The sequence below is a fragment of the Motacilla alba genome, chromosome 17, assembly GCF_015832195.1.
Source record: "Motacilla alba alba isolate MOTALB_02 chromosome 17, Motacilla_alba_V1.0_pri, whole genome shotgun sequence".
NCBI classification, from domain to species: Eukaryota; Metazoa; Chordata; class Aves; order Passeriformes; family Motacillidae; genus Motacilla; species Motacilla alba.
The window spans coordinates 7,435,660-7,989,848 of NC_052032.1; the positions used below are offsets into that span (position 1 = coordinate 7,435,660).

The 554,189-nt window shown below is 51.6% G+C and overlaps 22 protein-coding genes, 2 long non-coding RNA genes and 5 other non-coding genes across 47 annotated transcripts in view; 13 read left to right on the forward strand and 16 right to left on the reverse strand.

The window, feature by feature from the left end:
- Nucleotides 1-16,424, reverse strand: part of RALGDS (ral guanine nucleotide dissociation stimulator) — a 63,865-nt gene extending 47,441 nt beyond the window's left edge. The window contains exon 1 of one of the 2 annotated variants that reach the window (XM_038156150.1): nucleotides 16,266-16,424. In XM_038156150.1, the coding sequence (XP_038012078.1) occupies nucleotides 16,266-16,283 (18 nt within the window). In that variant the 5' untranslated portion in view covers nucleotides 16,284-16,424. Of the gene's footprint in view, nucleotides 1-176; nucleotides 1,872-16,265 lie in introns of those variants that run through there. The other variant, XM_038156147.1, reaches the window with a different exon arrangement.
- Nucleotides 16,425-21,090: 4,666 nt separating this feature from the next.
- On the reverse strand, nucleotides 21,091-29,075 carry LOC119709056 (globoside alpha-1,3-N-acetylgalactosaminyltransferase 1-like). 3 transcript variants are annotated; one of them, XM_038156346.1, is made up of 8 exons: nucleotides 28,946-29,075; nucleotides 28,789-28,864; nucleotides 28,109-28,224; nucleotides 27,287-27,349; nucleotides 26,060-26,110; nucleotides 25,926-25,961; nucleotides 23,802-23,936; nucleotides 21,091-22,549 (listed from the first exon to the last, which is right to left on the reverse strand). In XM_038156346.1, exons 3-8 carry the CDS (start codon nucleotides 28,171-28,173, stop codon nucleotides 21,865-21,867), a joined length of 1,035 nt encoding a protein of 344 aa, XP_038012274.1. In that variant the 5' UTR covers nucleotides 28,174-28,224; nucleotides 28,789-28,864; nucleotides 28,946-29,075; the 3' UTR covers nucleotides 21,091-21,864. The 3 variants fall into 3 exon arrangements, with proteins under 3 accessions (XP_038012274.1, XP_038012275.1, XP_038012276.1); XM_038156347.1 differs by lacking the exons at nucleotides 28,789-28,864; nucleotides 28,946-29,075 and adding an exon at nucleotides 28,394-28,485; XM_038156348.1 differs by lacking the exons at nucleotides 28,789-28,864; nucleotides 28,946-29,075 and adding an exon at nucleotides 28,265-28,350 and having other exon boundaries at nucleotides 28,109-28,178.
- Nucleotides 29,076-32,773: 3,698 nt separating this feature from the next.
- On the reverse strand, nucleotides 32,774-35,520 carry SURF6 (surfeit 6). The gene is made up of 4 exons (XM_038156312.1): nucleotides 35,333-35,520; nucleotides 34,713-34,928; nucleotides 34,034-34,125; nucleotides 32,774-33,591 (listed from the first exon to the last, which is right to left on the reverse strand). Exons 1-4 carry the CDS (start codon nucleotides 35,424-35,426, stop codon nucleotides 32,923-32,925), a joined length of 1,071 nt encoding a protein of 356 aa, XP_038012240.1. The 5' UTR covers nucleotides 35,427-35,520; the 3' UTR covers nucleotides 32,774-32,922.
- A 619-nt stretch (nucleotides 35,521-36,139) lies between these two features.
- MED22 (mediator complex subunit 22) lies at nucleotides 36,140-42,241 on the reverse strand. Of its 3 annotated transcripts, none has more exons than XM_038155987.1 (4): nucleotides 42,073-42,241; nucleotides 41,401-41,481; nucleotides 40,918-41,126; nucleotides 36,140-37,455 (listed from the first exon to the last, which is right to left on the reverse strand). In XM_038155987.1, the coding sequence occupies exons 1-4, from the start codon at nucleotides 42,193-42,195 to the stop codon at nucleotides 37,263-37,265; spliced, it is 606 nt and encodes a 201-aa protein (XP_038011915.1). In that variant the 5' UTR covers nucleotides 42,196-42,241; the 3' UTR covers nucleotides 36,140-37,262. The 3 variants fall into 3 exon arrangements, with proteins under 3 accessions (XP_038011915.1, XP_038011914.1, XP_038011916.1); XM_038155986.1 differs by having other exon boundaries at nucleotides 36,140-37,461; XM_038155988.1 differs by lacking the exon at nucleotides 36,140-37,455 and having other exon boundaries at nucleotides 40,594-41,126; nucleotides 42,073-42,240.
- Nucleotides 42,242-42,276: 35 nt separating this feature from the next.
- RPL7A (ribosomal protein L7a) lies at nucleotides 42,277-46,121 on the forward strand. Its single transcript, XM_038155982.1, has 8 exons — nucleotides 42,277-42,309; nucleotides 42,865-42,985; nucleotides 43,240-43,389; nucleotides 44,086-44,226; nucleotides 44,564-44,643; nucleotides 44,969-45,099; nucleotides 45,446-45,515; nucleotides 45,963-46,121. Exons 1-8 carry the CDS (start codon nucleotides 42,307-42,309, stop codon nucleotides 46,065-46,067), a joined length of 801 nt encoding a protein of 266 aa, XP_038011910.1. The 5' UTR covers nucleotides 42,277-42,306; the 3' UTR covers nucleotides 46,068-46,121.
- On the forward strand, nucleotides 43,098-43,170 carry LOC119709256. Its single transcript, XR_005259314.1, has one exon. It is a non-coding gene; the product is annotated as a small nucleolar RNA SNORD24 (small nucleolar RNA).
- Nucleotides 43,948-44,014, forward strand: LOC119709257. The gene has a single exon (XR_005259315.1). It is a non-coding gene; the product is annotated as a small nucleolar RNA SNORD24 (small nucleolar RNA).
- Nucleotides 44,328-44,405, forward strand: LOC119709255. The gene has a single exon (XR_005259313.1). It is a non-coding gene; the product is annotated as a small nucleolar RNA SNORD36 (small nucleolar RNA).
- LOC119709250 lies at nucleotides 44,822-44,895 on the forward strand. The gene has a single exon (XR_005259308.1). It is a non-coding gene; the product is annotated as a small nucleolar RNA SNORD36 (small nucleolar RNA).
- Nucleotides 46,122-46,675: 554 nt separating the features above from the next.
- LOC119708943 (surfeit locus protein 1) lies at nucleotides 46,676-52,017 on the reverse strand. The gene is made up of 9 exons (XM_038155979.1): nucleotides 51,873-52,017; nucleotides 50,935-51,016; nucleotides 50,702-50,829; nucleotides 50,264-50,346; nucleotides 49,305-49,496; nucleotides 48,658-48,730; nucleotides 48,120-48,282; nucleotides 47,482-47,563; nucleotides 46,676-47,144 (listed from the first exon to the last, which is right to left on the reverse strand). The coding sequence occupies exons 1-9, from the start codon at nucleotides 51,957-51,959 to the stop codon at nucleotides 47,078-47,080; spliced, it is 957 nt and encodes a 318-aa protein (XP_038011907.1). The 5' UTR covers nucleotides 51,960-52,017; the 3' UTR covers nucleotides 46,676-47,077.
- SURF2 (surfeit 2) lies at nucleotides 51,994-55,114 on the forward strand. 2 transcript variants are annotated; one of them, XM_038155985.1, is made up of 6 exons: nucleotides 51,994-52,147; nucleotides 52,583-52,737; nucleotides 52,958-53,061; nucleotides 53,464-53,655; nucleotides 54,213-54,364; nucleotides 55,010-55,114. In XM_038155985.1, exons 1-6 carry the CDS (start codon nucleotides 52,040-52,042, stop codon nucleotides 55,091-55,093), a joined length of 795 nt encoding a protein of 264 aa, XP_038011913.1. In that variant the 5' UTR covers nucleotides 51,994-52,039; the 3' UTR covers nucleotides 55,094-55,114. The 2 variants fall into 2 exon arrangements, with proteins under 2 accessions (XP_038011913.1, XP_038011912.1); XM_038155984.1 differs by lacking the exon at nucleotides 51,994-52,147 and adding an exon at nucleotides 52,163-52,466.
- A 250-nt stretch (nucleotides 55,115-55,364) lies between these two features.
- SURF4 (surfeit 4) lies at nucleotides 55,365-68,395 on the reverse strand. Of its 2 annotated transcripts, XM_038155981.1 has the most exons (7): nucleotides 68,279-68,395; nucleotides 67,173-67,249; nucleotides 61,195-61,381; nucleotides 60,272-60,348; nucleotides 59,634-59,677; nucleotides 58,488-58,674; nucleotides 57,799-58,245 (listed from the first exon to the last, which is right to left on the reverse strand). In XM_038155981.1, exons 2-7 carry the CDS (start codon nucleotides 67,197-67,199, stop codon nucleotides 57,979-57,981), a joined length of 789 nt encoding a protein of 262 aa, XP_038011909.1. In that variant the 5' UTR covers nucleotides 67,200-67,249; nucleotides 68,279-68,395; the 3' UTR covers nucleotides 57,799-57,978. The 2 variants fall into 2 exon arrangements, with proteins under 2 accessions (XP_038011908.1, XP_038011909.1); XM_038155980.1 differs by lacking the exon at nucleotides 67,173-67,249 and having other exon boundaries at nucleotides 55,365-58,245; nucleotides 68,279-68,340.
- A 103-nt stretch (nucleotides 68,396-68,498) lies between these two features.
- On the forward strand, nucleotides 68,499-81,401 carry STKLD1 (serine/threonine kinase like domain containing 1). Its single transcript, XM_038156554.1, has 19 exons — nucleotides 68,499-68,620; nucleotides 69,879-69,974; nucleotides 70,426-70,470; nucleotides 71,740-71,814; nucleotides 72,433-72,537; nucleotides 72,724-72,794; nucleotides 73,384-73,499; nucleotides 73,859-73,971; nucleotides 74,066-74,226; nucleotides 74,658-74,788; nucleotides 75,414-75,497; nucleotides 76,152-76,268; nucleotides 76,817-76,951; nucleotides 77,838-77,966; nucleotides 78,782-78,919; nucleotides 79,470-79,598; nucleotides 79,857-79,994; nucleotides 80,320-80,399; nucleotides 81,240-81,401. The coding sequence occupies exons 1-19, from the start codon at nucleotides 68,606-68,608 to the stop codon at nucleotides 81,300-81,302; spliced, it is 1,941 nt and encodes a 646-aa protein (XP_038012482.1). The 5' UTR covers nucleotides 68,499-68,605; the 3' UTR covers nucleotides 81,303-81,401.
- REXO4 (REX4 homolog, 3'-5' exonuclease) lies at nucleotides 81,388-86,548 on the reverse strand. The gene is made up of 8 exons (XM_038156555.1): nucleotides 86,286-86,548; nucleotides 85,500-85,858; nucleotides 85,080-85,232; nucleotides 84,155-84,348; nucleotides 83,608-83,696; nucleotides 83,311-83,385; nucleotides 82,975-83,049; nucleotides 81,388-81,955 (listed from the first exon to the last, which is right to left on the reverse strand). Exons 1-8 carry the CDS (start codon nucleotides 86,478-86,480, stop codon nucleotides 81,854-81,856), a joined length of 1,242 nt encoding a protein of 413 aa, XP_038012483.1. The 5' UTR covers nucleotides 86,481-86,548; the 3' UTR covers nucleotides 81,388-81,853.
- Nucleotides 86,549-86,562: 14 nt separating this feature from the next.
- On the forward strand, nucleotides 86,563-105,831 carry ADAMTS13 (ADAM metallopeptidase with thrombospondin type 1 motif 13). 4 transcript variants are annotated; one of them, XM_038156552.1, is made up of 29 exons: nucleotides 86,565-87,026; nucleotides 87,324-87,390; nucleotides 88,174-88,457; nucleotides 88,602-88,743; nucleotides 89,083-89,222; nucleotides 89,827-89,910; nucleotides 89,988-90,112; nucleotides 90,391-90,537; nucleotides 90,878-91,012; nucleotides 91,521-91,671; nucleotides 92,290-92,394; nucleotides 92,827-92,978; nucleotides 93,079-93,142; nucleotides 93,642-93,768; nucleotides 94,109-94,257; nucleotides 95,602-95,722; nucleotides 96,336-96,416; nucleotides 96,677-96,858; nucleotides 97,274-97,409; nucleotides 98,989-99,118; nucleotides 99,734-99,923; nucleotides 100,156-100,270; nucleotides 100,574-100,703; nucleotides 101,542-101,746; nucleotides 102,223-102,520; nucleotides 102,990-103,136; nucleotides 103,603-103,779; nucleotides 104,109-104,293; nucleotides 104,578-105,831. In XM_038156552.1, exons 1-29 carry the CDS (start codon nucleotides 86,961-86,963, stop codon nucleotides 104,734-104,736), a joined length of 4,194 nt encoding a protein of 1,397 aa, XP_038012480.1. In that variant the 5' UTR covers nucleotides 86,565-86,960; the 3' UTR covers nucleotides 104,737-105,831. The 4 variants fall into 4 exon arrangements, with proteins under 4 accessions (XP_038012481.1, XP_038012480.1, XP_038012479.1 ...); XM_038156551.1 differs by having other exon boundaries at nucleotides 86,566-87,026; nucleotides 89,086-89,222; nucleotides 100,153-100,270; XM_038156549.1 differs by having other exon boundaries at nucleotides 86,567-87,026; nucleotides 100,153-100,270.
- An 817-nt stretch (nucleotides 105,832-106,648) lies between these two features.
- Nucleotides 106,649-114,048, forward strand: CACFD1 (calcium channel flower domain containing 1). Its single transcript, XM_038156573.1, has 5 exons — nucleotides 106,649-107,001; nucleotides 111,536-111,608; nucleotides 112,032-112,157; nucleotides 112,264-112,371; nucleotides 112,746-114,048. The coding sequence occupies exons 1-5, from the start codon at nucleotides 106,878-106,880 to the stop codon at nucleotides 112,837-112,839; spliced, it is 525 nt and encodes a 174-aa protein (XP_038012501.1). The 5' UTR covers nucleotides 106,649-106,877; the 3' UTR covers nucleotides 112,840-114,048.
- Nucleotides 114,049-116,036: 1,988 nt separating this feature from the next.
- SLC2A6 (solute carrier family 2 member 6) lies at nucleotides 116,037-122,732 on the reverse strand. Its single transcript, XM_038156572.1, has 10 exons — nucleotides 122,410-122,732; nucleotides 121,759-121,921; nucleotides 120,991-121,197; nucleotides 120,321-120,420; nucleotides 119,564-119,775; nucleotides 119,273-119,425; nucleotides 118,878-118,986; nucleotides 118,464-118,637; nucleotides 118,081-118,226; nucleotides 116,037-117,995 (listed from the first exon to the last, which is right to left on the reverse strand). Exons 1-10 carry the CDS (start codon nucleotides 122,508-122,510, stop codon nucleotides 117,840-117,842), a joined length of 1,521 nt encoding a protein of 506 aa, XP_038012500.1. The 5' UTR covers nucleotides 122,511-122,732; the 3' UTR covers nucleotides 116,037-117,839.
- A 20,077-nt stretch (nucleotides 122,733-142,809) lies between these two features.
- Nucleotides 142,810-150,177, reverse strand: MYMK (myomaker, myoblast fusion factor). Its single transcript, XM_038156451.1, has 5 exons — nucleotides 149,981-150,177; nucleotides 147,545-147,659; nucleotides 144,913-145,061; nucleotides 143,982-144,098; nucleotides 142,810-142,962 (listed from the first exon to the last, which is right to left on the reverse strand). Exons 1-5 carry the CDS (start codon nucleotides 150,113-150,115, stop codon nucleotides 142,816-142,818), a joined length of 663 nt encoding a protein of 220 aa, XP_038012379.1. The 5' UTR covers nucleotides 150,116-150,177; the 3' UTR covers nucleotides 142,810-142,815.
- Nucleotides 150,178-159,850: 9,673 nt separating this feature from the next.
- Nucleotides 159,851-190,356, forward strand: ADAMTSL2 (ADAMTS like 2). Of its 3 annotated transcripts, none has more exons than XM_038156519.1 (19): nucleotides 159,851-159,871; nucleotides 160,535-160,646; nucleotides 161,504-161,646; nucleotides 162,207-162,282; nucleotides 162,642-162,744; nucleotides 164,376-164,521; nucleotides 164,624-164,747; nucleotides 165,716-165,796; nucleotides 166,953-167,128; nucleotides 168,038-168,380; nucleotides 169,059-169,440; nucleotides 173,306-173,409; nucleotides 175,260-175,386; nucleotides 179,835-180,048; nucleotides 182,761-182,916; nucleotides 184,581-184,751; nucleotides 184,941-185,117; nucleotides 185,992-186,136; nucleotides 187,604-190,356. In XM_038156519.1, the coding sequence occupies exons 2-19, from the start codon at nucleotides 160,536-160,538 to the stop codon at nucleotides 187,720-187,722; spliced, it is 2,898 nt and encodes a 965-aa protein (XP_038012447.1). In that variant the 5' UTR covers nucleotides 159,851-159,871; nucleotide 160,535; the 3' UTR covers nucleotides 187,723-190,356. The 3 variants fall into 3 exon arrangements, with proteins under 3 accessions (XP_038012447.1, XP_038012448.1, XP_038012449.1); XM_038156520.1 differs by having other exon boundaries at nucleotides 159,865-159,885; XM_038156521.1 differs by lacking the exons at nucleotides 159,851-159,871; nucleotides 160,535-160,646; nucleotides 161,504-161,646 and having other exon boundaries at nucleotides 164,398-164,521.
- Nucleotides 188,878-213,600, reverse strand: FAM163B (family with sequence similarity 163 member B). The gene is made up of 3 exons (XM_038156522.1): nucleotides 213,195-213,600; nucleotides 191,349-191,464; nucleotides 188,878-191,266 (listed from the first exon to the last, which is right to left on the reverse strand). Exons 2-3 carry the CDS (start codon nucleotides 191,439-191,441, stop codon nucleotides 190,763-190,765), a joined length of 597 nt encoding a protein of 198 aa, XP_038012450.1. The 5' UTR covers nucleotides 191,442-191,464; nucleotides 213,195-213,600; the 3' UTR covers nucleotides 188,878-190,762.
- A 2,013-nt stretch (nucleotides 213,601-215,613) lies between these two features.
- Nucleotides 215,614-221,500, reverse strand: LOC119709193. The gene is made up of 4 exons (XR_005259294.1): nucleotides 221,200-221,500; nucleotides 220,382-220,654; nucleotides 216,808-216,870; nucleotides 215,614-215,839 (listed from the first exon to the last, which is right to left on the reverse strand). It is a non-coding gene; the product is annotated as an uncharacterized LOC119709193 (long non-coding RNA).
- Nucleotides 221,501-224,297: 2,797 nt separating this feature from the next.
- On the forward strand, nucleotides 224,298-236,608 carry DBH (dopamine beta-hydroxylase). The gene is given in 13 exon segments (XM_038156403.1): nucleotides 224,298-224,355; nucleotides 224,358-224,728; nucleotides 227,652-227,798; nucleotides 229,065-229,322; nucleotides 230,678-230,854; nucleotides 231,683-231,785; nucleotides 233,002-233,168; nucleotides 233,871-234,014; nucleotides 234,109-234,147; nucleotides 234,928-234,987; nucleotides 235,656-235,783; nucleotides 236,208-236,418; nucleotides 236,420-236,608. Coding segments are annotated over 13 exon segments (2,052 nt in total).
- A 4,150-nt stretch (nucleotides 236,609-240,758) lies between these two features.
- On the reverse strand, nucleotides 240,759-265,573 carry SARDH (sarcosine dehydrogenase). 2 transcript variants are annotated; one of them, XM_038156579.1, is made up of 22 exons: nucleotides 265,321-265,573; nucleotides 265,135-265,247; nucleotides 264,181-264,496; nucleotides 263,495-263,673; nucleotides 262,858-263,037; nucleotides 262,391-262,514; nucleotides 262,114-262,214; nucleotides 260,896-261,000; nucleotides 260,384-260,513; nucleotides 258,251-258,337; nucleotides 258,045-258,135; nucleotides 256,172-256,313; nucleotides 254,590-254,673; nucleotides 253,453-253,566; nucleotides 252,799-252,937; nucleotides 252,130-252,243; nucleotides 250,505-250,652; nucleotides 249,606-249,699; nucleotides 245,266-245,428; nucleotides 244,872-245,040; nucleotides 243,141-243,276; nucleotides 240,759-241,258 (listed from the first exon to the last, which is right to left on the reverse strand). In XM_038156579.1, exons 3-22 carry the CDS (start codon nucleotides 264,488-264,490, stop codon nucleotides 241,133-241,135), a joined length of 2,736 nt encoding a protein of 911 aa, XP_038012507.1. In that variant the 5' UTR covers nucleotides 264,491-264,496; nucleotides 265,135-265,247; nucleotides 265,321-265,573; the 3' UTR covers nucleotides 240,759-241,132. The 2 variants fall into 2 exon arrangements, with proteins under 2 accessions (XP_038012507.1, XP_038012506.1); XM_038156578.1 differs by having other exon boundaries at nucleotides 265,135-265,250.
- Nucleotides 265,574-268,373: 2,800 nt separating this feature from the next.
- On the reverse strand, nucleotides 268,374-393,407 carry VAV2 (vav guanine nucleotide exchange factor 2). 6 transcript variants are annotated; one of them, XM_038156700.1, is made up of 30 exons: nucleotides 392,695-393,407; nucleotides 360,767-360,883; nucleotides 317,718-317,776; nucleotides 306,049-306,117; nucleotides 296,978-297,080; nucleotides 295,582-295,596; nucleotides 294,879-294,977; nucleotides 293,461-293,529; nucleotides 292,785-292,885; nucleotides 289,565-289,664; nucleotides 287,851-287,946; nucleotides 287,102-287,170; nucleotides 284,818-284,904; nucleotides 283,809-283,894; nucleotides 283,258-283,390; nucleotides 282,145-282,159; nucleotides 281,023-281,132; nucleotides 280,192-280,293; nucleotides 279,996-280,084; nucleotides 279,204-279,220; nucleotides 278,822-278,843; nucleotides 277,490-277,617; nucleotides 277,243-277,317; nucleotides 276,614-276,666; nucleotides 275,830-275,946; nucleotides 275,626-275,713; nucleotides 275,418-275,541; nucleotides 274,452-274,538; nucleotides 272,358-272,512; nucleotides 268,374-270,829 (listed from the first exon to the last, which is right to left on the reverse strand). In XM_038156700.1, the coding sequence occupies exons 1-30, from the start codon at nucleotides 392,896-392,898 to the stop codon at nucleotides 270,782-270,784; spliced, it is 2,637 nt and encodes an 878-aa protein (XP_038012628.1). In that variant the 5' UTR covers nucleotides 392,899-393,407; the 3' UTR covers nucleotides 268,374-270,781. The 6 variants fall into 6 exon arrangements, with proteins under 6 accessions (XP_038012628.1, XP_038012629.1, XP_038012630.1 ...); XM_038156701.1 differs by lacking the exon at nucleotides 295,582-295,596 and having other exon boundaries at nucleotides 392,695-393,406; XM_038156702.1 differs by lacking the exon at nucleotides 282,145-282,159 and having other exon boundaries at nucleotides 392,695-393,406.
- A 5,720-nt stretch (nucleotides 393,408-399,127) lies between these two features.
- On the forward strand, nucleotides 399,128-402,685 carry BRD3OS (BRD3 opposite strand). Its single transcript, XM_038156709.1, has 2 exons — nucleotides 399,128-399,235; nucleotides 399,463-402,685. The coding sequence occupies exon 2, from the start codon at nucleotides 400,025-400,027 to the stop codon at nucleotides 400,292-400,294; it is 270 nt and encodes an 89-aa protein (XP_038012637.1). The 5' UTR covers nucleotides 399,128-399,235; nucleotides 399,463-400,024; the 3' UTR covers nucleotides 400,295-402,685.
- A 2,073-nt stretch (nucleotides 402,686-404,758) lies between these two features.
- BRD3 (bromodomain containing 3) lies at nucleotides 404,759-444,362 on the reverse strand. The gene is made up of 12 exons (XM_038156706.1): nucleotides 443,440-444,362; nucleotides 426,821-427,147; nucleotides 426,092-426,229; nucleotides 424,984-425,131; nucleotides 422,932-423,146; nucleotides 419,869-420,240; nucleotides 415,528-415,656; nucleotides 414,971-415,162; nucleotides 414,400-414,635; nucleotides 413,609-413,901; nucleotides 411,715-411,843; nucleotides 404,759-409,676 (listed from the first exon to the last, which is right to left on the reverse strand). The coding sequence occupies exons 2-12, from the start codon at nucleotides 427,019-427,021 to the stop codon at nucleotides 409,561-409,563; spliced, it is 2,169 nt and encodes a 722-aa protein (XP_038012634.1). The 5' UTR covers nucleotides 427,022-427,147; nucleotides 443,440-444,362; the 3' UTR covers nucleotides 404,759-409,560.
- Nucleotides 444,363-446,630: 2,268 nt separating this feature from the next.
- Nucleotides 446,631-452,162, reverse strand: LOC119709232. Its single transcript, XR_005259298.1, has 3 exons — nucleotides 452,025-452,162; nucleotides 449,469-449,618; nucleotides 446,631-447,769 (listed from the first exon to the last, which is right to left on the reverse strand). It is a non-coding gene; the product is annotated as an uncharacterized LOC119709232 (long non-coding RNA).
- On the forward strand, nucleotides 451,955-464,026 carry WDR5 (WD repeat domain 5). Its single transcript, XM_038156708.1, has 14 exons — nucleotides 451,955-452,015; nucleotides 453,584-453,774; nucleotides 454,612-454,720; nucleotides 455,987-456,060; nucleotides 456,954-457,043; nucleotides 457,606-457,695; nucleotides 458,362-458,445; nucleotides 459,437-459,492; nucleotides 459,643-459,689; nucleotides 459,846-459,921; nucleotides 460,240-460,273; nucleotides 461,235-461,309; nucleotides 461,562-461,649; nucleotides 462,900-464,026. The coding sequence occupies exons 2-14, from the start codon at nucleotides 453,694-453,696 to the stop codon at nucleotides 462,998-463,000; spliced, it is 1,005 nt and encodes a 334-aa protein (XP_038012636.1). The 5' UTR covers nucleotides 451,955-452,015; nucleotides 453,584-453,693; the 3' UTR covers nucleotides 463,001-464,026.
- Nucleotides 464,027-465,338: 1,312 nt separating this feature from the next.
- On the reverse strand, nucleotides 465,339-465,466 carry LOC119709254. The gene has a single exon (XR_005259312.1). It is a non-coding gene; the product is annotated as a U6atac minor spliceosomal RNA (small nuclear RNA).
- Nucleotides 465,467-554,189: the final 88,723 nt, after the last annotated feature.

Consider the following 554,189-nt stretch of genomic DNA (forward strand, 5'->3'; position numbering starts at 1 on the left):
TCGGGACACAGCGCTTCAGAGAGGAAACGCTCGCATCTGGAGGCGGTGCCAGCTCCTGGCATCGTCAACTTCGCCACAAGTTCACCACCCCGGGCCGGTGCCGGGGTGGGGTCACAGCACCTCCCTGCCCCTCGCACCCCCCCGTGTCCCCGGGCCGGCCCCAGCCCTCTACTCACATCGTCATCCTGCACGCTCAGGGGGATATCCAACATGCACATCTGCACGGGCTGCACCAGAGCCTTCTGCACGTTGAACAAAGGTTTAGCCTCCATCTTCCCGGGGATGGAGGGGCTGCTCATCCTCCTCCCTCTCCTCCGCCGCTCCTCCGCCAGGAGCAGGTCCAGCCCAGGCGGCGAAACCGATCGGAGATCTCTCTCCTTCTCTCTCTTTCCCCCCGTCCAATTTTGTCAGCACATCTTGCCAGCCAACAGCTGCTGTTGTGCCGCTCCTACGAGCTCTTATTTCCTCCCTCGCGAATCAAAGAGCGGCGAGGAGCCGCACCGGGAGCTGGGCGTGCGCGGGTGAGCAGCGCGCCCGTGTGCGAGCCTGGGCGAGCGGCCCCGGCCAGCCTGCCCCTGCTCCCGGCCTGCCCCCAGCTTCTCCTTTCTCTCGGGGGGGAGCTCGGCGCCGGCTCCCGGCTCTGCTCGGCCCCGCCGGGAGCTCCCCAGCCTCATCGACATGCGTGGCACTCGCCGAGCCCGCGCATTGTCTCGGAGACGCACAACAGGTCCTGCCTGCTGTTGGGTTGTGATTGCGATCAAACCGCGTCTGCGGCGCTTCCAGCAGTTCCCTCTGGCTGTTGTGACAGGCAAACAGGCAGAGCTGGAAGGATGAGAGGGTGTGAAACGGAGGGGGAATGAATGGTCGGAGCTGGAGCCTCCCCCTTTCTTCTCCCATCCCTGTTTTCCATTGTCAGAGGCAGTTTCAGCTCAACGCCTTCCTGTGCTCCAAGGACCACAGTGAGGCTTAAATAATTCACATGCACAGAGTGCTCGGGAACCGTGCTGGGAATGCGGCAGGGCACTGGGAGACCATCAGTGCTGCTGGTCACTTCGTTTGTAGGACAATTGCGCGTGGAAGGTTTTGCCCAGGTGAGCACTCCCGGCCGCCTTTCCCACCAGAGAACCTGCCAGTCCAAACTGGAGCTCTGCTGAAGGAAGCACAGCACAGAATCGGGTGTGGAAATCACCTTCCCATGGAACTTTCACCGCCATCAGCAGTGGAGTGGGAGTCTCAACATGGGGCAACTCGTGTTATCACCTGCAGACACAGATCACACGGATGTTACTGCTCTCACCAACAGGAGGGCACCTGGGCCAAGCCCATGAGCCACCCCCTCGCCCTCAGCAGCTGCAGAGGCCCGGCTCAGTGGCAGGGGTGGCACCCAGGCTGTCTGTTCCCAGCGAGGGCAGCAGGACAGGAGCAGTTTGGTGGGTTCATCGATTCACACCCAACCAGGGGAGACACCGGGGCCGCCTACACACCCAACAGAGGGACCAGGGTGAAACGCCAGTGAAAATCCCAGAGGAGCAGGAGTTGATGTCCTCACACTGCCCTTCTTGCTGGGCCCAGCAGGGATGACGTAAATAGGATGAGCAGACCCTGCTCTTTTTGGGCGCTTTGGGGTTGATTTGCGGGTCTCACTTTGAGGAGCCTCTTGCAGGGCAAAGGTCTGGGATTGTGCAGCCTTTTCCCAGCTTTCCCAAACGGAGCGCTGCCCGAGGCCACAAACGCGGCTCGCAGCACGCCCGGGTGTCGGAGCAGAGCCCAGGAGCCCCGCTGAGCCAGGCATTCCTGCGGCGTTAGGTAAGCCGGGCTTGGCAGAGCCTCGCTCAGCGCTAAGCCAGCGCCGGGCTGACTCATCCGAGCAGGAGCCAGAGCCAAGAGCTGGGGTTAGAGGGGTCTCACACACACACACACACACACACACGGACCCTCCGTGCCCCTTCCCAGCTGGGTGTGGGACTGGAGCGGGATCTGGCCCCTCATTCCTGGGGGAAATGCAGGGATGAGGAAACCAGCCCTTACGTGCTGCAGGAATAGGAGCTAATGGGCAAGCCTGGAACAACACCAAGTAGGGATAAACCCACCATAAATTAAGTTTAAACTGGAAATTAGGCAGATTTTACATCCACCAAATGGCTGAGATGAGCAGCAGCGGGGACGAGAAGGCAGCACTGCAGCAGCCCCAGGAATGGATTTGCAGGGGAGGAGAGAGGGGAGATCACGGCTGGAGGATGTGCACGAGGCAAAATTTCCAGGGCCATGCCCCAGCTGCTGACTGAGAGAATTCTGGCAACTCTTTTCAGGGCAGAGAGGCAGTGCCCCAGCCCTGGAAACTCCCTGGCACAGGCAGTCTCCGTCCTGCTCCTTCATGATTCCTTGGTGACTCAGTGCAAGGTGCATTCCCACGGAGGACTGTCCCACATTTCACCAGCACCAAACCCTGCCCTCAGCACAGGCAGTGCCCACAGCTCTGCTTCCAGGAAAGGTGATTCAAACCTGTGCTTCAGCCCCAGCTCAGGTTACTCACCTCCCTGCAACAACTGGTCAGCAGAGCTTGGCTTTCCAGCAACAATTCTCCAGTAACGAGCAGGGCTTGGTCAGCTGAGGTTGCAGCTTCCAAACATCCTGAGAAGGACATGGGTTTCACACTCAAGTGCCAGAGTCTCCAAGGGCTGCCATTCCCAGGAACTCATCATCCTGTTCAGCAGCTGATCTGCACCATGGGAGCAGGAATCTCTGCAGAGGTGGTGTGGAGGTGCAGGAGTCCCGTCACCTGCTGGCTCCCTGGTTTCTAGGGCTTCCCTGGACTTCCAGGGCTAGGGACAGATTCAGAGGTTGTCACACACCTCTGCCAGGGCTCAGTCTGCTCTGCTGGCCCCCACAGCCCAGTGACCTCCCAGCTGGCAGCCATAGAGATGCCAAAAGGGCCAATCCTTCTGGAAAAGTCACAAACCACACAGACAGGCTGTGAAGGAAAGTAAAATTCCAAGTGCAGAGTCCCAGGAGGGACACCAGGCAAAGGAGCAGCAGCAGAGTCTGGAGAAAAGAAGAGATACTGCAGAGATCCATTTCAAACCAACAGGAGCGGGACACGGTGGATTGCTGGGACATGGGAGCTGCTGTGCAGGGAATGCTTCAGTCAAAGGTGACCAGCCAGATGTTGTGGGCATTCACACAGCCCCAGAGATGGTGTGGAGCCTTCCCGTCCTCGCTGGGGCCAGCTCATGCATGCCCACCCGCCAGTGTCCCCAGGCCCCGGGGAACAGAACAGCCCTCAGTGAGGCAGCAGAGTGGCTCTGAACCCTTCCCACCCGGAGATCCGCAGCAGAAACACAACCCAAAACCCCAGCGTGAAACCAGCCCAGACAGGGTGATCCCACGCAGATGTTTGAACGACAGCTTCATCCTCCTGCTCCCCCAGTCTGGCTGACGTGAGTGCAAACCGTGCTGGGATCCCGATCTGCCTGCACCAAACCTTCCCTGCGCAGGGAACACAGAGCAGCCATCCCCTCTGGCACAGGACTGAGGTGCTGCTGGAGCCCCACAGCAGCACAGGCCTGCCCTGCCAGGGTGAAGGGGAACTCTCCTCCTGGTGTTGCCTCTGGAGGACAGGGAAGCCCCAGCCCAGGCTCTGATGTTTCCCTGTTTCATTTCGCTCTGGAGCTGTATTGTGGCAGCTCCAGCTGAGCACATAAAGCCCATCACAGGAGCTCAGTGCTTAGCAACCATGACTGGGAAAATACTGTTTTCCAGTAAGAGCCTTGGCAGGAAGAGAGCAACTGCAGGGCAAATTCATTGCGATTCCCATGCTGGGTGCATCCTGCTCCCAACTGCTCCACTGCTGCCCCAGGGAGAGAATGGCTCCTGCACTGGGACACGCAGCTGTTCCTTAAGGTCCCAACAGCCTCTGCCACCCTGCAAAAACATCATTTTGAGCACGCCACGGCTGAACCTCTGCACAGGTGAGTGCAGCTTTCAGGGACAAACTCAGGCACAGGGGGATCTTAGCACCCAGCACTGCTGAGCGTTTGGGGTGCTCCAAAAACCAGTGGCCAACCTCTGCCATGAAGCTGGGCATTCCTGACACCCAGTGACTCACAAAGGGAGACCGGCTCCAATGCTTGATGTCAAGCATCAAAGACATCCACAAAATGAAAGAAATTCCCCAGGAGTAACAATGCTGAGTTTGTTTTTCAAAGGAAATTGCAGCTCCGTGCCCAAACATCACAGCATCCTGCACCAGAGTGTGGTACTTGAGAGAAATGACACAAAACCTGCAGGTTTATTGTCACCGTGTGAGGCTGATAGAAAGGCAAAGGGGGAAGGAAAGTGCCACGACAAGTAAATGGTAAATGGAAAATCCCAACAGCTCTTCCCTTTTGACATTTCTCAGTAATAGAAAGAGGAAATCTGGTTTCAAAACCACAGAAATCCCAACCAGACAGCATTTCTCTGGAGAAATGTGGTGTTTGCAGAAAGCCTGTGGGTAGGTTTAGAGAGGCAGACATGGAGATGGAGCCTGGTGGGACTTCCAGGAGACCATGTGCAGGTAGGATACCTATTTCCCAATGAAAATCAAAATCACCTTGACATCCAAGAGGGATTTCTAATGGGATATACCCACAACCTGTCTTCTCCCAAACTAACTGTGGGAATAAACCCCTTTGATTTGAATCTGCACCCTTGTTTTTAGGCTTTTGTTTTTTGGAGAAGCCACTGTCATTTCCTCAAAGCCCCTCCTGAGAGCAGGCCCAGCCCGTGCTGCACCTCACGCCTCTGGAAAGCCTGTCTGGCATTCAGCATCCTGAATAAATTCCCATGCTCCCCAGAATAGATACATATGCAAAATTAATTCCCAATCAAGCCCGTGTGAAGCATGAGACGGCCTTTTAATAGGTGCAGAGCAGCAATTACCAGCGTGGAGTGAAAGCCAACAAGCATTAAAGGAGGGGTGGGGGGAAAACCAATTAAGTTTCCTTGGGATTCCTCCACACATTTGCCACACACTTGAGGGATTTCCATTTCCACGCTGCCCCGGGGGCTGAGAGTGCACCCCGGGAGCCAGCGTGTCCCCGTGGGGAGGGGGACACATGCCGGGATGCAGCTGAGCCCGGCCGGTCTCCATGGAGACTGTCACCGCGGCAACGGGGACCTGCCGTGCTCCCGGGAGGATGCGCGGGGACCGGGACACGGCTCCCGGCTGGGAGAGGGAGCAGCGGGAACCTACACGACACCTCTCTGCTTCCCTGAACGCCGGGGGAAAGGGATTTGCCGCCTGCCGTGCGGCAGCCTCGGCCCCGGCGGAGCTCGGCGCCAGGGGATGCCGACAGTGAACCTGTGCCGGTGGGCACGGGGGGCGCGGGGAGGGAGCCGTGCTCGGGGCTGTCATGGCAACAGCTCCCGGGGATTCCGCAGGCAGAGATCAGCGTGGGAACAGCCCTGCAGCAGCCCCCGGGTGGGCTGAGCTGCTCTAGGAGGGGATTCCTGCCCTTCCACCACGGCGCAGCCGTGCCAGGAGGGCTCACGCCCTTGTCCCTGGGCAGATCCCCACTCCCTCCCGCCCCTCGTTCCGCCCCGGTGCGGGAGGGAAGGAGGAGGACAGGACCGCACAGCTCCTTGCTGCTCCCATCCTGCATCCCGGCTCTCCCCAGAATGGTTTCCCACCACACTGAGCCCTTTCAATGACACCTCCGCGGTGTCCCCACCCCACGTGCAGCGCACGGGGAGACCCGGGCGTGGCTCTGCTGCCGGGAAATCTCTGGCACAGGGCCCACACCTGCTGGGTGCTTGCATTGCTGGGCTGTCTGTGCTCCTGCAGGGCTGCCCCACCTGCCAGGCTGGGCACACACCTCAGCCTCTGGAGCTGGCACTGCAGGGCGACGGCACAAACTGCCACATGTCCCCTGCAGCTCCAAACCGAAGGAAAACCTCATCATTTCCCCAAACACCTGCCTGCCAGGGGAGCCTGCAGCACAGGCACACTGGGGACAAGAAGAAGCTCCCAAACGCCAGCACATCCTGTCCCTCTAGGGCCAGCTCTGGACAACGACCTTGCAGGGACCAGGTGGGCACAGCACAGGTGGCAGCAAGGCTCAGCTGTGCCCATGCCAGCCCGGCAGCAGGACCAGCTGCTTCCACTGCAAATACCTGTGCTGGAGAACGGAACGATGCCAGGGGAACGGAGAGCTGAGGGTATCAGCGGGCCACAACAACCCCCACTGTCACCCACGGTGATTTTTCCACAGGGACTCATCCCACCTGCCAGCAGGCCAGAGCAGCAGCTGTCTGTGGCAGGGGCAGGCTGGCAGCAAGGCCAGGGCACCTCTGTGGGCACATGCCTGCGGGCAATCACAGCTGGTGCCCAGCTCTGTCCGCAGGGCTTGCCAGACGTGGGGCATCCACTGATTCACCCACTTGGCCGCGCCCCCAGCGCTGGGCAGGGCTGTTCCCTTCAGCACATTTTCCAGGGCTTAGCTGGAGCTTAAACAAACCCGAAGGAGGAGTTGCAGCCTCCCCAGCGCTGGAGCTTGCTCTCAGGGTGCTAACACAGCCCAGCTCCTCCCGTCGCCCATGGCCAGGAGGTTATCTGCAGCTCCACACCGCTGCAGAGAGACAGAGATAAGAGGCAGCGTGCAGCTCTCCAGCCCTGCACCCTGGGCCAAGGGCTCTCCCAGCCCTCCCTCTTCACCCTGTCCTGCATCCTGCAGGGTTAGAGAAGCCTCCACCGCGGGCAGTGCCCTCTCTGGCAGCCGAGGGGGTGGGAAAGGCTTTTTGCACGGCCGGATTCCAGAAGCAGGCTGGTTCCTCTGGAGTTTCCCTGCTGCTCCCCACCCTCCCGCTGTGACAGCGAAAGGTTCCACGGCTTTCCTGGCTGCAAGGGGAGCCGGTGCCTTGCGCTGAGCTCTCCCCGCTGGGTCAGACGCTGAGAGAGGCATTCCAGCCTGGAATCCCCGGCGGGAGGGCAGGGACCAGGCAGGGTGGGACGGAGCAGAGCCCGAGGCTGTCAGCTCTGCTTCGGACAGCCCAGAGAGCACAAAGCTGTCCCCTGGCCTCCCGGGGGCTGTGGCCAGACCAGTCCGTGCCCCTGGGCAGTGAAACGTGCAGCCCACCGGGGAGGGGCTGGGAGCCCGCTGCGTGTTGGGGACAGCAGCTGGGAGCTCCCTTTGCACCACACAGGTTCATGAGCCCACCCTGCCCAGCTGCTGCTGTTTGCTGACAGCAGAGAGGAGGGCAAAGCCCCCCGGGCATTGCAGAGCAGCCCCTGCTCTCAGGTTTTGGGTCAAGCCACCCTTTTTGACTGGAGAAAGGGAAAATTCCTGGGTTCCAGGAATTCCTGTGCACCAGCCCAGCAGCAGACACGGGAGCTGGGGAACATCCAGCGCCGTGGGACAGCCAGGGGCTGCATCAGTATCCTGAGTGCTTGTGGGATCCCTGGCACTGCCCCAGCTGGGTCCTTGCAGCTGGCACGAGTGCACTGAGAGCAGCCTCTGCATTTCAGAGCATTACAGACTATCCCAAACTGGATGGGACCCACAAGGATCATCAAATCAAACTCCTGGCCCTGCCCAGGATACCCCAAAAACCCCACCCTATGCCTGGGAGCATTGTGCAGACACTCCTGGAGCTCTGGGGCCGTGCCCATTCCCTGGGGAGCCTGGGCAGTGCCCAGCACCCTCTGGGGGAAGAACCTTCCCCTGATAGGCAACCTAAATCTTCTCAACCCAGCTCCAGCCATTCCCTCAGGAGCTGTTGAGGTCACCAGAGATCAGAGCTGTCCCTCGTGAGGAAAGAGCAGAAATCAGTGTCTCCTTTTCTCCAGCCAAAAAGCCAAGTGCCCTCAGCCACTCTTCAGACGGCCCCACTGGAGCCTTCACCCTTTGGAAAATGCTCTCTCTGCACAGGTATCTGCACAGGTATCTCCACAGGCTCTCTCTGCACCCATGGAAATCATCCCCCACGGTAATTGGGAAGGGGTATGACTGGGAGCTGAAAACAGAACTGAGGTATAATTACACCAGGAATCTGCATCTTTATCCACGGGGTGATAGGGAGGGGTATCTGAAGATTTGTCTTTGTTTTGTTCAACCGAATTTGATGCAAAAATCCATTTTTGCAGAAGCAAGGATTTCCAATTCTTGGCCTTCAAAGGACACTTCAGGAAGGAATTTGGTCCAAACACTTTCCAATAGCTTTACATCCTTTTTTTCCCCTTATTTCCAGGAGCCCCCACCAGCGTGGGGGACACCAGGGAGGGGACAGCACGTCCCCCCTTCAGCAGCCCTGGCCACAGAGCCCTGCTGGGCTGGGCTGTAAATCGGATGAGGCTCTTTCCCAGGGGCCCTGCATTGATTTCCGTTGCCTGACGACAGGAAAGCTTTATAATCCTATTAACTAAACACCCCTCCAAGCAGCCCCGGGAAGAGTGCAAAGGGGACTTGTGTAAGCAGTCACAGCCATCCTGTGCAGCACCCAGCCCCGGTAAATGCCCCAAATGTGCCCCAAAAGCTGGGCTGTGACACCCACAGTGGCCAGGGAGGGATCAGTGGTGGCCAGCACAGGGAAAATCTGGAAAAATTTGGAAAATCTCATGGATCCCACCACGAAACACAAGCTCTGGCTGCAGGTCACTGAGCCAGGAGATTTTGCACAGGGACGTGGTGCCCACACAGGCAAATTCACAGGAGCTGGCCCCTGAAATGCTGACAAATATCGCTGCACCTGGTCCTCCTTATGGGTGTTTGACAGCAAAAGATACACAGCTTGGCCCAGAATATACAAACATTCCGTGGGAGAACGGGAATTCGCTTGCTGCTTTCTGAGGAGAAAGGATGCATTTAATTGCATTTGTAAAACGTTTCAAGAGTGCAGCCCTCCCCCCAAGTCAGCATCAACAGTGGAGGGGGGGAAAATCATAAATCCAGCATGCTGGGGTGTAAGATCCCAATTTCCAAGGCAGTCCCATATAGGAATGAGCCCCTTGTTGACAGAGTGACAGAACCATCCTTTGTCCCCTTAAAAAGGAAAGAAGCCCAGAAGTTTCTCTCCTCAATTAGGTGAAAAGACACCTCATAGGACCTGGGGGACTTCACCTCAAACTTAAGGACAGACAACTGGACAGGAGCCAAAAAGTCCTGCCTGAGCAATTTACCAGAAAAAGAAGAGAACAAAGGAACCAATGGCTTTTGGGAGGTGTTTACCAGGGACAAGGGTCTCTTGCACCTGGCTCGGTTTTTCTCTGTAGAGTTTTGTTATTTTGCCTTTTATTAAAACCTTGTTGTTTCCAGCCTACCACAGAAGCCATCCTGCTGATTTTATGCTTTCTAAGGTAGCTGAGCTATCCTGGGTGTGAAATAGATCTCCAAGAGCTGATGAGACCAGGCTTGAGGAGATGCATATTTCAGTCCCAGGTCCCCAGAGCCGTGCTGCATTTCCACGTGGGCGGGAGAAGCCGCCAGGCTCCGCTGAGCTCCGGGGAAAAGCAGGGCCAGGGATGGAGCTCCGCGGCTCCTGCGGCCACAGCTCCCCCAGGGATGGATGCCTGGCCGTGCCTCACCCCGCTGGAATCCTCCCAAGGGCAGCAGGAGGGACACAAACGCCTTTCCAGCAGCAGACACGCTCCTTCCCCCGGCTGTGGGAGCGGCTATCAGCCTCCCCCTGCCTTTCGCTCTCCGCACAGCGCCGCGGAGCGCCGGGGCTGCTGCTTGCCCCGAAGGGTTACGGGTGCAGAGGCACAGCATGGGCTCTCTGTCCCGGGACCTGATGCCACAGCACCACCAGCAGTGCCACCCACGCAGGGACAGCACAGGAGGCTGGGCATGGTCTCCCGAACAGCCCCTTCCTCCTTTTGGGCATATCCCAGTGGGGCAAAGTCAGGGACATGGAGGAGAATGTCCAATCCCACACTGGACACAGGCTCTGCCTTCCAAACCCCCCAAAAGGCTCAGGGCTTGCACCAGCCCCGTTATTTTGGTGGCACTGAGGACAGCACAGCCACCAGAAGAGCCTTTCTGTCACCATGGAAATGCTGAACAGAAGGGTTTGAAGCCTGCTGGGACTTTCAACCTCTCAGCCAAGAAAAACAGGGCCCTAAAACACCCACAAGGCCTCGTTTGTACGAGGGGAAGATTTGTGCTCCCTTTGGCCTGCTGGTCGTGGGGCAGAAAGTGTGGGGCTCCTCACTGGGTAAAAACCTCATGGGCTGAGATAAGAACAGCTTAATTATGGAAATATAGTAATAATGATAATAATGAAAAAGAAAGGACACACAGCCCTGCTCCTCCAGCCTCCACACAGGTCCTGCCATCCCTGAGCTGCTCCTGCCCTGGGCCAGCTGCCCTCTCCCAGGGTGCACCCGCAGACACCCACAGCAAACCCTTCTGCACACCTCGAGCACAACCACCACCGTGGGAATCCCACTCCATCCCCTCCCAGCTGATCCCACCAAGGGCTCTGCCCCAGGGCTGCACAACCTCCTTGGAGAGGGGCTGAGAGCAGCCAGGGTTCCTTGTCACTCAGGACCAGGGCTGCGTCCCTGTTCCTTGTCACTTGGGGACATGGCTGTGACCCTGTTCCCTGCAATTCAGGGACATGGCTGCATCCCTGTTCCCTGCAATTCAGGGACATGGCTGTGACCCTGTTCCTGCAATTCAGGGACATGGCTGTGTCCCTGTTCCCTGCAATTCAGGGACATGGCTGTGCTCCTGTTCCTGCAATTCAGGACCATGGCTGTGACCCTGTTCCCTGCAATTCAGGGACATGGCTGTGCTATTCTCTGTCACTCAGGACCATGGCTGCGTCCCTGTTCCTTGTCACTCGGGGACATGGCTGTGCTCCTGTTCCCTGCAATTCAGGGACATGGCTGCGTCCCTGTTCCCTGCAATTCAGGGACATTGCTGTGCTCCTGTTCCCTGCAATTCAGGACCATGGCTGTGACCCTGTTCCTGCAATTCAGGACCATGGCTGTGCTCCTGTTCCCTGCAATTCAGGACCATGGCTGTGACCCTGTTCCTGCAATTCAGGACCATGGCTGTGCTCCTGTTCCCTGCAATTCAGGGACATGGCTGCATCCCTGTTCCCTGCCATTCAGGACCTGCAGCAGTCCCCAGGTGTGACCAGGCTGTTCCTGCCTGCCCTGGACTTTGCCACGCCACCCTGGCTGCTGGTTCTGACTCACACCAGGGGTGTCACCCCCCCGGGGAGGTGAAGAGCTGTGGGACACTGCCGAGAGGGACGGGCAGGAAACACTCGGTGGGAAATCCGCTGTGGGATGGAGCCAGCGGGGCCAAAGCAGCGGGGCAGGGCGGCTGCCGGGGATTTCAAAGGGACCTCCCGGCTGTGCTGAGGGATGACCTCGACCTCCCCGTTCCGTGCTGAGCCGGCCGGGCTCCTCCAGCGCTTTGCAGGGTTTGCTTCCTGCCGCCAGCCCAGGGTGTTTATGGCAGGGGAGTGGGAAACGGAGCGGGACTGCACGGAGGAGGAAAGATAAAAAGGGACAGCGGAAGTCCCGAGAAGCCCGTGAGGCACACTCGGGTGTTATGAGCCCAGGGAGAGCAGGCTCACACGGCCGCATCCTGAATCCCAGCACAGCATCACCCCCAGGCTGTGCCAGCGACCTGCACGTCCCCTCCAGGATGCCTGGAGTGCTTCTGCAGCAATCCCCCCGCACAGCACTGCCCAGCCCAGCAATGTCCGCGCCACACCTCATCAGCTTCTCTCCTCCTCCCTTTCTCTTCTGGACCCTACAGGGAAGTGTGGGGCCTGATCTGGGGTGCCACGTGTTCTGACATCCCACAGCTCTGCCACCACATCCAAAACTTCTGATTTTCTCCAGATGCCCCACGGGGCAGGGCAGACCCAGGAAGGGCTTCTCCACCCTCTCTGACTTATCAGACCACCACTGCACCCCTTCCCCCTCCCCAGCCCCTTCACCCTGCTTCCCCTTTCTCCCATCTTTGGGACTTCTCTCCAGGCAGGGTGGTGAAGGACACTGAGTTCCAGCCGCACCGATTCCAGGGAGCATGTGAGGCTCGGCAGCTCCAGGCACAGGAGCCAGGAGCCCTCGGGGCCACAGCGAACCCGGGAGCACCGAGGGGGCCGTAAATCCGTGCAGAGGATGACCTCCCGCTGCACTGCAGGGCCTCGAGGGAGCGGAAACTCTGCGAAACATCCCGCAGCGCCGAGCCGCCTTTGGCGTCGGCTGATGTCTCCAAACCCTGCCTTTGACCCGCGGCCAAGGCGTGCGGAGCGGGGATGTCAGCGCGGACAGCGGCGACACCCGCGGTGCCTTGGGAACCAAAAGGTCCCCACGAGAGCCAGCCTCTTAAAAACGCAAATCCTGGAGGAAAACAGGCGGGTGAGCCCCAGCGCGGGTCAGGCGGGCCGGACTCGGGCGATCCCGTCGGGAAAAGCTGTCAACATCTGGAGGCTCCGCCAGCGCATCCCGCGGCGGCCGGCGCCGGGCAGGGCGGGGTGGATTTGGTTCGGGAGCAGCCGAAGAGCTGGCAGCAGCTGCCACAGGCACCCCTGAATGCCAGGGCTGTGCCAGCCCAGCCACAGCGCCCCGGGAACGTGGAAGGAGCTCCTGGTGCGACGGCGGCGGCGCGGGTGCGACAGTGGCACGGGCAGCTGTGCCCGGCGGCCCCGGGAAAGGTCACCGGCGGCTCCCTGCTGTCCACGGGGCGCTGGGGGACAGCTGGGACAGGGCTCGGCTGATGACAGCGGCCACAGGCACAAAAGGGAGCCGGGGATCAGGGATTTCTTTTTATAGGAAGGAGGCGGTGATTGACGCGGCCTTGCTGGGGTCTCGCACGGCGGCTGCGGGGAGATCTCCGAGGATGGAGCCGAGCTCTGTGCCGCTCGACACCAACACGGCTCCTCCTGGCTGAGCAGTGCCCGCACACCGAGCTCTCTGGTCACGGCAGAGCCCAGTTTGGCGTGCTGGGCTTTCCCAGGGAGCCGGCCTGGCTCTGTCCCCGCTCCCAGCACCGCTGACCCTTCCCAGCGCTGAGGAGGCGAACCCACGGCAATCACTCATCGGGAAAACAACAGTGCCATCTGCTGCACGGCCCCGCGGGGCTCCGGGCAGCCCCGGCCGGCCCACGCAGGGTCACACAGCCTGGCAGCCCCCCCGGGCACAGCACAGCCCCGGGCAGCAGCAGCAGCACTGCAGAGGGAAGGCGGCCCCACAGCTGGGTGTGCACAGAAAGCACTGGACAGCAGGATGAGAGGCAGAGCAGAACGTGCTGGAGCCCATCTCATCACTGCAGAGTGTGGAGGACGTGGAGGAGGGAACAGGCTCACTTGGCAAAAGCAGGCAAAACCCCTCCTTCCCTATCAGCCCCTGGAGCTGAGACCCATCTTCCATCCTCTCCACAGGCTAGGGGAGGGGGAAGAGGGGAGCAGCCCCTGACACTCACCAAGACTGGTGAGCTCCTTCACTCCACCCTGAGCATCTCCTTTGGAGAGAAATCCCAGACCCTGGCACTAGGCACAGTCCACTCTGCCCCCCGTGCTGTATCACCCCAATATCCCAGGGAAACTCCAGGAGGTGGGGACACCTGGGGGAGCAGGGCCGGCCTGAGGGAGCTGGCAGCAGCTCCTCTGCCCCTCCAGGCTCGGCACCCGTGTGCAGGTTCCAGCTAACCAGCCCTGCCCCACGAGTGGTGGCAGCTTGGTGGCAGGTGAAGCAGTTTCCCTGCACACTCTGCCTGGAAAGCGTGCTGGCATCCTCGTCAGATGGGTTGCTATAGCAATGGGAAAGGTATCAGAGGCAAAATCCATCTTGATGGATAGTGCGGATTGCTCTGGAGATCGCCACCTGAGATCAGCAGCCCTGATTGCCCTGATCAGGTCCAGCAGTCAGGCACCATTTAGGGAATGACAGAGTGCAAATACTACGAGGAGATGAAAAATGCAACCCCAGAGATGCCCAGAATAACCAAAAAGTCCTGAAAAGCCCCTCATTTCTACACTGAGCAAACTGGCTCAGAGATAACCCACTGCGCTGAGCTAGGGGATGTCAGATCCATCATTACAACATCCCAGAGATTTATTCTGGAGCCTGCAGCAGTGGCTGCATCCTCGGCTCGTGTCTGATCAGCCCAGGCACAGACTCAGGCGTGAGTGGGAGCTCCAGATGGAGTGGCTGAGCCATGCCGAGGAGGGACTCTGCATCTCTCCACCTGCTGCCTCCCAGCCCCTGCTGCCAGCTGGACCCTCCCTCGCTGTCACCTGTTGCCAGCTCGCCCCCCCTGGCCCCGCAGAGCAGCGCCAGGAGTTAACTCCGAGCCGCTGGAGCCGCTTCAGACGCTGGGGGCAGATGAAAGGGAAGACACAGGCGAAGGCAGCTCCCGCCGAGCTGAGCTCCCTGCGCTGTGTCCGGCCCCCAGCCAGCCCAGGGCTGCTCATCCACCATCTGCTCCCATCTCCAAACGGCCAGAGAGGGGATGAGCCTGCAGCCCCGGGAGCTTGGCTCGGGATGGAAGGCACCTTCTGACCCAGCTCGAGAGCAGGTTTCTGTTTTAAAGGCTGAAATTCACCCTTGCACGTGAACCTTGGCTTTCACATGTCGGGACACCTGGAACAACACACCTGCGGCACTCAGAGATGAAAAAACCCTCCTTGTTTGCTCAGCTTATTTACTTTGCAACACTCAGTTTTACCAGTTGTTTGTGTGGGTCTTTCCCTTAGCAACCAGGGAGAGGAACATTTACAAGGCATGAAAAATGGAGCTGTGCAGCCCTCAGAACCGGCAGGGTGCGGCTGCGGGTGCAGCTGGAAATTCCTCTTGACTGGTAGCCACAAACAACGGGACCTCAATGAATTGCACCCCTTCAAAGGCAGAGTGGCTCATTCCCTTCAGCAGGAGGAACCAGGACTTTAAACCTCTGCTCTCCACCCACGCAGGATCCTGGGCTTGGAACAAATATCTCTACGTGCCTCAGTTTACCCATATAAAATATACCTATAAATAAATGCATAAAATGGGCTAAGCATAAAAATGTGACAGGAAGACTAAAGCTGAGAGCTTAATGCAAAACATTCTGTAGGATGCCACATGCATTCCCCAGCCTGGGAGGCTCTGAGCATCTTTTTCCAGACAACCTTACACCTTTAATCCTCTGGATCTCCCAGTAAGATCAATCTTCTCACTCCGTAATGACAGAAAACTCTCATTCTTGACCCTAGGCAGGGTCATGACCCAAACTCCAGTGTTTTGGTTGCCAGTCCCCTTTTCCAAAGGGTCATGCCAACGTCCAGCACACACTGGTGTGGCACCAGGGCCTGCCTCACACACATGCCCCCAAGAGAGCTCATTCAGCTTTTGTTTATTGGGCTGGACCAAGGTGAGTGAGGCCCAGACCAAAGAGACCCACGGGGTGCAGGAGGCAGCCCTGGAATGCACATTTTCCAGTCCAAAAATGGATCCCAGCCCGCTTCTCCAGCACAGCATCAGCCCTTCCCTCTATTCATTCCTGGTCTCCAAGGAGCCATTGCTGCCCACCTACATTCCCAGCACCCCCCAAGGGCAGCAGCACAGCCCCCCCCTTCCCAGGGATGGGCTCAAACATCAGAAGAAGAAAAAGTAAAAAGTCAGAAGAGCATCAGGACCAAGCCCAGCATCATGCTCTGGTGCCACCCCCAAATTTCATACCTTTGCTTCATCCTCCCCTACCCCAAAAGCACCAGGGGGTTTGGGAGTGCAGAGCTTTAGCCCACCTGGGCTGGATTTAGCTTCTTTGGCCTCATAAACACACCAGGCAGAGACGAGGGACCTGCTGATGCCCCTTGGCCGGAGCGGTGCCAGGGGAGCCGGCCCTGGCGTGGCACAGCGGCACGGCGGCTGCTGCAGCATCGCAGCGCCCTCGGAGCCTGTCCCAAAGCGCGTCCCTTCCGTTCCCCGTCCCTCAGCTCCTCTTCTCCCAGCCGCATTAACCATTACACAAACAGAAAGCGAAAAAAATCAAGGAAAAAAAAACATTGAAAAACAGACTTCTCCCCGCTCCCTCGGCAAAGCCGCTGCTTCTCCTCCGCTGCAAGCCGGGGGCCCGGGCTGCTGGCACGTACAGTGACCCCCGAGAGGGGGGGCATGGGACCCGAGAGGCAGCAAGGGACGGCCACCTGCAGCTCCAGAGCCCCCCGGCCCCGCGCAGCGATCGCTCACCCGCCCCGAGCCCCGTGCGCTCCGCAGGGCACCGAGCCCGGCAGCAGCGCACGGGCCCGGGGCAGAGGGGGCCGGAGGCACCCGCGCCCTCACTCACCTGGCTGTCGATCATCATCGTGCCCCGCTCATAGCCCCCGCGCCGCGCCGACAGCCGCTGGCCCCGCTGCGGGTCCCGCCGGGGCCGCGCTCAGCGCCCCGCCGCGCTGCCCGGCGGCCGGGGGCGATGCTCCGAGCCGGCCATGGGCCCCCGCCGCCCCCGCCGAGCCGCCAGCGCCGAGCGCCGAGCGCGGCCGGAGAGCCGAGGGGCGGCAGCGGAGCGGAGCGGGGCGGGCGGCGCTGCCGGCAGGGAGGGGGCGGCTCCGGCTCCGCCCGGCCCCGTTACCGGGAGGGGGGAGCGCGGCCGCAGCGGGCTCCTCTCGGGGCCGCCCGCACGGGCACCGCTCCGCGGGTACCGCGGCACCCCTGGGCGTTTTGGGGGTGTTTTCCCCCGGGAGCGGGAGCTGGGGGTGGCGGCAGCCGTGGGGAGGCGCCGGGCAGACCCCGCCGGGGAGCGGGGTGGGCTCTGCGGGCGGGGACAAACAGGAGAAGAGCCTGGGCCGTGGCTGACAGGGACCCCCGGCACCACCCGAGCGGGGACAAACAGGAGAAGAGCTGGGGCCGTGGCCGAGAGAGACCCCGGGATCCCTCGGGCGGGGACAAACAGGAGAAGAGCTGGGATCGTGGCTGACAGAGACCCTGGGGTCCCTCGGGCTGTTCCGCTCAGGAGGAGAGGCCGGGGCAGGGAGCCAGGGCCCCGCACGGAGCCCCGGCCGCTCCTCTGCGCTGGAACAGGACAGAAACGGGGCACGGGGGGAGCCCCGGGCAGCGCTGGCGGAGCCGCGGGAGCTCGGTCTGTGCGGGAGCTGGGGAGCCAGCGGGGTTGCCCTGGAAACAGCTGCGGTCCCCATCGTTTGTCATGATGAGGCCGATGACACGAGCCATTACAGCGACGGCAGGAGGAGAAGGAGCCGGAGGAGGCTGCGCCAGCCCATGGCCGAGTGCTCCCAGCCGCTGCAGGGCTGGTTCTGGGCACCAGCACCCGCGCCGGCCCCAGCAGCCACCCCCCTTTCTGCAGGGTCACAGCGGGATGAGCGACAAGGGACAGGACACTGCACCTGCCCGTCCCGCTCCTCCGCGGCTCCGGGCCAGCTGAACCAGCGGCTCCGGCCGGGGAGAGCAGCCAGGAAAGGAGAAGGTGCTGCCAGGGCTCTGCCTCTGGCACTAGATGCTGCTACAGAGCCACATCATTCTAATTATAGTAACGGTGTCAGTGAGAAACGCGGCGAGAAAAACACGCACGTCAAAAGGTTAGAACTGTGTGATTCGCTGCTGGCAAAACTCACTAAAAACCACACCGGAATGAAGCACTTTTAAAATGTAATTTGTACTCATCTGGCTCGCTTTGACTTGGATGGAGGTTCAGCAGGGGAGCAGGGGGATGATGTGGGCATACAAGCAGGGGAGATTTGTGGTTAAAACTGCCTTTTTACTCCTAAGGCTTTACACTAGTTTTACACGAAACAGCGACATTTGGTGGATCTGTGCTTGAGCTAAATATAGCACAGGAAAAGTCACGTCAGTACAGCAACACTCGTGGGGAAAGGAGGGAGTCTGGTGGGCAGGCAGACATTCAAATGTCACTCTTCAGATGGGTTTTTCTAGTGATGCTTCCCTAAATCATTTGATTGTGTGGAGCAGAGCTCCAGGGTTGGGGATTTACCGTGAGTAAAGTACAACCCAACCCACTCCTGTAACTCCTGCTCCTGCTGTCCCCAGAACGGCCTGGCACTGGCACTGTCACTGTCACTCCACCTGGAGAGCAGCTGTTGCTCTGTGTGTGTCACCCCTGGGGTCCCACGGGGACTTGCTGGGACAGGAGGTGAAGCAGAGCAGGTGGGATTCAAGTGAGAAAATAATAACCTTGGTGCCAAGAGCTGCCCTTTGAGATCAGAGCAAATCCTCGCTGGGCGCAAACACACAAGAGACAGAGACAGTCCCTCCCTCAAAAAGCTGAACAGGTGAGACAAAGGGCAGGGCAGTGAACCCAGCAGCCCCGGCAGGGAGCTCCCAGCCTTCCAGCTCCTCTCCACCACCAGCCGCACGAAGGCAGCCGGATGCCCGTGGCTTTTGCACAAGCTGGTTTTGTGCAGGGAATGTGTGACTGGTGTTGTTCCCCCTCGTCATCCCCTCTGCTCAAAGATCATCTCATTTCCGTGCCCCACAGGCGCAGATCTCACCCACAGGGAGTTTGACTAAGCCAGTCCTTTCATTGCTGCTGCTGTGGGGTACACAACGACATTTCTGGTCAAAACTGTCCGGGAACATCACCTGTGGGAGGGTTATGGGAAATCCAAACCAGAGAGGAAAAGAATCCTAATCTGGCTAAGTGGAAATTATTTCTTGTCCTACCAGTGGGGAGAGTGAGAAGATCAGAGTCTGGCCCCACCTCAAATCATATTCAGTGCTGGGAGTTTCTGTTTCACATCACACAGAGAAATCTGCCCTTCGGGGGTGGATGCACTGGGCAAGACAGCAGCAGGGAGAAGGAAAGAAGCAGCCTGTCAGATGGGTGCTTAAATTAGAGGGACTATGAATGATGAGTCTGTTCCAGCTGAGCAGAAAGGGATGGAAGGAAAAAGGGGCCCTTGGGAAGGCAACAAGCTGCTGCTCTGAGGCTGGGCTGAGGGCTTGAGTGGGAAATACCTTGAGAGCACAACCACATCCCCAGGCAGTGGGGTTTATTTACATGTGGTGATTCAGTTTTCGTGCAGTTCCCTGCGTTTCTAAGTCCAAATTCCTTTGGCACAAGAACACGTAAGACAAGATTGTCCCCCGTGGTGAGAGTGTCACTGTGCTGCCTTCCTACCACGTGCCTCAGTTTCCCCACTGTGCCCTGGGTGTGGGTGGGGAATGCACATCAGAAAGCAGGTCCTGGTGAAGCTCCAAGCCTCAGGCTGCACAATCCAAACTGGGAGAAGGAAAGCTGGCTGCTGCTGCTGGGGGAAGGGGATTAATCAGCAGGAGATGACAGCAGAAGTCCAGCCTCTCATTAATTACAGGAGGGCACGAGCTGATTCAGGGAGCATCTCCCACGCAGCGCTGTGAGGGTTTTCCTGCAGACATTCTCCTCTCCCTGGAGGCACCAGGAGCTTGTAGGTAACTGCTTCAAACCACAGCCCCGTGGAGCAGAGCTGTGTCACACAACACGGGCCATGCCCCTGGGGAGGAGCTGCAGGCCTGCCAGGAAAATAAACATGTTTGGCACAGCACAAACCAGGCCATTACGGTGTCAATCAGAGGGCTGAGCATTCAGCCAAAAGGCAGCTCGGATGCAGAGCTCAGACCTAGCCCTTCACAATTTGTTCAAAATAGGCACCCCAGAAACACAGACCACCCTCTATCACCCATCATCTGTGCTGCAGGACTTGCTCTCACAGAGGATTTATGAGAATCTGCACAGGAATCCAATACTTAATGCGGCAGAGTGGAGCCCTACGGCTTCAAACCCAGAGCAATTTCCAGCAGAATTAAAGCACAAGGGGAACTGGCCATTGCCACAGCTGATCTGTGGATTTGAGGCTGCTGTGGAACTTCACGTTTTTCTTGGAATCTGAGTACTTTTCCACGAGGTCTAGCCCAGCCCAGCCACGTACTGACACCAGGAGATAAAATTATCTGGCTTGACTGGACAGTTCCTTCTGGCTGGTAAAGAATCTACATGCATAAATGTATAATTAGCATAATGACAACCCAGTTTCAGCATGGCCTTGAGGCACTAACTCATTTAACAAATAAGAAACAGTATTAATCCTGGGCTGGTTGGAAATGTGTCTTTCTGGAAATATTTGGATAATATTTTTCCTCACCATTTTGGCTTCGGTGAGGTGCCTGGCTACCCAACATGCATGGCAGGGGTTTCAGTTCTGGTTTGGTTATGTAAAGGGGCATCTTCCTCCTGCACCACATCACTAAGAACAGTCTGGAGAAAATGTAATAAAGACCCTTTGCTGGATTAAGCACAAATCAGCCAACCCAGCTGCCGCTGGGGCTTTGGGGCTGGAGGTATTTCAGGTACCTTATCTGTATTATGGGTCCGTGAAAGCTTTTCTAATTAGTCTTCTGGAAGATGAAATGCCTGCAATGACAGTGGCAAGTGCCATTTCCAGCCTGCTCACAGGACTGAAATGGCTCGTTAAGTCATCTGCAATCAGTGGTGGGGCCCTAAAGCTTTGCATACTTGATTCGCTGCCATACAGCAATTTTCTCGTGTGAAGAGAAGCAGGAACAGTCAGGCACCTCTTCCCTATTTTCCCTGTCTCTGCCAAATTAGCTTTTCCCCCCCCTCTTTTCTTTCTTTTCCCCCCCCTAAACCGTTCCCTTAGAAACAGCCCTCTCACCCTTTCACCCTGCTCCTCCTCTCCCCGGTGCTCCCGTGGCCTGTCTCCTGCTCCCCCTGAGAGAACAGGGGCTGGCGTGCTCAGCCCTTGGGTAGCACAGGGAGACGATGTTTCTGGCAGCCCTGCTGTGACAAGGGAGGTGGCGCAGGCACCCCTGTGCTGTGACCCCAGCTGCCAGCCTCGCCGTGCTCACCCGAGGGAGCTGTCAGGCTCTAAACGCCTGCTCCAGCTCCTCAGCACATGCAGGGAGAGGAAATGTTAACCCCAGCCCGCTTCCAGCTCCACACTGAACTCCCAGCTCCTCCAGAGCATTTCGTTGTGGAATGAAATCATCCTGTTTGCTGGAAAGGCATCAGCTCGTGCTGTCAGCTCCAGCAGCTCCTCGCCAATTTATTTCACAGAGCTCAGAAAAATTGGAGAGGGCTGAAGCAATGGAGAGGAACATGAACATCTCAAAACCAGATTTTCTGTGTTGGAAAAGATTACATGATCCACAGAGACGTGTGACCCAGGGAGAAGGTTCAGAGCACATCTGTGATTGAAATAAACCTGAAGAAGTTCAGTCTGCTCTGAGCTGTGCCAGTTCTGTCTACACTTGGGTCTCCAAAGCACAGACTGGAATTTGGGAGATAACTGCCAGATGAGTTCACGCTGTTTGTCCTGTCGGACCAGGGCTCTCACTGGCAATGCCTGGCACCAGCTCTCCGCTGAGAATGTCTAAGAAATCCTGCTGCACACCAGCCAGGGATAGCGAGCTCTGAGTGCAAGTTTCTCCTGATTCTGACAAAAGGCGTTAGTTTAAATCACAATTCAGGAAAATTTATTGCCCAGCAATGTTCCTTTTTTTAAAGTGAAAAGAAGTGAAAAGGTCTTTACCAAAACCCAAGGTCTTCTCCTCCACAGGAACGTCAAATACCATTTTGATCTTGTTAAACTTCCACCAGGCCTCGGGAAAAGGCTCAGGCAAAGGCAACTACAGCCATGCATTGGATAACTGGCCTTGTGGATGCCTTTTTGTGTGCTACAGCCTCAAGCAGGATGTATTTACAAAGAGTGGGAATCCAGAAACATTTTCAGTCTCACCTTCACTTTGACTGCTGCTTCTGAAATGCATTTAGACTCTGTTCTCCAGGGGAACTGTGCACATGGCCCCTTCCCAGTTTGCTCCTACCAGGAACGAAAATTCAAGGTGGGGCACATTCTGGAGGAACTAATTTTAGTGGGTTTGGCTGCATGGAGGATCTCTGCGTGCAGGGATGGTCAGTTTCTGACCTCTTTGTAGTTCTTATTCACCGTGGAAAAACGCACGAGGCGGATTTGGGGGGGCTTTGGCTTCCTGTCATCCCATATATACTCTGGAGAAAGCAGCTTGGAGGGTTTGTGGGACAAGAAGTGCCTGTTGAGGTGACTCTCCTCCTGCCAGGCTGCCATGATCCCGTTGGCTTTGTCTGCCAGGATGGTCATGTGGCAGATCTTGGTGAACTCATAGACTTTCTTGACCGAGCCTCCAAACACGGCCCCTCCGTAGTAGAAATCCCCTTCTCCCTCAGGGATGAAGGCTGCTGAGGAGCTCCTCCTCTCATAAGGGAACTGCTCTCGCGGCACATCGAAGTAGCCGGGGTGGATGGCCGCCACCGTGTCCCCCAGGGTCTCGGGGCCCCAGGGGTTGTGGAACACCATGTCGATGTCCAGGCAGAAGAGGTACTGCACCTGGCCGTGGCTCTCCTTGGCCACGTGCTGGTTGATGGCCTCCATCCTGCGCATGGAGATCTCCTGCCAGCCGGGGTGTTTCTGCACGGGGACGGTGAGCAGCCTGCGGCCGGGCTGCAGCCGGGGCCGGGGGATGCTCTGGGGGCTGTCGGTGAAGATGTAATAGTTCACCCGGTAGCCGCGCAGGAAGTGCCGCTCCGCCGACTCCAGGAAGCGACGCACGAACCTCGTGTACCTGAGCAGACACAGCCCGTGGGGCACAGCAGGGACAGGCAGGGCCTTGCTGCGGGCCTTCTGCAAGGGCAGGGAGTGATGGAGGAAAGGGCCGACGCCTCAGGTTTAGCTTTAGTGTTTTTCAGGTTCTGTGCTGCTTGAGTGTGTGGGTCTGGGTTCGTATTAGGGGGTGGCGAGCTCTCTGCACAGAGCAGGGAGACAAAGCAAGGAAGTCTATTATTTTCAGAAAAAAATTTCAAAAAAATTGAATTCTATTCAATTCAAAAAATCGAATTCTATTCAATTCAAAAAAATTGAATTCTATTCAATTCTCTAGCTGCTCTAGCTTGGTCTAGGGGACCAAGGACAAATGATCCAAATCTCAGGCCCAACAGCACAAACAACAGTGGAATGAAGAGAGGAAAACAAGAAGGATAGGACTTCATAACCTAAAGCTGCAACTGGACGATTAACGCCAAGATGCAAATGGAGCAGAACTTATAAAAGTGTGAGCCCCCATGACTGGTTGTCCATTTTTTGGTGGCCATTTTGGGTTGTGCTGCCCAAGGTGGATCTATTGAGGCCTCTTAATAAATCCCAACTTTATGGTTTAGCTCCATCTAGTCTCTGTTCTAGGGATCTAAGGCATCAGGGGAATGGCCTTCAGCTGAAGGAGGGCAGGGTTAGACCAGATTTTAGGAAGGAATTGCTCCCTGTGAGGGTGGGGAAGCCCTGGCACAGGGTGCCCAGAGAAGCTGTGGCTGCCCCTGGATCCCTGGAAGGGTCCAAGGACGGGTTGATGCAACCTGGTCTAGTGGAAGGTGTCCCTGCCCATGGCAGGGGGTGGAAGGAGATGAACTTTGAGGTCCCCTCCAACCCAAACCATTCTGGGATTCCAAGGGGATGTGTGGTGGATTATGAAGGGCACGTTAGAGAATGCAGGCCAAGGAGGGAGGAGAGTTCACTGATTACCACTGCACGAATCCACTCACCACACGTGGAACAGGTGGAGTGGAGGACAAGGAGTAAGTGGATTATCCCCATTTTGATCAGCTCCGATTCCAAAGGCACCTGCTAATTCTTAAAAAGCTCTGCCCACACCTCAGGTACCTCGAGCGCTGTCAGCCTGTGGGCTTGTGTGATTCCAGACACACTACAGGGGCACAAACCCCCCATAAACCAGGGCAAATTTCAGGGAAAGGAAAGCCCAAATCATCTTGCCACAGAGGAAGGGCATCACCCCAAGAGCTGTGTCCACTGAGTGCTTCCCTTACTTTCCTACAGCAAAGGCTGTCACCCCTATGGTGAGGTTCAGGGGTCTGTAGGCACTGTCCAGGATCTCAGGATCAAAGGTCCCTTCCCAGACGATGGGGGCCAGCCATGGTGTGACTGTCAGCACATCCTGGCGCCTGCAGGGGAAAAAAAGCCAGAAATGTTCATGAAACGGAGCTGTTCCTGCTGGTTTGAGGCCAGGAAATGGGAAAGAAGCACGAAAAAGGCAGCTAGAGAAGAGTGTGAATCAGCATTAATTCGCCATGGAAGGTATTAGCCTCAGATATTTTCTCCCTGCACTCTTATTTGAGGTTACAGAGCATGGACATTTCAATTCCTGGGCTGAAATTAAGCACTTAACACATCAGCAAAAAGCTGAGGATCTGCCAAAATCTCATTTAAGGACTTTCCTGCTGAGGAGAGTTTAATGACCACTGAACTCTCCGAATGGGAAGCTGTGCCTGTTTGCTACCAGCCTGATGCAGATTGCTACATGCAGATTAAAACACAAGTAATAATAATATGAAAATTACTCTAAAATATAGCCCATCGCTGTGTTATTAAAACACAGCTTGCAGCATGACAGCTTATTTTTCCAGTATTTATATATAGCTCCAACACATTCAGATATAATTTAAAATGCTGTATGTGAGCCAGCATTCAAATGTGTAACAAAGTTAGGAAAAAATCCTTAATCTCCTGTGAGGGAAGTGGAAATACTGAATATAAATGCAGCAGAGTCTGATTCTGCCCTATCACAGCTCTGCAATGCTGTTTCAATTTGCTGCCTTGTTTTCAGTGTTTCATTCTTACCTCTTTGATTCTAAAAGGAGATGTCATTTGTGGTGGAATTCACCCCAGCCTGCTCACATTCACTCCAGGCCAGGAGCTGGAGCTCTCTGCTAATGAAATTTGTCACACCCGGGGGCTGCCAGGCTCCCACCTGACACAGTTCCGAGGCAAAACAGCACCAGAAGCAAACTGGGGGAGCTGTGGGGAGCAGCCTGGTGCTGCAGGCAGCAGATCCACTCGGATCTTCCAGCCCAGATCTAATGCTTTCAGTCTGAGAGGATACAGGAATAACACTTTCCCTCCTTCCTGCAGCAATGCCTGTGATTGAAAGATTAAATTATACAGGAAGAAGAATTTGGGTTGGGGGAAATGCACGAACTGATCTGTCCTGTTGCTGGGTTGATTATCCTTTTTATTGGAGAGGGAAGGAAACAGGCACGCTCACTTCTCTAAGCTCTGTAAATTTGATTTTAAAGGGCTGCCCTGGCTTTCCCAATGAGCCATGCTCATCCTCTCAGTGCCAGTGACCTCCCTCCAGGAGACACAGAGCATGGAAAGCTTCAAGAACCTCCCCTCATTTAGCCCAGTACATACCAGCTGATCAAGCACTGAAATTTACTCCAATGTGGAAGAAATATTCAGGCTGAGCACATCCTGAATAAGTGGGGGAAATGATATATATGTGTGTGTGTGTACCAACAGGGTGTGTTTATTAGCATGCAAAGGAATGTGGCTGTTGAAGGTGAACTGCTCCAGGTAAAAGTCAGGCCAAAGGAGGCTGTAACAACCTGGGCTGCACAGAGAGCTCGTCCAAGCCACTTCTTAGTGCTGCTGTCCCAAGTCTTCCCTTGAACTCCCTGCTTTGGCTGTGCCTCAGAGATTTGGCTGTGTTTGCTGGAGGTCACACAGAGCACCTGCTTTATTTTGCCCTGAATGGGTTCAAAGCTCTCCCACAGCTGGTTCCAGCCTCAGCACGGCTCCAGAAGGCATTTCCCACTTTCAGATATTACAGAGCTGTAATATCTTACCTACAGATAAGATAAGTAATTTTTTACTTACAGCTATTACAGATCTGCCACCTCAAAAAGAGTTCCTGGCCTTGACAGAGTGTTCGTGCCAATGTGATAATTGGGAATTAACAGGAAGTGTGTTAATGAGTGTACAGTACCCAAACCCAAGCTCGGGGCAGCACGGGCAGCTGCTGACACACCCCTGTGGTTGGATTCTCATGGAACAAGGTCCTGCTCAGTGTGCCCCAGGACTCTGGAACCGTGAGTGCTGCAAAGTGCCCAAACCAAACTCAGCAGAAACAAAGCTCAAACAAAGAAACTTACTTTGGCGCCAGCACTCTTGGCTGCTGATAAAATAATCTGTAAAAAGGAAGAAATGTCCATTGAATAATACATGAATATGCCTGGAAGAGTGGAGCAGCAGTTTAAAGGTCAGGAGATAAAAAGCCAGTACTTACTGGGGGAAAAGCTGGATTAGCTTCTCTTCTGTATATTGGAGTTTCATGGAGCTGCACGATGGGGTGGGAAATGAGAGGGATTGTTATGCTTTTCTTAAAATATCAGCCAAGTTTGGCTTCAGGACCTGCTGTCCAAATGCAGACCCAGCTGCCGTGGACACTGCCCTGCCTGGCCCAGGGCTGGGCAGCACCTGCACACCTCCAGGGCTCCCCAGAGGGACAGCTTTGGGACAGAACACACAACCCAACAGGGACAGAGAGGTGCTGGCAGCAGTCCCGGTCTCTGAGGAAATCAGGCTGGGGTTTAGGGGTCAAAATCCCTGTGGGACTGTCAGCAATAATCATGTGTGTGCTCCATGCCCTGAAAAACTGCTCCTGGTCACCTGGAGGGCTGAACTACCTGAAATAATCACATTTCCAACAGCATTCAGAGAAATAAGCACCTGACCAGGCACAATGGTTTGGAATAATCAGAAATACCTCCATGAAACATCATTTTTTTTTTTCTATTTGCATGGCTTGGCTTTGTCATTATAAGAACAGGAGGTCATGGGAAAAGCCACAGCTTGTCACATCCCAGCCCTGGGGCAATGTGGCAGTGAGGAGGTCACTGGGGCCATGGCCCTGGCCCCTGCACAGTGTGAATTCCCTCCCGTGCAGCTCTGGGAGAGCTCTTGGCACCCAGGCCGGGTCAGGTCCAAGCTCAGAAGGTATTTCCCAGAAGCAGCTCCCCTTCACCTGCTCAGGTGCAGAGCTCAGGTGCTGCCATGGCACAAACACATCCACGCAGTGGGGGCAGAGCACAGACCTGAGAGGGGGGAACAGGAGCCTGATGAGAACTGGGGGGTTATTCCCGACTGTGCCAGAGCTCCTCCTGTGCCTGTTCATCTCACCTCCCTGGTTTAGGTGTCTCTGTCCAGCCAGGGGACACTTGGAGCACAGTTGTGCATGTGCAGGTGTGGGATTCCACCCAGCCAAGGAAGCTGCATTAACCTTCCAGTCCTGGGCTCTGGCACCCACAACAAACAAAGCCTCCCTCACCCGTGAGACCCTGCAGGGCAGGCAGGCCCCAACAGCACCGGCAGCTTTTTGTTTTAAGAGAGTGACTAACTACAGGTTCATAAATAAAGAACAAGCCACCTGTTAATCGCTGTTTGCGCTGTCAGTGAAGAGCAGGACTGTAACAATGATCCGTGTTACTCATTAGGCACAGGACAAAATACTTACAAGATTTCAGGGCAGGGAAGGTAGTAGGGCAGGTAGTGCACTTTTCCACTCCCAGCTACAGCCCTGCGAGAGCAAAGAAATGTTTTAAGACAGGAAATGTTGAAGGAAACCTTCCTAGGATTTTCCATCATCACCTAAGGACCTGGCAAAGATTTTGAGAGGTACCCAATTCCATATCTACTTTATTAATTAGTGTAGGATCTGCTGTGTTCACATCTTAGCACAATGTCCTGCTGCTGAGGCAAAATGCAGCTACCCACGAGGTGAAAGTACAGCAAACTGCAGCATCATAAAAATGCGATCATTCCTGATAATTTAATAATTAGTATTTTAATAGTTAATGGAAATGCCTTATCTCAGATTCCTTTCCAACAATGTTTGAGTTTGCTCCATAAGTCATACTCAGTTGTCAGAATATTCAGTTACAAAATTCTGTGTTTGAGAGCTGTGATGTCTGTGGTACAGAGCTGTCCCTGCTGACACTGGGGTGAGTTTGGACTGTGTGAGGAGACAGATAATCACCTCTGCTAAGGCCCGAGCTGAAATGTAACTGGAATATTCTATACTCAGGCATTTGTTTGTGAGTCACCTTGGTGTTAGCAGCCTGATTTGGACCCAATTGCCCTTTTCTCCTCTTTCCCTTAGGGCTTTCTCCCTCTACCAGTGCTTCTTTATCTACCACACAAATTGCTGCTCTTTCTTACACCTCAAAGAGGGGCTTCCCATAAAATGCACAGCCTTTATTTTTGTGTTCTAGGAGTTTTAGCACAGCATCTACACAGGGTGTTTTAGGTATGAGCGAGCTGCCCAGCAAGTGCTTACCAGAGAACTGCAGCAACAGCACCCAGGCAGACAAGAGATCCCAGCAGCACCTTCCTGGAAATCATATCTTCTGGAGGAGAAGGGAGGGCAACTTCTGAATTCCAGCAGCTTTCACTCTGCAAAGAGCAAACAGAAAGGGAAGAGGGCTGTAAGTACCTCACTCTGAGAGAACTTGATCATTTCTGAGAGGAGGATGAAGCTTCTTGGTGGCTTCTTTTTCAGTCTTTCTGAAGTGATAAACACAGAAGGCATCAGATTGTAAGAGTCAGGGTGATGAGGCAGCACCTGTAAAGTGTCTGAGCAAGTTCTTCATTTCAGGGAGCTTTAACCCCAGCTCTAGTGCATGGGGAGCCTTTCTGATTTCATTCCACTTTCTGTAGATTCCATTTTTTCACCTCACACACCCTTTGCAATTGAATCAAATCACCCACTCCTCTCCTATCAGAGAGCTAACACAGTTATCACCTGAGCTGATTAACTCCACCTTTCTCAGTCCAGGAACTACCTGCAAAGGGGGGCACTCCCTGCAAAGGAGCCTGAAGGAAAGGTAAACTGAGGTGTGAGACCAGCAAAGGAACATTTCACAATCCTAAAGCACCTTGGGTAAAGGTTAAGCCAAGGAAATTTTTTCCTCTACAACAGCCATGAAAAATCAACTTCCCCAAGCCCAGCAGTCTTACCTTAAAAGCTCAAATCAATCTCTTTTTCTGCTCCCAGGGAAGCAAAGGTGCCCACAGTGAGAACTTCGGTTGGTCCCTGTGATGAACACAAAATGTATTTGCGTGGAGTCTCCAAAGGGGTTACAAGCACATTAATTGTTATTCCTTTCATTATTACCTTCAGTGAGGACAGCAGCAGGGAGCTGGGGATCAGGCTCCTGCATTTTCATCTCACTGCTGCTTCCTCAGGACCCAACCTGTGTGCTCCTGCTGTCTCAGGACCCAACCCATGCTCTCCTGCTGTCTCAAGACCCAACCCATGTTGTCCTGCTCTCTCAGGACCCAGCCCATGTTCTCCTGCTCTCTCAGGACCCAGCCTGTGTTCTCCTGCTTCCTCAGGACCCAGCCCATGTTCTCCTGCTTCCTCAGGACCCAGCCTGTGTTCTCCTGCTTCCTCAGGACCCAGCCCATGTTCTCCTGCTTCCTCAGGACCCAGCCTGTGTTCTCCTGCACTCTCAGGACCCAGCCTGTGTTCTCCTGTTCTCTCAGGACCCAATCCATGCTCTCCTCTTTCCTCAGAACCCAACCCTCCACACCAAGTGCTCTTCCAGGCTGGCTGGAGGGACCAGATGTATTTCAAGTCAGAGCTTTCCACTTTCTAGAATGAGATTGGAGCCTGCGGAGAAGGAAAAAAAAAAACCAAACAAAAAGAGGAAAAGGCTGTTTAACAACCATTTATAAAGATGGTAGCATTTATACTAAGGGGAGGAACTGGTACATGATGCTTCTTGGAGGGTGCTGGAGTAATCCCAGAGATCATTACTGGCCCTTGGGAAGGCAAAGGACAGTGCCCATGGATCTGAACAGGCAGCAGTGATTTTCCTGCTTTAATTTTCCTTCTTACTGTGTCACACAGAAATCCTCTCTGGTGCTTCTCCTTCACTTTCCTTTGAGAGAATCTAATTAGCTTTCACCAGGAAGCATCACCAAATCCTACTTAAAAATAATGACTAACTATATATACTCACATATATGTATGTATGTGTGTGCATCTATATAAATATATACCTTAAGGCCTTCCACCACTTGAAGCCTTCATGGGCTCATGCTGAGCAGTTCTGGATTCTTGCCTAAAAATGCTGCAGATCCACAAACACAGAAAGAAGTACAAACAGCCTTCCCCCTCAGGCAGTTGTTCTGTGTTTTGACCAGCTTTATCTCATTCCTGTGCTAGTTGTGTCATGAGAGCTGCTGTGCTGACACCAGGATTTGTCAGTGCCACGTTTCTTACCTTGTGCTTGATGCTTCCAGCGCGTGGAAAGCAGATAAATGTGCAGAGGGGGGTTCCAAACAGTTGTTTTTCAGGCATTCTTTGAGAGATGGCTGCACACAGACCAGGTAGGAAAGCCCTTCTCATCAGCAGGCTTCCAAATTTCCAACCAGGATCTCACTTGCTGCAGTCCAGTCTGGGCAGTTTCCCTTTCCACACCGGAGGGCTCCGATGTTTCCTTCCCTCTTCTCTTCTGTGACCTCCTTCAATCTTTCCTTGTAATTGTCTAACGTCAAGATCTGGGATTCTTTCTGTCAGTTCTGACCGGGCTCTCTCTAATCAGCCCATTCTCATGGAATTGGTGTCACAGCACCCCAAATTCCCCTGCTGAGCCCTCAGCAGTGAGGGAAAGCTGGATTGCCCCCCAAAACCGCAAAGCTGTCACAGCTCACACATCCCCACAGGACATCTGCCTGCTTTGCAGGACCTCAGCACTGGGATGGCATTCAGCCTGTGCCCAAAAGCAATCCAGGTTTTCTGTGGAACCTCTCCCAGCCAGGTCTGAGGCACATAAAGCCTTGACTTCATGGAAACAAACTCAATTTTCAGGCTGTTTGTTTCTCTAAAACACCAACCCCTGACTGAATCCTGTTTTCCTTGGGGTTTGCAGCCCCTCCCAGCTTGATGCCACTTTCCAATTGCATAAATTTCCTCTCAGTATTTCCACCCAAAGCATAAAGGAATACACAAACAATCCCTTTGCAGAGTCTCCTGGGATTCCCACTTTCTGCACCTGACCCATGCTCTATCTCCATGGCATACAGAGGCTGAGAGCACAGAATTTGGGTGATGGGGCAGGACAGAGGATCAAGAACAGAGAGAAGAAATAATTGTCCTCAAATTGGGCAGTAAAATTAACACAGAATTAAAAAAAAATGTGGATGTTTGGTTATTTTGGTGCAGTTTCAGCTGTTGTAATGGGCACAGAGCACTTCCACGTGTCTTTTTACAGAGTAAACATCTAATCCCTCAGGAAGAGAAATACACATATTTTGAACTATTACATCATTAGGAGCACAGCTGATGCATTCCCCTCTTATTTTCAGTTTCTGTGGCACAAACCTGCCAGAGCACTAGAGCCAGCTGAGATTGAAACAGCCTTTGCATCTAAAGCCATCTCACTGAGGCTACCTCAACTGATTTACAGTTTACCATGAATACAAACAGAAATGAAATAGATGTGGTTACAGCTGATGAAATAATCTCCAACCAAACAGAAATCACAGCTAAAGCATTTTTAACAGTTACTCAGGTCCCTCGAATTTGTTCAGAGAGGTTTTTAAAAGGGATATGGCTGGAAGTAGCTCCGTTACTCCCAAATGAACTTGCTCGACCTCCCAGAACAAAGCATTACTTTATCTTCAAGCCCTGCTTGGAAAGCATTCTGGACAGCTGATAAATACCTCACTTGTAGACTGTTCCATGGAAAATATTCTTTGCAGAGCAACTATTTCAGATTTCCAAATGTGGATTTCAGATTTCTACAACTGAAGTGGCAAGCTGTGAGTGCAGGGCTGTTCGGAAAGTGAAGAAAGAGAAGATATCCATGGGGAGAGCTCCATCTGTGCCCCAGGAGAGGTTTCCTTGCTGGACTGCAGTGTGGAACAGGCTGCAGGAACACAAATGTGTTCAGTCACACCTGAGGCTTGAACATGAATTCAGCACAAATCCACGGCAGAGGCTCAGATTACAGCTGCACCAGGGAGCTACCTGGGCCCTGGCAGGGATCCAGCTGGGAAGCACTGTGCAGCACAGCCTGCATTTCCCTCCCAGCACACTCATCACCTTTAGCCATAAGGCAAAGAAGAGCTCCTTCCAAAGAGCCAGCTCGAGAGAATCAGGAATTCAACTGGACTCAATCTATAATGTCTTTGAGCTCAGCATAAATTATCAGTTCACACCAACCAAGATCAGGAGGGCATCAGCAAGGTTTGACTGATCTCAGGGGCAGAGTTGCTTTATTTTCTGGATGGATTGTAACCACCAATCTTCCCCAGGCTGAATTGCCAGCAGCCAAGCTGTACTTTCCCTCCTGAGCTGGGCAAATAGCTGCTCAAGTTCACATTTGTATTTCTGTATAAACAACAATAAAGGACAACATTGGCAATGATCCAGTACAATTTTGCACTGGTGAACTGTGCAGAGAAGAAACCCTCACAGGCACTTGTGGTTGTCAGAATTATTTTTCTTTTGCCTAATTTTTTATTATTGCCCAAGACAGACTTGGAGACAATCCTTCTACCATCAGGATCAGTCAGTGTGTCCCATGGATGATCCAAAAAGATCAATTAGCTCCACAATAATAAATCCATGCACGTGTACATGGGTGTTTATGTCTATATTGACCTAATGCTGATTAAATGTTAACTTATAAATGAACAGCACTGCCTAAAATTGAAATATATTCCCAGTTTTCTTGTGGTGGGGAGGATAAATGTATCCAAGATGCACTCTGGTTTTCAAAGGTATTGTCCAAGTTCATATAAGCAAAGGTTTTACAACACCTGCAGTATCTTTGTGTTGAGATGAATCCCATGTTTGATCTTTTTGCCTTTTTGTTTCCTCTCTCCCATTCCCAGGGGATGCAAAGACACTGTGCTGCACATCAGAGGAAGTGACAGCAACTGACATCTCCCCTTTAGAAAAATAGTAATTCCTATTAGAAATCAGCCAGAAGGTGTTTCTTTAGGATAGAAAACTTTATTAACAAACATACAACTGTTTTTTTAGTATGATGAGGCTGGGAAGCTGTGGCCTGGGACAGTGACACAGCCCTGTGTGACAGACCCTGGAACCCCAATGCCAGGAGAGCTGCCTCGCTCTCACTATAACCCAGCCTTTTTCAAGTCCTCTGGCAGAACTCGGCCCTTCTTCCGGGCCCTGGCTTTCTTCTTCTCTATCCTCTCTTTCTTCTTCTTCTGGATGTTCTTCTTGCGCTTGTCCTGCCGCTGCTGCATCTTCTCCACCACCCTCACAGTCCGTTCCTCCCACTGCCTCTTGCGCTGCGCTCGCCGCTTCTCCTTGCGCTTCAGGGCCTCCTTCAGACGCTCCTCATCGTCACGGATCTTCACCCCTTCTGCCTTATAGAGGGCATTTGTCCATCTTATCTTGGTCTCCAGCTCCTGAGCTTTCTTCTCGTCCTTCTCCTTGAGCTCCTCCAGTTTATTCTTCCTGGTCTCCAGCCTGCTCAGCAGCTGCTTGTAGTTCTTGCCTGTCAGAGGAGTGATATTGCCTTTCACCGCTTTCCTCTTCTCTTTCTTCTTCTGGACCTTGTTCAACTCATTCTCTTCATGAACTTTAACCCTGTTGAAGACAATGTCGGCTTTGCTCTCCTCCTTTTTGTCTTCTGGCTCTGCTGGTACCTCCTCAGTCTCTTTCTTCTCCATTTTTGCCTTCATCTTCAACTCCTTTCGCCGGCGTTTCTTTCTCTCTCTCTCATACTTCCTTCTCTGCCTCTTCTCCAGCACTGCAGGGGTTAACTCCTTGGCATTATCCTAAGGAGAAGGATGGACATGAATGAGAAGCATTAAAGGGTTAAAGCAGAAGTGAGCTGTCCCCCAGTTTCTGATTTCAAACTCCTCCTAAGAAGCAGCACCTGGGATGTGGAGCTGTGACTCAGAGACACTGAACACAGTAACAACATTTCAAACCCTTTGCTTTCCCTCAGCAGCCTGTAGCTGTTCCCTTGCAGGCTCTCACCATTTTGCTTTTTCCTAAAAGTCACCAAAGGCACGTTCTCTTTGAAGCTGGCCCCATCTTTTATCACAGTTTTTTTCCACAGAACATACACGGGTCACCTGGCAATCCCTACAGGCAATTCCTGGAATCATCTCAAACCCTGAGCCTGGGGGATCCTGTCCCCACATGCCCTGGGAGGCTGGGGAGGATTTCAGGTGCACAAACACACATATGGACACACACTCAGAGTCCCCATACCTGTCCAGAAGCCTTTTTAATCTTCTCGTGGAGTCTCTGACGCAACAGGCTGATTGCAGAAACAGAAGGGGAACTCAGTTCACTTTTACTTCCTGAAAATGAGAGGGAGAAAATAAAAATACTTAAAAAGCAGCACCAGCTAAACAGTAGCACTTTCTCTGGCTATGGGAAAAACTCTGGGAACTCTTTAGATGCTGTGAATGGAACGGAAAATCCAAACAAACCCAGAGTTTCTATTTCATTGGTTCCTTTAGAATTTCCCCTTTCATCATTCAACACTGCCAGCAGTGGCCTGGCATGCCCTGGGGCTGCCTGGCAAGCCAAAGAAAAGTACCAAGCTTGTGGAACAGAGAGGCTCAGGACATCTTTTCTCTGTGATCTGGCTTTTCATTGTCATATAGGAAAGCTGAGCTGGCAGGACAGGGATTGCATCCACGTGTAATTCCCAAAGTTACTCACATGCACCAAACCTCTGCAGTTGTTAAACACCGTTTCCAGAGAGCCACCCAGTGGTGATGGCACAAATTCCTGTCCACAGGCAAAAGCTTCTGGGGCACATCAAATAAGCAAAGATGTTCTCAATTTAGGCTTTCCAAACTAGACTTGTGTGAAGCAAGTGAAAAGCAGCCAGCTCAGCCCAGGCTGGGTAATCAGACCATGGCAAAGCTGGGATTCTCACCTGTAGCCAAACTCTCCTTTCTGTTCTGTGTGCCACCCTGTGGAGATGATTTGCTGGCTTGAGGGGCTACTTTCTGTCCTGGAGTGGGTTTACTGGTGTTAGAAACCACCTGCTTGGCTGAAGGAGCATTCTTCTTCTCAGTTTGCTTCCTGGGCTTCTTTTTCTTCTGTTTCTTGACCTGTCTGCCAGCATCCTCGGGCTGGCCTGGCTTAGACACTAGAAGGCAAAAACAAATCACACAAAAGAGGACAATGCTACATTCCCACTCATAACATTCTGTTATTGCTGAGCACTAAAGTTCCAGCATCGCAATGGCATATCTTAAAGTTCAAAAATTATACGTTTTAGGATTTGTTTAATTAGACAAAACATCCTTGCACACTTCTGTAAAACCCCAGCTCTCCACATCCATCACCACAGTGAATGGAGACCCCTGACTTCCAGGGCTCCCAGTGCAATGTGCGCAACGTGTTCGGGAGCTCCGTGTTTCAGCAGATTGGTTTTTTTGTTAGAAACCGGCACAATCCCGGGCCAAGCGCCCCGTGGGGGCACGGCTGTCGCGCCCAGCCTCCCACAAACCGGCCGGAGAGGACAGAACCGAAGCGTTACAGTTCCAGTACCCAATTTCCTCTTCCGCGACTCCGGAGAGTGCTGCACGCCGGCCCTCCTGGCCAAGCCCTGCAGGTAGGAGTCCTGGGCGGCCAGGCTGGCCATCGCCACCCCGGCTCCCAGAGCTGCCCGGGGCAGCGTGCGGACGGCGCTGCCCTCCTCGTGGAGCCCCCGGCAGGAAGTGATGGATGAAGCGCGCCGGCTGGGAAGTGACGGCAGCGCCGGGCGCACGGAGCCGCTCCCGCCGGGGCTGCCCCGGGCTCGGCACGGCCAGCCAGGACCGGGGCTGCCCCGCAGCCAAACCGGGGCTGCTCCGGGCTCGGCACGGCCAGCCAGGACCGGGGCTGCCCCGCAGCCAAACCGGGGCTGCCCCGGGCTCGGCACGGCCAGCCAGGACCGGGGCTGCCCCGCAGCCAAACCGGGGCTGCCCCGGGCTCGGCACGGCCTGCCAGGACCGGGGCTGCCCCGCAGCCAAACCCGGGCTGCTCCGGGCTCGGCACGGCCTGCCAGGACCGGCGGCGCCCCGCAGCCAAACCCGGGCTGCTCCGGGCTCTCCTGGCGGCTGCCACCCCCGCTCCTTCCAGACACCTCCCAGGCTCGCCTCCGCCGCAGGTCCCAACCCTTCTGTTGCCAGAGCTCCCTTTGTTGGAGGATAAAACCGAGCTTCCCCCTGCACCGGGGTTCGGTGCCCAGAGCACGGGCGAGTTTCGTGGTGGTTTCTGCAGCCCCTGTACGGGAACAGCTGCAGGGACCCGCCTCGCATGTACACGCTCACATTGTGACACTTTCACAAAGCCTCGTGGCTGAAAACACACGCCTTACAAATTATACAAAACAGTTTTATTAAATCACCTAGTTACAAAAATAAATGGAATGGAAGAAAAAGAAACCAAAAAATAATAGCAAAAATTCACATCCTAAGAAATTAGACATTACAGCAGAAAGCTGGGGAAGCTCAGCTCGGTTGTTGGAATGCCCTGGTGGCTCTGTGGTGCCTGTGACACCGAGCTGTGGCGACACTGTTCCGTTCAGTGGCATCTCCCTTTCACTGCACAGCTCGAGCCAAGGCAGAGCCACCACAAAAGGAAAGGACAGAAGATGTGCTGAGCTGCTGAACAGCTACAGACCAAGCACCAAATGTGTTTCTTTGGAAGGAAACTGAGAGTAAACGAGTATTCCTCACTGCTCTCAAGATTTTTTTCATTAGACAAAACTAAAAGCCAACATAAACAGTGGCTCCACATTAGCTCAGACTACATTAACAGGAATTTCTGTGTAAACACTGAGGAAGGAATTGACTGATTAAAGCATGACACTGCTTCTCTTTGTGGCTTTGTGCAAGTGGCGTCATTGATCCCTCAGTCTGATCCCTCTCTGCCTATTCCTCTTCCAGGGGGGGAACACTGCTTTTCCATAAGGGTCTCCTGGGATCCTCCTTCCAAATCAACAGTTCAAGTTTGTAAAGCATTTTGACAGTGAAGACTGTTGTGTAAAAATACTATAAGACTTTACAGTAGACCAGAGGCTGTCAGATGCCATCCTGAGAGAGCTTTAAAGCAGCCAGAACGTCAATAACCTTGGGAAGCAGAGTAAAAACCCCAACACGCCCACTGCTCCAACTTGGCTCAAGTTTATCCCAAAGAAATTCAACTCCCACCACTCACATGGAAACAAACTTCTAAGACTCCTAATGAACTCTACACATAACTATCACGTTAAAGCAAACCTGACTCTAATTTGTTATAATGAGATTCACTTTGTGTCTACATATCTCTATCTGTTCAGGGACAGGAACACTCCTGGCAAGGTCCTGGCGTGGAGGAAGCACTGCAGCCACGCAGGGAGCGGAACCCTGCCAGCACAGCTCCAGTGCCTCCTCCCGACAGCAGGAGGAAGACTTCCAGCAGCGCGGGGCCACCCCGGCTGAAGCGCGGATCCTCTTCAGGAATGCTCGGCGGGGCCCGCCCCGTGCCCGTTCACGTGCGGGTGCGAAGGGGTGGAACTCTGCGAGGTGACAACGCTCTGCTCGGCTGTGGCAGCTGCCAGAGGCATCGAGAGGCTCTCGGGGGACAGCGTGGCAAAGTCTTGTCTCCAGTAGGCTTCGCACAGTGGGAGATCATTGCTGTCACACAGACTGTAGCTTTCCAGAACAAACAAGCCCAGTGAGGGGAGAGCAGGTGTGGTGACAGAGGAGGGGAGGGATGGAAAGGGTGGAGGGAGCAAGACAGAAGCAAAGCATTAAGAAAATGGCAAAAAAAATGCTGGATGTAAGGTCTGTGTTCATGAAATCATCCTAAGTTGTGTGACATTGGCCTTCCCTAAGACACCCCCTGCTAGGGGCTGGTCCTAAAATCTCTTGGGCCTGGTGAGGACTGGGGCAATTTTAAAGAACTGTGGCTACAAAATAAAACAGAGGCTCAATTCTAATCCAGACACTCAAAGTCTCTGGAAAGATCTGAGGTGAAGTCCTGGCATCCCCAAATATGTGACTTCTGCTACTGATGAGTGAGACATGGACCTTACCCACAATTATTTTACTTGGAATTAGACTGCAACCTATGTGAGGAAAAAATAGAAATCCTGCTTTAAATTTTACTTCCTGCCACAATCGTTTTGGGGCCTGTCCCTGTCACAGTAAAGAAGAACCCTATTTGCACCCCTGCCCTTTCAAAAAAGCGCTCCACAGGTTTGGGTGTTCCATTGAAGCTTCCCAGTTTGATTATAAAATACTGGCAGCTCCTGCCTTTTCCCAGAGAGCCTGAGCTAACAGTGCTTCTCAAAGCAGCTGGCTGGACTCCACCACTGCATGAACCAGCAGTGAGGGAAAATAAGGTTTTCAAACAACTGGCTAATTCTTGCCCATACTCTGAGGAACACGTTACGTACAAGGGTCAAAACTAAAAAGAAACATGGAAGGAACTGGAACAAAACCACCACAAATCCCAAAGAGAAGAAGGAGCTGCACACACAAGAGACACCCAAGACAAGTGAGTGCTGGAGCAGAAAGCAGCTTGCATTCAGAGAAAAACAAACCCAGTGGGTCAAGTGATTTTGTTGTTGCAGCTTTATTTACATTTGTAATGTATGGACTGATGCTTAGGGAAATATTTTAAGTATAGAAATATGAGACAGTTCATATTGCACAAACATGAAACAGGTGAGATTTAACCCCACACTCAAGACAGCTCCTGTGATCTCAGAGGAGCAGCGATGGAACACAAATGCAGGTCTGGGGTTAGGATGAGAGAGGGCAAGCTGGACTTGCAGTTACCACCTCGGGGAGCAAGCACACAAAGCACCAGGTGCAAGCTGAGCTCTTTCCTGGCAGCATCACCCAGCTGGCTTTGCAGGAGAGGTGAGAAGGCAGTGGATGCAGGTTTTATATCTGGGGCTTCTGTAAAATCCCTTGGAAGATCAGTCCCCAACACAGTGGAGCTGGGTTCAGTGAACAAAGACCATCAGGACTGAACAGAACTACAACTCCTGCTCTGTCACAGACCTCAGGCCATGATTTCCCAGGAGAACCTGACCACAGCGTCCACACGCCATGGCAGGGGAGCTGCTAACCACCTTCCAGCTGTGTCAGAAGCTGACTGCTTCTCCTGCTGCCCCAGTTAGAACAGTTCCAGAGGCTAAGCTCCACCTCTCAGCTAACACTCCTCAAAAGTCAGGGGCAGTGAGCAGCTCTGCACTGCCCAGCCTGCTGCTCTGTCCTGGGAGGGCTCCTCAGGGCGTGGAAGGGACTTCACTACTCCCCTGAGGCACCCAGCCAGTCTGAGGGCAGAGGGACAGCTCTAGAAAGCTACTTGATCACAGGGCAGGAAAACAAAGATTCCTTCAGGACAATCTTCCTGGGTTTAGTTTCAAGGAGCTGATTCTGGGTCTCATCAAAAGCCCCACGTGCACATAAAAAGCCTGGCAAACACCTGACCCTACAACTGACCAGGCATTCCCAGGACAGCAAGGAACTCCCCTGTGGGGGCAAACAGGCTGTTGTGTTGACAGCCACTGAAACATGGCTGTGACATAACAGAAACCCTTCCCCCCACGTTAGACAATAAGATTTCATTAAAAATATTGCAGTATTCTAATTATAAAAGGACTTTGAATAAATCACTGTTTCTGTATTTACACAGACACAATTTCTTTGGTGCAGAAAAAGACAGGAAAGAGCACAGGAAGGGAGGAAGGGCTAAAAGCAAATGACCAAGTGCTACATGATAACAAAGTGTGAGAGCACAGCTCTGCAGGGCTGCCAGGCTTCCTCACCTCACGACCCATAAGAAAGAGCAGGAAGGCAAATCCATCTGCTGCACACCACCATTTGTGCTTCCGTGTCAGTTCTGCCAGCAGGGGTTGCTTTATGTGGCACCTGGGGCCAGGCAGGTGAGCAGACCATGCCAGCATGGCCAGAACCCCTCAGTGCAAAAGTGAGAGTGACCAGCACACAGTGGTGGCAGTTTGGGGACAGGGTGAGGGAAGCACACCTGGCACATGTGGGGCGCTCTCATCCCACACCACATCCCTCTGGATTAGCTCACTGCTGTGTCATGGACCTGTCAGCACCTGCACAGGTGCTTGGGTTTGTGATCATCACAACCTCCTCAAAAAACTGAAAAAAGTTTGAAAAATAACTCTAAATTTTTACCTCTAAGCTGTGTCATATTATTATCTTTTTACTCTTAAAATACATATATTATTCATAAACAATGGCCTCACTTTCAAAGATATTGAGCAATTTAGTTGACTTAGCTGGGGTTATAGGCATTCAGCATTCTTAGAAAACTGGAAAAGGCAAACATAGAAAACCTGGTCAGTAAAATTCTAAGTAAGATTTTTTAAAGTTAAGTGTTTGTTTAAAAATCCTAGAATTATTGCACTGACTTCACTTAGCTTGGAAAGTGCAGCCAAAATAACCAGGTTTACATTTGTTTTCTTCTGCTTTCATTTACTGCATCATTAACTAGAAGTGCTGGAGTGCATGACAAAAAAAATAAAAAATAAAGTGTCTGAATTCTCTAAAGTCTGTTTGCTAAATAAGAGGCTTTTAAAATATTAAAAATCCCTCAAACAAATCAGTAATAAGTCATTCCTTAGAAGATCCTATCACAATACTTCATAATTCAATGAAAGTGAGCAAGTCTTTTTGCTCCTTGCAAATGTTGACCCCAGCAGGACTGGAGGCAGCTGGGGGCAGTGGACTGTGAAGGAAAAGGCACAATGTGTGACCAGGTCACTTGTGAAAGGTGAGGTGACACCAGAACCCAGCTCAGCAGGCTCCTTCAGAGGGATTTCCCCCAAGGAAATTCATCTTCTTTTCTACTGGCTACAACAGAAGCCTAAGGAAATCACCTATCAAGCCTGGGATGCTGTGAACACCTCCTTCACCAGGACATTTAAACCCTGTAGGGTATCTACAAGGAAAAGGCAGTTGCTTTAGTTGAAGAAAAAAAGAGTTTGACCTAATTAAAAGTAGGACTGAAAATTTTTGGGGAACATTCTCAACACCTATACTCTAAGGGCGATTTGATGGTCCGGACTAGCTACCCCAAAAAGGCCTGGAGTTGTAAGGCAGAGTCCACTGCCCTATTTGTACCTGGAAGAGTAATATTCTTCTTCTAGCTCGTACAGGTCAATGGAGATCTCATCCCGCAGGGCAATCAGCTTCTTGTCACACTCCTCCTGCAGGCTCCTCAGCTGCTGGTTGCGCTGGTTGATGGCCTCGTTCACAGAGGGGAAATCATTGAGGATCAAGAACTGCTTCAGGTCAGACACGAGTTTCATCAGGGACTCGCCTGCTCGGACCTTGCAGCAGCGAGAAAAGCCACACATCAGAACAATCACACATCAGAACAGGGCTTTGCTCCAGTTCCAAGATCTCCTAAGCTGCTCCTTCAGCCCAATCTTTGCATAAAAATTCCCACAATGACGGAATTCTGACCCAGCCTTCCCCAGCCACCCCAAACATGAAATCACTCTCCTGGCAGAGTCCTTGGAAGTGTTATGAACACCCAAAAATGAACCCAACAGCCCCTGCAGGATGTGCTGCCACAGGCTTGAACAGCACAGTGCTACTCACAATATTTGCAGCTCTGACGTGCATCTCGTAGTTATCCTGTTCACCCTGGGTTGCTCGAGAGACTTGAGTTTCATCCTCGATCTAAAGAAAAAAGGTGCACAAATCTGTCCCCACATACTTAAAATTCAAATAGACAATTACTACGTTATAAGGTACAATGTATGGGAATATTTATGTGGATACGTGTGTGAATTTCCTATAAATGTGGGCATGTGTGTGAATTTCCTATACATGTAGATACGCGTGTGAATTTCCTATACATGTGTGGGTACATGTGTGAATTTCCTATACATGTAGATATGGGTGTGAATTTCCTACATGTCTGGGTACGTGTGTGAATTTCCTGTAGATGTGGATATGTGTGTGAATTTCCTGTAGATGTGAAATGAGATCCCTCATTATGCAAGTGAAATTTACATCCGTGTGTGAATTACAGTTCAATTCACACGGTGTCCAAGGCCAGGCTGAACAGGACTTGGAGCAGCCTGGTCTGGCAGAAGGCGTCTCTGCCCATGGCAGGGGTGGGACGAGACAATCTTTAAGATCCCTTTAAAGCCTTTAACACTGGGGGATTCTACGAAAGGCTCCCCCCTCACAGCCCCTTCTTCTTCGCGTACCCCCGCCCTTCTCCGCTTAGCACCCGGCGCGCTCCCATGGGGTGCTCAGGCCCACCTTGGCCGTCTTGATGATCTCGGTGAAGTTGTCCATGATGGATTTGACATCGTCCTTGAGGCGCTTGTTGTAGGACTGCAGCAGGGTCTCCTTGCTCTGCGGCAGCACCCGGGGCTGCGCCATGGCCGCGCCTCCCCTCACGGCCCCGGCCCCGCCCCGCGCTCTCGCGAGACCCCGCGCGCCGTAGATATCTCCCGGCATGCCCCGCTCCGCCTCTCTCTCCCGCCGCCCAAGATGGTGAGCGATGGCGGCGGCGCGGGGGGGCCGGGGTTATCCGCCGCCATCGGGGGTCATCCACCTCCATCGGGGGTCATCCGCCGCTGCCGATGGGGCGTGGTAGCGCCGCGAGGGTGCTCGGCTGGCGAGGGAGGCGGTGGAGCGGTGTTTCGTGCCTGATGTGCGGTGATGGGGGAAGGCCGCGTATGGGCCTGGCAGCCAGGCCGGGAGCCTGCGGCTGCTGCCGGCTCGGGCAGCCCGGCCGGGCCGCAGGGCCTTCCCGGGGTGGCTCCGGTCAGTAACGCGCTGTGGGGGTGTCTCGGCTGCTCTCGGGGAAGCGATCATCACGCTCGCTAATCCTTTTCCGTCTCGAGGTGGTTTGTAAACCTTGTACGTGTAAAGCAAAGGATTTCTTGTCTCTCTGGGAGAGCAGGGCGAGCATGGGAGGCTGATGGGAGCATTTCCCAGGCCGATGAAATGCCTGGGAAAACAAATGCATTTCCAGGGTGGGCTGGTAATTTCCAAACACGCAAGTTTTGGAGGCAAAAGAAGGCAGAGTGTGTTTCTTTCTTGCAGCCGAAGGGAAAGAAGGCCAAGGGCAAGAAGGTGGCACCGGCCCCTGCTGTAGTCAAGAAGCAGGAGGCCAAGAAGGTTGTTAATCCCCTCTTTGAGAAGAGGCCCAAGAACTTTGGCATTGGTGAGTAAGTGGATATTTGGGATAGTCGCTCCCATGTGTTTTTTCTTGTTCAATGAACAGATGTTTAAGTTATAACCATTAAAAACCACTGCAGACTTTGTGCAGTGCGAGGCGCAGATGATGTGAAAGAATATTTGCTATCTGAGTGGTCGTGCTGACACCTCACCACCAAGATCACTGATGCTCCTGTGCCTCTCCCGTGCTGCTGCTCTGGATTTGGGGCAGCCCCGAGCTAAAGGCTGTGTTTTTTTTAGGACAGGATATCCAGCCCAAGCGTGACCTCACACGGTTTGTGAAATGGCCCCGCTACATTCGGCTGCAGCGCCAGAGGTCCATCCTCTACAAGCGCCTCAAGGTGCCTCCTGCCATCAACCAGTTCACCCAGGCCCTGGACCGCCAGACAGGTGAGCGTGTGCCCCTCACGGTTCTCGTGGCTTGGGCTGTAAATGGGATGTGCCTCAGAAAAGGGCAAAGAAACCACAATGAGCTTTAAAGCCAGGCTGGAAGTGTTTTAGGGAGGCTTTAATAGTGACCAGGGTGGTGTCAAAATCGGTTTGCTGGCTTAAATCTTGGATTGCTGCTGTGTACCCTGAAAAGGGATTTAGAAAATAGTAAAGCTTTATTTACTGACCCAAACCCTGCATTAAATCTTAACTGTGATTCCATTCTTCCAGCTTGATGCAGACCTACCCAGGATGGTATAAACAGATTACTTGAGACATCTGTGGGAGTGCAGGTTTTGGGGGAAGACTGGCACTGAAAGAAGAGGGGATTTAGGGGTCTTTTGTGGATGCAAAAAACTTTAAACCTGTGTAGAATAATTTCCTCCTCTTTCTTTGAAAGAGCCATGCAGCACCTCTGACCATAACTGCTGTGGCACTTCCTCATCCAGTCAAGGAGCTCTGAGTGCCATCAGAGCTGCATGCCAGTTGGGGCTCTCAGGGTGCTCTTCTCTTGGACTGTGCAGATGATGATCACTTTTTGCTGTGAAAAAAAAATGTGCTGACAACCACCAAGATCGCTGATGCACGGCAGTGTTTTTAAAAAAGAACGCTCAGATTTTCAGGTCACGCAACTAATTAGTAGGTGTTTTCTTCCAGCCACGCAGCTTCTGAAGCTGGCACACAAATACAGGCCTGAAAATAAGCAGGAGAAGAAGCAGAGGCTGCTGGCTCGTGCTGAGCAGAAAGCTGCAGGGAAGGGAGATGCTCCAACCAAGCGGCCACCCGTCCTCCGAGCAGGTAACTTTGTGCCTGAGCTGGTGGAACATGGGAGTGGGGCACTTTGGGAGAGAGAGAAAACTGATGAAGAGTTGGTTCTTCAGCCAGCCTTGGACAAGCTATGGCAATGATGTTATGAATTTCTTCACCTGAGCTCAAAGTGAAGAGCAAAATAGACGAGCTTTTTAACCCTGAGCTTTAGCAAATTGTCCATGGAATGTCTTTGTGCCACTGTAGATGTAGAAAGTTTTTGTGACTTTCCAGAGTGATGCTGTGCTATGGAATCAGAGTTGGCTTGCAAGAAAGCTCTGAGAATGGACTGAGAGGAATCAAAGCTTATCTGGAACTTGTTTTTCAGGTATCAATACTGTCACAACTCTGGTGGAGAACAAGAAAGCTCAGCTCGTCGTTATTGCCCACGATGTAGACCCCATTGAGGTGAGCCTGTTACAGGAACCTGTGTAACTCACGCTGGGGTCAGAAGTGCTTTTAAGGCAAAAATGGGTTTTAGGACAAACTGCATGAAAGAGAATGCACAAAAAAACAACACGTGTGCCAGAACCGGGATGCTTGTGCATGTTTGTAGCTGTCCTGGTCGGACAGTGAGGCTGGGCCCTTGCAATGATGTTTTGAATTTCTTCACCTGAAGCAGCAGTGAAGAGCAAAACGAGCTTTTTAACACTGAGCAATTGCCACAGCCCAGGCTGACAGCCAGCACAAAGGATGTTCTCCTGCAGTGTCTCAGCTCTCCCTTCCCTTTCAGCTGGTGGTTTTCCTGCCGGCCCTGTGCCGCAAGATGGGAGTTCCCTACTGCATCATCAAGGGCAAAGCCAGGCTGGGCAGGCTGGTGCACAGGAAGACCTGCACCTCTGTGGCCTTCACCCAGGTTAACCCGTAAGTGTTCTGGGAGCTCGCTTGATTGTCTTGTGGAGAAAGCAGACTGTCCTAAACAGGCTCTAGGCAGGTGGGTAACTTGGGTCTCTCTGAAATAATAAAATACCACATTTGTAGTGTGATAAAAAGGTCTGTCAAATCCTGAAGATGCAGATTATTTTGGTTTACCAAAAAGGTGTTTCTCTAAACTGAGGAGTGCAGATTTTGAGTGTTAACCCTTTGTCAGTGATGCTTTTGCTTAACCTGAAAAATTGGGTTGCCACTAAAAGCCCTCAAATTCTATGGCAAAATATTTATGGAGAAAGTTTAATCGAGGCTCTAAAGGAACTAAAACTGTCGTCAACAGGGAGGATAAGGGAGCCCTTGCAAAGCTGGTGGAGGCTGTCAAGACCAACTACAATGACAGATACGATGAGGTAAGATTCTGTGTGCTGCTGGCCTTGTCTTTTTACACTGTTAACGTTCCCAGAAGGAAGAAATGGGACATAGTAAACCAGTTTATACCTCCGTGTGTTACACCTAGGTTTGCTTACAGTGTACCCAGATTCTCTACCTGAGGATAAGGTAAAACGTGAAAGCTGTCAATAGGTTAGAAGTAAACAGCCCTGGAGCAAGGATTGTAGAGGGGACAACAGCTTTTGCTACCTAAACTCCAATATCCCAAATCCAGGAGTTACGGGATAGCTGAATCCAACATCCCTCATGGGGAAAGATTTAAGATTTCTCTTTGCTGCCCCAAAATGTAGTGCAGTGCTTGAAATGTGCTGGACATTTTAGTTGAGGGAGCTCTTCCCCTTGTGCAGAATTGAGTGCCACAGTGAGAGGTGGAGTGAGGTCTCTAACCTGTTGTCCCTTCCTTGCAGATCCGTCGTCACTGGGGCGGGAACGTCCTGGGTCCAAAATCGGTGGCTCGCATTGCGAAGCTGGAAAAAGCAAAGGCTAAAGAGCTGGCTACAAAGCTGGGCTGAAGATGTACTGCACTGCACCGTGTTCTCTGTACATAATAAACCCCAGCTGTTTCAGTGGTGTCTGTTCGTGGCAGTGTTCTAGGCAGGGAGTAGCACAGTGGCTTTGGTGTGTTTCTGTGCCTTCCATCCGGTGACAGACTAGTGCTGGGCAGAAACTGCTCCACAGAGCTGGTTATTGCTTACCTTGGAATAACTTTCCTTAATTACTAGTCCTGTGTAGTAACTCCTCTCTCTTGAACACACAGCTCAGCTGCACATGGGGGTTTGAAATTGTGTGGGTTGGGCTAGTTCTGGCTTTAAGCCTGGCTTGGTTTTGCAGCTCTAAATTGAAAATAGCTCTTGATTTCTCCTTAGGACTGCACACAGTGCTACAGCCGTCCACACTTGCAGTGAGGGCAGGCTGAGGGGGGAACAATCAAGACTTTCCTAAGTGCTGACTTGGTCTGGTGGCACTGTGGAGGCTACCAAGGCTCCAGCTGTGGTAGTTGGTTGTTTTTGCCAGCCCTCATCTTGCAAAGCCACAGGCTGCCTTCCCCAGCTAGACCTGAGTCTGCACAGTAACCTCTAATTCAGGTTTGCTGCTGTTCATGTAAGATGTGTGATGCAAGTCACAAGGCAAAGACCTGAAGGCCTTTATTTATTCTGCAGCTGCTGTGAGCCATTCCTGACTTCAGGAAGGACTTGCTGCAAATAGACTGATTCACAAAATCCTCTGGATTTGTCTTGAAAGAAAAAAAATTGGAGATGTTAAAATGTAGCTGACAAGCAACCACGTTAGAAAAATGTATTCTTGTGATTACTGTTGAAGTTCAGTGCTCCCAAGCTGCAGCCAGATCACACTGGTGGGAGCTCAGTTTGCAGGGATTGTTTAAAGTCTATGTGCAGCTTGATAATGTTTGCTCAAACTGCTCTGGAATTCCAGGTCCTTCAGTTATTTAGGACTGACCAGGCTCCTGTCATCCATAAAAGTCTGTCCTTGACTGTAGCACAAAGATGTTTCTTCCTTCCCCTCACAGAGGTAGCTTCTGTATAAATTTCTTGTACCACAAGAAGGAAGTTGCAGCACACAAGCTGTACCTGTGAGAGAAAACCACATGTTGGCACCTCTGCAGGCTGGACTGGGCCTCCCCAAGAGCTGCACTAACCAAGTCAAACCACCTGGCACAAGCTATTTAGCTTAAAACTGGCATTTTGTAGCTCAAGGGCTCTCCAGAGCAGCCCAGGCAGGTCCCCCCAGGTGGGCTGCTCCCTTACCAGGTGACAATGTGCTCGTGTGCTGGGGCTGCTCCCTTGCCAGGTGACAATGTGCTCATGTGCTGGGGCCCATCCCTTACCAGGTGACAATGTGCTCGTGTGCTGGGGCCCATCCCTTACCAGGTGACAATGTGCTCATGTGCTGGGGCTCATCCCTTACCAGGTGACAATGTACTGCATGTGCTCGTTCCGCAGGCTCACCCTGGTCTGGCCCCCGATGGGCCCCCCCGGGACTGTGCTTCCTGTGGGGACAACACAGCCAAGTTAAATCCTTACCTGCACAGCGTGGAGCTGCACTGTGTGTAAGAGGGGAAGAAGGTGATTAATCTGGTGGATACCCTGCTCTCCCTCAGACAGTGGTGGTCCCAAGTTCCCAGAATCCCAGAATGGTTTGGGTTGGAAAGGACCTTAAAGCTTATCTCTATCTTATTCTACCCCCTGCCGTGGGCAGGGATGCCTTCCTCTGTCCCAGGTTGCTCCAAGCTCTGTCCATCCTGGACTGGAACACTTCCAGGGATCCAGGGACAGCCACAGCTGCTCTGGGCACCCTGTGCCCGGGCCTCAGTACCCTCCAGGGAAGAATTCCTTCCCAATATCCCATTTAACCCTGCTCTTTGGCAGTTTGAAGCCACTCCCCCTTGTCCTATCTTTGATGCTGCTGACAAAAGTCCTCCTCCTCTTGTAGGCTCCCTGTCACCTTCCACACAGCGGGCTGGCAGAGCACAGGAAGAGAACAGAGGGGAAAGGGAGGGAGAGTGGTGTAAGCTGGATGTGGGGCTGGGCTCCTCTGTGACTTACTGAAGTCTGCATCGATGAAGATGGGCTCAGCACCGGTCACCTTGGCCATGGCCTCCAGGTCCCGGTAGTGCCAGCGGTTTTTTTCAATGTTGTTTTCAGGCACAAAGGGTTTCCTTTTTTCTGTTAACCTCACCACCCCTGTGAGATCAATCTCATCTTCAATCTGAGGAGAAGTGCAGAAAGAAAAAAGGAATGTTTCAAGATTGATTTCATATTCTGACCCATCAAGTCCTGTCAGGACAATGTGTCACTTGAGGGGTCTGAGCATAAATGACGTGGTTGTTCCCTGCAGTGGGACAGTGCTGTAACACAGCAGGGAAAAAAGCAGAACAGGAACAGCTCCTTGTTTGTAAAACATGTTATTTACTTAACAAAAAGGTGGGAATTAAAGGTTTATTGTCTTTGAAAATTGCAATGACTAATTAAATCACCTCCTATGATGGTGAACGAAGCTCCTGCCTTTCTGGATTAGTGAGTGACGCCTCTGGGTAACCAAGGGGCACAAAGTAACACCCCCCATTCCCCAGATCCCCCTTACCTGTCCCTTCAGCCTGGTCTCTGGTTTCAGTTTCTTCCTGGGCACAAATCCTCGGTTGACTAAAATCGTGACCCTTTAATTACATAAAGAAGTAGTGCTCAGGAGTGGAAGGGAATTTATTCCTGCTGCTCCCCTAGAACTAAAGACCAAAGAAAGAAGCAACCCACGTGTTTGCTGCCACTTTTGCTGGCACCTGAATGCACATTATAAAGGAATTTAAATACAATTTCAAAAGGAGCCTCAGTGATGCCACAAACTGAGAGATACCTTTTAAGGCAGGCAAATATAGGTTGGATATTAGGAAGAAGTATTTTACAGAAAGGGTGACAAAGTTCTGGAATGGCCTGCCCAGGGAGGTTGTGGAGTTACCATCCCTGGGTGTGTTTGATAAAGTTCTGGAATGGTCTGCCCGGGGAGCTGGTGGAGTCCCCATCCCTGGGTGTATTTAACCAAGCCTGGATGTGGCACTGGGTGCCAGGGTTCAGTGGAGGTGTTGGGGCTGGGTTGAACTCTATGATCTTGAAGGTCTCTACCAACCCAGTGATTCTGTGAATTCTGTGAGTGATAGATACAAACCCAACCACCAGGATTCAGATTTTCCAAGGAGAAGTGAGTGCTCCCGTGGAGCAGGGCCCTCCTGAACTCACCCGAGCTCTGTGCAGTAGAAGGGGGTGACGACGTTGGCTCCGTTCTCCGGGTGGGATGTGATCCTGCCCGCCTCCCGCGCCTCCCGCTCGGGATCCAGCAGGGAGCGGGGCAGGATGTACAGCTCCTTGGAGTGGTCAAAACGCCCTCGGACCCGCACGGGTCTGTACTCCAACTCCTTCAGTTCCATGGGGCTGCATGGAACAAGAGGAAAAAAATCATGGCAGTGCTAAGTGAGTTCAATCGGGAGATTTTATTGTGGGATTCTCCTTTTCCCTAATGGTTCACTCTGCATGGAGCCTGTTGGCAAACAGAGGCAGAAGACAAACAGCTCATGGAATATGGCTTAATGTATTTCAACTGTCCCAGAGAATCAAACAGAGATGATCAGGAGCATCCAGGGGGAAGTTCTTTTCCACAATATCTGCAACCCAGGTGTCACAGAGCCGGTGGACTCACTGCCCGTGCATGCAGCCATGGGAAGCGTTTCTTTCCCATCCCACACCATGAAATCCATCAACTGAGCCCTTCTGAGATTTGTGCCAGGTGACCAAGTGACCTTAAAAATCTCTCTCACATCTGACACAACTGCTCCACATGTCCTGCTGCTGCTCCAAGACTCACTGTTGCAGTAACAATTCCTTTGGGACACCCCAGACACCCAAGTCCTCTTTCCCCAGTGGGATTAAAAATGCTATGAATTACATCCCACATTCTCCTGAACAGAGATTCATCCTTCCCCATGCATTTAGAGTATCCCACAGAAAAGAAATGACATATCCTTTTACTAAAAAAAAATAAATTATCAGGATCTCTTTCTACTTTGCTGGCACATCCCAATTTCCATTGCATCCCTTCATTTTCATGCAGGTCAGTTCAGCACAAGCTCATTAGTGCATGGTCCATATCTAATATTCCCAGTGAGTGCTCTGTGGACAACAAACCATCCCTGTTTCCATACTCTAATGTCAGAGGGATGGGATCTGCTCTGATTCTGGATGCCAGCTGTGCAATCAAATCTAATTTCCACTTGCGCCGCTGCACCTGGAAGTAAACAAACACAAAAGTAACTCCTTAGGGCAGAACAGAGCAATGTGGCAACTGCAGCAAGCCTTAAAATCTTGGTCATAATTTTCTCATCAGATCTGGCCCAAATCAGGGTAATTTGAGACATGAAAATACAGGCTATTGAATTTAATTTGAGGAAATATTTATACTAAAATAAAAGTGTAAAAAAAAGACTTCCTTTAAAGAGTTACAAGTGGACACTCGGAAAACAGAAATGTAAAATGACAGCAAATCTTTAACCTGCCTGTTGTCTGAACTAGATCAAACAGATGGAAAAACTTCACAGTCCTCAAGTGCTCGTTTTTTGAAAAAATGAAGTATTTATTTGTACCTGCCATGTGCCAAGACCAAATGTGGTCAGAGGGACGAGGAGAAGGCCCCATTTCAGCAAGGCATCCTCTCCAGATGTGCCAGCAGCTGCTGTAGAACTTCGTGGTCTGCAGAACCTCAAACAAACATCTACAGAAAACCAGAATGAGGAACAGGAGTCAGAGAAGAGATGGAAATATTACATCTAGGTACTAGGGTGAAACAGGGCAGAAGCCCAGACAAATATTTTCTCACCTTTAGTCTTCTGAACCAGACCAGAACCTCCCTTAGTTAGAGGACACCCAAAAAATGTTCTTCTGATCAAGCACTGTGATTCCTACATAGGATAAGAAAGATCCTTTGTAATGTTGCTGCTTTATAAAACTTCTGTTTAGTTGATATCAGTGGTTGCTGATTATGTGAAATATTTTTGTATCCAATGATTTAAGTCTCAAATGAGCAACTGCCTGTGAAACACTATGGGTTGGGCTATAATTGTAAATGAAATAAGATAAAATTTCCATTATAGAGCTGCCTGTAGCAGAGCAATGAACTTCCATCCACACCATCAGCAAACACAACAACAACTTAATCTATTCTTGGCAGAAACAAGGGCCTACAGGGGACAGGATCAGGGAGCTGAAACAGGGGACAGGATGAGGGGACACAATGAGAGGACACCGTGAGGGGACATGATCAGGAAATGAGAGAAAGGGACTGGATCAGGGGACAGGATAATGGGACATGATCAGGGGATTGGATGAGGATGAGGGGACAGGATCAGCAAACTGGATCAGGAAACTGGATCAAGGGACAGGATGAGGAGACTGGATCAGGGGACAGAATGAGTGGATGTGATCAGGAGACAGGATCAGGGAACTGAAACAGGAGCGAGGATGAGGTGACATGATCAGGAAAAGAGAAAGGGACGGGATGAGGGGACAGGATCGAAGGACAGGATCAGGGGACAGGATAATGGGACATGATGAGGGGACAGGATCAGGGAACAGGATAATGGGACATGATGAGGGGACAGGATCGAAGGACAGGATCAGGGGACAGGATCAAGGGACATGACGAGGGGATACGATCAGGGGACAGGATAATGGGACATGATGAGGGGACACGATCAGGGGACAGGATGAGGGGACGGGATGAGGGGACAGGATCGAAGGACAGGATCAGCGGCTTACCCGTCCCGGCCCCGCTGCCCCGAGCCTCCCCCGGCCCCGCCGCTCCCTCAGCAGCCTGGGCGCCGCTCGCAGCACCAGCGCGGCCATGGCAGCCCCGGCCCGGCCCGGCCCGGCCCCGCCTGCCCGCGGCCCGGAACGGGAAACGCGCCCGGGCCCGGCCCCTCGCGATGGCGGCGCCGGGCCCGGGCGGCGGCGCGGCCGTGCCGGAGGTGCCCGAGGCGGAGCGGCTCTTCCTGAGGCAGCACCCGCTGCTCAGCCCCGCGGGGCCGGGCAAGGTGCGGCCGAGTGAGCGCTGTGAGGGCTGGGGGGCACCGTGAGGGTCCTGAGGGGATGGGGCCGCCTCGCTGAGGGTCCGCGATGGAGGCACCGCGTGGTGCCCGGCGGGCTCGGCCCCGGTGAGCTCCTGCCCCGAGGTGTGTGTCCAGCGCTGGAAGGCCGGGGAGCGGAGCGCTGGTCTGGCCTGCCCTCCCCAGCCCTGGGATGGATGCAGGAAGGGTGATCAGACACTGGAAGGGGCTGCCCGGGAGGTGGCGGAGTCCCCATGCCTGCAGAACGACTGGAGGCGGCACTGAGTGCCATGGTGTGGTTGGCAAGGTGGGGATCAGTCATAGGCTGGATTCGATGATCTCAGAAGTTCTTTCCAAACGAATGGATTCTGAGATTGAGTGGGATAAACCCCTGGGTTTCCTGACCGTTCATGTGTTTTTCAGGTGAGGTGCAGGCTGACAGGACACGAGCTGCCCTGTCGCCTGTCGGAGCTGCAGGCTTACACCAGCGGCAAGAAGTACCAGCGGCTCATAAAGGCAGCCAGAGAGTTCGACTATGGCACGTTTGAGCCCCACATTGTGCCCAGCACAAAGAATTTGTACGTATTGTCCCTCCTGCGTGTTGTGCTTTACACTTTGTTCAATCTCAGACAAAAAGTAGTTGGGCTTTACAAAGTTCTTAGGTCCTTATGGATTTGGGGAGACGGGGAAAAGCTTTATAAAGTGTTTATCAACTTTGAGCAACTTGCAGTGCTTGTAAGTGAAAAGTTCTGAAGTCACAGCACACTTTAACTCTCTTGTTGGCCCTTTCTCTGTCAGACATCAGCTGTTCTGCAAGCTCACCCTCAGACACATCAACAAGCTTCCAGAGCACGTCCTGCGTCACGTCCAAGGGAAGCGCTACCAGAAGGCCCTGAAAACGTGTAAGTAGCTTTTCTGCACCAGGCAGCATTTCTTTCCTGAGTTGTTGAGCTTCCAGTTGATCCCTCTGAAGTGGGTGGGACAGCTTTGTTTAAATTGACAGCAGAGTGTTACTGTGTGTCCTCCTCAGCTAGGAAGGAAGGGCTCAGATGTAGGGAGCAATTGGCTTCTAGCAAGTACCTTGTAACATCTTTCCTTAAGAGGATCAGCTCTGAAACTCAGGGAGTGTGATTCCTGTGTCCAGCACAATCTGTGTTAACATCTTCCCTGGTCCATAGTGTCACTGTAGATGTATATTTGGAGCATGCTGGACTTTTGAGTTGCATTTCCTACAAGCTTGAGCTGGGAATGGGAGGACTCAGGGGCTGGGCAGCTGATCAGTGCTGCCTGACCCTCTCTCTCAGATGAGGAATGCCAGAGGGAAGGAGTGGAGTATGTCCCTGCCTGCCTGAGACAGAAGAAGCAGCGGGCACAGCACCCCGATGACCAAACAAACGGGAGCAGGCAGGGTCACAGGAAAGAGGAGTTCTGGGAGCCCAAGTCCAGCGAGGAGGATGGAGAGGAGACAGATGACAGCATGAGTGACCTGTACCCACGTGAGTGTACCCTTGGTGTCATCCATGTCCTCAAGGGAGTTGCTTGGTTAATTGTCTCCTGGTTTCTTTACACTGCTGCCTGATGCTGGTGTGCCAGAGGCACCTGACTTCATCCAGTTGGGAGTCCTTGGCTTTTAGAAAAGCTTCCCTCCACCAAATAAGAAACAGTTAATGCTAATAATGAGTTGGATCGTGCAAGGTGTGAGGGAAGGGATACAAGATCTGCTGGGATTTGCTGTTTTAGGAATCTCCACTCTCCATGTTTCTCAGCAAATCCTTGACAGAAGGTGGTCAGGCTGTTCTGCTGACTTAGAGCTGGAGGTGCAAATCCATCTTGCTGCAGGAGCAGGGGTGTAACACATGGCAGCATCTGTGCTGACATTCCCAGAATGGGAACAGAGAGAGCACCAAGGCACATTTCCAATAAAACACCAGCATGTTTATTTCCTAAGTATTTCAGTAGTGACACGTGGTGACTGGGAGCAGCTTTAAAGCAAAGCGAGGGGAGGCAGAGCCTGGGTGCACAGGGAACTGATTTTGAGCTGAATCTTTTTTAGCTGCACTCTTCCCAGAAAAAAACCCACCAGCTGCAGAGACCACAAAGGGCAGCGATGGCTTCGTGACAGACAGCGAGGACGACGGGGCCAAGCAGAACGGAGAGCACGGGGCAAGGAGGGACAGCAGCAGAGCAGCTGGCAAGAGAGGAAAGGTGGGAGTCATCCCACTGCCTGCAGCAGCAGGGGGTGTGGAGCTGGGATCCCAGCCCGTAGGTGTGCCAGCTATTCCTGTCTGGGAAGCAGCAGAAGGTGCAAAGCTGTTCAGAATAGATTTTTCTCTGTGTGCCAGACAGTGACTTGCATCTCGAGGTGTGAATTCCTGCCAGGCAATATTTATCCTGGCTGGGGTAGTGAGGGATGTTCCTGCCTGTACAACCAGCTCATCTTGGGTGGGATCCTGCCCCACAGCATCGTAGAAGGAAAGCTGAAGTGTGTCCTGTGGGTTCTGTAATTGCTCTTCAAATACACAAAAAAATTTAACTGTTTTGCAGTCACAGAGTCGCTCTAGACCATTTTTCTGCCACTTTTGAGGCACCGCCTTACTTTGTAAACGTGTCAAAGTAGAAAGTTAGGGCTGGATAAAGTTTGGATTCATTGCTGCAGGGAGCCTGTCAGTTTGTACCTAATGAAACCATCAGAAAGGGATGCTGAGCTGCAGGATCCTGGCTCCATGGGCAGACTTGGGCTCATTCTGGCTGTTGAAGGAGATCACACTCAGTTTCTGTTTAAGCTGTCTCAGGCAAGGCTTGATCTGGCTGTTGGAAATAAGCTGATTAACTTTTTTTTTTCCCCTACAGAAACAGACAGGCCCTTTAAAGAAGAAATTCAAGAGCCATCATCGAAAACCCAAAAACTTCAAGAAAGCAACCAATGGGAAATAAATTCTATGATAAATACCTGGCCTGAAGTCTGTTGTGTAACAATTCCAGTGGGAGCCCAGGATGAAGTGTCTGCTCATTCCAGTTAACTGTTAAAGGTGTGGAGGGGAATAATGGGGTGGAATTAAGTTGCATTCCAAGAGCCCCACACCAAAGGAAGGATGGCTGCTGCAGTCAAGTCCAGACAGCTCAGTTTTTTACAGAAAGCTGGTTTTTGTTAGGCAGGAAAGCACAGCAGCTCAGCGGTGGAGCATCACCAGCCACACACGCCAAGTGGATACAAAGATGCCATTGTTTTATTTTGATTGTTTTCAAAAATCAAAACATTTTCAAACACAACTAAGGTACAAAATACAGCATAAAATGAGAATTTATACTTATTTCTTTTTTTTTTTTCCACATAGAAAGCAAAAATATATTCAGAATGAATTCCAGAACACTTTGCAGAGCCAATTGGTAGCTGACATCCTGCTTGTGAGAGCTTCTCAGCCACGGGGAGAGGTCACTGAATTTCTGGGAGATGCACAAGTACAGCAGTGTATGTAGGAAACCAGAATCTTCTGCATCAGGACTCACAGTTAATAAGTCTGCACGTTGTGCTGCCTAGAAGTATCTGATAATGCCCTCCACCTAACTGTGCCCCTGGAATACTGAAGTATTCCTGCTGCAGGGGACAGCAACAGTTCCTTTTCTAGGGTCTTTTATTGGAAAAGGGACTTGATTTTCGCAGAGGAAACTGGTCAATATTTCAGACTAGTCTGTCATCCAGCTCCTTAGTTAGACAGGACACAAGGAAGTTGAGAAAGACAAGGGGCTACTTGCAGGAGTAGTTTCTGCCATTTATAAATACTATGAACATCAACAGCAGTTCAGTTATCTGAGAGTGGCTGCCTTGATCAGACCTGCAGTGGAACAGTGAGAGCCTCCTGTGCTGCAGATCTGTGGCTGAAAGGAGCAGTTTGTTTAGCCAGGAAGAGTCAGGAACACAGAACACTTTGAGGTGAAGACTTCTCTTGCAAAACCTCCTTGAAAAGAAAGCCATCAGTGACCTGACCTTTATGCTGAATTCCCCTCCCATCAATCTGAACACGAGGGTTGGACTAGATGATCTCCAGAGGTCCCTTCCAACCCTAACTATTCTGGGATAGCAAGTGGCTTCCTCCAGCAGCAGCACATCTTGCCCTTACAGAGGCTATTATCCCCTTAAGATGATGAAATCACTGGTTTAACTTTCAGTGCTCTTCTATTTTCCATTAGTTCTTTCAGCCCAGTTTTCTCTCCTAAAAAGCAACTGTTTATCTGAACCGTCCAGGTGAGTGTCCTTCTCAGGAGACCCTGGGGAACAGCTCCCACTGGAGATGTTCAGCTGAATCCCCCCTTGAACCAAGAGCTGAGCATCTTCCTCAGGAGAGGCAACAGAGCAAGGAATCAGTGTAAAGGTAGGAAGTTGGCAGGGCTCATGCTGTCTAGAATTCCTCCACAATCTAGTGAAACAGGTTCACACCTAGTTGACTAAGAGAGGACACAAGGCCTCCCCTGAGCAGCACGAAGCATGGTCATGGCACAGAGGTCGTGGCACTGAGAAGCCAAACAGGGCCTTCCTCTCCTCACCCTCCCAGGGAAGGCCCACCCCTGGCTGCTTCTCCACTGCCCAGGCTTTGCACTCACATCCCTCAGCTATAACCGTCCGCAGAGGTGGGAACAGGGGCCACCTCCACGTTTCCACCCTGCACAGCTCAGGGTGCTCTGAGGTGGCAGAGGAGGGGCTGTCCTGGAGAGCTCAGCAGCCCAGCTCTTCAGTCAGCTGGGACTCTTACAGCCAAGAGACTGACAGAAGTGAATCTAAGAAGCAAAGACTACAGATTAGGAGATTGACTGCTCTCATCTGGCGAGTACTGAGTGCACAGGAAAGGGGAGTTTCTGTAATTCTCAAGACATTTTCACCATTAACCTGCAATTCAAATATGAATTTGGGGTATATATGGATGGAAGCTGGTTAATAGCAGAAAGGAGCTTTTATTATGGAACCTGCAGCACAACTTGGCTCCCTTCTTGGGAATTCAGGAGGGGCAACTTTTGGGGAAAGAATGTAGAATAAAGAATTCTTTTGGCACAGAATTTTCACAGAATCTAACGTTCTGTCTCTTCAGGATTATCTCCCCCACTTCCTTTAAATCTGATTAGCAATACAGGATTCATGATTAACAATACAGGATTTCCCCTTGTTCTCCTCAAGGGCAGAACTGGGACATGTTAGAAAATCCTCTCCCTTTTCTTACCCAGAAAGAGATACAACTACTTCCTGGGTTTTCTTTTTGCCTTCTGTTCAGGAGCAGGAAAGACCCTTCCCTGCTGAACAAAAGGGAATTACAGGCCTCTGAGCAGCAAGATAACAGTGATTTTCTAGGCTTTCTTTGATGCTGCTTTCCACCTTGATAAGCAATTCTATAACCAGCCATGGAACTCCTTATGCACAAGACAGTTTTGATAAGGGCAAGAAAGGGGATCCGCTTTTTTAGTTATAGCTACAACCCAACACCACACTGAATGATCCAGCTGTATCTGCTCACCTTTCTGCAAATTTTAAGACATTGCTGACATTCCAGACAGCAACTGTTCTACTGCAATTCACTGAAGCATCAGCAAAATGCAGGTTCCTTGGGTTAGTTCCAAATCTAGGAAGTTAGAATAAGCCTAGGCAACATTCCTTGAAGAAATAGGATTTTATCTATTGTATTACTGGTGCCACAGTAAATCAAATTCAGAACATCTGTGCCTTTTATAGGAAGGGGGCATGTACGTGTAAAATGCTGGCAGTTTTTGTTGAATCCATAGAGAATCAGTTCTGGACTTAGTACAGTATGTCCCAAGAAGTGTTGCTATTCCTGTTACCACTCTTTTTTCTTCTCATCCATGGAGACTCCACCAGGACCCAGTGCAACCACGAGGAGGAGCCCTCCAATGACAGACATGGTCTGGAAGAAATCGTATTTGAGGAAGTCGTGCATGGGCTTGTAGGCTGGGACGGTCCAGAAGGCATTGAAGTAGATGTTGATGCCAAAGAGCCAGATGACCAGAGTCAAGGCAGCCAGCTTAGTCTTGAAGCCAATTGCCACCAAGATAATCAGGGCTGTGCCCACAATGTTCTGCAGAATCTGCAAGGAAAAAAGCCACGAAAAAAAAACCCATTTACTTACAGTTCTTCAACAGACACACCAACATCAGAGCAGAGCTTGGATAAGTTCAGTTGTCATAGCACAGATAATCTAATAACTTTTTCTAAAGTATTAATTTTACTTATGGATTTCAATATGCGTTGAGCAGATCCTGCAGCCCACCTGGGCACTGGTGCTACATTCTAGTTGCTCAACTCATCCTTTAATGCTGAGATACTTACAGAAAAGAAGTTCATGTCAAAGTGTAGCAGTGTCATGAACATGAGGACAAGCAGCACACGTCCCCCCAACTGCATGTACTGCTTTGGGGAGCTCTCCCTCATGGTGGGGACACCAGCAAACATGCTCTTCCCCTCCGAGCGGGACTCAGCCAGGAGCAGCAGCAAGCCTCCACCAAGGGCAAGATTCCTACACAAATAGAGAAAAAGGAAAAAAAAAAAAAAAAAGGCAGTTTAGTACAGCTTGCACTGATCTATATCTGTAAAGTCTTATCTGACAATTTCAGTAAGGATCGATGTGAGAGTGAGGAGTGACTTGCTCTGCACCGTGGGATGTGTTGGTCTGTGTTAAATTAACACTTCCCAGCCCCAGCAGCACTGAGCACACCCAGGATTTGTGGAACACAGCCTGCCAGGGAAGTCCAGCACCCACCACTCGGGCACAGTTGCTTCAGGGGCTGTTACAACACCAATTTCGTTGTGTTCAAGTTATTCTGTACCTCAGGTTTAGCCATATATGCCAGAGTAGTTCAGAGGTTGCTTTGAGAAAACAGAGCAGCAGCACTGCTGAAAGTTACACATTGACAGGGCTGTAGTAAGCCAGAGTGCAGCTCTTGTGCTGGCCTCCCCTCAGAGGGGTGCAAAGGCAACAGCCAGCCATCACTCAGGGCCTGACAGGAAAGCTCATGTTTATAATCTTGTCTTCTCCTTGGGGAAGGTGTTGAGAGGTTTAAAATCCCAGAAACTGCTCCAGTGACCACATGCTGCCGTTTTCTCAGAAAATGGCTTCAGCCATGCAGAAGCAGAGTTGCTATTTTAGCCATTTAGGAAATAAAAGCAACTCTGATCAAGTGCAGACAGTTGGATGAGCTCTTAGCCAGGTTAGCAGCAGAAGCACTTGGATCCTAGTGGGTTAGGATTAGTCTTGGATCCTAGTGGGCTAGGATTAGTCTTTCCCTTCCTGAGCCTGCTGCCTGCAGTTTAGCACAGACTCTCCCTGATTTTTCAAAAGCTGTAATTTCTTCTTTAGTGTAAATGCATCACTTGTAAAAGCTTTCTAGTAAATACTATGTACAAATGTCATTTCCTCTGCCACCAAGTGCCAAGTTTTCATTCTGTTTCCATAAAAACTTCCAGAAGCAGGCATACCTCATCAAGAACTTCAGGTCCCATAGAATGCTGTATGCAATAGTCTAGGCAAAGAATAAAACAGGTTAAAACACCATAAAAATGACACTGAAGTTCTGAATTTCTGTTACAATCTCAAGTCTGTATCAGCCACAGCAGAATTTGATTATAAACACAATATAGTGAGGGAAACAAGGTAATTACATCACGGGGGTCCAGTGAGTCTGTGTAACACAGGGAAGGGAAGGCAGAATTTGATTTGTGTTTTAGGGCCCCCACAATTCCCTGGTTTTGTAGGGGAAGGATGCTACTAGATAGGATCCTTTGTGATGGGAACACAGCTGAAGGCCAAAGCAACTGCAAGTTCCACATTTGGCTCACTAACTGACATCCAGGTAAACTGCCAGTTACTTCTGCTAAATTGGTCAAGGTCAAGTATTGAATGAATGTCTCCAAGCTGACTAATTGCAATTACATCTATTGGGCACATCAGGAGAACAGAAGCAGCAAAATAGTTCAATGCCATCAAGGACTGGCACTAAGCCAGGGTGGAGAAAAATTCCAGGGTTGCAAGTTATATTTAAACATGTTGGGAGTACTGGGGGCAAGAGAGATTTGAAAGGTACAGTTTAGAAGGGATGAAGATTTAAGCCTCCTACCTGTAATGCTATAATTCCAAACAGTCCAAAGCAGGCATATTGCACAAAGTTCCTACTCAGCACCAGGATACAGCCACCTGAGGTGGGGAAATTGAACACAGTTACACTTGGAAAAGCTCCTGCAGGAATGCTAACTTGGATTTTCCTTTTTCTTTTGTGAGGTAACTGTTTGGGCCATCAAGCTGTATTCCTTTTCCTTAAAACCTTTCTCAAAACTTCAATCATAAAGCACCAACAGCCTCTGTCACTTTAACACGAGGACTGGCACCTGCATTAAATTAAGGTGACTCTCTACACAAAATAGTGAGGGCAAAAAATCTAAATCAAGACACAAGATAAGAAATTGGCAATCAGGAACAGTAAATCAGGGACATAATATAAACAGAACAGGATTTTTCCTCTCTCAATTTCTGACAGCCTGAGCCCACCCAGCACACACACAGCAGTGCACTCCTTCTGGGATTATCCTGATTCCTGGGCTTTGGAAAAATTTCTGACACAAGCACCTCACTCAGGCTTAAATGCACCCTCTCCAGGGTGAGATTTTGCCTTGAAGATGAATGCCCATAAAAACAGGAGGCTGAGAAAGTCTCAACATTGCCCTGTTTAAAAGGAGTATTTAATTTAGAGGACTCTGGGTGTGGCTTACATGGATGCACGTACAGAACTGAAACCAGATTGTCCTGATGGATTCTTGGCATCTCTGACTCAGAGGCAGTGTGTCACAGGGAACTCTCTGTGACTGCTTCCAGGAAAGGCTGAAGCAGGTCAATTCAGAGCTCTTTTCATTAGTAGTACTATCATTCCTGAGCTGTCAGGAGCTATCAGGAAATCAGCGAGGCATCCCACACTGCCACGATTAACAGGGCTGCAGCCACGCTGGAGTGCTCTGCCTGCACCTGAACAGCCCCAGAGCCACTTACTCAGCTGCCCAAAGAGGTTTAGGATCACAAAGATGGAGGCCAGGAAGTAGCCACAGTTCCACGTGCCATCGATGTAGTCCCTCTGTTCACTCCACTGGAACCACATGCGGATGCCATCCTCCAGGAAGGTGCTGATCAGGCACAGCCGGGCCACGTGGGGCAGGTACTGCTTGGTCACCCTCAGGAACTGCAGGGACACACAGGGCATTAGCAGGGAAGGCAGGGAACGGGGACGCTGCAGGGATAACACAGCCCTGCTCTCTGCACACTGAGATCAGCAGTTCTCGTGCACTCAGGGTCACCAACATCCAGAGAGAAAACTGGGACTTGGATTTAATGAAATGCTTCTTCTCCCACTGGGAGCAGCAGGGGAAACCTGTTGTCATTCTCCACTGGACTAGGAGTTGGAAAAGAGCAGAATCCAGCAGCACATTTCTGTGTAACAGGAACTGTGCTTTGATGGAGCTCTCGCTAATGAAGGCTGACCTTGGTTTTAGTTTCTCTCTCAGGGTTTCATGTTACAGCTCAGCTATCAGATAGCCCGGAGCTGAAAGGGCAATCCTGCTCCCACCCATGTGCTCAGCACTCAGCACCCTGGAACGACCCAGATTCAGGGAGCCAGGCTGAGAGAAGAAAAGTTCTGTACAAATTAAAAAAGATCACTGAATTTTTTGCCAAGCTCCCTCCAACAGCTCGGTGCAAACAAAGCTCAGGTACTTGAGCAGCAGCAGATCTCAGTTCCACGTAACCACTGCACGGAACTGCACCCTCCGTCCTCTAGGCAGGTTTTTACTTCCATTCAAAGGAGCATCTTCTGCAGAAAGGAAGCAGAGGTTTATAGCCACAGTTCAGTGCAGTGGTTAGAAGGAAATGATATCATCATGCAACGGATGCTGAGCTTTAGTTTTTGGGAATGGAAGATGTATCTGGGCCCCCTTCATCTCACAGGCTCCTGGATCACTTTGCAATTACAATTTAAGGAGCAAATACAAAATTGCCAGTCTAGAGGGCTGTGTTCCATAGGGCTGTGGGGTGCACAGAAAAGCTTACTGCCTCTGGGTTAGGACAAGTGTTTAATTGTCAACCCGTTTTCTAGGTAGCACTGGTTATTACTTAATTGAGACTTCCAGCAGGAAGGAGACAAAAGCCACTTCTGACAGTTTATTCCTGCCAGCAGCAATCAGTCAATACTAAAGGCTATGCAAATGACAAGCCCAGCTCACTGTGCAACTACAGATTATCACAAGGAAAAAAATCAGCAAACATCCTTAATGGTCAATTAAATAGTTAATATTGGAACAAACTGCACTGTTGTATTGCCTGTATCCAGAGTCTAAGGGTCAAAATTCACCTTAATCAAGTGCATTTTAAGTGCAGCTGTACTCTGCCTCCTGAAGGCTGCCACTTCAGGCTTTTTTAAGCCATGTCAACAGTTGGATGAATGAGTCAGAAGAGAATTTCTGATCTTTGTCACTCACTGAATGAGACACACGTCTTGGTTTACAGCTTTCCTCCCTCCTGGGTTTCACTGTGAGGTTGAGGAAACTTGCTGAGGAATACTAAGAATAAAGTTCTGACAAACCAGAAGTCATTTGTAAGATAAAGAACAAGCAACTTTGGTCTAGAAAGAAATGAAAGAAGACAAGTGCTGGGAATCTGTAAGGAAAGGATAAAAACAGTGCTGTGGAAAGGCTGAAAAAAGCAGCAAATAGAGAATATCTTCCTCCAGGCCTCATCTTTGCTGTTTTGAAGTGGGAGTTGACCTCATTTCCCCCTTCCCTGCAACCATGCAAAGCACAGGTGAAGGATCCAAGAAGACATTTAACATTTACCTGTTCTCTAGGCACACAGAGGGCATTTAACACTGGCCATTAAACACAAGAGCACACATCCAATGGGCTCCAGACAAGTCAGAGAGGCTGCAGCCCACAGCAGCTGCAGTGCTAAGCAACCTCACAGCACACACATCAGCCCAGGGCACCCACAGCTCCTGGAGCTGCTCTCAAACTGAACCCCCTGCACACAGCAAGCTCAAATCAGCTTCAGAAACAGCCTGTGGGAACAAAAAGCCAAGCCAAAGGAACCAGGAGAGAAAGGAAGAGAACAACTACACCACGACTACAGGAAGAGAATGTAACAGGCATCAAGCGAGCTCACAATTAGAGGATCTGGGTGTAAATCACTCAAGTAATTTAACTAAAGATGGAATAAATGACAAGAAACATGAGAGCCCCAGCAGTGGGACTCGATGGATAGCACCAGTCACCCTGGCTCTGGCCCTGCACGGCACCAGCACTGTGTGGCTCCAAAGCTGCACCCTGAGCCCACTTCCTGTAAGATTCACACAGATAAAGTGGCACACGAGGGAAAACTGCAGTTTGACATCTGCAGCTAAGAGATGGGACCTGAACCACACTGAGCACAACACACCCAAATCCAAACCCACTGATGGAGGTGGCAGCGTGAAACTCACAGCATTAAAAAAACTGCAGGGCTTTTTCTGCTCTGGGCTTTGCATCAAGTGCTCTCCACATGTCCTGTCTCCTTGGAAAAGGTGGAACATCATGAGAAAAGACAAGAAAATGCTAAAAAAAACAATTTTAAAGAAGAACAGCTGGTTCTGTGTTGGCAGCCAAATCACTGACATATGCTAGAGGGGCTTTGTGTTGCCACTTCCCCCTCTAATGGGATTAGAAAGGCAAAGATAGCTTTAAATGCTCCTTTAAGTTTAACAACCAAAGATGTACAAGAAGATCCAGGGATCCCTTAATCAAAGCTCTGCTCAACCCCCCATTTTTCTAAAGGGGGACTGAAATTTTACCCATAATTTTACCCCATTTTACCCAAACCCATAAAGGCCTGACCAAAAGAGAGGTAATAAAGTGATTCATTTGGACCCCAACCTCCAACAGTTTCAAGTTTGCTGAAAGTCCACTCTGCTTTGATAAAAGTGTGTACACCAGGTACAATTACAGCTATTTTGAGTCCAATAAATGGACATGAGTTGGGAATTTGTGCAGGTATGTTCTGTCCAGGCACAAAGCCTTTTCCTGTGTATTCATGTATCAGGGAAGTTCTGATTATGGTGAGGAACAGCACGCTGCTCATCTACACAGAAACCCTCCCGAGCTGCACAGCATTATTAGTCTAGAGCTTCTGATAAGGCATATCCCAAATATCTTGAACACTTTCAAGGGATTGCTTTGTTCTGGGAGAACAAATTCCTCCAGCAGCTTGGGACACCCCTGATCATTCCTGGAAAAGGATGCTCAATCCACAGAGAAAAAAAAAATCACTCCAAGAGATCCCACCCCAAAATCACAGGGACAGCAAAACCCATCACATTCATTAGCCCAGTGCCTGGAAAGTACTGTAAGAACTGGGAACAGGCTTTCCTATTTATTTCCAAAGGCAGGAAGAGGGCTCTGACCCACCAGAGCATTGCCAGCAATATTAATTAGGTTTTTAATTGCAGGAAGATTTCGCAATGCTTTTCCTTTCCAAAGTGTGCTTTATATCAATTCCCTTTTCCAAAAGGCTATTTATTAATGAAACCTTTAAAATGGTACTTTTAGTAATTTATTGCATTTTACTATCATTCTTCACGGGAAAATCTTTCCTCAGCCTAACCAGAACAGGCTACTTGGCTTATAATGATAAACAATCAGTGCACTGCCATAACAAACTTCTAGAGAATAATTCCAAATTCAGTTTTTTTAATCTAACTGACTAAGTTCAGACTAACAATGAAAAGTTTTCTCCTCCCTTCCATTTTCTACAAAACAGGATATTGAGGACAAGAAATAATGGGTTCAAACTGAAAGGTAAGGTAGAAATTAGGGAGAAAGTCCTCCCTGTGAGGATGGGGAAGCCCTGGCACAGGCTGCCCCATCCCTGGAAGTGCCCAAGGCCAGGCTGGACAGAGCTTGGAGCAGCCTGGGATAGTGGAAGGTCCCTGCCCATGGCAAGAGGCAGAACAAGATGGGCTTTAAGGTCCCTTCCAACCCAAATGGTTCCGTGATTCTATATCAGAATTATCTGGACAAATCAGATCAGCATTTATCTTTGAAAATGAAATAAACTCCCCCAGTCTGGCTCTCCCTGCAGCCCTCTCACTGCTGTGCAATGACTCAATAGTCTCCTTGCATTTTTGTTCAGGAATCTTTTTCTTTTTTTTTTTTTTTTTTTGAACAGCAGAAATACCAAGCACCCACATTCCTAAGGATTTATTCCTAAAGATTATTACAGACACCAGGAAAGTTGCCTGAGATCTGCTCCCTCTTAGGAAGGGATTACAAAGGAGAGACAATCCTAAACACTCCCTGCAGGCCCCAGATACAGCTATTTTCAGTACTTGGTGGCTGCACTGAAGGGGTTGCCAAGTAATATTTTAATAAAGATCACTAAAAACGGGCTTGATTTCTGAGTGTGTAAATTATTGAGTTAGTACCACTGGGCTGGTGTTAGTGTCCCCTCACTGCAACTCCTTACAGCTCAGAGCAGCCTATTACCAGCAACCTCACCCTCAGTATTGCCTCACTCCACCTAAACATGGAGATAACTGAACCAAGTGAAAAAAAAAAATCCTCAAATTTTTCTCCTGCCAGTTCAGCTCCCCAGTTCAATGACAAAAGGGCTGGTGAGGGAGAAAAGGGGAATGTAGCCTTGGGAGAAGTAGGACAAGCCCTTTCACTGACAACTGGCTGTCTGGCAAGCTTAGCTGGGACAGTGCACAGCTCACCTCTGGATTAACAGCCACTCACTACTGCTGAGCATCTTGGCACCCAGGCCATAATTTGGTAATTCAAAGGGAAATTACAGTATCTGAGAAAAGCTAAGCTTTACTGCTTGAATTTAAGGAACAGATTATTCTTGCTTTTGTAAGAGACATTCAGGATTTCCTGATAAGCCATGGAATTAACTCTAACATTCTCCCACAGGGGTTTTATGCTACAGAAATTAAGGCTCATTATGTGTTGAGCACTAGCACAGAGTGGAAAAAGCAAGAAGAGCACTGAGAATGCATTCAGCTCCCAGAAGAGCCATTGTCCAGCCTCCACCAGGGGAGTTTCAACACAATTTCAGTCCAAACATTCCAAGTACTTTTTTAAATCCAAGATGAACTAACAGCTCCCGAGTGCCAAGTGTTAACTTCACAATATATACCAAAGGTTAGTGTCTAGCAAGTCACTCCTGCATTGGCGTGACACTGAGCTTTAGCAGCACACACAGCACTGAAAGGTTCTGACTGAGCCACCAGGCAGAATTATCACAGGAGTTATTACTCAGAACGCCATAAAGATTCTTTTGCAATCTGCTGGTAAGAGGAGCAAAACTCTAAATTCTGCAGCTTAAGGCAAGACTCATCTTTAAACAGGATGCGGCCAAGCTCAAGTGAATTTAGGCCATTTAAAACTCACTTCAGGAGGAGGCAAACTACATTTAAGCTGGACAAAAGAGCTTTCAGCAGAGTGAAAAGAGGGGTGTTAAGGACATCTAGAAATAACCCCACAGGAATAAATAGAGAGGTGTTATAAAAAGGTCAGGACAAGCATTGCAAATTTTGGCAAGTAACGCGAACACTGCAGTGATGGTTTACTTTCTCCTCTACAAGGTAAACTGAGAATGACCAAGATAATCCAGATATTCCTTAAACTGAGTATTTCTCAAACCACAGGAAGCTCTGTCTCTAAATCGAGTTTTCCTTCTTCCATCTGGGGGTGGGGAGGAAGTGCAGAACAGGTTTTCCCAGTGAAATCAGTGAAAGACAGAGGCAGCACAGCCCCCTCAGAGCTGTGACGTGTTATTGCTCGCCACACAACTCACAGTAAATCACAGTGGTTGTAGAACCAGGCAGAATCAGATTTTCCAGCCAATTTGCTGAATATGATTACTTGCTGCTTCTCATTGTTGATTAGATGAATCACCATGACTGTGAAGATCTTTGCAACACCATCCCCAGCAGAGCAACTACTTACACTCAAAATAATCCTGTTGTCAGACATTGTAAGAGATCACAAACTTCTATTTAACAGAGAAATCACTCGGGCCTCCACTGAAATAAACGTAAGAAGGTTTACAAGACAACATCAGCTTAGTTTGCTTTCCTTTTGCCCCAATCCTGAGCACAGCTCCACGGTGCTGACCAACCTTTTCCAGTTTGGGCTTCCAGACATGGATCAGCATTTCATGAAATCACAGAATGGTTTGGGTCGGAAAGACCCTGAAGCTCATCTTGTTCCAAACCCCTGCCACGGGCAGGAACACTTTCCACTAGCCCAGGTTGCTCCAAGCCCTGTCCAGCCCGGCTTTGAACTCTTCCAGGGATCCAGGGGCAGCCACAGCTTCTCTGGGCAGCCTGTGCCAGGGCCTCCCCACCCTCACATGGAGGAATTTTTTCCCTAACATCCCATCTAACCCTGTCAGGTTGGACAAAAGTCACTCTCTCATCCCTGCCAGCTCACACCGGTCCCCCACACCCCGCTGTGCCCTCTCCACCAGCCAGGACGGCTCCTGCTCTCCTTCCACTTCATCCCTCCCGAGAGAAGCGCTGTCCCCAAGGAGAAGTCGCTGTCCCAGAGGCTCGGGCGCTCACCCGAGGGCAGGGGCGGCGCTGGGCCTGCGGCGGTGGGAGCCGGGCCCGGGGTGCCCTCGGAGACAACTTACAGGAAACTTAGGAAAGATGGAAACAAAAACAGGTAGCGAGAAGGCAAACCAGACCGGCTACAAATGGAAAGAGAGTTAACTCAGGCTGGGTATTGGGAAGGAATTCTTCCCCGTGAGGCCCTGGCACAGAGAAGCTGCGGCTGCCCCTGGATCCCTGGCAGCGTCCAAGGCCAGGCTGGACGGCGCTCGGAGCAGCCTGGGCCAGCGCAAGGCGTCCCTGCCACGGCAGGGGTTGAACGAGACGATCTTTAGGATCCCTTTCCGCCCAAGCCACACCACAGCTCTACAATTCCATAAACCCGCCGCCATCCCGGCCCGCCTCACCGGGCCCCTCAGCGTGGCCCCGGCGCACAAAGGCCGCCGGGCGGGCGCGGGGTGGGGGGAGGGTGGTGGGGGGGGAAGGCGGGCGGGCACGCACCTGGTCGGCGAAGTCCTCGGCGGTGTTCATAATGTCGTTGTGGCCCATGGCGGGGCCCGGGCTGGCTCGGGGCGGGCGGGGCGGTGGCGGGGCCGGGCCGCGCTCGGTGCAGGCGCTGCCACGTCGGACGGGCCGGGCCTTGAAGGCGCCGCCGCGCCGGCGCGCGGGGGGCGGGGCCTCCCCGCCGGGACACGCCCCCCGGACACGCCCCTCAGCGCTCTTAAAGGGGCCGCGCCCCCGAGGCGCTTCTGGGGGTGGGTGGGGGTCTCACGCCCCCAGGGCCGCTGCCCCGCCGTCCCGGGTGGGAGGCCGGGCTGTGTCCCCGCCATGGAAAAATATGAGGTGCTGCCCTTAGGCTCTAGCTCTAGCCGGCAATAAGCAGCATTGTGGGGGTGTCGGTGGCGCTGGAGGGGTCTGTGTGGGGTACATGGCCCTGAGGGGGGGTCTGTGACCAGCCCAGGGGCTGTGGGTGCCTTTGGGGACATGGCCTGAGTGGCTAGGGTGGGTAAAGTGGCGCTGGAGGGGTGTATGGGGGGTTTGTGATCAGGGCAGGGGCTGTGGGTGCCCTTGGGGACATGGTGTCAGTGGCTCTGGGTGGGTAAAGTGGCACTGGGTGGGTAAAGTGACGCTGGAGGGGTGTATGGGGGGTTTGTGATCAGCCCAGGGGCTGTGGGTGCCCTTGGGGACATGGTGTCAGTGGCTCTGAGTGGATCAAGTGGCGCTGGAGGGGTGTATGGGGGGTTTGTGATCAGGGCAGGTGCTGTGGGTGCCCTTGGGGACATGGCGTGAGTGGCTAGGGTGGGTAAAGTGGCGCTGGAGGGGTGTATGCGGGTCCATGGCCCTGGGGATGGTGTGGGTACCCTGGGAGCAGCACACGGCCCAGGGAGGTGGGGGTTGAGTGGCCCTGAGGGGCTCCCGGAGGGGGTGTGAGTGCTCTGGGGGTGTTTCCAGCATGGGGAATGCCCTGAAGGCGAGGGAAGGGCAGGCCCGTGCTCCTCTCAGGAGCTGGGGTGTCCCTGGGGGCGTCCCTCGTCCTGTGTTCTTCTCAGGAGTGGGGTGCGGGTGGGGGTGTCCCGAGGCTTGTGCTCCTCTCTGAAGCTGGGTGAAGGTGGGGGTGTCCCAAAGCCTGTGTTCCTCCCAGGGGCTGGGGTGTCCCTAGGGATGTCCCAAGGCCTGTGTTCCTCTCAGCATCTGGGGTGAAGGTGGTGTGTCACTAGTTCCCTAGTCCTGTGTTCCTCTCAGGATCTGGGGTGAAGGTGGTGTGTCCCTAGTCCTGTGTTCCTCTCAGTGGCTGGGGTGTCCCTAGTCCTGTGTTCCTCTCAGTGGCTGGGGTGTCCCTAGGGATGTCCCAAGGCCTGTGTTCCTCTCAGGATCTGGGGTGAAGGTGGTGTGTCCCTAGTCCTGTGCTCCTCTCAGTGGCTGGGGTGTCCCTAGTCCTGTGCTCCTCTCGGTGGCTGGGGTGTCCCTAGGGGTGTCCCTGGCCCTGCCGGGGGGAGCATTTCCACACGGAGTTTCCTGTGTGGAAGGTTTCTACTGAAGGGTTTTTTTGCCTCGATTGTTCTGCCCTGGCTGAGCCGTGCTCTGGGTGTGTCCTGGGCAGGTTCTGGAGCAGCTCCAGCCCGGGGCACTGGGCACGATGCTGGTGGCTCAGCTGAAAACGGATGAGAGTGCCCAGAAGAAATATGCAATAAAGCAGGTGAGCAGGTGGTTGCTATGAAAACAAGAGTGAGGCATGTTTGTTGTCTCCAGGGTCACCAGGATAATAGCAAGAGACCCATGCTGGGCAGCTCAGCTGCTGGGAAAGAGTGGGCTTGCTTTCTATAGTGCTGCTTTTTGGGAAAATGGGAGATTCCAATCAGTTAGTGGAATGTTGAGGCTCAAAGTGGGGAAAGGGCAGCAGCCAAGTGAGGTCCCCTCGGTGCTGTCACCTCAGTTCACTGCTGCCCTGACAGTGCAGAAACACTGTCTGTCACACACGTATTTTCAGCTCTGTTTTACCCATCTCCTGACTCCAAAACTGCCCCAAACAGGAGAGATTTGCCCTGTCATTGAAAACTGTTGTCATTTGCACCTTGGTGAGAGTGTTCTGCCTCGAAGTTCCGTGATGTCTCTGTTACAATCTCAGCCCTGTCTTTTCTTTGGTGCAGGTTGAATGCATTGACCAACACCAAGCAAATGTGGCCTTGAAGGAGGTATTGGTGCAGCCTTTTCTTTACTGCTCCACTCACAAAGACCAAAGTCTTGATAGAACCAAGTCTTTTATCTGCAAGGATTAGCTGAGTAAATAAGTAAATCAGGTCGAATTATTTGTGGGGTGTGCTCTCTGCCCTCTGCTTGGGCTCAGGCCAGGGTTTGTATTAATTGTTGTTATTTATAGATATGTAAATTCAAATGGACACCTCTTCTCAGAGGATAGTTCTTTCTCAGAATTATTGTTTGTTTTGTGAAGCCAAAGGACAAAACTCATCCTTTTGGCCTTTAAGCTGAAGGAGAACCTTGGTCTGTTTGTAGTTTATTATTAATAACTCGATGTCTAGATAACATATTTTATGATATGCTGATTTCTCAGAGTTGGACATTTTTAATGTGAATTATTTCCTCCCTTTGTTGTACCCTTTTTTTTGGTACAAACTTTGTTGTAATGCCTTGAGTAAGAAGCATCAGCATTACTCTTGAAAGACCAAAAGTGGTTTCAATAAAATAGTGGAATAGCACATGATGGATGAGTCTCCCAGTGCCCAGTATGCACAGCATCTGGAGTTGGAAAAGAAGGAGAATAAATGCCTGTGCAGATATTTTATCCTGGTCAGAGAGATTACCTCTTTCTCTATCAAATATGGCATTACCAGTAAAACTTGTTCCAGTTTTTCTGTTGAAATAAATATTGAATTACATCTATTAAAATAAATGCAGTTGTGCCACCTGGGAGCGTGGCTCTTTTTACACAACTGTAGGAGAGTAACCTGAATTCTTTTTATCTTCCACATAATCAGCAAGTTTGCTGAAGTGGTCAGGGTTTGTTAGAGCCCTGCACAGAAACCACCTTCAAGGAGATAAAAATCTCTCTCTCTCGTGCCATTGTGTTTGCTGAGGTTCAAGCCTGCACGGAGGTTACAGGAAATAATGGCTGCTCTTGAAAAATCATCCCAACTCACATTCTAAGAAATGTTTTCAGGTTAGGATGTTAGGAACTGGAGAAGGGGGTGGTTCACACATCATCTCCCTGTGGATCAGTTTATATCTTTGAATCTCACAAGGCTGTTGCAGCACTGGGTGAAATGTTTTCCTTCTTTCCACATTTGTGTATGCAAATATTTAACAGAGCTGGCACTTTGGAAGAGTTGGATCAGAAATGTGGCCTGAACAAGTGAGGAACTGGCTTTGGGTGTAATTTAAGGTCCTGTTAAAGGGAAGGACTGTAGCTATAGAAAGCTGTCTCTATTTTATCTTTTTCTGTGCAGGCAATGGATTTGCTAAAACTCTGCCATTCTAACATCTGTACTTACAGAGAATTGTTCCTGACTTGGAATAATGAGGTGAGAATGGAACAGGATGAGTTAAACTGGAATGTGTGCTTTATGTTCTGGGCACACCAGCCTATTCACAGATTTAAATTTGGGGTCATTGGGGTGAGATGCTAAAAAAGAAGGTTTTTTGGTTTGAAACAAGCCTGATTTTTGGGGGTTTTTTTTGGCTCCTGAATACACACACCAAAGAGCTGTGAATATGTATGGATTGGAGTCCATCACATGGCAGACTCCCAGATTCTGATGGGAATTGGTGTGCAATTCTGATTTTCATGCCTGCATGAAAACCCCTCTATAGGGGACCACAAGAGGCTGAAAGCCCTGACTTATTTATTGGCAGATTTTCTTCAGTGCTTGGACAGAACCTTTGATGATTTTCTGGATCTATAATTGATTTGAATCATCCTATACAGCTTCAGATCAGATGCTTGATAGTGATGGTTTATTTTATTTGCTAAAACAATGAGCGTGCTGTATTTTTAGTGAAAGAAATTAAACATTGTCTCTTCTGTGAGAGAATAATCATCTCAGAACCCTTTTGTACTGTGAACATCACAGCCACCAGCTTGGTTTTGTCTCTGTTACTTGCAAACAATTCAGCAATTTTGGTGCAATGTTTTACTGCAGGTCTCATCTCTGTTCCTCTGCCTGGTGATGCAGCACTCGGGCCAAGGAGATCTCTCAGCTCTAATCAGGGAAAAGAGGCAGAAATCAGAAAAGATACCAGGCATGGTAAAAAGTACAGAAGAGGCACCTGTTTGAACTGAGAGGCTTGTTGCTTTTATGGCATTCCTTCTTTCTGAAAATCCTCCCTAAAGCCTTCAAAGCACAGGAGGGTGGTTTTGGAAACTCACTTCTGAAAGATATTTGGAAGTTCCTCTGTTTGTGTTACACTTTCGTGTCCATTTCCCTCCACAGGTGGTTCAGAAGTTCCTGGGACAGATGGTGGATGCTTTGTTTTACATACACAAACAAAATATTTGGCACAGGTGAGAGAAAAAAAATCTTGTTTTCTTTGTCTGACAGGCTCCTGTTCTTTGCAGTGTTTGTCCAGAAATGCTCAGAGGCAGGGAATTTTACTCTTCCAAGAGGAGTAGGGGGTAGAAGTTCCAGACTTTAGGTTTTTTCTTACTTCTGAAGTTACTTATTTCCTGAGTTTTGTCTAGAATACTCATTTGATTGAGGTATTATCTCCTGAGTTTGTTTGGGGTTTTTTTAATATTAAAATATTCTCCATCTCTTTAAATGCTCACATTTTGGTGGCTGCGATGGACAAAGTTTGTGTATCTGAACAAGAGACAGCCCTTGCATTCCATGCTCAGATCAATCAATCAAAAAGCACAAATTTCAAAGCATTTAGAGAGAAAAATAATTGTAGTTTGGTTGATTGTCACTTGTATATTAAAAAAAGAATGAAAACCAACAGAACACAAAAAATGTCCAAACCAATTCCCCCACCCCCCGCCAAAAAAAAAACCAACAAACCAAACCTTCTGAGGGCTAAAGATGCAGGGAATTTGTGATTATACATGATTAGGCTCTAATTTCACAGGCTGACAGAAAATATTTGTGTTGCAGAAATCTCAAGCCATCCAACATCCTGGTGACTGGTGAACCCTCCTTCATGCTGAGTGACTTCAGCACTGAAACACTTATGAGAGATGAGCTGAAATGGAAAATCAGAGTGGAAGAAGGTAGCTATTTGTTCTTACTACAATCCTTTTGTATTTTTAAAAGGCTTCAGTTGTGGGTATTTTTATTCCTCAGAGAAAAATGAGGGAAGAGGAGAAAGGAGAGGGAAGATAACTTTCTCAGCATTAAACTATTTGTCTTCTAAATAGAATTTTCATAGGCAGCTGTCTGCAGCATTAATTGTGTTCACAAGTGAAAAATGGAGATATGTGTGTGAGTTTCTGCAATCAATACAGTTGGAATCCTTTTTTAGCTTTATCCTCAGGAACATCTTAGAAAAATGTTCACTAGTTACAGTGTGTTTTGTAGTTTTTGGGAGCACAATGTCAGCAATGTCACCGTGTGATTCCTGTTTCTACAGAAAGCAAGTCTTGGATGGCTCCGGAAACATTTGGCTTTTCTTTCACTGAGAAATCTGACATCTGGTCCCTGGGCTGTGTCCTCCTTGATATGATGAGCTGCTTTGTTCTGAATGTGTGTAAGAGTGATTTGTTAGGGATTTAAAGGGTCCTGGGCCCATCAGGATATCTGAGTGTGTGAGAGCTCCCTCACACTGTGCTCTCCTCAGGCAGAAGAGATAAAATCCTTACTGCAGGGTATCAGAGGGGACAGCAGCTGCCTTGAGGGAGCCCTGACCCTGATGCAGGAAGGAGAAAGCAGCTATTTGCCTTTCTTTCCACTTTTATTGGTGATGCTACAGATTGAGCCCAGCATGAGACCCACGGCGAGGTGAGTTCTGGCTGCCTTCCCTTGATTTATTCTGTCCTAAACTCCTCCTGCCTCCACAAATTTGGAATGTTCACTGCTGTTGGAAAGGTTTAACATTGCTGATCCTCCTGCCTCAACAAATTGAGTTATTAAAGGCTTGATATTCCTTCAGAGTGGACACTGAGATGAACAGGTGTCCCTTTTTAAAGTTATAATATAAATTCATGTTTTATGAGCCTGAAGTTGACACCTGAGCATGGCTTGTGCAATGTGAGCTCTTTCTTGAGCTGTTTGGAAGTAAATTGTTTAAGTTCTGTCAAAAATAATCTAGTCTAGAAGTAATATTAGATTTTTTTTTAATATCAAAATGGAACAATGCCTGTAGATTTTTTTTCTTTTCTAACTTAGTAGTTCTAACTCACTGGTGCTGCTTTTGTCTCTCAAAATTCCAGGGACCTGGTCACTGTTCCTTTTGTTGGGAAATGCCTGACTTTTGCTGGTGAAACCTCAATAAAGCTGAAGAAGACTCTGCCTCCCACACTAACAGATGAGCTCTTTCAGGGAGGAGTTGAAAGTATTCTAGGTAATAAGGAGAATCAGATTAATGTAAAGGTGATTTTCACAGGAAATAGACCCTTCCAGCCAGGATGTATTCTAATTGGAAATAAATTCTTGGCCACTCATTTTACCTGCAATAAAATGGGATACTCTTTGGAGCAAGGATCACTATGCAACTTTTCCTCTAAATTCCTAAGGTTCTCAGCCATTCCTACTGCAAAAGTTAACAGGGTCAGAGGTCATCCCTCAGAAAATTTGGGAGCTCCACGTATTTTGTTTGAATTGTAACATGTTTGCTGATTCACGCCACAGGGGACCTGCTCCATTATTTTACTTTTCAGTAAGGAAGATGTTATTTTAATTTGAAAAGTCTGTTGGAATGATGCATTTAAAGCTCCTATATCTGCTCTGATTTAATATTCCAACAAGTCCCCAAAAAATATAGATATAATGGCAAATACATTGTGAATCATAACACTTGGTAATATTGAAATGTTTAATGAGTTGGGGGGGAAAGGTTTTCTCTTTTCAACAATCCCAAATTTCATTCCTTTCATTCATATGAATTCACAGCTTGCACAAAGCAGAGACAATTTGAGTGCTTTGTGTGTTTGTGTGGAATGGTTGGAAGGTTTTCCTTGGTTTCTCAGAATTCATGCAGGCTTCCTGGGATGTGGAAGAAGTCCAGGCTAAAGGCATTCAGCACCTTGCCAGCTTTGTAGAGGATAAAAGTGGTAAGGCACCGTTGGATCTATTTGTTTATTTATTCTGCTCCTTCCTTACATTTGGAGATAATAGGAAGAGGAAAACATTTCTAATGCCCACAAATGAGAATGAAATTGCTCTCTTCCTATTTCTCCAGGCAGCAGTGATGGGATTGTGTTAGTGCTTGTTCTCTACATGCTTTTGTTAGCCAGCAGAGGGGCTTTACAGGATAATAAAAACGGGCACTGGGGGAAAAAACCCCTGTGATATTTGAACTGGCAGCAAACTGACATTTGAGGAAGGTAATTTCCACAAGTCCTGGGATGACTTAGGGGTAATTCCTGGGGCTGCAAGGCTGGCAGAGCAAAAGGAAGGTACACATGGCTAATTCCTGTGTCTGTAAAGCTGTGAGGGTGAAAGCTGTGTATTTTCTCCCAGAAGCTGCACATTTTTCAAAAGCTTTCAGATCAAGGTTCATAATTCAAAGCTCTGTGTTAAATCAGTGATAACATGCTCTGTCCTTTGACAGCATTTTAATGCTGGCATTGGCTTCTGATGTTAAAACTCAGGGTTTTTCTTAGCTTTAATGATAGGAGACATTCCCACACAGATGAAAACAATTCACTCCGTTTTGTTCTCGTTGATTCAAGAACCTTTCTCAAAGAATTTCTGTTCCCCCACAGCATTCCCCCATCTGCTAACATGCACAGAAGTGATCGCTCTTGCCATGAAGATTCACACAGATTCTCTGGATTTACAAGTAGAAGGCTGCACTTTATTGCTTGAAATTCTTAGTCAAGGTACAATCAAGACTTCCTCCTTCTGCTGGGTCTTGTGAAGATCACTGAACCCATTATCTGCCCAATTAACAATTTTAGGGGATGAAGTTAAAGAACTACAGGGAGTTAAGCAGCTTTCTGAATTCTCATGGCCTTCCTTCAGGACTGGCACACAGCAATTCTGTGTTAAGAGTTAATTTTAAATGTAGGTGCTGATCTTGTCCAGCCAAGTTTGTTTTCATGTTATGTAGAGTGTTGCTACAGGGCATAAATAAGACTCTTGTCGTTTGGTGTTTAAATTTTAAACCATAAAAGTGGTTTTGGGTCTCTTGTGTGGTCCCTGCTGTCACTTTCATGGCAATTTCCCCCAAAACCACCTGATGATGTGAGCTTAAAAATACTAAGAATTGTGTTTCAGCAACTGAAAGTTTAAAAGTAACTTTTGCTTATTTTATGTGAAGAAATGCTGCTAATTGAATGTTTTGCTATGCTGATTGCAGGGCAGGGGGGTTCAGATTTCACTCAAAACCACTGAAATCTTTGTTCTATTCCAATGTTCCTGGTGACAGCTCTGGAACAGGGGGTGGTGATGGCCCTGGATGAGAGCGTGGCCAGCTGCCTGTTACACACAGTGAGGAAACATTCTGAAAATGAAGAGTTCCTTTCAATGCTCTGCACGTTGTTGATGATGGTTTCAGCCAGTGGTGGGTCACCTTGCTCATTCTTTGGGGAATCTTAATATATTTTTACTTTTTGAAGCAAATCCAAGATATAATGCTGAACTTGTCATTTCACTGAGAGGTGTGGGTGTCTGTGGGTAATTATTAATTTAATAATGATAATATTGGTAAGATTGACCAGATATTGATAACACCCCTGAAAGTTTAAGATACAATGCTGAGGCTTCAGGGATTTACAGGACCACTCTGATAGATACAATTCTGTATTTCCTCTCAGTTTGGAAACAAGTCCAAACTCTGCAAATATTAGTGCTTGAGAAAATGAGGGCACAGAACCTGAATTCTATTTTGGACACTCTGCCATGATGAATTGAAATCATTCTCCCTAACTTCTCTACTTTGTTTTCTTTTCTCCTGAACTTGTAATTGCTAAATATTTATAATATTTTTAGTTGTTTTCAGTGTCAGTTCAACAGTCATCAAAGACTGTTTCTAGAAATGGTTACAGTAGGATTTAGCAGCAAGGGGGAAATCTTCAAAAAATTACTACAAAGAGTCGTGTCTCACACCTAACTATTTTTATCCAGAGTTTCCTAATTCTGAAGCTTAGTTTGAATCGTTAAAATGGAAACAGGTAAAAAATTGTAATTTACACCCTCTCAGTTCCTGTCCTGCTCTGTGAGTTCCAAGTCTGTGAGGAAGAAGGATGGCCAGGCATGCATTTGAAAGGATCGGATGTGTGAGGTGCATCTTGTTAAAGAATTCTGTCTGTTCTCTTGCTTCCTTTTGTCCAGCGGATGGGCTCATGTTACCGGTCTGTTATCTCAGTTTAAACACCTTAGTGCTGCCTGTTTCTCGAGGCCAGTGAGTGGGACTAAAAACCCACGTTCTATGGTTTTGTGGCTTTCAGAAGTAGCTGCGGAGAGCCTAAGGAAAGTTGGAATCATTCCGGACCTTGTGTCAATTTTGAGACGTTTTCTTCATAATGACAGGATCTGCTTCTCTTGCTGTGCCGTTCTCTGGAGCTTGGCTGCGAGCGGTGAGTGGAACACAGGAGTGTTGTGCCTGCACTCCTGTGACTGAAGTGCAGCAGGTATTGAGCCTAATTGAGTTCAGACATTCCTGTCGCTGGGATTGGATTTTCTCCCATTCTTGTTCCGGGGAGATGGAACGAGATGATCTTTAAGATTCCTTCCAACCCAAACCAATCTGATTTTATGATTCTGGAGAGTTGTTTCCACAGCACTGCAACCATCACTTTGTGATCCAGAGTTGGATAAAAACAAAAATTAATGCAGAGCTTTTTAGCAACTCTTTATGCGATAAGGTATCAAATTTGAGCCGTTCAGGCCAAGGTGTGACCCGATTTTATATTTACTGATTTGTTTGTGGTGTGTTCTTGTGGAGGTGTGTGGTGTTCTGATCATCGTGCAAGGCTGGAAGCCCAGACTGTGCACAGTTTCACCTGGTGTGTTTTATTCCCTCTGTGCAGCAAATTACCCACTGGATTTATGGGACAGCTGAATTTCCATCCTGCAGCCTGGATTCTGTCAAAACTGTGGTTATTTCTGGAGGCTTCTTGCTGTGATCCCTATGCATAATTTAAATGACAAAGAACACTAGTTCCTGCAGAAGTTCAGCTTTCTGCAATAAACGGAATTATTTATTAGTCCTGTAGCACTTGCTTTGGTTCTGTACATTTTTGATCCCTTCCCTCTGCTGCCCTCCAGACTAAAACAATGTTGCATTATTCCAGTGCCAGCACCCATTAAGGTTTTACTGATAGAATTTGACATACAATGGTATCATTACTTCATTAAATAGCTCTGCCTGCTGCATTTCCTTTCTGCTAAGGTGATTCAGAGAATAATGCAGACCAAGCAGTGCTGGCGAGTGCTCTCCCTGTCACCTCAGCAGTGCTTCAGAAACACCTCCACGATGGAGTCGTTGTTGAGTCTGCCTGCTCAGCGCTGTGGGCACTGGCGCTCCGAGGTGTGTGATCCCAGTCTCCCTGTTGTCCCTTGGGCATGGGAAAGGCTGGGATGTCTGTGTGTCAGTGGTAATCCTGCCGCCCAGGCTGCGGGGCTGGAGAGGCTCTGCAGATGGCAGCAGAGTTGGGAACTTGCATGCTCTCTTGGTTGCTCTTCCCTGCACTCGCTCTGTGGCTCCCCAGTGAAGCCATTTTTGATGAGCTGTAGCAATTAAATCACCAGATACTGCTAATGGGGAGTCCAACCGTGCTTGGTTGATTTGGAACAGTATTTCATGTTAAAAAGGAAATAATCTTTCATTATCATTTGCACTAAGGAACCCATCCTTGCAGTACTACTCTGTCTTATTTCTTCCTCATGCAACAATATCATCACATTTACCTGCTGCCTGCCCTTGTGCCATTGTTCCACAGGGAACAGCTGAGCAAAACACCCTCAGCAATCTCATTTCAGCAGAATAAGTTGAGTATTCAGGACTCTCTTTATTCTTTTGGCCTGAAGGGTAGTGAAATTTTGGGCTTTTCTGTGTGTTTTGTTTATTTTCTTTCAAGGCTGCTTAACTGACAGTGACTATGAGCCCACAGCAGCACTTTTGCTGGATGCCCTCAGGATGAACCCAGAAAGAGCAGTGCTGGTGAAGAACGGCTGCCTGGCATTAGCCAGCCTTGTGAGGCTCTCAGGTAACATTCAGCAGTTCTGCTTTTATTAATTACCAATCAGCTCCATCAACATGAAAACAATCATTAAAATCACTTCTGCCCTGCATGGCAGTGTCAGCTGCATGTCCACTTGTTCCCAAATATGCTTCAGCATAGTTGTTAGGAAGACTGAAAAGAATGGGCACAGCTTCCTGAAAACGAGCCAGCTGGTGAGGGATGGGAAGCAGATCCTGCAGTCTGCAGCTACAAAGAGCACAGCAGTGTTTGTCTTCCTTGCAGAAACTGCAGCTTTGGCAATTCTGCTGGACTCAAAGGGCTGTGGAACAGAGCTGATCAAAGATGAATACCACCTTCATTCCCACGAGCCAGGGGTGGCAGGGGCTCTGTGCCTGCTGATGAACGAGATGGTTCAGTATGGTGAGATGGCTGCTGCTGCCACTTGTTGGGTCTCCTCCTCTCTCCCAGCCCCGAAATCAGTAAAACCACAACAGCAGCTCTCAGGGACGTGTTAGCTGCTCTCAGCAAAGACTTTGTGTCTGAGAAAGCTCCAATTCATCCTCCTGAGAATTCACTCCACTTGTTCCTAACAAATACCACTCCGATGGTAACACATTTTAACTTCATCTTACCTTGCCTCCTCCTGGTGTAGCTCTGTCCTCTCCCCTTTAGCCTGCTCCTTTAGCTCCTGCTCCACTGGCAGGTGTGCTATAACCACACATTTTCTTGTTCACTGGCACTGCAGATGAGGTTATGCTGAATATGAGATCGCAGAAAATGGAAAAGCTGCTGTCTGAAATAAAACTCCAGTTTCCATTTAGCACGGTATGGAGAAGTCTCTGTGATAATGAAGTATATTAGTGTATTGTTTCTGGTGAGGGATTTGATCACAGTGCAGAAATATAGAGAATCAGCTGCACGTGGAGTGAAGAGTGAGTTTGTAAGGACAGTTCTAATTACTGAGAACAAGTGGTTGAAAGTTGTTTTTCTTGTTGTTGTTGTTAATGCTGAAATTTTAAAAAATTATGTTCTGGTCTCTTGCAACATTACATTAATTTATTACAGTCTTCATGCTAAACCAGGCTGACGTTTACATAATAAAGCCATAAGTATATTACATCCAATTTATTTTTGGTTTGGAAGTGGCATCATTAACAAATGAAAAAAAAACAACCCAAAAAAAAAACAACTTTCTGACAGCTTGTGGGAAGATTTAACTTACATTAAATTTCACCAAGCAGTCACACTGAAAAAAAGGAAAAACCAGCAAAGTTATCAGAGCTATTTAATATGTTACACTAATATTTCTTCTGCAATGGCTTGCTGGCAAGAAACCATTAATTAGGTCTGTTCATCAAGACAATAGAACCGGTTAGTCTTAATTTTGCTGATTTTAGCTTTGTATTTACGGAATTGTTTTCAAATTTCAGCAGTCACAAACTGTTCTCCTGCAGGCATTGCCTGCACCCCTTCAAGGAACAGTGCAGCCACAAGGTAGCACCGAAAAAAATAATCACAGAAGGGGAGAAAGCTCCCTCTCCTGTTGTAACAGCAGCCACTTCAAAGACCTATGTTAGACACACTGTTTTTATTAATAAATGAATACAAAAATAACTGCAGCAACAAGGTAATCTTCTGTCTGCCGATTCTCACATTTCCCTCCAGGAGATTCAGACGCTGGTGGATGCAACACTTTTGAAACTGAGGAAGGAAAAACGCTTTGTCTGAGAACAAGACTTGGCCACTGCTGGATACAAAAGCCTGGAACCTCCATGAGAGGATTCTTCTCACCAGAAGAAAGAATATTGGGCTATTAATAATATATAAACAGGTATTTATTGCTGGTTTAGGTACCACAAGTGTGTGACTAACAGCAATAATTAAGAATTCACCTTGCAGCAGACCTGGCTTTGTGGGCCTCAACATACCTAAAATAAAGATTTTAGTCCTTGGAGTTTTGACAAAGCAATGACAGTTTCTTCCTTTATTTATCATAATTTAATTTTTTTAACTTGTTCCGTGTCTATTTCTGTTGAAGAAATTTAACTGATGAAGTTCTTCCCATCTGCAGGCATTTGTTACAAAGGCTGTTTGAGCACAGTAGCAGGCACAGGGCCCATCCACAGGATACAACAGCATTCCTGCACTTCCAGGTTATTGCAGCATTGTCTTTGGATGGATTTTATGAAGCAGCTGCTGTCAGTTTTTACCTCTCTCTAAATTTGGAATGTGACATCAAACCAGCAAATGCTGCAGATGAAAGATTCTGCCCTGTGTTTTTAAGTTTTACAACTTTTCTTGTTAGCTTTGTTCTTAACAGCAGCTTCCCATTTCTTTTTCTCCAGGGTGTAAAGTCTCATAGCTGCTTGTGCATCCTGGATCTGAAAGAGAAAAGAGCAGACAAGGATGTGAGATAATAAGCAGCTAAATCTTCCATCATTTTAATACATCCTTCCAATTAACATTTCATGATCTCTTTTTACATTTGGGCTCTGTGCCTAGGCAAAGGGATAAATGGTGTATTTAGAGTCCAGGCCCCACCACAAGGCTCTGCATTTCTGATTGTTACTTGGAAAATCTTAAGAGAATTTGGTGATTGATACAGTGTCTGTGAGCTCCCCTGCCAGTTTTGTTTCCCCACTTCATTCCTCTTTTCCATCCTGCCCACAGAAATAAAGGATCTGCTGAGGTTCAGGTGTAGCCTCTCCCACTGTTTACCTATTACCGTGGGTCTTCTGGGCAGTTAGGACTTGGTGAAGGGAAGGAGAGATCTTGATTTTATTTTAGAAGGCTGGTTTATTATATTATGATATATATTACATTAAAAAAGACTATACTATAACTATACTACAAAGAATAGAGATAAAAGAATCATTAGAAGGTGAGATAGGAATAGAAAGGAATGAATAACAAAGTTCTGTGACTCCCAGAGAGCCCGAGAGCTGCTGCCCCCTGGATTGGCCACCAAGCAGAAACATCCCACACTGAGCAATGGAGGAAGCACCTGCTGCATCCCACAGCAGCAGATCACAAACTGTTCACACTTGAAGCTGAGGCCCTTCAGCTTCTCAGGAGAAGAAAATCCTAGCAAAGGCATTTTCATAAAATAACACAACTACATTTACCCATCCTGCCACAGTGCAGCAGTGCACAATGCTGCTTTTAGGGTGAACAGATCCCCTGATCATTACTTTTCCCCTTGGGAATTTTAACAAGAATTCAGAGTTAAGAGCTGACTTGTGCAGAAGTTGTTAATGGAATGAGTGAACAGCGAGCAAGCTCAGCTGTCAGGCTCACTGCTGCTGCTGTCCAAGCAGAGCTTGCTGAGCTCCATGGGAGGAAGCACAGCCCTGTGGACTGAAGCAGAAGCCAGAGCTGGCTGTTGTGAGCAGGTACCTACCGAGCAGTGCTCTGCTGTCTGCACCTGGACATTGAGCAGCTTCTCACAGAGCAGCTTCAGGGATGGCCTGGAACTCTAGGGACACAACAGATCGTAAACCACGCTGTCTCACAGGACTTGAGATAACAGAGATGGCTGTTATATAAAAATGTTATGTTCCTCAAAAAATAGCACATCTTAGCCCCTGCTGGTGAAACACCAGGAATAATAAATGAAGTAGGAGATGTGTGTGTGCATAGGTAGGAAAGAAGGAACAGGGTCAGGTAAAAGCAAGCACAGGAGTGAGTCAGCAGCTCTGAAGTCTGTTAATTGAGCACCTTCCCAGCAGTCTGTTACCTTGACTCTCTGTTTGAAAGGTTTGTATCTCTGTGTGTCCCTGATCTTCTTGTGAGGGTGATCAAGAAGTAGGACCTAGAAGAAATCACATTTTCAGTCTAAAATGTGTTATTGCATGAAACTTTACAGAGCTGAATGTGCAGCTGCCCATTGTTTGCTCCCATCCACTGTGAGAGACACTTTAAAGCCATGGAAGGACAACACGCAGGGCTGGGCAGGGCTGGATTCAGGAGGTTTCCAGAAGCTCAGGTGTGTTCCCCTGATCCAGAATGATGGATCAATTCAGTTTCACTGTACCTTTAGGTCATTCCGTAAGGCGTGTCCAACTAAAATCCTTCCCTGCAGGATCTCGGCCACCTCCTTCTGAACCGTTTTAAAGTCTTCACCTGAAAATGCCACACAAGGAAACACTTTCCATGAGCAGCCACTGCATCTTTTCTGGGAAGCAACAGTATCCTTGGGACTGTAGTTATTGTACAGTACACTGACTGTCTGCTCGCTAGAACACAGAGAATTCCATAAAGAGCACAGCACGAAAAGAAAGTGATTTTTTTACACTATATTCCACCAGTTAATTCCTTCAAGGGTGCAGAGAACTCTATAAAGAGCACAGCATGAAAAGGAAATTATTTTTATATACCCTATTCCACCAGTTAATTCCTTCAAAGGTGTTAGTGATCACTGTATAAAAACATTTCTTCCCACAATTTTTCTTAGCATCAAGTTTAACTCAAATCTCAGCATTTTGTTTTCCCAAATTAGGTCTCAAAGCATTCCAAGCTCATCCAATGAGGCTTCTGTGACAACCCACTGCATTCTCCCTCTTTGGGGGAACCCCTGGTACCTGAGTTAATATTCTGAGGCCGGATGCCACTGACAGCTGTCCTGTAGTCTGTCACCTTCTCCGTGGGCTTGACATACTTGTCATAAACACACTTGCCAAACTGGTTGACGATGGACACGCGAGCCAAGATGCTGTCCTCGCCCTTGGGGCCCACCCCCACCATCTCACAGTCCATGGCCACGGCCCGGGTCAGCCTGCAAGGCAAAGGGACAGCTCGGGGACAGCTCTGCAGGGCCCAGCTGGAGCTGGCAAGGGTCACACCCTGCTGGGAGCAGGGCAGAGCCTGGCAGCAGAGGCAGGGAGGTGTCAGCTCGCTGTGCAGGTCAGTTATCAGAAGCCAGGCTGATAGCTCTGATATTATTATTGTTGCTGTTGTTTAATTGAAGGGATGGGACTACAGTCAGGTTAAAAACAATTTGCTGTTCAGATAAACATCAGTCTCAGAAGCTGTGAGATTCATGAGGGTAAGTAGTTGGTTATACTCAAAAGCAGTTCTGAGATCTTTGTTACAAGACAATATGGAACTTTCTAATTTAATAGACAGTTGCTACAAAGTTTATTTTGCTTTTCTAACCTATCACTTTTACTCATTTCTGCTGCACTGTTATCTAATGGGCTACTATCACATGTACCCACTCATGTCTAGTATAACATCTGAACTCTTAGCTTCCTCTACACAATTACACTCTTCATTATAAACCCTTCACTGTCTCATTAATACAGTTTTTTACTTACTTAAGGCACATTCTCACAACTATAGAAACATAAATTTATGATTTTTCTGCTTCATGTCTGTGTGCTGTATTTTTACATCAATCCAAGCTTCTTCCAAGGCTGCAGATCAAACCCTTCAGTGTCTCTGGAAGTTTCTATCTTCCCATTCCTCACACTTTGATGCCATCCTTGCCCCTGTGATTTCACTCACCCCTCAAAAGCCTTTTCCTTCACCAGCACCTGCTCCACAGACTGGCATTGCTCTGTTTCAAGTCCCAGGTTCCTTCTGGCAATTTTTGCTGCTTCAGGTCCAAGTGCTGCTTCAATATCTTTGGGATCAACGTCATCAAACCAGATGTCAGGCCTGGGAAGAACAGATTTGATCACATTTAACAGTCTCAAAGCAATCTGGTGTCTGTTGTACAAAAAGTATGTTTACTTTCTGAACCAAGAGAAAAACCCTGTGAAAATTAAACCTCTGCAGGTTTCTTGCTGTGTCTGAGGCTGGGGAAAAATGTTCCTTATTTCTTTCAGAATTGAGTCTGGAAAAGTGCAGCTGTTTGGAATGTACCTCTCTGTGCTCCTCCCAAAATAAATATTCCCATCCAGGGCTGCTGCCTGAAATACTCACTCTTTGGGCTGCTGCTCCACGTGTTCCTCAGCTTTCCTCCTCTTATGTTTCAGCTCATCCTTCTCCTTCACAACAATGCCATTTTTCTTCTTTTCCTTGCTGCCTTTCCCATTGCTTTTGGTGCCATTTAAGCTCTTCTTTGCTGCACCCCCCTTGGATTCTGGCTTGGCCAAAGGAGGACTGGCTTTAGCAGAACCACTGTCCATTTTATTTGTGGATTTGGCCCTCACCACATTCCCATTCCCATTGACTGCTGGGACTCCTGGGCTTTTGGCTGCTTTGAGTGGCTGCTTCTTTGTGGTGCCTGTTTGACCCATGGAGAGGGGCTTCTTGGAGTTATTTGCCTTTTGTTTCAGCAGCTAAAATGACATAAAAAAATAGATAAAGGAAAAGAGCCTGGAAAAGGCTTTAGAGTGACCTAATTGTGTCCTTCCAGTCCCTAAATGGAGCCTTCAGGAAAGGGGGAGAGGGACTATTCACAAGAGCCTGGAGTGACAGGACAAAGGGAATGACTTCAAACTGCCAGAGGGCAGCATTAAATGGATATTGGGAAGGAATTGTTCCCTGGGAGAGTGGGCAGGCCCTGGCACAGCGTGCCCAGAGCAGCTGTGGCTGCCCTGGATCCCTGGCAGTGCCCAAGGCCGGGCTGGACGGGGTTTGCTGGACAGTGGAAGGTGGGTGTCCCTTCCAGCGCCGAGCTGCACTCAGGCACTGCCAGCATGGCCCCGCTGCTTCCCTGTCCCAGCTCCCCGGGGCTGTCCCCACCGTATCCCCGCTCCCCCTCACCTCCTGCAGCGCCTTCCAGTTGGAGGAGAACTCCTGCGGGTCGCGGGGGGGACCCACAGCCGCCATGCCGGGGCCTTTCGACGCGGCCGCCGCTTCCCCGAGGGCCTTCCTCTTCTTCCTCCTCTTCTTGCTCTTCCCGCGGGCCGCGCCGCTCGGCCCCGCCGCCTGCGGCTCCGCAGGACTCTGCTTGGCCATGAGGGGGTCAGCGGGGTGGGACCGGGACCGGGACCGGGACCGGGACCGGGATCGGGATCAGGGACAGCGAGTCCCAACCGGGTCGGCGCTGCCGCAGGGGGACCGGCACAGCGACGCACCGCCCCGGCGGGGAACAGCGGCCCGCGCTTGGGTTCCGGGATGGAGGGGGCGGTTCCGTGGTTCCGGGGCTGGGGGTCGCGGGGTGACCCCCACCCCACACGGGTGTGTCCCCAGGGCCACACGGCCCCCGAGCCGCCCCTCGGGCTGGCGCACAAGCTGGAGAAGCCGCGGGCATTGCGCAAGGGCGGCCGCGCTCCGGCGGCCGGCGCGGCCGCGTCCCCCCGGGCCCGCTCGCAGCGTGTTTGCTCAGAGGCTGTTTGCTCAGAGGCAAAGGCTGCTTCTGCTCTTCCCTTCCGCTCCACGTGATGCCCGGGGCCGAAACCTCTCGCTGCTCGGCTCGGAGAGCTCGGCTCGTCCGGCATGACCGTCAGCCTGGCGCTGCGGGCGCTCGCCGTGCTCCCGCTGGGGCTGTGCTGGCTCCCTGAGGTGAGTCCGACCTCGCAAGGGCCTTCCGGGAACGCTGCCCTGCTTCTGAGGAAAGCTCGAAAAAATTAAAAAAGAAAAAGGAAAAGAAGAGGAGACGACGCGGTTCTAAGCCAAACTCCATCCGAGCTCGCTGATCACGAAGATGAAGCTGTTCCCCCGTGCAGCCCGGGCTCAGCAGAGCCATGAGGGCTCGGCGCTGGGGCTGCTGAGCTGTTGGCTGGTGTTGCTTCCAGGCCAGCTCCAGCGAAGGGAGAGCCTCGTGTCCATTTGTTTTTGCTCTTCTTCTTCTTCTTGCAGAAATTCCTGGGCGCTCTGGATGCGGGAGCTGTTGTGTCTTACTTTGGAACCAGCTCGGTGGCTGATGGTATGCAGGGCTCAGGCTCCTCAGAGCACATCTGCCCGTTGGTTTCCAGCCCTGAGTGGCTGGCAGTGCAGAGAACACTGAATAACAACCCCTGTCTGAGCAGCTTTTGGCACTTCTGAGTCCCAGTGCAAGTGAGACAATCTGGGTGTCAGTGTGAGTGGATGGAGAGATGTGTCAGAGCTTCAGCTCCGCTCAAGGAGATGTGCTCAACCTCTTTGCACATTTCTGCTGCACTCCCCGTTCTCTGTATTGGTGTTTTTCTTCTGACAAAGCTTTAGACTAAGGGTAACTTCAAATACTTGTTTATTATTATTATTTTTAATAAATTCACACAGATATTTGAATTCTGGGTCTGGATTGATGGTAGCTCAGAATAAAGATGTTTAGAAGTCTCAAATCCCTTAAGGAAGGGTGTTGTCTCCTTGTGAGTTCACCTAGTGCTCATCCCAGTGTCTTTGCATTGTGATAATTCCCACTCAGTTAAAATCTGCAGGAACAAAACTCTCAGCCTTTTTTAGATGAACTGTTCTCCTTATTGAGAGAGCAAAAGCTGCAATAAATCCAGTGGCAGTTTCTGTTGTGTGTTCCCACTCAGATTATCCTCACCTTGGAGTACTCAAAAGCACAGAAATTCTCTGCCTGTTGGCACCATGACCCCAAGAGGTCACAGTTGTCATTTTTAGGGCATTTTTTCCTGGGGAAATAGACCTTACATTGGGTTTTTGTGTATCATCCTTTCTCATAACTGCTCTCCTTGTTCTGGTCGTGTTTCATTTCTTTCAGTACCTGAGTTTGTTGTGGCTGAGCCAGCTTGCCCTTGTCAAGAAGAACATTTTGGGCTGGGGCCCTGTCGGGTGCAGCACTGCTCCATCCAGGCCTGGGGGCAGCTCTATGCCTTTGAATTCCTGGAGGACCACGCCCTCCTTTCCTCCTCCTTTGTGAGCAGCCAGGTGGTGAACTCTTCCTTTGTTTTACTGAGGAGATTCCCAGGGAGCTGCTTTGCAGGTGGAAAAGCCCTGCAGCCTCCTGGGGCCAGGAGCAGAGTCACCTACTGCGAAGGGCAGCTGGTGAGTATGAGCAGGAGCAGCCCCTGGGGACGGCAGCTTCCTGCACCAAACTTGTGTGAGCCGTCCACTGAGTAAATCTTTGCCACCCCCATGGATAGCAAATATCTTAGGAATAACTCAGAGGTGGAATTTTGTCTGCTTCAGCAAGGAGTGGTCACCGTGGGCGAGGAGAAGATTCACATCAGGCCAGTCAGGAGCAAAGATGTGGCTCTGCTGAGGGACCTCGGCTTCTCCAGCCCCCACATCCTCTTCAAAAGTGCTGCAAGAGAGGCAAAGCCAGCCAGAGGTAACTGCCCTGCTGGAAAAGCTGTCTCCTGGAGCCTTGCTTCCATGAGCTCAGAGGAAAAATTGGTGTTTACAAACACGGGAGTAGACCTGAAAAGGTTCCTCACCTCGCTGAGGTGTGCCCAGTGTGTCTGATGGGGCTGGTTGCTTTTTTGATGGCACAGGTGTGCTGCTAAAGCTGCTGGCAGGTGAAAGACACCACCAGAAGTGGGGAAGCTGAGCAATCCCCCGGAGAAGCGGGCTTTCAGCTGAGTTATTGCAGCCTTTGGGGAGAGGGAGTGGATCTGTAGGACCTTTTCTGGTGCATTTGAACCTCCTGGTGTCCCTCTGTGCTGTCCAGCAGGGTGGGCTCCTCCTCGCCTGCACAAGAGGGCTGAGGCAGCTGTCAAACATCTGGAGCTGATGGTGGTGGCAGGGCCAGATGTTTACTTGCACCACAAAGAGGACACGGAGCGTTACGTCCTGGCCAACCTGAACATTGTGAGTGCCTCTGGCCTTGGGGTCCTGTGCCCCAGGCAGGACCTCAGGGTGCTTGGGGTCACCCGGTACAGAGCTCATGTGCAGGGCATTCCTCTATGCTTCCCTGAGCATGAAATCCCCCAAATTCCCTTGTGCAAGGAGTAAAAGGAGATCTTACAGGATTGAAAACCCACCCAGAAAATGTAGCTCTTAATTTCATTACCAATGTTGCAGCTCAGGTAAAGAGTTTTCTCACCCTGTTGCTTTCAGTGGGATTGAGCTAAATCCACTGAGTCTGTCTTATATTTTACATTTCACTTTTATTTCTACTGCAGGATTTTCATGTCTCTTTTTGCTATCATTAAGAATTTTTCTGTGTGTGTACTACAGAGAAGTCTTCAGCGTTCACTCTGCCCTGTGAAACTTTTCATGCAGATTCTTCTCTCTGCTTCAGAGTATCTGGGAAATCCAACCACTTCTCATCTCTTGGCAGATTTATTCACACTTGTGGTGCCCATGTTTCTGTTGTAGTTACCTTTGCAATGAGCGCAGCCCAGTTTTTGGGAACAGGGAGTGGGAGTCCCCAAGGCCCCTTGTTTATTGAATCCTTTCTGTCTCTTCTCAGGGAGCAGAGCTGCTCAGAGATGCCTCACTGGGGGCTCATTTCAGAGTTCACCTCATGCAAATGCTGGTTTTGAGGGAGCCAGAGGTAAGGGGAGGGCTGTGTTTGAGGCTTGCCCGGGCTCCAAGCTGTTTGGAATGTGCCAACGTGTGCCTTCCCTCCAGGCAGAGGTGAACATCACCACCAACATCACCTCCTCCCTCATCAGTGTCTGTGAGTGGAGCAAGAAGGTGAACCCCCAGAACGACTCTGACCCCCAGCACGCTGACATTGTCCTCTACATCACCAGGTGCTGAGCTCCCTGCCCTGGGAGGGACTGGGAAATAGGATTAGGTCAATTTATTCAGTTCTTCTTCAGTTCTTCATCCTCTTGTCTGAGGATGTTCGGATTTTTTAATGTGGAATCATTATAAAACTGGAGCAGTGGGCATTGGTGTCAAAAGAAATGTTAAATGGCTAGCAAAGCTAGACAGGAAAGCTCAGATAAATTCAGCTGAATGTCTAGACCTGGCTTTTTTTAGCTGTGGGGGTTCTTTGCTCTTTCCTCCTTACTCTCCCTTACTTTAGGTTTGACCTGGAGTTGCCTGATGGGAACAAGGAGCTTCGTGGAGTGACTCAGTTAGGGGGAGTCTGCTCCTCCTTCTGGAGCTGTGTCATTACCCAGGACACTGGCTTTGACCTTGGAGTCACCATAGCCCATGAGATTGGGCACAGGTCAGTAGGAAACTGCCCGAGCAGCCCAGCAGGTTTTATTCAGGTGAAAACATCCTCCGGTTTAGGAAAGAAGCCAAAGGACCTCTTGACATGAAAGGGAATTCCCCATGGATTATTCCAACCCTTTTTGTCATCATCATGGATTATTTTGGAAAAAGTTCCTTGCATTTCTTGCATTCCTGCATGTCCTGTGACAATCAGAAGCTGCAAAGAGGAGAGGAACCCTTTGTGACAACAGGAGAAGGAAGGGCTGCAGAGGGAGCTCAGTCCCTTCTTAGAGAAGGGAGGCTCCAGCCTCTGGGTTTCCTCTTCCCAGGGCTCTGTGCTGCTTCTGTTACAGCCTTGGCATTGCCCACGATGGAGAGGGGAATCTGTGCAGCAGCAGTGGCTACATCATGGGCTCAGCAGGAAACCACAACAGCATCGACCTCACCTGGTCTCCGTGCAGCCGGGAGCAGTTCCTGGCCCTTGTCAGGTAAGGGAATGGTTGAGTTCTTCAGTTCCCTATGCTGGGAGCTTAGGAGAGAAAAACTCAAAGAATAAAAAAAGTTTATTGAAGAATGAGGAACAGTGAAAAGCTTGGGGTTTGTTTATTTCTTAGCACTTGTTGCTGAGGTTAAATCCAGTTTTTGCTTCATGGAGCTGGAAGTGGCTTTGGTTGGTGCCTGACGTGCCTGAGCTGGGTTGGATTTCTCAGACACTGGCTCAGCCTGCACATTTTATTCACAACATCAGAGCATCCAGGCACTGCAGGCTGTGCTGGCTGGGTGCAGCACAGGAATGGGATAAAACTCCAGCAGCAGGGAACTGCGAGCATCTCCAGGCAGCTGCTGCAACTAAATCCATCCCAGCCCACAGCGAGCATGTGTTGTCTGGGAAAGCAGCAGCCAACTCCCAGAGTGTAACTCAGCACAAGTCTGCAAACATGTCCTTGTCCTCACTACCCACAGCTGGGAAAGTGTTATTGCTCATGTTTCTATCAGTACAGGCCAAACAAGCTGCTTGAATGACCTGCCGGACATGGACGGCAGCATCCCGGGGTGGAAGCCTGGCTTGTACTACGGAGCAGATGAGCAGTGTAAAATTGCCTTTGGGAGCGTGGCCACAGCTTGCACCTTTGCTGACACCAATGTTGTAGGTAGAAAGTTTGTTTGTTTTGCTAAGGGCAGCTGGGAAATGTTCAGGAGCCAAAATTCAGGAGAACTGGCTGGCAGCATTTTTATTCTGAAGGGATCGAAGGTGCTTTTCTGCCACAGATTTCTTGGCAAAGCTTTCAAAATGTTTCCCTTCTCTTCATCACCTCCTTCCTCCACACAAATCTCCTGTAAGATTTGCACAGTTGGGTGCTGTTGTGCACAGCTGGCATTGCTGGGTGCACCCACTCGGGGTCCTGCCTTGGGGAATTCTTGTTCACTGGATTCCTCCAGCTTCCCTGCCACAGCTCGAATCCCTTTGTCTGGGAAGCACAGCATGTTTAATAGCTGCCATCTGGACATGTTTTGTTAATGAAGAAACACTAAGGTGGGTGAAACTTTAATTGCTTCAGTTGATCATCTTCCAGCATTGCAGCTGGTGATCACTACAGTGAGGATCTTTTTCCTTGCCCACAGCTTTTGCCCAATAGCAGGAAAAATGAAGGAATTTGCATTGTTGGGTGTCTGGGAGAAAACCTGGGACATGCCCTCTCTAGACTTTTGGGTCTGTGTTGTTGAGCCTGACTCCCTGAAGTCCCTGATTTTCTTGTCACACCAGGACATCTGTAAAGTTCTCTCGTGCCACGTACAGCCAGCAGACAAATCCAGCTGTACTCGGCTTCTGGTTCCCCTCCTGGATGGAACTGAGTGTGGGATCAACAAGGTAAGGAGGCTCCCAGCAGGACTGGGTGTGGGGGCTGTGGAGCTCAGACAGCAAAGCTCTGTCAGTGTCTGGAAGGTACCTGGCACTCACTGCCCCTTGGCCAGGGAGCTAAAGCCAGTCCTAAACTGGTACCATTATGTCCTGATCTTGGTCTTTCCACCTTGTCTTTATCTCTGGAGTTGCTTTGCAGTTCTATGGCCTGATATCTGAGCCCTCCTTCTACTGGAAATGACCTGTGTGCTCTTTGCTTTGACCCCAGCCTCACGTTAGACCCTAATTAGGAAGGGGACTCTTCAGCCTCTTGTCAGAGGGTGCCTCATTCACCTTGGACTCTCTGTTACTGGCCTGCCAAAGACGGGCACTTGTGCCAGCCTTTTAGATGCCAGCCCTGCTGCGTTCACTGCTGCCAGTTGTGTGTGTTCTTGGTCCTAGTGGTGCTCCAAGGGTCAGTGCAGCTCTCTGGAGGAACTGAACCCCATGGCTGTGGTCCATGGGCACTGGTCTGCCTGGAGCCCCCTCTCCCCCTGCTCCCGCAGCTGCGGCGGGGGGGTGGTGCTGAGGCAGCGCTTCTGTAACAACCCCAGGTGAGACGTGGGCACCTGCCTGTGCTCAGGGCCTGGGGGCCGAGTCTTCCTCTTTGCCTGGGACAAACCTGCCTCTGTTGAGTAATTCTGTCATTTCCAGGCCTGCTTTTGGGGGGCAGGAGTGCCGCGGTGCCAGCGTGCAAGCAGAGATGTGCAATACACAGGTAACGTCTGAACTTCTGTCTCACTGCTGAGCCCTTTGAGGGCTGGGTGTTTTGTGACTGTCCTTCCCACAGCTGCCTGCTCTGGTAAAGATCTGGTGTACAGGCTCCATCTGTCTGACAGCAGGAGAGGTATTTGTGCCACGGAAGGCAGCAGGATTATTTAATAGCACTGTTCACATGTAATGAAGCATTTTCTCTATGCCCCATAGCAGGACAGATGCTGAGAAAGTAGTGACTCACAATGATGGTTTTCTTCAGATGGGCTTTCTTGTATTGCTCCTGTTTTCCTTATCTATTTATTTTGTATAAATTGCAAAGATATCAGCTTCCAAGCACAATTCTCTGCATATCCTGCAGCCTTCCTTTAAAGTGGTTTTCTTTCTTTGCAGTTGTTTGGGTGTTTTAATCACCAGGCACTGCATTTTGCCTTTAGCTAGAGGGTTGAATGTCAGTGCTCAGTCACTTCCTTTCCTTACACGATTATCTCTCTGGGATCCAGGCCTGTCTGATCACCCAGCAGGACTTCATGGCTGAACAATGTGCAGCAACAAATGTAAAGCCACTGTACCTTGATGTAGAAACACCATCCTTTTATACCTGGACCTCTGCAGTTGGCTTTGCCAAAGGTAAGGAATGTCTGGAACCTCAGTTTGTGCTCATGGACCTCTGTGCTTTGGAATGAAAGGCTATTTCACTGAGAGTTTTAGTTTTCACATGAAACCTGGGTGCTTTCTGAGAGATCATAGAATCCCAGAATGGTGTGGCTTGGGAGGGACCTTAAAACTCATCCCACCATGGCAGGGACACCTTCCACTATCCCAGGTTGCTCCAAGCCCCGTCCAGCCTGGCCTTGGACACTTCCAGGGATGGGAGTCCACAACCTCTCTGGGTTTTTTCCCATTGCTTGATGAGCAGCCACGTGCCTTGCTGAAAGAATAACTCCTTCCTTGTGCCTGCCTGCTCCAGGGGACCTGCTCTGCAAGCACATGTGCAGGGCTGTGGGCAAGGAGTTCATGGTGAGCCGTGGGGACAATTTCCTGGATGGAACCAGGTGTGAGCAGGATGACACGGAGCACCATGGGGATCTCCATCTGTGTGTCATGGGGAGATGCAGAGTAAGTGACTGGGGAGTCCAGGTGAGCCCCTGACAGGTGATCTGCACCACAGGAACCAGAGGAAATCGTGCTAGCAAAAACCAAAGTGTCCCAAACAACAGAGTGAGCTTTTCTCAGAAGAGAGTTTTGTTCTTGGCGTGTTGGATGGAGTCCAAAAATCTACTGTTCTGTGTGTGCATCCAATGCCCTCTAGATAAGACATTCTGCTAATTGTGCAGTAAACACACAGGGCTATTCATCCCTAATCCAAGAAGCAATTGGTTTATGTGTTGGTGGAGGAGACATCATTAGCTGCTCAGCTTGCCTGCTGTAATTAGCCCCATAAAATGCTGACTGTCTTGGAGGGAGCTTCCATTACCTGAATCACTGAGTCAGTGGCAAGATAAGGAGCAAAACCTGGGCATCGCAAGTCAACAAATTCATTTGTGGAGCATTGCTGATCAAAACTGAAGTCTAATTTCTGGAGTTTTTCCCTGGATTGGACCTGAGGAAGGCATTCTTTCCTGATGACCTTGGATCCAACTCCCCCGCGCTGTCTGCATTTTAGGAACTGCTCAGTGCTGACCCGGCTGGATGTTTGCTGTTGTTTCTTTACATTCCCAGAATACTCCTTGTAAATTTTATGTTTTTCTCATTATCCTCGTGCTCACCATGTTTTGTGAAGTGTTTCCCCCCACGAACAGCAGAGGGTGTAGGCACAACCTGTTCTGATTTTGGCTCTTTCATTGGCAGCAGTGATAAATATGCATGTTATGGCAGCTTCCAAAGCCTGGGATCAGTGGCTGCAGCATAAATTCAGCAGTTGCACATGTTTTGCTGTTAAGCCTGCTGAGATCCTCCTGTAGCTTTGTGTAAATTAGTCTTGTTCGTGGGAATGGGGATAGAATCTCTCTTCTGAGTTCCATGGGACTGAAGTGATGTGAGCAAGGTTTGGCTTTGGAGTCTGGGGAGCTGAAGATTCCTTTAGAACCTGCCATTCATGTTTAGTGTTCTCTTGGGCTTTTGGTTTTTTCCTTCCTTCTTCCCTCCCTCCAGAAAGAGTTCACAGAAGAGAGCACAGAGCTTTGGGTTTAGGTCACAGGAGAGATTTTTTTGGGCTGCTTCTTATGAGAAAGAAAATGTCACAGTTACTGAGAGTTGTGCTCTCAGCTAAGACCTCCCAGTCCCTGGCTTTGCACGCTGCTGCCCAGTGGCAGCTGTAGGTACAAAGGCATCTTTTCCTTTGTTGTCTTCCTAAATCCAGATTCCGGATGGAAAGGGCAGTTTCAGGAACTCAGGAATGTTGCTTTTGCTCACTTGTTTTCTCAGAACAGGCCAGGCTGACAGACTCTTCCCTCTGCTCAGGCATTTGGGTGTGATGGCTCGATGGGCTCCAGGAAGGCCATGGATCCCTGTAAGGTCTGCGGGGGTGACAACTCCACCTGCACCAAAGTGAGTGGATCCTACACAGAAGGGAAAGCTGAAGGTGGGTAGTCCTCCCCCTCAGGCTCTGTTTGTGTGCAGTCAGTGTTCCAAATCTTCTCTATATGACTTCTCCCTTCTTCTTCTGCTTGGTTTTATTTTACGGGGGGCATGGAGATGGATTTTGGGTGGTCACTGCTGAGGGAGGTAGGCAGAATGCCTTTTTTGGTCATAATTCTCTGGATGTGGGTCAGAAATGTAACTGTTTGGGAAGTTCCATAAGTTGTTGGGAGCTGGGGGTGATATCAGATCACAGAATCACAAATATCCCAGGGGATGCACAAGGATCATTGTGTCCAACTCCTGGCTCTGCACATGACAGCCTACCAGTCCCACCATGTCCTTAAGAGTGTTGTCCGTGCTTCCTGATTTGTTAACTTTGGGAACTGGTCTGAGTCTTGCAGTCTCAGGTAGGGATTAGCAGAGAACCTAAAAAGAAATGCGAGAACAGGACACAGGATGCAGCTCAGTTGTGTTTGCTGTGTCACCATCACTGTCACCTTCAAGGCAAGGAGCAGGGTCAGGGTGAATTTAGGAGCTGAGCTGCAACCCCCATCCTTTCCCACAGAGCTTCAGTGATGGAAGGTGACCACATCTTTCTCCTTTCACCCTTCCAGAGTATGTGACATTTCTGTCCCTGCCCTACAACACCACCTCAGTCCATGTCACCAACAGGAGGCCTCTGTTCACACACCTGGGTGAGTGGAATGAAAAGGAGAGGAGGGGATACAGGCAGGGCTGAAAGGAGCTTGTGCAAACCAAGAAATGGAATTTTTGGTGCTGCATTTTGCTTGTGGGATGATGTCCAGTGGGAAGCTGTAGGAGCCACACTCCTTGGGATGCCAAACTTGGATCAAAAATGGCTCCTACCAGCTGGGCAGCCAGCAGCTGCCAGCACCAGGGGATCCTGGTGACCACATCATGTCTCATACCCTCACTGCTCCTCTGGCTTCTCCAGCTGTGAAGGTTAAAGGAGAGTACGTGGTGGCTGGAAAAGGAAAAATCTCACTCAATGTCACCTACCCATCAGTCCTGGAGGACAAGCAGATCAAATACCAAGTGTTTCTCACCCAGGACAACCTGCCAAGCCTGGAGGAAATCCATGTGGATGGGCCAACACAGGAAGAAATTGAAATACAGGTGAATTAAAGCAGCAGAGTTGGAAGGGGGCCAGTCAGAAGTGGCCTGGTGTGGGTGGCTTTGCTGCAGAATCCAGGTGTGGGGGATTCAGGTGTCCAAGGCTGGGGGAGATGCTGTTCACTGAGGAGTGATGGGATTGCTGTTCTTGGGAATGGCTGGGGGTTGGCTGCCCACACGCAGGCCTGGGGGTGATTGTGTGGGGAAATCCACACTGAGTTAAACCTTCTGCTTGGCTTCTTCACTTTCAGTGCCCCGAATTCACAGGGTGGGTGCTCTGACTGCATCTGGCTGGGACTGAGGTGCTGCAGTGAGGCTCAGGACTGGATGGAAAGAAGGGAGACTGGCTTCTCCTTCCTCCAGCCTACAAAATAAATCCAAGTTTTCTTCTGCACTGACCAGAGTTTTTCCTTCCCAGGTCTACAGGAGGTACACAAAAGAACATGGCAATGCCACCAACCCAGACATCACCTTCAGCTACTTTGTCCCCAGGAAGAGCCTGACCTATCTGTGGATTCCTCAGCAGGGCCCCTGTTCAGTGACCTGTGGGGAAGGTGAGGCAGGAGGGCTCAGTCTTGACTTTTTCTGGAGACTTCTCCTTTGGTCTGAACTGAATTTCAAAGCAGATTGCTGGAAATGATTGCTAGTGTTTGACTGGACCAAAGAAAAGAGTGCTGGAGCTTTTGAATTAAATTAACTAATCAGCAAATGAGCTGAATCATCAAAATGATACTGAAAATGTTTGATCACAAAGAGGATTTTTAAATAGGTTTTAACTGAACTCTTGGTTTTAAGACTAAATAATTTTCTCAGATATTTCAAAGTTACTGAAGACTGTAATTTGAAGTTGGCTAAACATCAGAAGTCTGAGACCAAAGGGGTATCTGGTGTCTAACTAAAGCCTCAGAGCTAATTATGAAACTTCCTTCTTTGAATTCTATTCCTGTGCCATGGCTAATCCTTTCTGTCTCCCTGAAGGAATCATAATGCAGATTGTAACAGCTCACTCTGATAGATGGCCTGACATCTTGTTTACCAGATAATTCAGATGACACTGTCAGGCCTCTCAAGACTTCTGTGACAAGGATTTAGCAAATGCATTAATGAATATTTATGCAAGTCAATCCACACAACGAGTTATGCCTGGAGAGCTTTTCTCCAGCAAATCCCCCAGGTGAAGTGATTGCTGAAACCCTGAAGTAAAGAGCTCAAAATGCTCCAGAGCCTGCAGCTAATGCAGCCACGAACAGAAAAAAGAATGAGAAACTCAGGACTTAAAATAACAGAAAGTTGGGAATCTGGGCTGAAATTGCACCTTGAGAGCTGGAAGTGATGCACAGGCCCTCCTCAGCAAGAGCCATTATTTGAAAACAAGGAAGGTAGAGCAAAGACAAGGCTGCTGATGGATTCTGGACATTTGGTGCTCAGGGTCATGCTGCTTGAGATTCAGGAATGTCTGGCTCTCCTTGTAGCCCATGCACTGAAAGGAGACTCCTTTTAGCTTTGCTTGTAATTTCTTTCAGTTTGACTTTTCATCTGCTTTGCTTTTTATGTTCATTATTGTTAAAAATCTTCTCTATAGCTGTAGCTTATGAATATTTCATTCCTTGCCTGCTGCAGGCACTGGAAGTCTCCAGTTTCTCTCCAGTACCTCTGGTTTTGGCTGCTGCTGATGCCTTTGAGGAGGTTGGTGCTGTTGGAGCACGAGGGCTGTGTGATGATATTGCCTGGTCACTTCTACACAATGGCATTTAAAACCAGCTCCCTCCTAGAGCTGATTTTGCTGTCCCTCATCAGTCAGATCATTAGAAGTAATTTGTTCCAAATCATGATTGATATCTTTGTTCTTTCAAACAGCCAGTTTAGAGCAACCTTTCCATTTTGGCAGTGGGTTATCAATCAAACTTCTCCTCTGCTGGGGTGCTCACCTTGGAAAATCACTTTAAAACTCTTGAGGGAGGTTATATCACAAAGAAGGGGTTTGTGTGTTTACAGGAAGTCTGAATTCCCACACAGCCCATTTTCTTACCCAAGGAAGTGATGAAGTAAAGCAAAATCATTGCATCTTTCCATAACAGAGGGGAGCTGTTCACTTGGGTTATAACTTCAATTCCTTTTCCTTTTGTGTCCCAGGGGTGCAGCCAGTGGCTCACGTGTGCTTTGATCAGACCAAGAATGAGGTAACAGAGGATCAGAGGTGTCTGGAGCTGCCACAGCCCCTCCCAGAGCACAAGCCCTGTGCCATGGAGCCATGCCTCTACAGGTTGGTGCTCCTGGGAGCTCAGCTCCATTCCTGCCTTGCTCTGCCACTTAACCCAGGCTCTGTGTTTGTGTTGTCAAGGTAAAAAAAAAAAAAAAAAAGAAAGAGAAGTAGGAAGTTTTTTCCCTAAGTATTATGGGGTAGCAGGTCCCAAACCATGTTCTGTCATTGCTGGTCCTGTGAGATAATTGAGATGTCAGCTGAAGGAACGGGAAATAGTCCTTCAATGTTTTACAATAATCTGATAAATGAAGATATTTAAGGGTGTATCCAGAAGAAGATGCCTCTCACATCCTTTCCAAGATGGTGCCAACAAAGAGGGTTGATCCTTGTGTTGATTATTTGGGAAGGAGCACTGAGGGAAGCCTGTCCAGACATTGCCCTCAGAGACCTTTTAGTGTTCAGTAAAAAGTGATTGCACTGTGAACTATAGCCTATAGCTTAGGTACTTTCAGCCCTTGAAAGCACTTAAATTGTCCTCTCAGTCACATCCAGACAAGGCTTTTGAAACAGAGGAGCTGACTTCTCTGCATGGCCCATTTCTGTAAGCAGTGGCCTGAGTTATAAACCTCCCTGATGCAGATGGGGAATGGGGTGATGCAGCTGCCTCCCATTTAGGTGGAAGATGTCTCAGAGAGATGAATGCTCTGCTGTCTGTGGGACTGGAGTTGCCCAGCAGAACCTGACCTGTGTGCAGTTCCGTGATGGCCTGGAGACCGTGGTGGATGACAGCCTGTGCCCAGCAGAGGAAAAACCCCTCTCCCTTGTGCCATGTGTGGTCAATGTCTGCCCTTTGGGCTGGGACAAAGTGAGTTTGCTGGTTTGGCTTTTCAGGAACCTCACTGGGAGCTTTGCACTTTTATCCACCAGTTAAGAACCACCAGCTTACTCCAGGAGCCTGGAGGGTGGTTTACCCCACTGCTCTGCCCAGTTAAAAGTTCATCCTGTCACTTTAGACAGCTCCATCCCTCTTTAATTATGCTGCTGGATCCTCGTGGTGGTTTCTTTAGGGCAGCTGTTTTTTGCTCTGTTCTGAGGAGGAAGATGCACACTTACTTCAGCCTCTGGACTCACTTGGGCATGTCCAGCTGGAAAATCAGACCGTGTATGTCTGGAGCCCTGTAGCTGGGGAGTGTTCTGTCTCCTGTGGTAGAGGTGAGGCCTTTCTGCACTGCAGGGAAATGTTGCTTGGCTGTAGGTGTGAGTTAAGTGTCTGGGAACCTCGGGGCCCAGCTGGTCTTTCCCCCTCTACAGTTCTAAGAGTAGCTGTGATCACAGTTTTTTTGGAACAGAATAATTGGAGGGTGGTCTGGCTGTGCTTCAGAGCTGGGGGTGAGTGCAGTAAGAGTGCCATGGCTTGGGCAGAGTTTGCTTGTTTTGTACATGCAGATGTGACACTTCTGACCTATTTTCAACCCTTGCATCCAAACCACACAGTCAGATTGCTTCCCTTCTTAGGTAAGGCTCAGCTGCACTATGTTTGTGTGGCTTTTGACACCAAAGAAGAAACCCAGGAGGAAAACTGTCAGCCAGTGCCAAAGCCAGAGAGCAGGGTGGAAGTCTGTGATCTCAACCCCTGCCCACCAAGGTAAAGCAGTTACCAGGAGACAGTGAGACAGTGAGGGGTCCTTCCTTTCTCTCTCTGTCTGCAGGGCCATGGTAAAGGAAGGGTCAAGCTACTCTTCCCTTCTTTGGAAGCACAGCCAGCTGCAAAAACTGTTGCACTGCTCCATACTCAGCAAACTCAGAGTCTTTCCTGGGCTGGTACATCTCAGACAGAAATCAGTGTAGTCCTCAGAGTCTGAGTCCAGAGAAAAACTGCAAACCTCTCGATCCTCTATTACTTGGGGGAAACAGGAACAAATCTGTAGTTGCAAAAGGTGGTGACACATTTACCAGCTGTGCAGTTTCCACAGAATCAAGGAAAGTAGCAAGAATTAAATACTCTCAGAATCTGGAACAGCTGCTCTGAAAACTGAAGGAAATGCATTGCACTTTCCTTAGGATTTGTGGTGAGCTTGCCCTGCCCTATTTGCTGTGGAAAGCTACTGCAACTTTTTTTACAGGATGCCACTCCCAGAGCCTCTGGGTCTGATCCTGATCTGAGAGTTCAGTGGTGTGTGTATTTTGGAGGGAGATAAGATTGTTTCTGCAGTTAAGCCTGTGTGTGTCACTCTGGGGAGGGCGGTGATGGACGCAGAGTAAGATTCAGTGTGGATTTGAAATCTGTGGGCTCCTGGCAAAACGGGAATGCCCTCTGTATCCAACTCCAAACCTGCCCCAGGCTGCATTCCAAGCTCCACAGACCATGTGAGGCAGAGGATGAAGAAGGAGGAAGGGTGAGGGAGCTGCAGTGCCTTTTCTGCAGTGAGAGACAGGGTGGGGATTCATCACTAACTCTCTTTTTGTCCTCCCTGCCCTGCCAGGTGGAAGGTAACCCCAGCTGGGCCCTGCTCCTCCAGCTGTGGGCTGGGCTTAGCAGTGCAGCTGGTCACCTGTGTGCAGACCCTGCATGGCCAGGAGGTCTTGCAGGAGGAACATTTGTGCCCTGTGGCAGAGAAGCCCCTCACCAGTGTCCCCTGTGTCGTCCGCACGTGCTCTTACGAGTGGAGCTTCAGCGAGTGGTCAGAGGTACCTGCTCCCCTTCAGCTGCACAAGTTTTCCACCTCTTCCCTTCCCTGGAGGCTGCAGGGGAGAAATAACAACTTCTGCCTTGTCTGTTGGCTTCCCACAGAAATGCTAAACTGTTTCCAGGGGTGTTTTCCATCCTTTCCACTGCCCTGTGTTTAGCAGCTGTAGGTTTGCTTCCCACCTTCCTCAGCTCGAGTTTTGGCTGCAGCTTAGGAATGGTTTTGGCATCTTTTCTCCTGGAATGCAGATATTTTGGGATTTTTTTAGGAAGTGGTTCTGCAGTTTAAATATATCGTTTGGAAGGTCCCCTGGAAGGTGGGGCATCCTATAGCTGATGGAACAAGAGCACTGACAGGGCAAATGGTAGCAGAGCATCAGTGAACCCCCCCAGATCCCTCATGACCTTATCAATTCATTTATTTCCAAAGAGCACCTGGAACGCAGGGATAAAAGCCTGTGGGTTTGTTCTTCTGCAGTGTTCAACATCCTGTGGGAATGGCATTCAGACCAGGCAGGATTTCTGTCTCAGCTCTCTGACCCACAAGCCCGTGAACCCCCTTTTCTGCCGACACTTCCCCAAGGCCGTCGTGGTGCGTGGCTGCTCTGCAGGGCCCTGTCCTGAGCAGGAGGGGACCCGGTCCCCTGGGGCAGAGCTGCAGCCAGCGACACCAGGCACACACCTGCCAACAGCTGCAGCTGTCCCAGAGCACAGACACAAGGAGCTGGGTGTGCCTCTGTCTGCTGGGCCCCGGGAGCAGACAAAGCCCAGTGGAGGTGAGGAGGACACTGCCAAAAGGAGCTTCTTGTGTGCAGCTGGGCTGTGGGGATCCTGCTGCCAGACAGGGACAGCAGCATGGGAGGGAATACATCTGTCTGGGAGGGAAAACTTGCTGTTCCAGCATGTCCATGTTACCTGAGCTAGGAACAATGATTCGTTTCCCTGTGCCTCCCAAAACTCTTCTGACTTGGGAGCCTGTGGGACAGCAGCTCAAGGCTTCAGGGAGTGCTTGAACAACACTCTCAGGTACATGGTGTGATTCCTGGGGTAGTCCTGTGCAGGGCCAGGAGTTGGATTTTGATGATTCTTTTGTGAGTCCCTTCCAATTCAGGATGTTCTGGGATTCTGTGACTCTTCCTGTGCTTTACCCAGAATATGTGACCTTACCTGTTCGTTGTGCCACAAAGGGAATTGTTTTCCCGTAGTTCCTTCTGGGTGTGTTTCTCACCTGTCTCTGCTGTCCAGGTGTCTGTGGAAACCTGTTTCTCAATGCCACTGGCATCATCAACATGACGGGCGTGCAGAGCAGGGACTGCACGGTGGCCATCGGGCGTCCCCTGAGGGAGGAGATCTCGGTGACCATCCTGGAGAGCTCCCTCAACTGCACTGCAGGTACTGCCTGGGGCTCTGGGGTCCAGCCTGGCCCTTTGGCAAAGCTGCATCTCAAGCTGCATCTTTTCTGGTGCCTTGAGAAGCTCTGGCTTCCTCAGAGCCTCTGTAATCTCTGAAACCATTTTACTGAGTTTTTCTGTTCCACCAAGTTGTTGCCAGATGGAAGAAAATGAAGATGCTGCTTCTCCTCTCCTCACACAGTGGTTTCTTACCTGTTTTGTTGGTAGATATGAGATGAAAGGAGCTTATGGGGTTAAAGAAGCTGCTTGATTTGGCCTGTTATAAAACTAATGTACCCTCTAGCTGGAATCAGCAGTTAGATTAGTTAACTGGCCTGTTCTCATGACAGATTTTGATAAGATAGAAACAAGATGCAGAAACTACTTGATTCCAGACCTGTCTAAGAGAGACTTTGGCTTTTACTTTAAAGAAAAGTGTTTCTAGGCCCTGTGCTCATCCGTTCCAGGTGAGGTCCTGCTGTTTTCTGGGCGAATGATGTGGAGGACAGGCTGCAGGAAGCTCCCTCTGTCACTGATAAATTCCAGAACCAACACACTGATTGTGAAACAGCGTGTTGTGCTGCCAGGAAACGGGGTCATTCTGCAGTACAACAGCAGAACTGCAACCAAAAAATATTACCAAGGTACTGTACTGAAAGATTTGCTCTTGCTTTAGACTAAGGCCCACAGAGTTCCATGAATGCTGGTTGCCTATGGAAATCTATGGAAACCATGCTTCATTTTTAGCAGCTAACAATGCCCTTCTTGAGGAGTGTTGGATTCAGTATTAATTGTGGATTCCTCCCCCTTTGTTTTAAAGCAAACCCTCCACAGATATTTGCTGATGCTTGAAGGTCCCCAGCTGAAAATCCCTAAAGAAACCGTTCTGCCTGTGTTTAATTGAAATGATTTCTTTCTTGGAGGTGCTGGATATTTCTCTAAGCCGTTTTCTCTTGTCCCTTTGCCCTGTCAGACTGTGACCAGCAGCTGTTTGGCCCGCAGGGTGAAATAGTGAATCCTGTGCAGTTTCCTGATGAGAGGCAGGGGGTCGTGTGCCGGACTTTCATCACGGTGGCCCCGCGGCAGCGCATCTCCATCCGCGCCCTCAACGCTGACCTGGGCCCTGAGGGCAACCAGACTCACTTCAACTACATCCTGGTGAGGAGGCAGGAGCCCCAGTGGGATGATTGGGATGGGAACAAGCCCATCTCCATCAGAGATTTCCACCCAGATGCACGGTTCAGTCACAAATCGGGGCCTTGGATCTCTGTTGTGTTCCCATCTCTGATGGGAATGAGAATTTCTGCTATCTGCTGTATTTCTTCTAACCTTTGTAGCACAGCTTTTCCCTGAGTGACCAATCTGCAAGTCTCCAATATTTTTAAGCTCTTATTTCATGTCTGGCCTGCTGAGATGAAGTGGTTTGGTTTTTCTTCCTGCAGGTCCGAGATGTCAGCACCATGAGGACAGTGGTGTTCCGTGGGAAGCAGCAGTTCCTGTGGCAGTCAACAGGAAGCCAAGCTGAAATTGAATTCCATGAGAATGTTAAGGATCACAGAACCCATTTCTGGGCTGAATATCATGCTATTGAGCCTAAATAAAAGCACTGTCCTGAGAAAGGCCTAGTTGGTCACTGCTGCCTGCTCACAGCACACATTTAATCTTCTTGCAACTGCTTCCTCATCTGTTGAATAAGAACAATGTCTGCTGACTCCTTTGGGATCTCAGTCTTGATAAGATCATACAAAAGACGTGTAACCCCCACATATTTAGCAAATCTTCCTCATACGGATTTTCTGTCTGATTTGGTTGGCATTAATGCACGTTACATGTCTGCAGGAGGTGACCTGGGCACTGGAGTGTGTCAGGGTCCTGCCTCTGTAGTGTGGTGGGACCTTTTAGGAGAGTCATTTGATTTCTTGGTGTTCCAGTATAAACCTCTGTACAGCAATGTAATGTCTTAGCCATTAAATTCACCCTTTTGCAGTGTAAATGCCCCTCAAAGCTGAGGCACAGTGAAGTTCTGGAATGGAATAAAGAAGGCAGAGATGTGTATGAAGATAAACTGCCAGCACAAGGAGATGTGTGGGGTGGGCAGTGCCACCCTAGGGCAGGTCACTCAAAGCTTGAATGTTTTCAGAAGGTGGCTGAGCTGAGGCACTGCTGGGCAAGCCCTGGTGACAGCTGGCTTTATGTGGGAGGACCAAATGACATCTTGAGGTCCCTCCCCAGCCACCCTTCCTGTGGTTCTGCTGTTGGATATCTGACAGTGACACCACCACTTCTTTTCTGTGAGAAAATAAAAGAATTAATGCCAGGTTTGATGCCAGGTCTGGCTTAGTCAGATAAGAGCAGCAGCTGTGCTATCAATCTGTATCTTCATTTGACAAGAACTGTGGTTGAGGCTGCATGGACAAGCTGTGGCAGGAAGAGGGATTTTAGAGCAGTGGCAAATACTCACACAAGCTTCATTTGAATGAATTTTTTAGGTAATTGCTTTTTTTTAGTATCCTGAACATGGGGCTGTGCTTTGGTCCAAATCTGTCATCTTCCTCAAAATCACAATATACTGCTTAAAGTGTCTTTTCTGCACCTGGAGCCTGGCTGGACACATCTGCACTTGCTCTTCATGCTGGATGCAATAAATGGTTCTGCTTGGGCAGTTTTAACCCTGCTCCTGCTTTCTCTCAGTTGGATTCTCTGACATCCTTCTACAACCACAAATACTCTTCTTAATTAATAGCTGGTTTTTTTGCTGGTTAAACCTGGAGCTTTTTGCTTGCCAGCCTCCAGATTTACGTTCCATTCCTGGAGGAGCCAGAAAATAGATTCCTGAAGTGAGATCCTCGAGGAGCTGGATACATCAGCTATCCCTCTGCAGTGCGTGGGTGATGCAGGCCCTGGGCCTTCATTTCCTGTCTGACAGGAGATGGTAATGAAAAGACATCCTTTCCTTAATCCCTTTTTTGTAACCTTTTAGCAGATGGGATCTGTCTTCCCACTCTGCTCTGGATCCCAAGTCTCACTGCTATTTGTTGTTCCAGATCGATGTGCAGAGCTGGGCTCTGCTTGTGTTCCGCGCTCATCTGCACAAAATGCAGCTGTTGCCTTCATCATTTAGGAGAGTTCAGGGTGTTCCCCTGTCCCATTTGGACGCCACCAGGTTGCCAGCTGAGGCATCTACTTGCAAAGTGCTACCTCTGCTCCCATTTCTAGGGAGAAAACCTGATTGCAGTCAGATAAGGGGAGCGCAACCCTCTTATCTGGAGAGCAGAATTTTGCAGCAGCGCTCAGTTCCCTCTCAGTCAGTGCAAGGATTCCTGTTTCCCTTTCTGGAAAAGCAAACACTGGCTTGCCTGGATAGCAACACCCGGTTGTTCCCTGGGGCACCCAGAGCTGGTGTGAGGTACGTGGCTCTGCCTGTGCTGATGAATATGAGCAGCAGAGCTCTGCCCACAGCCTTTTAATGCGAGTGACATCAAAGCCAAAGCCCTGCCTGCTGCCGGGGGGGACCCACAATGCAGCTCGAGACAGCCGTGGAGCAGCTCCAGGCCCGCTGGCATCACCGCTCTGCAGCCAGCCACCCTCCATTGTCAGCCCTGGGGGGCCAGCCCTGCATGGGGACACGGGCACGGGCCCAGGCCTGGCTTTAGGGGCTGTGCCCTGGGCTGGCTGCAGGAGGGGGTGACACGTGGGGGCTCAGGCGGGGAGCAGGGCGCTGAGCCCCCGGCAGCCAGGGGAGATGAGCTCGCAGGATGAGCAGTTCCCAGCAGCAGCAGCAGCTCCCGAGGCAGCAGCGGCCGATGAGGGCATGACCTGGTGGTACAGGTGGCTCTGCAGGATTGCCGGGGTCATCGGGGGCATGTGTGAGTATCCCCTCCCTTCTGCCCCCTCCTGCATGACAGAGCTCGTGTCGGGGTCCTGCCACTGCTGTGGGGGTCACCTTGGCTGTGCCATGAAGGGGTTTTGGGGTGATGGGTTGGTGCCAGCTCTGGGTGCTGGTTTGCTGTGTTTGGGGCAGGAGGGAGAGCCTTCTGCTGTGCCTGCACAGGGTGGCTTCAGCTGCCCACCAGGGATGTGCTCTGTGCTCAGTGAACACCAGGGCTCAGCTGCCCACCAGAGATGTGCTCTGTGCTCAGTGAACACCAGGGTGCTGAACTTTGGCACCCGGCAGCGGGGACGTCACGGGGCGATCTGCAAATCCCCGAGGTTCTTCTTGCCTGTGGCACTCCCTGGCAGTGATGGGAGCAGCAGCTGAGCCCTGGTGCCTGGCAGGCAAATTAGATGGTTTTACTATGAGCACCAGGCTCATGGGGGTCAGGTCAGGGCTGAAGAGTGGCCACAGGGTTTAGTTTATCCTATCTGACTTTTGGGTGTTTATATGTTCCTACAACTTGTTTTTTTTCCCCTCATCCTGACTGTCAGAGCATGTTTCCCATTGCTCCCGTTGCTGATTGCAGAAGGCCTGCTCGTGGGTTTTACTGAAGGTGAAGAATGGTTTTGGTTTGTGCTGTGTGCTTTTAAGGGGTCTGGTAGGACACAGAGAGCGGAGCTGCAGACGCAGAGCGAGTTGGCTGAGCTCAGAATTACCTGCTGCTGAAAAAAATTTTCCCAGGGAAAGAGTCTCAGCAACTTTGCCAGAAATCAGCCTGTCCTGGAGTGCTGTTTTGCTACATTCTGTGGAGAGATTAATAGCTCTTAAAAGCAGGAGGGACTGTTATGACCGCTTAGTCTGATCTCCTGCAGAGCACAGGATGGAGAATTTCTCCTGCTTCAGGTCCACGACTTCAAGTTAAACAAGAAGGTTTCTCAGCCAGTGCAATCAGCCCTGATTTATTCCATCAGCTGGAGCTTCGTGTCTGATCACCCTCTCCCCCTGCCTGCCCCTTCCCATGCCTGCCTTTTGCCTTGGGGATGAGCTGCACAACCCCACGATGCTTTTGGAGCTGACATTTGCACCCTGTGGTATCACTGGGCAGGCTCCTGAAAGCCCTTTTTGGCCAGGCTGGTAAAACATGTGCTGCTCTCACGGTTCCATGTGCTAGGTGCTGAAATCCTGGAGGTGTGACAGGATTTGGTGGGACTGCTCTGAACACCCCGTGCCCTGCCGGAGGCCCCCGCGCTCCTGGCCCGGCCAGCAGCCAGGAGAACCAGCTGGGAAGTGTCTGTGGAGCAGGTCCCAGGTGGAGGTTCAGAGGAGCAGCTTCTTTCCCACGGGCTGTGGCTGTAGCAGGAGCCTCAGCACTTTTCCTGCCGTTTTATCCCATGCAGAGCTTGGGGTGATGTGGATGGAGGGTGAAGAGCTGGTGGGTCGTGCTGGTGGCACTGCCAGCCTCGTGCAACATCAGCTCACGAGCGGCTTGAAAGTGCAAATTTCTTCTTTTTCCCTTTCTGTCTTTGTGTTTCAAAGCAGCTGAATTATACTTGGATTATTTTCCCAACCTTTTGTTCACGGCTCTGCGACCTCGTGGCTTGTTTTTACAGGAAAGATGAGAGTTTTATGTCTTTGGGTGAGTCTGGGAGAAGCTTTTGGAAGAAGAGCCAGGTTCTTAACAGGGTTTGCCAAAGATCTGGGGAGTGACAGCTGGCTCTGGAGCCTTGACTGTCTCTTTATCAGGCAGAGAATGAGGCACAAACTCTCCTTATGAACAGGGAAAAGGGGGATTGTGGAAAAAACAACCAGTGCCCCATGCTACCAGCATTCCTCTTCAAAATGCTGCTTGTTCAGCATCACCTTGTTGAAGGTGAATGGTTTGGAGAGGAATAAACCAGCAAGGCTGGAGTTTGCTGTTGCTCTCAGAGCTCTCTGTGAAAGAACAGAACTAATTTATAAGGATTGTGAGCAACTGGATTGTAATGCTGCTACAGGGCTGGATTATTTCTTACAGAAGGAAAAATTCCCTCAGAAAGGAAGAGAAACTTCGCTAGTGGAGGTGAGAGCAGCAGACAACATCTGCCACATGCAAACACCTGCAGCCACAGCTTGCTTCAGCCAGAAAAATCCAAGGGCTGGAGCAAGAACCAGACAGACAAGGTTCAGGATCCCTTTCTGGCTCCTGCACACGCTGGCTTGGTGACCTTGGCCAAGTCCCTTCTCTCCTTGTGTTCCTGTTTGTAATGGGACGAGGAGAGTCTGTGGCTTTTGTAAAACACTCTAGGAGCAAAAATAGGCTTGTGTTGAGGACAGTGACCAGCTGCTGGAAATGAATAGAGCCTTTGTAGGGAAGGGTGTCCTTCCCCCCTCATTTTAGCTCCCAGTTATTTGTGCTTCCTCAGGGACTCGAGATGGGACAGCAGTTAAACAAATGGCAGAACTGTCTGTCTCCCATAGCTTACGTGCCACGGAGCATTGTCTGCATGTTAACCCTGTTGTGAGGCCTCTGTTCGAAAAGAAAATACCTTAAAAAGAAATCTTTGGCTTGGCAGGGATGGGATCAGCTCCTGCCCTGGTGGGACAAGGATGTACCAGGCTGTGTGGGACTAGCAGCTCTGCAAAGGAGACCCAAGGTCAACGAGTTGTTCTGTGGCTGTTGGCAGCAGCTCTGGGGACAGTGCTCCTGTGATCCCAAACCTTTGACTCCTTTCCTGCTGCTCCTGCTGACGTGGGACTTGCTCAGCTCTGCTTCCTGGGTCATTAGTCCTCTGGCAACCAGGCTGGTTGCTGAGCCAGGACTGCTGCAGGATTGCTTTGGAGTGTTTGGGGACAAAACCAAACCAGAAACCTGGCAAAACAGCCCCTGGTTGGTTTGATTAGGGGAAAAAAAAAAACAAACTTGTTTGGAAAAGAACATTCTGCTTCCCTTGGTTTGTTGTGTGGTGGAGACCTGCTGGGAAGTGCCTGGACCTCTGTGCTGCTCAGCAAGGCAGGGTCCTGCCCCAGCCCTGGCTGTGTTTTGGGGGTGGCTGAGAGGTTCTGCTGCTCCGCTAATTATAAAGTGCCAGAAAGTCACTCAGCATTATTGTCAGGAATGTCCTTTCCTGGGGGACAACGAGTGCCACGAGCCGGGGGTGCTTCCCCCAAGCTCCTCTTCCATCAGCATCCAAGGGTTTGGTGGTCACAGGGAATTGGAACCCCCTGGTTTGGGCCCAGCTCTCCATGCTGCCCACAGCTCCCAGGAATCCTGCTTGCCATTGCTCCTCTCTGGCTGTTTGCATGTGTGACCATGAACAGATCACCCCACCCCCGTGCCTCAGTTTCCCCTGCAGTGTGGGGACAGTGACACCAGAACCTGTGTGATGGCAGGGTGAGAAGTGTCCTTGGAGCACGAATATTAGCACATCCTCTGGAATAACCCCTCTGCTAGCTGATCTTGTTCTTGCAGGCCTCTCCAGAAGATTTTGGGTCCTGTGGACTTAGTTCTAGGAAGTGTTAAAAAATAACGTTTTTTTGGTATTTCCTAAGACCAGGAGGTCATTTGCTCATGGGATGACCTTCAATCTGTCCTGTCATTGCCTGCAATTCTGCTTCCCAGCCTGGTAAACAAGGATAACTATTTTTAAAGGAACTTTGAGGATTCAGCAGCGACTGCTTAAAAGAAACCTTGCAAGCATGTGCCAGGCTTTTGAAGGTCAGGGCTGCTCACAGCAGCTCTGCTCAGGAATCCCCTCAGCACACACTGAAAATCCTCAATCCAGGGCTGGTCTCATCCTCAGAGAGGGGCTCTGCTGCTCTCCATCTTCCCCAAGACTGCCTTTAAAGGCTATAGAATCCATTTTAGCTGGAGTTTTGCAGTGTGATGATGTTTGCTGAGGTGTGTCTCCTGCCCTCCCAGCTGGGCTCGAGTTCCTGGTGCCAGCTCTGGCCCTGGCAGAGAGAAGGGGCCATATCAGGTGCCAGGAAACTCTGCAAGTTTAATGAGGCAGCAGGGAGGTGGATGCAGCTCGGCTCAGTCACTGCTGCCTGGTTCCTCTCCCTGAGTTACAGAGCCAGGAGCACTGGGGTTAATTTGGGTTTTATTCACTTCCATTTATATTAGCAGAGACCCACACTCAGCTCTTTTCTGCCCATCTCTGGTGAAGCTGCCCAGAACCAGCAGTGAGTGGCAGAGGCTGGGTTCACCTCTGCTGTGTTTATTGTTTTCCTGTGTGCAGATCATGTTTTTGCTGAACTAGCCCTGTGCTGCTCAGAGGTGGAACCTGCTGGCACTGCTTGTCTACCTTGGCACATAGAATCCAGGGGCACATCCTGGACTCCATGTGGAAGAAATGTTGTTCTACACAAGGGAAATCATTGTTGGGACAGCACTCAGAGCAAAAGGATACCAGAGGAGAGCTCTTCCCTGCATTCTAGGCTCCTGTTGGATCACCAGACCTTTCCACCCACCAGCCTGTGCCCACAGGTGCTGGCTAAGGGCATACAGGGTTGGTCATGGTGGTCACTGAAAACCTCTTTCTTTCCAGCCTGTGCCTTTGCTGGTCTCTGGAACTGTGTCACCATCAACCCCCTGAACATTGCAGCCGGCGTGTGGATGATGTGAGCAGGTTTATTTTCCTTTTCCTGCTGGGAGGGAGGCATTTTTAACCAGACCCCACTGAGGGGGGCAAAGCTGCCCTGCTTGGGCAGTGGATGGGAGTGAAACATCCATCAGGCTCTGGGAATTGCCAGATCTTGCTCCATCAGGCAGGCTGGGATGTTAGGTTTATTCTGTTTATATTATTTCTTTATGCATTTTTAGGTAAATACTGAGATACTCTTGTCCAAAATAAATCTGGGGCAGCAGGGCTTGGAAATTTGGCAATTATCAAGAAGTGAGGGGAGCAGAGCGGGGCCCAGCCTCACCATTCCCTCCACCTGCACGGAGCATGGAGTGTCTCCTCTCTGTGGGCCCGGGGGGCGTTGCTGACCCCCACTCTGGTGACTAAAAGCAGCATTAACTCTGGTTTGCTCTCTCTGGAGGCTCAACGCCTTCGTCCTGTTCCTGTGCGAGGCCCCGTTCTGCTGCCAGTTCATCGAGTTCGCCAACGCCGTGGCCGCCAGGGCCGACAGGCTGCGGGCCTGGCAGAAAGCAGCCTTCTACTGCGGGTGAGGATGCTCCCGGGGGCTGATGGCGGGCACACCCCGGGCAAAGAACACCCCTGCGGCCCGTGGGGAGCGGGGCCCCGCTCTGAGGGCTGCCCCTGTCTTCCAGGATGGCCGTGTTCCCCGTCGTGCTCAGCCTGACGCTGACCACGCTCCTGGGCAACGCCATCGCCTTCGCCACCGGCGTGCTCTACGGCCTGTCGGCCCTCGGAAAGAAGTAAGAGAGGGCCAGCTGCTCGTGGAGGGCAGGGAAGGGGGAGATGGAGCTCCAGCCCCTGCCCCATCTGCCTCCCTAAGGCTCTGCTTTCCTCGTGCACAAACCGTGCTGAGGGGTGGGCGCGGCCAGAGAAAATCTCCCTGATCTCAGAGCCCTGGGAGGGAAGGTCCCGGGGGTGCTGAAGCTCTGGATTTTGGGAGTTCTGAGGGTCCCACTCTTCTGTCTGCAGCTGTTGGGTGGATGGGGGCAGAGAGCAGCTTTGGGGGCTGGGGAGGGCCAGCAGGTGTGGTTTGACCCCTGGAATCCCTTGGCACGGAGAGGCAGCCCCAGCTGGGACAATCCTGCCATCCCCACGCTGTCCCTTCTCTCCACAGGGGAGATGCCATCTCCTACGCCCGCATCCACCAGCAGCAGAAGCAGATGGATGAAGAGAAGCTCACGGGGAGCCTGGAGGGACAATCTCTCTGAAGGACACGAGTTCTGGGTAGCATCTCCTGGACAATGAGATGGTGAAGATGTGGAAATCCACTCTGCCCTTCCCTCTGTCCACTCCCTGCTACACCACAATTTCCCTGGACACTGCAGCAACTGGAAATCTCAGGGGCTGGGGCAGGCTGCATCCTCTCCTCACACCAGCAGCCAGACCTCAGCATGTCTCTCCTTCTCTCCTCAGCCCTCAACCCAAACAGTGTCCCTATTTTTAATATTTTCTTTTCTTTTTGCTGCAGAGGTGCTGGCTCTCTGAGTGCTGCTTTCCCAGCCTTCTTGTTTTTTTGACTGCCCTCTGGATGGGTGAGGAGGACAGAGTTCCTGCCAGTGCAGGTTCCATGTGTTTAGGAACACTCCCTGGGATGGCCCTTCCCAGGTACAACCCCTAAAACCCCCTGATGCTTAACTTTGGTCTTCTTCCACTGTTTTAATTATGGGACCAAGCACTGGAGGCATCGCTGCACGGGAAAGGATTTCCAGCAAAAGCCCATCTAAAGATAAAATCCATCTCTTCAGAGGAGCTGCCAGAGCTGCTGGGTCAGATCCTGGGACCTCCAAAGCACAGTCTCTGCTTCCTCTGGATACAGCTACAGGCAGAGACTGCCATTTACTTGAATTATGAGAATTAATTACTTTGTCTTAATAAGGGCACTTTTCTTAAGCTTCACTCTTTTACTGGGGCAGAAGGGAAACAATATTTGCTGTACCTCAGCTGAAAAGGATGTTGTTTCTTGAGCCAAGTGGGAATTTTTGCTGGTGTGAGGGTCACTGATGTGCAGGAGCATTGAGCATTCCTGCCTCGTGAGCCTGGGACTCTGCATCCCTCTGTGAAGGAACCTGCTCTGCTTGCCTGCCACAGCCTTTGTTTTTGGGATTGTGGTTTTTTGCATCAATCCTGAGCTGCTTTTGTGTGGGAAGGTGGCACATCTTCCCTGTGCAAACAGAGAGGAGGCTGCACCATTTCAGTGTGGACAGCTGGGATGTTTTACTTTGCTGTTCCAGGCTCTTTCTGTGATTTTCACATTGTATTTTCTGTTTGCTTTGTACCATGCAGTACAAAACTGCTCCCTAAGTCCAGATCCCCCTCTTCTCATCCCACTTTGTCCTGGGGATTTTAATTTATTTGATTTTTATATGGTTGCTTTTTGTTTTGATTAGGAAAAAGGGGAATAATTTATTTCTAGTTTATTAAGTACTTTAATGGGACTCATTTTCTCTGGACATAGGAGAAAGGAGTGCTCTGTTTCCTGTCCTTCACAGGGCTGCCTCATTTCACCAGGGGTCTCTGAACCCAGGGACAGCCCTGGCTGCTGCAAAATCCTGTTTCAGCCTTCAGAGTGTTTCTCAGACTCTTCAAAAAAAGTGTGCTGTCCTTTGACCCCTTTGTCTCGTTCTGGGCCACAAGCTTGACAAGCTGTGTTTTCCTTCTCTTCTGGGAGAGAGAAGGGAGGAAAACTGTGCTGTAACTGCTGGACTGGGACAGCCACCAGCACTGTGTGTCCCTCTTTGAATCCTTGGGTACAGAGGGGTTGTGCTGTGCTCTGAGAAATGCTGCTGGAGGCCGAGTGCTGTCTGCCAGAGGGGTCTGTCCATGCTGAAAACTCTCCTTAAACCCTGCCCTTCCTCAAGCTGCCAGCTCCTGTGAGCTGCTGCTTCTTCCCTGGAGCTCAGGGGCTGTGAGGATTCCCACCAGGCAGGATTTCCTGGATGTGGGCACCCTTTTTGTGCAAAGGCCCTTTCCCCCTTCCTTTGAACTGGGATTGCTCCAACACCCCTTGTCCGGGATGCAGAGCAGGCACCACCAGCATGGGTTTTTCCCACAAAGGAAGTTTATTTCCCTCAAAGCTGTGCTGGTTTGGAGCCCCCAGCCCTTGGCTGATCCCTGGTGCTGAATGCAGTGCAGGAGCCACTGGCCCACGCCTCCTGCTGCCTGCAGGGATGGGTGCTGCAGGAGGAGTGGGGGCAGCTCCAGAGGGAATGACCTCTGGGTGCTGCCAGGGCGCAGTCCTGCCTCAGGAGTGGGCACACGCTTTCATTTCGGGGGGTGTGGGGAGCTCTGTAGTGTTTAGTAGAGGAATGTTGCAGACTGCATGTCAGTGGTAGTGACAGCTTTGCTCTGTGAGTAGTTCTGCAGTAGCTTTAGTGTCAGGAGGCCAAAGGCAAAGCAGAGCTCGGGGGCTGAGACTTCCAGGATGCTCTGAGGCTTCCAGGGTGCTCTGAGACTTCCAGGAAGCACAGAGCTGGTGGGACCCTCATCTGCCACTCCTCCTGCCATGGTCCCTGGGGCTGGGGGAGGTGGGTGCTGCTCCAGGGCACCTGCAGGGCCCTCTCTGCTCCTCGGCACCGAGGCAGATGTGCCAGCAGTGCTGTCACAGTGGCAGCAGGGTCTGACCCTGGGGCTGAGGCATCAATCTGCCACCATGAGCGGGTGGCAAAGCTCAGCCCCGAGCTGAAAATGGGCCTCAGGGACTCCCCTGAAAGAGCTGAGCTGCAGCCTTTGGCCACAGTGCTTGAAGTGTCTGTGCCTGTCACTACTGGAGGCGTCTCCAAGGGTGGTGACTCCTACGGGGGGCCTGTCTGGAGTGGGAACCCTTGGGAATTTTGGCTGTCTGGTGCAGCTGGAACCAAGGCAGGTGCTGCCAGCATTGCAGACAGGCTTGGTGACAGCACTGTGGCTTGTAGGAGCTGTAGTGACAGTCGGAGGATGGTCTCACCCCCACGAGGGCCTGTGTGGTGGAGATAGGAAGGAGCTTTAGAGTAGAGTAGCATCACAGTAGATAATGCCAGTGCATGGTGGTTGTTAGTTGTGTTTAGAGGCACCCTCGGGGTGCTTGGAGCTGTGCAAGGACAAATGAAATTCAAGCCCTGCTCTGGAGGTTTCACAGGCTCAACCCAAGCCCTGCTGAGGGCATCCAGGCTGAAGCTGATCCAGAGGGGCTCTGTGGAGCAGGTTCTGCCCTCCAGACCTTGGAAAGGAGATGATGTGAGGGCCCAGGGGGGTGACACGCTGAGGACAGCGAGCTGCTGGCACCGAGAGTGGAAGGAACCCCGGGGAGCAGTGGCCGGTCACACACCCGTCACCAGGGCAGTTTTGTGCACTGTGCCACCCTTCCATGCCTCTGCCACTCGTGTGTGACAGCTCTGTGTCCCCTGGGGCTGCCCACGGGGCGTGAAGAGCAGGGCAGAGCTCGCTGCTCTGGGCAGGAGCTGCTTCTGTGACACCCATTGATTCTCTGTGTGTGCAGTGAATAAAAACACCATTCTACCTCTGGAAAGAGCCACTGTGATTTCTCACACTCCAAACGTTGTAGCAAAAGCCCTGGGACTCGCTGTGCTGGAGGAAGGTCACTCAGAAAATGCTCCTCCGGTGAGGTTCTCTCAGGAGTTGAAGTCCAACCTCATTTCCTAGTGGGGCATTTCCTCCTTAGGCTGAGCCCTGGGAAGCTCAATTCATCTCTGTCATTTTTTTTCCTCAGGAAAAAAACATCCACTGTCTTCAGGGAAGGGTTTCACTGAAGTGAAGATATCAAGAGCTGGTCCATAGCCATGTGAGAAAGAGAATGCTCGAGCACAGGGCTGCCAGAAATCCTGATCTTCAGAAAGTCAGTGGAAACCAGAGGCTCTTGAGACCTCTTGCAGTCAGGCCATGCTTAGAAAAAGTTGTGTTCCAGCCAGGGCTGAACATCTTTCTGGAAAAGGGTCTCAGCAGCAAAGGGTAGGTTGAATACTGAATGTTTTCTGTGTTTTTTATTTTGGCCCACCACTCTCCCTCTGTCCTAGGCTGTTTTAAATTAATGCTGTGATAAAGCACATCTTCTCCTAGGTGATTTCTCATCTCCTGCTGCAGGAGATCAGAATGGCAGCTGGCACATCTGGAGGGCTGGCTCAAACATGCTGTTTTACCCCCTGCTTCCTCGGGACAGCAGGCTGAATGTCCCAGGAATAGCCCTCAGGGTGCCAGGTGCATTTCAGGATCTTGGACAAATGCTTGGGCACATCATGTCCCAGCTCAGCCTTTGTGCTTCCGCCCTTTTGGGAGGAGTCAGGTTGGGCTGAGCAAGGCCATTTGTTCCTCACAGCAATAACCACCTCCTGCAGCCGTGTTTTACCTCGGGTTAGCTCTAAAAAATAATTATAAAAGGTTCTTAATCTTGCAGGACACACAGGAAAGGGGTAAGACTGATTTGCTACTAACTATGCAGTTGAAATCTCAAAGTGATGGAGGTGGAGGCACATCCACCTCCCTCTTTGTGGGTGGGTCAAACCCCACCCCAGCACAAAGTGTTGTCAGTACTCACTGTGTCTTTCCCACAGGGAATCACTTGCACTACAGCTGGATGTTTGTCTGTTCCCATCCTTTTGTCCTGAGTTTTCTTTGTGAACTGTATTTGGTCTTGTTCATTAGGCTTCTAGTGTAATGTGTGTTTTTAGAGCAATAAAACGTGGCAGCTTTTTATACAAAATGATCTGGCTCTGGCTCTTTCACGGTTCTTGAGTGCCTGAGACTCCTCTGGGGAGCTGCAGGCTGCTGTGCTCCCCTTGCCACAGTCCTGCTCTGCCTCTCCCATCCCTCCCTTCTCTGCAAATCAAGGCAATGTCTTGCAGTTGGAGGCAAAACTGTTTTATTCTTGCAGCTACACGATGAGCTTTTGCCAGAGCAGCTCCAGCCGTAAACTCAGCTCCAGCCAAGCCCTCAGACCCTCAGGCTGCTGAGCAAAGGGCATCCACAGTCTCCTGTCCACACTGTTATTCGTCCAGGACACCTTTATCTCCAGCCTGGCCCTGTTGGTGACCTGCTCCCATCCCAAGGGTTGACAGGTAGTGTTGGGTGACAGGAGGAGAAGGTAAAGTTCCAGCTGGCAACTTCTACAGCCAGAGCAAGATGATCACTGCTGTCCCTTCCTCTCCCACAGGGAGCTCCAGCCTCCACTTCCAGCAGCACAAGTTTGCTTTGCCCTCAGCCTGGGCAAGGGCAGCTCCTACCTCAGGAAGGACCTCCTGCCAGTCCTGAAAAAGGCCTCAATCTGCTCCAGGGACCTGCCTTTGGTTTCAGGGACACAGCAGCCAGTGAATAAGATGTTTCCAGCACTGATGACAGCGAAGAACAGGAAGGGCACCTCGAGGCCGAAGGCGTTCTGGAAAGTGGGGCAGAAGGCAGCTGTGAGCTGGTGCAGAGAGGGGCTGGGGAGGGGCTGCTGGACACCCCCAGGCAGTACCCACCACGACTGGGAGGAAGAACTGGGTCAGGGTGAAGGCTGTCAGCCAGCTCACGAGCACACAGAGGCCCGAGGCGGCCCCACGGGCTTTGAGAGGGAGGATCTCCGACATCAGCAGCCAAGTGATGGGGCCCCAGCCCATGGCATAACCTGCAGGGGAGGAGGCTTTGAAGGTCACTGAGGACTGCAGAAGAACCCTGAGCAATCATTATCCCTCCCATTCATGTCATTCCTCAAAGTGACTTCAGATGCCACTTTTCCTGCTCTTCCAGGGACATCTGCCTTCCTTCCACCTCCAAACCCAATCTCCTTGCTCCACATCACGCTGCCTTGGATGAGAAACACCCTGCCCATGCTGGTGGCCAGTCCTGTGCTCTCTGCACCTACCCATGATGAAGAACATGGTTGCCAGGAGGGGGATGAGGGTGATGTAGTTCGTGGGCTCAGCAGGGAGGCTGGCAGAGCTCATCAGGGTGGTGTTGGCCACGGTGCCGTTGTGAGAGGCTGGCTCAAAGTGGATGTAGAGCCCCATGGTCAGGTTGGAGACCAACATGACACCAGCTGTGGAGAGAGGCAGCAGCACAGTGAGAATGATGGGTGAGTGGTCCTCTTCATGCCAAGCTCCTGGAAATGCCCCTGCTGAGGAGCTGAAGCACCACCAAAGGAAAGAGACCTCCCCGCCTCCCTTCCTGAGCCCTGCAGGGCTGAAGTTTCCACTCCTGCACACTTGCAGAGCTCCTGAAAGTCCTTCAATAAGAGCTGCCCTTGGGAAGGCAGCGGGAGAATTGGAGAGAGCCACACCTGATACAAACAGGAGAATCTTCCTGCCAGCTTTGTCCATGGACACAGCAGCGATAGCCACCGCAGACAGACGCACCAGCCCAACCAGAGCTGCGTCGTACTCTGCTTTCTGCAAAAAACCAGGGGGGAAGCTGAGCTGGGGGAAGGGGCAGGTGCCTACAGCCGCTGATGACTTGGCCAAGGCTGTTCTCCCAGTAGGAGACTGGAGATGATGAGCCTGAACTCAGAGGAGGAGCGGGGACACAGTGGGGCCAGTCCTGCTCCCCGTCCTCCCTCAGCCTTTTGCAGGGCAGGTCCTTTAAAAAGGATTTTATGTCTGTAGGGAAGTGGGGGCATTGGGCAACCCTCACTGAAGGCCCAGGCAGCCTGAGCAGGAGCTGAAGCCCAGGGCTCACCAGGATGACAGATGTTTTCTTGAATATTGGCTGCAGGTACACGAGGATGCAGGTGACCCCTGAGAGCTGCTGCAGGAACCTCATTACCCCTGCAATCAGGATGGGCTTGTAAAGGAAGGGGTCCTTGAGCTCAGCACAGGAAACCCGACGGCTCTGGGTGGGACAAAGGCAGAAACACAAAGTGAGAACACCTCTGGTAGCCATCTGGCATGCTGAGGGTGGCTCAGGAGTTGCCCAGGGGATGGATTTTGCAGTTTTCATGTTACACCTCCCCGTGCTGAGCTTCCTCACCTGCTTCCTCACGCTGTCCTTGATCTGCTCGTACTCCCGGGCATAATCTGTGTCCTCACCCCGCAGCCAGCGCAGGGAGCCCAGGGCCTCCTCCTCCTTGCCCTGGGAGAGCAGGAACCGGGGCGAGTTGGGCATGAAGCAGAGCAGGAGGACCATGGCAAGCACCGGCACCTCCCCGGCCACGGCCAGCCAGCGCCAGTCCAGGACCAGCCCTGCCAAAGCAGCACAGTTAGGGGAAAACTGTAAGAAACACCACTCAGGAATGGGTGTCCTGGCCTTGCCTCCACCTGGGCACCCCAATGATTTCATTTAATAAACCCAGCAAGAAAATAGTAATAATAATAATAATAATAAATGGAATGTATGCTCTCCTATTACAGCAGCATTTCCAGCAGTATGATATGGGGAAATTCCAGCAAATCTGAGAGTATCCAGCAGAATCCTGCTGCAACCAGGGCATCATGTGCTGGCAGGTGATGCACAGGGATATCATTGTGTGCTGCCCTTGAGCCCTGGCAAAACCTCATCAGGACCTGGGTGTGCAGGCACAGCGATGGCCACAGGTCCCCGTGGGCTGTGGATTCATCCCTCAGAGCACACACACCAGGGCAAGGGGCATGAATGACCCTGCCAGCCCCCTCAGCACAGCCGCAGTGGTGGGTACGAGGAGAACAAAAAGGTTGAGAAGGTTGTTTATTTTAAGCTCCCCCTCCCCACCGTGTTGCCCTGGCCACTGGGACACCACGGAGGCACTTACCCAGCGCATACAGGACGAGGGAGCCCAGCACTGCCATGATCTGGGGACAGGCGCCCAGCATCCCCCTGACCCCCGGGTGGGAGATCTCCGAGATGTAAACCTGCACAGGGACAGCACACGCTTCACAGAGCTGCAACATCCCCTTGTCACCCGCTGCTCCTGCCCTCTGTCACCTCACAGTCACACCCTGTGACCAGAGGAAACCCAAATTGCTGGGGAATCGCCCTCTCGGGGTGGGGAGCTGGTGGGTGCAGCTGCTGCTGGCCCGAGGAGAGGACAGCCTGGCCGGCAGCCCCGCTTCCCTCCTGCCCGCGGTGTGCGAGGAGCGCTCCAGTGGCTCCGTTACTGGGAAGAGGTGCCTGCTGTTACTCAACCCCTGCCTTCCCCTCTCTGTGAAACACGAGCCTGCTGTTTGGGAGGAAATAACTGCTGGGAGGAGCAGGGGCTGAGGAAATCCAGCACCAACAGCGGGTACAGCCTCCCTCCCCCGTGGTGCTGACCCGCTGCATCCTCGCCCTGACACAGCTCTGGGGCTCTGCTGGTGCCTCCGAAAAGCAGCGGGGTACCCCAGCATCACCCCCCAGCTCATCCAGGGCACCGCAGCACCTGCTGCCCTGCACCCCCCAGCCCATCCGCAGCACCCCCTGCCCTGCGTTCCCCTGGCACTCACCGGGATGGAGGCGGAGGTCACTCCTCCGGCGTAGCCCGTCAGCACCCGGCCCAGCAGCAGCATCCAGAGGCCTTGGGCTCCGGCCAGCAGCGCGTACCCCAGCGCCGAGGGCAGAGCCGAGAACATGATGCTCAGCTTGCGGCCCAGGCAGTCGTTGAGCAGCATCGTGCTGAGCCCGCCCGCCGCCGCTCCCAGCGTGAACACCGACTGCGGGGCGTGCAGAGAGAGGGGCTGCGGGAGCCTGGCATCCCCGGGCACCCCCGGCTCTGCCCCAGTCTGACCCCCAGCTCCTTAGAACCAGGGCGCTGTGTGAGCCTGGCATTCCCCCACCCGGCTCTGCCCCATCCTGACCCCCAGCTCCTTAGAACCAGAGTGCTGTGTGAGCCTGGCATCCCCCGGGCATTCCCCCGGCTCTGCCCCCATCCTGGCAGGGATAACCCCGCTCCTTACCCCGAACCAGGGCGCTGTGTGAGCCTGGCATCCCCCCGGGCATCATCCCGGCTCTGCCCCATCCTGCCCCCCAGCTCCTTACCCCGAACCAGGGCGCTGTGTGAGCCTGGCATTCCCCTGCCCGGCTCTGCCCGCACCCTGGCAGGGATAACCCCGCTCCTTACCCCGAACCAGGGCACTGTGTGAGCCTGGCACCGCCCGGCTCTGCCCGCACCCTGGCAGGGATAACCCCGCTCCTTACCCCGAACCAGGGCACTGTGTGAGCCTGGCACCGCCCGGCTCTGCCCGCACCCTGGCAGGGATAACCCCGCTCCTTACCCCGAACCAGGGCGCTGTGTGCTGGTCCAGCCTCAGCGCAGGGCTGGGATGAGCCTCCAGGGCAGGGATGACGGGGGAGGGATAGACCAGGGCGAAGCCGAAGCTGAAGTTGCCCAGGACAGCGGCAAACACAGCCAGGTAGAGCCGCTTGTTGTGGAGGCTCCTGAGAGACAGGGACGTGTTGGCTGCCAGCAGAAACTTAAACCCTGCTTCCCCCAGCCTTTGCCGAGGCTCTGGTGACACCCACGGAGGGATTTTCCTGGGGAATGCTCTGCACAGCCCCAGGCTGGTGGGGTTACTCTGTGCTAGTGCTTCTCTCTGTGCCAGGCAGTTTTCAGGGGGTTCAACAAAGCAAGAAGAGCAGAAGCTGGAGCTGGGTGGCACCATGGACGCAGCAGCAGCCGGTTCATCCCAGCAGAGAAGGAAAAGGTTCTTTTCCCCAGCAGGACCTCTTGCCCCCATAGGAGTCACACAAACCTGTCAGGCTTCCAAGTGGGCCCATCCAGCCACCTTGGGCAGGATGAGATCCTGTCTCAAAGCAGCTCAGCAACGGCAGGAATTTGGAACAGCTCTTCCCCCAGCTCCCCCCAGCCCACTGCCCTCAGGATGGGGGGCACAACCCAACCTCTGCCCAACCTGCCTGCTCCTCACCTCAGGTACTCCTTGTCGAGCCTCCTGGCAGTGCTCTCGGGGAAGGTGTGGTACGAGGAGCTGGTTTTCCTCACCAGGGGCTCGCGGTCCCTGCGCTCCATGGCCCTGCAGGGCTCTGCTGCTGCGCTCGGGGCGGATGCTGGGGCTGCCCAGGGGAAGGGGAAGAAGAGGCAGCTGAAAGCGAAAGAGGAGAGGCTGCCTGGAGTTGCCTAATCACAGAAATCTGTGCCTCGTGGGCTTACACCCAGCTGCCCCTCAGCAGGAAACTGGGGGGGCTGGAAAAGCAGCAGGAGGAGAGCCACGGGTGACAGCCACGGTGAGAGTAGTCTCCACCCTGCCCAGCCCCACGGACACCAAACCCTCCCACTGCAGTGACACTTGCAGGGATGGTCCTCACAGAGCTGGGTTCACCAGCACAAACGTCCCTTTGCTAAGGCCACGTCTCTCCCACTGAGGAACTGGTACCAGTCAGACCGGCCTAGTGCTGCCTCTGTCTACAAGGGAAAATTCCATCTGTGGGAGCCTCCAGAGCCACCCCGGGAGAGGGTTTCCAGTGTAGAACAGAGGGGAGGAAGAGGCAGGAGAGGAAAGCAGAGGGAGGTGAGCATGGAGTGGGCACAAGGAGCAGGGGATGGGGATGAAGGGCAGTGGTGAGGATGGAAATGTGAGAGCAGCATCTCTGCCGCAATGGGTGGGCCCCAGGCTGCCCGTGGGTGCATTTGCCCCCTCACCCTGCTCCCCCCAACCCCTCAGGGCTCTGTGGGCAGTGTTGTGCTGGGACATCTGCAGGTCCAAACTCCTGCTGTAGGAAAGTGCTTCATCTGTGTCTTGCTGTGAACCCAGAGCCACTTGGATTTAATCAGCAAAAGCTTCATTTCCCCAATCTACTGCAGTGCTCCTCTTGCTTCCATCATTCCCCTTGGCCCCTGGTGCTTTTAGGAACACGTGGGTGGTTTCTGCACCCCCAAGCCTGTGTGGGGGAGCAGTGACACCTCAGGAGCTGCTGTGTCTTCCCTCCGTGCAAGCTGGTTCTGCTTCTGCAGCCACCGAGAGCTGCCTTTGCTGTCTGATCCTGCAGGGGATTTACAGCTGACTCAGGCACTCGGGGCTCTGATTTCCCCGTAGGAAGAAAGGTCATGGATTGGTGGGACAGAGGGGTGGGCAGGACAGCTCATCCAAAAAATTTTCAGCTCTGTGTTGGTCTGAGCAGGGAGGTCCCAACAGACCTGGAGCTGGTCCCTGTGCCCGGGGCTCCCCTTCCATCAGCAGGCACCATCAGTTTCCTCCCTTGCTTGCACTTTGCTCCATGAATTTGGGCTGGCTTCCACTACACGATTTTGCAGCATCCATCCCTGAAACACAGAGGGTTCTCCAATTTCTGTGCGGATTTGTCAACTGCTTCAAGCAGGAAATTACTTTGTGTCTTGAAAACCCTCCAAGCACCTGTAACGCCGGGGAGGGAGCAGCTCAGGGGGAGCTGCTGTCTGTGCTGCTCTTGGCTCGGGGCTGAGCCCCTGGGCTGGTCTGTCCCTGAGTGTCCCCCGAGGGAAGGGCTCCCTTGGGTGTGGTGGAACAACTTGCACCACATCCTTCCTCTGCCCAGTGTTTTATTTTTTTTTCCTAAGAGTGCATTTTTGGTAAAGAATTAAGGGTCCACCACCTCGCTCCAGATCTCCCTGACCTGCTGTGGGTCCTTCCAAGACAGACAAGGGTGGGTGAGGTGAGAGCAGACTCAGTGGCAGAGCTGTCTCTGGGGGGCTGTGCTTGGCCATTGTCACATGGCAGTGGCTCCTGCTCCTCTGCAGCAAACGACAGCTCCAGGGTGAACTGGGGAGGGCTGAGGTGCCCACTTTGGGAAAGCAGAGCAACCCCTGGCTGATTAAAGGGCAATCTGGTTTTGTTGAGAGCTGTTGGCTGCCTCGGCTCAGTGATGCATTGCTCCAGCTCCCCAGGACCTTCCTCCCCCCACAACAGCTGGGAGATAGATCACGAACATATGCAAAAAAATAACCAGCATCAAAGCCACTTGGCAACTCAACTAACCCAATTCATAAATTAATTTCTATCCCTCTTGTAAGGGAGAAATCAGTCACTCCTCAGGGCTATCCATCTCTATCGCTCATCTGGCCACATCCTTTCATAAATCTTGCTGTGAGTCTGAGCTGGTGAGTGCTGGATCAGGATGGAATAATGTCTGGTGTCTGTGCTGGGTAGGGGCAGCCCCGGGGCTGGTTTGCCCTGGGCTGGGGCAGGGATGGTTCTCTCTGCATCCCCCACATCCTGAGGCCGGAGCAGAGCTGGGGTTTTGCAGCTTGGTGCTGCTCAGTGGGTGATTTTGGGGAGCGTGGTCCCTGTTGAGGAGCTGTCAGGGTGGCACAGAGGTGAAATGATGAAATATTTCCTTCCTTGCACATCGGCGAGTGCTGGGTTGGCAGAGCCGTGCAGGAGGTGGCTGGTGGCTGCTGGGGACACGTGGGGTGAAGGTGGGTGCTTGCTGGGGTCTGGCCTGGTGTTGGATACACCCCTGGGAGGTGCAACTGGGGGACTCCCAGCTCAGAAAGCAGCTCCAGCTGCTCCTCCCACAGCTTTCCAAAACCCCACGGCTTTGGAAAATAATGCCTGCACCCCCAGCTCCCCGTGGGCATCAGCACCTGGAACCCAGGGTAGCTTTTCCAACCAGGCAGACAGAGCTCAGCTCTTCCCTGGCTGAATCCCTCAGCCCACGCTCCCCCCAGAGCAGAAGATCACCAGCTTTCAGGCTGCCATCTGTTTATTTTGTCGGACTCCGAACTTGCTGAAACGTCTTTCGATGGATGAAGGAACGCAGAGTAGAAGAGCAGAGCCTGGCAGGCTGCAGGGTGAGTGGAAAATAGTTTTTTTGGGGCTTTCTGGAGTTTGAAGGCCTGATGATGGATGTGCATGAGAGGGATGGTAATGGCTTTGTGAGTATCCAAACACAGAGCAGAGGAATAACTCTGCCTGATAGACTGAGAAATGTGTGTGGGACGGGATCCTCCCCGCTCCAACACGGAACTGAATGATGGAGTGCTGCAGGTTTTGGGAAGGGAGGCTGGCATGGGCTGCATGTATTGGAAAAAAGGTGCAAATAGCTTTGAAATCCTATTAAATCTTTGCTGTGAATGCATTGGAAAAAGCTGCGTCTTGCCTCGGAATGAGGCTGGAGGAGCTCGCAGTGATCTGAGAGGGACTCGCTGTGGTTCTGACCTGCTGGGCAGGGCTGGTGCTCCCTGTGCCTCCTGGCTTCCCTTTCCCTGCCTTCCCACTCTGCTCCCAGTGTCCAGACCTACTGACAAAAGTGATGGGTTTATGTGGAAATTTTGTGGGGATAAATATTTGCCTGTCAGCAGGGCCGGGTTCGAGTGTGATTTCTCATGTGCCATTTGGAAATGACATTTCCAAACAAAACTAGAATTTCCCATTGAGGTTATCTGGGGTTTTTTGTTGTTTATAAGTTAGAAAATGGCTGAATTTGAGGGATTTCCTTGTTGCCATGCAAATGGAAGAGCTGTTCATGACCCCATGCTTGGAGTGAGGGGTTTTAGTGTCCCACTTCCAACCTGGCTACCCGAGGAGCTGGAAGATGTGTGTGTGCCCTTCAGCTGGGTGGGGAATGTACCAAAAGTGGGATATTTTAACCTGCTTGGGGGACTTTTTTTGACGTCACATGAAATCTTGTGACATACAAATTCCAGTGGCTGCGGGTACAAGTGAAACTGGGACAGTGGGACAAAAGGGGACGTGGGGAAAGGTTCTGGGTTTCCAGCCCTCCCTGTGCCATGTGGTGACTTTGTCACTCACTCTGACTTCTGTGACAGCTTTGGGTGTGAGCAGTGTCAGGGCAGGACACTCTTCTGGATCCTGAATGTGCCCAGGGCTGTGGTGGCTCCTGAGAGAGGGAGGGATGTCCTTGCACCCCTTGGACCTGTCCTGCCTTGCCTGGATGCTGTGGTTGGAGCCACCTGTGCAGTGAAAAACGCAGGGCTGGGTGTGCTCAGGGGTGCTGAGCTTTTGGATTTTCCCCAAAATCCAGCGCTGGGCAGTTTGAGCTGGGACGTGGCAGCTTCCAGCTGGGATGGGCCCTGATGGCTCTCAGTGCCCTGGTGCTGAGCCCGGAGAGGGTTTGGGTGCTGGATGAGAACTTGGGGAACACAGGGCTGCACATCCATGGGAATCCCTGCAGGGATGTCTCCAGGGCAGGCTTGAGAGGCTGATGGTGACCTGTGACCTTGGGACGAGGATTCTGCCACTGCCAGGCTCAGGGTGGAACCACAAGGGGTAAAACTTGAATTTTAAGAACAAATGCAGGAAATATCCTGCACATCCAGAGGCACCAGCAAGGTTCTTGACACTCTGTGTTTGCTGGCAGGTGGTAGGATAAATAAAATTATTTGAAGAAGAATTTTAAGTACACCTTTTATTTTTTTACTGTATCCCTTTGGAGCTGCTGGGCCAGGCTTTGGAGCAGTGCCTGTTGTGATGCCACAACCTGAATTTTTTGGATCCCCCTTCCCTTGCCCACTTCTGCTGGGTATTTTGAAGTTGAAATTACTTTTTCTTTGATGGCAAGGACTGGATTTCTTCACACTTGGGACGAAAAAATCTCCCCCCTAAATTCCTGAGAGCTGCTGCCTGCTCCTTCTTTGGCTCTGTGTGGGTTTTGCCTGTTTAATATGATTAAAAAAATAAAAAAAAGAGGAAAACAAAACATATCATTTCCTTGCTTTAATGTGAGCCAATTATGGCTGTTAACTTCATCACCACTTCTTCCAGCAAAGCCCTTGGTAAAATAAACCACAGCAGAGCTGCCTTCCCTGGACCTGCTGTCCATCACAGCCTCGAGCCACGGCATTTCATCCATCCCCCCCGGCTGGAAAAAAAACAAAACCCACTGGCTCTGTCCCACACATGCCCACTAAAATATCCCAGCACTTGTTGTATGTCTGCTGATGGACACCAACTGGAAAGGAGATTAGGGCTGAGGCTGGCTGGGCTGTCTGCCCCTCCTAATGAGGAACACATTGGAGCACGCCCGCCGCTCCAAATGGCAAAATCAGGAGGGCTTGGGAGGGTGGAGGGTGCCAGGGTGTGGGACAGAGGGGCTGGAGTGTGCCAGCAGCCAGGGAGAGCCCGCTGTGGGGTGCTGAGCAGGGGTGTTGCATTTCCAGCCAGGCATGCTGAGCCCAGGGGACACCGACAGCTGGGGATGCCTGAGCTGCTGTCGGGGCTGGCCCAGGGTACCAGGGATGCTCTCTGTGCTGTCCCCAGGGCCCTCCTGTCCCTGCACTGTCCTGCCCATGGCCCCCAGTCACACCTTCAGGCAGGTCTGAGCCCTCCAACCTGGGCATTGCTGGTTTAGGGAGCTGGAGCTGGGTGGGGGAGCCCTGGTGAAATCCCACACACTGAGGGGCACCTTTTGTGTGGTGCTGCCCAGCTGCTTTGCCTTGGGAAGAAAAATGCTCTTGGCATTTACCAGCCTGCCAGGAGCATCCCCAGGAGCAAGATGCCCTGCTTTTCCCACCTTTGGCCACAGCCATCTCCCTGGAGTTTTGCACTGGGACTCACAGACCCTGCACCCGTTTGATGGTGACTGCATCTCCATCTCCTGAATTGCTCCATCCCCTGGCTGGGATCCAGGTCAGGAATGTTAATATATTTTTATTAATTTTGTGGCTAATTTGGGATTTTGGGCAGACCTGATACTCGCTCCCTCTGCTGCAGTACCCTATAAAAAGGCCAAGATGAGCTGGGGTTCCCATACAAGGGCCAGTGGGAGGCAGCTGCATCCTCAAAGCAGAAGAATCAGGAGCTTCTGAAAAGCCTATTTTTATAGGCACCTTTTAACCTGTTTATCCTGCTGTCAGAAAATCTCATGGATGAAATTTGGAGTGAAAGCAGAGACTTGAAAGCACATTTCTGCCCTGCTGCAGATCTGTGAATAGGATAATCTTGTTACAGCCACCTGTTAGTCCTGCAGTGACTCTTGAGGATTTCTGGGCAGATATTACATTATTTTAATGGCATAACAGTGTCCTGTCCTGTGATCCTGGGTTGTCCCCAACACCCCAGCCCTCAATTGCTTTCTTATTCGATATCACTGAGAGTGACACTAAATATCTTCAATTAAACCAAAGCGGATTGGAGGTTTTGGAAGCTCATGGTGCACCAGGATTTTATTCAGGGGCCTTTAGGGTGAGCCCTACATACCCTAGAAAAATCCTCAGGCACCTTCACGACTTTGAGTTTCTCTCAATTTTGTGACTGAACAGAGGAGAAAAAAACCCCAAAACCGTGCCCTTGCCATGGGAGTTAACTCCGAGCCACGTAACCATGCAATGGAGCTCCTTTCCCTTCCCACCAGCTTTGCTGCAGCTCCTCTGGGATGTTGTCCCTGCACTTTTAAACCCCACAGGCCTCCTGTCCCCTGCAGCCCCTGAACTCTCGGTCACCCGGCAGGTAGGGCTGACCCCAAAATTCATTTCCCTTGGGAAAGCCTCCTAAGCCCCTTGCACATCCCACTGCCCCCCGGGTCCCTAACGGGTGAGCCAGACCTTGCAGGTGGACGGGACGTGAAAATCCAGGAGCAGGGATGGCAGGTGTCACCCCTCCTCGGTCCCTGTCCCCTCCCGGGAGCTCCCTGGAGTTTTTGGGTGCTTGCAGCCCCTGGGGCTGTGCCCGTGTCTGGAGAAGCTCATGTGAAAGCCATTAAAAAGCGTAAGGAAAGGGAGCACGACGGTTGGGAATGGTTTTGTTTGGGTTTCTGAAACGTGCGCATGAAAACACTGTGTGGTTTTCTGACAAATTTGAACCAGCGCTGCTCAATCCGCTCCAGCGCTGCTACTGTTGATCTTGCAGACTGTAAAGCATTTATTGGAGCTGCTTGAGGCGAACTTAAGCATCTGTGGAATAACAAGTCCAGGAAGTAATTGCATCCACAAGGAAAATATTTTTATGTATAATTCAGTGACCCATTTTATAAACATTGCGGTTCCACCTTGGACTTTTTTTTTTTTTTAATCCTTTTTTTTTCCCTCTTTTTTCCCCTTTTTTTTCACCCGCAGCCTTTCCTCTCCAAATGTCTGGGTTTAGTGCTCCATGTGGGGCTGTGTTTAGTGGCTCTGTGGTGAGGGTTTGGTGTGGCGTGGGGCGGGAAGTGGAGGGGAAAACCCTGGTGCTGCAGGGAGATGAGGGTCCAGCTCCGAAGGTGGCACCACAGTGGGGTGCTCCAGGGAAGCAGAGACAGCGTGGATTGCTCCTGCTGGGCTTGGCAGGCACAGAGGAATTGTTCCGTGGCAAAAGCTTTTCTTTCTTCCTTAGCAAACCAGCTTTATGAGGAGATGAGTCACTTCCAGCCTGGGTGGCACAGGGCTCGCATGGGTCTGGGGACCTGGGGACTCCATGGCCTCTTTTTGGGGTTTTGGGGTTTAATTTCCAGTAGGAATTCATCCCTGCCCTACCTTGGTCACCCCAGGAGCTCTGTTTGCTCTCACAGCACAGGTGGGAGCTGGAAGGAGCTGCCTCACAAAGACCTTTGTACCCTGCCTGTCCCCTGACCAGGCCACTTTGGGGACAGCCCTGGATCCAGGTGACAGCTGAGAAATGGATTTGCTCTGACAGGACAAAGGTATAAAAAAGATAAAGCTGCAAAACACCGTATCAAAATTACACTGAATTTTGGTAGGGTTAATATTGGCACCTTACCCAGGGTAGAGCTGCCCCTCCTGGGAGTGGGGGATTGGTGGCATGGGACCTTGCTCCCCCTTCTCCTGCCATGGATTTGTTGGCATCTTTCCCCCTTGGGAGGAATGAAATTTGACTCAAGCAGAGAGGTGAAAGGCCTGTGGCTGCTGTGCCATAGGACCAGTGGCATCTCCTGTGTCCCCATCCTCGCTGTGGCACCGTGGGGACGTGACTGACCCCTGTCAGTGCCTGTGCTGCTGGGATGGACCCACCACCTCCATCCCAGCTCCTGTCCCTCTCTCTGTCCCTGTGCACCCGGCATGGCTCAAACAAAGCCTGGCAGGGCTGAAAATCAGAGGGTGAAGCTCAAGCATGAGGTGCCAGGCTGAGCCTCCCTTGCTTTTCCCATTGCTCCCATCACCCCCAAACTGCTCTGTCCTGCCCAGGGAGCAGCAATGCCGAGGGCAGCCACAGCCCCGGGGCCAGGCCTCGCTCCAGGAGGGAGAAGCAAACAAAACAAAACAGGCTTGGAAGTAAATATTATCTGAATATAGAGGAACGCGATGTTTCTTCATACGGGTCTAGAATTTCTGCCTTTTAACAGCTAACCTTGACTCAGCCAATATCCACAACATGCAGCTCTGGCCAAAATATGCTGGGCCTTAAAGTACCACAACAGCTGTTTTTCTTGCTAAAATATGACATTAAATTTTTTTGGACGGCTGGATGCTTCCTTGATGAAAGTGGAATAAGGGGCTATTTTCCCTCTCCCTCTTCCCCCCCTTCCAGCCTTTCCTCCTCCTTCCGTGCAGGCCGATAAAGCCGGAGCCTTTGCAGATATCCCGTGTGGGCAGACCCCGTGGGGCCAGAGGGGAGGGGGCTACAGCCCAGGGGAGGGGGCTGCTGCTCACCGAGCCCCCCCTTGTTGTTGCTGGATCCCTCCCATGCCCTGGCAGGGTCAGTGCCAGCAGCAGCTTCAGCCCTCACATCTTGTTTTGCCCATGTCAAAATTCTCTGCCCTTAAGATGAGGGCGCTGGTCGAGGCGCTGGGGCTGTTGGGTTTTGTGCTTCAGACCCTCTGTTGTCACAAAAGGGACAGTTTGGGGCTTTCTAAGAGCTGCAGCTGCGGTCAGTGGTGTGGGGCAGGAGCCTGGTGGCCGCATCTGAGTGAGCCAGGGCTGGTCCCTGTCCCTGAGCTGACCAATACTTGGAGGAATTGCTGGTGGCGTGAGCTGGGATCTGCTCTGCTCTGCCCTGGGACGCCAGTGAGGATTTGTGTAGGGTTTGCAGCTCTGCAAACTGTGCTGCAGTGGCTTTTGCTCTGGTGGTGTACCCTGGTGTGACAGGTGCCTTTCTGGACAGCCTGTCCATGAATGAGCTGCCTTCCTCAGCTGGCAACAGGCACAAAGATGGGGACTTGCAGTGGAGTCACTGCTCTGAGCCCTAAAACACAGGAATGGCCGTGGTGGCAGCAGGGATTTGGGGTGGCTGGTGACAGCAAGGTGCTCCTCAGTGCTGTGGATTGATGGCAAGCAGCATCACCCCAGTGGCACCTGATTGTGCTCTGGGGCACTCAGGACTCCCTCACACCTCAGGGGTGATGGGGCAATGTCAGGATGGGACGTCTGTTCCCCTTGTCCCCACCCCAGGGGCTGTCACTCCTTGCCCAGCTTTCTGTGCTCAGCTGAGGACAAACTCCCCGCCCTCCACGCCTCGTCCTCTGCTTCTTTTCCCTTTATTTTAAAGATCAGCTCAATTTTAATGGGAGGCAGAAGAACTTTTAAAGGGGTGGCGACCAAACCAGGATGAAGCTTCCATTGCCCAGAGCCTCTGGGGCTCATGGATTTCTTTCCGGAGGCTGGTTGATAACCCAGCGAGGTGTGGCAGACTCCGGATTACCCATTCTTCCTCTTATTTCCACAACATTCCCCCTGCAGGACCTTCTTTCTCCCGCTCCCTGCCGAGCTCTCAGCCTGTTTTTGAGGAGCATCCACGGGTGCTCGTGGCCGGGATGCCCTCGGGGGGTGCCCGGGGTGCCCGGGGTGCCGGGTCCCGGTGGTGCCCGTGTTTTTTGGAAGGGATTCATTCCCTTTTCCCGGCCGGCGAGCATGTGGTTGGAATTAGCGGCGCGGCTGCAGGGGGAGCGGGCAGCTGGGTTTCTCCGGAGCGTTTCAGTGCTTAATCTCTGAAGAATGCAGAATGTCTGTCTGGACGGCCCGGCCAAAATCAACTCCACGGCACGGGGAGGCCAATATAAACGTTCATGTTTTGTGTCACCGAGATTTCATTAGATGTTTTTTATGTAATTGCATAAGTCGAACTACCGTGATGAAAATGCCACAGCGAGCAAACGAGATGAATTGTGAAACCTCTCCTTCAAGGAGACACTGGCCCCCTCTGGGCCATGGGGATCCAGCTCCAGCCCCTTCCAAGGTGCTCGGTGACCTTTTGGGGATAAATAATGGGTTGTTTCCCCGTGTCCTCACTCTTTATCCCTCGTCCTGACGTCAGGGCGAGCTCAGAGCTGGGCCAGGAGCAGGCCTCCCCATGGCTAGTGCTGGGAGGCGGAGGGACTGGCTGCTCCTGTGCTCCAAAGGGGCTCTCATCCCTCCTTGGAATCCCAGGGGGAGGCAGCAGAGTGGGGGGAGACGATGAAAAATCTCCCATTTCTTGGTTGCCTGACATCCAAGTGCTCTGCAGCATCTGGGTGACATCACTGCCCTCTTGATTTCCTGATTTAAACCCTGGCAGAGGCAGGGATGGAAAGTTCAGGGCTCAAGCAGCACCCCCAGCGATGCTGTGCCCCATCCCCATCTTCTGACCCTCTCCACTAACGACAACAACTTCGTTAATCTGTCCCTTCAAGGCCTGGCGTGTTTTCCTGATGATAACAGATTAATGCTAATTTAATTAGGCCTGAACCAGTGCTTGCTTGCTTCAAACCCAGACACGCTCCCAGGGCTGCTGAGTGCTGTGACATGATGCTGCCGCTCACCCCGGGCTGCAGGGCTCCGTGGGGTGACACCCCATCATCCTGCTCCTCCTCGGGGACACAGCCTGGACCCAGGGGGTGGCAGCCCAGCACAACCTCCCCGGGTTTTGCTCCGTGAGGAGGCTGTGCCTGGGTTCCCCGCGGGGATGGGAAGCAGCAGGCGCTACGGGAGCCCCGGGCGCTGCATCCCCGCAGCGGCTCCTGCGAGCGGGGCTGGGCCGGCCGCCCTGGCCGCAGACACATCTGCTGGGCGGGAGGGCCTGGAATTTGGGATATTGTTTTTCTGGCGGGGAGCGGTGGGTGCCAAAAGCCTGATAAATTAATCACCTCTGACATGGGTCAGTCCAGCTCTGGCGTGCGCAGGCTGGGCCCCCTGAGACGCTGCTGCTGCTGCTGCGATGCCAAAATTCATCAAGCAGCGGGTTTTGGGAGGGGGCAGCTGCTGCCAGGGAGGGGTTTGACCGCTGCAGTCCTCTGGGATGGCAGCGCAGCTCTTCCAGCTGCCTGTGCCTGGCAGTGCTGCCACCTGACATCACTTGTTTTGGAGCAGGACCTGGCTGGGTGGCTGCTGGGGGATGGGAGTGGATTTAGGATTTGTGCAGCTCCTGTCACAGCAAACTCCTTGCTCAGGGACTGCTGGAGTGCCAGTGGGCACACAGAGCCCAGGGAGGCTGTGTGGGATGGGGATGTGGGGCAGGAAGATGTGCAGGGCATGGCAGGGATGCAGCTGCTGGAGGTCACAGGCAGCTTCCTGTGGCCCCTCAGCCCAGTCCCTGCAGGCAGGTGTCCTCTGTAGGGAGCTGGGTCTGGATGTCCCTCTGTGTGCTGCTGAGCCTGGGGCTGGGCCAGTGGGGTGATGCTGGTGCAGCCCAAGGTGAGAGCAGCACTTCCCCTCTCCCGCAGTGGGCAGCACCATGGACCTTCCATGGTGGGTTTTACTTCCTGGGGATCTGATCAATCCTGCCTTTTTGCCCAGGGCGAGGCAGGCTCAGCCTGCCCTCACCAGGCTCCTTTGTCCTTGGGGAGGGGACAGGGTCTGGTCTGGTACAGGGTGTCCATCCCTGGGGGCTGGCAGGTCCTGACCCTGCAGAGTCCCCGCTGCTCCCTGGAGAGAAGATGGGGAAGGGCTTTGTTCAGCCTCTGCTGGGGTTTCTGCACAGCTGAGCAACAAGGGGATTCTTCTGGTTTTAAGGACTCCTCTTACCATCCACCTCTTCCCCTCTCACGTGCTGCTTCCCACCCCGGTAGCTGCCAGCAGCAGAATTTGCTTTACCTTCCTTGGTCTTTCTTGGGAACATTTCTGCTCAGAGAAGGAGAAAGAAGGAAACAGAAGGGGAGCACAGCTCAGGGGACAGGGTCCCACGAAGTCTCTGAGAGTGTCAAGGGCTCTGTTTGTGCTTGGCATTCCCCGAGGTGTTCACAGGGCTGCTCTGGGTGGCAGGAGGTGTTAAAGACACCCAGCACGTGCTGTGCCCTCCACGTGGGATCAGAGCAGATCTTATCAGCACCACGCAGAAGCCTCCCTGCATCCCTCCTGTCTTCTCTACTCGCTTGCTCTCCTTCTCTCCCCCTTTTATTTTTTTTGTCCAGACATAATTAATGTAAACCAAATGCTTTGTGCACAGCTGCTGGCATCCTGAAAACGTTTTGTGTGTGGTCTCTCCTTTAGCCTGGACAGGGATGTAGCAAAACTCTGAGCACTATCCCAGACCTGCCTGAGCAGGGAGCAGCATCTATTGCACAAGAAGCACCTTGAATTTCTGCATTTCCCTCATGGGATGAGGTTATGGTTGAACTGCTTTAAATAAAACCAGGAGCTGCCCTAAAACTTCATCTCTCAAACCCAGTCAAACCCAAGCTCAACTTTTCTTGCTGGTCGTGCTAAGCTGAAACCCCAAATATCTGTCTCATTTTTGTGGCTGCCTCAGTGTGTCTGGGTTCCCCCAGGGCCTAAGGGATGCTCATGGAGCAGAGCTGCTGTGGGAAGGATGTCCTCATGCTGCTTTTGATGCCTTTGGACACAGGGAACAGCGAGATCTTGTGATTTATGGGTTTTTTTTTTCCAGCCAAAAGGACAATTTCTGATCACTGCTGTTGTCACTTTATCCTTAGGACTTGAGGTGTGAGGTAAAGAATGTGTCTGGCCCGACCTGTTTGGCTCCCAAAAGCCCAAGCAGCAGCTGAGTGACATCCTGCAGCCTCTGGATTCCCTTCCTGCACCTTCTGCACCCCCACACTGAGCTCTCCCTGCAGCTCCCCCTTCCCAGTCCCTCACAGATGATGCTTTTCCCCTCCACTGCTCCAATCCCTCCCTCAAAACCCCAGTGTGACATCTGGGATCACCAGCAAAAATGAGCAACTCCCATGCCCCACACCCTGCTCGCTCACCCTGGGTGAGCTGGGAAAGCTGAGTGGTACCCAGGGATGCTTGGTGCCCAAAACTCTATTTTTTTGGTCAAAAACCCCTCTGGGGTGGTGTTCTGAGTCCTGCCATGGCGCAGTGAGGGCTGTGGCTGTCCTGGCCCTCTGTGAGTCAGTGGCTGAGCATTTTGCAAATGCTGGAGCTGGATGGGAAGCATCTGAAATCCCTGCGTGGAGTGCTTTGGATTCCGGGATGATTGGGATGCTGCAGATGCCTGGGTGAGAAGGTGGGCTGGGTGGAGGTTCGGGGAGTGACTCTTCTCATGTTTCTGCTCCAGAATTGTCTCTGTGTTGTGGCTGGGAGATGGGAATGACACCTCTGGGATGAATCCTCCCAGCAGAGACTGAGCAGCTGGGGCCCTGCTTGAGGTGGCTCCTTCTGGGGAGGCTCAGAGCAGAAAACCCTTGAGCAACAGGACAGTCACCATTTGGGGACAACATCTGTAATTTAATTCCTCAGACAAAAAGCACATTCACGTGTCCACACAATATTTTAGTTCAAAAACCCCAATACCTGGAAGAGTTTAAAGGGAAAGCTTTCAAGCAGCCCGTGGTGGGTGCCTGGGGAGATGTGGGTGTGCAGGAGGGGCTATTTCTGCTCTCAGTGCTTGGCTGAGTGATGCTCACAAATGAGGGAAGGGCTCTGATTTGCAGAGAAATCCTTCCCTGGCTCCCCATCCTCACACCCAGGATGCTCTGTGGGGCTGGAGGATACCAGAACACAAACTGTCTGCACTGAGTGCCCCGCAGCACCGGGGCAATGACAATTTTAAATGAGTGAGAGGTTGAAAAATAGCGAGTGAGATTTTTTTAAAAGGTCACCTTGGCCAAGGAGGCAAAAATTCTTCCTTGTGCGAGTGAGATGCTTTAGGAACTGTCTTAAAATTAATCCAAAACATGAGCTCGGCTCCAAATGAGTGGGACTTGGCAAGAGGACTGGACACATTATCTTTGAATATAGGCAGGCATCCTGGAGGGTTTCTGGTGGTTTTCCTGGTCACTTCTTATTCCTCTGTCTCCCTCTCCGCTCCCCCTCCTTGCATAATTCTCTCCCTTTTAATGCCTCTTCCCACATTTTGGGAATGATGTCTCCCCACACCAGGCAGGGTTGCAACACTTGAAAAGATTTCGTGTCCTGTGGCACTTTTTGTCAGGAGAGCATTGCCTGTGCGACCAGTGACCTCTGTCCTGGGGAGGCCGTGGCTCCCGAGGGTTGTGAAAGGAGTTTTAAAGGTGTAAATTGGTATAAAATGGGTGTAATCCACCTCTGCCTTGTGGATTGGGGTGCCAAGCTGTGCAAAACGGGGGTGAGACTTTGTGTGCTTGTGACCATCAGTGCAGTGACCTGAGCGGGGCCTCATCCCTCAGCGCGGCCCCAAAACCCCCTGTGACAGGGGCAGCAGTGCCCAGCACACCAGGAGGTTTGTGACAACGGGTTCTATGCTGCTTTCCTGGCCTCTTCAGCTCCCTTTGTCCCCTTCCCACCATAAACACCAGGCTGGGGGCTCACGGAAACGAGCGGGGCTCGCTTTAGGCTGGGAAGGAGAAGCCAGTCCCTGCCACCAGAGCAGGGAGGCTCGGGACCCTCTCAGGCTTTGAAGCTGGAGATGTCTGGCCATACAAAGACACATCTGTGTTTAATCCTTCCCCCTGTAACCGAGCCTGGGCCGGGGCAGAGCCCAGCAGCCCCTCGCCGCGTGCTGCGGGATGTGTGCGGATGCGTTTGAAGGGCCTTGGCAGTGCGGGGGTGCTAGGCCGGCTAGAGCCACATGTTCCTGCAAATGCAGCTTCCTATTGACTTGTTAAACATTTGCTATTTATCAGATTTTGCTTTTAAACTGTCTGTAACAGTCTGGGAGAAGTTGTGTCAAAATCCCTTCCAGATGTGAAGGTGCTACCTGATACTTTGGTTATAACCTGGACCGTCGCTCCTGCTCCATTCAGATTAGCTCCACTACTGTGGAAATGAAAATGCAAATAAAGACATAAAGGGAGTAGAGACGTGTGTAAAACTTCCCCCAAACCTTCCCTTTTACAGGCAAAACGATCCTGCCTTTATAAGGAGATTGTGAGTTTTATCAGTGAACATTTGCTTCCCTGGAAAACCAGAGGAAAGCTGGGGAGAGCAGCCACCATCCCTGTCTGCCCACACGGGTGTTTTTTAAAGCCTAATTGACTTTTTTTCCCCTCCATTTAAATAATGTTTCTTTGGGTCTGGGGCTTCCCAGACACATCAGCTCGTTTTATGAGCATCAGGTGATGTGTGCAGTTGGAAACCTGAGCGTTCTCCTCGCGTTTGGAGCACGTGGATCAGATAACGAGGGCTCATTAAATGCTCATTGGAAGGCGGTTGCAAGGTCGGGAGCCTTCCCCGGGAGCGCCCGCTCCGCAGACCCCCTGCCCTGTCCCTTTCCAGGAGAAACTTTGGGGCCACGAGATATTCCCAGCTTAGAACAGCTCCATGGTATCTGTCAGATCATGCAGGGCCCGAGCCAGCTCCCATTGTACGAGGGAGGGTTTTTCCACTGCCTTTAAGAGGCGCTGGAGCCGAGCCATGCTCTGTGTAATGCGGATCCGGGAGTGTGCGTGATGCACTGCATGATGACAGAATTTCTGGGAGATTGGCCTAAACCGAAAACCTTGGACCTGGGATTGCTCTGCTGGAGGAGCGGGGAGGCTGGAGACACCAAACCTGGGCTTGGAGAGGGGTTTTGCAGCTGGGGAAGCATCCCTGGCAGGGCTCAGAGGGTCTGGCTGTGCCACATCTGCCCTGCCCTGGGGTTTGGTGGCTTGGGTTGAGTCCACAGCCACATCCATGTCTGGTGCTGCCACGGAAAAAGGCACCTGGGAGGGTGTGAGGGGCTCCCTGCAGCACCCCAGGCTGGCTGTGGTGCTGCAGCTGAGCTCCTCTGTGCCCCAAAACACCCCGAGCTGAGTGGCTCAGTCTGTCTGCAGTGCCCCAAAAATGCCCCTGTGCTGCCGGTGGCACTGGATGGGGCTGCCCTGCCTGCACCAGCTGGGCAGGGAGGTTTGGTTGGGAATCTTGCTGAAAGAGGAGGGAAGAGAAATGTGCTGGACCATTGTGTGGCACTTTAAGCAGAATCCTGATGCATTAATGTGTTTTTTCTCCCATAAATGCTGGGTTAGGCAGGTTTGCATCCTCACAGGGAGTACCGCTTTACTGATTCCTGTGGTTGCCTCTGCCCTAACTCCGTCCTGCTGTTCCTGTGTGCCTTCTGACTGCTCAGCAGAGCAGGAGACCTTCATTTTACACCCAAAAAGGATGTTCATTTGGGCTGGGATAGCTGGAGCAAAGCTGAGAGATACCAAGTGGTCCCACGTAGGTGCTTCAGTTGCTCTATCTCCTTTTTTTCCAGGCTGATGGACAAGGCTGGGTTCTCACAGTGCATCTGCAACATATCCTGGGGCTGTGGAGCCCCAGAGCTGTGTGGGACATGGCTGGTGACTTCCTTTTGCCCCTGCAGACCTGATTTATCCCTCTCACAGGGCACAGGCACATCAGAGCTGGGGGGTGATGGAGGACCCCAGGGCAAGAGTTCTCCCTTGGACTCCCCACAGAGCTCCTGCCCCTACCACCACTCTTGGATTTCCAGGGGAAACTTTGGTTCCTTTGGCAATTCCAGGGAGAAGGCTGCTCCCAATGACCTCCTGGTGCCTCAGGATGGAGCAACACCACTCTGAAGTGGGGTGGTGTCACTGTGGCCTGACAGCTTCTAAGTGGGTACAAGGAAAACCTTGGCCCCACCATCTGCATTAACCTGGCTGGTTTCAACACTTGAACATGCATGGGGGAATGGCAACGGGAGGGTGAGGAGGGAAGAGCAGCATGAGGAAGAAACCTGAAGCCGTCTCTCAAAATCACATGGTGATAAGGCCTTTTCTGGAGTGCCCCATGCAGCTGGCAGCAGAAACCAGGCTTTTATGTTTGGGTCTGGCTGGTTTTTCACTTTCTGCAGCCAAAAGGATCTGGATAAAGTTTGCCTGGAAGATTAGCTGGCGCTGAGCCTGACTAGACATCTCTGGAAGCCTCCCCTCCAGCAGGAGTAGGTTCTGATTCCCTCCTCCGCCAGCCCTGCCCTAGGCATGTGTGGGGGAATGTCCCCTGGAGGGGACAGTTCCACCAGCCGTGTCCCCTCTGGCACACCAGATCCCTGTTCCCACTGCAGTGGGGATGCTGGGGAGTGTGCAGATGAGATCCCACGGGATCTTTGTCATCAGGATGACAGGGAGGTGACAATCCACAGCCTGAGGGACGGGACTGGGAGCACAGAGCCTCGGCACCCACGACCCTTCCCTAGGGACACATCCTTCATGTGTCTGCTCTGTTACCAGAACTGGGCTGGGAAATGGGGTGCATGGGAGCCCCCCAAGCAGGGCTGGCCTCCCCCAGTGCCAGCTCCAGGGCAGATGTGCCCCAGCTGCTGCACACCGGGTTTGGCACCAGCTGTGCTGTCCGGCCACATCTGAGCTGCCAGCTCCGGGGCACAGCTGGCAGGGCATGGAGGAGGGGAAGAGATGCTGTGCAATGCCATCCCCACGGGGTCCGCGGGCACCCCATGCTGACCCAGACACAAAGCAAATTTTGGGTTTTGTGCCCGGGAAGGCCTGACAGAGGAGGGGGAGACTGCGCTGGTAGCAGATGCCGATGCCTCCGGAGCGGAAAGCCCAGTCCCTCCCCTCTCATTCCTTTTTTTCCTTTTTTATGCCTTTTTTTTCTTCCCCCCCCTCTGGCTGATCTTAAAAAAGCCCTAGCGGTTTGGGCTTTGTGAAACCCAAATGCCTTTTGCAGCATCAAGCCCGGATCCCATAAGTAATATCCCAGCATTGAAGAGTAAGACAGTATATGAAGTAGACGGGGAGCTATAAAGACACTTTAAAAGGGGCAATAAAAGTTTTGGGTTTCATATCGTCTTACCAAAGAAGAGAATAACAGAGAAGCAGGAAATTTCAGTAGCAGACATGACAAAGGTCACAGCACTCAGACTGCACCTTAGACGAAAACACCTACTCTTATGAAAACAGCCAGAATTTTTGGCAGGGGCTCAAGAGCTCTTACAGGCAAAGCTCTCGGCAGCGCTAAAAGGTTACAAGAGACTGTTTTGTCTACGTTGCTGTAGATGTTTATAATATTTCCCTGCATTGGTGCTGCAGGGGATATCCTGCCCGGGGTAGTGGATCCAGCCCTGCACCTTCCTCCGGTGTTGGGGTGCCAGGTGCTGCCATCAGCTCGGGGCTGGTGCCAGGGCAGGGACCCTGCGGGCGTGCCCAGGTGTGTGTCAGCCCCAAGGCTGGGTGCTGGCTGAAGGGATGGATGGTTGGCAGAGCTGGAGCATCACCCTGGGGCATCAGCAGGGAGAGGAGGGGACAAAGCAAACCTTTTGCTGTGTGCGAGACAATTTGGTTGGGTTTTTTTTTCAGCAGAATATGTGGCAGGTGGGAGCAGGAGGTTTTATCCACTCAGCTGCTCCCCAGGTAACGCGCCCTCCATGTTTCATGGGGTTTGCCAACCTTTGGTCCCTCATGCTCAGCCCCAGCCGGGTGTTGTGGTCACCCTGTGCCCTCCTCCCAGCACTGGACCCTCACCATGCCCACAGTGCCCATGTCCCCAGGGCTTGCTGCAGGGCTGTGCCTGTCACTGCAGCCCAGGAGGGACCAGACAGCCCCAAAATGAGCTGCTGGGGTGAAGGAGGCTCTGATCAGTGGCTGCAGCAAGCGAGGGAGGCTGCTGGCACTGCTGGGCAGGATCCAGGTTGAGTATTTGCATTTTGGTGACAAACACCCAGGAAGAGCCAGCAGGGCCGTGGGATGCCCGTGGGGGTGACCCCTCAGGAAGCTGCTGTGCACCCTCAGAGGCATCTCTTGCAGGCAGTGTTGAACTACTTCTTTCACTCCAAATCAGAGCACTTGGGCCTGATTTTTGGGGCCACCCTGAGCAGCCCTCACATGGCAAGGAGCTCCAGTAGCGTGCAAGCAGCAAGAAAAGCCTTGCACACAAACCCTGAGAGCATCTTGTAAACATCCTGGGGGCTGGGTGCTGGGAAGGAATGGAGCTGTGGTTTAGGTTGGTTTAGGTGCTGGGGAACCCTTTGAAAGCTCTTTGCTAGCTCTGCCTCTGCATGCAGCTGCATCAGCTGTGCCACCGCTTGCCAGTGACTCTTGGATGCTGGGGGGTTCATAATTCATTTCTATTTTTGTTGGAAGCTCATTCAGTTTTGGTTGTTGCCCTGTCGCAGGAAGTTGCTCTGATGAATGACTGGGGTGGATTTCTCTTCCAGAGGAACCCAGGCTTAATGTGGGCTTTCTGTGGACATCTCTGTATATCAATACTGCTCTAATTGTCCATGACATATAGTCTTGGCCTTTTTCCCAGACAGTCTAAATAAATCATACACTTCTGCTATAGTAAATAGTCTGTTAGAGGAGATGTTATAGGCTTACAGCCCTCCCCCCTCCCTCCAGGAGCTTCTTTTCTCTGCCTCTCATTTTCCATGTACTTTCCATACCAATGAGGCACCTGCTGCCTGTGCCTGCAGGTCTGCAAGGACAAAGTGCTCAGTGTTGCAGGTCCCTCCAGGTTTGAGGGGCTGTGGTGGCTGTGCCCAGAGCTCTGCTTTGGAATTGGCATCTGCCCTCAACTGAGCTGAGCGGAGCTGGAAAGTTTCCCACCCTGCTGAAGAAATGCTGGCATTGCACACTGGCAAGGTCTTTGTTAGTATATATTATTTACATCAAGAGAATGCATAAATAAAATAGCTAATATCTCACAAAAAATACAGGTTCTGTTAATTGGGTGTTGCAAACCAAGCTTTGTGTGCACGGGCTGGGCAAACCTGCATGGAGGGGACAACTTGGGTCCTGCCAGGTCAGTGCACGGGACAGCCCAGGAGAAGGTGACATGGCTGGGAGGGCAGGGGTCTCCTGGGGCAGGGGACAGGTCACAGCCCAGCTGAGTGCTCCTCCGGGGAAAATATGGATACGTACCAAATTGGAAGTGCAAGCTTTGCTAGGGCTGATAGTGGAAAGGTGAATCACAGGATGGTTTGGGAGGGACCTTAAAGCCCATCTTGTTTCAATGCCCTGCCACGGGCAGGGACACCTTCCACTAGACCAGGTTACTCAGGGAACTTCCCAGGGCAGAAAACCCCAGAGCGGGCACAGAGCTGGTGGGAAAAGATGCCAGAGGAAAAGCCAGCAGGCAGGCATTTTCCTTTTGGCTGAAGCCCTCCCTCCATCACCCAGGGGCAGGAACACGCGTGCCTGGCCTGCCCGGGGGCTCAGACGCAGCAGCAGAGCGTGGAGCAGTCCAGCCTGGCGGGGGTCCCGGCGCTCCCGGCCTTCTTGTTCTCCTTGGGCAGCAGCAGCACGAGGGCCATGGCCAGGGCACAGTGGTAGAAGCTGTGCACGTAGGTGTAATCCCACTCCTGCGGGCAGGGAGAGCGCCGTGAGGAGCGGGAGCAGCAGGGCCGGGGGCTCGCGTGAGGTGCGCGACATTAAATTTCTACAAGTAGCCAAGAGGAAGGGGATAAAATAGATTCCTGAACCTTCTGCCTCCCTTTGCTGTCAGAGAAGAAAGGATTTCCAGTGGAAAAAAAACCCCTAAAGCAAAGGGGATTTAACACGTTCTAATTTGCACATTTCCCGATTCTTGAATGAAGTGTTTCATTACCCCGCAAAGGACGCGGCGGCGAGGCCGGGGCGCGCGGGGAGGCGGCTTCTGCTAAGTGACATTTTTATGTTCTGCTAGAATTTGCAATTACTAAATGCTTTGAAAAATAATCCTTGGGGATGCCTGTGAGGTTGTATCTCGCAGCTCCCAAAGCACAGAGCAGCCGTAACGGCGGGGCTGAGCGCAGGCACGGCCGGCAGCTGTGTCGGGGGGTTATCGCCTGCCCGGCGGGACCCTTCCAAGCAGGACAGGGGGACTGGCCAGCAGCAGGAGGAGAAGGATATAAACACAGGATCAAATGCCCCTGGGAGTCACTGAGAGTCTTTTCTTTGGCGTGAGCCAGCTCTGGATCCGGCCGTGCCTGGGTTGGATCCAGTCCCTGCCGCGTCGCTGTGAGGTGTCCTTAAGTCACCCATGCCCAGTTTCCAAAAAACCCTGCTCGCATTTGACAAAGCCATTCTGAGGACCACGCGTGCCTGAGGAAAGCACATCCCTGTCCTTGTCACTCACTGAAGGGGGGGAAAAGAGACAGAGCATCACCCTGTGTGCCACTTGCTGTCACACCTGCTCTGAAAGGATCAGGGGTTGGGGACAAGCACGGAGGGAGCCTCGTCCCTGCTGCCAGACCCCAGCATGCCACCCCTGGAGCCCCATGCCCGAGCTGGGTGTTTGCAAGGCTGGAGGCAGCCGAGTGGCGTGAGTGGGGTTGTCCCCCTCTTGGTGATGTCCCTCACACCTTGTAGAGTCAGGGAGGGTGAGTGTGCACACAGGTACCTCAAAGAAGAACCTCAGCATCAGCGCCAGCGCCCCGAAGCAGAAGCCAGGACCGATCTGTTGGGTGTAGACACTCTTGTCAGGATAGAGCCCTTTCTTCTCCTTCATCTTCTGCAGCTGGGAGGAAGGAGAGAGCACACCAAGTGGATTCACCTGGAGTTAGCTGGCTGCTCCACCCTCATTCCTTGTAATAACACTGTTTTTTTAAATATTCAGCCCCAAAGCCAGCTCAGGGAGTGTGTGCCCTCACAAACCCAGCTGTGGGAGAGCAGATCCCAGCACAGCATCTGCAGACTGGAGGATGCAGGGTGCTCCCGTGCCTTGGTCTCCTCCTTGCCCGTCCCCTCCCCATGGTGGCCACTTGCTTTTAGCTGCTGGCTTAGTGACAGTTTATAACTGGGGCTTGCACCACCGTATTTCCACAATGTTTGGCATCATCTTTGTGCAATTTTTATCCCATCACTCCTTGCCCACTCCTGCAGTGGCTTCCCCACCTCTCTCCCAGCTGGGTCCGCAGCACAGTGGGGCACAGACTGCAGCACTGTGCCCGACTGTCCCAGCTGGATTCAGGCAGACTGCAGACAGATTCCTCCCCACTTTATCACCGTGCTTTTATCCACATCTCCCCCAGATCTGGGGCAGTTTACCACATCCCTCTGCCTCTGAGTAGCTGTAAAAACTCCATAAATACGTTCCTCCTGATTAGAAATGCAGGGACAACAGATGTGGTAGATTGCTCAGACCGATCGAATCTGGCATTTATCACAAAGGCTGCTGTCTGCCTTCTGCTCAGGTTAAAGGAGAAATCACTGTGAGACTGAGAGCTGCGCCTTGAAGAGGAAATCCCTGGCACGGGTTGGACTCCTCCGTGCAGGGTTCAGCCCTTTCCCTGGCAGGAGCACCCCACAGAGGCCATCCCTGCCCCACGTACCCATCTGACCGTGATCACCAGCACGGCCGTCCCGATGGGGCCCGAGTAGACGCCGTAGCCCCAGCGGTCGTGGTAGATCCTCACGGCGATGGTGAGGACGCCAAACATGATGAAGGTCGATCTCTTGGGCTCGTCAAACTCTGCCAGGGCTGAGGGACAGAGAACGGAGAGCACCAGGTCACAGCCCCCCTTTTTCAGCTGCTCCCCTAAAGCCTTCCTGGGGTCTCTCCCCCCTGCCCTGGGGTTGTATTTGTGTCTGGTTTGCTCTTCTAATGTCACACTGCTGGAGAAACTGAGGCACATGGGGCAAAGCAAACCACCCCGAGGCATCTGAGTGGTGGGCCCAGGAGATGATTGTTGGGGTTTTATTTCAGTGTTGCATGGGGGAGCTTAAAGGAGATTCCCTACCCAGAGGAGCTATGGCTACCCCATGCCTGGAAGCCTTCCAGGCCAGGCTGGGTGGGGCTTGGAGCAACCTGGGATAGTGGCAGGTGTCCCTGTCCATGGCAGGGGCTGGAACAAGATGATCTTTAAAATCCCTTCCCACTTTAAACCACTCTATGATTTCCCTTTTCCTTGCCCCAGAATTCAGAGGCGATTGCTAAAACCCTCATGCCCTGCGAGCCCACAATCAGCTCTTGGGTTCATTCTGCATCTCCAGCCTTCCCAAACCTGCCAGCTCACTCTGGCACAGGCTCCACCACCCCAGAGCAGTGGAACTCCCCCACTGATGCCATGGGGTCCCAGCTGCCCGGCCACACCAGCACCTGCCTGGGGTTTGCAAGCTGGAAGTCGCCAGTGTGAGTAAATTATTAGAGGCTTTTGTTTAGCACAGAATGGGGTAATAACTGATAAAAGTTATGGATCCCAGTGGGCTCCATGCTTTTCCAGCTTGCACAGCTGTGTTATGGCTGTCCTGGATTTGCATTCCGGGAAGTTTGCCCGAGGGTCTGCGTCCGCACATGTGCACTCGGGCTTTACAAGCCACAGTGAGAGGCTTCCCTGGCCTTCAGTCACCACACCTTCCATGTCCTTGGATCGTGCTTTTATAGGGAGTTTGGCTAAGGGATAATGTCCGCATGTTAATCTCTGTTGTTTCCCAGAGGGTCAATATTTTAAACCTCCTAGTCCAGGGTTTGTATTTTTTTGCGAGGTTTCTGAACGCAGTAATGAAGCAATCAAGTTGAATTTTGCTGCAAGGAGCCAAAGTGTCTGGATCAGCTCTGACCTACCCTGACACTGCTGTTATCCACTGAAAATGCCCTTTGGAAATGATTTGCCTCGTTGCCTTTTCTAGCTGAGCAGAGGGAGCACTGAGGTGCCCTGGGCAGAGGGGGAGCCCCCCTTGGGACTCACATTTTGATGGGACAGAGCCATTTCTAAGGGTAATATTTTCCCCACGTATTTTTCCCTGCATGGTAAATTTATCCTACTGCATGCCCTGGAAGGGGGGTACTCCTGCATCCCCACAGGATGAATTTGCCCAGCTGAAGGGTCTTACCCCTGTTTGTGCTGAGTTCTGAGGCTGCAGGAACCCCATCCCTGCTGGAGGTCCTGCACCATCCTTGGGGGGGGGCAGAGGGGAAAATCCTGTGGCCATTTTGGGGGTGTACATTGGAGTGCTGACTCCAGCTCATTGTGGGGAGAAATAGGAACTCTGTCTGGAGTGGGAACTGGTTGGAAATAGTCTAAATTTTTGAGCAAAACCTTTGTTTTTTGGGACATCTCTCTCCCCTGACCCTGCTCTCTTCTCCTGCCATTAATACATCCTTCCAAAACTCATGGTGACAAAATGGGATATTGATAGGTTTGAACTTCTTGTCTTCCTCATATTTTTTCTGTTTCTATTATATTTTGTTTTGGCGGCAAATAAGGAACGAAATGAGGAAAAAGAGAGTGAAGCAAACGTGGGGAAAGGAAAACTGAATAAGAGGGCAAGGGGTGGGATTTATAGTAAAAAGGAAGTGAAATAAATTTCTGCTTTTTCTGAGCAGATCTAATTTTCCCATCAGCCCAGACCAGGCTTTTGATAAACTGGGAAGTTATATTTGTTTTGACTGAACCACTTTGGTTCTCATGCTGCCAAGGGAAGTGGGAGATTCTGCATTTCTTACTGCCCTTAAGTGAGGCAAGACAAGCTGATGGGCCTGGTATGGGGAAAATGAGGAGAAATGGGAAATTCCCTGCTACATGAGGTTTCAGACTCGGTCATCTCCTAGTCTTGTCCTGCCTTGAACTGCAGCACAAGGCTGCCAGTGTGTTACTGTCATCTGGAGCAGAGGACGTTTGGAGCTGGTGCAGGCAGAGGAACGCCTGGCCAGCACCACCAGCAGGTGCCACAGCTCTTTATCTCCAGGAGCAAAACGTCCCCAGCCACCACTCAGGACAGCTCCATGTCTGGATCCCACCGATTACAAAGACTTTCCAAGGCGTTAATGATACAAAACTGGATCAATCCACAGCACAGACTGACTTCCACAAAGGACAGCTTCAGTGGCAGCTCAGGTGGAGCTCAGAGCGAGCGGCATTTCTGGGGACTGTCCCCACTGACTGTGCCATCAGCTATCCTGACAAATCCAGCCCTTCCTGCCACTGGTGCAGCTTTCAGGAGCCACGGCAGACCAGTTCTTACCCATCAGGGACACCCAGATGGACAGGGCTGTTCCGTAGATGCTGAAGTACTCCAGGATGTCGTAGCGCATAAAGCACAGCACTGATAGCCCGGGGCCATCACAAACGTGGTAAAACTATTCAAAAATAAAAAGAAAATATCAAAAAATCAGTTTCTTACCCACATACCAGTAAGGTAAAGGCTCTTATCAACTGGTTTGAAATAGTGTAGCTGCTGAGAGGATGGCCAGCCAGGCCAGAACAGCGTCAGCTACAGCAGGATCACTGATATGCAGTAATGAATATATTTGAGTGATAATGTCATCGTTCCCGGTTGCAAATTGCCCAAGAATCAGCATTCTTCTCTTTTAGTACAAACTAAGACAAGCTTTAATTTGCCTCTTGGCCAGAATTTGCAATCTGATGACCAAGCTGCTTTGAGCTGGGCGCTGGGGGACGGCCTCTCCAGCAGAAGGAGGACTCTGGGGTTGCGGTTTTAATTGCGAAAGATTCTTGTAAAACAATCCAGAATGAGTGTCCTGATGAAATGTGTATGGATGCCAGGTCACTGTCCAGGCTAAACAGGGTTTATATGGCCAGACTCTGAATACTGGGGAATTCACTCATTAGTGCATTCCCTTAAAAACCACCAGTTCCTGCCCATTAACTCATTGATGAGGTTATTTGCAAAAAACTCCATTGTCATGCAACATAAACGAAGACCACTCCAAGAGACCTTTTCCAGTGCAATCAGGGAAATGTTCCCAGTGTTTGCCTGGCTCTCTCCTTTTCCTGCCAGCCTTCAGCCCTGCAGGTTTTGCAGTGGCAGCACCAGGGAGCTCTGCTGTTCCTGAAGAAGTCCCTGCTCTGCTTGGCAGGGCGCCCTTGGAACGCTGCTCGCTGTCACGGCCCAGTGGGGATGCTGATATAATTTATAATGGGAATTGCTGCGAGCCCTCTGGCTGGCTGCAGCTTCTAGAAAAGATTGCACCATGGCTGTAATTCTTCTCCCTGCTTGAGATTGGGCTCGGGGAGTCTGGAGCCCGGGGGGAGGAAAGGGTGGAAGGCAGAGTGTGTTCCTGGCACTTGTCTGCCACGGCCATGTGCTTTCACTGCTCTGTTCAGCTCTGCTGCTGGAGGAGGAGTGGGATGCTACAAAAAATGCAACAGCAGCAGCTGCTGCCCTTCCAACCCCCTCCCCACCATGTTGGCAGCTGCCTCTCCTCCTTTCCCTTCTTTCCCTTCCCCACTCAGGGAGATTTTGCTTCTTCAGTCTCTTTGGGGAGGACCTGTTCCACCTCCCATAGAAACATGTGCCAATTTTCCTACTGGCTTCTCGGGGAGGTGGAGCAGACACAGACCCAGCGCAAAATGAAATTGTAGATGTCTGGCTTCCCTGGGGAGCTGGGGTGGGGGGCTCGGGGATGTTTTCATGTTAACTGCTCCCGTAGTTTTTATAGAACTGGCAGAATTTCTCCCCCCTGCCTCGTGGTTTAATCAGCTCAAATGGTCAAGGATGTTCTGTGGATCTCTAACAGGAGACCAGCCTGATTCTGAGCCTTGTGAAAGAGCTTTTCAACCTGGCAAGATCCTTTATCTACTCCTTGCCTCAGTTTCTCTGTACAAGAAATGTGCCAACCCTCACGAGATGCCTTGAGATGGATGGGGATTAGTGGGAAATGCAACATCAGCTGGCTTGCTGAGCTGTTTCATATTCTTTAGCAGACCATTGAAATGTAGTTGAATGGGAGATTTTTTTTTTCCAGTGGGAATGCTGCTTTGGGTGCTCAGCTGGTGTCTGTTAGCAGGGATACAAAGCCCAGGGCAGCACATGGTTGGGAGCAGGAATAAGAATATTTTTTATATGTACAGACATTTCTTCACTCGTTATTTCCACACAAAGGAAGGCCAGGGAATCAGAGCCTGGTAAAAGACACATTTCAACCCACAAAGGGTTAATAATTTTTATCTTTCAGCCTGTTTTAGTCTCTCCTTTCCCAGCGCAGAAACTCCCCTGACTCCAGCATTGCTCCCATCCCCAGCTGGCAATTGCAAAATCAATAATTTGACTACTATGTGCTTTTGGCTAAAATGACAGAGGCAGAGCAAGAGATTCTGGAGGCAATTTAAAGCCTAAATTCAGCATTGCCACTTAGCAGCTGTAAAACAAAGGGAAAAGCCAGCTCCAAAGCATTGCAAATCAGTCAAGGCTCTTTGCACCCAGACCTTCTCCCTAATCTCACTCATAAAACACCACTAAATCTCTGTAAGGCCACACTGTAGGACATCCTAAACCGGAGAATCAGCTGCTCGGCACCACACACAGTGGGAAATAACTGAAAAGGGATATTTTAGGGGTTGTGCTGGCTGCTCTTGGGTGAATCAGCTTCTCAGAGGTATGGGGGGGCATTTGGGAGGATAAAACATGCAGGGAGAGGGGAAATTGAGAACTTCTTACCGCCACGAAGAACATGGTGAAGAAGTAAACCATGGCTTCCATGTGGAAACGCCGCTTGGCCGCGATGCTGATGGTGGGGAGGAAGACCAAGGAGCTGAGGGTGGGCAGAAGGAGCTTGGCCACCAGCGAACCCATGGGTGCCTCGTGGGCCAGCAGCTCCTGGCAGCAGGGTGTATGTGAGCTGGGCAGCAATGGTGGAGAAAGCAGTGGGGAGTGTGCTTTAAAATTTAAATGCCCTCGTGGCAGGAGGGCTGCGGGCAGGGAACAGCTGCCACCGCCACAGCCCTCGCTGCTGTCTCATCCTGAATTCTTGACACAGCCGGTGGCTCCGGGCAGCAGATGCTCTGTGCCCCCAAAACTGTCCTGGGTGTTTCTAAAGCAGGAAAAGGGAAGGTTGTCCTTGCACGCCTTGTGGTGGGTGTTGGATTTGGGTACACGGTGGGTGAGGACTCTGGGTTTGCTCGCTCCTTGTGGGGACATCCCAACCCTACATCATGGTCAGTGCTGCTGGAGCAGTCCAGCGGGGAAAACCATATTCTTTCCTCAGAAAGGGGAGAGGCACTGATCTTTCCTCTCTGGTGGCCAGGAACAGGACCTGTGACTGTCCTGTGCAGGGTCAGGACCTGAACTCGGCGATCCCTGTAGATCCCTTGCATTATTTTATTATTCTCCGCTCTTTCCACGGAGGATGTGGAAGGCACCAGGGTTTTTTAGATCAGTGGGATGTATCCTACGACCTTTGTGCACTTGAGAAACACACACCAAGCTCCAAACCTGCCTTTTATTTCCCCACGGGGGCACACCCGGGGTGGGTGCAGACATGGGCGAGCGATGTGACGCAGCGCCCAACGCCTGCTGCCGGTGCCTACGTGCCCTCCGTGGAGCTCAGTGCAGTCACACTCCCAGCCGTGCCCTCAGCCTTTGCAGCCTGGCCACCTCCAGGAGTTCTGTCTGAAATTCAGGAGCCGAGCGTCTCCGGGCTGGAGGAATTCGAGCGGATTGTCGTGCGGCGCGGAAAAGCTGGAGGAGAGGAAACCCAAAGCCAAGCGGCGTTTGGGCTGCTAATCCACTCAGTGGTTCTCTCTTTTATTATGACTTTTTATTATATCGCTGCTGCTCCCCCCCTGCGTTAATATCTTTTCCTTGGAGCCTCGCAGGGATTCTCGGCATCCTTTCGGCACAGCTGTTCCCGGGACACGGGGAGCAGGAATGTTGCTCTTGAGCAAGCGCCTTTGTGGCTGCGGCTTTGGGGAGGAGGGTGGCAGCTCTGATAGGAGCCACCAGCTCCAGGGCTGATAGGACGGGCTCGCCTGTCCCCCGGGAGAGGGTCTGGAGGAAAGACAGGCACGCACGGATAAAAAAAAAAAAATCCTCTTTAAACCACTGCAGGACGTTGGAAAGGGCTCTGGAGGGGGAGTGAGGGATGTGTGTGTGTGTGTGTGTGCAGGGAATGGCACAGAGCATTAAAGCATTGACTCTGTGCCCAGAGCCTTCCCCGGGGCACGGCTCAGATGAGCCGGGTAGGGCTCCTGTTTTTAGCTGATACTGCAGGAACCATCCACATTCCCTGGCTGGCTGCAGGCATCATCCCTCCGCGGGATGCTGCCCACACCACATCTCCAGCCGCCCTCCTGCCTGGGCAGGCTATAAACTTACCACAAAACTCTGCAAAACTGAATCTTGACCAATAAATATTGAAAAACCCCGGTGTCCCTATTTACAGGGAAAATGAATCCCTCCAAGCCAGCACATAAATACCCTGGTGCTCCCCAGGTGTCCAGCCCTGAGCTGAAAGCAGAGCTCCAGCACAGCCCAAAGTACCCTGCTCCTTTTTTGGGCCATATCCTCAGATGAATCCATTATTCTGCGTTCATGATCTGCTTGGAGCAGGGACAGTGCTGTGGGATGCAGCAGGGCTCGTCCTCAAGGGGGTTTTGAGCAGATTTGGGGTTAAGGGGTTGCACAAACCACTCTGGATCCCTGGCTATGAAAACAGGATCCATGAGGTGGATGTGAGAGAGGTGAAAGCACAGCTCCAAACCCGCTGCTCAGGGCAAATCTCCATGTCTGGGTGCAAAGCAGCCCCCACACCGCTTGTGGGGACACGGCAGTTGTGCAGCAAGGACGTGCAAAGGTGGTGGTTGTGCACAAGGCAAATGCATCAGGTGAAAAATACCATTAGGCAGTTGTTAAATACATTCCCCTCACCTCCAGCCTTTGCCCAAAATCCAGCTGGCTCCCACTGGAAAGGAAACCCCGTTGGCTGCTGGATGCAGCAAGTGCCAGCCATGGCAGGCTCTCCCCAAGCAGGGAAGTGTTGGAGCTCTCAGGAGCAAGAAAACATTCCACAGGTTGTTGGGGTTTTATTCTATTTTTTTATTTTTTTCTCTCCCAGCTGCACACCCTGGGCTGGTGGTTGGGTTGCTGCCAGCGCTGTAGGCATGGGGGGGGGGGGAAAACTCCCATCAGGTTGCACACATGTTTCAGCTATTATTGAAAAAGAGCCCCCAAAATAAATGGGGAGGAGAGGGGCAGGCAGGTGGTGAGCTCCTGGCAGGAGCTGCTGCTGCTTAAAAGGTCTTTGTTCGCTGCGAACACCGCGGCGCAGACGTGGGTTGGGCAAACCTTCCCGGGAAGGAGCCCAAAAAACAAAGGGCCAGGACTTTGTTCCTTCTTTCCTAAACAGGTAGGAAATGGAGAAAGAGCAAATTTTAGCTGCTGAGTTTAAGCGCTGCTGGAAAGGGAATTTTAAAATCTGCATTCCACAGGGCTAATTTCGTGTGGACCGGCGTGCACGCAGGAACGGTGATATATATGGCTGAAAAGTGGCTCCCAGATGCCAAACCCAGGTTCTGGTATGCTGTCCTGGATCCTTCCAGGGTAACATTAACCATGGCTTGCTGCAAGCACTTCTACCCTTTCAACTGAGACGTTGCAGTGGAGGAAAGAGACACAGAGAGTTTTGTTTTATTTTTAATACGAGGGTGATGGTTTGAGAGCAGTGTATGTTGGAACAGGGGCTGAGGGGGCTGTGCCAGCTGAGAGTATTGAGAGTATTTTCTCCTTGGGGTAAGTATGGGATGATCTTTCATCTGCCTGTGGTGCAGACTGGGGCAGAATTGAAAGCTGCTCTGTTGAGTGTCACCAATCCATGCCAGGCTGGAAATAATGGTGATAATGACCCAAAAACAAAGAGTGAAGCTGCAGTTCCACCTGGGGTTGCAGTTTGAAGGACTGTGGTGCTACAACGTGGTTTTTTTATCACTCCCTTTCCTTCAGAGTTTAATTTTCCATCCCCACAGCCCTTCAGCTGGTGCACTCTGATGGCGAGAGGCTGGGTGGTGGCCTGGTCTCAGCAGGTTGATGTGGCAGAGCCCTGAGGAGCCCTGAGCAATGTGACCAGCACGGCACCATCCAGTTTGTGAAGATTTCCTGCCTTTTTTGATCAAGAATCCTCCTGGTGTGGAAGCACCTGGTGCAGGAGTGGAGCAGCCCACGGGCACGAGCCCTTTCCTGCCTAGCTGGAGAAGGGACGGCAGCAGCACCTGGATTAAACACCTCTCCCCACCCGCTGCTGCCTCTGATCAGGGCTGGAGGTGAGATCCTGATGTGGGGAACACTTTCTGGCCAGCTGGAGCCCAGACATGGCCCTGGCACCAGGGAAAGGAGCCCCATAAAGGCAGAGCCACCAGCTGGGCTGGAGCCCTGCTCAGCCACTGCTGCAGCCCCAGCTCTGATCACCCAGGCCCAGCCGTGCCAAAGCACCTGCATCCTCCTCATTTTATTAGTGGAATAAATTGCCACTTAAAATATCCATTCTCCCTAAGGCCTGGCCCCATTTGAGGCAGCTTTAGCTGAATACTTGCCCTTAAAAAAAAAAATCCCCCTTCCTGTCTCCCTGTTGAATAAACCTATTATGCATATTGCTCCCAGGTATTCCTGCTGCTGTTTTCCTTAGGGTTTTTTCACTCTTCCCTTTCCTCTCAGCCCTGTCACGGCCCATGACAAGCATGTCACCATTAATGATAAGGACGTCTGATTTCTTGTCACCAGTTTTCCATTGCTCCTACCTTTGGGATGTCCTGGGGTGGCCCCCCACTGCCAAATTCACGGAGGCAGTGTAGGGGTTTATTGCTCATTTCATGGTGTTTAATGGGTTTTTTTTTTACAGTCATAACTCCTGGAGCCCAGTAACGACGTTGAGGGTCTCAGCTCTCACCCTGTTGGTCAAAAAAATGTCATTTTCTGCAGAGAAACGCTTGAAGCTGTGATGCTTCAAGGCTCAAAATCCAAAAAGGGAATGAAACCAGTCTTAGGGTTTTTGGGGAGTCTGACTCACGGATTTTGAATGCCTGTGGTTGGCAGGGCTGCATAGCTGATGGCCCTCAGCACAATACTGCTCAACTTCCATGTCAGACTCATTCCATTCAAAGAAAAGCCTTTGTACTTTTTTTTTCCTTCAATCTTTGAACAGCTAAAATTTCAAACCCAGCCTGACTCGCCTGGAAGCTCCTCCAGGTTCTTGCAGGAATGTGCAACCTTTAGGGACAGGTAAGATTGAAGTCTGCAGAGAAAAAAGAGGCTCTTGAAGCCATTGAAACTCTACAGCCACGACCATACCTGGGGTCACTGCTGTCACTTGTGGCTTTCAAACTGCCCGGAGATATTTTTCACAGGAATCTGATGGTCAGAGCAGCTCGGTGGCTTTGGCTGGTTCAGTTTGACTCAACATTTTGCAAAGCCTCACGCCAAGATGACATAAATCAGCCCCATGCCCAGCGTGTGGGGACACGCAGGGATGAGCTGCCTTGCCCAACACTGCGCCGCAGGTCACTCTGCAAGGGACTAAAGAACATTCTGCCTCTAAAGAACACTTCTTTTGGTCTCCCCTTGCTTGTTTTACTTACCCAGTGGTGGGCCACAGCTGCAGCTCTTGGCTGCCAGGGGCTATTTTGGGCTTTGATCCCCTTGGTGAAGTTCTGGTTGTGCAGGGACCTCACACGCTCAGGGTACAGCTTTAATCTGCCCGTGCCACACCAGTCTGGCCTGGAAACAACTGCAGAAGTGTCAAACAAATGCATCAGTTCTGCAGTCAGGATGGAAAAGGAAGAAAACCAATCAGTTGCCTCATCCCTCAGGGAAGATGGAGCTGCTGGGGGACCCTGGGCCAACAGATTCCTGACCACGTGCACGCTCCCGGACCTGGGCAGGCATTTTGGGGGGCCTGGCTACAGCAGAGCCATCCCATCTGCTGTGCCAGGAGAGGGCTGATCTGCCTGGGAAAGTGGTGCTGGAGCTCTGTTTCCATGGCTCTGGCTCACCAAGAGCAGGTTCTGTGGTACAGAGTTCACGGAGGGCTTGTTCCAGGGATGTGCTTGGGGCTCAGGGGTGCTGGGTGTCAGGTCCAAGGCTAGTGCTTGGGTCAGGATGGAAAAGTGTCCTGCCGTGGGAAGCACAGGGAGGAGGTCAGTGTCCTGCCTGGATCAGAGCTGGCTGTCACTCTCTGCTCCAGGCTGAGAAGTCCCTCTGCCCCAGTGAAGCTGCCCCAGCACAGGATCCCCCGGCCCTCCCTCGCTCCTGATCCTGCAGAACCCCGAGTTTGTGCTCTCAGCTGAGCATCCCTGGCTCCTGCCAGCAGCCCCGGTGCCCAGCCCAGGGCTCTGCTGAACTCCCTTCAGCCAAGGAAACTCCTTTCCTCCACAGGCACTTCTCTGGCCAAACCAGCAGCCAGCACTCCCCCGACTGGGGAAGGTTATTTTGGAGTTTCTGTCGCTGGTTTGGGTTTTTTTTTGCACTCTGAATTCTGCACGGCAGAATTCTCTGGTTTGGGGCGGAAAAGCCTGGCAGCCTCCTGGGGCAGGGCTGCTCTGTGTCCCCCGGGGTGGCTGCTCTGTGTCCCCTGGGGTGCCTGCTCTGTGTCCCCCGGGATGGCTGCACTGTGTCCCCCGGGGTGGCTGCTCTGTGTCCCCCGGGGTGGCTGCTCTGTGTCCCCCGGGGTGGCTGTCGGGGCAAGATCCCACCGTGTCCTGGGGCAGTGGCAGGAGGTGAATGCCCAGCACACGGGTTGCTGCTCTGCCTCGCCCAAGTGCGGGATGCAGAGAGCAGAGCTGGATAAGGAACTCTCATCCAAATCCTAAATTTCCCTGGGAAAGTCCAACACGAGCCCTCAGTGACCGTCCCGGGTGGGAAAGGCTCTCGCTGTCCATGCAGGTGCATCTTGTCTCAATTTACTGCGAGCCCAAAAGCAGTAAATAACATCTGCAAATCATTTCTAACGCTCCTGCCAAAAACTGGGAGATAAAACCTGCTGTTGTCTGAGCCTGGCCAGCCGTGATTAATGCTGTACCTGCAGCAGCAGCGCCGGGGCTTTGGGGACACCACTGTCCCTGGGGATTTTGGGGTGGCAGGAGTTGAAGCTGCGGGGTTTGGCGGAGGGGAAACTCGTGTTTTGGACCTGCTCTCTGCTGCGGTTTGTTCTCGGGGCTGGTTGTGCTCCCATCGAGGCGATGGCATCGCTCCTGCTGATTTCACGGGGCCGGGCCGGGGCTGTGTAAGCCGCGCTGCCGCGGCCAGGGATAACACTGTGATTTATGGGAGCAATCAGTTGCCACTAGGAGCTGGTTAGGAATTTTCCGATGAAACGGGGATTGCGTCAGAAACCGCTGAGTCATCTCAACTGTTTCATAAAAAAAAAAAAATAGTATATTAAAAAAAAATCCTTTGGCTTTGATGAACTTTTGGTGAAGCACAGACTGAATGTGTCTCGCCTGCTGCCGGCTCCCCCAGATCAGCATTCCCACCCTCTGGCATTCCTCCTCCAGCCTCGGGCATCCCTGCAGCAGGACGGGGTGCGAGGTCACCCAGGGATGGCATCTCCTGGTCTGCCACCTCCTGCCCATCCCCAGGGCTGGGGGATGCTGGGGCTCGCAGGGACCCGGGCTGCTCTGGCGTTTTCAATGTGAAATAATTCGATGCTTTTAAAACCTCTCATGTTCAGACTTTTCCCTCCTGGTTGTTCCAAAACGGAAAGGGTTTTCTCCTGCATGTCTCGGGCTGGGATATTTTGAAATGCAGGAGTTGGGTGAACTCAAGTGCTAAATTTTCCCAGTGTCCTGGTCACAGCCAACCGATGGAAAATTGAAAGTTGCAAATCAACCTGGCTGGGTAAATTAGAACAGGCTGGCAGACATTTAGCCAAACAGAAAAGGAGACTTCATTTCCCATGTAATTTTTTTGGGACGGATTCTCTGTCACACAGACATCCCTGGAAGGACTGGGTCCAAATTAACAACGCCGTGATTTCTGCAGGGTACTGGGAGCTGAGAGGGAAACTGTGCCCGTGGTGGGGGGACAGTCACCTCAGGGCCCTGCAGATGGGTGCTCCTGGCCTGTGGCAAATGGTGACAGGGCTGAATGCTGCCCTCAAAGTCCAGGAGCAGCCAGAGGGACAACGTGCAGTGATGGCCTCAGTGCAGTGCCCTGCTGGGAGCACTGGCTTTGCCCTGTGCAGGGAGAGAAGGAGGAAAGGCTGGAGCTGAAGCATGTCTGGAGGGATGGATGTAGGAATCGTTCAGGTGGGCTGCTCAGAGCTGCTGGGGTGTGCTGAGGAATGCACAGGAATGGGTGTCACCACATTTGACACGTACAGACCTCAGAACACAGACAGATAGATCATGTATCAAATACAGGTTGCACACGCTGTAGCTGTGGCCTTCTTCCCCACAGGCTTTTCTCCCAGACACACAAACACAGATCAGACACAACCTGTGCATGGCTGTTGCTGAGCCAGGGGATTTGTGCCCATCAAAAATGGCTCTTGACGTGCCCCAAACCAATTTTCTGACCCCATCCTCTGCGTGGCACAAAACTGTTTCAAGCAGCAAGACTGGCACTGAGCTTTACCAGACAGCACCATAAGCACAGGACCTTGAGGATTTGGTTCATTTTTCAGCAGCAAGTGAAATGAAAAGCCTGCCAGACCGCACCCAGCCATTCCCCCGGCCATCCCAGAGGCAGGACGTGGCTGCACAACCCCGTGGAGGTACCGGGAGATTTTTGGTGACCTGCGATGATGGGGTGGGTGGAGGGGTGGGGGCAGCAGGTACCGTTCTGCTGCCCGAGGAGGGGAGCGCAGCATCCCCCGGGGCCAGGGGTGGGGAACGGAGCATCCTCCCAGGGAGTGCCCGGGAGGGGGAAAAGCGGAGCATCCTCCAGGGTGGAGGAAAGCAGAGCATCCTCCAGGGTGGAGGAAAGCAGAGCGTCCTCCAGGGTGGAGGAAAGCAGACCATCCTCCGGAGGGTCCCCGGGGAGGGGGAGCCCAGCATCCTCCCGGGGCTTCCCGGCGCTGCGTGGACCAGCGGGAACGCATGCGTGCGGTGCGGGCTCTCCCCGCCGGTGCCCCCCCGGTCTCGCCTCAGGAAACCGGCTGGCGGCCGCGGGCCGGCGCCGGGGGAGGCGAGGGGTTAACCGGGGTGGGGGCATCCCGGGCCGAGAGGTGTGAATTCCGCCCGCTCTCCCCCCTGCCTCCCCCCCGTCGCCGCTATAAGAGCGGCCGGCGCGGGCTGGGGGGAGCCACTGCGGCGGCTCCTCCTCGCTGGAAGCCCCGGCGCTTTTGGCTGCCCTTTGAAGTCGGAGAGGGAGAAGGAGGGAGGGAGCGTCTGGGGCCGCCGCTGCTCCGCTCCGCGCCGCCGCCGCCGCTCCCGCCCGGCCCCGGAGCATCGTCCTGCCCGGCCCCGCCGCCGCCAGGTACGGCCCGGCCCGTCCTGTCCCGTCCTGTCCTGTCCTGTCCGGCCCTGTCCCGTCCTGTCCCGTCCGTCCCATCCCGGCCCCGCGGGGATCGCGCCCCGCCGGACCCTTGCCCGCTGCCCGCTCCGCGGAGATGGAGCCCGGCATCCCGGCTCCTCATCCCAGCTCCGCATCACTGCCCACCATCCCTTCCCCGCATCTCCGCCCCGCATCCCGGCCCCACATCCCGGCCCCGCATCCCGGCTCCGCATCCCGGCCCCGCATCCCCGTTCCTCATCCCGGCCCCGCATCCCGGCCCCGCATCCCGGCCCCGCATCCCGGCTCCGCATCCCGGCCCCGCATCCCCGTTCCTCATCCCGGCCCCGCATCCCGGCCCCGCATCCCGGCCCCGCATCCCCGTTCCTCATCCCGGCCCCGCATCCCCGGCCCCGCATCCCGGCCCCGCATCACTCTCCCGCCGCCCGTGCGGGGCCGCCCCGGTAGCGGCTCCGCGATGCTGCTCGGCGACATCCCTCCCCCCTTTCTTAATTTTCCCTTCATTTAAGCACGCAGCCCCGAGCGGCTGTAGGATAAACTCGGAGCGCGCTCGGGTATTGGCTTCGAGTCAGGAGTGTCTGGGAGCCTTAATGAGAACCAAGTGTAAGGCAAGGCTCAGCCACCTGTCCGCGGGATCCCCGGCCAAGCGCGCTGGGCTCCCATTAATCAATGGATCTGCCTCTTGGAAAGGCTCTTTAGCGTGCTGCACCTCTCCCCCAGGGCGATTGCAGAGCGGATTTGGGCACCTGGAAACCCTCTGGTAATTTTTCTAAGCCAGACAGCAAAGCAGGGCTGGTGTTGCCGGCAATTCTGTGATTTCTAAACCGCTACAAAAACCTTTGCAACGAGGAAAAAAAAAAAAAAAAACCCAAACAAAAATGAGTAGGAGAGAAGCTCTTTATATTGCAAGTCTGCAGTCCTGCCCTCTCTCCCCAGGAGCAGCACCTCTCCCACCCCCCTGCTTCCCAAAGATACTGCCTAACTGCTTTTCAAGGGAAATTAGCTTAGAGGAGGATATTTTTTTTTCTTTTTCCTCACAGACATGAGCTGCTTTGATTGCCTGGAAGCATGATTTCCTGAAACCTGCTCCTTTCTGGCTCTTGCAGGGAGGTTCACAATAAAACGTATTGTGGTTTTGAGCTGGGTTTTATTTAAGAAAATGCCATTCTGGGTTACTCTCTTTCATGAGGCAGATGGAGGAAGAGATGAAAGGCTGACACTTGGGATAGTTCATTTCTGCTCTTTAATTGTGGGTCGTGTCTTTTCTATAAGAACAGGCATCTTCCCTGGGAATCGAGGGGAATTGGAGTGGAACAAATGAAAAAGGAGAAATAATGCCTGTTAATTGCATTTCTTTTTGTTTTTGAAGCCTTTCATCTCATTTTTCCAGGAGCAGTCCTGTAAATGGGGATATTTAAAGGCACTGCTTTTATAGATTCAGGGACACTTCTGGCTACTCACTGTGCTTCGGTGTAAGGCAGGCTCTCCTCCAAGGCAGGTTTGGAGCTGTGTCAGGTGCAGCCGCTGGAAACCAGTGCAAAGTTGTGGTTTGACAGATAAAAACCGAGCTGGGGAGTGAACCTGTACCATGTTCATGCTGCTATTAATTAAATAAAACTTCAGGCTCAAGTCCCTGCAGTCGCTGCTGGTCGGTGTCCCCGAGCTGAGCAGGAATGCTGGAGCAGAGCTCTGGAACCAGGCAAAGCAGGTCCTGCTGCTGGGCATGGGGCTGGGTGGGAGCTGTGCTTAGCGCAGTGTTTGGTGGCTTTCTAGGATGAAGATATCCAAGTGGAGGTGGAGCAGCATCTCCATCAGTGCTCAGTCGCAGCTGAAAGGCACCCTGGCCCTTCTTCTCGTGGGCAATGTTGTCTTTGTCATAGCTCAGGTAAGGCTATCCAGGTTTTTGGAGGCTCTCTGGGCTTTAAAATACCCTGGTGTCTGGGATGGGAACCCCCCTGGGCTGGCAGAGCTGCTCTGTGCGTGCACCAGGTCTCCAAAAATTATGAGGACTTCTGACTCGCCTTCACCCTTTAGTCTGGGCTTAACCTAAGTTGTGCCTACCATGGCTAAGAGCATTCCCAGAGCATTTCAAGGACTCTGAAGGGCCATGCCCTGCTCTTGGGTGAGCATCACTCCTTGCTCCCTGCAGTGGCTGAGCTTTCATTTACTTTCCATGCAATATTTGCAGTTCCTCTGCCCTCTGATGCGTGGTCATGCAGAGGGTGGGAGCTGGGGGTGTCAGGGATCCTCCTGAAGTGACAAACCTGTGCTTGCAGAGAGCACGCAGGCTCCTGCACCCTGCTGGCACCCCCTGGCACGCACTGACCTGCTCTGCTGCTGCAGAGGGGTTTTGCAAGGGTTTGTTGAAGCTTCCAGTGCAGCTTCCAGCTGCAGCTGGCTCTGCAGCTCCCTGAATTCTCTGTGGAGCAAGAGTCAGAGAGCACCAAGAGTCTTGGAGAGTTTAGGGTTGTTTGGGAGCTCGGTTTTGCCAACTGAGCGAAACAATGAGAATTTCCTTTCCTGAGGAATCCCAAATATTGCCACTTCATTCCAATTTTGTAATGAAAACACAATTGCAAGAATGCAGGGATGGAAACCTCAGGCTTGACCTCAACTGGAGAAGGCAATGCCTGGGTCGAGTGGGGCAGGCTGGGAGGGGAGGGGTGCCCTCGGTGTCCCCACACAGGCTCTGAGGTTCGGATGTGACTCCTGCTTCTCCTCCTTCCCCCGTGCTCCGAGCAGGACCTGGCACAGACGTCCAACAGCCTGGAGGAGGGGTCAGATGTCACTGCTTACTGGTGGGGAGAGTGGACCAAGTGGACAGCGTGCACCAGGACCTGTGGGGGAGGTGTCAAATCCCAGGAGAGGCACTGCCTGAGGCAGAGGTACAGCACCACGGGCTGGGGAGGGGCTCTGCAGCTGCCTGACCCCAGAGGTCAGCACTCAGAGAGAAGCACTGATGGAAATGTGTCTGGGCAAACCCTGCTGGAGCAGGAGGGGATTTCCTGAGCTCTGGGCATCCCTGCCGGGAGCAGCAGCCGAGTGATTCCTGTGCTGGCCCTGCAGTTTCTCCAGCAGGACTTGGTGCAGAGGGGCAGCAGGCACAGGCTGAGCCTGCTCTGCAGGCTTTGGGGCACAGCAGCCCCCGGGGCAGGGCTGGTTGGGGACCCGCTGATTCCATCTGCTTTGTGCCTGGCTCTGCCCTCTCTGGGCAGTGTGGTTGCCAAAAACCGCTTTGTAAACCTTGTCCCCAGGCCCTCACCCCATGATACCTCCTGGAATAGTTGGTGACAAAGCCACAGAGACCTTTGCTACCTGCTCCAGGGACACTGACAGATCCTTGTGTGGCTCTGCTCTGGGGACACTGACCTTACAGAGAGCAAATATGTTTAAACAAGGGAAAATTATTTCTGCCCCTCCATCTAACCACCATTTCCTTATTCAGAAGGAAGTCAGTGAGTGGGCTGGCTAATAAAACTTGCACTGGAACATCCAAGAGATACCAGCTCTGCAAAGTCCAAGTAAGGATATCCTTTGTCTTGTTGGGAAAGTCATGTATGGCATTTCTGGGTCCCTTGGAGAGGGGACACCATTTGTCCTGTAGCTGTCACCCTCTTGCCCCTCCAAGCAGCTGGGGGTCCCTTCTTTGGTGCCCATCACCAGCGTCTGGGCTTTGGGCATTTTGCCATAAAAACCAGAGACTGGCTCTGGCAACAATTCCCAGGGGGTTCCTGCAGTGGGGGGAGGAAGAGGAGGAGGAGGAGGAGGATGTGGCCTGGCTGGGGAAGGTGATGGAAACACTCCTTGCAGCTGGTGGTGATGTGCCAGAAACCTTTCCCGCACTTTGTTTCCGTCAGGATGTTAATGTATCCCATTCTAGGAGTGCCCTGTGAACGGAAGGAGCTTTCGAGAGGAGCAGTGCTCATCATTTAACTCCCATGTGTACAATGGCAGAACCTATCAATGGAAACCTTTATATCCTGGTAACAAGACATTCTTTGTGTGCTTCATAATGCTCAGCCAAATATTTTGATAGTTATGATGCTACAGCCCGCAGGAAGGCTCCTCCTCTGCTGTTTTAAAGTGGTTTTTTGGAGGCACAATCAGCTGTCTCCCGAGTTCAAAGGCTTGTTTGGCAGCTGCAGGGTAGCTTGAAAATTAAATAACAACATGAATTCATGTCTGTAGCCTGTGTTGGTCACAGCTCCCAGGGACCAGAGGCTGCAGGAAGATGTGAGAGCAGGAGATGTGAGGGCTGTGCTGGCAGGGACAGTCAGGCTCACCCTGACAAGTGTCCTTTGAGCCAGGGCCATTGCTGGCTGTGCTGTCTCAGTGATATTTGGCCTCTCCCACGCCCTCTGTGTGCTCTGTCAAATGTCACCGAGATGCAGCCGGTCACTTTGGTCATCTGGGGTGAGCAAGAACTGCAGAAAATACTTGGGACTCAGAAACTGAGCTTTTATTGAACTTTTAGGCACCGAACTCCCATCAAAATCAGGCATTAAACACAAGCCATGGATGAGCTTCAGAGCTGCTGGGAAGCCAGGACCCTTCTCCTGAGGAGGCTCCTGAGCTCAGGTTCTTCAGATTCACTTGGATACCTAAAAATAGAGAGGGAATCAGATCCATCTTCACTTCAGATCCATCTGAGTGCCTAAAAATAGAGATGAGATCTACTGCAACTTTGTTTTAGGGGTCTCTGTACAAACTCATGGACAATTATCTTCATCAAATCAATTTCCCTGTGTACCAAGCCCCTGGCTCTCCAGCCCTTGCAGGGTCAGCGAGGTAGAACTTGGTCCATGAGCTATTTCTCCTTGGTGGCTTTTGTCCCTTGTGGGTGACCATTTCCTTAAACACATTTGCTGTTCAAGCTGACTCACCAGAGACGTTGCAGGAGTTGTTCTGTGTTTGAGCAGGCGTTGCTGTGGCTCCTGGGGGATTTGCAGAGAATATTTTGACACTGATGCTGCCTTGCTTGGGTGTGCAGGCCAGGGGGGTCTCTGATTGCTCAGGAGCTGGTTGAGACAAACACTTGGCATCGGGGTTCTGATGCAAATATGATTTTGTCATCTGCTTCCTGTGGATATTATAAATGTGGGATTACTGTGCTGGTGGGCGCTGCCAGCCAGTTGTTGTCTGCAGACAGCAAAGGGTGAATTAAGTCCATCTTGGGTGAAGGTTTATGGAACAGTTATAGATTATAAAATCCTCTGAGTTGCTGTGGTTTTGAATATAGTCTTACACGTGTATTTCCAACAATATATGTGTAAATTTAACTCACGTATCAAGTGTTGCTAAGTGCACATGCATGTTTTTGTGTCATGTACGAGCCCTTGCACAAAGCAGTGCTGCTGCCTCAGTGCCTGCCCTGGGCTGGTGCTGCTGATGCCCCGGGCAGCCCTGGGGCATCTCTTCCAGCAAAGGCTGCCACACTGTCCAGGTGCCATCTCCTGCCTATCCTGAAACACAAGAGATGGCCACTTCTGAACTCTCACTGCTCTGCAGTTGTGCTGCTGCTGTTTAGCTTGGCAGAGATTCGCTGGCTTGGGTAGGATGAAAGTTGTGGTGTTTCTGCTGTTTTTGAATCTCTCTTTATATCCTTTCCCCTTAGATGACTATGTTCACATTTCTAGCAAGCCCTGTGACCTTCATTGCACCACTGTGGATGGTCAGAGACAGCTAATGGTTCAGGCCAGGGACGGAACATCCTGCAAATACACGGATTTCCGAGGGGTTTGCGTGTCTGGAAAATGTGAGGTTGTTAAACATTATAGCAAAAATCTCGTTCGTAGCATTCAGAGAATCGCAGTGGGTGCGACGTTTGCCTGACCCTCAGCGCTCTGTCTGTGCACTTTTTAGCCCATTGGCTGCGATGGCATTCTCTTTTCCACCCACACCTTGGATAAATGTGGAGTTTGCCAAGGAGATGGGAGCAGCTGCACCCACGTAACCGGCAGTTACCGGAAAGGAAATTCTCATCTTGGTAAGGCTTTGGGGACTGAGGGCTTGAGTTGAGAGGGCTGGGTTTAAAATGGACTCTTTTTTTTTTGGTAAATTGCTTTCAGGTCTTACCAACTGCCCAATTTAAGTTTTTCCCACGTGTTCTATGCGTGTTAATGCCGCTTGTTTGGGCAGAGAAAACCTTCTTTAAAAAAAAAAAACCAAAACAAAACAGGAAATTTGCATGGTGTTTGTCAGAAACCAGAGGTCTCTGATGATGAGCGGTGCAAAAGGGTTATGCAAGAGGCTGGTATCTATTTTAGTCTTTTTTAGTCATTTAGCCAAAAACAGGACACTCATGACCCAGTAAGACTAGAAATAAACGACTTGTAATAACAGGAAGCAACAATATCTTGAAAGACTGGGATTTCAAAAATCAGCGTGATGTAAAGCAGCCGAACCTACATGTCCTAAATATAACAATCTAATTCAGGAATTATGATTAATGCTCTCTGAGATGGAGTGAACTGCAGGAACTTCAGTGCGGGAGGACTTGTCCTGTCCCATCTCTGGTCTGGTGCTAGGCAAAGGGGAGTCAGAGGAGAAACCAGCTGCCATCTCCTGCTGGGATTTTGGGAACGCTGGCTAACACAGGGATCAATTCTGAACCACACAACAGCTTCTCTAGCTAATAAAACCATCTGCAGATGTGTTTTCTTACACCAGTTTAGATAAACATCGTATTTGTGCATGTAAGAACTGAATCCTTTCCCCCCTTGGAGATGTTTTTCCTCCATAAACCAGGACACCATTTGCACATTTTTCTTTTCTATCACCGCCAAGCTCCTGTTTGCAGCCTAAAACACCAAGGGTTGGGGCTTTTAAATCCATATCTCATTAAAAATGCGGGTCTGGGCCAGGGTGTTGGCTAGGTTGCAGCTCTGCCTGAGGAGGGTTTGGTTCGGATCTCTGGTTTCAAAGATCCTCTGGTTAATCCGTAGTTTCCCGTAGGCTATTCCCTGGTAACGCACATTCCCGCCGGAGCGAGGGATATCCAGATAGTGGAACGGAAAAAGTCTGCAGATGTTCTGGGTGTGTATAACCTCTTGGTACTTCCCTAGCATGCATGCCTATGCTGGTTAATGCTTTTTCCAACGCAGAGCTGGATGTAGTTTTGTCATAGAATCACAGAGTATCCTGAGTTGGAAGGGACCCACACGGATCAGCGAGCCTGTTTGCTACAGACATGAGTTAAATCCATAGGCAATGTAAATCCATCTGTGTTGTCCCAGCCAGGGTGTTGCTCCTCTCTGCAGGCCGAGCACCTGGGCTGTGTTTGTCAACGCTTTGATTGCTTTAAAGCAGAAAATGTTGGTGAATGTTACTGGGATTTCAGCGGGGTGTGACAGATGCCCCGGTGCTGGATCACAGATGGCCAAGTGCCTTCACCTCTCTGGTGGTCCCCTCAACCTTCCCCTGCCTGGGGAATGTGCAATGACAACAGCACCAAGGGGATGTGACCTACACGTGGCCTTGCTGAAGTGTTGGTGACCACACACTCATCTCACAGGGGAGGTGACAGAGCTGCTCAGGAGCAGTGTGGGAAAATCCAGACTTGCCAAAGAGAAGCACATTTGCTGCCTCAGAAGCTTGTGGCCTCTGGGAAGTGGCTGTCACTTCCTTGGAAGTGTTCAAGGCCAAGCTGGATGGGATTTTGAACAGTTTGGTCCAGTGGAAGGTGTCCTGTCCCACGGCAGGATGAGATGAGCTCCAAGGTCCCTTCTAATGCAAACCATTCTAGCAGGATTCTATGGATGAAAAAGGCTTGATGTGGTTCCAGTTCCTGGGCTGGCTCAGGGGGCATTAGTGGCATCCTGGGCCACTGCTGGCTCAGTGGACATCAGCTCCCAAGGAAGCAGCTCCTGCCTTTGGCCACCACCCAGTGCTCTCTGCAGAGCTGGGACTGTTCAGTGTTCCTGCTGGGCTGGTGCCAAGGGGGTGACAGGAGCCAGGGGCGAGTGTGAGCCACATTCCCAGGGGTTTGCAATGTGGAGGGACACGTGGCCCGGAACTCTGGGCACGTTCTCACATGGTGAGTGTTGCAAACAGGTGACCAATGCATTGCCATGTAGGAGAATCTCTTGTTTTGTTGCTGCGGCACTGATTTTACCCCCTGAACACACCAGGGGCTGCACCCAGAGCTTTGCCCTTGCATGTGACAGCACTGACTGTTGTCTCTCCTTTGAAGCTGTGGCTGATGAAGCTGGGTACTATTTCTTCAATGGGAACTATAAAGTGGACAGCCCAAAGAACTTCAACATTGCAGGCACGGTGTTCAAGTACCGCCGGCCCATGGACGTGTACGAGACCGGGATCGAGTACATTGTTGCCCAGGGACCCACAAATCAAGGGCTGAACATAATGGTGAGCTTTGACTTCTCCTCTTCTCATGGTGGGGAAGAGAAAATCCACCTTGGATTGAGGAAGGGATGCCTTGGGAGCAGAGTGCTGCCATGGTTTCACATGAGGAGGGGATGGGAGCAGTGACTCTGGCCAGCTCCTTACCCAACCCTATTTTATTTGTGTCAGAGCTCTTGGATTCAGGCAGGGCTGTCAGTGGTGAATGTGGGCTTGGTAACTCCGCTCTGCAGGGAGAAGATGCCTCAGGCACTGTGAGGGGATTTCTCCTCTGTTCCTTGGCATCTTTATCCAAGTTACCTGGCAGGAAAAGCAAAAATAAGAAACTGGGCCAGAGAGCTTAGACAAGTGCATAAACCTTAAACCCCAATTCTTTCTTGAAAGCAAACCATGTAAAACCAGGTATTTGGAGAAAAGTCCCTTAATTTTCTTCTGGGCAGCCAGCCAGAGCCCAACTCCTGACATCTTCCATGCAGCCCCAGGCTCCTCTGGAAGGGGAAGGGATGGTTGCTTGGGTGCTTGAAGAGCATTAGACCACTGTGAGGCTGCCTCAGCTGGGTGCCCCCAGCCCCGGTGGGGTGTAGTAGCTGCAGGGGAGGGTGTGCTCCTCATAAAACCACAAAAAGTGGCTTTGCAAGTGATGGTCTTGTGAAGTGGCTGGCCCAAGTCTCTGGTCACTCAGTGGCCGAGGAGGAAGTGTGACCAGTGGCTCTTGGGATTAATCCCCATGGCAGCACTGCCAAATAACCTTGGGGAAATGGTGCAGGGCTCCAGCAGGAAGAAGCTGGCACTGTGAAGGAAAACAGACTGGAAACAGCAAAATAGATTCTCCCCAAGTGTCAGGTCCAAGATGAATCCCATGCTGTGCATGCCACAGATTCCCTGCACCCGCTAATAACTTGATTTCTTTGCTAGGTCTGGAATCAAAATGGCAAGAACCCATCCATCACATTTGAATACACTCTCCTGAGGAAGCCACACTCAAAGAATCTGCAGCCCATCTACTACACCTTCTCCGAGTCGGAGAGCGAGGAGAGCCGCGAGTTCGATGGAGACGTGCCATTGGGCTTTATCCAGCACAATGCGACCTATTTTGGGAAAATCTCCAGGGAAAGGGTAGACTTGGAGAACCAGGTGTTTGGAAGGCAGGACACGGAGGAAGATTTAAACTTGAGCAAAGGTCAGGAAACCAATGAGGTCTATGAAAGAGCAGAAACAATTGACTGTGAGCCAAAACTGAAGGGCAAACAACCCCAAGGTAAGGAGGAGACTTGGGCCTCACTGTTCTGCTTCTCAGAGCTCTTGTTGAGAAATGCTCTGTTTCTACCTCTGGTGGTTCTGCTGGTTTGTGTTTTGGAAACCTCGGAAAGTTCTTTAAAACATCTCTGCTCACAAATCCTCTTTGCCCTTCAGATTCTGGTTTCTGGTGGGGGCGTGTGGGGGGTGGACACTGGGTGAGATCTCCCTGCTGACGCCCTGCTGTGCTTTGCCTCATGCCAAGGACAGGAGGGAGCCCTGGGTGCACAGAACTCCCCATCACAACACCTCCCATCACCTCCCACCCCTCCAAAGCCCCCAGCAACTCCTTCCCATTTGAGTCCCTTGGGCATCCCACCCCCAAATTGCCTGGAGTGCCTTCCCAGCATGGCTGCATGGGCTGTGGGGCCAGGACAGCACCTTCCTTTCACCTCTGCTATTGCTTCGGGCAGTGCTGGCGGGTGCTGAGCTCCCCTCTGGCCACACCACAGCGGGATAAGCCCCCCCAAAGCTGCACACCCTTGAGAACCCCACGAGATCCTCCCTCCCCTGCCTCTGGCCCCCCGTGTGGCTGCTCAGGCTCCGGCGCGTCCCCGCTGCTCCGGGCTGCTTCTCCCTCCCAGCCTCGATGCATTTTGTGGTTGTCACTGTGGTTTCCCCCCTGTTGGCTCCAATCTAGATTCAAACGTAACCAGGTCTACTTACCAGACAGACCATGACGAGAGAGAGCCCGAGGCCAGGCTCAGCTCCAGGGAGTTCCTTCTGGAGAACGCCATCACGGACAAGCTGCTGGGCAAGACTTCGGACTCCAAGGAGCTGCTGCTCAACATGACCATGAACAGCATCTTCGCCCAGGGAGACCCGACCAACTCGGTGGGGTCACCCCTTGACAGCCTCTACGTGGACTACGAGGACAGCGATGGCCTCGTCACCTACTCGGTCAACAGCACCTTCATGGAGCTGAGCAACGGCAAAGCCACCAACACCTCTGCAGAGACACCCTTCTCCAACGCCACCGTCACCATGAGCAGCCCTCAAGGGAACAGAACCCACAAAGCAAGGTAGGAGACGTGGCTTTAATTACAGTAAATCCAATTTATTGCTGTTCTTGACTTGTGTTAGCTCTATGCTCAATGCATGGTGTCCTTTGGAAGCAGGAGGTAAGTGGGGGTGGGATGGTGGAAATGTTCTGTCGGGAGTTCATCTGGAAGGAAGGGCCAGAGGTTTGGGAGCAGGATGTCACGAGAGCATTTAAGCAAGAGAAAATCTTGATGTCCCCCTTGGTGGGCATGCTGAAGTCCATGCTGATGTTTGTCAGCTGGGGCCTCACTCTCTGCTGTCACAGCTTCTTGTCAGAGTCACAGCCATGAAGAAGCCTCTTCCATTTGCCTTCTCTTGGCATCCTGCTCCCATTCCCCAGCCCCTTCCTCCGAGTTCTGATGCAGCAGAAGTTGGTCCTGGCCCCTTTTTACCCACCCTGTTGAGCGCCACCCACGATCCTCCTCACTTGGGACAGCAGGAACATGCTTCCAGCAGCTCCCAGCCATGGCCCTGCCTCCAGGAGCTCCACTGTAGATCCAGGAACAGCCTGGATTTGTTGCCTCAGCTGCTGCAGGAGCAGCTCAGGGAGTCACGGCTTGGACAGGAATATCCAAAGCTCTGCAGTAGCAGCTCATTGGTTGACACTGGGACCATCACCTCAGGACTCCTTTAGATGGCTGGTTTGAGTGGAAGTGGGGAGATAAAAAAAAGGTCTAATGTAGCCTTAGCAGCAGGTTTTGCTCTGGGGAAGGGTGGAAGGAAGTCTTGGGGTAGGTGCTGGTCCCCAGGCCTGTATTGATCAGCTTTTGAGATGTCCCCGGCTCTCTGATTCCCAGCCTTGATTCCCAGCCCAGAACTCATTCCCAGTGTGGCCACATGGGGACTGAGATGGGGCCAGTGCTCACAGCAGCAATTATCCCTCCAATTAGCCCACCAATTAGCCCTCCTTCATGGTCAGCCACCCATGAGAGCACTTTGGGAGTATCCAGGTCCCAGAGCCAGGTTGGATTTGCGTCCCACTGTGCATCCCCGCGGCACCTCAGCCTCCTGTCAGCCTCCTCCTGGACCTGTAAAACACAGGATGAGATGCTGAGCTTGAGGAGATGCAAAGCCCTGAGCAGATGCTCCCTCTGGTTAGAGTTAGCTGGATTTACCCACAACTTCCACCACGTTATGCTAAAGACACTCGTGCTAAAGAAAATGGCCATGCAGCCAAATGGATCAACAAACTTCTTAATGATAAGAACAGGAAAACGTTGCCAAGGGCTTGAATCTATCATCTCTCCTCGTGGCTTGGCTTGGGAGTGCTGCCTTCAGCCGCCAAAGCAAGCATTTCATCCTCTCTGACAGAGAGGGCAGAGCCCTCAGCTCCCCTCACCTGCCCTGGGGCGAGGAGGGGACTGCCCTGCCCCTTGGGGCTCCCCTGGACCCCATCACACTCCCTGTGTCCCCTCAGCTGCCACCCTGTACCCCAAAACTCCCCCCCAGCAGCTGTGAAATGGGGGCCGTGCTTCCCTAGCTCCTGGGAGCACAGGGAGCTTTAGAGCTCAGAGCAGCCTGGCTTTTACAGGACAACCACAGAACACTGTGCTGTGGCTCCAGTGCAGCTTTTTGGGTGCTAAAAAAGCTCCTTGCACTGTCCCTGGCTGCCCAGATATTGATATCAGTGATTTGAACCCCTTCAGGGATGTCACCCAGCGCTGACAACATTTGCCACCTGCTCTTCCCTTGGTTTTGTTCCACGGTGTCCCCTCTTCTCCCCCCTCTCCCTCTCTCTGGAACAAAATACAAACTTTACAGATCAAGACATGGAGACCCAGACTAGTTTGGCACCAGCCAAAAGGCTGAGAGATGCTCAGGTCCTTTCAGGCTAGACCTGCAACAGGAGCCACGAGTTTGCCCCTTTGCTTAGAAACAAAAACCAAAATAAAACACAGAACTGAGAGCTAGGGAGTGTGGATGTTGATCTGTGGTGGTTTCGTGTGCATTTGTCAGGGTTATTCCTCTGCTGTGGGAATTGTTTTGGGAGAAGGGGCAGCCCAGATCTTAAGGGTGAGGGACTGGTGCTAATTTTTGGTGCTGTATCTTGAAAAGCTGACTAAAAGCTCGAGAAACAAATGCGTGACTTTATTATTTAGCTCATAATAAAGAGGCAGATTGAAAGAAAAGAGAAAATGCCCCCAGTTTGGTTGGACAATGGGCTGCTGTCTGCATTGAGAGGAGAACAAAGTGACAGTTTTGTCTTTGCTGGAAATGAGCTGCCCTGTGCCCAAATGTCTGATTCCTCTGGAAAGATCTTGTCCCTGGGACCTTGTCATGCATAGAAGCTCTTTATTTAGGATCACATACACTAAAGGGACACTGTTGAAAGATTTGCTGTCCTCAGATGTGGGATAAAGCTTATTTTGAAGATTTTCTCCTTTTAAAGACAGAGGAGTCCTGCTCACAGGATAACTTGGTGTTTACTTTGGTGCCTCAGAGATCAGGGGTAGACTGGAGGATCTGGGTAATATTTCCAGGCAAATTAAAGTACAAAAAGCAGATATTGACTTTGTTTTAATGTGTCATTTGTGAGCCCTCTCCTGGCTGGGTGGCAGCTGGTGGCACAGGGCAGGGATCAGGAGCTGCTGTGGGTCCCCAGGCAGAGCTGCTGTGGCAGATAAAACACTATTTATAGTGAGCTGAGGTCGTTATTTTTCCACCAAAAATAAATAAAAATAGTCACATTCATTTCGGTTCCATTTCAAGTGCCGGAAGCAACCATTTGCCAAACTGACAGAGGCAAAATCAACCGGGAAAATGAGATTGTTGATGTTTTTAATCCTTCTGGAGGCTCAGTGCTGGCGGTGGAAAGAGGGTGGGTTGGAAAGGGAACGGCTGGATTCTCAACAGTGTCCTTTTAAAGGTTGACTTGATAGGCTGGACCTCAACTTTTTCTCACAAACAACTAAATAAGGCAATTTCAGAGCTTCTGCTGCCTAGAAATCATACAAGCTGCATATCCTGCCAGGCCAGAGACAACTGGATGTGAGGATACAACCTTGTACACTATTCCAGTGTAGCTGTTTCAAGGGTTTGGACAAAGGTATGAGAACAGAACCGAAGCCTTTTGTTGTAAAGGTGCAGTATCCCTGAGGTGTTCCCCCCTCCCAGCACAGGGAGCAGCTGCAATTCCTGCTTGGATAAATGTCTTTTCTCACACCAGGCTGACTCTGTTACTCCTCTCCCCGTGGCATTTTGTGTTTGAGAGATGCAAATTCCCCGCTTGGCATCCAGCAAAATAAATCAGACCAAAAAAAAAACAAAAACAGAGCAGCAAAACCAGTGGGCTTTGAGGGGCGAGCTCAGAAACTCCTGTGCTGGCTTTTGGAGATTGGAGCAGCCAAAATCTCTGCTGCACTGAGCAGCACGAGTGGGTTTGCCCAGCCCTGGAGACACAGGGGAGGAGATACTGCACCTTTAGTCACTGTGTGCCGAGGGCCAGGTGTATTTGAGCAGAAAATGCAAACTTTTGTTAAATTCTGAACTGTTTCTACTTGTGGGTATTTTTATCCCATTCTCTCTATTTCTAGACAGTGGAAGCTCTGCCTCTAACCGGGCTGGGGATTCTACTTGGGGCTCAGGACAGGTATGTTGTGAAACTAAAAAAAATTAAAAATTGATTCAAACAAATGAACCTCCCAAAAAATCAGAACAACCAAACCCAACCAAAGCCAAACCAAGCACATCCCCTCCCAAACCCAAACCCAACCGAACTGCAGCCAGATGTGTGTGTCTGTTGTGGGCTGTCACTGCTTGCCTTGTAAATGCCTTTTTTTTTTCTTCTGTTTTTTTTCTTTCTTTTCTTTTTTTTTGTTTTGTTTTGTTTTGTTTGCTTATTGCTAGAAACAGATTGAAGTTGTTAAGAAAGGGCCAAGGTGTGAGTGCTGCTGACATGTACAGGTGGAAGCTTTCCTCCCATGAACCCTGCAGCTCTACATGCACCACAGGTAGTTATAAGAAGCAGCCAAATTCTGCACGACCTGCTGAAATCACCTGGTGTGTGAGTCCATTTTCTGTCTGTTAGGGATGGGAAGGAGCTGGTGATGTTGAGGGGATCTCATGAGCTCTGCTTTAGCACGACCCCAGCTCTGCTATGCCTGGGTGTAAAGGTGGGGAGAGGAGCTGGGGGCTGAGCGTGCAAACCCCCACGAGCTCTCAGGTGTGTTGAAGACCAGGAGGTGGTGCCCAGTGTGTCCATCATCCCTTCCATCATCCCTCCAAACCCTTCCCTTTGGGAAGCTCTGAGCACTGCCTTCACTTCCCATCACTTTGTGTCCCCCCTGGGGCTCAGCAGGATCCCCAAACGTGTCCTGAGCCTCCTTTTTTTCCCCCCCTTCCTCACCTTTTTGACAGCTTCAAGGGGTTTGAAAAGCTCGGCTGCTTCCCTGCAGAGAGAAATTTTAAAGATTGTTCAGCTCTGGCAGGAAACACAATAGCATTTGGTTTTTTGATTATGTTTTGTTTCTCCCACTCCTTCTACCCTGGAGCCTGGGCTCGGCTGCGAGGGTGTAAATCTGGAACAGTGACAGAGATGCCAGGGATATCGAAACTGAGCCTCTATTCTTCAGGCAAAAATTCCCTATTTTTGCATTAATTCCTCCCTTTTTGCCCCCTGAAAAGCTTCAAGGTGCCTGATCTCCTCCCTCACCCCTTGGTTAGGGGGTCCTGTCGATCCCTTGGGATGAATCCGGCGTGTGGGTTGTGCACTTGTCTGTGCTGCCCCTGAGATTATCCAGAGCCTGCAGTGCTTCTGGAATTAAAAAGAGGGAAAGGAGGGGGAGAGAGGAGTTTACAATCTCAGGGACATCTCTTAAAAGATCAAATGCAAGGATTTTACATTTTAAGCCTTTGCTCTGGTCCAGCAGCCTCGTGCCTGCCGCAGGAGCTTTGCGAGCCGTCCCTTTCCCCAGGATCCTGTCATCCACATGTTCTGGGACATTTTTGACTTCTTTGATCCCCTCTGAACAAATTTCTCCCTTGGCTGAGCCAGCCTGCTCTGCCCTGGTTTGCAGCAAGCCGAGAGAGGTTTAACTCAAATTTCTCCTTCCTCGCTGCCTTTTCTCACTGACATATCGCAGAGAGGCAAGGCCATGTCAAGAGCTGGAGATCTTTTTTTAGTTTCATGTAAACCATATGTTCCCCAGAGCTGCAATTCTTGTTACCTGTAGCCAGAGCAGCCTCCTGGTCCCCAGCCAGGTCCCAGAATGGACTTCCCAACATTTACTCTGGCAGGGGAGGCTGTGGGGGAAAAGGTCTCGCTCTGTTGGCACCGGCTGCCGCTGCCTTGGAGGGGGAGCAGGAGGGGCAGGACCTTCCTTGCCAAATCCCCAGGATCCCTGCCTTGGCCTGGAGCTCTGGATGCACCTGGGGAGCACCTGGTGCAGAGGGAGGGGTGTAATGCACAGGGAGAGTGGGGGATGGAGTGGGTTGGGGACATCTTGCTGTCCCCTCCACCCACCAGCCTGTCTGCCGAGCAGACTCGTGGCCCTGAGTATTTCCTATAAAAATGTGTTAGTCATATATTGGTTTTGGTGGCGAGCCCTGGCAGGGGTGGCCATGCCATGCCCTCCTCTGAGCTGGCCAAGCTCAGCCGCACTGCTCAGATTGGTGGGGTGGCCACTGTGACGTTCCCTCCCAGCAGCACCCATCCCATGGGACAGGAACTCCTGCTTTCCACAGGGAGGAAGCTCTGAGAAACGCAGCTAAAACCAGAAAAACAACAGCAGCAACAACAAAGAGTTTGGATGTGCAGCTCACCAAGCACCCTGCTGTGTGTGTGTGTTCTCTCTGAGCCCAGGAGTGATGTCCACATATGCCATGTGTGTTCGCTACGATGGGATCGAGGTGGACGACACCTACTGCGATGCCATGACCCGGCCCGAGCCCATCCACGAGTTCTGTGCTGGGAGAGAGTGCCAGCCAAGGTACTGCCTGCACGGGGCGCTCCTGCAGTCTCTGTGCTTTCCCTGTCCTGGATGTCTTTTTGGGGGAGGGTTGGCGTGGATCTGGGGGGAAGCAGGGATGGCCCACAGCACCTCCATCCCTCCTCCCTTAATTCCATCTGGGAGGCAGCAAGAATTTCCTCCTGAGTGCTTTAGATCAAGCTGCCAGGTAAAACTTCCATAAATCCTGGCGGAGTTGGCACCTGGGGCTCCCAACAAGTCCAGCTCTGAGCAGTGCAGGATCATCCTGCCCTGCCTGGCACATGGAAAACGTGTGAGTGAATTGGGTGGAGGGGCTGGACTCGCAAACTGTGCCACCAACCCAGACCTGTGGTCCCTCCAGCATCCCAAAGCTCACTGAGGTTTGCTTGGCTGGGGCAAGAGCTGGTGCAGAGAGGAGCTTGTGCTGGAAGTCCTTTGGAAAATTTTCCTTCTGATGCGGCTCTTAATCCAAGAAGTGACCACAGTCTGGAGCCAGGCTGTCCAGAGCCACACTGTCCAGAGCCAGGCTGTCCAGAGCCAGGCTGTCCAGAGCCACACTGACCAGAGCCATGCTGTCCAGAGCCAGGCTGACCAGAGCCACACTGACCAGAGCCACACTGACCAGAGCCAGGCTGACCAGAGCCAGGCTGTCCAGAGCCACACTGACCAGAGCCAGGCTGTCCAGAGCCACCCTGTCCAGAGCCAGGCTGTCCAGAGCCACACTGTCCAGAGCCACCTGACCAAAGCCAGGCTGTCCAGAGCCACACTGACCAGAGCCACACTGACCAGAGCCAGGCTGTCCAGAGCCACACTGTCCAGAGCCACGCTGTCCAGAGCCACGCTGTCTAGAGCCACACTGTCCAGAGCCACACTGACCAGAGCCACACTGACCAGAGCCACACTGACCAGAGCCACGCTGTCCAGAGCCACACTGACCAGAGCCACGCTGTCTAGAGCCACACTGTCCAGAGCCACGCTGTCCAGAGCCACGCTGACCAGAGCTAGGCTGTCCAGAGCCACCCGGTCCAGAGCCATGCTGTCCAGAGCCAGGCTGTCCAGAGCCAGGCTGTCCAGAGCCACACTGACCAGAGCCACGCTGTCCAGAGCCACACTGACCAGAGCCAGGCAGTCCAGCTGGTGTGGAGGCTGGGAGGTGTGCAGGGCACAGAGGGTTTGGGCAGGACAGACCCATGTCTGGCAGAGGAGGGGGATTGTCCCACTCTGGTCTGTGCTGGAGCAGCCTCTCCTCGAGGCCTGTGTGAAGTTTTGGGTGCCACCATAGGAGAAAGTGATAAAGGAAGGCTGTGAAGGGTGAAAGGTTTAGAGGGGCCCTACAAAGTCACTTGGCTTGTTCAGCCTGGAGGAGACTCAGGAGAGACTTCATTGCACCCGACAAGTTCCTCACGAGGGGTGATAGAGGGGCAGCACTGATTTCTTCTCTCCAGTGACCAATGTCAGGACCCATGGAAGGGCTGGAGCTGTGGCAAAATTTAGGTTGGACATCAGGGAAAGGTTCTTCCCCCAGAGGGTGCTGGGCAGTGCCCAGGCTCCCCAGGGAATGGACACAGCCCTGAGGCTGCCAGAGCTCCAGGAGGGTTTGGACAGTGCTCCCAGGGACAGGGTGGGATTGTTGGAGGTCTGTGCAGGGCCAGGAGCAGGACTCCATGATCCCTGTGGGTCCCCTCCACGTTCTGTTCTGTGGCTGTGATGGTGTCAGACTGTGGGAGGAGTAAAAGGAGGAGTAAATCCAGGGATCCACACCCTGGCATGGTGAGAACAGGGCAAAGCAAGAGCCCAGAGATGCCAGGGGTCAGGGATGGCTCCTGGAGAGTGCTCAGGTGACTGTGAGGGAGGATGTGGAGTAGAAGATCACCTGGAAACTCTCATGTTAGGGCTGAGAGCCAGGGCAGGCTGCAGCCGAGGCAAGAGAAATGTGGGGAGGTGAATGGTGCTGCTGCAGGGAATACACCCACCCTGAGGGCACCACGGGGACTGGAGTCTCTGTTTGGTGTCATTTTTTAAAACAAGCTTTAGGGTACCTTTTGTGCTTAGATTCCCCCACCAGTCCTTCCTAAAGCTGTCCCTCCTTATGGCTGTGCTGTTCCAGCTTCAGGGGCTTGCACTGGGAGGGAGCAGAGCTGCTCTGTGATTTACCAGTGACTTCAACTGGGCAGCACTGGGAGCTCGTGGGGTAGCTACCAGCACCTGGGCAGACAGGAAGATGCTTGGGCTGGCAGGGCTTTTCAAAGAAAAAATGTTAATTTTGCGTGATCTGGGTGGGGAAGACCTTTGTTTCATTTCCCTTCTGAAGTGAGGTGCCACCTCTAAATGACATCTCCAAATGTGTGACATCTCCCTCGGGCTTCTTGTTGTGCCTGGAGCCCCAGATGGGGTGTGAGGCCTGGGGGCAGCTGGGGCAGGGGCTCTCCTGCTTGGAGAAGAGCAGCAGTGGGGACCTGGGGGCTGCCTGCCTCCAGAGGAGCTGGGAATTCTGATCCATTCTGATTTTGAGCTCATTCTTTAATTGCTGTCAGATTCCTGTACTGTAAAAAACTTGACCTTTTGTGTTTTTTCCTTGGATTGCAAGCTGCTCCTCTCTTGTCAGGACAGAGGTGGCAGGGGACAGTAAAGGACAGGCAGTGCTTGGAGCAGATCCCAGCTCTTCCAGCCTGTCACTTGTGCTCAGCAGAGTCAGACTGATGGTGGGACATGAACATGTGTCCCACTGGGGCTCGGGCAGCTCTGTGTGACATTACTGCTGGCATCTGCAGGGTGATGGATGGCGTGTCCTCCCCGTGCTTCAGCTGAGCAGGCAAAAAGGAGAGGTCAAACATGGGCAAAAACCTGACAGAGAAATGTGCTGGCAGAGCCCGTGGTGACAAACACTCACTTGTCACCGAGGACACTGGGCCAGGCCCTGCTGTGCCACCCTTCCTCCTGACAAGCTGGTTTCAGCTTCAGGCACAAGCTGGGGGCTGTGGGGTGAGCCCAACATATGTTGGTGCTTCCCATCCCTTGGGAAAAGCCCTCAGGAGTTGGCAGCCTGGCTGCAGCTCACTCCTCCCTTGAAGCTGGTGAGTCAGGGATGGAATGAAAGACTCCGGTCTTCAGCAGGTGGATCAGAAGGCTGATTAATGAAAAGTAGCAAGGCTGATTAATGAAAAGCGGCACATCTTTTATAATGTGACTCTCAAGGTGAGACTTGATTGGTCTCAAAGTAAAACTTCTCACGCTGTTGGTGAGCTATGAACAGCACACTCTGGAGAACCAGATCTATAAGCAACGGTTACAGAAAGAGAGATGAGAATTGTTTCAGTTCTTTTCTCTAAGTTTCCCACAGCTTCCCACAGCTTCCCAGGGTTTTCCTGGGACAGCTATGCTCAGAGGATATGTGATTACACACTCCCTGCAGCCAGGGCTATCCTGTGGCTGCTCCATGGGGTGACAGGCTCTGTTCCCTGCCCAGGTGTGTGGGATTCGCATTCTCTGAACCTGAGAGAAGCGGCGAGAGAAGCAGAGAAGAGAATGATCAAAACAATTCTTACCTCATTCCCTGCTCCTGTGCTGTGCCAAAGTAGAATGCAATATGGAGCTTGTTTACCCAAAGTGATGCTGTTTTGTTTCCTTGGCCCACCAGGGCCAAGTGTGTGTGCAGGCTGTTGGTCAGCAGACAGTCACGAGATTCTGGGCAGTTGAGTTGAGTGGATGTGGAAACCCAGGGCACCACAGGGAATATTTCTCTGTCTGCTCTGGGGTGCCCTGACCCCCAGGGGAGCACTGACTTTGACCCTCACTCATGGAGAAAGCTTCCTAAACTTCAAGATAGACCAGAATCCACTAAAGTACGAAATAGATTACAGAGAGCAGTGTAGGTGAATCACTGGGTGAGAAATTTAGGTTTTGGGATGTTTAGTGTGTTGTGGATGGAAGCAATATGGAGGGCACAGGGTGTCGTCCTGGGTTTCTTCTTCGTGCTGCTTCCTTCTTCTTTTTGGGCTTGGGTGGCACTCTGTAATTGGGCAGAAAAGTCCACATGTGGGCTCTGTGGGATCAGTTATTGGGTTAAAAGGGAGAATAATCCAGGTGTCAGTTCTTAGTTGCACAGTTTAGTCTTAAAAGACCTTGTAACAAGACATTGTTGGCCATTTTGTGCCTTCTACTGAAAAGCTGCAGAACTCACAGTAGTGAGGCTGTTTCACTGATAAGAAATAATAAACACCTGAGTCTGAACATGAATTACTGCTCAAGTGCCTTCAATGCAGACCCAGAGAAACCCACAACTGGGACCCCCACAAGCTGAGCGCTTTGTGCAGATTCAGTTCAGATGCAATGCAACATAGTATAGAATAATACAGTATGACAAAGTAATTAATCAGCCTTCTGATACCCACGGAGCCCTCCTCACCATTCCTCCCTGCCACGGCGGGTGGCCTTGCTTTCCCATCCAGGTGGGAGACGAGCAGCTGGAGCGAGTGCTCGCGCACCTGCGGCGAGGGGTTCCAGTTCCGCATCGTGCGCTGCTGGAAGATGCTCTCGCCGGGCTTCGACAGCTCCGTCTACAGCGACCTCTGCGAGTCGGCCGACATCGCCCGGCCCGACGAGCGCAAGGTCTGCAAGAACCCGGCCTGCGGGCCCCAGTGGGAGATGTCCGAGTGGTCCGAGGTGAGTCCTGCTGGCCAGGTCAGCTCCGAGTCCGGCCTTCTCTCCCTTTTCCAATTTATCCTGGTGCCCTGTGATTCCTTCTCGGGTTCTCTGCTGTCAGAGTGACCCCGAGAGTCCCAGCCCGATGGTCGAAGGGAGAGTCGGAGTTCTTCGGCTCTGGTTCACGAGGTTGTTTATTATTTCTTATCTAAAATATTTTCTGTTTGTTCTGCTGAGGTCTGTTCAGCAGGTCAATCCAAGGCACACTGCCCTCCTCCCGGGCTGGTGTTGTCTTTTTATACTAAAAACTACATGTACTGTATTTACAACTCTGTTCCAATACCTATCACCTACGTTAGACAGTCTGTCTCCACTCTAAACCAATCCAAAAGTGCCAACACCATCCAGAACATGGAGGTTAGGAAGAAGAAAGGAGGACAGGGCACGCCCAATTCCCTCCATCTTGGGACCTCGAACCTCCATTCTAAAAATCCCCAAAATTCTATTTTTCACCCTGTGACAACTACTATTATGCTACTTAAACTTTTGTGACTTGTAATTCTTCATACAAAGTCAGTAACTCACTCCAGGGGCTAAGATTGAAACCCCAGGTGCCTTTGGCTGCATGCCAGGGTCTCAGAGCCCCCTGCCAGGGGCTCGAGCCATCCAGGGCACCAGAGGGGTCTGGATGTTCCGGGTTCCTGGGTCCGACAATTCCTGATGCTTTTTCTGACCTAGAGCAGAGGCTGGACAGAGTTAAAGAACAAAGCAGGGATTTATTAAAAGGATCTCCTCCATGGATCCACCTTGGGCATTTTGTGACCATTTTTGGTTCATCTTGGGCAGCACAAGAGCCCAGCCAGAGCTACACCCAAGATGAGTCAAATGGTCACAAAATGCTCAAGGTCATGGGGTCTCTCACTTTGATCAGTTCTGCTCCATTTACATATTGGGGTTCATTGTCCAGTTCCAGTCCCATCCTGCTTGTTTTTCTCTCTTCAGCCCACATTTGTGCTCTTGGGCTGAGGTTTGGGTCATTTGTCCTTGGTCCCCAGCTAGAGAAGGAATTGTTTTGTCTCCCTACTCACCATCCCTTCATATGAAGCTCAGAACTACACACCAAAGCAGTACAGAATGTGAAAGATGCAAAAGCTAAACCCTGAGGCACCAGTCCTCATCCGTAGCCATCCACAGCCATCGGCCTCTCGGGATACGCTGCCTGCAGTAACGATGTGGATCAATGAGCATCAAAATTTTTCCCCCTAAAATGAAGTCCCTCTAAAAAGTTTCCCCCTAAAATGAGGTCCCATTTAGGATGGGAGGCCACTGCCATGGGTCACTCACAGGCAGGGCAGGAGCCCATGGCTCAGATCTCCTCATCAGTATTTCCTTGGCAACCTCTTCAAACCCAACGTGCCAGGAAGGTGATCCCGACTCCCACATGAATTACATCCCTATAAACGTCCCTTCCTCATCTCCAGTTCCTCTGCACACATGCAGAATGAAACCTTTCCCTAGCTGCGCCTTAAGCCAGTCCCCAGAGCCTCTGGGAGATGGTTTGGGGAGGGTTCCAGCTCACTGGTTTCCTTGGGAAAACCTGTGGAGAGGATTTGTGCCCCTGAATCCCTTTCCAGGCACGGACAGTGCTCCAGCGCATCCCTTACAAACACAAACTCATGGAAACAACCAAACCAGTGCTGCTTCCTCGGGGTGCCTCTTCCCAAATCAAGCACAGACCTCATCTAAGCAGGAGCAGATGAGCTCTGAGCCGAGCTGTCCGTGGGTGCCAACCTGCCCCATGGTTTGCATCACGAGCAATATGACTCTTCCTCCTGGGAAGCTCCCAAAAACTCGTCTTAGTCATAATTTAAACGTCTCCATTCCCCTCCAAGCTGGTGTGCATCATTTCCCTGGAGCTGACAGAGGGGCTGGTGCATTCCCTGGTGGTGCAGGATGTTTTGACTTTCCCAGCTGGTAGAGAGGAGCTCCCTGAGCACGTGCTGGAGCGTTATTTTGTCCGGCCTCGCAAACTTGAGTGGTTTATTTTACAGAAATCTGTATTCTCCTCCAGCATTTGTCAGGGACACATTGCTTGAGACAGTGCTGGAGTAGATTGTTCTTAGCCAGCAGCAAAGCTAATCTCCTTTGGATCCCATCAGAGGTGGGGTGCCAAGTTGGCTGGGGAAATAGGCATTAAAAAAAGCACATTTCAGGGCTCTGAGGATTAACATCTCGGCACGGGGCGTCTGGGCCCTGTGCTGTTGACACTTTTCCCTGCTTTACGTTATGCATGGAGCAAATGTAATGTGTATGTGAGACTGTAGTAACTCAAATCCAGTTCTAAATAATGTCACTGGGCTGCACGGTGCCAAATTTATCCACAGCATAAAAATCTCAGTTGTGCAGTCGGGGGGTGGGGGGGAAACATTCTCCAAAGAGGTGGAAAGGAGCTGGCTGTTCCTGGAAAGGAGGCGAGGGAGGTCTCACCCTGTCTCTAAGTGACAGCTAAAGCTGCTCAGCTCTGAGCAGACCCTCCTGGAGCCTTTTCCCCCTCTGGCATCACCTGTTGGAGAGCACAGCACCTGGGCAGGACGCAGCCGAAGCTGCGGAGGGCGGTTGCCAAGTCATTTGTGCATTTCCAGCGTGTGCTTTTAGACTGTTATATTCAAATATGGGGGGAATAATCCCACCCCCGACCCCGCACCCGCTGATGTCGCTGTGCCCTCCCGGCAGTGCCCGGCGCGCTGCGGGGAGCGGAGCGTGGTGACAAGGGACATCCGCTGCTCGGAGGAGGAGAAGCTCTGCGATGCCAGCGCCCGGCCCCTGGCCGAGAAGAACTGCACGGGCCCACCGTGTGACCGGCAGTGGACAGTGTCCGACTGGGGACCGGTGAGACCCCGCCTGAGCGGCCGTCGTGTCCCAGCGCAGGCTGGCTTGTCCCTGCTGCCGGGGGTTTTGGGGTTGGGCTCGTCGTGCCCGGTAGATCCCAGCAAACCTGCGGGCAGCCCGTGCTGGGAGCTGGCCTCGCGTGGTTCCACTGCTTTGGCTCTCTCGGGTCACCTCTGCCAGCACTGTCACCCTGAGCCAGCCTGGCTCGGGCGCTGGGGGTGATCCAGCATGCCAGAGGATCCTGTTCCTTCCCCTGGGCTCCTGCCTTGTGGGGGATGTGGTACAGCAGGGGTTAAACCCTGAGAGACCTGGCTGAGGGCCGCCGTGGGTGTCAAAATCCTCCTGTCTGTCTGCTGCGCAGCATTCCTTGGCAATGCTGATGCTCCATGCCCAGGAATTGAACCTTTCACTTTTTCCCTTTTTTTACTTTCCGTTTGCCCCTTTCTCTTTTCCCTTTGTGCCCTTTACTTTTTCTGTTTCCTCCTTTCCTCCCTTTCCCTATTTTTCTTTCCTCCTTATTTTCTATTCTCTTTTGCTCTCTCTTTTTTTTTTTTTTTCCTCCCCCCTGGTTTTTTCCCTTCCTGCACAATTCTGCTCCAGAGACCCCCTCCATCCCAAGCTATTTTTACCCAGGTTTTTGATACATTCACATCAGCTAAAAATAAGTAGTTTCCATGGCAGCAGCAGTGCTAGGAAACACCGAGAGTCTCTGCAAGAGCAACCGGGGAAGCACGGGGGGCTGCTCCGGGCACTGGGGGCTGAATTTTTGCAGCCACTTCCTTGGTCCCCTCTGCCTTGGCCACTTTGGGAGCCACTCTGGGGTTCCCTGCTCGTGGTGCTTCCCCTTTTGCCTGCCCTGAGAGGTGCTGGGTGCTGGGGGCTGTGGCACAGGTTGCCCAGAGAAATTGTGGATGTCCCATCCCTGGAAGTGTCCAAGAATAAACCTCTCCTTTTCCAAACCCCTGCACAGGGTTTGGAAAATCCTGGGGTAGCAGAAGGTGTTCCTGTCCATGGCAGGGAGTTGGAACAAGATGACTTTTAAGGTGCCTCCCAACCCAAACCAGTCTGGGATTCCATGGAATCTCTGCTGGCCGCAGGAAGGATCCGCTGAGCATCCCTGTGGCTCTTTAAAGCCCCAAAACCCCTCTGAAATGTGGGGCGGGAGGGTGTGGGGAGCAGCTGGGCCCTGTGGGGCTGTGTCCCTGCTGTGGGATGGCTCAGGGGTGCTGAAATGTGGGGCAGGCAGGTGTGGGGAGGCAGCTGGGCCCCATGGGGCTGTGCCCCTGCTGTGGGATGGCTCAGGGGTGCTGAAATGTGGGGCAGGCAGGTGTGGGGAGCAGCTGGGCCCTGTGGGGCCGTGCCCCTGCTGTGGGATGGCTCAGGGGTGCTGAAATGTGGGGTGGGTGGGTGTGGGGAGGCAGCTGGGCCCCATGGGGGCTGTTCCCCTGCTGTGGGATGGCTCAGGGGTGCTGAAATGTGGGGCAGGCAGGTGTGGAGAGCAGCTGGGCCCCATGGGGCCGTGCCCCTGCTGTGGGATGGCTCAGGGGTGCTGAAATGTGGGGTGGGTGGGTGTGGGGAGGCAGCTGGGCCCTGTGGGGCCGTGCCCCTGCTGTGGGATGGCTCAGGGGGGCATCCCTGGCGCTGAGTGCCCGCTGTGGTTGCAGTGCAGCGGCGGCTGCGGGCAGGGCAGGATGATCCGGCACGTGTACTGCAAAACCAGCGACGGGCGCGTGGTGCCCGAGGCCCAGTGCAACCTGGACACCAAGCCCCTGGCCATCCACCCCTGCGGGGACAAGAACTGCCCCTCACACTGGCTGGCACAGGACTGGGAGCGGGTAAGTGCAGCTCCTGTGCTCTGGGGGGGCCTGGAGGGGTTGGGATGGGGTTACAGCTCTCAGGTGTGCTCTGGGGTGCCCTAGAGGGGTTGGGATGGGGTTAAAGCTCTCAAGTGTGCTCTGGGGTGTCCTCAGAGGGTTTGGGATGGGGTGTGCAGCTCTCAGCTGGCCCCGCTCATGTCCCCGCAGTGCAACACGACGTGTGGCCGGGGTGTGAAGAAGAGGATCGTGCTCTGCCTGGAGATTGTCAATGGCAAGATCAAGACCCGCAGCCCCTCTGACTGTGACGTGGCCAAGAAGCCCGTGGAGGAGAGCACGTGCTTCGAGAGGCCCTGCTTCAAGTGGTACACCACCCCCTGGTCTGAGGTGAGCGGGGAGGGGGCCCAGGGCTGCGCTGCCCCTTCCCCAGGGGTCACTCTGCCTGCAGAACCCCCAGGAGCTGGGCGAGTCCCTGCAGGATGTGGTCCCTGAGGGAGCTCCCTGGGTGTTTTTGCTGCATGGTGCAGCTGGGGCTGTCTGTGCTCGGGGAGAACAGGATTGAGAGGGGCTGTTTGGGGCCAGCTGTAGCTTTACTTTTTTTTTCTTTGTTTTTTCCCTGGTGGCTGGGAGTGTGGCTGGGGGTGTGCATGGAGCCCACGGGGTGGCTGACCCTGGGATGCAGAATTTGGGGATGCTCCATCACCCTGCACAACCCAAAAGGCAGCCAGGGTTCAGTGGGCTTCCCGCAAGCCGTCCTGGATGCAGCCTCCCTCATCTGAACTCCAGGAGCCTCATTTTTACTCTTGCAAACCCTATAATTAGCCAAAGCAGCCCTGCTGTAATCCCAGCTCCAGGAGGCATCCAAAGGGCAGCAGGCAGTGAGTGCTGGGCCCAGCAGTGCCTCCATAACCCCCCCATGGATGCACAGACACCCCACAGCCCCACTCCTGGTGCTCGGGGGGGTTCCATGGTCACCCATGTCCTGCAGAGCATCACCTGGACAGGGCCAGCTCATCTGTGGTCCCTTGTGAAGGGCAGCAGGAGCAGGGAGGATGTCAGAGCCAGGGGATGGGACCACATCCAGCCACCCCTGGGCAGAAGCTGATGGTGCTGGCAGCACAGACAGAGCAAGGGGACAGCAGTGTGGCGCTGAGATGCGACACTCTCCTCCTGCCCTGACACCTCCAGCGAGCAGGCTGCGGCTCAGAACAGTCCCCTGGCATGGCAGGGTCTTGCCTCACCCCCTCTCTCTGTCCCCCAGTGCACAAAAACCTGCGGGATCGGCGTGAGGATGCGGGATGTGAAGTGCTACCAGGGCAAGGACATCGTGCGCGGCTGCGACCCGCTGGTGAAGCCGGTGGGCAAACAGACCTGTGACCTGCAGCCCTGCCCCACAGAGCCCCCAGGTGAGCCCCACAGCCTTGATTTTCCATGCATCCCTCCACAAGCACCGCCAGCATCTTTTCTTCCCCTGCCCCACTTGGATAATCGTGCCAGGGACAGCTCTCCCTCTGTGCCCCAGTAATGCACAGGCTCCTTCTGGAGATGAGAGGAGAGCTCAGAAGAATCATGCTCTGACCTGAAGATAAAAGGGGCCTTTGGAGAGCTGATTTGGGTGCTGCTTCTGTAAGATTGCAGCTAGAGCTGAGGAAGTTCTGTCTGTGCCATTATTTTAATGATTTTTGGTCTTCGGGTGTCCTGTGGGATTTGTAACTATCTCGTTATCTGGCTCGTCTGCTGGCTCAGAGTCCCTGTGATCTTTAGCAAACACACAGTTCTAATCCTTTAATAGGATTTGGGAATAAGGACAGTGTGGGAGAAAAGCATGAAAATGGGTGACAGATTTGGGGCCAGCTCCTGGCTCAGCTCTGGGTGCTCTCAGCTGCCCATTCCCTTGGGGTCCATGGAGCTTGGGATTGCCTCGTGGCCACCTTGCCCTGGGAGCAACCTGGTTTCATGCATCCTACGGATTTGAAGCAAAAAACATATATATAGAAGTACAAATCCTATGGGTTTGAAGCAAAATATTGCGCTGAAGGAGCTGGGGGAGTGCTGAAGCAGCCTCATCCCTTTCTCCAGCACCTCACTTGCCCCTAACTCTGGATGTGGCACTGCTGGATTCCCATTCCCTTTCTCAAATAGCCTCTTTGAGATAGAAATTGTGAATCCCTACCAGGGGAAGCCCTTGACTTGGGGACAACTCAGTGCCTTGGTGGCTCCAGCAGTCCCTGGGCAGCTCTGTTTCACAGCAGAGACACTGAGCTTCAGGGCTGGGACCAAGTGAGACTCCCCAGGCCTGGCCAGGTGAGAAGGAACAGATCAGCCTGCTCATGCCTTTGCCCAGCTTGACAGTGACATTTCTGGAGAAGCTCCATGGTGTTTTCCAGGGGATGTCAGGGAGGTGGCAGCCACAGCTGGGCTGATGTTGTTGCCCATCCCATGGTTTTTAGAGCTGTGTGGGGTGGGAAATGACCTCATGAGCTCACAATTGTTTATTTTCTTTTTCTTTTCCATGCCATGCCTTGAGAAATGGTACCCTGGGAGACAGGGTACCTGCCTGCTCACACCTGCCAGCAGCTGCGAGGCAGTGGCACTAAAACTGGCACAAATAAAGCTCCAGCAACATTTTAGCTCAGGCTGGGAACAGCAGGAGAGACATAAATTAAGGGAGAAATCCTACCCTGACCACCTACTCTCCAAGTGCTTTAACAAAGGTTAAAGCAAAAACCAGCCCCCTGAGCCCTAAATCACTTCAGCACCCGAGAAAAGCAACTGCCTGTCAGGGATTTCACCTGCTTCCAAAGCAAACAAACCCGTGCCATATTTTCAGGCACTTAATGTCCTGCTAAAGTGTGTTTTCTCTCCCCCTGCAGACGACAGCTGCCAGGACCAGGCAGGAACCAACTGCGCCTTGGCCATCAAGGTGAACCTGTGCAGCCACTGGTACTACAGCAAAGCCTGCTGCCGCTCCTGCCGCGCCCCCCACTCCTAGGGCAGGGCTGCCTGAGCCAGGGCCCCACCTTCCACCTGCCCATGCCCCCCTCACCCTGCTGACAAGGATGCTTTTGGCCTGGTTTTTGTGTCCCCACCCGAGCAGAAGTCCTCTGCTGGCCGCTGGACGTTGGGAGCCCCCCGGGGTCAGAGCTGTACAGAAATCGTGTATATTTGATTCCCCCCCCCAAAATCCAGCTGCACCCAAGGTCTTGTCCTGTTTCTTCCCTCGGTGCAAGGTTGGGGATGGCGAGGGGAAGGTGTGAACTCTGGGAAGTGCAAGTTTCCCTCCACAAAGTGGGCTTGGTGCCTCTCTCCTGGTTTATCCCCAGGCTCTCGTTAGCTGAATTACCGTGGTGGGAAGCTGAGCCTCGTTTGTTAAGTGAACTCCAGCCCTTTTTTTGTAATATGTAGGTGTATACTTTTTCAGAGAATTTTATCTTATAATCAAATGTTAGTTTCATAGTCCTTACAACCCCCCCCAACCCCCGATGCTGACATATTGTATATAATATGGAAACATAACTGCACTTTATATCACAAAAAAAGACGTGCTCTTTTTTAATATATTTGTTTACGGACAGTGAACTTTATCCACATAATCATTAATTTGTACTCATATGTATATTTTAATAAAGTTGTCATATTTATGGTGGTATCTTGTTTTATTCTCCAGTTTGTAGTGGAGTGCTGGGAACACTGGAATTGGGGCTGGGGATTTGCTGGTGCCCAGGGGAGGCAGAGCAGCTTTAAATCAGAAGAATCACAGCTGCTTGGACAGCGATGCAAGGAAAAGTCCCAACAGTGGGGGAATTTTGGGATTTTGGGGGCCCTTTGGGGTTCTGTTTGGAAGCTGCAGCCCTGAAGCTCCTCAGGGCTTTGGGAGCAAAGAGATTTCACATGGTGCCAGTAAGAAAAGGGCCTTTCTGAGCTCCCAAGGGGTTATTGCTCTGTGTTTTTACTGGTGTGGCCCCCAGACACTGAGCCAAAGGCTCTTTAGCATCCCCCAAACTTCAGTGTGCACCCCAAGGGCTGCTGCAACCCTCCCTCAGCAGCAGGGAGCTCCTGAGCCCTTTGCAAACACCACCCCAAATTTGCAGATGCAGGGGCAAAAAAACCCAAAAGCAAACAACAAACCTCAAAACCCATGTCAAAGTAATTTATTTTTTTTTTTTATTTTTTGACTTTTTCCCTCCCCAAATCCGAGATTCCCAAAGTCCTGTACAACAGATCACCAGGTGAGGGTTAGTGAAAGCCAACCATTTGCTGAATTTCCAAGCTACAAGGGAAAGAAACAAGGAAAAAAAGGAGGAAAGGAAGGCTGGTAGGAGAAATCACGAAAAATGGGAAGAGAAGGGCTCAAGGCATGGGAACAAACCCCAGTGAGAACTGTACATGGGGGCATGGCCTGAGTGGCTGCATCCCTCCGGGATGTGCTGGGCCACAGGGACCAAGCCCGGAATATTCAACACGTAGGAAACCAACCCCAGCCCTCCCCACCCCAAAGAGAAACCCCCCCCAAGAAAGTCAAAGATACTCATTTGCAAAGACTGACTTGTACTTCAAAAGGTTTCCTGTGGAATTAAAAGCCCTCGTGGTTGGAAGTAAAACACCCAGCCGGGCTGCAACAGTGTCCGTGAGCCCTGGGGGCTGCTTCTTCCCAGAACATCTTGAAAAAGGAAAAATCTCCCTGGAGCACAGCCCTGAGGCCATCTGAGTCTCTGTGCAGCCAGTCCATCCTCGCCAGCCATCCCCAGGTGATGATTTTAACCTGAATAATGCCCAGTCCAGGAGAAACAGGGAATTCTGTCACGTGGAGTGTGGTGAGGTTCGGAGGGGAGGAATGGAGACAGCCAGGAGAAACCAGAGCAGGAGGCCCCTCAGAGCTGCAATTCCTCTCCTAAATCTCTGAGTTAGCCCGAGGGCTCCCTTGCAGCACATATGGTGCAGAGGGACCAGCTCTGAGCCTGCTGCTCCCCCAGGGCTGTCCCTGCTGCATCCAGCGTGGGACAGAGCTGGTGCCACTGCCAGGCTGCCCAGCCACGGGAAATGGCTCAATGCAAAATGCAAATTAGAGGCTTTGATCAAATTTAAAAGTGTTTTGATGCTGTTCTGTTTCTTTTGTGTCTTTTTGTCTTTTATTTTTGTTTAAAAAAACCTCTCCCAAACAAATAAATGTGTGTAAAAATGTGCATGCAAGGGGTGGGCACACACATGGTGACCCCCGTGCCATGGAGCCCTCAGCCAGTTGTGTGTGGCATCACTTGGAGCAGGGATGTGATTATCCACAGGGATGTTCCTCCATCCCAAGGTGTGCTGTGTGTTATTTCCATCACCCAGTAATGCAGAGGTTTCACATCCCCAGCCCAGCTCCTCCAGGGGATCCATGAGGCCACTCTGGGGGGCTCCAGGGACAGGCCCAGCCACCATCCTAACCCTGAGGGGATTGTGCCTGGCTCCTGGGATTAACCCTGGCTGGAGCAGTGGGATGGGCTGGGAATGGTGCAGGGCTCACACCCACAGCCACCCGCACGGCTGCAGCAGGGAGCAGCACAGCACAGGCTGGCAGGAGGGTGGCCGGTGACAGCCTTGCTTTGCTCGAGGACATTTTGGGGTGGCTGAGTGTATCCTGGGGCCCCCAGGTCATGCCAGCAGCTGCTGCTGACCTGCAGCACGAGCTGTTTGCAGCCACCCGTGAGCCCCATCATTTGCTCATCACCCCCTGGCCCAGTGCTGAGGAGGGGGCAACTCCTCTGTAGAAAAGGATGCTCAATATCAAAATCCTCTTTATAAAAGAAAAAAGCAAGCAACACAGAGCTGGGAAACCTCTTGTTCCAGCTGCACCCCCACACTCCTCACTTGGGGTTGCTCTGCTCCCCCTTTATACCACCAGCCCGTCGAAATACATTCACTTCTTTTTTTTTTTTTTTTTTTTTTTTTGTTTTGTTTTTGTTTTTTTCCCTATTCAAAACTCCTCCAGCAATTCCAACCGGTCCTCCCCGCTGTCCAAATCCCCCGGGGCTGGGCGGCCCGGCTGCACCTCACACATCGGTGCTGATGCTGCGGCTGCGGGAGAACGCCTCCCGCATGGCCGAGAGCCGGTTGGGGTTGAGCGCCTGCAGGTTGGACACGGGCAGCGCCAGATCCTCCTGGCTCACCGTCTTGTAGCTCACCCTGTCACCCCCGTTGTGCAGCTCCTCGGGGGGCTCCTGCAGGAAAAAGGTGGGGGGCTCCTGCAGGAAGGAGGTGGGGGGCTCCTGGAGGAAGGAGGTGGGGGGCTCTTGGAGGAAGGAGGTGGGGGGCTCCTGGAGGAAGGAGGTAGGGGGCTCTTGGAGGAAGGAGGTGGGGGGCTCGTAGGGAGCACAGCTGGGGCAGCTGGGCCGGCTCTGGGCTGGTTTTTTGGCGAAGGGGGATGAGGAGTAGAGCGAGGGGCCGTTGGTCAGCACTACGTTGCGGTTGCAGTGCAGCGGAGGGATGTGCGAGTGCACGGCGAAGTCGGGCTCCTCCTCGTCCTCCTCGGATTCATCCTTCTTGCAGCAGTAGTACTGAAACGGGAGGGGCTCAGCTGGCACCCCCAAAGCTGCCAGGCCATCAGCCCTCCCCGCTGAGGCACCCCCCAAGCCTTACCTGGAGCCTACAGTAGCAGAGGACGGCGATGATACAGAGTAAGATGACAGTCGCTAATATTCCACCTGTGATGACCACGGTCCCGGCTGTCATCCGCCCTCTTCTCCATTAACAGCCTGAAAAATTGAGTGCACAGGGTGAGGGGATGGGCTGCAGAGCCCCAAACTCTCTGCTTACCCCCCTTCGGAGTGGGCTGAAAAGCAGAAGGGCTCTGAGGCGCAGAATCAGGATCCACTGGGCACCTGTGGAAAGTCACCGGGGAGTCCCCAAAAATGCCACCTTGCAGGTGTAAGGGTTAAAAAACCTTCCTGCAGTGGGTGAGAGATTGAGTGAGAAGCAGCTCTGGGGTCACATCAGGAGGGAGAGCCAAGGGAAATAACACCAGGCACCAAAGGCCCTCTCCCAGCTCCTACCTGGCGGCAGAAAGCTCCAGTGATGGGAGAAGGAGCTTTGCCATAAGGATTTCTGATCTGCACTCATTTTTCTCTGAGCCTATAATCCATTTTCCCCATGAAAACAATGTGGTATTTTAATTTGGAATAACCCCAGCTGCTAAGTGAGCCTTTAATGACTGCAGGGAGCTGGGTGCTGCCCTCCCTGAGAGCAGGACCTGTGTGAGGCACCAGCATCCTCCTTGGCCATTCACCAAACCACAGCGTTGGGGGGCTCTGAGGGCACCCCAGGATGATGTTTGACAGCCCCAGGTGAGCTGTCAGTGGACATCACACAGATGCTGTGGCTCAGCTCGTGTTTTGGGGTACCGCCAGCACTCTTCTCTCCCTGGGAGCTGGCACAGCACAGGGAGCAGCAGAAGGTCCCTGTCCCTGTCCGTGTCCCTGCTGGGCTCTCCCAGAGGGCAGATGTTGTGCATCATGCACAGCACGAGCCCTGCAACACCAGCAGGGGCTTGCTCTCAGCATCCCTGCCTGGAATGCTCACGGGAGGCCTCGAGTTCCTCTCCACCCCAGCACCACACGCAGCTTTGTGCCCCAGGAAGGATGCTGGGGAGACAGGGTACCTGCCTGCTCACACCTGCCAGCAGCTGCGAGACTGTGGCACTAAAACTGGCACAAATAAAGCTCCAGCAACATTTTAGCTCGGGCTGGGAACAGCAGGAGAGACATAAATTAAGGGAGAAATCCTACCCTGACCACCTACTCTCCAAGTGCTTTAACAAAGCTGGCTCCCAGCTCGTGCTATCAGGTTAAAGCAAAAACCAGCCACCCCAGCCCCAAATTACTTCAGCACCCGAGGAAAAGCAACTGTATCTGTCAGGGATTTAACCTGCTTCCAAAGCAAACAAACCTGTGCCATATTTTCAGGCACTTAATGTCCTGCTAAAGTTGGGTGAGTGCTGAATGGATAAAGCAGCATCACGTTTTATGTTGCTGCTGAGCAGCTCGGGAGGAGGGAAGGGAATTTATCCCGATGGCTCCACGGCTTCTCACACCCTTCTCACACCCCACAGCCACGGGGCAAGAGCCTGGCCAAATCCTGCCCTCATTCCTCGGGGAAAACGCTCGGAGGAGGCTCAGGGGGAGTGTCGCAGCCACGGGAAGGGGTTGCGAACGATGCATTGGTGATTTAGAAACTTTGGCTGCTGTTTAAAGAGGGATGGAGGTGCCTGGATGGGCCAGGCGCCAGCTGGAAATGCCCATCCCTGGGTCCCTTGCTGCTCCCATTTGCAATCCCCACTCTGCCCCAGAGCCAAGGGCAGGGGAGCAGGGTTGGGACAGGAATCTGGTTCTGGAGCGGCCACTCAACCCTGCGGGCTCTGAGGATGGGAGCTGCACCCATCACAGAGCATCAGCATCTCCCTGCCGGCCCGAGATGGGAGGTGGCAGGCAGAGCTCTGCCAGGGAGGGCTCTCCGCCTTTTCCACCCATTAATTAAAGCCCCGGGGCACAAGCCAGGGCTGCACGGAGCCAATTTCCACGGTTCCTGTCCAGCCGCGCCCAGCCAGACGTGGCATCGCAGCCACTGCTCCCTCCGGAGCTGGACCATTTGCATTTCTGCCTTTTCCCCTCCCCAAACATACTTCTCTGATTAAAGCTGCATACCTGGAAGCTTTAAACCCTCCAGCGTGCAAAGGGGGAGGAAAGCAGAGCATGTGGAGGCCCATAAGCTGAACAATTCCTGTCTAGACCTCCTTTTTACATTTGTTCCTAATTTCACGCTCCACAGGCTCCCAGATTCATATATTTAGCAATAAATATCCTGGTAAAAGGAAGTGCTTTGCAGCTCTGCTGTGGTCTTGGAGAAGGTATGCAGGCAGGGAGACTCAGTCCCGGGAGAGCTCTGCTCCTTCCTCCAGCTTTAGGAGCCCTCCAGCTCCCAAGGATGCCTGAACCCATCCAAACTCAGCCCCCAGCACATCGTCCATCCCCGGCAGACCACAGGAAGGGGCTGTAAGCCCACACAGGCTGTTTGCCCCCAGCCCAGCAGCCCTTTGCTGTAGGAAGGTGGTCCCCAGTGCCATGAGGTGGTGGTGGCCCTGGGGTGACTGGGAGTCTTGATGCAAGACTTCTCCTTTCTCAGAGTGAAAAGGACAGGTTGTGCTGCTACAAAGCAAAACCACTTCGCAGTTCAGTGTTGGGAAGGATTAAAGTTTGACAAGAAAGTCTCACAGAATGTATGCTTAGCAGAAAGATTTTTGAATGTAGAATCTGAAGAAAGAATAGAGATGGAAGCAAGTTTTGATATCAGTTCCCAGATGCTGCAGGAGCTGTTTGGTTTTAGACACAGCCCTGTGCCACCTGCCTGCTTTTGCAGGTCCCTGCCATGGCTGAGGATGTGGTTTTTGAGGTTAAACTCTCACTAAAGGCTGGATCTGCCTCACCCTCTGCTCCTGCCTTCCCTTGGGCACCGCCACGAGGAGCTGCCCAACCCAGGGGCTGGGGGAAGCTTCTCCTGAACAACAGTGAACGGGAGGAGAAGGCTTGGGATGAGAAATCATCCTCTTTCCACCTCCCCAGCACCTTGAACACGGCCCCTGGACCACCAGGGGTGCCCGGTGTGGGGAGAGGCTGCTCACAGCTGCTCCTGGCTCTGTGCAGCCGCTGCCCCTCGGGAGGGCTGCGTGGGAGGAAGGCTTCCCAGCAGCTGGGGGGGGCTGAGCTCAGTCCAAACCAAGGCTCCAGCAAACACCCGGCTCTGAAAAGCTGAGCTCCAGGTCCAGAGGCTCGTGTTGACTGGCCTGATCCTGCCTGCTGAGACCTGGGGATGGAAAAGGAAACTGCTCCGAGGTTCCTCTGAGCACCCAGTTAAACCAACTTGTAGGGTTTGCAGGGATTAAGAATAACCTTCTGGGCAATTAAATAAATGAGGCTTTCAGCTGTCCCATCCCACCCCAACTCCCATCCGCAGGGTAATAAAGTCACTCCAAAGAGTTTTGCACCAGCTGGAAGTGCTGCCATGGCAAGTGGTTAAAAAAAAGGGAATTCTGGCGCTGCTGAAGCTGTGCCTGCACAAGGAGATCGTGTCTTACATGCAAAGGGCTGTATCCCAAAGCTTGTCCCTCTGTACTGCCACTGCATCCCCCAGCAGCCCTGGCAGCCAGAGGCAGCACAGCCCTCTGTTCACCACGAAATGTGGGAATTGCCCTCATTCACCTGTCCCCAGGAGCTGGAGATCCAGACAAAGCAGCCAGACTGGGTACAAAATGCCAGCTGGCTGCACAGACAGGAGTGCTGGCAGGACTGATCCTGCCTGGGGCCCAGCACTGGAGCAGGCAGGAGCTGAGAGCCCACCTGGTGAACACACAGGGACCAGCACAGGCAGAAACACCCCTGCTCCAGGGAACTACAGGGAGCTGAGACCATGGTGAACACACAGGGACCAGCACAGGCAGAAACACCCCCTGCTCCAGGGGACTACAGGGAGCTGAGACCATGGTGAACACACAGGGACCAGCACAGGCAGAAACACCCCCTGCTCCAGGGGACTACAGGGAGCTGAGACCATGGTGAACACACAGGGACCAGCACAGGCAGAAACACACCCTGCTCCTGGGAACTACAGGGAGCTGAGACCATGGTGAACACACAGGGACAAATACAGAAACACCCCCTGGTCCTGGGAACAACAGAGACCTGAGAGCCCTGGTGAACACACAGGGACCAGCACAGAAACATCCCCTGCTCCAGGGAACTACAGGGAGCTGAGACCATGGTGAACACACAGGGACCAGCACAGAAACACCCCCTGCTCCAGGGAACTACAGAGACCTGAGAGCCCACCTTGATGAACACACAGGGACAAACAGAGGCAGAAACCCCCCCTGCTCCAGGGACACTCAGCTCAAACCTCAGTGTGGGACCCTGCCCCTGGCTCACAGTTTGTGCAGGGGACCTGGGCCCAGCTCTGCCCCGTGCTTCCAAACAGCCAAGATGGAGAAAGGAAAGGAGAAAAAAAAAAAAAAAGGAAAACACCCATCCCATCCTCAGCAGGGAGCAGGGGAGGCCAGCGCCGTGTCCTGGAGTGACACCAGCCTGCCTGTCCTGGCTCTGCTGTGCAGAGCACATCCCTGGCTCTGCTCTGAGCTTGGACAAGCTGTTTGTGCTCTGAGTGTGTGGGTGTCCTCCAGCACCCGGGAAGGGCCTCTGAGGGGGGACTGACCCCAGCACAGCCCCAGGCTGACCCTCATCCGGGCTGCTGGGGGGGGACCAGCTCACTGGCAAAGATCCAAGGGAAGGACCTCAACAGGGGGGGTGATGGGGTTGGGGAGGTTGAAGTTCAGTGTGGAACCTGAGCAGCTGCGTGGGGGGCAGACGGGTCTGACCCTGTGTGCTGCAGGGAGAGCAGCACTGCAGCTCCTGCCCTGCGTGGGCAATGCAGCCACTTCCCAGCTCACCCACCTGCCACGAACCCTGACGCTCACGCTGCTGGTCAGGCCTGCCTCAGAAGGAAGAAAAAGAGCTCAGCACGATGCCAGGGAAGCAGGAGAGCATGTGAGGGGTGCTGGCTGTCCCACATGCCACTGCCCTACGCCGCTGGGCCTTGCTGCTTTCTGTCCCCAAGTCGGGTGCTGGCAGCATTCAGGATCTTTAATCAGAACAAGAAATCCCACTGCAATAAACTGTCCAGGGCAGAGCAGACTGGATCTGAGCCCTCGATGCTATAAATTCAGCCTGGCTTACACTCCTCTGTTCACCCTGGAGCTCTGTAAGTGCCACAGCTCTGCCCAAAGGCAAACACCAGAGAGCATCGGTGTGAAGGAACTGCCCCCGGCCTGGGAGGGGGAAAGCAGCAAATAAACCAGGAGCCAGCACCAGTTTGGTGGCAAATCCAGCCTTCCTGGTGCATTTCCCCCAGTTCCTGTAATCCTACCCAGTCAATGAATAAGAGTTGGGCTCTGGGAACAGCCAGGCAAGGTGCCAGCAGGAGACTTTGCATCACCAGAGCCAGCAGACAGGGCAGCTGCCAGAAGCACAGGCAGGAACGTGGCTTTCCAGATGAAAAACACTTTAACCAGAGGGCCTGCACCAGTCCTGTGTGCTCCCTGTCCCCTCCTGGGGACAGCGTTCCTGGCCTGGGGGCTGATGTTCCTGCAGGGACTCAAACAGCCAGGCCGGGCTGGGTCACTGCAGAGCCCTGGCCTTGACAAGGCCACCTGGGCACTCCTCAACACAAGGAGACACTTCTCACCATTCCCTGCTTGCCCAGCCCAGCAGCAGGGCTGTCCCCATGGGAAACCCCATCTCCAGGCACTCCGAGGGGGTTTTGAATATTTTATGAGCAGAGGGCACTTGGCTCTCTGTTGTGCCCTGCTGGGAGAGTGCTGCTCACAAATTCCCAGGCTCATGCACAGCAGATGGCTCCTCCTGGGTGCTGGAGATGGCTCAGAGATCCCAGCAGTCCCAAATTCCCACCTGCACCCCCCAGGACTGTGCTCATCCCACCTCTGCTCAGACACTGCCCTGGCAGAGCAGCTCCTGCACTCAGGAGAGCCTTTCCCCACCCTGAAAGGTACCACTGTTGATGATCCCGGGAACTGGAAGGAATTCTGTGAGCCTGTGGCACATCAGAGAGGGCTCCACCAGCTGGGAGATGCCTGTAACACTGTCATGAGCGTTTAACAGCAAACACAACCGGGAACAGAACATTCCACATCCACCTGTCCCCTTCCGGTGGCCTTAGACACTTAAAGCCAGCTACAGAGGTCACTGGCACTGGCAGAGGGGTAACCCACAGCCCACACTCCTGTGAGAGTCCCCCCAGCCCTCCTGCAGCTGGGACAGCCCCTGCTGCTTCAGCTCCCACTGATGTCCAGAGCAGAAACCACACGTTGGGAAGGGAAATTCTCCCCGGTGCCTGGTCAGTTATTTATCAGCCAGGACCTTGCTGGAATAGTGCTCAGCTCTGCAGAACAGGATCCCCGCCACCCCCAGGCTTGGGCAGGGCTCAGGGGACACCTGGGGAGGGCTGAGGGCAGGACAGCACCTGCTCAGGAGAGGTTTGGGTGCCCTGCCAGTGCCAGCCAAGGCTGGAGGTACATCAGGATCACACAGGTGAGCACTGGGCGATTCAGGGATGTATCCCCCATGTCTGCATCGATCAGAGCACGCAATAAACTCCTCCAGAGGGCTGGAGGGACCAGGCACTGTTCCTCTCCTCTCTGCCCATTCTCAGCTCAGCCCTCTGCAGCCAGAAAATCTCCCCCAGTGCTCCCAGAGCAGTGCTGAGGGGGGGAACGGGTCACACTGGGCTGCTCCTTTATAATTCAATATAAGCACTATAAAAATGGTATTACAGATAATTAACCCCCCGGATTTTATAATGAAAAGTGCTTTGTTAAACATCACGTGTCAGTCCAACAACTCCTTGTTGCATAAGCTTTTTCCAAATACCGAGGACACACTGCGTGTGCACCTCTGCAGCTGTCCCTGCCACAGAACCGAATTTCGGGTCAAAGGGACCTCTAAAGGTATGACCCCCACAACCTGCCAGAGCAGCCAGGCTGCATTTCTGTGTGCCAGCAGCTCACTGACACCAAAACTCAGCAGAGGAGGCTCAGGCTGATCCAGAGATCCATCCTACAGCAAGAGCCACCGCAAACTGCGGCTTTTCCTGAAACTGAAAAAAGCAGAAGTTCACGGCGGAGCCAGGGATCCTCTCAGGGCGGTTTTCACAGCAGAGATTAGCTCTCAGTCTGAGTTTCCAGCACACTTCAGAAGGTTTCCTTGGATGCAGGGCTTGCCCATCCCGGCAATGTGTGCTCGGCACTAATGAGGCCCTAATGGCACCGAGCACAAGCAAATCACGCCTCACAGAAACAATATTTGCACAGCTCATCAAAGCGCCTGAAGGCTTACTAAGCACAACGGCAGGCAGGGATCTCAATGACTGCAGATGCTCCGTGGAGAGAGGCTGCGCTGCTGGCAGGGACCGGGGAATCGCTGAATCACCTGGATGCTGCCCTTGGGAATGTCCCCTTCAGGGGCCACGCTGAAGGTGCTGCTGTCCTCATTCCAGAGTGACTGGGGACACTTCTGCACTGGTGGGGTGCCCACCTTGCTCTGCCCCTCTGTGAAAATGGACGGCCACATCCTAAAAGCATCTGCAGAGGCGTTGGTGACAAGGAGAGGAATGCTGGGGACATCGAGAGAGGTGCTGGTGATAATGGCAGGGCTGCTGGAGACATCCAGAGAGAAGCCCACCAGTGCACCCCTGCACACCAACCCCACACTGGCATCAGTCCAGGACAGGTAAATCCAAAACCAAAACCAAAAGCCAAACCAGGCCCCAGGAAGTGGTGCAGCAGAGATGGACTCACCCCCAGGTCTGAGCTGCCACAGTGGGAGCTCACAACCAGCCAGGCTCTGTTGTGATCTCAGAACTGCTGTCAAACCACTCCAGAGGGTTTTACCCTCCCCAGTCCCACCTTTCAGTGCCCAAACAATCCCACTCTGCTTAAGCACCAGGAATTATTTCCACCCATCAGCTGGGGAAGCAGGCCATAATCCCAAACACACATAAGCAGTCTAAACTCCTTAAAAAAAAAGGAAAAAGATAAAAGAAAGATGTGCTGTCTTTCCACCCTGCATAATTTAATCACCTCTTCAGTATGGCTTAGGCAGCTTGAGATATTAAACATTAGAGAGAGCGGGTTTGGGAATCACCAGACTGAGATAAGTGCTGCAATCCCTGCTGAGGGGGAAAAGGTCAGGGAATGGGGAGCACCCACTGCCCAGCCCAGGGTTTTCTCCCAGCAAGGCAGTCCTGCAGGCTGGAAATGTTCCTTGGCCAACCTGAAAAGCTCATTGAGAGCCAAATATAAACCTCACTCCCGATGAGGACTTTTCCCTGCTGCATTCACCCCACGGGCAGTGCTCGCTCTCCTCCAGCTCACAGCAGAGCTCGCTGCAGTCCCCCAGAAAGGCACAGGCAGAGAGATCAAAAAGCCTTAATTGTCAGAAAGAACTGCTGAACCAATGCATCAAAAGTGGGAAAAAAGAGGAATTTGTTCTTCTGAAAGGAGTGACTCCAGAATTGCTCCATTCACCTGGATTTTGAAAGCTCCTCACGCTGAACCAGGAGCTCCAGGAGCTCTGCGGGAGCTGCTGTCTGACACCAACGGCTCCTCCAGCATTCCTGCTGCCCCATCTCCCTGGAAATGCCTCCAGAACAGGGTTTCATGGCTCAGACAGGGCTGCTGGGCCACGAGGGTGGCAAACACTCCCACAGAGTCACCGGGTGAGCTCTCAGCTGATGACAGCCCTGGCTGGGAGCTGGAGCTGCCTCCTGCTCCTGGGGAATCAGCACTGGGATGGGGTGGGATGGGAGCAGCACTGCCATCCACAACGACCCTGGGAACAAGTATTTACAGGCCAGGGACACTGCACAGAGGGACAGCAAGGTCCTGGTACCGTCTGATGGCCACGCAGAGCAGCAGAAGAAGAAACTCTCCCTGTGGCTGCTTTAGCTCCTGGGATTTGTGGCTCTGCACATGCCACAGCCTCTGCATGGAGAACCATCCCTATGGGCTGAGGCACCTCTGCTGCCATCCAGACCTGGGCTAATGGAAGCCCTGAATGCTTCAGAGCTCGTGTTTGCACCTTTTGGCTCCTGCTTCAGGCAGGCCCAAAGCCACACAGAGCCCTGCCTGGCCAACTGCCCCAGCTGCACCTTCAGCCTCCCTGCACAGCTGGGACACAGCCCTGGCCCATCCCAGCAGCCCTGGCCCATCCCAGCAGCCCTGGCCCATCCCAGCAGCCCTGGCCCATCCCAGCAGCTCTGGCCCATCCCAGCAGCCCTGGCCCATCCCAGCAGCCCTGGCCCATCCCAGCAGCTCTGGCCCATCCCAGCAGCTCTGGTCACCCCAGCAGCTCTGGCTCATCCCAGGAGCTCTGGCACATCCCAGGAGCTCTGGCTCATCCCAAGAGCTCTGGTACATCCCAGGAGCTCTGGCTCATCCCAGCAGCTCTGGCTCATCCCAGCAGCTCTGGCTCATCCCAGCAGCTCTGGCTCATCCCAGGAGCTCTGGCCACCCCAGGAGCTCTGGCTCTCTGGCTCTGGCAGTGCCATGCCTGACAGGGAACGTGCTGCTACTCCAGCACCCATTTTTCAGACAGGGAAGTTGGTCACAGCTCTGCTTTAGAAGCCAAATTGCCTGAAATCCATCAGATTCCAGCCCATTTCCAGATGAGGTGGCTTCCACCTGGCCAGGCACGGGGGGAGCAGCGAGCTGGGAGCAGGTCCATGCTCCAGACAGCCCCACAGCAGTGTTTGGGAAGGAGGAGCCCCTCTCCTGACCTGGTGACCCCACAGATGTCCCAGGAGCTGAAGAAGCCATCGATCCTGAGCTGCTGCTGAGCCATGGATCATCTGGGGGGGAAGGGCAGTCAGCAGTAAATCCTACAGCTCTGCACTTCCAAGGGGTGTGAACACATCTCCGTGGGGTGGGAAGATCCCCAGCAGATTAAAGTCTTTGTGAGCTGCACATCCTGCTTCCCTTTGCTCAGGAGTCACAGGTCCAGGCTGGGAACCAGGGAGCTCTTTTACAATAAAATGCAGCAACCTGAAAGCTTCAGGGACACCCTCCACCCAGCCACCAACACACCCCTCTGTCATATTTTATGAGCAGAGGGCACTTGGCTCTCTGTTGTGCCCTGCTGGGACAGTGCTGCTCACAAATTCCCAGGCTCATGCACAGCAGATGGCTCCTCCTGGGTGCTGGAGATGGCTCAGAGATCCCAGCAGTCCCAAATTCCCACCTGCACCCCCCAGGACTGTGCTCATCCCACCTCTGTCAGACACCCCTGCGTCCCTGGCCACCCCTGCCGGCTGTGGGTGGCAGCTGGTGACATCTCCCTCAGCATCACACTGCTCCCCCCAGCACCCCTGAGCTGTCCTGGGCTCTGGCTTTCCATGTAACCCACTTTTTCCTCCTCAGTCCCCCTCCTGTGCCCTGGGGACACAGAACTGGCTCTGTGCTGGCAGCTCCTGCTGCTGCTGCGTGACACCAGGGGACTCCCTGGCTGCTGCAGCCAGCCCTGCCTGGGATCTCCAACGAGATATACATTGCTGCTCTCAAAAAAAGCCAACAAAACCACCAGGAAAAAGGGTTGGGAGTTTCCATAGCTACAGCTTTACATGGCTCTGCTGAAGGCTCTGGCTCAAGCCCTGCAACGAGGCACAAGCAGAGTGGTTTTTCCCACTCCGGCCCAGCAAGGCAGCGTGGTGCATGAATAAAGAAGAGGAGAAGAGAGGGGGAGCTCGGGGATCTTGGAAATTGCACATAAATGCTGAGGACCGGAATTTGGCACACGTTCCCTGCCCTGGTGCTGGGGCAGGGCATGAGCTGCACTTGGGATGAGTGAGAGGAACCTTCAGGCTGCTCCACGTGGGCACAGGACAAAACCTGCTGCATCTAAATCCCTGTCTGCCTGCTGTCCCCAGGGCTGGACCTCAGGGAGCTGCTGCAAGCAGGGAAGTGCAGAGGTTCAGGGCTGCTGCCAGAGCACCCAGGACACGGTTCTTGCCTGGCTTCCCCTCCATGGCCTCTGTTCGATGTGGTGTCACCCCCTCAGGGCTGGTGTCAGCACTGTCACTCAAAGTGATCACAGAATCACAGAATTCCAGATTAGTTTTGGTTGGAGGGCCTTAAATTTCGTCTCATTCCACCCCCTCTCATGGAGGGAACACCTTTCACTATCCCAGGTTGCTCCAAGCCCTGTCCAGCCTCCTCTTGGACACTTCCAGGGATCGTGGACAAGAGGGAGATGGGCTTCCTCATTGTTTGCACCCTGGAGTTTTTCTACAGGCAGTAAAATCTCCTTATGTTATCCTCTTTAATAAGGATTTATCATTGCTGCATCAGGGAATTAATGCAGACCGTCTGAGAGGGTAATTTTCAGATTCTTGGCAACTTACCATGAACCAGTTCCAGTAAATTTTCCCTTTTTTCCTCCTCACCTTAATTTTGTTACAGCTTTTCCTGGGAGATGAGAGAGGGAAAGATTTAACTCAGAGGAAAAAAAACCAACAAACCAAAACGACAACCCCACAACAACCAAATCATAAGTGAAAGAGTGGAAAACATAAAGGAACTATCATAGCTCAGCTGAAAACCCTCATCAGAAGAATAAAGAAACAGAGAAAAACCTTCACACAAATTGCTCTGCTCAAGCCCACGTGGGCTGGGAACTGCCGGGATCAAATGTTTGAGGTATTGACAGCTCCCAGGGACAGCATCTTTCTGAAAGCAGAACACGTGTCAGGGATCCTCTTGCCTCTTGTCAGCACGGGGACGACTCCAGCCCTGCCTTTGAAATGACTCCTTGGTGCTGGAGAGGCCCTTGAGAGCGAGGCAGTGCCTCCTGATCCTCATCTGCCACCTCCTTGCCGTGCCCAGCCAGAGAAATGCTGCCACAGGCACCCAAAGGTGGGAAACTGAGGCAGGTCAGGGAGGAGGGTGGATGGGATCAGAAGGTTCTGCTCAGAATTTGTTCTTCTGAAAGGAGTGACTCTTTCCAGAATTGCTCCATTCACCTGGATTTTGAAAGCTCCTCACGCTGAACCAGGAGCTCCAGGAGCTCTGCGGGAGCTGCTGTCTGACACCAACGGCTCCTCCAGCATTCCTGCTGCCCCATCTCCCTGGAAATGCCTCCAGAACGGGGTTTCATGGCTCAGACAGGGCTGCTGGGCCACGAGGGTGGCAAACACTCCCACAGAGTCACCGGGTGAGCTCTCAGCTGATGACAGCCCTGGCTGGGAGCTGGAACTGCCTCCTGCTCCTGGGAATGCGGGTGCATCCTGAGCAGGCTGCAGCTCCTCCCTTCCTTGCTTGACTGACTGGCAGCACCTCAAAGGAGCAGCAAATAAATGCCAGGGGTCTTGTCTCAGAAAGCCAAGCCTCAGAGCAGTGCTCTGAACCCCACCCTGAGCCTGTCTGAAGGCACCCACAGCAGCCCTGGGAGGGGTCAGGGCCCTGAACCCCCCAGGGATGAGCCCACAGAAATGCTTCCACCCATCCTGGGGAGCAGGGGAGGCTCAGCCAGCACCCCCAAATCCCAGCTGGATTGCAGCTTCCCTCCCTTGCACTGTGAGCTTGCTTTGCCTGAGCACAGTCGTTGGGACTCCTTGGGAAGCAGGAGTGCTCTCTGTGAAATAACACAGTTAATGTGCTGCACTGGGAGCCCAGAACCAAACCAGCAAAGCTGCTGATTTTCTGAGCTGAACTGGGGTGGACTGGGAGCCCAGAACCAAACTAGCAAAGCTGCTGATTTCCTGAGCTGAACTGGGGTGGACTGGGATGGACTGGGAGCCCAGAACCAAACTAGCAAAGCTGCTGATTTTCTGAGCTGAACTGGGGTGGACTGGGAGCCCAGAACCAGCAGCAAAACGTTCACTGATTTTCTGAGCTCTGCAGGCACCACCTCCCCCCTGGAGCCCTTCATCACCATCCTGCCTCACTGCGAACCAGACAGAGAGCTGAAGGCTGAGTCTGGCAAAGCCCAGAGCTGTAAAAATGTGAGCATCCTCCCGGTGCCCAGTGCCTCAGCACAGAAGAGCCCCTGAAAAGGTGTGATGGAGCTGTTCCTGCAGGAGGTGCCCCTTAGGAACGTCCAGCAGACCAGAAATCTCCTCTGGGAATCAGGAATGCATTCACTGCTGATGGCCTGGTTAAAAAACACCTTCCAACCTGGCTGCCACTGCTCCTGGGCTTGACAGAGCAGAGAATGGAGAGTGTGGGAGCCCAGGAATTTCTGCTGGGAGCCCAGGAATTTCTGCTGGGAGCCCGGGATGCTTCAGTGCTGCTTCTGGTCGGTTGAATTGGGATTATCATGGAATTGCACAAGCTCGTGATATTTGGGTTACAAGGTGGTGTTAACAGCCCAATCAAACAAAACCCTTTTCATTTCAGGTCCTGGAAAACCTGTATTAATTTTCGGGAGCCTTCTCTTTTCAAGCACAACTCCAGCAGCAGCGTGTGCCAGTTTTATGCATCCCTGGGGCTGAGCAACTCTAATCCTCTGCAGTCAACAGTTCTGCCACAGCCCAGCAATCTTCACACTTTATATTTACTACCCATCAAGTCAGACAGTGTTTCACAGACTAACCCCTTGCCTGCCAATCTGAACATTCAACAATATATGGTATTTATAATGGAGTCTAGAAGCCAGGTAAGATCAGTGCTTGTTTTCTCAGAAACTGGTGCCACTGTTCTGTGTTTTCCGTAACCTGCATTGTTTTCTTCGAAAATACAATATAAACAAAAAATGTGGTGCCAGAAACACAAGGGAAAATAGGTGCAACTAAGAAAACTCCACTTTCTGTGGGCTGGATCTGCTCCCACGAGCTTCTGTGAGAATCAGGAATAGCTCTCGAGAAAACAGCGAAGCTGAAGTGTTGCAAAGCAGAAATAATCATCTGGAACTGTCTGATATTCATTGTGCTTGTCTTTACCTCAGGGGGCTGGGCCTGCCCATGGGATGTCACATCCAGTGCTGGTCACGGGGGATCACAGAATCCCAGACTGGTCTGGGTTGGGAGGGACCTTCAAGCCCCTCTCAGTCCACCCCCTGCCATGGCCAGGGACACCTTCCACCATCCCAGGCTGCTCCAAGCCCTGTCCAACCTGGCCTTGGGCCCTCCCAGGGATCCAGGGGCAGCCACAGCTGCTCTGGGCACCCTGGTGCCCACCAGGTCTGCCCTGCAAAGAGGAGAGACCCGAAAGCTCAGTGATGCCAGTGCTGGAGACCCGAGCTGCCCTGGGAATCACAGGCTGCTTTGGGTGGGAAGGGACCTTCGAAGGTCACCAAGTCCAACCCCCAGCCAGGAGCACATTCCCTGCTCTGGGTGGACTTTAACTCCGGCACAATCACTCAGAAAATGGCTTTGGTGACAGCTGGATGGGAGACACCACCTGGAGGGCTTTGAGAAACACCTTTCAAGCATTTTTATGCATTTGGATGTGGAAGTGGGGCTGGCTCTGCTCTCCTGGCAGAGCTGCAGCCACAGGCAGTGGCAGCCTGGTGCCTGTCACTGTTTGCACAAGGAGAAAGCCACACAAGAAGCCTGTGGGACAGCCATAAGTTGGAATTATTACCCCAGTTGCTCCTTTGTGTAACATAACAATAAACCCACTAAATTTTCCTAACAACAAACGCAAATCAGCGCTCATTATCCTTCCCCTCCCAACTCCACTCCCACTCTCTCAGCAGAGCTATTCTCCCCCAGATCCCACTGCTAATCTTCCCAGGGCTTAACTTCCCAGCAGGCAACACCAATCAGACCGAGACACCTCCTTCCCCTTCCTCAGGAGAGCCTGCATCCCTGCGAATCCCTGCTTGCACTCTGGAGGAGATGGGCAGAGATCCCCACCAGCCAGGCTGTGCCACCCTCCCACAGCTGGGCCACCTCCAAACAGAGCTGCAGTTCCTCCCAGGAAATGGATTGCCACAAAAGCCTTCTGTTTAGAGGAAAACTCAGTTTTCCCCTGTCACTCCACGTTGTGCTAAGTAAAGAGCGTTGTGCTCTTCTGGAGGAAGAGCGGGAGGCAGGAGGAGCATCGCTGCCCGCAGGGGTGGTGCAGGAACTCTCCGGCAGGGAGAGCCTCCCTGCACACGCTGGCACCTCGCCGAGAAGGCAGGCAGCAGGGAAAGGAGAGAGTTAATGGTCTGCCAAAGCTCGGGCAGGAAGATCCAGGATGGAGCTAAACCCAAATTCAGGCAGGGAGCACAGGGAATCCAGGTGCAAACCCCAAATGCAGGCAGGGAGAGCAGGGAATGCAGATGGCAACCTCAAAAGGAGGCAGGGAGAGCAGGGAATGCAGATGCAAACCCCAAAAGCAGGCAGGGAGAGTGGGGAATGCAGATGGAAACCCCAAAAGCAGGCAGGGAGAGCAGGGAATGCAGATGGAAATCCCAAATGCAGGCAGGAAGAGCAAGGAATCCAGATGGAAACCCCAAAAGCAGGCAGGGAGAGCAGGGAATGCAGATGCAAACCCCAAAAGCAGGCAGGGAGAGCAGGGAATCCAGATGGAAACCCCAAATGCAGGCAGGGAGAGCAGGGAATCCAGATGGAAACCCCAAAAGCAGGCAGGGAGCGCAGAGAATCCAGATGGAAACCCCAAAAGCAGGCAGGGAGAGCAGGGAATCCAGATGCAAACCCCAAATGAACGCAGGGAGAGCAGGGAATCCAGATGCAAACCCCAAAAGCAGGCAGGGAGAGCAGGGAATGCAGATGCAAACCCCAAAAGCAGGCAGGGAGCGCAGAGAATCCAGATGCAAACCCCAAAAGCAGGCAGGGAGCGCAGGGAATGCCGATGTAAATGGCATGGCAGAGCCCGAGCACATCCTCTGCCTACACCAGAAGCAGACACGGGTTTCCAAACGGGAGCTCTGTGCCGGGATCGCACTGTCCCTGCCGGTCACCTCGGAAATACCACAGCATCTCCCAGGCAGAAAAACCCAAACACCGCAGAGAGAAGCGAAGGAGGAATATTTGGAAGAGAAACGAGCCGAGCTCTCTGTAGGTAAGCTATTTTTCTCGCAGGAAGCCGTGCCTGTGAGTGATGCTTCAGCTGAACTGTGATTTTTGCAGCCGCTCCGGGGACTCGTCTGACGCTTCCCTGTGAAATCCCCCTCGCTCCCGGCACGCTCCCGCAGCATCACAGCAAACTGCAGCCCCAAGGGAGCCTCTGTGGCATCTTTCACAACAAAGTCCACGTCTCTCTGCTGGGATCGGTGCCAGCCGGTGAATCTTTGAACCTCAAGGCACTTTGATCCCGTCCAGCTGAAGTGAAGCCAGCTGGGGAGAGGTTGGGAGAGAGGAATCCATCACAGGGCTGAGGTGATTCCCCAGGAGATTTCAAAGCAGCCCCATCGCCCAGCAACCTGAGAGTTTCTCTTGCCCTGGCAGCCGCTTTTCTGGCTTTTATACCGATGGATTCCCCCCTTTGATCCCAAAACTCTGTGAGCAAAGAGGTGCCAGCTCTGTGGGGACAAGGCAGTGCTACAAGAGGCCACCCTGGTCCATGGTGGTCCAGCCCTTTCAGGCAGCCCAGGAACAAGGGACAGGGAAAAAATGCAGCCACGCAGGACTTTTCCTGCTGGTTTGCTGAGATGGAAGGAAGGGGAGGAAATCCCAGCTGTGTGGCCTGCTCAGCACTTGCAACTCCCCCAGTGTAAGGAGCTTATGAGCTTCTGCAGCTCAGATGAACTCGTACCTAGAGCAAAGCCAGAGCCAGACCTAAAGCTGGTGGTGCCCAGGGCTCTGTCCCCTGCTGAGCAAGATCATCTCCTTTATCCCCTCCCCAGGAGAGGCCGGCCAGCTCAGCCTTGGCAGAGCCTAAGCTGGACTTCAGTAGCAATTCAAAGGGAAAAAATTGCTTTTTTTCACCAGTTTTCCAGGCAGTTTCCCGTGGTTATCTCACCACCTAAGGATTGCTATCTTGGGAAGGGAGGAAGAAGAGGATGGGGCTGTGGAGCAGGAGGGCAGGGCTGGAGCAGCAGTGAGTGAACCAAAGGGAGAAGGGAGGGATGGGCAGCAGGCTGGGTGTGTGGGGTCTGAGCAGCTCCCAAGCACTGAGAGCCTGCAGCGCTGACACAGCCTCCCAGCAGCAGCAGGTGAGGCAGAGGAGAGCTGGAGCCAGCGGGACAGCACAGTCCTGCTGCAGGCAGAGCCCTCTGCTCGTCCCCAGGGCTCCACTGAGTGGAACTCACTCACCCCACCGCCCCTCAGAACAAAACCCTGAAGATATCAGGAAGAAACGGGAAGATATGTGAGCCCACGACATGATTTCCTCTCTGAGGGGCAGGAAATCATCAGTGAGCATGAATTCTGCCTGCCCTGGGGTTGAGGAGAGCAGCCGGCAGTGGCTCCTCCAATGTGAGTGACAGCAGAGCCACAGCTCGTCCTTCCCTCCACGTGAGCAGCATCCCTGTCACCTGGGCCAGGGGAGGGGAGGACAGCTGGCCCCTGGCTCCCGCCAGGAATTCACTTTTCCTTTTTTTAATGGGGATTAATTCAGGGCTGAATAGAGGCGTGGGCTCCACGTGGCTCCTGCTGGGGCCCCCCAGCCCCCTCTCCCTGCAGAGCCTCCCACCCTCGGCTCAGGTGCTCAGAGGCAGATGCTTTATCCGTGGCTAATGACATTTATTTTCCCCTCAGTGCCTCGGGGAGGGCTCTTTCTCTCGCCCTCCCCGCTGATGTGAATCCTGCTGCCCTATTATGCTGATCTGAGACCTTTTTTATTGTTGAAGTACTGGTGAGCTCCCCTGCATCCCCCATCTGTGCCCCCCAGCCTGCTCTTCCTTCAGCCATTTGCCAGCTTGGATCCCACCAGCACTGGAGCAAAGAGCAAACCCCCTCACATTTTCAGCTTGGATCAGGTCCCTCACCTGGCTGGGACAGGCTGAGCCTTACTTTTGGGTTTTTGGTAAGTTCCCTCTAAAACATCCTTCAGAAAAGGCAATTACCACAGTGCCATTAAAGCTTTCCCCACTGCACAGCCAGAGAAGTCGCTGGGAGCCTTTTGAAATAACCTTTAAACAATGGATCCTGTCTTGTTTACTGAATGTTTCTGAACTCAACAGTAATGCATCCAGATGTCACCCCTGCCTACCGTAGGCCTAACTATTTCTGGAAACACACCAAAGGCAAATTGCTTGGATAATGTCAGATATGGTTGCAAAAAGAATATGACAAGTTTCCATCTCCTCGATAAAAGCTGTGGAGCACAGAGTTATTTCCCAGGGCGGCAGAGCCGTGTGTACCTTCAACCCAGCCCCGTGTAGGAGCTGCATCCCCTCCTCCTTCAGCTCATGGGCAGGTGGACAATGGCACGTGTTTTCCAGCTTCCAGCTCAGCAAAACATCAGTGCTGCTGTCCAGAGAGGCTCAGCACACTCACAACATCCGTGCCTGTGGCTGCAGGTGGCTTTTGTCCTGCAGCAGGGAGAGGAGGAGAAGCACTGGAGATGGGCAGCAGGGGCTGACCCTGGTGGTGCCTCAGCTCCTCTTGTGCCACTGTTGGGAGTGGAGTTAAATGCCAGCTCTGAGCTGTTCAGTGAGCAGGAGAAACTCTGTCTGAAGTGAGAGGGTGACAGAACTCGGCAGCCCCTGGCTCGTGTCCTGTCTCCACTCCCTGTCCTGCCAAGGGGAGCTCACGCTGAGGGAGGAGCTGCACCCAACACTGTTCCTGCTACCACTCATTGTCCCTGAGCATTGTTCCCGCTCAGCTCCAGAGAGAAGTCTGTACTCTCGGACACCTAGGATGGGGTAAAATCATCATCGTGGTGGTTCTGGCCTAAATCCAGTCCTGTCCCCCCTCAGTGATGCCTCTGACACCCCGAGAACCACATCTCCATGGAGCCTGCTCCTCCTGCTGCTGCCCTGCACTGCTGTTAAGGGGTCAAGGCTGTCATTAACCTTTCCAGGGACAAAGAGGTCCAGGGATATTTCAAAGTATGATTCTGACCTTTCGTTTTGTTCCCCAACCTTTCCAGCTGCCCTCTGCCCGGGGCTGCTCTAGCAGGTTGCAGAGGTCCCAGCCCTGTCTGGGTTGGTGCTGGCTGTGAGCTGAATGTGGCTGAAAGGTCTGGAGAGGGTCAGAGTCCACCACCCATCTGTCACCCCTCTGCCCATCTGCACTGCTGGGATGAAGGCTGTTTGCCCAGGCAAAGGGGGAACCAATCCTACTGGAAGAGAAGACAAGGAGAGAAGGAGATGACACACAATGACCTGGGAGAAAACGCATTTAGGCGGGGAATGAGCTGCAAGTTCAACTCCAACAGCTGCCATCTCTGCTCCATCCTTCCCCGCACCTCTTCAATGTCAGCTGCATGCCCAGCTGTGGCTGCAGGAGCCCTGCCAGCATGCAGCACCTCTTTCCTGGCCACGTCCTTCTCCATATCCATGACAACACCCAGCCAGGTACGGGAACAGGCCGAGTGACAAGGGACCAGCCATCCCTGCTTCTTCCACCAGCACTGCGCAGCCAGAGGGAAAAGTCTGAGTCAGGCAAATCCCTTGGAGCTGGGCCAGCTGCAAAACCCCTCCTTGCCCCACGTGCAGGGCGCTGAGGACACGTCCTGCCATCCCAGAGGTCAGTGGCACAGACTGTGCCAGGCTGTGAGCATGCAGAGAAGCTCCCTGGGCTCACAGAAATGCCTGAGGGAACTGAGCACCTTAATCTCTTGGAATCTGGCACCCAGCAAAACTTTTAAAGACCCTAAAGGGGTGCTGAGGAATGGCTGTAAGGTCAGAGTGGGAAATATTTAGAAAGGTTTGGGTCAATAAACCACGGGCAGTGAGTCTGTCCCTTACTCATTGCTGAACTCAGAGAGAAAAGGGCTCAGGCTTGACTCTCGTGTCACCTCCACGAGGGTTTAGGGACTGCCAGAGATTCAGTGTGAAAAGGGTCAGGAGATGTGACAGCCAGATCCTCTGCCAGGCTCTGCTGGAACACAGCGAGGACACAACCAGGAGCCACAGCACTGGTGATGTTCTGCCACTCCTTGTGCCCAGGTGGGCACAGGTATCTCAGAGCTGCCTGTTTGTAACCTGTGCCCACTGGCAATAAATCAGAAAGGAGCAAATGCTGTTTCCTTCCTTCCCTTCAAATCCCCACATCCTTTCTGAACGAGAACCAATGTACTGCGGGGTGATAAATCAACATCAGTAGCTTTGCAGGGGATTTTGTTGAAGTTCTTTATCTCTCCTGAGCACCAGCACCATTCCTTAAGAGGTCCTGTCATCACTCTGCACAGAAATCCTGACATGCAGAGGAAGGAGGTTACACTTCTAATTACAGCTGCACAGTCTTTAAGGTGTTTAAAATCTCTTTTCACCAACTGGCAGCCCCTAATGCACCTTTCTGCTGGTTTCAAGCAAGAAGGAAATCAACCACAGAGACTGCAAACAACTCCAGTTATTCACAGGCCATTGCAGTGGGGCAGGAGCCCCAGCACAGGTGTGGGATAGTTGAGGCACTCACTTCATGCACAATTCATGTCAACTGCTCTCCCTCACAGCACTATAATTCAGATGCTTCCTCAGCGAAGACGAGATGCGATGACTAAAAAATCCCATCCTACTGGGTACTTTTGCTCAAACGAAGTCACCCAGGAGCACCATCTGCACTCTAAAAACCGGGATAACCCGCCAGGTTCCCAAAAATGACAGCCATACATCATGACAGACTGAAGTGCAGAGTTTTCCCTTCTAGGTTTTATGCTGATTTCGCTGCTCGTTTCAGGCTGGAAGACAATCTGTTGAGCCTCAAAGTGCTGTCTTCTCTTACCTTGAATTTATTCTGCCAGAGAACTGTCTACCTTAATGAGTATGAGCACACCCCCACTACCTCCCAAGTTTGGTGATCTGTTATGTCAAATATAAATAATCCTGTCTGAAAGCGGTCGATATGGGGAAATGAAAAGCCATCTTCCCTTGGGGGATTTCTCTCTCTCCCTCCCACAGCCCCCCTGAGCCCTCAGGCTACCTTTAATGTGCTGAGCAGCGTCCATGTGGCTCTGAGAGCACAGACCTTGATGGCTGCTGGATGCAGAGTGACAAAAACAACCCACAGGTGACTGTGCCATCACCTTCCTCGCGTTCCGCCCTGGATCCCTCTCCATCACCGCTGCTGAGCGTGAGCTGATGGGACTCTTTCCTACCCAACCCAGGACTGGGGTGTCCTACAAACTCATTGGGGTGGAGAGGGGGATTCTGATGTCCTCTGGGGCCAGCGCATGAGGTGGAAACAAAGTGAATCACATGGCTCCAGGTGAGATGCCCAGACAACGAAGAGAGGCCGGTTCCAGTCCCACACTGAGTGTGCAAAGGGGACCGAGGTGTCCCTGGGGCAGAGAAGGACACGACCTGCACGCCCCGGAGAGCCATGCATGGGGGCAGCTTTCCCACTCCGTCCCTGAAAGGTGCTTTTGTGACACCCCTCGCAGGCTTTGGAGCTGAGGACGCTGTAGGATGAGGGAAAGCCGAGCCTGGAGCACCCCAGGATTTTCCAGGCAGGTCCGAGGTGGCGGGACCTGCCCGGTCCCTGCGGGCAGGCTATGGGGGAGCGGATGCCGTGCATATCTCCGTGTCCCTCCCCACCGTCTGCCCCTCCAAATCCCTTCCCAGCCCGCTCCCGGCAGCGGGGCTATCCTGCCCTCCCTGCGGGCATCCCCGGGGTGCGGGGTTCGCTGCCGGTTCCCCGCAGCAGCGATCCCAGGCAGTTTCGGATGCACCGGGAAGCGGGCGGCGGGGGCGGGAGCCAAGCAAACAGGGAAAAAACACCGCGAGAGACCCCAGCGCTGGGAGAGACGGCGAGAAGGGGCCCGGCAGAGCCGGGGGGGCCCCGCGGAGCCCCCTCGCCGGTGCCTTCTCCCGCTCCGCTTACCTTCACACGGGGGAATGGGGCCGGCTCGCTCAGGTGAGGACCGCGTCTCCCGAAGTCTCCCGCTCGGAGAGCATCAATACCAAAATAAACGTGGTTTGGTTTTTTTTGGTGTTTTGTTTTTTTTTTTTTTAATCTTAAAAATGAAATAACGATTTTAAAAAAATATATTAAAAATAAGCGGCAGGAAGGAGGCTGAGGAGGCGGGCGGCAGCGGCGGGCGCGGAGCAGGCAGCCGGCAGCAGCCACCCCTGTCGGCACATGGCCGGGCCGGCGGCTCTGCGGGGGCCGCTCCCGCCTCCCCGCCCCGCTCCCAGCGCCGCGGGGCCGCCAATGACGGCCCGGGAGCGGGGCCGAACCGAGCGGGGCCGAACCGAGCGGGGCCGAACCGAACCGAGCGGCGCCCGCCGAGCCCCGCAGCGGCCCCGCACGGGCAGCGCCGGCCCCCCGCCCGCAGCGCGGGGTGCGGGGCTGCCCCCCATTCCAATCACGGCGTGCGGGGCTGATCCCCCCTTCAATCACGGGGTGCGGGGATGCTCCCCATTCTCAGCCCGGGGTGCGGGGCTGCCCCCCATTCCCAGCCCGGGGTGCGGGGCTGATCCCCATTCCCAGCCCGGGGTGCGGGGCTGATCCCCATTCCCATCCTGGGGTGCGGGGCTGCTCCCCAGTCCCAGCCCGGTGTGCGGGGCCGCTCCCCGCTCCCATCCCGGGATGCGGCCGCAGGGTCCCAGCCTGGGTATGCAGGAGGGGCAGAGCGGCGCTGGGAGATGGGGAACTCACCCCAGAGCTGGGCTAGCCCCACTGAGACAGGGGCCATCCTGCTACAGACCCAGACCACCCCCCTACAGAACCGAGTCACCCCCTCCATAGCCCAACCACCACCTGCAGAGTGGGGTCACCCCCTCTATCCCTGAATCATCCCCCAACAGAGTGGGGTGACCCCATCTGTACCAGGATCACCACCTTACAGAGCTGTGTCACCCCCTTATAGAGCTGTGTCACCCCCTTACAGAACTGTGTCACCCCCTTACCAAGCCATGTCACTCCTTTACAGAGCTGTGTCACCCTCTCACAAAGCCATGTCACCCTATTACAGGGCTGTGTCACCCCCTTACAGAGCTGTGTCACCCCTTTACAGAGCCATGTCACCCCCTTACAGAGCTGTGTCACCCCTTTACAGAGCTGTGTCACCCCTTTACAGAGCCATGTCACCCACCATGGAGCCAGGGGATGCTGGTTTGGAGTAGAGAGCTTCACCCCCAGTGCTGGCACAGGAAAGAATCCCCCTCCCCATGGCCAGGGCAGGGACAAAGCCAAGGCAACCCCCACAGCACCCCCTGTTTGATCCCACACAGCCCCCAGGGCATTTTACAGGTGACGTGTGTTTGTTCCCTGCTCTGTTTTCCAGGGGCTGTGCTGGGCTTTCAGCTGGTTTTGGTTTCATGGACAGAACAGGGAATGATTCTCCTCTTCCCAAATCCATGCCCATTCCAGCAGAACCTCAGCTTGGAGCCCTCATCCACAGCTTTTTCCCGAAGTGGTGATTTTCAGCAGCGGTGATTCACAAGATTTCCTTAACGCTGGGGTAGTGATGACTCTTCAGAGCTGGAAAAAGCAAAACTGGAGGCAAAACCTGAATCCTAGAGGGGCATTACCCCTCTAGCAGGCGGGCAACCTGCAGAAGCAGCACCACAGGAGATGTGGAGGTTGTCCCCCAGCCCCAAGCTGGTGTGACGGGGGGCACACGCTGCCCCAGCTCTCCCTGAGCTCCCCTGGTCCCCGGGCTCCCTGCAGAGCTCCCCTGGGCACAGAGGATGCTCAGTGTGTCTTAGGAGGCTCTGCCACCACCCTTGGCTCTTGCCACCCAAGCTGTCCCACTCCTGGTGCCGCAGGGACCCTTCTGCAGGCCCCTGGATGGTCTCTGTCCATTGGGATGTGTGACTGCCGTCCTGCAGCATTCATTTCCCTGGCGGTGAAACTCATTCCCAAGAACTAACTTAATTTTTCTCATCAGCAGTTCCAGCCCATCGATACTTTTCTGTCCCTCTCAGCTGATGAGAATAATCAGAGTTTTTATAGCACATCTGCTCTTTTCGAGATGCTATCGCTCGTAGCACTCCTTTAATCTATACAGAGGGAAACAGTTGTGTTTAATTAATTGCTCCCCAAATAAACTGATCACCTCCAGCAATTCCAGCACACTTTACACGCAGTTCAAAAGCCTCTGCAGAGATCTGAAAGGACAAGCACTCGCTGTGATGACAAGAAATGAAGGTGAGGGGGGAAAAATCACAGTTTGTCTTTAAAGACAAACTTAAGACAATTATTATTTAATTATTCTATCAAATCACTTCATACTGAACTGTGCTGTGGTTGCTGTTGAGTTTTTCTTCAAGGTTGCTTGAACCACGTGCAGAAGATATTGAAGGGCTGTGCTTTAAAAAAAACCCAACCAATTTTAGCTTTTTATTACTTGTGCAGGTCAAACGTCATCGTCTGGCGATTTGTCACTGTATAGTTGCTCAGAAATATGAACGATGGAGGTTCTCTGCTTGGCCCATCCACTTTGGTTTCACTGCCTGGCCTCAGGTACTGCAATAAACATCCTCCTTGCTTCCCAGGGAGATGTCAAAGCAATTCTCACGGAGCTGAGCCCAGGATGAGAAGCAAGAAAAAGCAATGTTATAACAAGGACTTAGCAAATGCTTGGGCTGCCTTGAGAGAGTACAGAGCTTGTTTTTTTGGACTTTAACATGAGGTTTGCTTACCCTAAGAGCAATTCTGGGAAATCAGAATTCTGTGAAGGAGAAAAATGTTTTCACAATGTATTTCTTGCACCGATGTACAAGACCTCCACGGTGAGCACGGTCTGGGCTGTACAAACACAGATTCCCCAGACTTTGCAACAGAAATTTTTACAGAAGGGAAGTGCTAATTAGCATCCACAGTTTGGGAGCCAGTTGATAGCCTCGAGACCTGGCAGCTGGCCAGCCACAACTTTCATCAACCCCAACATTTGGGAAGTGTCCTGTGCCTGCCAAGTCTGTGGGAGAAACAGACCCAGCAGCAGCCAGGAGCCAAATCATCTGTGGGTTTGAAGTAGTGCAGAGCTCAGGTTGTGCTCACCTGCTTCCCTCCACCCCTGGGTTATTCCCAGTGCCAATCCTTCAGTGATTTTGTGTCCTCCCACTCCTGCAACCCCAAATTCTTGGCTTTCTGCTTTGACTCAGAACTTGGCATCAAACTACCCAGGGATATTTTATGATCTTCCCATCACTCAGCATCCAAGGCTGATCTCTATGGGGTTTTTTTTGCCCCACCTCCAGCTTGCTCCATCCCCAGGGCCGGTTCCCCTTTGTTTTTCCTGACCCTGGAGGAATCTTCCACCTGAGACTGATCTGTGAGCACAACCCACAGCCAAACCCGGGCACTGCTGGGAGCAATGGGCTGCTGGAGCACTGCCCAGCCCCCTGTGTGTATTCCCAGGGGAACACACCAGTCTGGGGGATGCTGGTGATGTTTTTATCCTCAAAACTCCTTTGGCAACTGCAGTGGGGTGGATGTGACACACACCAAGCATGTGGCCTTCCAGAGATGCAATAAAATAGACACTAACCTGAAACACAGCAGCAAAAGGGCTCTTAATATTGCTAGAGGATCCCACTGCTCGTGCAGGGCTCTGTGCCAAGAGGAAAACCCAGAGTTAGGGCTCTCTAATCCAACTCTGAGGGTGGCAGACCCTGGGAGTGGGTTTGGGTACAGTGGCAACACAACATTGGCATCACCTGCCAAGCACCCTCCCTCCCCATTCCTAAGGACAGAGCCTTTTCCTCAGCTTCCCTCTGGCATTTGTTTTTACCTGGAGCTCCCTGGCAGTGACAGGACCCTGTGTGTGGAGTTTTGCAGGAGGAGGCTGCAGCAGGATGCTCTGAGGCTCAGCTCACAGCGCCAGCCACCCTCTGGTCCTCATGGAGGGACCAGGTGCTTTTCTCTGCCTCTTCCCCACGATTATGGAGGTTCCTTCTCTTGGATGGTCTCCGAGCTGATCCCAAATATTCATGGAAGCAGCCTGAAAAGTCCTCACTGCCTCGTCCTCCTGTCTGCAGCACCTCAGTCACCTTCACTTAATCGCAGAATTTTATATTGCTGAGAACAGCAGTGATTCCCAGCTTTGTGCTCTTCCACAGCCACCTCTCTGCACCTGCTTTAGCCCCCCACGATGTCAGAGCCACCCGGCTTTTAACACAGCCCCAAAACAACTGCCCCAAACTGGGGCCTTGCTTGCTGTCCCCTTGCATCCAGTGCCATGGCTTCAGGCAGGAGCTGAAGGTGCCCTGGGGACACATCTGCCACATGTCACTCTGAGAGGTGACAACCTCAGGGTGCCAAAGGATGAGCCTGACTAACTTTAATCCTTCCGTGGGGGGACTAATCCTTCCATGAGTATCTGGGCAAGGTTGGGAAAAAGGCAGAGCCTTTTTGTCACAGCCTTGAAAACCCAAGGATTCCTGGAAACACCTTCCCTTTCAAGCTTCCTGAGCTTGTCAAGAGGTTTGTAGGGCAAATCCTCCCTGTACAGAAGCCACATTGAGTTTTCCAAAGGAAATCTCATTTATCCACAATTTCTAATCTTTAATAGTCCTTCTGCTAAGCTGTGCACCCCAAACCTCAAGCAGCAGGGCCTGCAGCCTTTGCCATCCAATGCTCCAGCCCTTTTCTGAGCTGGTGAAGCTCCATCTCCAAACTCCTCGGGCTCTCTTGGCCTCTCCTGGATCTGCTCCTCTCCATGCTGTGGGATCCTCAGGGAGCAGCTCAGTGCCAGCAAATGAGGGCCAGAGGAAGAGCAAGAAGAAAGGGCGGCGCTGAGAGCAGAGCCCCGTGCAGGAGGGCTCAGCACCAACCCACCCCCTGGAAGTTCGTGTGGCAGGCAGCCCCGGAGCCGTGCCCACAGCAATTCCAGCTCCTTTTGCTGTCATTTCCAACCAAAGTGGAGGAGAATTCTCAGGGGAGAAGTCCCACTGCAGGGGTGGGAGAGAGCTCCTCAGGGAAATGAAGAGTGGTGCTGTGAAATCAGGGGTGGCTGGTAATGGAGGAGTGCAGGGGCTTCTGTGTCTGAAGAGGGGAAACCGGGATTTGGTGTGGTTTTTAAAGGATAAAACAGATCTTGTGGAATTTGGGATTCTCCACCACAGGTGGGGTGATGAAGCTTGGAAAGGTGTCAGCTTGGATTCACAGAGAGAGAGAGAGGAGAGAAAACAAGTGGATGGATGGATGGATGGATGATGGATGATGGATGGATGGATGGATGGATGGATGGATGGATGGATGGATGGATGATGGATGATGCATGTATGATGGATGGATGATGGATGGATGAGGGATGGATGGATGGATGGATGGATGGATGGATGGATGGATGATGGATGAATGATGGATGATGCATGTATGATGGATGGATGGATGAGGGATGATGGATGGATGGATGGATGATGGATGGATGATGGATGGATGGATGGATGGATGATGGATGGATGATGGATGGATGGATAATGGATGATGGATGGATGATGGATGATGGATGGATGGATGATGGATGATGGATGATGGATGGATGGATGGATGATGGATGATGGATGGATGGATGGATGGATAATGGATGATGGATGGATGATGGATGATGGATGGATGGATGATGGATGATGGATGATGGATGGATGGATGATGGATGATGGATGATGATGGATGGATGGATGAGGGATGATGGATGGATGATGGATGATGGATGATGGATGGATGATGGATGGATGGATGGATGGATGGATGGGTGATGGATGGATGGATGGATGGATGATGGATGGATGATGGATGAATGGATGGATGATGGATGGATGGATGGATGGATGATGGATGGATGATGGATGAATGGATGGATGATGGATGGATAGATGAAGGATGGATGGATGGATGTTCATCCCATGGTGGAAGGCATCTGGAAGGCCAGGAATGAGCTGACACAGCCACGGGCTGGGAATGTCACCTCAGCAGAGCATGGAGGGTGGGAAAAGGGAGGCGCTGGTGGAGCTTGGGGTTGCACCTGCTGGGGGAAGAGTCATCACCCCTGGGAGGACTGGGCCCAGCTTCCCATTGGTCCTCTGCAGAGCGAGGCTGGAGCAGAGTTGATCCTGCCTGGAGCATCTTTTGCGGGGACACGTGAATCTGTGTTCCAACGCGTGGAGATGGTTATTGCAAAGCCACTTTATTTCTGGTGTTGTTATTGGCAGGGGAGTGGGAGTGCAATACAATTTTAGCCACCCTGATGTCTCTGTGTCCCTTACATCCCACCTCCATTCCAGAGCAGCTTTCCCCTCGCATTACACGATCCTTTTGACTGTACAAAAGGGACTTTTTGCACCTGAAACGGTAAAAAATGAGCTGGTCCTGCCAGGTGTGGGCAGTCCTGGGAGAGTTTTTGGCTGTGTGTCCCCACCACCATCAGCAGCCCTGGCCCCAGCAGGAAGCAGGATTTCCTTGCATATGGCAGGAACAGGGGATGACCAAGATCTCAGTGAGGCTCAGTGAGGATGAACTTGCTCATGGAGAAGGATGCCAGTCACACCAGGAGCCCAGCCCAGCCCTCAGGCACGAGCAGAGCAGGAGCAGCCCAGCCAGCAGCACCTTTTTGCTCATTTCAAAACATCCCACTGAGGATCAGGGTGAGTCTCCAGAGCTGCTGAGTCAGAGACCACCCCTCAGATAAACTCCGCTTCCCAAAGCTCCCTCAGAGCTCTCCCACCTCCCACTGGCACTATCCCCTGGATCACACAACGCTTCATGAACACACCCAGAGAACGCTTTTGTCTCTTCCTGTCCTTTTCAGATATTTTGGGTATTTGTGGCAATCTCTCCTGTTTATATAACAAAGCCACAGCCCAGTGTTTGTGACACCATATCCATGGAAACCCTAATATAGCAAGCACAGGCGAGGAGATCTCATTAGGTGCCTCAGCTGCGGCAGCACTGGGGAGGGAATTTCTCTGGGATGCTCTGCTGGGAAGGGGCCTGGCTGCTCACCCAGCCTGGAGCACCTGGTAGGGCAGTACCACCTCCCAAAGAGCAAATAGTGGTAATTTTGGGGTAATTTTGGCCTTTCTCCTGCTGTGCCATCACCGTGGCTTAGCCCACACACCCACCTTTGGCTCTGCAGATCTGGGGGCGCATGGCTGGAGCAGGGGGAGAGGCAGATGGGATGGAGCTTCTCAGCCAGGGCAGTGCAGTCCTCACCTTCAGGGCCAGAGCAGGAGCAGAGACTGAGCTGTAGAGAGCAGCTCAGGTCCAGTTCTGTTCCTAATTTGTGGTGAGTGGCTCAGTGGGGAGGTCCAGGGCTGGTTCCCCTTTGGATGTGATCCTGGTGGGACATGAGGCAAAAGGTTTCTTCCACGGTGTAAAATAAAGAAAATCTGGTTCTGAGGAAGGCAAAACAGGTTGGGAGAAAGCAAGAAAGTGGAACAAGCAGAGGCTTGGCAAGGGGGACGTTACAGCATTTGGGCTGTAGGGCATGAACTCAGGGCAAGGAGGAAGGAATGGCTCTTCCCACCCATCCTTGCTGGATCAGGGATGATCCAGCATCCCATCATCCCCGGATCACAGTCACCTTCACATGTCCAGGGCCATTCCCACCCTTCTCTGCTGGATCACTGTCACCCCCAAGTGTCCAGGGCCATTCCCACCCATCCCTGCTGGATCACTGTCACCCCCAAGTGTCCAGGGCCATTCCCACCCATCCCTGCTGGATCACTGTCACCCCCAAGTGTCCAGGGCCATTCCCACCCATCCCTGCTGGATCACTGTCACCCCCAAGTGTCCTGTCCGGGCTGGCACATGGCTCATCTGTGAGTTAAAACAGCCCAGGCTGCTGTCACACGTGGAAATCCCTGCAGAACCTCACAGCTCGCGGTGGCCCAGGTGACACAGGGACACTAAAGCTACTTTAGAGCGGGCAGACACTCACCTGTACCCTTGCTGGGCAATTGAAACTCGGATTGGCATCCCCAGTGCCCTCCTGGTGCACAAAAAAACCCCCACGAGCAGCTGCAGATCCCTTCTGATTCCTCATGGGAACAGGACTGGGCAAAGACATTCTCTGGGAAGGATGATAAACAATCCTCCCCACCTTGGGGTGTGATGGAACAGATCCTGGGAGTCGTGGGGCTGCTCCACAGCTCCGATCTGCTGGATTTAGCCAGAGGAGTGGCCCACGTTGATCCCTGCAGGGTCACCGGAGCGTGAGCATCCCCCTGCGTGCCAGCCCAGCTTCCCCTGCTCACACCCGGCTCCAGCCTGAGTCGGGCGCTGCCAAAGCTCATCAGCACCCCGGCAAATTCCATCCTGGGGCCGGCAGGGCTGTGGAGAGCAGAGCCCCGGGGCACGGAGAGCCGCAGGAGCAGACAGAAAGCTTCCCTCCCCTCCCCTTCCCCCCCCTCCCCTCCCTGCCCTTGCCCAAATTGAATTTCCATTTCTGTTAGCGAGGCAATGGATTATAGCTCGGGGGGCTGCTGCCTGCTCCAGCCTCTCATTCGGAGCATCAATCGTGTTTGATCCCGTACCTGTGAGCAGCCCGTGTTCCAGCCCCCGCTGCCCCTGCCGGGCTCTGGGAGCACCAGCTTCGCGGCCAGGCTGCTGGGTGCCTTTGGGGTGCTTTCCCTCAAAGCCACGGATTTTTGTCACCAGCAGGGTTTGGGCTCTGTGTGGCTCTGCAGAGCCGGGCTCGGCAACACCCGGTGCAGGTCCAGCATCCAGCCCAGCCTGCTCCAGGTGTTCCTGAGCATCTCTCCTGCTTTTCTGCCTGGACAGGGGCATGAGGGGTGTGGGGACACCCGAGTCCCATCTCCAGCACGGTCCTGCCGGTATTCCCTTCCTCAGGAGCTCCCACACGGGCACAGAGTGGCTGCTCTGCCCCGGGGGAAAGGGCAGGACCCACGGCTCCCACCCCGCAGCCCTCCCGTGGGACGCTGCTCCCGAATAAGCTTCCCAGTCAGGAAACTCTGGCGTTTCTACATCTCCTTGAAGTCTTAAAATAAACACCCCGAGCAATGAGTGGAAAGCTGGATCCTCACTCCTCGCCTGGATTTATGAGCCACGACTCAGGAGAAACTGAAGGAGGGGAGCAGAGAGAGAGATGTACATAATTTTTTATTTTTTTTTTCTCTCTCTTCAAATAAATTTTCAGCGCTTATCTGCAAAGTTCAGCTGTTTTCAAGCTGACCTGCCCGTGTTCTGCTGTTCCACTGCAAATTCCTCCTGTACAGGAGAGCTCAGGAGCTCCACTTGCACATGCCAGCAACCTGGGGTTTCGCCTCTGATGGAGGGAGGCAGGACTTGCTCGCTGAGGACCCCCTCCTGCCCCCGGTGAGGATCACTTTGCCTTCCTGCCGTGCTTGGCAGCTCAGCATCTTCTCTTTACAATGAGGAAACGGAGCCAAGAGAGGAGGACAAGTGGGTGAATCTGCTTGGAGGAGATCAGGGATAGGGAAGGACGAAAATCTGTTCTATGGGGCTTCTGCAAGGCAGCCAGGCTCGTGTAACGCTCCAGCACCAGGGCTGGGGGATGAGGGACATCCATCTGATGCCTTTGGTGTCTCCAGGAGCCTCAGGAAAAGGGGAAAGTGCTGCATTCTCCTTCAGGAAGGTGAAGAGAGCCGTGGCTGGGGTGAGGTGCAGATCCAGGAACGGCTCCAGGGAGCAGAACCCCAGAGGTGCCATGCTGGGAGCATCCCCAGGCAGCTCCAGCGGCCTCCTGCTATCCAGATGGGCTTTTAAGGCTTTTAAGGCTTTTTGGCAGCAGTGGGAGGGCTGGTGGGGACCGGGCTGTGCACTGGAGTCACTGGGGGAGGACGGGGCTCCCCTGGGAGAGCTCAGCTCTCCATCCCTCCCCGTGCCTTGGCCTTTTGCCTGGTGGGGCTGAATGAGAGAGCGAACCCTGCGAGCAGCAGGTCACCCGGCAAGGAGACACGGGCCGGGATCAATTGACGCATTCCTGAGTAATGGCTGTGTCTTAGGACAGTAAAACCTCCTCGGGTTTAACGGGGAGATGCTCGCGTTGATGACTCATTAAAACGCCGAGCTGAATCCATTTCCTCTCCCTACCCAGGGCTGGGGGAGGCGGATCTGCCCCTGTGACATTGCTGCAAGGACCAGGAGGAAAGCCAAGCCCCGAGGGAACCCCAGATGGGAGGCAGGACCCAATAAATAAAATAATAAAATTAATACATTAATAAACCAATGTTTTATTAATAAATTAATAAAGCAATGCCAGCGTATCGCAGGATAAAGCCAGGCAATGTGTGTGTGTGTGTGTGTGTGTGCATCAAAGAGCTGCAGGCAGTTCATTATAATTCCAATTAACATGGGAAAGTTAATAACCAAAAGAGAATCCATCAGATTTTAAACAAATGGGAAGCAGGACGGGGAGAGGCTAAAGGTGTCTGTAAACTTTAAACTGAGCCCAAGTCCCAGCTGCTACAAAGAAATAACAAATATTGAATATATCCAGTGGTCTAGGCAGGTGGGGGCTTCAACGGGTACAAAGCTGGCTGGGAGAGGAGCTGGGCTTTGCGAGCTTGAGAGGGCCAGAATTAATTCCCACAAAGGCCAAAAACGAGAGGAGAAAGGAGAGGAGACATCTCTTTTCTTGCTGTTTTCAGGGAATCAGCATTTCCTCTGGCATTGAGCTTTGCAGGGGGAATATTTCAATCCCTGTCAGTACTATTTAATGCCTGGGAGCTCAGACACGGCTCAGGGTGCTTTGTTCTCATGTCTGGCCACCTTTGGGGTGATCCTAGGCTGGGCTGTGTGGACAGCCAGGCCAAAGGCACCACGAGCAGTGCAGAGCACGTCCACGAGGGCTCAGCCAGAGCAGCCTGTGAGCAAGCAGCCCTTCCCAGCCACTAAAGAAGATTTAAGAGCGAATCACATCAGCCCAGTCAAACCCAATTGCTATTGATAATGTCCGTGTGCAATTAGAGCCAATTAAGGGGAGACAGCAGATGACAAGTGCTTGGCCAGGAGCTGACGGGGGTCAATACACCAGTCCAATTTCCCAACAGCTAAATGCAATTAAAGAGTATCACTTACCCAGCTTGCCCAGGAGGGCCAGCACATAAATGGGCACGCCAGGTGCTGGGTGCTGTCCTGGCAGGATGCAGAGCTCCAGGAGCAAGCCCTGCTCCTGCCCCAGCCTCAAGCTGCGGGAGGTGGCATCCATGTACTTCACCATGGTGGCAGCGTTCCTGGTCATCCTGGTGGTGGCCCTGCAGGGCTCGGCGCCCCGCCAGAGTGATTTCCCCTACAAGGTGCTCCTGGATCCCCAGGGGCTGCTGGAGCTCTCCTGGAATGTCAGCTACCCCGAGCAAGCCGTGCATTTCCAGCTGCTCATCAGGGAGCTGCACTTCGGGCTCCTCTTCGGGATGTCAGACAGGGGAGAGTTTGAGAACGCCGACCTGGCCGTGCTCTGGAGTGACGGGCACAACTCCTACTTTGGGGTGAGGCACCTGAGGGTTTGCATGGCTGCTTTCGGGGTTTCCTCCCTGGGCACAACTCCCCCTTTTAGGGGGAGGCACCTGAGGGTTTGCATGGCTGCTTCTGGGGTTCCTTCCCTGGGCACAACTCCTACTTTGGGGGGAGTCACCTGAGGGTTTGCATGGCTGCTTCTGGGGTTCCCTCCCTGGGCACAACTCCTGCTTTGGGGTGAGGCACCTGAGGGTTTGCAGGGACGATATTGGGGTTCCCTCCCTGGGCACAACTCCTACTTTGGGATGAGGTACCTGAGGGTTTGCAGGGATGATTTTGGGGTTCTCCCCTTGGGCACAACTCCTGCTTTGGGGTGAGGCACCTGAGGGTTTGCAGGGATGATTTTGGGGTTCTCCCCTTGGGCACAACTCCTGCTTTGGGGTGAGGCACCTGAGGGTTTGCATGGCTGCTTCTGGGGTTCCCTCCCTGGGCACAACTCCTGCTTTGGGGTGAGGCACCTGAGGGTTTGCATGAATGATTTTGGGGTTCCCTCCCTGGGCACAACTCCTGCTTTGGGGTGAGGCACCTGAGGGTTTGCAGGGATGATTTGGGGGTTCCCTCCCTGGGCACAACTCCTGCTTTGGGGTGAGGCACCTGAGGGTTTGCATGAATGATTTTGGGGTTCCCTCCTTGGGCACAACTCCTGCTTTGAGGTGAGGTACCTGAGGGTTTGCAGGGATGATTTTGGGTTCCCTCCCTGGGCACAACTCCTACTTTGGGGTGAGGTACCTGAGGGTTTGCATGAATGATTTGGGGGTTCCCTCCCTGGGCACAACTCCTGCTTTGGGGTGAGGCACCTGAGGGTTTGCAGGGATGATTTGGGGGTTCCCTCCTTGGGCACAACCTCTGCTTTGGGGTGAGGCACCTGAGGGTTTGCAGGGATGATTTTGGGGCTCCCTCCCTGCCAGTGCAGCTCCCTGAATTGGGCTGGTGGTTTGGTAGAGTGGGGTACAGGGCACACGCTGGGCCGGCCCCCCTGCTCAGGGTCCAGAAGGTCTCGGGGGTCTCTACCCCAGATCAGATGCACACGGTGGGTTTGGCATGGGGATTAACCCAAAAAGGGAAAAGAATAAACACAGCAGCACATCAGCAAGGCTGAGGGAGCCCGGAGCTGGGTGTCTCTGCTGTGTTCAGCTGCAAAGACACACACATCAACACCCTGCTTCACTCGTGTGCTGCTGCCAGCCACATTAAAAATTAACCACAGCTCCCATTAATGACTCCGAGACAGGGCAAAAGTCACCAGGCAGAGAGGCTGCTCCTGCCAGCAGGGAGGAACCTGGCTGAGAGTTGCATCCAGAGGGATCAACGGGGTAACAGGGCAGCCTGGGGTGCTGTCAGAAATTAAAGGTGCAAATGTACTTGGGAAAACTGATTTCCAGTTGTGTTGTTTGCTGTTGCTGCTGCAAACTCCATCCTTCCTGCCGCTGTCTGTTTCTTGGGTTCCTGTCTGGGTGGTTTTCCCAGCCCTATCCCCAGCCCACCACATCAGGCTGATTGCAATTGTGCTTGGCTTCACAAAGAAATTCCCATTTTCGCCCGTGTGAGGCTTTCCAGTAAGTTAAATTTTACCTCTCTGCTCGCTTCAAATTAACCATAAAACACATTCTTTCGCAATCAGCCGCAATGTGATCCGCAGTGCAATGAAGGCATGAAAAGAAGGGTTTATTATCTGAGCTCTTTCCCTGCTAATTACCAGCCTTTCAGGGTCTGTGGTGGGCCAAATGCTCCAGGATTTCACAGCATCACGCAAAGAAAACATAAAGGATCATTTCTAATCTGCCTTCCTGAGCTCACTCAAAGAAGAAACACCCGGCAGCGCTCGGGTTTTCTCTTTCACTTGGTGCTGAACAGCATCCTGCAAGGAGATCTCTATAAATCTCTCCAGCCCTGCTTTTCTCTCCCGCTGCAGCTTTTCTTCTGGATAAGTGTGTTGGCTGTTAAAGAGATCCACATTTGTTCAGCCCCCCATGTACTATGAGATTAACTTGTGCTCCATATTCCTACGAAAACAAATGTCATGAGAGCTCCATGGAGCTGATTTCCCTCTCCCCCTCTAAGGACAATATGTTCTGGAAATATGACTCTATATCTCTGGCTGAAATGATGCCAAATCCCTTTATCCTTTTTCTTCTGGTTTTTCCTCCCGAGATAAGAGAACCAGTGCCACTTGTGTGCGTACAGCCAGCTACTTCCTGGGTGCCTTTTCTGAGTAAACAGGAGACCCACAGGAGAAACAAAAGATCAAAGAAACAACCTTGATTAAATCCAAATTATCCCAGGATTTTGTACTCCAAACCTTCAAACCCTGAGGCACAGGAATACCCTGCTGCTTTGCTTCTTGGGGTGGCTTTGTCACCATCCTCTCCAACAAGCAGTTTTTAGGAGGCCGTGCTGGGCTGCCAGAACAATCTGACCACCAAAAAAAAAAAATAAAAATTAAGGATTTTGCAGAAAATCCTCAGCCCAGCAAGGGTCTGATCTTAAATTGAGGGAGGCTGGTTTGTGCCAAGGGTTTTGGAGAGCCCAGCACCCCCTTCCACAGGGTCCCCCCCAAGACAAACACACCCAAAATACATCACAGACCAATACAACACCTTCACATGTCCCCGGGGGCTTTCCTCCCTCCCTTCCCCACCTTTCCCCACTCATATCTCAGCTCGTAAAGGTCTTTCTGCAGACTGTTAGTGCTGGGTCAGGTGTTCCCCAGGTCTGTCTGAGCACCCGGGATCCTGTAGCCATTCCAGCATGGATCTGCCCAGGAGATGCTGGAGGTGGGCATGAACCGAAGCACAGGCATCCTGCAGCTCTGGGGTGCTGAGGGTGCACAGAAGGATGACCTGAGGTACCTCTGGAGGTACCTCCTGGCTGAGCAGGCTGCTGTCTCTCTCACAGGATGCCTGGAGTGACGCCAAGGGGCAGCTCCACTTGGATTCCCAGCAGGACTACCAGCTCCTCGGGGCTCGCAGGGCTCCTGAGGGGCTCTACCTCCTCTTCAGGAGAGCCTTCAGCACCTGTGACCCCAAGGACTACCTGATAGAGGTATGGCATTGCCCTCACCCCCCTGTGGCACCCCCAGGCCCATCCCAGCCCTGGGGCACTGCTCCAGCCCTGTCCTGCAGGGCTGTGCCTGTTTGGGCACAGCATCAGGTGTTGGTGCTGTGTGAGGCGGAGAGGAAGTGAGCTACAGATGTCAGCCCTGGCCCATGAGTAATGTTTGGCACCATCTATTCACAACCCCTTCAAAAGCTCTCTCAAGTGTAGCTTTTAGCTCGTTTGCATCATCAGCTCCTGTTGAACATGCATTGGGTCTATATAAATCCTTCCTGCATCACTCTGCTCGACAGCCTGGAGCCAACTGTTGGGAGTGTCACGAAGAGGGGTTGGTGTATCAACAGCAGGCAAACAGGAGGGTGGTGACAGGAGCTGGGACAAAGGGACAGCAAATAGAGGTGCTGCTCCCTGCTCGGTGACATCTCCCTGGCTCTGCATCCGCCACTCCTCTCTGAGCTGGGATTTGGGATAAACCCTCCCAGTGGGGGATGTCAGACAGCTCAGGGGCTCAGCTACAGGCTCTGGAATCAGTGCAAGGCTCATCTCACATGAAAGCCTTTGTGGGCAGGATATTTTAGAGCCAACGTGGGCACAGAGTGTCCTCGAGTTTTTGCTGCTGGTGCTCAAAAGCTTCTCTTGTGGTGAGAAGTGTCTGCCGTCTGCCAAAACACTGAGAGCCCTGGAGGGAACAATCTGTGTGTGTGAGCCACGAAAACACTTGCTGGTCTTTATTCTCTGATCCTTTAGGAAAGGATTGTTCCCTTTTTCCTTTCTCCCTAATCTCCTGTCCAGAGCTCTCAGTGTTCTTGTTTGCAGTAGACTTTCAGCAGAGCCTCTTGTGGTACCTTCCCCCTGTAAAGAAGCTGGAAGAAAAGGGAGGACTTCAGGGAGAAGGTTTGTTTCTGCTCTTACCCCCCAGGCTCTAGCTGGGCTGCAGGGGAGGATGAGCCCTGCACTGATGGGTTTGTCCCAGCCTGGAGCTCATGAGGGACTTGGAAGGAGCAAAGAGGATGTGTGCCCCTTTTGGAATTGATGGGGAGCCTGCTAGGGAACCCTCAGTGACCACATCAGCCAGAGAAACGCCTGGAATGTGGAGCTCTCCTGGGACAGCACAGCAGAGTGAGCTGCTGGTGCAGCCAGGGTGGGGTCACAAGACCCATTTCTGGGTTGATGCCACCAGTGCTGGTGCTAAATGGCCCCTGCAGCTCCTGTACTGCATGAAAAACCCACAGATTTGTTCTGCTCTGGCTTCAGGATGGCACGGTGCACCTGATCTACGGCATCCTGGAGAAACCCGTGCGCTCCCTGCAAGCCATCAACGTCTCTGCCCTCCACGGGGGGCTGCAGAGGGTGCAGCTGCTAAAACCCAACATCAGCATCCCTGAGCTGCCCAGAGACATGAAGACCATGGAGATAACAGCCCCGGATGTTGTCATTCCCAGCCAGGAGACGACCTACTGGTGTTACATGGCAGAACTCCCAGAGGGCTTCCCCAAGCACCACATTGTCATGGTGAGAGGCCGCAGAAGGGGGCTGCTTTCCCCAGGGTGGAGCAGTAATTGTGTTCACATCCTGCAAATTCCACATCACAGGGAGGCTTTCAGACCCTGCCATCCAAATGTGGTCCCAAAACCTCTTCCAGGTCCACCCCACCAGTCAGTAGCTTCCTCTTGTCTCCTAGAGTGTCTCAGCAGGAGGAGACCAGGTAATGTTTTCCCACCTGGCACATCCAGCAGGTTCCAGGGCAGGCTCAGAGCTGACTCCCTGCAGAAGGAACAGACCCACAACAGGATATTGGCACACATGAGGAGCATAAAACCATAGGAAACAAAGGAACGGGGCTGATGAGAGCAGGGCAGAGCCAGCCAGGATGGGAAGCGGCATCTGAAAGATGAGGCATAGTCCGAAAAAAGAGAGTTACAGACGTAAATGCAACTTGTGGGCACTGCCAGACGTGTTGCTTGGGCCATCTCCTGCAAAGGAGAGGCAGAAACCTGCTGGCAACCCCGAGGAAAGGATGGGAGAGCACCCAGCAGGTGTGGGGGTGGCTCAGGAGGTGACCTGGCACATCCAGAGTCAAAACCACACCACGGGGATGAGGAAAAACCTGCAGACACTCGAGCTGCAGCGAGCGCTCGGTGATTTCGAGGGGAGAGACGGCGCTGCAAAGGGAGGCTCAGAAGGAGGATTTTCTCTCTGACAGATGGTGTGAAGTGAATCATCTGTGTGTAAGTAAGAAGTGTGTAACTCCTGATACCTTCCCGCTGCTGCAGATCACTTCTGCAGCTGGCACTTTTAGCCAGAGATGTTCCTCAGGCTTGAGTCACTCTCTCTACCCCAAATCCCCCTCCCCGTGCCCCAAGAAGCTGCTGGACAGAAACAAAACCCAAGGGCTGCAGGCAGAGCCACAACAACAACAGAGCCAGCACTCTGTGGGAAAAAGCAACATCCCCAGGGCCACCTTTACCCCTGTTAAAGGACTCAGTCATCACAAAACTGACCAAAATCTTCTGCTGATCCCCATCTCTTGCTGGAGAAAGGATGAGCTGGCTCTCTGTGGGTTCTGGTGGGCTCTGGGTTGGTCCCTAAGCCAGCCGAGAAATTAAATATTTCCACCACTGACCTAAATGCTCCTTGGGCACTAATAACATGTTGTTTCCCCTTTGAAGCACCCAGGTGTTTAACTCTACCATAACTAAAATATGAGGGGAAAACTCTTGGCCCTCGGTGCCTCACGCCCTGAGCACCCTTCCCTCCCCATCCTGTGGCAGAAACTGGTGCCAGGCCACAGATACTCCTGCCCTGGCACCTCACGGAGCCTGCAGGGTTCAGGGATGGGCTCTCAGTGTGTCCTCTCCTCCTTGCAGTACGAGCCAGTGGTCACGGCGGGCAACGAGGCTCTTGTGCACCACATGGAGGTTTTCCAGTGCGCGGCCGAGTTCGACAGCTTCCCCCACTACAGCGGGCCCTGCGACTCCAGGATGAAACCCGAGCGCCTCAACTACTGCAGGCACGTGCTGGCAGCCTGGGCCATGGGGGCACAGGTGGGTGTGACAAGGGACACGTCCCCCTGGGTGACAACGTCACCCAAACCATGCCGGTCCCGCTTTGGGGTTGCCCCATAGGGGCTGCCCTCGCCCTGGTCTCTGCTGGGGTTTGGCTTCAGCCCTGGCTGAGCTTCCCAGCCCCTCCTGGGTGTGTTGGATTTCCTGCCTGTCCCCACCTCTCCTCCTCTTTGGTGCCACAAATCAGTGGGGTGGGACACTGGAACGGCTCCCCAGGGAACGGTCACGGCCCCAAGCCTGAGGGAGCTCAGGGAGGTTTTGGACAACACTCTCAGGCACTTGTGGGATTCCTGGGGCTGTCCTGTGCAGGGCCAGGAGCTGGATTTTGATGATTCTCGTGGATCCCTTCCAACTCTGGTATTCCTGGGGCTGTCCTGTGCAGGGCCAGGAGCTGGATTTTGATGATCCTTTTGTGTGTCCCTTCCAGCTCAGGGATTCCTGGGGCTGTCCTGTGCAGGGCCAGGAGCTGGATTTTGATGATCCTTGTGGATCCCTTCCAGCTCAGGGATTCCTGGGGCTGTCCTGTGCGGGGCCAGGAGCTGGATTTTGATGATCCTCGTGGGTCCCTTCCAGCTCAGGGTATTTTATGATTTTATGACAACGTTCAGGTGTTGTGCCACTGCATGTGGAATGAGAGGAGCTTTTGGAAGCAAGGGCAGCTCTCCAAGCACAACCAAGGGCACAAGTCACGTCCCTCAGCCCATGGTGTGGGTCAGGATCACACCCACACATTCCCGTAGGCTTTCCAGCCTTGTTCCCAGGAAAGCCACCCTGCTGCTCCCCTAACACCTTCCCTTCTGCTTCCAGGCTTTCTATTACCCTGAAGAAGCAGGTCTTGCCTTTGGTGGCCCAGGCTCCTCCAGATATTTGCGTCTGGAGATCCATTACCACAATCCCCTGGTGCTCAAAGGTGAGGGGCTGCCCGCTGCTTTACCTGTGTGACCAGGGCAGGAGAGCTGGGGAAATTCCAGGGAAGGATTGCCACCTTCTGGGGAGGCCTCTGGCCTAAACCATGGCCCTGTTCTCAGCTTTGTGGAGAGCTGATGGTCCAGACCTGTCCCTGCAGGAGGAATACATTAAACCCCCACCTTGCTGCTGCTTTTCTGGTCTCAGCAAAGTCATCCTCACTGAAGTGCATGCCCAGAGGTGGGGAAGGAAGCTCGGGAAAGGAGCCTGCAGGCAGAAAATTGCCCCCACAGGCTTCCTGCGAGGATGTGACCCAGGGCAACACCAGGATTCAGCTGGGCTGTCTCAGGAGTGCCACCGATTTCCACACAAGGTCGTGGGGAGTGGCTTTGTCAGCCCTGTCAGTTGGTTGTGTTGATTATAGATTCAGTGGGGCTGGGTCTGAGCTCAGAGCCAGAGTGACAGCAGTGCCAAGTCACAGAGAGACCAGGCTGCCTGGGGAGGGGGGGGATGTGGATGTTGATTCCTGTTCTCCTGCTTCGATAACATTGTCAGGAGACACATTGGGAAAAAAAAAGGATTCCAAACAACCCAGTTTTTTCATTAACATAAAAACAAGCAGCTTCTTGACTACCCAAGGATATTTTTAGGAGGCCAGAGCATATGTACTGTGGATCAATCATAGCACATTCGGCAACTCGAGAAGAAACATGGCTATAAATACAGAGTTCACATCTTCCATCATTCATCTGCTTTTGCCTGTTAACCAATAGTGTCTCCCCCGTTATTCTTATCCCTGGGTGGGCTCCAGCCTGGAGACAGGGAGCTCAGAGCTGCCCTGAACCCCTCCTGACCTATTGACCCTGCTCTTTCCCTTTGGGATTTTGGGATTAAAGAGGTTGCAGTGAGCCACATTCCTGAGGGAGACCCCCAAAGCACCCCATGCTCTGTCCCTCTGCTTTGGGCTCTCCAAAGGCACCCTTACCTTGCTGTCCTGGGACCATTCGTCCTCAGGTCAGTGCCCTCACCAGGGAACCAGGTTCATCTGGGGCCACTCAGTGAAGGCTTGCAGGAAAATCTGTAGGATTTTAAACAATTTCAAACAGAGGAAGGAAGCTGGGAGCGAGAGGTCCCCCACAGCGTTGTTTTTCACCTGTCCTTGTCTTTCACCTTTTGGCCTTGCCCCTGCAGTGACTTGTCCTTGTCCCCTGGCCCCCCAGGTCGCCGTGACTCCTCGGGGATCCGGCTGTACTACACGGCCACCCTTCGTCCCTACGACGCCGGGATCATGGAGCTGGGCTTGGTGTACACCCCCGTGATGGCCATTCCCCCTGGAGAGGACAGCTTCATCCTCACGGGGTACTGCACTGATAAATGCACCCAGCTGGTGAGTGCCTGTCCCCTCCAGCCCGGCTGCAGCTCCAGGGAGAAAGGCTCCCTGTGGCTTTTCCCTGGCTCCAGGCAGCACCAATCTCCAGGCTGCCAATTTGGAGTTTTAAACTCACCGTGAGGAGAGAAAAATCTGCTGTGTACAATAAACAGAGAGCAGCTGGTTGGGATGGGTTGAATCCCCCTGAAAGCAGCTCTCCTGGGGAGCCATCTGCTCCAGCTCCCCGGGGTAGCATTCCCATAAAACTCACTGCCGAGCTGGCCGTGTCCCAGTGGTGCTTTCCCTCACAGGGCTGGGAAAATTGGCTCCTGCTCCTGGGGAGCTTGCCAAGAGCTCCCTCAAAGATGGCTCCAGAGGGCCCACCTTGCTCTCTCAGGGAAGTTTTGGTGCGTGTTTTTGTAGGGCCTACCCACAAGGAACCGTTTGTGCCACCACCAACGAGGGCAGGGAAGGAAGAGGGATCTGCCTCAGCTGCTCCTGCTGCTCTGGAGCGCTGCTTTGGCAGCAGTGAGGGTTTGTCCCTCTGCAAGGAGCTCACTGAGCTGCTTTTCCAGGGGTACAGCAACCCCCTAAACCCCGTGTGAGAGCCACAACAGGGACAGCCGGTTCCCAGCACACGGCTGGGGATGTGAGGGAGGGGATGTGAGAGGGGACACGGCTTCCAGGGGGGCTTGAGCTGTCCTTCCTTCCTTCCCCCAGGCTCTGCCCGCTGCTGGCATCCGCATCTTTGCCTCCCAGCTGCACACACACCTGGCAGGGAGGAAAGTGGTGACGGTGCTGGCCCGGGACGGGAGGGAGCAGCAGGTTGTGAACGCTGACAGCCACTACAGCCCTCATTTCCAGGTACGGGGGCTGCAGGGGGCACGGCTGGGTGTCCCCCCTGGGCACAGAGCCGCTGTGGCACTGCTCTGACGTGTCCCTTTCCCTCCCCTCCCAGGAGATCCGCATGCTGAAGGAGGTGGTCGCTGTTTTTCCGGTGAGTTGCCCCAAAAAACGTTCCAAACAGCACATCCTGATGCCATGGCGCTGAGTGCCCTGCCTCCTTCCATCCCCACATCCCATCTGGGGACTCCCAGGGGGGCTGGAGGGAGGGTCCCCGGGTCACATGTGTCATCTCCACGCAGATACTTTGGGGACAGCCAGGCCCCCCTGTCATATGGCACAGAACTGGTGTGTGGGCAGCCAGGAGCTAAATGAGGCTCCTAATTCAGTTGGGCTTCGTCTGGCAGAGGGAGGCTCCTCGGGGGGTGAGGATGAGCCATGGTGCTGCCCTCTGGCCCTGCTGGATGGAAGGAGAGGAAGAGATTCAGCATCAGAGCGGGAGTGGGTGGGAAAGCAGGGGTGGAACCTGCCCCAGGGCTCTTCAGATGGGGAAGGAGCTGACTGCAAAGCTGGGAGCAGCTCCTGGAGCTGCTCAAAGCACTCAGCACCCGCTGGAGCCGTGCCCAGGGCTGTGCCCTGGGGTGTCCCCGTGGTCCTCAGCACTGACTGTGGCAGGGAGGCTGTTGTGCCACCAAGTCAGCTCCGGTTTTGGCACTTCGAGCTCTCGCCTAAGTGCAATTTTAAGGTGTTTTCAACCCCGCAGAAATCCTTAAAAAGCGAGGAAAGCAGGGAACACCATCCCTGGGATGCAGCCCTGGGGAATCTCCACAGGGGATGCAGTTTTAGCAAGGACTCCTGTGGTTTCCAGGCTCCTGGTATTTCCATGTGGAACACTCCCCAGTCCTTAAATTTTCCTGTGTTTGATTCCCCCCAGGGCGATGAACTCATCACCACCTGCACATACAACACTGAGGATCGGAGCAGAGCCACCGTGGTGAGTGCAGGGGCAGCTCCCCTGCCTTTGGGGGCACCCAGGGTGGGCTGGGGGCACCCCCAGACTGGGCACCTGCATGAAACCAGGCTGAATTCCAGCCAGGAGCAAAGGGAGAGTGGGAAGAAGGGAACTCACAAGGCTCTGCTGCCTGCAGCGGGGATGTGAAGGTGCTAATTGTGAAGTAGCATGTGTCACTCTAATTCCCATCACAAACTGTTCCACCAGGGATTAATTGTAATTAAAGAGAAGTGGCATTTTTTGACAGTGCGTGTTATTTCCTTACATAGGCAGTGGGGAAAAAATATAAAAGAGCCTGTCAGAGGTACCATCAACAGGGACAAGGCTAAATATAGCAGAGGGATTATAGGAAATCTGCATTTTAATGTAAACCACACGGTCTAGCCTGGAAGTCTGTCCTTGCACAGAGGGCAGACAAGCAGAGAGCTGCCCATGCCATGCACCTGAAGGAGTGTGCATACCTATCTCTATCATCTCTATCTCACCTCTACCTATCTAGAGATCCAGATATAGATCTAGAAGGATTTTAGATATAGATCCATGTGAGTGTGCACCCAGAGGTGTGAGCGAGCTGTGCCCCCCTGCCCTCCCTGCCCCTGTGCAGGGCACAGCCAGGCCCTGCTTCCATCCCCTTCCTGCCTGTGCCACAGGGAGGCTTTGGCATCCTGGAGGAGATGTGTGTGAACTACGTGCACTACTACCCCCAGACCCAGCTGGAGCTGTGCAAAAGCGCTGTGGATCCCGGCTACCTGCGCCGCTACTTCAACCTTGTCAACAGGTAAAGAGCCCTGCACAGCAGGGCTGGGGGCACAGGGACCACTGGTACAGCAGCCAAACCCAGGGTTTGGAGCACGGCTGTGCAGTGAGAGCCACCAGGAAGGCAGGGAGGGACATCTCAGCAAGAGTCAGTGTGTGGCTGAGTGCATAAATGCAAAATATTCCTTATGACCCGAGGCAGACTCGGGGAGGATGCTGCAGCCCATCCACCCGTGAGGAGAGGGGAGATGCTGACCTTGCACAGGGTGTCCTACCCACGGGCTGGTCCCAAATCCTGCCCTGCACGTGCTGGCTGTTGCAGGCTCTCCCTGTGCCCAGCGCTGCCCTCAGAGCCACCCCAGGCTCAGGCAGGGAGGAACTGGTCCCATCCAGCTCTGGAAGGGCACAGCACTGCTGTGCTTCAGCCTGGCCTTTCTCCTGCCCAGGTTTAACGACGAGGAGGTCTGCATGTGCCCACAGGTCTCTGTCCCACAGCAGTTTTACTCCATCCCCTGGAACACGTTCAACAGGGATGTGCTGAAATCCCTCTACGGCTTTGCTCCCATCTCCGTGCACTGCAACAAATCCTCTGCTGTCCGCTTCCCGGTAGGTACAGCCCCGCTCCCAAAGCTTCCCTGCACAATTCCCAGATACAAGGTTGGGTTTGTGGTGCTCAGGACACATCCGAACCCAGCAGGCTCAGGGCAGAGGGCTGGAGCTGCCTGGGAATCCCTGGTATCAGCAGGACACTGAGCCCAGCCCTGCCCTGGGCTTGGACAATACATCAGGAGCCCACCATGGATGCTCCCAGCCAGATCCAAGTGGGAGATGCATTTGCATGAAGTGATTTGGAGGCTGCTTTTGCTGACTGTTAAAGTAGGGCCAGATCCAAGGAGAAACGTGAGGTGGTTTTTAGGATTTTGGCAAATCACCCCAGGTCCCAGGAGAGCGAGCTCATTACACACAGCATCTGTGCAGCTTCCAAACGTGGCGATCCAGCAAAACGTGGAGGATAAAGGACTGGGAGGTCTTAAAAATCAAACCAGGCCAAGAAATGAGGAACATGATGATGTTGATGGTGAAGATTTAAAACCACTGCTGGCATCAGCTTCCAATGCCATTTATCAGTGTAATGAATTTGGATGAGTCCTTGTGCCTGGATCCAGTGCTATCCACTGCAGCCCGGGACCATGCTGAGCGGATTGCAGGGATGGCCATCAGCTTTCTGCCACTGTAAATTCCCTTTAGCAAAGTTTCACTCTGGAGCGGGCAGAAACCTTTCCAGTTTCCTGGAACTGGACACCAGGCACCTCTCAGCCACGCAGAGCTTTGCTGCAGGGACAGAAGTGACGTCGAAGTTTTGTGCAGCAGCAGAAATATGAATTAAACCTCTTAATTTATGACCAGACAACTCCCTTGATTTCAGAGAGGTCTTGGGGGCTGTCAGGAAGGGCCTTGAGCAGAGCAGAGCCAATGCTGGCACAAAGTGGGTCACGAGCATCGCAGTGAGGGTGAAGGAGCCTCTGCTCCGCTGGTGTTTCAGAGCGAGCCCGACTTGGAGACATCTCATTTATTCCATGCTGTTTCTGCCAAGAGAAAAAGCACCAGCTTCTAATTAAGCTCATGTTTTTGCAGTTCAGTGATCCCAAAGCTGATGATTTCTGGAAGGAACTGAGTGCTGTTAATTACTGAGCCAAATCTCAAGGTAACACTTGTGAGCGGCAGCGGGGACAGTGCCATCCCCTAGTTCCTCTGCGCCCACAAGGGCTCACAGAAAACTCTGTTCAGATTTCAACTCGAAAGCACTGAAAACAACAACTACCAAGACACTCCACATGCCTTTGAACTCTCCAAAAAGCAGGCTCAGGGTTTGGGATGTATCAGCAGGGCAGACGCCGCAGCAGATGGGCTCGGGGCTGGAGCCGAGCCCTGGAGCAGGCGCACCCTAAGGATGCTCAACTGCTCCCCTAAGCCATAAGGGCACAGGAAAGGAGTTGTTCCTCCAGCTGGTGCTCCCCTGCAATGCTGTCCCCTCTCTGGTCACTCCCCATGAGCTTTGGAAAGGTCCCTCCATCCCACTCCATCTTTCCCCAGGGTTTTCCCAGCACCAGTGCCAGCTCTGGCCCATTTCGCTTGACATACCAGGAGAAATTTCAGCTGAAAACATAAATTCCACTTTCATCTCGCTGATGACTCACGGCTCTACCTCTCCTCTCCAGACCTCCCTCCTCCTGCTCGCTCTGTGGCTCAGCCTCTCGCTGACATTTCCGCACGAACACGCAGCTGGCAGCCCAGCCAGGGCACCACCACCCCGGAGCTGAGCCCCCCGTGCCCTCCCAGCCCCTGCCCGCCTCTCCTCCAGCCACCAGGCCAGGCCAGCATCAAATCTGAGCTAGATCCTGCTGGGCAGGCTCGGCCCCAGGCACTGCCTGCACCTGGCAGGTTGCTCTTTGCAGGGAGCATCCCCAAGACAAGGCGTCACCACGGATGCACAGAGTGGGGGGATTTGTCCTGGCCGTGGTCACCTTGAGCCCTGATGGCTGTGACAGCCCTTCCATGGCACCTCAGCCAGGCTGCTGCATCCCTCCTGCTCCACGGGCACATCCCTGCTGGAAATTCCTGCCAGTCCCTGCTTTTCCAGAGCATGGTGGGCCTGTGGCACTCCCTGGTTTGAGCTGTCTCCACCTGGCTTGGCAGGTAACGCTTTTTGGGGTGGAAACTCCCCAGCTGGGGTGGATTTGTGGAACACCTCAGACGTCTGTGCCACTCAGGGGATGTGTAGGTGCTTCTGCACTAGGAATAATTAGTGATGTCTCATGAGAAAACACCCTGATTTGGGCTAAAAACCTCTTCAGACGTTTAAACTGGTGTTGTTTCTCCAAACACCGAGCCTCCAACACCTTCCTCCCTTGCTGGAGCAAAGCATTTCCACCTGCTGTGCTCTCAGGGTGCTGACCTCTCTTGCAGGGCGAGTGGGAGAAGCAGCCACTTCCCAGCATCACCGAGAGGCTGCGGGAGCCCAGCCCTCGCTGCCCACCCTCCCCGGAGCCTCAGCCCGCTGCCCCCATCCCCCTGCAGCTGGGCAAGCTCCGGAGGGACTGACACAGAGCCTGGCAGCAGGAGGGGAGGCGCCCCCAGGCAGGAGCATCCATCGTGGGGAACATCCCTGCCCGCACGGCGGTGCCAGCCGCTGCCCCGGCCCTGCCTCGGGAGGGGGTTCGAGCTCCTCAGGCAGAGTTCAGCAAGCCCTCCGGGGATGGGAAAGAGCTATATTTAGTGTGCGATTAGCAATGCTGGCTCTGAGTAATGCTGCTTCCCACCCCCGGAATAATAACGGCGAGGTTTGCTATTGTGCAGCCCCAGGGAGGGGGGAAGGAGCTTGTTTGCCGGCGGGGGAAACTGAGGCACGGAGCAAAAGGGTGTGTGGGAGCAGCACAAAAGCCTTGCTGGTGTCCCACGGTCCTGCCTAGCTCAGGATGGCTCCACAGGTGCTCCCCCATGCTGGCAGCTGTGGCAGGGATGGAGGGATGGATTGATGGAAGATGGGAAGGATGGAGGGGGGCCACAACACCCACCCAGCACTCCCCTCCCTCCCCTCCCCACTCCTCCACGCTCTGGATTGTTCCTCTCGATGCCACCAGATGCCAATGGCTGGGAACAAACGACACCTCTGGGATGGGGTTTGGAAAAGGGGAGGGGAGGAGGGGGAATGACAAATCTTTTGTCAGGAAAAAATTGTTCCATTAAATATCTAAATGTAAAATAAATTGCTTTTTGCTGTTGAGCTCTGAATGGAGAACACTCAGGAGGAGCAGAGGAGAGGCTGGAGGTGTGGAGGTGGGGGAGAGTCCATGTCCATCCCAGCTTGGTGCCTGTCCTTGCTGCCCTGGGACAGGTGGATCCAGGCCAGGTGGCCCCCAAAATTCCTTCCCAGCCACTTTGGGTGTAAGAGAAACCTCAGATCAGAGCACTGCATGCCAGAAAAGGCTTTCTAAAACAAAATCTGATCTTCCAGGCACGGAGTGGATGGCAGGGAGGCAGAATGCTCCTTCCCTCAGAACAGGACCACAGCCACCCCCTCCCCTGCCCTCCACCCTGCCAGAGGCAGGGCAGTCACCTCCTATTCAAGTGAAAAATTCATCTCAATCTTGGTTTTTAATGTTTTCCGTAAAACCAAAGCATTTCAGAGTTCACGCTCTTGCCCGTGGCGCCCGTGGCACGAGGGCAAGGAATTGAAATCAGCTCTAAAGAGGCTGTGACCCAAGCAAGCCTAGTCAAGGGAGGAAAAGGGAAGAGCAGGGAGTGAGATTATTTCTTCAGGCGGGTGAAAGCTCCAGCAGAGAGCCCAGTGAGGGGAGCAGAGCAAGGGGTGGTGATGGGGAGCTGCTGATCCTTCCCTGCAGCACGGGCTGTGTGCATGTGAGGGCAAACCCTCCCTGCTGCCCTCCCTGCTGCCCCCAAGGCTGGCTCTGAGCTGCCAGAGGGGTTTGAGCTCACGGCTCAGCCTCTGGCAGCATCCCCCTCTCTGTCAGGAGCTAAAAGGAGCCACCTCCAAGGTGACCTTTGGGAAGAAGCCACGAGGGACCAGGGAGCTGCCAGCAAGGGCAGCCATGGGGCCAGTGACCCCGCTGGCCACCTTACACCACAGCCTGTGCCAGGAGCAGCCCAGAAAAATCCTGGCTGCCCCATCCCTGGAAGTGTCCGAGGCCAGACCAGGTGGGGATTGGAGCAGTGGGGCAGTGGAAGGTGTCCTGGCCATGGAAGCCATGGCATGGGATGGGCTTTGAGGTCCCTTCCAAGCCCAGCTGCTCCATGGCTCCATGATCATGACACACAAACACAGCAGCACTGCAGAGAGGAACCCACAGCGTGAGCCTGGCAATGTCCCTGCACTCCTGCCCCTTCCCTCCACGGCCCCCTCCCAGCAGAGTCCCCAGGATGAGGTGACACCCATGGGAGTGGGGACAGACGCAGCAAGGGACCAGAGGCACGGCAGGTTTGGGGGCTCCAGCTGTATGAACAGCAGAGCTAGTTTAAAAAAAAAATTCATTTCCAGGCGACATGAAACTACATTTGGGGGGAAAGAGTTTCCAGCAAAGTCACAAATTGAAACCACTTCACACACAGTGGGACCAAACACTGTTTGCAGGCCAATCAACCCACGGAAAAGAATTATTGCTGCAGTGGCCCTGCTCCACTCGGGAAACAGAGCAGCAGAGTCTTTGCACTTTTTGGACTCCCTTCCTCCTCTCCCCTCTGATGTGACCCACATTGACTCGCGGGCTCCCGGCTCTTGCAGCTGACCCCGGAGCCAGCGGGGCAGGTGGGGCCGGAGCTCAGCCCGCAGCTCCTCTGGGCAGCCCAGCCGCCCTCAGTAAAAGCCCTTCACACGTTTGTTGTCGGGGTCGAACGGGGATTTGGTGTGGGCTCGGGCCGGGAAGGTCACTCCCATCCTCTCCAGCTCGTAGCTGCCACTCTTCACAAAATCCAGGGAAACCTGCGAGGCAGAGCCATGGAAAAACCCCTGCAGGGTGCCAGCATCCCAGCTCCACCCCTGGGCAAGCTCCCAGCCGCCCCACACATCTGCAGAAAACCCGGCTCTGCCATCCCGAGAGGATGTGTGGAAAGGAGGAAGAGAACTGTTAAAAGCACCCTGTTTGAAAAAAAAAATTCAGTGTTTGAAAATTTGAGGTTTCTTTTTTTTCCGCTGTGGGGGTATACGATGGAAAGAGAAAAGGGGAAAGGAAAGGGGAAAAGAAAGGAGAGAGGAAAGGGAAAAAGGGAAAAGGGGGAAAAGGGAAAAGGGGGAAAAGAAGAGGAAGAGGAAAGCGAAAAAGGAAAAGGGAGGGGAAAAGCAAAAGGGAAAAGAAAATGAAAAGGGAGAGGAGCAGGAAAATGAAAAGGGAAAATGAAAAAGAAAAGGGAAAAGGGAAAAGGAAAAGGAAAAAGAAAAGGAAAAGGAAAAGGAAAAGGAAAAGGAAAAGGAAAAGGAAAAGGAAAAGGAAAAGGAAAAGGAAAAACATTCATCACTAGGAGAAAAGGGGGTTCCCAGGGGCAACTGAGCCACAAAGCCACTGGCCTTGGGACTCCTGCAGGGATGCAGGATGAAAAGCCAAGGCAAGCAAGAGCAGGAATCACAGCCCACACACAGCTCTTGGCTGGCACAGAAAAGGTCCCTGGAGATGTCAACCCAACCTCTGTCCCCACAGCACGCTGCTAAATGAGGGCACCTGACTGATTACCCAGGAGTCTCCCAGGGTTAATTAACATCTCGCCCTGCTCGAACTGGCCATTCCTCCCTACAACATAAGTGAATTAGCTACTGCAATTAAATATTTGTTTGTAATTAACCTCTGAGGCAGCACTTGAGCCGTGCACGGACCTCACGCGGTGACAGTGACACCAACTTTGGCACCAACCCCTCACCCTCCAACCTGCCCAGGGGAGCACGAGGGAGCTGCTGTCCCACCTGCCACCCCAGGTGACAGCAGTGGGTTTGTGGCTCCGCAGGGCAGGAGGCACAGCCACCCCAGGTGACAGCAGTGGGTTTGTGGCACTGCAGGGCAGGAGGCACAGCCACCCCAGGTGACAGCAGTGGGTTTGTGGCACTGCAGGGCAGGAGGCACGGCCACCCCAGGTGACAGCAGTGGGTTTGTGGCACCACAGAGCAGGAGGCACAGCCACCCCAGGTGACAGCAGTGGGTCTGTGGCACTGCAGGGCAGGAGGCACGGCCACCCCAGGTGACAGCAGTGGGTTTGTGGCTCCGCAGGGCAGGAGGCACAGCCACCCCAGGTGACAGCAGTGGGTCTGTGGCACTGCAGGGCAGGAGGCACAGCCACCCCAGGTGACAGCAGTGGGTCTGTGGCACCGCAGGGCAGGAGGCACAGACACCCCAGGTGACAGCAGTGGGTTTGTGGCACCACAGAGCAGGAGGCACAGCCACCCCAGGTGACAGCAGTGGGTTTGTGGCACTGCAGGGCAGGAGGCACAGCCACCCCAGGTGACAGCAGTGGGTCTGTGGCACTGCAGGGCAGGAGGCACAGCCACCCCAGGTGACAGCAGTGGGTCTGTGGCACTGCAGGGCAGGAGGCACAGCCACCCCAGGTGACAGCAGTGGGTTTGTGGCACTGCAGGGCAGGAGGCACGGCCACCCCAGGTGACAGAAGTGGGTCTGTGGCACTGCAGGGCAGGAGGCACAGCCACCCCAGGTGACAGCAGTGGGTCTGTGGCACTGCAGGGCAGGAGGCACAGCCACCCCAGGTGACAGCAGTGGGTTTGTGGCACTGCAGGGCAGGAGGCACGGCCACCCCAGGTGACAGAAGTGGGTTTGTGGCTCCGCAGGGCAGGAGGCACAGTCCCCCCGGGGCTCTGCACTCACCGGGCCCCCTGCAGGGTCTCGGATGTAGCCGTAGGCGATGGTTTTGTCGATGGCAAACCCAAAATCTGCCCGGCGGATGTGGCCGACCACCTGGCCGTCCCTCCAGACCGCCTCCAGGCCGAACATGGGCACCTTCCTGCAAGGCAAGGGCACAGCTGCCCCAGCAGAGCCCCTGCACGGGGCACAGGGCTCTGGCTCTGCCCCAGACCAGCCCACGAGCCAGGGCTCCCACTGCCCATTGGCTCTTTCACCTCTCCGTGCTGAACCCAGAGTCCCTCCAGCCCAATCTGGGTGAAACAAGATCAACCCTCCCACCTCCTGCAGCTCCCACTGAACATCCAACAGGGAATTTGCAGTGGGATTTGAATTAGAGATGGAATTGGAGCATGGAAAACAGCTGTCCAGGTGTGGCACCCCTGTGTGTGTGTGTGAGAAATGGATTCGTGAAGAATTGTTAAGACAACATTGTTGAGAGAGACATTGAAGTAGGAACAAGTTCCAACAAGTTTTAAAGTATGGCCTCACAAAAAGACCAGATATGTTAGAGAATTAGAGCTGTGAAAGGTGCATGGTAGCAGGACCATGTGGGGTAAAAACATAGGTGATTGGTGTTAGAGGTAATAACAGCATGCTGTAGCAAAAGCTAATAGGCTGAAAAACTAAGGTATTGTAACCAAGAAATAGGTTAGCTTCTGATGCAATAGCATTGAGTTTTATATCCCTTATATCTCACCTTTCATCGAAACTGATAGAAGAATAAAATCTTTTAAAACACCTCTCAGTAAAAGCTAGGAAAACCAAGAAGTGGAGGTGCTGCTCCAGGGGTGATGCTGGGCTGGGAGCTGCAGCAGGGAGCAGAGCCAGCAGTGATCCTGACTCCTCAGTGGTACTCATTCACTCCTCAGTGGTACTCACTCACTCCTCAGTGGTACTCACTGCTCTGAGGTACTCACTCACTCCTCAGTGGTATTCACTCACTCTCTGTGGCACTCACTCCTCAGTGGCACTCACTCTCTCCTCATACTCACTCACTCTCTGTGGCACTCTCTCCTCTGTGTTACTCACTCTCTCCTCAGTGGTACTCTCTCCTCAGTGGTACTCACTCTCTGTGGCACTCTCTTCTCAGTGGTACTCACTCACTCTCTGTGTTACTCACTCACTCCTCAGTGGCACTCACTCTCTCCTCAGTGGTACTCTCTCCTCTGTGTTACTCACTCTCTCCTCTGTGTTACTCACTCTCTCCTCAGTGGTACTCTCTCCTCTGTGTTACTCACTCTCTCCTCTGTGTTACTCACTCTCTCCTCTGTGTTACTCACTCTCTCCTCAGTGGCACTCTCTCCTCTGTGTTACTCACTCTCTCCTCTGTGTTACTCACTCTCTCCTCAGTGGCACTCTCTCCTCTGTGTTACTCACTCTCTCCTCTGTGTTACTCACTCTCTCCTCAGTGGTACTCTCTCCTCTGTGTTACTCACTCTCTCCTCTGTGTTACTCACTCTCTCCTCTGTGTTACTCACTCTCTCCTCAGTGGCACTCACTCACTCTCTGTGTTACTCACTCTCTCCTCTGTGTTACTCACTCTCTCCTCAGTGGCACTCTCTCCTCTGTGTTACTCACTCTCTCCTCTGTGTTACTCACTCTCTCCTCAGTGGTACTCACTCCTCTGTGTTACTCACTCTCTCCTCAGTGGTACTCACTCGCTGCTCAGTGGTTCCCCCTCCCCTGTGTACTCACTGCTCCGTGGTGAAGCACACGAGGCGGCGGAAGATGCCCTTGGCTTTCTGTGCCTCCACGGCCTCCCGGCCCAGGAAGGGGATGCTGGACTTGAGCTTGCAGGTGAAGGCCAGCCCTGCTTCCAGCGGGGTGTCATCGGGCCGCAGGTCTGCGTGCCAGTGCCTGTAGCCTGCAGGGAGCCAGCGGGGTCACCCGCTGAGCCTGGCACAGCCCCCTGCCCCCGGCACACCCGCTGCCCTTCGTTCACGTGGGTAAAACACCCTGGAGAGGAGCCCACAGGGGAATTCTGAGACCCTCCCATCACACTGACCCACCCCGAAGCTGAGAAAAGCTCCTTGCCCTGCTGCCCCCGCTGGAGGAAGAGCAGAGAGTGCTGCTGAGAGGGAACCAGGACCTTTCTCGATGCTGAGGCTGTCGATGGCTCTGTAGCCGGCGTTGGCGATGCCGTGCCGGGCTCCTGCCTGCATCACCGCCCGATAAACCTTCACACAGTCGGCCCTGGGCACGTGCAGCTCCCAGCCCATCTCCCCCACGAACGACAGCCTCATGGCACGGACCTGCAAAGGCAAGAGGGCAAACATCCCCGTGGCGGAGCTGGGCTGTGCAGCCTGGCAGGGGCCACACGCTCCCGTGGCAGGGGAAAAGCCAGCTTTGCCTGGGAACTGTGGGGGAAGGCAGTTCTGGACTCTTCTTTCTTGCACAAAGGCAGGCTCAGAGTGAATTTCTCATCTCTGGACATCCTAAGCCTGGCACCTCAAAGCCCGTTACCATCAGTGCCAGTGGGCAGAGGTGGCTGCTGCAGCATCCTCTGGCTATGGGTTCCAGAGCTGGGGTGAGATGTGATGCTCCAGCTCCAGCCGAGCTTTTGTCTCCCTCTGCTGATCCTCTGACACAGGGAAGCTGGTCCCCAGCAGGGCTGTCCTGCTTGTGGGGCACTTCATCACTGCTGTCCCTGCCACAGGGATGATCCTTCCTGGACAGTGCTGCCACAGCAGAGGCACCCCAGGGCTCCTGGGCATGTCCCAGTCCCAGCAGGGAATGCTCAGGGTTCCCATGGAGGTTGTGTCCCAAAGCTGTGCTGTCACATAGCCCCACACCCAGTGCCGGAGGCTCCAAGGGGGAATGAGCAGATCAGCACAGGGGACTCAGTGCTCCTCCAGAGAAGCCTCATTCCCTGGATGGAGACTGGCTGCAGTCCCAGGGAACAGCCTGCCCTGCCTGTGTTCCACCAGCTTCTCACCCAGGCACCCCCCTGCTGTCCCTCTGGAACAGCCTCCATTCCCAAAGCTTTCCAGGGCAGCTGGGACGGGCCCAACTCAGGCACCTTCCCTGGAGACAGCCCTGCAGCCTGGGCTGCCTTTCCCTCTGATTCATCCCGCTGTGTTTCTCCACTTCCTCCCCCACAAAGCCCCTTCTGGTTCATCCCTTTGGGTGCACATCCACTGCAGACACAGAGCTGGCTTTGGGAGAGAGATTGCCTCCAGAGTTCCTCTCTGGGCTGGGATCTGTGCTGTTAACAAAGCTGTCCCCAGCTCAGAACACACCTCCAGGCTGGCTCTGGTGGCCTTGGGCTGGCCTGGCCGTGCTGGCTCTGGCTGTGGCTGGGGCAGAAGCTGTGTTTTGCTGTTTGCTGAGCTCTCAGGCAGAGCTGGTGCCAGCTGTGCTCTCTAACCCCGGGGACAAATGCCACCAGAGCCCAGCAGCTGCTGCCCAAAGCAGGCAGAAGTGCCCCAGGGCTGCCTGGGCTCTGTGCTGCCAGCATGGCCAGGGGGCACAGCTGGGAGCCCAACTCCACTCCCGCTTCCCCTAGCACCAAAATCACGTCCTCAAGCTGAGTTTACAATTTTTAAATTGTCAGAAGCCTTAACCTCTGCACCAGGAGTGGGGAGGAGGAAGGAACACAGGATGGGGAATTTGTTTTGAGGTGCCAGGAGCCAGCCCTGCCCCGGTCCCTGGCACAGCCCCGCAGCCGGGCACAAAGGCTGGCACTCCCTCCCCCAGGAGCGCGGGCACAAGGGGCTCAGAGAAGCCTTCTCCTCTTCACAAAGGTGTCATCTAATCAGGGAACAGCCTGAGAAGAGGCTGCTTCAAGCCAGCTTCCATCTTCACTGCGGCAGGAGATGCTCCGGGGATTGACAGGCAACTTCCCGGCTCGTTAACCCCGTCTGGGACTGCAGCTAAAGTGCTCTTTACAATCGAGAGCAACTTACTCCTGGGAGAAACTGCCTCTCAAAGCACCAGTGCTCCAGGGGAATGAGCATCCCGGCGAGAGCAGTGCCCCACAGAAAACAGGTGGAAAATCGGGGTGCCAGGGATCAGCTCGGCACAGGGAGGCACTGGGATGTGCGTGAACCCCATGCAGGATTCACATCCCACCACGGAGGGGAATGGCAAGGGCTGCACTCAGCAGCTCTGCTGGATTCCCATAGGAACAGGTCTTCCAGCTGGAGCTGTGGAATAGCATCCGTTCCCAGGTTTTTGTGCAGCAATTCAAAAGCATTCTAGGTACTGTAGAAAATGAAAACCTGAATTTTCCCCTGTCTCCAGCAGTGAGATTCAAAAGGGGACCTTTCTCTGCTGTTCCATACAATGAGAGACTCTATATATAAACTCACAAACCAATCCATAATTTCCAGAGTCATTAACTCTGCTGGAACTCTCCTTTGACTCCAGCTGATTTTGTTCAACTACTGAGTTAATGCAGGAAAATCTCGGTGATAACTTTTTTAAGATGCTGGGTTCAGTTTAATCCCCCTGGAAGGTGATAATATCAGCAAAGGCTTCAGCCTGCTGCCCTGAGAGATCCTCCCACTCTAATTCCAGCGTGGGATGGGGTCCCTGGTGTTCATTGTCCAGTGGGACAAAGGAGATCTCCTGAAGGGCAGCCCTGGCAGCAGGCAGGGAGTCCCCTCCCGGCTCACACCCCCGAAGCAGGAGAGCTTTTCTCTGTCCATCAGGGAATTTACACTCCAAAGAATCCACAAAAACTTCTGCCAGCTCTGTCTCCCTTGAAGGACTGGATTATTTATAACAAACTTGAAGTGAAATGCAAATAAACTCATCACACCCGAGGAGACAGGAACATTTCTACACCTTTCTTAGGGCAAAAGCAGATTATTACAAGATGATATCAGTCTGCTACAGGCTGACAAAGGAGGCTGTGGGGAGGATTAATGGAGACTAAAATCCAGCACTTTGGACAACCTGCACCAGTGGATTGGCTGTGAAGTCCCCCAGGCCTTCCGAGGGATGCTGAACTCGCTGTGGGTTGAGTTGCTGGGCACTCGAAGCCCAGGGTGCATTGATGGCAATGGTTTGGAGATTCATCTGGCTTGGGCAAGATCTGTGCCTTCGTTAAACCACCTTAAGGCCTGGCCGGGCTGCTGCTCACAAATCAAGAGGCTCTAATTTGATTTAGCAGCAATCCCTTCAGCAGGCAGCCGCAGTCGAATTAAAGCCATTTTAATTCTGAATGAAAAGTGGCCGCACGTGGCTTAACCCAATTTCCTTAACATCCAGCCTGCTGCAGCTCCTGGCTCTCCTGCTGCCTTTTATGAGATTTACTGCTTCACCTTCACCTCCTTCACCCCCCACCAGGCTCCAGCCCGAGAGCCAGAGCGAGTTCTGGGCACGGTTCCTCCTCCCAGCCAGCTCATCCAGCAGGAAAGGGATGCTCTGGGATCATGGCCTGCCCAGGCTTCCCATGGAAAGGAGCAGGTACAAATTCCAGCCTCTCTTCAAAGTGTTTTTGCCACCGTAGGAATATTCCACACAGGATAAACATCGCTGAGAAACCAGAATTTCTCCATGAAACCTTGCTAAAGCTTTTCCCTGACACCCAAATTTGCCAGCAGCAGGTTTTCCTTGGACATTTCTCCTTTGAGGAAAATGACACTTCATGGTCACCAACTCTTCTATTTGGGGTGTTCAAACTCAATCAACAGCTTCAGGGCATTTGTGAGCCCTGAAGCCTGGGCAGAAGCAGGATGATCTGTGCCTGTACAGGAAGCTCAGGGCTGTCAGGCTTCTCCCGTGATCAAACAGCAGCTCCCAGGCTGCCCAGTCCCTGCTGCCAGCACCTGACAGGCTTTGCATTAAATTGTCCCCATTTCTTTATGAGGAGGGGGAAATGGAAAATGTCTGGAGTGTCAGGTAGATCTCATCACCAGCGCTCGCCCTAATCCATGGAGGCATCTCTTGTTCCTCTGGCAGCACTGCAAAGCCATGAGTCACCCCGTCCCTTGCCCAGGCTCAGTGCTGTGACACCCCTGCGGGGGCTGGCAGAGCAGGATGGCACCTGCCAGGCAGTCAGGGAGGGAAACACCCTTTTCTCACTCGGGGTTTTGGCCTTTTCCTACAAAAACCACAGCAAAAACCTCTCTGCAATAAAGAGGAGGCAGACACATTCCTAACAGAGGGAGGTGGAACGGTTTGCCCAGAGCAGCTGTGGCTGTCCCTGGATCCTTGGAAATGTTCCAGGCCAGGCTGGATGGGGCTTGGAGCACCCTGGGACTGTGGAAGGTGTACCTGCCCATGGCAGGGGGTGGAACAAGATGATCTTCTGTATACTATTCCATGCAAAATACAAACCCCAGTGCAAAACAACAACTAAAGAAACCACTTAGTGCAGCACAACAATCTTCCAAGCCAAACCCATCTGGGATTCTGTGCTTGGCTGGTGGGTACACAGAACCCAGAGCTCCCTGGGCAGCTCAAGGAGTGGCCCTTTCCTACCTGGCATCCTGCAGCCGTGGTGATTTTGTGGGTGGAGAAGGGGAAGGCCTCGTTGCTGAGGTCGGTGTCGAGCACCTCCTGCAGGACAGCGCGGCTGTGGGGAAACAGCAAAGGGGGAGCAGTGAGGGCACCCAGCTGCCAGCCTGCCCTCGGGGCTTTCCCCAAACCTTGCTCCCTCATCTTGTTGGCAAGACAGACTGGAGCAGAGGTGGCTGATGTGCAGTGCTGTGGGAGCCTCAAAAGAAATTTCAGTTCTGTGGGAAATGGAGTCATTCCCCAGCCACACCAGCACTCAGTGTCGTGGGGCTCACACCTACCCCTGCGCCTGGGGCAAATCTCCCTCCATCCCTCCTTCCACCCTGCATCCCTGCTTCCCTCCCTGCATCTCTGCATCCCTGCATCCCTCCTTCCATCCCTGCATCCCTCCCTCCACCCCTGCATCCCTCCTTCCACCCTGCATCCCTCCCTGCATCCCTGAATCCCTCCCTGCATCCCTCCTTCCATCCCTGCATCCCTCCCTCCACCCCTGCATCCCTCCTTCCACCCTGCATCCCTCCCTGCATCCCTGAATCCCTCCCTGCATCCCTCCTTCCATCCCTGCATCCCTCCTTCCATCCCTGCATCCCTCCTTCCACCCTCCATCCCTCCCTGCATCCCTGAATCCCTCCCTGCATCCCTCCTTCCATCCCTGAATCCCTCCCTCCATCCCTGAATCCCTCCCTCCATCCCTGCATCCCTGTATCCCTCCTTCCATCTCTGCACCCCTCTTTCCACCTCTGCATCCCTCCTTCCATCCCTCCATTTCTCCTTCCATCCTCCTTCTATCCCTGCATCACTCCCTCCATCCCTCCCTCCACCCCTCCCGGGTCAGGTTGCAGGGAGGGGCTCCCACTGCTCACCTCAGAGGGCCCTGGATGCTCATCATGCCCAGCTCCTCCGAGCAGTCGAGGAGCTTGCACTGGAATTTCATGTCCTGCAGCACGGTGGTGATGTGGGACCAGTTGTGCTGAGCCACAGCCCCGCCGATAGCCAGGTAGTAGCCATCCCCTGGAACACAGCCCCGGGCTGCCCTTCAGGGCTGGTTGTGCCCTGCAGAGCCTGAAGGGCAGCCCTGAGCATCTCCAGCTTGCACAGCCCCGGCTGGGGACTGCCAGGAAAAGGGGGTTAAAGAGCTGGGGGATCAGGGAGGGCTGTGGGGCTCTGCTCTTTGTGGGGCTCAGCACAGTGAGAACCAAACGGCCATCAGCAGTGAAAGTGACCAGCACAGGGAAAAACTCCTTGAGAACAACACCAAAGCATCTGCACTTTTGTCCCAGCACAGAACAGACCCTCAGGTGAGGAGGGAGCTGTGAGTGCAGGAGGGAGCAGGGAAAGCAGCAGTGACCAGCCTGTAACCACTCCAGTACAATTCCTACTGTATGCAAGGAAGAATTGCATCTCCTCAGGAATCCTGGGTGGAAAAATCCCCAGGGACGGTGTTTGAGAGCTGATTAATATGTAATCAATCTTCCCTCTGTCTTTCCTGCCACTACGAAATTGCTCTCTGGTATTCTGTCATAATGATAATGAGTGCAGCCACCTACTGTAATTGGAAAAATAGACTTTGCTGTGATTAAACACCTCCAGTGCCCGACAAAGCCTCAGCTCTGCCAGCCACTTCCCAGCCTGCTTCCCCTGCCAGCGGCCCAGACAGGAGGGAAGAAGGATTCTCCCACAGGGATGGAAAAATCACAGGCACCCCCACGCTGCTGGGACAAAGAGGGTGAGACTGCCATGGCACACCTGAGGGTGACACAGCATGGTGAGAGTGCCCCATGGCACACCTGAGGGTGACACAGCATGGTGACACTGCCATGGCACACTTGAGGGTGACACAGCATGGTGAGATTACCCCATGGCACACCTGAGGGTGACACAGCCTGGTGAGATTACCCCATGGCACACCTGAGGGTGACACAGCCTGGTGAGATTGCCATGGCACACCTGAGGGTGACACAGCCTGGTGAGATTGCCATGGCACACCTGAGGGTGACACAGCATGGGGACAGGGCCCTGTGGCCACCCAGCTCTCACCCTGTCCCTGGCCAGACCGAGCTCAGCATCCTCCTCCACAGCTGCCTAATGCCATTCCTGCCCCCAGGGCTGCTCTGCTGCCTCTCAGTCCCCTTAATTGCAGCTGATAAGGGCTGGGACAGAGGTCAGAGCTGCCAGGCAGGGCTGGACAAACCCAATAACAGCGATGAGCAGCGCAGGGCCCCGGGGACAGGGGCCATAATCGGGTTACAGGCACCGGAGGATGGAGGTGGAAAAAGCCAGGTGGCTGCCATTAGGAAAATGCAATCAGCCCTGTGCCTGCAGCCCCTCCAGCGTGGCAGGGAGGGAGGAGGTGCTGGGACAAACCTGCCCAGGACTGGAAAACTCTGTGTGCACTGACACGGCTGAAAGGGCAGCGGGAAAACCTGGGAATCCAGGGAGGGTGAACACAGAGCTCCCCCCTGCAGCATCCCCGGGCTCGGGGTTTTACCTTCAAAAGCGGGGGCCAGGGGGGAGCCCGGAGTCCCGGGGCTGATCCTGCTGACGGTCAGGTCGCTCTCCACGCCGCCCCGGCCGTTCAGCATGCAGGTGTACACGGTGGAGCCTGCGGGGCACACGGGCACCGCTGCCCATCAGCCAGCCCGGCACGGGGGGCACAGGCAGCTGGGCAGCAGGGAAAGGTGTGCCCGTCATTAAATCACCCGTCCTGGCTTTGCCCTGACCGACCGTGGGTGTCCCGGCACCGGCACGGGGAAAGGAATGATGGTTTTTTCCCCCTTTCCTGTGTGAGGAGCTGAAGTTGCATCTTTGGAAATGCCCAAAGCTGCTTCCTAGCCTCGGAAAAGGGGACAACAAACCGCAGCTGGCTTGTTTGAGGGTTGTGCTTGATTTACTGCAGCACCCTCCGCACCTCCAGATGTGAGCCACAGCTGGAGGCAGAGGGAAAGCTCCCTCCTTCATCCCCGAGCTCAGAGCACTGAGCCCCTGTGTGAACAAGGCACAGCCTCGTTGAGGACAGGGTCCTTATGTTGAGGACAGGGAGAGCAGCCTCTTCCCAAACCCTCCGCAAAGGCAGCACTGAGAGGAAAAGCCAGCCTGGGTTCCCCTGGGTTGTTTTGGGGTGAGATTTCCCCAGCAAAAGGAGGAGCTGAGGCTGTACCTGGAGCTTTGCTCACATCAGCACTGAAGAGCCAGTCGGCTGCTTTCGTAGCTTCAGGTCCAACCAGGTAGAATTTCCCAAAATAAGACATGTCAAAGAGAGCCAGGGCGTTCCTGCACGTCAGACATTCCTTCTTGATCTGCAATTAGGGCAAACACGGCAGCGCTGAGGCTGAGCCGTGCTCTCAGCCCACAAAGGGAAACACAAACCATTTATGTAATGGGAAATGATACCAGGACACTCTTCCAGTGCCTTTAAAGGCTTCAAAATGCTGCTGGAAGAATCAGGTATTTGCTGGAGCCAGCCTGACAGGCCACCCTGAGTGCCTGATCCCATTCCTCCCCTCGCTAACTCAGTGACAGTTGTCATTAATAACACCCAAATTTTATCAGGTTGGATTTTTTCCCCCAAGCTGCTCTCAACACTTTTGGAAAACAGCAGCATAATTCCCACGGCCTCTCCCCTGAGGTTTCTGAGCGCGGGCCACACATTTCTCTTCATATTTTTGGGACATTTTTTGCTGTTTTGGAGTTTCCCCTCCCTCTGAGCATCACCCAAAGCAGCGATGGGGCACAAATTCTGCTGCCTCCAAGTCCCCCAGCTGCCTGAACTGGGAGTTTTGGCAGGGCAGGAGGGGCTGCCAGCCCCACTCACGATGTCGTGGTGAGGGGGGAAGTCGAAGGTGTACTCATCCCCCAGCAGGCGGTTGTAGGTGTAGTCCCTGTGGCGCTCGTGGCCGTAGGCACCGTAGTAATCATAGTCCAGGACCTGGGAGACAGGGAGGAGGAGGAGGATGTGAGGCCGAAGCCAAAAGACTCCTTGTCATATTCACCCTGCTCCTAGAGAGATGCCTGTGGTGGTGGGTCCCCACCCTGGCATCCCTGATCAGCACAGGGATGGGTTCCCACCCCAGCATCCCTGCCCATGGATGGATCCTTATCCCAACATCCCAACATCCCATGGGGATGGGTCCCCACCCCAACATCCCTGCCCATGGGGATGGATCCCATCCCAACATCCCTGCCCATGGGGATGGATCCATCCCAACATCCCTGCCCATGGGGATGGATCCATCCCAACATCTCTGCTCATGGTGATGGATCCCATCCCAACATCCCAGCCCATGGGGATGGGTCCTACCAGAGCATCCCTGCCCATGGGGATGAGTCCACAGCATCCCAGCCCTCAGTGATGGATCCTCATGCCAAAATTCCTGCCCTCAGCGATGGATCCCCATCCCAACATCCCTGCCCATGGAGATGGATCCCATCCCAACATCCCTGCCCATGGAGATGGCTCCCATCCCAACATCCCTGCCCTCAGTGATGGATCCCCACCCCAACATCCCTGCCCATGGGGATGGATCCCATCCCAACATCCCAGCCCATGGTGATGGATCCCCATCCCAACATCTCTGCCCATGGAGATGGATCCCACCCCAACATCCCTGCCCTCAGTGATGGATCCCCATCCCAACATCCCTGCCCTCAGTGATGGATCCCCATCCCAACATTCCTGCCCATGGGGATGGATCCCACCCCAACATCCCTGCCCTCAGTGATGGATCCCCACCCCAACATCCCTGCCCTCAGTGATGGATCCCCATCCCAACATTCCTGCCCATGGGGATGGATCCCATCCCAACATCTCTGCCCACAATGATGGGTCCCCCCCTCAGCATCTTTGTCATGGTGAGGGGTCCCCACCCCAAAATCCCTGCCCATGGTGATGGGTCCTACCACAGCTGGTCTCTCCAGGCTGAAGACCCCCCAAAAGCCCAGGTGTTCTTACCGGGGCGGCTCCCCCAGGGCTGAACCAGCCAGGTCTCTCCCAGCCATGCCTCTCCTGGAAAACACAGCCCTGGCGCAGCAGCTCCTGCACAGGAGAAATGGGAACAAACAGCTTTTTGTGAAAAATTCCTTTCACAGCTTTTTGAGCAGCGCTCAGGCTGCCCTCCTCGGGTGCAGATGTGGGGTCAAGAACAGACTAGTGACCCCTTGGTTTGGCTATCAACAGCCAAACTCAGCCAAAATGTCTTTTAAAACAGTGTCAAACCTAAAAATGGCCTGGTTTTTGTCCCCCTCAGGCAGGATATTTTCCTCAAGGGTGGTCAAGGGGCAGCGAGCCACAGCCCAGCTGTGCACCCCACCAAAACCTGCCCTGGGGTGCCCAAATTACTGACCAAGAGATGCCACATGCAGAGAGCAAGATTCCCCACCGTGTTTACAGAGTAATTACATAACAACATTTAATATTTATACAGCAACCTTCTCATTCCTCCTCTGTGCTCTCAGGAAAACCTCTCTGCACGCAATTAATTAGGGATCCATTAAGACATTTCTGTTTGGAGCCTCAGTTCGGAAAAGAATAGATTTTGTTGAACATCTCAGAAATCATTCAGTGCCTATTTATAAAACGCAGCACATGTTCTGGAGCTGCATGGAGAAATACCAGCCTGTCAGTCAAGTGGGCATCACTTATTAGACGTGCTATTAAAAAATAAATTGCATCCTCAGTGACAGAAAACAACTGAGCTGTCAACCAAACACCGGGGGCTGGCGGGCAGGGGTGTCTGTTTTACTGCTCCAGCCTCTGCCCTCCAGCTGGAAGAGGAATGGTGTGATGTCAATCAGAGAGAAGCAGGAATGGGCTTGGGAAATGTGGCTTTGCCAGGGCTGGGGCCAGGGCTGGCAGTGGGATGAGGCTCTGGTGCTGAGTCAAGATGAGTGCCTCGAGGGATCTGGGGGGTTCTGAGCTGCTGGTGCAGCAAAATGCTGGGAATTGGGCTTTTGTCTCAAGTGCTGCATCTTGAGAGTGTTCACCTGTGGATATTTGTGTGAAGAAGGGGCTGGAGCAGGAGGGAGCCCCGGCTGGTGGCTCCAGGCAGCAAAACCACTTAGGGGTGCTGGCAAAACCAGCTCCAGAGAGGCACATCCCTCTTCCCTTGTGCCCCAGCCTCACTCCACAATGAGAGACGTTGTTTTGGGGAGAAACTGCTGCTAGATTGTGAGCAGGACACGGTGAGCAGGGGCAGGAGGTTCCTGGGAGCATTCAGCACCCGCAGCCCTCTCAGCTCCCTTGGGATGGACTCAGCCTCGGAGCTCTCCTCTCCCCTTTTCCCTTGCCCAGTGATCATCACCAGGTTCTCAATCCACGTCTGCTGAGTTAAATATCATGGCAATGCTCAGGCTCTCTGAGCACTAAACCATTCAACCACCCATGGCCCCAGAACCCTCACAGTGAGCTTTGGGGTCTGGCAGGGATCTCCCCAGGATGGACGGATGGCAGCACAGAAGCTTTGGGGAACGACCCAGCTGCAGCCACTCGTTGTGAGCTCCTTTTGGCAGCTCTGAGGGCCAGCCCAGGCCCTCACCTCGTGCAGGGGGTCCTTCCTCACGTTTCGCCCTGCCAGGGGCTCATCGTGGGGGAAGACCACGGAATAGTTCTTGGCGTAGGACTCGTGGCTGCGCTCCCGCATCCAGCGGTTGTTGTCGGTCAGGGAGTGGTGAAACCTCCTGGAAGGCAAGAAGATGGCAACATCTGGATGAGCCCACCAGCTCACGACCTTCTGGGCCAGACCCAGGTGTGGATGCAGCTGCTGGTGTAAAATTGCTATTCCTGCTCCAGTTTTGTGGGCAGGAGCAGAGGAGCCAAGCAGGGCTCGGGGCTGGCCGTGCCACGGCGCTGACCCACCCCAGAGCAACTGGGAGCAGAATACAGCCCCGCTGAGGAGGGGAAATAGGAAAAAAGGGAAATTTGAGGTTAATTCTGCCCCACTTCAACGTGGGACCAGCCTCAGGGCACACCCAGGTTTAAACACAGCCCTGATGAGGGAATGAACTCTAAACATTCCTTATATTTTTCACCCAGTTCTCCCCAGGCTGAAATATGAAGAAACCCCAAAATATTTTCAATTCATTTGAAGTATTTCCATCTTTCAAACAGAAAATCTCCTTGAAGGAGTGTGCCAGCTCAGCTCACAGTCAGGTTGTTAATCCCAGAGACCTGTAACTCACGGGGAGCAGCCTTGGGCACAAGTGGCACCTTTCCCAGGGCTGCAGAAAGAGACCCAGGCAGGCCATGAAGGACAAGATGCCATTTTTAGTGACTTTTAAAATGATATTTTCAGCTTCCCTCCCTGCTGACTGGGTGCAGAGGAGAGGCAGGGCATGGGGCTGAGGCCTGCAAGGAATACGAGTGATGCTCCCCAAGAGCTGTGAGAGCAGCTGCCTCTTCTGCTGGCAGAAGGTGACACATGGCATGTCACCAGCACCCCTGGTTGCCCCATCAGCCTCAGCCCCTTCACCAAGGAGCAGAATTTTTGACAGCAGCAAGCGGGCAACAGCTGCCAGATGAAATATTTACAAGCAAATGTTCTGAGAGGATAAATATTGAAATGTGTGGAAAAGGGAGTTATTTAAAGAGGAGCTTGGTAATTGTCACCAAAAGGAAGGAATGGGACTGACAGCTTGATGACAGGGCACAAGGGACACGGGAGATGTTTGGGTGGAAAGCCCCTGGCTGCCCTGAGCAGGGCTGGGGTCCCTTGGGGTCAGGGGGGCTGTGCTGGTGCCAACCCAGTGCCCAGCCTGGGATTTCTCCATCTCTCCATTCCCATCCCGAGCCCAGCTGGTGGAAGGGGGCAGCTGGAGGCATCTCCCCCATCTCTGCAGGCCCCTCACTCCCACAACCCAACATGGCATTTGCCAGCTTGGCCACTAAAGCAAGGTGAGATTTTCAAAGCTTTGTCCCTGACAGGGTGGTTGCTGTCACTACAGGCTGTAAAAAAGCCCAAACCCAATCAAAGACAATCAAGCAAGTCAAAAGCAATTACTGAGCCAACATCTGCACGGCCACAGCTCCCAGCCCGGGTGGTGCTGCAGAGGGGGGCCGAGCTAATCTTTGTGCTGTTGAAATCATCCCCCTGATTATTAACTTAGAGGATTAGGCACGGCTCTAATTGAACAACAAACCCCAAACATAATTACCCTGTCCTTTCCCACCGCCACGATCTCCTTGTGCCTGATGGAAGCTGTTTGTGTGGGAGCGGAATGAGGCAAACGAGACAAACCCCACGCGTGCATTCATTAAAGCCGCTGCCTGTAATTGATTCCAGCTCCTTGGAGGGACACACACGCTGCCTGGACAGCCATTCCTGATGCCAGCCCTGCCTTGGAAGCACCCCCAAGGACCAGCAGGGGTGAGGGATGCCCGTGGAGGCAGCTGGAGCAGTCAGGATGACTTGCCTGATGTCGTAGCCGTACATGTCCTTCTCCGGCCGGCCGTGGATGATCCAGTGAGCCAATTCCCTGCCACAGCCACCTCCCAGCATCATCCCTGGGGAACAGGGCAGCGTGCAGACAGGGCCAGGAGGGCTGGGGAATGCCAGGATCCTCCAGGGATCCCGTGCCAGCAGGGTATGACCCCTTTGGCCCCCTCAGGTCTCTCTTACCGGCGCTGTTGAAGCCGCAGCCGAGGAAGAACCCTCGGACTTCCGGAGCTTCTCCCATGAGTGGTTTGTGGTCAGCTGTGAATGACTCTGGAAAATAGAGAGGGGATGTGCCAGCAGGGCCAGGACAGGGGGGAATCACACACTCTGGGGACACATCACACACTTCACAAACAGGTCTCCTGCAGCCTCCCCTGCTGACCTCGTCCTGCTCCCGGAGAGCTCAGTGGGGCCAGAACTGCACCAGCACCAAGCACTGCCCAGCACAGGCTTTGGGAGTTAGACTGAAAACTTGGGAAGCAAAATGAATTCCCCAAGAGAAGGTGAATGAGGCACTTTGAGGGCTCTTTTTTCCTTCCCAACCCCCCCGTCAAGGGGGCTGGACTGATCTGTTTGTTGCCATTTTAACATCTGGGCCCTGTTTCCTGATGGTGCATTCCACCTTTGTCAATTCCTGTTGGGAAATTCCATAACTTTGAACCACTCGGTTCAGCTGAGGGAGGGATGGAGATGTCTCTCCTGTGCTCATAATGTCTCCTGCTGCCAGTGCAATTCCACTGGGCCATCAGCCATGGAAATCCCTCTACAAATCCTCACCAGGGGGGACAGAAAGCCCCTGACAGAGGTGTGCAATCCTCCTCCCTGTTTGATGGTGCTCCATCCATCCATCCATGTAAAAGGAGAGAGGGAAAACAGAGGGGGGTCTTTCCCCACTTAGCAATGCCCAGTTTGTTTCCCCTGATCCCACTGCTCCAGAGAAGGCAGGAGCAGAGCCAGAATATCCCCACTGTCACCAGATCAGCTCCTCACGTGCCAGTATCCCTGTGCAGATATTCCAGGCTACAAACTCAGGGAGTTACTGGAGCAGCAGCCAAAGCACCTCCCCTGCCAGCACAGCTGACTTTGCCCTGGGATGGGTGGTGAGGCTCCAGGGACCTTGGCACAGTGACCACAGCAGAGGGGACAAAGCCTTTGCCATTTGATCAGCCCAGCGTGACTCAGCTGCCACAGGCTGCTGGTTTCAATCAAGAGCGAGAAAAGCAGGAGAGCTGAGCCTTGGAAAATGACATTATTGTACGACAAAGAGGAGACATTCATCTACCAGCAGCCAGTTCTGCTCTGCTCACACCACAGTGCAATCAAACCGCTGGACCCAGGGCCAAGGTCTCCACCTTGTACAAGTCATGTTTGATCTGCTGCAGGGCATGAGACGTGCCCCACTTTCCCCTCATACAACCTGAAGAGTTTCCCTTTAAGTGCCTCAGCAAAAAGGGCTTTCATTGCAGTTGATTTCTTGGTGTATAGAGGATTTTAAGAGCAAACCAAGTGTGCAAGGCTTGGGCTCAACGTCTGGCACCACCTCCAGCTGCCACTGCAGGGGTGGCTTTAACTCCACACCAGGGATGTAAATCTGGGTAAATCTAACCTCACTAGACCAGGAGCAGGTAGTAAAAATAATTACAGAAGATAACACTTGGTAAAAAATAACAGCCACTGCTTCAAAACATCTGCCCCTTAATTTTCCAGTCCAGCAGCCACAACATCAGCTGGAGAGCCATTCACTGCAGACTAAACCAAGGCAGTCAGCTCCCCAGGGAAGTGGCTTTAAACTGAAAGAAGGACAATTGAGATGATAAGAAATCGATAAGATTATAAGAAATTATAAGATAGAAGTTATTTACAACAAGGGTGGGAAGACTGGCACAGGCTGCCCAGAGAAGCTGTGGCTGCCCCATCCCTGGAGGTGTTGAAGGCAAGGTTGGATGGGGCTTGGAGCAACCTGGGACAGTGAAAGATGTCCCTGCCCATGGCAGTGGAGCTGGAACTAGATAATCTTTGAAGATCCCTTCCAAGCCAAACCATTCTGTGAGTCTCTGGATGTGTGATTCTATTTCTCCACCCAGGCTAGGCCTGGAATGCCACCCCTTGGAAGATGCCACCACTGCAGCCAGACCAGCAGCGCTCTCTCTGCATTCAGGGAGTTTTTCTTCTCCCCAGGTTATAAAATTTCCCTTTTCCTCCAGCAAAATCTTCAGAGAAACCCAGCCACCACAGTGCCACCACAGTGGTCACCACAGTGGTCACCACAGTGGTCACACCACGGTGCCACCACAGTGGTCGCCACAGCCACGTTACCTGGCCCACAGACAGTGGATTTTATTCCTGTTTTCTCCAGAACTGGCACTCTGTTGACAGCACCTTCAATGTGTTGCATGAAAACATCCCAGTCCAGGTCAAAGAGGCCAAAAGCAAATTTTTCAGATACCTAAAGAGGAGGAACAAGAATCAGGGCACAGAACAGAGGATGGCTGATTGTGTGAGACCACCTCATCTCTGGCAGCCTCGGGGAAGATAAATCAAGGCTGCATTGAATCTCTGGGATTCTGTGGTTTTCTTGAACAACCAAGACAAACCTGAAGTCTGAATTAAGGATAGAGGGATGGGCACAGCAGCTTCTGGCTCTCCTGTTGCCTCTGCACTGCGTATCTGTGCCACAGACAGCCCCAAAGGGGAGATGCTCCCCCTGCCTTCCCCACCAGCCACCAGAGGTTGGTGCCTGCAGAATTTGGGGGCTGTGCCTATTCCTCTGAGGTGGCTTCCCTGGAAACCTGCCTCATTCCCCCAGCAAACCTCCTGGCTCCACTCACCTCCTCCCAGAAGATGGGGTTTGACTCATATCCACCCACGGAGAGGGCATCGCCTTGGAGACGCAGATAGACCGAGGCGTCATGATCACGAACGTTTGGCATGTTCTGAAACATGGGCAGGGGGAGTGCAGGGGTCAGAGGAGGCCAAGAGCCATGGGGACACCCCTACAGCACCCAGCAAGGTCCAGGGCACAAGGTGGGCACCTGCAGCAGTGACCTGTCAAGGATGGGACACGATGGGTGCTTCCTCAGCACCGAAATTTGGGCACCCCAACAGGAAAGCACCCAGCTAACCTGGCCACACCAGGCTAGAGCAGGGCACATGGGCAGAGCAGCTTACACAGACACCTGAGCAGCACCCAGGGGTGCCCTGGGGATGGGGAGCAGCCCCTGGGGTTGATCCTAGCTCAGCAATCATCCCTCCTCTGCCACCCGCCTCTGCGGGGGGATGCAGCGGCTCGAGGCGCAGGCAGCGGCGCACGAGGAATGAGGGATTTGTTCTTGTGAATAATGGATGGGGAAACATTTAGATAACACTGAAGGATCGGTGTAGGGCCTACTGCAACCCGTGTTGACAAGTGGAATTAAGTGGGTTGAGCAGGAGGCACCGAGGGCTGCCTCTCCTCTGGAGCCTTTCTTGCTGCGTAGGGCACGGCGGAGTCACTGGGACAGAAATGCAATCATGGACCGCAGCACTTCTTACAACCAGGCACCTCGTGCTGAAAGGGCAGGCACAGACTGTGTCAGCAGGATGGAAACTAATTAATGTGTCACCCTCAGCGCACTGGGGCCTGAGAGGATGGAGGCTCCTTCAACTCCCAAGCAATTCTCTGCAGCCAGATGGCAGGAACAGATTTATAGAGGCAGTTTAGAAATGCTTGGAGAGCTACACCTCTGCCTGCCAGGTCTGGAGCTTGCTCAGAAAGGTCTGGGATCTTTATGAATGCTGCTATCAGACACCAAACACAGAGATCTTGAGGAAAAAAAAAAACATCCTGCCAGTTGTAACCTTGTTAAATATTAAATCTGACTCTGTTCAAGGTGATCTGACAGCCCTGCTGAGGGTGTGCACTCCCCTGAGAGCAGAGCCTGACCTGGCAGGAATCAGGAGGTCCCACAGGTCTGGGGGTCCCTGGAAGGGGCAGGGGGGGGTCTTTCTGCCTCTCCAGCCCTGTCCCCCAGAGCAGAGGAGCCGAGCTGCAGCCAGGCAGGACTGACCTGGATGCCCTCGATGCGCTCGGTCACCACGTAAGCGTGGTGCATGGCCACCAGCGGCACGTGCACGCCCGCCAGCCGGCCCAGGGCCCGTGCCCACACTCCTGCAGAGACAACAAGCCCTTGCTGAGCTCCTCTCCATCCCCCAGACAGCTGCAGGGGACAGCCATGCAAGGGACAAGGGCTGGTGCAGACTTTCCTCCTCGCGGGAGCAAAGCCACCCCTGAGCTGTGGCCGCTGCCCCTGTCCCACCCCTTCCCCTGTGCCCTGCCCCCTGTACCTGCACAGTTCACCACGCAGGGGGTCTGGATGGTCCCGTGGGCTGTCTCCACTGCATGTACCCTCTTCACCCCAAAGTCATCAGTTCTCACCTGGATGCCCGTGACCGGGCAGTTCTCGATGATCTGGTGGCACAGGAAAGGGGGGCAGAGTCACAGCAGGGTCACCAGGGCAGGGGGACAACCCCCCTCACCTGACATGCAGCCCCAAACCTGGGAAAAGGGAACCTAAGCAGCGTTCTGAGTGCCTTGTCTTGCTCCTAAAGGCCTTTTTTCCACCCTCTGTTTTCCCTGGGTCTCATGGCTCCTGCCAGCTTTGTCACTGTCACCCAACCAAGAGGACAACACTCTCGTTGGGAACAACCCAAACCTGCAGGAGCGGCTCTGCCCCGGTGGGAAAGCAGAAGGTGAGGAAGGCAGAGGATGAAACCAAGAGGCATTAATGAGTAAATTACTAATTAAGAACTACCGTGGCGCCTCTGGCAGTGGCTGCTCTGGCCAGAGTCGAGCAAGTGCCAGCGGGGTCCATGGTGCCATCCTTGGGGACGTACAGGGTGCCATAGAGGTCATCGGTGTTCATCAGGGGGTACAGGTCCTTGGTCTGTGACGGGGTCAGCACGTGGGACTCCACACCATACACCTTCCCCAGCTGCCAGGGACAGGAGATGCAGGAGCTCAGGTAGGGAACAAAAGCTTTGCTCACCACATGCTGCTGAAGGAGGAGGAGGAGGAGGAGGAGGAGAATCCCAGGACAAGTTTATCTCCCAAACCCTAAATCCAGCTTGGGGTGATGCTCAGATTTCAGGGACTGTGATCCTGGTTTTGAATTCAAGCTGCCTGTGCAGCTGGAAGAACGACGCTGCACAATGGGGACAACGATGGGGACACTATTTAAACAATCAAAAATCTGAGGCTGGATTTAATTTTGCCAACTTAGGAGGCGTTTGAAGGATTTTGGCTGCCTTATGCAAGTCAGGAGCCTGCCCTGGAAGGGACCTGCTGTCCAGGTGGGAAGGCAGTGAGGGATGGAACATTCAGAGACCACAAAAAACCCCCCTTTTTGCAACCCACCCTGCCGGGGGACGCACCCCAGGGCTCCTCCCTACCGACATCAGCCTTTTGTACTCATCCAGGCGCTGCTTGTTGGAGGCGATGAAGAGCCCCCCGTTCTCCACCCAGCCCGTGTGCAGCCCGGTCTCGGCGGGCAGATCCCGGCTGACCACATCCCTGGTGTGCGCCAGCAGCTCCACTTCCACATCGCTGGGACGCAGCTGCCACAGGAGACCTGCGGGGGACACGCACAGGGTGCCACAAACGCTCTGTCACCTCCCCATCACCCGGAGCGGGATGCAGGGGTGGGGGGCTGTCCCCGTGTGTCCCCTCTGTGTCACCCTGCGGGGCTCGTGCTCCATCTCGTGGATTTGTGGGAATGCTACAAACCGTCGGGTTTTGTTCTCTTTGGGAGTTAAATGAATGGGAGAAAGGGGGTATGGAGTGGATGGACCCGGAAAGTGTGGGGGAAAAAAAAATTTAAAGAGTTTATATAGCTCTGCCTCCCTGCCGTAGAAAAATGGCTTTAAAAGGGGGTGGAAACTGGAAATAAAGTGTTTTAAAGTCTTTTTGCTGCAGCAACATAAGTCTTGGGGGGGGAAAGCAAATTTAGGGAACTTTAAAAAATATTATGGCAGAAGGAAAGCCAGAAACTCTCAGCATTTACAGCCAAAACTCTCGTACAGCACATCCCACGCCGCGAGCATCCCCGGGCAGCGCCCAAGCCGTGCCCGCCACTCACCCGCCGTGTGCCAGGTGGTGCCCGAGGTCAGGCGGTCCCTCTCGAGCAGCAGCACGTCGCTGAGCCCCATTTTGGCCAGGTGATAGGTGGTCTGGCAGCCCAGGCTGCCGCCTCCCACCACCACCACCTGCGCCGAGCCCGGCGGGGGCCGGCTGGGCTCTTTGCTCCCTCTGCCCTCCTCCTGCAGCGTCTTCTGGTACGGGACGCTCTTCTTGGCCGTGGGGCCCGAGGCGTTGCTGAAGGGCCGGGGGCTTCTCCAGGGGGCTGGCAGGCGGAGGGGGACCCGGCAGGCACGGCTCAGGGAGGACATGTCCACCTGCACATCCCAAAAGCGCCTGGCTGCATCCCCGGCTGCCCCTCTGCCGCGCTCGGCACCCGGCTCTGGGCGCTGGGCAGAGGGTGAGAGAGCCCTGGGCACATCCTGGGAGCTTTTCCAGCAGCTGGGGTTGCCTTTCCAGCAGGATATGGGATCCCAGTTGGAGTGTGGGCAGCTCCCAAACACCCTCCCTTAAAAAGGGGGTTTGGGAATTCCCAGGGCACGGCACCCTGTGCCCACTCATGCCTCAAAAACCACTTTTTTTCTTTTTTTTATCCCCGTAGGAATTCAGGAGCTGTTTGGCCACAGAGAAGGTGCCAGGTTTGCTCTGGATCAGAGGGTGCTGGGGGAGACACAGGGACAGGTCCTGCCTGTGCAGGTCCTGGCTGAGAACTCGGCTCAGGATGTGCTCCTGGAACAAGATTTAGGGCACACGAGGGGTGCAGTGGGGACAACACAGACCCCCCTACACAAGCCACAGGCCACGACCAGGGTGTGCCCTGGGGATCACCCCTCTGAGACCCCCTGCTTGCTGCCACGTGGCCACCAGAGCCCCCGCTGTCCCCCCAGTGTCCCCCCAAGCTTCAGACTCCCCCTTGGTGACAGCCCACGGCACATTCCCACCAGGCACCACTCACCAGCAAGGCTCACTCCGGGCTGGCTTTCCCTGCCGGGATGTGGTGGGGCCCCTGCCTTCCTCTGATGCTCTCCTCCTCCTCCTCCTCCTCCTCCTCTTCCGTCCCCTTGGCCCCTGCTGCAAAAATATTAACCAGCGCTTGGAGGCGAGCAGAGCCAGCCTGAGCCAACAGAAAAGAGGGACTTACCTCCTTGTCCCCCTCCTCGTGGCTCTGCCGCTTCCCAGGCAAGACAAAAAGTCTGGCAGAGCGGAGAAATTCAAAACAGGGAGGAAAATGCTGCTTTTTTTCCCCGGCTGGGTGCCCAGCAGAGAACAAACAGCCCAGCTGGGGCCAGAGGGACTCGCAGGCTCCCGGGCTGGCTGGAGCTGTCAGCTGGATGCCAGAGAGCAAACACGGCGAGCAAAGGCACCATCTGACCCCCCTGCTGCAGTTCCCAGTGGCTCCAGTCAAAGAACAGAGATAAAATTCATTTACACCCCTCCTAAGCCAGACCCAAGAGCTCAAAGTGAAGGCAGCAACACCAAAAAAAAAAAAAAAAATTAAATTGGGGTTGGGTAGAAAAAGAAGGGTTTGATTTTGATCTGTGAACCTGAAGGTTTGTTGTTCCTTCAGCTCAGGGCTCAGCCCTGGAATTAGGGCCTGTTTGGGCAGGACACAGAAGTTCTGCTGAAGGGGCTCATGCTGGAATCTCAGAGAAGCAGAAGTCGGGGTGGAGTCAGGGTTTGGCTGGTGGCTGGGAGGGATTGGGGTCCCAGCAGCGTCACGGTCCCCCAGGCAGCATCTCCCACCCCTGTAGAGCTCTGAGCAGCCATGGGATGGTTTTTGGGGGGGTTTTAAGCATCCAGCTTAAGTAGAAATGCCCCTTTTCTGCTCCTCGGTGCCCAATCCCTCTGCTCTTGCCTGCGGGACAGCCTGTGGTAGCCAAACTGCCCCAGTTTGGGAAGGGTTTGCACAGGAGCCGAGGGGTTCCCTTATTCCAGCTTTATCCCCTGTCTCCTGCAGCATTTTCCCTCCTTCTCCCAGAGACAAAACTGGTTTCTGAGTTTTACAGAGAGCCCCAGTTCCTGCAGGCTGCTCCACGGACTAAACTGCCCAGAATAACCACAGAGCTGCAAACAAGTCTAAACTCCTGTTTGCAGTGGGGTGTTTCTGTTTGGCGGGCCAGAACCATTTCATCAGCGTGTCCAAATTATAAATATGACCTTTGGGTTAGACCAGACCTAGAACAATACAAGCCCAAGTCCACTTCAGCAGCCCGAGCCCTTCACCAAGCTCAGGATGGGCAGAGTGGCAGCTCCTGCAGCCCCTGTGAGCCCTGATGTGACTGCAGAGCAGGAATGAGGGGGTTAATTTTTGGGGTGATCGGTGCAGTGCAGAGGGAGCCTACACAGTTCAACCTCCCCCTATCATTTTTAGGTTAATTCTAAAAGAAAGCGCAGTGGCTCAGGCGCCAGCTGGAGTTTTCTAGGTCACAGAAAACGTGGTTAATGCAGGGCTGAGCCAGCCAGGCGTGCTGCAGGCTGTCAACATTGCCTCTGCCACCCCAATCCTCATCCCCATCACGGCTGTGGGCTCAGCTCTGCCCCACAGCCTCACTGTGGGCTTGGGAAGCACCACCAGCACCTGAACCAAAAGCACCCCGATCCCTCAGAATCCTGCTGGGCAGAGCTGGGCTGAGCTCTCCTCCTGGCCACCCCCTGCCTCAGTTTCCCCACTCTGGTGGCACAGCAGCTTGGCCCCTGGTTTTGGGGTGCCCCGGGCTGGGCTGAGTTCACCCCAGAGTGGCACAGGGAGGTGGCCACGCTCTGGCTGGTGGCCAGGGGGCTCGAGGGGCAGTCCCAGAGCCAGGGCAGGTGGTTGTCACACTGTGACAGGAGCTGGAGCTGCTGCTGGCACAGGACAGCCAGCAAACACAGCCACCCCCACGCTGTGTTTGCTCAGAGCCCAGCTCATGGTGGGGATTTCATCAGCAGCTGCTCTTGCTGGGGGAAAAGCAGAATAATAAATAAAACCCCGTGCCTGGTGTGTCCCCCTCTCCTGGGACAGGCCAGGGGCTGGGCAGGATGGAACCAGCTGTGCTGGCTGGAATTCATTCTGCTGTTAATGCCCCTGGAACGCTGCTCCTGCTCTGGTTACTGCACCTGGCCCTGGCTGGGCGCTCTGGATCAATGCCCCATTCATTTCTGAGCCGTCAGACCCTGCACTGCAGCAACCCCCGGGAGATGATTTTGGCACAAAGCTGAGCAAAGCCACTGTGGAGGCACCCACCTGCCAGCTCCAGCCACCCCCCAGGGGCTCAGTGTCCCCAGCCCTGGGCTGGCAGGGATGTCCCCAGAGGCAGGACAGAACGGGGACAGATTTTTGCACTGCCCAGCTCTTGGTTGAGGCTCCAGTTGGAGCCCAGCTGTGCCATCCCACCCACCTCAGCCCCAGCAGGGGAGGCACCAGGCACCCAAACCAGGTATTTCATCCGTGGTGAATGCTGGAGAGATGCCCTCAGACCAAACAGCCACGAGGAAAGAGCTTATCCCAGGCAGGGTCAGCCCCTGGATCAAAGCTTAATACCTGGCTGGGCAGCACCTTCCCAGACCAGCATCCAAAATTTAGTGGCCAGCTCACATCCTGATGCTGTGAGTGAAACCCCTCTGCTCACTGCTACATCCCCTTCCAGCTGACCCTGGGAAAAGTGAAGCACTGGGGACTCCAAGGGTGGGAAAAATGAATGTTCTTAATTAAATGACACGGCAGCTCATGGGGACATCACATCCCTGCTGAAGGTGAGGCCTCCTGAACACCTCAGGTTTTTATGAGCAACTGTGCAGCTTGTTTATTGCTCTGGAACACGCTGCTGCCTGCAGGGCCAGGTGGGATTCTGGAATACGATATCCAGGAGCGACTAAAAGCCATGGAAAATCAGCCTGTCTCCTTCACCCCGCAGGGGCTCAGCTCAGAAAAGGAGAGGAGTCACAGGGGAGCTCCTGGATGGGACAACTGCACGAGTGGCAGCTGCTCCAGGAATGAGGAGGAGCCTGACGGGCACCACAGGAGGGATCTACTCCAAATTTCAGAGGGGCAAAAGCACTTGCTGTTCATGCCAGGAATAGGGAAGGATCCATCCCTGGGAGCATCCATCTTCCCTGGATGGGCCAAGCCACCCCTGAGCCCCAGTGCAGCCAAGAGGGTTTTAGTGACAATAACCCTGACACCCCTGGCACATTAAAAACCATAGCTGGAAAAAATACCTATCAGCAAAATTACACTTTATTTGTTTTGTTGGTTTTTTTTTCCGTTGGGGAATTTACTTTGATGAATTGTAACTTAAAAAGGCCTGGAAAAACCACATGCAAAAGGGTTTCTAAGTAGCAGCTAAAGTTTCTATTCCAGCATTACAAGCTATTCCAAATGATTTCCAAATTCCCAGCTATAAACTATTCCATTAAACAAACAGTTTTATCTTTAAACCCCCTCCACCCTACCCCAGTTAGTGCAGTGCAAAGGAAAAACCCAAGGAATTTACATATTATTTTCCAACGTATCCCATTGCAATTCCAAATGATCTGCGACGACCTAAAATAATACATAACAATTTTCCTGCCATCATAAAAAAAACATTTCCCTTTCTTATTCACAGATATATTTGTGGCAAATGGCTGAATAATTACTTACAAACAGAACAATCTCTTTCTTTTTTTTAACAAGTTTCTTACACCAGTAAACACAAGAGGGAGAGCTCTCTGGGGGAGGGGGTTTGGCAGGGCAGGCAGAGGGTGGGGGTCCCTTTGGGGGACACAGGTGCCCGTGACAGGGCTGTGCCCTTGCCACCTTACAAAATTGGCCACGTTAAGCAGGAGGGGCTGTAAGGCTTTAGGATGTGAGGCAGAACAGGAGCCAGCAGGAGTTTGTGTGTCCCACCCACCCAAAACGCCCCCTCAGCTCCAGCACAACCTCTGGAACGGGAATGGGACCCTCTGCTCTGCACAGGAGCAGGGGATTGTCAGCTCCCTGCTGGCTGCTCCCCTCAAACTGAGCACGGAGGGGCTGCCTGGGAGGGGTTAGCACCAAACAGTACCTTGGGAATGCCCTGAGCCCCCCGTGTCCCTGTCACCTCCCGTCTGCCCTGGCCAGACCCCACTGCACCCCTCACACCCCACGGGTGGGGACACTCCCGGCAGGAACAGGGAGCAAAGCAGGGTGGCTCTGGGCTCGCCACTGAGCAGCAGCGTGTCATTCCCAAGTCAGCATCGTTCCCTTGTCCTTGAGAGATCCAAAGTCTTCCATTCTTATCCCACTGGCACCTCCCAGACCTACAGCAGGATCCCACAGCAGGACTACCCCAAATCCCAGGGGAACGACAGCAGGGCGTGGAAGCACCAGCCCAAAATGTCACATATTCAGAGAGGCAGCTCCTGGGGCTCAGACACATGGAAGCTGTTCCCTGCCACGCTCCCACACGTGGATTTTGTTCGTATTTGCACTTTGGGAAGGACAGAGGGTGCTCAGGACACAGTGGGAATGTCACAACACGTGGACCTTTACTTGACAGCAGCAGCAGGAACAGCCTGTGGGAGGAAGAGCTGGGGGGCAACGCTGCCAGCCCCCAAAAGTGCACACAGCTGGGAAGAGGAGATGCTTTCACAGCTCAGGGACAGGATTCGGGACTTGATACCATAGCCCTTATTCAGGTGGGTTCACCCTGAGCTCATGAGGTGGGAATTGTCACAGCTGCAAGGAAAATCAGCCTGGCTTGGGGAGGACAGACCCAGGGACGCGTGCTCTGCATGTACCTGGTGCCTTGGTGGCCTCTGAAACCCTCGTGTGGAGCCCATCTCCAGTCCTGCAATGCACTGACACCTCCTGCTCACCAGTGGCACCAGGCTGCTCCCTGGGCACCCCCTGCCTGCAGCAAGGCTGGTGTGGGACTGAGGTGACTGTAAAGAAAATGGGCTTGGGGGTGCCAAAATGGCTCTTTCCCCTCCTGGAGCTCCATTTCCAGCCTACACCTGAGGGTCAAAATGGTCACAGCCCTCTCCTCCTCCCAGGCCAGGTGTGCCCACCCTGCCCCTCACCCTGGCCACAGCACGGTGGTGCCCATGGCTGCCAGGGCCACTGCCAAAATCCTGACCTGGGGACCCCCTGAGTGGTGTGGCAGAGGGTCTGCAATGCCTCCACAGCACAATGGTGCCCATGGCTGCCAGGGCCACTGCCAAAATCCTGACCTGGGGACCCCCTGAGTGGTGTGCCAGGGGGTCTGCGTGGCCTCCTTGGGGCTCCCTCCCCTGGAACCCCCAAATTCTCACCCAGGCACAAACCCTTCAGCCTCACCCTCCCTCCAGCATCCCCACAGTGGCTTTTAGAACCCCCTGCCACAGGAGGGGTGCAGTGCCCACGCCCTGCTGGGCACCCAGAGTCTCTGAGCTCTGTCCATCGGGGAGAGCGCGGCTCTCCCGGGGCTCTCCACCGGCGCCATCCCACAGCCCATCAATCTTCTGTACACGCAACGGGGGCCAGGCCGGGGCAGCCTGCACGGAGAGGGGGTCGTGAGGGGCTGCAGGGACAGTCCTGGGAGGTGTCCAGCACGGGGACAGTGTGCTCAGGCTGCAGCTGCTGGCTCCGGGCGCTCGACGACTTCCAGCGGCCACGGCCGCGGTCATTGCACGCCCTCCTCCTCCACGTAGGTCGAGGGGAACCAGCCCACCTGTGGGGGGACAGGACAGGTGAGCTGGGGGCTGGGAAGCTCCAGGGGAACAGCACAAAGCTTGTTGGAGTTCAAGGATTTGGACAACTCAGAGTCAGGGTGGGGTTGTTGGGGTGTCCTGTGCAGGGCCAGGAGTTGGATGTAGCCACGTTTCTCTTCACAGAGAAAAGCAAGGTGCAATTCTTCCCAAGAATATTTCTGGGTTTCACATTCTCTGAACTTCAGAGAAAGGAAAAACAATTCTTATCTCATTTGCTGTGCCTGTGCTGTGCCAAAGCAGAATGCAATGTGGAGATTGTTTACCCAAAGCGATGGTGGTTTGTTTCCTTGGCCTATCAGGACCAAGTGTTTGTGTGTGTGTGTGTGTGGGATTGTGGGGTGACAGCCACGAGATTCTGAGCAGTGGTGGGCAGTGGAGTGCTTGGCAGATTCAGTTTAGATGTAACGTAACATGGTTTAATACACTATAGAATAATATAGTGCAATAAAGTAATTAATTAGCCTTCTAATAAGATGGAGTCCTCCTCGTCATTCCTCTCCTTCGTCGGGGGCAAAAATATCAACTATAGCTGGACACCGTGATCCTTGTGGGGCCCTTCCAACTCTGCTTTTATAAGGGAGCTCCCGTCCTGTCACTGGGATTATTGCCCTGCCATCAAGTGCTGTTGCCAGTCCTGGATGTGCCAGATCCTGATGGTGTGAGCCCTAACCACCCTAATTTGGGATGGAGTACATCACCTTGGACACACTGCCTGTGAGCCAGGAAGAACCTGTCTCCAGTGCTACAGAACCTGTGGGATACCAGGCCAAGCCACCAGGCTGCTAGCTTTCCCAGCTGCTGAGCCTTCCCCCTGCAGGGCCTGCAGCCATCCTCCATGGGCAGGTTTAGGGAAGATCAGACCCCCCCACCACATGCTCCCACCCACCTGTGTGCCCTGGATATCACTGCCACTGTCACAAAGCACCAAATGGCCACACAGAGGTGGCTCTCACGAGGTGACAGCCCACCCAGAACCCAGGAAAGATGAGAGGACGCGGGACACACCCCGTTCTGTCACCGTCATATTTTCTGGAAAAATCCCCTTGCCCAGGATTCTTCTCCTGGGAAGCTGAGAAGCCTCAGAGAAAAAGGAAAACAATATTATCTCATTTGCTTCTCCTGTGTTTTGCTGCTTTGCAATGTGTTTGGACATTGTTTACCCACAGGTGATTGTTTCATTGGTTTCATGGGAATTGTTCTGACTCAATGACCAATCAGGGCCAAGCTGTGTCAGGACTCTGGAAAGAGTCAGGAGTTTTCATTATTATCTTCTAGCCTTCTGTAAGTATCCTTTCTGTATTCTTCAGTTTGGTATTCTTTTATATAATATAGTAACATAAAATAATAAATTAGCCTCTAAGAAGATGGAGTCAGATTCATCATTCCTCCCTTCGTCTGGGAACCCCACGAATACAAGACCCTTCCCTCTGTCCTCTGGAGGACACCCTGCTGCAGGAACGGGGCAGGAATTCCCCTGGATGCACTCACCCTTCCGTTGGTCTCCCCCTTCCACCATCCCTGGTCCCCTCCAATCCTGCTGTAGATCTTCACCACGTCCCCCTCCCGCAGCGACAGCTCCCGCATGTCCCGCGCCGCGAAGTTGTACCGTGCCACGGCCGTGCCTATGACCCGGGGGGTGAACACTGCCAGGGGACAAAGCACAGCGCCTCAGCAGCAGCCCCACGCTGGCTGAAGCCTGGGGAAAGCTTGGAGAGGTTCAACCTGGGTTTTCCACCATGGCATCGACAGCTGGAGCTGCTCAGATGGAGGGGTGGCATCCCCTGAGCTGCGCAGCCCTGCACGGGTGGGGTGGTCAGGGTTAAACTGGGTTTGAGGGGTTCTGGGAGCTTGGGAAGCCCCTCTCTGGTGGTCAGGGGTTTGGTGGGGGGCACTTTTGTGGGGTGGTAAAAGGCAGGATTTCATAGGAATGCACAACCATTAACAAAGAAATCATGGGGAAATCCTGTTCAGCTCTCAGGGTCAGCTCTGGGAGATTGCCTTGTGGAGCTGCCACCCAGCTCCCAGCACCTGATGGAACCACTTTGCAAATCAGCTTGGATTTAAGCTATTTCAAAACCAGAGTTACTGGGAATGGGTTCTCCTAGAGGTGTTGAGTGAATCCTGTGTGCTTTGCCATGAGGAGCAACCAGCTCCTAACCTGGAACCCCCCTGCTCCCGTCCTTGCCAGGGAGAAACCTTGGCAACTTGGTCCCATTAGAGACCAAATGGTGCCAAACCCTGACACTGACCAGCACCTTGGGATGAGGAGATGACCCCGGGAGCCATTCCAGGAGCTGACCTGCAGCAGCACAGCCCCAGCCCCAGGGATCTCCATCACTTCAGGCAGGGGATGCTCAGGGGAAGCACAAGGAGGGGGAAGGCAGGGGCAGCACTCAGCATTCCTGCCCCAAGGTCTGGGCACAGGGAAAAAGGCTGGAGAAGCACAGTGGAGGGATGGGATGGGCAGAGGAGGAGAAAAATGCATGTCCTCTGAAGTTCACCAAAAAGAAATAAACGCCCGGAGGGGATGCTGTGCTTCATTCCCCTCTTTCTCCCAGATTTCCAAGGGTTAATTTCAACAATAAAAGTGTGCAAACCAAGGTTGAACACAGTTTGAGGGAAAGCTTTGCCCAGGTTTTCAGCTCTTTGGGTGGAAGGAGATGAGGATGGAGATGGTGCTGGACACACAATGTGCAACTACTGGAGGGTTTGTCCATCCTGGCCAGGCAGCCAGGCTGGAGGATGGACAGAGATCATGGCAGCTTTGAGCTCTGCCATCAGGAGCTTGCCCAGAGCCCGTTGCTACACAGATCACTTCCTGCAATACTTTCTATGCAGTTAGAGAATCATAAAATCCCAGATTTGTGCTTGAAAAGTTCCGTGTTCTTCCCAACCACAGCACCACGCAAGGCACACGTGGCTTTGCTGGTGATTTTCTCCGTCCAGCCTAAAGGAGAGACTGAAAGATAAAAACTTCAACGGGAAGAAACTCTTGCAGGATTTTGCTCTGGTTTCATCAAGAGGGAGGATGACACCAGCTTGGAAAGGCTGGGGCACCACTGCACTCTCTGTGGGGACACTGAGCCCCAGATCACACCCGACAGCACAGGTGTGTCCCTGTCCCCTCAGCCAGGGGCTCCTGAGCAGCCCCAGACACCAGAGCTCAAACCCTGCAGGACACCGGGGTGTTCTCCTGGAGGACAAGGAGGGGCAGACTGGGACAGGGTGAGATGCTGATGCTCAGGGTGAGACACACGGGATAAGCAGGTTGAGCTTGAAGTACATCATGAGATCCCAAAGTGCTACATCCACTTGGTTTTGGTTGGTTTTAGCCCCTTTTCTCAAACAGCAACAAGTCCATCTCCTCCCTGCCTTGATTTTGGGGAGAGGGGGGAGTGCATTTTGCTGCCAACCAAGCCATGGTTAATTAACCTAATTAACTGATTGCCTGGGGCAGCACTGGGGACCCCCTGAACTGCCTGTGGGGATGGGGGGACAGGGGGGACCCCACAGGTCCCACTGGTGATGGCTTTCAAGCTGGGGATGGTGGCAGGTCTCTCCAGCAGGGAGAGGCACTGGTACCTGACCAGAAGGGACTGGAGGAGCTCTGAGAAGAAAAGTTGAGGCCCTGAGGACTGAGAAAAGAAAAGTTGTAGGAAGCGCAGGAGGCTGCAAAGAGGTTAGAGAGAAACAGAAAGAGGCAAAACACGCATTAAAAAGGAAATTAAAATAAAATATTCTAAGGCACAATGCTTTAAAAGCTGATGGAGGGGCACAGGGTAAAGCATGCAGAGGGTCTTGTGCAGGGGCTCCGAGCTGGGACAGCTGAGAAAAGGTCTGGCCACAGCCCCACAGCCATTGGGGGCTCCAAATTCATCCTGGGGTTGTATTTAATGCAAAAAGGTATTTAACCAACTTTAAAAACCTGTCTTCCTTCAGTATTCTTTTCTAAATATACCATGGAGAAAAATATTTTAAAGTTATTTTTCCCCACACAGCAGTTAGTTCTGCACTCGGGCTTTTGGACAAAACAACATCTTGCATAATTGCCTTTTTTTTCTTCCCATTTATTTTGATTTTTCCTTTCTTCTTCTTTTAGACACAGACTTACCCTTTCACCCACCATCTCCATTAAAGGAGTCCCACTGGGATTCAAGCCACCACAAGTGACACTGGAACCAGACCCATTAAAACACGAAACTCTCACGTGGGTGGGAAAGACAGGATAAATCCCACAAAGTGAACATCACATCCCTGCTCCCAACCAGAGGGTGGGCAAACCACAGGGTGAAAAACCACAGGAGGGGAACCAGCCCATCCCAGCAAAAACTGTCCCTTCAGAGAGCAGCAGTGCCAGAGAGCCCCAGCTGAGCCAGAGCCCCCTGACCCCACCACCTCCGGCGAGACCCATCCTGAAAACGCCACCAGCCCAGAAGGACCCATCTGCAAACTGAGCAACTCAAACCCCACAGAGCCAATTCCTTCATACACTGCTCCTGGAGCTGGCAGGAAGGGAAGGGTTTTCCAGGCAGCCCAGCTGGGTTTTACCTGGGGAGCGGGGGAAGGTCCTGGAGGTAGAGCGCTCCCGGGATTTGTAGGGGTATTTCAGAGTTGTGTCCAGCTGCTTGAAGCTCTCCTTCAGCGAGTGGCTCTGGTAGTACTCAACCAGCTCCTGGGAAGGAAGGAGAGGCACCTGGCTGTCTCTGCCACCCCGTGACTTGCAGAGACAGTGCTACAAGGGGGAACAAAAACCCACCAGCAAGCTCTCGAACTTCTTGGCTTCCGTGATGTGGATCCAGTTGTCCTTCTCCACCACCTTGATGTGCTTCACCTCCTCGTTGAACCTGCCAACAACAGCAAAGGCATTCAAAAAAACCACAGCCACGTGCTCCAGCCCTGGCTCGTCCTCTGTGAGTGAGAAATATTGAATTATTAAGTTGCTAAAGGGGGAAATACTCACTTAATACTGATGGCAAAGCGCTCGGCCTCAGCCGGCCGCTCCCGGATCAGGTAGGTGCCGCTGACGTGGGACTTGAGCAGGTTGTCTGTCTGATGCCTCTCCATGTTCCCTGCAAACCTGAGCCCAGAGGATAATTAGTCCATTCAATTCATTAAAATGAACTTGTATCTTTGAACAGGCACGTTTTGGATAAAAAGAGACATCTTTTTTAAAGGCATGAAGGGTGGAAGGCAGGTGGAGAAACATCTGGAATATCCTGAGCAGGAAGGGAAGTGCCCTGAGATATACAAGAAGTTGCTGAGCCACTGAAGCACACAGAGAATGGCCTCTTCCCTTTGAAGTACCTGACACCTGGAAAAACCCACTAATTGGGAATCAGTCTCCAGGTTAATGAGGCCTCAGCAAGAGCTGGAGAGCAGGGATAATTTATATCCATGAATTCATAAACCTGGCTGGAGCTGGAGAGAAGGAACAGCAGGCAAGCCAAGCACAGCCTCTCCTGCCAAGGCAGGAGTTGCCTCCTCCCTCCCACAATCATTTTCTGGGCACAGAAAATGGGAAGAGAAACCAGCATCTCTCTTTTTGCCTCTGACCAGTGAAGAAATCCCCACAGCTGCTGCCAGAGCTTTCAACACCACCCAACCACCACCGTGGCAGCTCCACGGCCGCAGAGAAAGCTGGACGCAGAGCACGGCTGGTCTGCATGTGGAATTCCTTGCTGGAGTGGATTCCTGAGCAAGCAGCACCCAAAAGGCAGGGCTGGCTGGTGTTTGTGCCCACTCACCACGGGTAGGCTGTGTAGTCGATCTCCCGCGAGGGCGGCCGGCTGTTGGGGGGCTGCAAATTGAGAATTGCTCGTTAGTGAGGAGCCAGCAGCTCCTCAGGCTGTGGAGCACGTGTGGGGTGCTCCTCTCCACGGGAAGCTTCCCTCTGCCAAGCCATCCCCGGATTCTGGGCTTGGGCAGAGGAGGGCAGTGTTGTAGCTGAGCATTTCCCTCTCAGCTCCCAGCTGGGGTGAGCAGGCTGTGTTTGTTCATTTACCTGAGTGGCTTTTAATTGGGAAGCAGATGACAACGTTACAGCAAGCAGCTAAAAGCAATTAAAATAAACCAAATGCAGTTCTCCTACACTGGGCCTGATCCCCAGCACTCTGCTCCTGGGTCAGAGAAGGAACAGAGCTAGGAACAGGATCTGATGGTGCCAACCCCAGCCTTGGGAGCAGGGCTGGGACCACCCTGCCCTGACACCTGCACCATGGCAGGAGGGATCCACCTCCCCTGTGAGGCAGAGGCCTTGCTGAAGGTCCAGGGAAGGACTGAGATCTCGAGGAGAAGGCTGAGAAGAGTGACAGGGACAACCCCACCTGCTGCACCCACCTGGCAGTGCCAGCTCCATCCCCTCTCTGGCACTTACCCTGGCATCCACGGGGCAGGGTTTCACCGAGGAGCTGGGGAAATAACCCGACTTCTTGGTCTGCAGCAGCCTCCCCTGCAAAGCCAAGCTGGGCATCAGACTGGGGCGAGCACTGGGGGCACTGGGCAGGGGTGCCCCAAACTGCCTCCCAACCCCCAGCACACCCCTGCACAAGGAAAGCCCCAAAATCAAAGGGATAATGCAGAAGTCACTGGTTTAGGAGTTTCCCAAGAGGAATGACCCTCACCTCCCACCATGGTGAGTCGGGGTCCCCCCTCAGCAGCTCCATCACGTCCCCAATTTGAAAGGTCAGCACTGGCTTCCCAGGAGGGGCTGGGTTTCCATGGTAATTCTGAACAGCCACCATTTTAGGACCTGGCAGAGAAGCAAAACAGTTTCACATCCTTATCCCAGCTGAAGAAAACCCAAACAGAACCAGCCCTCCCGAGGCCTGCTCTCCTCATCCCCTGACAGGGCACAGCAGGCAGGATTTAGGGGCAGGAAACATGAAAGCAGAAAGGAATGGTGTCCACAGTGAGTGTTCTTGGCTCCTGCAGTTACATGCATGATTGAGTTCCCTGAGCAAAAATAAACCCAGGAAGGACCCAGCCAAGCTGAAGCTCCAGCTCCCAGCTCTGCACCTGGAATTGAGCCTCACCAAGGAGCTCAAATCCAGGAGAGGAGAGGAAAATCAAGGAGAGGAGCTCTTGCCAGGCAATGCCTGGCCAGCAGCAAGCCCTGCCAGGCTCAGCAGTGACCCCACAATTGCAAAAGGGACCAGTGAACGCTCAGCTACCACTGAATATCAGCTGGACCTGGGACTCAAAACGCCCCTGAAGCTCCCAGTCAAAGTCCACTTGTCTCGCCAACAACTGCACATTAAATAAACTTCCCCCACTGCACCAAACCCACAGTGTTTATCCTCAAAATGCCTCCCCACCTCTGCCTCTCCCCTCCCAGCAAGAGCACTCTGTGCTTGTTTTGTTGGTTTTTTGTTTTTTGTTTTTTTTCTAACCACAAATTTGATTCAGGTTTCTTTTTGCCAGGCTTGGCTTTCCTTCCATCAGAAACAGCACAAAAACAAATTGTTCTCCTCCTTTGAGCCGCAGCAGGGGCAGGGCAGGCCCAGAGCTCTGTCCAGGCAAGTTTTAAACACAGGAAGATAAAAGTTATTGCAGTAACCTTTGTGACTGATGGCCCAGCAGAGCACACTGGACACGCCAGCAGGAAGATGCTGCCCATCAGCAACAAATCTCCCTGCCAGAACATGCCTGCTCTGCCCTGAAGGTTGATTTGGCACAAGGATGTCGTGCCAGGCTCTCCTTGGTGTCATGGGCAGGAGCTTTGCTGGCCCAGGGCTGGCCAGGGGCACAAGAGGACCCAAAGAAATTCTGGGGCAGCAGGGACAGGAGAGACCCCAGTGCCCCATGGCTGGCCACGAGGGAGCACAGGACCCTTCTGCAGCTACTCAAGCTCTTTCCTGGGTTTGGAAGGAGCCTCCCCCTCCCACACAGCCAGTGTTGGGGATTCCTGCAGCCACCACCTGTCCCTGCCCTCTGTCCCACAGCAACGCCCTTACCAGGTCCAGCACCCAGTGAATCCTGCAAAGAAAGAGGAAAAAGGCTCAGTGAGGACACATCAACCTCAGTTCTCCCTATCAGCACCCACCTGATGCCTTTGGGATGAGAAAACCTCTCCCCAAACCTCCCTGGAACCCCCCAGCCCGCGGTGCTCACCCCAGCTGGGTGCTGGCACCTCCTGAGGGCTCTGGTGCTGCTTAAACTGGGCCAGTTCTGGGCTGGAGAGGAGGCCACTGGTCCCCAGAGCTGTCCCACTGGTCCCAGTGCTGTCCCACAGGTTTCTGGGACCCCTCTGAGGCCAGTGCTGGCTCTTCCCATGAGCTGCCCACCCCCAGCCTGGACAAGGACACAGAGGGGTGAGGAAAAGGCCAAACCACATACCTGGTCTGCTGAAGAACCTGCAAGAGAAATGGTGGGGTAAGGGGTTAATTTAGCAGGCAACAACCCCCATTTTCTGGTTCTCCTGATGCTCTGAGTGTCAGCAGACCAGCAGCAGGGGGTGAGGTGAAGCAGGAAGGCCAGAGCAGAGCTGAGGTCACCTGAGTCACTGCTCTGCTCTGGGAGGGACTGCCAGACAGGGCCATTCCCTCACTGCCACAACGTTCTGCAATTTTGTTCCTCCCTCCCTCCACTCCTCACCCAAAATCTTCCCAAAGCCCCCCTGTGCCCTCCTCTGGAGCATCACCAGGGTTCTGCCCTGGGTGAGCAGAGGCCAGTCCAAGCTTCACCCAGTTTAGACCAAGGACACAAATTTTTTGCTGCACTTTGGGACATCTGGGGTCCAGAGAGGAGCTCTCTCCTCATCAGAAATGCTCTCTCTGCTGCACACCCTCCTGCTTTCACTGTTAGATGATGAAGAACTGATCAAGATGAACGTGACCAGTTCAGCTTCATCAACTGATGAAGAATTCTCTCTTCAAGAGCTGGAGATCCCACCCCTGCACAGAGCTGCTGTCATTCCCTGCCATCCATGGCATGCAGCTCTTTGTTTTGGAAGGTTTTGACTGCTTTGTTTGTATTTTAAACGATCATCCAAGGTGAATTACAGCCCTGGCAGGTGCGGTGGGAGCATACTTGTATTTTTTTTAATGCATTAACAAACATCAGTGCTTTATAAAGTGAATTTCTCAGATCCTTCGCGTGCAGCAACGAGCTGCCCATCAAATTACTCACCCATTTTGCAGGGAGGAATAATCTCCAAGCACTCCTTGTGAGCACCTGCTCCACATTTGGGGCAAAGGTAGCCCTGGTAGAAGGTTCCTCTGTGCCACAAAAGAAAAAAAAAAGTCAGAAAATCCCAATCCAGCCCCAGCTTTGAGATCTTTATTTCTGTGTTTTACTGCAGGACAGCAGGAAGGTTGTTGCTCACCTCAGGAACATCCTGCAGGCTTTGCAGTTGGTTGTCTTTTCAAATGTGTACATCTGGAAGTTGTGGTGGTTTGCGTTGGCTTTCTCTGGCTTGATGTTGGACCTGAGGGAAAGGAGCTGGGGGTTATCAGCCTGTCCCCAGGGGGCTGCTGGCATGGCAGTCACAGCTTGGACACCACACAGACACCAAAGCCAGTGTGGAAGGAGATCAGGGCTTGGTTGTGGAGAGAGGATTTTGCTCTTTACCTTCCCCTGGGACAGGAGTCGTGGGTTTGGCATCAGCCCAAGCCCTGCTCTGCTCAGCACCACCCTCCCTGCTCACCCTGCTCCAGCCTGCTGCTGCCTCATGCCCTGCACCAGGGTGAGGTGTCCTTCCAGAGAATCACAGAAAGCTTTGGGCTGGACAGTGAAAATCATCCCATCCCATCCCATCCCATCCCATCCCATCCCATCCCATCCCATCCCATCCCATCCCATCCCATCCCATCCCATCCCATCCCATCCCATTCCACACCTTCCACCGTCCCAGGCTGCTCCAAGCCCCGTCCAGCCTGGCCTTGGGCACTGCCAGGGATCCAGGGGCAGCCACAGCTGCTCTGGGCACCCTGTGCCAGGGCCTGCCCACCTCCCAGGGAAGGATTCCTGCCCAATATCCCATCTCAGTGTCAGAGATGCCTTGGCGGGGATGCTCAGAGAACAGTTCCAAGCTCCCTCTGCACGTCCAGCCCAGGTTTTGCCAGCAGAGCTGCTCTGCAGGGACCTGATGGCCCGAGACACTTCTCCCCCACGCCTGGCAAGTGCACCCGGGGCTGGAGCAGCCACTCATGCTCACATGGCCATTTCAAACTGCTCCATCCACTTCCTCTTCATCTCCTCAGTCTTGCAGAAGAACTGGAAGCCCTGTTTTCCCTGGAGGTGGATCAGGTAGAAGCCGTAGGACCACTGCAAGAGGAAAGAGAGCTGATCTCCCAGCAGAACCCAGCACACCTCCACTCACACACCCCAGGCCCTGCCCCCCGTGCTGAACCATGGCCAGGACAGCAGGGAGGAGGAAGGAGAGCTCCTGTTTCTCTAACATGCCACCATCATGCTTTCTGAAAAATCCTCTTTGCCCGGGATTTTTCTCCTGAGAAGCTCAGAAGCCTCAGAGAATGAAAACAATAAATTATCTGCTCTGCTTCTCCTGTGTTTGCTGCTTCAGAATGTGGTCTGGAGGTTGTTTTCCAACAGGAGCATCTTTGATCGGTTCCCTGTGAATTGCTTTAACTTAATGACCCACCAAAGCCAGCTGTGTCTGAGGAGTCACAGGTTTTTGTTACTCATTCTTTTCTAGCCTTCTGATGTATCCTTTTGTTTCTTTAGTATAGTTTTAATGTAGTGTTCATAATATAATATAATATAATATAATATAATATAATATAATATAATATAATATAATATAATATAATATAATATAATATAATATATAATGAATTTATAATATAATATAGTATAATATAATATAATATAATATAATATAATATAATATAATATAATATAATATAATCATATAATATATTCATACAATATATTAATGTAATATATTCATATAATATATTCATATAACATAGTCTTATAATATAATAATAAATCAGCCTTCTGAGAACTCAGAGTCAGATTCCTCATCTCTTCCCTCATCCTGGGGACCTCCAAACACCACACTACCACATCCCAGGTAATGCTGCCTGAGCCCCCTCAGCGCTGTGCACTTGGACCAGGCAGGATTTCGTGGTGGCAGATGAGAGACCCCAGATTCTTCTGCTCCGCTGGATCCTCCCCAGCCATTCTGTCTGGGGCTGACAGCAAGTGACAGCCCAGGAGGAACACTCTGACCTGCCCAGTGCACATATGCTCAGCCTGTCTCCTCGGCACACTGCACGCAAACACACCACAGCCAAAGGGCAGCTCTGCTTACCATTTTTCCATGGGACTAGAAAGCATGGGAGAGCAAAGTGGAGAGAGATTTCATTAAAACACAAAGCCAGCAGCATTCCCTCAGCAGTTCTTGGCTCTTCTCACCCCAGTGTCCCTCGTCCCACCTGCCCCGCAGCTCTTCCCATGGCATGGGAGTGGGTTCAGCTAAAGGGGCTCTGCTAAAGCAGGAGCTGGGAGGTTTCTTATAGGAATGAGCCCCTTGTTGACAGAGTGACAAAACCATCCTTTGTCCCCTTAAAAAGGAAATAAGCCCAGAAGTTTCTCTCCTCAATTAGGTGAAAAGACATCTCATAGGACCTGGGGGACTTCACCTCAAACTTAAGGACAGACAATTGGACAGGAGCCAAAAAGTCCTGCCTGAGCAATTTACCAGAAAAAGAAGAGAACAAAGGAACCAATGGCTTTTGGGAGGTGTTTACCAGGGGCAAGGACCTTTCCACCTGGCTCGGTTTTCCTCTGTAAAGAGTTTTGTTATTTTGCCTTTTATTAAAACCTTGTTGTTTCCAACACTCCCACAGAAGCCATCCTGCTGATTTTATGCCTTCTAAGGTAGCTGAGCTATCCTGGGTGTGAAATAGATCTCCAAGAGCTGATGAGACCAGGCTGGAGGAGACCCATATTTCAGTTTTTCCTCCATGGCTGCAGAGTGAGCATCAAACCACAGGGAACTGATGTTCCTTCAGCACTTTGAGTGCCAATTTTGGCAGCCTGGTGTGCAAAGCTGCCTTTCCAGGCTCCTCCACCCTGCAGCTTGTGGGAGAAAGAACATCCTGGACCTTCTCTCCCTCCTCCCTGCCCTCCTCTCCTGCCCATCTGATGTCTGCTCCCTGACACTGGGCCAGAAAGCAGAGAGCAGCCTCCTCCCTCCTAACTCCAACCATCCCAGCCTCCTCAGGGCTGCTCTGCCAGGACACAGGTCAAGGATCCAGCCCAGCCCCACATTAATAAACATTTCCCAACGCTATTTAAGGCTGCCTTGAAAGTTGAGCATTTATTTTCCAGCTTTTTTTTTCTATTTTAAAAGGCTAATGGGAACATACTACCCTGAAACAGCTCCAAAATGCTCTCCTGAGCTAATCCTTGGTCCACCTACCTTCTTAATGTCCTTGTTATTCATGGGGTCATCAGTCATCTTGTGGAAGAGCAGCTCAATAATTTCCTTCAGCTCATAATTGTATCCTTTCCTCTTGCAGACGATCACCACTTTATCAAATAAAAATAAATACCTGCCCAAAGCAAGCAAATAAACAAGCAACCCAGTCAAACACATCATTTAAAAAAAATCCAAGGGGAAGGATTTGGAAATCATCTGCCCAGGGAGGTGGTGGAGTCACCATCCCTGGATGTGTTTAAAAAAAGACTGGATGTGGCACTTGGTGCCATGATCTAGTTGAGGCGTTAGAACATGGGTTGGACTAGATGATCTTAAAGGTCTCTTCCAACCTAAAAATTCTGTGATTCTGTGATTCTGTGAAAGCTCTGAGGAGCTCCCCAGCTCAGTGTCCAGTGCTTGTGTCCTGCTGTGATTTCACATGGATGCTGGGTTATGGCAGTGAAGCTCCAGGCAGTAATTAAAGCAATGAGCTCAAGGGGAATCATTAGGTGAGGGTGAGCTTGGGGACACCGGGGACAGGGGCCACTCACCTGTCCTGCTTGGTGTGGTTCACTATGGAGCGCACCTTGAGCTCCCCGTCGATCTTCGGCCTCCCAAACTCCTCCAGCTTCACCTGCTGCAGGAAGCAAAGCAGGGTCAGACCCACAGCCAGGCCTGGAACAGTGCCCTGGGCAGGTGCAAACCCAGAGCTGGCTGGATTCACCCCCCAGCCCTGCCAGAGCTCCTGGGAGCAGCAGCACCCTGGGCACGGGGAGGGAGGATGCTGCAAGGGGAGCCTGGCCATGAGCACAGCACCCCAGGAACCCCCAGAGCTCCAGCACCCCAGGAACCCCCAGAGCTCCAGCACTGGCACCCCAGGGCAAGGCTCAGCAGTCAAAGCATTTTTGCAAAGCCCTCCCCACCTGAAATAAGCTATTTTTGCAAACCCCTCCCCTGCAATAAGCTATTTTTCAGAGGTTGCCACAATAATTAAGGATTTTGCCTCTGTTAAATAACCATCCATTCAAAGTTCACTGTTTCCTAATGAAGTCAAAGCTTAAAGCCCCCAAAGCCAGCACCCCTCCAGCTCTGCTGAGGCACAGCAACAGGGCTGAGTGTTTGACACCTCTGCAGGCTGGAGGATGAGTTCTCCTTAAAATACCTGGTTGAGATTTTTGGGGATTCTGTGCCTTTTTTACATGAGCCCTTCCCCTCCCCTTTCAGTTAACCTCTGCCCTCTTAAAACCAAAAGAAAACCTCTTTTAAAATAGAAGCCAGATGGGCAGCTTGAGGAATTTCTGTATCCTCCCTACACTAATAATGTGAGAGAAAGCTGAAGAAACACTTTTAGTGTGACAGCAGCAAGAGAAGCCACCCTCCATCCCAGCCAAAGCAGTTTTGTGATGGAGCATCCACCTCTGGAGCATCAGCAAATCATGAGAGAGTCTGAACACATGGGGATCTTTCAGCACATCAGAATAAGTAGTAATTGCCCAAAAAAACCCAAACACATTAATAATAATCAATTTAAACTGGGTTCAAGAGGATTTTCCAGCTTACCAGGTTTTCTATGGAGCTCTGAAATTCACTTATTTTCTTCAAAGTCTCTTTGTCCCTCTTGACTTCATTAATGTACATGGCCAAGTCCTTAAAAAAAAAAAAAAAGAAAAAAAGGTGAATAGTGATTTTTACTTTACCAGTAGCCAGGAGAACAAACATGAGCCTGGCTCCCTGAATCCCTCAGGAGGCTGAGCAGGACCCCACTGCAGCCTGGGACAGGTGAGGCTGCTGGTGCTCCCAGAGCCAGGCAGGTGCTGCAATGTTTTCCATTTCCCAGAAGATGGCAATGCAGGAATCCATGGCAATGCAGGAATCCACGGCAGCAGAGCGACCCCGAACCCCAAATTTTCATCCATCAAAGAGAAGGAACCATCCCTTCCACTGGAACAACTTCTTGCACCTTTCAGAGCGGATTTGCTGTGCCTGTTTGCTTCCTATCTGCTCCCTCCTTGACCTCAACAACAGCTCTTGTCAACTTGGATTAAATCTGAGCAGGGGATTTTTTAAGACATCCCCCCCGGGTCAGACCTCGCTCAGCTCCCCAACACAAGGAGGGTTAATCACATCCCATAATCACAGATCTACGTGACAATACTTGTAACATCACCAGGCCAGGGAAGGGTGATGAGAAATGACACAACCAAAAGCCTTCTGAGGCAGGGAAACACAATCCCGGGGAAACACAATCCCAGCAGCAACCAGGACTTGAAACAACAACCTGCAAACGTTGGCTCTGGAATTTCACTGGCAGCTGCCTTTCCCCCACCAGCACTGGGAAAACTCAGTCCTGTATTCTCAGACAGAGGTACCTGCACCAAAGAAACCCCAGCACAAGTGATTTTTTTTTGTGCAAATCCTGCCCTTGCCTTGCAAAAGCAACTATTCGAGCAAAATGAAAGGGAGCTGAATCCCTCTGGGAATGTCACTCCATCCACCCCCCTGCACAGCTCTCACCCCAGACAGCAGCAATGTCTGCTGCCTGCCAGCACGGCAGACAGAAAGGCTGCACTTGTGATGAAAGACATCACTTGGAAGTTAAGCCTTGGTTTACGGATCAATTAAAACCATTCTGAATGGCTCCCAAAGCCCCCGAGCCCAGCGTGGTCGGAACTGCTCCCACACTCTCCTGGTGATGGGGAGGAGAAGAGAGAAACCTCCCTGATGGTTATCAACATCCTCCTGCAGCAAATGCTGAGTGTGCAGCAGAGCCAGAGCAAGCACACATTTATTTTTCAGCAGTGGTGCTGGGTGATGAGGCCAGCAGCGGGGTTTAACTGCTGTCACCAGGTCCAGCGTTCATCTGAGGCCACAGCAGCAGGCTGGGAATGCAACGTCCTTCAAAGCACCTCAGAGAGGCACACAGCAGCTCTGCATCCCTGGGCTGGCAGGATAATGGCTGGGAAGGTCACCCAGCTTATGTAAGGGCCGGGAAATGCAGCCACGTTACAAAAGCTGCAGCCCAGAGGTGGAAAACAAAGTGACCACGAGCACAGGGATGAAGCCTGGGGTGCTCTCCAGAGGAAAAACCTGCACTTAATGAGCATCCTCCAGTCAGCTTCTGCTGACAATGGATCTGGTGTGAATGTGTGCGTGGGGTGACATAACCGAGCCAGAAAACATTTAGATGATTCTACAATTTGATTTTTTTTTGTTGCTGTTGGTTTTTCTGAGATTTTGGGGGCTCTGGCTAAAAGCTGAAGAAAAAAAAAAGCTTGAAGCAAGGCAAACTGCTGATGCCAAAAGTCATCAATTGTTGAGAACACATCTTCCCTTTTAAAAAAATAAAGTAAAAAAGAGGTGGATTAAAGGATTGCCACCCAGCACCTGGCTAAGAGCACCCAAGGAATGCTCCACACACAGAGGCTCCCGTGGCTGCCACACTCCCTGACCTGCTGATACCTCTGGAGCTCTGGAGCTCCTCCAAATCCCTCCCAGCAGAAACAAAAGCCGGATCTGGCACAGCCTCGGCACACACAACAGCAATCAGGGAAAAGTCCTGACTTGTCAACAAACCCCAGCTCCCCCCTCTGCCTCGGGGGGGACAGCGGTGACCAGGGATCTGCTGTGAGGCCACCACAGCAAGTGACAACCAACACACCCAAGTGTGGCCAAAAGGAGCAGAGCTTGCCTTCCCTCGAGCTGCTCCTGGATGGGTTTTCCATCCAAATTTTTGCTCCACAGATTTTTGTTTCCATCCAAGTTTTTGTTCCACAGAGCAGAGGGATCCTGAGCTCTGCTGCAGCCCAAAGCCAGCCCAGACCCCTCCCCACTTCACCTCCTGTACCTGCATTGCCTCCAGAGCCTCCTTCAGCTGCTGCTTCTCTGGCCTGTCTGAGGAGTGGCTGAGCAGCTCCTGAAATAGAAATTAAATCATAAAAATAAATAAAACATTAAATAATAAATAACAAATAAAAAGAATAACAATTTTAAAAATCAAAATAAATATAAATTAATAAAAATAAAGAATTTGGATGTGGTAGGAAAGATGTCCAGACCCTGCTTCCACTGGACAGGGTCAGCCTGAGTGCTGGCAGGGTGGTGACAGGGATGTCAGGGTGGCTGCAGGCATTCCAAGGGTGACTGGAGGGATGCCAGGGAGGTGGCAGGGATGCCTGGGTGACAGCAGGGATGCCTGGGTGACAGCAGGGATGCCAGGGAGGTGGCAGGGATGCAGGGATGCCCAGGCAGGCAGCTGTGGCTGCAGGACAGGGAACACACCAAGGGCTGGGGCTTGAGAGATCTGTTATACGGAGTTGACTGGAGGAATTTCACACATAATCAGATTATATGCAAGCTTATTTTATATTCATTAAGTGCCTCTCATGGCTAGCAAGTGCAGAATTACCCTGGGTCACTGTATTTCAGGAGACAGCACAAATATTATGTCGTGTTAAGTAGCTCTAGTAATTATTTTATTTGAAGGGGTGTAAAAATCCCAACCCTTGCTCTGCATTTGGCAGTGATTCACCCTGCACTGACAGAGGTGAAAAGATGCTGCAGCAGAGATAGAAGTGCCAGTGCTGAAAAACTTACTTTTAACAGGAGATGATACTTCAAAACTCTTTGCATTGGAACCACCAGCAGATCCTGCAGTTTAAATTTCCCATCCTGGACCTTCAGTGTGCATTCCTAGGAAGGAGATCAATAGATCAGCAGTGGGAAACAACAGCTTCCCACCTAAAAGAAGTCTCTGAAGCCTTGAGAATGTTTGTTTGGCTCCTGGAAACTCAGTTCTGATGCCCACAGAACTTGCAGCCACCCAGCCAGGGCTGGGCTCCCACCCCAGAGGTTATCAAGGGATTAACCCCAGGGGCTGGACCCTAAATTCCAGCCACTGCCATGCAAATGAGCCACTCCAGCCTAATGAGATGCTGCTCATTAGGGCACTGCACGAATGCTCCCGGACCTGGGGAAATGTCAAATGAAACCCATCTGCCTGAGCCACCTCCTCGCTGGGCCGAGCTCCTGCAGCTGATTTGTGAGGGGCTGGCACTGAGCATGCAGCCCGTGGCTCTGGAGTCACTGATGAGCATTAAGTCATTAAGATGAGCTAATTGTGGTTGCAGGAAGTTTTGCTGTGGTTGTGATATTTTGTGAAAATCCCTTTGCTAGGATTTTCTTCTCCTGAGAAGCTGAAGGGCCTCAGCCTCAAGTGTGAACAGTTTGTGATCTGCTGCTGTGGGATGCAGCAGGTGCTTCCTCGGTTGGTCAGTGTGGGATGTTTCTGCTTGGTGGCCAATCCAGGAGGCAGCAGCTCTGGGACTCTCTGGGAGTCACAGAACTTTGTTATTCATTCCTTTCTATTCCTGTCTCGCCTTCTGATTCTTTTCTCTCTGTTCTTTGTAGTATAGTTATAGTATAGTCTTTTTTAATGTAATATATATCATAATATAATAAACCAGCCTTCTGAAATGGAGTCAAGATCTCTCCTTCCCTTCACCAAGTCCAGACTGCCCTGAAGACCCACGGTAATATTTTGCCACCGTTACCTTTACCCAGACCCATTTTCAGCCCCTCTGTGTGGCCTGACAGAGCTGCCATGAGGGAGGGACAGACAGCCAAAGCAGGGAGCAACTGCTCCAGCCTTGATGTGAGACACAGAGAGCACATTTTACACAATTCCTGGCTGCAGTTTTACTCCTGAATTGGGTTCACACAGGGAATCAAAGCACATTTGCAGAAGGAGAGGTAACGTGGACAGGCAGCCTGGCAAATTCTGATTAGCATCAAGAGCAAAGCAGGAATCAGAGCTGGGTAAAAACAGCAGCTCAAACAATGCAGCCCTTCTGGGGCTCCTTTGATTCCCTGATGTCTGGATCAGCCTCTGTTCACACTAAGGAGGCCAGGGCAGGAATTCTGGTGCTTGCCTGGGGATTTGGGTTTGCCTCTGAGGGTCCCCAGTGCTGCTTTGGTGGCTTTGGAAAGCCACGTGGCTCCTGGTTTGGGGATGCTCAGGGCCTGCACAACTCAAAGAACTTGTCCCAGCCAGTCCCACTCAAATAAAGGTTTGTTTTAACTTGGATAAACTTGGGGAGGAAGGACAGAGTGAGGAGATAAGGGAAAAACGAGGGGTGAGGACAGGATAACCCGCAGCTTTGCTCCCTCTGTGGCAGCACGGACACGCTCTGACACCCTTCTTCTCTCCTGGTCAAGCAAACATTCCCCAGACACCAGCCTGAGCTCCAGCAGGTCCCTCCCAAAGCTGTGCCAAGGGCTGGGGGCAGCACTCAGCCCCCTGCCCGCTCACCTCCACCTTCTGCCGCACGTCCTCGCGGCTGGCCAGGAGGTGGTTCAGGGTGTTCTGGGCGTACTCCATGTGGCTGCAGTACTTGCCGTAAATCAGCAGCCTGGAGGGAGGAAAATCACAGGTTTAACTGGAGATGCTGGCAGTTATAAGCTGTTATCAAAGATATATAAACGTGTGCACAGCAACAGGCCGAGGCAAACAGCAATTCCCCCTTCTCACTGCTTAGCAAAGTGTGAGCACCCTTTTATTGCGTGGCCTTTTGACATTTAGATTCTCAACATTCGAACGTTTAGAAGGTTCCAGAGCCCATGGAGGTGATTCAGTTCATGGTGAACAGAAGGGGCTGGGTGGCCAGAGCAGAGGAGCCTGGTTTTGGAGGGGTAGACGAGATAGTGGGATGAAATTCTTCCTTGTGAGGGTGCTGAGGAACTGCCAGAAGTTGCCCAGAGAGCTTGTGGCTGACCCTGGCAGCACCCAAGGCCAGGCTGGATGGGGCTTGGAGCAACCTGGGATGGTGGGAGGTGTCCCTGCCCACGGCAGGGGGTGGAATGGGGTGAATTTAAAGGTCCCTTCCAACCTAAACCATTCAGTGATTCCACGATGGTTCTATGTCACATTTTAGAATCACATCTTCTTGAAAGAGCCACAGGGACCTGGAGATCAAGAGCCTGGGTAATTGGGAGAAGAATGTTGTCAGAGCCTTTGGAAACACAGTGAAGCTCTGCATGGACACCCTGGGCCATAAATTTAAACACTGACAAAAGAGAGCAGTTTTGTCATGGATTCCCCCCTCTCCCTCATTAATCCTGCCTGACAGGTTTGGGTTTTCTCCCCCTTCCTGGCTGTTAACTGTGCTGCTGCTGCTGAGACACATCTTCCATCACACACTGCACCTCATCCATTATCTAGGGGCCTCCTCTCCCGATGGAGATGACCTGGGAACCACTGACCCAGCTGCTCCATAAACATGGGACATTCACACCCTGCAGGCAAGTGAATAAAGAGATTTATGGAGCCCCAGCCCCGGCAGAGCCACAGCCAGGAAAGATTATTCTTCCACCTTTTCACCTGACAACTTCTGCACAATACTATCTACCTTGCCAGCATGGGGAGAGCTTCAAAAATGCTTCAGGAGCATAAATTCAAACCTCTGGCTTCCAGAGGAAGAGATTTCCAAACTATTTCCTTGAAAAAGGCCCCTGCAAAGCCACGGAGCAATGCATCATTTGGGCAGAATGTCTCCAAGCATGTGGAGGGCAGCAGGAGTTATTTGTCATGGATGGATTTGATGGAGGAAGGTCTCATATTCAGGGACCAAGTGGGGACTCTGGAGGTCCATGTTCCTTTCTTGGTGAAGCAACACTGTCTCCACAGCAAGTTCACCTTCTCCTCCTCCTGCAGTGAAACTCCCTTGCTGTAAAATTGTTATTCCTGACTTTCCTGATGGAGGAAAGGACTCTGCCTGTTTACATCAGGCTGCTCCAAACTCTTCATCCCCAACAATCTGATTTTAGGGACTTCTCCAAGGCAAAACCTCCCTCGAGCAGCAGTTTCCCACAGCACTGATGTCCCCAAAGTCCCCACGGACTGAAGAGAGCTTCAGATCCACCATCACAGCTCACAGCTGCTTTGGCTCCTTCCCTCACATCTCTCCAAGGTTTCAGGACCTTCAGGAAGTTGCAAGCTCCCTTAGGAAGGGGGTCAGCTGCTTCACCCATCTGCAAGGAACCCACCAGCTCCAAGCATTCTCCCAGCTCCCACCAGTATGTTAACAGAAAAAAACATTGATTCAATGGCTCAAAACCCAGCCTCGTGCTCCTGCACAGCCACTGCACCTCCCTGGGCAGCAGTGTCACCTCCACAACCCCTCCCGAGTCCCCTCCCTGCTCCCTGTGTCCACAGCTCTGCCCCAGGGATGGCACTGGCATGCATGGGGCTGAGCCAAGAATCAGGAGATCACAATCACCTGAGTGAGTTTTGTGAGTTATTTTGAAATTATTTGCATTCCTCTTTGGAATATTTTTGTAATTTAACCCAGAAAAAAAAAATGCCCTTTATAACAAGAGGCCCCCTGAATGATGGAAGATGTGACCTCACGGTGTGTTATTAATGCAGATGGTATTTCTGGAGTTATTGACTTCTGAATGGCATTTCTGTGTCTAGACACTGGTTTAATCACAGTGAAATAACAGCCTGGCACCATGCCACAATGAATCACCCTTTGATTAGTATTAAGGATATTAAAGGCTTTTATCAACCTTATCTCTGCGTGCTGGGGTGCTCCTGCTTGCAGCTGCCAAAACCCAGGACTGATTCTGTTTGTGGAGAAAACCTTTACATTTATTCACGGTGCAGAAGGTGCAGGATGAGCTCTGTGCCAAATAGGAGATTCTTTGAGAGTGAGGAATCACTTTGATCAAAGCAGGGCAGAGTCTCCCCTGCACAGGAGTCACCTCACCACATCACAGCCCTCTGCTGCTTGCAGAGACCACACAGAACCCCCTGAAAACCACGGAGGTTTTTACTCCATTCCAGCTCATCTTGATCCCCTCAGATGTGTCCCCACAATCACACAGGATGTTCAGTCTCCTAGGGGATGCTGAGCTCAAGGAAAACTCAGGGGCTGGCAGGAGCAGGGATCCAAGGGAGCCACACCACTGAGCCCAGTGCTCACAGGAGAGATGTCCCAGCCTCTGCCTCTGAAGCTGTGGCTGGATTTTGCTGCTTAATGCCAGCTCTCAGTGATGGTTCAGCTGCCTGAGAGCAGTTTGCTGTGGAGGATGCAAACCTGGGCTGCTGTGAAAGGCATCTCTGGAATCACAGAATTATTTAGGTGGAAAAAGACCTCTGAGTCCAGCCATTAACCCAGCACTGCCGCTAAACCATGGCCCTAAGCACCACAGCCACACCATTTTTGGACACTTCCAGGGATTGTGACCCCACCACCTCCCTGGGCAGCCTGTTCCAGTGCTTGACAACCCTCCCAGTGAAGAAATTTTCACCAATATCCATTCAAAACCTCCCCTGGTGGAACCTGAGGCCATTTCCTCCTGTCCTGTTGTTACTTGGGAGAAAAGACAGATCCCCACCTGGCTCCAACCTCCTTTCACGCTCTAGTAGAGAGTGAGAAGGCAGAGAGTAGCAAGAACTCTGTTTAAATCTCCAAAAACAACCCAAATCTGTTAAAACTGCAGCTGCCTGAAGCCTGGGATTCCTTTACCTCTCTTTGAACTCCAGGAACACTTTTGCCAGGCTGCTTCCTCCAGACATCATGGAGACATCGATGGCTCTCAGGAAACTGAAGTGCACTTTAATTAGGTCCTGAAACCAAGCAACAGTCAACACCTCACACATTCAAAGCAGGTGGGCAAAGGGAGCCCAGAGAAATGCACATCCCTCCTCCATCAGGCAGGGGTTCCCCTCTTTTAGGCGTTTGTAAAGAAAGTTGTTCTGGCGCAAGGCAGCCCTGACTGGCCTGGAGGACAGGGATGTAATTCCAGCAGTGAGGAATGCCCCAGGCTGGGGAGGGAGGAGGAGATGGGATGGAAGGAGGGGAGGAGATGAGGTCTGGACCTAGATCCTGTGCAAACCAGAGGAGAAATAAATCCCTTCGTCACCCTGTGCCCGAATCAGCTAAAATCCAGAGCCCCAGCCCTGAAACATCCACCAGATAAAGTTGTTTCCTTTCCTGGAGTTCATATATTCCCCACCTCTAAAACTGAGTGTTAAAGAATGTCTCCTGAAGCAGTTTAAGCTCCACAGCACACGAAAGGCTGGAGCTCTCCAAGTGAATGCACAAATCGAACAGGAAATCAGAAAACCTCCTCCTAAGCAGGGAGAGGGCTGAGCTGCTGGGAAAAGAACAAAGATTCGAGGCACAGCGCCCACGGTGTTACCTCCAAATTGATAAAAATTGCTTCCATGTCTTGGGGAGTCAGCACCAGCCTCAGGGGGTTCATGTAGTTCTGCAAAAGGAAATGGAAAAGGGATTGAGGTGCTGCAGAGGAGAGAACGAGGCTGTGCAAGGGATTTGTAATTTCTGCTTCACCAGCTGAGGTCACCTGGGCAGGTTTTCACGAGTTTAAGCACTTGCAGAGGCAGAGGATGACCAGGGATGGAAGTAGGAGGCAGGAATTCCATGAGTGCACCATCCCTGAGCTCCCACAGCACTTCCAGGGGTGGGAAGGTGCCAGACCCTCACCCATGGGTGCCCACAGCCCCTTCCCCTGCTAAAGCTGTGGCAGGGGGGTGAAATGCACTCTGCAGTCCTTGGCTGCACTGAAGCATGTTCCCAGCTCTTTATCTCCCTGGAATTCTGCCCTTGAGAAGGCAGCAATGATGTGATTACATGGGCAATGCCTTTCTGAACAAATACATATTAATAGGAACATCTCCGTGACTTGGGACTGCAAAAAACCCCAAATGCCATGCAGCCAAAAGGGGAACTCCCACCCATGACCCCACCAGGACCCGCAGAGCCTTTGCAAGTTTTAATTGATGAGAAAGCAATAATTTAACTCTTCCTTTCTCCTGAAGCAGAGGGCTGTGGCTGTTTCCAAGGAACAAGGGTTCCTTGGAAACATAAATGACAAATACATTGGGGCATTTTCCTGGAAAATGGGAAACATTCTTCCTTTTTTTTCCCAGTTTTGCTCACAGCTCCTTCAGGGGAACTTTCAGCAGACAGAGGGAAAGAATGGCAAAAAGGGGAGGAAACAAAAGCATCAGGGTGATTAGAAATGGCAGCTTGATTTTCATTATTGTTCTTCCTTCCTGCTGCTTTCCTGGGAGCAGGAACCACCTCCAGGCTCCATCCATTGCTGAGGTGTTCCCTTTCATTTGTTTTTAAAAGAAAGGAGCCACAATAATTCATCAAAACCAATTAAACCCCCACGAATTTAGGCAGCAGAACGTTCCTTTTAATCCAATTAGCTTCAACGGCAAGACAGCACAGCTCCAGCACTCGGAATAAAGGAATTATTCCATGGCAATCAGAGTGATAAAAGATATCTGCAAACACAGCTCTTATCAGCAAACCAGGTCTGGCTGAGCCAGGAGAGGGAGATTCTCACCCCAGGAGAGGGGGGACACTGCAGGAGGCTTTTCAGCCTGGTTCTAATCTGCAGCAATCACAAAAAAAGATGCTGGTTTTGACTCCTGCCCATTGCTGCTTGTCAGGGTTTTGCGGATCCCCCTCCTCTCCCTTTTCCCTCCATCCTGCCCCTCACATCTCCCAGCTCTAGGAGCAAGAATCAGCCCAGCACAACTCATGTGGGATCCAGGGCTGCTGGGGAAAGCAGGGCTCACTTCTCACCTTTTCTATGTCTTCAAGGGTTTTGTAGTATTTGGCCTCAGTTTCTTGGATTTCTAGCAAACAGCAATTCCTTTTGTCATCTTCTGTCATTCCCATTTTCTAGGGAAAGGAAAAATAAGGGATGGTCAGGGGGTCCTAAGGGTGGTCCAGTCACAGCAACCAAGCACAAGTCTGGCAAGTCAGGAGAGAACCACTACTGGTTTATGCTAAAGGGAACTATTTTTACCCAAAAATATAAGGAGGAACCTTGGCTGTGTTATTAAATATGTTTCAACATGGAAAACACTGCATCTTTTGCACTTATTACAGCCACACCACTAAAGACTATCAGCTAAAGAAGAAAAATGAGAAATAAAGGCTGATTTTTTCTCTTTTATTTATTTTTTTTATTGTTTAAGATGAAACTCACAACAGACACTAAATGGGTCACAAATAATACATCAGACTTATACAAATCCCTGCCCGGGGTTGCCAATTCTCCTGATTTTAGGTCAAATCTGATAAAATATGCTTTTCCCAAAGCCCCAGCTCCTGGAGTCACTCCTGCTCTGTAAAGCTGGGACCACGTGTTGGGAGCTGCTGCCCTTGGGAGAGAGTTCAGTGATGGGGTTTTATGGATCATGCACAGGAACAGAGCCCCTCTGTCCACCCTCTCAGAACTCTCAGCTGGATGAAACCCCAGATTTGAATCAATTCATCTTACCTGCATGTATCTGATCTGAAGCATGCAGAAATACAAGAAGCCATTAGCATCACACACTTGCTGGTGCAACAAATGTTACCCAAAATGTTCAATTTTGGGGCAGATATATTAAAAATAGATTCTTTTGCTCAGGGATGTGAAAGGGAGTCACAGCTCTCAATTGCCCAGCAGAAAACACAAAATAACGTGGAGGAGACAGTGAAAAATTGCCAATTCCACTGACCTTAATCCTTTATTACCTGGCTGCTGGAGCTTTCCCCCATTTTTCTCATTTATGCAAGAAATTCCTACCAAAAACTTTCTCTAGGGGCAGTTCTTGGGCCAAGTGGCTTTTGCAACTGGTGGCAAAAACTGGAGGCCAACGAGCTGTGCTGCCTTCAGAGCCAAGCACTTTGGCAGCATCAGGGGGAATATTTTGGGCCCAACTCCCTGACCCAGGGGGGGTTTTGGTGTGCAGGGAGCTCCTCCAGCTGCAGCCAAGGCGAGAAGAGATGGAATGAGGGGTTTGTTATCTTTGAGGAACCAGAGCACAGGCACCCGTGGGTGCAGCCCTGCATTCCCAGGCTCCACGCCCTGCTCCAGGGATTGAATTGATCACTGAACTTGTCCATTGATCCTGCTTTGCTCCAGGGAGGTGTGATCTAGGGGACAGTAATTAGTGGCTGGACAAAGCCTGGGGGAGGCAGATATTGGAGGTGGGGGAGAAAATCTGGAAGGTCACACTCAGGGACATAGGGAGGGAGGTGCAAGGGCCACCAACACCTCCTTGGCTCATCCATGGAGTGTGATATTTGCTCCAGAGCCCTTGGAGACATCAAAAGTCCCTCCATGATGCTGTCCATGCCTCACACTCGGGCTTCTCCATCAGCAAAAGCTTGTTAGAGGTGACAAATGGGGACAGCTACTTGTCCCTAATGCCACACTGCTCCCTGCTGCCCCAGAAAGCTCCACTGTAAACATCTTCCTGCTCTTCCTAGGAGCAGCAGGCACAGACAGCTGCTGGATCCCTGACACACAGATCTGTCACCCTCAACTAAAAATACCAGTGGCACCTCTGGCTGATGGAGCAGGCGGAGCCTCCCCGGAAAGGCTGGAGTCACACAGCCTCAGCAGCAGCAAAATCCTATTTTTAGCTTATCTTTTTAGGGCTTATTAGGTCTCTCGTTCCCTTCCTCCTCCCCAGCTCCTGCAGATGACAGGCGGGGCTGGGAAACTCCTGAGAAAACCCCTGTGGGCTGCTGCCACCCCAGCTGCTGCTCCGTTTGCAGGAGCGACTCGGAGCAATTCCCTTCCCTGCAGCATCACCTGCCAGTGGCACGGAGTTATTTCCTTCCTGGAACCCCCTCCCTCCCCCTCGCACCGAGGTGTAGCCGTGCAAGCACAGCGGGGTTGTTACCATGGGCTGCTGAACTTCCACTCTGATGATATCCTCGTAGATATCATCGCCCTCATCCTCGCAGGGGACGCAGTCGTAGATGTCCTCCCCCAGGTCGTGTTCGCTGCAAGGAGAAGGAGAAGGAGAAGGAGTCAGGGACAACACCCAGGGGACGTTCACTGGCACTTCATCAGGCACCGAGGAGGGAGGAGAATCCCAGGAAGAAAATCCTGTGAGAATTCAGCCCCTGCTCTCTGGTTCTCCCGGATCAGTGCCTGCTGCACATTTCTTTCCGCTGGCTGGAGGCTGGAAAAGGCGGAACGCTGCTCGACACGAGCAGGGATCACAGCCAAGAACGGCTCTGTGCCCCGTGCCAGGCTCTGTGCCCTGTGCCAGGCGTGCCCACGATGCCCTCAGCACCACGGGCTCTGCCCCTGGAGGGCTTTGGCTCAGCACTAATGGGCCCAGCTGAGATGGCTCGGCCAGCCAAGAGCCCAGAGGGGCCAGCTGAGCCACCAGGGCCACCAGCTCCAGCTCCACCGGCTCCAAAGGCGCCCACAGCCTCCCCTTCAGGACCAGGAGCAGCTCTTGCCTCAGTGACTTTACATCATGCTCAGAGAATTCAATCAAAGGCTGCATTTTGGTCTGCTTAAGGCTCTGTGTTCGCTCTTGATCTGATTTTGCTTTTCCTCATTGAAACGTTTCCTTTGTGCCACAAAACCATCCCTGGCCCCCAGCCAGGGGTGCAAAGTGCTGGAGGAGCCCAGATCCACTCCAAGCAGGAGCAGATATTAAACACTCAACCAATGTCTCTGAGCAGTAGGAGAAGCATCCCAGCCCTGATGAACCAACCCTGGGCTGTGCAGGACCCACAGCAAGGCCTGGGCCCAGCCCTGGGCATTCCATCCAGGTTTAAATCTGCATCCCGTTATCTGAGTGATGCACCAACTCCCACACAGCCCAGTCCCTGCCCTGATGGGGATCTGGATGATTTTTAATCCAGAATTTGCCAGAGGAACGGGAGGCTCTCCTGACCACCATGAAACAATCTCATCAGGCACTCAGCTCGGTGGGCAGAGGCCAATAACAACATTTACAGCAGGGAGAAATTAAGCAGCAAAACATCACATTTTGAGGGCCAGCCCCACCACTTTGGAGCTGCCCCGGCATTCCCAGGCTTCAAAGGCATCCCAGAGCTGTAGAGCCCAGTTTGTGCTAAAGGTGATGGTGTTCAGTAATTAATTATCATCTGAGCCTCCACACCTCTCCCAGGGGCTCCTCAGCCTTGGAATACTTTTGAAAATTCAGCCCATATTAAATAGCAATTAACAATAATAATTCCAGTGCTTAGATCTACAGGTGCTGGCTGCTAAGAGCTCCCACTGAAGTCAATCCCACAGGATCAGGACGGTGTGAAATGCTGGAATATCAAACAGCGCTCGCATATTTTACGAGCTGTGTCTTTCAACAGGGGCATTAATTACACACAAATAAATTTAGGTGTAAAGCTGTGCTCCAAGTGTGACACTCAACATCTCTCTATTACATATCAGGGAGCAGCAGAGCACATCTGCCTGCAAAACCAGGCTGCTTAAATACGGCCCTTTCTATTTACGCAAACAGATTTATTCAATAAAAGTTTGGGGATTTTAAATAAATACACTGGCATGATGGATCCATCCCATTCTTCCCGGGTGATGCATTGCAGCTGCTGCAATAATGCCCACTAATAGCTGGTGATCCATCTTCCCCCTCCCAGGCGTCGCCGTTATTATCTGCACCAATATTTATATTCTCAGCTCTGCTCCTCTTCCAGAGCCAGTCACTCCCAGCTCCTGATGAATCTCCCTGCCCACACCTCTCGGGTTGCTGGCTGTCTCTCCGTACATCATTTCCATGGCTGGAGGGGTTTTGGGAATGTGTGGTTGGGTTAATGGCACGGGCAGGAGCCCAGCTGGGTGTGGAGCTGATGCCTTGGGAAGGCTGAGCTAGAACAGAGACTAGAGGGAGTTACAGAATAAAGCAGGGGTTTATTCAAAGGATCTCCTCCATGGATCCACCTTGGGCAGCACAAGAGCCCAGCCAGGGCTGCACCCAAGATGAACCCAAATGGTCCCAAAATGCACGAGCGCTCCCGGGGTCTCTCCCTTGGCTCAGCTCTGCTCCATTTGCACCTTGCAGTTCATTGTCCAGTTCCAGCTTTAGCCCAGGCACTCCCACCCTGCTTGTTTTTCTCTCTCCAGCCCACGCTGTTTGTGCTCCTGGGCTGAGCTTTGGATCATTTGTCCTTGGTCCCCAGCTGGAGAATTGTTTTGTCTCCCTGCTCTGTGCAGAGAGCTCAGCATCCCCTGATGTGAAGCTCAGAACTGCACACCAAAGCAGCACAGAACCTGAAACATATAAAAGCTAAACCTGAGGCATCGTTTCCTCCTAAGGCATCAACACAACCAGGAGAGGGCCGGGGCGATGCTGCTGCTGGAGCAGAGCCTGCTTGGAGTGAGGGATGAACATCCCCATCCCTGGAGAGCTTGGGAACTGCTCTGGCACACATGCAGAGGAGAAGATGGCATCCTGAGGTGTCCCTGAGCATCACCTGGAACACCTCTCCCACACAAGCAGGAGCCACATCCAAGCCTCAGAGCCTGGCACTGCCTGTCCCCAGCCTGGTGCTGCTGTCCCCAGCCTGGCTCTGCCTGTCCCAGCCTGGTGCTGCTGTCCCCAGCCTGGACAAACTCTCCTCTTCTCCCTTTCCAGGAAGCCATGAGCTCCGGAGCGTGGTGGGCACACACTGGGACAAACCCAGGTGACAGCACGTGGTGCTGAGGGGCTTTCACAGAATCATCAGGGTTGGGAGAACCCTTCAAGAACATCTGGTTCAAGCTGAACCCAGCACCACCACCCCTCAGCCATGTCCCCAAGTGCCAGATGGGTTTTGCTCAGTCATGGGCTGAGTCTGGAGAAGGGTGGATGCCCCAGGGCCTTTCCCACTAGGGAATAAATGCCTCCCAAGGGACAATCCAGCAGATTTGCCCGCCCACAGAAGTGCCAACAGCCCTCAGACACAAATGCTGCCCCCACCACGTGGGGCCACATCCTGACAGCACCTCACAGCTCCATCCCTCTAATGAAGGGGCTGAGCCTTGCTGCTCCAGCCCTTCCTGGTGCTCCATAGCAGAACAGGCCCTTCTCTACTCCAATTTCTGGTTTTGGGGAAAAATCAGGAACTATTCCCACATCCTGGGGACACCTAGAAAGACACCTCCACTCCAGAGCTCTGGGGAGATGCAGCAGAGCTCCTCAAACCCGACAACCGTGGCAGTATTACGACATCACCACGGTCCAGCAGTCTGTTACTTATTAAAACACATTCTCAGTGCATCTCTGAGAAACACAGAGGCTGGCAGCTTTCATGGAGAGCAGTAAAGCACGAGGACCAGCCTCTCCTGGAGCAGCCCAGGAGCAGCCAAGCTCCTGCAGGGCCCTATGGATGTTGACATCTCTGCTTTGCACATGTTGATCCTCACCTGTGCCCACACTGTGCCTGCCAGAGGTGAAAATACACACCCTCCCCGTCCTTAAAACTGGGATTGGGATGATTTTAGCCAGTGGAAACCTCAGGACACACTGAATTCAGGCAGTGAATTCAGCATCCCAGGCGTGTCACGGGCAGACGGAACAACTTGAGCAAGGAGAGCCAGATCACCTCATTCCTCACAAAGAAAAGCAATTTACTCCTTCAATAGAGGCAGCAGAGTCTGCGAGTTACCCGTGGGTATCAGAGCCTATGATCTACTGCCTGGATTAGGAGGTTCATTGACAGCTCTGGGGTTAGGAAAGGGATTTCAGCCCCCTTCAGAGGGAACACCAGCACTTGCAATTACTGTTATTAGGATGGATGCAACCAGCTTTGGGCTGGCAGCACCTTACCGAGGCAGAAAAGCTGATAATGAATAAAGCTTTTCATAGCTAAGGCAATTTCAGGCAAAAACAATGCTTTTGGCTGAGCTCTGCCTTACTGGCAGTGCCTGCTGTGCACTGACACCCACCCAGCCAGGCAGCAGCCGTGCCAAGGAGCAGCTCCCAGAACTGAGGGACTGGTGCCAGGATTTGCTGCCTCGGAGTGAGGGAAAGGGAAGGACAAATCCATAAAATCACAGCATGGCTGGGGCTGGAAGGGACCATGGGCACAAACAGTCTGTAATGACCCCATCAATGACATGCAGGGTCCACCACGCTGAAGGAACCCTGCATTCATCTTTGCAGTGACACTGGGGGCAACTGGGGAGGCCCTGAGGGATTTCAGGGCCACTGAAAGAGCCTCTCCAGCCACAAAAGCTGCTGTGGGAAGTTGATGAGTTTGTACCAGCCTCAAGAATTCAAGGACAAGCCCTCATGACAAACCCACCACACCAAAACTCCGTCCAAACCACGCTGAGGAAAGAGCCAGAACCACCAGGAACAGCAAAAGAAAGAGCAGGAGGGGACAGAAGGAGCTAAAATAAGACAACCAAGAGACAACCCCAAATTTCCAGTCCTGTGACCAGGGTTGAGAGCCAGAAGATCACCACAGGTCCAGGCTGGGAGATTTGCAGGGTCTCTAAGGCAGCTGCCCAGCAGCTGGGAGGCTCCCGTCCATCCCAATCCCCACCCTCTCATCCTCACTCTGCACTCACAGCTATAAATACACAGCTCCTCCAACCAGCCCCCTCATTCAGGGGGTTCCTCCAGCCATTCTGTCAGAGAGGAGAAGCAGAACCCTAAATTTGCAGTACATCTGGTAGGTTTGGGCTTCGGGGTGAGGGAGTGCAAGATGTGCAGCCGGAGGACTTGAGATCTTGCAGGGTTTTAATTACTCAGATTGGACTTGGATGGAAACACTCATCTGGAAATAGCAGAACTTTTCCCCATCTATTCTGCTTGGGTCTTACATTCCCCATTCCAAGCGGAATTTCTTAGGCTCTGATCCTAAGAAAAGTGGCCAATATGATCCTAGAAATGGCACGAGCAGGACATGTAAAAATCAATAGGAGTGACACGCAAGGGACAGACACATTTACAGGCACTCTGGCTCAAGTGCTCTGCACCACAGAGCCATTTATTTGAGGGGCTGCTGTGCCTGGTTTGTCCAACATAAAAATAATGGGAAAAGTGGCAGCTCACTCATCATCTCACCTTGGCTCCTGGGCTCGTTACTTTTTCTAATGCATTCGAGAAATTCTGCTGAGCACAGCACTATTTTGGAAGATGTGAGGGGGGCAGTGCTGGTGACAGTAGTGAGAGAAGCAGGAGAAGCTTCAGCAAGAAGCTGAGCCCAGAAGAGACATCACTTGAGAAATTGTGGCCCAGGAGATGTCCTTCCCCCCTTCCCTAGGATGGAAAGGTTGGGAATACACAATTACCCCAATAAATTTGTTAGGAGTAAATTCCCAGTGAGCTGCAGCTCAAAACAAGAGCTGGGGATATCAACACAAACTGTGGGACAAGGTTCTCCAGGGGTAGGGTTTGGTGGAGACCTGCTTTGCCTAAAACATTTACTTGGTCCTTTATGCAACGCCACAACTCCATTCCTCACAACAAATTATCTTCAGAAGAGAAAACAAAGGTAAAAGTTATGTGAATTAAATGCTTCACATCAAACCATTCACAGAACTTCTGCCTGACTCTGAATTCTTCAAGCAGCCAACAAAGAACCCAAAAATCTGCCCTGTGCCATCTCCCTAATTGTGCCACTGCAGAGGGACAGCGCCGTGAAGTGGAGAAGGTTCATCATCAAGAAAGCTCTGGGGCTGTAAAGAGGGCCAGGATTAACCACTGCCATAAATTTAATGAGACAAAATAACTGGGGAGAGCTCGAGTGGCAGCGGAGAAAATTTAGGTGAAATGTTAAATATAACTCTGAGGCACCAGGATGGTTTGGAGCAGCTGAAAGAGCCATAAAGGGGGATGGAAAAGCAGTTGGCAGGGCAGTAAGGTGGATAATTGCCTCCTGACATCAGCTCCCAGCAGCCACAGCCATGTGGGAAGCAGCAGCTCCCATCCCCAGGGATCTGCAGGAGCATCCTCGGGACAAGGGTCACTGACAATCCCTGATTTGGGGCCACGGGCTCCAGAGGATGAACCCACACCCTGCTGCTGCTGCAAAACCCAGCTCATTTCATGGACAAACACCCCCCAAATGGCTGCCCCGGGGTCTGGCATGGGGCTGGCTGGAATAAATCAGGCAGCAGAGGCCAATTGTCCCTTTACAGCTCCTCAGAGCATCGATCAGCAGCACTTGCAATGCGAGCAGCCCTTGCCATCTGCCCAGGCTGGCTGCAAGCTGCCATCTGGCCCAGGGCACAGCAAACCGAGGGGCCAGAGGGCTGAAAACAGGGAATTTGAGAACTTCCCAGCTCCCCTGATAGCCTTTTAGCTTCCCTTCCCCTTTCCATCACCAATTGTTCGGGGTTTTTTTGACTAAATAGCTGTTTCCAGGCAATTATGTGCCTTGATCTGCCTGGCTGGGGATCTGTCTGGAGCTGGGATTAATCCCTGCAGCACCCCAAAGGTGAAAGCACAATGGGGTCACCAAGGCTTAAACATCCTTTAAACACAGCAGAACCCCGTGGCTGCCCCATGATTTCACCCACAGCTTGTTCCTGCATCCCCCGTGCAGCCCTGGGTTTTGTCCCACAGCTCCTCCCTGCTGGGAGAGCTCTCAGGAGAAAGGTTCTCACTCTTTAGAGCATCGTAGGGACAACAGGGACAAAGCCTGGCTCCTTCTGCTCCCCAAATCAGCACCTCCATCGCAAATATGTTCATATTCTAAAGGCTCTGCAGCACAGGAGTTCAAAACCTCAACCTGGGGACACCAAACCACTCCATTCAAGCTGAAATGAAGCACTCTGACATTCTCCAGAAAAAAACCTCATTTACCAGCCCCCAAAATGTCTTGTTAGGACCAACTCGGAGTTTATCTTGAGCTTTTTCTCCAGAGAGAGCTCCCTTTGGGGATTCCCCTCTCCCAGGGTGAGCTGGTGGCACAGAGCCCACCAGGGTTGTCCCTCCTCACCCACCCTTGTCCCTCTGAGGCCTGTGGGGACAGCAGAGTGGCACCTTGAGGTGACAAATCCCTGCTGGTTTTACAGGCAGGGCTGGAGCAGCTCCCTCCACACACTGGGTCATTTCCATGCCTGCTGTGGAAATCACTTCCTCGCCTCCAAAAAAAGCATTGTGGCTGCAGCCACATCTTCCCAAGGCTGCTGGATCATCAGCAGCATTACAGGCAGAGATGCTGGGTGGACTGAATCACTCCCAGCAGAGAATGCTGCCCTTGTTGAGCTGTTTGGAGAGGGCAGGAGCTGAGGAAAGAGATTTCTCATCAGTGCCACGGGCTGTGGGGCCTGGGCATAGCACTGGGATTGGAACATTTCCAGTCAGAATTCCCTGCTCCAGGGGAGAAAGGGCACTCTGCTGCAGGCAGCAGGAGCAGCAGAACTCAGGCTGAGGGGTTCTCCAGGGAGTTTTTGGGGGTTTTCCAGCTACGGGTGGATTCTGACACCGTTTCGTGTCTGTGTTTCCACGCACTGGGAGGGCAGGCCTGGATGAAGGAATTTGTGCAATCCCTGCTCATTCCAACATGCCTTTCCCCCGCGAGTCCTAAATAAGATGTAAAAAAAGAGGATTTTGCAGAGAATGGGAAAACAGGGAAAGTTAAATTTGGAGATCTGGGACAGAACAGGGAAATCAGTTGAAATAAACCTCCATGTGATCTGATGGGCATCACAGCCCCTCTGACCAAGCAGCAAGGAGCAGTTTGGGAAGTTTCCACCTGGACACCTTGTCCCCAGCAGACTGGGACAAGGGAACCAGTCTGGGAACCCACGTCCAGCACCAAATAATCAAGGGGAGCACCCCAAACCCACCCCTTCTAGGCCAGCACTGCCATCCCCACCAGCACTCGCGTGAGAGTCCCCACACAAATCTCTCTCCAATTAAAAGCACATCTGTGTGTGAGAAACGGGAATTTTAAACCCCAATATTAAGGGGATTTTGAGAACTTTTGGAGAGAGGGCACAAAAAAACGCTATTCTTGAAAAGATCCTTTTCTCAGTTAAAATTTTATTAAACTGCAGCTGCTGGGAGCCAACAGCAAGCAGGGAATTCCAGGGCACTCCATTCCCTCTGCTGGTAATTTATGATTTACTTTGGTAATAACTGAAGCCATAAGGAACTCATTGGATTAAGGAGTCTTATTATTTATGTTGTGGAACAATAATATTTAACTGCATAAAGCCACATATTCCACCCGTGCACTCCATCCCTCCATATGCAGCAGCCTGCACTCCACAAGCAAAGCCCCGGCTTGGTGGGAATGCTGCCATTGAATTCCAATAGTGCCTGCACTTCACCGTGTGTGCTGCAGTTCAAGGTTGATTTTAAAAGCCTGTTACATCACCACCACAGGCAGAAAAGCCAGATAAACACAGGCAGAGACAGCAGCAGCATCACCCCACGCCCCACCAAGGACAAGCAGGACGGGTGCCGTGGCAAGATGTGGCTGCCACAGCCCTGGAAGTGTCCAAGGCCAGCCTGGATGGGGCTTGGAGCCACGTGGGATAGTGAGAAGTGTCCCTGCCCGTTGCAAAGGGGTGGAATGAAATGTTCTTCAAGGTCCTTTTAAACCCAAATTGTTTTCTGATCGCCTCAGGGCCAGCTGGCGTGGTCCAAAATCACACGTGGGGGGTGAAGCACCCAGAAAATGCCACGGGGGGGAAATGGGTTCCTCACTCCCAGAGCTGGCATGGATCACCTCAGAGGATGAATTATGTCCCAGGGTTTTGGGATTTAGGAGGAGCTTGGGATCCCCAGGGCTTGGCCCCTCTCACCCCCCACCAAGGCACTCATCAGCTCAACCTGATTCAAAGTGACATCTCCCAGGGCTTTCCACCAGAAAAAGATGGACTTTTGTCAGAGCACAAAAATCTCCTGGCCAAAGGATCAAAGCAGCCGTCCTGGCTCTCCCAGCCCTGCTGTCAAACTTTATCTGCCTTTGCTGGAAAGCCACAGCAAGTTTTCCCTCAGCCCTCCCAGGAGAAGGTGAGGCCACTCACTCTGCCAGCTCCTCCAAGCTCCGGTACACGTCATCGTCATTCTCCGTGGTCTCCTCCGAAGGGAAGGGCCTGGCAGGGAAGGAATGACAGGGTTATATTTTATATTGGTGCCTCACCCCTCACAGCAGAGCTCCTGAACTCAGCCCGGCCCTGAGCATCGTGCTGAGCAGCACAGAATATTCCCTGCAAAGTCATTTTTGTCCCAGAGTGACGCCAGCTCCGCTGCTTCCCGAGGGCACAGCTGGCAGGGCAGGGCAGGTGGGGAGGCAGGCTGGGCACACAGGGCACCAAAATGAGCAGCTGCATGGTCTGACAGCACAGCACCTCAGAGCCCCCCGTGGCTGAGCCCTCCCTGCTGAGCTGGTGCTGCACAAACAACTCAGGAATCCTAATTCCAGCCTGGTGTTGGGTTTGTTGGGATGGAGAAGCACCTTCTCCTCCAGCCTTTCCACCTGTGAGCTCCTTCCCTGCTCAGCCAGGCAGCACCTGCAGCAATTCCAGAGGAATGACTGAGTCCTCATGAGCCCCAGGCTTCCTCATCTTAACTCTGGGACAGCTGAGAAAAGTGAAACTCCTGGAGATGAGCGAAAGGACACCAAAAGGGCAGAAAGAAAGGAGGGGAGAAAGCAGATTAAAGGAGCAAGGGAGGGAGTTGGGGGAATACAAGAATTCCTTGGCTCATTCTGAAGCAATAACCAAATAATGTATGAGGGAGATGAAAAATACTGTTTTAATTAAACCCCACGTATTATTGCTGGCACGGGGCCAGGCTGGGGTGTGGCTGCTGGGGCTGGAGCATCCCCACGGGCACAGCACAGGGACACAGAGGGGTGGCAGCAGGGCAGCAGCTCTGCCCATCCCTGCTGGGCATCCTGGAGAAGGCAGATGGGGCTCCCCAGGCACGGGACACTGTGGAGGAGCAAACCTGGCCACATCTGAACCTCTAACCACCCTCAGGAGCAATTTCCTCCTCTTCCCTCCCTGCCCATGATAGATTGCCTCTCCTGAAAGATTTAATACATGGCCTGGTGAGCCCCTGAATTTGCTATTTTTGGATGCTTTCACGGGCATTAATTTGCTTTCTCTCCCCTGCTACACCTCAGGCTTCCTTAGGTGAGCAGCTCCAGAGCAAGCAGTTTGGAACAGGGCTGAGACCTGCAGCCAGCTCAGTCAAAACCCCGAGCAGGTGGGGAAAGAGCTGTGCTGAGCCCTGCCATGGAGCAGGACAATCCCAGCCACCCCAGCTGCCCTGCCCCGCCACCAGGAGCTGCCAAGGGGTGTCCATGAGCAAAGTGGCAACAGGAGAGGGAGGGAGGCAAGGGATGCAAAGCTCTGGCAAGAAGGCAGAACTCAGAGGTGACTTCTGGTTCAATATCGCTTGTCACAACAGCAATAAAAAGAAATCCACCACAAGGCACGGCCTCCTTTCTTTTACGTGCATTTTCTGCTCTTGTTCTCTGAGTGTTTCCTTCCCCAGTGCTCACCACACCAGAGAGAAAGGAGTAAAAGAGCCATAAAAAATATTAAAATCACATGGACACATCTCCAGCCATAAATCTGGGCTTGGGGTGTAATTGGCTCCTGTGATACAACCCCCCCATGCAAGACAAGGAGGCAGAAAAGGGAGAAAAATGTTTTCTAATCAGAGTTTCATGGGGATGCAGCTGCCCTGGCCCTCCCAGCTTCACCTTGACTGCTGGTGAAGGCCCAGAGTGAAAGTCAGGGCAGGGGAGGAATTAATAACCTGTGTCCTGCAGTGGCAGCTAATGGCTAAATAAGGACTCACAGAGTGCAATTAGAGGGAGAAGTCACACCAGGGTGAGGATTACTAAATGGGCCATCCAAAATCTGGAGCTGAAGGGCAGCTTTTGGGACAAAGCCTTGGGTTTTTCCTTTGTTCATCCCTTGCTCTTCCCCAGGAGTTCTAAGTGCAACAACACCATTTAATTCAGCTCTACCAACAGCCACTATTTGAAATATCTCCCCACTTTGACTTAAGCTCCCTTACACATCCATTTAGGCTCTTTTTTTGTCACTGAACACACCTGAGCTGGCTGCAAAAACAGACTGGATGTGGTAGGGACAGAGTGGGTGAGAGGAACTCTGCTCTTACTCCCTCCCCACCAGATCCCCATCAAGGCAACGCAAAGAAAAGCCAGCTGGGAGATCTTTTAAGCCAATATTTCTCACCAGCACAAGGCTTTCACTGAGAACCTTCCCACAGATCCTGCCCTTGGCCCCAGCCATGCAGGGAGCAGCATCTCCATCCAGGTGGGTGAAGGTGCTGTCCCTTCCCCAGCCACGAGCTCCCCAACAGCAAACACCTGCTTTGGGACCAATCTCAGTGTCCTTTTTTTTGGTAAAATGAGTAAAAATGTTGTCAGTCAAAAGATGGAAAAGCTCTGGATTCCTTGGGAAACTGTCAAAGGCCTGCAGGCACATTGCAACTTCTTATGCAGGAGCACAGCAGAGCTGGGAATGCCCAACAGCAACGAGTGCTTTGAGGCCACTGAAACCCAACAGGTCTGCAGAGACCCCAGGCGATTAAAATTCATTTGAAAACGTCTCTTATTTCATATCTTTAGCTGAGCACCAGATTTTTTTCCTCCACCACCATGCAAAACCACCTGCTGAGCCATTCAGCCTCCCAGCCCGTGCCGGGGCTGCTGGGAGCCCCACCCTGCTCAGATGAAAAGCAGAAGCCCCCAGTGGCATCAAACGGAGCTGGAACAGGCTCTTCAGAGATAATAAAGCTCCCAAAGTAGACTCCTGCACAGACAGACCCCACAGCAGTGCACAGCATCACTTCCAGAGATCAAAGGAGGGAAGGGAAGTGGGGATCGATCTGATGGGTTTGTTTAGGGCTGGAAAGGGAAGAAAAGACCAAGCAATTTGTTCTGGAGTCTGGAGCGAGCTGCTCCTCTGGAGGGCAGGACTTACAGCACGTGTTGATGCAAAGCACCCCCTTGATCTTACAAAACATTTTGGCCATTCCTGGATCTCACAGAGCTGCCAGCAAACGGGACACAGGCAGAGCCAGCCACAGCCACAGCACATCACCCAGGGGACAACCAATTAATATTTCACGAGGCACCTCACGCAAAAAAAAAAACCCTCCCTTGCTCTCAGGTTGCCCCATGAACCCTCCCACACCACATCCCCACCGTCCAGCCCTGCACAGGGAGCCGCTCAGCTCTGCCTGGCTGCTCTTTCCTCTGAATTATTTAGTGGGAAGAGCCAGGTAGGCTGCAATTCTAACAGCAATAAACAGGGGGGTTTATTTATTTATGAGCACATTTCAGCATCTGGGCTGCCTTGTCCTAGCAACTGAAGGCAGCTCTTCACCTCTGCAGGGAGCAGAGGGTCAGGGGTGAGGCAGCTTCAGGCTGATCATTTTGTACAGCAGCACCTCGGCCTCAAATCCATGTGGGACACAGCAAGGAGGACCCAGCGTGGTTTGTTCACCATTTTTCCTCTCTCCACTCTGATTTCCTGGGGTCAAACACCAGTCCTGGGAACAGCAAGCTTGGTAAGAGGCAGAGAGGGAGGAAATGTCCCACTCAGGGCACTCCATCCCCTGGAGCTGCTCCCACATGAGGCTGCTCTCAGTGGAGATGGTTTGTCAGGCAGATCTGCAAGGAAGCTTCCCTGACTTGTGCAAACCCCCTGAGGAGTGTAAAGGAGGTGATTTATCCCTTTCTGGAGGGGGATTCCACCCTGCCAGCACCAGCAGCATAATCTGCCCCTGCTTCCCCAAGCCCAGGGATAACACGTGAGTGTTTTAAAGAGCAGGTGGAGCGGGTGACACCCAGGGAACCTGAGCTGCTCCCATCTGCTGTCCCTTCTGCGAGGCATTTCTTCACTGATGGGAAGGAGCAGAGCCTCAGGCTGGTGCAAAGGAGCTCCTGCAGCTCTGCTGGGATGGACAGGGCTGTGCTGAATCCTCCTGGCAGACAAATATTCCCATGGTGTGGAATCTGCAGCCTGAAATTGCACCCTGAGGGACGTGCAGCTCCCCTGGCTGGGGGTACAGACCCCCTGACATCCCTGCTCTGAAGGGAGCATCATGGCACTGCACAGAAACCCCACAGGACATGGATTTCACCAACATTTTAGGCTTCAGGCTGTGTTCCCACAGGAGATTGGGAGTGGGGTTCTCAGCCCCACAGCTCCCATGCTTCCAGGGAAGTCCTTCTGTCCCACTGCTGAGGTTTAATGCTGCTTCAATCCCAACATGTCAACCTTTGGTTGTTCCCAGCACATCATTTTGGCAGGTCCAATCTTCCGCTTTTCTTCTTCCTCCTCTTTTTCTCCAGGAGGACGAGGCACAGAGGATCGCCCCATTCCTGTGCCCCCTGTCAGCTCTGGAACCCTGAGCCTGCCACCCTGGAGCTGCCCAAATAAAATCAGGTATCGTTCCAAGACTTCTACACACCACTGAAAACGCTTCCCTCGCTGGCTTCATGGGATTAGGCAGATTAAAGCAGCATTAATTTACCAAGAGGTGGCCGTGAGCTGACCAGGCACCAGCAAAGAGGTGACCTGGAGCTGCCCCTCCAAGACTTGGTTCCCACCTGTGAAAGAGGAGCAGCACCAGGCAGTGATCCTGGCCGAGTGCTGCGAGGTAAAACCACCCTATTAATGCCCCCAAAATCCATCTCATAAAGCAGAATAGAATCAATTCTCCTCGTGCAGAACAAGACCCAGCAGAGCATACCAAAAGCTGCTGAATTTAATTAAAATCACACTCTTCTGTTGCATTACTCATCTCTGGAAAGAAGCACCTCACGGGGCGCCAAATTTTAGACACGTCCTCTGAAAAATTACAGTTTGCTTTTATTTGTGGTCTGGAGCTTGCAGAAATTCTTGCAAGATGAATTCTGATGGAAATTCAGCAGGGAAAGAGCGAGTTACATCACCAGCTAACACGAACATGATGATGATGATGGTGATGATTTTGCAGGAGAGCACTCGGTGCAGTGTCAGCACCCAAGGGTGGGCTGCAGGCCCTGCTTTATCCTCAGCTCCAATCTGAACTGAGCATTTCTGGAGATGAGAAGACAAGAAAATAACAGCTCGTAGAATTTTATGTTTCAACACATTATCGCGTTTTTAAAAACCCCTCGCGTACCAATGCCTCACTCAAGCAAGAGAAATGATTTTCTCCTCACTTCAGCTCCACTCTGATGAGAACAGATGGAGAAAATCAAAAGGGGAATCCAGAAATGTCTTGCTTGAAAAGAAAGAAATAAAAAAACCCACCCAAATCCTGTGGGGTAACAGCACAACCAACCACTAGGGAAGGACTGGGCCAGTAAAGACCTGGGGTGCATCCCTCCCAACAACATCCACTGCCTCACACTGGGAACACCTGGTGCAAACACAAATGCTGCCATCCCCATTTTTAACCTGCAGCAAAGCAGCACAAGGAGATCTTTCTGCCCTCCGAGTTTTCCTGCTGTACCTGAGCAGCTGCCATCCTGTGAAACGTGTGCCAGTGGAAAGAAATAATTAATAATTACAATTAATTGTCCAAAATGGACCTTTCTGCTTGATTCCAGCACCAGCACATCCCGGCCAAGAGGGGCCCAACTGTGCAGCACAAACCAGCTCCAAAGAGCCCATCCTCAGGGCCACCAGGAATCCCTTCCCCAGGGAGGTGCAGAGAGACCTGGGCTGTCCCAGAGCATCCAGTGCCCCTCTCCAGGCGCTCCTGTCCCAATCCCCCAGTGCTGAAACCTCCCAGGCCCCCTATTTCAGACCAGCTGAGCCTGGAGCCCTTCTCCATCCTTGGAGCATCCTTGGGGCAAGAGCTGCATTTTGGGAAGACAAACAGAGCTGCTGGAAAGGTCCCACAGGGCGGGCAGTGACACAGGAGGAGCCTGGGGGCAGCACCAGTGACACAGCAGGTGACCCCAAAGCCCAGCAAGCCCCACCTGGGCCCAGGCAGCAGAGCTGAGCTCATCAGAGCTGTGCTCATTAAGCAAAGCTGCTGCTGGGGAGGGGACAGAGAAGCTTTGTGAGCAGATGCTTGTGGGGTGACCTCAGCATCCCCCCAGCCTACAAAGCAGCCGTGCAGGAAAACATGTCAGGGATATTTTTTTCAGGCTCGCTGTGAGGATACAAACTTGGCAAAAAAAAAATCTGTTAATGTTTGGTTTTTTGTTTTTTTTTAGTGGGAAAGGAGCTGCTTTTCAGCCAAGGATTCTGCTCATCAACAAATGGAGGAGCTTTATGGTGACTCCTAAAGGAAGAAACAATCTCCTCCTGACCTCCTGCTTGTGGGGTTTGTGCTGAGCCTCTCTGAGTTTGTGCTGGTGACCAGTTCCAGGAGAGCTCTGCAAAACCAGCAAGTGCACCCATTTCCAGACACAGATCCTCCCACAGCCTTCTCCATCCATGTTATAGCAACACCTAAAGTGTGTGCAAGGAAAACACGACGGCAGTAAGAGAATAATGGGCAGAGTGCAATTGCAGAGAGCTGCTGGCAGGGAATAAAACAGGCCTTGTAAAACCAACCTTCAGGAGAAGAGGTGCCCTAACAACCTCCTCACCAAGAGACACTTGAGGACTTAATTGTTAGTGCCTTTAATTGCTTGCCATTTTCACACCCAGCTGGATCCGCCTCCCATCCCCAGGGGAAGGGGGAGCAGAGAACAAATCTGATCTGCAGGAAGCCTGGGAATGCTGGAGAATCCTTGCAGAGGCCATAAAAGATCTGCCACTGTGTCCCTTCTCTCCTTCAGGACAGCGAGGAGAACATCCTGATCAGCTCCAGCTCGTGCCACCACATCTTCTGCAGGAAGTGGGGTTTGCTGATGGGATTGATGCCTCAGGTTTAGCTTTTCTATTTTTCAGGTTCTGTGCTGCTTTGGTGTGTAATTCTGAGCTTCATACCAGGGATGCTGAGCTCTCTGCACAGAGCAGGGAGACAAAACAATGGGAAAAAATTCCTGCTCCAGCTGGGCACCAAGGACAAATGATCCAAATCTCAGCCCAGGAGCACAAACAGTGTGGGCTGGAGAGAGAAAAACAAGCAGGGTGGGAGTGCCTGGGCTAAAGCTGGAACGGGACAATGAACTGCAAGGTGCAAATGGAGCAGAGCTGAGCCAAGGGAGAGACCCCGGGAGTGCTCGTGCATTTTGGGACCATTTGGGTTCATCTTGGGTGCAGCCCTGGCTGGGCTCTTGTGCTGCCCAAGGTGGATCCATGGAGGAGATGCTTTGAATAAACCCCTGCTTTATTCTGTAACTCTGCCCAGCCTCTGTTCCAGGCCAGCCTTCCCAAGGATCAGGATTTACTCAGGGTCAGGATCACAAAGCCCTTCTTACAGGGTCACCCCACACCACAGTGGGGCTCAGTCAGATGGGGAAATGGATGAAAGTCATGAAACTGGACAAAACTCCAGGTTTAATTCTGATCTGGAGGCTGACTCACCGAGGAGGTTCCTGATCACCCAGCTCAGACACACAAGCTGGGCAGGGCAGGGGCTGCAGGTCCAGCTCCCTGAGCCCCCTGCCTCCCCTGCCTGGGCACCTCCTGCCAGGAATCTGCTCTGCCTCTCCCATCCCTCCTCCCTTTCCCCCCACACACATCCTGATATTACTGGCAAGCTGTTAATACAGAAATCCCAGGGCTGACAGGATGAATGCTCATTTTGTGCCTTTCTGATGCTTCACCTGGGCAAAGGGGGGCAGGGATGAGGCTGGCAGCAGGCAGGGGCTGCAGGGAACCCTCCCTGGCTCAATCCTCACTGCAGGCAGGATGCTGGTGCTCATCTGGCTGCCTGGAGGTGGCTCTGACCTGAGCTAATCCCGGTGTTGAGCTTTTCTCCTCTCCCCTCTCTGTCTGCACCGTGGAGATGGGAAAAGTCACACAATCCTGGAATGGTCTGGAAGGGACCATAAGGATCTTCTCACTCCAATCTCCCTAATCCAACTTCCACTCAACCAGGCTGCTCAGAGCCCCATCCAGCCTGGCCTGGAACACCTCCAGGGATGGAGCATCCACAGCTTCTCTGGGCAACCTGGTCCAAAAAGCCAGAGACAGGATGGCAAAGATGGCCATTCCACAGGGTGCCCATGGTCACCCAGCCCTGGCAGCCCTTCCCACTGGACCTGGACTGGTCACTTTGTCTCTCAGCTGACACAAAGGGGTCCTGCCTTGGCCCCAAGAGGGGGAAAACTCATCCCTGTGTCCTTCCCTCCATGGCCCAGTCAAAGCACTGCCACTGCTCCTGTGAGAGAAAACCTCCTCTGACAACCAGGATTCACCCTCCTGCCCATCTGCAAATGTTTTTAACTGCCTTTTATCAACTGGGGTGCCTTCTGAGGAGAGTCACCAAGAGGTTCAGCTCATACAGAAAGGTTTTACTGAGATTTAGGGCCTCCACAGAGGCCTCTGAACATGCAAACCCCTTCCCGTTCTCAGCTGGGCTTTGCTGCGCACACATTAAAAATGCATGCAGGCAGCACGAGCCAATATTCCTGAAGCTCCTGCTTTGCTTGCAGAACTCTGCTTCCAGAAAAAACACAGATCTCAGGGAGATGAATAAACACGTGCCCCCCTCCTCTCTGCTCAGAGCTCCCTTTCAGCCCCCAGAGCACGAGGTGGATGGTGGAGCCCAGAGGACGCCAGGATGTGCCACAGGCAGCAGGGAACAGCCCTGTGGAAGGAAAAACAGGGGAAAACAGGAAAAAAAAAAAAGCTTTAAGAAAATAATTATAATCCTGGTTTATTGGGACCTGCAACAAGAAGCCTTGTTGTCCTCCAGAGAGCTGAGTTTGCTCAAGAAAACTTGGAATGAAAACGCGAAAAGGGAAGGAAAACTCGGGAAGAGAGTGAAAATTCTTGCTCCAAAGCCCAGGAGAAGCTTTGCACGACATCTCTGTGCAAAGAGCACGCTGCCACAGAATCCTCCAGGCTGGCTGGGAAGCGCCAGCCAGCGTGGGAATGGGGTAATGGAATTAGGGTTGCAGTGGAAAATCCTAGCCGGGTAATAAAGGCTCCTTGTTCAGGGATGGAGCACAGTGGAACTTCTCCCTGGAAGTGCTGACAGTCCTCCAAAGAGATGGAGAGAAGGATGAGAACCAATAACAAACAGATCTCCTCTCCTGAGCAAGGAGGATCTGCTCTTTGTGCCTGTGTACGACCCTCTGGGACAAGAGGGGGATCAAAATCCCAGCAGACAGCTCCCACCCCAGCAGCACAGGGCCTGCCTCCTGCAGGATTTGTGCAAGCAGCCCTGGGATGGGGACAGGGCAGGCAGAGCATGGTCCCAGCAGGGCTGTAGCCACAGCTGCTGCGCATTAGGCACATTGCAAATAAAACACTGCGTTCAGGACGGAGGTTTTGCCCTGTTTTTGCTGCTTGTTTCTTGGAAGAAACACTCTGTCATCCCCACAGAGCTGCCCTGATAGCTGTCTGCAGGACTCTGGGAAACAGGCCTCCTCTGCCAAGGCTCCTGTAGCCAGAGATTATTAAGACAGAAAAAGTGGATTTCTTTTTTTCACAGAACAGCACACAAGACTGATTTTTATTTTCCTCCAATCCATGAAACTTATTCAAGGACAAGGAACGGGCTTTGGGATTTATTTCACTGTTAATTTGTGTGATCCTCATTCTCAGACCCTAAAACAGGGATTGGAGCAGGGCCACGTTCATGCTGTGGGGCTGAAGACCATACAAACCACCCAGCATCCAAATTTCACTGTGTTTACCATGGTTTTAAGCACTGTGCCTGAGCCAACAAGATTTTCCCCACTTCCAAGAGAAGCATCTTCACTGGGAGAGGGAAGAGGATGGACCCCAGGAGCAGTGGTGGCTGCTGTGAGCAGTCCCTTCAGGGAGCCAGAGCTGCTGCTGGCTCCCACAAGATTAGATTAATTCAGATTCACTCATTTGAGATTAGTTTCTGCTGTTGAGGGGTTCGTGATGGTGCAGCAAGAAATCACCTAATTTAAAGGCAAGAAGATGCAGCAGTGGACAAAGCCAGGGCTCTGTGGCTGCAGGGGACAGTGAGATGGGAGGGAACACTCCCAGGAGGGTGTTTTAGTGGAATTACAGAATTCATTTCCAGTCTGTTCTATTTTCCAGCTAAAGGAGTGACAGCATTTTCTGTTCCTGCAGAGCTGGAGGAGAAACAGGGTTAATACACAGGAAAACAGGGTTAGAAGCAAAGGCTCACTGAGCTCTGTGCTATTCTTGTGTAATTATGGTGCCAGAGGCTTCCAAGATAAAGGATTTTAGTGGGAACTGTAAATGCCAGTTGTAAAATGAATGAGAAAAAGCCACATATCCACAAGAATAGCAAAGCCTCCCTTGTCTCTGCATCCCAGCTAAGCCCAGCCCTCACACAACCCACAGGGGCTCAGCAAAGCCTTCCCAGGGGATGGCAGCTCCTTCACCCTCTGAGCTGGATCCAGGACTTCCCTCCCTGCCCTGGGAAAGGCTTTGCCAGGGGGTGACACCTGGAACCCCCCCAGTGATGCCCTGAGGCTCAAACCCAGCCTGTGCCAAGGCTCTGCAGTTTGTGCACGCCAAACCCCTTGGATGTTCTTCTCCCTTAAAACAAAAACCACTGCAGGCTCCTGCAGGACTCAGGGCTATCATCACGACAAACAGTGCTTAACTTACAGCACATCTTTCCTCCTCAAACCCTCAGCCCTGCCTCTCCCCCAGCCCTGCTGGGATCTGTGTTTAACAGATGGGAAGGCTCCGAGCTGGTTTTACACGTGAAAAGCTGTTCCCCTCCAGCAATCTCAGCACAGACAAGGCAGGGAAAATATGTTCCAACAGTGGGAATCATGGCAGGGGGTGCTGGGGGTGGGTGGCAGGGCTGGGAGGGGGCAGGGATCCCATCCATCCCTTCATCCTGGCTGTGCCTGGCTTGGGATGCACCACACATCCCCACCCAGAACAGCAGCAGGACACAAGGTGTGGAGAAAATCCAACGTGTTCTGTAGCTGGGGGGGGTGAAAACAGTGAAAACACGCACGCACTCCCTCCCCAGAAAAACGAGGAGAGGTAATTTGGGCTGCAAACTCATCCCTGTTATAGCCGTGGTCCTAATGAGATGTTCCCAGATTAATAACACAAACGCACTCTAACAAGGAAAGCAATTGCAAAGCAATTTCGCAGGGAGCTGAACAAAGAGCAGGATAACAGCTCTGCTTAATAGGGGCTGTCTGCTGCTTTTAATTCCTGCTGCACTGCTCCCTCAGAGGAGCAGCAGGCAGCACACCCTGGGCGCAGTCCGACACCCTCAGCAAGGATGTGCCTGTGACACAGCCACGGGGACATTTCCCAGTTGTTAAAGGGCAGAAAGGTCCCTGGGCTCTCCTGCACAGGGGCAGGGGACAGGGGGGACAGTGGAGTGATGCCACAGCTCCTGCCACTGCTGGCTTTCCTGGGATCCCTCGTGGAGTTGAGCAAAACCTCCAGCTAGGGACAGCAAAACTCTCCCTGCTGCCTTCCCCAGCACGAACAGCGCACACGATTCCTCATGTTTTCACTTATTTCATCTGAAACTATTCCTACCTGCATCCCAAAGGCACCCTTGGTGTCTGTTTAAGCCCATTATGTGCAGCTTCTGAAGAGTCTGATGTGATTAGATACAAGGAATACGGAGAGGGGGAGACAGAGATGTTATTTTATGGGAAGGATCTTACCTAATTCCTTTGGTTTGAGCAATACTGTGGAAGGAGAGCCTGGATACTGCAGAGATCACCTGGAAATGAGAGAAAAAGAGGCTGGAGTGCTTACTGAGGACACAGGAAGGTTTGGTGGGAGCCCAAGGACCCCCAGCCTGGTGCTTGCAGCTGGACCCCACTGGAATGGAAGTGCTCCAGTCCCCCCCTCAGTGTCACGGTGTCACCATCAGGGCTGGGAGCACACTGCCAGTGCAGACCCTGCTTTAGCTTCCACCACTGAGCACAAAAGGCATTTAACCCTCAAGATATTACTGAACAGCTTCATCTGAGGAAATTCCATCCCCACACTCCTTTAATGAGCCCAGACCTGCCCTGACAGGTTTTATGCAACGCCTGAGAAGCGTTGAGAAAACCCTCTTACTTTGTGTTTCATGACAAAAGGATTACAACTCCTTTCGTGGCTCCCCTCACACAAAATGATCTTATTGAGGCAAACTTGCCAAGACTGAGCAGCTCTGACTTCTTGCAATTGAATAAAGATGCATCATCAGTTTGTCAGAGGTGAGTGCAGACCACTGCCCTTTCCTGGCAGAGAACAGCCAGGAGTGATTCAACACCAAAACATTCTCATCAGCACTGCAAGCAGAAGCAATAAAACCTCCAGGTTTTTCAGAAGAACTCCCATTTTTGATGGAAGTTTTAATTGCTACGGGGAATTTTCAATGAAGAGGAACAAAGGATGGGTTGGAGGTGGATTTAAGCTGTGTTTTACCCTTGCTCACATTCACCATTTCAAAGCTGGAGCGATAAAAACAAACCTGTTTTTTTTGGACTGGTTTCCTCTCCTAGGAAACCTGGGATCTCCTGGGATGGGACATGGATAAAGGGCTCCTTGAGTGGGCTCCAGGTGCACAAACCCAACCCCTGGGGGCTGCTGCTGCCTGGGGCTGCCCTGCATCCAACCCAGCCAAGGGGACCCCTCAGGTCCCTTCATTCAGGAATTTTACTTTGGGATGCTCCCCTGGTTTGCTGAGCCACCTCCACACCACCCACCCAGGGACCACAGCCCTGGATCTTCTCCTGGGATGAACTCAGAGCCACATTTTTATCCCACGACATCAACGAGAGCCTCATCTCAGACCATCCTTCTCCTCCACACTTTTGCAACCTTCATCCCCCCGTTTTTCATGTGCCATGAACTCCAGCCTGGCTGTCAGCTGCTGGTGCCCCACAAGTGGAGCCAAAGCCAGGGCAGCAACCAAAAAAAAACTGGGAAACCACCCAAAAAGGGGGTGATTTCCACATGGAAAGCAGGGAACAGCACATCCCTGAAAGGCTCCAGGGCTCACCAGGGCACAGAACACCTCGAGTGGTACCTGGAACACCCAGCCCAGGGCACAGAGACTGGAAACTCCACTGGCACCCCCAGCCCTGCTCCAGGGGGCTTAAAATAGCACCAGGGAAGTCCCAGACTGACTGAATGAGTCTCCTCCATGCTCTATTTTTAGCCTTCTGAAATAAAAATCCAGTTTATGAATCAGACAGTGCCACTGCGGGGTTTGACTTCCAGGGAAATTTAAGAGGAAAGCTCCCTGTTCTCCTCACCAACAAGGTTCCCTTTGTTCTTTCTTTGCTGAGCAGCCCCAGGCTCTGCTCATCCAGCACATCAAAGCCTGGGCACTGGTTCCAGTGAGGAGCCAGCACAGCCCAGTGAGGATCCCAAATCCACAGATCCCAAACCCACAGATCCCAAATCCACACTCAGGTGAGGAAATGGGGAGCCAGCACAGCCCAGTGAGGATCCCAAATCCACAGATCCCAAACCCACAGATCCCAAATCCACACTCAGGTGAGGAAATGGGGAGCCAGCACAGCCCAGTGAGGATCCCAAACCCACAGATCCCAAATCCATGGATCCCAAATCCACACTCAGGTGAGAAAGTGAGGAGCCAGCACAGGAGAGTGAGGATCCCAAACCCACAGATCCCAAATCCATGGATCCCAAATCTACATTCAGGTGAGGAAGTGGGGAGCCAGCACAGCCCAGAGAGGATCCCAAATCCACAGATCCCAAATCCACACTCAGGTGAGTAAGTGAGGAGCCAGCACAGCCAAATGAGAATCCCAAATCCATGGATGCCAAACCCACAGACCCTAAATCCACAGATCCCAAATCCACACTCAGGTGAGAAAGTCAGGAGCCAGCACAGCCCAGTGAGGATCCCAAATCCACTGATCCCAAATCCACGGATTCCAAATCCACGTTCAGGTGAGAAAGTGAAGAGCCAGCACAGGGGAGTGAGTATCCCAAACCCACAGACCCTAAATCCACAAATCCCAAATCCACACTCAGGTGAGGAAGTTAGGAGCCATCACAGCCCAGTGAGGATCCCAAATGCATGGATCCCAAATCCACAGATCCCAAACCCACACTGAGGTGAGGAAGCCAAGCCACCCAGAGTGAGGGCTCAGGCACAAGAAGCCTCCTTGCAGCACCTCTAGAAGGACGGTCCCAATATCAGGAATATTTTTCCCAACATCTCCCGAGAGCACGACAAGCCCAGTGCCAGGCCAGCTCCTCCAGATCTCAGCCCCCAGCCAGGGAAGTGTTTAAGGATAAGTAATCCTCTCAATTTCAACAGGATTAAACAACATTATTAAAACTAACTCAGCCTTTAAGCGTTTGCTAAACTGTGTCTCATTTTCCCCTGGAAAGCAGCTTCTTACTTGCAGGCAAAGCCAGGCCTGACTCCTGGCTCTGGGGTTGGGTCAGGATCTGTCCCACACCCACAGGGCAGCAGGAGGGTCCCTGATCCCAGCTGAGGCTTTTCCCTGCTCCTGGAATACCAGGACACACCAAAACAACTAAAACAGACATTCCAACCTGCCCCTGAACACTTCAGGGATGGGGCACAGCTTCTCTGGACAACTTTGCCAGGGCCTCACCACCCTCACAGCCAGGAATTCCTTCCCAATATCCCTCTAACCCAAATCTCTGTCAGTTTAAAGCCATTTCCCCTCGTCCTGCCCCTCCATCCCTTGCCAAAAGTCACCCTGCAAGTCATTTAAAAATGTTGTTTGGAAAACTGTTCTCTTATCTGTGCATTTTTCTTCAGGAGATGTAGGGCTGTGGGTTTTAACAACAGGGGCTTATGCAGATTATTGCTATTATTATTATTACTTCTTCACCCATTCCTCAATGCAATTTCCTCCCTGGAAACTGCATTCAGCACACAAAATTACCATAAAAGCTATATATAACATCCCACTGACAATGAGATGGCAGGAATATAAATAGGAATAGAAAGGTACCACACGCAGGTGCTGCACAGCCACTTTCCCCTACCAGTGACCTGCAAAGGCTTGGTGGGGAAATTTCTGGTGGTTTTGCCATGACAAGTGAGGGATGCCCTTCACATTCCTGAAATTCCAGAGTGCTTTGTATTTATTTAGGGGCATGGGTTCAATCCAAGCACCCAGCTGATCATTTACTGACCAGAGAGAGCACTGCTGCAAAACAACAGCACCACAACGTGAGGCACAAGCCCTGCAGGGGACTTCGGGTTGAAAAAGGCACAGAGTTCCGCACTTCATGGCAAAAAGAAAGAAAATAAAAATAAAATGAAATAATCACGACTCAAAATGGGTTCCTCGCACTCAGGGGTCACTTTGGAAAACAACAAAATGAGTAAAGAAATGGGGTTTTTGAGAAGAATTAAAAAGAAAAAAAAAACCACAATAGCCACACTACTTCAATAAAAATTCACCACTTTTCTTCCTTACTTCCAACACTTTCTTTTAGGAATTACAGATTTTAAAATAAACCAAAGCCAGATAGAAAATAAATTATTATGTTCACTGCTCTTCTACTTCCTCTGGCATTGTTTATGGCTGATGGTATCTCTGAGGGTCTAGAAAACTCTAAAATAAACTTTTTTCTTATTTGAAAAAACAAACTGACCCAGCTGGGCTGGAGAACACTTTGCATAGGAGGAACTTTCCAGCTCTGGGCACTCCAGGAGTGACCCTGGGAGCAGGAATGAGCTGAGGGCTCCCAGCCAGCACTGAGCATTTCCAGAACAGATTTGCTTCTAAGCAAACCAGGAGCTCTGCCCAACACTGGTAACTCTGGGCAGAGATTTCTCTGTGCCACCTCTGCACATCCCCTGCCAGGGAGAGGGGATTTCACGGCCTGGAATTACAGGGAGTCATTCTCTGCTTTGCCCTTAAAACTCAGGAAGGACAAAACAAAGCCTCAGGCCAAACATCCCCAGCCTCAGGCAGAAACTTGACCCCAAAATGAGAGACAAACTGATGGTATCTCTGAGCAACCAGAAAATCCCTCAAATAAACTCTCTCAGGTCTGAAAAAACAAAGCAGCTGGGCTGGGGAGCACTTGGCACGGGAGGAAGGCAGAGACACCATTTCTGAGCTGGATCATGGCATCCCACAGTCAAAACACTGATGGGAACAGTCCCAGGGACAGGAATGCTCAAAGAAAAGCAGTCCTCAGAGCAAGGAGGATTTGATCCAGCTGCCTCCTGCCCGAGGTGCTGCAGAATCCTGGATTTTCTCTCACTGGAGCACGTGCAGCTCCTGTTTGCTCCTCTCCCTGCACACCTGGGCACCCCCTGGGCTGGGCACCAGCTGGGATTTGCACACCAAGGTCTCAGCAGCAGCTTCCAGGCTCCCATCTCTCTGTTTGCACATCCCTGTGCCATGGTTTGGACCTTGGCTGGACCAGCCTGGAAATGCAGAACAGCCCAGAGTGTGGTGGGAACACAAATCACAGCCTGCTTGCTCTGGATCAGCCATTTGTGTTCTTGCCTGGGGCATAAACCTGAAAGAGCTGATGCCTTGGGAAGGCTGAGCTAGAACAGAGACTAGAGGGAGTTACAGAATAAAGCAGGGATTTATTCAAAGCATCTCCTCCATGGATCCACCTTGGGCAGCACAAGAGCCCAGCCAGGGCTGCCCCCAAGAGGAACCCAAATGGTCCCAAAATGCACGAGCGCTCCCGGGGTCTCTCCCTTGGCTCAGCTCTGCTCCATTTGCACCTTGCAGTTCATTGTCCCGTTCCAGCTTTAGCCCAGGCACTCCCACCCTGCTTGTTTTTCTCTCTCCAGCCCACGCTGTTTGTGCTCCTGGGCTGAGATTTGGATCATTTGTCCTTGGTCCCCAGCTGGAGCAGGAATTGTTTTGTCTCCCTGCTCTGTGCAGAGAGCTCAGCATCCCATAATACAAAGCTCAGACCCACACACCAAAGCAGCACAGAACCTGAAAAATAGAAAAGCTAAACCCTGAGGGATCAACCCAAGCCAGCCCTTTTCCCTGGACACAGAGCAGCCAGGACTGCTGCTGCTGCTGCTTCAGCACCCTGGGAATTCACTGGGGAATTCCTTAAATCCCCATCTCCTGATGCAAGCTGAGAAGAGCACCAGCCCTGGCTGGGCAGGGGGAATCAGCCATGGTGAGATGCTTTCCTGGGATGCCAAGGCTGGGCACAGCCCCACGAAAGGATCCAGTCAGATGGATTTCCCTACAGCCATCCTCTCACACCAGCCCACACCCACCCAGCTGCCTGCTGAGGATGATTTTTGAGGATGTTGAATAATAACTGGTTTGGAGAACTGGTTTGAGCCTTTCCAGTGCCTGCCTGGATGATTTCCCCAGTGGCTCCATTCACCTGCCCAGGGAGGCCACAGCTTCTCCTCCCATTCCCTCTCATGCCAGGCACAGTGTTTGCTGGCATCCAGCTTCTGGAGAGGTGCCAGCTGAGCTGATTTGTGCTGATATTTATTTGATAAGGGTTTCAAATCAAAGCCAGGCCAGTTTTCCTGTGATGGTACATCCAGGCTTCTGTCCCTGTACTCACTGCAAGGACCACACAACAGATGGGGAAGTCGGGGCATGGTAAAGCCTCTTCCTTCCCCCAACAAACACCCTGCCACTTCCATTTGTTTTATTGCTGGTCCCAGAGCTCTGGCAGCTCCTCCTCTTCCCCAGCCCCACAGGGTGGTGAAGCCCATTAGCTGTAAAATGGGCTTTTAAAACCAACGTTATTAAACCATCACTATTTTGCATTAAACCCATTATTTGGCCACATTACGTGCTGGGGATGCAAATATTAAATCACTGGGCAAGGCCACTGCTGGTTTCCAGTGGGAACAGGGCTCGTGTAGGATTTTAACAGGTTTATTTTGGGCTCTTTGGGGCTGGCATCATGTCTAAAATCATGAAGCCTTTCAAGAGTGAGCAGTCACTGCAAAAACAGCACCGTTCCCTTACAAGGAGGAGGAAAGAACAATTCAGGTGGATTTATGGCTACTGCTAGAAAATCTCTGCACTCTGTCACACCATCATAAGTTATCCAGACGCACACCCTCCAGCTCCCATATTTAAGACACCAATTTGTCTTTCCCCATCACAGAGCAGCTGAGGAAGGAAGGGAACACTGCCACACATCTCTGGTGTCCCTAAACCCCGATGTCTGTGTGTCAGAGGTGTCAGGGCAGGGTCCCTCACTCTCCCAGGACACAGAGGAGATCCAAAGGCAAGAAGAGAAGAGGCAAAGCAGCCTGACACAGAGAGAGCCACAAACCAGCCCAGCCACAGCCCCGCTCCCTGCTCAGCTCCAGACACAGAATGAACGCCCTGAAACTCCAGTGCCTGCTTTGTGCTGCCGAGCTCCTCTAATCCAGCAGCAATAAAGAGTTATTCTGCTCCTTAATGAGCTCTCTCCTCCACCAAGGCTGCTGAGCCACTGCCTCGTCCAGGACTTTTATTATCTCTGTGTGATAGCAGCGACTGGAGCGAGGAGCTGCCTTTGATGGGACTTGAAAAGCCTCAGGGGGGAAACCCAGCAGCTTCTCCAGTGAGACACCACCAAAGCCAAGAGAGACAAGCTGGGAATGAGCCCCCAGCTGAGCAGGGCACAGAGATGGATGTGATGGCCCTGGAATAGTGGGAGCAGTGAGCTCAGCAGCACCCATGGGTGCTGGATGTGCTCCCTCCAGATTAAAGACATCACAAAACTGTCTCTTAAGAAAAAAACAAAAATCCAGCGTGTAACTGGAGAGGGCTCGTTTGCATGGCTTTGTGATGGTTACAAAAAGAGCTTGTCCTTTGGGAAAGGAGGGTAACGAGGCAGGGGAACTGGGCTTATTCCTGCAAATTAGAGGGGGGAAAACCACAAACTAACTTGGCTCGGGTGCCTGGAGCAGACGCTCAGGTGAGCACCAGGCAGAGCTTCTCACTCCACACCCCAACACGGCCCCGCTGCTCTGTCCAGCTCCTTCCTCTGCCCCTAATTAGCCGTTCCCTAATGAACCTGGAAGGGTGCCCAGTGCTGAGCAGCAGAGGAGGGGGCTGGAGCGTGGGAAGGTGTGAAACACGTGGCAGGACGTGGGCGCTGACAGCTCCGACCTCGCCGAGTCCCTGCTGAAAGCCACCAAGCTGTGCTGGGCGCTTGGCCCGGAAAGAGGGGCAGGAAGGGGGGGAAAAAGGCAAAAAAAAAAAAATCCTTAAAAGCACTGATTAGCTTCAAATGCTGGTAAATGGGTTTACACAGGCGGTCTGCAAACCCTGAGCTGCCACAAGGACACCTCGTGCCCAGGTGTGGGAGCGTGGGGAAGGGAACAGCAGCAGGACAGGTGGTCCAAACCCTGGCCAGGATGCTCTGGATGGATCTCTGCAGGCTTTGGAGAGCCTAGAAAAGGCTCAGAGCTCACCCCACGCTAAGCAGGGTGGTTATAGTTATCATATCTGTGCTTTCCATGGATGTAACAACCAGGAATATTCAGGGGAAAGGGTTCTGCAGACAACTCCTGACCCCACAGCACTGATGGGCAGACAGCCCCAAAAATGGCCTCAATATTTGTCTTACGCCCTAGGGAACACCAGGACAGGCTAAACTTTGTCCAGAAATCAGCTGCTCCTGCTAAACATTTGAATTCAGTCAGATTTAATTCAGTTTACTCCCCAAATTGTGGGCCAGCTGCTCCACAACCTCGTGCTAAAGACTCCAGGTCCTTCTCTGACCCCAGCCCATAACTTAGGGTGCCCAAAGTCAGGCACTTAAGCAAAACCCTCATCTTGTGACCCAAAATGAGCCACCCCAACAAACTTTTCCAGGGAAAAGCCCCTGTCAGAGGTACCCTAAGTAAAAAACTGCTCAGGCAGAGCACGGAAAAGGAGCAGCTCACGTTAATTCCTGGTGGTAGAAGGTGAGGCAGGGGCATTGCTCTGCTCACAGCTGTCACCTGGGCTGTCCTCACACCTGAAATCCTGCCCTGGAGTGGCACAGGTCACCCAGAAAAGCTGTGGCTGCCCCATCCCTTGAATTGCTGAAGGAGGCTTGGGGCAACCTGGACTAGTGATAAGATGGGCTTTAATGTCCAAATTCTGTGTTTTTAACACTCCATGACCAGACTCTAAATTAAAAAGCTGCCAGCCCAGCCAGCACACCCCATCCCAGCCCTTTCATCAGCTCCACCCTGAGATATTCCAAGTGAATTCCAGACTAGGGGGCTTCCAAGGGTTCCTTGCATGCTGCAAGGAGAGGCTCTCCTGCAAAAACATCCCCCCCCTTTCCCCCAGTATTGATTGGATTTGTTGAAACAGATGGAGAAAACAGCTAGTCAGATGCAAAACACGGATATCCAAACCTGCTTCCAAGAAATTGGCTTTAATCTGTATTAGGTTTAATCCCTTTCGATCAAGGCCTGGGATGTAAGCAGGAAATATTACAGATTTTCACATCCCTTTGGGTTCCCATTTCCTCTTGGCTCCAAAAGGGAGCTGGGAGGTCAGAGCAAAACATGTGGAGCACCAAAAAAGAGGTTTAGGAAGGTTTTGCATGTGCAGGAGAAACTGGAAGCATCCATATGAAACCAATCCACTTGCACAAAGAGTAATTTACCTATTGGGGAGAGAGAGAGAGCTCAAAATTCTCCTTGCCTGATTTCCTTCCTCATTATCCCAGGTGCTGAAGGAAAAAATGCAGCTGTGTATAAAAACAACACAAAGGAAAGCGTTTTAAAGCCTTTTTTTTTCTTTGCCTTTTGCAGAGCCCCCAATTTCTGGAAGGGCCACAGCCTCCAGGTTTCTCCAGAGAAGCTGAAATCCTTTGCAGCCCCAGAGCAGCAGAGCTGGTGGGAGATGCCCAGGCCACCTGCAGATGGACACGCCAAGGACAGGTTTGTCCCTCCCTGCCACACCCAGGGGTTTGGTTTGGGAGTCACCATCCCACTGGATGGAAATATCCCACTTCAAGGGAGGCACCTGCAGCTTAACACCTCCCAGGCTGCTGTGGTCCAAGCCCTGAAGCTTTTCCATCGATCCCCCAGGCTCTGAGCCCTGGATTCATCCTGCAGCTCTGCTGAACCCCCTCCATCGTACCTGCAAAGCATCAGCTGTGCCCCAGGGAGCCTCGGGGAAGCCAAGTCCCTCCTAAAGCCCTCCTGCAGCAGCAGCTTAACCATCACAAGGCTGCTTGAGACCAGCTGTGTTTTACAAATCAGGAGAAAAACTGGTTTAAGCTCAAAGGAATTCCTGTAATTCCAAGGTACACAAAAGAGGCAGGAAGCAAACAGGAGTGTTTAAAGTGCACTGTAAAAGGCAGCTTTTAGAATTTGCCTGGGATTTGCTGCTTTGATTTGCTCAAAACCTGGCACTGCTGTGTTTGCAGGGAGGGGAGACCTTTCCCACTGAAGTTTCCTTCCCTGCAGCTGCTCAGAGTCAGGGCTCGTGGCAGGAATCCCTCTTGGCTCCACAGATGGAGGGGCTGCTCCAGCCTCCTGCACAAGCACATCCCACCTCGATGAAACATCTTCACCTTCACAGCTTTCGGTTTAAAAAAAGGAGGGGAAAAGGTCCAGAAGAGAAGGAATGGGCAAAAGAACTCGATGTGCCCATGAGCTCTGGGAACACACAACCAGGACAGGGCTGGAGCTCTCCTCTGCCTGCACCCCTTGCCAAGCACCTCAGAACACAGAGTGGCATTGAGCAGAAGCTCTCAGGAAGGAGAACAGTAGCAGGAGAAGCACAGGAAAGGAGGATGAGGTTCATTTCCTTAGCTCTAATCCCCTCCCAGACTCCAGGGAGGAACAGCACCTTGTAAACTTGTGGGGTTTATTATCATTACAAACAAAATTCCCCCAAAGGCAGCCAGCTCTGAGCTGCCTCCTTGGCCCAGGTCAGCACTGAGATGCCTCTTAAATATCCATTTTTCAGGCACTGGGGACACTTGGACACAGGACCAAGGCCCATCACATCACCAGGGGCTGCTCCAGGACCCTCAGAGCTCCTCAAACTGAGACATCTCTTGGTGCTGCTGAGCTCCAGCTGCACCCTGGATTGCAAGTGCAAGGTCCTGGCTTCATGAGTAACTAAAACCTTTGATAAGATCACCTCAAGCATCCTACAGCAGTTCAAGTGTGGGGCACAAGGAAGCAAACTTCTCCTTTCTAAACCCAGGAAATGTGAGGTCAGATTATGACTTCAGCTCTCAGCCCTTCCTCCCGAGCTGGAGGAGGCTCCCAAACCCCACAAAGACATGAAATCAATCAGGGAATCATTTACCCATCTCCTGCACCGCTCTGAGAATGTCTGCAAGCATCCAGCAAGTCTGCAAAATAACTGACGTGAACTTCAGCCCTCCAATATTGCCAATTTAGCTGCTGTTATTGTCCCTTCCAAAGTTCCTCGGAGGAAAGGAGGAGGGATGCAGGCTGCCACTCGTGGAGGCAGGCAGGAGAATATTCCCCCTGCTCCCTCCCCCTGTCCACAGGGTCTGCAAGATTTCACATCAGAAAAAAATGCCCAATTTATCCAGGTTATTGAGAGCCATCACAGGAATTCACTGCTCTTGACACAGAAAAAAAACCACATTCAAAGCTGTAGAAAGTTGTGGTTGAACCTTTAGCTGTAGTCAGGAGAAATTCCTCATATATTTTCACCAGACTGTTTCTATCCACTCATTTTCCCTGTCCTGAGCACCTAAACCAGAGGGATGTGCCAAGATTCTGCTGCTGGCCTGACCCCTCCATCAGCATCACCCAGCTGGACACCTCCGTGCCTTCCTGTCAGTCTCCAAAGTGTCACCTCTGGGTTTCCTGGAAAACAACTGTGGTAAATTCCCAATTCCTAGAAAAACAGGCAGCCAGCAGGAGCTGAACCAGGATGTTCAGAAGACTGAGGGTAGGGAGGAGCAGCTCAGAGCACAGAGGGGAAATTCCCAGCTCCTGAGGCAAGGTCAGATCACCTTTTTCTGCGAGTTTGCATCATTTTTTGGGGGGAAAAAAACCCCTAAGAATGTTTAAATTCTTATTCTCTAAGAAGAGGCACAATCAGGGGCCAGTGTTGAATATCAGAGCTCCTGATTTGTGTGTTTTGTTCTTCCTCACTGCACAATTCCTGCCCAGTTTTCCAAGAACTGTTTCAAAAGGAAGAGAGAGGGAAAGGTCAGCTCTACCAGGCAAACAAACACTACCACGAGCTTTTCTCTCTGCAATTATTCCATGTTTGACACAAATGAAGCCTCTCCAGACTGAGCTTCTCCAAGACATCCGTGTGCTGTGGATGCTGCTCCTCCTCTTCCCTGCCCTCCCTGAAGGAGATAAAAGGATTGGGTTCTATTTTATTACAGATTCTGCTTCGCTGGTGAAATACCTTCCAGAAATAAATGTTATTTCAGAAATTAAAAAAGGGTTTTCCATCAATCACATCCCGAGCACAGAAACAACCCTCGCTTCCTCTGTGATTCAGTTCCCAAAATAGCAAGCCCTGAATTTCCCAAATCCACGATTCACTGGAAGCATCAAGAGGTTTCCAGACAAAACTCTGTCTGGAGCAGTCTCCGACCCCTGGGCAGGCAAATTCGTGGCCTGGGCTTTCCTAAGAGAATGGCACATGGCACAGAGACCTCTGACACTGCCACATTTGTTTTTTCCTTTAATTAATCCTATGACATCAATTAATGCATTTCCACCTGCAGGAAGGCAGGAGGGAGCAGCAACCCACAAGGCAATTTTCCAGAGATGCCCAGAAACCACCTCCCTCCCTCTCATCCTGTAACAGAGGATAAATACACCCACAAAGTGCTTTGATTGGACTGAGGATTTTAAATTTAGCTGCTGCTCTGCCTCTGCAGACAGCACATTTACTGCTCTGGGGGTGACTGAAATGTGCAAAGGGGCCCAGAAAAAACTGCACTGAACAAACATCCAGAACGTTGGCTCCCCTAAGAGGGTGGGAGAGCTCACAAATGACAGGGTGGAAGGGGAAGCTGGATGGATTTCCACGATCACTGCTGCACAGAGGGTGAGACGAGATGATCTAAGGGTCCCTCCAGGCCTAACAAACCCATACAGCTGTAAAAAAACAAATTTAAAAAAAAGGAAAAACATATCACAGATTAGATCTTGTCTGTCTCCAAGAAGAAAAAAAAAAATGAGTCAGGCATGATGTTTTCAGGCAGTGATTTAAGGAATGCAAATAGCTTTGTCAAGGATGCTCAGGCAGATTCCCCAGCTGCATCCTCCAGTGTCAGCTCAGCTCTGCTCAGGACCAGGATGGTGGGAAACAGCAGGGAGTGGCAAAGTGGCAGCTGGAGAGCCCCATCCTCACAGAGAGCAGCACACAGAGGGTGCTGGCATCCCAAGGGAACACCAGGAGGGGGCTGGCATCCCGAGGGAACACCAGGAGGGTGCTGGCATCCCAAGGGAACACCGTCCCCATCCCCCAGCTCGGGGGGTGCAGCTCCTCAGCAGCTCCCAAAGTGTCACCAGCTGTTTATCAGCTGCTAAAAAAGCCTTTAAAAATTAATAGGAACAGATTGAGCAAGTGGGGAACACACAGGGAGCTGAAGCTTCGAGGGATTTCGACACGCGACGTTCAAAGCCAGTGGGCTGGGAAAAACCAGACTTGGTACAGGAGAGAAAATGCCAAAAATACACTCACACATCATCACACAGAGAAAGGGAAATGTGGCTTCAACCACCTTCTCCCAGCCCTTTAATCAGAGTTCAGAGACAAAGAGCAGCTGGGCCGTGCACTGTGGTCAGCCTGGGGTTGTAGGGGAGAGGAAAAAAGGGGATTTTTCCATGTGTTAGCACAGGCTGCCATCAGCACGGCCCCCTGATGGTTCTAAGGGCTCAGGTTTGAACACACAGTGTTGATAAAGGTCATCAAGATGGATGAGAGTCCTTGAGAACACCCTGTGCAGGAGGGAATGAGGGTCCCAGCAGCCACCAAGGGAAGAAACAGTAAAAAAGGAACAGGAGTTGCTGGTGCCAGCAGGGCAGAGTTATCAATTAATGTCAAAAGCCAAAACTGCATCCCAAAGGCCCTGATGCAAATGTGAGGATGAGATGAGAGCAGTGACTGCTGTCACCTCAGGTCTGAGCAGGTCAGCCCCAGAGGGTCAGGGAAAACTCCTCCCTGGAGCTCCTGTCCAGAACAAAGAGGTTGTTGTAATCCAACTGGTAAAACTGGTTTCTGCCCCGTGGAGCTCCTGGAAATGTCTGACAAGTATTTACTTGTGGGAAGGGAACAGGAAACTGGGATTTGTTCTTAGCATTGGCATTTTCTAACTGCCAGGAGGAGCACATTGAAACCTCACTGACTTCACAACCAGCGCCACTGAGTTACCACTGCACAGGGCATTTTACAGAGCACAAAATCCCCAAAAATCCCGGGTCAGGCTGAGCCCCTGCTCAGGTGCCTCATGTGGGGCATGAAAATCCGCACTGCAAGTAACTGTGTGTGCTTAAAATGGCAGCAATGTCTGGAATTCCCAGAGGAAAAGCTCAGCCTGGTGTAAAACTCAAAACTGAGGAGTGGGACAGAGAAAAGAGAAAGGGTTTTCTGTTTGATCAATACTGAGGAGCATTCTGGTTTTGTCCACTGAAGAAAGGCAATGTTTCCTGTACATCCACAAACAAACAAAATATTTTCCAATTTTAGATTTTAAAAAAAAGCCCAAAAAGTCCCTGAAAATTGAGTCTTAATGACTTTTTCCCATCTGCTATTAAGGCTGGTTTTTTTTGTTCACACCATCTTTTTTTTTCATGCCACATTTTGGCCAGATGTAGACGATGTGCTTGGACTGCAGAAAGAGCATTTGATAGCATTACCAAGAGATAACCAGCTCAGCCCGAGCCTTGCAAAAGCAAAACCTTTTATTTGACATCAGCTCCTCGCCAGTATCATCTCATCAGCCCGCGGAGCGAACCAGTCCGCAGGGAGGGATCTGAAAGGTTGGAATAATTCCCCATCAAAATCAACTCTACTCGGTTGATGAGACTTCCACCAAAGCATCAAGACAGCACGAGACAGGCTGTGAAAGAGGGAGAACACATTCTTGTCAAAATGACATCCCCCTGAGGAGCGCAGGCCCCACAGAAGCGTTTGCCCGCGCGCACCGCGTCGGTTTCGGATCCCGCGCCCTTGACGCGCGTTGCGGCGGGCGCTCGAATAATTCTGTTTGGCTTCTTGAACAATTTAACATTCACACGCTCGGCTTTACGGCTGGAGAAATAAAAATCACATGTTTGAGGGGCTAAAAGGGAGGAAAAAAAAGAAGAAAAAAAACCCCAAAGAGATGGTTTGACAATGCATGGATATTTATGCGGGAATTACATCCGTGAAGAGAGCGTTCAGCTGAGCAAACTCCCTCCCCCTTGCTGGCTGGAAATGGGGTTTGGAGTGCTGGGACTGCCCAGTGAGGAGCTGCAGTTGTAGGTTTGGGTGCAAAAAGGAGGAGCAGCTGCTCCAGCTCGGAATTCCGTGTTGCCACCACTCACCCAACCCCACCTCAAAGGAAAAACCATCCCTGGCGTGAGGTGTGCTGACCTATAAAGGGATCTGGGCCCTCCTTGGGCTGCTCACAGGCACCCTGAAAGTCACACCAGAGCCAAGTTTGCTCTCCCAGCAGCAGCATCCTGGTGGTGCCTCTGGACAGGGGAACAATGGGGGAAAAAAAAAAAAGACTCTCCAAAATGTCCAGTCAGCACAGCACCAGTGAATTTGCCACCCCAGCCCCCTCCCATGTTTTGCTCCTTTCCCACCCAGCGCATGGAGCCTTTTCCTGCCCAGTCTGTGCCCCGAGACCCCACTGGGATCCAGCAGCAGCCCAGGATATGAGATGGGTCAAGAGAGAGAAAGCCAGAGCTGTCATCACTGCAGCTTCCAGGGAAAGCCCAGGGGAATGTCCCTGCTGGGTACCACAGCAGCAACACCGAGGCAGCCCTCTGCTAACAAAGGTCCCCTGATGTATTTTTCATAAAGTGCTTTATTCTGCTGCAGACGTGGACTTTTATCGGCAATAAATGTTTGCAGGGGAGGAGGAGGTGGTGCTGGTATCTGTAAAGCTCTGGAGAAGAGCTGACGAGCCCTGCCCCAAAATAATCCAGTGTTTATTAAGGCCTCCATGAATCCCAGTTATTTATATTGGAATGCCTCCACTAAAAAGCACAATCAGCTTGCTGCCTCTCACCCTTGTTCTTCTCACCTAAACACCAGTGGGAGTGGGTTTGAGCCAGAGTTATCCCAGTTTGCCCCAGTAAGGGCAGTTTCTCATGCAGCCCTGGCAGCAGCACGTGCTGTGCACTGCATTCTGTAAAATTCAGGATATCCTCACCTCCTCAGCCCAGCCCCAGCCAGGGCTCACAGCTCCAACAGAAAATGCTCCAGGGTGGATGAGCAGAGCATGGAACACGTCTGGGGCAACGGGTCCACTCAGAGCTGGAGATGCTGCTGTGGATCTGCTGAGGGCACTCGGTGATGTCCTCACTCCCTCCTGGCCCTGCAGATCCCCAAGGATGTTCTGATGGGGATTTCCCTCAGGGACTGTGTGCTGCCAGCTGGGGGTGATGGCACTGTCACCTCCCCTCCAGTGACTCCAGCAGAGCTACTGCGAGCCATCTCCCTGCGCCCTTGTCAGGCCAATCACTTCATGATATAAACGATGTAAATTAATTAAACATCCAGCCCCTCTCCTGCTCCTGACAGCATTCCCAGCAAGGGACCATGGCTCCCAGATGGGCTCCGGGGCAGGGGCAGGTCCCAGCTCTCCTCTGGACCCTTGTGAGAAGGGCTCTCAAGTGCCCTTGGCCCCTCACCTGCCTTTGGTTTGCTCCGTTCCACACAAGAACCTTCTCGTGTCCTCCTAAGAAACCAGAGCACCTTTTCTGGGGAGAGGTGAAGGTGCCAAAGCACAAACCCAGGGCTCTCGCATCACCCCACACCCTGGCAAAGGGCCCCAGCTGCTGTCGCCTGAAGCAGCACAAGCTCTGCTGGGTTTCACCCTGAACACAAAGGCACACCCCACAGCTGAGGAGAGAATTTCAAATGGAATATTAGGAGAGGAAGCCCAGCCAGGCCCATCCACAAATCCCACAAAGCAAGCTGACATCCTATTGTGTCTTTCCAACAACATCACCCAAATGATCCTGGAGAGCCTGGTGCTGCTCCCAGCTCTGCTGCAGGGTTCAGACCTGTGGAAATGCCCATCCCTCCTCCCTGGCTGCTGGCCCCAGCAGCACATCTGTGTTCCTGCCTTTGTTTGCCTGGGGCCACACGGTGCCATTAGGCTGTAACTGATCCCTCACCGCAGGAAAAACTTCAAATAAATACAATTACAAATCAAAAAAACAACGCAGTGCAACCTGTTAAGGGAACAGCTGGGGTGCTCCGTGCCTGTTGTCACTGGGATTTTAACTTCAGAGCATCTCCCCACCCGGACACAGATGAGTCACTGGTGAATCTGCATTTGGGATGTAAAATATGGAGCTCTCCACTGCTCCGTGTGCCACCCCCCTTCCCAAACCCCTCTAAAGCTGCGTGACAGTCAGACAACAGCGCGGAAACGATAAGCTTTGATGGGGAAAAACTATGCAGAAAAAGGGCCAGGACTGTATTAAACTATATTAAAAAGGCAGCGCGGAGAGCAGTTCAAACAGCTCCCTGTAAAGCAGCTCAGCTCTCTGGGGCTCTGTTTAACAGACATCCTTTTATTAGAAAAAGTCGCTGAAGAAGGTTGTTTAGCACTTCCAATAAAGGATAGGTGGATGGGGATGGAGGGTTTGTTTTTTTCCATTAAGATTACAGAAGGGTTTGGGGCTGGAAGAAAGGGAAAAGCTCCAGATCCAGGATTGTGTTTCTGCCCCGTTCATGAATGCACCAAAATCTGAACTGGTCACAGGCTGGGGGGGTCTCTGACTTGGAGGGTCCACCAGTCATCCAGGTGGTTTCAGCTGAGGAACAGGCACTTGGATGATGGAAATAAAGCAGGAAATGCAAAAATAAAAAAAAAGGTGATGAAAAGAGAGGCTCTGCAGCCAGCCCAGCATCTCCCCTGCCCCACACACCCCTCTGGCACACGGGGTGAAGAACACAACATCTTTCATCCCAAAAACCCTCAGACTGGAATGCAAGAGCTCGGCAGAAGCCTCCAGCTACACCATTTTACAGAAAAATCTATTTTCTGAGCTCCACAGCCATTGCAGCAAACGAGGAAGGAACACCTTCCCTGGCAGAGCAGGGGGGCTCCTGAGCTCTCACCAAGTGGTGGCTGATGCTCCTCATCACACAAGAGCTGCCAGTAAAAACCCTCCCCTGGTCCTTCCTGCTAAACCTTGGGTCCGCTCCAATTTTCTCACCGTGAAAATGTTATTAATGCTCATTACCATCAAGATTTCAGAGTGCAAGCGAGGCTGGGTTTGTTTCCCACTCTGCTGTGCTTCCCTCACATCTCAAATCCCAGCACAGCAAAGAGAAGGGGCAAATGCCAGCAAAGCAGTGAGAAAAATATCCAAAGGGTTATGGAATAATCTTGGAAAGACCACGGGGTTGTCCAGGCCCTGAGTAAGGCAACACCAACATGCACCCCAGTTTTTTATCAGAACATTAAAAAATGATGCAGAATTGCCTTTGATACCAGAGAAAATGACCAGGGAGGCCATCTGGCTTTAACCAGCTGATGTTTGCTCCACACACCCCTGGCTCCAGGGCACACCTCAGACCTGTTGCATTATCTAAGCTCATGGCAAAAAAGAGGCTGGAGGTTTAAACACCAATCCCACTCACTGCCCGGCTTTCCCTGCTTTGAGCATGAAGAGAATGGGAACTGAGACACGTAAAAAATAGCACTGTTAAAAATAACGTTAAAAATGCTCCTATTTGGGCCCTCGGGCCAGCAGAGGAAGATGTTTCATTATCTGAGTCTAAGATATTAATTATGCTTTGATCATTTTTTCACTAAAAAAGGCAAGTTTTTTTGGCTTGCTTTGCTCTTGAAGAGGAACCCTGAGCCAAGCTCCACTCCTCCTTGTTCATCTCATCCAGGATCCAGCCCAGGGATCATTGGAGCATCTGGGATCACCCCCCTGGACCAGCCCCCCCAAGCTCTGCAGCCCTCCATGTCCTACCCACGGTGCCAATTAATAAATAACACCACTAATAAACATAGCATCGGGTCTGTGTGCAGACAGCAGCTCCAAGCATCTCCTCTCCCCCTCCAAAACAGGCGAGATCCTCGTTTCAGGCACAAAAATCAACTCATTGTCACTTTTAAGGGGATCAGCCAAGTTTGGCATCACAGGAATGAGTTCAGCATCACACAAGAAGCTGCCCCCCCTTCCCTGGGCTCCTCCAGGTGTCAGTGGAGCCCCCCGGGCCCTGGGGTGGTTCCAGAGCCACCCTCACTCCAGCCCGGGGCTGGATCCACTGCCTGGCACTCCAGCCTGGTTTCCATAGAAACAGGGGGATAGCACACAGGAGCTAAATCTTATTTACTGAGCTAAAGGAAAGGGCTGCACAAGCCGTAATTTAGTCCTGGGGTAAATATGACATTATGAGAAATACAAAGATTTTCACGATGGCAAGGAACATGGCTTTTCACTGCTGGTTTTTCCTTTAGCATCAATTATTATAATAAGATTAAGATAAATCAGTGCACACCTCCTTTAAAAAGTCCCAACTGCCCGGATTTCCTAACAGATACTTACATCTAATTTTTTTTTTTTATTAAATGCTAAGATTATTTCCTTTTCCCCAACCAGAAATAATCCCACTAGCAAATGAGGAAATCTGCATTTAGTAACAGGTTCTACCTTGGCCATAGCCATCATTTAAAGCAAGCATCATGACCTCAAGTCCAACAGGATGCTCTCAAACTGCAAGCTCTCACTTTTTTTCCCAACAGATATATTTAGACCACACCAGAATTTCTGTACCAAACCACTCATGAACACCTGAAGGAAACGCTGCTTGCGAACATTTAATTTTGGGTGCATCCCTTGCTCTCTGCTAAGGAGAAGGATTCCTTGTGTGCCCCCCAAAAACCACCCCCACAAAAGCTGTCAAAGCTTTGAATATTAAGATTTATAGGTCGGAGACATCCCTCAAATCACTCTGCCTTGCCCTGCACATTGACAGGCTTGGAATATGTATTATTTGGGATGAATAATACATGATGGTGCTGGAAATCCAGTCCCAGCTGGGCACGTGCTCCAGCAAGGAGCCAGGAAGGTTCCTGGGACCACACTGAGCTGGCTGCAGGGAGCATTTATCTCTTTGCTAATGAAGGGAGGTGCTGCTCCAGCCTGGAAAAGGGGCTGGAAAATCCTAATTAATGAATGGTATTGAAACCAAGTCACTCTCTGTGACAGCCCCAGGCTGATCCCATCAGAGAGCCTGGGGCTGGCTCCAGCCCTGGCTGCAGGGAACAGGCTCAGCCTAAAAGAAACGAGGCACTGGCAAACATTTCCTTCCTGGGGGGAACGGAGGGTGAAGGGCATCACCGAAGGAGAGGCCATCGAATAAAGGGCAGCTGCAAAATGTGGGGAAGGACTGTGTTTAACCCCCTTTGGCTGGGCTCAGCCATCCTGCAAGAAGCCCCAGTTCTGGAGGGCGGTGGAGGCTGCCCCCAGCCCAGCCCTGTCCCAGGATGTGCCACACTCTCCATGTCACATCATCCATCCCATCACAACCAGGAGGCAGAGCAGCCCCTTCCCAGCCCAGCTTTTCCCTGTGCTAGACCCACAGCCCGGGCTGGCCATTCCAAATTGTCCTTTTTAAAATGACCGTGGCAGCGGCTTTTCAAGGCAGCCTGACAGCAGCATCTGATGTTTTCTCATTAGCTGAGCTGGGATGACATTGCTCATGGCTCTGCCAGGGTAATAAAGGAACCAGCCAGCAAACAAAGCAAAAATCAATATGGATGAGTGTAATATTTTTCATAATGTCTTTATTGTGCACAGCCTTCCTCACGCAGCTATTCATAGACTCACTTTCTCCTCTTTATTTATTTTTTTTTTTCCCAGAGAATGAAGTGATGGGAAATGTTCTTATTCCACACCAGAAAACCCAGCACTGATTCATCACCCCTGAGGAGTTCAGACGTTAAACCCAAATGTGAGCAGATGAAATCCAATACCCAGCCTAACTGGTGGAGCTGATCTTTCAGACACACCCTGAAGGCCCAGGTGCTGCTGGTGGCACTGGGGACACCCAGGTGGCACCGTGTCCCCGCCAGGGCAGGGAGCAGGAAGAGCTGAGCCCCTGGATGCTGCTGGAAGCAGCAGAGGAAGAGAAACCACACTCCAACAGGAAACTCTGCAAGCAAACACAGCAGAAGCACATCCTTCCCAAAGGCATCCTCTCCACGGCAGCCCTGACCCCCAGTGACCTGGAGGGAGGAGGGACTGGGAGCTCAGGGGGTGAAACACGAGGGAAACAACAACTGCAGCACAAACTAGATGCTAAAATGGTTTGACTTTCTATGCTAACAAACTTAACTCCCAAAAAAACCACTACATTTAACTTAAAGCAAAAAAAAAACCCTTCTAAAATTAATTAATAACACTAAAATCACAAGTATATATAGTATACATGTATATATAGTGTATATATAGTATATATAATGTATATATAGTATATATAGTATATATATACACTATATGTATATATAGTATATACTCTTAAATAAAAGTGTAATATCACAGGGTGGAAAAATGAAAATTTAAAGTTTTAAAATATAATAATATAAAGTTTTTAATAATACATAAATTATATAGATGATAAAGTTTCTAAATATAATGATAATAGAAAATAATATTTTAAAATATAATAATATATTAAAAATAAGATGAAGTTTTAAAACAAAAACTAATTCTTCTTCTTCCTTCTTCTTCACCTTCTTCTTTGTAAGCTTAAGTAGTATTTTGCAATTAAACAAAAAAGCCTGCATTGCAGACTTCAAGTGATTAGTTATTAAATTAAAAATGAAAATAATTTAAGTATCATTTCCTAATGAAATATTTTAACCTTAAAATACCTTCTAACAAAAGATCATTAACCATTTTGTACCTTATTAGCAAAGAACTACAAAGCTCACTACCTGCGAGCCAGAAATAAGAAATAATAAACCAAAAAGCAGCAGAAATGCAGGGAAAAACCCAGAGCTGAGCACACAGAGCCCAGGCCAGCTCCCTGACCAGCAGAATGTGCAACAGCCACATCCTGTGCCCGGGGATTTTCATCTGCTGCCAGGGGGATAAAGAGAATTCCTGCCAGCTGTGGGGGGCAGCGCCTGGCGCAGGCAGGGCTGGCACCAGGACAGCAGGGACAGGGCCACGGGAGCCACTCTGCTGCCACCAGCCCCGGGGACACAGCTCTGGGGACAGCCTGCAGCCATCCCCCCCGTCCTTGAGGTGGGCCACGGGACAGAGGGGTGAGCCCTGCCTGGAGTCCTGGGTGAGTGTGGAAGGAAAACAGGGAGAAAAGAGAAGAGTCAGGGGCCCCAAGGGACACAGCAGGGACAGCAAGGACAGCAAGAGATGGAGCTGCTGGCTCCGTGGTGGGGATTCTCCAACTCCTGGCATGGGTGCGTGACCAAACAGAAACAGGAATCAGAAATCACCAAAGGTGCAGCGCATGGAGGGTGGGGGAGGTTTGGGAAGGGTCTGGCAGCCCTGCTGCTGCACCAGCACCAAGCCCTGGGGAAGCACCAGCCCCCAGAGCTCCCTGCACAAGGAACAGCTGGAAGATGATGGGATTTTGGTCTGGGAACAGCATCTGATGGGGCACAAAGAGAGGGCAAAGCAGGCAGACAGGGATGGGGAAAGGCTGCAGAGGCTGGGGGTGTTCAAGCCCAGAAAGGTTCTCTGCAGGATTTACCCCAAAGTAGCTAATGTGCACTAACAGGAGTAAAACAAAGAGTGATGTCACCAGCTCCATCTGCTTCAAATTTGCTCTAAGCTTTCAATCTCCCTAATTAAAATACAAAAAAAAAAAAAAAAAGAGAGAGATATTAAAAAACCCACCAGCATTTGCTAAATGAACCCAAAGTGAAGCAAACATCCCCACGCATCCACAAAAAGCTCAAAACATTGGCACTGGGAGGCTGAAAGGAGTTATTAAGGGTTGTAAAATCCATCCCAGCAGGGTGGGACGGCACAGGAAGGGGCACGGTGACAAGCTGCTGGTTTGGGAGGTGAGCACCCAGCCCTGGGTGCCAGAGCAGAGATCAGGCTCACACAGCCCCAGCTGCTCTGGGGGCTGATGCTCTCTGCTGCTGGTGGCCTTTAATGGCTGTGCGAATGGAAAATCCGATGAGGGTGATGTCACATCACGTTGTCACCTCCTGTGAGTTTGGTGTCAGGTCAGAGATAGTTTTTTCCAGCGAGCTCTTGAGCAGAAAGGAGACTCGCTGGCAGCCAGGGCATTATCTGCCACAGCACGGCAGCCAGGGCTGGCAGCTCATAAAAAAGCTTTGGGCGGCTTGGGATTCCCCCAGGAACACCCCTGGAATCAGGAGGATCAGCCCAGCAGCACCTGCTGAGCAGCCACCGTGGTGTCTGCCCACAGAGTTCGCTCCATTTTCACAGCAGGTCAAAGCAATCCTGGCAAACCCCAGCTCCAAGGTGGATTCCCCATTCCCACTCCTCCTTGCAGCCCCTCAGCTGCACCCCTGCATCAGCTGCTCGCTCACTGTGAGCCCTCCCAGCGCTGAGACTGCAAATCCAAACAAGCCCAAATTTGCCAAACCACCAGAGCTTTCACAGCCTGAGGCAAGGCCTCCTAGAGATCTGCTGGCTCAGAACTGCTGGAGCATCAACATTCTCCAAAAAAACCCAGTGTGGGGCTTGTTTCCTCAAATCACAAACAATTCCAGGCCCTTACCTTCCTAAAAAATTAGACCTATACAAATTTTTAATTGATTTATTTTGGATACACCTGAATTTTAGCAGCTGGTTGTTCTCCCCAGATGAAAGCCCCTCTCCCAAGTTTATCCCACAAAACCTCTGGGCATCAGCAATATTGGGATACAGGGCTGCTGCTTCACTGCTTTAATATCCCAGCTCCCACAGCTCCTTGGGATCTGATTTATAACTACAGCAGAAAACCTTACTGAAATCAAAACTAATTTATAGACTCAGGAGGGGGAAAAAAAAAAAATTGACATCTTCTAGATCACACACCGTCGCTGTAAATCAATTTCCATTTTGTGCCCCTGGTGCAAGCTGCTTCCAGCCTGGGTGAATAAATGCCAGGAGTAATGAGTTTGGAAACAACCAGTAACAAAGAAATGACAGCCACTGAAAAATCCTTCTCCTGCCAGGAAAGCCCAAGCGCAGATTAAAGCAATTACCAAAACCCAAGTGATGAGGCAGAGGAGATGGGGAATTTGAACAAGGAGCTGATTTTCTGTCTTTTTTTGTGTCTGTTTTACCTTCCTCCTGCAAACAAAGCCACGGCAGATGCTCAGTCCTCTCCTCCTCAGCAAATGCTCCACAGGAGCTCCCCACTGTTGGAGGGGGATGAGCTGAGCAGCAATTCTGGGTGTGGGTGACGAGTGTCCCAGAGATTTGGGGCAGGGAAAGCTCCTGGAAAGCAGGAGAGGGCTGAGCAGGGAAGGAACAGCAGCTGCCAAGAGCCACCCCTAAGGCAGCCAGCACTCAGCACATCCTGGGGTCAGTCAGCAAACTGCAATTTCCCGCAGGAGATCTCTCCCCTCTGCTTCTTTCTGCCCTGCGTTGCTGCAGTCTGAAGATTCTCCTCACCAAGGGTGCCTCACCCCCTGAAGGTTGGGGCTTTGGGGGTGGAAAATGTCATTTCACAGCCAGATCCAGCTGGAGAAACACCACAGCAGGGCACTGAATGCACCACAGCCACCTCCTCACACAGCAGCACTGGAAATGTCACCAAAAAAACCTCATTTTTCAATACAAAAACAAAGCGGATGAACAGAGGATAAGAAGTTTTGTGGCGCTCTGTATCAACAGGAGCACGAGCAGCTGAGAAACACGACCTGCAAACCTTGCACAAAAATCTGAAAATCATGCAAGTGTGACCTCCTGGGTGCAAGCAGCCCTGCAGAAGGCCTGGCTGTCACCACGAAGATGCTTTCAGTGCCATCTGCTCTTCTTTGGAAGCCTCAGCTCCGTGGGCAGAGACAAAACCCTTTGTTTAGCAAACCTGTGCTCCTCAAGGCATCTCCTGGTGCTTGAGCTGCTCCTGGTTGTGCCAAGCCTCCTCCACAGAGATTTCCACTCCCAGAGAGGTTTGGGATACTCAAGGATGAAGAAAGAGGGATGTCAAATCATCCACTTTTACTACTTCCACAGATTAAATCCAAACACAAAGTCTGGCTGACAGCAATCGGCTCAGGAACAGCCAGACCTTGTTTTACCTCAGAAAACGCTGAGATAATAATTGAATAAACTGAGAAAAAAATTGAATAAATATTATTATTATAAAATAATAATTGAATAAACTCCCAAGAAGGTGCAACCATGGATGAAAGCAGTGAGACTTCACACACCTGGGGATCAAAGGCAGAGGACACAGGCACTTCCAGAGGCACACATCCCACCTGGGGATTGTTTGGGGGTTATTTCTGTCAAGTTTCCAAAGAATTTGGCAGCTGCAGCCAAGGATCCCAACAGCCCCTGATAAGGAGTGATCCTCTGACCACTGGAATCGCTTGATGTGTGGAACTAATTTGAATTTCTGTATCAGAAATGCAAATTCAGCCCTGGGGCCATTCTCCTGGATGTGGCTGCTGGCACACACGTGCTCCAGAGGTGAGTTCTGTGGGAAATCAGAGCAAAACTAATTACTGCTCCCAGAGCTCTGAAGCTTTTGTTGCAGCTCAGAAGGGAAAGAAACAAAAGACTGGTATGAAAAACCACCAGGGTGACTGGTATTTGTCTTCCATGAAGAAAAGCCTGGCTAAGACAGATCTCCTGCATTCAGGGCAGTGAAAAGGCAGTGCCAGGTCCCATCTGTCCTTGTCTGGTGTCCAGGGCTGGGTGCTCTGGGGTTGATAGAACACTGATGTGTAAAGAATTTAAAAGATTTTGTAAAGAATTTGGAGAATTTCTGGGAATGAGCCAGGTTTTTTACAGAAGGTGGTAAATTATCACCACCACTGGTCCCTGCCCTCTGCTCCAGCTGACCCAGGAGCCACTCCTGATTACTCCGTGCTCTGAAAATCAACATTTTTAGCAGCAGAAGAAGGCTAAAACACTCAGAGAGCTGATGTAAAACCTCCCAGCAGAGACATCCAATGGAGAAGATGAGCAGGGATGAGAAGGGGTTGGTACCCAGCTCCCACCGTGCTGTGCACTGATGGATGGACAGACAGACAGGCTCCTGGAAGTGCATTCATTCCCAGAGAAAACCCACCCAGAGCCCAGCTGTGCAGCAGAGCACGAGGAGCAAAACCACTGTGCAAAAGGGAAAGGAAGTGGGAAGGCAATGGAAAGTGTCTTTCGGTCTCGTGAACAAAACAAAAAGCCCCAAACGATTCAAAACAAACCACAGAGCCCAGTCTGTGAGCAGAGCCAGGCTGGGTCCTGCCCAAGTGACAGGAGCAGCTTGATCTGGGCTCTGCAAACACTCTGGAACGTTCCTGTGGCTTCCTCGTGGAACCAAACTGCAGCCCCTTCCCTCTGCCTGAACCCCCAGGATCTGCCCTCTGACTTGCATCACCACCTTCTCTCAAGCCTAAATACTGATAGGACATGAACATTAATTTTTATGTAATTTTAATATATTTTAATGTCATTTTATATATTTTAATGTCATTTTAATATATTTAATGTATTTTATATATTTTAATGTAATTATATATATTAATGTATTTTTGTATTTTTATGTAATTTATATATTTCAATGTAATTTTATATCTATTAATGTATTTTTATATATTTCAAAGTAATTTTATATATTAATGTATTTATATATTTTATGTAATTTATTTTTATATTTTAATGTAATTTTTATATATTTTAATGTATTTTTATCTAGTTTACATGTAATTTTTCTCTATTTTACATGTAATTTTTCTCTATTTTTATGTAATTTTTATATATTTTTTTATTGAAAGCTACTGTGCCCAACGCTGGCTTGTGTGACTGAAGGAGAAACCCACCCTGAGCACAGCCTGGCAGAAGTGCAAGGGAAGCATTTTCCCAGTGATTGACAAGATAAAGCCTCCCCCTGATTGACAGGACAAAAGACTTTTGTTTTCAGCCGATAGGCAAGGCAGTCATTTTCTTTAAACGGCATCTTTTCTCCCCGAGTCCTTCTGGAAAAAGCACAAACCCCGGGCTGAACCCCACATTGAGCCGTATTGATCCCCTGCCCTGGGGAGGAGGCTGAAAGCCAATGACTGCCACATTTTCCATGGTCCAGAGCCTGAGGAACCCAAGAGAATCGATTATTTGAGAGCCAAGCCCGCTCCTGTAAGAGACACAACCCCTGTGCAAACAGGAACGTCTCACCCCAGCACCCTCTGGGTGGGGAGAGCCTTCCCTGAGAGCAAATCCTGTCCATCCCTGCCTGTTCTCCTCTTTTTCCTACCCTCCCCAGCACCCCTTGTCCAGCAAAAAACCAAAAAACCAATTCGTGCCATGAGTGCTCCGGTGACAAGTTCGTGTTGGTGGACGTGCTGCACATCAGAACTCCACCAACTCCAGAAGCCCCGACCTTGCAAAGCTGCATGGAGAAGAAACTCCATGCATGGAGAAGAAACTCCATGCAAAAAAAACGCATCCCAAGGTTTAACTCTTCCCCTCAGGAATCACCTTTAGAGCTGTGACACCAAAGGACTGCTAAAAATGGGTGTCACCCCCTCCGTGTGACCTTCAGGGCTGATAAAAAGTGGGTGTCACCTCATTTATGTGACCTTCTCAGACACCCCAGTGGCTGAATTATTCATTCTGGGGGATGCCAGGAAGGAGAGTGGGACGTCAGCAAGGTTTGCTCCTGCTGTATCTCTGTACCAGCTCCCAGCTCTCAGAATAAAAAATCTCACCAGATTAAATGTAATTTTAAATGAAGAGAAAGCACACCGTGTAAAAATTAAAGAAAATGAATCTCAAATAATTTGATTTTTAAATGAAACTGTCAGGTGCATTTCAGCCAAAATTAGGAGGTTTTTTAAAATGAAGAGTTTATCTGGAGAATCAAATAAGAAGAGAAATGCCCTTGCCCTGCTGTCACCATTGCTGTGAGGAAGATGAACAGTGAGGAAGATGCTTTGCTGTGCTGTGAGGGATGAGGAACAGATCCTGGCTATCCACAGATCCATAGGGTATATCAATATTTAGGAATAACACAAATGTCACTCACCCCAGAGAAATCCCACCAAATCCACCTGGAGGGACAAATCAGAGTGAGAACATGGGACAAACAAACCCAACTCTCAGAAAAACCAAACCTGCCCAGCGGAACAAACAAAAATGTGCAGGTTTGTCACCAAAATCACAGGATTGAAGCTCATTTTCGTGAGTCACCACCCGGCCTGACCCTGCCAAGCAGCAGAAAACACCCAGAGGTAGGAACTGCACCAGCAGCTCTCTGTGAGCTCCTGAAAAATAACAATAATAATAATAATAATCCATAAGCAAAGGAACAGAAACATTATGGTTTGCTGTGAATAATGACTTGGGACAGGGGGAAAAGAGACACCCAGGCCTGGTTAATGACACAGCTCACATCTGTCTCCAGCACTCTGCATCTCCCTGAGAAGTTCATGCATATTTAAAAAGGCCAGGAGCTCCATTACTCCTCACTCTCACAATATCACAGGATTAGAGTCCATCAGGGAGAGAAAGGCAAAGAAAGCAGCGCAGGGGGGGGAATGTCACTGATTCAACCCTGGCCCTGGCCCTGAAGGGGCTCTGGGGGCGGGATGGGGTGGGGTGGGATGGGATGGGATGGGATGGGATGGGATGGGATGGGATGGGATGGGATGGGATGGGATGGGATGGGATGGGATGGGATGGGATGGGATGGAATAGAATGGGGAGGTTTGGATGGGATGAGATGAGGAGGTTTGGATGGAAATGGGATGGGGAAGGTTGGGATGGTATAAGGAGATTGGGAAGGGATGGGATGGTATAAGGATATTTGGATGGGATGGGATGAGGAGATTTGGATGGGATGAGATGAGATGGGGAGGTTTGGATGGGATGGGATGAGATGGGGAGGTTTGGATGGAAATGGGATGGGGAGGGTTGGGATGGTATAAGGAGATTGGGATGGGATGGGATGGGATGGGATGGGATGGGATGGGATGGGATGGGATGGGACGAGATGAGATGGAATGGGATGGGATGTGTGAGGAGAAGGGATTGGGAGCAGGCACAGGGCTCTGGCAGGCCAGCAGGGATCTGCTCTCAATGTCCTCATTGTTCTCCCTGCAGAAATATGGGGGGAAATACGAAAATACCCAAAATCCTTCACGCAGGAACCAAAAAAAAACTTCCCAGCACAGAGACTAAAACATATTTTAATTGCACAATTAAAAGTATGGGGGAGAAATATGAAATTACCCAAAAACCTTCCAGAGCAGCAGCAGCAGCAGCACACTTTGCCCACCTCAGCTCCTGGCACTATTTTACACAGAATTCACTGTATTATTTCTTCCTGCCCACACTGTCACCACCCACTCGTGTAAAAACCTGATGTTTATTCTGTTTGCACAATAAAAATACTGGGTATGGGGGGGATATGGAATTACTGAAATGCCCCAGAGGTTACCGAGGTGGAAGCACAGAACCCCAAAGCCTCAGGATTTGCATCTAATGAGAAATTTGTGGAGGAAAAGCTCTGATCCTGCTGCCCTGGCTCCATCCTCCCCTCTGCAAAGCACCCCAAGCTCTTCCCCAAATTCTCACCCCTCATCTCTCCCCAGCCCTCAGCTCCATACCCTTGATTACCAACTCATTTGTGCAGGAACCAAAAAACCTTCCCAGCACAGAGACTAAAACATTAAAGCCGTAAATATCTGGGTGTTTATATAAATCATCACATCAATATTTTGGCCACAAATTGGATTGATTTTTTCCCCTGCTTAGGCAATATTGATGGGGTGATGTTTTTGTGCATTACAGGAATATTTTTTTTCCCTCTCACAAGGAAATGAAGAAAGTCAGCCACACCATGGATACAGAATTCTTCCAAAGGCTGAAAGAGGGTAATTTCAGCATAGAATCATGGAATGGTTTGGGCTGGAAGGGATCTTAAAGCCCAGCTCATTCCAATCCTCTGGGCAGGGACAGTTTTTGGTATTCCTGGTTGCTCCAAGGCACTTCTCAGGGCTCAGGTGATGCAAAGGACTCACAGATAAGCAGTACCAAAGTCATCAACTGCAGTTTGTGCTGGAAATCTTGTGCATAAGCCTTGTTTTGGGGGATTTCTGCTAGTTGGGTGGATAAAAAGTACAAGGCTTGAGGACAGTTTGAGGCTTATGAGGCTGAAAACCAGGAAAATTAATGGCACTGTCCCGCAGGTTGGGGAGAGCCTCCCTGGAGCTTCATCCTTCCAGGTGGACACGAGGTGACAAAGTCAGCACTGCCAAGGAGGTCACCACACCCAAATTCAGACCAAAAACCAGGAATTAAGGCAAAGCACAACCCCAGCTCCAGAGGGACAAGCCCGGCCCCTGTGTTTCCATCCCACAGGGAGGCCCAGACACTGAATTTCTCCCTGTCAGCTCTTTTTGAACCAGGCAAAAGCCAGCTGGAGCAGGAGGGGACAAGAAAAACACTGGTTCTCCATTAATTTTAAAGCTGTTCAAGAACTTACTGCTCCACACTGGTGCACCCACAGGCAGCATGTGCAGCTCTTTTCTCTCTGCCACGCTCCAGCAGCTCCTGTGTCTTTAGGGGCTGGGGTCCCACCACTGCTAACAGGGATTTAATTCACCCTCGCTAATATTTTATCCATGGTATTAGGTCATGTTTCCCTTTCCACATGAAAGGCATCCCCAGCTTCTTGGCAGCAGGGAAATTAATAGAGAAATCATTAGAAAGCAGAAGGCTGAGGCCGTGCAAATCGCACGGCGCACGAGATTATTTCCAAACAATCAAATTAATTGGTGTCATCAGCCACGAGCAGCGAGGCCCAGAGAGCTGGCATTAAAAAACATGGAAGATTATTGACAGCCCCGTGCCTCCTCATACATAAAACATGGGATGGCATCGCTTTATTTGATTATTTCCTATGCGGGAAGGCTCTGCCCTGCACGGGGGGTCGCAGCAGACACAGCTGGGATGGTGATCCCACAGCCAGGAATTGTCTGGAATATCAGGAGCTGGTCCTGAGGCTTTTGAGGCAGAATTAACCAGGCTGGTTTTTAGTGAGAGTGGCTTCTTTTGAACACCTGGGATGCAGGGATTTGCCTGCTGCAGGCACTTCCAGGGAGGAAATCCTACTCAGCGCTGGCATAACTCATGTTCAGCTGAACCCTGAACCAAATACCCTCCCAACCCTCCAAATTTCAGGTTTCCATCTCCCTGGGCTCTTCCATCCCTCCTTGGTGACCCATGGAAAGCACACAAACAGGAGCAGAGGATTTTGAGCCTAAAAGTAGAAGATTTTGGCCCTGGCTACATTATCTTCCCCTCAATATTCAAAAATTGCTGAATTTTTTGTAAACCCCACTCACCTGAGAGAGGCAGATGAGGTGGGATCATCTGAGCAGAGCAGAGTGAACAGACAGGGGTTAAAAAAAATAAAAATAATTAATCCCAAGTCTTGAGAAGGCATGTGTGAATGTGTTTTGTTTTGGAAGAAAAAGAATAAATAGCAGCCCGAAGTCAGGATAATATTTATCCACATGCTTCACTTTGAAGTTGAGCCCTTGTTGACTTCACGTGGTGTGTGCTCACACTAAGTCTCCTCCAGAAAAGGCTTTTCTGAAAGCCCAGCCTTGAGCAAGGGGAAGAAAAGAAACTCTTCAAAACCAGGTACTAATGGAGAAAAATAAACCTCATCACCAGGGGAATTACCACTGTCCCTCCCAAATCCAAAAGGGGATTTAAGCAGCTTTATCACTTCACCCTCTGCAGATCTGTGGAGCTCACAGGAGTGAATTCCGTGGCAGGAAAAGCAAACTGAGAAGAGCAGCCCAGTTAATCTCCGAGATGAATCCCCATTCTCCTGGCTGCTGCCATAAAGAGGAATTTCCCTGCGCTGCCTTTTCTCCCTGCCATCACCTGGCAGAACACCTGGGGAGCTCCAGGCAGGGGGACAGGAGCAGGGACAGCGACAGGCAGGGGCTGGGGCAATCCTGGGAAAAACCACCACATCCAACAGCCCCGCAGAACCTTCTCAGTCCCACAGAGCAGGGAGTTTGTCTCCTGTCTCCAGCTCATTTCTGTTTTCTGAAGCTACTCCATGCATTTCCCTTCAGTATTCCCCAAGCAGAGACCACCAGTGATGGGTGGCAGTTTTCAAATCCAAATTTCAGCATCCAAACTGCTCCTTTATGCACTTTTCACACACCAAGGGGCAGGAAAACAAACAGCCCTGCCTCCCCCCAAACAGAAGCACCCCAAGGGCCAGAGCCTGCCTTTCCCCCTCAGATGATTTTTACCCCCAAAATTCCAAGCTAATCACACATCACAGATAATCACCGGTATCAAAAACACTCCTTCACTTCACCCTCTGCAAAACAACAGGAAGGAAAATGTTTCCCTCTCCTTTTCTTGCAGCTCTTATCTCTCTCCACGGCTCCTCCAAGTAATTTCCTAAATCCTAGAGCAGGATTCTAAATTCCAGCCTGGCACCCTTAATGAACACGACTGGGTAATGCCTCTTATCTGACCTTCCTTTCAGCTGGGTCACTCGTATTTATGGTCATGCTTCATTCTTCCCTAAGTGTGCCCTTGTTGCCTCATTTACTCATTTATGTTTCAGTGGAGAACGGGGGTAAAAAAATGGATTTAATGGACCTAGAAATAGAAGGAAGGAAAACCACAAAAAGAGACACAAGAATCCAGAGACCTGCTTGTTCTCCAGACAGCTCCCACCACCAGGAACATCATTTCCATTGATTCTTCGCTCTTTACAAGCCTTTCTCCAGCAAGGCAGAGGTGGAAAAACATCTGGGAAGAGTGAAGTGCCTGAAGTCAAACGGGTCTGGGGCCATTTTACACCCTTTTAGAAGTGTCTGCTGCAGCTCATGCTGAGACTTCACACAATGAGCAGCTCCCCGCACAGAACTCTGCTTCCAAAAAGCTTTCTCCAGCATCACCCGGCTTGCATCCCACTTTAGCTGCCTCCAGGTTTTCCAGCACTGCCCTTTCCCTGCATTTTGAAGGTCCCTGGCACTGTGAAAACACAAATCCCAAAGCTGAGCATCCCTGCCCTGGTCTCTCCTTCCCTTGCTTTTCAAAGTCTCCCCTCAGCAAGGTGAAAAGGGATGAGCTGCCGGAGCAGGGGGCTGAGGTGGGGAAGGTTCAGGCTCTGCTGCTCCTCTGAAGGATAACTGCCCTTCTGTGAGCCATCGAGAGAGGAGAGGAACATTAAAATCACACATCCATGCAGCCCCGGGGCTTGGCAAAGACCCCCAGGATCATCCAGTCCAAGCGTTCACCACTAAATGAGGCAGGGGGTGTGCCCAGAGCTCCTGCAAGGGACACTGGAACCCCTTGATGTCCCCAGAGCAGCTGGGGAGGGGGGAGAGGTGCCCCCAGCACATCCCCAGTGGGAGACTGAGGCTGGGGTAGCCCTCTGCCAGGTCCCCAGTGAGGGGCACAGAGGACATGGGTGTCATCCCACAGCTGTCCCCTCCCCTGCCCCACACACAGCAGGGCCACGGGGATGAGTTTGGGTTCTCTGTCAGGGCAGCTGATCCAGCAGAACCAACTGGGATCCAGCCAAACGCCTGTGCAGCCCACAGCCCACCCTCCCAGGAGGATTCCAGTGGGGGTTCACCCTAAAGGAGGAGATTTCACCCTAAAGGAGGAGATTGCATCCTAAAGGAGCAGATTTCACCCTAAAGGAGCAGATTTCACCCTAAAGGAGGAGATTTCACCCTAAAGGAGCAGATTTCACCCTAATGGAGCAGATTCCACCCTAAAGGAGCAGATTTCACCCTAAAGGAGGAGATTCCACCCTAAAGGAGCAGATTTCACCCTAAAGGAGGAGATTCTACCCTAAAGGAGGAGATCTCACCCTAAAGGAGCATATTTCACCCTAAAGGAGCAGATTTCACCCTAAAGGAGGAGATTTCACCCTAAAGGAGCAGGTTTCACCCTAAAGGAGGAGATTCCACCCTAAAGGAGCAGATTTCACCCTAAAGGAGGAGATTTCACCCTAAAGGAGCAGATTTCACCCTAAAGGAGGAGATTCCACCCTAAAGGAGCAGATTTCACCCTAAAGGAGGAGATTCTACCCTAAAGGAGCAGATTTCACCCTAAAGGAGCATATTTCACCCTAAAGGAGGAGATTCCACCCTAAAGGAGGAGATTCCACCCTAAAGGAGCAGATTCCACCCTAAAGGAGGAGATTTCAGGGCAGCCAAAGCCACTGTGCTCCCCTTGGTGCACACAGAGGGAAAACCCCCTCTCCATCCCAGCCCTGCTCCCCTCTCCAGGGCTGAGGGGAGCCCAGGCAGGAGCAATCTGACATTTTCCTGCACAATTGTGGATCCACCAGGAGTGCTCTGCAATCAGGACCTGGTCCAAAGCTGCCCAGTCTCCAGCATTGTGAACAAAACCTCCTCCCTGCCATCCTTCTTGAAGCCTCAGCCCTGCAAACCTTGCAATTACTCATTAACTGAGTTTTCAGTGCCATTTTCCAGGTTTTTATGCCCTTGGAAATGCAGAAAAAGCCTGAAGCATTAAGTGCTTCTTTCTCACTTGGAAAAAAAAAAAAACCCAAAAACCTCCAGAAACAGCCTTACAGTAGTGCTGGTCTTAAAATAATTCATTTTGAAAGTACCTAAAGCAGAGCTCTGAATTCTCTGCAAGTCCATGCTCCAGCCAGGGAGCAGAAGGTGCAGAAGAGCCAGGAACCCCTTCCCTAAGGGACAGCCATGGTGAGAAGGGGAAGGACGTGGCCACAAAGAGCCACCACAAAAAAACCCTGCTTCCTGCAGGGCTCAGGGCTGGGCATCCCCCAAACCCCTCAGCCCCCCAACTTTCCTGCAAACCCCTTTGCTGAGCTCCTCCTCAGAGCTCTGCACCCACAGCTGTCCCAGCCTGTCCCTGTTTACCCCCAAAAAAATCTCATCTGGCAGCTCCCCAGGAGAAACAGCCCAGTGAAAACACAGCCCAGCAGGATGCCAGCACACAAGTGTTAACCCTTCTCCCTCCCCAAATCCCTCCTTTTCTTTTCCTTTTTCCACCTCCTGCTGGATTTTAGGATTCCCCAGCCAGAGGAACAAGCCCCACGTCCCAGTTGGGCTGGGATGGGGAAGTCTGGTCCCAGGACGGGCTGGACGTTTCATCAATGCACAAATGGAATTTGCCAAGAGGCATTTTAGGAGTCAATTCTTCACACTCCAGTAATTAGAACAATATTATTGGGGAAAAAAAAAAAAAAAAAAAAAACAACCAAAAAAAAAGAAAAAAAGGGTGAGGGGGAGGGCAAGCAGCAGAGCTCCCACAGGGACTTGGCTGGATGAGGAAAGGGCTGAGCAAACACCCAGAGTCAAGTGAGGCCCCAGGGCAAGAGCCCCCCACAGGATCCCTGCAGGTTGGACTTCCACCACAACCTTCTGCCCTCCCCAGCTCTCCATTTTTCTATGCAGCAGTGTTTCAGAATGAAATTTCCAATTTCCAGATCAAACATGGGGCTGGTGAGCCAGACCCAGCTCCTTCAGCCCCTCGCCAAGGTCAGTGGGGCTTTCCTGTTTCCAGGCAAGCACATTCGACTCAAGGTCCTGCTTCAGACATGCCAGTGAGTCATAAATCTCTGTTCTTTTACGAATAAATCTCTATTCTTTTATTAATAAATCTCTATTCTTTTATGAAGAATAAATCTCTGTTCTTTTCATGAAGAAACAGACATTGAAGCCTAATCCCACCGAGCACTCAGCCCCCCAAAAATCAGATTCTCACAGAACAGCTGTCATCCACACCTACAAAAATCACAGCACCCCAAACTGCTGCATCATCTGAATACACATAAAATCATCTCTGTTATAACGGGATGGAGCATCCCAGCTGGAAAAGGAAACAAAACCAGACAAACCCAGGGGCTGATGGATCCATCTCTAACACCTCCCTGGCCCTGGAGCATCCTCTCCAGGGAACTGCAGCACCCCACACTGCAGCTCCCAGTGCAGAGCCCACACAGCTTCCCTGGGGGATTTCCAGGGCCCAGAAAATTCATTTTTTTCAAATAAAAACTCATTTGCTGTGCAAGTCTGGCTCGTGTGAGGCCAGCCTGGGAGCAGGGCTGGTGTGGGGGGGTTCAGGACAGTGCACAGTGGTTACTCAGAGCTGCTGAAATATCTCTATTATAATCTATTATAATTAAATATCTCTGTTATAACAGGGTGGAACATCCCAGCTGGAAAAGGAAACAAAACCAGACAAACCCAGGGGCTGGTGGATCCATCTCTAACACCTCCCTGGCCCTGGAGCATCCTCTCCAAGGAACTGCAGCACCCCACACTGCCAGCTTCACTGGGGCATTTCCAGGCCCCAGAAAAATCATTTTTTTAAAGAAAACCTCATTTGCTGTGCAAGTGTGGCTCGTGTGAGGCCAGCCTGGGAGCAGGGCTGGCGTGGGGGTTCAGGACAGTGCACAATGGTTACTCAGAGCTGCTGAAAGTGGCACTCAGTCAGCTCGGCTCACATCTGCAGCGAGCTGTGATCTCAGCCCTGCTGCTGCCAGAGCACAGAGGTCCCTTTGATAAATCTCTCCGTACAGGGACTGCAGCACTATTTCCGCATGAAAGAAATAAATTCCATTTTTTCCCAATCATCTTTGCAGTCCAGTGGCTTGGAAGAGCGAGTTTCTCTCTCTGCTGCACTCCATCAGGCTCAGGTACAGGGCAGCTCTGTCTCACACCCTGCCTCTCCAAGCTTTTATTTCTATCAGCTGTGCCCTGAGCACCGGGGATTGTGCAGTGCCAGAACTTTCAGCCTGGCAGTTTCACTTTCTACTGAACCCCGTTTACACCCACGTGTTAATCCGTTTCCAGAAATGTTAATTATTATTTGTATTATTTGGCCTCGGCACGGTCTCACCATCACATGCCGAGGGTTTTAATGAAGAAACAGAAGAGCTTGTTACAGAATAAAAAAATTCCTTTTATTCCAAGAGTCCCTGAAGTGCTGTCAGCCAGGATGGATTTCCTTCCTTCCCCAGAGCACATGATGCTGAACAGTTGAGCTCCAGGGATGAGCACAGGCACACAAAGCCGGCCTTTGCCTCTTGGCATCTTGCACCCACAATCTTGCAAACCTCAAAAATCCCATGACATCACCAAGGAGGCTCAAATGAAACCGCACAATGGCCAGAAATTGCTGGATCACCCCCCCAAAAAAAGCCTGGCATCTCCCCTCCCCACTTCTTGGAGACGCTTGTAGGTGATTTAACACTCACTGGTTTTGTTTTTTTCCAAAGTACAAAAAGATCCTTCTCTCCCTGATCTCGTCTAACATGAACAAAAGGAGAACTCAGGCAAATCAAGAAGGTACAAGGAAATCAATTTCATGCCCATTAAGGATTTGCATTTACCCAGGTCCTGATCAATACTTTGGATTCCAAAGCACTTCCATCACTGCTCCAGGCCTGGCTGCAGAATTCTCCCATCAGGACTGTGAGAATTACAAAGATCCTGCCCACACCCCTTAGTGTGACCCCTTGGAAAAATATTGGGGGAAGCAGCCAAGAAAGGGGGAAAACACAAAATCAAAAACAAGAAACCAAAAAAAAAAAAAAAAAACCAAAAAAAAAAAAACCCACAAACAAAAAACCCCCAAAAAACCCAAAAAAAAACCCCAACCAAAACAAAAGAAAACAAAGCAAAAAAACCCCAAATAAACCACACCCAAACAAAAAAAAAAAAACAAAAAACCACAAAAACAAAGAAAAAAGGAACAAAAAAGCCCCCCAAAAAAACAAAACAAAACAAAACAAACCCAAAAAAAAACCCCCAAATCCCCCAAAATAACCCAAACCACAAACTTCCCAGAATGAACATTTCTGGCTCTTTCAGTTGCACATCTAAGAACAGCCTGGAGTTTTGAGCAGGGGAGAAAGGAAGGGGGGAAAGCAGAGGATTTGGCACAATTACAAGCTGCTCCTGCAGGGAATACCAGAGGGCCAGCAGCTGCTGGATTGTGGCATTTCCTTGGGCCCTGGAGGTGACACCCGGGCCACAGGCGGCTGGCATGTCCCAGAGGTTCTGCCCTCAGGCTGCAGTGAAAGATTAACTGGTTTTTATCAGCATTTGGTTGCCTAAGCTCGATTTGAGGCTGTGGTGCTGTTTCTGAACCCAAAATTCCCCAGCAGGGCCCTTCCAGCACCAAGTGCCCCCAGGAACAGGGAAGATCCAGGCAACACCCAGAGCAGGGAGAAACTACCAGGATTTGGAGGCTAAAAATGTCCATTTGTGGAGGAGTGGCTGCAGCAGCACATCCCTCAGGGCAAGCACCACCCCTGGAATGGTCCTGGCTCTGCACAGCCAAAGGCACGGCCTGGACTGGCCCAGAAAATCTGGAATTCTGGGCCTGTGTTTTGGGGGAAGTTCAGCCTCAGGGTTTCTGGGCAGCCTGCGCTGTCCCTCAGGGTGACCAGGGGCGTCCCTGCTGCACCCCAACTCCAAACCTTCAGCTCCAAGGCCAAATGAACCCCCAAGCTGGCAAAGGGAGGGAAGAACAAACCCAGGCTGTGCTGTTCTAGTCTGCCTTTGCCATCTGGAGCATTCATGCCAGTGTCCAAATCTCCAAAACAGCTCCAGCAAGGCCATTAAAACAGCAAAAAAAAAAAAAAAAACCCAAACTTCACCCACAGCTCCTGCAGTGGAGTTAATAATCAACTGTGGGCAGGCACAGCCCTGCACAGGCATCCGGGGCTGCCTTCCCCACCTTCTCCTACACTTCCCAGAGCTGGGGATTCTCCCTCAGGCAGGAACTGCAGTCCCAAAGTTTCTGGGAAAAACCTGGTGTGGGCACAGGGTGAATATGTGGCTCCTTCTCCAGTGGGGATAAAGTCACCAGGCACTGGGAAGGCACGGAGTTAATTTGGTTTCTTCCTTGCAATGACACAAAAACCTCGTGGCAGTTACTGCTCCCTTGGGAATTTAAAAAAAAAATACATGAAACATGCACACCCTTCTTTTGGAGAATCCTCCTCACTTCCCTCCCCACCCACCCTGCTGACACAGCAATCTGAGATGCTGCCACAGGATCCCCCTGGGCACACAGCCAATGCCACAGAGCCATCCGAGGAGCTGGCACAGCCACCACAGCATGGGAAGCCCCATCCGGGCTGCCTGGACCTCTGGGGGATTTGTAAAAATAAGGGGCAGGGCTGGGATGGGACACCCAGCTTGGCTGGCAAGCGCTGCTCTGCTCCCAGACGCTGCTGCTTCATGCACTCCACGGTGCATGGAGAAAACACTGCTTTTAATATGTTCCTGGCTGCAGGAGGGCAGGAAAAAACAACCCTGAAAGTCAAAATGAGAGAAGAGGAGCTGCTCCCAGCACAGCAGCAGGTCACAGCTGGCACTGGGCTTACAGCAGCTGTAAATCTGGAATTTCTGCAGTTTCTGCCTTTTTTATATTAATTCATATAAATCCCTCCGTTTCTCTGCTCAAACTGTGTTAAAAAGGCAGCTTTAAAAATACTGCTGCAGGGCTAGAGGCTCCTGGATGGTGTTAGAGATGCTGCAGGGAGGGGAATTCTCAGCAGAGAAACAGAAACACCAAGCACCAACTCTCAGTTATGAATCCCTTAAATAATTCTGACAGCACTCCCCACCCTCCTGTCTGAAAGTGAGCAGAAAACAGACTTTTCGCAGCATTTGGGGTGTGACAGAAAGGGACTGAGCCCCTCCTGAGCTGTCCCAACCCATCCAAATGGATGCCAAGGGGGAATCCCTCAGCTGGAAGGTGCTGGGGACAAACAGTGAGGACAGCCTGGATCCCCCCAGGGCTTTCCAGGAGGGATCCATCAGCAGGAGGAAGGGAACACTAAAAAAATACTCTGAATATCTGCAGCAATTTTGGAACAATTACCCCAAATGTATAAATTTATAAATTATAAATTATCCCTTTTGCTTTAAAACTTTGATTTCACTCCCCCTCCAAGGCAGCCCTTGGCACAGCCACCGGAGCGTGCCAGGCTCGGTGCCACCTCCCCAGCAGCCACATCCTCTCCCTGGCACTTCAGCCACCCAAAACAAGCCTCCTGTGAGCCCTGGCCCTGCCACACACCAGCCAAAACCCTCTGTGGGTTCAGCTGAGAGGGAGAATTGATCCAGAGCCTGCTCCAAACCCCGCTCCAGCTGCCAGGTGGGTGCAGATCTCTCTCCCCAGCCTCTGGACCAGAAGCAGAGTGGAAAACACGACTTTAATCTCAGTACCAGCATCTCCTCCTCTTCCAGCTGCCCTGTGAATCGCTTCCCCTTTTCATTTTTAGAACAGCAGTGCTTCCTATCTGTGGGGCAGGGGAGGGAAGACCCAAAAAATCTTGCCCCAAAAGGCCTTTTTCAAAGAGAGCAAGAACTTCAAAAGGAATTCAGGACGATTAAATCCACGTCAGGAGGGCAGAGAGGAGCGGGAAGCTAATAAATGGCACGCTCCACAGGTTTATGAATATTTGAACTGTATTTCCTTTTAAAAAAATTGTACATTACTGCAAGTTATTTAAAATGAGTAACTCCTTTTAATGAACCTGGCTACCATCACGCTGACTAATAGAGTAATAAAGAGTTTAATCCATATTTATGTACATTTTATGTCATTACAGTCGGTGCCTATAAATTAGCAAGTCCAATAAGAGTTTGATTTTATACCATCACGGCTACTAAATGTGTAACAACACACGCTACATGAGCACCAGCTTTTTATTTTATTTCTTTTTCAAGAGCCAGGCTGTACTGACAGAGGGAGGGCACAGCAAGCCTGCAGAATCAGACCCCAGTTCGGGATGAGGCAACATTAACTGGGCAATATTTTACTCCTGCAGCCACGGAGAAAACACCTCTGCAGGTGTTTTACTGGTGATTTATGGAGAGCTCTGAACCACTTTAAAGAGATCAAAGATTCAGAAATAATTAATATATCTGTTGAAGGGGCATGGGTAGAAACACAGGCACCGGCATCTCGGGTCACTTCTGCCAGCCCCCACCGCAGCAGCATTGCTGAATAACTGGATATGGGGAAAAGAGCTGCCTGTCAGCAATTTCAGCTGGCCACGGGCAATTGGAAATAGCCTTTGTGCTCCCCTGGGGAGCTGGGGGACACTGCAGATCCCAGGGAATGGGATGCACCCATCTGGCAGAGCCTGAGCATCCCATTCCCCGACACCCCACAGAGCCAGGACGGAGTTTCCAGCTCCACTGGGATTTTGGCTGGAGAAGCCCACATGGCTCATGATCCCATTTCACCAGCTGTCACCCAGCTGACAGCAGAAAGCACCTCCCCAAGCTTAAAAGTCAAGGAAGAAGCCAAACCAGGAGCAAAGCTGGAGTTGAGGAGCCCCCAGGCAGAGCTGGAAGGGGCTCCACGGCTCCCACGGCAGCTCCTCCTTGCAGAATCCCTGGCTCGGGAGCCAAAAGGAGGGATGGAAACATGGAAACCTCTCTCAAAATAACAGCTGGGCAAGGCAGGACGGAGGGATCTGATTCTTCAGCCTCTTTTAAAGCACCAGTGGTTTTCTAACACTAAAAAACCCCGAAGATTCAAAGCCCTTTACGCAGAGGTTGGCACCGAGTCCCCACATTTCTCCCCAGTAATTACACTCCAGCAATCCCAAAAACTGCTGGTAATTGCTGTCCCAGGGGCCTTTTGGTTCTGAGGAGAGGAATAACTCTCCCAGTGGCATTCAGAAAGGAAACACCCAAGCCCACTCCACCAAAGCCCCTCTGCAATTAAACTCTATGTTACTGCGTCCCATCAGAAACGCCTCCTGCACGGTGTAAGTGCCTTGTAACCAGAAAAATACCATTAACCTGAGGAGTGAATAGCTCCAGGAAGGATTTTTTGTGTGTGAAGTCTGTGTTTGGCCAGTGGGGAGGTGGAGTAGAGACTCCTGCTCTTGCTGTGACTCAAAACGGAAAGGGAGCTCTGGTCAACAGCAGATTTTTCCCTGTTTATTTGCTTTGCCACTGTTGAACACAGATCTGAGGATAATGTGGGAATGAAAGGTGCTGGAGACAATGGGAATGTTTTGACAGGCTTCCAGAGGGATTTAGGGTGGTGCAGAGCTGGACAGCTGATACCTCCACCAAGCTGATAAAAAAGAAAAAATTGGGTTTTTGTCTAGAGAGTCTGTGCTTCCCACATTTTCTGTGGTTGGTTGGGGATGACAGCAACGTGAACACGAGCACGATGCAGGCAATAAAGCACATTTGGATCTCTTGGAAGTTTATGACACATTTCTTTCCCAAGTCTCCTAAAAAAAAACCAGACTGTCCTGAGGAAAGAGGGAGTGGCAAATCACCTCCCTGAGTCACAAAGCTGAATGCCCCCCCAAAAAGTGACCACGGGGAGGGAAGACCAGGACAAGGAAAAGCAAACTGTGCTCATCAGCTGATGTGCTCCAGCCGTGTTTAACACCAGGCATCAGAGGCAATTTGAAACTGCACAAAGCAAGAGACAATGTGACCATAAAGCAGCATTTTAATTAGCAGCAGCTCCTTCCCCAGCCCCAAAAGGTTCCTTCTGTGCATTCATATTCCCAGAACAACAACTGCCTCCTTGTATTCCATAAATCAAAAAAAACCTCATAAAACAAGGCACTGCAATTGCACATTCCACATAATGGTCCAGAAATAAATTAGGCAATAAATATCAAATAATATATCCCCATCAGCAGTGAAAATCTACTCCTTGGATAATCAGGAGGGAAGATGCCTTCCAGCAGCTTATGTCTGGCAGCTCGAAACAGGTAAAACAATACAGAGCTTTAATAAATCTTTTATCACCTTTTCTGCTGAAGAATACAGCAATTGTCCTGGGTAATGGCTTCCCTGAGCCCTGTTTCCATCAGCCCTGACGCAGCTGGTGTCAAAGGCAGGGGATCAGAACAAGAGCCACTCGTCAAAACCAGGCAGAGTTTTCCTCGTTTGCTCTTTGGTGCCAGCCATCACTTAGAGCCAACACACTTCTGAGAAGCTCAGGGCACTCCCTTCACTCCCTGACCCCACAGACACTCAGTGGCCACATGACAAAAATCAGTGGTGAGTTCAGCAAAGTTTATTTGGCTCTGCACAGGTGGCAGCAGATGGGGAAGGACTGAGCGAGGTGTGGACCCTAGGCAAGGTTTGGTTCTTCTCAAAAACACATGGGTCACACCCTTTAGAGACTGATCCCAGAGAGTTTTCCATCTAAAGCAGAAAACTTAAAGGCTTGGTCACTGAGGACACAGCAGAATCAACCTAAAACATCCCCTAAATACACTGAGGACACAGCAAAATTCTAAATACATCACAAGCACAAGGGAACTGGCGCCCAGTTCTCAGAGGCTGCTTAGAAAATCACAAAACCTTTGTATTTTCATCCCAAACCTGGAGCACAAAGGCAGGGAGCAGCCCCAGGGGCAGACCCATCCCTCCCCAGGAGCTCAGCAGTAACTCTTACCTTCCCAAAATCCCTCACGTCGAAGAGGTCAAAGGGATCAAAGAGGTCGCTGTTCCTTAACCCAAATTTGTCGTGGCACACTTTCAGGAAGGTCCTGATGTTCTTCAAGCACAGAAACTGGGGGAGAAAAAGGAGAAAAGGAGGGGAAATGAGTGAGACAGGCCCAAATTATAACTGAGATTTCCTGAGTTAAATGCAAGACAAGCGAGCGGGTGCTGGGGAAGATGAAACAGGCAAGCCTTATAAATATGATTGCCTGGCAAAAGAATTTGAGAATATGGAAACTGTAAGTGAGATTGAAATGAAAGCAAGCTTTGAGATACCTTAGTTACTGAACAACTGGAAAACAATGGTATGGCCAGCTGCAGGTAATCCCCTTTGGATGAAACAATACCCTCTGCCTGCAGACAGGTCCCAGGGTCAGAGCAGACCCTGCCACCTTGGCAGAAGGGGCCCAGAGAGCTGTTTTTAGGGTTTAAAATGTAACACAGTATGGTAATGTGATGATTCTTATAGGCTGCACGTAAATACCATAGGATTTGTACCTTGTACTAGACTGGCTAGTGAAAATTAGAATATCCAGCACAGAAGAAGATTTATTGTATTGTAATGGGAACTTCACTCTCTCTTCCCTTTTTGCTTTTATTCTTTGCTCTCTCGCTCTCTCTCTTCCTCTTTACCTCTCTTTTGCCTTCTCTCTCTTTACCTCTCTTCCTCTTAACCACACTTTTGCCTTCTTTCTCTTTACCTCTCTTTTGCCTTCTCTCTCTTTCCTCTCTCTTTACCTCTCTTTTGCCTTCTCTCTCTTTCTTCTCTCTTTACCTCTCTTTTGCCTTTTCTCTCTTTACCTCTCTCTCTCCCTCTTCACCACACTTTTGCCTTCTCTCTCTTTCCTCTCTTTACCTCTCTTTTGCCTTCTCTCTACCTCTCTCTTTACCTCTCTTTTGCCTTCTCTCTCTCTCTCTTTGCCTCACTCTCTTCCTCTTCACCACACTTTTGCCTTCTCTCTCTTTCCTCTCTCTTTACCTCTCTCTTTACCTCACTCTCTCCCTCTTCACCACACTTTTGCCTTCTCTCTCTTTGCCTCTCTCTCTTCACCACCCTTTTGCCTTCTCTCTCTTCCCACTCTCTCTCCCTGTCTCTCCCTCCCTGGGGCTGCTCCGAGCTCCGCTGGCAGCTCCCAGCAGGGCCCCTGCACCCAGGCCCTTGGCAATGAACCCCAAGTTCCCAGACGTGGCTTCAAAAACCTCTCATCTCCGTCCGTCCTGACCATCCTACCCCCATCACTCCTACAGGCAGGGACTGAGAAGCTCTCCCTGCAAGGCCAGGCTGGGGTTTCTTTGTTGTTTCTGGGGATGTCAGACTCTGGTGCCCCGCGAGGGCTCCTGTGCTCCCAGCTGCACACCAGGAACACAACGCCCCTCTGAAAAACAACTTTCTCCCAAGGTAACGCTGCAGAAGGGCTGCAGGACTCAAGCCAGGCTGTTTCCCTCTCAAGGTTGAAGGCAAATATAAATTGCAGCTAATGTTGCACAGAAGCCCAGTGCTGAACATTTAACCATTTCCAGCACGGTCCCATTTGGCTCCCCACAGAAGGGACACGTGTTACAGCAACAGGACAAGGGGGAATGGCTTTAAACTGGCAGAGAGCAGGGTTAGATGGGATATTGGGAAGGAATTCTTCCCTGTGAGGGTGGGGAGGCCCTGCCAGGAGAAGCTGTGGCTGCTCCATCCCTGGAACTGTCCCTGGAAGGTTGGACGGGGCTTGGAACAACCTGGGATAGAGGAAGGTGTCCCTGCCCAGGGGTGAGTCGGGATGATCTACAATATCCCTTCCAACTCAAACCTTTGCTTATCCAGCAAGGTTGACTGGCAGAGCAACATCAAGTTTCTCTTTAAAAAATCCTTTATTTGGCTACAGCAATAAAAAGTTGTTAATCCAAAATTATCAGAGATTCCGAAGCCTGAGGACTCCAAATGGTCTTGCTCCTGGCAGCACAAGGGCTTAAGAAGAGAGAAATAAAAATCTGCTTCATTTTTCCAGCTGCATCACCTACATCCTTCATCTGCTGAGCCAGCCAATTAACTTCCCTTCTTTTTACATCCTCACTGCAAAATACCTTCAATTTATCGCTGTATCTTTAGGCAACTCTTCACTTTTCCAGCAAATTCCTTACAGATGCCTAAGAAACACGTTAGAATCCAAAGGAAATCAACCCATTAAGGGGGCGAATCACCCCCATGTGAGCAACAGGCCGAGGAGCCAAGCTGCCTTTGGGTGGATTCCCTCAGCCTGCTTTTGTCACACGGCACAATCCCGGCTCCCCGAGCTGTCATCAAACACACACCAGCTTGCAAACTTCACCCGGGGTTCAAAGCAAAAGAAAATAGCTTAATTTTCTTTTAATTAAAAGAACCAAAGCACGGTCTTTGGGGCCGTGGTATCTCCACAGACGCGGCGGCGGTGCAGCTCGTTAGCGCTGCTTTGGGGATTGGACACGAGGGCTTCCAGCCTGGATTAGCAAAACCACCTCATTACCAGCAGGCTGGTTCACCTACACGAAGCAGAAATAACCTTTCACCCTTCTGCCCCGTGCCAGCAGAGCTCCCCCAGCACAGGACAGTCCCATCAGATCAGAGCCTTCTCATTAGACAAGCACGTGCCGGAGGCAGCAATTGAAAACAAATCTGGTTTTCTGGGGCATTCCTCTATCTCACATAAACACTGCAGTAAATATAAGTGTCTAGACTGGGAGGTTTTTGGTTGTTTTTTTCTTTTTTTTTTTTTGGAATTGCTTTACAGGCTCTCTTGCTGACACCGGTTATTTCACAACTTTATCTCTGCAAGAATTTGCACCCCAGGCTGCCTGTGCTGCTGCACTGCAGTCCCATTGATTCCAAAGTTCCAGCGTGTGCTTATTTTAAATCCTTTTAAGCCTCCAATTTCGAAAGTTAATGGCACAGGGTACAGCCACAATTACACACAGCAAGATGCAAACCTCCTCTGTAGAACCGCCCTGCCCTCCTGCAGCATTCCCTCCCCTGCTCCCGCTCATCCCAGGCTGGGCAGCACCAAATCGGAATCACGGAATGGTTTGGGATATTCAGGATTATCCATTTCCACACCCTGCCACGGCCAGGGACACCTCCCACTATCCCAGTTTGCTCCAAGCCCTGTCCAGCCTGGCCTTGGGCACTGCCAGGGATGGGGCACTCTGGAAACCTGTGCCAGGGAAGGAACCAAAGACCAGAAGTGATGTTCTTCATCCAGTTCAGAGGTGGAAACCCCCTCACCACAGCTGGCGAATGAGGAGGAGGCACCTGCCACAGTGGCAGCTCCAGGTGACATCAGCAAAGAGCCACCACGCCAGGCCCTGAGTGCCAGCAGGTGACAAACATGGAGGAAAAAGCCCATCATCCCTTCAAGGAGCTGCTGGAAAAGGCCTGGTGTAAACCACAACAAACACAATTAACCAGGCCCTGCTCCACCCGCGAGGAGCTGGCAGCAGAGCAAGGCCACCACAGGAAAAGCCACCACTCAGGGTGACAACTGCAGGTGGGTTTCACCCTCACTCCTGGAGCACCAGAAGTCCAGGTGGGGACACCCAGCGTGGGTGTTGGTGGCACAATTCACTCCTGGCCCTTTTTCTGTGGCCAATCTGCAAAGTGTCATCTCGTGGCTTTTATTTTCTTGGCGTTTCGAGGTCGCTGCTGATGGAAGATGATGAATTCTTGGCTCAGGACCGCTACTCAGCAGCCACAGGTTAAAATTAGCTCCAATTTAACACGGGCTGTGCCGAGGCCATTTTATTCACCAGTCAATCACACCTTTGGACAAGCAAACATTTCACAGGAGAAAAAAGAAATCAATGCTCTCCATTCAGCACCTGTCAGGCCCAAAAGCAGAGCTGTCGTTTATCTGCTTCGAGCGAGGCCAGAGCTGAGCAGGGTCCCGAGAGCAAGGGAGCACCAACACCACAAATTCCCACCCTCCTGTGCATCCAAAACAACTTTGGGAGCCACCAGCCATGGCTCCTGGGCACAGACACCGTGCTCAGCTCTGGAAACAGAGCTGAGAGCACACAGAATTCCATGGCTACCAACATTTCCAGGGCCACCAACATTCCCAGGCTCTGGGACAGCCACAGAACAAATCCTTGGCTGGGGAGAACATCCTGGGCACTGCAAAGCCCGTCAGAGAGGGAAGTTAAAGCCAGAGGGAAGAGGGACTGGAAGAGGGATGGGATTGTGAAAAACAGAGCAAGAGACTCGTCTGGTAAAACGAAACACCTTGAAGCCTGATAATGGATGAGAAAAGCGTGGTCAGCTCTGCCCCAGGCCTTGGAGGGCTGTAAGAACCAGCACTAGGGAGAGGCAGCAAAGGGCCCCGCACCTGCACTCACCCAGTTTCAGGAGAGCTCTGCTTATTTTTAACCACTCTGCAGAGTCATAAAGTGAATAAACTGCTCTGGACTCCCACTGGGAGCCCTTGGCCACCCTCCTGCACACGGGGTGGCCAACAGCCCCAATGCCTGGAACACGCTGGGAGCTCCTCAGCAGCTCCTGGGATGCTCTGTTTAAAAGAAGGTTTTCATGATTTTATCTCTGTTACTGGATTCACTGAGTTTAGAGACTCCTCAGATGATCACAGGGCATACAAAGGGTTGTGCTGCCATTCAAACTCAGGAATGCACTGGAGGTGCCTTCAGGGGAGGTCAAAAAAAGGGGAAATTTGGCACTTGGGATGACTGGTACCTCAGCAGGGACATGCCCAGCCACCCAGGGCAGGTCAGATGCTTCTGCAACTGGAAACTCCAGCCCTGGGGGTGGGAGAGGACTCTTGGGGAGGGTGTGGGTGACTCTTCCTCACTTCAGGCACCTCCTGCAGTCCCCAAATGACTGGGCAGCCGTGGCACCTGCACTGACAAGACAGGAGCCATTTCCAATGCAAATTCATCACAGAAAACTACTCAAGCAACTCAGGGTGAGCTGGAAACACATCCCAGCCCTAAAGGCTTGAAGGCCACACACCAAAACTGCTTTGTTAACGGAAAAACACAAATATTTTTGTTAGAAAAGACCTCCAAGATTGAGTCTGACCATCAAGCCAGCACTGCAAGCCCTCCACTAAGGGGGTGGCTTGTCCTAAATGCCATGTCCCTAAATGCCACATCCATACCCCATTAAATCCCACCAGGGATGGGGACTCTGTTGCTTTCCTGGTGATGGCAGAGACAAACAAAGCTGGAGAATGCAGCAGCAGTCTCTCAACAACCAAACAGAAATCCCAGGTGGGGTCTGGAGGAGCATCAAAGCAGCCCCTGCTCCTCACACTTGGGATGGACACAAAGCTTGGGAATCTCTGAGAGACTTCCAAAAAAATGCCATAAAACACAAGGAAAGGAAAGAAATGAGGAGGACGGGTTTGCCTGGAAGGGCAGGAACATCCAGCAGCTCCCAGCACTTGGAAAGGGCCTTTAGGAGAGGGGCTGGGGCTGTGGGGAAGCACACAATGGCACACAGGGTGCCTGGGCACGCGGCCACGTGCCGAGCGTGGCCAAAGCTGTGGGCTTGAAATGTGTCCTGCAGCGTGCAAGGGATGCTGGAGCTCTGCTGGGGGAGATAACCCCTCTGATGAATGATGCAAGGGACTTTCTTTAGCACTTCCTGGCCCTGATGTCAGATTTCCTCTTATCTCCCTGCGAATGCTCTGGGTGCTCTGGGGGAGAAGTGAGTCCTCAACGGGGAGCTGGGAGCATCTGCTTATCACAGGCTCTGCAAACGGGCAAGGGAGGCTGGCTCCTGGAGAAAACACATCATTGACCAGGGGAAAACAGGTGTCCCATGGCCCAAACCTCTGCAGAGAGCCAAAGGATGCATCTCTGAGCCACGGCGAGTCGCCCGGCGCTACTCATCAAATCTCCCTTGGCTTCCTCCAACATCAGGAATGGAGAGAAAGTCCAAGGGTATCCAGTGGGAACTGCAGGGCTGCAGCCATCACAGGGCAGGGGTTGGGGTTAGCTGGTCTTTAAGGTCTCTTCAAACCCAAACCATTCTCTAAAACTGAAAATCACGACCCGTATCTGACCTCTCTGAACAGCTCTGCCCCATCCAGCTCCCCTCCACACCAAGACCTCCCCAGGACAGTTCTGGGACCAGCAATGAGTCAAAAGCACCAGTGGAGCTTGGATTCCCCCCCAAATGTCCCACAGCTTTGTTCCTGCTGGCTTTGTTCCTCCCCAGCTTCGCCCCATTGTCTCTGGTGCAGAGGCAGCACAAAACCTCTCTGCAGAGAATTCCCCGCGCATTTGGATTCCAGTCGCAGCTCATCAATTACTCCAGATGGACAGATTAAATTTCAGGTTGTTGGACAGCAGATTTATCTATTGAGAAGTGGAGAATGAAATTATTTCTCCAACAGTTTAGCACTATTATTTCTCCCCCCCCCTCTGCCTTTCAAAGCCATTCCCATTGCTGAGCGCTCCAGGGCTGGGCAAATTCCACTTAGGGAGGCTGATTAATGAGCCTGAAACACTGATGAGGGCTGACCTCTCCACAGCTTCTCCTTCTCACAGCCCCTCACAAGCACCATTTATCCCTAGGAAAGCACCTGAGGGAAAGCAACCATGGATTTTAGCAAACACCCAAAGCAGGGCACTGGGGACTGGGGGAAAGCAAGGAAAGGTTCTACCCAGGGAGGAAAATCAGCCAGAGCTCAGGGGGGATGAAAAATTCCTGCACAAGCTCACCAGGAGCTTCCACCTTGCTCAAGAGAAACACACCAGGACAGGCTGCCAAGCCCTGCTCTGGTCCTGCTCATCCTCAAACCTGCACTCATCATCGCCCTGGCGTGGCTCAAAGGGACAAAGATCCTCCAGTGACCCCACAGGAACTTCCCATCATGGGCTCTCAAAGGGAAGAGGTCTCTCAGTTGACAATACAAAATCCGTGAACTGGAAACCAGAGTACGCATGGAATTGTGAAAAAGTAATTAAAACCTACAAAATAAAAGTAAGAAAATAACAAACAGAGACTCTGGAGTAACCTGTTGAATACCCAGAGGTCCCAAACCTCAGCCCCAGAGGCAGAGGACACTCTTGGAGCCAAACCCAGGGCTCCAAGAGCTCACCCTACTTTACCCAAGGGAAGTTCTCCTGATTCCTGAACTCCCCATGAAGACTGCCAGGTTCATTTCCCCCATTACACATGGGAAAAACAAAAGGAAAAGCAAAAAGAAGGCTGTAAGTGTGGCTTAAACCCCCCGTCCATCAGGCAGCTGAGAGGGCAGGATAGCTCAGGGCTGGAGGAGGGGACAAGGATCTGGTGACACGGGGATGTCCCATGTTTGTGTGCTGAGAGGTGAACTCCCACCAGCAGTCATGGCCTCCCCAAAGCCCCCAAAACCCCTCCCTGGTGGCAGGAGAGGCTCTGAGAGCCCGTGCCAGGAGGCAGCAGGTCCCACATTCCCGGAGGAATGCCGGGCTCTGTCCGTCTGTCCATCCACGGTCGCCCCACGGCACTCAGGGGCTCTAAATGACAGGAAGGAAGCTGCAACTTCCCGAAGAAAACGCTGGACCTGCCACTGCTGACAGTACTTCCCTCCTTTGTGGAGCCCTCCCAGGCCTGCAGAGGCTGGGAAAGGCAGAATAATTAAGGTTTTAAGGTTTTAATTGCAGTGCCTGGCAGGGTTTCACCCACAGTGCTTACAAGGGATGAAGTTCCCCCAACCACCCCAAATCCAGCGGGTCCAACAGGTTCAGCACTGGGGCAACCCCTCCCAGCCAGAGGCACGAGGTTTGTGTCACCCAAACCATTCCCACTGGGCTTCTGGAAATCCCCAATCAAATCCCTGTGTGGCTGCCTGGACTCTAGAAATGGATCTTTTAGGATATCTCTAAGAGACCTGAAGAGCCAATCCCAGGAATAACATTTAGGATATCTCTAAGAGACCTGAAGAGCCAATCCCAGGAATAACAAAGAATTTCTGGCAAAACCAGGTGGGCGCGGCCCCTCTCTGGTGTCCTGGGGGATGGATGGCAAGGCAGGGGGGTTTTGCACCCCTGAGCGTGGGCAGGCCACCAAGGATCAGCGCCCTGCTCCAGAGGAGAAGCCCAGAAACTTCCAGGGTTCACCCAGCAAATCCATCCAAGGTGGTTCTTCTGGGCTTTCTCCCAGGATTCCAGGAATCTCAGGCTCCTGCATGCCACATGTGGGTGTCTCCACAGCAGACTGATAAATCCGGGCTGGGCTTTCCTGAGCAATTAAATCTGAGGCTGCAGAAAGCCTTGGGAGCAGGAGGGCTCGGAGGCATTGCTCAACCTGCCCACATTCGGCATCCTGAATGAAGAGCTCCTTCCACACTCCTCAAACCCAGCCTTTTCCTCTTCTTGCTGGAGGAAACACAGCTCCGTCAGGAGAACCCAGTTAAAAAAGGGGGAGAAAAAGAAAAGAAAAAAGAATAAAAAGAAGAGATGTCTTAGCTCGTAGTACTGCTGTGATTCCCAACCTCGTGTTGCCTCACCCAGGATCACGCTTCACTCCGAAAACACCACCACAGATAAGAGATGTGAAAAACAAACCCTGCTGGGAGCTGATGAAGACATGAGATAACTCCATGCGTGGGAAGGCTCCTGCAGAGAAAACTCCAAACGTTTGGGCCAACCCAAAGCTTTGAGAAAGGGCTTGACCTGAACCATGACAATCAAATTACAGCAGACCACTCAGCTGCTCTTGAGGAAAAGCAGGAATTGCGTAAGCCCAGCTCGAGTTACACTGCAGGGCTGCTCTTCCAGGGAACTTTCCAGGCAGGCACTGTCCTCCCGCTCCTCAGGCTGGCCCAGGGAATGGAACCCTGATGAACTTTTGACAGGACAGTGATGAGAAAAGCTCTGGTGCAGCTCTCAGATGAGTCAAGAGCAGCCAAGCCAGCAAATGGAGCCTTGTCACGCCAAGCACTGGGTGCAGGCAGCAGCCTGCAAGCCTGGGCTCATTCAAGGCATTCCCACAACTCATTTTTGTCTCTCTAAAACCAAGCTGCCCTGAAAAAAGGAAGAGCCAAGCTCCCACAGGGTGGGATTGGAAGGTGTCCGCAGCAGGGGACTGCAGTGTCATTCATGCAGAATTGTCAAAACAGGCAAATAAATAGTAATCAAACAGGCAAGCTGAATTTAAAGTCTTTATATACCAGTTAGAGAGGAGTTCCATATGAGTAGATTTTAAATATTCGTTGATATCTGGACGTGTTCAAGCCCAGATTGGACAGGGCTTGGAGCAAGCTGGTCTAGAGGGAGGTGTCCCTGCCCATGGCTCCAATGAGCTTTAGGGTCCTTTCCATAAAATCTGTGATTTTAGGATCCCCAAACACCCCTGAGCTGACGTTAGCCAGAGGAACATGCTCATTTCAGGGGCCTCACTGCAGACTCTGCCTTCTTAAAGCACCTCAAGAAATCTGATTTCAGAAATTCTGCCATCAGACCAACAGCATGCAATCTTCCAACACCCAAAAGACTTTTCTGGGAAGAGCTTGTATGGCTGCCATGGCATTATTCATCCATCGTGGGTAAAATTCAATTTTTCTGCACACAGTCACGCTGTGGGGTGACTCCTTTCCAATTAGCCTCACTTCACTCTCACAAAGCCTCCAAAATTACAGCTAAATGTGGTGTTTTCCTCAGTGCAAGAAGTGCCAGGGTACCTGCCAGGAGGCAGAACAAACAGACTCCTGCCACATTCATCCCACAGAGCCCAAGCAGAGCGTCACCCACAGGGAAATCACCCCTGCAAAGCAAGCTCTCAGCCAAGAAAAACACGTGCAACTCACAGCTTTTACCTTTGGAATGGGTGATGGAGGAAAGAAAAGCCTGGAAAACCTGCAGATGTCTGCTGTGGTGAGATTTGCAGAGCCTCGTGCACCAGACAAGAGCTGGAGGGGAGAGCTCAGCTCCCAGCTCAGCAGAGCAGCTCTGCATGCCAGGAGATGGGAACAGCCCACCCCTGGTGACACCAGGCTGGGGGACACCTCCTGGGCTGCCAGCCACCCCCAGAGCCCTGCTGAAAACCAGGCCAGTGGGTCTGGAGAGAAACAGCCCCAAAATGTCACCCCAGGGGCCGGGATGGCGTTTTTAGAAGCAGACAACAGGATTCTCAGAACATTTCACTTAATGGCACCAGGTAATGATGCTGAAAGACTCCCCCCAGCTCCTGCCTAGAGGAGGAATTAAAACTGCAACACTCCTCACATTCTGGAGAGCTGGTGCAGACCTGCAGACGAAATCGAGCTGCATTTTCACCAGACTGAGCCCCAAATGTGCTTTTGAACGGGCCCCTGGATGCTCGTGGCAGCACAGCAGGGCTCTGCGCTGCCAGCAGCTCCTCAGGGCACAGGTGAGGTTGGCTCCAGCAGCTCAGCACCTTCCTCACCCCAAAAAGCAGCAGAAACGGGGTTGTGGGGTGCCCCCGGGCTGACCAACCTGTGCACTGCTCCTGCAACATGAACAACCCCCCTGTGCACAGCCCCTGCCAGCCACACTGTTATGATGGAATTTTATGAAAATCCCTTTGCCAGGATTTTGTCTCCTGAGAAGCTGAGAAGCCTCAGAGAAAAAAAAAACAAAAAAAACAAAAAACAAAACAAAACAAAAAAACCAAACAAAAAAACCCAAACAAATAAAACCCCAAAAAAACCCAAAAAAACCCCACACACACACAAAAAAAAAAAAAACCAAAACAAAAAACCAAAAAAAAAACCCAATAATTATCTGCTGCTGTGGAATGCAACAAGTACATCTTTGATTGATCCATGTGAATTATTTCTATTTAATAACCAGTGACAGTCCAGCTGTGTCCAACTCTCTGAGCAATCACAAATTTTTGTTATCATTCCATTCCCTTCCTTTCCACCTCCTGATAAATCCTTTATCCTTTCTCTCTATTCTTTTAATATAGCTTTGGCATAACATTTTTAATATAACATATATCACGACATAATAAATCAACCTTCTAAAACATCAAATCAAGATTCTCATCTCTCCCCTTGTCGGGACTGCCTGCAAAAATCCCACCCCAGACCTCGCTGGGGAGGCAGCAGCCACTGCCCAGCAGCTGCTCTGAGCCTCCTGGGTTTTGGGCAGGAGCTGAGCACTGAATTTCCAGCTCTGGGCAGCAGCAGGAGCTGAAGCAGAGGCTGGCAGAGCTGGGGTGGCTGTGCCAGCACCTGGAGGCTGCCTGTGCCTGGGGACAGAGGATGGACAGGCAGCCCCGAGGCCCTGGGGGTCACTCAGGGCTTCCTGCTCCCCTCAGCTTTAAATTATGAATGGTTTTGTGGCATTTCAGTATAGGAAGAAGCAGTGCTGGGAACAGGAAGGGTTTTTGGTCATGCTCACGTTTAAACTGAGGATGGGACGAACGCCCTGCACTGCACCTTCCCCCCAGGAACAGGACAATATCAGAGTTTTAAATGCCAAACCCACAGCTGGGTGCTCAGAACTCCCCTGGCAGCAGGAGAAGCCCCCCACGAGTCTCTACCAGACTCCAGAAAGCTTCAGAGCACATCCCAAAATCCTACTTGCCCGAGTACATCAACCCCAAACCCATCCCTGGGTCCCAGGAAAGGAAAACCCACCCACAAGCACAGGCAGGAACACCCATTTCTCTTTCCACCTGAAGCACTCGTGCTGCCCTGAGCAATTTGCATTCAGGGTATCAGTTCCTCTCCCGGCAGCTCTGCAAGGAAATTAATTAACTGAAGAGTAACTGCAAGTATCACAAAGCTTGGGAGGCCGAGACAGGAAATCTGAAGGTTAACCATCATCTTTAATGTAGGCACCAGATAAAAATCAGAATGAACTTTGATCAAGGGGAGGATGAGGAGGCCACTGGCATTGCTGTGAAGTTGGTTGGTTGGGTTTTTCTTTTTTAAGATTTTCAGATTAGAGGCTGTGTTTTATCTGTAAGATTTCAATTAAGCACTTTCAGCCCTCGTGGAGGAAAAGGAGAGGTTTAATTCTTTACTAGAGAGTATCAAGCATCCTTGCAAGCACTCTGACATCAGTGAAAACCAGGTGAAAAGCACAAGAGCCATCACTCCTGGACCCTGGCACCTGTTTGGAAGGAAACCCCAACTCTGGGGAGGATGCTCAGAGCCCCAGCAGGAGCAGGGCTGTCCTGAAGCAGCCCCAGCAGTGGCTCTGCACTCCTGCACGTGCCCAGCACAGCTCAATCATCCAGCTCACCCCACAGGGACAAAACAGGCGACGAAAAAAGGAAATCACTTCCCATTCCGAGTTATTTTTTGCAAGGGTGGAATTGAATGAGAGAATTGAATTGAAACTTTCTCCAGCCAGAACTGAGTCTGGTTCTGGGCAGTTTCCTAAAGCACCAAGAGAATTCTTACCACGATGAATTAAAGATCTTTCTGCACGAGCAGGGCTTAAATTTTGGCCACAGACTCCAAACCTCCCAGGGTTTGGCCACAACCCTGTCCCTGACCTCCCCTGAATTAAAGCAAGGGGAGCTTCATTTCTGCCCAATTTATTTCAATCTCTCCTTGAGGATGTGACTCTTTTACCTTATCTGGAAGATTTTTTTTCCCCCCTTCCTTGCCAAACTCCAGAGGTAAAATTTACTGCCCCAGCAATGCAGAACAGTTCCTGCTCCCCATGATGAAAACAGGCTGCAGAAAATTAATCTACTGGCTACTTAATTTGTAAAGCTGCTTAAAAAGGTCAGGTCCCCAGCTCATAAAAACCAGCACTGAGAAGAGATCCCAGCGATTACGGGAAACAAGGCTCTGGATATTTCTATAAATTAATGCTTGGGGAGGATAACAAGATAACAGGACCCTCTAATTTAACACCCACATCCCATTCCTGGCAGCTCCACGCACTCATTTATTACAGTAACACATCAGGGGTGCACCCAAAGCTGGCACCTGGGGCTAGAGGGGGTTGGAAATGCTCCCAAAATCTCCTGGATGCTTTGACTGAACAGTTTCCTGCATTCATATTTCTGTAAGGCAAGTCCTCCTTTCTGAGCCAGGCTAACAGGGGTTAAACACACACAAGCAGAGAAATATTTTTTATATTTTTTATCCTTTTTTTTTTCCCCTCTGCTAAAAACAAGGAAGAACATCATTTTGTGTTTTGTGAGGGGGGCTGTATCTTTCCAAACTAGGCTTTGGTGAATTATTTCATGGGAAGTTGCATGTTGGGGATTAATCACAAGCACAACCCTTGTGGCGTTCTGCACTGATTTACACTCTGCCAAGCGGGAAAACCCCACTGGAAAATCTCCCTGTGAGACAGTGGGAAAACCCAGCTTGGCTCTCTGGGAGCTCCCCTCCAATCCTGCATGGAGCCGGGTCCTGCCAAACCCAGCCATTCCCCAGGCCAGCATTTCCCCTGGAACAACCTGCTCCAGCGCAAGGTGGCCCTGCCCAGCGCAGGGGGGTGGCACTGGATCAGCACCCAGCTCCCTTCCAACCCAAACCAGTCTGGGATTCCATGGAGCAGCATTTAATGAGGTATTTCCCAGCCAGACAGGAGCAGCTCCACCAGACAGTGCCCAAGCAAAGCTGACTGTTAATTGGAATATCTCAAATAAACTCTGGTAGCAGGGTAATTGCATTTGCAGAGCGTTAGGGAAGGCTGGGTTGCTTCTGCTGTGCCAGGCTAATTAATTTGGTACAATTTGAGGATGCAGATAAGGCCCCAGGGACATGTTGGGCTGGGCCATTAATGCTGTGTCTCAGCCAGAGGGGTGAAGAGGGGAACTGGCAGCAGCATCTGATTCCTTCTCAGCAGCTCCACTCCATCTCCTTCCAAAGCCACCCACTCTGCTGGACTGGGCTGAGAATTGTCTGGACAGGAAAGGACAACATGTGGAGCTTAATGGGAGAGGATCAATGAGTCTAAACAGGCAGCAGCCCTAAAAAAGCTCACTGACCCACGAATTAAAGTGACTTTATTGACACAGTTAAGACACTATCAACACCCAGTCAAAGGCAGACTCTTCATTTCCCCTTTTTTTTTTTCTTTTTGGCAACATCCCTGCTTTAATTTCCTAAGTACCACCCAACTGAAGTTAATTTTTAGTACAGCTGCATGTATGACTTCCTTCTGCTTTAAATTATCCCTTCTCTTAGCAACTGCCTCCACCAACACACACACACACAGAGAGTGTAGAAGTCAGGGAGGGATTTTTTAAGCCCAGAATTAAGGTGTGAGAACAAGCACCAAGGTTTCTGTCAGACTTCTGTACGCTCAGCCCTGAGCAGGAGCTATTAAAAAGCCTGGCTTGGGAGCCAGCACGATGCATTTAAAAAGCCATCCAGCAAACATTAAGGCAGGTCTGGCTCCTGTGGAAATGGCTGTGGCACACATTAGGCTGAGCTGTTAGGAATAAATTGTTCCTCTGCATAATGCAGTGGAGGCCATGCAAAGAGGGAAGATGAAGGCTCCACAGTATTTCACAGGGCTATAAACAGCCAGGGAAATAAAACATCTCTCCTGAGGTGTAGCTTCCAATGCAAAAGGCTCTTACTCAAAGCAGAGCTGCCTCCAGCTCCGTGGGGGAAAAGCTCTCCAGCTGCTGAGTGCCTCGGGGAGGGGAGCAAAAACAACATGTCATGTAAAGTCATCGTGACCTGTCACTTCTGCTCACACTCAGGGAGCAGATGGAGGCTTTTCCTGGAGCACACTCCAGCAGGAACAGCGTTCCCAGGCCAGGGCTGGGGCAGGGACCAACATCTGGCTGCTGGAGCTCTGGCAAGGGGCTCCCAGAGAGGAGAGGCTGAGGGAGCCAAGCACTGCACGGCCTCCCTCCCTGGGGATGGGTATTGGAGCCTCCAGGGAGCAAAACCTTTCCTCTGGCTTTGGAACAGCACAGGGAGAGCTCCAAAGGGCAGCCCTTCCTGGAGGCTCTTCCCAGATCCCAAATCACTGAGTGTGTGAGCCCAGGGACAGCTGAGCCCTCTGTGAGCCCACTCACACTCACACTCACACTCACACTCACACTTCTGATCCCTCACTCCCCAGCTGGGCAGGACGGACCAAAGGGATTTCATGGAGGTTTTAATCCTCCTCCACTCCCAAAACCCTCCTTCCACCCCGGGAAAGTTTCTTCACACTGCGCTGAATAATGCAAGGAACATCCTGTAAAAGTGATGCAACAATCTGAAACACAACTGCAGCCCCAGTTGGTTTCCGGCCGTGTCAGCTCTTCCCTGGTGTGGAGCTGCTGGTCTCACTCAGACACTCAGCCTTGGAACTTCTGTCCCTCCTCCAGCACGTGGAACGAGCTCCCAGCTGCTCTGCGCCCAGCAACGAGGGGATCCCAAACTACTGGACATAAAAACACCTCCAAATCTTATAAAAGAAATTTCAAGAGATCCAGGGAGATGCTGTGATTTGCAGGCTTGCTCCAAAAACTCAGGGAAATTAGCTACAAGGTCCCAGGGGGTTTTCAGCTGGGCACAAATGTGGATGATCAGGTATCACAGTCAGATATTTGGGGCTTTTTTGGAGGTGTCTTTGATGGGGGGAGCGTGCAAACAAAGTCATTTCAAGCCCAGATAAATCCAGATGGGAAAGGTTCAGCATTCCCCACGGAGCTGCTTTCTCCAGAGCAGCCCAGGGTCCAGCACAGCTCGGAATGCTCAGGGAGGAACTCCAGGGTTACACAATCACCAGCATGGAATCCTCCTTCCCCACCTCCCCTGCCCGCTCCGGGCAGATCCCACAGCCTGACAGCAGCACCAGTCCCAAAACGAGCCCGAATTCCCAGGAAAACAGCAGAGGTGCCCTGGGGTGGGGTGGTCACACAGCACCTCCAAATTTCTGTGCCTTGGACGCCCTCATTCCTCACCCAGCCCATCTCCTCCAAGGCGTCACAGCAGGTCAGTGTGACCCCCAAACCTGCTCCCAAACCCCTGGGAAAGGCAGCTCGGCTCCCTTCCAGCAGCCAGAGCCTCCTGGGCAGGCTCTCTTCAGGCCGGGAGGTTTGGGAGTGCCCCTGGAAGCCCGGAGGAGGGACAGCAGCCAGGGAATGCTGCGGAGGGCACGGCAGCGGGACTGCCCCACAGCTCTCCCAAACTTCTGGAGCTGCAAAAGGATCCGTGTCCTAAACCTGAGAGCCAGCACCACCCCAAGAGGAGGATGAGGATGAGGAGGAGGGGAGGAAGAGGTCACGCTTCTGTCGCCTTCCCTTCACGCAGCCACGCACCAACAGGGACAGCCACGACCCAGCAGCTGAGCCCTTTCTGACAAAAACAAATTCTGGATTACAAAACCCAGCCCAGCTGTCTGCCCCCAAGCCCCAGCAAGGCAGAGGGACAACAAATCACTCCGGCCAATGGTTCTGCTCAGGGACAATGAGATCTAGGTGCTCTGCATTCCCAGATTATCGGGATAACCTCTGCCCAGCATCGGCACCTCTGTTTGCCAAGGGCCTGGGACCAAGTGGAGCTTGGACTGGGAATCCATGAGTGACACGAAAATAATCCAAAAAGCAAAGCAAACACCCCAAAGCAATGCAAACAGGAACAGGTAAGTGGCTTTTTTGGGCGCTCACATCCACTGCTGAGGGAGATTCCTGAAGAACCAGGGTGTGGGAGCAGCCCACAGCTGGCTTTTCGCAGTTGCCTTAAACCCACAGAACTGTGAAAATCCAACAGTTGTTTGGGGCTTTTTTTTTTTCCCCCAGAAGTTCTGCAGAAGTTTTTCAGGAATAACAAAATGCCAAAACACCCAGGGACGGCACCTGGAGCCCTGGGCTGGGCACAACCCCCTCAGCCCTGGGATTATTGGTTATCCTGGGAGCACAACACGAGCCTGCCAGAGCTGGGTGGGAGGCTGAAGACCCATTCCAGTTCCACAGACACTGCAAATGTCAAACCCCAAAGACCTGAGCCAGCCCTGGGTGGGATGAGCAGCCAGAGCCAGGAGGATTTTTGTCCAATTTTTGAGTAAAACCCTCAGTGGGTGGAGGGAGGAGAGCTCCACATTGATCCTTCAGCACTCCGAGCCTGGCTGCTGACGTGCCAGAGACAAACCCAAGCAGCTATTAAGGCACCTGGAGCACAGACAAGTTAAATATCTCTTTTTGGGAGCAGCTCCTCCTGCCTGAGCAGCAGCAGAGGCAGGTAATGACAGCCCTGCTCAGCTGAATAACGGGTTTGTATAGAGCCACAACACTCCTGACACCCTGGCGGTGTCACACAGCATCCTCACACCCTCACACTGCTAGCAGAAGAGCTGTCTCTCAAAAAGAAACCTCTCAATCAGAGGGGGAAAAAAAAAAACCAAAAAAACCCCAAAAAACCCCAAAAAAACCCCACAAAAAACACAAACAAACCCAAAAAAAAACAACAAAAAACCCAAAAAACCCCCCAAAAACAAAACAAAAAAAAAAACAAACCAAAAAAACAACCAAATAAACAACAAAAAAAGATTTGAGCAGTTCTACATCTGCTCAGAGAAAACCAGATTTTCCTGAGAAGAGACCCTGCAAAACCTGGTGGCTACAGGGGGTTGTTATTCTTTCCCTCTGCCCCAGCTCAAGGGGTTCAACATCCCTGCACACACACAGCCACATCTTTGGCAATTCCTCTCTGCCCCTCTGGATTTATTGAAGTTTTACTTTCACTCCTTTCATTCACATCCAGGTAAATCAGGTGTTGAAGATGGTTTTTGTCCCCACATAAAACAGGTAATTTTATTCACTGAGGTCTTGCTGGTGAAGCCCAGAGCTGAACGTGGGTTGGCTTCAGTTTAATTTTTTTTATTATTTCACAAGGAGGGGAATCCAGAATCTCACCAATCATCGTTCTGGGTTTATAAATCTTAAAACCTGGGCGTTTTAAATTCGCTTTCAAGTCTGTGAGGCTTCAGAGAACACTTCAACCACGTTCTCCTGCATTGCCCCAAAGCAACAAAAGCAATGTCTGTCTGCCTTCCCTCAAGGAAAAATTAAACCATCACATCACAGGATGCCAGGAAAAACACCAGGGGAGGAAGAGGCACAGAAATCTTTAACCTCAGACCTGTCTGGGGGTCAGAGCCTGCTCAGGGGAGCAGCATCCTGACCCCTGGGGGTGGTGAAGGATGGGGAGGGACCAGCACAGGGAACACATTTTGGGAGTGCCAGCACAACCCTGCAGCTGCTGGTGAGCACAGCGAGAGCCGAAGTGCAAGAAAAAGAGCTTTTGATGGGCACAACGTGCAGGGATGCCACCCCCTGGGTCAGGTCTCTGAGGCAGCAGGGTTATTCCCAGAGGTGTTAAATATTCCCTGCACAGCCAGCCCAGCCCAGGCAATGGAGCTCATCAGGCAGAGGGAGCCTCAAAAGGAACCCAAGCCAGCAGGAAGTACCCTTGGCTCGGGGTGAAGGGACAAAACAAAGGAGCCTGGAGCCCCAAATCACACCAGAGTCCCACAGCCCAGCCCCAGCCCTGCCCGCTGCTCAGGAACAGATTTTGCCCACGCTGCCAAAATTACCAGAACGATGAAAACTCAGTGAGGCTTCAGCTCCCATCAATAAATTCATTTATTTTTCTATAGAGGCTCTCCCCCACCCCTGGCAGCTGTATGCTAATTCCCCCTCAGCACTGCATTTTTATCGCTTGGAACAGATGTTGCAGCCACTCCAAAATCTGGAGGTTACAAAAACTATTAACCTGAGCTGGGCTGAGGAGGAGGAGGAGGAGGAGGAGGAACAGCTCAGCCCTGTCCTGCTGCCACTGCCCCCAGCCTGGCTCTGCTCTCCCTGCTCCAGCTCAGCATCCACAGCAACCAGGGGATGCCAAACTATGGGACAAAAACACCCCCAAATCCTATCATTTCAGTTATATATTTTATAATTAATAATATAAAAATAAATATAATAAATATTTATAATAAAATTAAAATAATAAATATAATAAATATAATATATAAAATATTATTTTTGTTTATTTTATTAATAAAATAATCTATAATATATTATATGGTATGATATAATATGATATAAAATATCATATAATAGGATATCATAGAGTAAATATAATATTGTATAACATAATGATAGAATATGATATATGATATAATAAATATAATATGATATTATATAGTAAATATAATATTATTTAATATAAAATTATATGTTATATAATATTGTATTATATAATAAATATTCTATTATATATAATATGATATAATGTATTATGATATAATATAATATAATATAATATAATATAATATAATATAATATAATATAATATAATATAATATAATATAATATAATATAATATAATATAATATAATATAATATAATATAATATAATATAATATAATATGGTGTAATTTATATGATTTGATATGACATTATTTATAATTTCTTATAATTTCAAGAGATCCAGGGAGATGCTGTGATTTGCAGGCTTGCTCCAAAAACTCGGGGAAATTAGCTACAAGGTCCCAGGGGGTTTTCAGCTGGGCACAAATGTGGATGATCAGGTATCACAGTCAGACATTTGGGACTTTTTTGGAGGTGTCTTTGATGGGGGGAGCGTGCAAACAAAGTCATTTCAAGCCCAGATAAATCCAGCTGGGAGAGGTTCAGCATTCCCCACGGAGCTGCTTGCTCCAGAGCAGCCCACTGTGGCTCCCGGAGTAATTAATGCCAGGATCTATTTATGACCTTTGAATAAATTGTTCTTTTCTGAAGGGAAAGCTGTTACACACGTTAGCAAATATAATTAAGAGGGGAAGGGGGTGTGTGTGGGGTGGGGGGAGACGACAAAAATCTGGAATTAAATCTCTCCTAATTAGAAATGCTTTCTTGCAACAACCTGGCTAAAACCCCACTCTCAGGCAGAAACTGCAGCTTCATTAAAGCCTCCTCATTACCCTTCCCGAGATAACCCAGCTGTCAGTACCAGGAAAATCCACTCCCAACCTTTGTCACCTCTAAGGAAAACCCAACATTCAGTCGTTCCCCCAGAGCTGGGGGACGTGCAGCCGAACACGCTGAGGGTGGGAAATGCAGCAGGGGAGCAGCACAAGGGGTTGTGTGGCCTCTCACCCTTCCCACCAAAGGAACAGGTTTGGCTGCTCAGGGTGTCTGACCACGCTTTCTGCACCTCAGGTGGAGCTCTCAGCAGCCAGACACCGATTGCAGCAGCTCCAGGTGGCCAAAGCCCAGGCAGTGGCAGCAGCTGAAGGTGGGAAGTCCTTTGGGAGTGTCCCCCCCCCTCCATCAGAGCATCCCAACGCCTGGGGAACCCAAAACTGATGGGTGAGGAAGGGTTAAAGTGAGGTGACAGATCTGGGATGGCAGCCAGGAGCCTGCCCCGCGACCTGGAATGGGATGGTTCACATCTGGCAAGAGCCTGGACGAAACTTCTAATTATTTCAGAAAAACCTTCCGAAACTCCCCTTCCCTGCAGAATTCCCTGTGTTCAAGCCATTCCCACTCCCCAATCCCCTGAGGGCTCCACAGACAGGAGCTGGGGGATCTCAGTGACTCAGCCGTGGGGCAGGGACCCCTCCCTGGAGCACCCACCCCCAGCACAGACAGTCTGGACAGCTCAGCACACCTCACACTTCATCTCCTGCAACTTCACCCTGAAAAATTCACCTTTTCAGAGGCAGCCCCACACCCCCAGCCTTCCTGCTGGGAAAAGCCCCAAATCCCTTGACAACTTAAAGTTTTTAGGTCTACTTTGCAGCTTGAAAACCTAATTTTTTTTCTACAAGACATCCCCCAGCTGGTGCTGAGAGCATCAGCCCAGAGCTGGAAGCTGCCACAGCACCACAAAAATGCCCTGTCCCCAAATTCAGAGCTGGGACACCCCCTGGGCTCTGCCCAGGCAGCAGAAGAAAGCCATTTACACCATTTACACCCTGCAAAGGAGCAAATCTGCTGCCAGGGGGCCACTAAAGGGACCCCCAGGGCCACTTCAGCCACCCAGGGCCAGTGGCTGAGCCCAGAGGCACACAGAGCTGACCCAGCAAAACAGCCCCAAACCCTGCAGCAGCAGCAAGGAAATAAAAATATAGAAGCTGATCTATAAAAGGGGGGGAAAAAAATCATAAACTCTTCTGCTGGGTTTACAAGGAAATTTTCTGGCTTATTTTCTGTTTAAAGCCACAATTCCCCCACAGCTATGGGAGGAAAAGCCTGGTCTTTTTTGGGTTTTTTTTGTTTGTTTTGTCTCCTCCCCTCTGCAAGGCCCACCAGTGATTTTCTTGGAAGATCACTCACATGAGAAAGTGCTTCCCATAAACACAAAATGTGCACGCAGGCCTGCCCCAGCGCTGTGCACATTTCCTGTCCTGGGGCCATGCCACTCAGCCTGGGATTTCCAGGGTTTCACACACTCCAGCTGTTACAGAAATACCACTTTATTTACATATAAATATATTTATATCTTTTACACACCTTTTATATACACAGATTTTATATAGAAAACATATTTATACCATCACAGACCTCCCATCCTCACTGCTCCTGCCACACATCCCAGCCTCTCAGCAGCAAGGCTCTGCCTGGGGACAAACCTGTGTCCTGCAGGGAGCTGAGTGCTCCGAGAGCATCCCGAGCCCCGAGAAACCCCAGGAGCCAAAGGACTCATCCTGGAGGGCAAAACCAGCAGGACACCTGGCAGAGGGGCAGCTGCTGGGCAGAGCCTGCGCTGGGTTCTCCTGCAGGGACCAGGAGCTGCCCCAGCGCTGGCTGTGCCCTGCTCCCAGCCTGTTTCCAGGCGCTGGGTGCCCCCAATTTCCATGGATTTCACAGATAATTCAGGGTTTGTGGTGCTGAACACAAATCACTCCTCCCCTTCCCCGGGCACAATCCTCCTCTGTTCCCTCCTCAGACACCAGATGTTCCACTGAGCTGAAAACCGCCATAAAACACACCAAAACCATAAAACACACCAAAAGCATAAAACACACCAAAAGCTACCAGTGCTCCAAAAGGGCCAAATTCCTCCTCAATATATTATATTATATTATATTATATTATATTATATTATATTATATTATATTATATTATATTATATTATATTATATTATATTATATTATATTATATTATATTATATTATATTATATTATATTATATTATATTATATTATATTATATTATATTATATTATATTACATTATATTACATTATATTATATTACATTATATTATATTATATTATATTATATTAATTTCCTCCCCTCTGTCACAGTCATGTGTTCCTTCACCAGGATTTCTTCTCCTGGGAGGCACAGAAGCCTCAGAGAAAAAGGAAAATTATTTTTTAAATAAATTTAATTTATTTTATTTTAAATGTATTTTTATTTTATTATATTTTTGTAATTATTATTTTAAAGAATTTTAAATTATTATTATTATTATTATTATTATTACAATATGATCTCATTTGCTTCTCCTGTGTTTTGCTGCTTTGCAATGTGTTTGGACATTGTTTACCCACAGGTGATTGTTTCATTGGTTTCATGGGAATTGTTTTGACTCAATGACCAATCAGGGCCAAGCTGTGTCAGGACTCTGGAAGGACTCACGAGTTTTCATTATTATCTTTTTAGCCTTCTGTCTGTATCTTTTCTACATTCTTTAGTATAGTTTAGTATAGCATATATAATATTATAATATAATATAATATAATATAATATAATATAATATAATATAATATAATATAATATAATACAATATAATACAATATAATACAATATAATATAATATAATATAATATAATATAATATAATATAATATAATATAATATAATATAATATAATATAATATAATATAATATAATATAATATAATATAATATAATATAATATAAATTTTATATAAAATATCATATTATATACAGTACTATACTATATACAATATTATACTATATACAATATTATATATTATATATTGTATATTGTATATTATATTGTATAGTATATAGTATATAGTATAAATTATAAATTATATTATATTGTATTTTATTATATACAATATAATATAATATATAATACATTATATATTATATTATATTATATATAAAATATTGTATACAATATTTATGTTATATATTATATATTATATATTATATATTATATATATTCTATTCTATTATATATAAATATTATATTAGACACAATATTTTATTATATTATATATTATATATTATATTATATATATTATATATTATATATTATATATTATATATTATATATTATATATAATATACATTATATATAATATATAATAAATATTCATAATAGAATAGAATAATGAATTAGCCTTCTAAGAGCATGGAGTCACATTCATCATCTCCTCCTTTGTCCTGGGGACCCAGCAAGCCCCACACCCCTGCATCAGCGTCCAGGCAAAAGCTGCAAGAGCAAGAGCCAATTTCCTCAGTGGGAACCTTTTAACCCCCCCTGTCCTCATTGACCAAATCCTGTGTGTGGGGACCAAAGCAGGCCCAGGGGGCAGGCACAGGCTGGTGGTCCCTGCTGGGACAGCCCGGAGGGGCACAAACCCTGCCAGCCTCCGTGCAGCCCATCCACAGCAGCTGGCAGCATCCCCCGGAGCCAAAGCAGCTCCGGCAGCTGGAGCACGGCTGGGAGAGGGCACGGTGAGATGGGAGACGCTGCCCAGCTCCAGCACGGCTGCAAAATCCAATCCTGAGAAGGCCCGAGGCATCTCAGTGAATAAAATCTGATTTTCTGGTGGGCCTGTAGCACGGAGTGCATTGACTGCAGAGTTCACGGAGGCACGAGGAGCAAGTCAGGATATGAGTCAGGCTGGTGGCTTTCCAAGGAGGCAGAGGAGGCTCCTGCAGCTGAATCCTGGCTGTCCAGACAGGGTTGCAAAACAGGAACAGATCCCACACTGCCTCCTCACAGCAAAGGGTGCTGGGCAGAGGAGGGACAAGGGGCAGGCACATCCTTTGTCCTGGGGCAGGAAGGGCTGGCAGCTCTGAAACAGCTGCTTGGGGACTCCAGGAAAACGTCCAAAAAGTGTCCAAAAAGATCCAAAGAGGTGCCCAAAAATTTATTCTGCAGGGCTCATTAGGCAAGGCTGGGAAATCTGCTGGCCAAACGTGATCTGCAGTGACCTTCCTGAGGAGAACTGGTTTTTCAGAGCCTGCACAGACCATCAAACTGCATCCACACCTGATATTTTCACAGCTCCTTCTGCAGAGGAGCCCTTGGGGCTTCAGGCAGAGCACAAACACCCCCTGGCACAGGAGGGGGGACTCAGTGCCAGCACCCATCACAGAACAACCCCCAAAAAAGCCTTTCAGGTCAGGGCATCTGAGCTAAACCTCACTGTTAACTCAGCCTGAACTCCAGGGCTGGGCTAGTGCAGGATCCCAGACAAACACTCCCAGAAGCACAAAATGTGCAGGGAAAAAGCAAACCCCAGGCACAGGGCTCAGCAGCTGCACGGTGACAGGGAGCAGGGATGGGGAGGAGACACCTGGAGAGCAGCACGGGTTGGTTACACACAAAGCTCTGCACTCTGCCACCTGCAGCAAAGAGCAGCCCGCAGGGAGAGCCCAGCCCTGCCTGGCCACCCCTGGGCACCTGGGAGGCTCCAGAGGACAGCAGGAGCCTCCTCTCCACTCACAGAACCAGAGCTCAGGCTGGAAAAGCCCTCCAGGATCCAACCCATAACCCAGCCCTGCCAAATCTGCCACTAAACCACGTCCCCAAGTGGCACCAGCTCTTCAAACCCATCCCGAGGGCGCAGGGCAGGGAACGCTCCCCCCAGAGCTGGGTCACGGGCTGAACGCAGCCCTGGGCTGCAACCAAAGCAAACACAAAGCAGGGAGGAAAAGTCACTTTTATCAGAAGCAGACCTTTCCCCAGGCCTTTTTTTTTCTGCAGGGGAAATCCAAAAGCAGTTTCAGCAGCGCTGAGCCTGAAGGTGTCCAAGGCAGGCTGTGACTAAGCCACCCCTGGCACAGCAAACCAGCACCTACATCACCAGTTAACAGGATTTTGATGGCAAATGAGGAAAGGTTCCTCCTCCCCATCCTGTGAGGTGTAGAACAGCAGGGCACGTGGCAGGTGAAGCTGGGTGGCTGCTGGCTCCCACAGGGGTCACCTGAATTCCATGCTGGGGCTCACGCTGGCAGGAGGGCTGGGGGGGACACTGGCAGCAGGGCCAGCAGCCCCAGGGCTGCAGGGACAGCTGGGCAGACAGATGGACTCAGCATTAACAGGACAGGGTCACCCTGCTGGGCACGGAGCGAGCCTGGGCTGCGAGCAGAGCACGAGATTGCTTTAAGATCACTGGAAGTCCAAAGGAGCAAACTGAGAGAGGCGTGAGGAAATAAAAATTTATTTTAAAAATGCTGCACAGCTCAAAGAAGGGGGATCCATGCTTTAAAAATCAAAGCAGAGTCTTCAGTTCCCAGAAGTGTGACAAAACTCACTGCAATGTCCCCAAGCTCACTGCAATGTCCCCAAACTCATTACATTCCCCAAACTCATTGCATTCCCCAAACTCATGGCATTCCCCAAATTCACTGCAATTCCCAAATTCACTGCATTCCCCAAACTCACTGCATTTCCCCCAAACTCACTCCATTCCTCAAACTCACTGCAATTCCCCAAACTCACTGCATTCCCCAAACTCACTGCACTTCCCAAACTCACTGCACTTCCCAAATTCACTGCAATTCCCAAGCTCACTGCAATTCCCCCAAACTCACTGCACTTCCCAAACTCACTGCAATTCCCCAAACTCACTGCAATTCCCAAACTCACTGCATTCCCCAAAGCTCACTGCAATTCCCCCCAAACTCACTGCATTCCCCAAACTCACTGCAATTCCCCAAACTCACTGCATTCCCCCCAAGCTCACTGCAATTCCCAGCCTCCACCACCCTCCACCAACCCTCTCCAGCCCAACCCAGGCACCCCACAGCCCTGCGCCCCAAATCAGTGGGATCCTGATCCTCCCAGCCCAGGCTGCTGGGATTTTTGGGATGTGCACATTTGATTTCTCAGCACAGCTTGAGGAGAGTCAAGTGGAGAAGAGCTCCAACACTGGGAAAAGGCTTTGGCTCTTTAAGAAACGACAAAGAAACGGATCAAAAATTTGCCCTCGGGTCAGTCTGAAGCAACATTTCCGTCCCTGCCAAGAGTCAGGTCCCTCCTGGCCCCAGATGAGCTGAAGGGAAGGGCTCTGGGGCTGGTGGGTCCCTTCCCAGCAGGCTGAGGGGGGGATGCTCAGCCCTCCCACACAATCCACCCCAAATTCCCTCATTCCCCCAATTCCTCACGCAGCCCAGCCCCAGCAGCTGGGCAGTGCCAGTGCCAAAAACCCTCCTGCTCCTCTCTGGGGGGACCCAGCCCCGGGCACCCCCTGTTCCTGGCCCAGCACCCCGAGCAGGATGGACCAGCCAGGCATTGTTTACAGCTCAACAGGGACAGGAGGCAGCTTCCAGTCCCAGCTTGAAAAAAACCCAACCAAATCACCTTTTTTTCTTTTTTTGTGTGTGGCTTTGTGTTTTTAAGGGCATCTATTCATTCAGGAGCCTCTTGCTGGTAGGTGTTTCGTGCAGGTATTTAGCTCTCATCAATCATTCAAGAGCATGGATTAAAAAAATAAATAATAAAAAGTTTTCACTGCTTTTCAGGCTGCTTGGCACAGCTCAGCCTCCATCCAGCCCCCTCCACCTTCCCCTGCCCCACCAGAATATTTATGAGCCTTCAGCTGCAGGTTCAGGTGGATCCCCCAAGCTCAGAGGGTCACAAAGAGGCTCCCCCTCTGCTGACAGGAGGTTTCAGGGTTCTGCCTGGCATGCAGAGTGGGGCTGGGCAGGAAGAGCAGCAGCTCCTGCTTTGCAAGGAGCTCCCGAGGCTGGCTGGACACACAGAGCACCTTTTTTCCTCTTTTTTCCCTTTTTTCCCTCTGTGAGGCTCAGCACATCCAAAGGGGAAGTCAGTGAGACACAGTAAACAGGGATATGCAACCAGGCCACTTTTCACAGCCCTTTTTTTCTTTTCTTTTGGAACAGAACTCAGTTTCCAAAGAGCAGAGAGTAAATAAAAAGCCAGAGAAGCTGAGCAGGGTAAATCAAGAGTGGCTACACAAACCTTGCTCAAAGAACCCACCCAGCTCTGATAATACTGAATTCTATTTAACTGCTATCCTGACACATGGAAGCAATTACAAGCTCTGTAGCTATAAAGCTTTCAGGTGGCACATTAAAAACCCCAAATCCTCGTGAATAATCACCTGCCCCAAATCCTCCAGCGTGCTCCCACCTCCCCTGTACCCGGGGCAGCCACCTGCTCCCAGGCTGTCACGGCAAACCAGCACCTCCACCACCAATAAACAGGATTTTGGTGGCAAACGGAGAGAAAACAACAGGTAAAGGTGGCAGCTGAGGCAGCTGTGGGGCTGCAGCCATCAGGGCTGGCAGTGCCTGGCTCCCCAGGAGCAGCACAGCAGAGCAGTGGGCAGCCCAGCCATCACTCCAATTAGGTTCGCTGCCTCTCATCAGCCTCCAGGGCCCCAAGCAAACCCCCAGGTGCTGCGGGGAGGGCTGGATTCCCTCTGGAGAGATGGCAATATGCTGCCAAATAAGAATCCTTAATGAGCTGCCCATTGCTGCTGACTGCAGCTCGGTGCACCCACCGACATTCACGCCGTGGCTGCTTCATTCCAGAATCCAGGAGGCTCTGGGGCTGGAAAATGAAGACATTTAGCAGTGCCCAGAGCAGCCTTTGAGGGGTAGTGATACCTGTGGGAGTCTTGATGTTCAATCACATCCCCACAGCTTTGTGAGGCACCAATTTCCCCCTCTCAATAGGCAGAGAGTGCAGCAGGGGCTCAGCCAGCCAGGACAGGCAGTGGGGCAGGATTTGGGGGGGGTTATTGCTTCTTTCTAGTTGTTCTCCCTTGAATTAACCCATTTTCCTTCAGCTGCAGAGACTGGGAGCAGAAATGCCCTTCACAGCATCCCCACCAGAGGAGGGACAGAGATCTGGAACTGCAGGAAACTCCCAGATCCCCCTCCCAGTTTTCCTGGATAATTCCTGATCAAATCCCACACTTGCAAAGGTGTCTGGCACAGCTGATGCAGCCCCCACGAGGAGGTCCCTGCTCCTGGGAGGGAGCAGCCTGCAGCAGGTTTTCCTACCAACCTCCAAACACATCCAAAGCCCTGTCAGGAAGGATTAATTTTATCTAAGACAAATGCCAAAAAAAAAAAAAAAAAGGAAAACCTCACAAAATTCACAGCACCAAATATTAACCTCACCCAAACATGACATGCAGGTATTTTTTATGCTGAAACAGGAGTGGAGAGTCATTTAATTTGTATTTGACCAGAGATTTAACATATTCAAGATTCAAACCTAGTTATTGATGGAAATGCAGAGCTGAAAGATCCCTGCCTCACTCGCAAGAGCACACAGTGACAGAGGATGGAATTAGGAAGGGGAATTGGGAGAGGAGTGGGGTTCTCGGGAGGGGGTTCTGGGTTCTCCCACCTCTGCTCCCACCTACAAATCCAATGTCCTTTGCATCACCCTCTCCCATCTGCTGGAAAATCTCCTGAACGACACCCCAGCAATCCAATCACAGCTCCAGACACAGTGATCAATAACCACCCTCACGCCGCTTCCCAGCTCTCCAGAAACAGAGAAGCAAGGAGCAGAAATGAAGTTTCACTCCACCAAAACTGGCCTCACGTCCAGCGACTCTCAGAAGAGAGCCGCGACTCAAGATTGTTTTTCCTGTTTATTTTGTTGGCCACTCTGGAAGTTCTTTGGGTCATCCCATCTTCCCAGGCACCACCAAACAGCAGATTTGGGGTCTCTGGAACTGGAAATAAAGCAACGTTCAGACTGCAGCCTAACGGGGTGATTTGCCTCGTTTATTTAATTAAGCACCATGTATTATGCTTAATAACCCCCTACGGCCGTGTGGCCAGCCTGGCCTCCCTGCTGCCCAAGCACAGGGAGGTTTTGTGAGGCTGGGGACATTTTAGGAGGACAGGGACAGCAGTCCCTGCAGCCTCCCTGTGCTGCCAACACTCCAACCTCACCTCGCAGCACACCTCCAACAGCTGCAAGGAAAATCAAATCAGCAGAGAAAAGGATTAAAAAAATATAACACACAAGTGCCTGGATCTTAAAGTGTTTCTCTGCAGTGATGTGATTTCACCTCTGGCCTTTGAAACGCTGCTCACCTCGGGCAAAAATCTGTTTTTCATTGCACACCTGCACACCTCACTTAATTCAGCAGGAAAGGTGCATGACAGGGTATTACTGGCTGTTTCAAGTCTAGCACAAGTGTCTTGTCCCCTGGCATTTTACCTGATTAATAACAAAATGAGCTCTCTAGTGAGGCAGACAGCTGGTTAGCCAGTCCAGCCAGCCAGGCAAAGTGTGCATTTATCATCAAAAACAGCCTCTGAAGCTCCTCAGCACGCTCTGCCTCGCACATCCCTGCCCCGTGTCTGAGCACATCACAGCCGGGTGGCAAGGATGGATTCCTACACAACTCCTCTGAAATTTGGCCTAGAGACCCTGAGCTGCTCCCCCAGAGCCACAGCAGGGCTGGGGCACCCCAGGGGGGTTTGTCCCCTCTGTGGTTGGGCTCAGCCCCTTCCTCCCCATCACCCCAGGGCAGCAGAAGGTGCCTTTAACCACCCTGGGGAAAAGCTAAATTCCCAAACCCAGGAATTGCCAAAAGAGCACCAAACACATCAAATATAAAGGCTGACTCCAGAGTGGTCTGGGTGCCATCCTGGCTGAGGCACCAGCCGAGCCTCACCAGAGCATCCCCTCCCACACCAGGCGATGCTCTGCAGGTGCTGTGGGCTCAGCCCTGTGCTGGTCCCCTCTAATGACCTGATTTTCAGAGACAGGGCCACCAAACCCATCCCCTCACACAGCCCCAAAAGCTGTGGAAGCAGCCGGGTGGGATGAGCAGAGAGCAGTTTTATTGAAGACAGCAGGGCTGGGAACTGTCCCCTCCAAGCAGCAAACACCCACCCCGGCAGGGACAGCAGGAGCCTCCTCTCCAAACCACCCCAGCATCCCACGGAGCCAGAGCTCAGGCTGGAAAAGCCCTCTGAGATCGAGTCCCACCCAAAACCCAGCCCTGCCAAATCTGCCACTAAACCACGTCCCCGAGTGCCACCTCTTTAAACCCATCCCGAACTCCCCGCAGGGCAACTACCACACCAAAATTAGCCTTGTAGGACTACAGCATTTCCTTAAAAAAACCCCAAAACACAGTGTGCCATCCCCAGAAAGCTGCAGCCCTCCACATGCACAGCTCCTGCAGGGCAGTTTATATTTGGAAACATCAGCCTGAGCGGAAAGCAGCGTGATCAGTTCATAGCCTGGAAAGCCAGGAGGAAATCTCCCAGCATTGTTCCACCCTGGGAAGAGGCATCAGGACGTGTTTTTATTTACTGGGGGCTGGGGATTCCCATCCCGGTGCTCTGCAGGATCAAGGACATCCTCACAGCAAAGCACCCTTTGCTCCCCCAAAGAGGGGCTCCGAATTTGGGGGCTCCTGGCTGTCCTGAGCCTCAGCAGCCACACGTGGCTGGGTCGTGCTGGGTGAGGGGGACAAAGTGGAAAAAAAACATCGCCCTGGAAGGAAACTCCAGCGGAAAAAGGGAGAGGGAATCACTCTCACAGCACAGGAACTGAGCTCGTGTGGGCACTGGAGGTTGTTTATCCTTGGAGGCTTCAGCGAAGTTACAGACAGAAAGTTTCCCTTCAGATTTCACCGCTAGAACCTGTTGTTCAAAAATAAGAGCCGACACTCTGAAATGAGCTTGTCAACACAGCGCAGGGGCTGCCAGCGGGCAGGGCACAAACCCCCATTTCGTTTGTTCTGATCGATTTCACTTCCCGATTCCCATGCAAATACCTGCAGCTCAGCTTGCAAAAACACCAGCGGAGCTCTCAGACACAAAACAACCTGAGCTGAGCCGATTTTACTTCTTTTTTTTATTTTTCTTTTTTTTTTTCCGTCTGTTTAAGCCTCCTTCCGCCAAACCAACCAGGAACTGGAAACACTTCCAAGGATGGAGCCCTTTTAAAGGACCCAAATGGGAGAGCCACGATGGGAGCGGGGCAGGGGACGGGGCAAGGGTGGAATTGGGGTCCCTGACCTGAGCCCCCATCACCTCCCGCTGCCGGGATGCAGCTCCGGGGCTCGGGCACTGCTCTGGCCTCGCTCCCTGCCCGGCCAGGCTCGGGGCAGGCTTCGCAGATCCCCCAGAGCTTCGTGTGTTTTCATAAATGTATTCATTTATTTTGCTTTCAATCTTCCCAGCCAAACTTTCGTCCCGGCGCATCTCAGACGAAGCAGCGCCTCCATGAAAACCCCCAATAATCCCATCTCCTCCTCCTCCTCCTCTTAGCGCTGTTATTTGCTTTTGTTTCGCCAGGGCTGTAAACACGAGGGGATGTTTCCCTCCTGCCCGGGCTGTTCTCTCCCCGCCCCGGAGCCTCTCCCGGGCGGCCGCGGCTCCCCCGGCGCTGGACCGGAGAGAAACCGGGGGATAAAGCCTGGGAGGGGCTGCCGGGTGTTAAATCCACCAACATCAGAGGCTGGTGTCCAACAAGGAGACAGAGAGTCCTTTTACTTTAGTCCAATAAAGGGAGAGGCTATGGGGCATTCCCTTAGGGTCTCTCAAATTTTTGGAGGACGCAGCCTCCCTTTTTAGCTTGATTTCTCGGCCGCATTTCATCCGGGAGGGATGAAACAAAGGGTCTCGCACCCATCCCACCCCATCCCATCCCATCCCATCCCATCCCATCCCATCCCATCCCATCCCATCCCATCCCATCATCCCACCAAGTCGTGCAGAGCAGCAGCCGCATCCAGGGCTCCAGGTGCTCCTGGGGGCTCCCCACCCTGCCACCCCTCCATCCATCCCGCGCTCCGCTCCTACCTGGGACATCTGCGGCCTGAAGTTGATGTCCTTGAGGTCGATGGAGCCGGGGGACAGGTTGTGCAGCAGCTGGCACAGCAGCACCCCGTCCCGCAGCGCCTGTGCCAGGTCGAAGACCACGGCCGAGGGCCAGACCACCCGGTGGTTCGGGGGCAAAACTTTGCAGTCGATGAGCCAGCGGCCGCACTGCCGCCACTCCTCCATGGCCGCGCTCTGCTGGCTCCCCCGGCCTTCCTCTTCCTCCTCCTCCTCCTCCTGCCGGCGCTCAGGGGCCGCGGGCAGCTGCCCGAGGGGCCGCTGTGCTGGGCGGCTCCGCGCTACCGCCCCGCTCCATCGCCGCCCGCCGGCCCCCGGAGCATCGCTCCGCGCCGGGGCTGCGAGCGGGAGGAGGAGGAGGAGGAGGAGGAAGAGGAGGAGGAGGAGGAAGGAGGGCGGCGCGGAGTTTTCCGGCGGAGGGCTGCCCCTGCCCCCGCTGCGGCCCCACCGCCTGGGCCGGGGTTAGGCGCGCCGCATCCTCCGGGAACAAAGCGGCGGACGGACGGACGGACGGACGGACGGGCGGGCACGGCGGGGCCGCCCCCCGCGCAACTCCGTGGCGGTGCCCTGCGGAAACTTGCGCTGCTCAGGGACCCCAGTGCGTGGGTGCGAGTGTTCTCCCCGCCCCGGGCAGCGGAGCAGCCCCCGGCCCGCCCCCGGCAGTGGAGCAGCCCCCGGCCCGCCCCCGGCAGCGAGCTGCGAGCTGCGAGAGCCCCCGGCCCGCCCCCGGCAGCGAGCTGCGAGCTGCGAGAGCCCCCGACCCGCCCCCGGCCCGCCCCCGGCAGCGAGCTGCGAGAGCCCCCGACCCGCCCCCGGCAGCGAGCTGCGAGCTGCGAGAGCCCCCGGTCCGCCCCCGGCAGCGAGCTGCGAGCTGCGAGAGCCCCCGACCCGCCCCCGACCCGCCCCGGGCAGCGAGCAGCCCCCGAGCAGCCCCCGGCCCGCCCCCGGCCCGCCCCGCCGCCCCTTTGTCTGCGGGAGCCCGAGCTGCGAGCGGGGGCGAAGAGGCTTTGGCCACGCTTTGGCTCGCAGCCCGCTTTTTCTCCCCCGATATTTTCCCCTTTCTCCCCCTCCCCTTTTTTATTTTTCCTGCTTTTTGTTTGTTTGGGGGTTTTTTTTCCTCCCCCCCGCCTTGTATCCCTCCCTCCGTCCCGCTCCTCTCCCTGTTCCGGGAAATCCGCCCGGAGCCCCGGCGCTGTTTCGCTGTCCCCGCTGACCCCGCATGTTGTGGGGTTCCCCCTCGCGGCCCCCCCGGTGCCCGCGGCGCTGGGGCAGCGGCCGGAGCGGGGCCGGGGCTCCGCCGCCTCCCCGGGGCCGCACACGCTCGCACAGAGCCCGCTTTGTGTGAGCCATCGCTCCCGCTCCTCACCCCGTGTTTGGGTTGCAAATACTGCCGCGGAGATGTTTAACCCAAACAAGGCGTCGCGTTCCTTGACTTTCAAACGGGAGGACAACTCCTATAATTAATTACCAGCGTATTTATTAAAAACCTCGACTCTCAGCCATTAACTCCTTGGCAGCAAACTCTTGAAAAATCTCTAATTTTCACCGGTGGCTCCCTTCCAAATCAGCGCGGCTCAGAGCTGCCTCTTTTCAAATCTGTTCTGAGTTTTCTTGCGAGATCCTCTCCCCAGAGTTTGCCGATTAATTTCCAGCCCGGCTTTCCAGATAGGCAGAACCGGAAGGCGGGACTGGGACGAAGGGAAGCTATTAACCTGCGTGTCAAACAAATGCAACGCTAATCTCTTCCAAATGGAGCCAAGCGCAGATAAAGGAGAAACAGCAACTCTACAGCCATGGTCCTTCCTTTTCAATCTGGGAAGGAGGATCTCTCCGACCAACAGAAAACGATTGTTTCATATTCCAAGGAAAGTTTGGGTTTTTTTTTTCGGTAAGGAGAAATTCTTTCATGCCGAGGTGCTGGCTGGCCAGAGCTCAGCCCCTGGGCCAGGGCAGGGTGTGAGCAGTGCCATCCAAGAGGGAGCAGCATCCACACGCTCCTGTCTCGCCACCAGAGCTGCGCCCTGCCCTGGGAGTATCCAGATCTCAGCCCACACTCCCCATACCCCGAGGAGCTGCTTTCTCAGGATGATTTTCCTGATCTTTTAGCTCTTCACGAAGCGTTTCTGCCCTCCGACAGCACCCATGGGCAGGGATCACGAGGCTACTGAAGGCGGTGGAGTCGTGCCAGGGATAATTTTGGTTGAGTCAGAACCAGCCTGCCGTGTGAGGTCAGGTCTGTAGGTAGATGACAACAGAGGAGTTTATTGTATGTGCATAATTAAAGCTGCGAGCCACAGCTTCGCTTTTTCACTGGGTAATAAAAAGCATTCTTGGCCCCTGGACACTTGGGAGCAATCCCTGCAGCTGCAGAGCCAGGCTCTGCGTGGGAGGTGTTGGAGCAAGCACGCTCCTCTCCTACCTCTGACAACCCAAAGCGCTGATGGCAGACGTATTTTGGACGGCAGGAAAAATAAAAACAACCAAAACCTGCACAGCCAGGCTGGGGAGGAGCTTGAATCCGGCACAGGCTGGTGAGCTGTGAGCTGCAGATTGTACAAACCGCCCTATGGAGAGGACCCAGATATCTGCTGGTTTTAATGTGGACCTAAAAGGGAGCTTGAATAAATTAAAGAGGTTGGATTTTGTGCTGGAGCTGGTGCTCCCCTGTCCTGCCTCTTGGCACTGATGGGAATGACAGCCAGGGACAGACAGCCAGGGACAGACAGCCAGGGAACGACAGACAGCCAGGGAACGACAGACAGCCAGGGCAGGGGCTGCCACCACCCTCTGCTGGGGACCCAGCGTGGAGCTGCTCTCCGCTCAGACTTTGCTCCAGGGGCTTTTGTTTCAGCTCCTCGCACGAGAGAAGCCCGAGGGGCGGCGGGGTGCAGCGGGAAGATGCTGCCAGAGGGAACGTGGGGCTTTTTCACCCCCAAATCACTCAGTGTGTGCAGGAGAACAAGGCAGGCAGCCCCCTCAGCTCGGGTCCCAACGCACAGGGAACGGGAGGGGGACCCGGCTGAAGTGGTGGCACTTCGGGGATGTCACAGAGCTCGTTGGGGACATCCCAGTCCTGCATGGAACAGGCAAAACTAGTGGGAGGAGAGAAAGAGAGAAGGAAGGAAGGAAATTAAACGCACTAACATGTATGAGGACACCAAACCTTACAAATCAACCCCACACTTCCAAGAAAGGTGCATTTTCGGCAATGTTGGGGTCACTCCAGAGCTCTCTACAGCAGCCACAGTGCAGCCCCTCTGAAAACATCCCTTAAACAGCAGCTCCACACCGGCAGGAAACCCTCTTTTCGCGGCCAGGCAGTGTCTGTGGATTGCCATTGCCACCTTCTGGATTAGCCCAGGCGTGCAGCAGCCTGTCCCGGGGCCGTGCCGGCTGCCAGGGGACGTGTCCCAGCCGGAGCCAGGGTCCCCAGAGCAGGAGCCGGCCCGGCTGCTGGCAGGGCAGCTGTCCCACAGCCTGCGTGCCGTTCGCAACATGCCCTCGCATTTTGTGATCTCCTTTCACCGGCTATTTTAGGAAAGCTGTGCGAGCTGGGCTCTGCTGGGTTATCATCAGCCAGGGGGAAAGCGCAGGGCCAGCAAAGCGTTCAGCTGCTGGGCACAGACAAGAATCCTCTGTCTGCCTCACCACGCACCTGATCTACCTGCCCAGACAAGGTGCACCCTGCCACAGTCCCTGCAATTGAACTCCCGCAGCCCTTCCTGCAGGAGCCACCTCCTGGAGCTGCCCCTGGAGGTGACAGCCTGTCACCATGGAAAGGAGCAGGGAGATTAACCTGGCACAGCTCCATGCCAGGCAGGAGGGATGGATGGATTCTCTTGTGCTGGAGCCTCAGCTCAGGTGCTCTTTGTTTAGCCTGAGGGTGCACCGGTAAGGGATTCTGACCCCAGGCACCAAGCAGGAGGAGCTGGCACTTCCCTGGGCCTTTCTCTGTGGAAAAGCCTCATGTTGGGATGTCCCAGCTGGGCTGAACGCCAGCAAGCACCGGTTAACAGCTCCCAACACCACCACCCCATCACCGTCCTGCTGGGACACCCTCAGTAATTAATCCTCCACCAGGCTCCAGGTTTCCCATCAAAATCAGCCAGACCTGGAGTGTTCCCAGCCCCGGGAGCTGGGCAAGGGAAAAAGAGCCCAGCCCAGCCCCTCTCTGCAGCCGTGGCACAGCAGAACAGCCTGAGGCAGCTCGGGGACAGCAAAGCAGAGATTTCCTCCAGAACTCCTCCAGAATTTCCACCAGGAAGGTGGAGAGGAGCAAACCACTGGATTTCACCCCATCCCTACCACTGGCTGAGTAGCACCTGGATTTCACCCCATCCCTACCACTGGCTGAGTAGCACCTGGATTTCACCCCATCCCTTCCCCGGCTGCTGCCTCCGTGGTTTATTGGGAAGGTCCTGACTCAAGCAATGGGTTGAGTGGAGGGGTCAGAGCAGTGGGGGCAGGTTCCAATCCTCCTCCTTGCCCCTTGGCAGTGCACCCACACCCTAACCAACCTCTGTCAGTTTGGTGATAACAGAGCCAGGAATTTTACAGACAACACCAAGAGAGCCTTAAAAAGACCCTAAATCCTGTCCACTAAATGATTTCCCACTTTTTTTTTTCAGCAGCTTTCACGAGGGCTGGCTTCCCTGCAGTAGCAGGAAGCAGATTCAGCAGCAGAGTCAGGATATTTCTGATAATAAACATTTCAATAGTGTGGCCATTGTTTTTAAATATTTTTTCTCTTTTTTTTTTTTTTTGTTTTTTTTTTTTTTTTTTTTTTTTTTTTTGTTGTTGTTGTTGTTGTGGGGGTTTTTTTGGGGTTTTTTTTTGTGTTTTTGTTTGTTTGTTTGTTTTGGTTTTGGTTTTGTTTGGGTTTTTTTGTTGGTTTTTTTTTTCTTTGCTTCCCTCTTTGTGTTTGGCCTAGATCTCCTGGGAACAGGGAATTGCAGCCTGCCTTCCCTGTGACCGAAGCAAACCACAGCCTCTTGTTTGTGTCTGTGTTTGTGAAGGCACAACCAGGAGTAGCTCTGGGGTAGCTCTGCTCGGATAAATGCACCGGGTCCTCCGCAGGAGATTAGATGGCGCTGCCTTCACAGGAGATAAGAAGATTGAGAGCTTAAATTTAGCATCATCAGGAAAAGCATAAGCCCTGCAGCTCTCTCCAAAACATATTTCGTGTTGTGCTGGCCAGGGGCAGGAAGAGGAGAGGCACCGGGGCAGCCAGGGGAGACAGGAGGAGCTCAAGGAGGGGCTGCTCAGCCCCGCTCCCCTGCCACGGTGACAGTGGCACGAGGCTGGCAGCACACAGGGCTGTCCCTGCCTGTCCTCACCCCATGGCCGGGGGTCACTGCGGAGCCCCGAGGGGTACAAAGGGTGCCTGGACCTTCCCAGCACCCACCAGAAAGGAAATCCCAGCCTGTGGCAGCCGGGAGAGCTCCTCTCCCATGGACAGCGCCTGGGAGGAGTCCCCCAGTTCAGCCCCAGTGCTCCCAGTTTGGGCTCAGCGCACGCTGGGCTGGGTGTGCCTTTACAACACTGCACATCCAGAGCTGGGTGGCACCCCCGGGACTCTCACACCCACTGGGGGGGCTTCACTGCCATCCCTGGACCACAAATCCACCTTGGGGAGCCACACTGCCATCCCCGGACCCACACACCCCACTGGGGAGCCCCACTGCCATCCCCGGACCCACACACCCCACTGGGGAGCCCCACTGCCATCCCCGGACCCACACACCCCACTGGGGAGCCACCCTGCCATCACCAGCCCCACGCATCCCACTGGGGAGCTCAATACCATACCCCATATTCCCGCACCCCACTCGGGTACCCCACTGCCGTCCCCGGACCCACAAACCCCACTCGGGTACCCCTGTGCCATCCCTGGACCTACACACCCCACTCGGGTGCCCCACTGTCATCCCTGGACCCACAAATCCACCTTAGGGAGCCCCACTGCCATCCCCAGTCCCACTCGGGTACCCCCTGCTATCCCTGTACCCACAAACCCCATTCGGGTACCCCACTGCCATCCCTGGACCACAAATCCACCTTGGGGAGCCCCACTGCCACCCCCAGCCCCACTGGGATGCCCCACTGCCACCCCCAGCCCCACTGGGATGCCCCACTGCCACCCCCAGCCGCACTGGGGAGCCCCACTGCCATCCCCGGCCCCACTCGGGCACCCCACTGCCATCCCCGGCCCCACTCGGGCACCCCACTGCCATCCCCGGCCCCACGCATCCAAAGTGGGGCGCCCAGTATCCCACCCCCCATCCCCGCACCCCCGGGGCGCCGCTCGGCGCTCCCCACGCCCCCCGGGCAGTGCCGTGCCCCGGTTCCCCCGGTTCCCCCCCGGTTCCCCCCCGGTTCCCCCCGTGCCCGGTGTCCCCGCCCGGCCGTGGCTCCTCCCGGGCGCATCACGGCGGGCGGAGCCTCCGCGGCCGCTCCGCCGGGCGCAGCCGAGCCGGGCCGGGCCGGGCCGGGCCAGCGCAGCACGGTGGGGCCGGGGCGGCGGGCTGGGGGCGCGGGGGACCCTCGGGGGCGGTGTGGGACCCCCGGCTCGGGGCGGGCGGGGCCGGGGGGTGCGGGATACCCGCGGGCGGTGCGCGGTGCCGCTGGGAGAAGGGGCTGGGGGCGGGCGGGAGATGGGGGCGCGGAAAGGGAGGCTGGCAGGGCGGGGACCCCCGGTGGCAGCCCGTGGGGTGACCTTGCTGTGTCCTGCAGGTGCCGTCCGGAGGTGCCTGCCCCCCCCCCCCCAGGTTGGGTACCACAAGCGGGGCCGAGCATCTTCTCCTGCATCCCTGGGCACGTGACGCGCCGGGCTCCCGTCCATGGGCGGCGAGAGGCCGTGAACAGGCCCGGGCACCGCTGACCTCCGGGCTCCGACCCCTGACAGCTTCGGGATCCGTTCTGCGGGGAATTCAGCTCATCCGGGCCCGCTCGGCCCGTCCTGCCTGGCTGCTCGCCCCCATGGAGGAGCTTGGTGGACCGTCAACAAGCAGCACGTGTGGGCCCTTCCCAGCGTGGCACACGCAGCACTAGCGCCGCTGGCTGAGCTCTCAGAAGTCCTGGAGTGGTTTTTAAGCAAGGCCGAGCTGCCTGCTGTGATTTTAGGGCCCCGCTCCCTCTCCTGAGCGGTGCCAGCAGCTCGTGGATGCCGAGAGCCGTGCCCTGGGATGTTCTCCCTTGAGCTCCAAGCAGCAGCCATCGCCCTGGACAGACCCCGCGGGGATTATTTCGGAGCTGTTGGGAAGGAGCTCCCGCTGGTGGAGCTCTCCTGGGGCAGATGAGTGACCCGGTGATGAACGGGAGGGTTCCCCTGCCTGAGAAAGCTTTGTCCGAGGGCTACGCCCGGCTGAGGTACAGGGACACCTCCCTGCTCATCTGGCAGCAGCAGCAGCAGAAACTGGAGTCGGCTCCCCCCAACACCTACCTGAGCCGCAGCAGGAGCATGTGGTACTCGCAGTACGGCAACGAAGCCATCCTGGTGCGGGACAAAAACAAGCTGGACGTCTCCAGGGACACGGGGCAGTCCAAGTTTTGTGCTATTATGTAATTCCCATAGGAATCCACGCGTGGAGAGGAAGCGGAGCTGGGGGAGGTGGGTGTGCACCACCCTGTCGGAGCCCCGCGCAGGAAGCGGCGTTGCAGGAAGGCTGGAGTTTGGTTGTTTCTGTTTGGTTTTGCTGTTTACGGACTGCCGTTCTGCACGTCGCTGAGTGTGTCCAGCAAACCCAGCCTTGCTGGGGAGCTCTCAAGGCTGTCACTGCCCAGCATCTTAGCAGGGGCTGTGCTGGACCATGCGTTGCTTCTAAGTGGCTCTCGTGCCCTGAGAAACACCCGCTGGCACCTGGGCACCGTCCCCAGCCACCCTTACTGGCCACTCCTGGTGCATTTCCAGAGCTCTGGGAATGCTGCTGGGACAGTGGCGAGCACAGATCTGTTCCCATCAAGGCTGTGGTTTTAAGTTGATCTCCAAAACCATCTGGCCATGACTTGTTCTGTTTGCCCTGTCTGTCTTTAATTCCTGCCCTGAAGGGTCTCTTCCAGCCAGGGAATGGAGTGGTTCACTGTGGGAACAGGGAGAGAATGTGTTGGGAATTTAATCCAAGCAGCTGGTAGGAAAGGTGTGCTGGAGTTCTGTGCAAAGCCAAGGGCCCTCTGTGATGGAAATACCAGGAGCTCTGGAGTCAGGGGAGCTGACTCCTTGCAGGCAGATCCCCCAGTGAAGGGAGGGACAACAGCAAGAAACCCCTGGAAATGCACACATGCCCTAAGGGACACGAGGAAACTCCTGCACAGCACAGAGCCACTCCTGAGATGGGCTGCAGAAGCAAGGAGGCCACTGGAGTTTGCTTTGCATTCGAGTTTTAATGCATGCAGTAGCTTGGAAGGGTTTAATTCTAGTTCAGGTTGGATTGTAGGTTTGGTGCATGTACTTTAAAAGTTGTGTCTGGGATTGTTAGGATTAACTGGAGGATTTTAGGAGGGAGAAGCACTGCCCTGCTCGGGCACAGAGGCTGCTGCTTTCAGGTTTAAGTTTCTGCTGAATCCTGACTTGCTCAAGGCAAGATCACGCTGAGAAACTCAGCCCAGCAAGCACCTGAATCTTTGTTAAAAACAAACCTAGCCCTTCCAGGGGTGTGAATTATGTACCCAGGGCTCAGCAGGAAAATTCTTCGGGGCTCTGCCCTTGCTGTCCTGCCTAGGCCATGTGTGCAACCCAGCAGTGCCTGGGCACAGGCTTAGCTCCAGGCAAATCAGCATTTGATGTCAGCTTCAGGATGGATTATTCACCTGCCTATTATTAGGCACAGTCATTACTTCTGTTCTATTCATCTAAAACCTCCTTTGCATTTTTTCAAGCACTTTATTTTATTTATTTATTTTTGTTTTTAATACAGTGAAGAATCTCTTCCACCTCTCCCGTGTGGGTGAAACGCTACAACAAACACACAGACACTCAGCCTTGCTGAACTCAATGTACTGAGCAGAACACGCCTGCTCTAGAGTGAAATCCTAGAGGTTTGGTGTACTCAGCCCTGCTCCACAGCACTGCAAACAATAGGCAGCTCGTTGTTTTTTTAAAAGCACTATTTCTGCATGTGTTGGTGTTTGCTACCTTGTGTGTGTGCGCTCGTAGATTTAAAGCTCGCTGCTTTGCAGACCTGTGCATTGCTCTGCACACAAATAACCCTCTTGCTTTGGTCAGGACTAGCTCTGGAGGAGAAACAATCCAGTGAATAAATGTTTTTCGGGCGAGTGCGAGCGTTCAATGAATTCACAACCCCAGCGAGGCTCGGCGAGGTGCCCGGGGAGCAGAGCCAGGGTGTGTGACCCACCTGGGCCTCCAGTGCTTGGCTGAGTGAACAGGAGATGATTTACTCCAGCAGGCAGGGGCTGGGCCCTCAGCTCCCCGGGAACTGCAGGTGGATTCACCTGGAGAAGCAGGGGAGGTGGGTTCCAGGCCAGCCCTGGGGAGCACGTGAACTCTGGGAGTTTAAGGAACAGCACATCCCCCAAACCAGCTGTTCATTTTCTTTTCTTATAGAAAAAAGAAATCCAACACTTATTTTCTTTTTAATTTCAGTAAGGAAGATGCTTATTTTGGGTATAATCAGTCTCTTTTTGTTAATGTGGCTGGTAAACCAAAATTCAGTTATTTTGCAGAGTGTTAATTGGAGTATACAAGACTAAACCCGTAAGAATGTGCGTAAATTCTTCCAGGATGGAGGCTGGATGTGACAGCGCAGGAAGAAGAGGATGAGTTGTCCTTCCATCTCTGTGAATGTGACTGTAGTTTTCCATTTCTGTGTGTCACTGGTCACAGCAGGGTTGTGAGTGGCTGCTGTGGCTGTTCTGTGAGCCAGCTGTGTGGTGGTGATGCACTTGTTTCAAACACTGCTGTAGCCTCTTTGATAAAGTGCATTAAAATGATTTGAGTGCAGTTTTGTGAGTGGCTGTTTTTCCCCTGCATGCCCACGGCTCTGGCACGGGTGACAGCTTTTGGGACTCTCCTTTTAGGGGGGAAGAATCCCCTCAGTTACTGCTGGGGCTCCCAAGCCACACCACTGGACTGGGAGCTGCAGGGGAGGCTCCTCCAGCTCCCCCAGGCCAGCAGCACTTTCAGGATAAGGAGAGCTCTGGATGTCACACTGAATGAGGGAATTATTATGGAAAAGACCTCAGAGATTGTCACATCCAGATGTGCCTGATCCCCAGCCCAGAGCCCTGAGTGCCACATCCAGGCCTTCCTTGGGCACCTTCAGGGATGGGGACTCCAGCCCTCCCTGGGCAGCCCTGCCAAGGCTTGAGCAGCCTTTCCTCGAAGGAATTGCTGCTGCTGTCCAACCTGAACCTCCCCTGACGCAGCTTGAGGCTGTTTGTTCCCTCTTGTCCTGGCAGTGACCAAAGCCCACCTCACAGCCCTGGTTTAGGCAGCTGTGCAGAGCAAGGAGGTCTCCCCTGAGCCTCCTCTTCCTCCAGGCTGAGCCCTCTCAGCTGCCCCTCACAGGACAGACTTTCCAGAGCCTTCCCCAGCTCTGTTCCCTTCTCTGGACTCATTCCAGCCCCTCAATGCCCCTCTGAGAGCCCCAGGATTCAAGGCACGAGCAGGGAGAGTTGAACCTCAGCCGTGTCCTGTGTGTCCTCAACCTCCTCCCAGCCTGAAGAAACAGCTCTGTTTGCTGCCCCCAGAGACAACTCCCCTGCAAACGCCTCAGAAACATCCTCACCTGCCTCACGGGAGATTGTTTAGGGGACAGGCTGGACAAACAGCCCCTGGAGTGGCACTGCTACAAGAGCAGAATGGCAGAGCTTTGCTGGAGCCTCGGAGGGGCAGCGAGCAGGAACAGGGTTAAAGATTAACCCCGGGGGAGCCTGGCTGTGCTAACCCCACCTCACGCACAAAGCAAACGGCAAAACCAACCCCAGTCCTCTCTGAGGACCAAAATAGATCCTGGCCCCCACACAGCAATGCCAGGACTCTGCTGGCACTGGCACCAGCTGCTCCAGGCTTCCCTTTCCAAGCTGGGCCTTCCAGGTCACCCTGAGCTCACACAGCAGGTGACAAAGTCCCTCTGCTTCCCGCAGGTCCTGCTGGCAGCAAACCTGGGTGGAATTTCATTTCCTTTCAGCCCAACTTACCTCCACCAGGAGCAATTCTCACAGAATTTAAGACCCTGCAGACTGTGGGATGTTGGGGAAGAGCTCAAGCCCTTCCTTGGCTGCCCTGAGGAGCAGCTGAGTTTCCCTCAGCAAAAAAAGGGATTTAAAGCAGTTTTATTCCAGCTGTGATTCAGACACCCCAGAGCTGCCCTGCTCTGAGGGCAGTCAGCCCTTTGAGTGTGACATTCCCCAAAACAACTCCCAAATAGAATTTAAGACCCTGCAGACTTGTAGGATGCTGGGGAAGAGCTCAAGCCCTTCCTTGGCTGCCCTGGCACATGGGAGCAGCTGAGTTTCCCTCAGCAAAAAAAGGGATTTAAAGCAGTTTTATTCCAGCTGTGATTCCGACACCCCAGAGCTGCCCTGCTCTGAGGGCAGTCAGCCCTTTGAGTGTGACATTCCCCAAAACAACTCCCAAATAGAATTTAAGACCCTGCAGACTTGTAGGATGTTGGGGAAGAGCTCAAGCCCTTCCTTGGCTGCCCTGAGGAGCAGCTGAGTTTCCCTCAGCAAAAAAAGGGATTTAAAGCAGTTTTATTCCAGCTGTGATTCAGACACCCCAGAGCTGCCCCGCTCTGAGGGCAGTCAGCCCTCTGAGTGTGACATTCCCCAGAACAACTCCCAAATTATTCCAGGACTCGTGGCACCAGGATTCAATACCCCCCTGGTGTTTGGCTCCTGGCACTGCCCAGTCCACGATTGAGTGCCACACCTGGAAAAGATCAGGAGAGGGGAAAATATGGCATCAAACTGCACACACCAAACAATTTTTCTTTTTATTATGAAAACAAAACGAATGCCCCAGGACCAGGGTCCGTGATTACCAGTAACATCAAAGATTACTTTCTAACTCTTTTTAATTCTGTTTTGTTTGAGGCCAGCAATTTGCAATAAACAAGCTAAACTACTTACATTGACTCATTTCTTTTCAATAACTGACATTTACAGGAATATACTAGAAATGGCACTAAAAAGTTTTAAGAAAAAGAGTTACGGTAAATTTGCATGCACATCATACAGAAAAGTAACAACTTCCTTTTTTTTTAAATATTAAAAAAACCCCAAAATAACAAAACAAAAAATACAACAACAAATCTTTCTGGATTGGTTATGCCAGTATCAGGGCTGTGTTCTAAGCGGCCTGTGTTAAATCCTAGCTGGTGGTTTAATTTATTTTTTAAAAATGACATTTTAAAAAGATATGCAAATACCATTTTCTTTACAAAATGCAGCTCAAGCAAGATAACGCTGCTGTGTAAGGAATCCTAAATTTCTCTTTACTGATGCAGAGCCTGCCCACAGTTAGCCCTAGTGGTAACTGCTCAGGGTTGAGAAGAGACTGAGAATTTAAAATCCAGTACTAAAAAGGTTGTGGTTTGTCTTTGTCATGCCCCGATCCTTTCCCCTCAGCTCCAACCCCAGCTTTAAAAAAAAAACATCATTCCTTTCAAAACAAGGAAAAAAAAAACCAAAACTAAAAACTGCTCTAAAAGTCCCCAAAGCAGAGAAAGAACAAGATTAGGAAACGTCAGTCTGCTTCTAGCACATGGAGAAGAGGGAACAGAGCTCAGGGGGAACTCAGCTGTGCATTTCCACACCCAGCAATGATGTGTGTGTGTGTTTGGGGGTCACCACCCTGCCAGCGGTGACACAGCCCTGAAACATCACTCCCACACTCCCAAAGCCTGGGGGCAGGGTTCAAACCACGGCAGCACGAAAACTGCCACGATTTTGTCGTGTAGGTGACACATTTGGCGCGCAGAGAGCTGAGAGACTCCTTGGGTCGCTGGGATGGGGATCTCCCTCTGGTCCCACTGAGCCACGAGACAGGCTGAGTTTACAATCAGAGAAAAGGTTCACAAAGTTTTTTTAGAAGGTGCAGTAATGCTGGTTGATTGAGAAAGGTCTGGTCAGATATTTTGTCAAAACAGGAATTAGTCCGAAAAAAGCAGTTTCAATAAAACTCTGTGTGTATGCATACATATGAAATCATACTGATTTCAGTGAAGTTTCCCCTGGAAAACAAAGTTAAACTTTGTTCATTCAAGAAAAATTCTACCATAAAAATTTTAATTTTTTTTTTCCTTTTTTTTAATATTTTTTTATTCTTAAGTTTAAAAATGTCCTTCAAACGTTGCGTGTTTGATCGTTTCCAAGTTATTTTGTGACATCTGGACTGACGTGTCATGCAATAAACCCAGTTCAAGAAATGCTCTTTGCTTCAGTTCCCAACTCATTTAGGACTGCTGCTACTTACTCTGGACTGGAAACATCTTTTCTTTCCTGGAGAAACTCAGGATGTACAAGAGGCACCCCCGTGGCCATGGTGGGGATAAAGAGCACTGCAATCAAGCTGGGAATGGAAAAGTGTAAGGACAGCATTTGGAAGGGAGGAGTCACCAAATTCTTCCCTCAGTCATGCCAAAATGGATTTCTCCTCGCTCCATTTTGTCGGGAACGCCTCACTTTCCGTGCAAAGGTTCCCAGTGAGTGGAAGCCCAAGTTGCAGCTGGTGGAGCAGAGATGTGCAGCAGGTTCTTCCCATTCCGTGGTGGCCTTGGCAGGTTGTTTTCCTGGAAAAGCCCCAGGCTGGGATGGTTTTCCAGCTCCAACAGGGAGCCTTGGCAGGTTGTTTTCCTGGAAAAGCCCCAGGCTGGGAGGGTTTTCCAGCTCCAGCAGGGATCCTCCTCCAGTGCTGAGCCAGCCTCAGGCTGTGCCTTTTCCCATCACCTCACACCTGGTTCTCAACCCTCTGGCTCCAACTTTCCCACTAATTCTGGTGGGGCAGCCCCGTGGCTCCTTGAGGGATGTCTGTGTGTTCCAGGGGCTGTTCCTGATGGCAGAGGATGGTGCCAAGAGCTGAAATTCCCAGGATTTTTTTTGTGGCAGCGATGCTGTCGCCTCCGGTTTGTCCTGCCCACAGCAGCCACCACCACAGCTCAGGGTCGAGCACGCAGGAAAAGGTCCCAGGAAAGGAGAACTGGGAGTTTGTTTATCCAAAAGCCATGGCAGTGAATTGGTTGCAATTATTCCTTAAAATATTCCTTGGTTTTGATCATTCGGGTCGCAGGCAACAGGAGAAACACAGGTGAAACCCAACCCCATTAAAAAGAAACCCAAGCTCTTAATTAGGTGAATATTACATTTCCTCATAGTAAATTTTGAAAATATATTACCAGGGATCTGTCTGGGGGAAGGTTTTGTAAGGGCAGAACTTAAAAAATAAAAATAAGAACTGACCTCCATTGTTAATGGAAAAGACAAATCAGGAATTTCAGCAAAAATCAGAACATTTTCCTTTCAATTGCTGTGGGAAAGAATCTCTGGCCAGCAGCACATTTTGAGAGGCAGAGGCCCAAGTGCCCAGAAAATGCCCCCTGGCTGCTGGGCAGTGGTGGCAGGCACGGAGCAGGGCTGCAGCTGGAAGCGCAGAGCTTGGAATGCTGAGCAGGCAGTGATTCCAGACTGAGCACAGGGACATCCCCCAGGACAGCTCCTGGGTGTGCAAAGCAAATCTGGGCTGGCCCTGAGGGGCCTCCAGGACCACTCATCTACTGGGAAAATAAAATCTGGAGCAATCTGCACCACTGGCAGAGCACAGGAGGTGAATTTAGGGCTACCCCACAGGGGAGAGGCAGTTTTAGGGGCTGGTGCTGGAGATGGAAAGGCAGAATTTTCTGTTAAATTCTGTATATTTTTTTTTCTTTACAATGAAAAGAATTTGCAATAAAACTTCTGCCCCTCAGATTACAAATTGGATGTAATTATAGAATTGGTGTTTTCATAAATTGGATTAGAAAAGGATAAAACCCCCATTGTTCTACCAAAACAAAACTAAAAAAAAGAGGGGAGGAAAAAAGACCACTGAGAAAATAAAATTGTATTGAAGTGTATGTCTCCAAAATCTGTACAAAACAGGAAAAAAGGGGGCTGGGGTGAAAAGAGGAGGAAAAAATCTAAAAATGAATACACCAAACATGAGAGAGCACCAGACACACGAGAGACTGGACTGTAGCACCTGTAGGCAGAAAGTCCAAGGTATATAAATAAAGTTGTGGATTTTTATTTGTTTTGTTGTTGTTTTTTGGTTGTTTTTTTTTTAAATCTGGTTCAAACCTCATTAAAAGTCTTCCTGTCTGCTGGCCTGCAGAACCCTAGCTTTGCTTTTGTTAGGTTTTATTATAATTGAAATTACCAATTGTGTTTAATAAATAAAGTCATGGTAGATACATGAAATTAGGGACACTGAAACCAGGGTGTGTTGCAGCAGTGCAGGTCAAAACTTTAGGCTGGACTGAAAAAAATAGCAAGCTTTAAAAAAAATTAGCTTTTTTTTTTTCTTTTTCTTCTCCCTCCCCTCTTTCTTCTTTTCATTGAGGTAAAACATTTCAGTGCCTGCAGCTTGAGGAGCATCCCCTTTCTAGGAGCTCACCACCAGAACGATGAGGAGAAGGGAGAAAACCGAAGCAAACCCAAAAGCAAAAAGCCCGAACACACAGAAAATCCCTCTCCACTTCCCCTGCCAGCTCAGCCTCAGCTGGAGCTCAAGTGCTGCTTTATTTTAAGCCCAGTCTGAGGTGTTTGTCATGGAGAAAACGCCCAAGATGTGCCCAGCAATGGGCACATGACTCGTCCTGCTCGCTGCAGGGATCACTCCAGGCTCCAGCTGACAACTTCCAGCCAAAATAAAACAACCTCCTGTCAGTTCCATGAAAACTTTTCATAGAGAGCGTCCCATTTCCTGGAAATGATCTATTTAAGGGTAAAAATAACATTCCCAAGAAACTTGAGTGTGTCCCTTGCTCCCTTCTTCCCAATGAATCCCCGGGAAAAGTGAAGCTTTTGAGTGGAAAACCAAGAAATGCAACCAATTCTATTGCTTGTGTGCTTAAAAGTTAAATTCATGCTTCAAAACCTTCCTGAACAGGTGCCTATGCCTCTACCAAGATTTTAAAAAAAAGCATGTTAGCAATCCACAGTACATGAGAATTTTTTTTGGAATTTTTTTTTGTTGGTTTTATGTAAAAAGATGATAGCATCTGACATTTTCATCACACTGTAGACTTGGAGATTAAGAATACTAGTGCTAATAACAAATACACCAACTAGTTCAAAAGCTAACATCTTTCAGATACAGTACCATTTTACAGAGATTTCTTTAAAAAAAGATGGTTTTTACCTTGTGTGAGCCAGGCAGGCTTATTAAAAGAGAATATTCTGGGGGAGAGGGAAGGGCTGGGAGGGAAATGTACTACAAACCTTGCAGAATTTTCTATTTATCTCCTGCTAAGAGCTCAAAGTTCTTCCACTTTTGACCAATTGTCTCCAGATAAATGTAAATTTTAGAGACTTTATGCAAAGGGAACTATTTGTCATAAAGTCTAGTCACACACACACACTCAAAGATCTTTGACCTATTAAAAGAGAGCCCCCTCCCTCCCTCCCCCCCGCCAAAAAAAAAACCAAAAAAAAAAAGGAAAATACCTTTTGTAACACTGAGTTAAAAAATAAAATAAAAAACAAGTCAGAGAAAAGAGAGAGGGGATAAAACCTGCCCGCGGTGGCCCGAGAGCAGGGGGTAAGGAGGGGAGGGGACGCTGCAGAGCAGGGCCAGGAGGGGGTGTCCGTTTGGGGGGTGTGTCCGTGTGTCCGCGCTCATTCCGAGTCGCTGCTGTCCGAGCTGGAGCCGCTGGAGCTGCTGCTCCCGGACTCGGAGGAGGAGCTGCTGCTGAGCCGGGACGGGCCTCCCGAGGGAGCGGAGCCGGATTTCTCTGCGGGAACAAGCGGGGATGGGGTCAGTGCCAGGCACCGGGGACGCACGAGGGCTGCCCGCAGGCGGAGCCAGGGGTGGCAGCGCTCCTGCCCGGGGCTGCCCGAGTGATGCTGGCATCCCCAGCCCTTCTCTGCAGGCTGGAGAATCAGTTTTGAACTTCTGCTTTTTGTGTTTGAGATGATTCTTGAGATACTAGAAAGTTGGGGGTTTTTTTAGCTTTTTTAGTGATTGAAGAAGAATTTGAGACTCGTCGGTTTTGTTTTTTAAGGTTGTTTGTTTTTCCTTATTTATTAATTTCTACTTATAAATCTTTATTTCTTAATCTTTATTTCTTAATCTTTATTTATCAATCTATTATTCTACTTATCATTTTTATTTATCATTTTTATCATTTCTATTTATCACTTCTATTTATCACTTCTATTTATCAACTTATATTTATTAATTTCTATTTATTAATTATAATATATTTATTATATATTATAATATATAATTATATATTAATTATTATATATTATAAATTTATAGTTATTTATTTATTACATTTTATTACTTTTATTACTGTTATTTATTTATTATTTTTTTTTTTGACTCCCTGAGATTTGTTTAGTAGCTCGGGTTGAGGCACAGTGACTGCTCTTGGGGTGCTGTTAGCTTTTTATACTAAGAATTAATGTACTTTATTTACAATGATTTTTTAATACTTATTACTTATGTTAGACAGTCTGTCTTTAATTATAAAGTGTCACTATCACTGCAGAAGATGGAGGACAAGAAGAAGGACAAGGAGGACAGGACACGCTTAGGTTCTTCCATCTTGTCTCTTGAACTCCCATTCTAAAACTTCAAAATTCTACTTTTTCACTCAGTGACAAATTAACTACCCCTCTACTCCAACTCTTGTGGCTTGTAAATCTTTACACAGAGTTGGTCATTTTTTGTTTCATGGGCTAAAATTGAAGGCAGAGGTGGTTTTGACTCTGTGCCAAGGTCTCTGAGCCCCTCGCCAGGGTTTGGAATCATCCAGGACAGCCAGAGGAATGTTCTGGGTCTGACATTGCACCTTTAAGGCTGGTTCTGAGGTGAGGGAGGAGAGGAAAGCAGCGTGCAGTTTGTTTTCAGAAACTGCACTCAACTCCTCCACATTGCTGCTGCTGGACTGTGCAGTCTGCAGACAGACAGACAGACAGAGCTCTCCTTTGCTTTTAGTTACTTTTTAGATAGCTGAAGCAGAGAAATTTCCTAAAATGTAGTTTTTCTTTTTCTTTAGACCTGTTTAAATCTACTCTAAAGTGAACACACAAAAGAGCACCTACAGCCCACCAAGCCAAGCCTGAGCCACTGCATTTCCAACACCAAAAAGACTGAGAAGAGACTGAGTCCAGCTACAGCCCACAAAAGAGACTTTCTGAATTTATCATCTTTTTTAAAGCAGCAAAAAGCTTTATTGTTTAATGATGTTCATTTTTTTGGTACTAGTAAATGCTTTGCTTATTAAATGAACGGCTTTTTTTCCACTTTTCTCCAAAGAAATATTTTCCTGAACCATTTAAAATAAACAAAGCTGCTTAAATCTACTTTTTAGAAGAACCCCTTTAAAAGTTTTCTCCCAAATTTACCCTAAACCATGGAAGTTTGGGATGCACAGAGAAGCTGTGCTGTGGGGCAGTGTCACCTCTGAGCACAGGAAATCCCCTTGTAAAAGCTTTTTTTTTTTGCACCAGGGGAACCTTTTGGAGCACCTTGAGCTACGTGGGGGTTTGGGATGTTTTAACCCCCTGTGTAGAAGCTCTGTGGTGCGGGCTGCACACCGGGTTAACACAGGGAACATCCTCCTCCCTCTGAAGGAGGAATGGCCTCCCAGACAGCTCCTATTCACCACCCAGCAGCTCCCACCAGGCCAGGGATCACAGCAGCCCCACACAGCGCCCAGAGGGAACTCCTGAGGGTTCCTGTCACAGAGGAGAGGTGTTGACCCTGTGACAAAGCCTGCTCACTTTCGGGGGGCTCTTTTCCCATAAACCCAAAGGCATTACCTTTCTTGGCAGGCTTCTTGTTGTTGTTGAGCTGCCCGCTGACGTCCTGTAACCGTTTTTCTAGTTCTTTCTTCTTTTCCTGAGCTAACTCTTCTTTTGACTTCGCCGCTTGCTTTTTGCCACTGGCAGCTGTGGGGGGAGGAAGGCAGAGTTCCTGAAAGTGCAGGGATGCAGGGGGAAAGAGCGGACATCACTATTTTACAGGGCATGTACATCTGTGTGCACACTCTGCAGTGACACTGCCAACAGCCAGTGCTCACACAGCAACTACACATCCCAGAGAGAAGACAACACCTGAAGTTGCCTTGCTCATCAAATCACCACCATCCTGTAACATGCAATTTTTTTTTTTAAGAGAGATCTTCTGGAAAATATTTTAGAAGATAAAAATATCCACGTAATAACCTTGTCATTACAGGTTACTTACCAGCCAGTTATATGGTCAATAATTACAGATTTGTAATTACAGAATTGTTACATGGGTTTTCTGCCCTGTAAAATAAAGTGTCCCATTAAAGGTTGTCAGGAGTAAAGCATCTGCCAGTAAAACTTCCGATCCCCTCACGCAAGAATCTACTGTGGTTTATGTTGCTCTAAATAGAAAACAAAACAAACAAAGGCAAATTAAAAACCAACGGAGGCAAAGGCTGGCAGACAACAGGAATGTAACTGCATCAGGATGGAAAGGGTGAGAAGGACCAGCAACACTCACTGCCAAGGAAAGGAAACTTTCCTCCAAAGGAGGGGTAATTGGACACAGGTGTTGGCCAGGATTGGAAGCACAAAACAGGAGCCAGATATTTTGCCTGATCTAGCAAGGAAATACCTACATTTCTGTGAGCTGTTTTAAAGCGATGGTTTAAAAAACATCAAAAAAAGAAAATGGAAAGCACAGTCCTAAGAGGGAACACTCGGCACAGGAGGCCAGCCAGGCTCACAGAGTGGATATCTGAGGTTATCTGTTACTCTGTGCTCTGGTTCCAAAATTGAAGGATGCTTCCTGTTCCTAAGAACTCTGGAAAATTCTTTCCTGAGCTAGGCCAACAGTGAAGGATTCAGGGGGGGAAAATAAAGCAAAAAGAAAGGTCAAAGTCTGTGCTTTGCTTAGGCCTTCCTGAAAATCCTGAGGAAGGAGTGGAGATGCTCTGCAAGAGCAAGGAGTAGCTTTTGTGCCATAATCTTAAAAGCAAAACTCCCTTAACCAAGAGGGCCAGGAGCACTTCAGGTAAGTGATCTTACTGCTGTCCAGCTGGAGCTAAACTCTCCAGGGGCTGCAGGAATTTGCTCTGTGGATGAGACACAAAGTCTGTCCCACACTGAACCACACACTCAGCAGCAAATTGACATTCACCCTCTCAACTGACAGAGGGCGAGGCCAATGTGGTGACCAGGACATACAGGAAGAGCAGTTTTGGGGTGAATACACAACTCAGACACACCCAGAATCCACAGGTAACCGGGTAACCTTGTGCAAATCATTTATTGCCTTGGTGGTTTGGATCCCAACCACGTTTTTTGTTTCCTTCCTAATTAGATGCTAAACTATTCAGGATTAGAAACTGATCCTTCCAGATGTATGCACGTAACACCTGACACAATGAGACTGAAACCTTTACAGGGCCTTCCAGAGCCTGGGTAAGTAATAAAGGCATCCCACAGGTCTTGCAGAGGAACACATTGGCTCTCCGGGTCTCTGCAGCAGGACACCACGGGAAGAAAGAACAGAGAAAAACAGGAAGTTTCTGTACATTTCCTTGGGAGAAAAGAATCTCTAAAAATTCCTGCCACAACATACCCAACAGGCGGATAAGAGAATCTCAATACACATGCCCTGACTCCACAGCTGAGCCCGAGAGCTGCTGGGGGGAACACGTGCCCCGGGAGGTTAACTTACAAAATGGTTTCCTTTGTTTTTTCTGTAAACAAGATTTCACGTATCTCTCCAGTTCTCGTAACGTTGTGGGCTTCAAGGTTTCAAAATCTATTTCAATCTCGTCGGGATTGGAGTCTCTGAGGGAAGGTTCTCGGGACTGGATGATGTGAACCACCCTGCCCAGCTTCTCCCCGGGCAGGCGGTTGATGTCCAGGCTGAGCTGTCGCTTCTCGTCGTAGGTCATGGGCAGCCCTTCCTCCTCCTCATCCGAGTCGTAGGTTGCAGATGCCTGTTTGCCTCCTTTCTTGGGCTGCCTGGGGAGGTTGTCAAGCATGAAAACATTCATGGGGACACAGCAATGAACTCTTTTTTTTTCCCTGACTCCCTTGTAACAAACATCCCCATGCTCTTGGCTTTGAAGCTCTGGTCAGATGGCTGGAACAGCAGCACAAGTGCTGAAAAAGTTCAGCAGCCTGAGATCAGCTGTTGTGCTCCTATTATATTTTAGCCCTGTGAAGTGTGACAGTGAGCCCAAGTAGCAGCAGGGGGGCAGCCACGAAATGGCACGTTCTTGGTGGCTGCACAAAAGGCAACCCCCAAAACCTTATCTGAGAGCAATCAGGCAGGGATTCAAAGAGCTGGACACTGAAAACACAGTGGTTCCACTGCCAGCTCCAAGTTAAAGACTCCCTGGAGCTGTCTGGGAATGGGAACAGTATTCAGCAGCAAATTAACAACTACTGAGCTTCCCCAGGAATTAAGGGCAGAGCTGGAAGCTCTTGGCTCTCCCCTCAAGGCAGCTTGGCTCTCACCTGTTAGCTGTGGTTGTGCTGTTCGCTTTCTTAGCTGGGGCTTTCTTCTGTTGGGCTTGTTTTGGTGGTTGAGCCACCTTGGGTTTCTTCTCCTCCTCAGCTTTGACTTTGTGCTTTTCTTTTTCCTTCTCTTTATCTTTCTTTTTCTTCTCTTTCTCCTTCTTCTCTTTTTTTTTCTTTGGTTTGTTCACTGGCGCTTGGGACAGTGCAGCCAGCTGCTCATGGACGGCTTTCAGCTGGGGGGAGACAGGGAAAGAACCATCAAGGCAAGGTAACTGCTGCCTCCACAAACCCCTCTACAGGCCAAGGTGTAAGTATATCCTAAAGCCAAAAATCAAGCAGCTCATACTCTGAGATCCCAGAAGGAAGGAGAGAGCATCAGCACTGAGAGAAACCATCCTGAAGAAAATTACCGTTACATCCGACGTGCACTGACTGCACGGCTGAATGCTCTTCCCATTAGGCTGGGAATGTCTCCCTGCATGCCAGCCTAGGTGGGATTTTTCAGGAGACAATTCCTGCTGCCGTGCTCTGTCTAAAGCACGGACACACAGCCGGGGTGGTGCAGTACCTGCTCCTGGAGCTCGGCCAGCCGAGTTGCCCGCTCCTCCTCGGAGTCGGAGCTGTCGGAGTCTGAGGAGCTCTCCTCGCTGCTGTGGCTGCTCTCTGTGCTTTTGCTCACCACTGGGGCTGTTGGGGGAGGTGGAGGGGGGGCCTCTGCAGGCTCATCGGGCATTTTTGCAAACCTCATCTCAAAGACATCCTGCAAGAAGGAGGAGAATTGGTGACCAAAGGAGCCACGGCCACAAACAGCTCACTCTGGCCTCAAATACATCAGGGGCAGGGGTTTTGTGCACTACAAGTAAATAATCATATACAGAATATGGCTGGAAATCCCAAGAAAATCCCCCAATTACTTTAAAACCAAGGATTATTATATTTTAGGAGCCGAACGTGGCATTGGGCCCATGCCATGTGAAGAGCACAAGAGTCCTGCAGAGAGCACGAGGCTCTTTCCAAGGGCTGGAAGAATCTCCCTTGTTGGTGCCAAGAGCAGATCCACACCTGGATCTCACCTTGTACCTGAACTAAAAACACTCTGGAAGATGCATTTGCCGACACCTTTACCTGGAGCTTCCTGGCCATGGCCACCACCTCGTGGTCTGGAGGATTGTACTTGTAACAATTAGAGAACATTAACCGAATGTCTGCTGCAAAGCCTTGTGCATCCTGGTATTCCCGACTGTCCATTTTCTTCTGCAGATAAACAAGCCAAAGGGGAAAGAAAAAGGAAAAGCCATAAGCAAAAGGCATTTGTAGCAAGTGCATGGAGGACACACGAACCTCAGAAGATCCTCAAAAATCCCATCTTAGAGAATGGAAGTTTGATTTGGGTTATTGGTTTCTAAATAACATTCGAAGTTTCTGCTTTATAAAACAAGCAAACACCAGGCAACCACAGGAGCTGATATCTCACAGCAGTTTAAACACCAAGATTCTAAACTTGTTTTCTAAGTAGTAGAATGTAAACCTGTCAGGGTCCACATTCTACCAGAAAACATTTAGAAATTATTAGAAAAACAATTTAGAAAAATGGATCAGGAACTAATAGAAACAAGGATCATGGATGGAAAGGGCAAGAGTCAACAAGCAAGTTCCAATTACAGGAGTACCCGAAGTGTGTATTTCTACATACGCTTGGATATATTTGCCTTGTAAATCTGAAAGGGCAGAAAAGATCAAGAAAATCTAACTCTGACTTCCTGCTAGCAGAGGGCAGGAGGTTTGCTCTGCACTTCCTACAGCAAAACAGGCATTTACAGTCAAACTCCAACTCCCACACTTAATTTAAAAGTCCAACTGATAGAAATGGATCCAGGCTTCACCCTTTATGAACCTCCTCATAATGTTATTTCCTAGAGTAGTGAGGATAAATGTCAAATATTTTTACCTTGTTCCTTTCTCTCTTATTTTTCAGCTCTCACTTCCAGCCATTTCTCTTGCTGTTTGGGACTCAGTGACTTGGGTTTAGAGAGCAGTTTATGGCATTCCTAGCACTTAACTGATTTTATGCATATATTACTACTGTGTGTAAAACCTTAGCTCCAATTACTCCTGCTGAAAGGAACCAGAAGCTAACGCTAGGTTTCATTTGCATTTAAAAGACCTGGGTTTAAAGAAATTCTCTATTTGCCAAGTGCTTCCCTTTTGTATGTCTTGGGCACCTGTGTGCCCAGAGAAGGGAAGGGTTGACTGGCAGACAGGCTGGGGACCTGATGGGGACAGACATCCCCCATCCCAACAGCAATCAGGGATGCTCAGGGGCTGTCACCCAGCCCTTCCACAAGCAAAATTCCCATTTTTCACAGAACTACAGAAATTTCACAGCTGTGATTAACCTTCTAACCATCTTGAAACACTGCAATGACTCCTGGAGCTGGTTTTGTTGTGAAAAGGGCAGAATTTCACCTCCAGGGGTTCAGCTTCTGAGGGACCTGGTGCAGGGTGGTGACATCCCTGCAGCCTTGCTCCCTGCTGTGCTGCAGCCAGACATCTGTCAAAACTTTTGTCAGGAGACCTCATTTTCCTGGTGAATAAACCAGGAGACAGCCTGGAAGGCACAGCACAAAAGCAGAGAGGGAAATAGGTTTGTGGTGCTCCCATCTGAAAAGCCTCTCAAGGCAATTCCAAAGCAAAACATATGTTCAAACCAAAGGGCCCATTTATTTTAAAATACATCTTACTGCATGAAAGGCCTTTTTATATTTGTTTGGCATACTCAGGGCCTGATTATTGCCGATGAAATACATTCCAGTGTCTGAGGCTTTGCTTTTCATCCAAACTCAACAGTTTTCTAGCCCTACAGTTTTTAATCTGTGGACTTTTGTTTTGTTTTCTTATAAAGAATAATTAGCTTAACAAAAGAAAGAGAAGCACTTTAAATCAGTGGGCTGGAGTATCTTTTTATAAATACACTTGGAGATATCCAGCTGCTCACAAAAAAAAAAAAAGTTATTAATTTACATCTGGAAATCAGGAGTCAAGCAGGGCAGCTCACCCATCCTCTGTCCCACAGACAGCACCTGCCACAGCAATCTCATTTTCCCCCCTAAATTAATTGTTTAATCATCTTTACTGTTCATAAATTTGTTTCTTCATGTCTAATGTGTCCCCTGCTCTAAGTCTTGTCCTGCCCACAGAGGACACAAAAAATGTCTCCTCACTTTTAAGACCCTGAACTCAGCTGCTCTGCAACTACAGCAGTTCACTGCAGGAAAATTAAGGGATGAGCAGAGTTACATCCCAGGAGGAAGGGCTTTATTCCAAAAGTAAACACCTTGTGGAAATCCTCCTGCACAGCATGGCTTGCTGCTTGTTCACCACTGAGTAAAGCAAAGGCAGAGACATCCATGTCACTGCTGGGACCTGGCAGCCAGAGGACGGAGCAGAAGAGGGGCTCCAGCTCCCCCAGCCCCACTGATGGGGACAGGGATGTTCTGCAATTGTCCCTGCCTGCCTGGGGACAGGGCAGCAGCAGCTCCAGCCTCGTGCATCCCACTCCTCTCAGGGAATTACAGCTGCTGCCTCTCTCTCCTCACACTTCCATCCTTTCCCAGTCCAAGCAGTCCTGCTCTATCCTCTGATAAAGAGAACTGAGGTGGAGATGAGCTCACAGATCCTGTCCTTCAGCTGTTCCTGTTCTCAGTCTGAGCTCCAGCACAAAATTCCAGCACATCCCTCTGCTCCAGGCTGCAGCAAGCTCAGCTACAGCCCCTCCATCCCACCTGCCCCTGGCACAGTCACAACAGCCAACCTGCCTCCTCCACCACACACAGAGAAAACAACCTCCAAATCCTCCTGGAGACACCTCTGCCAGGGGAAAAAATGGACACGAAACATAGTCTTTGGGGAAAATCAAACCTACAGCCACAGAAATAAGAGACAAGATGTGTTACAGCTGCAGCAATGCTCGTGTTTTACTTTCTCACATAATTCCTCTCAGGTTAGTTTGGAGGCCCTTAGTTGTGCTGCTTTATCACAGCCATTGTCACTTGGGCAGAATTAAATCTATAAACCTTTCAGAGCCACAGAGAAGTCCCTGACACTGGAAAATGACACTGCCTGCAAATGGCAGGTTTCTGTTCCACACAGTGAACATATTATGAGCTGCATCTCTGAGAAGTCACACCATGATCTGCAGGCCAAGAGCAATGACAATAAAACACTCCATAAAAAAACAATACCAGACAGCACTTCAAACAACTTAATTAAGAAAAATACTACCATGTGGAATGAGAAACCCAGAGTCTTTAGGTGGAAAAGACTCCACTGGGTCTGCCATCAGCCTGTCTCCAATTTTCTACCCTACAGTAGTCAGGTGCAGAGGGAGGATATCACCTGCACCTGCCAGAAAGGAGCAGAGATGCACAATTTTAAAAGAATGAAGTCAGGACCTTAAAGCGATTTAAGCATGAAGAAATCAACAACCCAAGAAATCACAACTTTGCACCCAGATTTTTCAGAACACAGCACAATAATCTCTTGCAATAAGAAATCACCTAAGCACACGTGGAAATAGTTGAGAGGGTCAGAATTTCACTGTCCATCTCTAAGCTTCCAGCAGTCACCTGGGGCTTTAGCTAGCAGGCTGCAGGTATGTGTGGAGACCCAGAGGACCCCTAGGATGGATGCATGGCACATCAGAGTGTGACATGCTGCTCCTGAGCACCATGACAGGAATCACAACCACAGCTGCCCTTCTGTCACCTGGGCATTCAGACAATCCCAGGCGCTGCCTCAGCTGGCAGTAAAACCCTTCTGGCAATGCCAGTGAAAGCCAGCAACAACATCTTCACCTCCTGCACATGGAAGTCTCCCCTCCAGCAACACAGAATCCAGTGCCTGGCTCACAAGAAGATGGGAACTACAAAGACACAGCTTTGCTTCATGGAGAGATTCAGCAAACCTCCAAACCTACTGGGAAAAACAAGAATATTGGACCATGCTCTTGGGGAGCCAAGCATGAACCACAAAACCAGCACACATCTCCCTGAGTACCATCACATCCCAGTTGGAATTGCTCAGTGTAAGCCTATCTCACCACCAAGAAGGTAGGCAGCAGCTTCTGGAAATGGGATACCATCAACTGAATCCTATGAAATAAAGCACCTCCTGTTCTCAGAGTGCAACACAATCCTAAGAGCACCAGTTAAATACCTGGACTATCCACAAAGAGGAGAGGATGCCATTGTACTTTGCTTTGTGTACAGCATCTGCTTGGCAGGGCAGAAAAAATGTCCCAGGTTATGGCAAAAAAGGGAGAAGGGAAGGAAACCAAATATAAAAATATCCAGCTGATATCCAAACAGGTTCCGTTTCCACCCTTTCCCCTTCCCCCTCCCACAAAGGAGCCAGTCCTCTGCAACCAGAGGGACCCCCAGCAAAAAGAGGTGCTAAATGAGGACGTACTTTCACAGTACTGAGATCCATGGGGTGTTTGATAATATCGTGATAGTCATGTAATTCCAAGGCCTCTGCATCCACGGGCTTGTAAAAGGGCCATGCATAGGCCGCGTGCTTCTTGGAGAGCATCTCCTTGAGGATGCTGTCACAGTACTTGAGGTGCTCAGAGAGTTTGCCCTTCTTCCCTGCGTGCTGAGGGACCTCTCCATCCTCCAGGTCTTTCTTTGGTGGTTTGATGGGGCGGCCGCCGCTCTCCCTGCGCGCGATGATTTTGGCCTGTTTGGGGTCCGACAGCGGCGTGGGGGACTCGCTCCTGCTGGCAGTGATGGCAGACGTGGTGGGGGTGGTGGTGTCTGCTTTCCGCTTCACTCCCTTTTTCTGAAACGGCACAGGCATGGCACTGTCATATTTTATGAAAATCCCTTCGCTAGGATTTTTTTCTCCTGAGAAGCCTCAGGAAAGAAATGCAAACAATGACTATCTGCTGCTGTGGAATGTGCTCTGGAGATGGTTTTCTGACAGGAGCATCTTTGGTTGGTCTCATGTGAATTATTTTTACTTAATGACCAATCCCAGTCCAGCTGTGTCGGGACTCTGAGCAGTCACATGGTTTTGTTATTCATTCTTTTCTATTCCTTTCTAGCCTTCTCTATCTTTCTCTCTATTATTTAGTATAGTTTTAGTATAGCATTTTTAATATAATATAATAAATCAGCCTTAATATAATAAATCAGCCTATAATATAATAAATCAGACTCTGAAACACAGAGTCAAGATTCTCATCTCTTCCCTTGTGGGGGCCAACTGCAAACTCCACACAGGGACAGGCTCCATGAGTACAAGCCCTGCAGAAACTCTAGCAGAGCTCATCTATAGGAATGAGCCCCTTGTTGATGGAGTGACAGAACCATCCTTTGTCCCCTTAAAAAGGAAAGAAGCCCAGAAGTTTCTCTCTTCAATTAGGTGAAAAGACCTCTCATAGGACTTGGGGGACTTCACCTCAAACTTAAGGACAGACAATTGGACAGGAGCCAAAAAGTCCTGCCTGAGCAATTTACCAGAAAAAGAAGAGAACAAAGGAACCAATGGCTTTTGGGAGGTGTTTACCAGGGGCAAGGGTCTCTTGCACCTGGCTCGGTTTTTCTCTGTAAAGAGTTTTGTTATTTTGCCTTTTATTAAAACCTTGTTGTTTCCAACGCTACCACAGAAGCCATCCTGCTGATTTTATGCCTTCTAAGATAGCTGAGCTATCTTGGGTGTGAAATAGATCTCCAAGAGCTGATGAGACCTGGCTGGAGGAGATCCATATTTCACTCATCCCTAGTTTTGCCTATCCTCTGACAGAAAAAAACCCAGTTATTTCCCTGGGATAAATGGGATTTGTGACTAGAGGCTCCAACACTGCACATCACCTGAGCCACAGTAACCAAGCATTTGCATGGCTCCAACCCAAGCCCAACCATGCTGCAAAATGTGTTATTTCCCTGAGAGGGAAGCCAGGACTCTTACCTGGTGTCTGCCAAGGGAAAGGAGAGCACCCAGTCCATTAGTGCAGCTCAGCTGATGCATCTGCACTGAGCAAGTGTCAGTAACCTAACCTCATGTCTGAGACCCCAGTGGCAGGATCAGACTGTAAGTTCTGAACCAAAGCATATTAATCACCAAAGCCTCACTGCCCTGTATTTAGTGGGTGTGCTAAGGTAGATTTTGCCTTAAGCAAATAAACCCTCTCACATAAATTCAAGCTGGGACTGTCCAGTCAGCTCTCTCGTGCTCCTGTCAAGGATTGATTTCTCTGGAGAGGGAGATAAGGAGGAAAAAGTTCCTTAGAGAAATCTAAGGGAAATCTTAAGTAAATCCCAAGCAGAACTAATTTTGCAGTGTGTATTTGGCAAACTCACTTCTGGGTTCATCCTTGAGTTTTAAAATGAAATTGATTCTCAGAAGCAAGTTATTTGGACAGAACAAAAAAAAAAGGTGAAACAGGTTTCTGAGCAGGACAGCTTAGCTGCAAGATCTGACTTACAATTTCTCTAGCAATTCCCTAACTATTGGATTAAAAAACAAAACAATTCTGTGCCTCTGCTGGTGCAAGCAACCCCACAACCAAAAATGTTGCAGTTAATTCCACAGTTGAGATAAAAAGACCCCCAGCTTTCTCTGAGCTATGCTTTCATCATTTTTAAAGCAATTCACAGCTTGCTAAGAGAATTTCAATTATTTAGGTAATGTCTTCATTTACCCATAAATTAACATAATAAATAGCAATACACCAGTGACAACTCCCAAAAGATTACTCAGTAAGGGAGACAGAACTAATGCACCCAAAACCTGCAGGCAACATCAGTCTCCTCCAACTGGAGTGACAGGCTTGTCTTGAACTGGAAGCAGAGAGGAACATTCCTGATGCTGGAGCCTGCAAACCTTAAAGGAACAGCCCCAGTAAAGTCAGGAGCTCTGTCAGAGTGGGAAGAGATGCTTTGGGAACAGCCCCAGTAAAACCAGGAGCTCAGACAGAGAGGGAAGAGGTGCTATGAGATACAAACCTTAAAGGAACAGCCCCAGTAAAACCAGGAGCTCTGTCAGAGAGGGAAGAGATGCTCTGAGATACAAACCTTAAAGGAACAGCCCCAATAAAGTCAGGAGCTCAGTGACAGAGGGAGGAGATGCTCTGAGATACAAACCTTAAAGGAACAGCCCCAGTAAAGTCAGGAGCTCAGTGACAGAGGGAAGAGATGCTCTGAGATACAAACCTTAAAGGAACAGCCCCAGTAAAGTCAGGAGCTCAGTGACAAGAGGGAAAAAATGCTTTGAGCTATCTGGTGTAAAATGGGGAGAATTCCAACAGTCCTGGAGCAGCAGCACAGGGGAAGGCTGTGAAAGGAGAGGCTGGAACCGGGCTGGAGCAAGCACAGGTGACATCACCTCAGCTGCACCGTGTGAAAAGTGGCAGAACTGTTCTCAACCTTCTCCAACTCAACAGCCAGCGGTGAAAGCAGGACCGCAGGGATCCAGCAGCGAGGGCTGGCAGCGCAGCCCCTCTCCCGCAGAGGAACTGCCCGCATTTACCTTGACGACCGGGGGCGTGGGAGGCACCACGGGCATGATCGGAGCGGCGGGCGGGGGCGGGACGGCGGCGGCAGGGGCGGCGACAGGCGGGACATTGGCGGTGATGGTTGGCACGGGGGTGGCAGCGATGACGGGCGTCTGAGACACGGCTGGAGGGACGTTCTGGAACGGGGCCGGCGGGGACACGGAAGACACGGCCACGGCTTGCTGCGCTCCTTTCAAACGAGAGGGGAAAGGCGCTGGTGTGGTTACAGCTGGGAGAGTGCTGGGAGCAAACTGGACTTGGCAGAGGGATCCCAGGGAAAACACAGAGGACACAGTGGGATTTGCTCGGTGCTGTCACACCCAGGGTACACCAAAAGTGAGGAATCTCTGATCTGAGTGCTTGTGCTGTCACCATGATATTTAATGAAAAATCCCTTCGCTAGGATTTTTCTCCCGCGAAGCTGAAAAGCCTCAGAAAAGAAATGTAAACAACAATTACCTGATTGTTTTGGAATGTGGTCTGGAGGTTGTTTACCAACAAGTGCATCTTTGATTGGGCTCATGTGAATTGTTTTTACTTAATGACCAATCCCAGTCCAGCTATGTCAGGACTCTGGTCACTCACAAGTTTTTATTATTCATTCTTGTCTAGCCTTCTGATGTATCCTTTCTCTATTTCTTTTAGTATACTTTTAGTATAGCATTTTTAATAAAATATCATAAAATAATAAATCAGCCTTCTGAAACATGGAGTCAAATTCCTCATCTCTTCCCTCCCCCTGGAACCCAGCAAACACCACACTTGTACCATGGGTTTGGGTCAGCCACACACAAAATAACTGCAGCTTTTCATATGGAGTGTTGCTCTGGGACAGCTTTCACCCCTTGGATGCTCCCAGAGCTGCACTGAGCTCAGGAAAAGAGCAGGAGATGGAGCAGTGGGAGGTGTTCACACCATGCAAATGCCAACAACCACTGCCCTGAGCCACCTGAGCACCCAGGAGCCCAAAGCACTTCAGATTTGCCTCAAGTGCACAGGGTGGGATTCTTGGGGTTGTGCAGGGACAGGAGTTGGGCTCAGTGATTCCTGCAGGTCCTTTCCAACTCCATCTTTATGATTCTCAGTAGAGCTTAAGCATCCTGATGGCCTCGATGTCCCTGATGCTAAAAAGCTGCCTGCTGGTGTAACATAAGGGGGACACACCTGCTACCTAATAACCAAAGCAGCAATCCTCCTTCTAGGTTTTATCAAAGGATGTTGAAAAGATAGATCATCATTAATTTCTCTGAGCTTGGATAGATTTATAGCTCCATTTAGCACCTGAAATGTGGGAAAACAGAGGAACAATTGACTTTCCCAGAGCAACAATTAGACCTTGTTTAGAGAAAAAAAAATTACTCTCATCATTTAACTCAGCCCACACAAGGTCCTTTATGAACTGTTTTACCACGCTTGGACATTTTAGTCCTAAATCCATTTAAAATCAATTCTAGGCAAGCTGAACTAAACTTAATTTCCACTGATATGCAATGGTGTACATAGCCTTTTGCAATGGCTTAATAAATCCTTTAATTTTATGATGGTGCAACCGTGTGTACAAAAGGGAAATATACAGGGTTTAGGGAATTAGCAGAATTTCAGTCCAAGTCTCTGCTGTGCCAGATTTCTGCCAGGACCCAGGGTGAGCTGTGCAAACCCAAATCTGCAAGGACTTTCCATGCCATGCTCTGGCACTGGCAGCAGGCTGGCATTTCTGACCACCTTGGTTTTTTCTTTGCATAGAGAAGCAACAGCACTGCCCTCCCTCCCTGAAGGGCTGCCTGGATGGGCACATCACAGATGGCAAGATTGGTGTGACAAATGCAGGGTGGCCTTGAGACAGACGAGCCCTGAAACCCCGAGTGAGCATCTCCAGCCATCTCACACCTTCCTCCCCACTGCTTTAACTGGGAGACCACGCTCTCCCTTCCCAGCCTCTTCACCATCTGCAAAGTCCAGCAGCTCAGGAGGTGGGGCAGGCTTTGGGAACAGCTGCCACCATTCCCTGTCCCTGCGTGGATCCCTACCTGTGCTCTGTGTGCCCGCTGAGGGCTTGCGACCTTTGCCTTTAGGAACTGGGGGTAGCAATTCCACCTCCTCCTGAGGCATCTGGGCAACCTTCTGCAGAAATATCTTCTCCAGGGCTTGGGCCATGAGGACAATGTCATCTGTGGGCTGCACAAAGAAGAATATGAGCCTTTGTTGTATCATTCACATATCTGAAGCAGTGAGCTTGAAGACTGAGCTTAGAAAACACTGAGGCCCTTCAAATAAATTATGGTATTCAAACGCTGACAATAAACAGATTAGCTCTTCTCCCTCCTTGCTTGCCACTCTCCTGCTCTTCTGTTCTGCTCTAGCATGCAATAATTACAGCCCCTAAGTGTGCTGCATCCAGAGAATTATCAGGAGTTCAGAAGGAGCCTGATAAACCAGTATCCAGTGCAGCAGTGTGGAAGCAGCAAAGTGGAACCGATGAGCTGTCCTTCCCTGCTTGCCAGCAGGTCCAAGGCAAGAGGCTAAACACACATTCTGTGGCTCAAACTAATTAATTTGTTTGTTTCAGCTGTTCTCCAGTCTGGGTCTATGATGACAAATGACTGGAGAAAACAGAACACAAAGAATTTTAACAACCCAACAAAACAGCAAGCAAGCCAAACCCAAAATAATAATAATAATAAGCAATCTAAATGTGTGTAAGTATGAACATATTTATGGAGACAGAGTCAGAGAACAGAGTTATGATTCTTGAACTCCTTTCTGCTGCTAACAGATGCTATTTAGTGCCAGACAGTCCAACACACAGCATTAAAGCACCTTAAAACACCTGCAGAGCACTGCATTAAGTGCAGCTCATCCCAGAAAACTCCTAACTGACAATAAAAGGAGTAAAAACTTGCTGCATAACCCCAAAACAGAAATCTACCTATAATTAAAAGGCATATTTGCCATTGTAACTAGTCTGGGGGAAGAAAGAGGCAGCACAAAGACAGCTTTGTGCATTTCAAGTAACGTGGCTGCAATTAGTGGCATTTCAAATCCTTGCAAGGAGGGCCTGGAGCCGGCCCTGCTCAAAACCTGCACAGTAACAGGGCTAGGTGGGTGTTTTCTAAAGGCTTTTCTGAGTTTTTTTACCTTGTTATAAATGTAACAGTTTGTAAACATGGTGTTAAAATCCTGCATACATTCACTGGCACTCCAGTAATAGTTGTGTTCCAGGCGCTTCTTGATCGTCCCCATGTCCATGGGGTTTTTTATTATTTTGTGATAATCCTGTTGGAAAACCAGGGAAAACGTTACATCTTCTGATTCAGTTTTGTTCACATCTCCCTCTGACTCCTGCTTTCTTCTCATCCCCCCCTCCTAAAAATCACCCCCAGAAATTCTAAATGTAAATATATATTCATTTATTTTCTAATTTATATCTTTTTAGTCTTACCATTATTATGAACCTGACTCCAAAACACACAACCTCCAGTCTGGGAATCAGCATTTCTGCCTCCCTTTTTAAAACACTGCCTCTGGCACTCACAGAAGTTTATCAGGGATGGTTAAAACTCTGCTCAAAGTTTCAGTCTCTAATTTTAAGAGCATTTTGGCCTTTAAAAGGTTTCCACCTGTTAACCCAGTTTCTCCCTGGGCTGGTCTGGAGCACCTGCAGAGGCTGTGATTAGGGGATGCTGCAGGGCTGTGCAGAGTCATTTTCTTGTTCTGGATTAGAGCACCAAAGCCTCTTTTGCTGCACATGAAGTGACTGGCTGAGCCCAACACCATCCCAGACACTGATATTTCCCCTCTGAGCAATCCCAAAACCGACCTGACCACCACAAAGCTCTCTAGGCTGAGAAGACGACAGAAACGTACCGGCAAATTCAGTTTAATTGCATCAACAGGCTGGTAGAAAGGCCAAGCAAACTGATGCTTCCACAAGGTCTTCACCACAACATTTTGCATGTATTGCAGCTGGTTGGTTTTCCGGCCAGGTTTGTTGGGATTTGTCACCTCTGGAGGCGGCGGGTTCACGGGGCCCTGAGGAGCCTGGATGGCTGAGGCGACTGCCGACATCTTCCTGCTCGGGCTCTCACTCGCTGTCACTGCAGCAGCAACGGGGAGATTCTCTTTCTTCCTTTATGCTCCCTGCATGGGACTGACATCCCATTTCCAGAGTGCAACCATACAACCTAGAGCAAACTAGAGAGAGAGAGAGGGCAGGGTGTAAATAGAGATTTTGAAGCAGGCAGGTTGAGACACTGCTTCTGTGGACAACATTTAAACTCAGGCTCTTTACCCCACTGACTTTGTTTATCTTGGAGATGGGAACAGTTCAAGACCTAAGAGACAGTGGAACAGCAATTCCCAAATTCAAAGCTTGGAGAGACACAGCAAGCTTCATGGGATTAGTTCTTGCTTTAGCTGGCTCAGAGAGCATCTTCACATCAAGAAAAACACTTGGGGCAACCTAAGAATTCATTCAGAGAATACAGTTAGGATGCAATGCAGACTCCATGAATGCACGGATGCAAGCTGCTAAATCCATAGCTTCCAGCTCCATGTCAGCTGAACTGCATTGTCTCTAGACCCACGCTGGCCCTGAGTCAGCTCACAGGGCTCTGCTCTGGTGCAAGGGGTAGGCTGAAATCCCATCATGAAGAGCAGACGACAGCTGCCAGAGGACCTCAGTGCAGGGAAATGAAAGAAGGGGCAGAGTGAGATGCTGTGAACTGCTGAGAGTGAAAGGTGTCACCAAAACCAGCCCAATTTGAAGTGATCTGCACTTTGAATCTCATAAATGTCTCATTATGCCTCTTACTGCATGCACCTGACTGGTTTTGACCCCAGTTTTATTGAAGTTTAGAGATCCAGGCTCAAATAATAACTGGTGTTACACTGATATCCCGTGACCTGGCTCAGACAGTGCTGTCATGTTCTCTCTCAAAGGCACATCTGAAATAGAGGAGAATACATAAATTGCATTATTGTATTCTGGTTTCCCCTCTGCAAACTGCAGAGGTAAAAATAGCTCAGTATCACTGTGCCTTGTGTAGCATATGGTAAACAGCTTTGCTATGTCATCTTCCATAAACATTGGATATTTCAGCTCACATCAGGACTGCAGCTACTCTTCTCATGGCAAACAGACCACAATCACTTTCTAGAGGCAAATTATTTCAAATATGTTTAGAAAGCCATATAAATATCCTGACATATACTTTTTTTGGTTGAACAGAGAAACATGAGCAGGGACAGAAGCTGCAGCAACACAGGAAGGAAAAAGCAGGGAGACATCCTAGGAAAAACCCAAAAACCTCTGCTTTAATACAGCCCTAATCATCTCTACTGAATATCTGATCTAAATATAGAACATCAACTTACCCTGTGAGCTGCTGATTAGATGAAGGCAAAAAGTAAACACATACCTAACTTGGGGAAATTTTACCAAAATAGCTGTGTACAAACAAACAGATCTGCAGCAGAGAGGGAGGGAACTGCTAAAAAACCTACACCAAACATGTGATTATTTGTGCAGGAAGCAGACAAGTCCAGTTCTGGTGGTCTGCCACCATTTGCTCAACACCCACTATACTCCAAGGATGGAGGAAAATGCCAGTAGGACTCATGGATTTAGGTATAGCTCCAGAATCAGGCTTCTGGTCCCTGGTTTTGATAACTCAGGAGCCCAGCTTAGTTCCAAAAGGAGTCAATTTGGTTTCTCATGTGCTCCTGCTGCTGCTGACAGGCAGGGTGATCACCAAGCAGCCAAAACGGGTGCTGGCATCCTTTTTAATTTGTAATTAAAAAAATTTGTAAATTTTTGTAAATAAAAATTTGTAATTAAACTCCTAAAGGAATTTACAAACTGGAATGTTACTTGGGATTTCAGATTTGGAGAAGGATTTTCTCCCAGTGTTCCATCAAGTCAAAGCAGCAGCAGAAATATTGCAAAACTCAATCTTCAGATCGAGGGGGGTAAATAGGCAAAGAATTAAAAACAACAACAAAAAAAGATAATTAGGAAGTTTCCCTCAGTCTCCTTCTGGGGAGTTCCCTGCATGGATTCAGGTTTCTGAGCAACATCCATCATCCCAGAGAATGCAAGGCTGGCCCCTGGTGACCACCACTGAAACATTCTGTTTGTTGTCTTCTTAATTAACAAACTGGATCCAGTGCAAGGATTGAGGGGAAATAAAACACCCACAGAGAGCAATTCCTACTGCTAGAGAGCATTTGGGTCACAAGTTTGAAACTATGAAGTGTAACTTAAGTCTTCCCTTTAAATAACCTGAGGCTAAATATGATTCTCTTTTCATTTCAAATTCCTCATGTCCTACCTCTCAAACTCCAATTTGATAAGGATTTTTAATTAATTTGTATTAAATCCCAGAACTGTAATTCAACAAACCACAGATCCATAGCTCCTACCTCTCTCAGACTTTTTCTCCCTGACCTTAGCCAAGGCTTTCAGTATCTTCACCCCACAGCTCCTCATCTGTGCCATGGAGATAGTGGGAGCTCCTTTCTGTCCCCACCCAGTAGAGAAAACTCTCTGGCACAGGCACTGCCTCCCCACAGGGCCATTTTGATCCTCAAGCTTAAACGAGGCTTGTACAGTCCACATAAAAGCATGGAACAGTCATCAGTGACACAACTCAGAAAGGATTTTAATTAAGAACATTACCAAAACAAGGAGGGGCAGAACCATGACAGCCAACTTGGACAGTTCCCTGCTCCTCTTTAACTTCCATGCTCCAACCCACTGGTTTTTACACCCAAAAGTGGCTCCAAACCTCCCAGCAGCACTGGCACTGAACTGCTGGATCCTGCAGAAGACAGAAATAGCTACCTGGACTATCTGGCAGCACTGGAAGTACTGTCCTGCCATAAATAAAGCTTTAATGTGCCTCACTGCACCTTTAACCCTTGGTCCAGCAGCTTCCTCACCATTTGCTGGGGGAGCTGCTTTGATACTGGATCACTTTGTAATTTTTAAAACTAAGAATTTGCTTCTTTGGCATTCCTTTAAAAACTCAAAACGGTGTCATTTTTATGAATGTAAAAAGCAGGACTACAAGTAACCTGGAAGATGTGGGTAAAAATGCTTGGAAATGTCCAAAAGGCAATGACTTTGAATTAAAGATAAATTAATGCCTGAGAAATCTAGTCCATGTGAAACATAATTTAGTAAGTGAGGGAAGTGAGAGCCCTGACCATCTGACATCCCAAATTACCACACAAATCATGCAAGAGGACACTTTAGTAGACCCACAGAGAAAAATTAAGCAAGCTTCTATGAACTGTCCCATAATTAGAAGTAGAATTGAACTACACAGCTCCTGTCTCAGCACTCCAGCACCCTATTGGTGTCAATAAATATTTCAATTGTTAGGGACAATGACTCAGGACATCACTGCACAAGCCTGGAGTGAAGACTGCCAAAACCAGACACCACGTGCACCTTCCAGTGAGGGGCTAAGGTGAGGCTTCTTTTAGCCCTGCAGTAATAACTTCTTAAATTTTAATTTTTAAATCCTTACTTATCCTGCTCCTCAGGCCTATAATGTTCAAGTAGCAGGAGCTATTCTTGATTTCTCTGTCTGCACAAGTGGTTTTGATATTGCGAGTTTAAAATACACCCTAAAGTGCTGTCATACACAAAGAGTGAACACTGCTTCTCCTTCTTATTCAATTTGAGTAATTAAAAACAAAACCCAAAAACCTCAAAGAAAGGAGGTTTTAAGTCCTGGATGGAGTTTAAGTCTTTTTCTGCTAAGCTGCAACCTCAGTGTGGCAAACCAGGCATCAAAAAACCCAGCGAGGTTGGATGGATTTTTTCTTTACAGAAACCTTTCTTCTGCTGAGTCTCTCACACAGGGTCAGTCAGCGGAGAGACAGTTGGCATGGAGAAAACATGTAAATAATTCCCTGCACTAGCAGGATAACATTTTCCTGTCTGCAGTGGTGGGGGCTATTTTAAAAGCAGCTCTGAAGCCCCATGAAGTGTGCAGTGTGCCAGCTCTCCTGCTGCTCCAGCCAACGGCTCTGCCACTTCCTTTGGCAGTGCCCGACATTTAACGGATGCTTTGCTCCCGTGCAGGACCCGATGGGGTTTGTTTTGATTGCAAACTTACAGCAAGCTTTATGGCAGCCTGGCAGTCCAACAACTCCTTGGTTTCCCTCCCCTTGGTATAGTATTTCTGCGTGGTTACTTGGACATTGATCAAAATCTGGCAGGATTCCAGCTCGGCAAAGAAACAGCCACATAAATCTTCCCATCAGGGAAAATTATCGAGTTTGAGAGATGTTCCTTGACCTCGTTGTTATCTGCACATTTTTATTTACATTACAGTAGCACACAGAGGCTGGGCAGAGACCAAGGTCCCTTAGCAGTTCACACTCTGCACACACAAAGACCCTGCTCCTTCCTCAAAGGGCTGCTGCTCACAACTCACACTTTACACCCCGGTGAGGTGACTCGCCCAGAGCCCCCCAGTCAGCAGCCAGACCCAAAACTTGCCAGCAGGGCAATCAGAGCAGTGCCCTCCAAGCTGCTGCTCCATGCATTGCTCCCCCACACTGGCTCCTTGCAGCTCCAAAGCAGATTGTCAGTCTCTTTTTTCCCAGCAGTTGGAAGTTTGGTCAGATTAGCCACCATGTGCCACCGGCCATGGCAGAGAAGCAGCTCAGCCTTGGTCATCTCGCCCTGACTTTCTCTGCAGGAAAGGTTTAGCACTACTGAACCTCGATACAAAGTCAGGTAAGGTTATTAATGAGGGTTCTACCCATTTCATTCTATGGCTGTAGAAATTGAGGGCTACATCAGTCTGCTCAGAAGGAAACAAAACTTGTGAATGCCTCCTTTTCCATCTCCTTTGCCTTCCCTTCCCAGCCCCACACAGGAACTGAACTTCAGGCAGCTTTCAGTACCTACTAACACGTCAGCAGGGATGCTGTCTTCAAACACAAGGGATGTGCAATTTGAGAGCAAGACTTGAGGACAGACAAGTTGCTTTATCAGCCAACCCTGCCCTGGCAGACAGACACACCACACACAACATGCCACCCCCTCCAGACACTGGGATTTACACTTTGCTTCACTGCAGGAGCTGGGAATTTGGCTCCTAGTGCCCCTGCAGCACTCTGAAAGTCCACTCAGCCATCCTTGCTGTCTCCCAAATCATTAATTCCACACTTCACAGATTTGCTTTTCGTGTGTATTATTTTGAGCACCGCCCTAACAACATCCTGAGACTGGGAGATGCAACTGTGTCCTGAGCTCACCTCTGCATGAGGGAGGGGAGAAGATCACAGCAGATTAAGTCAGTTCCTTGGCTTTTGACTTGGTTGGTTTAATGCTCATTAGATTATGCAGATGGCTTTCCTACCCTTGGTCTCTCCTTGGCTATTCTAAGAGCAGGTGTTTCCTCAGTAAGGAGCCTGTGGGTTCCTAAGCAGTAGGTAGGAATCAGCCAGGAGTAACTGGTAATTTCAAGGGTCTTCAGTTCTGATGCCTTCTCAGTGCTCCCTGCAAATCAGGCTGCTGTAAGATCTCTGACGAGATGCCTTCAATCCCAGGGGTAGCCAAAAGTCACTTTAATAAAAGCACTGGACACTTATAAACACTGTTAGACACCTCCAATAAAGTGATGGACTTTCTGATAATTTGAGGCCAGAGTATTTCTCTCCCCCGAGTCACTAATGCCACAGGAAGAACCTTCTGATCAAGCCTGAGCAGGAATTTAGCTGCATGTCACACACAAATCAAATGGGGCTCAACTGATTTCTCAAGGCTGCAGTTTCAAGTGCAGGGAGTGATGTTTAACACTGAACCGAGTTCATTTTCATAGCTTTGAATGTGGCTTTGAGAACAGTTTTAAGAGACCAATGTCAGTAATGAATTAGGCATGGCTGACCTTCATTTGCACTGGGGAGGACAGAATGACCTCTGGATATCTCTTCCTGCCCTGCTTTTTGTGGAAAACACAGAGGCAGATTTCAACTCAGCCTATGTTGGTTTTGTGCAAGCTCCTGAGTTACAGGGTTTTGTTGAAAAGGCTACAGGAGGAGGGAAAAGTGAGCGGTTCCACAGCTTACTGTGGGTTGGATTCCTGACTGAAGGAGCTCAGCCAGCTTTGAGACCTGACTGCAGTAAGGTCTGGACTCAGATAAGCTGAATTGCACTTGCAAAAAATCAGCCAGGAGGTACTTCAGCAAATTAACTGGGTGGCCCATCATGAAAAAGTTAACTGAATGCTTAGCTGTAATAAACAAGATCTATGAACAGGTTCCAGAGTACTTGGAGTAGCTGGTGGCTTGCACATCCAAATCAACAGGATGGGAATGGGTAGTGCTTAACAGGAAAATGCTGCTGGTTGTGCCCCTCACAAGATACACAAATTACACCTTTATGGCAATGGGAAAAAAACTGCTGGGCTTTTACATAAGAGATCTGGCATAGCAAGTGAAGTGTTTGGGATAACCACATGTCTGGGCAGACTCTGCTCGTGCCATTTTTCCCCCAAAGGGAAAGGTGGAGATGAAATGGAATTACCTTGTGTGACCCACAGGGCTGAACCTAATGGGGGGCAGAGCCAGGGACAAACCAGACAGCCAAAATTTACAGGGAAAAGATCCTGCTTAGAGCAGATTTTCCCTCCTACCCAGCGCACTGCACACTTATTTGGCAACTCCTAGCACCTGTAGGGGTGACTGCAGCCCCCCAAAAGCCGTCGTGCAGCAGCAGCCCTGCAGCCTGGGACACCAGGCAGAAAGGAAGCACTGGGAAGGTGCTGGCACATGGCCACATACCATCCATGCTCTCAACGTGTCAGGAGCAGGACGAGGGGCAGGAGAGCTCAGGGAGGCAGGAATGTGGCTGAGGGCACACTGAAGTGCAGTGCAAACCACAACACAGCCAGCAGCCCAGTCCTCTGGGATTCAGGAACCACTTCAAGCCTGATCCTGCAAAGTGCTCAGCAGCTTTCCCCTCTCACTAAGCTGCAAGGTCTCTGTGGCTCAGCACCTCACCACAGAGGGTTTTTTGCAGACTTGTCACCTGCAAGATACAACTAATTGGTCAATCAAGATAAACCTTTTTCTAAGGAAGATTTAAGCACAGGCAGGAACAAACCTTAGCTCTGCACACTTTGTGGTTTCTCTACCTGAGTCAATTCCTTTTCCAGCTGTTACAGAGAGGTGAAATGACAAGGGAGGCTCAGTGCTCCACATCTGGGGCTGGAGACTCCTGTCAGGCTGACCAGATGTGTGGGTGCTGCCACTGCCTCAGTCACAATGGCTGGGAGAGCTGAAGGAGTCAGTGCCACCCAGCCCTGCAGAAGCAGCCTGTCCCTGCAGAACACGATCCCAGCAAGAGAAATCCCACTGCACAAGGGCAAGGGGTGCAGGAGCATGGAGATCCTGCCCTCTGCCACAGCATTTCCTAAAACAGCACAAAAAGAAACTGCAACCTAATCAAGAAAAGCTATCTCCATGTTTACACGAAAGTTGGCCAAGGAGTGGAAAACTTTTGGTGACCCCAAATTCAAATTGGGTGACCCCCCAGTTCAAATTCATCATTGCTGATGGGCACAGCAGAAGACCCCACAGACTCAGTCACAACTTCTGCAGGCTGGCCAATTCTGCAAATCCAGAACTGGCACAAATGCTGTCTGCTGGATGCCTTCTTTGTTATTCCACCTCTCTGTGTTTCTGGAATTACTATCACTTTAACCTTCACAGAGGGACAGAATCCACTCTTCCACTTCTGCTCCCCTCTGGTTTTGCATTCCAATCCATAGTTCAAGAACAACCAGAACTACAAATCCATTTCCTCACCTGGGTTTGAACCACAGTCACCCTTTCTAAGCATCCTTCATATCAGCATCACCAACTGCTCTGAAAGTGGGAGACAAACTGTGTGACAAGCTGATGTTCCTCCTCAGCGGCAGGGCATCTCTGAATTCCTGCTTGCCCAGCCATCAGAAAATGCACATGGAGCAAAAGAAAAATCTCACTCGCTGAGAGCTGTTAAGAAGAAACCACCCAGCTAAAAGTGCAGGAGCAACAGGTCCACCCTGGACACACCACCCCAGTGACAAGCAGCAGGCTGAGGCTGTTAATCATTTCAGAACTGGATGATAATGCTGAATAGTCTTAACCCGATACTCAGTGGCTCCAGCAGAACTCAGCCCGGGGCTGCTTCTGCTTGTATTCCTTCAGGAAACAAAATTAGTGGATAGAAACAGATATAAATACTAGCAAGCAGATAAACTGCAAGAGGAAACAGGCAGCTAACCTACACCCTTTGGGAGAAAACAAAACAGAGAAAGTCAGCAAAAGAAAGGAGGGATGAACAGAGTGAGGAGACAGAAGTGAAAGCTCCCTGCTTGATGCAGTTTAAAAATGTGATTGACCACAGGCTGCTGTTAAATGCTGGATCACACCCAGACTACTTCTCTGAACTACAGGCTAAAGCATCATGGTAGTTGTAATATTTTATGAAAATCCCTTTGCTAGGATTTTCTTCTCCTAAGAAGGTGAAGGGCCTCAGCTTCAAGTGTAAACAGTTTGTGATCTGCTGCTGTGGGATGCAGCAGGTGCTTCCTCGGTTGGTCAGTGTGGGATGTTTCTGCTTGGTGGCCAATCCAGGGGGCAGCAGCTCTCGGACTCTCTGGGAGTCACAGAACTTTGTTATTCATTCCTTTCTATTCCTGTCTTGCCTTCTGATGCATCTTTCTCTCTGTCCTTTGTAGTACAGTTATAGTGTGGTCCTTTTTAATGTAATATCTATCATAATATAATAAACCAGCCTTCTGAAATGGAGGCAAGATCTCCCCTTCACCAAGTCCTGACTGCCCAGAAGACCCACGGTAATAAATGGTGACCCCAGACGTGGCAATACATCATAACCCATCTCCTTCAAGGCTCTGCCTCCATACCTGCTTTCCCATATTTCCCCTATTCCTTTACAGCCTCCCTTCTCCAAAGCACAGCTCCTCCAACAGTGACACTCCTGACCGTTCATCCTGTGACTCCAGCAAGCCATTTTGCCAATTTCAGGTCAACACACTGTATTTCAGATAAATTATTAAAAACCAACCAAACGAACTGAAATGAGAATAAAAACAAAAAACCCCACACACACTCTGGCCCTGTCCCAAGTTTCAGCCAATGCATGCACAGCAGCAGCATTTAGGTACAGCCAGTAAAGCAGAATGTGGCAACACCCATACAGGGTCCAGAACCCCTAATGGGATTATTTTACATCTACACCCCCGTTTTCTGCTTTTTAAAGGATGTGATGTGCACAGTTAAACATCTGAGTCCTGAAAAAGTCAGCCCTTCCCCTTTTTAATCAGCATATGGTGCTCTGTGTACTTTTAGAGCATGAGGAAAAGCCTCAAACTCACTCTGTTTGATTCAGCATACAGGGAATAAAGGACACAGAGCCTTCCCACAACAGGTTTTGTCACGATTGTTTCTTTCTCTGCACTTTGATTTCCAAAAAGAGAGATTATTGGACAGAAAGCTTTCTGAAGAAAAGTCTAAAAAAAGGAAAAGAAAAAGCCACAAGAGCTCAACTACTTCCCTGCTGGGCAGAGCATCTCTGAGCATCTGCTGTACCTGCACAGAATTACAAAAACTCCTGCTACAAGCCAGCCTGCTGACAGGTCTGACACCCCAGGCTGCGGGCTGGTTATCCCCCACTTGGCAAATGGGGATATCACTATTTCCACTGCCATCTGCAATTACAGTCATTAGCCTTTCCCCACACATTTATAGATTAACCCCTCCTCAGCGTTATGGTTGCACCGATTTTAAAGAAAGGGGGGGAAAAAAAAGAATCAAGAGCACAAAGGAACTGTTATTTACAGGGTGTTCAATCTGGAAACAACTTCTTGACTAAGTACAACACTCCTTGTCATTGGAAGAAAATGCAAAGCTAAAACTGCCATCTGCTTTATCCCTTTGCCCACACTGCAGCACTCTTTAAAAACATTTCTGAAAGATAAACCACAACACCCAAAAGGTCTTTAGTGGCACCTGTTAGGGAGGGGAGGTTAGATACAGTCAAATTCCACTTCCAGCTGAGTTTAAGAGGCTACAGAAACAGGAAGATCACCTCCTCTTTACAAAACTAAGTACAGAAAGTACTCTGAGCAAAGTGTAAAATACAGAGCCCTTGCAAATAGCACTTAATTGCTCTGTATTAGCTATTTAAAGGGTTGTTTCCTGCTCTGTGGAGCTAAGAACCTTCACTGCAGTTCTCCCTTACACCACCAGTTCTGCAAGGCCATATATCAGCATTATTAATATGATTTACAAGTGCTACAGATGTTCTCCTTAGGGGCAGCTCCATGCAAACATCGACAGACTTCTAATAAACAGATCCAGATCCATCTGTTAACTTGTTTGAAGCATTTCACTGTACAGAGCAGAACCAAAGTGATTCATTAGAGCAAATATCTTTATCAACAACCTCCCCTGTACACTTGTTGTGCTCCAACATTTTCTCCTACTTAAGTTTTAAATTTGTTTCTACGTATTTAAATGATTAAAGTTACTATTTTGAAAAAAAAAACAAAACCCGATTCATTTCAGACAAAAAGCTTTACAAGTGTAGTAAAAATGGATGAGCTGCCACTGGTTGAAATCATGCTCTGGGTTTACAACTACAGCACTGCACCTTTCCCATGCAAAATCCACCTAAAATCAATACACGACAATCAAGTCAGTTTAAAGGGATGAAGGATGAAATGAAAGGGATTGAATTACCATGACATAAATATACTGCTTGTTAGCTGAGCCACAGTAACGTCAGAGCTGCTAATGGGGCAGGGTGAGAGCCCCCACACAGCAAGGGAATTACTGCAGCTCTGCAGGCAGGGCAGCCACTTGTTACACCAGCCACCCTCTCATTTAAGACCACCACTCATCCCCTGTGCACACTCCCACCAGCTCGGCTTTATCTGTTCCCAGAGCAATTGAAGTGCCCTGTGTTTGAACAAGCACATTGTCCCGGAATAACTCTGTGTGTTAACTTAAAGCAAACACAGCCACACAAGCACAAAAGGCTCTATGGGGTCTGCTACTTCCGATGAAAAGTGATTTTGCTAAGGTTGGGTAGATCCATAAACTCGCTCAGCTATGCAAGGAAGTTCCAGGTCAGCTGAGGTGTGAACAAACTGTGGTAGTTAAGCTGCTGTCATTCCCTTAGAGAGCATCAAAGCAGTTTCTGAGTTTGAATTAAATCCCCAAACGGTCTGCAAAAAAAGGAAAAATTTGAATCTTAAAGTTTATTACCCCTCCCTATGCAGGGAGCAGAGGCTGCTGATTCAGGAAAAGGGGGGAAGGTGCTCCCTTACTGCCTCAGACCCCCAGGGAACAGTGCTGAGGGCAGATGGACAGAAGGACACAGCCTCCCCAGCACAGCTCCTGCTGAGAGCACCCACGGCTTAGAGCACACAAGCCCTAAGCTGCTCAGAGCTCCTGCATATGGATGAAGCTCAAGTCCAAGGAAATATGACCATGACAGTGTGGACACAAGGATCCCAAATGATTCCCATGTGGCTTGTTCCTGCCCAGGAAAGGAATACACTTTCAGCACACTGGCTGATCCAGAATACTCCCACTCACTCCAGGGGAAACTCGGATGAGCATTCCCCCTCTCTTCACTGAAGTGCTGCACTTCAACGTTATTTCACAGACCCTGAGCATGACTGCAGCAGCAACAGAAAAGCTGCATAAAGCAGTGCTTTCCAGGAAGGAAGAGCAAAAAGCAGTGCTTTCCAGGAAGGAACAGCATTCCCCACTAAACTCAGACAATTCTTACACACGTGTGCTCCGTTTACCACTTTCACTACAGCTCACAGCACAACACAGTTCCTAAACCAGCCTTGGTAAGCAAAAAGGCAGCTACATCCTACAGCCCCTCCCTGCTAAAAGCTCTGGACTGCAAACTCTGCACTTGCTTATAGCCAAACCAATGGACCAGGGCAGTTTCAGATGACAGATTTATCTCAGCATGGCCGTATCGATGGGCTCTGAGAAAGGGAGATCCCCAACCAGGCACCCTGTGTGATGTTACACAAGGATGAGCTGGGCAGTTGAAAAGATAAAGTACCAGAGGGAGAAATGGGCATTCTCTTCAATATAAGCAGGGTTTGGTTGCTACAGGAGAGTCAGTCTCAATGAAGAATATCTCAGCCTGCACACCTGTGCCAGTGCATGCTCTGCAGGGATGGCAGTGCAGCTGTGTCAGAAAAGCTCTCCAAGTGTAGACTTCAAGAGTGGAACAGAAATCCTTTCCTGCCCCTGCTTCTCTCTTTAAAGGAAAGGCAGGAGCAAACAGGATTATTCCCAAAGCAGACCAGTGTCAATCACATCCTAGTCTCAGTCTCAAGGTTTGACAGTAAATGGGATCAGTGCAGACAGAGAAATTTCTTCCTCAAGCACAGAAATTTCACCTCAGATTGTCTTTGTTGCAATGTTGGTGGAGAGGAGAAAACCCTGCTCCCAGGAAAGAAGAAAAGCAAACTCCTCTGACCAGGTCATGCACGCTGCTGAAACCCTTCCAAATATGACAACATCTGCTGAAAAGAGACCAAGGCCTGGAAAGGTGCATAAGGGACCCAAAATAGAGGTGAGAAGCTTCTTCAGTCAGTATCTTATCAAGAAGAAGGGAAAAGGACTACTAGAAAACACAGCACATTGCAGAGAATTTCTGCACTGCTCTCCAGAAGAATTTACATCCTTCCAACACTGCCTTTAGCAACAAGTGGGTTAAAGAGTTAGTGTGCCACAGAAAGTTTTTCACCTCTAACAAGCGCTGATGATTGACAAAACAACCCTGATGTCGCAGTAAGATCCTGTGGAATGAAAAGCTGGAGATGCACAGACCCTTCCAAAATGCCCTGACAGCTCACTGAGCAGCACAGCTCAGCACACAATGGCTCCCTCCCAACTCCCACAGCTCCACTGCTTGCACAGGGTTCTGGGCTACTACTAAAGAATAATGTGGCAAATTGAAATAAAACAAAAGCAAATCCAAAATAACACAACACCACGTACAAAACAAAACATATGGCTCATGGTAATGATTGGGAAACCCACTGAGGATTAATGAATTTTGCAAATCAGCAAAGAAGGAGCAAGCAGGATTAAAGAGAAACAATCAACAACACCGAGATGCAAAACACTCTCTGTTCATTTATTTAGCAAAGTGTAGTTCTGCCTGTGCTGAAAGCACCTGATAGCTTACCAAAGAAGACAGAGGTAATATATTTTGTAAAAGTAATTAAACCTTTGAAATATGAGACCTCAGTACATCACTCAGCTGCTGCCGAGGAGAGGGATTTGACTCCCAAGTTGTTTGTGCTGTCAACAAGAGCGATCAGGCTCCCAGATTACTCCTGGGAGGAGGAGTGAGATTCTAGGAGTGCAGCAGGGCTTGGCTGGAAACCCACACCCCACTGCACAAGTGCCTCCCCTCCAAGGGAAATGGGAAATATTAAACAGCATCATTCAGAATGTGCAGCAGGTAAAAGATGTGCCTGGGAAAACGATGGGAAGCCCCAGCTCAGTGTGTGCACTGCCTCAAAGGGAGAGACCCTCAGGTCAGGCAGGCTGCACCCCTGGCTTGCAGGTGAGGTCTGGGATACCAAAAAACCCCATTAGACTCGCTCCATCTTGAGAGATGAGTTTTAAACACACAGTTCTTAACTCAGCAAAGAGGCCTCTTGCAAGAGATTATTAATAACTGTGATTTGTGTCACTGTACACAGCAGTGCAAAGACACAAGCAGCGACGAAGCCCACAGAAACACTTGCATTTGCAGACACTGACTAATAACAAAATCAGCCTTCTTAAAGACAGACAGTGCAAGGGCAAGGCTGCCCAGCACGCTTACTGAGCTGGAACTCGCACTTCAACATGCTTTTCCTCTAAAAACTTATTAAATGACAAGAACTAAAGGTTTTGTAAGCCCTTTGGTGCTTAAATGACACCGGTTTTATTTCCAGAAGCCTAGTTTTTATTTGAAGATAACAGAACAAACACTCCAGAGTCAGCTTTGAAAACAACCCTCAGACACTTCACATTGCACGTGCATTCTTTCTTAATTTCAACTCTGCATGCATAGGTCACTACAACTAAAAAGCCTTTCACTGCAATAGCTACTGTCTCAGCACTGAAGAGACAATATTGCAATCAAGCTTATGCTGAAGATTGGAAAAGACTGTTACCCCCTGCCCAACCCTTTTATTAAACATTGTCTCAAAACACTAAATAAGCACGAGTATTTTTATCCAGCGCAGACTAGAGAGAAAGAAATACACAATCTTAGCATTTCTTCTTTCCAAAAAGGAAGGCTTTGAGGTCTGGAGTTACTCTGTTTCAGCAGGAGCCTCCCAGGGTATTATTAAAAACTCCCCAAACTTCTGCGCTAAAAAAATGAGACAGCCAGCAGTCTGCCAGTGCTGTGATCTGCAGATCAGGAGGCAGGACCTGCATTCACAGAACACTCAAGCAGTTTGGGAGTTGTAAGCAATACAGATCATGGCTTTTTCTGCTTGTAAAGCAACCAAACTGCTTTGGGGACTCCTTGTTTGTTTTGATCGATGCATATTTATTCTGCACTTGTCACCCAGATCCTGCAGCACATATGGTAGTCACCAAGTCCCCTCTAATACCTTGGCTTAGCACTGTGTGAATTAAAGACAACAGTTTCAGCTTTAAAACTAAACTTCCAGTTTCACGTAGACACACCCCCCCGCACACTCACACTGTACACATTAAAAAAATTAATAAGCATATTAAAAACGTGCTTCTCTGTTCCCAGCAAGGAACAGCAGGTGTGCTTTGCTAATTATGTCAGCTCCTAACCTGCTATTATTTACCAGTGTCAGGGAACTTAGGATGTAACAAAAAAACCAAAACAACCTCAAGACTTACATATAGAAGTTTGAAATATTAGTGAAACCATGACATTTGCTCATCCAAACAAGTTTATTTTAGTAACTTTTGGCTCCTGAAAAATCAACAGAAAGGAACATGCACACTCTGGGACTGTCACAGAACATTTATCCCGAACCTGACAGAACGCATTCTCCACGTTGTCAAAAGTCAGTTGTGGAGGAAAACACGTTCTGAATTAACACCCTGCGAGACCCAACCACGTAAAGACGCACACAGACCCGCGACCTGAACACTACAGCTTTGTTTGAAAGTGAAACCAAGCAGGCTACAAATAATGCTCTATCCCCAGCGCCCAGGGAGGTGCCAAACCCAAACAAGAAGTATAAACGGAGGAGAAGGACGGCTGAGTTTTGAAGTTTTACATTTTATTATCGATAGCATTATTTATAGCGTGACACTTCTATATATAAAATCTGCGATCTGCGTTTCTTTTTACACCTAGAAAGCATATCGAGTTTAGGCAGCGAACCCTTGGGTTTCCATTTATTTGCAAAAGTTTGGTAAACACCGGATATTTACACGAGCGGAGCAGCTGGGTACACACACACACACACAGACACAAATAAATGCATGCGGACACGGACAACACGCGAAAGGCGCACTTTCCAGCCCATCATCCGCTGCCTGCTCAGACCTTTTTCCAGCTCCCAAGCCAGCGGCGGGCCCGGGGAAATGGCCGGAGCAGGCGGGCGCTGGCCCAGGCTGGGGCCGCCCCGGGCTCCGCTCCGCGCCCGACACCAACGCGGAGCCGGGACCCGCGCACCGCCGGCACCGGGGGCTGGGGGCTGCCCATTCCCCCCCTTCCTCCGCGCTATTTTTTAAATTTTCTTTTTTTCTCCTCCTCCTCTTCCCTCCCTCTTTTTTTTTTTTTTTGCTCTTTTTTTCCTTGTTTTCAAGAGCGCCTGCAGCCCTCCTTTTCTTCGCCCCTAATTTTCCCCTTCAAAAAGATGGCGGGCAGAGAGAGCGAGCGAGGGAAAGCGAGCGAGAGAGGGGGAAGAAGAAGAAAAACCAAAAAAAAAAAAAAAAAAAAAAAAAAAGAGAGAGAAGAGAAAGAAAGAAAGCAAAGCAAGCCCGTCCTGCGTTGGGGCGCGGGGCTCGGCGGGGCCGCGGCTGCGGCCGGGGCGTCTTCGGGCGCTCGGCGAGAAGGGGAGGGGGAGCAGAAGATGGAGAAGAAACGGCAGAAGAAGAAGAAGAAAAGGGTGGGCAGGAGCGGCGGGGCCGGGAGGAAATCAATGGCCAGGCTGCAGCCAGCCCCGCCGCGCTTTGTTACAATTGTGGCGGCGCACAAAGGCTGCGGGGCCGCGGGGAGCGACGCGGGGCTCTCGCAACAAGAAGGAACAGAAGAGAGGAGGGGAAAAAAATAGAAAAAAAAAATTCAGCGTTGGCCTTTCCCAAGTGGGTTTTGCTTTCCTCCCCCTTCTTCCCCGGCCCCCCTCCCTCCAGAAACCATGGCCCAGTGCTAGCAATGCACACCCAAGCATCTAACAAATAAAGGGAAAGATTAAATAGATTACTTTGCCCCGGCAGCTCCAGCAACGTTTGCCTTACAGTCCCTCCAGTTGCTCTTCTTTTTATCCTCGGCAAGGCAGTATAATAGATGCGCTACAGCGCCCGAGCGCTCATGCGCCGGGGCGCAAGGCCATGTGGGCACCGTAGTCCCGGGCCGGGCCGGGGGAGAAGCGGCGGCCGCAGCCCGCACTACAAGTCCCAGAAGCCGGCGGGTCCCCCCCGGCCCCCCGCGCCCTCCCCGGAGCGGCGGGCAGGGGACGGGAACGGCAGGGGTGATGCCCCGGTCAGCGGGCGGCGGGGCCGCCCAACGCGATGTGCCCGGCGGGGGAAGCGCCCGGCGGGGCTGGGCGAGGGGGACCCGCGACGAGGAGCCGCGCCGAGGTGGCGGCGGGCGGCTGTCCCCCGGGCAGACATGGCCGGGGAAAATCCCGGCTTCCCCCGGCCGCCCGCGTCGCGCCTCCCGAGGTACGAGCAGAGGCTGAAAAGTGCGCCTGGAAACGCGCGTGGGACCCACGCGTGCTGCGGGAGGCCGAGCTGGAAATCACAACTGCTCTCGCCTCCTTTTTTTTTGTTGTGTTGTTTTGTTTGTATTTTTTTTTAATCGCGGTTTGCATTGGGTAATGCGCTCTCGCAGGTATTACGCAACAACTAATACGAGCTGCAATAAAAATAGCCCGCCGCCGATGCACGCTGGAGTAGCGAGCGGCCAAAAAAAATCCATCAAGAAAAGCCACAGCCCGATGTAGTTTGCACTGGTTGGTGCATTTCATAACATTGTCAACTGCTGAAAACAACAGAAATTAATCTAACGTATACAATAAAAACAATGTGAATTTCACCAGCACACCACCATAAAAGCATCAACAAACATCAGCGCTGTTAAAAACACTTCCAAGGAACAGACACACACAGCCCATGTCCTAAAGCAAATCCACAACTGCAAACAGAAGTTAAAACAAAAAAATCGTTATAAGCCAAAATATGATTGAATTGCTGCAGAAAAAAAATATAATAGAGCTATTGGAAAAGAAATGAGGGGAACATTTGAGTGCCAATGTGGAATAAGGCAGAGTGAAGGGATTTCTCTGTGGACACGTGTGCCAGCAGAGGCTGCCACGCTGCTGGTTCACACAGCCGCATGCTGATGCCAATTAATAAGTCAGTTTATTGTAACCATAAGGTGAAGGCGGTTTTACTAAAAGACCTTATTTCCAGAAGATTAGCTTTAGAAAAACACAAGCAATGGGACTGAAATTTCTCCAGAGGTATGATATAATCAGAAAGATTGTACAGGCTTAAGAGAATTCCGTTTAGCCAGGCTCGCAGCTGCCTCAGGATGGAACCAATATTGTGCAGATGCCTTAGCCAAACTTCCCCCAAAAAGGGCTTTTTGGCACTCAACTTCAAGGCTTGTGCAAATTCAGGAACCAGAAACTTGCTCACAACTCTACCACTCTTGCATACATTTCCTAAGGCAGCATTTGGTGTATGTGCAGCAACACCCAAACCCCACTGTGGGTCAGCGTGTGGGGCTTGGGCTTCCTTCCTGCCAGCTGACCCTCTTGACTTGACCACCAGGTACCCCAAAGTCACCTCCCCACCTCCTTCTCTGCAGAAGCACAAAGCATGAAAGCAGTAAGAAAAAATTACATTCTAGGTCTATTTAAGGAGAACCACCACGCTTCACGAGCTGGTGTTCACAAGCCTGATTGCCAAAAAGAGAGGAAATCCCTTTGAAACACCACCTGAACTCTGCCCTGCCCACAAGTGTCCTGAAGTCCACATCCCTGGGAGTAGGGGGAAGGACTTTGAGCACTTTTTACCATTGTTCTGCTCTAAGCCCATTTTTAAGGCAATCTAAAAGACCACGAGTGTATCAAAGCATTGGAGAGCTGAAGGGAGCCAGGGCAGTTCTTTTGAGTGCACTGTCCTGCTCCAGGATGTCCCTGATCCCACATGGATAACCAGAGCAGGAGCTCCTGAATGCCATAACATACACAGACACCAAATCATGAGCATGACCAAAGAGCCCCTAAATGAAAACTGCTGCAGCTCCAGGCATGGGGGCTGGGAAAAGTTGGCAGCTGAAGCTTTCCAAGGAAGGGGGCAGGGAGAAATGGGCTGACTATTCATTATGAACACTTGGAAAAATGGACTCCATGCACTCTAAAGACTCCTTTTCAGCTAAATCATAACCTGAAAGCTTGGGCTTTAAAAGTATTTATATTTTAGTTTAAGACAAACTCCTGCCACAAAAGAAGTGTTGGCTGCAATGTGAGACTTGGCAGAGCCACAAGGAACTGAGCAGGGGTCTCCTGATGCAAAGTGTTCAGCAACCCCAGCAACAGACACAGAGCACAACTGCAGAGCAGAGAGAAATTGGGGAGTGCAGGCAGAAAGGCAGAGACAAGAGAAGCCAGAGAGCAGAAACTCTGTGAGAGCATTAAACTCTCCAAGCAAGCAGGGCACTCACCTCACAGTGAATGTGCACAAGTTCAGTATCGGAGTTTGAGCCTCACTGCAAATCCACTGCCAGGAGCACGATGATGAAGGGTGCACCAAAAAATTAAATCCTTTTGGGTTACATGAAATGCATCCTTTTGGGTTACATGAAAGCTGCAACCCAAAAGGAGTCTCCAATTACACCTTCTCCTGCCTTATCTCACCCAGGGTGGGTGTAAGACAGTTTCATCCCAAATTGTCTTGTTCATTATGCAGCAGGCTGAGCAGGCAAAACAATTCACGTGGGAAACTGTCCCCAGAGATTTCACCACTATCAGCTTTCAACCTGGAGCACAGCAGTCACTCACACACCTACCTGTAGGTCTGCAGACTTGTGCTTGAAGAACCCTGCTGCATCCTCCAAGGGATTAGGAAAGCAAACATATTTTGGGATCCCTAAAGCCTTCTTTATGCAAGGCAGTGAGTTTAGATAATGGTTTAGCCAAACAGGCCCAGGCTGACTCAGTTTGAATAAGCCCCTTAGGAGGTACAGTGAAATCAAATCAGAACAATTTAAGCTCAAGTTACCAAAGCCAAAGTAAAAGCACTTCAACCGAGGAAGAGTTGTAATCTTTAAATTAAATTCTGAACTGATTTTGTCACACAGTTTCACACACAAGATGTAACAGGCTGCCTCTTCTGAGACACCTTAACACCAGCTTTTCCATAAAACAGAAACCTACAGCAGCAGCTCTTTATTTCCTCCTGCTCCCCGAGCTCAGAGGAGCATCCTAGATTCACCCAACGCTTCTCGATTGGCCTCTGTGGTCTTTTACGCTGCACCTCCAGTTACCCAATTAGTGTCTTGTTAATGAACATCTGCCATGTATTTATTCCTGGCTGTTACAGTACTTTTATCCTGTAATGCCCACTGGTACCTACATCCTTCTCAGAAGCTTTGTGCACAGGCTTCAACAAGAAAAATGTTATTTGTGCAAAACCAGAGTGGTTTTCAGGGCTGTTAAACACCGGCACTTGAGCCTCTCTGCTCATGGAGTGCTGAGTGTTTTGAAATTAAGAGGGGATGGAAGCAGAAAAGGAGATGCTTTGTGGGACAGATGAGTTTTGGGAGGATGGGCAACACTCAGTGCCTTGTGTGACTGCACCCAACAGCATTTAGCAGGAATCAGGGACTGCTGGGAGCACCAGTTTTCCTGAGCTTTGCCATAGGTACTTCCTGCAAGCTTCTGATTTTTACCTGTGCCTGTTCCACTATCAAAACCACAGATTCCCTCTGCAAGGGGAGATTACATGACTCAGATCACTCCAGTGTCAGGCAGAAGGGTGTCGAACACAAGGGGATAAATGCTCTTATTACAACAGGGAGTCATCTTTTCCAGTGATCATCTTCAGTGTAGTGGCAGGATTTCCTCGATTGAGTAAGTGTTATTCAGTAAGTTAAGGATGACAGGATTAGGGCAGAGGTTTGAAACAATAATTGCAGTTTGTTCTTCTGTAGTACCTTTCATCTGTGGAATTCACAACAATGCAATAATCCTCCTAACAGCTTTTGTAAGTAAGGAAATATTATGACTCCTGTTTTTCAGCTGAGGAAGCTGAGAGGGAATATGATGATGCAGAGAATCATGGGCAGAGGCAGAATTGGGACTCAGCTCTTCTGACTCATTCTTTGTAGTTCTGAGAGCCTGGACACACCAGTTGGTGAGGCCACCCTGGCTCCTCACGCCCAGAAATGTCAGTGCCTGCAGGGCTTTTGGATCTTCAGTGTCCCCTCTTCATCTGGAGTGTCCCCTCTTCATCTGGAGAGGGGTGAGCAGAGCCCCCAGACTGAGAAGCCAGGATGCCTACAAGCCCCAAAAGGCACGGGAATGCCTGTTTGAAGGGAAGACAGGAAAGAATTGAGCAATCCAGGACCTAAAGGATCTTGTATATGTTCATCTGCAAAGAGGAGTTTTCATTGTGATCTGAATGGTGCTCTGGAGTCAGCCAATATCCACTGGAGGGTCCAGAGGGGATTTAAATCAAGTCCTTCCAGACTGGAAGTTCTCAATCCAGTGAAGCAGAGATGAAGTGCTTCCACTGTAATGGACAGGAAGGGCATGAAGAGCCCACAAAATCTTCTGTCTGACTATGATGTGTCTTACCAGGAGGCAGCAAAAAGCTTTATTTGGAGGAGCTGGAGACTGGGATACAGTGGGCTAAGATTTACATGTAAGGAAAGAGGCAGAGCAAAGGCCTAAACTGTTGTGAGAGAGAAGGACATGACCACAGGATTTGGGAATGGAAAAGAAACTGCTCAGCCAACATTGCTATGTATCTTTGGCCGTAGTTAAAAATGTTCCTTTGGAAATTACCTGCATCTGAATGGTTTTGTTGGACATTCAGTGTGATGTGGAGAGCCAGCACCTGCTGTGAACACAGTGTTTGCACAGGTAAGCAAGGCTGTGAATAGTGTGTGTTACTGAGCTGGCAGTTTAAACCAACAGACACTGGAACGTGCCAGACTTCAGCTGGCCAAAGCCCTAAAGGATTCCTCTGTGTTTCCTTACTTTTCCTCCTGCCCCCTCACAAAGACTGGAGAGAATGGCAGAGAGATCCTCTAACACTAACACCTTCAAACATCTTGATCTGTAAATGACAATGAGTAATAAATAGATTTCACTAAAACTATTTCAGGGGTGTGAGGGAATTGCCTTGAACTGTCCGCTCACTGTGGCTGCAGCCAAAGAACAAAGCTCCTGATTCACACGAGTGCTGAGAACCTGCTGCTCCAGTTGAAGTGGCTGGGAGAGGCAGGCTGTCATCACGTCTGGCAGTCAGAGTGTGTGTGACTCAGGCTGGGCTCTCAAATCAGCAGCCTCTGTGCATTAACTTGGCTGGGGCTGGCACTGGGGGGAGATTGTGCTGAATGAACAGCACATCGCAGGGCTCCCAACCTGTGGGAAGTCTGACCCGCTCTTCAAAATCATGTTTCTTACCAGGCCTTTACTAACAAGGGTTTGATACATGCAGTGTTCAATGATCTTACACTGAAATGAGTTCTTCAACTTCTTCCAGGCCCCTCATGCCTGGATTAAGTGTTTGTACACATCCCTCCCCGGGCAGGAAGATTCCAATCCTACCTGCTCTCCACTGGGCTAAGATTTCCTAGCTTTAAATGAACAAATGTTGGCAATGATGCAAGCAAGGCTTAGAGTGTAGTGGGGGAGGTAGAAATATCATCCTGGAAAAGGTTCAGTGTTTGCTTTTAAATCCCAGAAGAAACATATGAATGTGATGTATCTGGGATTTAGGGAAAAAGAAAAACCAGAGCAGCATGTTAGGAACCACCCAGCAACAGCTCTGTGTCAGGGATCAGCTGCTCTTTAGAAGCCTAAAAGATGCAGCAGGTCTCTCCTGAGCTCTTCCTCCCTGTTTCTGGAGCAGAGTGTAACACACAGCGAGTCTGTTCTGCACTTCCTCTGTCTGCTGAGGGGCCCAAGCAAATAAAAATGCGAGCTGAGATTGCTAATTGTGCCAAAACATAAACATGGGCTCTCGCAGCTTGTGAGCTCCGCGTGTGATTACTCACCACTACAAACATAAGCACGAGCTGGTTTGCAGCAGGCAGGTCTAAAGAACAGGTCCAGGCTGTAGTGAAGTTCCTGGGAGCTTTTCCCCAAACAATAAGGTCCTTTGGATCAGCTCTGCAGCTCTGGGTTAGCTCTGGCCTCAGTGCAACCTGGGACAAAATCACACACATTGGTCACAGCAGGAGCCACGGCCTCAGCTCCTGACACCCTGGAAGCCACCCAAAGGGACCCCAGTAACACTGGGAGAAGCCACTTCCTTCCAATCTGAGCCGTTTTCCTCTGCCTTTCATCACCATGGGAAGCTGCCCTCCCACGAACACCTCGGACAGGTGTCTTTCCCAGTGCACTTGGCACATCCCCAGATTCAGGCTGTTTGGAAGCAAAGGGAGTGAAGGATTTGGTGAGAGCTAAGCCTGCCAAGCCCACACTTTTCCAGAGCTTGGACAGATGTCACATCCTGCTGATCCCAGCTGTGGAAGCCTGGCCTTGTGGAAGCAAGAAAGACCCTCACAGATGATTCATAACCATCAAGTGAAATTGAATCAAAATTTTTTTGTCTGTGCAGAGCCCTGGGGATGTTCTGCAGTGCCAAAGAAATGCCCCTGCTCGTGCTGTTTCTGAAAGCTCCATGCTGTCAAAAACCCTGCCTGGCATGGAATTAGGTACTTGGCCAAATGGAGTTTATCATACTTTAAACTAGTTTAAAAAAACATCCAGGACACTTGGAGGCTGAGGGGTTGTTTAGGATTGCACTTAATTTGTAGTCAAGACTACATTTTTCAGGTTCCGGAGAGGTATTATTCACAGCAGATAAGGATTTTTGTACATGCACATATATATGTTTTCTACACATATATAAATATATTTATATGTATTTTCTACATATATAGAAAAACATCAGGCAAAAATTCCCAAAGCAGGCACCGAGAGGCAAAATACGAACTTATCTCCAACATGAAAGAAACAAAAAACACCCTGCCACAAGGAAGTTCTATAAATAGCATTATCCTGCTGATTTGCATTCTCCCATTTTATTTCATATTGTTTAAAAGACTGAAAACATTAAGCCAAAGCCATCTGGAAGAATCAGCACATGGGATTTAACTGGATTTGTTCCCTAATATTGTTTGGGTGACTGTGCAGCTCTTCTGTGTTTTACCTCCCTGAGTTGAGAGGGCAGGGCTAACTCTCCAGATTTCTGCTGCAGGATTCCAGGCTGGAGGAGAAGGGCCTTGGCTTCACTACACCACAGGTTTTTTTCATCTTTTTCCTTTCTCAACCGCCACTAGAATTTTTGGAAGCCAAAACTCTTCCTGTCTTAAAGGGCCAGTGAATGACACACGTCTCCTTCGCTTCCCTCTTAACTGAAAGCAGACTGCAACGTGTGGGTTCAGAAATAACCCACTGCTCTCCCGAGAAGTGCTTAAACACGTGTTTAACTGTAACGGGGCTGTTTGGCCTTAATGAATTAAACACTTTTCTGAGTCAGGGCTTTTTGTGTGACAATATGCTGAGAAAACCACCTTGCCTCAGATACCCTCTTGGTGTTAAAGTGGCTCTAACATCAGCATTTAGAGTCACAGAATCACTTGGGTTGGGAAAGACCTCCGGGATCATCGAGTCCAACCTTTGATTGATCATCACTTTGTCAATTAAATCACGGCAATGTGTGCCACGTCCAGTCACTCCTTGGACACTCCTGGGGATGGGGACTCCGCCAGCTCCCTGGGCAGCTCCAATGTTCAATGTTTCCCCCGATCCAACGTTTAACACCACTTAATTCCATGCAGAAATTCCCACTGATGTCCAGCCTGAACCTCCCCTGGCACAGCTTGAGGATGACACCCCCGCTCCCTGCCGGGGAGAAGATCCCGACCCTCACTTTACAGACACGATTGTGGATATTATTATTATTATCATAGCCATTATTATAGCCATTACTGCCGTGTCAATGGGCCTGCCCTTCCCACAGCCGCTTTCATCGGTGTACATCCAACGGGGCCAACGACACCTAACCCCCTGCAGCCGAGCTCAACGGCCCCCGGGCCACCGGAGCAGCGCCGCGGCCACCGATCCCGGTGTGTGCGAGCCCGCTTCCCTCACGGGGATTCACACCGGCAAGGACGCGGCCCGCACGGGCAGGGCGCTCCCCTCGGCGAGCGGGGAACGGCAGCGGGCGCGGGGACAGAAGGAGGGAAAGCAACGAAAGGAGGGAAAAGAGAGGAAAGAGGGAAGGGAGGGGAAAGAGGGAAGGGAGGGGAGGGAAGGGGCGGGCACGACGCCGCGGGGATGGGCTCCTCCCGTGCGCGCACTCGCGCCGCTCTTTTGGCTCTCGGGCCGCGCCGTAGCGCTCCCGGGAGAGAGCGGCATTGTGCGGCCTCCGGCCCGCTCCGCGCAGGCGCCGGGCCCCATTCCCCGCCTGGCGGAGCCGGACCCGCCGCCGCCGCCGCCGCGTCCCCCCCTCCCCTCCCGCGGCCGCGCTCCTCCCCACGCCGCGGAGGAGGCGGCGGCCGCCGCCGCCCCCCTTTCCCCATCCCCATCCCCCGGTAAGTCACCGAGAGGAAGAGCGAGAGGGGCGAGGCAGCGGCTGCTCTCCTCTCCTCTCCTCTCTTCTCCCGTCTGCTCTCCTCGTCTCCCGCACCGCCCGGGGCTCTCCCGCTCCGCCGTTGCCCGCGCGCGCTGCCTGAGGGGAGGCGGCGGCGGCGCGCGCGGAGCCCGCCCGCTTCCCCCCCCCCCCCCCTCACCCCCACCCCGGGCCCCTCCGCGCGCGCCCTGCCCCCCCCCCCACCGCGTGGGGACCCCTCAGCTCACCCCCTCCCCACAACCGGGGTCCCCACCGGGAGCTCCCCCAGCCGCCCCCACATTCCTGAGCGAGGGAAGGGCCGTTCGGGGCCGGGGGGGGCTCGGGGAGGGTGTTATCGGTACCGCGGGGGATGCGCTGGGAGCCCCCCCCGCACCCCGGGGCATGGAGCCCCCCCCGGGCATGGGGCCCAGGCGATGCTGCGGAGGTTTGGCAGCGCGCTGCGGGCTCGCCCGAGTTGCTAGATGAATTCCAGGTGGGAAGGACTGGGGAGCTGCGTTAGGAAAGTTGAATTTCTTCTCGTGGCCCCCAGATTGGCTGGGGAGTGTCCCCGGGTGGCGACAGTCAGGATGCAAGGCTGTGCCATGTGCTCTGGGATGACCCTGCTGCGATCCCTTCCAGCCTGGCCCAGGCTGGGATTCTGGGATCTCCCCACACCCAGCACAGCCCGCAGGCAACTGGTAGCGCCCTGCTCTGCACCCTCCCGGGAAGGAGATGCTTGGGATGCCAGCGGATCCTGGGAGCAAACGCTCTCGTTCCCGAATGTGCCGCCACCAGCAAAAGGAGCTGCGATGTGGCAAATGCACTTAGCAGGCAAATCCTGACAGTGTGCGCCGGGGGTGATTCTGCTGCTGAGCTGAAATGTGGCTGAGCTGCGGTGGAGGTTTGTTCCCTCTGCAGCATCAGCCCCGATTACGGAATCCTGGCACTGCACTCCAGCAGGTCCTGTTACAGAAAGCGAGTCTGGAGAGGCTGATCCGAGGCTGCTGCCAGTCAGGAGGAAGTCTCGGGTGGAGAAGGGGGTGGTTTGATGCTCAGACCTTTCAGCAGGGAAATATGACACCAAAATATTCGCATTCTGAGGTGAAAGGAATCTAGTCAGGTCTTAAGTTTTGCAAGTGCTGGTTATTTTTTGTGTTCATCATCATCTTGTATTCTCTAATAAATTAAAATAGAAAGGCCTTGGACTTTTCCTTCCATCGTCCATACAGGCTACTGTATTTACCCTGTGCTAAGTACTTGTTACAAGTGCTTTGGGGTCTGTGATATCAAAACCCTGCCTCACCTCAAAGCTATTGTGCTGTACTTCTGTTTGGGAAAAGCTTTCCAAGGAGCGATCAAAGGCTGTGGCTTGAGTTCTTGGTCTTGCACATAAGTAGGTCTGAAGGCCTAAAATGCTGCTGTGTTGCTCAACAGATAATAAATAGGGGTTTTCATGCTGGTTTCTGGCAACCTGCACTTTGACCAATCTCTCTCTTGTGCATGCTGAGAATCTTTTTGACAGCTAATGAGAATATTTTGTTTTTCTTCCAGGTTTTCCTTTCAGCGTGGTTCTCCTCTCAGTGGCAAGAGCTGCCTTTTGAAGCAGCACATTCATTCTCCTCTTCAAGCACCCATAAGTCTCATTTGCCAGCTCCAGAACCATGGCAACAGAAGAAAAGAAGCCAGATGCAGAATCCACCAAAACACAATCTACTCCTTCCTCCTCGACCAATCAGAGCAAGGTGTGTGTGGGGCCCCAAAAAATATCCCTGGAAAAACACCTGGAACTACCTGAACACTCAGCAGCCAGACCAGAATCAGGGATTTGAATTTTCCTGTAAATTAAGATCTTTTCCATGTGGCTGCTTCTGCTGCTGTCTCATGCTGAGGATTTTATGGGAAAACTGGATGGAGTGCAGCTCTGCTGTAGTGCCAAGTGTTCTTTTATTGGTTTTGGGGAAGTTCTCACTAGTCAAATACTTCTTGTCATTTTGATGATGACAAAGGCTGTTTGTGTGCATCCTTGGAATGCCTGGAGGTGGCTGGAGAATTGGTGAATCTCTAGTTGGGGAGTGGGGGAACAGTTATTTGGGTTCTTTGAAGCCTGGAGGTGCTCAAGGGAGATGTCATTGACTAACCATGAAGCCTTTTCAAAAGGTAAAGGTGGGATTTTAGGGGCATGGAGGAATTGGCCTGTGGTTTAATTCATGAGCAGGGTGAAAATGCAAACACTTGGAAGCACTGCACAGATCAATAGCAAGAGTGTCACTTGGAAGTGCCAGGCACTTTGTGGTTGTGCTGTTGGATTTTTCTCACCTGTTGGTTACTGGCTTGGATGGAATTTACCTCAGGGGTGACTTGGTGTTGTGCTTGGAACAGTGAGGCCCCAGACTGAAAGGGTGTTTGGTTTGTTTAGTTGTTTGTTGAATTTGGAGGGGAATGGGAATGTAAATGTGATTTAATGCTGGAATCTGTGTTGTGGTGAACATCCACGTGGTCCATTCCCCTGTGCTGATCAGAGCTGGCCACTGAGATACTAAATTTGGAATTTAACTCGTTCATGCACATTTTTCTTACAGCCTGCCCCAGTAAAGCCAAACTATGCTCTCAAGTTCACGTTAGCAGGACACACAAAGGCAGTGTCATCAGTCAAGTTTAGTCCTAATGGAGAGTGGCTTGCCAGCTCCTGTAAGTATTGCTTGTTTTTGTCTCATTTCAAACACAAATGTGGGCCTTGAAGAAGGGCTTGTCTGCAGCCTCCATCAGGGACAGGAGGGATGCCATGTCATGACATGGTTTTTCTTAAGAGAGTGATACCAAAGCTGTCACTCTTTGAGATTATTTGCTTGAAGTTCTGTTACTTTGAGCACTGGCTCTTTGCATTTCCAGGAGAGCCCTCACCCGTTCAGCTCTCCTGACTGAGCAAAAACCAGCACAGGATTCTTTCCTGTGCAGAGGAAACCCTTGTGCTTTTCTGTAACACTAGAAATGAACATTTAAATTAAACTTTATGCACAGTATCTGCAGGCAGAGCTTTCCTGTGGGAAATAAGGAAGGTGCTGCAGAGTTGGATGCACGTGCTCTGTCCTGTGTGCCTGTGGTGCTTGGCAGTCAGAGGCTCTGATTGCCCCAGTGAAGTGCAGAAGGTTGTTACAAATAGTGTTTCAAACTCTCTTAAGTGATAGAACAAGTCTCCTTTCTGTCAGCTTTGGTATTTCCCGAGGGTTTCTTTGGTGTTCAGCACTGCTTGACAGCTTTGCCTTGAAAATGTGCTTCTGTGAGTGTCAGTGATCCAGAGAGAATCCATGTGTGAGGAAAGGGCAGTTGGAAATGTTGAATGTGACAGTGAGGGTCACTGGAACATCTTCCAGACGTGGGAATGGCTTGGGGCTTTGACTTAACTGCAAACAACCTCAATAGAACCAGTGCACTGTGCCATATAAATCATTCTTACAGTGCCCCCATCAGAGTCCCCCTCCCCTTTCCCCTGAAAATGTTTTCCAAACTCTATATCTGGCAAATAACAGCTTTTTTTTCTCTGGCTTGCTTTGCAAGTTACCATGGATAATATGTTTGGGTTTCTGCAGGCATCCATTCAGTCCAGCTTGTGGTGTAATTATTGTTCTTTTTGGGGCAAAAGCCGTTCAAGCATTCCCGTGAACCAGCACTACTTTTACCACTGGCAGTCTAAAACAAAAGTAGAAACCCAAGATGTCAGGAGGGAAACTAAAGCTGCTGGAGTGTCTCTGCATTCCAGGCAGCTTATGTAACCTCAGCTGCTGCAGAGTGCTGTGTAGGAAGCTGTTCTTCACCAATTCAACCTCACCTTCTTCCCTGAGGTCTGCCTGGGGAGGGAAAACTGCCCAGAGACAGAGTTAAGTGATTTCCTGTCACCTGGAAGGGACAGCTCTGGTAGTGCTGTTAATTAACCTCTGAACTGGAATTCTTTTCCAGCTGCTGACAAACTCATTAAAATTTGGGGAGCCTATGATGGCAAGTTTGAAAAAACAATATCTGGTCATAAGCTGGTAAGTATCAGGTGATTACTGTGGGATTTTACCTGGGGAGAATTTTGCTTTCGTTTCTTCATTCAGAAATTTCCATTCTTGGTTAGTTCTACTTGTGTAGAAGGTTTGTTCTTCAGTCTCACGTTGTAGTTTTTTGTTTATATAGTCCTGGAATTGCTGGATTGAGGCAGGCTGGGAATATGGGTGGAGTGGAGGCTGCATTCCCAGTGCCCAGCCAGCTCCTTGTGTCCCTGAATTGCAGGAGAACCCCCCTCAGACACAGGCCAGAGCATTCCTGGGTGAAAATCCCTGTGAATTCTAACACTGTGTCCCGTTCCATCTTTGCTTTGTATAAGGAACAAAACACTTGCCTTTTAAGGAGATTAAATTTTTCCTGTGGGTTTGCCTACATAAACACAACACTTACTCATTCTGCAAAGTTCTAAAGAAAACACAAAACTTCCAAGCTCTTTGGTTTTCCTTTTTTTTTAAAAAGTTTTTACATGCTGAAGTTTCATGAGCAAAAATGAAGATTTATCAAAAGAAAAACCGCTGGAATCTTCTCCAGCCTCTGGGGACTTGGACTGTAAAGAGCAGCCATTTGTCATGAAGAAAAGCCATTTACTCAGATGAATTTATGAGCATTCTGTTTAGAATTCCAACAAAGGGTTTTGGTGGCCACAGTAAGAACTGTGTGAACGAGCTACTGATGTTCTCAGAGTATGTGGCTCAGCTAAAAACTAAATTGTGCCAGAGGAGTTTTTTAACCCAGCAAAATCACTGAATTCCCGACTCTCAGTGCTGAATTTTCATTCAAGCTTCAGCTGGGAATGTAATCTGCAGTCTGTGTTTTCCACTTTTCTGTGTGGCTGAACAAACAGAGCTGAGAAGAGAATTGTTTTCCTTTGTTTTAGGGGATCTCTGATGTTGCTTGGTCATCAGATTCCAACCTCCTTGTCTCTGCCTCTGATGACAAAACTCTCAAAATATGGGATGTAAGCTCGGTAAGGGCAGGAATTATTATTTATTTACCTTCATTTTTCTCCAGCATTGCCTTCTTCTCTTGTGTTCCTGCTTGTAACAAGCTGGTGGATGGGCTGTGAGGATGAATGAATTGTTCTGTCTGCTCTTGGAAAAAGTGGGATGCTTGTGGATACCACGAGGAGCCTGTTATGCTCTGAGAGAGCACTAAAGCCTGATGATGGAGATGGACCCACAGCAAAAAGCCTCTCAGATGAAACCTTTTTGTACCTCCTTATTTCTGCTTCTCCCCCCATTCTGTCGTGACAGAACTGGATAATTTGGCGGAGTTCTGATTAGGAATATTAAATGCTTTGGATCCTCCTGAGCTGCATAAAGAGTTTGCACCTCATCTGCAATCATTATGACAGTTTTCTATTTTTTTCTTTCCTGTTTTGTTGCAGCTGGCCCTCTGCCCATCTAAATCTGGGGTTAGAGGTGGTTTCTTTCTGTGCTGCACAGTGATTAACCTTAATGTGATCTCTCTGGATGCTTTTATGGTGCTGGGTGATGCTGTGTATTTAACTCTGCTGAATTTTATTTCAGGGTAAGTGCTTAAAGACATTGAAAGGGCACAGTAACTACGTTTTCTGCTGCAATTTCAACCCTCAGTCAAACCTCATCGTTTCTGGCTCAGTGAGTGGTTTTTAATTTTTTTTTTTTTGCCTTTGTGGGAAGCAAGTACTGCACACTCTGTCACTTGTCACTAAAGGGACAGACAGGTTCTTTGGGGATCCTTGGCAGAATGATGATGGTATTAAATCATAGTTACAATTACAGCTTTATTTTCTCAACAGATTATTATGATTAGTGTAGCACACTAATTTATGATTAGAATGGCACGGGATTTCTGCAGGCAGGATTGATGTGGTACAATTTATAAGTATGAATACAAAATTCATAGTACAACTTAAGGTTTCCAATCACCGGGATTCTGCCTTAGCTAAAGGATGACTTTTAATCACCTCTCCCTCAGATTGGGTCAGATCATGGTTTGAAAACAATATGAAATGAAAGAATATGAATCACAGAGCTCGTTTTAGTTGTGTTTTCCTTCCAGGCACAGCTTGTGGTCAGGTGAGCTGTGCATTGCCCCTGCTGTGTTTGCTGAGGGAAAATCCCTCAATCCATCCTCAGTGCCCCACGTGGACACAAGGGATTCGGGGAGGTGTTCCCAGACTTTTGGCTGTGTCCTGGGCTGTCTGACCCTGCTGGGCTGGGATTGATGCTGTGCCAAGCTGTACCTGAGTGCCTCAGTCAGGTGCTTGACTGACCCCCCTGGTGCCTCTCTTGCCTCTCCAGTTTGACGAAAGCGTGAGGATATGGGATGTGAAAACAGGGAAGTGCCTCAAGACGTTGCCTGCTCACTCTGACCCAGTTTCAGCCGTAAGTCCCTCCTGATCGGTGAAAATCACAAAAATGCTTGTTTTGTTAGCAGAGCTGCTCTCCTGCCCCTGTGGAGGGCTGAGTTTGTGCCGTGACCAAGCCCTTACACAGCATCCAGCCTGGGCTGTGGTTGTTGCCAGGGGCCATCGCTCAGTGGGAATGAAAAGATTGGTGTTTTTCTCTAAGATCAGTGTGGATTTTGGCCCTAGCTGTCGATGTGAATAGTGCAGAGCTGTGCCAGGCATGCCTGAGTGTCACTCTGTGCCATTTGTGTGCCATTCTGTGCCATTTGTGGCACATTTGTGGCACTGGATGCTCCGAGAACAACCTGTATTTCTCTTGCTTTCATGTTCCAAGTCATTACTGAAGGTGTTCCGCAGAACACTCCTGTTTAAATCTCAGTCATTTCATAGGAGAACACTCCTGTTTAAATCTCAGTCATTTCATAGGAGAACACTCCTGTTTAAATCTCAGTCATTTCATAGGAGAACACTCCTGCTTTAAATCTCAGTCATTTCATAGGAGAACACTCCTGCTTTAAATCTCAGTCATTTCATAGGAGAAGTGAGCTTGGAATACAGCAATATCCATTGGAATTAAAGAAAAACAAAAGCTGTTTGACTCTTTAATTCTGTGAAATGAAAAACACTGAAAAAAAATCGGAGCCTCAGATATGCTGAACTGTGGCTGTTCTAACGTGGTTGTTCTGCCATGTGTAAAAGATATTTCACACTTAGAAATGTCTTTTAATAGTAATAATTCTAAAGAATTATTCTTTAGATATAAACAGCAGAAAATTCACCTTCAAACAGGTGAGTGGCTACGTAAGAGATTCTATTCCATGCCCTTAAAATAATCAGGTTTTATCTGCGTGTTTTGTTCTGCTGATGTGTTCCATGTCAGAAATGGAAGATAAGGAGCTTAAACCCTTGATCTTTATGAACATCAGTCAAGTTATTCATTTTAATAATTAGTATTAATAATATTACAGGTGCATTTTAATCGTGATGGATCCCTGATAGTGTCGAGTAGCTATGATGGACTCTGGTAAGTGGTTGTTTCATGTCTGCATCACTCTTTGAACCTTTTGCATTTTCAAAATACTTCAAAAAACCAAAACTTTGTATTTATAATGTTAAAACTGTAATAAAAAGCTTCAAGCCCAATAATAATTCTTTTTTTCTGTGTTTTTAACAGTCGTATCTGGGATACAGCATCAGGCCAGTGCTTGAAAACACTGATTGGTAAGTAGAAATATTTCTTGTCCGGGCTGTATTTTTCACACAGATTTTCTGTGTTTCAGTGAAACTGTGAAAAACAAATGAATGTCAAAAGAAACCCTCTGTCAGTGAGACAACACAGCTGTGCACTTTGTAACACTGCTTTTCATTTTGCTGCAGATGATGATAACCCTCCCGTGTCTTTTGTGAAATTCTCACCAAATGGCAAATACATATTAGCTGCAACTTTGGACAAGTAAGTATTGAAAAAGAAAGGAGAGTAACAGACAGATTTGAAATTTGGAGTATCAGATGATGCTTTCATTTGCTTTTTGGCCGCCATAGTAATTACAGTCCATGACTTCATATATAGTGTTTTCTGTGCAGGAGAGTTTGAATGGATGGCATGGCAGTAAAATTGATTTTTTGGATTCCAAAGCCAGGCTGAAATGATCCACGTAGACTTTTTGGAACTCTGATATAGAGAAACATTTTTCAACTGCTAGGAACTTTTCAGATTAAAAAAAAAAATATATCCAAGAACTAAAATCTTTGGGTTTTTTTTGTTTTCCAGCACTCTTAAACTTTGGGACTACAGCAAAGGAAAGGTAATTCTTTCTGTTTATGCAGACTGAACTAAGCTTTTAGGAAAATTGGATTTTACATGTGATTTTTAAACAGCACCTCTTTAGTGGAGAGGATAAACTTTTAGCAGAACCTGTTGCAACAGGACAGGGGGTAATGGTTTTAAACTAAAAGAGGATTCGGGTTCCAAAGTTTCTGTGAGGTGGGGAGGCCCTGGCAGCTGAGGTTGCCCCTGGATCCCTGGAAGTGTCCAAGGCCATCTTGGAGGGGTGTGGAGCACCCTGGGATAGTGGAAGGTGTCCCTGCTCACATCAGACCTTTAAAGGTCACTTCAGACTCAAACTATTCTGTGATTCTGACTAAAAATGTCTTAGAAAATAAAAAAAAATGAAAATAACTTGCCTTCTACATAGCCCTGAGACATTAAGTACACAAATATTCTGCATTTGTCTCTTCATGGACAATAAATTGCCTTTTGTCACCCTGATTTTTTTAAGACTTTGCTAAGCCTTCTGATGTTTGCATTCTTGTAACAAACTTTTTTACACACAGTTCTGTAAATAACTTATGTTTTGCATTCTTTCATGGAGGAGGAGAGAATTGATGGACTCTTAGTCTGTCCAGTGTCATTGGAGAGGTGGCACTGTCACCCTCCAATCCACTGTCACTTTTGGAAAACTATAAATGTTGGAGTCAGAAAATAAAGGTCCCTCTTTTTTATTCACCTGGAGAGCAGCAGTGTCTGTGTGTCTTTTCGTGTCGTATTACGACAGCCTTTGATCTCTTTCACTCTTGTAATGGGACAAATTTAGGGCTTTGTTTTGGGTGTTAGAGCAGAGCTGCGCTCTGCATCCTCCAGATCACCCTTTTTGGCAGGGTGACAATCACAGCCTGATGCGTGTAGTCTTTTTTTGCTAGAGAGTTTGTCCTTGACTGAGAAAACTCTCCCAGCTGCATTAACGCCCTGTGGCTCTTCCCTTCCAGTGCCTGAAGACCTACACAGGACACAAAAACGAGAAGTACTGCATATTTGCCAATTTCTCTGTCACTGGTGGCAAGGTTGGTGTTGATGATGATTTATTGTTACCTGTGTGCAGCTCTTACTGCTCCTCTCTGTAGATAAAAGAGGATTTTGGGCCTGAAAACCTCCTTTGGTGGGTGCTGGTTTCTGTGTCTCTAGGTGGGCTCACTGTCAGCTTTCCTGACTTTTCCTCCTCGTCCCTTTCACATGAGAACAGTGAAATGTTTACTGAGAAGTAGCACTTGGATATGGATCAGAAAGATCACTTTGTTTTCTCTCTGCCCCTCCAGTGGATCGTGTCTGGTTCAGAAGACAACCTGGTTTATATCTGGAACCTTCAGACAAAAGAGATTGTACAGAAACTACAAGGACACACAGGTGAGGGAGAGGATTCTGGTTTTATTGATGAAATATCCCTCACCTCATCAATGCTTAGCCTGAGCATTTTCTCTCTTATATCGATTTTTTACTCTCAAACCCATAAATTCTTGACTGGCTGAAGCTTAATCAAATGCTGGGAGTTTTGCTCCTTTTTGTGAAGGGTTTTTATGGGCATTGAAAATGTTTTATTCTTCACCTGAGAGAACTTTGGCATCAGCTTGCAAAGGAGATTTCTTGAGCACAGAACTGGTCAAGACACTGAAATGTCTCATAAATAAATTAGTGAGTGTGAGTGGTCTGTTAACACCTTCCAGAGCTGCTGCTCCCAGGGATAGGGATTGATGTGGGCTGGCAATGTCTGTGCGTGTGCCTGGTCTGGAGCCACGAGGTGTCACCTGCTGGGTACCTCAGTCTGAGTCCTGTAAAAGAGCAGAGTTTAGCTGAAATCTCAGTGTGCTCCCTCCTTTGCTTTGGGGCAGGATCCCAGGGCTTTTTTGGGGCAGGATCCCAGGGCTTTTTTGGGGCAGGGTCCCAGGGCTTTATTTTGGTGCAGGATCCCAGGGCTTTTTTGGGGCTGAGTCCCAGGGCTTTTTTGGGGCTGAGTCCCAGGGCTTTTTTGGGGCAGGGTCCCAGGGCTTTTTTGGGGCAGGGTCCCAGGGCTTTATTTTGGTGCAGGATCCCAGGGCTTTATTTTGGTGCAGGATCCCAGGGCTTTATTTTGGTGCAGGATCCCAGGGCTTTTTTTTGGGGCTGGCTCCCAGGGCTTTTTTGGGGCTGGGTCCCAGGGCTTTTTTGGGGCTGGATCCCAGAGATTTTTGGGCTGGATCCCAGGGATTTGGAGTGCAAGGAAGGCAGTGGCAGCAGATTTCCATTTTCAGGCTCTGGAGATGAAGTGTTACCTGAGAACTGCCCGGGATGTTGGAAATACCCTCCATGACAAAAACTGACCTGGGTTTTGATTCAGCTGTGTCTGACTTGATCTGATAGAAGTAAGAACTGGAATCTAGAGAGTTCTCACCTTTTGAAACCTGTCAAACTCTCTCCTGCTGCCCTCAATAATTATTTTCTTGTTTGTTTTTCCTTTCACAGAGGAGCAACAGTTGTAAGATCTTTACCAATAACACATTTAATTCTGCTGCAAGGAAATAATAATATGGCTTCATAAAACACAGTTGCTAATTTTCAGAAATGCCTGCTATCAACCAGATTGAAATAATTGAGTTTTTCTATCTTTTCTTTTTGCTCAGATGTTGTCATCTCCACAGCTTGCCACCCAACAGAAAACATCATCGCGTCAGCGGCGCTAGAAAACGACAAAACGATTAAACTGTGGAAGAGTGACTGTTAAACGTTCCAGGATTGCTTTAGAGACTGTCAGGAAAAAAGAAAAAAAAAAAAGTGTTTTTAAAAAAATTATTAAAAAATAAAAAACACCCATAAATCCAGTTTGGCAGGAAACCCGAAGAATATTTGATAAAGTGGTTTCTGTTAGTCTTGGCCCAAAGAAAACATCTTAGCTCTGCTAGAGCTGGGCAACGTGGTGGAAAAAAAAAAGATGCAGTGTCTCCTTTTCTTGCCTGATGTTTTGGCAGACAAATGGATGATTCTGATGTCGGGTCAGAAGTCTTGGACACCCCAAAGATACTGTATTTTCTGATGGCATTGCTTCTGGGCACTGTTGCTGCTTAAGGAAGAGCTGCCAGTCTACTTTGTACCAGTAAGTTAAGTCACAGGCCTAGAGATGTGTGGATTTTTTTTTTTAATATGTCTAAAATTTTTTTTTTAATTTTTTTAAACTTTTTTTTTTTCAGAATGTAGTTTCTAGTCTCTTGGGAAATTTCTGTATTGTTTTAAATAGGAGTACTGCATCTCTAAGGGTGCTTCATTTTAAAACACTCAGCTCAAACTTTGTGACCAAATAAAACCATGCAGTTCCAGATTTCCCTCTTCCTGCCCCTGACTTGACTCCTGTGGTGGAATCTCTTTACCTTCTGTATAGTTGCTTACCTCTTGTTACGTGTGTTTAATAGATGCTGTTCTAGAGCAAAGTTACAGTTCTTCTGTTAACCATTAAAATGAATCCTGCTTGTAGTTGTTCTCAGCATATTTTAATTTTTTTTTTTGGTTTTTATTTTGCCTCTTCTGGTTCTAAAGCCGACTCACAGAACACTGTAAAGTTATTTCAATGTAAAAAGGAACAAACCCAGACTTTTTGTATCTTGGCAATCCATGGTATGAAGCTGTATTGCAAATGGCATGGCTCTGTATCTATCTCAGCATTGGTATTTCTTTCCCTTTTTGTCATATCCATGTGGTATTTACACCTCCAGAAAAATACCATGTGCCATAATAAAAAGGTGGGATTTTATGTGTATGTTTGTGGTTTATGGTGTGCTCGTGTGAAGGGTCCGTGCCCGTGGAAGCTTCTCTTAAAAAGCACTTTTAAGGGGAGATGTTTCCTGTAGAAACTCCAGTGAAGGGAGGATGAGGAGCAGCAATGTGGAGAGAAAAAGAGGAACAAACCAAAGTCCAAATTTATTTAATGAGGGGAAAAGGATTGAGCTGAAGGTGTCCTCAGCAGAGACAACATTGCTGCAACCCCTCACAGAGAGCTTGAGCCAAGGGAAAGGATTCCTGGGCAGGGATCCAGGATTTACCTTGTGCTGGATAAGAAGTGCACAAGTTTTACTGCACCCAAAGGGTTCTGCTGCCAAGGGATATTCTCCTGGTGAAGCAAAACCTCATTTTTTTGGTATTTACCTCATGTGCTTGATAATAACAGAAAATCAATTACAGTCCAGACCTGTGGCGTGCTGCTCTGAGGCTGCCTTGCTTTGAAACCCTTGGAGGGAAAGAGCTGCAAGACATGAAGCATAGGCTTTCTTTTTAAAATATAAAAATAGAGTTCATGTTGAGCTTCTAAAATGGCTATTAATAATATCGCTGCCTTTGGAGGTTTTTCATTACCCCCAGGAAGGGACACTGTGTCTAGACTCGGTGTCACTGTTTAAATGATCAACTCGTGGTTTTTTTCAGCCTTATTCTTGAAGGCCAGTGAAACTCTTCAATGTAAGATGTGGCTGTGCTGCTTTACAGCGTGGAGGAGGTGGAATTTGACTCCAGCAAAGCATTTTAATGTTGATTCAGGAATATTTCCCGGCTCTGTGTGAGTGGCTTTGCTTGCCCAGCTGTGCTGCCACACTGAGCTGGGGAGGAGGGAGATGAATTTTCTGCTGTCACGAGGAAATCTCCTGGACAGGGATAGAAAAGCCCCTAATGTAAAGGATCTGCTGTAAAGCTGCTCTTCATAAAGGTTGTGTTTAAATCCTTAATATCCCACCTGGGATTAATACTGGAGCCCGTTGGCATGAGCTCTACTTACCTCTAATTCTGTGCAGCCTGGCATGGCTGTGGTGGTGGTTGGAGGGCCAGGATTAGCTCGAGCACAGCTCTGGAAACCAGGATTGTGCGCTGGCTGCAGCAGGGGAGGTGTAACTTTATTTTTGGTACGGGCTGAGAGCGGCTGGGGTGTGTTACAGCATGCCGAGAGAGGGCGAGTTCCTGCCGTGGGCCTCGGGTACACCGGTGACTTTCAAGCTGAGGGAAGCGGCGAGCTGGGGGTCTACAAAAGGCTGCCGCGCTTTCTTTAGGGTCTCCGGGAAAGAAAACGAGAGGGAAAAAATGGGGAAAAAACATGGTTAGATGCCACGAAGTAGGTGGCAGTGCCTTAACCGTATGCGTGTTGTACAGGCCACTAGGGCCTCTTCCATCCTTATCAAGGGGAGTGCTAACCTTCTCTCCTTTCATACAACACGGCTCGCAGAGTGCACCCGATGCTATTTATACCTCCAGGAGCCTTCACCTATACAGAACAGAGTGAGCCGAGCTGTTTTATATTTTCCCCCTCAATCTGACACCTATCTCTAATTCCCATTAATAATCTTTAACTCCACGTCCGAAATTTGCCCTAAAAACCCTAAAAATCTCGGTCAAATCGCTAAAACTGGCTCTTTCCGCTACCCTTTTAATATATTCATCGAGTTCAGCCAATCAGCGCGCAGAAGGCGGGGCTTCTCCCCCTGCCCTGTGACGCGCGGGGTGTGGTTTCGCCCTGGCCTCGCTGATGGAGGCGGGCGCGCCCGGGGTTCGCCGGTTCGAGTCCCGGCCCCGGCGGGGCGGTGCCGCGGGGATGGGCAGCGGAGCCGCGTAAACTGCGCGGGGATTGGGCTTTCCCGCTGGATATCCCTCGGGTTTGGGCTTTCCTGCTGGATATCCCTCGGTTTTAGCTTTCCCGCCGGGTGTCCCGCGGGTTTGAGCCGTCCTGCTGGATATCCCTCGGGTTTGAGCCGTCCTGCTGGATATCCCGCGGGTTTGAGCTTTCCCGCTGGGTATACCTCGGGTGTGAGCTTTCCCGCAGGATATCTCATGGATTTGAGCTTTCCCGCCGGGTATCCCACGGGTTTGAGCCTTCCGGCCGGGTATCTCACAGGTTTGGGCTTTCCTGCTGGATATCCCGCGGGTTTGACCTTTTCCGCCGAGTATCCCTCGGGTTTGAGCCTTCCCGCTGGATATCCCGCGGGTATGAGCTTTCCCGCTGGATATCTCACAGGTTTGAGCCTTCCCGCTGGATATCCCGCGGCTATGAGCTTTCCCGCTGGATATCTCACAGGTTTGAGCTTTCCCGCTGGATATCTCACAGGTTTGAGCTTTCCCGCTGGATATCTCATGGATTTGATCTTTCTCTCCGGGTATCCCCGGGTTTGAGCGGTACCCCAGGATGTGCTGGCGGTGTCTCCCGCAGCCGGAGGAGCGGTGCAGGAGGGAGCCCGTTCCCGAAGCGTTCCCGCTGCCCCGGAGCTCGCAAATCGCTCCGAGTTCCGCCAGCGCGAATGACGAGTTCCGAGTTCCGCATGCGGGAGCGGTGGAAAAGGTTGGGTGGGTTTTTCCCCCCTTTTCTTAAGGCCTTTCTCTTCGGTATCCCAAGGGAATCAAACCAGACAAACATTTCTCTAAACAAATGAGCGCTGCAACACCTCAAACCGGCCCGGGGAGCTGCTGTTCCCGCCGGGATGACTCCCCCAGCATCCCGCTGCAGGTGCCACCGATGCCGCCTCCATCCCCCGACCCCCTCGACTCTCCCCGACCTTCCCGGTGGGAATGACCAGCGGAGGAGCCGCTTTTCGGGATGAGGCTGCGGATCCAGCTGCAGCGCCCAGGGGTTTGCGCAGCCCCGGCGCCGCCAGCTGTGCACAGCTGCTGCAGCACAGACTCACAGAACGGCTGGGGGTGGAAGGGACCTTCCAGCTCACCCCGTTCCCACCCCCTGCCATGGGCAGGAGCCCCTTCCACTCTCCCAGGTTGCTCCAAACCCTGTCCAGCCTGGCTTTGGACACTTCCAGGGATGCTGCATCGCTGCCACAGAGCCCAGGCTGCTCCTGGCTGTCCCTTCCAGATAACTGATGTGTTTATTAGGGGATTAAAAGTTAGTTTCCCCTCCTTATTGAACGCTCTGATTTATGCACGCGTTTAAATCAATCCCATTTCCTGCCTTTTATCCCTTCTCCCCCAGGCTTTAGTGTGTCAGGCATTTGTTACAATCACATTGTTTTGAGGCAAGCGAGACACCGCGGGTGGTTTAAGGGATTTAAATCCATGAGCTGCATTTCTCGGGCACTTCTCCCAGGTGCCAACTGCCCCTCCTGAGCTGCAGATGCCCCTCCTTGGGCCAGTTTGTGCTGCCTCCCAGTGAGATATGAACCAGCCTCCCTGCTAAAGATGCTGCTGCAGATTAGGTCCGAGCCTGCCTGGCTGGCACAGGAGGTGCCCGGTGGGCTGGGCTGCCCAGGGTGGGGGATTTCAGGTGCTGCTAGCAGGCAGTTGCTGGATGAGCTACATAAGCAGCTTATTTTGTCATTTTAATTTTTTAATCCCGTGCATTCGGTCGCGCTCTCTTATTAGTAAGCATTATCTCCCCAAGCCCCATTAGCTCCGCTGAGAGCTGGGGCTTTGCTCGTGGGGACAGCTCTGGAGGAGCCAGCAGGGGGCTGGGGGGGCTGCTCCTGCGGCTGGTGACATCCGTGGTGTCCCATGTGGGTGTGACCCTGGCCCTGCAGAGCCATCGCTGCTCGGTCCTTCCCTCTGCTGTCCCCTCCCCAAGCCCCTGGCAGTGCCAGCTCCCTCCAGAGCTGATCCAAGCCCGGGGCTGGCTCTGACCTCCCCCTGCTTCATTAAGGCACCTATTTTCCTGCGTGTAAACACACACATTCCATTCAAACCCTCTTCCCTCTCCTTCAGGTTTTCCCCTTCACCCCAGGGCCATCCCCAGAGCTGTACTTTTGTTAGAAGATCTCGAGTCTGGGATTTAAAATTAGTTGACTGCTTCTCTTTAATAAAATGATTCCTTTCCTCTTTAAATAGCACAATATGTCACAGAAAGCCGGTGGGTCCGTTCATGAAGATGAGACAGCTCAGAGAGGAAAGAGACAGGCAAAAAAAAAAAGGAAAAAAGAAAAAAAAAGTAAAACCATACATCTCTCCAAACCCCTTCTGCCTAATCCAACTGAATTAGAGGATTTCGAAGTGGATTTAAATCTAAATCTTGATTAGGGAGAATTTCTCTCCAAGAGCTGCTGCACGGTGGTATTAATGGGAAGTGATCGTGGACAGAGGAAATAGGACAGAAATAACTGAGGGGAGCACAGACGCACTCAGGTCTGAGCACGAACTGAAAGAATCGGGGAATTTCTCCAGAGCAAGAGGGAGAAATTAAACATCCACACAAGGAGCTTGGGTGCCAGGGGCTGGCTGGGCAAGCGGGGAGCAGCCAGATCCCTGCTGCACCTCCCTGAACCCGCGGGAAGGGCTCGCAGGTGAAGAGGCAGCGCCGAGGAGGAGGAGGAGGGCCGGGGAGAAGAGCCGGGAGCAGAAGAGGGCTCAGAGAGCCCCCAGAGCCCGTGTTCACCCTGTGAGCTCTGGGGGACCCCCGGAGATGCCCCCCATGCTCTGTGGACACATGGCCGGAGGTGCCCACGGGATCCTGTCTCTGCTGACCGTGGTGTTCGTCCTGCCGGAGGGTGAGTGCCGCGCTGCCGGGGTGTGGCCGTGCCTTGGAGTGGCAGTTTGCATCCCCCCTAAACCCGACCTGCCCAGGTGGGGTTTATCCTTTCCCATCCTCCCTAAACCCGACTTCCCCAGGTGGGATTTATCCTTTTCCCTCTTCCCCAAACCCAACCTGCCCAGGTGGGATTTACCCTTTTCCTTCTTCCCTAAACCTGACCTGCCCAGGTGGGATTTACCCTTTTCCTTCTTCCCTAAACCCGACTTGCCCAGGTGGGATTTATCCTTTTCCCTAAACCCGACCTGCCCAGGTGGGGTTTATCCTTTTGCCTAAACCCGACCTGCCCAGGTGGGGTTTATCCTTTCCCATCCTCCTTAAACCCGACTTCCCCAGGTGGGATTTACCCTTTTCCATCCTCCCTAAACCCGGCCTGCCCAGGTGGGATTTATCCTTTTCTCTAAACCCGACCTGCCCAGGTGGGATTTATCCTCGGGGTGCATTTAGGAGCACTCCACCCCGAGCTGTGCAGCTGCGTGCTGGTGCTTTTAGGATGGAGGTCATGTCACAGTGCTTTGTACAGAAGGGCAGTGTGCCAGGATTTGGGATCCCCTGGGCTCCTCTTCCCTGGTTTGGCCGGGGCAGGGACTCCCCTGGCTGCGCTGAGGGTGCTCCAAACCTGTGGGAGCAGACTTTGAGCCCACAAAAACCCTGTGGGAGCCCAGGAGGGCTCGGGAAGGGCTCTGGGTCTGTGTTCAGAGGTGAGGAAAGGTAAAAGCAACAACCTGATTAATCAACAGGGGTTGCCTTTAACTCCACAGCAGAGGTGCATGGTGTAAATTAATATCCTTTAAAGGCTTTTTGGATTGTGGTTTTTTTGTTTTTTTGTTAGAAACCTGATAAATTATTTAATTCCCATTGTGGCAATTTTCAGACACGGTGGCTGCAGGGAAGGGCCGAGCTGCCGCCACTGCAAGTGTGGCAAAGCCCTGGGGACACACGGAGGCCATTGGCCCGGGGTCACAGGCACGGAGGCTCTCAGTGCTCTGAAGGAGGATTTCCCTTCTGTTTCCGAGCCAGGTTTGCCTTCCTGACAGACCCTGTGATAACATCAGGGCTCTGTCCAGGGGGGAAAACCAAACCACGCTGATAAACCCATCCCTCTGGAGCAAATACCTCCAAAACAGGCACAGCTAAACCGGAGAAATTTGGCGAAAAAGGGAAAAGCTGTTTCTGAGCGTGCCTGAGCCCTGGCTCGGCGGTGTCCGTGAGGTTTCACCTGCTCTTGACACCCCCTGTTTCAAAGCTCGCTTGTTGCCGCAGCTTGATCCCAGCTCAAATCTCCGGCTAATCTCTGATTTCGCACTGACCTCTAGCGGGAGATGAGTCCGTGTTTTCGGGCCCGCCGGGGATCCCAGTGACGGGCAGCTCCGGGCTCCGGCTTAATGCGACCTGGCAAGGCAGGCAGCGCTGCGAAGCCGTCGGTAGAGAGCAGCTCGGAACGAGCTGAAGCCTTTTCCCCCCTGGAAAAAATCCAGCCGCGTTTCTGCTGCTTCTTCTTTAGTGTCTGGACTCCAGTGTTACGGCTGCAACATCGTGGTCGGCACCAAAAACGTGGACATGGGGTGCTCGAACCCCGAGGTGATCACCTGCTCCCAGTCCCACCAGGGCTTCAAGCACCGCTTCTGCATTAAAACAGAGAGCGGTGAGTGCGCCCCGGGGCGTGGGGGCTGCTCCAGCTTCTGTTCACCCCCAACCCCAACCCTGCAGGGCCTGTCCCTTGTGCCGGGCTGTCACAGCACCCCGTCCCCCTGTGCCATGCTATCACAGCACCCCATCCCATGTGCTGGGCTGTCACAGCACCCCATCCCCTGTGCCAGGCTGTCCCAGCGCCCCGTCCCCTGTGCCGGGCTGTCCCAGCGCCCCGTCCCTTGTGCCGGGCTGTCCCAGCGCCCCGTCCCCCTGTGCCGGGCTGTCCCAGCGCCCCGTCCCCCTGTGCCGGGCTGTCCCAGCGCCCCGTCCCCCTGTGCCGGGCTGTCACAGCGCCCCGTCCCCCTGTGCCGGGCTGTCACAGCGCCCCGTCCCCTGTGCCATGCTGTGACAGCACCCCATCCCCTGTGCCGGGCTGTCACAGCGCCCCGTCCCCTGTGCCGGGCTGTCACAGCGCCCCATCCCCCTGTGCCATGCTGTCACAGCGCCCCGTCCCCTTGTGCCAGGCTGTCACAGCACCCCATCCCCTGTGCCGGGCTGTCACAGCACCCCATCCCCTGTGCCGGGCTGTCACAGCACGCCATCCCCCTGACGTCCGTCCCTGTTCTTGCTTTGCAGTGGTGCTGGGCATCCTGCTGACCAGCGGCTGTGCCACCTCTCGCCACTGCCAGCAGCAGGAGCTGCCGGGGGTCCGCATCCACTGCTGCGACACCGACCTGTGCAACGCCTCCCCCCGAGCCCCCCGGCCGCCCCCCGGCCACCTCCTGCTGCCCTGCATCCTCGCTGCCCTGCTCCTCTCCTGAGCCCCCCGGGCCTGGGGGGTTCGGGGTGCTCCTGGGGTGGGTGCTGGCAGCTGGGGTGCCCCCATGGCTGCTCCTGCCGGGGGGCAGTCCGCCCTCTCTCCCTTCTCTCAATAAAAGGTGCCCGACGCTGCGCCCTGCCCAGGTCTCGGTGATGCCCCCGCGGGGAGGACGGGGATGCTCCCCGGGCTCGGGGGGTACCCGCAGCATCCCGGGGAAGGGGGAGCGCAGGGCCGGGGGGGTCTCCCCAAGCCCCCGCGAGGATCGGGAGAGCGGCCGAGCCCCGCTCTTCCCACGAGAGGGCATCCGCCACCCTCGCTCCGCATCCCGGCTCGGGGATGGAGCAGCATCCCCGGCACGGGGGGTGGGAGCCGGGCTGGGGGACGGGGGGCCCGGGCGAAAAGAATTTCCAGAGGTTTTTCCCAGCCGAAGAGGCCAAACGGGAGCTCTGACAGCAAAATCGCATCCCGTGCGGATGGCGGCCCGAGCGGCTGCTCCAAGGTCATCGCGGGGGTTTGTGGCAGGGCTGGGAATTAAACGCATCTGTCTCAAGAGCCAGCCCTGTGTCTTTATCACCAGGGAAACAGCATCAACCTCGCTTGGAGAAAGAATAAAAATATTTCTTCCCTATTTTTTTTTTCATCTGAAGAAAAAAAAAATAGAATAATGCAAAAGACCTTTTCCATGCAAAACATCAGCTTTTGATGACATTTCTCAGATGTGTGTCAGAAAACAAGCCAAAACTCTACTAAAAATATTATCTGAGGCACCTTCCCAAGAGAAACACCTTGGGACTGATACAAAACACGCTCAGATCCTGAAGATTCAAAATGAAAGGAAATCAGAAAACAAATCCTAGAAGAAGAACGACAAGAGCAGCAACTGTACCCAATTCCCCCTCTTTCCTCTTAAAACGTTCCTTATGATTTTCGGTGGAGCAGGAAACATTTCCTTGGCAGCTGGAGTTATTCTGGCTACTGGTTATTTATCTGCAAAAGCCCTCTCCACTACAAATTCCCATTGATCCAGCATGGGGCAGAGCTGATGGCTGGAGGATTGGGATGAGGCGGAGTTTATGGCCCGAGGATGGGGATGGGGCAGTTTGTGGCCCCAGAATTAGGATGGGACAGTTTAGGGCCCGAGGATGGGGATGGGGCAGACTTTATGGCCCGAGGATGGGGATCTGATGGCCGGAGGATCGGGATGGGGCAGAGTTTATGGCCCCAGGATGGGGATGGGGCAGAGTTTGTGGCCTGAGGATTGGGATGGGGCAGAGCTGATTGGCTGGAGGATCGGGATGGGGCAGAGCTCCTGGCCCGAGGATGGGGATGGGGCAAAGTTTATGGCCCGAGGATGGGGATCTGATGGCTGGAGGATCGGGATGGGGCAGAGTTTATGGCCCCAGGATGAGGATGGGGCGGAGTTCCTGGCTCAAGGATGGGCATGGGGCAGAGTTTATGGCCCGAGGATGGGCATGGGGCAGAGTTCCTGGCCCGAGGATGGGGATCTGATGGCTGGAGGATCGGGATAGGGCAGAGTTTATGGCCCCAGGATGGGGATGGGGCAGAGCTGATGGCTGGAGGATGGGCATGGGGCAGAGTTTGTGGCCTCAGGATGGGGATGGGGCAGAGCTGATGGCCGGAGGGTGTGCTGTGGCAGCTTTGCCCCCCAGCAGCGCTTTGGGGAGGGGCGAGGAGTGGCCGCGGTGCCTCCATCGCTGCATCCCGCTCCTCTCCCCGCCGTGCCGCCGCTTCCCGGGCCGGGGGATGCTGCTGGCCCCGCTCTGCCCCCCTCGCCCGGCTCGAGCCATCCATCTTACACCGTGTAAGAGGCCTGTTGCAATTAAGTAGGCTGAAGTGCTCCTGAACTCTTTAACCTTTGCCCTGGGATTGCTCCTTTTGCCCCGGGGCTGTGGATCAGCTCCATTGCACTCTCCAAACAGCGCCTGCTACTTAGCTGACATTTCTTTCTCCTGCTGGATCCTATTAGCACCCTGAGGTTGAAAATGCTACTTTGGAGTGTTGTAAGGAATGTGATTTATACTGGAAAGCAGCGACAATCTATCTTTCCCTATACACACAGTGCACATGAGGCTGGAGAGCTAAATCCACACGGCCTGAACAAACAGCAGCCGGGATAATCGGGGAGGAGGCTGCGGGCAGGGAGAGGAGCCTGGGAGGGATGGCACTGGGGCCAGGGGACTCAGAGCTTGGGGCAGGCCATGGGGCTGGGCAGGAACCTGCTGCCCAGTGGGATCCCATCCCCACACCGGTGCAAACTGGGGCTGGATGCTGCTGGCTTCCAAACAAGGACTGGGAGCTGCCGGGGCTCTTTTCAGGGGCTCTGTTTTGGGAGCTGCCTGGGCTCTTTTCAGGGGTTCTCATTTGGGAGCTGCCTGGGCTCTTTTCAGGGGCTCTGGTTTGGGAGATGTCTGGGCTCTTTTCAGGGGTTCTGGTTTGGGAGATGTCTGGGCTGTTTCCAGGGGCTCTGGTTTGGGAGCTGCCTGGGCTCTTTTCAGGGGTTCTCATTTGGGAGGTGCCTAGGCTCTTGTCAGGGATTCTGGTTTGGGAGCTGCCTGGGCTCTCTTCAGGGGTTCTGGCTGGGGGATCCATCCTGTCCTTCTCCACTGTTGGTCCTCTGACTCCTGAGCAGGACTCGCAGTGCTTTGCCTGCATGTGAGTCCATCTCAGGGATAACACAATCTGCATGGGGAGCAGATGGAAATAAGAATGGAACGGTGCCTGAAGGAGGGCTGATTAGCCTTTATCAGATATGACACGCTAACCACCAAGGCTCCTCGCTGGAACACCGGGTTAAAATCTTTGCAGTGTCAAATTTCATCCTCCCTGAGCAAAGAGACACTTTCCATAGTGTTTGTGTGAATCTTCTGGATAAGCCCTGGAGACTGAAACCATCTCAGCTTCATCTGGGCATTAAAAGTCCCACCCACATGTTTAAAAAAAGCCCCAAACCCAGAAACGCAAAAGCTGACATTTACTCTAAAATGTCTTTTTCTTGCTGCATCGCTGCGTGGATCCCGTGTGAGCTGCTGCCTCCTCCTCCTCCTCGCCGGAGCAGGACTGGAGGCATCTCCTGGGCATTCCCACCTCTGGCCCCCCTGGAAGCACAGGGATTATTTTGCACACTCAGAAGTGTGTGCATGGGCACACACAGGACACTAGCACAGTGTTCTCTGGGAGGAAAAACCAACTAAAAAAAAAAAGAAGAAAAAGAAAAAAAAAAACCCCAACCCTAAGCAGCCTCTGTGTCAAAAGCCCTTTTATAAAAGCCTCAGTAGCTGAAGAATTGCCATTGTTTCAGTCTCCAGTGAGTGCTAGTCTTAAAATATTTCCAGCTCAGAGCAGGCTTTGACATTCTGCCCAGACCCAGGAGAGGGAACAAACACGAGTTCAGAAATGTTTCTACAAGGCGCAGATCCTTCTTCTGGGAGAGTCACATTCAGCATCTCCCATCCCGCGGCTGTGTCCCCCCAAAGTGGGGGAAACACCACAGAACACCCCTGGAAGCAGGGAGGGGGGAGCAGGGGTTGGTTTTCACATCTCTTTCGCTCAGCTTTTCCTTCCTGAGCAAAAAAACTCCATTTTTTTTTTTTTATTTTTCCCCCAGAAATGCTGCACTGCACGCTGCTCTTCCTGCTGGGATGCGGATGGCTGTGCAGACCCGACTCCCCATCCCACTGGATGCCAGCAGATGGTCCAAAAGCACAAGGCTGTGCAGACTCTGGAAATGAAAGCAGACGGAAAGCCTGCAGTGATATTCACCCCCCTTTAGCCTTTTTTTTTTTGTGTGTGTGTGGGTGCTCAGCAGTGGTGCTGGCAGGGCCAGCGTGAGGCTGGGATGGAGGAAGCTCTCAAAGCTTCACTGTTTCCACCGCTGTGGAAGGGCAGGAGGAGGATGGACAGTGGCAAATGGAACCATGGAATGGTTCAGGTTGGAAGGGACCTCAAAGATCACCTCATTCCAACCCCCTGCTCCCTGGGGCGGTGGCAGTGGGGACAAGGGACGTGTTGGGGAGTCACAGCACAGCTCCTGGGACAGTTTTTCATGCTTTGTCCCCTTTTCTCTTTCCAAAAGAAGGAGAGGAGCTGAGATAAAAGTTGCTAGAACTTCTCTCAAAAAACGTTCTGGCATAAAAATGCAGGAAGCTGCCAGAGGTTTGGAGGCTGTTGGGAATTGTGTGGATGCCCTGGGGTCTGTGGGAAGCTGGTTCCAAGGGGCTGAATGCTCCAGAGAGCACGAGCCAACCTGAGCTTATCTCAGCTCTGAGCACTCCTGACGTTGGATAAAGGGCATTGTTTACCCAAGAACAACGCGGGGTTAAAATTTAGTAAGTCCTTGTGCAACTCTTTATGGAGAGGCAGCAAGGACAAATAAACATCTCTCAAACACAGCCAGTACTCGGGCTCAGTGTTTAATTCATTCTCTGGAAATGCATCTTGTTTATAGCCATTATTGCAGGGGCTTGGAACAGCAGGGGTCTGAGCCACTCCAAACTTCAGGCAAAATAATATGATCCTCGTTTTGCTCTTGTTTGTTCCTAGGAGAGAACACAAGGTCAAATCTTCAGCTAGTACAAAGTTTGCTCTGAACTACTGAGTGGGGTTTTTTTTGTTTGTTTGTGTTTTGGTGGATTTTTTGCCCTTTTTTTTTTGTTATTGTTTTTTTTTTGTTTGTTTGTTTGTTTGGCAAAGTTCTTCCTCTGCTCTCCCTCCCTCTCCATGCCTCCCTCTCCTTCCAGCTCGCCAGCCCAGGAGGAGCCCAGGGTACCAGAGGATTTGGGTTTCCTCTTTGGGTGAAGGAATTAAGGGTGAAGGAATCAAGGGTGGCCAAAACCAGCAGCTCCAAGGCTGAATTTGGGATGTCTCCTCTCTACTCCACCCCCATGGAGAGAGCAGAGGAGCAACCACATGAGGGAGATGCAGCTCCCTCCTCCCAGGGGCTGCTGCTCTGAGAAATCCCCTGCTCCGGGAGCTGCTCCAGGCCCATCCATTCCACCGAGCTGAGCGGGAGCAGCGCCAGCTTTATTGACAGACACCCACGAACTGGGTCATGCTGCCCATTCCCCCGCCCAGCGCCGAGCTCTCCTCGTGCTCCAGGGGATTTTTGGGTGCAGGAGCTGGACACACACTGGCTGTGCTCAAACTGCCCCGGGGCAATGCTCTTCTCCTCTAGGAGGAGAGCCAGGCTGCCCTGTGCCAAGGATGGGCACGGAGAGGGCTGGGTGGAGGGAGAAGGGGGATCCTGCTCCATTTCACAGCTCCCTGGCGCTGTGGGAGCCAGGGATGTGCCTGACCTGCAGGGAGCCCCGAGCCCTCTGAGCACAAGGGATCCATTGGCAGGCAAATTTAATTTCCTTTCGGGAAGGGAACGTCAATGATCAAATGAAATGCAATTGAAAAAAAACCCCAAAAAACCAGAAAATTGGGATATTTGGTGACTACAAGGAAATGGTTTGGGATAACATGAGGTGCAGTGCAATGGGACAAAAGAGGCCAAAGCTGACCTCAAAGATGCTGCAAAAGAAGCAGAGAAAAAAATCAAGGAGGAAGACACAACTTTGAGGGGAAAATATGTGAGGCATGACACAGATAGTTTAAAAAAAAATCTTTGCCAAAGTGAAAGCCCTCAAAAGGTGGGGGATGCCATGAAGTGCAGGGACACGGACCAAAGCTTGCCCATTGAAATAGCAAAATTTTGTTTTCCTTCCAGAAAGGAAATGGAGAAATCACAGAGATCACACTGTGGGGGAGGATCTGCCTCCCTGCCTCCCTGCACCCAGCCGGGATCTCCCCTGGGAGCCACAGGAGCTGGCAGCACCAGGGTGAAGCTTCTGCTCCGTGCTGGGCACACCACGTGCATCTCACAGCATCCTCCACCCTCAGCAGCCCTGGCACGGGGTAGCCTGCATGTGGACACCTGTCTGGGGATGTTCTCCTCGTTTTGTGCATCTGGGAGGCACAGGGGCTATGTCGTGTGTGCCCGGGGACACCTCTGAGTGAGGCACACATGGGTTTGGCTGCTAAGGAGTCCAAAGGTGCCCTCCTTGGCTCAGCAGCTCCCTTCACATCTCCTGATGGAGCCTGCTAATGGAGCACCAGAGGGTTTGAGTGTCCTCTCTCCCAGATGTCTGGGTTATCCAGCCTGGAATCACACCCTGAAGCCTTCTCCTGTCCTCCCTCCCAGGTGTCTGGGTTATCCAGCCTGGAATCACATCCTGAAGCCTTCTCCTGTCCTCCCTCCCAGGTGTCTGGGTTATCCAGCCTGGATTCACACCCTGAAGCCTTCTCCTGTCCTCCCTCCCAGGTGTCTGAGTTATCCAGCCTGGATTCACACCCTGAAGCCTTCTCCTGTCCTCCCTCCCAGGTGTCTGGGTTATCCAGCCTGGATTCACACCCTGAAGCCTTCTCCTGCTCGGTGCTTTGAGCATCTCACGCCCTGGGGCCAGTCTGACTGACCTCCCTGGTTCTGCTGCAGAGAGGACGGATGCTCCTGGCATAATTTACTCTTGGATGTCCTTCAGAGGAGTGGCTGGGAGGGTGGCAGGAACAGAATGGCAAAATCCAGCAGGAAAGGGTAAGGGTTAAGGTTAGGGTTAGGATCAGAGTTAGGGTTGGCGTTAGGGTTAGGCACTGCTGTACCAGGTGATGTTTGTACCCCCAAAATCCCCAAACTCTGAATAAATAAGACTGAGGGGGGCATTAAAAACATCATCTTGGTACACAGTGTGCCTAATCCTGCACTCTGCCCCTCTCCTGCCCGCTGGTGGCAGGGCTGGGGCTGGGGGAGGATGGATGAACACCCAGAGCCAGAGCCTGGCGTGGAGGAGGATGGACAGAGGTGTGTGACGGACCGGGCAGCGTGTCCTGGCCGTGGGGAGCTCTTTGGGGACAACAGCCAGCTGTTCTGGGCGCCAGTGCCGTGTCCCTCCCCTCCGGCTGTGTTTTTGGCAGCGCTGTCCCCGCGGAGCAGCAGACCCGGAGCTCTGCGACAGCGCTTACCGGGCTGGTGACAGCCAGCACAGCCAACCCTGTGCGGAGCCAGGGGAAATAAAGCGAATTAAAGACGGGCAGAGGCTGGCACTGCCTCCTCCCGGGGCCCAGCGGAGCCCGGGGAAAGCACCGAGCCGAGTTTCGCTGCACACGGCAGGAATGAATCACGGCAGAGCTGCGAGCAGGGGGAGCGCTCCCGCCTGCTAATTAGGAAAGAATCCAATCAATTAAGTGCTCAGCCTGCAGAGGAGGGCGCACCTCTGCTGGAATACGGGCAGAGTGGGGCTGGGGGCGGCTTTGGCTGTCGGGGTCTCTGGCACAGGATGCTCCTGGAATAAAATTACTCCAGGGCACGGTCCTACCTCTCTGGTTCACTGGGATGCAGGGAATTAGGGGTGGGATGGATGCTCAGCGTGTCCCGTGTCCCCCAAGGTGTTTGGGATGCAGGGAATTAGGGGTGGGATGGATGCTCAGTGTGTCCCATGTCCCCCAAGGTGTTTGGGATGCAGGGAATTAGGGGTGGGATGGATGCTCAGTGTGTCCCATGTCCCCCAAGGTGTTTGGGATGCAGGGAATTAGGGGTGGGATGGATGCTCAGCGTGTCCCCCAGGTGTTTGGGATACAGGGAATTAGGGGTGGGATGCATGCTCAGCGTGTCCCGTGTCCCCCAGGTGTGCTGGGCTCTCTGGGGGGATGCTGGGGGTGGCTCTGAGAGGCAGAGAGGTTTCTGTGCCCCTTCTGAGGGCACGGGCAGGCTCTGTCCCTTCTCCAGGGATGGAGGGGAGGCCCTGTCCTCGTGCCAGGCCACCCTCCAGGGCAGCCCAGCACCACCACAGCACCCTGGGGACAGTCAGCGAGCGAGGCAGAGCCAAGTGCAGGAACCCCCCACCCCTTCCAGCCTGCAAACTCGGGAGAGCAGCAAAAGGAAATGAAAAGCTGACTCGATGATGGCAAGCAGGGCTCTCCCAGGGCTCATCAGGGACCTGGCTGAGGGTCCTAAACCTGTCCCCGGAGCTCCTGGCAGGCCCCTCACACGAGGCTTTTCCTGAGCATTCCTTCCTGCTCCCCCTCCGCTGATTTCAGCACTATCAAAATGTTTTCCACCAGCACCTCTCTCAATTACATGTTCTTAAAAAGTCATTAAAGAGAATTCCCCGTGAAATTATTTTGATTTCCCGCCCCTCCGTCTACTTCCAAACTAATGAGATTAATTGAAAGCTACAAACATTTTCCAAGGGCCCAAGGCAAAAGCAATGGCAAACACATGTAACTCTTCCCAAGGACTGCATCCATCCTCCCTCCTGCCTCCCAGCTCGGAGCATCCCTCCCGACATGGGGCTGCGTTTTGCAGTCTCAGAAGGTGCTCAGGTTTGGAAACCTTTGATATTTTCCCCCTCCTCCTTTGAGGAAGGAAAAAGAAAGCGCCTGAGGAATGAGAGCTGTCAGAGGCAATAATGTGAGATCTCACTTGTGGCTGGCAGGCAGAGGGGGGGTTTTGAGGGGGGTTTTTTCCTCTCTGCCGCGTGGTGTTAACTGGGGAACTCCAAACAGGGAAACGAGGAGGAATTTAGGAAAGTTTTGCCTCTTTCTCTCAGCCTCCAGGTAGGAAAAGAAAAATGAAATCCTCCAAACCCAATAAGCTGCAAAGCGAACCTGACAACTGCCCTGTTCTCCTCCCCGGTGTTTGTCTGCTCCTGCTGTTTGATTCCTTCCACCCCGGGGTAACCAACAGGACAAATCTCAGGTGTCACTCCTCTCCTGGCCCCCACGGGCTCCTCCGGGATTGATGACAGCAAACAGCCCTTCAGAGGGGGCTGGAAGTCTCGGAGTAAGGATAAATAAAGGGAGAGATTTACTCCGTGGTGGAGCAACCTGCCGGCATCACCTTCCCTCAGGTGCTGCTTTTAAACAGGGTGAAAGAAAACCTTTAAAAAAACACCAGTAGAGCCCCAAACCCTGCAGAATTCCACGGGATCCCACATATAAACACAGGCAGCAGCGAGGAAGATGGTTTTGGAACTGCAGAAAACGTTTATTAGCATGGAACTCCCCCCACCTCCAAAGCCCAGTTTGGGCAAACACAGGGCACTGGTGAGGGCAGGGGTCATTAAGGTGAAGAATGGATTTGCTCCTGTGCCATGAGGATTTTTAGCCTAACTCACCATGGAAGCATGGAATTTGGGGTGGAAAGGACCTTCAAGGTCCTCCTTTAAGGAAGGCACACCTTCTGCTAGCCCAGGTGGCTCCAAGCCCCATCCAGCCTGGCCTTGGACACTTCCAGGGGCTCAGAGGTGCTTCCAACCTCTCTCCTGGCAGGACAAGGATGGATTTCCACAGGAGCAGAGGGAAGATGCTGTGAGATGCCCATGGAGGTGAATCACCCCCTTGGAAGGGGGCCTGGAGGGTGCCCAGGAGAGCGAGGATCCTCCCAGCAGCCAGCAGGAGACCAGGGTGGCCGAGGGACAGCCAGCACAACAGCCTGGCCAAGAGTGACTGCGGCGGATCCCGTCCCCAGCACCCCCTGACAAGCTAAAAACCTCCAGTTTATTAAAGACACATTCCTACCCTAATAAAAGGCGAGTTGTCTGGTGGCAGGGAGGCTGCAGGATGTTATGGTTGGAATGTTCCTCGGCCCTTGTGTCATTAAGAGCCTCACCAGCTGTGCATCTGCGAGGAGCTGGTTTTTCCCCCCTCCACGAAGGCAGAGTCGATGTTTTCTGTGATCTCCATGATGTCACCAGCTCCCCTTTGATGTGTGCAAGCCAGGGGCCTCCAAGGCTCGCGGCTCTGGGGGCAAATTTGTCTGAGCAGCGCTTGGGACACGGCCCCGTGGGACAGAGGAAGGATTAATGGCTGCAGGGAAGAGGCTGATCCCTGCGTCCCTGTATCCATGTTCATTGGTGCCCTGGGGCTGTGGGGAGCCAAGGGCAATAATAAAATTTAAAATAAATAATAATAATAATAATAATGATAATAATGATAATAATAGTAGGAAGGAAAAGGAGAAGAAGGAGAAGAAGGGAGGAGGAGAAGAAGGAGAAGAAGAAGAAGAAGAAGCAAAAGAAGGAGAAGGAGAAGAAGAAGCAAAGGAGGGAGAAGGAGAAGAAGGAGAAGAAGGAGAAGAAGGAGAAGAAAGAGAAGAAGGAGAAGAAGAAGAAGGAGAAGAAGCAGAGGAAATCACTTCCATGAAGTTTTCAATAATGGGGGAAAAGGATGGATTTTTTCTCCCTGTTTTGCCTGGGGAGAATGGAGACACGGAGCAATGAAAGGTTTGACTTGACAAAATAACACAGGGTGGTCCCACACGGGGTGTGTGGGAGCTGGACAGGAGCAGATCCCTCCTGATCCCTCCTCTGTGCTTCCCTCAACCAAACCCCAAATCTGCAGGGGTTTCCTCGTGTAAATCCTTCTCTTGGACAGGCTGGGGACAAGTGACCCTGCGGGGGTGGCCAGGGGCGGTGGTGGAGCAGCCCTTGGGGTTTGTGGGACACCAATGTCTGGATCTGCAGAGTCTTCTGCCTCCACAGCACAAACCAGCCTCCTAAACCGCTGGGAAACACTTTGTTCCTGGTTTTCTTTTTGTGACAGCCTCACTCCCAGCACCACATTCCATGCTGGACCCCGAAGGTTCTCCCATGGCACAGCTCAGATCCTCCCAGGGGACTCCTGGTCCCTCTCCAGTGCTCTGGATTTTCCAGGCACAGAAAGAGCTGGAGGCCAAATCCTGATTCAACGCCCATTAGAATGAAATAAATGAATGCATTTTGTGCAATTTTATGCAAGCTGTGTCACCTTGGGGTCCAGCAGGGACAGCTGGAGCCCATCCTTCCACCCAGGCTTGGAAGATCATTCCACAGGTGGCTCCTGAGGGGTTATCCTGGGTTAGGTAAAAACCAGCCCTGTGACATCTGAGAGGGCCCAGCACAGGCTGGAGGAACAGCGTGTCCCCACCACTCCCACCCTGGCCACTTGCTGGGACAAATACCTGTCCCGAAGCTCCACAGGAACAGGTATTTCTGCAGGTATTTATCCTGCAAGCAGCCCAGAACTGGATTAAGATAAGGTGACGGTGTGGAAATGCCTGTCAGGCCCACGAACCTGCAGGGCAAATTAAGCAATCGTGTTCCCAGGACATACATAAAAATAAGTAAAAAACACTATTAATCCATAGCAACAAAAGGAGATGGCATGGCAACAGCAGCAACTGCAAAACAAAACAGCAAGGAGAGGAGGGGAGAGGAGGGCAGAGGGAAAATCAAGCCCTGCTCTGGCCTTTTGGGGGTTTTTAAGGACCCCCAAAGGGTTTTTTGGGGAGATGTTGCATATCAGGTGGAGGAGGCAGAGCTTGATCTGGGTGCTGATGCCAGGGGGGTTCCTGAGCCTCTGCTCAGGCTGGGAAAGGTCCCAGATCCTGAGGGCTGGCAGCAGAGCAGGGCAGGGAGCTGAGGATACCAAATCCAATTTGTTTTGTTTTTTTTTTTTTCTTTTCCTAAATTAAACCAAAACATCAACAGCAGCTCTTAATTACCTCACAAAGATGAGCTGCTCGTGGCACTGCAGAGGAAAAAGAACCTTTTTACTCCTTAGGACTGGAGTTCTGTGGACTTGCTGGATGAAACAACCCAGCCCAGGAGCGAGCAGCTCCTCAGGGGCAGCTGCTTGGCTCCCACCCCCCAAAAAACTGATGCTTTCAGCTCTCATGAGGGCAACATCCCTCTAGGAAACAAAACTGGGCTAAACTGAGCCTCAAAACACAGCTCCATCCCTGTTTTGAACCCAGGCAGAGCTGTGCCGTGGCTGCGTGGGAGGAGCGTGATGGAAATAAGCCCTAATGGGTGTTAATTTGGAGTGGGAAGTTTGTGAGTCAGGCAGGGGTGCAGGGGAGGAGTGGGCAGCAGCCACCATGCCAAGCAGTGCTGAGCTCCTGCTGCCTGCTGAGAGGGGTTTTTTTTTGTGCTCCTGGCAGGGCTGGGAGCACCCCGGTGGGGCTGGGAGGGTTTGGAAGGAGAAGGGAAGTGCTGGGAGAAGGGATTGCATCCAGGCAGTTTGGCTTGATCAGAGCCCACGCTCGAGGGATGGTTGTTAAAAGGAGATTTTCCACGCTGTGAGAGCCAAAGCAAACACAGTGAAACTTAATTAAATGCCTGCCTGCTAAAATAATAATTTTCTTATGAATTGAGGAAGGTAAAATACAATGAGAGATGGACCCGATGAAGGAACTATAATTCTCCAGCAGAAGCACGTGGGCAAAGAGCACAGCAAAGGGGGTTTGCTGAAGGTCCTGCTCTTTTCCCTCATGCAGATCCATGTGTGGGGTGCTCTCCAGGGCTGTGCCAGCTGCTGAAGCCCTCACAGACTGCCTGTCTCCATCCCAAAGCATGGCCACCCAATCCAGGGCTGCTCCAGGAATGGTGCTGTCTGAAATCCCGACAGCAAGTGGAAATACTAATGCTTGTCTAGAGGAAAGAGAAGGAAAGGGAGGGGAAAAAAACCCCCTCTGAATGGCTGGGATTTTCATTCTGCTCTTGCTGGTGCTGGGGAGAGGGGAGGCACCTCCTCTGGGGGGAACAAGGAACTCCTGCATGCTGAGAACTTGCTCAGTGTGGCTTTGGACAGGAAAAAAATGTCAGCTGGAAGAGAGCCCTCCAAGAAAGTGGTGACTGGTAAAATCATCATCATCCTGACTACCCAGGAGAATCATTTCAGGAGGTAAAGTTGGGTTAAAAAAAAAAAAAAAGGAAAAAGAAAAAGAAAAAGAAAAAGAAAAAGAGGTCTTGAACCATGCACCTGCAGGATGGGGTGCCCCTGAACAGGAGGAGTGAGTGCAAAGTGTGCTCCTGCTCCCAGGTCTGCAGACACAGAGGCCAGACAGATTCCTGCTGAAAGTGTCTCTCTGAATGTTATTTCCATTTAGAAAGGGGAGGAAAAAAAAAAGCTTAGGATGGAGGGATGGATTTAATCTTTAAAGGGCTGGGAGTCTGCTGCCACTGCTGCTCCGAGCCCAGCGTGTTCAGCATCTCCAGGACCTCAGAAAGAAAACGTTTCCATCCCTCCCTGGTCTGGGATAGGACTAATAAAATGTAGCAAAATGGAGAGAATAAGAAGAAATGTTGAGTTTTCCCTCTGTTTTTGGTGGTTGGCTTCACCCCAGCACTGCTGGCTCCAGCCAGTGCATTTGGCTGCTTGGGTTTGACTCAGGGTTGGTGGGTCCAGTACTTTTATATACCTCAAACCCATAGGGGAAGGGTTAGGCCAAACCCCTGTTTTTTCATTAGTTTAATAAATGTGATCATCTCCAAAAAGTTCAGTTTTCTAACCTACTCCAAATGCAGATATTCCTTCCCTCTCAATAAAAAAAAAAAGCCAAACCCAGGGACTGAAAGACTGGATTTGGACCCTGCTTTATTTGGCATTGAGTCCTGTAGATACACTGAACATTACTTCATGGCTGAAATTAGAGAAATAAACCCACTAATAAAACAAACCAATAACTTTTACCCCTCTTTGTCTTTCTCTGGGAATCAGGAATGGCTTAGCCTGTACAATAATTATACTGTAAGCACGGTAAAAAATCAAAAGTTCTTGACTCCTGCCATTGCCAGCCCTTCCCACCAAAGGGGGAGAAAAAAAACACTTGGCAATAAATTAAAAACAGTTTTATTTACCTTGAACTACTCAGCCAAGAATGCACATTATTTAGGGACTGGAATAAAAAGCCATTCACTCTAGTTCAATTGGCCATTTAGTTCAATTTGTGTGTGTTACTGCAGGTAATTACTATGGTAATAATGTACTGTAATCTGTGCTGATTTGGAACTTGTCCTGTTTCTGTATTAATAATAAGTGCCATATATGTACTAATTACCAGTTTGTTACCATGGTTATTTGCGTCGATGCCATGTTAATGATACCCTGGAAACATAAAGCAATCACATTTTTGAATTAAATCTTTGTGGCCTCTTTAGCGCTAAAAGCCCAATTCACATAAAATAATGATGAAGAAAATGAGCTCATCGGGGCTGCCTCGCCAGCGAGCTGATTAGCCGAGCTGCATAAATATATGGCTTTGCCATACTGAAAAATTAGAGCCTCCAAAACATTTTCCACGGTTGCTAAGTAACTCCCCAAAGATGACATCACTTACAGGAACACGCGCTGCCAGATCTGTCATGCACACGTATTTATAGCGCCCGGCCCCGGCGCTGCCAGAGGTGTCAGGGGCTGGCTGCCAGCCAGGGACAGGGGGCAAAGAAATGGGCACATCCCTCCTTTTCCCCTCCAAGTCACCCACAGGCAGCCCTGGCTCCGCGGAGGCAATCCAGAGGCATTTGTTTTTTTGGGATTATTGAAAGCCAGGAGGGAGCCGTGCGATCCCCGCTCGGCAATAATTTCACACCGCGAGGCCTGCGCTGGCTCGTGTCTTTTCTTCTCTTCAAATTGAGCTGAGCAGCACATTTTGGGGATGATTTGTTGGGGATGTGGACTGGAAGGGACGGGCTGCTGCTGCTTCCCAGGCTGAGGGAACACTCCTGTGTGTCGCTGGGTGCTGGGCTGACACCTCGAGGTTTTCCATGGGGTGATGCCCAGCTGTTATCCCTACAGCCTCCCATCCCTTTTCCTGCTATTCCCACACTGCAGCCCCCTCTCTGGCCATGCTGGATGCACATCACAATCAAAAATAGTTCCTTGGCAACAAAACCATTCCCTTTTCCCTGAGCGTGGAGTAAACAATGGGTCCTTCCTACCCTGAAATTAATGGCGATTCCTTAAGCAGATGACACTGGGAAAAGGGCTGGGAAAAGCTCCAGCAGGGAGGCTCTGTGACCCTGCAGACAACAAGGAACGAGGCAGGGAAACCTGTCGGTGCCAGCCTGATCCCTGCTGCTGTGGGTGAAGCCTGGTGTGTCTGGAGTTGTCGCAGATCCATTGGGAGCAGCAAGACCCAGAGCTGCCGGAGGGAGAGGGGTTTGGGCACCCCGGAGCAGCTGCACACTGGAGCTGGGGGTCTCCTCTCTCACTGGCAGGGTCTGTATAGGAGAAAACAAGGAGATGGGAAGGAACAGCCTGATGAGTGTGCCTGGGGGAAGCCCCTGTCCTGGGAGGACAAACAGCCCCTGGAATCCTGGCCGAAAGCCCTGGGGAAATCACAATATCCATTGGTGAACTGTCCTGCCCCTCAGCAGGTCAGGGATGAGGCATCCACTGGAGGGTGTCCCGAGCTTTCACCCATTAAGGAAGCCCTGGCCCAGGGTTGTGGTTGTCCTCCCGTTATCCTCTGTTTTCCTCCCTCTGCTTTGGCCCGAGGCCATCGCAGTGTTTCCCTCCCTGCTCCTGCAGAACCCAGTCCCACAGCGGATGCCATGTCACTTGAAAAGCTACTTAGTGCTCTTTATTATCTGGTCATTATTTTTCCACTGAAGCCTGAGATAAGCAAAGCATAAATCAAACCAGAACAGGAGCCACTTGGAGCAGGTAAAGCATGGAAAAGATTTTAATCAGCGATTCTGGGCAAGAAAAGCAAAAAGAGGGAGAGGAAGGGAGGAAAGGGGGGAAGGGGTGGGGGAGAGAAACAAAGAAAGGGAAAGAAACACCACTTGTTGTTTGTGGGATGAAGACAAATGTTTCCAAAGCCACATTTTCCACATGACGCCCAGTAAAAGCACTTGGTTTGATTATTAATCACGGGGCAGCCTCCATCCATCACTCCATCCCTCCGTGTTTGATGTGCCACCCTCCTCCCTCCCCTCCCACAGCCCCCGCACTGGGCAGCTGTGACAGGGGAGAGCAAAGCCAGGGAACTTCTTCCAATAAAGAAAATGCCATCAAATAAATAGAGGGGGAAATAAATAAGAGAAGGAAACAAATAAGGGAAGCAGCAGGGGAAGCTGCTGCCGTGCCGGCTGGATCCCTGCGCCTCTCGAGACTTCTGGAGAGCTGCTGACACTGGGAGCGTCTTCTGAAATGGATGGACTTTGCCTCTTGCCTCATACATCTGTTTAATGACCTCTCCTCGCAGGCACTTGACATGTGATTTATGGGATATAAATTTTACCTCTCTGCCCGGGTGTCGCAATCCCCGCGCTCCGCAAGGTGAGAGCGCCTCGCCCCGCCGGGATGCCGGGCTGGCTCCCTCAGCTTCCTGCTCCATGAACTTTCTTCCTCAGGCCCTTCCTTTAAAAACCGAAAATAATAATAATAATAATAATAAAATTACAAACAACCTCCAAAAAACTCAACGCCTAACAGACCCTAAAAAAAAAAAAAAAAAAAGTGTTTTTTCCTCTCTGAAAGAAAACTGCTGCTGACACAGCGTTCAAGGCTGGCGGTGCTTTTCAGAAAAAGCAAACAGCAGCATCCCAGCCGATTTCCTGCAAATAACAATAATAAATACATATATATAAATAAATAAGTCCTTAATTCTTTTACTGGCATCTGTAGCCTCTAATTCATAAATTCATCAGGACTTTCCCAGGATGTCAGTTTTGGCAAATGAGCCCTGAGTTGCTTCATGCTAATGGAGCGGTGGGCTGCCTGACCTCAGGAAATAGAGAGGCCAAACATGAAAAAACAGAGCCGGGTTCAAGGCTGGGGCTGTGAACCCCAGATTTGAGGGTGAGGTCGGCGAAGGGTCAGGGCAGCATTGTGTGCAGCGCGAGGGAGAAACGCTGGTTTCTATTTAAAGCCTTTCATGCCTCTGCCAGAGCCCTCTCGGCATTGTGTGCGGGAGCAGCCCGGCGATTGAGAAATGCGCCTGGGAGATGCTGACTGCAGGAATGGGGAAAGATTGGAAACAGCCCCGCTCACGTGCTGCGAGCCAAACCCTGCCCTCCCCTACCTTGGGAAGAAAGGGAGGGCGAGCTCTGCCTGGCTCTTTTCAGCGGCTAACGCAGATGGATTTGCTTTGGCGTTTAAGGGTGATGGATGTGCCAGGTACTATTCATTAGGAATGATTTGTGGGGGCCAGCGTAGCTCGCCTGCCCATTAGGACGCATTTACTTCGCAGGTTAGTAATGATGGGTGCGCTTAATAGTTCCTAAGTATGGGAGGGCATTAAAAAGCCCTGGAAGAGAAGGCTATCAATATTTACAGCTTCAATTTGTGGGGGAGGAAACCGGTGCGTGTGCCTGGAAGGGGTGTCCGCCCCAGCCCCTGCTCCCCGAGGTGGGTATTGCTATGGAGAAGGCTGGAGCAAGGGGGAAGAGCTCTGAATCCAGTCGTTGTTTGCCCCTGGTGTGTTCGAGTGATGTGGCAGTGGCAGAATGTTTTGGCTCCTTCTGAGGGAAACTGAGGCACGAACCCAAATTTGAGCGCGCAGACCCAGCAGCAGCCCCAAGTGGGCCAGAGCCCTGTTGGGTTTGCCTCTCCAGCAGCACCATGGGCCGGGATCAGAGGAGCAGGAGGTCATTAACTGAGGGATGATTATGGCTATTACATCCCAATTCCCTTCCCCCGGCTCAGAGCAGGCTTGGCTCACAGTGAGATCCTGCTAACAGCCCTCAGCCGATGGGCAGCCATTTAGTTAGCCCCGATTTTTCATTAAAATAGCACATATGGCTATCAAGCATCACAAGGTCACGGGGCTGCATTGTCTCAGCTTAATACGATGCCATTAAGGCTGGACCATCACGTCTGGGATACAGCAGGTTCAGCAGCACAAGATCAAGCATTGGGCAAGACTGCAATTTCCTCCTGTCCTCCTGCTATGATCTTATCAAAGCCTGACTGATCTCCATGTACCAAATCGTGCTGGAGAGCATTAAATACCGAGAGAGGCTCGGTCTGCAGCAGCCTGTGGGGAGGGAGGGTCACACCCGGCTCCCTTTGTGTCACACCATCCCTCTCCTGGCTCGAGCAGCCAGGCTGAGAAATCCGTGCGAGTTCATATTTTATCTTTACCACTGGTGGTGGGTTTTATTTTAAAGCCTGACCTCTAATCAAGCCCGCATGGGTCTGACTCTAATTTGGGTGCCCTCGCGGCCTGCGACCCTCAGCACTGTGCCCATTCCTGCTCTCTGCAACCTTCAGCAGCCCTTTTATTTGTCTCTCAAATAACCAGACGAGAATAATTCATTTCTTCCAGCTTTTATCTTCCTGTCTGAGCTACAAGTGCCTGCATGAAGTCCCTTTATTTCACCAGGCAGAGTTTCTGGCCCAGCAGGGCCCTGCTCTCCGCACTCGGCGAGGCGCAGGAAGGCTGGAGAACAATTATGGAACAGAAGCGGAGGTAGGAAAAGGCAAGCTTGGGATCTGTCTGGTGGCTTTATGAAGCCATGCAAAGAGGTGGCACTCACTGACTCCCTGGCGCTGGCAGCAGGTGTGTACGTGTGCCCGGGTGGGAGGTTTCTGCTGAGATGAAGGCGTGTAAATAAAGGCAGGGTTGCGTGAGCGGCAGCCCTGCCAAGGAGGAAACATCTCACAGGATCTCCACCAGAAGGGTTTGCAGAGCAAACAGAAGTGTTGTTTCATCTCAGAGGATGCCAAGCCCTGCTGCAGCCCCCCTAAGAGGGGGGAAAGACCCCACGACAGGGACATGGTGGCTTTTTCCAGCAGACACTGAGCACACCCGGCCGTGCTGGGTCAGGGAGGGTGAACAGAGACCCCAGCGTGGCAGTGGGAAGGGGCTTCCTTGCAAAACGGAGTCACCAACTCCCCAAAAATGGACAGAAATGCAAAACTCAAGCTCCTCTGCCATCATTTGAGCCAGAAGAGCTTAAAAGATAACGAGCTAATTGAGCAATGGAGGCCATCTCCCCAGAGCTATGTGTCAGCTCCTATTAAATCCTCTCTGGAACGCTCACTGAGAATGCACAGACCCTCTCTGGAGGTATTGATCATTTATTTTCCAGGCCCTGTGCTGCCCCTTCCCTTGGGCAGGCAGGGATGGAGGCTGAGGGTGGCTTCCCCCACAGCCAGCCCGTCAGCTGCAATTGTTTTCTAGTGAAAATAGATGTTCAGTATCGATCCCTCTCCCTCCGTGCAGTCCGGGGGCCTTCTCCTTAGTTACTCTAATAAAACACAACTAATTAAATTTGTGCCTTGCTTTTTCAATATTGCATTATCCTAATTACTAATTAAGGGGGGACCACGTGTAAGGGGTAGGCATTATTCCCTGCAAAAGATCCCCCTAATGGCCTAAATGACATCTCGGGGAAGGAGGAAATCTTTCAGCAAAGGCCAAGACTGAGGCTTGGGAAAGGATCCCTGGGGACAACTTAACGAGAGGCTCTTTAACCCTTCAGCTGCTGCCCTGGAAATTGCTGAATCACGGGAAAACACCTGTGCAAAGCTGTCCTGTGCATGGCAGGCAGGGAAAAGGGAAAATCGGGGTGGAATTGAAAGGAATGGGGGGATCTGTGCGTGGAAAACACGTCAGGGAGAGGTGAGGAAGAGGCTTTTCAAGAGGAGTGTGCTGCCCACTCCCACACAGCCTGGGTGGACACTGCGGCCAGTCTGGGGACATACCAGAGCTGGGCCTTGGCAGGGAGGAACGAGCCCTTTCAAGCCTGTGCTCGACACCCTGCCCTTGTCAGGGCTGTGCCAGAAGGGCTTTGTTCTGCTCCTAGTGGCAATCCAACACACAGAATCACAGAGGGCGTTCTCGGGGGGACTGCTGGCAGTGGGGAAATCTCAGTGCTCTGCGCTTCAGGAGCTCCCAGGTAATGCAGCACTGGGATTGGTGCTGAGCAAGGGACACCAGATTAAAGCCAGGCTTAAACCAGACTGCTGGCAGAGCAGACCGAGCTGGTCTCCACACAAAGATCTTTGACTAAATCCCAAACTTCCTTTAGCACTCCCCAGGGACTGAAGCCTGTGCTGGGCTTGCTGACCCCCTCCTGGCTGGAGTTCACCAACATTTTAATTTCAATTTCCACGTGAGTCGTGGCTGTTCTGGCTCTGTAAGTCCCCAGTTCATTTCTCACGTGGCTGTTTTTAGAAACATACTTTCCCCCCCTTAAATACATGGCTTGGAAGCGTGAGCTGAGATTTACGCTGAAAGGAATTGGGGAAGAATAGCAAATAGGTACTTGTGGGAGGAAAAAATAATATTTTGGGCATTGTAGGGAATTCCACAGTGCTGGGACTCAGGAAAAGCAGCACAGCCACACATTTTGGCATTTACTGAAGCTTCCCAGGGCAGTAGTGACCCTTCACCTTTGGGATGAAGTTTTGAGGTCTCCACTGAGGAGGAGCCATCAGCATTTGACATCAGGGGAAACTGAAGCATCAAAGCAGGGACTGTTACAGGTTGAGCACCTTCCAAATCCACCCCATTTCCCTTTCCATTTTGTGTGTTGCTTTATGGAGCACTGCTCCAGACAGAAATTGGCCAAGGAGTCATTAATGGAAATCTCAGAAGACTCCAAACAATATCAATGTCTACGATTTGGCATCCTGTTGGTTTCCATTCTGCCCACAAGTGAAACTGATCACGGCTCTATTTTGGCTTATTTTGTCTCTCCCTTCCTCAGAGTGATTGAAATCTTAATAATCAAGGATAATATCCACGCCAAAGTTTTAAGCAATAAACATATAAACAGAATGAAGAGAAGCAGAATGCTCACGTCTCTCAACAGTGCAAATGGTTCCGTTTTATTTTGCTGTAGCAGATGTTAAGTTTCCAATAATAAAATAAAATAAAAAATCTAAGGGAGACATTTAGCAAAGTATAGCTTTACACTCCAGAGTTATCACTCCAATTTCAACTGGGACCATAAAGTTTTATGAGCTATTAAATTGCCCTAAACCTCCTTTAACACACCAGCTCTAATGCTGGAGATTAACCATTTAGAAAAAGGAGGTTACCTTAGCTGGGATGGGGCCATTTCCCTGCACTCCGATTCAGTCAATAACACTTTGCTGTGGCAGAGCCATTTGCTGGCTGTGTGGTTGGTAATTAGCCCCCATGCCCTGCAGGTAATGCAGCTGCAGGAGCTCCCATCCCTCCCACGGCAGCAGGAGCATCCACAGGAGCAGGATGGATGCTCAGGAGAGCAGAGGGAGCAGCTCAGCTCCTCGGCTGGCTGATGCTTTGCTTCTCCCCATCCCTTCACCCATTCAGCAGGGATGCTCAGGGTTTCTTCTCCCTCCATTTCACACAGTTCCAGACTGGATTGGGTGGGAGAGGGGTTAAAGCTCATCCAATCCCACCCCCTGCCGTGGGCAGGGACATCTTCCACTATCCCAGGGTGCTCCAAGCCCCATCCAAGCTGGCCTGGGACACTTCCAGGGATCCAGGGGCAGCCACTGCTTCTCTGGGCACCCTCAGCACCCTCACAGGGAAGAATTCCTTCCCAATATCCCATCTCACCCTGCCCTCCTTGTCAAAATCTCTCTCCAGGCTTCTTGTAAGCCCCCTCTAGGTACAGAAAGCCTTCTCTTCTCCAGGCTAAACAATCTCCAGCTTCCTTTTTGTTTGGGTGACAAATCCATCTGCGCATGGCCTTTGACTGTTTTATCACCTTGCAGAAGAGATCTTTGATTCTGGCTTGAATGCCCTGGATGCTGAAGCTGCCTGAAGTGAAGCTCCCTGACCCAGGAAAAGGTTAATGTCAGTTCCAGAGGCACTTGCAGAACTCTCTCCAGAGAGGGGACTTAAAAACACTCCAGCCACATCCACGGAGTGTCACAGCACCTTCCAGAAGCCCAGGGTTGTTTGATTGATTTTTAAATAGGCACAAACCCAGGAGCAGAGATGTCCTGGATCCATGGGATGATCCTCAGCCTGTCCAAGGGGATCTGTGGGGCTTTGGCTCAGCCAAATCAGCCCCCTTCACCCGCTGCTGAACTGGCCTGTGACCCTCTGGGCACCAAACCTCTGGCCGGGTCATCATTTTGCCTGTAAGGTAGTCCAGCTGCCTGGCCACATCTGGAAACATCTGCCTTGAGAGACCTGGGGCTGTCTCGCGCTGACGGCTTGCAGGGATCTGGCCTTCCTCCTAAAATTCCTGCTCTAGCTCCTCTTCTGCCGTAAGCTCTGGAAAGCCTCTCCTGCCTGGCTGGCCTGGAGCCCTGCTGAGGGCTGGGGTGCAGGGGAGGGCCCTGACATTAAATCAGAGAATCCCAGAAATCACAGACTGCTTCGGGTTGGAAGGAACCTTAAAGATCATCAAGTTCCAACACATTTCCACCTTTCCCTGGTGTTCCCTTGGACTTTTTGGGACCATGTGGGAAGCCACCAGCAGGAGAGGTGGGAGCTGCTCCCCAGGAATGAACAGGGACCACAGAGCTCGGAGAAGAGTGAGGCTGGACCATCATGGCTCGGGGTTAACGTGCACGGAGCCAGGGGACGGAGAGGCGCTGGGAGAGGGCGGCTCCTTCCCGGGAGGAGTTTGGAAAGAAAGGGTAACCCCTGCTCTATTTTTGAAAGAAATGTCTCAGAGGCCTTCTCCTGCATCCTGCAAAGGCCACTGCCAGGGATCTGCAGCAGCACGGGGGGGCTTGGCAGCCCACAGGGTGGGAAATGCCTCCTCCCAAAAGCCTGATTCCCGTTTCCCCTGAGATAAGATCTACAAGGACTGGTTTTTGCCCCTAAATTTTTTGAAGGCATTTCCTATTTGGAGCCTTTATGGATGGTTTCCCCTGGCTGAGGGCTGAGCAGTCCCCTCCCCAAGGCAGGCAGGGTGGCTTCCCCACACCCACACTGTCCTTAAGAACCTTGGGGAGATGCTTCAAAGCCTCTGGTACCTGTGAGAGGAACAAGTCAGACCCCATCATCAATCTCCTACACCACAGCACAGCCCACATTCCAGGTGGGGCTCCTCTGGAGAGCCTTTGCTTTCTTCCCAACCATCTGCTGTGGTTAAAATCCTACCTGGGACTTAAATTCATGTACGAGCTGGTGCAACAGCCCAGCCCGTTCTGGGGAGCAGGAGGAGGTCTTCCAACTTTGATCCTTCCTGGCACTTTGAGGACATGGTTCACCAGGTCTGTGCACACTGCAGCCTTTTTCTTCTTGATTAAAAAGATGCATTTTGCTGTCTGAGGTGCCTCAGACATCAGCAGAAACCGCATTAAGAACAGCAGAGTTTTCCCTTTGAGTTCTCTTTAACTGCATTACAGTGCCATGAAGTTAAACATTACATAGGTACATAAATAGGGTTGGACTCGATAATCTTAAAGGTCTGTTCCAACCTAAACGATTCCGTGATTCAATCCAGCAAGCCCCAGGCTTCAGAAAGGCTCTGACTAAGCCAATCTTCAGTGGTACAGATGTGTCCCATGTCCTGTGTGACAGAAAAACAAGGTTTAACTGATGTAAGCTTGGAGAATAATAGGGCAGTCCATCTAAAATTAGCTGGAGGTTGAAACTTTTCAAGCCATTCCTTCTTCTGCGACTGGGGAAGAAATCCCTCAGCTGCAGCACCCTGCTTTGCTGTGGATATTTCAGTTGAGCAACTTCTGAGGCTGAGTCAGAGAGATTTCCTAACACCTCTTCCCTGCTGCCCTCCTCAGATAGCAAACACCAGCTCTGGGAGACACAGAAACCCTGTTCTCACTCATCCCAACCGGGGCTGGCCAGCCTGGAGTCACATGGAGATCCAGTGGTTCCCTTCCCAAGGCCTGCAATTTTAATTACCCTCAACTATCACTGGGATGAGGGGCACCCTATGGCAGTCATATTTTCTGGAAAAATCCCCTTGCCCAGGATTCTTCTCCTGGGAAGCTGAGAAGCCTCAGAGAAAAAGGAAAACAATATTATCTCATTTGCTTCTCCTGTGTTTTGCTGCTTTGCAATGTGTTTGGACATTGTTTACCCACAGGTGATTGTTTCATTGGTTTCATGGGAATTGTTTTGACTTGAATGGCCAATTGGGACCAAGCTGTGTCGAGGCTCTGGACAAAGAGTCACAAGTTTTCTTTATTATCTTTTTAGCCTTCTGTCTGTATCCTTTTGGTATTCTTTAGTGTAGTTTGCTATAGTATTCTTTAATAAATTATAGTATCATAAAATAATCAGCTTTCTAAGAACACGGACTCAGATTCATCATTCCTTCCTGCCACGGGGCATCCCGCAAATACAAGAGCAACCTTAAAATTCTGCATATCCTAATAATGCTTGAGCTCTCTGTTTCCTTCTTCCAAAGCCCCCTGTGTTGGGTTGAAGCAGCCCTGGTAGAGCAGCCCCCTTCCTCAGTGGTTCCTACAAGAGCACTTTCCTGGGAAGCAAGTCCCAGCTGGAGCAGGGAATGGTCTTATGTGGCAGCCACAACGTCCCAGCTTGGTCTGCCGGGGTGTCCCCACACGTGTGCTGTCCTCAGTTTTGGTCAGAGGGAGCAGCAGACCCAACACCCCACCAGGTGCTTTGTTATGAAACCTTCATAGTTAAATTCATGACAGGAAATGCAAGGCCCTGTCCAAACCAGAGGCTGGGCAGCATTTCCAGCCCGTTCACCTGCCTCCTGCAGCTCCTCTGCTCCCCTCCTGCTGTATGGAGATGGAGAATGCAAATAGCGTGGTGAGAGATGTGACCTTTTGGCTGAATGTCACCAAGTCCTGCAGCACTGGGAGTGTTTGCACTGCCGTTAGCTTTAGCCTCTCCAGATATTTATACAGATCCCTAAAACTCCATGGGATGACTCAAAGCTGGCTTTGACCTTGATTGTGCTGGTGGTTTGATGGGCTGCAGCCCTTAGATGTTGTGTTTCTAACAGCAGTGTTGGCCTCTCAATTTAGCAACCCCTAACATGGACCTGGGTCTGCCACTGCCCTGAAAATGCCATTGTTGGAGGGTTGGGAAAAGCAGCCACAGGCTGGAATGGAGCCCTCCAAACTCCTGGAGTGATGTTTGGTGTTGGAAACCTAAAATCTAAGGGATTGAGATGGTTCTTGAGTGATGTTTTAATTAATTGTGGAATTACAGAGTCACAGAATGGTTTAGGTTGGGAGGGACCTTAAAGTTTATCCGATTCCACCTTCCACTATCCCAGGTTGCTTTAAACCCTGTCCAAGCTGGCCTTGGACACTCCCAGGGATCCAGGGGCAGTCACAGCTGCTCTGGGCAGCCTGTGCCAGGGCCTGCCCACCCTCACAGGGATCAATTCCTTCCCACTATCCCATCTAGCCCTCCTTTCTTTCAATTCAAAGGCGTTATTTTCCAGTTTAAAGCCATTAATTGATGAATCAACTTCCAAGGCAGCCCACAGCATCCCTCTGAGTGTGTGAGGACCTGGGAGTGACCACACCACATGCTGCCAGTGTTCCTCCAGAGTGACAGACGTTAGAAACCAAGCCCAGAATGGAGCTTTGATGGTGCTGCAGAAAACCCTGTCCACACTGCAGGAACCTCGGTGCTCCCTCAGCCCTCACCTCCCTGGGAGGAGATTCCCAGGCTCAGTTGGTCACAAACTTTTCTCCTGTATGGATTTCATGCTGTTTGAAGAAAAACCTGCTGCCTGGAGCTCCCTCCTGCATGGCTGCTGGGCTGCCTCTCTCCAATACCAACGTGTGGCTTTTCTGCTCCTCTGCTCTGGCTGGAGCTCTGTTGAGTCTCATCCCAGCAGACAGGCTGACACTGGCTGCCTCCAGACCGTGTTCAAATCCATCTCTGCTGCTCTGGAAGCAGCTGAGCCACGAGCACAGAGACTCCCAGCCCTAGGAGGGGGTCTGGGCTGAGCTTTGGAAGGCCAGGGATGGAGCAGGGAGGGATCTGAGAGGGGCTCCAGCAGCTCAGCCATCCCAGATGTCTCTGTTCATCCTGTCGGGCTCCATCCTGCCACCGTCACTTTGACACCCAAACCCTTTCCTCCTCCTTTTCATCCCTTATTTTACATGCCACAGCCATCCTGTCGCCTGTCTCTCAGCGATGTTGCTCAGAAAAATTAGGGCAACTGCTGCACTGGGTCTTTATTAGTATTGCCAAACTCTTTCAGCATTTTTAGAAAGGGCTTGAAAAGGAGCCAAGTCGTTTCTCCTTCTTCTGTTTCTTTTTCCTCCACCTCCTCCCTCACCACCTCCCCCCTCCCCTTCCCTGTCTGCGGATGCTTTGGGATGAATTAATTCAGACGTGCGGTTTTGAATGTTTCTGGCTCCTGGTTATCGAGCCATTCAGCAGTTCTGGGAGCCTCCCCCATCGGCTGTTATTGAACCAGACAGAGAGGGGCGGAGGAGATGGCAGCGCCCTGATTTGTTGGCTTGTTAGCTCTGCTCCTGCGAGCCGTCCCTGGGCTCAGGTTTCCCCATCCCGGCGGACACGGACAGGCGGCAGCCAGAGCGCTCCTCCCGGAGCCAAACCCCGCACGGCATCGCTGCCGGGGCCACCTCGGGCAGCCTGCTCCAGGGGAACGTGTCCCGTGCTTGGGATGGGATGGTCTTTAAGGTGCCATCCCACCCAAAGCGTTCTGTGATCTCAGTGGAAACAATAATGAGCTGTTTGTCCCTGTTTTGCCAGCCTGCTCCACTCCCCTGTCCCCAAGGCAGGCTGGCACTGCTCTGGCATCACTGTCAAGTGTCCCAGTGAGGTGTTTTTAGCCAAAGTGTTTGAGATTTGTCTTCCAGAATACGTGGAGCAATTCAAAATATCATGTGGCTTTTAGGTGTCTGTAAATCCATCCCCATGATGAGGACTAGAAAACAAACCCGTGAGAAGTGCAGCTCAAATTAACTGCTTCTACTTGCATAAAGAAAAAGAAAAATCCAGATGCAGATATTCTGACTTCGTGTTGGAGGTTCAGTCAGCTCTTGTTAGCTGCGAGCCGTCCCTGGGCTCAGGTTTCCCCATCCCGGCGGACACGGACAGGCGGCAGCCAGAGCCAAACCCCGCACGGCATCGCTGCCGGGGCCACCTCGGGCAGCCTGCTCCAGGGGAACGTGTCCCGTGCTTGGGACGGGATGGTCTTTAAGGTGCCATCCCACCCAAAGCGCTCTGTGATCTCAGTGGAAACAAAAATGGGATGTTTGTCCCTGTTTTGCCTTTGCCTGCCCCACTCCCGTGTCCCCAAGGCAGGCTGGCACTGCTCTGGCACCACTCTCAAGTGTCCCAGCGAGGTGTTTTTAGCCCCAAGGGAGGCAGAGCTAACTCAGCAATGAGCATGTGGAGAACACCTCCTGTCTGATCCTTGGGCTGGATTTGATTTCTCCTCCTTGGAGAAGGGGATGCGCCCCAAAACCCTGGTCCAAGGGCAGCCCTGCTGTTCCCCCAGCCCCCCTGTGCCAGGGCAGGGCTCGGTGGGCACTGAGCCATGGGCACAGCCCAGCTCACCTCTGCTAAAGGATGGATGAGCTCTGCATCTCCTGGAGCCTCCCAGAAAACAGAAAGGAGCAGAAATAACCACAAAATCCTCCTGAAAAGCACTCCCTACCCGTGCCACTCTGGGGAGGAGCACTGAGACTCTTTAATCATAGGAAGGATGGTTAGAATTCATTCGTTTCTCAGCTTTCTAGTAAAAATTTAAAAACCCACCTGAAAATCTCATTATTCCCTGTCAAGGCTTTCTTTGAGTATTCTTCTGCTCTGATTTCATATCGGGCTAATACCTAAGAAAAATATTATCTCTCTGCTTGGCTTCCTGCCAGCCCAGCCATGTTTGTGTTTCCATGGTGGACGAACCCACTCCAGCTTATTTATGTAGCTGCTCAAGCCACCCCTCCTGCCCTCCCCTTGCTCTGAACTCGAGGCCCAAGTGCAGGAGGGCCCACTGGAAATCCCACATGGCTTTAAAGCATCCCTGAGTGCAAGGCATGGCTCTGCACCGGCAGAGCTCTCCTCCTGGAGCTCTGCTCACACATCTGGGCTTTAAACAGCAGGGGGGAAAGTGCAAAAGCCTGATTTATGCCATTCACAGGGTGGCATTGGGAGCTGGTAGGAAGTCTTTGGGTGCAGAAATTCCTGTTTCTCATCTGTTTTACCAGCTTTACTCAGAAGGTAACAAGGTTGAAATGCCAGTGCTGCAAACAGAGACGTTGAGGGGCTGCAGTGGGTTTTGGAGCATTTGTTTTTGTGGAATCACAGAACAGTTTGGGTGGGAAGGGACCTCAAAGCTCATCTCATTTCCACTATCCTAGGGTGTTCCAAGCTGCATCCAAGCTGGCCTTGGACACTTCCAGGGATCCAGGGGCAGCCACGGCATCTCTGGGCACCCTATGCAAGGCCTCCCCATCCTCACAGGGATCAATTCCTTCCCAATATCCAATCCATCCCTGCCCTCTGGCAGTTTGACGCCATTCCTCCTCATCCTGTCACTCCAGCCTCTTGTCCAAAGTCCCCCTTCAGCTCTCTTGGAGCCCCTTTAAGCAGTGGGAAGGTGCTCTGAAGTCTTCCCAGGGCCTTCTCTTCTCCAGGCTGTTTTAGCAATTTAAGCTCAGAGGCAGAGAGGTTTTGAAGACCTAACTTCCACTGTTGTAATTAAAAATCCTCCTGAAACTTGCCACCGGAGCCCTGCTGGGCTGGTGCTGGGGCTGAGCTGGGAGCTGGCCACACCAACAAACCCTGCAAGGACTTATTTTCAATTTCTCTCTTTGGGAAAGGGTTAACACCCCTAAAAATAGAGACTTTTGGCCTCTATCTGTACTGGTTGCACTTGAAGACCTTAGAGATCTTTCCCACCTTTATGGACTCTGTGATTCTGAGGCACGCCCAGTGTGGGTGTGAGCTCTTGTCCCCATCACTGTCCCCGAAGCACACAGGGATTGTTCACCCCCGTACCTGCAGCTGGAATCTCTCCAGGCCATGGGTAAGAGAGCAGCATTACTCTATTTTGGGCTTTTTTTTTTTGCCAAGGTTGCTGCCTGGGCTGTCCACAGCCAGGCTGAGACTGGCGCTGCCACAGTTCCTCCTGGCAGAGCTCTGGCTGCTGTCCCAGGACAAGAGGAGAAGGTTAACACCAGGTAACCGAGGCTGTGGATTTACAGTGCAGCAGCTGCTCCCTGCCCGTGGCTTGAGCACACACTCACCCCATGGAGGATGCCAGGGGCTCCCTGATCCGTCCTGTGGGGATGGGAATGAGCTGCCAGCAGGGAGGAGCAGGGGCACAGACAGTGCTGAGCAAATCTCCCAACCCCGCAGCGCAGGGAGAGCTTGCACAGGGAATTAGCATGAAATGCTGCACAGAGAGCTCTGCTGGCACATTCCCTCGGCTGTCAGGGCTGCAGTAGCCGGGCTGGAGGATGCTTTAGTGCACTCATCTCACACAGAGCACTTGATGCCTCTTCTCCATTCGAGAGGGAAGAATAGAGAGGAATGTGGGAGGGCAGCAGAGTGGTGCTGCCGCATTGAGTGGCTGAGGTGGGCAGCAGGCACTCTGCGAGCAGCCTTCCTCCAGCTGGGCTCCTCTTTTGCAATTCCAGCGTCTTGTTTGTCAGTAATTTATATTGACAGAGTCTTTCAAAACACTTTAGGCTTGTTTACAACATCGAGCAAGAACATTTTGTCTCATGTCCTTTCCTTTCTTAAAGATGATCCTCTCGTCTGTCCATCGCCCTGCTCCCCTGTGCTGCTGCAGAAGCTGCTCCCTCGCTCTCTGCAAACCTGATGGGCTGGAAAAGAACCTACACATCTACTTGATGGGATGGTCTTTCCTGTCTAACAGCTAATTAGGTTTTCCAATCAGGGGCAAAGCACTTTTTCCATGGCACAAGCCTCCCCGTTCGCTCTCGTGTCCTGTTATTGCACGAGGAGTTGGTTGTGAAGTGCTGGGAGCCAACGTGACACAAACCTGCAATGACAAATGGCACATCTGGGACCTGCTCCAGCATCCAGTGGCATCACCTGAGCTGGAAGTACAGGAGACCTCCTGCCATGGTGGCTCTGCTGTTTTCTCTTCAATCACAGGAGCAAGTCCATCCCTCTCCTCTCCGTCCCTCCTGATTCCTGCAGCTTTTTGCAATGGTGTGGCTCATCTAGATGCCTGGTTGTCCCTTTTCCCCTGCACATCATCCTAAGAGCATTGGGAAGACAATTCTTTTGGTGTCCACCCACTAGCAGTGACCAGTTTAAAACCTTTTTAAAGTCTCCTTCAGCCTTGCAGGCAGAGGTTTTCGAAATGCTTGAGGGAAATGAACTGAAAGATTTGACCTCTCCAGGCAGACAAATCCCCTCTGCAAAAGCAGCTGCTCCTGGGGCTGGCAAGGCAAGTGCTGGCCAAGCCTGGCAGCCCTGCCCCTGCCAGCTTTAATGCAGCCAGCCTGGGGGGAGAGCAGGGAACAGCACGATCCTGGGAGCAGAGAGACCATTGGATTGTCTGGCAATCCTTGTGCAGGGTGTGCTCAGCTGCACTGCCCTGCTCCCTCTGCCCGTGCCCTATTCCAGCCAGGATAAAGCCTGGACACGTTTGACTACCCAAGCCACAATAATCCCCTCTTTTTGCACTCACCTAAAAAGGCCAGAGTGCCCAATTATTTTACAGTCTGCTGTTTAACGTGCTCTCAGCCTTGATTAAGACTTTTCATCTTTCAGGCAGAGATCAAAGTGAAACCTTGAGTTTTGCAGCGCTGCACCGTGGGTTGGGGCTGGTCTTGCTGCTTCCTTGTGATTATGGAGCTGTCTGGATGGCAGAGCAGCAGGGAGGGAGTGCCGTGTCCCAGTGGCCAGAGGAGCAGGATTAAGAACATTTCATCAGCCTCCATCCTCCTTTTTTCTGTCCTTCCCACCTTCTTCCTTCCTACCCCACTCTGAGAGGTTGCCTGGATGGATGAGCAGGCCCACTAATCCTGTTAACATTGAGCAGCACTTCCAGGAGGGGATACATTTATTGAGCTCAGGAATAAAGCACTGAACGGTGCTTTGGCTTCCTAATCCTGGCCTTTGGCATGGCTTTCAGCCACTTGGAGCAATCAGGAGCCTTCTACCAAAATCAGTAAAGCAAGGGAGGTCCTGGCAAGGTGGAGTTCTGGCCTTAGTCTGGTTTTCCCCATCCATGAAGGTCCCATGCTCCTCCCTGGAGCAATCACAGCAGCATTGTCCCAAATATATCCCTTTCCTACCTCCTTACAGAGATGGACTCACCTGGAGGGACAGCTAAGAACCATTTCCAAGATTATTTACTGCCGGGTCCCCATTAATTTCTCTGCAGGGCTAATCAACCATAACACTGCTGGGAGACTCATTTAGATACAGTTAAGAGGGGGAAAACGGGGTGTGAGGCTCGAGGAGGCTCCCCCACACACAGGATCTGGCTGATGAGAGAGCCTGTCAGGAGCTGCCTGCGTGCTGGATGCTCCCTGCCACGAGAACTGTTCGGAGTGGATGAGCTCTCTGTCAACAACTTCATAATCCTCGTGTCTGCCTCGCTGCAGTGTCAGCCAACACTCCTGCAAGGCAGGGCTGATAACGAGGGGGTTAGAGCGGGGAAAATGGGCTGTTTTGTCAGCACAACGCTCTTGTCATCAAAAAGATTCTGCAAAAGCTTGCTGGCTCCTTTGGAGCTCGCCTGGGATGATTCGCCAGCCCCGTTTGTCCCACGGCCTTTCTGCAGAGGCAGCAGCAGTGACAGGAACCCCTGCAGGAAGCAGATGTGGATGAGCCTCCTGCAAACTCAAGGAATTTGCCTGGTTTTCATCCAGAAGCTTTTCTATCTCTTCCCCTGTTTTTTAAACTCTTGCTCTTGCGTGTGTACAACTTCAAATTCTTCCTTGTGAGCTCAGTCCGGGCAGGAATTCTGCTGCAGTGAGGAGTCCTGCAGCTGAGAGGAGAAGCCTCCTGTCTTGTCCTCACCATCGGCGGGAGGACTAGCTGTGAGGATGCAGGACATGGGGCATGGCCCCCAGAGCAGCTCCCAGCTCTGCCTCTGGATGGGTTGATGCAAACCTGGACACCCCTGGAGTGGAAGGGGTGGAGGAGGCTGCTGTCCTTCACAATGCCCAGTCCTTCACCCTGGGCTTGTCCCGGTCCCACCATGGACCATGTTGGTCCCATCACCCAGCTCACGTGCCACAGCTGGATGAGGTGACCAAGCCCAGAGCCGGATCTGGGGCCTGGCAGGACACCAGCCCACCCTCATTGCACAACAGGAGCCATCCCAGGGGATCCTTCTGGGGAAGAAGAAGGCATAAATGCTTGGGGAGCAAATTCCTCTGGCTGCTTGAGGCCGGGACTCAGCACTCTGGAATTCCAGAGCGATAACACGGCACGAGAATGTTTAAAGAGGCTGCGGATGCAAAGAGCAACCCCAGGCTGCAGCCCAAACCTCACAGCTTCGAGCTGCTGTCGCAACAGGGAGTGGAAGGACTGACTCCTGGGGCTAATCCCCTGGGCTGGAATGAGCTGCTGCCCACTCCACGGTGTTCCCTGTGCTCTGCAGAGCCCGGGATCTGGCCCACTGTGTGCAAAATTATCCCCTCGTTAGCAGTGCCTGCAATCCCTCACTGCAGGGGGAAAGGGAAGCAGATGCCAAATTGCCACCTGGAGCAAATTTTTTTTTTTACACAATTGAATTACAATCGGCTGGAGACAGTGGGAGCTTTTCCTTCATATTATCTGGGTATGCTGCTGCACTGGTCCCAAACCCTGGTCCAGCACAACTCCCTGCACAGAGCATCTCCTTCAAAATTCATCATCCTCCAGCTGCAGGAACCACTCTTGCCTTTCACGTCATCATAGAATGTGAATAAATATAAAATTGAAACATCCCTTAAAATAAAATGCAATTTAAACCTCTTATTTTAAAGGTAGGAAAACACTCCAGATTTAACTTGGAATTTTCCCCCCACTATTGCAAAGGAATTCGGAATATTTTCCCAACTCATATTTTAACATTTGAGGAGCTCGAAGAATTTTCCCTGGAGTACATGAAAATGTTCAAAGTGGCATCAACATGGCCTTCCAGGGAACTCCAGCCCCTCAGGCAGGGATTCATAATAAATAATAAAATGATTTGGGCTGGAAGGGACCCAAAAGAGCATCTTATTCTAACCCCCATGGACCTCCTGATCATGAAACTTGCCCTGGGTCTCTTACAGCTTTGTTCAAGCAGGGATGTAGTTTGGAGCAGGGCTAATTAGCTGAAAACCAGCCTGATTGTGTGTGCATGTGATGCAATCCCATTTCTGACTGCAGAGAGATACATTCTGTCACTTTTTGCTGGGAAGTTTTTGAGGTGTTTAAGACAGAAAACATTCGTGGGCAGATTTTGAAATGTACACCCACAAAACCCAAACTCTGTGAAACTTTCTATTTGTGGGGAACACAGTGATCTTAAGTCTTTTTTGCTTGTGTAAATTCTTGGTTTTATGGAGAACAGTCCTGGGGTATTGATTTGAAACAGAATTTCTATATACATATATATGATTCTCCAGCTCCCATCTCTTTGGGTAAATTCCCCATTAATCCATACCCACTCGTGCACTCAGTCAGAACATTCTGCTAGAGCAGCATGGAAAACCAAAGTCACTTTTGCCTGGCTCAGAAAGAGAAGCCTTGAGAGCTGCCAACATCTGCTTTCATCCTGGAAGGGCTGAGGAGAGTGGGGAAAAGTGTGGGAGAATGAGGGTGTGATGTGGGAGCAATCCCAGCCATGGACCCCATGACAAAACATGGTCAGCTCTCAAAATAATTCAAGTTTATCCTCAGTGAGACTGAGTCATCCTCCCAGGGCAATATCCATGGTCACCCCATGGATCAGGGCTGTCAAACCAGGCAGTGACAAGAAATGGCACCGGCAGGATTTTGGAAGCTCCTGCTCCATTTCCTGGGACAAACGGGTGAAGGATGGCAGCAATAAGAAGCCAACAATCCCAATTTCCTGATTTAATCTGGCCTCACCACGGGCACGCCCCAGCTCTGTGGCACAGCTGGGTTTCTCAGCGTGGTGGTTTCTGCACTGAGTCCGTGCCCTGCTTTCTTCCCTTCCCTCTCCCCGTCACAATGCCTTGCCTGGCTGATTTTGTGCTCAGCAGCAGCAGCACTGCTGGTTTAAATGCTGGCAGCTGGCAACATTTTCCCTTGGAGCCAAAAAACGAAGTGTCTGCTCTCCCAAGCCAGCCTGGGAAAGTTGGCTTTGCTGGTCCAAGCACAAATATTTCTGGCAGGGCAAGCTCGCTGCAAGTTTGGAGTTGATCTCACTCGTTTCCTCAGCGCTGAGGAAATGCAAAGGGATTTGCAGTGAATTCTCCACAGCCTCATTTTTAAGGTGAGGATTGTTTAAACAGAAGAGAACTCAAGTTCTCAAAAGCTCTGCAAAATCACGAGGAGCTTCTTATGTCACAGTGGCAGCAGGAGCTGTTCCATCATTGTCAGGGGTGAGCCACTGACACAAAATGGGTGGCACTGGTGGGCATTGTCACTTTTTACATGGCTTCAACATTTGTGGAAGTTTGGAGTCATTCGTTTCCCTTTAATGGAAAACATGATGTTTTGGGAAAGACAAACTGGGCATAAAACCCTCCAAGTCTTTATCCAGGTGAAGTAACCTCCTCTTCACGTCTCATTTTTGGAAAAGGTGTAGGGATTGAGGCACATCCTGGGAGCTGAAGGCTTAACTCAATTAGACTCCACTGTAAAACCTGATTTAGCCCCACACCTCACTTCAGATATGTCCTTTGGCCTCACAGGAGCCAACAGGACTTCTGGACATTGCTTAAACTTTAACTGATTGCTGTGTGTGTGGCCAAATCAAAACCCAAACATTCAGCTGCAGTATTTGGGCCAAACAGAGCCCAAGCCCTGCTTTCAACATCTGCCTTTGCACCAGCACTGGGCACTTTGTGGAACTCCAAGCACTTTGCAAAGGCTTTAAGCATTGATGTGGACTTCTTGTGAGAGGGAAAGATGAGCTGCAAAAGGTCACCTGGAATGGTCTTGGCAGAGAAGAAGATTCAGAAGGTTTCAGAGTGCAGCTGGTTCTTGGCATTGCTGGGGTGGGGTTTTGTGTCCAAATATCTCTCAGCCCTTCATGACCATTTAGGTCATCTCCTGCATTTTGGGTTGTAGGTCTGAACATTGAATTGGAGAGGCCACAAATCTCTTGGGAGCCAGTGGTGGATCTGATGCCATGGGCAAAAGCTGATCCCATTTCTGAGCTGGCAGTGGGTTATTAGCAGCAAGCAGAATCCCAATCCACTGCTTTAGCCCTGAGGTCATGCCAGTCTCAGGCAGAGCAGGTGGGAAGGGGACTTGGGAATGTGTTTCACAGGTGTGGGGGGTTGAAGGACCAGAATTTGGGAACTGATGCTGAAATAGGCGGGCATGTTCTGGAAGTTGTCTGCTCTGGATTCCCACGAAGAGATGCCACACTTTGGAGCTGTTCCTGCAGGCTGGCACGGAGCTGAGCCAGCCCTGGATGTGGCTGTGCTTGTGCTCCTGCTCTGTGCAGGCAGGTGGAGGTGGAAATCTCTGGCACAGCAGGAGATGAAGGTGGCAGGGTCAAGAAGGGCCTCAACACAGACTCTGTGTGAGCGTGGGGGACACAATCTTGCACCAAACCGACCTGCAAAGGCACAGAAAACAGGAATAGAAACCATCCTGTGACTCAGGATGTGTCTGTGGGCTAAAGCTTCCAAGCTGCAGTGCCTGGGCTCAGTCTCTGAGTCTGTGTTGCTGCCTTTAGAGGAGAAAAAGCCTTTGACAGCAGCAGGTGGGAGATGTTTCTCCATTCAGCACCGTTTGTTGTGATGCTCCTGTATGGTCTCCCTGTGGGAGCTCTGTCTTGGTATCACGGCCATAAACATAATGTGGAATAACACTAATGAGAGCTTTCATGGCACGTCCGTGGCTGTCCAAATCCACGTGCCAGATCTCCTCGTTTCCTCAAGGGTCCTGAGGCATTTTGTGTTTGTCTTCAGCCTCTGCTCTCTCTGGAGTCTCTGGACATTTCAGTTATAATTACAGTACGGCTTAAAAGGCCTTCTGGCCTCCTCAGTTATGAATAAACCTGACCCTCTGGGAAGACTAAGTCCAGAATTTCAGAAGAAGTTCTTGAGGACAAGAGCTTGGAAAAAAGAATAAAACCTCTCTGTCCCACGGGAAATGCTGAGGCAGGGCAGTCTCAAGCCAGGATGAAATTCACAGTCTTGGGAATTCTTTCCCTGAAGGGAAAATTCAACATTTCCTTTGCTTCAGTCTGATCAAAACGTCTTGTTTTGACATGGCACAGCAGCCCGGGAGCACGACAGTCAGATCAATATGCTTCCAAGCCATCTAAGGGAGTGTGATCTTTTCCAGCTCCAAATTAAGCAGGAGTTAGTCCTTCCCCACATCTCGTTTCCATAGGGAGCTGCCTGGCCGTGCAGGATTTTTGATCAGCAGTTCCACCTCCAGCAGCATCCCCAGGAGCCCTCCCTGAATGCTTCTCACCCCGTTAGCTGTGTCCTCACGGGTCAGCCTGTCCTCACATCCAAATTACAGGGAGCTGGGGGTTTTCTTACCCTCAGATCCCCTGCTAATTGCTCCTGGGAGGATTTTGGTCTTTGTGAAGCAAACCTGTTCTGCTTGCCCAGCCTTCCTCAGCCCCGTTACAAAGAGCCACTGTGGGCACTGCCCATCCCATGCCTCACACTCCTGGCTCTCCTCAGCCTCGGAAGAGGCACCTCCTGCCCACTTAGCCAGGAGATAAAGGCTGATTTGTGTGCAGTGGGAGGGAAGCATCACTTGTGGCCCTGCCAGGTTTCGTGGTACCGCTGCTGGCTGGGCAGGGAAGTTTCCAGAGCTCCCTGGGTGGAGGAGGCTGCAGAGAGGGGAGATCTGCTCTCCTCTCCCCAAAGGGGGATCAGGGTGAGGTGCCACAGCAGGGACTGTGCTCTCAGGGGTGAGGCCAGCCCCCCCAGGGGATCAGGGTGATGTGGATCCAGAGGAAAACATTCCTCCTCCCTGCCTTGCCTTACCTGGGCATGAAAAGCAAGGAGCCCTCCCCTCCCTCCCTCTCTCCTCCTAGCTCTGTTTGTGTTTTGGATTTTTGGACTCCCCCAGCCCCCCTTGGCTGTTTTCCCCGTGCTGTGATGCTGAAAGTGGGTTCACAAACATCCCCTCCAGCTGGGCAAGCCCCGGCAGCTCCAAACTCCTGATTAGTCTGAGGGATGGGTATGGGCATCACAGAGCCAAAAAATGCACTGGGGGCTGCTCCAGGTGGGTCCTTTCTTATCAGTCCCGGGTTCAGCAGGGATCAACACCTCAGTCGGAATACAGCAGGGAAAACCAGGCTGGTGCATGGCTGCAAAGAGCCTTTCTGCTCTGCAGAGTGGCTTTTGGTGCCTGCACCTGCCTGGTGTGAGGCTCCCACCTGTTGAATTGACCAGTGACACCGGTTCCTCTGCCCCTTTGGGGCTGGAGGGGACCAGATGTTGGATCCAGGTTCATTTTCTGTCTTCTGTGCCTTCCTCCTTCCACCAGAGGAGGATGGGAGCACGGCTGGGTACCAAAACTCACTGAGAGCTCTGGCAACCCGGCGGCTCCCAGTGTCACAGGGGACAGGTTGATGGGGGTGAATCTGTCACTGGGGACGCAGGGTTCGCGTGCTAGGGGACAGCAGCTTTCATCCTTGGCATCTCAGCTGCCTCCTCCAGCTCCTGCCATCAGCTGGGGGCACTGGGAAGGAAGGAAAACCAAGCAAGCTCAAGCCCAGGCGCTCACGCATCACTGGCCAAGTCACATCTGGCTGATGGGGACAGCGGGGGCCCGGCCTCTCCTGGGTGACACAAGGCCACTTCCAGCAGAGCTGGGCCAGCCCTCCCTCTCTGCTGCAGTCATATGGGCGCTGCCAGACAGAAATACACCCTTCCAGGGGGGATCCAGCAGATGCTGAGCTCCTGAGGGATTGCTGCACGCCTGGGGTGCTGCCGTGGCACCGGGGGTTCCGAGGGTAAGCGACTCCGAGCAGAGCAATAGCCCTGCAGAAAGGCAGAGCCTGCAGTGCTGCACTCCTGCCTCACCAGTGCAGAGCTCAGAGGGAAGAGGAGAGGAGGGATGGCAGGGAGGACTTTTCCCAGGACCCTAAATCCCGTTTGCAGATCGCTGCAATCCGTGTTGTGATCCCTGCGGGGAGCCTGGCCCAGCCCGGGCTGGGTGCTGAGCAAAGGAGCCCATTCAAGCAAGAAATAAATTGAAATTGGGCACAAAAGGAGCCAGGGTGTCATGGAGGAGGAGATGAAGAGCTTGTCGTGGGTGGGAAGCCTCAAAAGTCACACGGAGCAGTTGGGGATGTGTGGGGGCTGATGCACAGCGAGCTGGGCTTGTTAGTGGTGCCTCAACCATTCCTTGACCACAGCCACAGGTGCTGGCTTGAGGCCAGGGCTGGTTTGAGCCTGAACAGACTTTCTGCTTGCAAAATACCCAGCGGAGACACCCAAGAGGGAAGCTGGAGCAGCCTTGAGCCTGAGCCCTGAGCACTGCTGCACTGGAGAGTTTCTCAGTTTCTCACTGCCTGTGCCCAGGACATGAAATCCTTTCTCACCCTGGCTTTGTAATTGTGTCCTCCGTGGACATTTGTCCCCTTTGGTCTTCTGCTTAAGGTCTCCACAGTGCCTGTGTCCTTTGCACACTGACAGCGTAGCACTGGACTTCACCCCCAGGATGCTGCTGCCAGCACCAGGGCAAACCTGGCCTTGTGCAAACAGCCAGAGGCACAGAGCCTGCCATGTCCCTTCCTGTGCTGCCACCGTCCAGGCTGTCCCTGGGCTGGTCACCCCCAACCCGCCCAATGCCATCGCCATGGCCAGGGAAGGGGTGCGGGAAGACATCACCAGGCTGTGGAAAATAATTGGGTTGTGGCTAATGTGGAACAGCCCCTGGAATTGTTTCCTGATGTTGAGCTGCTCCTGGCTGGGTTCAGAGGGAGAGAAAGCTCCAAGGTTGGTGGGGGATCTGGAGCTCATCTCAAAAGGGCAACACCGAGTTCTTTTGATCAAGAAATTGAAGGTAGCTCCCATGCCCTCAGTCCTGGGGGAAGAGAGACCCTGTGTTATTTTGCCATGGAGAGCTGGAGCAAACTTCTTCCAGTCCTGACTGGGTGGAAACAAAAATAAGTGGCAATGTGGGTCCTCCAAATAAACAGTGCACATGTGCTGCCAGAGCGGAGGGAGCATGTGTCTCTGATTTACATGCAGTCTGGGAAGTGCCACATCCGCCTTATGTTTGGAATATTTCAGCTCTCCAAGGCCTGAATTTAACCCCTGGCCTCTCCTCTCCCAGTAGAGCCTGCAGCATCTCTGCTGTTCTTTCTCTTGGAGTAAGCTTGCAAGAAGAGCTCGATGCTGGAGGGAGCACAATGAGGCTGACAGAGTTTGTGCAGGTCTTGTCACGCTGTCCAGGCGTGTCACCACAGAGATCCAAGGGAAGAGAAACCACAGGAGCCAGGAAAGGCTTTCAAACCATCCCTGCTCTGCTCTGAGCTCTCCGGGTCACTGAATTTAAGGGCTGCTCCCACACACCAGGAGACCTCAGTGTTTGTTGGGTAAACCAGGGGAGCAGCCATGTGTAGACATGATTTAAGAGCCATTCCTTCTTCCAGCATGGAGCAGAACCCCTGGATCGAGGGACATTGAAGGATATAGCCCAGGAGGGGGAAGTAAAGGCAGATATTGTTCTGAGCTTTTCCTCTGCGTGCTTCCAGAAAGGGCTTTGGCCTGGAAAAGGATGTCAGGACAGGAAGGATATTGAGCTGGCCTCAGCTCTCACACAAACAGCTGAAGTGACCTTTCTCTAGCGAAACACCAACTCCGGCAGGATGGATTTCTTCTGAAGGGTGTCAGCTCTGGAAGAGTGGGGCCATTCCCAATGCAGGGGGTGGATACATAAACAGAGAGTTGCTAGATTAACAGATAGGTTAGTTGGTTAGTTAGTTAGTTGGTTAGTTAATGTGGGGGGTACAGAAACAGAGACAGACCAATGCAGCCTTCCCAGGACCATTAGCTGCCCTTTTTCACAGCACAGGTTTTGTAGGTTTGGGTGCCTCTGGAAGGGGACTCTGTGTATCTTCACCCTGCTCCTGAGTGTGGCAGTGTTTGCACAGTGTTATTGGCTCACAACTGCTCCTGGCCTCCTTCCCGCCATGCACAGCTCCCGCACGGACGGGAAACTGAGGCACGCAGCAGCAAAGCATGCTCTGAAGGTGGCAGAACACACGGGGAGCAAAGCCAGGCCTGGCAGAGCCAGGGCCCAGTCCTCCATCCTCTCCCTGACTGCTGCCCCTGGCTGTCTTGCCAGTTACAGTCTCTGTCACACTTCTAGGAAGATGTCACCGCCTCTAAAGGGCGTCGAACGCCCACCTTGGGGAGCCTGCCTGGCGTGAGTCACGCAGGAAGAGCTGCGAGGTGGGAGCTGGGCACTTTCCAGGAAAAGCTGGGTTGCAACCACAGAAGCCATTTCCTTGCAGGCTCGAGCCATTTTTCCCCTGCCAGAAACAACTGCTTTGCACATGCTGAGCCCTCCTGAGGAGGGGCTTTGCTCCCGCACGTCCCCTCTGCAGAGCTGTCCCTTTCCCACCCTGGCTGCTCCCTGCAGGAGCTCCTGCCTTGGGGACAACCATGGGGCCATCTCTGCCTCATGGCTCATCTCTCCTCCTGCACCTTGCCTGGATTACCAACCCCTCTCTGCATCACTGATCTGATCTTTTCAGTTGGTTTTAACCCAAACCAGGCACCATCCGCTAGGGAAAATCTCCAGGCCCCATTTGCAAAGGTTTCCTGCAGGCTGGAACTTCTCTGAGGTGAAAAATCCATGGCTCCAGGCTCTTCCCACCAAAGAACTCTTTCTTTTTTCCAGGGTCTTCCCACCCAATGCTCCGAGTGCAATTTTTGGGGTGTTATTCCCACTTTTGGACTGAATTTATCCCCAGAACATCACGAGATTTATGGGAAAATGGTGCTGGAAGAAGACGGTTTGAGGCCGCTCTTGAGGGAGGTTGCTGGATTTCCTTGTGGCTGAGATCTGTGGGGGTACAAATGTTAATTCGGGTAATTCCTCATCCTTCATGTGCAGGGGAGGTGAAAGAAAGTGAAAACCCCAGCCCAGTTCTTGGAACACCATTAGATTGCATTGTTTTTCCCAGCTGGGCCTGTATCCGCAGGCCTAACCCAAGGAGCAGTCATGTTAATCTGAGTTTGGCTGAGATTAAGTGTCAAAAATATTGTCAGAAATGGTCAGAAATTGTCAGAAATACTCTCAAAACACCAAAATCCAGGGACTATTCCCCAGCTGCATCTCCCTGGCCCAGCCCAGCTCTCTGTGAGAGATCCCCTTTGTTCCCAGGCCTCCCGACAGCCGTTGTGTGTGCTCCATAAACATCAAATGGAAGAGACGCTTTTAATGTAATTATAATTTAAGCATAAAATATGTCACTTCTGTAGGATTTTGTTGTCTGGTGCGTAATTACTTTATGGCACTATAAAAATATATTGCATTATGATGCCTTGCTGTGCTTTGCTCGAATAATTTATAGCACAGTAATAGTGTGGAACAATATTCCAGACCATTGTATCCAATCTTGCATATAAATAAAACTGTGGAAAATAATGATCTTGGTTAAATGCTCATTTAATTATTTTGCAGGCTTGGCTAAGGGTTTTTATCCCTGTTTCATTCCCACATCCTCACCAGATTACATTCAAACTATCTAGAGGGAGAGCTTTTAAAGCTCACAGAAAATAGAGCTATATATGGAATTTTTTATATATACTGCCATTTCCAAACAACTGGGGAAAAGAAGCGTTTGCTGCAGGGTGACTGGAATTGTAAAAAAAAAATCCAAAATTTCTTTCCAAGCAATATGTTGGAAACTCTTTCAGTCCAAGCCCACTGAAACATTTTGGTGGCCTAAAGAAACAACCCCCTTCCTTCTGCTTTTGAGGTTCTCAATATTTTTATGCCCTTGAGACAGAACTTCAGTGACTTTTTGAAGCAAGATGTTGATTCAAAAAACCCAACCCCCTTCTTGCCTTAAAAAGAAGGAACTGAAACTTTACTCTCTCTTCTCAGCATCCCTTCCTGGGCATCTGCTTCTACCACAAGTGGCAAAATATTTCCCACCTGCCCATCCCCATCCCATCCCTGAGCTCCTGCCCAGACTGTCCTCCCAGGAATCCCATCCCATCCTGGATCACTGCCTGTTTTGGGACCCTCACTCAGATTTGCTCAGTGGAGGATGCTGAGGGTCCCCAGAGGGTTCAGCCCCCCCACAGGAAAGGGTGACCTCCACTAAAACCATTTTATTCATATTTGGATGTTACATTTAGCAATCAAACTGTGGGTGGAGTGGGGAGAAATGTCAGGCAGGAGGACTCCAGGCAAAGCAAGACTCACTGGCAGGGGGTAAAACAGAATTTACGGCTCATGAAGGACTGGGAGGACTCACTGGTACTGCAGGGCCTCGCTGGAATAAAGCCCTGACAATTTTCCTTTTAATCTCCATGTCTTCCTGCCATGTGAAGCCACATGGAGATGCTCTCCCTCACCCATCAGGATCTTCCCCACAAGGTCTCTCCCTCGCCTTCTCCATCCTCTTCCTCCTGGAGCTGGGGCAAGGATCTAAAAATAGTGGTGAGCCCCGTATATGCATCTTCAGCAAAGAGAGTCATAAATGCAGCCAGGACTGAAAATCAATTCTTTAAAGCTGAAATCAATAACAATAACTAATATTAATAGTGATTATCCTTTCTTTATTGCACTTTGCAGTTGGAAATGAATTGTTTTTAAGGATTAGCGGCAGCTGAACTCTGTAATGCAATGTAAGACTGAAGATTTACTATGAAAACAGAGCTTATGAGGAAAGACCCATTACTGCTGATGGAATACACTTTGGAAAAATCCCTGGCTGCTGCCGAGCACAAGGAGCCTCAACCTGCACTCAGCAGTGGGTTGCGATTCCTGGCAGGAGACAGGGATTTTTGGGCTTTAACCCTGTCTGGTTTTCTCTGAGTCTGACTTCTTCAGTTCCCAGACATCCCAAATGCATTTTCATTTTTGAGTATCTTTTATCTGAAACAGCTTCAGACATGCAAAACTTGGGGGGAGAGAGGAGGAAGAAAGGGAAGTGTGTTAAGCCACTCACACATATATTTATATATTTATCTGAGTCAGCCATACCTATATGAGACAGCAGTGTCTAGAGCTATCTGCTCTGCCTGTCAGACTTTCCAAAAAGCACAGCAGATCAGGTGAGCACTTCAGGAAAGTCTGGTCTCGAGCATCCCCGTGGGAGCCCCCCTGTGCTGGAGCACTTCTGCAAACTCCCCCCTCTGACAATCTGGTTTCAGGTCTGTGTGAAACTCCTCTCTCAGAGGAAGGGCAGGCACCAGGCTCCATTCTCATGTCTCTTCCTCTGCTGTGGGCAGCCCTAACCCTGCTCCTTCCCTCTGTCTCCTTTCTCTACAACTGATGGATATTTCAGCTGCTGAGAGTAGATTGTGATTTATTTGAATTTCTGTGCCTGAAGAGCAGGAGCCCTTTTCAGATATAAGGACCATGGGGCTGGTCATGGTGTTCAAACTATGCTCAACCCTAAATTTCTCCTTGGAGAAGGCAATGTCTGCTATGGAGCCATGGAATGACTGGAGCTGGGTGGGGAGATGGGGCTTCACCCAGGCTGTGGGCACTTGGGGATGGAGTGTGGCACCTGTCAGGGTGGGAATAACCCATCCACAGCATTCCTGTCATCCCAGCCTGGAGAAGATGGAAGAATCCATCCCAGGTGGAGGAAGGTGGAGGAATCCACCCATCACACTGACATGGACTTTCACAAGGGGATATTTGTGCTTACTAAATGTGGGCCTAAAGTTTTCCTACCGCTGCCTTGCTCCAGGCCTGGCATTACCTCAACCACAAACTCCAGAGGGATGGAGTTGAGGATGACACAGAAGTTCAGAAAAACACAGTGAATAATTCCTGCCTCTGTTGGAGTTGATGGCAAAGCTCCCGTGTTGCTCAGGTACAGTGGGATTTTCCCACTTGGGCTGACACCTCCTCCTCCACCACGCATCATCTTGAGGCCATTTGGATGAGAAGCTCCTGGGCCTTTGATTTGGGGTTGTTTACTCACTTTTCTTTGAACACTGTAAAGTTTTTTACTCTGAGCTCCATGGGCAGAGCAAAAGCCTTTTGCAAACAGCCACAGGTCAGCTGGCCTGAGCTCCTGATCCTGTGGAGTTATTGATCTCTGGTGAAGGGGAGGGACATTTTTTCACCTGGCAAGGTTCTTCTGGTTTTATTTGAAAACCAACCTTTCCTCCAGAAATAAAATTGGACTCTCACCTCCATTTTTCTCTGCTGTTTCAGTTCATGGTTGTCTTCCAATTTTAGAAAGGTTTCCTTTATATTTGGGCTAATGATTTTGGGTTTCAGTCAGAAAATAGACTTCAGTGGTCACCTCATTCTGGAAACTGGAGCAATAACCACATCCAAAATCAAGGTAACTGTGGGGAGGCCCCTGTGGTTGCCCAGAGAAGCTGTGGCTGCCCCTGGATCCCTGGAAGTGTCCAAGGCCAGGTTGGACAGGGCTTGGAGCACCCTGGGATAATGAGAAGTGTCCCTGCCCCTGGCAGGGGGTTGGAATGAGATCTTCCGGGTCCCTTCCAACCCAAACCAGTCTGGGATTCTATGAACATGGGTAGTTCAACATTTCCCCCCAAAATTGTTATTCTTCCCTCACTTCCCTCAACTCTCTCTCCTTTCCACTGAGTCCCTTCAGGCACCTCAGAACAGAAGCCCTGGGAGCTTCCCCAGTTGGGTTGAGCAGCTCAAGCTTCCTTGCCTCGGTGCCATCCTGCAAGGATTTATTAGTGCTTCACTGCTCCTGGCATGTGGTGTGCAGATGTCTCCAGACTGGCTCAGCTTTGAACTTGCTCGAACAATTTGATTTTTTTTCAGTGGTGCATCATTGCTAATTTCCTCCGACTCATCCTCCGAGGGCGGGAGTCTGGAAAACATCTTCTTTTTCCCAGCTCAGAGTAAAAAACCCTCCCAGGATTTTGGCAAAGCGGGATGGTGGCTGTACTGACCACCTCAAAAAAGACCTAAAAAATGGTGGCCTGTGCAGATGGCAGCAGCAGCAAGGCTGGAGGCTCATCATTCTTGAGGGAACAGCGAGTCCAGCTGGGAAGAAAGACTTATTCCTACTGGGATGGGTAATAAAGCAGGAGGATGTGCTGAGCAGTTCAGCTGGGACTGTCCCCTTCCAGCGTGGCATCTGCTGGGTACCAGCATCATATTTTCCCCATGAGCGTGTGGCACAGCAGCACATGAGTCATGTTGAAAGACATGGTAAACTCTCTTCCAGTACATGTTGGACCAGATATTTCACAGATCTCAAACCCATGGACCATCTCACTCCTGACTGGCAGAGTGGGATTTACAAGCAGGACCCACGGCCAGAGCTTTTTAACCCAGGATTTTTCAACTCCTGCACTCTGAGGGTGTCAATCCTCCTACAGATGGAACCTTCTGAGATCTGGGATGCAGAGCAGGAAGCAACAACCCCAGGTTTCAGAAAGGAAGTGGTTGGTGATTTATTTTTTTCACAGATCTGGGTCTTCCTCCTCTGGGTCTTCCAGCTCCCTGCTCACCTGGCTGCTGTGCCCTGCTGTCCCTGCCGCCAGGAGAAGCAGAGAACAAGACACGGGGACAGAGAGAAACAAGGGAAAAATGAAATAACAGGGGGATTGATCCGTGCAAAGGTTAAGAAGCTGAACTTACTTAACTCCTGTTCGTTTATTTATTGTCCCCGAGTTATATTTGGGCCTGTGACTGAGCAGATTAGAGCGGGATTGCTGCGTAGATTTAGAGCTGCAGCGTTTTTCTGGCTCAGTATGCACGGGGCCATGTGTCCCTGTGCGTGCACATGTGTGCCTTGCTCCCACTTCTCACCCAGCCATCCCTTCCCACTCCTGTGCTGGATAAATGTGAGCACTCATCTGCACAGTCCAGGGCAGAAAAGGGGAAAAATCTCCTCGCTCATTAGCTCGGGAGATAAATTTATGCAGGGTACAAGACATGCTCTTTATTATACCGTGAAAGCAGCAGGTGATCACTCCTCTGTCCTCAGGAACAGGGCCACCATGCAGTAAAAATACATATATATATTAAAAATGTCCCCTCCCACACGTGAGTCATGGGGATGGATGGGAGCTGGAGCTGGGGATGACTCAGGAGCTCTGGCCTTGCTGGCTCCCCGGCACTCTCAGTAGCACAGGGAAGGACAGGCTGGTGGCAAAGGGCCCAGCAGAGAGCCAAGGTCCCTTCCAAGCCTGGCTGTAGGCTGGTGGTGCTCCCCAGCTTCCTCTGCTTCCCCTCTGGGGTGGGTCCAGAGGCTGATTTTGGGGTGGCTCTTGCAGACACAGCCAAAGATTGGGGTCCGGCCCCATCCGTGCCCATCAGGCAGCAGGAGCAGAGCCCAGGCTGGGGCTGGCAGCAGAAGTTCCAAGCGGGCTGGATGTGGTGGATGGGGAATGAGGTGCCTTAGTCAGATGTCTTGGCTAATATCTCCTATTACATCAGTTTCTTTTCTTTCTCCGTCTCTGTAAAAGAGCCACAAAAAACAATGAGTAATTTCTCGGTGGAATATTCATCTTTAAAAAGCCAGGCCCAGGGCTCCAGTGCTTCCAGCGTGTTATTTTTCTCCCCTTGACTTTGAGAGCGTGTCTGGCCTGCAAACCCAGCTGGGAAAAGCTCTAACCTGGGAAGGGAAGAGTGCAGGAGAAGTGGGATGAGAGTTTTCCCTCAGGATGCCAGTCTGGAGAGGGTGGAAGAAGGAGAAGAAAATTTTAAAAAGGCCACCCTGAGGACAGCACTTGTCCTGTTCATCTGACAACCACCGTGGGGTCTCACCATCATCCAGGGCAGCAGACATAAAATCCCAGAATGGTTTGGGCTGGAAGAGACCTTAAAGCTCATCCCATCTCACCCCCTGCCAAGGGTAGAGACACATCGCAGTGTCCCAGGTTGCTCCATGCCCTGTCCAGCCTGGCCTGGGACACTCCCAGGAGCAGCCACGGCTTCTGTGGGCAATAACTCGTCCAAGAGCAGCCCCAAAACTGTGAGTGTTTACAAGAATGGAAACACACCTCAGAGCAGCATAAAGGCAGCAGTGTGAAGGGCCGTGGTTGAATTTCAGCTTGAAAGAAAGTCCAAACCACAGTGCTGGAGCCAGGTATTAAACTCCCTGGAAAAATCTGTTTGCCTTCCCCTAGCAGGGTGCCACCAGCTTTACTGCAAACACAGAGGGAGAAGGACTTTTTATGGGTATAACAAAAGCCACCAGCCATTTATTTTATTTATGGAGGGGATGGATAATGGACGGGTGGCTGTCTGAAGGAGATGAAGCCCTCCAGCTAAACACTGACGCTCCAGCAAGCTGCAAACAGCAGAGAAATGGCTCCAGAGGTGACAGAGTTGTTACTTTTAAGGCTGTAAGGTATATAAGAGAACAGGGCTGATCTGCACTTCAGAACAATCCTACCTGAGCAGCGAGCTAAATAAAACTGGTGATTTCACACCCGTGTCTGCAGCACCTTCCACTGAGCTTAAATTAATGAGTGCTGGTGCTTCTCAAGGGGTCTTGCAAGCCCAGAGGATCCAGGTCCCCATTTTAGGGCTTGAAGGCAGCCCATGCTGGGACAGGAGTGGGAAGAGAGGCACACTGGGCTGGCCAGGGATTCTGCTGGTGATCCTGTCAGTGGTGGTGCTTGTCCTTCAGCAAAGCAAACTTTCCCAGAATCACAGAACAGCCTGAGTTGGAAGGGATCTACAAGGAGCATCAAAGTCCAGTTCTGTGGTTGCTAGGGAGGCAAGCGGAGAGAGGGACATCTTTTCTGGGACCTGTGTGCTGGTCTGGGTGCTTCTCTCGTGTCCCACAAGTTGCAGATATCAACTTTTGGGGTTTTTTTTTTGTTTTTTTTCCTTATTTTTTTAAACTTTTTCTCTTTTAGAACCAGCCTGCCTAGGACTTTGAAGCCAGCAAATCTCTTCCAGGCCTGGCCCTCGTGCCCCTGGATGGATCTGTGCCTATTTCTGAGATATTCAGCACTGTCTGCTCCTGACTTCTATAAACAAAACCAGAAACTTAAACATTAACCCCTGCCCGTGACACCACCACAACCATTTGCTATTCCTTTCTTACACCAGAGATTTCCTTGCGTTTCTTAATTTACCGCCAACTTTTTTTTCTTATTTTATTTTTCCTTTTTTTCTTTTTGTTTTTTTCCTTATTTTATTTTTTCTTTTTTTCTTTTTTTTTTCCCCCCTGTTTCCTCGAGTTTCCCCCCCTCAGGGCAGGGGAACATTTACGATGTAGAATTACCGAGGCTGTTCCAGCTCCGCTGATTCAGTGTCAGGCTGGGAGTGAGGGAACCAGAGCCTGTTACCCGGATCCCTCAGCTTTTCCCACCTCCAAACAGCTCTGCAGCAAATCAAAGTGCAACAAAACAGCTTTGCATCATTTCTTCGAGGAGTCCTGGGCCCTGGACGTTATCTCCAGGGCAGGGTTTGTGCTCTAATAAAAGATGGCTTTATTGCCAGCTGCAACAAAGCCAAGGATTCAGGCACATATTGCCTGGTGGGTTCATTGTAAACTCCCTTTTATGACCCTTCCAGTTTATTGCTAATAGAGATTTACAGTGGGAAGAAGGGGCTGTGTGTGTAATTAATACTGTTATTAGCCTGGGTGGGTTCCGTGCAGTGAGCGTTCGGTGTTTGCCCTTCGTTACCAGCCCTGCAAATGCTGTGGGACAGGCTGCAGGGCTGGTGTTACTGGTGTTACTGGTGTTACTGGTGTTACTGGTGTTACTGGTGCCTTGCTGGACCAAAGTCCTCTGTTCAGAGGGAATGTCCACCTCAGCCATCGTGAGACACTTTCCTCGCTGATGGAAAACCATTCCTGTTCCAAATGATTTTCCCTCCCAAACATTTTTTTTCTTTTTTCACATGGAGGGGGAAAGGGAAGGAGGTGGATTCTTTCCAGTAGTTTCAGCTGTTCCTGGACAGAAGTCACCAACCTCCCCATGGTCCCTATTGATGGGGCTTGTTTTAATCACTCAAGGGACAGGAACATCAGACACAGTGGTGGGATTGTGACAGAAATGCCCCACACCTGCTTTGTGCTGAGCTGAGGCCATTCACCAAACGCTGCTGTTGCTCCCTGCCCATCTCCAGCTTCGGGCAATCTTCTGAGCCAAACTCCAGTGCTGTCACCAGCGGAGACACTGGAAGTGGCTCTGTCAATATCAACCTGGTTTCTATCACTCGCTGCTCCACTGGAACCAAACCTCAAACGACGCAAATTTCGTGTGGTTGCAGCTTTTTGCAGTAAATGTCTCCTGTCACTGTGCCTGGCAATTAAAAAGCCAAGAACGAGGGTGAGAACAGTCCTGCTAATGATTTGCAGTCGGCTCCTTCCAGCCCCAGTTGCCTTTGCAAAGCCAAAATCGTATCAGTCTCCAGAAGCCAAGGCAGAAGTTAAACATTAAGTGGTTGGAGGTGCTGGAAACTTCCGTGGTTTCTGACTGATCAGAGGTCAAGGATAAAGTCATTGAGAGCGTCCTTCATCTCAGGGAACTGCCATGAACGTGGCCAAGCCCAGAGAGAGACCAGCACCATGAACCCCAGCCCACGTGAGTGCTCCTCTGGGCAGGCCCCTCTCATCCTCACAGAAACAGGGAAAATATTGTGAGGGATGTTCACAAACGCAGGAGGGATTTAGGGGATTGACTGTCAGGCCAGGTGGGAGGCAACATCCAGCTCATGATGCTGAAGAGCCACTTCAGCTTTAAAAAACCTCCTCCAGGCACCCAGGCAGCACCAGCGGTCTCAGTCCTGAGCACAACTCCAGTGTTTTGTGATTATTTGCTCAAATTTCCGCTGCAGGAATTTCCTGCAAAATGATAAAAAAAGAAAAACATCGAGGGGTGACAAAATTTGGGGGGGGATTCATTGGGAATTGGGCACCAAGCTGCCTTTGGGGGTCTGAGTGAGGACAGGGAGCTGCTGGGGGCCCTCACCCGGTGAGGTTTGTGGTGGAGCTCACTGTGTTTTTAGAGAAGGAGCTAAAAGATACCAGGCTCCTTCTCACCAATTCTATTAATAGTCAAGCTAATTAACTTCACTGAGAGCTGGAGGAAATTGAATCTCAAGAAGAACCTAAGCTCTGCTTTGGATTTTAAGCCGTTTGGATCTTTTGATTCGAAGCTTGTGCTTTTATTATTATTGTTTTTAAATCTCCTTTCATGTTATTATTTTTTTTCCCTGCAAACACCTGGCTCATTTTAGGGGTGATAGAACAGTAATAAATGATTCTTATTAATTGGCCATCAGCAGCCAGGGAGCAGCAGGCTCCCAGCTGAACAGAGCACATTTATGGGGGAATTTGAGACGGGTTTGGGGGTGCCAGAAATGTGGGGGGCTCTTGGCTGGGCACTGAGAATGGGGTCAGCCCAAATGGGTGAGGTAAGGGAGCCTTCGGGAGGTTAAATGAAAAAAAAAAAGGCTGAAAAAAAGAGGAAGCTTTTACAAGCCAGAGCTTAAAGACGTGCCCTCCCTCTCTGCCCGTTTATTAAGTAATAATGAAACACTTTTGTCAAAGCTTAGGCACCAAATTTCTGACACCAGATGAGCTCTAAAGCTAATCAGGGGCTGGAAAAATGGGAATATAATTAAGGCTGCTGACAGCCCTGTGTCATTAACCTCCCAGCTCTCAGGTGCCACACTGAACCACAGCTGCAGCAGATTCTGTATTACGGGCAGTTGGTTTCAGCTGTGGAAATGAATTTGGCTTTTAATGGCCCTGTGATGGCTCTGGGGCTGGGGCAGAGGGGAGGGGATGGTGGTCTGAGCTGGGTCCAGCTGGGCTCCCCCTCCTGTTCCTCAGTGGTAAACAGCCCAGGCTCTTCTCATCCAGAGAAAATGAGGTTTTTCTGGGTAAAGGTTCAGGCTGGGGCAGTTCTGCTCTGTCCTTGTAATTAATTATTATCATTATTAGCCGCGTGGGTGTCTGCTTTGCCCTAGCAAAGGGATTCCTGCCTGTGTCCCGCTGTGGATCTGATCCTCTGCAGTAACCCTGCAGGGCTGATACCCAAACCACCTCCCTGCTCTGTGACTCAGCTCCCCACCGTGTGAGGAGCTGATAATCTTGGGATCTTTGGGAGGAGATTTAGAGTTTGTCAATGCAACCATGTCCATTGCTCTTATAATTATGTCACAGTGACAGGGTTTCCAATTGCTCCCTTGAATCCATGTAGAGCACAGCTCTGCCATGGGCAGCACTGGTGGTGCAGCAAGGCTTTGCTTCATTTTTTTTTTTTTTTAGGCTTATGTAAGTTTTCCTTTTTATTATTTTTTTTCCCCAGGATTTTACCGCTCTGAAGGTTAAAAAGAGGGAAGCAGCTGTTCCCACGCCTCAGCAGCACAAACACCTCGAGCCTTCAAACGTTTCTGAGAGGAACCAGTGGGACAGCAGCGAGGGAGCGCTGGGGCTGCTGCCAGAATGCAGCGAGCCTCGAACGGAGCCTCTTATCTGGGCAATCTCGGAGCGCTGCAGCCCTTTCGCAAGGCATGTGTCACCGACAGGTACCCTGGAAAGGGGAACAGCATTTGCCTGGGCAGGAAGGCGGCTGCGTCACCGCCACGAATAGCGCCCCGGCATCCCGTGACCCAAAAACGAGATAACGCTGCCAGCGCCGGCTGGGGACAGCGGGACAGCAGCAATGTGCTCCAGCACCGCAGCTCAGCTCTCCCTGGATGTGAAAAGCACCTAGTGGAGCTGCGGAACAGAATCATCCCGGGGCTGCTGGAGCTCCAGCGCTGTCGGGTCGCTCGTTCATCCATCCGTGCTCCGCTGGCCCCGCGGTGGCACCTGCCGCCCCAGCGCGTCTCACACTTTCCCCGCAGCCTTCTCGGGTGCTGGGGGTGTAAGACTTCGAGCCTCGGACAACAGCAAAACCAGTCAATTCTGTTTGCACCCTGTCTGCCTTGAAAGCCCCGGAGTGTGCCTGGTGCGAGCGCAGCCGGGGGAGCGCGGGAGCTCATGATAAATTCCAAACAAAAGCACCATTATCCATATGGGACCTCGTGAGCACTTCGCGTACTCCAGCAATTCCAAGCACTCCGTGCACGGTTCTTACTGGGTTTTAACTCGATTTCTTTGAGATGCAAATCAGAGGGATTATATTCAGAGGCTGCATCGGAAAGTCTTTAATCCAAATGGGCTATAAGATTTATTTAGAAGAGCCAAATGTCTTGTCTGGGACAGAAGCAACTGAGCTGAACTGAAACAGATGGACATAAAGGAAATTAAGCAACTCTAATGGTCTTATCCAGAGTTTGAAAGTATTTGGTTTTCCTAAAGCTCGAGCTCCTGGAAGCACGTGATGAGACGCGAAGCTCAGGTTTCACTTAAAAACAGGCTTTGCAGTTCACTGAGGAAAACAATAACCATGTTTTTATTCCTCCCGTGGACAGAACGAGGGCTGCCTTCCAAATCCTGACTCCTTGGGCTTATGTCATCAGAGGGAAATATATTGAACGGTAGTTTTGGAGTCCTCATTTTTACAGCAATGTCGTCATTTCAGCAGCCTGGATTCGGGATTTTGGGAAGCCTGATGCTGGCAATAGAGACCCCAGGTAGTTTGTTTACTAAAAGAGAGAAAACCCATCCCTTGGCTCTGCTGAGGGTTTGTCCCTTGAAAAGTTCTGCTATTTCTGGTGGTGATTTTTAGGTCTCACCTAAGGCTGGGGTTTAACCAGGACACCAGCACTGCCAAGGTCACCTCCAGCAGTGCTGGATGCAGCAAACCCGGAGTGCGCATCTTGGATGCTGAGAAACCACTGGGCTGGAAACCTGGAGAGCTCAGGCTGTCCCCCAGGATCAGGCGTGTCTCCACCTCTGCTGAGGTCAGGAGATTTTTCAGCTGGCAGAAAAGCCTTCCCTGGAATGTTTGGCTATGTTTGGCCCTGGACAGTCTGCACAGACAGCAGAACAGATATGAGGACAGACGTGCTCCCTGCCATCCCACCAGGGCATTTCTGGTGGTAAAGATTTTTCTCTTGGGGAGAAAAGTCGAGGTTTGAGTTGGTTCTACCACCTGCAGCTTTCAGGTGCTAAATAATGACGAGGCTGAATTCTTTAGGCTTCCTGAGGCTCTTGGCCACTACCCAGTGGTCAAGGAGATCCCACAGACAGTCTCCACCAGGGAAATGCCTTTGCAGCTGAAACTCCTGATCAAAACTGGGAGAAATCTTTCTACTTTCAACCCAAAGCCATCCCGTGCTTGGGTCTCCAGGGAAGCACCCAAAGCAGGGACATTTCACGTGTTTGTGCATTTGCCATCCTTCACCCCACTGCCTTTGCAAGCGGGTTAAATAAAAGGTGAGAGAACTGGGGACAAGGGGAGGGAGGAGTGTGAGAAGGAGCTCATCCATTACCATGCCGTGCACAATGCAGGAGGTCTTGGCCTCCTGGTTTGAGTGCTTATTCCCCATAAAATACATCTGAGAGAAATCAATACGAGAGGCATGCCAGAACTTAAATCAAAGCACAAGGAAGCAGCGCTTGGTGGATGGAATGACCTTGCAGAGAGCTGTCAAAACTGAAGCCGCAGCCCTGTTGAGCACAGAACCTGCCAGGAAAAAACCCTGGAGTGAGGACTTGAGGCTGGCATGTGCTGCCTTGGCGTGGCTTTCGCTCTGATCTCCGCAGTGGAAAGCACATGGGTGAGAGAGGCTGGTTGTGAGCTGGATCAACAGCACAGGGGCAAAGTGCCAGGAGGCTCCTGGGGCAGCTGGGAGGGCTGATGTGCTCTGTGTTGCCCTTTTGGGCTCCTCAGGTACCTCAGAGATAATGAGGCAGGGGTGGAAGCCAGCTTGGAGATACAGAAAATGCTCCCCACACCCTTGGTCGTGTGTGCCCTCGGTCCCTGGGTCCCCAGAGCAGGCGTCCAGCTCCACCAGCTCCGTGTCCTGCCGAGCTCAGCAGAGGATGGAGGGCTGTGTCCAGCAGCCAGGACCCCTCCTGCCCCGTGCCTGCCTCCTGTTGGGCTCAGCCACCTCCCCAGGCAGGTGCCTGACCTTGGTGGCAGGTCACAGCGCCGTGCCACAGACATCATAAATCTGCAAAGGTTTGCTGCAGCCAGGCTCCACCTCTGCAGACCGCGGGGCACATGTTCCCATGCTGGGAAATCTGACCCCTCGGTAGCCTGAGAGACAGGAGAAGCCTGGGTTTGGTGTTTTGAATAAGTGGCTTTTTATCTGAAATCCCTTTGGGAGCATGAGCTCAGTAACCAATGAAATTATATCTGTTGTTTCAAGCAGTGAAGAAAACTTGGCTTGATGTTTATTGAGATTTATGGCTTCCCTTGAGCTTAATTGTCTTTGGGAGCCCTGGATCTTTTTAACGGTTCAGCTAAGTGGTACTAAGAAGGATGGTAATGGTTTGAGCAGTCTGCCCCCTTAGCATATCTCTTTCCCTCACACAATTTGCTGATATTTGGGAAATATAGCTGATACCCTCCCCTCCTGGGGTCACAGCTCTTCTCTGGTGTGAAACTCCAAGAGGCTAAGCCAGGTGTGAAAAGCTCCCAGTGAGTGTTGGCTGGCTGAGGTGCTGACTTCCATCAGCAGGGCTGTGCTTCAGGAACAGGGGAGGAGGACAGATCTGTGCCCCCACTGGGGAGGGTCACCTTGTCCCCCTGCTTTGTCACCCCCTCCTGGATGCTGGGATTTGTCTTCCTTGATCTTCCCAGTCTCCATCAACCAGGTAATTTGGGGTAGGTGCTTCTCTGGTCCTCAGCCATGGTGGCTTTTCCATTCCCCCTGCTGGGGGCTCTGGGCTGACTGCAGTTTAAGCTGCTCCTGCCTAAGCACAGCCCAGCATCATTTCCTGAGCATCCAAGAGCTCATCCACAAGGTGACCAGTGGGGTTGGGTGTTGGGATCAACCTATGGAATTGCCATAAGGAGAACGCCCCTCCATTCTGCTCCTTGCACTGGTTTGAACTGGGGAGGGACCATCCCCCATGCAGGGAAGGGTTCTCCTGCCCAGTGCTCGCCCCACAGAGACACATCTCAGGGGCTGGTCCCTCAGGGGAGCACCCTCAGCTCTGGAGGGCTCTGCTGAGGAGCTTGTCATTGGGAGGTGAGCATCACCCTTCACATGTAATTATTCCTCGCCTCTGGAGCTTTTCCATCCCTTATCGGGGTGACCCTGATGGTTTGTTATCTCTCCCCAGCCATCCGCCAGAGCCTGTCAGCGTGGGCAATGACCTTCACCTATTTCCTCACCTCCCTGAGATGCTGTGGTCACTCGGCCGGGCACTCGTGGCGGTGCTGCGGCCGAGGTAATTACAACAGCTCGTTATGGTTCAGCAGGCACCTTCATTAATAAACCTCAGGTTTCAGAGGTGCCTAACTCAGCCATTGGAAACCACATCTGGCTGGAGCTCTGCAGCGTGTCTAAGCTTTCAGCTCATCTCCCCCTGCCTAAGCGGTTTAGGAGGGGCAGTAAACAAAGTCTGTTTTGTTGGGGTTTGCGTGCTTTAAGGCAAAGAAAGCAAACACAGGCTCGCTGGGCTAATCTCTGCGCAGAGCTGGGGGCTGACAGCTCCTTCCTGGGTCATGCCAGCGGGATTTTTATCTCTGCTGTGGCTCAAGCAAGGAGCGTGGGGATGTTCTCCCTCCCCTGCGTGTGGTGCTGGCTCGTGGCACTCCTCAGGGTGTTGTTACTCTCTCGTGGCGCCTCGAAATTAAATGGAGTTTAGATGATCATGCTGCATGTGGGGATCTCATCCAAAATCCCAAAAGCAATCCCAAAGCCAAAATCCCAGCAATACATCTCAGAAGTCTGTTTAAAGAAACCTGTTGAAATTAATTCTGCTTCAAATACAAACCAACCCATCCACAGAGTTATCTTCACTCAAAAAACAAATGACACAGAGTTAACAACACCAAAAAAGAAGACAACACACCATATACCACCAAAGAATATCACGGTGAAGAAAAAAAAAAATTATTTGGCTTTTTTTAAAACTAACTTCTTTTATTAGCTAGAACTAAAGCTTTCAAAACTCCATAGGTATCGCAAGCAACGTGCAGTTCTGGTTTCTCCCCGTACACTATTTGTACAAAGGGCCTGGGACTGTGTTCTCTCTCCTAATAACTTTTGGAGCCATGAGCTTCCTGCTTTTTTAGGACAAAGCCCCTAAAGGAGTTCCACTCTGAGGGAGCAGAAGAACCGTGAGTGAGCCTCACCTTGGCGGCATTAACGATGTGGCCCTCGCAGAGATTAGGGATTTAGGCCATGTATTGCTCTTCCCACACACCTTTAAAGCTTGGCTCAGCACCTGGGATGGGCTCTCCAGGGTTTGGAGCTCCTTCCGTGCACCTGGGTGACCAAACCAACCCCCGGCCCACGACACCTCTCAGGGCTGGATCATTTTCCGTGGGCCAGGCCTGGCGTGTGGGAGGATGAAGTGCCACAGAGGAGGGAAAGATGGGGCCGAGCTCCACGGGGGTGTGAGGAGAGGAGATGGGGTAAGGAGATGAGTGGGGGGATCAAAGGGAGTGGGGAGACAAATCTCCAGCCAGCCACACCCATCAGTAAAACATCCCCTCTAACAACCACGTCCTGCCAGAGCTGAAGATGAGGGAACGGGGCATGGAGTGAGCAGGGACCACCTGTGCATTGCCCAGCTGCTGAGGGTGCTTTCCCACCCCGAGCATTTGAGGAGGAGGTGGCAGCTCTGGCTGGGGGCTGCTGGTGGATTGCCCGTGGAGTTTGTGAAAGCCCTGAACAAAGACCACACACGGGAGGCTCGGGAGAGCGATGTGTCTCAGACCTTGAGGGTATGAGGCAAAAATGCCTCTGTGCCTGACTCACCCACTGTGTGCTAACACTGACTCATAATTACTGATTTCGATTCAGACAAAAGATTTATCTGCACTGGAACATATGGAAAATGCTAATGTAATCCCGTGGTGGAAAGAGGAGGCTGGGCTGCTGCCTGGCCCTGTGTAAGGCTTGGCCAGCGCCTGATGGACTGGGACCAGCTTTCCCACCCCAGTTTATGTGCGACTGGGATGAGTCCCCAAAGCTGGAGAGAGTCTGATCACCCTCATCCCTGCCCACTGTGCTTGCAAAAGGTGAGTTTTGCAGCAAGGACCATTTTTCTGGATCCCAGCTCAGTTTCCCTCAGCTCTGGGGATATCCTGCAGTCCCAGGAGCCGAGTCTGGCCCTTTTTCCTGCAGTCCCCCTGCAGGAAGGCAGCTGTGGGGATGAAGATGTCTGGCAGGCAGCGGCACATCGGCCCTGGCAGTGTTTGCACGGTACCTGCACCCCGGCACAATGCGTGCGGCGCAGCGCGCCCGTCACGGCCAGCTCGCTCCAAAAGCCCTCAAAGAAAGGCACGAGCAGCCACAACCCCCAGGAGAGGGGTGGATTAAACCCCGAACAGAGCCAGGGCTTCTTCCCAGCGCTGCGAGCTCGCAGTGGGATGGCGGAGCCCACAAACCCCTCGGCTGCTGCCTGATGCTGTCCCTCCCCAGGGCTGTGCCACCTCCTGCCCTGCCTGTGCCACCTTTCCCTCCCTGCTGCTCGGCGCTGCTGGATGCTAAGTGGAAATTTCCCCCTGTGCCAAGTGTTAAATACTTATCAAGCTAATGCAGCGTCTTTGGAGGTGTGTACAAGAGACAACATGTTACCCTAATTAACGAGCAGCTGGGCTTGGCACCCGGCTCTGCTGCAGCTGCTCCCGGCGCCTTTCCCAGGCTCTGCCTCCTCCACACCATCACAGGGGCACAACCTGCAGCGGGGTCAGTGCCTCGCAGGGTCCTCTCTCACTTTAGAGAGCAGGGTTTAGTTCCCAGCCCACGGTCTGGAAATCTTGGGGTTGTTTCTGGGCTGGATTAGGGGGCTTGGACCAGCGAGTCTGCTTCTAGCAGCTGGGATGGGGGATGAGAAGTTTTGGGGTGTGCTGATTTGGAGAACTCTAGGGTAGCCTGCTGCTGGAGGAAGATGAACCGTCAGGTTTGAGTGCTGGTTTGTCCCTCCCTCCCTGTTGGGGTGGCAGCAGCAGCTCCCTTGGTTGGCTTTGCTGTGGGAATTGTGCTTGGGCAGAGGTGGCCGAGTGTCACTGGGGTCGGTGTGACAGCTCCAGGGAATGGGACACGTCTGGTGGGATCAGTTCTGGAAAGAGAGAGGGGCTGGCATGGGTTTGCAAAGCCAGCCTTGGGGACAGGGCTGCAGAGCAGGCGTGGGGTGGAGGGAACCATTTGCAGAGTTTCTCATCTGGTTGACTGCACCTTCTCAGGACCCAGCCCCTTTTCTCTGCACCCCTATGGATCGTTCACTCCTTCATCTCCCCACCCAGCCCCAAGCAGAGCTGCTGCACAAACCCTCCCCATCCTTTTACATTGCCTTGAGCTCCCTAACTCTCCAACCCCAGAGAAGCCATCTCAGCAGTAGATGTTTGTATCATGACCTACATTGCTATTGGGTTTTAAATATAATTTTTTTTTCCCTGTGCCATATACCAGCTTCCCACATGCAAATTGCTCTGAGTGAACCATTTATCTGGAAAATAAAGGTTATGTTCTCAAAAGGCATTTAGTTCCTTTTCTGAATGATTGAGTGAGTTTTCTGCTGAGAAAACAAAGGTCTTTAGCACAGTCCAAGCCAATGACAGGGAAAAAGGTTCAGGTAAAACCCCTCCATTTATTTAACAGCTTCCCCCTTCCTCATTCATATTTACAAGATAAAAGGGGCTCCATCAACCCATTAAAGTTAAAATATGTGTCCTGTCTTCAAGGAAAGCAAATCCCATCTGGCATCCCTGGAGGAATATAACCTTAACTTCAGCTTAATGCCACATTAGGGTATCTTACAGGTTCTGCCTGAGATTTACCTGCCTTAAAGGGAGATTTATTTCTGGAGCAAACAGGCTCATGTGACAAATCTCCTTCCACGAGCAACTTTGCAGAGAAGGTGAATTTTTGACTCGCTGGTTCCCTGCTCTCTGCCCGCTGTTGAAGGGGTTGGTGACACTGAGGGATCTCTGGTCCTTGATGGGGGATCCATTGCAAGGCTCCATTCCCTGTCTTGGGAGCTGTGGGATGGGTGTCTGGGGGGCTCCGGGTGCTTGCACTGGGAAATCAGAGTTTTCTGCAGCCCCATGCCAATGCTGAACCTCATGTTGGATATACCCAGGTGATTTCCTCACAGATATTAACCAAAAGTGGCTTGGGATGGAAATCACGGCCTCCTCTGGTCTTTCAAAGGGTTTTGAAGGCTGTGGGGTCATGGGGATCAGAGAGCTGTACTGCTTATCCGAGTGGAAATTATTCAGAGTTACCTGGAGGCACACTTTGGTAGCCATCAGTTCATTATTATTGCTACTTTTACTGATATTCATAAAAATTATGAAGGCTTTTCTAAATGCTAAATGAATCAGAACTCCTTTTAAGTGTATAATATTCTTTTTAAAAGCCATGGGTTTAAAATAAGAGGAGTCTGTGTGGGGTTTCCCCTTTACCTCCGCCTTGGATTCCAGTTGTAACCCTTCCTTCAGAATTTGCTTCTCAACTGGCACAAAAATGTGAGGGATAGTCTGATAAAAGGGTGGGTTTTGAACAGATCCTGCTCCTGGTGGGAGTTTGGGGGCCAAGGGATATCCCCTGTCACCAGCCTCAGATCCTCAGGTGTTGATGTGTACACTGCTCAGCCTGAGAATGTGAGGACAAGCCAGCTGCACTTGGGTGCAGCCTATCTCCTCTCTGCTCAACTGGCCTGCCTGACTGGTTTTTTATGATTATTTTTTATTCTGTCTCCAGTTAGGCAATACAGTTGCCTGTTAGAAATATTGCCCTGGGCTGCCAGCTCAGCCGAGGAGAAAGCGGGTGTGTGTTACCCGGGGAGGATGGGCATCATCACCCCCTCACCCTCCCTGGGGCGGGCACCCCTCCCTTCCCCTCTGCCAGCCCTTCCCTCCCTCTGCCATTCAACAGGAGCATCCTTTTGAGGGCATTTTCTTAAGGGTCCCTCCTGACCCCTCCCTCTGCAGCTCTCCCACACCCTCACTGGAGCTTGTTTGACCAGAGCGGGTGAATTTAAGCCCAGCCCGTAGTTTGGGATCATTAACCATCAAGGTGCCCCTGGGAAGAAGCAAAAAGTATTTGGGAAAATTTGCTAACAGACTCTAATGACTTAATAATCCCTGTTGGAGGGAGCCTGGCAGGTTATGGGAATGCCGAGTTTCCTTGCTCTGCCCAGAGCTGGCTCCTGGTTATGTAATGGGGGGGGTGTGACCTCCAACGAGGGGGAAAAGGGGAAGGCAAAGGAAAGCATGGACCCACTTCCACATGGGGGTGAAGAGGGAGCACAGGGATAGTGTCAATCAGGAGCTGCACCAGCCTGGGCACAGCTGGGCTTGGAGGGGCCAGAGCAGCTCCCACACTCAGCTCCTGGCATGGCCAGGGATGGATCAGGGTCCACCCAGCATTCCTGGATGTGCCACGTCCAGCAAAAGCATCTGAGACCCCAGGGGACACGAGGGGGTGATGCTGCTCACCCCTGCTGTGCTGTGCTGCAGGGAAGGGAGGACACAGGGCAGAGACACATCCCTGAGCGAGCTCTGGCACAGGGCAGCCCTGATCCCTCTGCCAGGTGAGGGCTCTGGTTGTTGCCCCAGCCGGCCAGGTTGTCATTCCTGATGTAGCTCCTGATCTGGGGACACAGGACACACAGCTGCTCAGGAATCTGCTCGGTGGTCCCCAGAGGTGGTGACTCGAGGTAGCTCTGAGCATCCTCCTCAGCTTGCAGCAAGAACTGGACAGGGAAGGTGGCCCCTAAAAGCTTTGCCTCCTCTCAGCCAAGGCTGGCAGGAGTGGGAATGCCGTCCCATTTTGGGGGGGCTGTCGGGAATGCCTCCCTTTGCCTGGCTAAGCCTGGCTAAGGTCTGAGCGAGGCTCACGGTTTGCGAGGTCTTTCCTTGAAGAAAAAAGGAAACCCAGAGCTGCTGAGCTGTGCCATGGTTTCAAACAGGCTTTGCACTACCTGGCGCACCCACGGCAGCGGGATGGCCTGTCCTGGAGGTGCCACCCTGCCGGGAAGCTGAAGCAAAGCAGGAAGGAGCTGCCCTCCGCATCCCGCAGCCGAGACGGGGCGCGGGGGCATCACCGCCTCCTTCCTTCCCCGTGGAAGCAAACACTGCCGGGGCTGCCGCCGCTCAAGCTCCGGCTTGCCTGCCATCAATACTGCTCCAACAAGCCCAATCGCAGACGTAGCTCGGGGCCAAGTCGCGGGGCTGGCGGCGAGGAGCGGCCCGGCGCGGCGCGGCTCCAGCCGGGGTGCGGGAGGTCCGGGCGGGCGCGTGGGTGCCGCCGGCATCGTGTGCCAGCCGCGCTCCGCCAGCCCGCGGCTTTTCCTCCGCACCTGCGGCCGCTTTGAACCCCGGAGATGCCAGAGATGCGGGAGGAAACGTGGGAGAGCCGCGCAGCCGCTCCCCAGCCCGTGCTGCTGCTGCGCATCCCGCGGGAGATGCTCCTCCTGCAGCAGGGGCATCCCTGGATCTTAACACAACTGCAGTTCCAGGCTGGATGTTCTACTCTCTTCCTCGCTCTGCTTTTTTTTTGTCGGATTATCCACAAGAAATGCGGGGAGGATGCAGAGAGGGGTGCTCCCTGCAAGGCACCCATGCAGAGCACGCAGTTTTCCTGCTGGGAAGCCACAGTGGCTGCGAGGGAGAATGCAGGCGGCTCCGGGAGAGCGTGAAACACGCTCCTCCGGGAGAAAAAAAAAATAATAAAAAAGGCAGACAGAAAAAAAAAAAAGAAAAAAGAAAAAAGGAAAAGGCTTCTGAAGCTTAGAGCTGGATATTTATACACTTGACAGAAAGGATATTTCTGCATTGAAGTAATAAGCGTGACTCAGTAAACCAATGGGGAAAGGGTGTTCCCTTTGCAGCAAAACCTCAAAAGATCAAAGGACTCCATGAACAGTTTAACATTTCGAATGTTAAAGGAATTGGGTTCCCCTCCCTCTCCCCTTCACCCCTCCTTCAAGTTTGGAAAAATAAAAGGTTTGATCTTTGCTGGGAAGGGAATGTTTCAGCAGCTCCGGGGATGCGTGGCGCTGGCTGGGCTGGAGCACCAAGGTCATGGCATGTGTGTCCAGGACCTGGCTCCCTGCTCGGGGACATCCAGCTCTGCCTGGGACAGGGACAGGCCTTGGGGCTTCCCATTCCACAGCTGAGCTCATGCTGGTTTATGGAAACTGCCTTTTCCCAGATTTCACAGTGTTCTTCCCTCGGCGAAGCAAATCCTGATATTTTCGTGGCTATGTCCAGCAGTGGGGAGATCTCAGGGCTGGTTCCCGGCCTCTGGCAGCAGCCAGCAGCAGGAACTGGTGCTCCAGTGGGAATTCCACCGTGGATATTCACCAGGGAGGGATCCAGCCTGGTCAGTGGCTCTCAGACACATGTTCTTCCCTGGGATCGATAGGCTGGAGTAATATATTGTGCCGAGATAACAAATCACTTAGCTTATTGGGTCTTAATTAAGGCTCTTTTATCTCCCTGACAGCCACACACCTGGGCTATGGCCCTGGCAATCCCTGGCCGTGGGGACGCCGCGCCGGAGCTGGGGGATTGATGAGGCTCTGCTGGGTGGAATTACCTCATTGTGTTCGTGCCACTCGGGGCCATCCATCTCCTCCTGGCTCCCCCTTTCCCCGTCCCACAGCCAGAGCAGCGGGCACTGCCCTCCTTCCCGGGGCCTCGTGGGTGGGACACGGCCAGGGCACATGCCCAGAGGTGGAGGAGCTGGGGGAACTGGCCTGTTTGGCCCGGTGGGTTGTGGATACGGCTGTTGTACCCTGACAGCGCGAAATGAAGACCTCCATCACCATAAGGTATTGTCAGGCTGCGAGCTCAGCCTCCCCCCGAGATGAATGAATGCAATATCTCCGCCTGCGAGGGGGAAGGAAGGAGGAAGAGAAGGGAAGGAGGCTCTGCTGCTGCCTCTGGGCTCCAGGCAGAGCTGCTGCCTTGTGAGGCTGGAGAAGGAAAGGCATTTTTTATTTGCCAGGGGGGGCTGAGGGTGTCTGATCCCTGCAGAGCCCGTGACAGACACGCTCGCGCTGAGCCATCGGCTGCGACGCTCCCGCGATGAGTTCATCTGCCGCTGGAGCAATCTTGCCCCCACGCTGCTGCCAGCCGAGGCAGCAGGGCAATTTATTGTGCTGGGGCCAGACAGATCAACCCCAATTTCAGCTCACGTAAGCCAAGGATGGAGGGGAACCATCCAGACCTGGGAGGCCCACGCCACTGGAAGCGTGTGTTCACAGCCACAGCAGTCTGAGGCACGGGCTGCATTCAGTCACTGGAAAGTAGGACAGGTTTTACTCTGAAGTCTGACTGCTGCTGCACTGACTTGGAGTGAAATAATGAGGGCTGGGAGTTGCAGGAGACTCACAGCTGAGCAGCCGGGTCCTGCAGGACCCTCTCTTTCTGCAGCATCACCCTTAGGTGGATTCTTAAATCCTCTTCCACCTTGGACTCGTCCTTCCTGGCAGGCACAGGGCGGCAGGAGGCATCTCTGCTTTGCACCCTGGCACTGGGGCAGGCTGGTAAAGGCATTTCCAACACCAAAACCAGCTGGAAATGACACAGATATTCCCAATATTCGGGTCACACTGTGGTCATAGGTTAATTTTGTGATCATAGGAAAAATTGCTTCGGATTTCTCCCTTTCCCAGCGTATGATGTGCCACTGGAACAGGGAAGTGCTCCCAGCACAGTTGAGAGAGCACCCAGGTGATGCTCTTGGTCATATGGATGAGTCCTGGAGCTGGACTTGATGGTCCTTATGGATCCCTTCCAACCTGAGATGCTCTGTGGAACAGCAGTGCCCATACCCAGCCTCTCCTAACACTTCCTGACACTTCCAAGAGCAGTTGCAAGGTGCAGAGTGGGGACTGTGCTCTGACAGGGCAGGCATCACATGTTTGCAAATAGTCACTAAAAGCAAGAAAAGAAGGTTCTGAGCTGAAGGACAAGGAGCCAATAATTCATCTGAGTGCTAAACAAAGTCCAAAGTACTCGCATTACACCAAATCCAACCGAAGGGCAACACCCTTCTCCTGTTCCTGAGTTTTCATGGCTATTTACAGGTTTTTGGATGGGCAGGAGAAAGTGGTTATAGGAATGGCCAAATCCCATAAGCTGTGGGTAAAACCTTCCCCTGCAGACTGGTTCAGTGATGTCATTAAAGCCATTCCCAATGGGTTTCCCCATGATAGAAGGTTGCTCCTGATCTCTGGTATCAGCAAGGCAGAATTCCCCTATGCACTGTGGGGTGGTAGAGTCTGGGCTCTGCTCAGCTTTTGGCTTCCCCTCCCCGCAGCTTTAACCAGAGCTGCTCTGGGGGGTGGTGGGGTGTGATGGGCAGGGCTCAGGAGGGGATCAGAGCAGCCCCCCCAGCTCAAACAGCAGGATTAGACACTCATGCCCAGAGTGATGCCACTGGGCCCAGGAAAAACCCCTCACACCATGGCACAGACGTCTCTTACCTCTGCACGCATTTCCCAGCCTTGCATCACTAAGAACTGAGCAACACCTTCAGTGCCACATCAGCCACGTGGCCACTGGGTCACTTTTTGGCCTCCACTTCCCACCAAACTCCCCGGCTCTCCCCAAGCTGCCAGAGAGCCCCAGCCCTGCTTTTCCTCTTGGCTGGGGCTGTTGCTGTGAGGTTTATCCCCTGAAAGGTTGGGCCAGCTCCGTTCAGAGCCCGTCTCCATGGCTGATCTACGATGCCCTTGTAATCTCCAGTGACATAAATTTCGCTCCTGTTTGTCTCCCCGTGTCACATCCTTCTTGTGCCGTGTCTGTTATTGTGTCAGGCCTTGCCGTGGTGTTTCAGCATTTTCCCTTGTTTGTCTTCTTCACCTGAGGAACTCCATTATGGGATGTAACAGCTTTAATAGCTTGTAAATGGGAGACTGGAGATTTTATGCTTCAGCAGCCGTGGCAGCTACTATTCAGGAGTGGCCTTTGCCAGTGTTTAGTGCCTAAACTGGCATTTTCATCCCACTTTCTTTCAAAAAAAAAAAAAAAAGGAAAAATAGCTTGTTTAAAGTGTCAATCCTCACCAGAGATAAGATTTGTCCCTGCTGGGATTTGGAGATGGAAGCTGGGACAGACTGGCATGGCTGGGAGCAGATGGTGGCTCCTCTCCACATCCAGCACCAGTGCTGGGTTGGTCCCTGTCACCTGCACTTATCAGCCTTGAACTAGGGCTCCAAATGTCCAGCTTTGCCACTCTCTTCCCAAAATCCTGCCCTGTGCCTGGTGGGGCTGAAGCCCAGCTTGGCTTCTGGAAGTGGCTGTTTGACTTTCCCTCATCAGCACAGAGCAGCGTGTGCTGCAACCAGGATCTAATTAAGCTGGCTGATCTGAAGGAGGTACTACATCTCCATGGAAAACTGCTTCAGTTTGGCTTCTCTGAATAATAAACAAAGCACTTGGGCAGATGATAGGGTATTTAAGTGTTTACTCTTCAGAGCATTAAGTGCTAAATTTGTTTTTAGCTCCCCTGTGAAAAGCCCTTGCAGAGTAAAAGCACACAAGGGTGTCAGTCATCCCTCGCAGTTTTCCTCCACTCCTGCTGTGTCCAGGGGAGAGCCTGGCCGTGCAGCAGCCAGCAGCACCGACCTTTAGGATCACAGCTTTGATCTGCTGGCAAGGAGCAGGGGATAAAGCAGAGCCAAGCCCCGGATCCATCCACGGGGATGCTGTGTGCAGAGCCGGCCTGGGCAGGGGGCTGACTTCAGTTACTCCCAACTGCCATGGCCATCCTCTTCTTTCTTTAATCCATTCCATCCACCACTTAGTGTAATAAATTCCCTAAATGGAAAAGATAGAGGCAAAACCCTCCGAGGGAGCCAGAGCACAGAGCTCATTTCTCCTGCTCCTCCTCCTGACTGTGACACGGCTCTTTAGGAGCTGAGGCTCGGGATGAAGGACCCGGGCAGGATCTGGCCAGGAGAACGTGGAAAGGGAAGGAAAAAGAGCGCTGGGATGGCTCAGGGCAGCCTCAGGCCTGGAGAGGTTGTTCCAGCCCACGTGGGGCTGTGATGGGCTGTGCTGGTCACATCTGGCCACTGCTGGCCAAAGCCCACGGCGGGGAGGCCTTGGGGGCTGAGCTCGCTATAGAGAGGGAGCACAAAACCAACAAAACAACTTTCCATTTCTAAAGCTTGAAGGGGTTTGCACCCTGCCACGCCAGGACAAAGGGAGAATTAGCAGCCAGCAAAGAGAAAAACAACACAAAGCCACATCACAGTGTCAAGAAGCCAAAAAGCCTTTTTCCTCCTTAACGCCCGGGTCCAGCTTTAACGACTCTTGGTGAGGATGAGGAGCCGATGCTTCAGCTCTGCAGCACTTTTCGTTCATCTGCCTGTGCCTGGGCTCAGCTCTCCCCACTGCTGCTTCAGCTGTGAATTTTTAAACCAATTTTGACACATCAAAACCGATGCAGGATGACTCAGAAGTTTTCAGACAGAACTTTCTCCTTGCAGCAGGGGAAGGAGGGGGCGCGTGCATATTTAGCAGCAACCGCCTCCTTTAAATCGACCTTTTTTTTTTTTTTTTTTCTTTTTCTTTTTTTTTTTTTTTTTCCTCCAGAAGAATATTATGGTTCAGGCAAATTTGGGATGTGTCTGAACATGCTTCCCATCCACATCATGGATTCAATTACAACGCAACACTTTGCAGATTTCTGTTAAATTTTAACTCGTTTCACATGGGTTGGGTGAACTTTGCCTGACATTTGGAAGCAGGCAACTTGTGTCATCAGGTTACACTCACACTTATCTCTGCAAACATATCCTTGTACCCAGCCCAGCACCAGCGCAGCCGTGGATGGCATTAATTGGACCTGAAATGTGCTTTCCTGGGGCGTTTGGCTGCTGCCTGCTCGGGGAGGGCGGGTGTCACCTTGTCCCTGCACCGCTGACCATGTGCTTGGGCACGTGTGTGGGATGCACAGGGGCTGGCCATGGGCAGGAATTGTGGGAGTGTGGTCTTTGCTGGGAGGTTTTGGTGAAGGGCAGAGCTGGAGCCATGAGAAGGGGAAGGCTTTGAGATGATCTTGTTGCCTGCCAGCCTCCAAATTTTGGGGATGCACCATGGCAAAGACAAGGGGGTGCAGCTGGCGGTCCCAAAACCTGGGCAATCCCACAGCTCCATGGCAAAGCAGTGGAGAAGGGCCTCTCTCCTGCCCCCAAAGCCAGGCAGGGGCAGCGTGGCTGGATCACTCTTGCAGGATCAACCTGGTCGTTCCCCGCTCTCCTCCATTGCACCGAGCCGTGGAAACGCAGGGCTGAACGTCTCCTTGGAGCAGGAGGTCTTTGAGATGGCTGAAAACCCAGGTCTGATCAAAGCCTGGCTGCTCTCCTGGTGCCAGGCATCCTCCAGGGGAAGAGGGAAATATTAAAACCCCAAGATCAGTCAGTGGCTGGTTCTTGCTTCAGCTGCACCAAGTGACCGGCGCTGCTGATCAAAGGCCTCGCCACTGTTGTTTTAAAGGTGACATTAACATTTAAGGAGCTTTTGAAAGCCCTAGCTTGCAATAAAAGGCCAGACACTCAGTCACAGAGCAACTCAAACGCAAGTTTAATGATAATGAAACAGCCTTTTGTTCTTAAGCTCAAAGAAGAACCACAAACCTATTTATAGTGTTTATAATAAGGGCTGTGGAGCCTTTTGCACACAATCCAGCACACCGATACCTGCGAGTTACCCGGGGATCCTGGCAGTGTGCAGAGACATTTTGTGCTTCTCCTTGGCTTCCAAGCACAACTGCCACGCTTCCCTCCTTCCCGGCAGTGATGCCGGCCTTTGGCCAGCAGTGCTGGGAGGATGCCTCTGCCTGGTTGTGAGCCCCTGCCAAGCCCTGATGCCAGCCTGGGATCCACGAGCGCGTCCCCAGCCCAGGTGGCACGGCATGGCATGGTGCGGTTGGCACAGCATGGCTTGGCACGGCTCCTCGTGGCTGCTCGTCCCATGCAGGACATGTTCCTGCCCGGAGCCCCCTGCACAGCCGTGTTTTGGTCCCCACTGGCACATCAGGCACCAAAGCTCTGTTTTACACCAGCTGAAATCACCATCCTTCCCTCTCTGCAGCCCCATCCCGCTGCCTGCCCCCGCCCAAAGTCCCCCTGGATGTTCCCTGGTGCAGAGCAGACCCAGGTGGCTGCGGCTGCTGATCCCTTCTGCTCTTGGAGCCAGATCTCCAGAGAACCAGGCACACTTGGCAACGTGGTGCAGGCAAGCACGGGGTGCTGGGGGCTCAGTGCTCACAGCCACCAGCCTTCTGCTGCCACCTGGGTTATAAATAGCCTGGAAATGGGATCTGAGCAGATAGGAGCCACGGCTGGGTAAGAAAATCCTGCTCTCCCTGCGCTGGGTCTGTTCTGTCTCTCACTGTGAAGCTCTTTGCTTTATGGCTCCCAGCCCTGCGCCAGCTCCTGTGCTTCACCTCGGAGCTCCAATATGGGCAGTGGCTGGTCCCTTCCCTGTCACATGCCATTGGAAATATCCAGCCAGTTCCCTCACCCCGCAAAGTCCTGGAGAGCCTCTGCTCCACTGTACAGACACGTTTTTATGGCAGTGTGTTACATCAAAGATCTTTTTTTACGCCTCCTCACCCTCCTAGATGTGGTGAATAGTGCTGGGTCCTGATCACATGCATTCCCCGAGCTGGGAAGGAGCTGGAGAGCCAAGCAGGAGCAGGAGAGGGAGGTTTGTTCACTTGGCTCCTCAAGGGCTCAGGCCTGGCAGGTCAGAGGCTCCAGCAGAAGGAAGAGTGCAGGATCAATATCCTGCCATGCTGCTTCAAACCCTTCCTACCCACAGCGTTGTCCCAGGGGGAATTCCCTCTCCTGCCTCTTGCAGTGGTGACCCAGGATTATTATTTCTGTTTTCCAGAGGGGTGAGGAGGCACTGCACTCTGAGATCTTGCTCTACACTCTGTCTCCTGCGCCTGGTTGAGAGCTCCCCGAGCTGGGATGCTCCCAGAGCCGGGATGCTCTCAGGTCTGGGATGCTCTCGGCACGGTGGTCGTTGTCTCAGAGCCCAAGCTGGGAGCCAGGATCTCCCCTTTGGTTTCTGAGAGCGTGGATAGCCAAATAAATTAGCAACGGGAATGTGAGGGGGGTGGGGGAGGCAGCAAGGGAGAGCTGGAAGTGACCGGACCCAGGGAACAGATGCAACTCATAACGTTAACGAGGGGTTTTCCCCTCCCCAGAGGCACTGCACTCTTGAGAACAGGGGGTTTTCTATCCCATGGCAACACCAAGCAGGGAAAAAATGGGCCTGGCTTTTATTTCATTTTTTGTCCTTTACAGGAATCGCAGGCAAACAAAAGCCCTGAACAGATTTATCATTTTTCTTTCTCCCCCACCCCCTCCTTTTCTTTCCTTTTATATTTTTTTAAAATAGGGTTAGAACAAGATGGATGGTTCCCCAGGCCCAGGGAATGAGCAGATCGAGGCAACCCTGTCGTCTCTGGCATCCCATTAAGCCAAGCTCTGCAAGGAGGCTGCCATAGGGCTTATTAAATTTGCCCCACCCCAGACCCCAAACCCCATCCCCAGCATGGGGCCGCCCCAGCGCAGCCACCTGAGTCCCACCTCACCTCCCACCTCCAGCACCTCTCCTGCATCCCCCCCCAGAGCATCCCCAGCCCTGCTCTTGCCCCTCATCAGCCCGGGAAACAGCTCCATCCATTCTTGTCAGCCGAGGCCGATTCGTCACCGCCGGGGTGACAAGTGCTTGTATGGCTCTGTCAGCCCCTCGCCAGTGCGGCCTGGGCCCCCTGCAGCAAAGCCAAGGGCTCCCCCAGGCAAGGAAGGGGCTGGGGGCAGCGGAGGGGGGCGCAGCCAGCCCCAACCTACCCCTGACCCAGGGGCTGGAGAAACACAGCGATGGAGGGGCAGCACAAAGGGGAAAACTGGGGGGGAAAAGGAAAAATAAGGGGGTAGAGAGATAATCTGAGCCCTGCCAGGTCTGCACAGGGCAGGCTGAGCTGGTGGGCAGGCAGGGACGATGCTCCTCATCCTCATCCCCATCCTCACCAGCGCGGATATTTCCACTTTAATACTTAACAAGGCTTTAAAACCCTTCCGCAGCCGGAGTTTGTTCTCGGCGATAAATTTTGAATAGCTTATAAATTATGGACAGCACGCGGTGTCTGTGTCTGGGAGCAAGGGCTGGCCCCAGATTGCTGCTCCGTGGTGGAAAGCTGTGCTGGCATTCCCAGCAACTGGACCTGGGGTAGAACACTACCGGGATCAGCTCTCATCCCAAAGCTCGGTCACGGCGGCCTCGCGCCTCCCAGAAATCATCCCACAGCACGCAGGAGCCACGGGGCAGAGCTCCAGGGCAGCAGAGCAGTGCCCAGCACCTCTGTGCCCACCTTTATGGGTGGGTATAGGCAGGGATACATGGATATATGGGTATATATAGCCAGGGATATATGGATATATGGGTATATATAGCCAGGGATATTTGGATATATGGGTATATATAGGCTGGGATATATGGATATATGGATATATGGAGATATATATATAGGCAGGGATATATGGATATATGGGTATATGGGTATATGGATATATATATAGCCAGGGATATATGGATATATGGCTATATGGATATATATAGGCAGGGATATATGGATATATGGGTATATACAGTCAGGGATATATGGGTATATGGGTATATATAGCCAGGGATATATGGATATATGGGTGTATATATAGCCAGAGATATATGGATATATGGGTATATATAGCCAGGGATATATGGATATATGGATATATGGGTATATATAGCCAGGGATATATGGATATATGGATACATGGGTATATATAGCCAGGGATATATGGATATATGAATATATGGGTGTATATATAGCCAGGGTTATATGGATACATGGGTATATATAGCCAGGGATATATGGATATATGGATATATGGGTATATATAGCCAGGGATATATGGATATATGAATATATGGGTGTATATATAGCCAGGGTTATATGGATACATGGGTATATATAGCCAGGGATATATGGATATATGGGTGTATATATAGCCAGGGATATATGGATATACAGATATATGGGTATATATAGCCAGGGATATATGGATATATGGGTGTATATATAGCCAGGGATATATGGATATATGGGTGTATATATAGCCAGGGATATATGGATATATGGATATATGGGTGTATATATAGCCAGGGTTATATGGATACATGGGTATATATAGCCAGGGATATATGGATATATGGGTGTATATATAGCCAGGGATATATGGATATATGGATATATGGATATATTTAGCCAGGGATATATGGATATATGGATACATGGGTATATATAGCCAGGGATATATGGATATATGGATACATGGGTATATATAGCCAGGGATATATGGATATATGGATACATGGATATATGGGTGTATATATAGGCAGGGATATATGGATATATGGGTGTATATATAGCCAGGGATATATGGATATATGGGTGTATATATAGGCAGGGATATATGGATATATGGGTGTATATATAGCCAGGGATATATGGATATATGGATATATATAGCCAGGGATATATGGATATATGGGTGTATATATAGCCAGGGATATATGGATATATGGATATATATAGCCAGGGATATATGGATATATGGGTGTATATATAGCCAGGGATATATGGATATATGGATATATATAGCCAGGGATATATGGATATATGGATATATATAGCCACCAGCACACGCACAGGGTGGAGGGGTCAGGTTGCCCAGCTCCCGTTGGCAGCCATCCCCCAAAGAGCCCAGCTCCAAACCAAACATGGCCTTGCCACAAGACCCACAAACTCCAGCTAAAATCCCTGCCAGCTACAAGCCCTGGATCCTACAGCAATCCCACAGAAAGCCCTCAGCTCTGGGGCTGGAGGGGATCCACCCTGGACAAAAAATCCTGCCTGGGAGAGGTGATTTCGTTCCTAGCAATCCTGAAAGCCAAAGGGGGCTGTGCAATGGGCCTTTCCCACTTTTTCCCTGGCACGGTAATTAGGTTACAGCATGGCTGCAGCTGTATTCCAGAGCTCTGATGTCCAATAAATGTGTACAATGTTCATATATGTGCCTGCAGTACATAAAGGCTGGAGGAAAAGGGCCAGTTTTCACTACATTAATTCATAAAGCAGGTCAGGCTGGTCTGGCCCTTTACCTCACTTGTTATTTCTATTTATTAGTAATATTGATGTTTCAACCAGGGAGCAGGACCCTATCGAGCCAGCTTTAATATCAGAAAAGATTTAGCAGGAGAGCTCTCTGGAACGAAGCAACAACCCCGACGCTGAGCTCCTGCATCGTGCAGCTCACAAACACCGTTATTGTTATTTCTGATAATGTTTCATTTTGCATTTTGCTTCTGTGGCAGACCCAGAAACTCTGATTACCCTTGGACACGTCAAAGTCCAGCTGCACCCTCATCAGGTTATTAAAAACCCCTGTCAGGACTGAAAACTAATGAGGTTTGAATGTTGTGGAGCCACGGTGATAACGGGGCAGATACCCACTGGTGTGATGAGCTGATCTGAGCTCTCTTAACTACCTGGGGAGGGTCTGGAGGGGCTGCTGGTGTGGGCAGCAGGACAGGGACAGGGACAGGGACAGGGACAGGGACATGGACATGACAGCCCCTTGTCCACACAGACCCAGACACTTTTCTCCCCATTTTTCTCCTCAGGCTTTGATGGTTTTTTCCATATCCCTGCTTTTGCTGCAGAGCCTGATGGAGAAACCTGACCACCAGCAAAATTCTGGGTAAAACTGAGCAGTGGCTGCAGAACCAAGATTATTTGGGAGCAGCCTGCTCCAGCCTGGAGCAGCAGGACCACCAGCAAAATTCTGGGTAAAACTGAGCAGTGGCTGCAGACCCAGGGATTCTTTGGGAGCAGCCTGCTCCAGCCTGGAGCAGCAGGACTGAGCTTGCCTGGCATCAAAGGCAGCACATCTGGCAGCGCTGGGCCATGGATCCCTGCCCAGGGCAGCGCTCTGGGTTGGCACCCACAGGAGAGGTGCCCCTGGGACTGGCACCCCCCTGAGCCTTGCTTCCCACACAGGGAAGGCGTTTAGGCTCAGTTAGGGAATGTTCACACACTCAGAAGGCCAAAAGTAAGTTTTTAAGCCCAGCCCACTCGAGAGGGATACAAAGGCCAGAGCCACATCTAACCCAGCTTCAAACTGAGTGCCTGCTGAGAGGCTGAGCAAGAGCCAGTCCCCAGCCTTGAGTGAGCCAAGATACACTCACTTAACCAGGGTTCATCTGGCAAAACACCCCTGGAACCATTGATCCTTGAGAAAAAGCAGACATGGGAAATAAAACTGTCCTGGTCCTTGCCTTCCATGTTCCCCATCAATGCTGAAAAACTTCAGCAGCAGAAGCGAGGACAGGCCAACCTTTCCTGCCTCCAGCACATCTCCCGGGGCTGATGCTGAACTGGGGTCTGGAAGTGGAGGATTCCTGTTCTGCCCATGCACCTCTGGGATGTATTTTTGGAATTTCTTTAGGATGATAGTATTTCCTACGGCATGGCGGACCACAAACTGTGTTTCAGTGATGCACCCAACAGCAAAAACTGCTCGGAGCAGCAGCAAACCCAGAGGTTCCCAAAGAGCCACGGGAATTGTGACCTGCCTTGCCCATCCATTTCAGGACATTTCACTGTCAGGCTGTGCCAAAAACTCCGAGGCTGAGCTGGGATTTCTTGTGTTTGTGGAGCAGAGTTGTGCCAGGGGTACAAACCCCTGAGAGCTGAGGTCAGTGCTGGGGGAGGAAACCAAGATATTTCAAGAAATTTCAGGAAAAGACTCATGGAATTCCAACCTTGCTCGCTAAGCAAGACCTCAGGGGTCAGACCCAGCTCTTGGCGACGCTGCCACAAAATCTGAGTGAAACTGGGAGAATCAGCCAAGGTCACTCCAGGCTGGGAAGTGACGTCTGACTTCCCATTGTGTCGATGGCAGCAGAATCACCCCCCCCACCCCCCAAAGCTGCTCTCCATCCCCCCTCCCACCATCTCTTTTGAAATATTTATGTTGGATTGTCCCATGATTTACACTGGAAATCCCTGAGCTGCCTCTCTCTCCCCGAAACGTGCAGAGTCAGCAGCTGGCAGTCAGGACTCCAGGATGCATCCTGGAAATCACAGTGCTGGGAGAGGAGGCACGAGAGCTGCAGAGGGGAATGACCCGGGCTTTGCTTTTCCAAAGCCTTTTTGGGGGTGGCACGGGATTTGGGATGTCCCAAACGGGCAGGACGAGAGGAGAAGGGAGCAGGGGTTTTGCCCCCAGATCCACTCAGAGCATCCTGTGCAACCAGCCCCCCATGTCTGGGTGTGTGACACAGCCAAGAGGGAATTTTTCTGGTGGACTTTCATTTTTGCAGGGAAATTCCAAAGGGCTGAAATAACAGAGCAGAGAAACCCTCCTGGGCTCTGGAGGAGGAGGAAATGGGGGATTGTGCAGTGCAGAGGTCAGGGCTTGGGGCAGTGCGAGAGAGCCAAGTTCAAGACCTCCTACCTTGGGGACCATCCAGGTTTAAGGGTGATTCTGGGGTTTTCATGGCAAATCCTGGGGGTTTTTATCGCTGGAGAAGAGGAAAATAATCAGCATTTCCCCCAGCCTCTCCCCACAGCTGACGTGAGGGGTGGCTGTGCTGCAGTGCTGTCCCTCGGCTCAGACGAGCAGGGCTCCTCACCAGCATCAAGGGCTGAATTACTTACACCTTGTGGCCGTGCTGGTGATTTTCCTGGCATAATGCAGGGAATATTTTGCAGAGGCAGCTCCTTTTCCACTTATGGGAATACCCAAGCACACCTTGACAGACTCAGTGGGAACGAAGCAGGGATGGACCAGAACATCCCTCAGCGGAGCGAGTGCCCCACCAGTGTGTGGGACAGCACGGGGAGGAGCCCTGGGGTGTCCCCAAGGCCACGGCCAGGTCCCCATGCCCAGCCTGGCAGGGGGATGGAGCCCTTTACCCCCAGCCCTGTGCTATTTACTGCTTGCTCTGCGTGCTGGCCGCGGGGCACGGAGACTGCGAGGCCATATGAGAGCGTGGCGATGAACATCTCATGCCTGACCTACTTACAGCCCGGGCCCTGGGACTTTCTGGAATTCATCCTCTCACAAACACAACGTGTAATTTTAGGGCAGCAGAAAATCCGTGCAGGATGGGGATGTGGGCCCAGCCTCCGCCGTGTCCGTGACGCTGCTGGAATCGCCGCGGCTGCCTCGGAGCAGATCTCAAGGCACAGGCTCCATTAGCGACTCTGATTGCCACTGATATGCTTCTCATTAGATCTCAGGCCTCACACATCATGATTTCATTTACAAGATGGTTTTTGTTTTCCCTTCTCTTAATTTGTGTCCTCCCTCCATCCCCCGCCCCTCTCAAAAAAATGAATCTCATTAAAACGTCTCAATTGAGAGCAAATCGTGCCTTAATCCAACCTGCCAGGGAAGCCAATCACCCTGGAAAAAATCTCCTTGAAGTCTCCGTGCAGGGGCAGGCAGAGGGGGAGAATAATAAAAAGACATCGAATTAGGAGGTGCCGAGGCTTGTTTGAGCAGAGAGGAAGGGACTGTGGCTGCTGACAGGATAGTAATGCAAATCCCCTTCGGAGCACCCAGAGAATCAACCTAAATGGATTAATGTGAGGACAGAGAAGAAATTACTTTAGTTGTTTCCCTAATTCGATTCAATTTATTTTTATACGGCATTTCCATAGCGAGCCTCTCGCAGCTGCGTCACCCAGAAGAGGAATAATACAGAAAGGCTCTTCTGGCAGAAGTGCTCACCAGAACAGGCATCACAGCAGAGGAAGGAATATGAGAGCTGGCCTTGAGGATTCGATTTGCCAAATCATCAGGAAATCACATGCCTTTTTTGTTTTTTTTTTCCTGTTTGTTCCCAATTTTACTAATTTCCCCAGGCTTTCCTCAAACCATCTCCATAAATACCGAGGCTGATTCTAGCCTCACACTGCTTTTATAGCACTGTAACTCTGAGCTCACACTGGTTTTACACTGGTGCAGCTCCACGTATTTCAACGGAGTAAATTCCTGATTTATGTTTGTGGAAAGGACAGCAGAAACAGGCCCATGGCTTTCCCTGGAGCAATGCCTGGCTCACACCGGGCTGGGGAAGAGGAAGATCAGGTCCCTTGCACTGCAAATGATGGAGAAAACTGACATTAAATTACTGCTGGACTCCAACTTTCAAACAGACTTTTGCTTTCTTTCATGAAATGCTCTGGATTGTCAAAGTTTAAAAGGCATGGGAAGAGACCATCTGCAAGGGAGGGCTGGACATGTGCTTGATGGAGGGTGGGTTGCTGTTCCCCTCTACTGTTTTGGGGAAAATCAGCACCCCTTCCTCACCCCAGTTTCCCCCGTTTGTGCACAAGCTCTTCCTTGGTCCCAGCCCTGTCCCCCAAGAGCCTGGTGCTTTGGATTAAATTGAACTGTGGGCATCCTGTGAGCTTTAAAATATTTAAATGTAATCCTGGGGAATGAAATCCTTTTGGAGAGGGGTGGGAGAGGTCAGCCTGCAGCCCCACACCCCTCGTTAGTGCCAGCACGCGTGGGGCCCTCTGCAAAGCCCTGCTAACACAACTCTAATTAATTTATTTTTTAAGGCTACACACCAGGGAGCTGATCAATGCCTCGCCCTGAGGTCTGCTGTGTTTGGAGCGCATATCACTGCCTTGATTTATTCCCTGTGATGTGGAAGGATGGAGCCAGCATCCCAATACCTGCTTCCCAGGCTGCTCCTGCCCCTTGACAGGTGCAGCATCCTTTGAGCAGCACCTCATCCCTGGCAGAGGCTCCCTTTCAAAGCAGCTCCCTGGATGGACACCAGAAAGCATTTCTGGGTGGGATTTGGGCCCCTGAATCCCCCCCAAACCCTGCTGGGTGAGATCAGGCTGTGGCATCCAAGGGAGCTGGGCTGGGGCTGCCCACCCTGGCAAGTGTCACCCCCCCCCCCCCGCCCCGGTTCTGCTCACAGGGAAAATCCAGGGGCTGGTGTAATTTGTGGCTGTGGCAGCCAGTGGTTTGTCATGGATTTAAAGAGTTTCCCCCTCTATTTTTGCTCCAGGGGCAGAGATGGGGAGATCAAGGCAGGCTGGCAACCAGCAAGGAAGTGGAAGTGACCTTTGCTGTTCTGCAAGTGATGGAAAGGCATTTTTACTCAGATGTGGGGCTGGTTTTGTGGCCAGGGCTCCTTCAGCTCTCTCCAGCCACTGTGCTGTGCCCTGAGGAGCCTTTTGAGGTGTGTGGTGGCCAAAGAACAAATCCCTTGGGCTCAGAGGTGTCACCCCCAGCTCTCCTGTGCTCCAGCCCAGGTGAACACTGATGCACATGGAAGGTTCAGGGTGCCTTTATCCACCCTCCTGCTGCTGCTCCAGTCCTCCAGCAGACCCCTGGCTGGGCAGGCTTTGGCTGTGGGAGGCCGGGAAGGGAAAGGAAGCGGATTCAGATGCTTCACTCCTGCTTCTGAGTGCCAGAGCCCCCCTTGGGAAGCCCAGGGAGCATAACTCAGTGTGGCTGCGTTGTTTCTGCAGGGCTGTGCTGATTTACTCTGGCTGAGGACCCTTTGCCACGGTCCAGACTTCACACCCAGAGTGGCACCACTCCCCTGAGCCCCTCTCTCGCTGCTTTTTGCCTTCCTCCTGCTCCGTGTTCTCAGAGGAAGCACCGACAGGACCCTCCCAGCCTCGACAGCAGCCCAGGGCTCTGCAGGGACCCTTTGCCCTCCCCAGACAGCCCCAGGGGGACGAGATGCCACAACCTGACATCAGCAGAGTAAAATATGGCCCTGGCAGTAATCTGAGAGAACGTGATGGTAATTTGGGGTGGGGGGAGGAGAGGAGGAGGCATTGAGAAAAGGAGGCATTGAAAGTACACTTCCTTTCAGTGCATTGCTGGGAAGACCATTAGGAAAACCACTAGATTATTTTTCACATTCTTCAGTGCAAAACTACTGCATTTTATGACCACTATCAATAACAGCTATCATATTACTAATGCTACAGTTGCCACATATATAATATTTAAATCACATTCGTGGCTGACAGAGACCTATGGATATTCTCAATCCCAACAGGCTATTACAGTTCATATCATGTCTGTCATATAAATATTATGAATCATTTCCCACTATCTTTATGGGGGCTACATTGACATCATCAAAAAGGCTCTGGGTACTGCTGGATACTGCATATTTATATACACCTTATGTATATGTATGTGAATGGAGGGAGATTTATACCACAATCACGGGTAATAAATGCCCATGATAAAGCATATTATCTTCACACTTCATTTGCAAAGTGTTTTGTATGCAGGCACCAGGGGAAGGCCAGCAGAGGAGCTGTCTCTGAGTGACTGAGTCACATCCTCACAAGCCCTGGTGTAAATCAGGTGGTGTCTGTGCCACGCCGAGCGGGCTGGGCTGAGCTCCAGCTGCTGGTGCCACCTTCATATTTTCTGGAAAAATCCCTTCGCCCAGATTTTCTCCTGGGAAGCTGAGAAGCCCCAGAGAAAAAGGAAAACAACATAATCTCATTTGCTTCTCCTGTGTTTTGCTGCTTTGCAATGTGTTTGGACATTGTTTACACACAGGTGATTGTTTCATTGGTTTCATGGGAATTGTTTTGACTCAATGACCAATCAGGGCCAAGCTGTGTCAGGACTCTGGAAAGAGTCACGAGTTTTCATTATTATCTTTTTAGCCTTCTGTAAGTATCCTTTTACTAATATAGATTAGTATAATATTCTTTAATATAATATAGTATCAGAAAATAATAAATTAGCTTCCTAAGATCATGGAGTCAGATTCATCGCTCCTGCCTTCGTCTGGGGGCAACCCAAATACAAAACCCAGGCACTGCCAGGGTTCCTGTGCTGCTGCTGGCTCCCCTCAGGTCAGGGTTTGGCTGCCGTGCCACTGGCAGGCTGGGTGATGCTCTGTAAATCTCATGTGCTGCATTTCATCTTCCACCCCTTAATGCTTTCTTTGCTGGCTTCTTCGGCAGCCAGGCTCCAGCCTGGGTGATGAGCTGGAATAAAGAGATCTCCAGGTGTTAAAAAAGGCAGGAGTAGACTCTCCATTTGTAAAATCATTTTGCAAAGCAGTTCATTAAACCACTGTCCCTGCAAGCCAGGTGAGACATGCCAAACCCAATCCACCAGAAAGGCACGAGGAGAGGATGAAACCTCCCTTAGGATTATTCAAGCTGGATCCAGACCAGAGCCCAGGTGCCCTGAGACCTTTTCCCCAAACCTGTTTTAAGAGCCTGAACACTCTCTTACCACTTGTTCTACATGCAGAGACAGACAAGAACAAATGCAGCCTCATGGCTTGGAGTTTGGAGGTCTCTAACAAGTGTTTAATGTCCAGCTCTGAAGCAGCTGAGAGTGCAGCTCTGCCTGTGCAAGAGAGGATTTGCTCTGAGCAGTCCCCAAAAGAGGGGAGAATGCAGCATCTCTGCCTGTCCTCGGCGTGGGAAGCAGGCTCTCCAGCAGATCAAATAAATCATGTGCATCTCCCTTCATAAACAAACATCAGCAGCCTGTTAAATGCTGCTGGGAAACGCAACGAGGCAGCTGCAGTCTGCAGCACCGACACAAGTGGCTCGTCCTGGAGCTTTGCTGGATTTTGTGTGCAGTGTCCCCTCGAGGAGCAGGAGCCCCCTCAGCAGCTGGGTGGGTTCGGATGTGCCTGAGGGATGCTGAGAGTCTTAGCAAAGCTCTGTTCAGGGGCTAACTCTACTCTCAGGCTCCAGAGTCTCTGACCTGTCCCCCAAAGTCTTCTTGTGTCTTTCTCTCCTTCCTAGAGGGAAGAAAAGCAGGTTGTGAGCTCCTCTTGCCCCCAAGAGCACGAGGAAGGTGCTGTCCTGAAGACCTGCAGCCCCAGGCAGGAAGTTTCACAGTGGAGGGGCTTTTCTGCTGCAATTCTGCTGGGAGACACAGGGAATACAGATCCCAGTCCTGGAACCTGCAGTGACTTTGGGAGAGCAGCTTACTGGCGGTGAGGACAGGCCTGGGAAGGTGCCACAAACTCTGCACGAGTGGAAGGTGTCTTTCCTTGGCTGGGTTTGGTTCTCAGGTCACTGGAGTCCCACACCGCCTGCTCAGGGAGGGACTCTGGCCACAAGCCCCAGGCCAGGGGCCACAGCCACCCTTGTTCCCACATCATGGCACCTCTGGCCACCTGTCACAGCCTCCAGCAGAGGCTGGAGGCCTCTAGTGCAGCTAGAGATGGAACCCAGACACAGCCCATGAGCTTCTTCTATTCTTTCTCACTCAGAGTTTGCATTTATTCTTTCTTTAATTTGTAACAAAATGCAGCCAGGCAGGAAAATAGATTTAATTTTTTTTTTCTAACTGTGCAGGAGGGTATAAAACAGTAGGGGAAGCACAGCAGGTTTTGCTTTTGTGCCCTGTCAGATAAATTCAGGGTTATGGACAAGAAAAGCTGGAACCACTTAGGAAAAAATCATAGAGGCTGTGATTTCCAAATTCACTGACTGGGCCCAAGTGCCCACTTCTGAATGTGGTCCCAGCTCCCAAAACACCCCAGTGCCTGTCTCCTGCTGAGGCCCACGTGCACCTGGATCCCTTTGCCCCAAAGGGATGGCAGTGGGGTGGGAGTGTGGATGGAAGGAGAAGCCTTTGCTCAGTTGATTTGTTCATCTGATGCACACAGCATCCCTCCCTGCCAAATCCAGCCAGGATTGAGAGCTGGGACTGAGAGCTGAGGCCCGGCACCCCGAAATGATCCCATTTTATCAGCCTCAGCTCCTCAGGAGCCCGGGCTGGAGGGTGTTGGCATCACCCAGGGGTGCAGAGGACAGGAGCAGCAGTTTGCCAAGCCAGCTCTCCCAGCCAGCACAGGACCTTCAAGCATCCCTGCACCAACCAGATGTACAAGGCAACGAGCTGCCAAAATTATCTGAATGTGCCCCCCCCCACGATGATTGAAGTCCTTCCTGGGAAGTGCCAGGCTGAAGGTGAGCACAGCATTAGGCAGCTTATTAAATTAATAGTGCATTAAAGAACTCAGGGGAGGTGGAAGGGAGGGGAAAGGGAAAGAGAAGGTTTGTAACATCACAGAAATATCCTGGCTTACCTTCTGGCATCTTCAAGAGACTGGAAATGTGGGACTGCATCCAGCTGCCTTCTCTGGGGCAAAATTCCTTTGGCTTCTGTGGGAGGTTTTACTCAAATAAGGATTGCAGGATCAGACCTGTTATTGTCACTGCAATTAACATTTAGATCCACATCTAACATGAACTGTTACAGCCTGGTTAGGGAGAAATTTAATTTGCTCTAAACAGCTCGATGGGAGAGGAGCATGAAATGTCCTGGTTATGGTAATTTCGTGTGTTGGGAGTCTGCAGAGGTGGATTTGCAGCCCTGGCTCTCATAACCCTGGGATCTGCTGCAGCCAGGGAGCTGAGCCTGCTTTGGGATTGGGCTTTGGGGCCACATCCCCACCCCTGTGCTGGTGATGGACACACTCAAAGCCCCAAAGGCCTTGGGCACCCAGCAAGGAGGGGATGGGCAGGTGAGAGCCCCGCTCTGCCCCGAGCTGTGCTTGCCCTTATCAGACAGATGAGCTTTAGTTTGTCTATTAGGAAACCAATTTCCACCTTTGAGCTGTCAGTCTGTACACAGATACGCAGGAAATCTGTGATTTTTGCACTCTGAGAGACTTTGAACCTGCTTTTCCTGACAACCCCCAACTTTCCTTTATTTCCTCCCTTATTTCCTTTTTTCCCCTTTTCTCCCAGGAGTTGATGTAACTCACTGTTAAAAACTGACTTGGAGATGAAACTTGGCATTTAAGGTCCCAGCCCGGGAGCAAATGAAGTTACCAGTTATAAACACACACCAAAATCTGTTTGGACATGCTGAAATTACAGGAGCAGAGGATTAAAAGGATCCAAGACTCTTTATTTAGTTTTAACTTCTGCAGCTCCACCTGAGTGTCAGTTTGCAGCTGCTTGCCTGACACAAGATGGGTCCTTTTAGGTGTTTTTTGTTCTTCAGGCGGGTTGCAATGGATTTGGAATTTTTATTCTAAAGCAGATGGGCTGGTGAAGGGTCCCAAACTGGGATCCTGGGTGTTGCCAGCTGCGTACCCCTCATCCAACCATCCCCACGTGGCTCTGCCCTGCAGGAAGGGCAGCGTCTTGTGTTCTCCTACAACACAAGAGTTGTAGGAGAAATCCAGGTGTTGGGGGGCCTTTCCAGAGCCTTTCCTGCGTGGCTTGAGATCCCACAGTGACAGGAGTGATGGAGTGATAAGAGCACGCGGGGATACAGCGATGGCAGATAAGAGGCCTCACTTTTCCAGGAGGAGCTAATATTTCTGGCACGAGACGCCCTGCCAATTAAAGAATAAATCAGGGCAGATAAGGCTGGGGAGCATTCCACGGATCTGCCACACAGGGAGAACATCTGGCACATCCCTGATTGTCCCAGCTACCCCAGTGCACTCACTGCAGGAGAGCTGGCTTGTCTCTGGGAGCTACCTGTGCCAGCATCACCCCCTCCCCAGCAGCTGTCCCTGGTGTCACTCCAGCCTCGCTGAGTGCCCAGCCCTGCTCCCCAGCGTGTGCGAGCAGCTGCAGCGTGGCCCCAGCCTGTTTGTTATGCATGTTACGGCCCTGGAAAGCGAGGGTCGATAGGATGTTTAATATGCTTCATGCATAGTGGAGTCGCTCTGGTCCATCAAGCCACTAATACACATTCTTCCAGGGCTGAGTATCATTTATTAAACCTGGAGGCCTGCCTGGCAAGGGGGGGCCGGGGCTCAGGGAAGCAGCCAGCGGTGCTGCTGGGGTGGTACCGGCGGTGCTCAGGAGGCGAGAGTTTGCAGAGGAGCAACACGCACACACACACACGCACAGAGAGTTATTTGTTGTGCCTCACGGATGGGAAATGGAATAAATCGTGCTCTGAGCGCTGTGACAGCCCGGGG

What these genes read in the sequence shown, in the direction of transcription:
- SURF4 (XM_038155980.1), bottom strand. Translation starts at nt 68,326, where the DNA reads ATGGGCCACAACGACATTATGAACACCGCCGAGGACTTCGCCGACCAG. An exon ending in CCGAGGACTTCGCCGACCAG is followed by an intron (nt 61,382 to 68,278) that starts GTGCGTGCCCGC and finishes GTGTCCCTGCAG; the next exon opens with TTCCTGAGGGTGACCAAGCA. An exon ending in AAACCTCTTTGGGCAGCTGA is followed by an intron (nt 60,349 to 61,194) that starts GTAAGTGGCTCT and finishes TCCCCACCTCAG; the next exon opens with GTGGCTGTATCCTGGTGCTG.
- BRD3OS (XM_038156709.1), top strand. Translation starts at nt 400,025, where the DNA reads ATGAGTGACCCGGTGATGAACGGGAGGGTTCCCCTGCCTGAGAAAGCT.
- SURF6 (XM_038156312.1), bottom strand. Translation starts at nt 35,426, where the DNA reads ATGGCCAGCCTGGCCGCCCAGGACTCCTACCTGCAGGGCTTGGCCAGG. An exon ending in GTCGCGGAAGAGGAAATTGG is followed by an intron (nt 34,929 to 35,332) that starts GTACTGGAACTG and finishes TTTGCCTTCTAG; the next exon opens with TGTCTAAGCCAGGCCAGCCC. An exon ending in TTAAAAAGGCTTCTGGACAG is followed by an intron (nt 33,592 to 34,033) that starts GTATGGGGACTC and finishes CCTTCTCCTTAG; the next exon opens with GATAATGCCAAGGAGTTAAC.
- LOC119708943 (XM_038155979.1), bottom strand. Translation starts at nt 51,959, where the DNA reads ATGGCCGCGCTGGTGCTGCGAGCGGCGCCCAGGCTGCTGAGGGAGCGG. An exon ending in GGGCAGCGGGGCCGGGACGG is followed by an intron (nt 51,017 to 51,872) that starts GTAAGCCGCTGA and finishes TATCCTATGTAG; the next exon opens with GAATCACAGTGCTTGATCAG. An exon ending in AGACCAGGCTGAAGGGACAG is followed by an intron (nt 48,283 to 48,657) that starts GTAAGGGGGATC and finishes ACTTCTCCTCAG; the next exon opens with ATTGAAGATGAGATTGATCT.
- RPL7A (XM_038155982.1), top strand. An exon ending in GGCCCTGGACCGCCAGACAG is followed by an intron (nt 43,390 to 44,085) that starts GTGAGCGTGTGC and finishes GTTTTCTTCCAG; the next exon opens with CCACGCAGCTTCTGAAGCTG. An exon ending in ACAATGACAGATACGATGAG is followed by an intron (nt 45,516 to 45,962) that starts GTAAGATTCTGT and finishes CCTTCCTTGCAG; the next exon opens with ATCCGTCGTCACTGGGGCGG.
- WDR5 (XM_038156708.1), top strand. Translation starts at nt 453,694, where the DNA reads ATGGCAACAGAAGAAAAGAAGCCAGATGCAGAATCCACCAAAACACAA. An exon ending in CAATATCTGGTCATAAGCTG is followed by an intron (nt 456,061 to 456,953) that starts GTAAGTATCAGG and finishes CCTTTGTTTTAG; the next exon opens with GGGATCTCTGATGTTGCTTG. An exon ending in TCTCTGTCACTGGTGGCAAG is followed by an intron (nt 461,310 to 461,561) that starts GTTGGTGTTGAT and finishes CTGCCCCTCCAG; the next exon opens with TGGATCGTGTCTGGTTCAGA.
- REXO4 (XM_038156555.1), bottom strand. Translation starts at nt 86,480, where the DNA reads ATGGCCAAGCAGAGTCCTGCGGAGCCGCAGGCGGCGGGGCCGAGCGGC. An exon ending in ACTGGAAGGCGCTGCAGGAG is followed by an intron (nt 85,859 to 86,285) that starts GTGAGGGGGAGC and finishes ATGTCATTTTAG; the next exon opens with CTGCTGAAACAAAAGGCAAA. An exon ending in AAGGAAAAGGCTTTTGAGGG is followed by an intron (nt 84,349 to 85,079) that starts GTGAGTGAAATC and finishes TTTGCCTTGCAG; the next exon opens with GCTGACCCGGGCCGTGGCCA.
- CACFD1 (XM_038156573.1), top strand. Translation starts at nt 106,878, where the DNA reads ATGAGCTCGCAGGATGAGCAGTTCCCAGCAGCAGCAGCAGCTCCCGAG. An exon ending in CGGGGTCATCGGGGGCATGT is followed by an intron (nt 107,002 to 111,535) that starts GTGAGTATCCCC and finishes CTTTCTTTCCAG; the next exon opens with CCTGTGCCTTTGCTGGTCTC. An exon ending in GCAGCCGGCGTGTGGATGAT is followed by an intron (nt 111,609 to 112,031) that starts GTGAGCAGGTTT and finishes CTCTCTCTGGAG; the next exon opens with GCTCAACGCCTTCGTCCTGT.
- SURF2 (XM_038155984.1), top strand. Translation starts at nt 52,353, where the DNA reads ATGGATGCAGGAAGGGTGATCAGACACTGGAAGGGGCTGCCCGGGAGG. An exon ending in GTGCCCAGCACAAAGAATTT is followed by an intron (nt 52,738 to 52,957) that starts GTACGTATTGTC and finishes TTTCTCTGTCAG; the next exon opens with ACATCAGCTGTTCTGCAAGC. An exon ending in CATGAGTGACCTGTACCCAC is followed by an intron (nt 53,656 to 54,212) that starts GTGAGTGTACCC and finishes AATCTTTTTTAG; the next exon opens with CTGCACTCTTCCCAGAAAAA.
- MYMK (XM_038156451.1), bottom strand. Translation starts at nt 150,115, where the DNA reads ATGGGTTCGCTGGTGGCCAAGCTCCTTCTGCCCACCCTCAGCTCCTTG. An exon ending in CATCTGGGTGTCCCTGATGG is followed by an intron (nt 145,062 to 147,544) that starts GTAAGAACTGGT and finishes TCTGTCCCTCAG; the next exon opens with CCCTGGCAGAGTTTGACGAG. An exon ending in TGCTGAGGTTCTTCTTTGAG is followed by an intron (nt 142,963 to 143,981) that starts GTACCTGTGTGC and finishes CCCTGCCCGCAG; the next exon opens with GAGTGGGATTACACCTACGT.
- MED22 (XM_038155986.1), bottom strand. Translation starts at nt 42,195, where the DNA reads ATGGCGCAGCCCCGGGTGCTGCCGCAGAGCAAGGAGACCCTGCTGCAG. An exon ending in AGATCATCAAGACGGCCAAG is followed by an intron (nt 41,482 to 42,072) that starts GTGGGCCTGAGC and finishes TTTTTTCTTTAG; the next exon opens with ATCGAGGATGAAACTCAAGT. An exon ending in ACGTCAGAGCTGCAAATATT is followed by an intron (nt 41,127 to 41,400) that starts GTGAGTAGCACT and finishes CGCTGCTGCAAG; the next exon opens with GTCCGAGCAGGCGAGTCCCT.
- LOC119709056 (XM_038156346.1), bottom strand. Translation starts at nt 28,173, where the DNA reads ATGATTTCCAGGAAGGTGCTGCTGGGATCTCTTGTCTGCCTGGGTGCT. An exon ending in CTAATCCAGCTTTTCCCCCA is followed by an intron (nt 25,962 to 26,059) that starts GTAAGTACTGGC and finishes TCCTTTTTACAG; the next exon opens with ATTATTTTATCAGCAGCCAA. An exon ending in CCAAGAGTGCTGGCGCCAAA is followed by an intron (nt 23,937 to 25,925) that starts GTAAGTTTCTTT and finishes TTTCCCCTGCAG; the next exon opens with GCGCCAGGATGTGCTGACAG.
- ADAMTS13 (XM_038156549.1), top strand. Translation starts at nt 86,961, where the DNA reads ATGACCGTCAGCCTGGCGCTGCGGGCGCTCGCCGTGCTCCCGCTGGGG. An exon ending in CACAGAAGGGAAAGCTGAAG is followed by an intron (nt 95,723 to 96,335) that starts GTGGGTAGTCCT and finishes TCACCCTTCCAG; the next exon opens with AGTATGTGACATTTCTGTCC. An exon ending in GCAGACAAAGCCCAGTGGAG is followed by an intron (nt 102,521 to 102,989) that starts GTGAGGAGGACA and finishes TCTGCTGTCCAG; the next exon opens with GTGTCTGTGGAAACCTGTTT.
- STKLD1 (XM_038156554.1), top strand. An exon ending in AGCATGAGACCCACGGCGAG is followed by an intron (nt 74,227 to 74,657) that starts GTGAGTTCTGGC and finishes TCAAAATTCCAG; the next exon opens with GGACCTGGTCACTGTTCCTT. An exon ending in CAGCCTTGTGAGGCTCTCAG is followed by an intron (nt 79,599 to 79,856) that starts GTAACATTCAGC and finishes TCTTCCTTGCAG; the next exon opens with AAACTGCAGCTTTGGCAATT.
- FAM163B (XM_038156522.1), bottom strand. Translation starts at nt 191,441, where the DNA reads ATGACAGCCGGGACCGTGGTCATCACAGGTGGAATATTAGCGACTGTC. An exon ending in TCTGCTACTGTAGGCTCCAG is followed by an intron (nt 191,267 to 191,348) that starts GTAAGGCTTGGG and finishes CTCCCGTTTCAG; the next exon opens with TACTACTGCTGCAAGAAGGA.
- ADAMTSL2 (XM_038156519.1), top strand. Translation starts at nt 160,536, where the DNA reads ATGAAGATATCCAAGTGGAGGTGGAGCAGCATCTCCATCAGTGCTCAG. An exon ending in ATGGAAACCTTTATATCCTG is followed by an intron (nt 162,745 to 164,375) that starts GTAACAAGACAT and finishes CTTTCCCCTTAG; the next exon opens with ATGACTATGTTCACATTTCT. An exon ending in GAAAGGAAATTCTCATCTTG is followed by an intron (nt 164,748 to 165,715) that starts GTAAGGCTTTGG and finishes AGTTTCCCGTAG; the next exon opens with GCTATTCCCTGGTAACGCAC.
- SLC2A6 (XM_038156572.1), bottom strand. Translation starts at nt 122,510, where the DNA reads ATGGAGCGCAGGGACCGCGAGCCCCTGGTGAGGAAAACCAGCTCCTCG. An exon ending in TGACCTCCGCCTCCATCCCG is followed by an intron (nt 120,421 to 120,990) that starts GTGAGTGCCAGG and finishes GTCCCTGTGCAG; the next exon opens with GTTTACATCTCGGAGATCTC. An exon ending in CCTCGTCCTGTATGCGCTGG is followed by an intron (nt 119,776 to 120,320) that starts GTAAGTGCCTCC and finishes CTGCTTTGGCAG; the next exon opens with GGCTGGTCCTGGACTGGCGC.
- BRD3 (XM_038156706.1), bottom strand. Translation starts at nt 427,021, where the DNA reads ATGTCGGCAGTCGCCTCAGCCATCCAGGCTCCTCAGGGCCCCGTGAAC. An exon ending in CCACGCCCCCGGTCGTCAAG is followed by an intron (nt 420,241 to 422,931) that starts GTAAATGCGGGC and finishes GTGCCGTTTCAG; the next exon opens with AAAAAGGGAGTGAAGCGGAA. An exon ending in TGGATCTCAGTACTGTGAAA is followed by an intron (nt 415,657 to 419,868) that starts GTACGTCCTCAT and finishes GTTTATCTGCAG; the next exon opens with AAGAAAATGGACAGTCGGGA.
- SARDH (XM_038156579.1), bottom strand. Translation starts at nt 264,490, where the DNA reads ATGTCCTCCCTGAGCCGTGCCTGCCGGGTCCCCCTCCGCCTGCCAGCC. An exon ending in ACCCCATCTTCTGGGAGGAG is followed by an intron (nt 260,514 to 260,895) that starts GTGAGTGGAGCC and finishes CCTCCTCTTTAG; the next exon opens with GTATCTGAAAAATTTGCTTT. An exon ending in AGCATCCAGGGCCCTCTGAG is followed by an intron (nt 249,700 to 250,504) that starts GTGAGCAGTGGG and finishes GTTTCCCCACAG; the next exon opens with CCGCGCTGTCCTGCAGGAGG.
- VAV2 (XM_038156700.1), bottom strand. Translation starts at nt 392,898, where the DNA reads ATGGAGGAGTGGCGGCAGTGCGGCCGCTGGCTCATCGACTGCAAAGTT. An exon ending in AGAGCTCCATAGAAAACCTG is followed by an intron (nt 283,895 to 284,817) that starts GTAAGCTGGAAA and finishes TGCTTCCTGCAG; the next exon opens with CAGGTGAAGCTGGAGGAGTT. An exon ending in CCTGCCCCGTGGATGCCAGG is followed by an intron (nt 276,667 to 277,242) that starts GTAAGTGCCAGA and finishes CTCAATTTGCAG; the next exon opens with CCCCCCAACAGCCGGCCGCC.